Genomic DNA, 568,095 nt, shown 5'->3' on the forward strand with positions numbered 1-568,095 from the left:
GGATTTCTGTCTTTACTGTTTTCTGTCAATGTCCTCTATCCACACGTAAATTACAGAATTGGGCAATTCCCCCTTGTAAAACTTTTCTAGTATTTTCCATGGGTTAAAAATGGCACAGCCATCAGGGAAACGAAGGCAAGACCTTCATGGCATGCTTCCCAAGACAAGGTAAACTAAGGCATGGCCTTTGCAGCACGGCCTTTTACAGCATGGCTTTCAAGGCATGGCATGGTATTTCGGTCCATACACTAGGCACCCATTTGTAGCCTAGGGTGCAATGGGGAAGTGAAGGGACGCTAGCATCCTTTCTCTGGGGCCCTTAGTGGCTAGTCGGCGATCATAGTGATTTTGTGTGAGGGATGCCTCAGGTCGCTTTGACACCAGGAACCTCTGACACATCCTGTGTGGGACTCCACTGGGGAGTTGGTGGGGGGGGGGGAGTTTTGGCAATGGGCCTTCTCTACTTTCCTAGAAACATGGGATCTTCTTCAGTCCCCAAGGAATCTCCCTTGGGTTGCCTCTTAACCCCCTGGAATCAGTTCAGATTGCAAAATTTAGGAAGGGACTGATCTTCTATAACACCACATGGTGTTAATAAGATCTATCAGATCTCTTCTGCAGGAAACAGGGCGAATGGACTGAGGTACCCTATGTCCGGGCTTTCATGGCCCTAGATCAGGATCCAGAATGGAGGGCCTCTTGCAGAATGTGTTTCACCACTAACCAGGCTGATAAACTCCCTCCTGATATATTGGATGATTGTCTAAACAGGCCTCCTCTGAATAAACCTAGGTTGCTGGACCATCCTTAATGAAGGCCATCCTTAATGAAGCTCTGACACTCTCTCACTGTTCCTCCTTCCTAATAGACTCAGGGTATACTAGCCGTATGTAGGGGCTCACTCATTTCTTGGGTTAGTGACTATGATAATTGGAGCCAATTGTCTCTGGTTGGCCTACCTCAGGATGAAGACTTTAAAGAATATTACTCCCTCTCTCTCTACCCCTCCCCTGCTCATGCTGTGTCCCCCTCTCTCTCAAAAATAAATAAACATTAAAATTTTTTAAAAAGGGGGCACCTGGGTGGCTCAGTTGGTTAAGTGTCTTACTTCGGCCCAGGTCATGATCTCAGGTTCGTGAATTTGAGCCCCACGTCGGGCTCTGTGCTGACAGCTCAGAGCCTGGAACCTGCTTCGGATTCTGTGTCTCCCTCCCCCTCTACCCCTCCCCTGCTCATGCTCTGTCCCCCTCTCTCTCAAAAAGAAATACACAGTAAAAAATTTTTGAAGAATATTCTCAAGCAGCTGCCAAAACTCCTTTTGTTTTGGGGAAGTTCCCTATATTCTGTGGTCTGACCTAGACTAGCCATTTCCACTTGTTGGGGGAAAAAAAAGTCTGCACCTGTTCATCTGTCTGAGCTTTAGGACTTGGAGACCTCTTTCTCTGTCCTCTGGGCTTTTATCCACCTCCAGGCTTCCTGGCTGCACCTCGCCTCTTCGGCCCACCCTCCCCCCCCCCCCCCCCGCCACCCCTCCTCCTGTTTCTGCACCACCTTGGGTACAGTCTGCATCTTCCATACCTGTGGCACCATCAGCTCCTCCTCCTCCCCTCACTGTCAAGGAGCAAAGGGCACCCCCCTTGGACTTACACCGCCCACTTTAGATTTCCTGGCCAATGTCCCATTTAAAAATTAACAATGGGGAACACAGTGATTGACTTTAAGTGGACACAGGTGGAATGTATTCGGTATTTAAACTAATTTAAATTTGTTGGCTTAATTAAGATAGACATGTCTTTAGAGTTATCAGGATTAGATATGTAAAACTCTTTCTACCTAGGTTTACTGAAGGCCAAACAAACCGGTGTTATCTCCGTTGCAATTTGTTAACCAAAAGACGACTTAAAATGATGGCTAACTCTGTCTCAGGAGTTTTCGTGGGTAATTGTTAAGACAGCTTTCAGTTCTTGGCTACCTGAAGCCTTAAGGTTCTGTTTGGTTGATAAGTTAAAGTTAAATTCATTGGACATCTAGGTGTTTTCCAAATAGGATAAGGTGTTAAAGCATTAATTACTAAACATAGGTTTATGCTTTTGACTTATTGCAGAAAAAACTAAGGGTATTTGGGTCTGCTGGAAAACCTGCTTTGTGCTTAGTTGATTCATAAATTTGCCATCTAAAAAATTCTGGTGTCACAGTTCACGATTGGTTACTACTTAGTTTTCATCGGAGTCTAAGGTTTCTAAGAGTTAAAATTCTGCTGAATGTAATTAAGACTGATGGAAATAAGGAAAGCAACTCTGTATGTAGAAAAGTAGAAGACGCTTGTAATAAGGAATACATTTTCGTTGCAGGTAAAAGTAAGTAATTTAGTCCTAAATGAGACTGGTTGTTTGGAGAGAAATGGCTTGGGACAAAACCTAAATGCAAAGGAAAGTTGTAGAAGGTTCATAAAGGGAAATCTTTGGAAAGGAATTTTATGTGCAGTTAGGACGGACTAAGATTGAAATGAATGGATTTTAAAAATACACTGGTATAAGATTAAAATTCTGCTTTTCTCTCTGTGAAAAAGACAAAGTTTTCTTGGATTGTTGATCTGCTCTTGATTTTAAAAAATGTAAACAAAGGTCTTTTCTCTTTTGTCTTATGGGTTAAATCAAAGCTTTATGTTTTGTCTTTATCAGGCCTTTGATTACTTCATTAAAACGTCTCAATGCTAAAGGAGCTAGGTTTTGCTAATGACTATATAAACCTACATATTTCCCTTTAGAATTTCTTATTGCTGTCTTGGCTAAATAAATAATTAAGGGTTGTAATGATCTGTAATTCTATTTAGGATGTGCTTTATAACTTTCTAAAGTTTTAACAAACTTCCCAGGATTTGAATTGTAGATGAAATCTTTTTGACCAATTGGGCCTTTTTATTTGGTATGGTACTTGGAAAGCCCTGTCAAACAAATAATGGTAAACCTTAGGTCGTATTGCTTGGGTAAATGCTATAACTGCTCAAATATATATAATATGTATATATATTATATATTTGATATATAGATACTATATATATATATTTGGTATATATAAATATATATGGTATATATAAATAAATATATATATGTATATTTGGTATATATAAATATATAAAATTCCTAAATTTTTAATATGCTTGCTATGAGGTTATCACTTAACATTCTAATTATCAAAGTGTTATGTGTCACAGAAATAACTGAATTTCCTTATTAATTGCATCATAATGAACTCTCATATCAGATTGTTAACCATGTCCATTTTTGAGTCTTTTGCTATTTATAGTTATTGTTCTGATGCTCTAACAAAACGTGTTTCATCTTCAAGGAGATGTATAAAAAGGACTTTTAGGACAAACAGGTATTTGACATCTTTAAGATCATAAAACAAATGGGTAGAAATTTTCAGAACTAAAAAGCTGCATTCAAACTGAACAAGAATTAGTAACATGGGACTAAATAAATTAGGGAAGATTGTAGTTTTTGTGGCTCTTGTTGGAAATATTACTGATTCTATAATGTTTGCTCTTCCGTATTAAGGAAATTTTCTCTTAAAATATCTATGACATACAGAAATGTGATAAAGTATTCACTTATGAACAAACTGAACCTACCTGAGCCCTCTGAAAGTCAAAAGCTCTCAGTAAGTATTCTCTCCTTCATGGCAATTACACTTGCTCGCCTAAGTTCAGTAAGAACCTGTTCTTGTAACAGGACACCATTGGAAATACTCGTTATTTTACCAAGGCTTTGACTAGAATGTCATATTTGAGGGTGACGTTCATAGACTCAGATGTGACCAGACAGCTTTAGGGAACTGAAGTTGACTTTCTGAAACTTGCTGCCAATAAAGCCCCTTGGGAAAGTTGTTCTGGTACCTTGCTTATAGCTCGTAGAGTTCCCAGCAGCCTTACCAGGTAAGTAAAGAATGTCACTTCCTGGCAGGTGCGGGATATCTTGGGGACCTCGTGGAAGGAATTTGCCCAAATCTACAGGTACTGCAGGCATGTCTGATGGCAAGTACTTGGCTTGGCTTCTGGCCTGGAGAGGCTACTGAAGTTCAATCTAGATTCCTTATCAAAAGTTCCAGCAAAGCAAATTTTAAAAGATCCACAGGCCCAATTGCTGTTCTTGCTGAGCTTATGTAAATAATTAGACCTTCTTTGTTAAAAGTGGACTTGTTCTACAAATGAATTAGTCTTGATTTGGCTGTCTTCAGAAATAAGGGTTATTAGAAAATTTGTGTTCCAGTAACTCACCTTTGCAGATGTTAAATTCCAATTCTGATTGTCTTTAAATGTTTGTTGTTTGCTAGACAACTCGAGGTAAACTTCAAAGATGCTTCAAGCTTGACATCTAGAAATCTTCTCACTGACGGCACTTAAGACTCACTCAGTTTATAATTTTGCTCCAACCATTAACCTGTATTTTTCTTGTTTCTATAAAAGTGCCTCTTATTAATTACCTGATTGCTTACTAAGCAAAACAGAGTCCATGTGATGGTTAACACCACTCATTACACAATCAAGGCCTTAAATGACTCTCAAAATAACATTATATTATAAAACACTAAAATAACTCAAATGCATCACACAGTTCTACAAAATAAAATGGCATTAGATGTTTTAACTGCTGCACGAGGTAAAACTTATGCCTTTATAAAAACAGAACGCTGTATATACATCCGAGATTATCACAAAAATAGTTCTGAGTTTCTAACTGACAAACACTCAAATTGGCTCTTTAAATTATCTCTCTCTTTCCCTTAATAATTGGTTAAACTCCTGGACTAAAGGAAAATTTTTGTCAACTATCAAAGGACTCTTTTGTAAATTTTTTTATTTTTAATTGTTTTAATGTTTATTTATTTTTGAGAGAGAGAGACACAGAGCACAAGCAGGGGAGGGACAGAGATAGAGGGAGACACAGAATCTGAAGCAGGCTCCAGGCTCTGATGGGTCAGCACAGAGCCCGATTTGGGGCTTGAACCCACCAACAGCGAGATCATGACCTGAGTTGAAGTCAGATGCTTAACCGGCTGTGCCACCCCAGGCACCCCATTTACCAAAGGACTCATTTGGGCTTCTGTTTCTTTTTGTTATTTTAATCGTGTTTTGCTGTTTTCTCCCATGTCTTTCCACCTGGTGCTAAGATTCCTTCACTGCCATTAACTTCAAGCCAACAGATGATCCTTTCTACTCAAGGAAACTCCCATATGTTATCAACTCTAGATACATCTGCCTTAGCCTTTCCTAACTCCTATTAAATTCTCAACTGACCAACTTTGACCCATAGGTAGAAATATCTCTATGCCCCTATTCAGCAGGAAGGAACTACCAAAGATGAGACCTTCTGCCTTCAACAACCTTAAAGATTTAAGGGTCCAAGTTGTTCAGGGGGGGGAATGATGAGGGAAACAAAGGCAAGAGAAATGTAGCTTAAATTAAATCTCTTTACAGCCTGCAGCCCACTGATAGACACCTGAAACACGCAGAGCGTGACCTTCCTCAAGCAACTCGTGGCTGCCTTACTTCCTTCATGGTTTTGTTTTATTAAAGACTAAAAGTAACCTTATCTTAACAGTAGTCAGCCCCTCAAGGTCCTAAAAGCCTTGCTTTCAAGTTTCTTAGAGACCTACGCGATCCCTAACCCCCACCAACTTAAAAGTATATAATCAGTCACTCCTCACAACCCCAGTGCAGCTCTTTCTGCCCGCAGGTCCTGTCCCCGTGCTTTAATAAAATCACCTTTTTGCACCAAAGATGTCTCAAGAATTCTTTCTTAGCCATTTGCTCAAGAGCCCCATCACACAGGATGCTCTAGAAGCGCAGAGAAACAGTGGGATCAAGCCCGTGTGTGTGTGCGTGTGTGTGTGTGTGTGTGTGTGTGTGTGTGTGTGAGTTAAGAGGAGTCAGAATAAAAACAGAATTCAGAGTAATCATGGGAGGAAGATGTTTCAAGGAAAGACAGCAGGCAGTGTACGCGGATGAAAAGTCAGATAAGAAGTCTTAAAGAGTCTATCTGATTTAACAACAAAGTGAGGAGCCCCGAGGCAACCATTTCAGGAGAGCTGGTGAGGTTGGAAACCAGAGTGGAGAGGGTTGAGAGTGGGTGGGAGATTTGGAAGCAAGAGACAGCTTATGTTAATTAAAGCCTTGGGACAAGGGGTTTTACTGTTTTAGTTTGTTTTGACTTCTTTTTGATCAATACCTTAAAAGAATTCACATGCAATTTAGTGGTTTCGAAATCTTTTCCTGATGAAGCTTAACTTACTGTCTCATCTTCATTGTAGCTAATCTGGGGTGGTAGAGTGTTTGCAAAGATGATTGCAATAATGCCCTCCCATTCTTCTGTGCAGGCCCCCTTGCCAGGTGACTTTGTCATTCCATCCATTAAGAAGTGAAATCTAGAGGCGTCTGTGTGGCTCAGTCGGGGTTAAGCATCCGACTTTGGCTCAGGTCATGATCTCGCGGTTTGTGGGTTCGAGCTCCGCATTGGGCTCTATGCTGACAGCTCAGAGCCTGGAGCCTCCTTCGGATTCTGGGTCTCCTTCTCTCTCTGCAAGAAGTGAAATCTATTTTCCTTCCCACGAATCTGGGCTGGCCTTGTGATTCATTTTGTCCAGGAGAATGAGACAGAAGTGACACTGTGTGATTTCTGAGCCTAGGCTTTGAAAGGCCTTGCAGCTCCTACTTACCCCCTCTTGAAACAGCCCAGCTAAGCCCACTCCAAATTGCTAACCCACAGAATTATAAGCAAATAAAATGGCTGTTATTTTAAGCTACTAGGTTTTGCATGATCTGTTATGTGGTGATAAATAACTTTTACACCTGCTTCACCTTTTATTTTCTTGGGGCACCTGGGTGGCTCAGTTGGTTAATCGTCTGACTTCGGCGCAGGTTATGATCTCACGGTTTGTAGTTCGAGCTCCGCGTCCAGCTCTGTGCTGACAGCTTAGAGCCTGGAGCCTGGTTCGGATTCTGTGTGTGTGTGTGTGTGTGTCTCTCTCTGCCTCTCCCCCACTCATGCTCTGTCTCTGTCTCTCTCTCTCAAATATAAATAAACATTAAAGAAAAAACCTTTTATTTTCTTGCAGCTTATGCCAACTGATACAGAATTTCATTATGAAAGACTATCATAGTATCATTAGTACACTTGAAGAGCTGTTTCTGTATCTCATCCTCTAGATTATTTAAATTTTTTTTTCCATTTATTTAGTTTTGAGAAACAGAGTGAGACAAAGCGTGAGCGGGGGAGGGGGAGAGACAGAAGGAAACACAGAATCTGAAGCAGGCTCCAGGCTCTGTGCTGACCTCTTGCTCGGAGCAAGTGGTCAGCACAGAGCCTGATGTGGGGCTTGAACCCATGAACTGTGAGATCATGACCTGAGCCGAAGTCAGACACTCAACCGACTGAGGCACCCAGGCGCCCCTAGATTATTTATTTAAATGTTAAATCAAAATCTATGAGATTTCAGAGTTTTTAGAAAGTTTAGTTTTGGTTCCAACCTTTGTTTCCAATCTTCAAGTCAATTCTCTGAAACAAAATATCTCAAACTTTTAACAGTGAACTTTTCTTTTCTTTTTTTTTTTTTTTTTTTAACGTTTATTCATTTTTGAGAGACAGAGAGACAGAGCGTGAGTGAGTGGGGGAAGAGCAGAGACAGAGGGAGACACAGAATCCGAAGCAGGCTCCAGGCTCCGAGCTGTTAGCACAGAGCCCGATGCGGGGCTCGAACACACTGACCACGAGATCATGACCTGAGCTGAAGTCGGACGCTTAACCGACTGAGCCAGCCAGGTGCCCCTAACCGTGAACTTTTTAAAGGGGGTGTGGTGGGAGGCGGGAAGAGAGAAACTTTGAAGAGCTAGGGCATTGGATGGTACTGGTCATTCACAGAATGCAGTAATAATGTATTGCTTGTGTGGCATCCACGTTTTATTCCATTTTGCTTCTCCACGGTCTATAATGGTATCTGTATTTGGCACATGGCTGGAGTGCAACAAGGATACAGGAGGAGATAACGAACTGCTATTTCTACACATTGTTTCATATTTGAAAGCCTTGTTTCCTGAAAATAGAACCAGCTTCTGCCAGAGTTCTGGTCTAGCAGGCGGCACAGCCTTGGGTATACCAAGGCAGATCTCAAAGCCCTATGCAGTAGATATCTATGTTGACAACTATTGCCTGAACTCCTGCCCTAGATTTCTGGGGATTCTTACAGGAAAATGAATTACAGCAATCTTTCCTTCTCTCTTGCTCCTCTTAGGTTTCTCTGCTAGTATCTTTCTCTTCCACGGAAAACTAAATAACTGTTGATCTCAACTCCAATGACTCAAAGTTTCAGGAAGACAAAAATAATCCTTCCTCAAAAGTGGGGTGTCTTGTATGGCTCTATGTTCAAATTGAAATAATAATAATAATAATAATAATGAAAAGAATAGTGGTTACATTTGGTTAATCTGCAGACCTGGCATTAGATGAAGCAAAAAGGAATAAGGAGATGGGGTGATGGCACTCTGGCTACCCATCTGAATGATTTGTACTTGGTTCACCTAGAGTTCTGCTTCCATTCTAGTGCGATAACAATGGGGCGGGGGGCTGTTTGTGTAGGAGGGGTATCAACTCTCTGCTTGGAAAATCAGATGCTGGGTCATCGCCAGAACTTCAAGAATGCTCAAAATAAGAGTTTTCCCACTATAAAATTTTGCCTGAGATCAATTTTTAAAAAATATTTTATATTTAATCTCTACACCCAACATAGGGCTTGAACTCATGACCCTGAGAACAAGCGTTGCATGTTCCACCGACTGAGCCAGCCAGATGCCCCTGCCTGAGATCAGTTTTTTTTTTTTTTAAGTTTATTTATTTTTGAGAGAGATAGAGAGAGTGAGCGAGAGAGTGAGCAGGGGGAAGGGCAGAGAGAGAGGGAGACAGAATTGCAAGCAGGCTCTGCGATGTCAGCACAGGGCCCATTGAAGGGCTTGAACTCACGAAGGGTGAGATCAGGACCCGAGCTGAAGCTAAGAGTCAGATGTTTAACCCATTGAGCCACCCAGGTGCCCCTGAGATCAATTTTTTAAAATAACTCTCCTTTTATGTATAATAGCCATGCTCATGAATAATGGCTATAAAAGAATAATCACTCATCTCCAAAACAAAGAATGGTAAGTATGTAGAGAGTGTAAATAAATTACTAGACCTGTCATTTTATTCTTTAAAAAAAAATTTTTTTTTTGACATTTATTTCTGAGAGACAGAGCGTGAGTGGGGGAGGGGCAGAGAGAGAGAGAGAGAGAGAGAGAGAGAGAGAGAGACAGACAGACAGAATCGGAAGCAGGCTCCAGGCTCTGAGCTGTCAGCACAGAGCCCAACGCGGGGCTCAAACTCACAAACCGTGAGATCGTGACCTGAGCCGAAGTTGGTCGCTCAACCAACTGAGCCACACAGGCGCCCCTGTCATTTTATTCTTACTTCATATGACACTAGGTTGAAACTTTACAGTGATTATCTGGGTTTTGAATGACTATGGACACAATTGAGTTTGTATTCAAAGGTTAAGGGAACAAAAATGACCAGAAAACCATTGGGAGGCAGGTGGGATGACAAGTCACAGAACAGCAGAGAGCCTCTATTGACTTGGGGAGTGGGAAGTACAAAGCAGTATTAGCTTATACTGAATCTCAGTATGTTGCACAGATCTTTTCTGTGATGATTGATTGATGACCCATTCAAATAGAGTTCTCTACACATTTTTACTTAAGATTATGTTTTTTAAAAATGTGAAATACAGCAAAAACCAAGCAGACAAAACTTAACTAGAGAAGGTTCACTCTAGCAAGGGGATTCTATTTTTAAGAAACAATAAGCAATTTAGTGAGTCTGTTCAGTTCTTTCCTAGTTTTTTTTTGTTTTAACCCCTTCTAGCCTTGATTTAAAACTGACTTGTGAATTTTCCCTTTTTAAATTATCTTACTGTGGTAACTTGTAGAAGCAAGGTGTAGTGGAAAAATTATTTTAAAATTATTTAAAAATTTGATGACCCATGCTCTTTTTCCAATTTTACCACAAACTGGGTAATTTTTGAATGAGATGTAATAGAATACTTCTGCCGTTCTGTTCTGTACAATTAGAACAACTATCTGGCCCATGGCTCAGGCTTGTTAAGCTGATCTAGTGAGATATCAAATTCCTTTGAAAATCATAGAACTTATTACTATAAGGCATCAGAATTATTTTAAAATGCAAACCAAATCAGTATCTTTTTATAACCTTCCTTGGGAAACCTCGGCCATTTTTATGGCTTTAATAACTTATGTTGGAGTTTTTAACTATGTTAGTCCTTGACTTCCAATTTTCTAGGTATCTATTTATCTGACACCCTCATACTTAAAACTAAATAAAGCAGGAATGCCACGAATGAAAACACTTTTTTTTCCCAGTTTATATTACAAAGGTGGTAACATTGCTTCTAGCACAAATATTTTCTATGATGATTATTTTGGAAAGCAGAAAGCGTGGTCAGTGTATGAGATAGAGGACAGATAAGCGTCAGTGGGTGATGGATAAGCACAGGCCTTATATCAACAAGCATTTGATGCGAAGATTTTTTTTTTTTCTCTTCATATTGATTAGAAGAAACACACAGCAGATGAAATCTGTAGCATATTACTTGGGACGGTAGCCTCACTCTGATTAATACATTGTCCAAAACACATATTTAGGGCAGAGACCTTGTCAATTCAGTTTTCTTATCAGTACACAGAAGGGATTTAAATACAGTACATGCACAAAGGAAATACTTTTACATGTCGAAGAAGGTGGTTTCATAGTTTTCCTTTCATTAGAGGCAATTTTCTTCCTAGATTAAAGGGAGATCCACATTTCTAATGTCCTCAAAGCAGACACTGCACAGCATAGCAAAGAGATCGCTGCTCATTCATTCAAGAAAAGGTATTGACCATGTATTATCTGCAAGGCACTGGACTATAAGGACAAGGGAAAATTAAGGTGTACAAGATACAGGTCCTTTCCTTAGGACAACTGAAGGAAAATGATGTTCAAGTTTATTGATCATCTGCCATGTATCAGGTGTGATGATAGATGCTTTATATCTATTACCTCATAAGAACCTTGTACTTTAGAAAGTGAGATGAGACACACGCAGAAATAATAATAATGTTCTTGGCATATATTGAGCACCCAACAATTATGTTTAACGAGTTAATATAAGGAACATAAGAGATCTTAAAAGAATCACCCTTGTTTCAGAGACCCAGAGACTCAGAATCTTTCTTAGGTAGTGGTTTCCGACACGAAGAACCTCATTTCGTGTTGGGTTGACCACTTCCGAGCTGTATAATTAATGGCCTGATCCTGGGCAAGTTAGGTAATCTGAATTTTTATTTCCTAATCTGCGAAATAGGGAAAGTGCCTTGCACTTAATAGTATTGTTATGGGGGTTGGTGATAATGTATATAAAGTTCCCCTTATAGAAGGTGCTCAAAAAAAGAAAAGGGAGCAATTATTACTATTATTAAATTTTATTATTAGCTTGATACACACTAGCCATTGATCTAGTGTTCTTTCTGCTATTGGCTCCAGTTACGTGCATGCACTTCCTGCAAACGCACTTAAAGATCCCTAGAGACTCAGAGACCAGTGCTTTTATCTGGTTGGAGACGTGAGCAATTTCAATTTGCAACAGTTTGACAGAGCGGAGAGCGAAGAGGTCTGAGGGGTTCGTCTCCAGCGCCCTTCCACGCCACTTTACAGACGGAAAAAGCCTTCCCCGAGGCTCCCCACTGGTTTCTCTACGTCCAATCACCTTCCTGAGCTCCTACAGCCTGCCAGGAGCCGCAGCGCGCCGGGCACACACCCTTTTTTCTGGCAAGTTCACGTCACGGCTCTTCCCTGGGTACTTCTTTTTTTTCAACTTTTTTTTTTTTTTTTATTTTAGGGACAGAGAGAGACAGAGCATGAACGGGGGAGGGGCAGAGAGAGAGGGAGACACAGAATCGGAAACAGGCTCCAGGCTCCGAGCCATCAGCCCAGAGCCTGACGCGGGGCTCGAACTCACGGACCGCGAGATCGTGACCTGGCTGAAGTCGGACGCTTAACCGACTGCGCCACCCAGGCGCCTCCTGGGTACTTCTGAACTGGTTCGCAGACCACCACCGCAACCCGAACGAAACCAGAGAACCGCCCCAACCCCCGGAGGGAGGAGCAAGGCCCCCTGGGAAATTGACCTTTTACCTCCACTCTCGCCTTACTTCAGCTCACCAATTTTGACGTTAGCGAATGAAGAGACGAGAAGACCTGGAAGGCGGGACTTCGTGTTGTCCGATCCACGCTGATTGGACTGTGACGGCGTGAGGGGGCGGACCTCGTGAGCAGGCTAGCGATCCCCACCTCGGGCGGGCAGAGGTGGAGGCTGCGCTTGCGCCCTGGGAGGCGGCGGAAGTGGCCTGAGGCCGCTACGCGTGCGCGGTGGGCGGAGCGCAGCTCTCCTACCACCTTTGCCTGCCCAAGCCTTCCCATCCTTGCTCTGCCGGTGTGGTGCTCGTGTTTCCGCACCTCGTCGCGGAGAGTCGCTGCCGAGTGGGCGCTCGGTGTTCGGGTCGTCATGGCTGGTTACGAATACGTGAGCCCGGAGCAGCTGGCTGGCTTTGATAAGTACAAGGTAGCGCGGGGCCCCGCGGACGTCCCTCTCCCTTCTCGTCCCGGCCTCTCCCTGGCGGCTGAGGGGCAGGCGCGGTCCGTGTCACCTTGTGCCGCGTGGCCCTGGGCGGGCGGGCTGGCCGGCGTTTCCCCGGGGGTCTCGCCGAGACCTGGGGCTTAGGGGTCAAGGTGCGTGGGAGCATCCTGGGGCCGCCGCCTTGACTCGGTACCCTCCTCGGGGAATTGCCTCTACCTTAGGAGACCTCTCCACGGGAGTGGAACCAGAGAATTCCCTGCGCTTCTTTACTTCATCTTCATCATCACCACCATCATCATTATTTGCTGATGCAGTTCCTTTCGTGGTGTCTTAATTGTCTTCATTTTAATGAAATCTCCACCCGCCTCTTGCACACAACTTCAGATGGAGCTAGTCTTTGGCAGATGAGGCCCGGGCACTAGGAGTAACTACTGAGGTCGCACTGCTGATGCACTCCACTTCAGTAGCTTGTGGCGCTTGGGCTGCCAGATGAAGTAAATGTGCACCGAACGAACTGTGTAGTAGAAAGAGCGCGGGCTTTGGAACACATAGAAACCTGATCCCAAACTCTAATTTCTTTAGTTGGCTTTGGGCCAAATAATAGTCTCTATGGTGCAAAATGATTATAGGAATTTGAGAAGGGCCTGACACGTAATGAGCCTCCAGTCAATGCTGGTTGTTAACTTTCCTCCAAATCTGGTTTTACTCCGCTGCTCCCTTATCAGTGAATGACTCCCCTGCCCATCCAGTTTTCCTAGCCTGAAATCTGGGCTGTAACCTTTCATCCTTGCTCTCTGTGTCGCTTTCACTCTCGATTCCTCTACCTCACCCACCAACTAGTGAATCACTAGGTCCTGTACCTTCTATCATTTTTAGCCAAAGCTAGACGAGTGGTTCCATTACCACTCTTCCCACGTACACTTTAAGTCCTCTTTTTATTTTAGAATACTTTTAGAATAGATTCACAGAAGAATTGTGAAGATAGTAGAGTTCCCCTATGCTTCATACCCAGTTTTCTCTATTAACATCTTAGATTAGTATGGTACATTTGTCACAATTAACCAATATTTACACATTATTAACTGAGGTCTGTACTCAGATCTTCTTAGTTTCTACCCAATGCTCTTTTTCTGTTGTGGGATCTCATCTAGGAGATCACATTTCATTTAGTCGTCCTGTCTCCTTAGGCTCCTCTCGGCTGTGACGATTTCTCAGACTTCCCTTGGTTTTGGTAACCTGGATAGTTTTGAGGAGTTCTGGCTATGTATTTTGTAGAATGTCCCTCACTTAGGATTTGTCTGATGTTCTCATGATTAGGTAAGGGTTTTGGGGTTTGGGGAGGAAGAGCATTAGATGAAGTGTCATTTCATTGCGTCATGTGATAAGTACGTGCTATCAGTATGACTTGTCACTCACTGTTGGTATTGATTTGGATCACCTGACCAACGTAGTGTTTGTTAGATTTCTCCCTGTAAGGTTACTCTCTTTGGAAGGAACTCTGCACAGCCCTCACTTGAGAGTGGAGAGTTATGCCCTCCCTCCTTGAGGGCAGAGTAGTGACATAATTTGTTTGCAATTATGTACGGGAGATTTGTCTTTTCTTCCCATTGTATATTTATCCAACTATTTATATCAATATTAATATTGAATATGAATATTTAGTTTATACTTGGGGTTATAATCTGGTACTACTTTATTTGGTTGCTTGCCCACATTCCCTTTTCCCTCATAGTCTTTTCTCTGGTTCATAGTGATCTTTAAAAAAAAAATGTGCATCTGGTCACATCACTCCTTTGCTTAAAACCCACTACTGTCCTCTCATTGCTCTTGGAATGAAGTCCAAACAGTCCATAACATGATCTACATGACTCTGAATGTCATGGTCCTTGCTGTTCCTCAGCTTCATGTCCATGTCATGCCTCTCACTCTCTGCCCCTGACAGCATTAGTAGCCGTCTCTTCCCTCCTGCCATTTTTTTTTTTTTTTTTTTTTTTTTTTTTTTTGCTCAGATCTTTAAGTAACGTTGTTACTTCTGCCAGGAATGTAGCTTCCCTTCCCGTTTATATTCATCTTCATGTCTTAAATGTTACTTCCTCAGAGAAGCATTCCCTAAGCTCTCCTCTCTTCTCTTTTCAAAAAAACCAAAATGTTTATTTTTTGAGAGAGAGAGAGAGACAGAGCACATGCAGGGGAGGGGCAGAGAGAGCCGGAGACACAGAATCGGAAGCAGGCTCTGGGCTTCGAGCTATCAGCACAGAGCCTGATGCAGGGCTCAAACCCACGAACGGTGAGATTATGATCTGAGCTGAAGTTGGACGCTTAACCAACTTGGCCACCCAGGTGCCCCTCTCCTCTCCCCTTAAGTGTGCTGTCAGAGCACCCTCTGCTCCCTTATGGAATTTGTTAGTGTGTTTCCCTATTAGAACGTAATATCCAAGGTTAGACTTGTACGGACCACCACGACCTGAGCACAGTACTGTTGTGTTTAAGAACCCATTAAACATATGTAGAATGAATGGATTGCTGAAGGAAATCATAGTGGATTTGGCCTAGTTGGAATTGGAAAAACTGTAAAGGACCGTAGCAAGTCATATAATACATTCCAATGCTTTCAAGCAATGTAGTATCATACAATTTTGACCTGGGGTGCTGACATGTCTTAAAACTTAAGTGGAAAGAAGTTCCAGAGCCTTCTCGGTAACCATGACTAGGGCTTTACAACTTCATTAAAGAAGGTCATTAACCCAGATACCTCCTGTTTTGCCTTCAGCTCTACCCCTCTTTCTGTTATCTCTTCTGCACTGTAAATATTGACATATAAAACTTTTTCTGGGAGGGGGGAGAGCGGAAAATGGGTGATGGGCATTGAGGATGGCACTTGTTGGGATGAGCACTGGGTGTTGTATGCGAGCCGATTTGACAATTATGTTAAAAAAAACAAAAACCAAAAAACAAACTTTTTTCCCCTACTAGGATCTGCTTTCTGGGTAAGTGCCAGTAGGATAGCTGTTTCCTTTGCAGCAGTGTCTGTAATATGGAATCTACTTTTTCTTATAAGCAGTGTTCCCTAAATTTATATTTCCAACTAGGTAGGTGTTCTAATCTACAGGAAATTTTAGTGTGCTTTTCTATTCCTATCTTTTCCACTCTTCCATTATCTGACTCACTTCCTGTGTCTGACAGCAGATTTCCTATCATCCTGGAAAACAAAGGTCATTTTAACAAGTGTCCAACGTTCACGAAAATATAGTGCGTTGATGTTATTTTAAAAGAAGGAGGGTCACAAATGTATAACCTCAGCTGCTTCTAGTAGAGGGTTCCTTATTGAGTATTGTGTTTATATTAAAAATATGAATCTAAAGGTGTCTCAGGAAGAATCTGTGTAGTCAGTTTCACTGGAATGTGAATTGCCCTAGAGACACTTCCTTCCTAAAGATCACACATTCCCATTGTGTGGTCTTCACCAGTAAGTGCTTTATAAATGCTTATTGAATTAAAACAGCTTTTTTTTTTTTTTTTGAGTTTATTTTTTTATTTTGAGAGAGAGCACAAATTGAGGAGGGGCAGAGAGAGGAAGAGACAGAATCCCAAGCAGGCTCTGCACCATCAGCACAGCCTGATGTGGGGCTCAAACTCACAAACTGTGAGATCATGACCTGACCCAAGCTCAAGAGTCAGGCACTTGACCGACTGCGCCATCCAGACACCCCTAAAGCAGCTTTTCAAAAAAAGGTTATTTTTCAGAGACAGAGACCACGCATGTGGGCGCGCATGCGAGCTGTGTAGGGACAGAGAGAGAGGGGGACAGAGGATCCAAGGCGGGCTCCACGCTGATAGCAGAGAGCCCGATGTGGGGCTTGAACTCATGAACCATGAAATCATGATCTGAACCGAAGTTGGACGCTTAATCGACTGAGCTACCCAGGCGCCTCTAAAACAGCTTCTGAAGAAGATCATCCCGTAAATGGGTAAAGACTCAAAACAGTCAAGAGATTTTTATTCCCTAAGGTGACCCTGTATATGACAGCAAAGAGATGTAGGGAAAACTTGATAGTATAAAAGCTGCTGGTGGCAAAATTACTTTTGGTTAGTTTAATTTCTTTGTCTCCCTAGAGGTACATCTGAGAGCTACGGTTGGGAACCTGGCTGTTATTCAGAATAACTGCGGATAGGTTGTGCACACGTAGAGTGGTAATTAGATTTCAGTAGTAAGCAACTAAGACCATTGCTTTTCGGTGCAGAAGAAAGCATGGGATGGATTGTATGTTATATGCTGTCTTAACACCTGTGTTCTCCATCGAGTTACCACAGTTTTATTAAGCAGGTGAATCATTACGTGAGAGTCTGCCTTCTCTGTTAGAATATGAGCTCTGGGAGGGTAGGGCCTATAGCTGTCTTCTTCAACATGACCAGGGTCTAGTGTATGAACAGAATAGGCGCTCAAGAAATATTTATCGAAGGAATGAAAGTGTAGAAGAGTATAAAACATTTTGGAAGTGTGGTAAAAGGGAGCTGTCCATCTCCTGGATGTCAGAAGGATACTTCTGTATTTTGAATGTGAAGATGTCAGGGGTTTAACTGCCATTTTCTCTGTTGCTTATTCATGTACCTTTGGACAATTATATTGAGGGATTTTACCTTTGTGAGGCTTAGTCCTCCTTTCTACCTGTCCTTTCTTTGGACAGGTCTTCAGAGTTGAAGGATTTTGCCACTTAGCTAAGGGTGAAACGTCTATCGTGGTTTATGTAATCTGGCCTAGGGGAGGCATAGTTTAATTGACAGTGTAACAGTCAGTTTGAAATTGTATCATTTTGCTTCAGAGAGGAGGTAAGTGTGCTTTGAAATATCTTGTTTGGTTTCATGCGAATAATTTTATGATGAATTGGTTTCTGCTGTTACGGTAGTTCTACCTTGCGTGTCAACAACAGCCTGATTACGGGACCTATGATAATTGTGAATTAATTAGTATATCGCAGTTAACAGGTTGTAAAGAGAGACTGTGTGCATCCTGATGGAAATGCTCAAAGAATCTAGCCTTCACCCTTACTGGTTCATACAGTTTGATTCCGTGTATTCAGTAAGCATCTATTGAGGGCCTGGTCTGTGTCAGGCATAGCACTGGGGCTGCAAAATTAAGCTAGTGGCATATGGGCAAGTAGATAGACAGCTATAGATAGTAAGTGCAGTTAGGTAAGTGCCGGGCACGGTGGGAGAGGATAGGGGAGCAGCTCCAGGGAGTGAGGGTTAAAGCTGAGAAAGGCTTCAGGGAGAGGATGGAGGGAAAGGCAGAGCTCAATCTAGAAAGATCAAGCTGAGTGGGTCTCTCGTGACCAGATGATGACTCGGGAGTAAAGGAACAGAGGAGCAGTGGATTGTAAAAGGAGTGAAGGCCCGGGAGTATTTGCTGGGAACCCTAAGAAGGCAGATTTTAGGCATAATGGTGGAGGGGCAGGAGATGAGTCTGAAGGGAGGGAGGTGGGGCTCTGTCACAGGGGATGCTTTGGTGGAAAGGGCTTCTAGATTTTATCCTTTAGGGAGATCTGTGGCCTAAGGACTATCAGCATCAGCATCGCCTGGGAAAGTGTTTAAATAGCAGATTCCTAGCCTGACTTTGGGAGATCCAGATTAGGTAGCTTACTGTTATTAGCATGTTAAATACCTCAGGTGATTTTTAGGCACACTGTCATGCTCTAGGCTTGGGGCAGCTGTTTGATTTTAAACAGGAGCAGATTTTTTAGGAAGGTTGCCTTGGCAGCTTCCTAAACGGATGGAGTAATCTGGAGACCTTTTAGGATCCTTCTGCATAAACTTAGGTAAGAAATGAGGAAGGCCTGAATCTAAAAGCAGTGGCGTGGGTATTTTAAAGATAGAAGTAAAAGCTGGTTAACCTGCCCACTGAATTTGGCCAGCAGATATGTTTAATTTGGCCCACACGTACTTTGTTTCAAAAATTGGCGTCTTCCCCATAAAAAATCCAGATTTCTGTGCTAGTTTGAAAAACCAGAATAGTGAGGGGCTACTGGGTGGCCCGGTTGAGCGGCCAACTCTTGATCTCAGCTCAGGTCTTGATCTCAGGGTCATGAGTTCGAGCCCCATGATGGGCTCTGTGCTGGGTCTGAACCTACTTAAAAAAAGAAAAAAGGAAAACTAGAAGAGTGGAAACATCGGCCCAGAACTTCCTCTTGGCAAGACTCTCCTGGAGCTAAATAGTGCCTGCCCTCTTTCAAAAAGGTATTTGCTCTCCAGTTTGCCATCTCCCTACCAGTCCGCAAACTTCATTCAGGCCTGCTATGTTCAGTTTATCCTCCCGATCCCTGTTTGTGATCCCTGATTTAAGATCGCAAACTGACAGAACACGATGAGTGACCAGCTGGAGGTGTTGGTGGTGTGAGGGAAGGGATGAGGGATGGGGGGTAGGTGTCTGGGATGACTCAGGTTCTCTGGTAAGATGACTGGGTGGGTAGAGGCAGCAGTCACCGCAATAAGGGTTTCGTGAAGCATTAACTCTGGAAAGGCACCTTGGCAAGAATAGCACCTGACATTTGTTTTGTCTAAGATTTAACTTTCTTGATTTCCTATCTTCTGAGTAAACAAACTCATGAGAGACTGACCCTTCTAGCACAGAATAATTTAAGTGATAAATGATGCTGAATCTGGCCGGATAACAGAAATCTTTTGCGCAGGGCTCTTCTCTTGGATGGGGCCCTGTGAAGGTGTGGTTTGTGGACAGGGAGTTGAAACAAAGAAAACTTCATGTTCTAAAGAAATAGCACTTATGGATGCATTATTCTCTACTAGAGGAATATTCTGTAATGATATCAAAGATCAGAACACTTTTCTTCTGGGCCACAGTAGACACATGAGAAATTCTTAAACCTGATTTTCACTTACGGCTGCAGGCCAGCTATAGTATGACATGTTAGTGATGGCATTATCTAGATACGTTACAGTTAGTTCAGACGTAACTCATCTTTAGTTGTGCGTGGTCTCCTTAAGTAGATCGGGGGAGCTGCCCATTCCCACCTATAAACACATTTATAAGGCTCGAAAAGCATTTTAGTGGCCTTAGGTATAGATTTGTAAATGGCTCACGGAGAGAATTATTTTTGTAGTTGGCAGAGGCAGAGGAGTCTCTCAGAAGGAGTGAAAGAAGGCTGGGTGGGGGACTTCTGCAGAATGACGGAGAAAAGTCAAGGTGTTGGGAAGAAGGTAGGTCTACTTTTAGGTACTATTTGGAAGAAGCATCTTGGTTGTTTTACTCTTTTCTGAAATATCAATTCACTGATGATGGCTTGTTTTCCTAACTCCTGTAATGTTAAAATGTGAAGAACTTTGCTGAAAAAGAATTTGCCCAGTGCATCAGGGAGAGTTGGAGAAATGTTCTAGAGAGACTGGTAGTGGGAACCAAGGCACAGAGACCAGGAAGACCATGGTAAATTAGGCATAAGGAAGTGGCTCTGTGAGGTACCGGGCTGAGCCGGGTGAGCCCAGTGAAGGAAAGTTGAAATGGCAAGGGCAATATTGTTGTAAATACTGAGTAATAATAATGACAGTGATAGCAGACATTTATATAGCATTTACTATATGGCAGGCATTGCTTTAAGTGCTTTACATATATTATCTCATTTAATGTTCACAAGTGCCTCTTGAGGTGTAGGCACTAGCACTTTACTGAGACACTAGTACTTTACAGAGATTTTAAGTAACTTGTTCAAGGTCCCAAAGCTGAGATTTGAACCCAGGCAGTCTGGGTTCGGAGCCCATTTTCTTCATGCTTTGCTTCCTCTCAAATCTAAGAATGAAAGGTAGGCTTTGCCTTGCAGTTCCTGGGTGTTTTGTAGCAGATATAGAAACATCCAGTAAAGACCTTCAATGACATGCCTGATTGGGTTTGTGTCTAATATTCGCAGATGGGAAACATGCACAGTGAAAAAGAAAGACGTGTTTTGTTTTCTTTTCCCCCCCATTTAAAAATTATTACTAGAGGTGAGTAGATGACTGTAAATTTACTAGTCTTACATTTTGTTGAGTATTAAGAACATTTCATATAGTATTAGCTTTAATTGAGGTAAATGTCTTTCGATTAAATAAGTAGCCTTGGGTCTCATTTTTGTTTTTTGTTTTTTTTAGTATTTGTTTTAAGAGAGACAGCGCAAGTCAGGGAGGGGCAGAGAGAGAGGGAGAGAGGGAGAATCCCAAGCAGGCTCCGCCTGGTCAGTGTGCAGAGCCCCACACAGGGCTCGCACTCATGAAACTGTGAGATCGTGACCTGAGCCAAAATCAAGAGTCGGACGCTTAACCGACTGAGCCACCCAGACACCCCTGGGACTAATATTAAGTTAGAAACTACATACTAGCGTTATGACCATGAGTAACAGTGTCTTCTCTGACCAGGTTTCCTCATCTGTGAATAGATCACAGATTGTAACATTTACAAATAGTAACTCACTCAATTTTGATAATGATCCTATGAGGCAGATCATTATCAAAATTGAGTGAGTTACTATTTGTAAAGCACCTGGCACGTAGTGCTATATTAATGGTAAGTAAATAGGAAATAACACTTGACATTTGTGCTTCCCTGTTTGTCAGCATTGGCTAACATAAATGGACATGTGTACCCACACCACAAGAACTTAGAAGAGAAAGGGTATTTTAAGAAAGTAAGTTAAGGGTGACAACTTAATGAATGGGAAGAGTAACTGACAGGTCACTGTCTAGCTTGGGTCCCACTGATAGTCTTGGCCTTCAGATTTCTCCTCTCTTTAGTCACATCAACTGGCAGAGTAGGTAAATCTTCTCAAATGTTACTCTCCTGTTTAAGAATCTGCAGTACCTTCCATGTGTTTCCCATGCATCTGATAATACAGATTTCCTCTGTAAGGATTTCTAGTTTCTTCACTACATGACCCCTGCTTTTGTCCTCTCTTCTTAGAATTTATTATAGATTATTTAAGTTTAGCAAGCAAATCTGTCATCATGACTTGCTTGTTCTTGCTGCTGTAGCTTCTCCAGTCTTCTGTCACCACCTTCCCTCTGACTTGTTAGCAGATGGAAATGATAATATTGACTGAAATGAGATCTCCTTGCCCACGGAGTCATGTTCTGTTATTGTAGTTCTTAAAATCTTGTATTGATAAAAAAGTCTTTTAAGAAATTAAAAAATTTTGTCCCTGGGTTGGTTGGTCCCTCCCTCCCATCCTGTTTCTTTGTTTTCCTTCCTTCCTTCCTTCTTTCCTTCTCTTCTTGCCTTCCTTCTCTTTTTCTTCTCTTCCTTTCTATCCTCCCTTCCTTCCTTTCCTCCCTTCCTCCCTTTCTTTTGCATTTTAAGTTTAGCTTTGGTATTTTTATACCAGATTGTTCTAGCACCATGCCTTGGACTTAGTAAATTTAGTGAGTACTTGCTGAATTTTATTATATCGTGTCTCTTGCTTGCACTGCAGTATTTGAAGTTACCGTAAGGAGGAATAGGCGTTGGTCACTAGACTAATGGTGTGGTTTATCCCTCAGCCGCGGAGTGGTGGAAGTGCCGTTAATGTTTGTTTTCAACATTGAGGAGACCAGTGCTCCTCAAACCTAGGCGTGCTTCCGAATCACCGGGAGGGTCCGATAAAAGAGATGGCTGGGCTGTGCTCAGAGTGTCTGATTCTGTATGTCTGGGGCAGGGCCCGAGAATTTGGGTTCAGTTTGGTGATTACAGTTTGAGAACACCTCATCAAAGAGATATTCAATTCTATTGGAATCTGAAGAGCAGTTGAAACCAAGAAATGGGTGTAGAGCAGTAAGAAACTCTGTTACCGTAATGTAGTATGGCAGCTCTCAGGCATCAGGTGTTCTTGATTTTGTGGGTAGGAGCCTCAAGATGGCTCTTCGTAGAAAAGATGATGTAGTGCTTTCCGGACTGTGCACTAGTTTCCTATTGCTGGGTAACAAATTATCACAGACTTGGTGGCATAAGACAGCACACATTTATGATCTCACATCCTCTGTTGGGAGTCTGGGCATTGTTAGCCAGCGCTTCTGGTCAGGGTCTCACCGGGCTGCAATGAAGGTGTCATCTGGGCTGTATTCTCATCTGGAGCTTGGGGCCCTCATCCAGGCTTGTGTGGTCGTTGGCAGTCTTCAGTTCTTTCCAGCTCTAGGGCTGAGGCTCTTAGCTCCTAGAGCTTTCCCATTTTTCCCTGCCCCATGGCCCTCACCACAGGCAGTTCACATCCTTGCTGTTTCCTTCATAAAAGCCAGCAAGAGACTCCTCCAAACTGCTAAGATGAAGACTTACATAGTGAAATGTATCATGGAAGGGATATCTCATCACCTTTGTCGTGGAGTGTATCCTAATAGGCAGTGCCATCTGTCACCTTTGCTATATTCTGTTGGTTAGAAACGAGTCACAGGGTCCACCTCAGGGGAGTGGAATGAACCATCAAGGGGAAGGGATTGCTTATACAAGGGCTCGACTCACTGGGGATTACTTTAGGTTGTGCCTGCCACAAATTGGAAGACAAAAAGTGTGTTTTGGAGGATATTATGAGAATAATGATTTCAGTAAATTGGGTTTAGGTAGGTCACGATTGTATTTGAGCCAAGGAAGTGTAGTCTGGTTTCAAACAAAGTGATCAATTTCATAGACGTGTTTCAGGATGAATCAGAAAGGACTCACAGTTTGGACCTTTCTGTTTATTAGCTGTTGGGATCTTTGAATTTTACAGTCTTTTACACTCCCAAAGACGTGAATAATTTTGGAACTCAAGAATTTTGGAAATAATTTTTAAAAATTAGAAATGTCATTTTGAGTTTGCTTGCATTCTGAAGTGATTAACATGAAGTGCAGTTTATGAGCTACTGTTAACTTGTACTTGAGCCACATTTTGTGGATTACTGCAGCAAACTAAATGTGTTTTATAAGTGTAAAGCTTATATTTCAGGTGGGTAAGGACGGGCCTTATATTAAAATTGATTTGACGGTAAGAGCCCGGTTCTCCTTATGCTGTTTAGAAGACAAACGAAGCAGGGGAAATCTGCTGCTGATTGTAGATAGTAGAGCATTACTTGGGACAGTGGCCTCAGTCTAATTAATCATTTGTCCAAAGCTCTGTATTTAGTGCAAAGGTGTGTCAGTTCGTATCCGTTTTCTTATCAGTACAGAGGAGGGATTTAAAACACAGTACCTTTATAAAGGAAATATTCCTATGTCTAAGGAGGTGGTTTCATAGTTTTCCTTTCATTAGAGCCCATTTCATTCTTAAATTAAGGGGAGTCTCACATTTTTACTGTCCTCAAAAATGTGTACCTCACAGCATATTTGGAAATAATGTAGAAGTTACTGTACTGCTACTAGCCTAACCCATAATCCTCTCTGCCTGATGTACTGTAAGTCTCATAACTGGTCTCTGTTTGCACTTTGGTACCCTTCCAGTCCATTTTCTGCACTGTAGTCAGTATGACCCTTTCAAAATGTAAAGCAGGACATGCACTGGGTTTACAATAAAATCTGGCTCACTGTGGTCTGGCCGGGCGGTGCAGGCCCACCTCTCCAGTCTCATTTACATGCCTCTCTTCCTTGCTCACTAGACCATAGCTGCGCTGGCCTTCTTCCAGTATTCAAAGTATTTCTAGCTTTGTGGTCTTTGCACATTTTGTTCTCTCTGCTTGGAAGGTAGCTTGGCACGCACTCCCCTCCCTGCAATATGCGTGGGTGTGTGCATGCACACATGCACGCACTGCCACACACGTATTCTTTATTTTCTATTTCATTTCAGGTATAAGTTACATATAGATGCACAGATCTTAAGTGTCTAATTTAATGACATTAAATTTTTTTTTTTGATTTGTTTTATTATTTTTGAGAGAGAGAGGGAGAGAGAGAATCCCAAGCAGGCTCCGCGCTGCAGACTCGATCCCACAGACCGTGAGATCATGACCTGAAATCAAGAGTCAGATGTTCAACTGACTGAGCCACCCACGCGCCCCTAATTTCATGAATTTTTACATATGTATATACCCATATAACCACCACTGCGATCAAGGTAATCGAATTGATTCTGGCAACTCAGAAGGCCCCCTTTCAGTCTTTCTCATCAAACTACTATTATGACTTCTTTCGCCATAAATTAATTTGTCTGTTTTTGAACTTCATATAAATGGAATCTACAACAGCATGTTCTCTTTAGTGTCTCACTTCTTCACTCCCTATAATATCTCATATGTTCCTTGCCGGTCTTCTCATCTTTTAGGACCCAGCCGAAGTGTCCCTTTCTTAGTGAAGCTTTCTCTGACCACTCAGACTAGGCATACTCCCTACCCCTTGGCCTCTTGCAAAATACCCTCTTATTCCTTCACAGTATTTAACACAACATGTGACTTTTCTTTGTTTTTGGGCTTATCGTCTATCTCACAAAAGACCATAAACTTGGTGAGCATAGGGAACGTTTCAGTCTTGTTCATCATTCTCTTCACTGGGCCTAGCAAAAAGTTGCCTGGTACAGTCATAGGTATTCAATCATAAATATTTGTTGGCTTTCTGAATGAATGAGTGAAAAATGAACGCTGCTCTATTTTCTGCCTTGTACTGAAGTAAAAGAAAAAGTTCTGAAACTTTCTGATTTTTGGCAAAAGGTAATCTAAAGTAATTCTGATCTTACTAAGATTTTAAGAAAATTTCTTCTCATGGGCAAGATGGACTAATTGCCATAGGTGACGGTACCGAATTCTATACCTAAGTAACAATTGTTCGGTATACTAAGAGCAATCTTGAGGGAAATATTCAGAAGTTCTATCTTGATCAGCATTTTTACCGAGACTTCAGTGAAGGTACTGTTATTAGCATGACACATTGACATGCTGAGGGTTTGGCGAGGCATAACTATCACCTTGATAAGTGAGTCTGAATCTGAAGAGATCTGGAAGGGATAGAAGGATGAGTTGAATCTGATAAGATAAAATGTGATAAGATAAATGTAGAGTCTAGTACTGGGTTCCAACAGTCATCATATTAGTGTAGAGAAAGGTAGTTTAGCAGTCCAACTGTGCGGTTGTGTTTAACTCTGCAGAATGCTTTTGCTGCCATAGGAAAGTAGTATGTTGGGCATCAGAGAAACAAGTCATTGAGGAAGAGGGGCTTATGGTCATGTTCTTTCTACTCCTGCACCACATGAAATGCTTCTTTTGCCCCGATCACATGTTCGTGTTGGCTTAACAACATTTGGGTCGTGTGGAGTATAGATTGTCAAACTAAAGCCCTCAGGCACTTGTTTTTGTGAATAAAATTTTACTGGACCACAGCCGTGCCCATTTGTGTACTTATTTTCTGTGACTGCTTGCTTGCTTCAGTGGTAGTGTTTGTTACAGAGACTATATGGCCTGCAGAGCCTAAAATATTTACTATCTGATGCTTTCCGGAAAAGCTTTCCAACCTCTGGTCTAAAGACTAGACCTAGATGAGGAAGAAGATTGAAGGCATGGCAAGAGGAGCAGCAAGAGGGACATGAGTTGTTTAAGCAGGTGAAGAGAAGAAGTGGGTAGGACAGGGAGAGAGCAGTCTTCAAATATTTGAAGCACTATTGTTTGGAAGAAAAATTGGACCCCTGTCTGCTTAACTTTGTAAGACAAAATGAAAACAGGATAGAAAATACGGGGCAAGGGGAGGATCTTGTTAGTGTATAGAGAAGTTAGTTTAACATGGGTTGCGTTGCTTCTGGAAATAATGAGTTTTTTGCCCCGGAGGCATTTAAAAGGAGGCCGGATGATTGTTGTACCTGTTTGCATAAGCGAGGGTCAGGCACATAAGGACCTAGACATCTCCTGAACGCTTATGATTCTGAGATTTTCTCAAACCCAGGCTATGGTTTTCAGCCATTTCTCCAGGGTGATAGCTTCATCCAGCCTTGCAGTCTGGAGATCAAGCAAGTCACAGTGAGCTTAACAGTGGATTGCCTGCTGGGTTAAGATACTCGGATATATACCATTCCAATAGAAAATAAAAATATGTTTACTGAGCATTAACAAATACCTAAATCTAGTTTAACATCTTTAAAAGTGTATGTTTTACTTATTTTTTCATGCATGTGGAAGGTCTGAATCATTTTTTTTCCTCCTGTTGACTCACAAGACAGTTTTAAGTTTCTTTATTTATACTAAGTGATACGTGATCTTGAAAAATACTCAGGTGTGTAAGGCTAGAGCACGGAGTGTTCTTTAGGTTTATTGTTTGCTACCTTTTGTGATCTCCTATTACATTTTCTTGCTTACTTGAGCTTAAATGTGGAAGATCCATTTAGGCAGACTGACTTTCTTAAATTTAGCTGTTTGTTCTTTTCATACTACTGATCTCCTGAAGTAGAAGTTTAATGGTAAAACTTCAGGGTTTAAAAAGAGGAGCTTTTCAGATCAAAATACTGTCATTTAAGGGCATCTTTGTAGTTCTAAATTAAATAATGGAAAACTGCTGAAAGACACTCATTCAGCAAACATTCCAATTAAGAACATTGTACTTTGTACACCGTATTAGGTACTCATGTGATGTCTTAAACAGTTTCCTTCTGATTTGGACTTCTTACAACTTTTGTACTTTGCAGTAGATGGTGGACTTGAAATGTGTGGTTTCCCCGTTTATCTGACCCGCTGGCTACATCAAGTGGGTCTGGGTGCGGCCAGGGCCTCCCCTTTGTTATTGGCAGCTGCCAGGGGCTCCTACTCGTTCTGTGTCCTCAGGTGCAGAGACTTAAATCCAAGCAGTCCTGTCAGTTGAGGACCCCTCATTCTGCAGAGGTGTAGATGTAGCTGTAGCTATTATGTGGAAAGGCTTTGTGGCCTGTAGAGAGCCGTGCAAGTACCACTTTATGTTATGTTATGTTATGTTATGTTATGTTATGTTATGTTATGTTATGTTATGTTATGTTATTATTTAAAAAAACTTTTTTAGAGAAAACTTCTTTTTTTTTTTTAAGGTTTATTTTTTTAAGTATCTCTCTGCACCCAATGTGGGGCTTGAACTCGTGACCCTGAGATCAAGAGTCCCATGCTTTTCCAACTGAACCAGCCGGGTGCCCCACAAATTGATTGTAGTCAGAACAGTAACATGCATTTAAGTAGGTTCCTGCCTGGAGTCTGGCTGAAGCCGCACAGCCTCTCACTGTGGCTGGCAGAGTTCTTCTCCGTTTTCCTCCCACTGTCTAGCTCAGGTCCTTTGTCCCACTGATCCCATTTCAGTTGGAATGGGTTGGAGAAATGAAGGTACTCAGACATGGAGTCTGTTCGATCATTTTGACTTAACTAGTTATCTGTCTTTGCTCCAGTATTTTAAGTTATTTCTGTTTATTTACTGTTTTTGTTCCATCACACTTGTGAGTCTTGAAACACTGATGAGAAAACATTTTCTGTGTATTCAAAAGCATTCAAGAAGAAATTTGACCTTTATGATTTTTAAAAAATTAGATATTCAAACGCTTACTACTAATTTTATGTACATACTAAGCATAAATATAAAATACAAAACTTTTCGGGGGGGGGTGGGTGTTCCTGGGTGGCTAAGCCAGTTAAGCGTTCAACTCTTGATTTTGGCTCAGGTCATGATCTCACGGTTTGTGGGTTTGAGCCCCACGTTGGGCTGTGTGCTGACAGCGGAGACTGTGTGAGATTCTCCCTCTCTCTCTCTGCCTCTCCCCAGCTTGCTGTCTCTTTCAAAATAAATTAATTAATTAAACAAAACCCAAAACTTTTTGGGGTGTCTGGGTGGCTCAGTCTGTTAAGTGTCTGACTCTTGATTGAGGCTCAAGTCATGATCTCACCGTTGTGTGACTGAGCACCGCATCGGAGCCTACTTGGGATTCTTTCCCTCTCTCTCTGCCCCTCCCCTGCTGTCTCTTGCACACACTCTCTCTCAAGATAAATAAATTGACTTAATTTAAAAAAAAAAACAACACAAACTTTTTTTTCAGACATTTGACTCTTTGTGACATTGTGTAAATGTCAACTGGACGAATTAGGTAATATTCCCACTCTTTGAGGTGGGAATGATCCCTTACCAATTAAGTATCCCTTCTTCCCCACACCTAGTGGAGTGCTTCTAGCATGCCGGGTACTCCAGTATGTGTGTGTCTATTTGTTAAAATCTCCTTTGAATTTTTACTGAATAACTCCATAATTAGGGAATAAACTTGATTACCACAGAACCCTAACCTATTGTTGTCTTCCGTTGCTTATGTATGTGATCCGTTTTCCTGCTGTAAAGGGATCTGTCATCCTTTGGTGGTTAAAGCACAGTTAGTAATCTCTAATACGTAGCACTCATGCATATGGTTAATTTGCCTAATTTTTATGGCAGACCTTTGGGGTAGAAGCTATCATCCTCATTTACAAGCGGACAAACTAAGGCAGAGATGAAGTAACTTGCCCGAGGTTGCACACTTAGTAAGCGTATTCGGAGGAGGTTGAGAAAGTCAGTGTTTGAATGCACACAGTGTGAGCGTTTTTGATCTTGCATTGTGAGTGAGACCTTGTAAGCAATATAAATATCCCCACCGAAACAGTGTAACACTATAAAAGTTGGTTGAGTGAAACAGAGAAACGTGGCTGTGTCTTTGCCCTATTTATATTGTTCCTCCAGTTTTGTTATATAGACCAGGACATCATGTAAACAGACATGTTCTCTGGGTTATTTTTGTAGTATTACTTTCGCTCGAGGATTATTGTACTACTTGCCAGTGTGCAAGGAGAACTGAATATTTTCTTTTCATTTCTTAACAGTACAGTGCCGTGGATACCAATCCACTCTCTCTGTATGTCATGCATCCATTTTGGAATACTATAGTAAAGGTAAGACGATTAATAGGCTTGTACTTACGTTTTAGTAAGTTGTAAGTATTTTAAGGAGTGTTATGGATACAAATGTTTGTTTAGTAAGATGTCTAGAGAAATTACTCTCTCATTCTCCTTTCCCTTAGTCACATACCTTTTGATTTATTTTATTGTTGAAGTATAAGTTTATATTCTTATACTAGAATTTATCATTTTTATAAAATGCATTTAAACATTTTCTAAAATAAATAATATTATGATTATAAGTTTGTTGATTATAGAATTTAAAATACAGAAAACAGAAGAATGAAATGCTTATTTCTATCAACTGAACATTGTGGTTTACGTTTTAATATATATACCTCCTAGATATGATCTGTCAAGTTTATAGCTTTTATTATGACTTAAATTTCATATTGCATAGTGGCCAGAGCGCTTCCTTTACTTTAATTATTTTGTAATTATTTTGAAACAAATAGGTATTTCCTACTTGGCTGGCTCCAAATCTGATAACCTTCTCTGGCTTTCTGCTGGTTGTGTTCAATTTCCTACTTATGGCATACTTTGATCCTGACTTTTATGCTTCAGGTAAGATTATTACTTTAATATAAAATTTAAAATGCCTAAATGGAGAAAAATGACATGCGGTTATTTTCTGGTTCAATTGATATGCTTGTCTGTTGGAGAAGTTCTGGATATTTTAAAGGTATGTAAAATGTTAGAATTGGGTGTAAAAGCTAAGTTGTGTTTTCACAATCTGTTATGCATATTTCCATTAAGTTCTAGAAACCGAATTGGCTACTTAATGTAGATAGGCTGTCTAAAAAGCAGTGGGGTTTTGATAAATAAAGAATAATTGGATTTACAAGAAGACACAATATTTAGGACTGACACTTTGCCTGAAAGTGAGTATAAGCAGGGTCCAACATATTTACCAGTTCCAGAAATATCCCTTCTCTTTTTCTAATGATGCAAGAAAAATCACCCCCCGCCTTTGACGGGAATGTGATCTCTCTTTCCCTCTGCTCAGCATCCACATTTGCCTTGAATAACTCCAAGTTTCCTGTGAAAATGGTTCTTAGACCGTGAACGTTTATTGACAGAAGTCAGTTGGGGAAGGGAGAAGAGAAATGCTTTTGGAGGCAGTTGTTGGCCTGCTTCCACCCCAGACTCCAGTGTTTTCTTTCATAGCTGTTCCGTCTTCACATTCCCTAGCCCTGTTTCTGCCCCAGGCCATAGGACAGAATCTGGCTGTATTTGGGATGAGGGGGGATAAGTGGCCAAAAGAGTTTATTTTCATTGCTCAGCCGGTTGATAGGGTTGAGAGGAATAGAAAGATGGAGGTAGATGAATAATTTTTGCATTCTAAGTCAGAGTATGTATTTTCCAGTAAGAATATTTATAAATGATGTAGTAAATACTCTTAGTGTTATAATTCACTGGTGGTGTGGGGTTAGCAGACTTTTGTGGACTGACCTGGAGAAATTAAGTCACCAACAACATTGTTTTTTTTTAGGAAAGTTCAGAGTTTCAAAAACTTACAACTTGATCCTATAGAAATTCTGAATATTGAAACTGTATGTATGCCTACCTTTAGCAATTAAAATTTTAAGCCATAGCTTTTGTACGTGTAATAAAATGACAATCGAAGATCATAAGGTACTATGTGGATAATAAGATTAAATTTTATCAAGCATGGTTTTGATATTAAGCGGCTTTTAAAAATTTGTATTTTAATCTTTAGAACGTCTTCAAAAGTTTCTTTTATAACTAGAAATATTAATTTTTCTAACTACTCTAACATTATTTACTAGTTATTAAGAGGGCTAAAAATATGTAAATATTATGTGTATTTCCCCAAGTCATAGAAACTAGAGGACCAGATAAACCATCTAGTCCTGGTATATTTGGGAAATGGAAGATAGGAAAGGATAAACGATCTATTCATGGTCACACAGCTGCTTGAATATAGAGCCAGGACTGGAACCCAGACCTTCTGATACTTAGTCACCCAAATGAAAAGGTCTTTTGTTTAACTAGTTAATAATGTAGTGAGAAAATATAGATTGAAGGTTCAATACATGTTTGTAGGATATTCGTCAACAGTGAAGATCAGATTAAACACAAGCATCTTTTAAGTTCCAAAAGCATTACTTTTCATTCTTAGCATGTAAGTAATTTTCAGGTAGAGATGAACAGTCAGTTTTGAGTTATGATTAAAGCTCAAAATAAGTGCCTATTGTTTATGAGGGGTTGGGCAGTTACTTCTTTGGTTTTGTCAGTTTCCCGATGTATTTTAATATTTACCTAAATCTGCATTAAAAGTATATTGTAAACTTCTATTTAACTTCTATTTAATAGAACTTCTATTTAATAAATAGAAATATTTCTCAATGGCAGTGTGTGCTATAGTAAGAATGATCATACTTTGTATTGAAGTCTGAGTGCTTTCCTTTGCAGCACCGGGTCACAAGCATGTACCCGACTGGGTTTGGATTGTGGTGGGAATCCTCAACTTCATAGCCTACACTCTAGGTAAGAAATTGGCAAATATTCATTTTAGTCAATGGCTGGTGACTCTTTCAGCAAGGATAGCCATCCATTAAATTAACATTTTCTCCTATGCTTAATTCATTTTAACTAGGGCTTACTGATTTCCTATTCAGTATAATAAATATGTTTTTGAGTTTCTCTCTGGAAAATATTGTCATTCATTGCTAGGGATGCAGAGAATAAGATATGAGTTGGCAAACTGCCTCTTGCAGGCCGACTCTGTCCTATTTTTATAAGTAAAGTTTTGTTGGAACACTGCTATATTCATTCCTTTACTTGTTGTCTATGCCTGCCTGCCTGCTTGCTTGTTTGCTTGCTTGCTTTTTTTTTTTTTTTTTTAACGTCACAAATAAGACTTCTTGTTTGTCACCATTAAATGACTGAATTTTAAACAGATTCTTGGACTGGTGGCTCATATCCATCAGCTCGTTCAACTTTAGCACTGGTCTCATCCCCAGTAGCGTTTCTAGAACTACTGCCTTCACCATGAAGCTCCATGAGCTTTCCCAGTTCAAACCTGGGCTTCTTTAGCACTTTTACTTTTCTAATGAAGATATCATAGAGTGGATAAATAGATTGACATGCCTTTTCTGTGTCTTTTCCGATGCTGTCTGGAATCAGTTTATTGACCACTGCTTTCGAGTCATTTGTCTGCACCTCTCGGGTTATGATTTCCATTGTCTTTTTCTGAACACGGTGGACCTGTTGGTGCTGAGCCTAAAGGTCTTCCAAATCTAATTGTTGGGTTTTTTAGTAAAACCAACACAAAATAGATGAAGCAAGTAACTGTCGGTGGCTTGACATCAACATGAGCTTCAATCGTGGTCTGCCATTTTGTGACCATGGAACTTTCCTAGAATTCCACGGGTGAGATCCACACAATAGAACTTAGGCAGTTTCTGCCCTGAACATCCTCAGTTATTAGCTTGGATTTTCTTTTTTTTTTTAATTTTTTTTTTCAACGTTTTTTTATTTATTTTTGGGACAGAGAGAGACAGAGCATGAACGGGGGAGGGGCAGAGAGAGAGGGAGACACAGAATCGGAAACAGGCTCCAGGCTCCGAGCCATCAGCCCAGAGCCTGACGCGGGGCTCGAACTCACAGACTGCGAGATCATGACCTGGCTGAAGTCGGACGCTTAACCGACTGCGCCACCCAGGCGCCCCATAGCTTGGATTTTCTAAATGCAACTTCATCATTCTGTAGATCAGCAAGGCTCACTTAAAAAACACAACCCTTGAGGCCATCAGATGCAGTTTTGGCTCCCTGAGTTCTCGTGACTAGTGTTTTTCCAATATTTCTTATATCAAGCATAGCTGGTGCTTTCACTTCATACTGATCTTTCCTAGCAAATGGATCAACCACTTTCTTCTTGGCCCCCTTTTTTGCTGCCTTTTGTGAGGCCCTTCTTCTTACTGATTGCCATGGCTCTGCTCAGGGAGCCAAAAGGGCTCTATGCTTGCTTTTTGCAACAAAGACAAGGTTGAGTAGTAGCAACGGTGTCTCCTGATGACCCATAATGCCTCAACTATTTACTATCTGGCTCCTTACAAAAAATATTTACCAGCAACTGGAATAAGACGTCATTTTTGCCTTCAGTTTGGGAAGCAATGCCGACCTGTCAGATAATTGTGGAGTGTGGAGAGAGCTGCTACGTACAATAGAGCACAGCGGGGAAACAGGAATGAGTGGGAGAATAAGAAAGTAATTAATTCTTATTTGGTGCAGGAGGTGGTGAGGGAGGTCCCTGTGCTAGGCCATAACTGTCTATGTTGCCAAGAATGCTTTTTGTTGGTTCTGTTTGCATGGCTTGTCCTGCATTCTCCTATTCTCCCTCCCTGCTTTATTTTTCTCCATAGCACTCAAAACCATATAACCTACTTGTCTCTCTACTCTAAAGCGTACATTCTTTGGGGACTGTGTGCCCAGTATTTAGAACAGTACCTAACACATAGTAGGTAGTCAGTATATAGTTTTCATTTTTATTTATAAAATTTATTTTTTTATTACTTTTTAAAATGATTTTTGTAAAGTTTATTCATTTATTGTTTCTGAAAGAGAGAGAGAGAGAGAGAGAGAGAGAGAACACAAGTGAGGGAAGGTCAGAGAGAGAGGAAGACCCAGAATCCGAAGCAGGCTCTAGGCTCTGAGCTGTCAGCACAGAGGCCTACACAGGGCTTGAACTCATAAACCGCGAGATCGTGATCTGAGCCGAAGTTGGACGCTCAACTGACTGAGCCACCCTGCCCACCCCTCCCCCCCAGCTTTTCATGATTTTTTTAAGTATATAGTTTTTAAGTGAATATAAAATACCAGACCCTGACTTAAAGTTGCTTAGATCTCTCAGATAAAAATGACTCATAAAACCAGTATAATCTGGTATATGATTACATGCTGACATTGCAGGTGACCAGAACTGCCAGAATTTGGGGAAGGAAGAGAGTGAAGTCCAGAAGAATTAGGAGAAAGCTTAGTGAAAAATTACATTTTAGGCAGAAGCTTTTGCATATTTGTTCTTAAATATGAGCAGGTTTAAAAATTCTGCTGTAGGGGCGCCTGGGTGGCTTAGTCAGTTTAGTGTCCCTCTTCAGCTCAGGTCATGATCTCATGGTTCAGTTCATGTATTCGAGCCCCACACCAGGGCTCTGTGCTGACAGCTCAGAGCCTGGAGCCTGCTTCAGATTCTGTCTGTCTGTCTGTCTCTCTGCCCTTCCCCCGCTCACACTGTCTCTCTTTCAAAAATAAATAAAAACATTAAAAAATTAAAAATAAAAAAATTCTGCTGCAGGGGTGCCTGGGTGCCTCAGTCAGTTAAGCATCTGACTCTTGATTTTGGCTCATGATCTTATGGTTCATGGGGTCGAGCCCCTCTGTGTTGACAGCATAGAGCCTGCTTGGGATTCCCTCTGTCCCTCTTTGTCAAAATAAATAAATAAACATTTCGAAACATTAAAAAAAAATCTGCTCTAGGGTTTGGTTGCCAAGGGCAGGGAGGAATAGGGAAAAAGGTGAGAGTGGCCTGAGGGCTCTGACTTTTAACGGCAGGTCATAAGAGCTTTTTGATATACCATATTATCTACCTTTTTCACATGCACAGTTTTGGCAAAAATCCTCACCGAACGTGAACTGTTTGTTGCAAAACTGCCTTGAACCAACATGAGGCAACTTTTAAACTATATCCTACTAGTGTGATTGTTCTTACATTTTGCTGCAGAAATATTAATGTGTTTGATCACAGGGTGCTGCTCTGGGTCCGCCTGAGGTGTTTTTGTTTCGTTTTGTTTTGTTCTTTTGTCATAATATATGCTATATACCCTGAATTACCTTTCTGAAAAAACATTGTGTAACTTCGCACACCCCAGACTGGTGGAGCTGGAATGGGTTCAGTGGGAAGATGTACAAGACCTAATTAGTGTGCAGTTCACGGATTTAGTATTTGTAACAAATGCACAGGAGTTGCCCTGCAAATAGTAAATTAAGCCAGCAAATAATGAGAAAAGACTTTTTGGAAATACTTCAGCTAGCAGAAATGTTCCTAACGCTATATAACAGAGATCTGCAGTATTTGGGCAGGAATCTGGGATTCATCCTCTCATGTGTTCCTTCAACAATATTTTTAAAGGCCTTCTTTTTGGAAAAAAAAAAAAGAAAAAAAGATTTTTTTAAGTTTATTTATTTTGAGACAGAGAGCACAAGCAGGGTAGGGGCAGAGGGAGGAGGGGGAGAGGGAATCCCGAGCAGGCTCTCCACTATCAGCACAGAGCCCGACATGGGGCTTGAACTCCCTAACTGTGAGATTATGTCCTAAGCTGAAATCAGGAGTCAGACACTTAACCCAGGTGCCCCTAAAGGCCTTCTTTGCAACAAACTGAGCTAGACACTGGGATAATACTATAGTGAGCAAGATAAGCACAGGTAATTATAGGAATTTTTAATTCCTGAATCTTTACTATTAGCCTAATCCTGCTGCACTTGTTAATAGAACTGTTTCTTTTGGGGAGAAATTTTTATAGTCCAGATTTTTTTTTTCCTTAATATTGTCTCTCCTACTAGACTCACGGTTCCTGAGAGACCACAGGAATTGTGTCTTATTTATAGCAGGGTGGTTGGTTCTTGCACAAGCGTGCCGAGCTATGCTTCAGACTCTTTTTTTTTTTTAAGTTTTATTTCTTTAAGTAATCTCTACACCCAACGTGGGGCTCGAACTCACAACCCTGAGATCAAGAGTCACATGCCCCTCCAACTGAGTCAGCCAGGCGCCCCTCAGACTCTTCTTTGTAACTAGGTTTTACTGTTCTCCCACTCTTTTTCTCTCCCTACACCCCTCACGCCCCAGCTCCTCTGTTTCTGCCCCTAAATGAAGGTGTTTCACTGTGCTGTATCCTCAACTTTCCCTTTCCTCTTATTCCCTCGATAATTCTTATCACTATTGAGATGACTCTTGTGTTTCTATCTAGCCCTCATATATTTTCTGAGTTGTTAGTAAGTACCTGAGGTTAAGTTGCTTGACATGATCATGTGGATAATTCTGCCACAGTTCAGTTTTAGCATCTAAACTTGTACTCAGCATCTTTTCCGTCAGGCAGGCTCTTTGGACTTCCCCATTTCTACCACTCTCTTAGTTACCCAGATGGGAAATCGGGAGGATCTTCTGGTCCTTTAGCCTCACCACTCATCCTTTGCTGCATTGCCAGTTTGACTTTCTTAATATCTCACCTGCCTCCAGCCTTTCATTCCTGCTGTATTCCATGTCAGTGCGGGCCTTACTGTTAGTGTTCTCTCTGCCATTCACACTGCTGCCAGGTGAATCTTCCTGAAGCACGTCACTACCTTTACCCCTGTCATTCCTGTACTCACATCCTTTTCGTAGCTCCCCGTACTCCCTGAAACTTTTGAGCTGGCTCCAACCTCCCTTCTGGCCTCTCTACCGCCCTCTTTACCTACTGGTTTCCTCTGGTCGACCTAAACTACTTTGGCATTCTCTGAACACGCATGTGCTTTTCCATCTTGGTGTTTTTGCTGATAGCACTCCCTCCTCTTGAAACAGCATACTCTTATCTACTGAAATCCAACTCATTCTTTATGTCCCCACTCAGGTTTCATCTGGTCTGGAAGGCCGTTCTTGATTATCTTAGCCTGAAGAGTGCTTGTCCCTTTTCCGAACTCTTTTGTGGTTTGGGATGTACTGTATCTTTAATCGCCATGTTTTGTCTCCATTCTCAGTTATAAACACTGAGGACGCAAACTTACTTTATTCGGAGATTATTCTTATGATAATCTTCACAGCATCAGGAACAGTGCCTTGCACAGTTTCAATACATTTAATTCTTATATTTACTGAACACCTGCTGTGTGCAAAGCCTTTTCTGAAAGCACTTAAAATCGGGGAAGGAGCACATCTGTAACAAAGTGACTGTAATTTCAAACAAGATGAAATAGGTGTTACGACTGAAGTTCGGGATGTTTTTGGATCCTAGAGCAAGGAGTGGTTAGATCAGTTGTGATGAATAACTATTGCATATTCTCTGGAGGCCTGAGAATTTGTGGCTAGCAGAACAACTCAGTTGTTAGTCCGATTTGGAAGAATTCAGAGTCCAACTATGATGCTTTGTCTTCACATCTAAAATTGACACCATTTAGTTGATGTAATATACTTTAAGTTTTAGGTTAAACTCTAAGAAATTAAGGTGGGTTTTTTTGTTTGTTTGTTTTTTTCTGAAATCTTTGAATTGTAGGAATTAGAGGTTGGATTTTTACAGTCCTGGCTGGTCGCTGTGCTTTAGTTCATCAACATTCCTATGATACGCTGATTTGTTTTGTGCTTCTCCAGTTTGTTAAAGAAGATTTTCTCCCTGCGGTACCGATGTTGACCTTTTCCCATGGTAATGTGTTTCTGTTGCAGATGGTGTGGATGGAAAGCAGGCCCGGAGAACCAATTCCAGCACCCCTTTAGGGGAGCTTTTTGACCATGGCCTTGATAGTTGGTCATGTGTTTACTTTGTTGTGACTGTGTATTCCATCTTTGGACGAGGACCATCTGGTGTCAGTGTTTTTGTTCTTTATCTCCTACTATGGGTAGTTTTGTTTTCTTTTATCCTGTCCCACTGGGAAAAGTATAATACAGGGATTCTTTTCCTGCCGTGGGGATATGACATTAGCCAGGTGGTAAGTATGTGTTCTGCCTTAAATTTTCAACAGTGCTATGAATTTTTTGGGGGGAGGGGGAAGGGAGTAGTCTTTGTCATTGTCATTCCTTCTTTATTGCCCTTATGCTTTTTTGGCCAGAACTGATGTGTGCTTTTAAAAAAATTTCCTTTTTATCTTGTATTATTTGTTGCTTATTTATGAAAATCTCAAGCACATAAAAAAGTAGGGATAGCATAGTGAACCCTTATGTACCTGTTCCTTAGGTTCAACAGCTATATGGCCAGTCTAGTTTCATGTATACCCTTCCTCCCAATTATTTTAAAGGAAATTCCTGATATTATGTGATCAACATTTTCCCATCTATCTCCAAGTAGTAAAAGCACTTTTAAAAAAACATAATCACAATGTCATTATTAACTAAAAAATGAGCAGTTTCTTAATGTTAAATATTCCTTTGAACTGTTGATTTTGTAAAGAGAGAGATGCACATATAATTGTTGCTTTTTTGTCTTTACTGGGAGCTTTCAATGAGTAGAGATACTTGTTTTCTTTTACTTAAGAGGCTTGCTATTAACTCTCCCTGCCTTTGAATCCCAGCTTTTTGTGTTGCCATTTTGCCCGTTTGTACCTAAGGTCCCAGTAAAGCCTCAGACATTGGAATGTTTGAAGAAAGTGATCGGGTAGGCAAATTGGACCATGTCGTACCTTAACCGATTCCTGAAGTGCCTTAAAGTGTTCTAAATTATGGCCAGTTGTTTGCATTGTGTAGAAGTTAGTTATTTTATGGCATTGTTGGCTAAAAAAACCGCAACTTTTAAAGGGAAGAAGACTTGCCACATTATCAAATTTAAGTGTACTTCTTGCTTTTACTAAAACTACGAGATTTAACGCTGCATACAGCATTGCGGGCTCCTTGACCTTTCCAGCTGTTAATGCCTCTGTATGCTTTTGTCTGCATTTTCCTTCCAGACTATATCTTTTGTCTACATAGTGACTGCGATTGTGGGAGTTGAGGCCTGGTATGAACCTTTCCTGTTTAATTTCTTATATAGAGACCTATTCACTGCAATGATTATTGGTAAGAAGCTCCATGTTGAAGCCTATTTTAACATCACTTTGTTATCCAAGCCAGTGTTTGATTGATTACGAGCAGTAACACCTGTCCCTCTCTCCCGTTCCCTCCAGCGAGCAGAACAGCCCTATAGCCCTGTAGGGTTTCAACCAAACCAGTAAGGAAAATAAAATTCCCGTGTTGTGGTTTTTTTGTGTGTGGCACCAAGCTGTTTCCAGTCCGAAGAAAATAAATACCAAAATTGCATAAACCTCGTAAACTAACTGTTTAAATGAATCTAGACTGTTGGAGAGGATCCACATTTAGGTGGACATTTGGTGTAGATTTCGTGCCTATCTCAGAATTGAAGACCATTAGTTTGTAGGAAATAGATGACACAGATTCCTTTGTAATACATTCATTGGAAAGTTGTGCTATTCTCCTCCGATACTCTTTTTTGCCACCGGATAATAGGTAAAGGATTTTGGTAACAATGTTTTATTTGGTAAAAAATTTGGACTGTGGTAATGGTTCCCTTTTGATTTTAGCCAGAGGGAATATCTACGGGATGATTAACTGAGTGGGGGAGTGTTTTCTATGCAAAGAGGAAGTTATCTGGGCTGTTACTTCGGGGCATTAGGACCTCTGTAGAAGGAAAAAAAAAAAAAGAAAAAAAAAGCAAGCCGTCGGCTATTGCTCTGTTCCCTTATCTGAAAAATAACCCCCCTCACTACCCAGTGCACCTTGCTAATAGAATGGGCGTTAGATAAAGCTTAGAAACGGCTGAGGCTGAGAGGCTGAGAAGCTGATCCGTTAGGCACTGGCTTTTAGGCAGTGGTTTGGGCCGTTCTCTGTCGCTCTGGTCTACAGATATTTTAGAACCCTGCTGTAATCTTCCAAATGTTCTTTTTTCGGGGGTTTTTGTATGAACGGATTTCTTTAGCCCGACAAGGCTAGCTTCTTTTCACTCCCACCACATAGTGAATCTTCTGATTTAAGTGGCTAGTCTTGTGGCAGCATTGTTGAATTTACGTTGAAGTGTTAAACTTAACGAGAAGATGGAATCCTCTGAGGTGTGAGATATATTTTGGGATGGTAAAGTGGATACTTTTAATAGGCACATAATTTTCCATGTAACTTACGAGTTTACCTGAATTCTTCTTTCTGAAATAAAACAAAAGCCCACATGTTTCTGTATAAGTAAATAAAGCAGCTTTCCCCATACAGGCATACCTTGTTTTATTGCACTTTATTGTGCTTCGCAGATACTTGTCTCTTTTACAAATTGAAGGCTTGTGGCAGCCCTTTGTCGGGCAAGTCTGTCAGCACCATTTTCCCAACAGCATTGGCTCCCTTCATGTCTCTGTCTGTCAGATTTTGGTAATTCTCACAGTATTTCACACTTTTTCATCATCATTATATTCGCTATGGTGGTCTGTGACGCGCGGTCTTTGATGTTACTGTTGGAATTGTTTTGGGGACACACAAAGCACGCCCACGGAAGACGGCCATTTAATAGACGAATGTGTGTGTCTGACTGTGCCACCCACCCTCCGCTCTCCCTCTCATTTCTCTCCCTCTCCTTGGGCCTCCCTATTTCCTGAGATACAGTATTGAAATTAGGCCAGTTAATGACCTTCCAGTGGCTTCTGAGTGCTCAAGTGAAAGGAAGAGTCACATGTCTCCCTCTTTAGATTACAAACTAGAAGTGATGAAGCTTAGTAAGGGGGGCATGTCGAAAGCCGAGATAGGCCCAAAGCCAGGCCCCTTGCGCCACACATTTAGCTAAGTTTGTAAATGCAGTGGAAAAGCTCTTGAAGAAAATGAAAAGTGCTCCTTCCTAAACACAAGAATGATACGAAAGTGAGAAGCAGCCTTATTGTGACATGGAGGAAGTTTTAGTGGTCTGAATAGGAGATCAAGGCAGCCACAGCATTCCCTTGAGCCAAAGCCTGATTCAGAACAAGGCCCTAGCTCTCTTCGCTTCTAGGAAAACCGAGGGAGGGGAAGAAGCTGCAGGAGAAGTGAGAAGCTCGCAGAGGTTGGTTCGTGAGGTTTAAAGGAAAGAAGCCTTGGGGCGCCTGAGTGGCTCAGTCGGTTAAGGAAAGAAGACTTCTGTGTGTCGTAAAAGTGCAGGATGAGGCAGCAGGTGCTGATGCAGGAGCCGCAGCAAGTTCTCCGGATGAGCCGCCTCAGATAATTCAAGAACGTGGCTACACGACGCAACAGATTTTGAGTGTGCCCGCCCGTAGCAGCCTTAATATCGGAAGGAGAAGCCATCTAGGACTTTCATAGCTAGAGAGGAGAAGTCAGTGCCTGGTTTCAGAGCTTCAAAGGACAGGCTGACTCTCACGGTAGGGGCTAATGCAGCTGGTGACTTGGACGTGAAGCCAGTGCTGATCGACTATTCTGAAAATCCTAGGGCCCTTAAGAATTTGCCACATCTACCCTGCCCGTTCTCTATACATGGAACAACAAAGCCTGGACAGTAGCACATCTGTTTACAACACGGTTTGCTGAGTGTTTTAAGCCCCCTATTGCGATCTGCTCAGAAAAAAAGGATTCCTTTCAAAATATTACTGCTCACTGACAAGCACCTAGTCATCCAAGAGCTCTGATTACAGCGTACAATGGGATTAACGTTGTTTTCCTGCTTGCTAACAAAGCATCCGTCCTGCAGGAGCTTGAAGAGTAATTTCAACTTTCAAGTCTTATTATTGAAGAAATAAATACAGATTTATAAGGCTGCAAGATCTGATGGATCTAGGCAAAGTAAATTGAAAACCTGGAAAGGATTCAGTATTGTAGATGCCACTAAGATCATTTGTGATTCATGGGGAGAGGTCAGAATATCAACATTGACAGGAATTTGGAAGAAGTTGATTCCAGCCTTTGTGGATGGATGACTTTGAGGGGTTCAAGACTTCAGTGAAGGAAGTAACTAGCTGTGGTGGAAACAGCAAGAGAACTGTAATTAGAAGTGGAGCCTGAAGCTGGGACTGAATTACTGCAATCTGGTGCTCAGACTTTGTAGCAGATGAGTTACTTCTGATGGATGAAAAAACAACATGGTTTTCTTGAGATAGTCTCTACTGGTGAAGATGCCGTGGAGATTGTTGAAATGACAACAAAGGATTTCGCATATTGCATAAACTAAGTTGAAACAAAGCGGTGGCAGGATTAGAGAGGATTGACTATTTTGAAAGAAGTTCTACAGTGGATAAAACCCTATCAGACAGCCTCACCTACTGTAGAGAAATTGTGAAAGGAGTCAGAAGCCTCACTGGGAAGCTTCATTGTCTCTTGTTTGGAGAACTTGCCACAGCCACCCCAATCTTCAGCAGCCACCCCCCTGATGAGTCAGGAGCCATCAGCCTCAAGACAAGACCCTCCACCAGCAAAAAGACCGCACCTCACCGAAAGCTCAGATGATGGTTAGAGTCTTAGAGCCATAAAGTATTTTTAAATTAGGGCAAGCACATTTGTTTTAGACATGATGCCATTGCACTCTTAATAGAGTACATTATAGTATAAACGTAACTGGGAAACCAAAAAATTCACGTGGCTTTCTTGTGCCGTTCGATGTTTGTTTTGTTGCGGTGGTATGGAGTCAACCTGTAACATCTCTGCGATATGCCCGTCCTTTTTATGGAAAGCACATTAGGTGCCGTTGAGAGGAGTAAGAGAAGATGTGGTATGTCTTTTTGGCAACCCGTGTAGAGCTCAAGCTTCCCACATGCTTGCTGTATTTAAGCTAGAGCTATTTCAAGATATTTTAAACTAAAAATACTCTTGGTAGCAAATCTTTTTTTTCTTTTTTTTTTTTTTTTAAACGTTTTTTATTTATTTTAGGGACAGAGAGAGACAGAGCATGAACGGGGGAGGGGCAGAGAGAGAGGGAGACACAGAATCGGAAACAGGCTCCAGGCTCCGAGCCATCAGCCCAGAGCCTGACGCGGGGCTCGAACTCACGGACCGCGAGATCGTGACCTGGCTGAAGTCGGACGCTTAACCGACTGCGCCACCCAGGCGCCCCGAAATCTTTTGCCAGTTTGTGTCAGCCTGCTTCCGACACCTCAGCGTCGCAGTGATTCTGGGTCAATTGATTCAGCCCTGGCTCCCTACCTGTGCTTCCCAGCACGAGGCCGAGTCACCTGCTAAAGATTTCTGAGGACACCAGCCTGTCTTCTCCTTCTCTCTAAGCTCTTCTGACTTGAGGAACTTTGTTCCAGTTGGGCTCGGGAGTGGCAGAGTAATTCATCTTCCCAGATGGGATTTCTGTTTGGTGGATTCCAGTCTTTTCATCTCATTTTAGCAAAATGTCTTAGGAGCTGTTTTGAAGGAATCTCTTTCTGTCGTTTGATCCTTCAGGCCACAGCTGCACTGACCACCTTCTCACCCCAGGCCAAGTGTGGTCAGTGGGAGTCTGGAGTGCGTAAGCTGGGGCTCATCTGTTGAGTGACAGTGAAATATCCAAATGAAGTATCCAGAAACTTGCCACATGTGTTGATTTGGAGTTTGACAGAGAGAAAGATCAGGAAGTTACATCTCTATAATCTGTAGAATCAGAGAGTTTTATTTTTGTTTATTTATTTTTAAATATTTATTTTGAGGGAGGGAGAGAGAGTACACGCACGTGCATGGGGGGGGGGGGAGAGAGAGAGAGAGAGAGAGAGAGAGAGAGAGAGAGAGAAAGAATCCCAAGCAGACTCCATGCTGTCAGTGCATTGGGCTCAGACAAACAGATCATGACTTGAGCTGAAATCAGGAGTTAGATGCTAAACTGACTGAACCACTCAGGTGCCCCGGATCAGAGAATTTTAATGTTTATTTATTTTTGAGGCAGAACATGAATGAGGGAGGGGCAGAGAGAGAGGGAGACCCAGAATCCGAAGCAGGCTGCAGGCTCTGAGCTGTCAGCACAGAGCCCGACGTGGGGCTCAAACTCACAGACCGTGAGATCATGACCTGAGCCGAAGTCGGAAGCTCAACCGACTGAGCCACCCCGGTGCCACCACCACCCCCCCCCTCCCCAGCAAATCAGAGAATTTTAAAACTGCAAGGGATATTAGGAAGTCATTGAACCCATCCACATTGGACAACTGTGGAGTCTGAAGCTCAGAGAGATTGTCTGATTTGCCCAAGAGTACATTGCCAGCTTTTGGAGTCATCTGCAAGAAGCTTCTAGTTAAAGCTGTAAGAGAGGATTCTCTGAGGGAGGATAGAAGCACAGGTGAATGCCCAGTTAGGAATGCGCAGGAGACAGAGGTGCCAATAAAGGACACCACACGTAGTAGCTGGATGGCTGACAGGAACATTGGGAGGATGGAATCACAAAGGCAAAGGGAGGAAAGAATTACAGTTAGTGGAGAGTCAATGGAGTCCTCTCACTTAGAAGCCAGGAATGAAGAAAGAATATCGAATTTGATCATTAGGAGAGCTTGGTAAATTCAAGAGTGCAGTTTCTGCAGAGGGAAAGCAGAAGGAATAAAAGAGTACTGAGGAAGGCCATGGAAAAGTCTGGCGAGTGATTAGGAATAGCAGAGTCAGCTAGTAGAGAGCGAGGGCAGCAGAAGCAATGGTAGGGCTTCCTGGGAGGGCTGTCTTTATTAGGTCTGAGGGGAAAGAACTGGTGTCTGTGGGCGGAGCGGGCGGAGAAATGAAGAATGCTTGGGAAAGAAAAATCAGTGGCAACGGGAAACCGCGGAATCCATCGGTAACTCACACTCGTGCGATTTACTGTATGCCAAGCCCTGCTCCAGGTGTCTTTACGTGTAATCACTCATTTGTTTCTCAAAAACCCTGCGGGGCCAATTCTGTCTCTGGCTTATAAAAGAGGAAATTGAGGCACGGAAGCGTTAATCTGCCTGAAATCACGTAACCTGTTGGCACAACCGAGATTCGAGGCCAGTCTGGCTCCCGAGCCTCTGCACTGAACCACCAGACTGCCCTGCTGCTCTTCCGGTTGTCAGTGTTGTTTAGAAATGTATTTAATTTCATTACAGAAGTAAACCCGAACCTGCGAATTACTGGGTCTAAAACTATCACATATTTTGTATGTATTCGATAATTATAAAAATCCCTCTTGAATAATAATTCACAGTAATTTAAATATTCTCCCTTTTAGGCTGTGCATTATGTGTGACTCTTCCGATGAGTTTATTGAACTTTTTCAGGTAAGTTCCTTATTATTTTTGGGCAAGAAGTGTGACAGTTGTTACTCAGATGAATTTTAGGATCTGTTTTGCTTTTGGAATCTGGACATTTTGAGAAGGTCATAAAAGCTGTATTTTGAATCTGGGATGAGTTTAAGACCATTTAGGGTATCTACAGTGGCTGTGTGGTCATTTCAACCACAGCACAAACTACTAGTTCTTTTGTTACAGTTTTTGGTTCACCAGACAAGTCTTCTAATTTGTCATTTTTTGTGAGTGAATTGGGAAGGAGTGTGTTCCCGCTGAATAGTGACAGGTTTACGTCCTTTTTAGAAATTGATGGTAAGTTTTTATGAATTGATTCTGTGTAAGTTTAGTCAGCATGATCATAAAATTAAATTTCTGAATTTGTGTAGTTTAGGACCAAACCCCGGATCTATGCTGACTTCCAAGTTGCACTATATAAAAATTCCCGCCCCGAGGAGTGGGGCCGGGGATACTGTGGGAGTTGCCTGGGCAGAGTTTCATTTCTCTGATCTGTACTTCACCTTTGCTCAGCCCCACTGAATTTTCTTACGGGCCCTGAAAGTACTTTGCTGTTTTCTCTCCTTGGTAATTTGGCCCCCACCTCCCTCTAGTGCTGTCTCCTTTACGTGAAACACTTGTACTTCCCACTTCATCCTTCAGTTCTCAGATCTGTCTTGCAGAATCCTCTCTGTCAAGCCACACTCTGTGAATCTTCCCTGTCGATGGCAGCTGGCAGCCATTCATAGAAACCATAAAATTTAAAGCTCTGAAGGCCTTAGAGATTGAGACATTTCCTCTTCTTCTAAGGATGAGGTCCTCATCAGGCAATATCTTGTCCAGAATCATGTTGTCAGTGACAGAACCAAGACGAGAATTTGGGGCTTTGTTCAGATGAGCAAACATGTATGGGAGTGTGTGGCCAGAGACAGTGAGATATGCTAGGACAGTCTCAGTGCAGAGTCGTCCGCTCTTAGATTCTCTGTCACTTTGTATCATAATAACACAGCCAGGTACTTGCTAGTGCTGTTTTGTGTTCATTTTATTTCCCCTCCTAGAGCATAAACCTTGTAAAACAAAAGATCAGGTTTTATTTATCTTTACGTTCTGGAGGCCCCGGGGTCAGAACACTTCCATTCTAGTCCTGGCCCTGCCACTTGGTAGGAAGTTATATAAATTTGAATTCTCACGTTGTCACTTAACCTGTCTGTAAAATGGGGTTTAGTAATGTTGGTTCTATGTATGCTGTGGGATTATTGTGAGTGTAAATTAAGAGGATAAGTGTGAAAAAAGTTTCAAAACTACAAAAGTTATAAATACGGAATGATTTTTATATTGTAATAATGTTCTTTGTATTACTTGATTTTTTTTTTCAGAAGCTATAAAAATAACACCTTGAAACACAATTCAGTCTATGAAGCTATGGTTCCCTTTTTTTCTCCATGTTTGCTATTCATTTTGTCTACAGCATGGATCCTTCAGTCACCTTCAGATATTTTAGAGATACATCCTAGACTATTCTACTTTATGGTTGGAACAGCCTTTGCCAACATCACAGTAAGGTTTTTTTCTTTTTCTTTTTTTTAATGTTTATTATTTTGAGTGAGAGAGAGCACATGCAAGGGAGGGGCAGAGAGAGAGAGGGAGAGAGAGAATCCCAAGCAGTCTCCTCGCTGTCAGCGCTGAGCCCAACGTAAGGCTCGATCTCACTAACTGTGAGATCATGATCTGAGCCTAAGCCAGGAGCCAGATGCTTAAGCTGAGTGACTCAGGCGCCCCAGGTTTTTTTTCATTTAAGTCCTATCTAAGGAATATATGACAAAATGTGATAATTGGAGAAATCTTTAGAATTAAAAATAGATTTTAATTTAAAGATATTTTACAGTAGAAACTTTAAAGAGTAATAAACCCAAACACGAACATGCTAAAAATTATTTTTACCTTTTCCAGATGGCTGCAGATCTAATGATTAGTTTAGGGAAACTAAAAAGGGTTTTTGAGAAAACACACACACACACACACACACGCATTTTTAAATCAGCTGATTTTAAAATTAAGAACAGGTGTAAAAACTTTGTAATAAATACAACATATTTTTCAAAAGCCCTTTCTCTGCCATGGCCCAGCAAGACAGCAGCCAGGAGAGATCAGGCGCAGTTGAGAAAAGACCTTAATAGTCCTGACAACCCGGGAGCATGTGCTCTAGCTCTGGTCAGGTCCTTAATAACTTTTTACTTTAAAAGCTAGCCACTGAGCTTATGTTTCCATGTGTGTAATATGTGTTCATTATCACCGGTCCTACTGATTTCACAGGGTTTAAAGATCTGAAAATATTAATACATTGTATTAAAAAATTATCTCTGAAGGAATAAAAGTAGATTTGAGTAAGGTATTGGAAGTAAAGGAAGCCAGAGAGGTTTTGAGGTGTTAATATGACAATATGACTGAATTGGAGATAGCATCTCTTCATCACTATAAAGAAATTTAGGTGTATGAAGCTATACAGGGCTATTTTGAAAGTTCTTTACAGATATCACACCATCTTAAAATCGGGAGAAATTCCTTTTATCCAAACTGTTACCTAGTGGAAGAATCCCTTCTATAGCATCCTTACTAAATTATTTTCCAGCCTTGTCTGACCCACACTCTGAGAGTCCATGGGTTTGGAGGTGGGACAGGGGTTCCGTTGGGCTTCTGAGCAGTTGAGAACTTCTGAACTTAATAATGTTGTGTAACTGTGTTGGCTCAAGTACTGGAATGCTTTTAATGTTGGAGTGACTTGTTTTGAAGTGCTTTGCTAAATGACATAGCAGATAAAGGGCTAGTACCCAAAATCTATAAAGAACTCACCAAACTTCGCACCCGAAAAACAAATAATCCAGTGAAGAAATGCACAGAAGACATGAATAGACACTTTTCCAAAGACGACATCCAGCTGGCCAACAGACACATGAAATGATGCTCAACGTCACTTCTCATCAGGGAAATACAAATCAAAACCACACTGAGATATCACCTCACGCCAGTCAGAGTGGCCAAAATGAACAAATCGGGAGACTATAGATGCTGGCGAGGATGTGGAGAAACGAGAACCCTCTGGCACTGCTGGTGGGAATGCAAACTGGTGCAGCCACTCTGGAAAATGGTGTGGAGGTGCCTCAAAAGATTAAAAATAGATCAACCCTACGACCCAGCAATAGCACTACTAGGAATTTACCCAAGGGATACAGGTGTGCTGATGCATAGGGGCACTTGTACCCCAATGTTTATAGCAGCACTTTCAACAATAGCCAAATTATGGAAAGAGCCTAAATGTCCATCAACTGATGAATGGATGAAGAAGATGTGGTTTATATATACAGTGGAATACTACTTGGCAGTGAGAAAGAATGAAATCATGCCATTTGCAGCAATGTGGATGGAACCTGGGTATTATGCTAAGTGAAATAAGTCAGGCAGAGAAAGACGAATACCATATGTTTTCACTCATATGTGGATCTTGAGAAACTTAACAGAAGACCATGGGGGAGTGGCAGGGGGAAAAAAAGTTACAGAGAGGGAAGGAGGCAAACCATAAGAGACTCTTAAATACAGAGAACAAACTGAGGGTTGATGGGGGTTGGGGTAGAGGGGAAAGTGGGTGATGGGCATTGAGGAGGGCACTTGTTGGATTGAGCACTGAGTGTTGCATGGAAGCCAATTTGACAATAAATTATATTTTAAGAAAATGAAGTGCTTTGCTAATTAAATTTTCATTCTTTTTTTTTTTTTTTTCCTTTTCCCTAACTTCAAGTGTCAGCTGATTGTTTGTCAGATGAGCAGTACTCGGTGCCCAACTTTGAATTGGTTGCTGGTTCCTCTTTTCTTGGTTGTCCTGGTGGTAAACTTAGGAGTAGCCTCCTACGTTGAGAGCATTCTCCTGTATACCTTAACAGCTGTTTTCACTCTGGCCCACATCCATTATGGAGTACGAGTGGTGAGTCATCTAGAGCAAAATTGGTTCTATTTGGTTCTTGTAAGTAGTAGAAAAGTGGCGAAGGAAAAATTTCAAAAGAAAGTTGCTTATGAAAGTAGCTGGAAGAATTGGGATAGTCCCTATAAATATTGGATAATATCCAGGTACATAATATCAGATATTGTTTCTCTGATGAGTATGTTACAGTAACTACAAATAACTTTAAAACTCAATAGTTATTATGAGGAGTTCTTTTTTTTTAGGTACAAATGTGAACTGTTTTCTTGGTGAATGGAATTGTAAGCTCTTGTGTGCTTTTAGTTATATGAGACCAAGTAATCCCATTTGTTGATTATCTATTTCTATACTTTTTAAAAAATTTTATTTATTTTTAATGTTTATTTAATTTTGAGAGACAGAGAGAGACAGAGACAGAGCACAAATGGGGAGGGGCAGGGAGAGAGGGAGACACAGAATCCAAAGCAGGTTCCAGGCTCTGCACTGTCAGCACAGAGCCCGATGTGGGGCTCGAACTTGTAAACCATGAGATCATGACCTGAGCCGAAGTCAGACGCTTAACCAACTGAGCCACCCAGGCGCCCCTATTTATTTATTTTGAGAGAGAGAGACAGAGAGTGTGAACAGGGAAGGGACAGAGCGAAGGAGAGAGAGAGAGAATCCTAATCCTGACATGGAGCTCGAACTCAGACGGTGAGATCATGACCTGAGCTGAAGTCAAGAATCGGATGTGCAACCGAGTGAGCCCCCCCAGGTGCCCCTGTATACTTGCTTCTTTAGCTTTAGGGGAGTTTTTATCAGGAGAATTATAGAAGAGAATGGATTTAAGAAGTATTTTGCAAACCTTAATATTCTCTTCTAAAAAGAGACTAGTTTCAGGGCAAATGGACTAAGGTAGATATAATAAAATGAAAATCAGAGCCATGCAATTTATTTTCTTTTCCTCACACTTTAACATTCTTTTCTAATCATGTATTTTAGCATGGTCTTATAATTATGGTTTTTAATTGTACAGTATTCCAGCAAGGAGATTACTTAATAATTACCCAGTTTACTTAATTATGATCCAGTTATTTTAATCATCTAGGTTGTTTCCAGATTTTCACCATTACAAATAAGGTTGGAATAACAACAACAACAAAAATAACAATCTGGAGTAATATATTTTTCTTTATTTTCTGAGGATAATTTCATAGCAATGAGGTTATGTAAAAGGGTATTCATGTTTTTATGGCTCTTAAAATACTGCTTTTATTTGGTATGCTTGTTTTGAAAGGAACTCTACCGTGACTCAGTTTGAGACACATGTCTTCTGTCATAATATTTTAAAATGAGCGCACCTAGGGATACCTGGGTGGCTACATGTCTGACTTCAGCTCAGGTCACGATCTTGTGGTTCGTGAGTTTGAGCCCTGCGTCGAGCTCTGTGCTGACAGCTCAGAGTCTGGAGCCTGCTTGGGATTCTGTGTGTGTGTGTGTGTGTGTGTGTGTGTGTGTGTGTGTGTCTCTCTCTCTCTCTGCCCCTCCCCCACTCAACGCTCTGTCTCTCCTTCAAAATAAACATTAAAAAATTTTTTTTAAATGAGCACACCTGTCATGCTTTTTACCTTGTATATGTTGCTAAACTTAGGTTTCTTCCCTTAGTGTTCTCCCCAAAGCAGCCTACATTTGTTAGAACAAAGTAGATGAAAAAAATCCACGATAACTATGGATTGTGACATGAGGACATAATCATTTATGTTTTTATTTATGCATGCTTAACATAAATGCTTTATTTTATGTCAACACTCTTAGGCTTTTATATTTCACATGCATGAAGTAGAATATAGTTGTAAATGTCTTTTATACTTGTTCTAATTTTTTACAACCCTTCAGAAGCATATCTTTAAGAAACCATACTTATACTGAACCAGACCAAAAAACCTCTTTCGTTAAATTACGAAGGCAGTATATTTTCACTGTTAAAAATCTGGAAAATAAATCAAAGTGATTGAAAAAAATTCTAGGAATATCTTTTTTGTCGGTCTTTGTGCTCTCTTGCCACGTTTTGCAACTTCTGACCAGAAGGTGAAACTTGAAAGCTACACAGAACATTCATTTGAACTATTGAAATATAAATGACAGCAACAGAACTAGAACTTTGGTAACTGACACATAACCAAGGTCTTGCCTGCCCACTAGGGATACCCTAACCTAAAATGTAGAGATCTGCTTTTATACTGTTTCATCAGGATTAGGAATGATTATCTAGAAATGCTGTAAGCAGTTGAATAGAGAGTCTATATATGTAAATATTTGACCTACTAGATATTATTGTGTCAACTAACCCAGTAGATTTGGGTGTGAATCTGGGTGGTCTGGAGGGCTCTGGAAGAAATTCTAGATTTGGGAGTTAGGCAGACCCATGTTAAGTCCTAACTTTCCCAGGGTAGTTCTAGTATTCTGGAGAATTCTATAGCCCTCTAGCTCTGTAGCTATCCTAGTCCACAAAAGCCTCTTCGTTATTTCTGCTGAGTTTTGCTGTTACAGTCGGTAAATTGTCTCCAGTGGGTGAATTTTGTGTGCTTTTTAAAAATAATTAGGAATGTATTTGTCACCGTCTCATGTTCTGGTTTTCTATATAGGTAAAGCAGCTGAGCAACCATTTTCAGATTTATCCCTTCTCATTGAGGAAACCAAACTCGGATTGACTAGGAACGGAAGAAAAGAGTATTGGCCTGTAATCTACAGAAGGAAGTACTGTAAATAAGATGCTTGTAAATATTTCATCCATCACCATTGAACTAAACTGATCTGCTTAACAGACACGGGAACTCAGTGTGTATAGTACTTGGACAAATGATCTGAATTTACGAAATTTTGGACCTACTAATTCCCAACTTACTTTTTATAAAACTGTGGCATTTTGGTTAGGCATAATGTACTTTAGACCAGCAAAATGTTTCTAGTGATGTTAGCTTCATGAGTCCATGATGTTTTGGTTCGTACAGAGTTAAAGATGCTTTGTTTTTATTTTTAGAGCCCCAAGATTGGTTTAGGAACACTGATAACATTAAGAAAACCACAAAATGTTTTCATATTTGATACTGTTTCAGTAGTAGGTCTTTCGCTATAGAAGTTATCAATAGCCCAAATCTAATATGGGGAAAAGATAAGAGCAAGTAACTGTTAGCCAGAGATGCCAAATGATTACAGAACAATATACAGTTGCCAAATACTCATTTCTCTTTCCCATGGAAATGCCTTTTGTCCTCATGTGCTAAGAGAGCTAATATATATATTTAGATTCTCTAGTATTCTGGCTCTCTTTCTTGGGAACAGATCTTGACAAATGGTTTAATTTAATTTAATTAAAAAAATTTTTTTTAAGTTTATTTACCTAGTTGGAGAGAGAGAGAAAGAGAGCACAAGTGGAGGAGGGGCAGAGAGAAGGAGAGACAGAATCCCAAGCAGTCTCCATGCAATCAGCGCAGAGCCTGATGCGGGGCTCGAACTCACGAACTGCCAAGATCATGACCTGAGCTGAGATCAAGAGTCAGACGCTTAACCGACTGCACCACCCGGGTGCCCCCGGTTTAATTTTCTTTTAAAGAGAAATATTCTATTGAGACTTAGTAGAGAATGGATCATAATTGTAGCTCACACATTAACATGGTTCATCGTTTAAATGTGGTATTTTCCCCCTCAGCGGCAAGTTGGTGAGATTTGGTGCCTGCGAACTATGATTATATGAATGCATGTGACAGTCCCAGTCCTGTGATAATTACTCGTAAGGAACACAGATAAACTTCCTTATAAGAGAAATTTACCTTGGAGTTAGGAATCTCACGAACCTCCCTATGAATTACTGCTATGAACCTCACTCTGAAATTAGTTTCCTGATTCAATTTGTTCTTCCGTTCATCCGTCCTGTCTCTTTTTTGTGGAGGAGAGAGTGCTGTGTTTTTATTTCATACAGGATAAGGAAGTAGAAATTCTTTCTTCCCCAACTTGCCCACTTCTCCACTTCCCCAGTTGAAGAAAACTTTTGAGATATATGCCTTACTTAGTATCTACTCTCTTTAAAACGACTTGGAATAATTTTTGAGGTTTACTGACAGAGGTAAAAATTCCTTTGACTTCAATGTGGTTGTTTTTTAGATGACACCTTCTCATGACTTTCTTCTTGACTTTGTCTCCGTGTAGTTTGGTGGTGGTGAAATTTACTTGCTGATTTTCCTTTATTTTCCACTGAATGAAGTTTGTGCTTGAATGAAGAGTGTATCTTAAACCCTTTTTTTTTTTGGATGGATTGCACTTGGATAAAACTGGCACCACTGTGTTGATATGTAATTAAATTCTTTACCATTATTTATCTATGAATGTGACCATCGTTAAATTTAATTGTAATGTATTCCTTTTTAAATTTCAGTCTGCTGCTTTGTAAAAATAACTATAATTGATATTTCAGTTTTTAAATTTGTAAATTCTAATCATTGTCATCCAGTTTATTAGAAATGAGGAGTCAAGGAGCTAACTCATGGTTCTGTACTCATTTTTAAAAACGGGTCGTAAAGGTTGAGGTATATCTGGTGACTTTTTCTGAGACTGAAAATAGGTGAGAAATTGATGCAGGAAAATGTGAGTAGTGATTCCATGTTTGTTAGTAACTTGCCATCATGGAGGTCAGAGGATGAATGAATTAAGTAACGGTAACTCTATTTTTTGTATACCTTGTTCTTTGTCATCTGCAAAATTGAACTGGATCAAGTGTTATTTTGGGCCGGGAACAAAGCTTCATTCAAAGGTTTCTGAGCTAATCATTTTACTATTTTGTTGACCTTGTACACAGAACGAGAGTAATCTGTATTATATAAGGAAAGAACTGATAAATATTTATTAAATGACAAATTTGGACCACAGGCTTTCTTCACCTTGTACAGTATAGTTACACACACACACACACACACACACACACACACACACACACACACTTTCTGGCATGGGGTCGTGTCCTGTACTTCTGGGGCTGTTTTACCTCAAAGTGTGTTTCTGTTCTTTTTCTACTGCATTAAGTTTATTTGAAATTATTTGTGCCTGTACTGTATATTTCCCTGCAGTGGTAAAGAATTATGCCATAGTTTCATTGGCACCGTTAGATGAAAGAAAGGTGGCCGTCAGCAAGATAAAAGTGAAACTGAGTAACTGTTTCAGAATACTGTGGACTTGTGCATCGTTGGTATACTGCTGATGTTTTCTTGGTTTCATCTGCCATCTTGAAGTGCATCTCGAAAGCCCCATTTGTTATGTAGTGATACAGCAGCTGAAGCAGGACTTCATTACAAATAGCTCTGAGCATTTGTGTCTTGCCAATTACCACCGCATTTCCAAAGTATAAATGTAAATATACAAGATCTTTCAGGCTTCTGCATGATACTTTGGGGGTGAGTGGACCACCCCAGCCTTTCTCCCAGCATACGCTGAGCTGCCTTTAGGGGAGCAATGGCGTGGTTGGCCACACATGCATGTTTTCTGTCCATTTCAGAGTAGAGTGCCTTAGCCAGGCCAGAGGTTTCCTTTGTGTCTCTGCTGACCAGAGTTACCCAGACCTGTGAGAAGTTTCTTGTCAGGTTATGGTATGAAACGTGCCCTTTGGTGCTTGACAGAAATTAATTCCCCCACATTTGAGGGGGGCACGGGATAGAAAAATCTTTACCTGACTAGAGTATGTTATTGCCGTCTTTCCCAGTCCTTTACTAACATTCGTGACCGTCAGTGCATCGCACAGTTTAAAATTGTCACGGGTTACGGCAGCGCTCCTCCATTCGCACACAACCGATGCACACAACCGGGTAATACACAAACAGCAAAATCGTCCTTGGCATTTGAATCGCACCATGCTTAAAATGCTCTTAATTCTAATTTTAAAAAAGCTCCGTGCTGATTAGTCTAGAATGTACCTGTGCTACTACCAACATGTCACTTATTTTAGTAGAGGTTTGGGGAAGAGGAGTGTACGTCTAGGGTTGCCCACATTCTAAGTAGGTACCAAAAGAGTATTGATCATGACCCGGAGTCTGGGCTCTGGGGGAACATGCAAGAGAAAAAGCAGGCATCGGGTCCACTTTAAGGAGAAAAAGGGGTCACCTTAGTGCCCAGTGATCCTAGTGCAATACAGAATTTAAACTTCTCACATTTCAATTTGAATCATCATTCCGCTACTAATTTCAAATTCAAATGTGAATTTGGAGGTTTCCTAAATGCTCAGTTTTCCAAGAATTTATTTTGTAGTCCGTTGAAAAACCTTTGGAATGTACCTTGCTTGCCAAAGTAGACTTTGATTCTATCACCTGTGGAAAATAAAAAGGTAAACTGAAGGTGTTTGAGTCAAAGGCTCCATTTCCCCTTTCCATTGTAACTAGAAGCCTGTGTGTGACTCTTCCTTTCATTCTTCTTCCGGGCTTCCTTTGAACTTGCCACCACCGAGGACAGAGGCGCCAACTTGCTCTGTAGCGCCTAGATATTGCCACATTCCAATCTCCTTGATTGCCTTAGATCTCTTTGCTGGTCTAGGACTGGGAATGTGCTGGAGGCAACAGAATGAAGCCGATGGGCTAGAACTTTTGGCTGTGGGTCCCCAGAAAGGCCAAAAATAAATACAGAAATCTTTGGTTGCGTTGATTCCTATGTTCAGAGTGGCCTTTAGCAGTTCTGGACTTGGTTGAGCACTCTGTGGGAGATTTGTGAAGTCCAGTTAGAATTTTCTTTTTCTTCTCAAGTGTCTTTGTAAGGCAGCATGCCCTTTCTTGAACACCCTGTGGGTGAATAACCTTCCTAAATTAGCTGCCGGTACTGGAACCTTCCAAGAGGAATTTTAATTAGTATGCTTCATTTGAAGCACTTTGACATGTATATTTTAAGTGACAGTTTTAACAGGCAAATGGTGTTAAACTAATCACCGTGAAACTTGAAAGTGTGATGCTCTCTGTTTTAGGAAGCTTAAGTAAATTTCTGATTTTTCTTTTATTAATTTTGTGACCCATGTGACTTGCGTAGTTTACTTTCCGTCTTTGACAGTGGCCCAGATGACTGGCATTGGCAGGCAGTTACACTAGGGTTTCTGGTAAATCCTGGTTGTCGAGCTTTTCCAGAGAGAGTGGCGACATGTACCTTCTTCCTCGTGTGAAGCCATGGGAGTGGAATCTGCTGGCTGATTCGTTGCAGGGCTTCCACAGTGCAAAATAAACGTAACCTTACTTTCTAACCCACATGCTAGTACTACGCTTTGCTCTTCAATAAACAAATATGCGAGAGATAGTAATCTAGCGGATTTTTCTGGTTTGTTTTTAAGCGGGGACCTGCTCTTAAGACAGAGAGATCTTCAATGAGCTAATATTTAGGGAAGCAGAAAATGTTCTGCCATCTGTAGCCTTCTCACAGGTGGCCGGAGTGAGGAGACTGTGTTGCATTCGGTCAGAAAGGCCGGGTTCCCAGAATTGGAAAGTGGCACGTGGACTGATTTTAGAATATCTTAACAAGGGCTTATCCCTATAGGAAAGTCCATATGGACCTAACAGAAGGATTGTGTGGTCCATTCACATTGTCTTACTCTTCACAGAATCATTTGTAGAAAGGTAGGCTAAACCAAAGTGGTGCTGTTTTTAAAGCTTGTGAATTGGATCATGGCCATAGAGTACCTAATGCTACATGGAACTTAAAGTCAGTATTAAAGATACCAGGATTGGCTAACTGCTGGGGATGCTTTATGGCTCTTTGGCCAAAGTCTTCTCTTGAGCAGTTTCTATGGGTTAACCATTAAAATTTGGAATTGATTTTGTTTTTTTATTAAAACATAACACAACTCGCCATGAGCCCAAGATTCTTATATTCTTGACGAGCACTTTTTAATTCTAAGGAGTAAGTTCTTGACCTTACGTGGAACACATTTAGTTAGTACTTGATATTACTAACTCGTTACCGGAGGGATGTTCATTTTACAAGATCTGTGAATGTTGCATTTTACATCTGTGTGAATTACTGGTATCATTCAGCATCAGACTTTAACAACTGCTGATTGAAACTGCCCACAGTATTAACATTGTAGGTTATTTTGTTTAGATAACTTAAACGAAATGAGTCAGCTCTCGGGAGACAAAGACCCAGCTACATGTAATGACATGCTCGTTCCAAAACGTGCCAAGAAAGCAGACTTCAGTGTTACACTCCAAATTTTAGTTGTTTTATGAAAGTAGCATTTCCTCTGGGTAGTGGGGAAGCAGTGAGTTACTGCCCAGGTACAGACTCCCTGACCCCTACCTCGTCCCCTTCCCCTCCCGTAGGACAAAACAGGTTAAATTTGTAGCCACCTGTAGGAAAAGAAATGGCTACTTTTCCGAGTAAGGCTTCGTGCCCTGTGACTAAGGACAGGTGGCAGGCATCCTGCCGAATCAGTTAGTACCTTGTGTGGCTCGGACCCGTTGCAGTTTGCTGTGTGTGGTATTCTGAAACAAGGACGGCTCCGTGCCTTCTCAGGTACCTATTAGCAACACCACTTACGCAACTGGAACGTGTGTGCCACAAGCAGAGTGTGTCAGTGAGATAAAGGGGAACACAAAGTCTTTCGTTTCCTCTTTCAGGTAGTTGAATGGAGCATATTCATAATGGGTCTGTCTAGAACTTGCTGTGTTCGTGGTAAATAATGTAGCATTTATCTGGTTATGTGTGGTGTGTGTGTATATACGTATTTGATATGTACACATAGGTTTTCTGCATATCTGTGTATGATATATTCATATATACATGCAGCGTGCTCTTGATTATCTGCAAAAATGGTACACCCTCGTTAGATTGTCTCTTCCTGTTGACCTAATCGGCACGTAGCCCCTAACTCTGAAGCCTCTTCCTCCTCTAGAGCCACAGTCGTTCCTACTTGCAGTTCATCTCAATCCCCACGGAAGGCCCGTGTGAAATACGTCTCTTTCTGTTTCCCTTCCACCAGGGATTGTGAGCCAGAAAGACAGTTTTTGAAGAAGACGGCTGCTTCCGTCAGGTTTGAGTCTTCTGGCTCTGAATGGTGGTGGGGCCCATCCCTGGCCAGAAGGCAGCTCTGGGAGCAGTTGTTGTGCTCAAGAGCTCGAGGGGGGAAGAGATCTAGCTCTTGCAGAAATGGGCCTTTACAACTTGCTTAAAAGTTCCTTATCTGCAGTGTTGTGAAGTCGTAGACAGTTTGGTCCACAAATAGATCCTATCACTGTTACTTTTGCATCGTTGGTGTTACTGTTCCCCATTGCTGGCCCCGATAATCAAGACCTGACTGTTTCTTGCCAGTGGATTCTGGAAGCCTTGCCTTCTGAACTGGATTTATGTTTATTTCTGCTGCTGTGAACCCCAAAAGTAATGCAGTAGGTTTTAATTTAAAATTGTTTCATTCTATTATTGATAAATATTTATTGTAATAAAAGTAAAGAGTAAATAATTTTTAAATCCTTTTAACTGTTTTCAGATTGTCTTCTTTATTTTTCCTTGGTAGATGCAAGAGGGGAGGGTGCTCTGAGGGAGAAGAATGCTGTCTCAGAATCACTGATGACTTTAGAGCAGCATAGTGCAAGGTTTTTTGTTTTGTGTGTTTAAAGAGTGATCCGCCTGCTTGCTCCTGGGTGTTCTACAACCCTGCGACTTGTTTCAGAAAGCCGAGTACCAGGCAGGTGGCAGTAACAGCTGTTCGTAGTGTCCTGCTCTTGACTGCCCCAGAACTGGGTGCCGGGCAGTGTATAATAATAACCGGGTCACACTTCAATTAGTTGGGAAGGTGGTTGTCTTAAACACGTTTTCTCACAGAAAAACATATGGTGTTAATTTCCCAGGCTAATTCCACAAGAATCTAATGACATACACTTAGTACACCCAAACTTTAGTTCAACTTATAAATCACAAGCTTTTATTTTAAAAACTCCTATTTTCTAACATTGCTTCTGAGAATATTTCCTATCTTTTACATCGGAAGTGGTTCCCAGCTCTGGCAGCAGGCATTTAAAGTTTTTGTCTCTAACAGGCTTTGAAGAAGGTGAGGGGAAGATGCCCCCTATTTTGCCCCGGGGCTGCCTCTCCAGCGGTGTGCTTTTAATCCCTTGCGCCACCCAGCCTCTCGGTCGCCCCAGCAGTTCCTCCTGCCCTTCTGTCCGCAAACCTCGAACACCTAGCGGGTACCTGACACATAGCAGGCACGCACCAGGTAAGCAGCTTGGGTCCGTCCAGGCTTAGACCCTGCGCCTCCAAAGTGTCTTTGCTTTTCTTCCTACTTTGCATCTTTTTTCCTTGCTCCCAAATTTCCTTAAGGAAAACTTGGTATCTGCTCCTTCCACTTGTCTTTTTGCTTTCATTCTGAAAGTTTCTCAAGACCTCCCAAACTTTTATTTATTTTTTTTTTTTTTTAATTTTTTTTCAACGTTTTTTATTTATTTTTGGGACAGAGAGAGACAGAGCATGAACGGGGGAGGGGCAGAGAGAGAGGGAGACACAGAATCGGAAACAGGCTCCAGGCTCCGAGCCTTCAGCCCAGAGCCTGACGCGGAGCTCGAACTCACGGACCGCAAGATCGTGACCTGGCTGAAGTCGGACGCTTAACCGACTGCGCCACCCAGGCGCCCCAAGACCTCCCAAACTTTTAATGCCATGACTGTTTCTTAGTCATGTTCAGCTTGGCAAGCTTTGGCCCAGGGCAAGTTACTTATTTTTTCTAAGCCTCCAATTCTTTGCTTGTAAAATGGGATTAGTAACATTACTGTGATCATGCACATGTGCTGTGAATGATGCACGGAGGTATTTGGCACAGTGGGTGGGTGGTCTGAGGTAGGTGCTCAGTTTCTACTAACATCTAGTTCTCTATTTTTTTTGCCTCTGAACTTTTCCCTAAGCCTGATGACCTACTCATGACTTCCCTTCTTTCCTTTTTGTACCTTTTGTTGTCAGTACATGATGATGGTGAGGCAGTTCTAAAAATAACTTGAATAAAGTAAGATTGCCTGCTGAGAATCGTAGTAAAATTCACACAAATTGGGAGACAAGAATAAGCCAAGAAATTATGTAAATGTCTGATGAATCCCCAAACCCCAATTAAGGCGATCTGGTGTAATTTTATGGATGTGGAATTAAGTATGTGACTGGACTTGGTATACTAAAATCTAGTCTGGAAAAAGACTGTACGTTGAAGGTAGATGGCTAGCCTGTAGCCTGGCAAAGGAAGCCCATATTAGCCAGAAGGGTTTGCAAGTATTACCCCAAACTTACCCAGGGATGGGGGTGAAAGGACTTGACCTACCTAGTCTTTGTGGCAAGTTATACCCACTGTGGGCCCTTGAGTTCATTACAGCCAATCGCACAGCATCAAGAAACTTGCCAGTTATAGTTGGATTCCATTTGTAGATCAGCCACAGACATATGCTGGTCTCAAGCCATAAATAAACAAGCTTTGTATGTCAATTGCAGTGTCCTGCTTGAATTAGGGTATCCTTTTTTTCTTTCATGAGCTCATTAGTGTAAGTCCATTCTCAAATCAGCTCTGCTTTTGGAGTAGTGCCTACCAATGCGGACCAGACTCTGGGTGCTTGTGAGTCATCACGGCAGACATCACCTACAACCCTCCCCCACATCCCTCTCACCCGTGACATTGGCCTGCTGCAGTCTCTTCAGGATCTCCTGTTACGACCCTTTAAAGACAACAACACAACAACTGTTTTATTATGTCAAAAGTGATTTGTTATCTGTAAACTTTTTTTGATTAAAAAAAAATTTTTTTTGAGTTTATTTCAAGAGAGACAGAGTAAGCAGGGAAGGGGCAGAGAGGGAGGGGGAGAGAGAATCCCAAGCAGGCTCCACACTGTCAGTGCAGAGAGGGCTCAAACTTCCAAACCAGTGAGACCATGACCTGAGCCGAAACTAAGAGTTGGAGGTTCAACCAACTAAGCCCTGTAAACTTTTTGTTTAGAATAGAAAGTTAAAACCACCTGTGGACCCAGCCCCCAGAGATACCCACTACTTTGTGTTCTTTTTCTTTTCTTGCCAAATCAAAAGCTTTATGAAAGCACTGTATATTTGGGCAAATATACATTTTAATTCTTTATCCCCCTCCCCCCCTCCATGTTTTTATTTGAATTCCAATTAGTTAACATGCAGTGTACGATACAGTGATTCAAAACTTGCATATAATGCCCGGTGATCATTACAACAAGTACACCCCTTAATCCCCATCACCTATTAACCACCCTCTCCCCCCACCTCCCCTCTGGTAACCATCTATTTGTTCTCTATGTAGTTAAGAGTCTACTTCTTGGTTTGCCTCCCCACCCCCCCCCCCCACCCCCACTTTGCTTGTTTGTTTTGTTTCTTAAATTCCACATATGAGAGAAATCATATGATATTTGTCTTTCTGACTTATTTTGCTTAACATAATACTCTATCCATATCACTGCAAGTGGCAAGGTTTCATTACTTTTATGGCTGAGTAATAATCCATTGTATATATACCACATCTTCTTTTTCCATTCATCAGTTGATGGGCACTTGGGCTGTTTCCATAATTTGGCTATTGTAGAAAATGCTGCTATGAACATTGGGGTGCATGTATCTGGTTTGTTTTTTTTTTAATTTTTTATTTAAATTCCAGCTGGTTAACATACAGTGTAATATTAGTTTCAGATGTACAATACAGTGATTCAACACTTGCATACAACACATAGGATACAAAATCAATGTATAGAAATCTGTTGCATTTCTGTATACCAATAATGAAGCAGCAGAAAGAAAAATTGAGGAATCAATCCCATTTACAGTTGCACCAAAACCAATAAGTTACCTAGACATAAACCAAAGAGGAGAAAGACCTATACTCTGAAAACTATAACAAAGAAAGACATTCCATGCTCCTGGATAGGAAGAACAAAGATTGTTAAAATGTCTATACTACCCAAAGCAATCTACACGTTTAATGCAATCCCTATCAGAATACCAACAGCATTTTTCACAGAGCGAGAACAAGCAATCCTAAAATTTGTATGGAACCACAAAAGGCCCCGAGTAGCCAAAGCAACCTTGAAAAAGAAAAGCAAAGCTGGAGGCATCACAATTCTGGACTTCAAGTTATATTACAGAGCTGTAGTCATCAAAACACTATGGTACTGGCATGAAAATAGACAAATAGATCAATGGAACAGAATAGAAAACCCAGAAATGAACCCAGAACTAGATGGTCAATTAATCTTCTACAAAGCAGTAAAGAATACTCAATGGGAAAAAGTCTCTTCAACAAATGATGTTGGAAAACTGGACAGCAACACGCAAAAGAAGGTAACTGGACCACTTTCTTGCACCACACACAAAAATAAATTCAAACTGGACTAAAGACCTAAATGTGAGAACTGAAACCATAAAGATCCTAGAAGAGAACACAGGCAGTAACTTGATATTGGCCCTGCTTTGTGATCATTTTTCTCCTGTCGGTACTATATATATTGCAAGTAAAATTTAGATCACATTCCATATACTGGGCTGCATCTCTCCCTCATGTAATATAGCTTTATGCCTTTCTAGGTCAGCCCCATTCTTGGTGGCTGCATTGGCTTCTATCCAATGAGAGCTGGATCAGTTCCCTTACTGGATGGACTTTGGGGTCATGCCAGTTTTTTAATATAATAACTGCAGTGAGCATACAGATACATCTGTGTACCTGTCATTCAGCAAACACTGGTTGAGCACTTACTACACATTAGGTGTTAACGCTAGGTGCTATTTGTACAGGGCTGAGTGATGTAATTTTCACCCCTCCAAGGTAGAGCCTCAGGCGCATTATCTCCAGGATAAAAACCACCAACTGGCACCACGTTCTGGATGCCGGTAGGCGGAGCCTGAGGAGGCCTGCGCGCGCACTCCAGCTGCGGGTCAGGTGACCCTGCGTTGCACCCTGGCAACGGCTTGTTGCTGGCAACCGGGCGGTGGTCTCGCGGTGTTCCTTAGGCAGCTGCCTGCGGCGGGAGGCACCTGCCATGAATCCGCCGGGGCCCTTGGGGGCCCTGGAGAAGGAGGAGGAACAGTCGTCCACCCCGATTCTCGGGCCGTCCATACACTCCGACAACCCTCAGGAGCGGATCCAGGCCCGGCGTCTCCGCATCGCGGCGCGCCTGGAAGCCCGGAGGCGGTGAGCCGGGGGTCCGAGCGGGTCCGCAGCGGAGCGCCCGGGGTGACGGCGTCGCAGGGCGGGGACGAGGCGGGCGCCTTCCTGGGGCGGGAGGTCCTGCGGGGAGGGGCCGGCGGGCCCCACGTGTGAGCGGGACTTGTTTCTCGATGAAATAGGAAAAGTTTCTTCCAGAGGGTTCAAGAAAAGTATGGGACATTAAGACATTCAATACACCTGTAAAGTCAAAGACGGAAATAATAGTCCCTTCAGCACTTTTATTGAGACGCTGCTGTGCCATGCACTGTGAGCGATACACTGAAGACACAGGCCGTCCGTGACCTGCCCTCAGAGGTCTTTCTTTCCTCCTTCCATCCCAACCTGCCTGCCTTCCACATGCGTTTCTGGAGTGGACCTCAGCTGTCACTTCTGTTGGTCCCAGGGGCTTATCTGGTTGTGTGACACACAACCTCGTTCCCTCGTTCCTGAAGGGTCTGAGACTGATAATCATGACCTTCTCAGGCTAGGGTTGTTGCACCTGTCGGTTCACAGACACAGCGGGCTGTCATAAGGGGGTGCCAAGAGGCACCTGCATAATCTTCTGAATTCCTGAACACCTTCGTTGCCTAACAGCACTTATACCTTGTCCTGCTGCTCGGGGTCAGCTACCCTACCGTGGTGACTTCTTGCCTGCTGGCTATTGGACACAAGGGGCCCAGAGTGGTGTGGCTGTGTTCCAACAAAACTTTATTTATGGACACTAAAATTTGAATGTCGTGTAATGTTCATGTGTCACAAAACATTCTTAGTATTTTGATCTTGCTTTTCTACGTTAGTAAGCTTCACTTTTTAAGAGAAATTTTAGGCTCACAGCAAAATTGAATGGAAAGCACAGGAATTTCCCATATACCTTCTGCCTCCACACACGCACAGCCTGTCCCACTATCAACATCCCCCACCCGAGTGGTACCTTTGTTACAAATGATGAACTTGCACTGACACGTCATCATTACCCGGTGTTCATAGTTTACGTTATAATTCACTCTTGGTGTTCTGTGGATTTGGACAAAGACGGAGTGACAAGTATCTACCTTTATAATGTCATACAGAATAGTTTCAATGCCCTAAAAGTCCTTTGTGCTCTGCCTATTCGTCTGATCTTTTTCTTTAACCATTAAAAAGTGTAAAATGCATTCTTTGCTTGTGAGCCCTACAAAAACAGGTGGGTCATATTTGACTCACCTGCCAGTCTGAATGTATTGGATCCGTGTGATGTTTTGTGGGATATCTAGATGGTCCTGATCTATTCAGACTATATTTTGACAGCGATTAGAATTAACATGACCCTGTGAATGTGAGGATTATATGAGTATACATTATTATCTATTCCATGTAAATGTGAACTTCCTGATCCTTTTTCCCGATTGAGGTAGAAAATAATACATTTGGCCCGGTCAGCGGCCGCCTTGTATGTACCTAAGGCCACTCTAATCTGCTCTAGCAAAGATACCACACTTGTGTGGCAGCAGCAATCAGGGCTGCCACTTGGGTGAACTTGCAGTATTGACAATCATTTTCTCAGAGCCATCCAGTGTTTGCAGTGGCCAGACCCATGACTTAAATGGAGACTTGATAGGACCACCCCTCCTGCCTCCTTGAGATCCCTAAGGGTGACACTAACCCCCACCATAACCCCCCCCCCCTTTCTGGTTTTTGATTGTTCGTATGTACTGAGGTGCAGTTGTAGAGGTGTCCATTTGTCCTTCCCTGCCATGATAACTCTTACAGGTCAAGGACTAATGTGGGAATTTCTCAAATTTCTAAGTATGTTAAGGTCACTCTGGTTGCTCTTTGAGGGAATAGTTGGAGAAGCCAGAAGTGCAAGTAAGGAGGCCAGTTGGGAAGCAGTTGCATTGGTCCAGGTGAGGGATCCTCACCTCCAGGGCTGGTCTGGACTAGTTAGTGGCAGTGGGTTTGGAGAGAAAGCGGATGTTACTCAAGACATATTTTAGAGCTTAAATTTCCTGGATTTACTGATTTTGGATATGCTGGTCAGAGATCGGGGGAAAAACAAGAATGGCTTGAACAGCTAAGTAGATGATAGTGCCTTTTATTGAGATAATGAAGACAGTGATGGGGAAAGTGAGGCAGGTTTTGGAAATCAAGAGTTTGGCTTTGGACATATTAAGTGAAGCTGGATTTGGGGAAGGCATTAAAACCTAGAGGTCCATTAGACAGTTGGACGTGGGTCTTAAACTCAGAAGAGGATTCTGGATTAGGGATGTCAGTTAAAAGAGTCAGTAGCATTATGATTGTATTTAAAACCATGGGAATGGATTAAATTACACTGGAAAAGAGGCTAAAAAGAGATGAGAAGAGAGCTCAGGCCACGCCCTAGGAAAGGTCTGCATTTAGAAATGGATAGAAAAGGAAACTCTGGCAAAGGGCTGTCTTCATTTTATAAGGACGACACAGAAGGGCCAGTTGGTGCTCGTGGAAAATAAGTGATGTGCACCTAATTTAACGCCTGGAGCCGGTAATTTTTATAACACAGCTAATAATAATAGCCTGGAAAGAAAAGCAGACAGTGAACGTTTTCTTTGACTGAACTATGAATATAAACAGGCCAGCAAAATAATTCTACAATAAAAGTAAAATTCGCAATACGAAATAAGAAAATAGTAATGGATCAATACCTTTTAATTATGTTAATGTATTTTTTTTTTGGCGGCGGAGAGGGGGAGGAAGAAAAAAACACGAAGAAAAGTTTCCACAAGTGTTTTCAAAAGAATTCCGCAAGATGTAGAGAATGATTGTACATAAATGGCAGAACTGAGCTAACTCGGCTACGTGCATGGCTGTCACAGGCCAACTCTATTCTCCTTCTCCATGTTCTGTGAATTAACTTCCTTGTTGGTTTAAAGGATAACAGATAGAAAGGTGCTATATCGAAGCCTACACATATATTATTAAAAGTCAACAGTAACTGCAGAAATTGTTTAGAACTTAGAGCAACAAAAGATTTTTCAGAAAAGAGTGTTTTTATCACTGATCTTGTTTTGTTCCTGGCACGTGCTGGTAATAAAAAGCAGACTTTTAGTCCCTTGTGTTGTTTTAAATTATTTAGAGGCTCCTTGACTGCCTCTGGTGCCCACTGCCCTAATTGCTTGGGTCTTGATATGCCACGGAGGTGGAGCTTTTGGGAAGAAGCTGTTAATAGAATCGAATGTCATATAAAAATAACAGAATTAATAGGCTAAAGCTCCCGAAAATCCCAATCTCTACCGTCTCGGTTGAAATTTGAAATTCCTGGGAGATGTGATTCTGGAGTAAAAATGACAGATGGAACACATACATTTATCTTGGATCTCTGTCAAAACTCCATTAGCGTGACATTTAAAGGGATTAAATAAAAAAGACATAAACCCACGAAGTCAAGCAAAACAGAAGGACTCAATAGCAACAACACTTCGGGAGCTGAGAAGCATAAGGACAGATGGTAGATGGCTTAGCAGATTCAAGAGTATGGAAATATAAACTGGTAGTGAGGAAAGCTGAGCGCCCCCTTGATTTACTCTGCAGTAAGTCTGCAAAAGGCCAGGAGATCGGAAGCATCCCTTCATATGGAAGTAGAGGAGAAGAAGGGGACTAAAATAAGGTTTGGAAAGTTGATAGTTGGGTGTCAAGAACCTTTTCCCCACCTTGCACACAAGACTGGGAGTCTGGAGGAAGTAAAATGGAGGATCTGTGGTTTGGGGCATGCTGGACAGAGAAGAGGCAAGAGCATTGTCCTCAAAGCGAAGGGGGGCACCTGGGTGGCTCAGTCGGCTGAGCGTCTGACTCTTGATTTTGGCTCAGGTCATGATACCAGAGTCATGGGATCGAGCTCTGTGTCTGGCCGAGCATAGAGCCTACTTAAGATTCTCTCTCTCTCTCTCTCTCTCTCTCTCTCTCTCTCTCTCTCTCTCTCCTCTCTCTCTCTCTCTCTTCTGACCCCCTCTCCTGCTCACATACACCCACTCTCTTTCTCTCAAATAAAAAAGAATTAAAAAAATAAGCAAGGGGGTTCTGTGACCATGTGCACACTGGAGATGAGACCTTGCTTTCCTTCTGCCCATTCCGGAAATTTGGGCAGTTGGAGCTTCACCTCGCAGGCAGGAGATTGACATCTCTCTGTAGAACCTGACCAGCCTGCGAGGAAGGATTTAAAGGCACTGAAAGCCAGATTTGCACACCAGGCCATCCAAGTAGATCGTCCTGCACTGAAGTTCACTGTTAAGCTACACCCTTGCATTCAGAGCTTTCGTTCAGCTTTTCAGTCTTATGGGGGTAAGGTAGCCAATGATTTCTAGATGTCTGAGGAAAGTCTTTACCATGAAAGGTAGACACCAAAATGAACACACAGAAAAAACAACTCAGAGGAACTTGAGACTATGTAGGAAGAAAGGGCAGTCAATACTGATACAACAGCCTATCATTAAGATGATCCAAGGAGAAAAAAGAAATGATATTGCAACCGTGGAACAAGAATGGGATGCTGTTGAAAGAACAAAGTAGAGCTCTTAGAAATTGAAAAATGTGATAGAAATGGAAAACTCTAGAAGGGTTGGGAAGTAAAGGTCGTGGAATCGCATAGAAGATAGAGCAAATAGAGAAACTAGTAGAAAAAAAGATTTTTGAAAATTAGAGGACTGGTCCAGGAGATCTAGTATTTCTTTCTATTCTTTACGTGTTTATTTTTGAGCGAAAGGGAGAGAGAGTGTGAGTGGGGGAGAGGCAGAGAGAGAAGGGCCAGAGGATCCAAAGGGGGCTCTGCGCTGACAGCAGAGAGCCGGATGAGTGGTTCAGACTCGAGAACCAAACCATGAGATCATGACCTGAGCCAAAGTCGAGCACTTAACCAACTGAGCCACCCAGGTGCCCCTAGGATCTCCTTTCTGGATCCTTAAAGAAAGGGCAGAGCAAACAGAGGGGAGGAAATTATCACTGAAAGTATTTGAGAAAATTTATTAGAACTGAAGTTTATGAGTTTTCCGGCTGGTGGGGAACACCTGACTGAAAATGTGCAGCCAATGGCTGAAAGTAGACCCACGCACAGGCACACCATCGAGAAAGTTCAGTGTTACCAAAAAAACCCAAGTTTCAGCTGCCTGTAGCTTGAAAAGCCAATACTCAAGAGACAAGTTTTGATTGGAAAAGAATATGAGCTTTATTCAGAGGGCTGGCCACCTGGGGAGAGGGCAGACTCTAGTTCAAAAACCACCTCAGGTTTCTGCCTGGCCCAAAGATTTTTAGAGTAACTTTAGCGCAGTGAATCAGTAAAAGGAGAACACAGTGGTCCCTAACACTTCTTCGTTGCAAGCAGACGCAATGGTGCCAGCTAGACGTTATCATGGCAGTGAGAGGTCAGAGGTGGTGCCTGGGGTGGAGGGGTGGGGGAAGGTTGTGTGAGAGGGTTTGGTCCAGAGTCTTTCTAGGAAACAATGCAATGCATAATCTATAGATACACAAAGAAAAGTTTAATTAATCGATCACTCAGGCTAAAGGAGCTTGCTAAAATGTAAAGACTACTAAGGTGGCTGGAGGGGCCGAGGCAGTGGCTTCAAGAGCACTGAGAACCAAGAGAAGGAGCCTACAAGTTTCCAGAGTGGAAACAACTGTCACATGCAAAGAAAGGATTAAGAAACAGGGCGACTTCAGGTTTTTGAAGTAGCAATGATTTCCAACCCAGCCAAACAATCAATGAAGTTCCAAGTTTTTTACTCCTGAGAAGGGACTTCTCAGGGATTGGTCAGGAGGTGGGATATTCAAGAAGATGGCAGCTCCATTGAGACCACATGTATGGCAGCAGTGAGGAAGCAGTTTCCCGAAAGAGGGATTCCACTCAAACCCGAGGAGAGAGAAGCCTGGGACAACTCCATTGGAATATGCTAGGTCAGCATCAAACAATAGAAATACAACATGAGGGGTGTCTGGGTGGCTCAGTTGGTTGAGCAACCGACTCGCAGCTCAGGTCATGATCTCACGGTTCATGAGTTCGAGCCCCGCATGGGGCTCTGTGCTGGTGGTGCAGAGCCTGCTTGGGATTTTCTCTCTCCCTTCTTTCTCACTCCTACCCCGCTTGTTCTCTCTCTCAAAATAAATAAATAGGGGCGCCTGGGTGGCTCAGTCGGTTGGGCGGCCGACTTCGGCTCAGGTCATGATCTCACGGTCTGTGAGTTCGAGCCCCGCGTCGGGCTCTGTGCTGACAGCTCAGAGCCTGGAGCCTGTTTCGGATTCTGTGTCTCCCTCTCTCTGACCCTCCCCCATTCATGCTGTGTCTCTCTCTATCTCAAAAATAAATAAACGTTAAAAAAAATTAAAAAAAAAATAAATAAACTTTTAAAAAAAGGCATACAATATGAGCCACATATGTAATTAAAATTTTCTGCTGAACCAAGCTTATAAGTAAATTTCTCAAAACACAAAACAAAACAAAAAATTTTTCTAGTAGCCCCATTAAAGTGAACAAAAGAGGTGAAATTAAATTTTGTAATTTGTTTTATTTAATCTTCTATATAAAAATATTGTTTTAACATGTGATCAGTATAAATCATATTGAGATGGTTTGCTTTTTTTGTTTGTTTTTCATTCAAAGTCTCCAAAATCCATGTAGTTTGTATTTTATACTCGCAGCATATTTCGGTTTGGATCAGCCGGCTACCATATTGGACAGTGGCTACCATATTGGACAGTGCAGTGCTAGGAAAGTTAAAAATGATAAGTAAAAGGAAGCAATGGGATTCACGTTAAAACTAGGTAATAAGAGTTGGTAGCATAGTTATTTTTCTTTCTGGAGCACTGGTCTTTGCTTCAGGAAGTTGTTGGAAGGCTTTTTAAATAGAGTTGGTAATTCATTGGTGGTTTAAGTAGAAAGTCAAGAGAATGAGTGCATTTTGTCTGATAATGGGAAAGCCATTAACCTGCAACGTCTGAAGACCTGAGTAAAATGGAACAGTTAGTTTTCTTAGCAATGGCAAAGAGTAGGTTCAATAAGAACAGGGAAGTGAATGAAATGACAAGAAAGAAAATGAGTTTTTGGTTCGATTTGGAGTTGGGGGGTGGTGGTATCTCAACTCCAGATTTCAAAAATGATGTAACACTATGTAGAGCTGTGCTGAACTTTGAACAAGGGAGTGGAAATGGAAGTCAGTATTACGGAAAAAATTTAAGAGTCGCCTGGATGACTCAGTTGGTTGAGAATTTTTTTAATTCTTTTTATTTTATTTTATATGCATATAATTTATTGTCATATTGGTTTTCATACAATACCCAGTGCTCATCCCAACAGGTGCCCTCCTCAATGCCCATCACCCACTTTCCCCTCTACCCCAACCCCTATCAACCCTCAGTTTGTTCTCTGTATTTAAGAGTCTCTTATGGTTTGCCTCCTTCCCTCTCTGTAACTTTTTTTCCCCCTGCCACTCCCCCATGGTCTTCTGCTAAGTTTCTCAGGATCCACATATGAGTGAAAACATATGGTATCTGTCTTTCTCTGCCTGACTTATTTCACTTAGCATAATACCCTCCAGGTTGCATCCACATTGCTGCAAATGGCATGATTTCATTCTTTCTCATTGCCAGGTAGTATTCCACTGTATATATAAACCACATCTTCTTTATCCATTCATCAGTTGAAGTACATTTAGGCTCTTTCCATAATTTGGCTATTATTGAAAGTGCTGCTATAAACATTGGGGTACAAGTGCCCCTATGCATCAGCACTCCTGTATCCCTTGGGTAGATTCCTAGCAGTGCTATTGCTGGGTCGTAGGGTAGATCTATTTTTAATCTTTTGAGGCACCTCCACACTGTTTTCCAGAGTGGCTGTACCAGTTTGCATTCCCACCAGCAGTGCAAGAGGGTTCCTGTTTCTCCACATCCTCGCCAGCATCTATAGTCTCCTGATTTGTTCATTTTAGCCACTCTGACTGGCGTGAGGTGACATCTGAGTGTGGTTTTGATTTGTATTTCCCTGATGAGTGACGTTGAGCATCTTTTCATGTGCCTGTTGGCCATCTGGATGTCTTCTTTAGAAAAGTGTCTATTCATGTCTTTTTCCCATTTATTCACTGGATTGTTTGTTTTTCGGGTGTGGAGTTTGGTGAGTTCTTTATAGATTTTGGATACTAGCCCTTTATCTGATATGTCATTGAACATCTGACTCTTGATTTCAGCTCAGGTCATGTTGTGGCTCACGAGATTGAGCCTGGAGTTGGGCTCTGAGCTGAGTGTGAAGCCTGCTTGGGATTCTTTCTCTTCCTCTGTCCTACATCTCTTTCTTTCTCTCCCTCTTTCTCCTTCAAAATAAATAAGTAAACATTAAAAAAAAAAAGAAAAGAAAAAAGGGGCTCTTGGGTGACTCAGTCATTAAATGTCTGACTCTTGATTTCAGGTCAGGTCATGATCTCCTGGTCTGTGGGTTTGAGTCCCGTGTCCAGCTCTGTGCTGCCAGCTCAGAGCCTGGAGCCTGCTTCAGATTCTCTGTCTCCCTCTCTCTCTGCCCCTCCCCTTATGCTCTCTCTCTCTCTCCCTCTTTCTCTCTCTGTCCCTCTCTCCCTATCTCTCAAAAATAAACATTTAAAAAAATCAAGAAAAAATGAGACAAAGGGATCTGCTTATTTCATTGTGGATGAGATGCTAAGATGATGGTTTCATTTTTCTTTCTTTTTTTTTTTTAGAGGATTTTTAACAAGGTTATTTATTTTGAGAGAGAGAGAGAGCGAGAGAGAGAGAGAGAGAGAGAGAGAGCATGCACAAGTAGGGGAGGGGCAGGGAGAGAGGGAGAGAGAGAATCCCAGGCAAGCTCCACGCTGTCATGGAAGAACCTAATGCGGGGCTCGATCTCATGAACCCTGAGGTCATGACCTGAGCCAAAATCAAGAGTCATGGACTTAACCAACTGATACACCCAGGTGCCCCATCATTTGTCTTAAGGCAGTACTGGGAGTCCTGGTGGTCACTGTTTGCCAGAGGAGAGAGTGGACCTCCATGCTGTAATGGTGTGGTTGGTGGGGTCATGCCCCCATGCCTCCTCTAAAGAAGCCCATAATCTAGAACCTTGTTTTACCCCCTCCGCTTTGGTCTCATTTTCTGATTAACACACATGCACACACACGTACACACTGTTTGTAAAATTCAAGTAATACAAAAATATAGACAATAGAAGTCCTCAGTAAACTTCCCTTTCCTTAAATAACTACTGTCACCTTCCAAAAATATTCCTATGTGTACATAAGCCTACTTTAAAAAGAAAATTGATGTTATAGTTTACATATTGTTCTACAACTGGCTCTTTTTACTTAACTATTGTGGACATCTTTGCTTACTGCTAGATATCACATAGTACTCTTTATAGGCTACAAAATACTTTCTTCTATTGGCTTCTAAACTCTTAAACAGGCCGGTATTGATATGTGTGTAAGAATGTTTCCATATTCCTTCTAGTGTAGTCAGTGCTGTAATAATCATTCTGCACGTTTCTCAGAGTACTTCCACAGAATTCTTCGAGTTCTTTCTGTAGAGAATTCTTGATGGTTGGGTCAGAGGGGAGGCATATTTAAGTTTGTGATAAATCTTGCCAAGGCACCTTTTAGACACACTGTTACAGTTCACACCCTCAGCCGTGGAGTGATAAGAATAGTTGGGCACCCACACCATAGCCCACACCTGATGTTATTAATCACCTTTTAAATCTTTTCTCGTCTGATGGGAATGCAAGCTGGTGCAGCCACTCTGGAAAACAGTATGGAGGTTCCTCAAAAAACTAATAATAGAACTACCCTACGACCCAGCATTGCACTACTGGGCATTTATCCAAGGGATACAGGTGTGCTGTTTCGAAGGGACGCATGCACCCCAATGATTACAGCAGCACTATCAACAATAGCCAAAGTATGGAAAGAGCCCAAATGTCCATCGATGGATGAATGGATAAAGAAGATGTGGATGGATGAATGGATAAAGAAGATACACACACACACACACACACACACACACACACACAACGGAATATTACTCGGCAATCAAAAAGAATGAAATCTTGGGGCACCTGGGTGGCTCAGTCGGTTAAGCATCCAACTTTGGCTCAGGTCATGATCTCACAGTCCGTGAGTTCGAGCCCTGTGTCGGGCTCTCGTGCTGACAGCTCAGAGCCTGGAGCCCATTTCAGATTCTGTGTCTCCCTCTCTCTCTGCTCCTCCCCTGTTCATGCTCTGTCTCTCTCTGTCTCAAAAATAAATAAATGTTAAAAAAAAAAGAATGAAATTTTTCCATTTGCAACTACGTAGATGGAACTGGAGGGTATCATGCTAAGTGAAATTAGTCAGAGAAAGACAAAAATCCTATGACTTCACTCATAGGAGGACTTTAAGAGACAAAACAGATGAACATAAGGGAAGGGAAACAAAAATAATATAAAAACAGGGAGGGGGACAAAACACAAGAGACTCATAATTATGGAGAACAGACGGAGGGTTGCTGGAGGGGTTGTGGGAGGGGGGATGGGCTAAATAGGTAAGGGACCCTAAGGAATCCACTCCTGAAATCATTGTTGCACTATATGCTAACTAATTTGGATGTAAATTTTAAAAAATAAAAAATAAAATTAAAATAAATAAAAAAAATCTTTTCTCGTCTGATATGGAGAGAAATAATACCTCACAGGCTTTTCAATTTCATTTCTCTGGTTCTGCGTGAAGTTGAACATATTCCCAAATGTCTGTTTACTATATGTGTTTCTTCTGTAAAATCCTTGTCCACATCCTTTGCCGGTTTTTCTAATTGGTATTTTATCTTTTTTGTATTGATTTGAAGGAGCCCATACTATTTTTCTAGGTGGCAAAATTTTGTTAAGTATCTTTTACCGGTTTATGCCTTGATTTTCAAGAAGAGTTTTAAATGTTAGGAAGTAAAGTCTTTCAATTTCCCTCCCCCCCGCCTTTAGTCTTATTCTCAGATGGGTTCCCTCCTGTGTTTACTTCTAGTGTTTTTATAATTGCGTGTTTTAAAAATATTTAACTTTTTATCCATGTGGGATGTATTTTTGTATATGGCGTGACGTACTGTGGAAACTCTAAATATAGAATCTACGTACTAGAAATAACTTCAGTTTTTCCACTGTCTCCCATCATAGGGAAGCGCTTGGAGAATATTTAGATGGAAAGAAAGAGAGTGAGGAAGATCAAAGCAAGAGCTACAAGCAGAAAGAAGAAAGCAGACTGGTATGAGCTGGGTGGCGCATGGGTCCCATCAGCCTGTGACACTAGGGAGCTGGGTGTGATGTCATGGCTTTCGTACTTTGCTAGAAGAATCTCAATAGAGATCCCATGTTCCTGCCTGTAGGCGGAAGTGAATTTGAACCTTTCCCGTTTTGAGAGCTCTCTAGGAGTGAGCTTTCATGTTATCTGATGGACTGTTCTTAAGCTCAAGTACAAATGTTTAGGCTGCCCATTCAGGGCCTACCGTTCCCACCCTAGTCATTCCAAAACTGATTTCACAGTCTTCGGTCCCATTGGTACCTACCTTGGGCCTTGGCTCTGGCTTGGCTGATCCACTCGCTGACCTCCAGTGGGGCTCTGGTCTTCCGGTTGTGTGCCTCTGATCATCCAGAACGCTAAGCCCCTCCCCTCCTCTCTTCCCCCCTCTCCTCTACCCTTCTTTTCTCATCTCCTCTCATCAGGATGCCTTCCCGTATTTCAAGACCATCTCAAGTCCCAACTTGATACACGTCCAATACTTCTTTGTGCCACGCCTTTAATTTTAGACCATTTTCTCCCTTCTGTGACTTCAAATGTGTGTGCCTGCAGTGTCCCCAGTGTGTAAACTCTGTATGCCTGTGGAGTAGTACAGAGCTCGGACTCCATATAAAAAGAAATTTATTGATGGCTCTCCCACGGCAATGTCAGGGCTCCTGGGATACTTAATAAAGGACTTGGAACGAGAGGTGCAGGAAGAATAAACAACAGTTGCAAACAGCAAGCAAAACTGGCAAAGTGCTGCATTTAATTAATTGCTAAGTGAATATCAGAGGCACTGGGACTGTAGGAATTGGGGTAAGGAGGAGGGCTCCCCAAGGGGGGGCTGATTGGGAAAGGTTATATGGAGAAAGTGGGATTTGAGCTGCGTCTTGGGAAAAAAAGTGGGACTGATAAAAACAGAGAGGAGAGAGATGATTCCTGGCAGAAATCGAAGTGCGCTTGGAGAAAAAAAATATTCAACTTACTGCAGGTCATTACAGAGCATAGAGATACATGGAGAGCACTGCACGGTATGGTGTTAAGGATAAGATACTTTACGGCCGTGGAAAGAAGACCGCAGTGCTGTGTGCTTTTGTTCCAGATCTGGTGCTTCCTGTGAAATAGAGTCACGCCATGTGTTTTTACTGATGTTAACTTCATCAAAGGGTCGAGGATCTCTGGGCATTGCTGGTTAGGATAAAAAGGATATTGTATTAATCTGGAATGTACTGTTATAGTTTCTACCGATAGGATCTTGAAACTACCGATACGCGGTTCATCCTGAGCACTCTTTGAGCGTAAACCAGAAGAGATAATACTGTTTTCATTAGTAGTTTCTCCGGCTCCCTTTCACTTGGGACTTAAGTCATGTAATGTGTTGGCATAGAAAAGAAATGTATAAAAACCAAACGCTCCCTTCCTCAATATCCAGATATTAATCACCAGTTTTGCCCTAAGACTTGGACAGGAAGGGCCCCTGTCGTTGGCTTTGCACCTTATCAATCATTTTTAACTGGTGATTCTTTTGTTTCCTGTTTAATCTTGGTCTGCTCCAATTTTATAAAGATGTCTTTCCAAGTTTTCTCTTAGCAGCTTTATTGCTCTATCATTTACATTTTGGTCCATAATCTATCTAGAACTGATTTTTTTTTTTAATGTTTATTTTTGAGACAGAGAGAGACAGAGCATGAACGGGGTAGGGTCAGAGAGAGAGGGAGACACAGAATCGGAAACAGGCTCCAGGCTCTGAGCTGTCAGCACAGAGCCCGATGCGGGGCTCAAACTCACAGACTGTGAGATCATGACCTGAGCCGAAGTCGGACGCTTAACCGACTGAGCCACCCAGGCGCCCCTAGAATTGATTTTTGTATGTGGTGTAAAGGTCAGGCTCAAAGTTCACTGCTTTGTTTATGGATTTTTAATGGACCCAGCACCATTTATTGAAAAGATCATCCTAAAAAAAGAAGAAGAAGAAGAAGAAGAAGAAGAAGAAGAAGAAGAAGAAGAAGAAAAAGAATGTATCATCCTTTCCCCACTGCATCATTTTCCCCATCTTTGTTGTGAATCAGGCGATCACATGTGTGGGTTTGTTTCTAGATTCTGTATTCTGTTCTATTGGCCTATTTGTCCGACTTTATTACAATTCCACGTGATTTTAACTACTGTAGCCTTATGACAGATCTTGACATCTGGTAAGGTAGGGCCTCCAGCTTTGTGGTTCTTCAAGATTGTTTTGGCTAGTCTTGAACCTCTGGATTTCCATATAAATTTTACAAATCAGCTTGTCAATTGCCAGCAAAAAACCTGCTGGGATTTTAATTGAGGTCAGATGGAATCTATAGATCAATTTGGGAAAGAATTAATATCGACAATGAGATTTGTGATCCATGAGTATAAAATAGCCCTCCACTTATTTAAGTATTCTTCAATTTTGCTCAACAATGTTTCACACACTGTGTTGAGGCTATAACTCTTTACTGCTGGTATATAAAAGTACAATTGTTTTTTTTAAATTTTTTTAATGTTTATTTATTTTTGAGAGAGACAGAGTGACAGAGTGTGAGTGGGGGAAGGGCAGAGAAAGAGAGAGACACAGAATCCGAAGCAGGCTCCAGGCTCTGAGCTGTCAGCACAGAGCCTGACGCGGGGCTCAAACTCACAAACTGCGAGATCATGACCTGAGCTGAATGCTTAACCTTAAGACTGAGCTACCCAGGCGCCCGAATAAAAGTACAGTTGGTTTTTATATAGTGACCTGATGTTCAGTTAACCCTGTCAAATTCACTTGTTAATTCTAAGAGTTTACCTGCGGTTTCTTTTGTTTGTGTGTTTATTTTTTACATATAGAATCGTATCATCTGAAAATGACAGTTTTAGCTTTTCCTGTGTCTGTTGATCTGTTGGTGACTGTAGCATTTTCAGTTTTACTTTGAGTCTGAGATACTCGATGCAGAAATTTCTCATGTTTACATCGTCTGAGCAGACAACAGAGAATCGCTCAAAACTACAGGAAAGCCTTTACTTCCGGAGGCATGGAAAACCATTTGGTACCAGTGATAAAACTGCAGCCATTTAAAAAAAAGTCTGGAATACCCCGGATATCTAGGTGAAGGCTCTGTTCTGTATTCAATAAAAGTGCATTTCCAGATGTCTTTAGAAGGATGAGATGAGATAGAACCTCTGATCGTCTCAATGACTCCTTCGTGCGGTGATGTTTATTGGTTCTCGTTCAGAAACGATTTGAGAGCTGGAGAATTTGTGAGTTCCAAAACGGACTTGGAAAAACCCAGGCATAGCCTAAGGATACCTGAACTTTTTGTTGAAAGCGCGTGGTCACCCAAAGGCCAGGAGTAAAGACACGGAGTGTGGAATTCAAAGAGGGAGTTAATGGGGGGGGGGGGGGGTCCGAATCGCAAACTTCCTGAGCCATTATTGGCGACAGCGGGGCGGCCAGCAGCAGCGGTTCTCTCCTGTTTCAGAGACTCTCAGAAGATCCCACGTAACATGAGCTGAAACCTGGAAGCTCATTCCCTTGCCTTACTTAATAGTTCGGAGCATAAGTACACTGTCCAGGGCTGATATGGGGGCTCCTTGGATACTGGGGCCCTCATCTCCTGCCTGTCCTTAGGTGGTTTTCATCTGCCCATTGCGTCGTACTCGAGCACCACACGCCAGCTCGCGAGAAGGGGGGACGGGGCAGCAGAGGGTACGCCTCCTCCCTTCACCGCACGATTCAGAAGCGGCACACATCACTCGGGCTCGTGTCCTGTTGATTGGACTGTATTCTAGCGGCAGAGGAGGTTGGGAAGTGTATCCACTTGGGGAGGCCAAATGTCCACCTAATGTCGGGGGTTCTGTTACTCAAAGAAGAGGAGGGATGTTGGAGGATGACTGCCATTTTCTGCCTCACCCCTCCTGCTGAATTCTCAGAAAGACCCCTGGCCGTGTCACTCACTTTGGAGGCGTACCGGGGGCGAGTGCTGAGATGCGCCCGGAGGACCCGCCGGCGTGCAGGTTGGCTGGTCCACACTCTTAACGAGAATACACAGCGGTGCCTCCGGAGTCACGTGTGCTGTGAAATCGTCAGCCCTGACACCACACCCCAGACGTCCTGAGGGAAATGGATTGCCAAATAGATGCTACTCTTAAGGGTCTGAAGGTAGCTTTTGATCCCTGCGTGGCTGCACAGAACGGCTGCAGACAGTTGTGCAAAGTGTTTCCAATTCCGAAAATTCTTACCTGTTTTCAGAAACTGGCAAAGCTGCTGCTCTGTGGCACTGAGCTGGTGACAAATATCCAGGTGGCCGCGGATATCAGGGAGATCCACAGGAGAGTGGAAGAAGGGGAGATAAGGCGTCAGAGGTGAGGACCCCCCACCCCGTGCTCTGCAGCCTGGGGACATGAGGGCATCTCCTCTGTGGCTCCCCGAATTCTCCCCAGTTATGGGAAAGCGGCTGTGTCAAACAGTCTAGTAGAATCCTTTTACGGTCCCTTCGGAATCCCTTCCGTTCCTCCTTCCTTGCTTTCCTCCCTTCTTCCTCCTTTCCCCACCGGACCATTGTGGCTCATGTCCACGAGTACATACACAGTATGATCTTAACAAGATTTTTAGTTGTCCAGCATAAGGAATTCTGTCAGCAACTTGACTAGCTTTACCAGTATACAGTTGGTGACTTTATTCTTGACCTTCCCTCTGCCTCTCTTGGGCTGTGGCCGGAACTGACTTGGTTGATTCCCAGCCCTGCCAAAGAGTTAGGCTTTGATCTGTAACCACTGAGGACAAACTGAAGGTCTTTTTTAAAAATATAATTCTTTTAATGTTTATTTATTTTTGAGAGATAGAGAGACAGACTGCGAGCAGGGGGAGGGGCAGAGAGCGAGGGAGACACAGAGTCCGAAGCAGGCTCCAGTCTCCGAGCCAACAGCACAGAGTCCGATGCAGGGCTCGAACTCACGAACCGCGAGATCATGACCTGAGCTGAAGTCAGACGCTTAACCGACTGAGCCACCCAGGCGCCCCAGAAAAACTGAAGGTTTTAGGTGGCAGAGTTACAGGATCAGTGTGGGTTTTTCGAAAGATGACCCGGCTCTTTTTCATTTTCTGAGGAAAAAAGTCAAGTGCAATGTAACGTGTTCTCTGTGCTCTAGCTCGGAAGGAAGGAGAAAGGGGAGCACGAAATGGTTCAGTGCTGATTCCTGTCCCTCAGGGGTTTGAACTGTTGTTTGGAGGCAGTCTCATAGGCTCACAGTGTGGTTAAGGTAGACAGAGAGTCTCTGCATCTGTCCTAGCACCTGTGCTCAGGAGGGGTCTCTTCTCTCAGCCTTCATGCCTTCTTCTTTCGGTCTGGTCCCATCCTCAGAATACTCCATCACAGAGTCTCTTTGGAATTTCTGGAAAGGCCATCCCTGTTCTCCATTGCTAATTGTAGAGTTTCCCTGTTTGTGTGTCCCGCTATTCATTTCTTAATAATTTAGGAGAGGAGGGGCACCGGGGTGACTCAGTCAGTTAAGCGTCGGACTTCAGCTCAGGTCATCGTCTCACGGTTTGCGAGTTCAGGCTCTGTGCTGACGGCTCAGAGCCTGCTTTGGATTCTGTGTCTGCCTCTCTCTCTGCCCCGCCCCGCTTGCACTCTGTCTCTCTCTCTCTCTGTCTCTCAAACATTAAATTTTTTTTTTTTAAATTTGGGAGAGGAATGGCCAGACACTTGAGGTCATGTTGATAATCAAAAATAATAATGTGGGGACTGTCGTGCTGAGCACCTGTGCTGAGCATCACCTCACTTAATGCCACAGCAGCCGAGTGAAAGATTTTTTTCATCCTCTCCATTTCACAGGTGAGAAAAATGCAGCTTGCAGAGGTTAAGTGACTTGTCTAAAGTTGAGAGTCACTCAGTAGCAAAGTCAGGCCTTGAACACAAGCTGTACGACTCCAGAGATCAAGTGTGTGTGTCACAGAGGGATGTGGCAAAGTGACTCTTGATCTGCGTGTGTGTGTGTGTGTGTGTGTGTGTGTGTGTGTGTGTGTAAGTAGGTATAGCTTTAAGGTTGATCTGTTTTTGTAATGTGCTGCTTTGTTTATTTGATCTCTTACTGATAGTCAAGCGTTAAACTTAAAGAAGATTACTGACAGCCTGGTTTGATTGTGGGTGAGGGTATCTGGAGGCAGTGCTTGGTACCTGGATCTTGTATTACAGACTCCCGAGAACCCGCCTGCCCTAGCCGGAGGTAGGGCCACAGCTGGGGTGGCGTGGCGAACGTGTTTGTATTTGCAGACTTGAAAAGCTGGAGAACGAAGTCAAGACCAGCCAGGACAAATTTGATGAAATCACCATGAAGTGGGAGGAGGGCAAACGGAAGAGAATTCCCCAGGACCTGTGGGACATGCTCAACACCCAGCAGGTGCACTGTGCTGGGCTGATAGAAGACAAGAACAAGCTTATCAGCGAGTTACAGCAGGCAAGGGTCCGGGGCCCCTCGCCCCCAGCCACGTGGGCTCTGGTGGGGGGAATTGACTGCCTTATTGGTTTGCTCTTCCTGAATGGAAAAATGTGGAGGTCTTACTTCATTACTCAGATTATCGCACACCTCCGGCAACAAACTCACCCAGAGGGAAAAGCTTTTTAGCAATTTGAGAATCACTGGTGACCTTTGAAAGACGTACGTTCATAGCGAATGCTCTTTCAGGTTTCGTCTTCTCAGTTAAGGAATGGAGCTTAGTCTGCAGGAGCTGTGCTCCCGTGCTGGAACCTGGGTGTTAATGGCTCAGCTGGGATGCCTTAGCTCTCTGGGAGCTTACGGGGAGATTTGCAGCAAGTGGTCACGGATGGTTTGATCCCGTGCTGCTCATTCGGGCTTTGCCCCGTGCTGAGGCCACTCTGCTCCATCTGCCTGCGCCTTCTCCCAGGCGTCCTCAGATTCTTCTGAAGCCACTTTTGCTTTGTACAGTTGCGATTCCTAGTGTTCTCAAATATTGATGAGCGAGGTCCAGGTGGAGCGTGCTTGGCACCTCTTGCTTTTGTCTCACTTTGTGACCAACCTTTGACATGCTCTTTTCTAGGAGTTAAAAACAAAAGATGACCAGTATGTGAAGGATTTGAAGAAGCAGTCAGATGACATCTGCCTGCTCCTGGAGAGGATGGAAGAGCAAGTGAAGAATGTGATGAAAACCTTCCGCCAGGAGCTCAATTCCATTGAGGTAACGGGGTGTGAACGAACTGCCTTCTGGGAGGAGAGCTGGGTCTGTCTGGGATGTCCGGGACATCTGGGAGGGGCCCGGTTGTCTTGTCCTCTGCTTTCTGCCCCTTATTTACCCATTCATTCACTCGTCCAACAAATATTCTTCACGTGGCTACTATGCCAGGCACTGTACCAGGGGCTGGGGATACAGCTATGAACAAAACAAAGTCCTCGAGGAAATCTGTATTCTAGTAGAAGACAGCTAGACCACAAACAGATAAATCGCTAAATATATCCTTGGGCAGGTGGAGATTAGTGCTTTGAAAGAAAATAAAACCATGTAAGGGTAAGAAGAGTGGAGGAGGGGGGTATGTGAGCTGTTTGCTGTATTTATGGCAGCCAGGGCTGGGGCATGGGAAAGCGGGGGGTCACACAGGTTCAGAAATCAATACTTTGAATTTGAATGAAATGTTAAGGATTGAGATTGAGACCGGCCTTCCAAAATGGAAGGGAGCCAAGAGGGTGGAGACTTCTCTCTTTGGATTATTATAGACCCATTTCTGCATTCCCAGGCCTACCCCTTGTGAGCAACATGCTCCTTTGTTTTCATGGGAACCCCAGCCATAGCAGTGCAGCGGCCCTGGGCATGACTGAGTTGTATGCCAGGCTTTGCCCTGTGACTGCCACCAAGGGCACACGGCCCTTCCTCCAGCTCCTTCCTCAGACACCGACTGAGCCACAGGACAGGTGGTACATTTCCTCCCTAAATTTGTGTGAAGCCCAGACTTGATAACACTAATTAACACGCAACTCCTTCCATAGCCATTTGGTTCCGTGAGACTTGGCGAGTCTGCATTTGGCTCTGACTGTGCCATTACTTATGAGTTGTTTAATGCTGTGAGACCTGCCTAATCAAAACAGACACCGGGCCCTCTTCCTTCTTGGTCATAGAAAGCATTTGAGGTGGAACGACGAGAACTGCTGACCAGTAATAAGAAGAAATGGGAGCGGGCCCTGCAGGCTCACAACGCCAAAGAGGTAAAGGGGCGGCGGGTAGGGGAGGGGCTGGCGGACACGTCAAGGGCGACCCATGGAGCTGGGACAATTTCTACTGGGACTGAATTTGCTAGCCTTTCTGTGTCTTGGGGAGGATTGCCATGGCAGACACTTACCACTGCCCTTCATGGTTAATCAGTGTGGCCCTGCGGATGGTGACTGCTTCTGGTGGTGACATTTGTCTCTGGTGGTGGTGAATACCATGGTCCTGTGGCTCTCTTCTTTTCAACCTGGGCATCTACTCCAGCCATGGATATCTGTGGCCCAGCAAGATGTTTTAAGATGTTTAAAAGGGTGTGGGGTTATCACTTTACTTGGGAGGCACAAAGAACAAAGAAATAGCTTGACCCGGATCCAGTGGGTCCTTTTTGAGAAATACAAATGTCTGACCGCAGCGTCTGTGTCTGATTTCTATTTTTTAAAAAAATTTTAATGTTTGTTTATTTTTGAGAGGGGGGGGAGGGGCAGAGAGAGACACACACACACACACACTGTGAAACAGGCTGCAAGCTCCGAGCTATCAGCACAGAGTCCGACCTGGGGCTCAAATTCACAAATTGCAAGATCATGACCTGAGCCGAAGTCGGACACTTACCCGACTGAGCCACCCAGGCGCCCCCGTGTCTGATTTCTTAAGGAACATTCCTCTTGGAGTTTCTCAAGTAAGGAAGCTCCAGATTAAGTGAAACAATACAAAGTCTTGGGGGCACAGGAGCTTCTGAGGGCCGACCAGCTCTCTCTAGGGCCATGACACTTTGAGACCCTTCCCTGTGTCATGCTTGTCAGGCCCCCTGAGTCGGGGCAGGGACAGGGCTGACTTTTCCCTTGTCTTCCTGTGCCTTCAGCTGGAGTATCTTCTGAGCCGCATCAAGAAGGTAGAGGACTATGAGAAGCAGCTGAACAAGCAGCGGGTGTGGGACTGCGAAGAGTACAATACCATCAAGATCAAGTTGGAGCAGGACGTGCAGGTCTGACTTGTTGCTCGGCGTCTGGGTGGCAGAGCAGACGGAGCACCTGTGCGTTTTATCCTTGGTGATTGCCCCGCGTGTTCTAGAGTTAATCTGTTCAACAGATAGGTATTCGTTATCTGCTCTCTTTCAAGTGATGCTCTCTGAAGGAGCTCATGGGCAGAATGTATGTGGAGGAATTCTTTCCTTAATGAACCATGGAGAGCTGCCAGGAGGCAACACTGGCAACCGTGACCTGAGGAATCTCTGAGAGGATTGTGCATTTTAGCCGAGCAAAGGGAGGGTATCCCCAGGGCAAGTTTATCCCCAGTCACCATCTACTGAGCCACCATCTGCTTAAGGCACAGTATCTCCAGTCCTCAACTAACATGCAGGAGAGGAATCACAGTGTTCTATATGCCAGGAAATAGACTCAGGACAAGGCTGCTTACCTAGTAAATGGTGGGTCCTGGAATCAAACCCAGCTCTGTCTGGCTCAGTAACCGATAATGTTCCTAATATTCCAAACAGCCCCCGGCTGATGGGTGGACATCGCAGTAGGGCAGATTTCGACTTGCCATCAGAAAGAACTTTCTAGGGGCATCTGGCTGGCTCAGTCAGTTAAACTTCCGACTTTGGCTCAGGTCATGATCTCACAGCTTGTGAGTTCGAGCCCCGCGTCAGGCTCTGTGCTGACAGCTCAGGAGCCCAGAGCCTGCTTCAGATTCTGTGTCTCCCTCTCTCTCTCTGCCCCTCCCCCACTTTCACTGTCTCTCTTTTTCAAAAATAAATAAATATTAAAAAAAATAAATAGTGAAAAAAAAGAGCTTTCTAATAGACCTATCCCCCATACAGAAAGGGTCATCCCACAAAACAAAGCTTCTTTTCTCTCATAAAGTATTTAAAGGCCACATGAATGTGTCTGTCTTCAATGCTGAGGAAGGATTCTTGTAGCTGGAAGGAGGTTAGATTTTCTGGTTTCTAAAGTTCTTTCTAAGCCTAGGATTCCGTGCTTCAAAGTTAGTTAAAAAAAAAGCTCATCTCTAATTACATTCAGGTGTGATGTAATTACCTCCTAATATTTAAGTACGGTCTATTCAGTTGAATTTCTGTCTTGACAAATGTGTTAGACTAAAGCTTTTCCACATGGCCTTTGGTAGAATTTCCGGTCTTACTACTCTTGTGGCTTTATCTAACAGGGTTGAATCAACACCCCACCAGACTACAAATATTCTTACCAGCCTTGAGAATTTTCCCGGGCCTTTCTCATATCAATGTCATGAAAATGAGAGTCACTGACAAAGAACAGTGGAGATCTGTGAGGGCAGCGCTGTTTATGTGGGCCGTATACATTACACGTTTAATAAAAATGGCTATTGTTCTGCTTTCTTAAGTTATTTTGGTTCTATGATAATTTATGTGACAACACTTCGTGTCCCTGGCCTCAAACCGTGAAATAATGGAAACTCATGTTCTTTTATTTGTTGCTTTGTTTTTCCTTTTGTGTGAAGAGCGCATAACACAAGATCTACTGTCTTAGCAAATTTTTATCTTTTTTTTTTTTTTTAATTTTTTTTTCAACGTTTTTTATTTATTTTTGGGACAGAGAGAGACAGAGCATGAACGGGGGAGGGGCAGAGAGAGAGGGAGACACAGAATCGGAAACAGGCTCCAGGCTCCGAGCCGTCAGCCCAGAGCCTGACGTGGGGCTCGAACTCACGGACCGCGAGATCGTGACCTGGCTGAAGTCGGACGCTTAACCGACTGCGCCACCCAGGCGCCCCTCTTAGCAAATTTTTAAACGTACAACAGCAGCATTGTTACTCATAGACTTTCTGTTGTACCGTTAGAGATCCCCAGAACTTATTCATCTCATCCCGTAACTGAAACTTTGTGCCCTTTGACCAACGCCTCCCTGTTTCCTCACCCCCGGCCCCTGGCAGCCCCTGGTAGCAGAAATTCCACCCTATGCGTCTACGAGTCTGCCTGTTTTAGATCCCACGTACAAGTGAGACCGTGCAGTGTTGGTCTTTCTGTGTCTGGCTTATTTCACTTGGCGTAATGTCCTCCACATCCATCCATGTTGCAAATGGCAGAATTTCCTTTTTTTTTTTCTTTTTAAGGCTGAATAATATTTCGCTGTGTGCATGTACCACATTTTCTTTTCCTGTCAGCCCCTCGGTGGACATTTAGGTTCTTTATCTTGACTATTGTGAACGGTGTTGCAATGCACATGGCAGTGCAGATGCCTCTTCAAGATCCAGATTTCAATTCCTTTGAATCTATAGCCAGAAGGGGGGTTACTGGAGCAAACGGGAGTTCTATTTTTTTTTTTTTTTTAATCTCTTGAGCAACTTGTATATTGTTTCCATAGGGGCTGCAACAGTTTGCATTCCTACCAACAGCGCGCAGGGTTCTCTCCTCCGTACCCTTGCCAGCCCTTGTCTCTGACAATAGCCATCCTAAGAGGCATGAGGTGATATGTCATTGTGGTTTTGATTTGCATTTCCCTTCCCATAAACTTCTTGGTCGTTCGTATGTCTTTTTTGGGAGAAATGTCTGTTCAAGTCCTTTGCCTATTTTTTAAAAAATTTATTTATTTATTTGGAGAGAGAGTGTGTGCATGTGAGCGGGGGATGGAGAGGAAGGAAGAGAGAGAGAGAGAGAGAGAGAAAGAGAGAGAGAGAATCCCAAGCAGGCTCCGCGCTGTCAGTACAGAGCACGATGAGGGGCTCAAACTCACGAATCATGAGATCATGACCTGAGCCGAAACCAGGAGTTGGATGCTCAACAAACTGAGCCACCCAGGCGCCCCACCTTTGCCTATTTTCTAATTGGTTAATTTATTATTATTATTATTATTATTATTATTTTTGCTACTGAGTTGTAGGAGTGCAACCTCATGTTGTTAATCTAATCTTCAAATGCTTGAACAAAGCCAAAAAATCCTGGAACGTGGGGAGATTTTGGGGGTGGGGAGTGAAGTAAGACTAGGGAGATGAGGGACAGAGAGGCAGAGTCTGGGGGACCAGATCTCCTGGCTCACCCTGTCTGATTGGACGCCCCCCGTGGAGTGTGGGTGTGCAGGAGGCGGGCAGGTAGAGATAATCAGAGTGGGGAAGTGTGTGCAGCTCCTGTGCACAACAGTTCTTTCCTGTGTTAGAACGGAAGCCAGGAGTACACTGTACCCTCCTACCCTTTAACCAGGAACAGATAGTCAAATCAGAGATCACCATATTGCAATATGTGGGATATTTTAGTAGATCAAACTTTACCCTCGTGCCTCTTAGGTATACTTTCACTAGCCAGGAAAGTCAGATAGCAGCGATTTTTGTCAAGAAGATACAACTTGCAGCTCACGTGAGATTCACCCTTCCTAAGTCATTCGTGGCACTGGCTCCGTTCTAAAATACAGAAGTAAAAGCTTGCAAACCGCAAAAGTACGAAGGATCCAACATGCATAGATTTGGTTTGATGGGTAAAGTACAAGAAGTAAGAAAGAGAATGTATACTTCCCGAGCGCTTCCTGCCAGCAAGGTTGCATTATTAACAAACAGAGAGAAGCCTATAGACATGATGCCCTCGAGAAGGATTTTAGCACACTGCGCCCCCCCCCCCCCAAAATTGGACTACTGGAAACACTTGGTTCTTGATGCAGGAAGCAAATGTTTTTATTTTAGATCCTATACGTGCTCTTAAGGTTGGAAAGTGGTTTAGTCCAACTTTAGGGACTGTTAACGTTAACTGTTACGTAAAGATCGTAATCTTTGTACATTATTCACAAAAACCAAACACAATGGGTCACCATCCGTCTTGGGAACATAAAGTACAACTTGGCAAAAATACCTTTGGGTAATTGAAGAATAAGTCCAGACGGTGAACACAATCAATTACAATTTTAAAGATATAAAACTATCTTCGGTGTGTGGCCACCAAGGACGGCTTCACGGTGAGACTCAAACCTGAGATAGTTAACGACAGAGTCCCTGGGAGCAAAATTATCTTGAGTGGAAGGTGTTGAAAACAAGTAGTGGGTGATGTAATTCATAGAACATCCTGCCGTGGTTGCTGTTCTGTGAGACTACAAGCCTGTTAGTTCTGAAAGTTCATTGACTGCACTGCCAATCACTCCCAAGTGGCATCATGACTGTGGGGCCAGCAGAGGTCTTGGACCAGAGCTGGGGGGACGGAGGGGCTGATCTGTGATCCGGTCGAGATCTCATAGTGCATGTTGCATTGCTAGTCCTTTTAGGCACCGGTCTCCTGGGGACATAGTCTAGCGAAGAGCAGGAGTTGATGTGTTCCACAAGGGAAAGCTAATAAATATTTAACCACAGGCTCAGGCAGAGACATGCAAATTAACACAGTCAGGTGACAGGGCTTCTTTGTGTGTTGTTTTGCCTATAAGATCGGATCAGAAGTGAGTTCTTTCAGGCCACGACAGAAAAGACGTGGCCTGATTACTTCAGTTCAGGGTTTTGAACTCTGAACTGCGTTCGGCTACGTGAGGTACTGGTGGTAGTTCCATAAAACGAACAAAGAAAGTGAGCTGGTGCTTTTCTTTTTTGTCCTTTCAAGATGTATCATGTAGGAAAACTACAGAGCCCATTTTCATGGTGTTATCTAACAATCTGCCTGCAAGTGTGGAATTTACACGAATGTTCACGTGATAGAGCTTGTATTTGTAACTCGCGTGCTCTCACTTTGCTATAAACACAAAAACTGTTCCATGGCCAGATCCCTTTGGGAAATGTGTGATAGTGACAGGGGCTTATTGCAAAGCTGCAAGAAAAAAAGAGGTCCCTGGACATCACCAGAGGAAACACCAGGGTCTTTCTCACCCTGGGTCTCGGGGTCCCTGACGCGTCAGTCAAGACCGAACAGCCACTCATTGTCACTCCAAGTCAGAGCAGCTCTGGAGACCTTCCTTCTCTGTGGGTGTTCGTACCTTCCCAGATTGTCTCCACCCAACAAGAAGCTTTTCTTTTTTTATTTTATTTTATTTTATTTTTTTATTTTTTTTCAATATATGAAATTTATCGTCAAATTGGTTTCCATACAACACCCAGTGCTCATCCCAAAAGGTGCCCTCCCCAATACCCGTCACCCACCCTCCCCTCCCTCCCACCCCCCATCAGCCCTCAGTTTGTTCTCAGTTTTTAAGGGTCTCTTATGCTTTGGCTCTCTCCCACTCTAACCTCTCTTTTTTTTTCCCTTCCCCTCCCCATGGGTTCCTGTTAAGTTTCTCAGCATCCACTTAAGAGTGAAAACATATGGTATCTGTCTTTCTCTGTATGGCTTATTTCACTTAGCATCACACTCTCCAGTTCCATCCATGTTGCTACAAAGGGCCATATTTCATTCTTTCTCATTGCCACGTAGTACTCCGTTGTGTATATAAACCACAATTTCTTTATCCATTCATCAGTTGATGGACATTTAGGCTCTTTCCATAATTTGGCTATTGTTGAGAGTGCTGCTAGAAACATTGGGGTACAAGTGCCCCTATGCACCAACAAGAAGCTTTTCTATTGGACTTTGTCCTGAGCCAACTCACAGGTCAGTGGCCTTCCCGGTGTTCAGGGCTGACCACATTTAAAGCAGTGGCACTGTTTTCATTTGGAGCACGGGGGCATAAATCATTGCGAGTTTGCAGGAAGAGGTGCTGAGATTGCCTTTCCCTTGAACACACGTAGGCCCATCCCTAGAAGGGGACAAGGCCGAGGGTGATTCAGCCTGGGACCACCCAGGACAATCACACTTGAAATGAGGCAGTTTCTGTACTGTCGGCATATTCGCCACTTTGGGAAATTGTTCAAGTCCACGCCCTACCTGAGGGCTGAGGGCCTGTGCTTGGAGCTTCACGGCCGGCCCCTCACCGTGCTCCGTGCCCACGGGGTGTGCGAAAGCGGGCACTTGCACGCACGGCCAGTGGGAGTGGAAACTGTAGACTGCTTTTTGGAAAGCAATTTGTTGACAGCCTTTGACCTAGTAACTACCTCTGAGAATCTACCTTAAGAAAATAAACAAAATACCCCAAAAGTTTTAAATAGAATTGGTCCCAGCATTATTTTTATAATATCAAGAATTATCAAAACAATGTAAATGTACAACAATAGGGAAATGGTAAAATAGTATGGCATATGATAAACATTGCAAGTATTTTATATATGGTAAATTGTTATAGTCTATAAAAATATTAGGCACCATTAAAATAACATCGCCAAAACTAACATGGAAAATTCTTGTTATAATATTAAGGGAGAAAAATAGCATATAAAATTGTAGCTATGGTTTCATCTCAGCTATGTAAAGAACACTGGAAAGAAACATGCCAATATGTTAACAGAAGATGCCTCTTTGAGATGGAATTTGGGTAATTTTTCTTCCCCTTCTGTGTCTTCTCCTTCTTTCTCCTTTACTGTACTTTCCACATTTTCTACAACGAGCAAATATTACTTTCACAAGCAGGAAAACTTTTTATACAGAAAAGCGTATAATTAGAAGAAAGTAACTAAAAAGTTGACTAAGCCAATATAGAAATTGAGAGGTACAGTTAGTTATAATCCCGGCGACCTGTATGTTCATTGGCCACCTGTGATAGGTATCGCAGGCTTCTGTTCTGAAAAGACATCCAAATGCCTGCCCCATAATGGAGATTCAGAACTCCCTGGGATAGGTAGATATTTGGATACTCTGGACTCATTCTCTCGTTTACAACAGGGGATCAATATCAGTGCTTTTGTTCTCTGCATCACCTCCTAGCCAGTTACTTTCCTTGAGGATGACCCTAGGGGGAGCTGCCTGGAACCACTCCTATGTGTTTTTTAAAACGTTATTTATTCAGAGAGGCAGAGAAGGCAAGCAGGGAAGGAGCAAAGACAGAGGGAGAGAGAGAATCCCAAGCAGGCTCTGCGCTCAGTGCAAAGCCCGACATGGGGGTCCGTCTCACAACCGTGAGATCATGACCTGAGCTGAAATCACGAGTCAGATGCTTAACTGACTGAGCCACTCAGGCGCTCCAATCACTTCCTATGTTGATTCCTTGGCAAGGCTCTGTAGCCCTGTGGAGGCAGATGAGGGAGAAGGAGGCTTGAAAGAGCGCCACATGTCACATGTCCCTGCTTTGCCAAGATCTGATTACGCTTAATTGCACCCTCTGTTCCTGCATTTCCACTCGGAGAGGCAGGAGCAAGCTTGCCTGGTTTTGCCCTGCCTCTAGCCTTGCCCTGCTCTCAGCAGTTTTTGTTTGTTTGGTTTTGTTTTTTTTTTTTAACCGTCAAAGTGATCTTTCTATACTGCCCGGACTGGTCACTGCCCTTTCCTGCTTGAGATCTTTCGTGGCCCTCCATTGGTTCTCAGGATAAAGCTTTAAGTCCTCACTTGATAGGGCCCTGCTGCTCTGTCAGCCTCTTTTCTGACCGTTCCCAGCCTCGTACCTCACACCTAACCTTGCTCATGATTTCCCCAAAGCACCTCACTCCCCTTGCCTCTCTGGAGTAAGTGTCCCTTCGAGTAGCCACCTGAGTCACTCCTGCTCGTTTTCTGGGTCTCGGTTAGACACGCTTATGCCAACTGTTCAGGGATGCCTGCCTGGCCTTCGAGGCCACAGAGAGTCGCATGCCGCCCTGCGCCTACCCCACCTCTTACTTCTTGTCCCCACCGCTTGTTAATATCCCCTAGCGAGGGCAAAACTGTGCCTTTTCCACCAGCGTTTCCTCAGCAGCACCTGGAGAAGTGTCGACATTTATCAGGCACTGAAATATTTGCTGAATGAATGAACATAGCTAACAGAAATCCAGAAAGAAGGAATGGTTGTGTCTGTCCTCCTTTAAAATGAACACCATTTGCTAAACACTAACACTGCCAATGGAAGGTCAGAGTGGGATGTTGCAAGAGTCTGTGGCAATATTGTATGGTGTTTTCAGTGGGGCGCCGTGTATCTCCAGAGGGTCTGGTGCAGAGCAGCGGAGGGGGCCACACTTGAAGGGTCTGTCCCCTCTCTTAGGCTTTAGGGACATAGGCTTGAGCTCGCAGCCGAATGATGTATTTTTTTTTCTGTCTGGCCTTTCATTTGCCTCTACTGACAGATTTTCTAAGAATTCAGGTGGAGACACCTGTGCCTCTGTGTCGTCTGACGTGACTCCAGAATCAAGTATCAGGGACCCCCGGGCACGGCAAATGATACCAGGGCCAGTCCGAATTATTATTGTTTTTTAACCTTTAGATTCTTGAGCAACAGCTTCAGCAGATGAAAGCAACCTACCAGCTAAACCAAGAGAAGTTGGAGTACAACTTCCAAGTGCTGAAGAAGAGAGACGAAGAGAGTGTGGTGATCAAATCCCAGCAGAAGAGAAGGATCAGTCGGTGAGCTAGCCCGCAGACCATCGACCCTTCCATGCTGAAAACGGGGTTGGGGATGAAGCCTTCCCTTCCGGAGGAGCGGAAGCTGTTAAAAACTTAGCTAATTCTTCATTAAAAGAGTTCTTTTTGCAAAAGGTAATACTTTCAGCGGCCCCCCCACCCTGACCCTCCAGAAAGAATGTGCAGCAAAAATTCTGTCTCTGATCCCCCATTTTGTGTGGTCCCTCTTTCCCACCTCTGTAATCATTTTCATTTCTTTTATTTCATCCAGAATTTCTTGAACCACATACCAGCACAAATCCTCTCACAACCCCCCCCCTCTGTTTTTAAGCCAAATGATAGCCTTCTGTACACGCCGTTTTATATCCCGACAGTGTTTCCATACCGATTCGTAAAGAGTTTTCACGTTATTTCTTAGCCTAACCTCCACTTGCATATACTGTGACTTAACGTTCCCGTGGATGGACGTTTAGATTGCTTCTAATCCTTTGCTATCACAAATAATACCGACGTAGGTACTCGTGTCGCTGTCTCACATTGCATACGCACAGAGCTGTCTGTAGAATACATTCTCAACTTGTTATTACAGAAGCGGTACATGTGCATTTTAGAGAGTTAGGAAGTACCCCAAGTGAAAGGAAGATAAAACGTAAAAAAACACCATATTCCTACCACCAGGGATTAAGTGTGTAGTGTGTATCTTTCCGTATCTCTCCTCTCCCTCGCCCTCTCTCTCCCTCTCTCCATCCATCTGTGATGGCCACACATCTGTACAGTCAGTGAGAAGGAGTTCCCTGGGAAGGATTCCAGAAGAAGTGAAACAGGGAAAGGGGGAGGGATGCGAATTGGGAAAAAGGAGTTAAGCCTCTGGGGTTGGCGGTGCGAGAGCCAGGAATGAAGGTCTGAAGGCAAGGAAGCAGGAGGCAGGAAGAGCCTGCATCCTGGGAGAGGGGAGGTTGGTAGGACGGGAGGTGGGCCGAGGTACATGAGGCAAACCTTGGTTTTGATCCGAAGGGCAGAAGGACGAGTGGCATCATCCCCACCCTCCCTTCCCTGGTTCTGTCCTCTGACTTTGAGCTGGAGTCTCCCATATCAGCAGACCCTGCTGCCGCCCGGTCAGGCCTCATCCGATTGTTGTTGGTACCGAATCTCCGAATTTTTCTGCTTTGGCTTTTATGACTCTAAAATACCTACTCTTCTTTCTCAGCGGATTCCTAATTGGCTTCCTTTGGTGGTTCTGCGTTTTCTTGCCTGATAGGATATTCCAGAAAGCATCTCCCCGCTTTTGCTTTCTGGTTGTATCCCATCCACCCTCTACACTAGTCTCATGGCTTTGAGTAGGACTTCTTTCTCGATGACTCCAGCTCATCTCCCCAGTCCCGACCCCACCTCCTCGCTTTGTCTGGGACTTCCAGGAGACATCGCAGCTTGGACAGTTGCTGTCAAGGCCAGTGGACAAGTTTTGAAACCAAGTTTGCCTACCTTCCCGGCTTCCCCCTCCTCCACCCCTGCCCCCTCCATCTCTAGCTGCCAGCCAGTCACTAAGGACCGTGTGTGATGTTTTCTTGAGCTCCTTCCCCCTTGCGGCCACCTGTTCCTGTCTGTCCCCTGTCCTGCCCAGACCTGCAGCATGCACCTGGAGTTATGTTTTGGTTTTATTAGCTTCTGTGGTTAGATGACACATAGGCGCTCCTTTACCGGGTGACATTGGGAAAAAGACTTTGGGGTGGCTACCTAAAAACATTTTTTTTTACACCTATATGTGGATCGTCTCCTAGAATGCCGTAGTTAAGAAAATGAACTAGATATTGCTTTTTAAAAAAAAATTTTTTTTAATGTTTATTTATTTTTGAGAGACAGAGCCCGAGCAGGGGAGGGGCAGGGAGAGAGGGAGACACAGAATTTGAAGAAGGCTCCAGGCTCTGAGCTGTCAGCACGGAGCCCGACATGGGGCTCGAACCCACAAACCTCGAGACCATGATGAGCCGAGGTCGGAGGCTCAACCAACTGAGCCACCCAGGCGCCCCTACATACTGCTTTTTATCAGAGTCCAAGTTAAGTTGTTTTTGCATTTTATTAAGGATAAAAACACGAAGGATGGGTGTTTGTGTGTTTAGGGAGCTTATGATTCTTTCAGAATGGTGCTTAAGAGAGAAAACCTTATTTTTAGAATTTTTAAACTGAAAACATGTAGGCCTTCAGACTCTCTAATGCCCGTGTAAATGGGACGCTGACATAAGACACCTGTGCACTGGTCTAAAGTCTGAAGTATGGTCCTGGGTCTAAAAGCCATGCCTGCCACGCGTATTTCATGAGGCGAGTCTCCACGCACAGAGCTCCCAGAGCAGTGAGATGTGGACCCGTGGCATGCCCGGACTCCCAGTGCCCTTGACCAGGCTATCACTGTCTCTCTCCGTGCTGGAACCTTCAACCACTCCCCTTGCCTCCAGGCCGGGGTAAGTTCCCTGCCTCACCTCTGGGCTCCCCTGGCATCCTGTGTAAACCACCCCCACAGTGCTTTCACTCCACCGTGACGAGTGTTTGTTTTTCTTTGTTTCTGGCTGAACCGATAGTGCCTTTTGTCCAAACATATGCCTTGTATTCATCTTTTGGATTCAAACATATCCTTGGCATGCGAGAGACCTTCCAAGTGAATGAATGAATGAATGAATGAGTTATTGGGCTTGTGACCTGTGTCAGCTTTTTGAGGATGGAGAACTCATATATCATAGACTTGTGCCGTGAGGTTTTAATTTTTTCCCTTTCTAGTTTTCTTGTTTTAGAAGTGAAATGAACATCCAAATCATGGCAGTGAAATAGTTGAGATACGCTTCTTAAATACTGTGAGGTTGAGGATGTGGACACACTCCCAGATGGCGTGTTGTGAAGGATTCAGTCACACTCCTGAGCAGGAGACTGCCCCTCAGTGGGTCTGGGCTTCTGGACTGTTCTAAATGAGTTTAGTTCTGGACAATCCCCTCACCTCCTGCTGCCTTCCTTTCTTTGATCGCAATCAGGGCAGCTGGGTTTTGGAACAAATGGGAGGATCTTCGGCGCTTGCGCTAACCTGACCCTGGGTTCTGTAGACCCGTGTGAAGCAGCTGAGGGGAACGTATGTCACGGCTTCTGTTCAGCTACAGATGAACTTCTCTCCCCTTCCTCCCAGCCTGCATGATATACTTAACAACCTGAGATCAAAATACACCAAGCAGATCAGACAGTTTCAGGAGGAGAACCAGTCACTAACCTCCGACTACATACGCCTTGTGACGCAGTTCAAGGAGCTACAGAAAGCCATGAGGTATCTTGGGGACCTGGCTCCCACGGCACGTGCCCTAGAACAGAGGTGGGCCCAGGCACTAAGAGTCTTAGCGGGCTGTCTTCTCCGCCCCCTGTACTGGCTTGTCATCCGCCTTCTCTCGAGACTTGTGGGGATGGCCTCCAGGCTATCATGGGTGAGGCCCGGCGGCCCGGGGCCTGGGTTGCACCCCAGCGCTGCCCCAGCTCTCGCCCCACTGCTAACGGAGGGCACCCTGGCCAGGCCCCGGGGCCTGCTGGCCATGCTGAGCAACTCTCCTTCACAGGCATTTTGCTCTTCTTGATGACAAGCGGTTTCGAGAGATTTGGCTGATGAATGAAGAAGAGGCAAAGGATCTGATAAGCAAAGCCTTTGATGTGGACAGGATCATCCACACCCAGCATCTGGGGCTCCCCTGGACCGCACCTGATTTCTGGTTCCTGAGGAATGTGGGACCTATATCTCAGCAGCAGCAGAGGTCTGCTACACAGATATTAGAAGAAGTGCTGATTCAAACAGGTATCTGGAATGGAGTCCTGGAGCTGGGGGGCCCGTAAAACTGTAGGGTCAACACATTCATCTCACAGACAAGCCAACTGAAGGCCAGAGAAGGGGGAGAAGAGGTCTTGTAGCTGGGAGGTTCAGAGTCTCTAATTTAACCTATAGCTTTACCCTCTTCCCTCCATTATAGTCTGGTAGTTCTATCTAGAAGCTTGATCAGATTCAGGGTCAGTGTAGTTTTGCTAAGTACACTGTGTCATGCTTCCATTGGGATAAACTAACATCAGGGTGTCTCTTTGCGAGGCTAGCAACCATTGGGACTCCTTGTCTAAGATCCATTAATGGCCTTAGGGGTTGCAAAACGGTGACACTCTATTCTATCAGATGTCTTCATTTATTAGCTGGAATACTTCTGAAAAGAGACTCTTGTCCTCATCAGCTATTTGCTACCCCGAGGTACAGTTCATACAGGAAAAGCAGAATAGATGCTTGTCCTTTCTCTATTTAGTAGCTTTCAGAATAAATGGGTTGGGTCTCTAGCATCTTCCAAGAGTGACCAATGGCATTTTCTAAAGCGAGTATCATTACGAACAGATTGGATTTAAACACATCTGATGTGTTTTGGTTTATTGCACTTAGTTTCCCTTACTGGTGCCCAAATTGTCCCATTTTCGGCCCGTGGGAGTCTCCTTCTGTTAGCTTATGGGTCCCTCTGGCACACCCAGGTGCCCCACAGATGGCTGTCTCTTGAAGTCACTTCGAATAGTTTCTATTTGGTTAGGTCACCATCTGAATACATATTTAGGTCCTTTTGTTTTGTTTTACTTTTGATAATTAGGGATTGCTTTTTACAACTTAATTTTGTTTTTTTTTTTTTTTAATTTTTTTTTTTTTCAACATTTTTTTATTTATTTTTGGGACAGAGAGAGACAGAGCATGAACGGGGGAGGGGCAGAGAGAGAGGGAGACACAGAATCAGAAACAGGCTCCAGGCTCCGAGCCATCAGCCCAGAGCCTGACGCGGGGCTCGAACTCACGGACCGCGAGATCGTGACCTGGCTGAAGTCGGACGCCTAACCGACTGCGCCACCCAGGCGCCCCTTAATTTTGTTTTATAGTTATGTAGAATGCTGACATGTTTCCAAAGTCAAATGTACAGAACAAGGTATACTCAAAGAAGTTTTATCCTCTCTCTTCTATTTTATCCCTCTCCTATAGGTAGTTATCTAAAAATGTATGGTTTCTCTTTCCATTGCTTTTTTAAAACAAATATGTATATGTATACGTATATGTATGTATGTATGTATGTATGTATGTATATTTGTTTATATTTATGTAGACCCACTTAAAAAAATTCTTTTTAACGTTTATTTATTTTTGAGAGACAGAGTGTGAGTGGGGGAGGGGCAGGAGAGAGGGAGACAGAATCCGAAGTAGGCTCCAGTCTCCGAGCTGTCAGCACAGAGCCCAACGCGGGACTTGAACCCACGAACCATGAGATTCATGGCCTGAGCCGAAGTCGGATGCTCCACCGACTGAGCCACCCAGGCGCCCCATGTAGACCCACTTTTTAAATGACGCTTTTCTCCGTCTTGCTTTTTTCACTTACAAAATATCTTGGAGAAGATCAGTTTATGGTAGTGAGAAGAAACATGCTTTCCTCCGTTTTTATTTGGTATGGTGTCGTGTGGCCGTGCTATGACTTATTCCAATAGTGTTCTGTTGGTGGCCACTTGGGATATTGGCAGGTTTTTGTCTGCTTGTTTGTGCTATTGCGAACAATGCAGCGATAAGTAGCTGCGTGCGTTTGTGTTCGCATGTGTTTCCTGGTGAATTGTTGGGCTAGCCCCTTACAAGCAGGACTGCTGGATCAAAGGGCAAATGCCTCTGTGACGTTACTGGGTGTTGTTCCATACGGATGGTGCCATTTTGTAGTTCCACCAGCAAGTTGGCATCTTGTACTTTTCAAAATATTTTCATTTATCTTATCTCACTTTATCTTTTGAGCAAACTAGTAAAACACTACTAAAACCTATAAATGGGTTCATCCTCTCCCTTCCACTCCCTGGTCACGGCCAGGTTTTGAGTATGATGTTTCCAGGTCGATGAAACTTAGGAAAGTGAAGGGTTATAGAATGGCAGAATTCTCCGGCTAGTCTCTTATTCCAATCCCCAGCCTTCCTGTTTTCCCCCACACACCAGGCTTTCTTCGGCTTTTTAAGAGGTAAATTTTCTCAAGGAAGGACGTTCGGCTGTTTCTCAAAGTCAACAAGGCCAAGCAGTTATCTTCTTTTTCTCTCCCACCCTCTCTTCTCTCTGCCCCGCCTGCAGAAGAGGAGGGGACGGAGGAGGCCACCTCAGAAGCAGAGTCTTACCTCGACCTGCCAAAGCAAGTTTCCATGAAAACGACCAGAAAGATCCTGATGCTCCTGTGTGACGAGTCGGTGAGGCCGGGTGCACGGGGCTGCGCCACAGGGACTCCCGGCCGGTGGCTTTGCTGACCTTCTGCCCTTGCTTCTCGTGTGCTGCTTCTGACGACCCTGGCCCGGCCGGACGTGGCCCGGAGGCAGGGGTGCACGGGCATTGGGGAACAGAGCTGGGGTCATTTACCCCGAGAGGCCATGCTTCAGAGCTGCCCCAGCTGCCAACTGGGTCCTCCCTTAGTGGGTCGGTCAGGTGTGGGCCAGGTCGGTCCACAGACACCTTGCTGATAAAAAAAAAAAAAAAAGCTCATTCTGCAAGAGAAGGGGCGCCAGCCTCCCATCTGTGAACCCACCTGCCAAGCAGTGTGGCCACCTGATGTGGCCTTTGTCTGGGAGCTCAGTCTGTGATGACTCTGGGTGTGTCAGGCTTTGGCCACCCACTCTGTGTGTTAGCAAACCCACCAGATTTAGTGTGAAGGGTGTGCCGGGCTGGCTCAGCTTGGGGGGGGGGGCGGGGGGCGGCATCACGGGACGTGACCGGTGTGCGTTTAGGTCCTGCAGTTCTGAGCGGAGATTAAAGGAGATGCAAGGCCTGCCGGCCTCCCGTCCCCTTGGGACAGTTGTCTTTGGCCAAGAGCCGACTCTTGCCGCTGAGGGGGCTCCCGCTGAACGGGACGGCAGGCAGGTACTCCTCTCTCTATTTGTGGGCTTGTGCCGGTGGCCCCCTCGGCCAGGGGCCCTCCCCCAGGCATTCCCAGCTCAGAGTGGGTGCCGGGCCCCCAGTCTTCCCACTCACTGCCAACTTCGTGCGCACCGTGTTGTGACACAGCGTGTTCATCTGCCTCCGTGCCTTCCCCTCCTCTGGCTCTGTGCCTACTGCCCCGTCCTGTAGATATCTGAGGGCTAGCACAGGAGTGCAGTGACACTGGACGGGTGAGAATCTGTGACTCGATGAGGTCTGGGCGGCTGTGCCGAACTCAGGTGTTTGCCCAGTGGCTTGTGGGTGAGATGAGGCAGCACGCTTTCTTAGGTGAGGGGAGGGGGGACTAAATCCATGGTGAGCGTTGGGTTTGCCCCTGGGAAGGGCCCCTTAGGCATCCTAGGAAGGCCTTCCTCTGGGGCCCCTGCTGCCCCAGTCTCATCCCTGAGGTCCTGCTCTGTGGAGTCACCGCTGGCTCGTCACACAGAGGTAGGCTGCACACCCGAGCACTGGTTTCTGAAACCTGTGTCTGACTGGAGACAACCCTCTTCCCTCTCAGGGTTTCCTCATAGAGAGCAAGCTGCTGAGCCTTCTCCGTCCCCTGGAGAAGAGCGAGTGCTATCTGCTCAAGTTGGACGCCATCTTCTCAGTGAGTCCCACTGGGCTGAGTTGACCGGGGGTGGCGGGGGCCTCATTCCAAGACAGCCCCCTATGTTTTTTGCAACATTTCCTCAGTCCTGGGAGTAGATATGGGTCTTCCGGGGCTTCCCTGGGCTGGCACATCTTTCCCTTTCCTTATTCTCCATGCGACAAATTGGCCATGGAGTTTAGATGTCTCCCACCCCGGACGCTTCCTCTATCAGCTTCTCTCCCTCACGACCCAGCTCTCAGACTGTGGGTTCTCCCCTACACCCTTAAAGTCGGATGTGTGTTCAGCCTCCTTCAGCATTCTTACACCCACCAGGCCTGTATCGGGCTGTTCCTGACTCTGAGCAACGTTGTTCTGTTCTGCCGTGGTCTCGCTGTGCTTCCCCCAGTGTTGAATGGCCTCACTCTGGGCCACGGCGGGTGCTGGGGATGTTCAGAAAACAAGACAAGCCTCCCGCTCTTAGGAGCGGAGGGTCTCTGAACTCCCGCAGCAGCCGGGGGCCTTCTTGCTCTGGTGTTTGAGCCATCTTCCTGTTTTCCCCCAGGCCCTTGGGATTGAAAGTGAGGACGACTTGTACAAACTGGTGAACTTCTTCCTCAAATACCGAGTTCATCATTCACCCTCCAGTCAGGTAATGTGAAGTTCAATCAAAACGAGAGCATTTGAAATTCTGGAAGCCCCCAGAGGGCACTGTTGTCTTTGAGTCATACTCCTGGAAAAATAGTGAGGGCTTTATGTCAGAGAGAGCTGACTTAGTATTTTCCTTAATATTGTCACTTTTTCTATTTGCGGTGGGAAGGATGGCTGGGGATGAGAGGCTGTTCTCCTTCACAGCCAGGCCTCAGCCACTATGAGCCCTGGGCCCACCAAGTTCTGAATATTTTGATCCCTAACACTTGACTAAAAATTATTTTTAGTATTGCTGGCCCCTGGGGGGAGTATCCTGACATGCTTTCAAAAAGGGTTGGCTGGGTCTCCTGGGTGACTCAGTCAGCGAAGCATCAGATTTCTGCTCAGGTCACGAGCTCGTGGTTTGTGGGATCGAGCCCCACGTCAGGCTCCATACTGACAGCCTGCTTGAGATTCTCTCTCTCCCTCTCTCTGTCCTCCCATGTGCACATGCTCTCTCTCTCAAAATAAACTTAATTTACACTTAATTTAAACTTAATTTAAAAAAAAAATGAAAAAGTGTTGCCTGAGTGAACAAAACCTAGAAGCCGTAAAGAGGGAAAACTAAGATCTATTTGATGACATTAACAAAAAAATCCTGTAAGACAAAAATCACTATAAGCAAAGTGAAGATACAGATGACAGTTGGAGGAATTAAAAAAAAATTTTTTTTAACGTTTATTTATTTTTGAGAGAGAGCAAGGGAGGAGCAGAGAGAGGGAGACACAGAATCCGAAGCAGGCTCCAGGCTGCGAGCTGTCAGCACAGCACCCGACATGGGGCTCGAACCCTTGAGCCGTGAGATCATGACCTGAGCCGAAGTCGGACGCTTAACTGACAGAGCCACCCGGGCGTGGGGGGAGATCTTTTTTAACTTACATTGCAGTTAAGGGCCAGTTTCCTTAACATACAAAGAACTCATGTAAACCAATCAGGAAAAAACAGCCACAACTTCATGGAACAGATAAGGGATATGAACAAATATCTCCTGTAAGAGGCAATACAAATAACTTTTAAACATATGAAAAGGTAAGCAGGCCTGTCGTAATAAAAGAAGTGCAAATTAAAACTGCCCCAATTCCATTTTCACCTGTCGGGTTGGCAAGACTCTGCCAGTTTGACCGTACAGAGTGATGGCCGAGGTGTGGGAAACAGGCACTGCTGGGAGAGTAGATTGTTGCAGCCTCCGTGGAGGGCCGTTTGGTGGCACCAATTACAAAACTGTATTTACCCTGCAATTCTTCCAGGATTTCATTCTGCAGATATGTCTCAATACATTTGAAAGAATGTGTTTATTTGTAGCTTATACACTGCAGCACTGCTCGAAATGGGAGAATAGTGAGAACAACCTACAATTCCATCTTGAAGGACTCGATTACCTACTAAGTAGTGCATCTACAAAACAGAATATTAACGCAATTAAAAAAAAAGAACAAGGGCGCCTGGGTGGCTCAGTCGGTTAAGCGTCCGACTTCGGCTCAGGTCCTGATCTCATGGTTTGTGAGTCTGAGCCCCGCATCGGGCTCTGTGCTGATGGCTCAGAGCCTGGAGCCTGCTTCGGATTCTGTGTCTCCTTCTCTCTCTGCCCCTCCCCAACTTGTGCTCTGTCTCTCTCTGTCTCTCAAAAATAAATAAATGTAAAAAAAAAAAAAAAAGAAGAAGAACAAAGAAGTTCTTTACGTATTTATGCGAAAAGATCTCTAAGGTTTATTGGTATGTGAAAAATGCAACGTGCAGACCTGTGCATGTAGTAGAGTATCGTTTTGTCAAAACAGGAGGGAAAGCATGTGCCCGAGTGGACCGTAGTATTTCTTTGGAAGGATACATAAGAAACCGATGATGTAGGTTTGCCTGTGGGGTGTGAACTGAATGAACTACAAGACAGGAGGACTTCTTTTGAATTTAAAAATTCAAGTGTAACATGTGTTACGATTCAAAAATATACATACATCCAGCATAAGCCTTATGGATTTCAATAGAATGGACACCTATGAATCCCGATCTAGAAATAGAAGATTATCACTGTTTGGAAGATCCCATGCCCCCTCTTTTCCACTCTTTCCCCTCACCATTTCTTCCTTCCTGAAAACATCTACCTTTGCATCTGTTCCGTAACTTTCTGTAAACTTTTCTCTGTTTTTTTTTTTTTTTCTCTGTCTTCATACACTTAGGCTTGTTGTGTGCCCCAATCCATAGTCACCCTGGCGCCTTTCTCCAGATCAGCCCCTGGAATCTTTCACTCCCACAGGAGCAAACAAGCCTGGTGTCGGCCCTGGACCCAGGAGAGCAGACAGACCTCGAGAGACAGAAGGAGGAAAGCCTTGTGGGAGGGGAGCCAGAAGAGAAGGAGGTCCCCCCTTCTCCCACGCTCATCCACCCCAACGACGTTCTCAAGATCCTGGAGGCCTTTGTCATGGGTCTGAGGAAGCCCAGGTGTGGTGCTGGAGGGCTTGCCCGAGGCCTGGGGAAACCAGGCTGAGCCAGGGCCGAGCAGATCCCAGTGCCGGGCAAGCACCTGGGCAGGAGGAAAGGGATGGGGAGGGCTGGAGGTGTCAGTGGACACGGATGAAAGGAAGGGGCGTAGAAGCGATTTGCATTTTCTCATTCGTCGTTCATTCCACAGCCATTCACTGGGGTCTGCACAGTGCAGACCCCGACACAGTGTCGGCCCGCAGAGATCACACCTTGTGATCGGGACCATGGTCAGAGCCTATACCAGGTGTTACCAACAGCAGTCAGGGCTTTAGGAAGAGACGCACCAGAACCGGCTTTTCCTACATGGATACAGTGGGGGAAAGAGCATTTCAAGGTGTCACAGTGTGGGGAAAGGCCTGGTGTGTTCGAGAATCGTGGCAGAGGTGTGGCTGGTGTCAGGGTCTTCCCTGGGAAGTGGGACCGGTGGGTAGGGGAGCCGGGCCAAATCTTGGAGAGCTGCGCCTGCCATGGCTGGGACCTTTGCCTTTACTCTTGGGTGGACCGGAGCCACAACATGGTCTTAAGCGGTGGGGGAGCCATGATTAGGCTTGCATGTTAGAAAGATCCATTTGGTGGCAGGGATGGGGGTGATGCTGGATACAAGGAGAGCAGCCGGAAGGTTCGTCTAGGTGGAGGCGTTGATATCCTGGGTCAAGGCTATCCTCGAGGGGATGCCGGAATTTGAGAGCCGTTTGGATGCACTAGTGAAGGAAACGGGCATCGTAGTGGGATGTAAAGCCAATGAGGTAAACTGGCTGAGAGAAAGGGGGGTGGATAGAACCCCACTGATGCTTTCACAAAGGTGACAATGGCACCAGAATCAGGGACACTGATGATAGGCATGTGCACTTTCTGAGAATCAGCCGTAAACCGCGACACTCGCACAGCTGAGTGGGAAGGGGACAGGTCTGCAGGCAGCAAGTCCGGGAGGGACAGGCACCGTGGCTGACGCTGCCTGGGAGCCTGGGGGCGTGCCAGGTGGGGGTGACGGTACTGCTGCTCTTAACCCCCAGGGACCCCCCGGCCCCAGTGAAGGTGGTGAAGTATGTGCGAGACACCTCGAAGGACTCTGCGTATTGGGAGGCCATGGCCACAGTTATCCCTTACGCCACGCAGAACCTCTGGGACGCTCTGTACACGGCCTTGGAGAAATACCAGTAAGTGTGTAGGTCACAGCCCAGGAGAAGGAGGGAGCCAGGCAGTGGGTGGAGAAGGATCCTCTCTTGCGGTGGCCACCCCCCTGGCTTGGAGACAAAAGCTGTCTTTGGAGGGAAAGCTCCTGTTGGGGGGTCATGTGGCATTGGGTGGCTGGCCTCTCGCTCCTTATTCGGTTCCTAACCCGGTGTGTTCGGGGCAGGAAGGTTGCTCGGGCGGGTGAAGCTTCAGGGCTCCTCTCCCAGCTCCAACCGGCACAGAGACATAGAGATCCTGGCCCCTGCCTGGTAGATTTGGAGCGTTCGATGAGCCTCTAATGGATTTTTCCGCCCAAAGCTTCGTCCTGACGCAGAGGGCCAAGCTGCTGATAGAAAACAACTCCCTGGAGAAGCAGAACACAGAGCTCCAGATGCTGCTTCAGCAGTATCTAGATTCCAAGGTGGGCGATGGGGACGAGGAGGGTGGGCAGGAGGCCGTGGCAGGAAGCGGGACTGGAGCCGATGTTAGGAAGTAGAGTCCCACCCCTCACTGGAAGCAAGGGACGCTTGGGATGTGCCATGACACAGCAACCGTCACACCTCAAGTTGGGCCCGAATTATCGGACAAGGGAGTCCTTTGGACTTTGGACGCTGCCCCAAGTCTCCTCCAGGACGTGTGGGTTGTAATAGTGCCCTTTTGATGCCCATGGTCCTTGGTGCCAGATGCTTGTTGGACGTCCCTCGGAAGCGGGACCCGACCCCGCCGAGAGCGTCACAGCCCAGAGAGCCCTTCCTTATGCAGTTTCTTCTTTGGTCTTAACATCCCCTCTGTGAGGTCGATAGGGCACAAGTCATTCTCCCAGAGAGGAGAATCAAAACTGGGAGACTCTCGCCCACTCTGCTGGGCCAGATTGTCTGGCCCGGAATGTGACACGGCGAGAGGAGGCTCCAGCTGGGGCAGGTATTCCCCGGTCCTCACTCCTGCCCACTCTGGTGATATTTGGGGCAACTTCCCCATGGCCTGCAAGGGAAGAATCTCACCGTCTCTGCTTCAAAGGTTAGAATCCCTTCGTAACGTAGTTGCTGGCTCCGCTCTGCTAGTGTGGGGTGCTTCACGCGGCGCTGAGACCGTGGGCCGGGAGGGTCATGACACCCTGGGCTGGGGGTACGCCCTCCATCATCAGCTGTGTGTGTGAGAGGTGACCGAGGCCAGCCACAAGCCCGGGAACTGGGGATGTGTGGCCCCGTAACAGTCATTAGAGGACTGTCCATGCTGTCGTCGATGCCGCTGCGTGCAGAAGATGGGGAAGGAGGAAGGAAGGGCAGGGCTAGACTGGGGACGGGATGCGCAGGTGGTGGGAGGGGGTAGAGGGAAGATGCAAGAGAGTGGCTCAGGGCAGAAGGTTCAGAACGTTACCAGAGGTCAGCTAGCTGGAGCAGAAGCCAAACAAGAAACCTTAGGACTTCTCTTCCAAAGGAAGGCAGACCATGGGCTTTCCCAGGCATCCGGAAGCGCTTGGCAGGGGGGAAACGCTTGCCGAGGTTTGGAGCCCTTAGGAGAGCCGACATATGCACCTGACCCGCAGAGGTCATAAAGCAGGAGGGCCCTGGGGAAACTGTAATGACCTTTACTCTCTCTTTTCCAGATAAACTCTGAATTGCATGTTCCACCAACTCAGGTGTTACGGGCGCCCACCAAATAGAGCCGGACCTCCAAAGGCTGCTGTTACGGTGTATGTGGGTGCCAGGGCTGGCACGTTTCACCTGGGGAGCTGCCTGGGACTACTCTGGATTTTCCAGAGCTACTGGGATAGGGCCTGTCAAAATAAGGCCACGGGAGGGGTTACCTGTATCCTGTAGTCGTGATTGATTAAAGTCTTTAAAAGGTTGTGGCTGAATCTTTTCAGAGAGGTCAGGTCCAGTGAGACCCTGGCCGGTGACCCCACCTCTGTGTCACGAGGGGACTTTGTCCCCACCTCAGATTGTGGTATGAGTCCCTGTGAGACTGGACCCAGGCCGGTGGCATGGGACTTCCTTCTTGCATTTGGAGCAGCTCTGTGAGTGGAGGCTGGAGCTTTGGGGCTCTTGCAAGGTCTTAAGTGTTCTGACTGTCCTTGGGCCTGCAGGACCCTTTTTGTGAGTTTTTGGGGTCCCTGGTTCCACCTGGTATAGTGTTAGGCTCCTCCTGTGGGCAGCCTGCAGGTGCCCTGGGCAGGTGTCCTGGGCAGGTGGCCCAGCGCCTTAGGCCCTCCTTCAACCCTGGGCCTTGAGGCCACTTACCCAAAGGGGAAAAGCCAGAGGGGCCCAGCTGGTCCTCAGTTTGCCATCCTCAGAGTGCTCACAGACCTCGCGCCCCTATCCTGGTCCCCCAGCTTGGCCAACTGGAGACTTGTCAGCTCAGTGTTTCATTCTTTTATTATTAAGAGAAAAATCACCACGCAAGAAAGGAACAACAGCCAAGAGAAACCCAGCTCTCACTGCAAGTACCATCCCCCTGCCTGGCCGAAATGAGGTCCTGGCAGGGTGGGTGGGTCAGCACTGGGGTGGGGGTGGGGCGCAGGGGTTCACTCTCACTGCTCCTCATCTAGGCTTCTGAGCACTGGTCCGGGTGGAGGAAGCTCTGGGAAGCGATGAAAACCCACAGGCAGGGCCGGGACTGGGCTTGTGCTCCCACCGGGGTGCCTCCCGGGCGGGAAGAAGATCCACTCTCGGAGGGCGGCAGGGAGGAAGCAGCCACCTCCCCACCATTGGTAGGAAGGGCCTGGCCCACGTTTGCAGAACAGACTGGTGGTGTGGCTGTCCTCACAGGATTCTGTTGGGGAGGGAAGGTGATGCTTTCTGCTTACTCATTCTTTTTTATAGCTCTGGGCACTGGCCCGCGATGGGATTCTCAGTCAATTCCATTAAAGTTTTACTCTTCCACTGGAGGGCCTTGGGGGCATCTGGGGTGGCCTCCCTGGAGCCAGGGCCTGAAGAAAGTGGTGCCTCAGCAAGGAGGGGCAGACCCCCACCCCTGCCCACACTTCCCACCCCTCGGGCAGGGGTCAGAGGGGTGGGGTGAGGCCCGTAGCCGGCTCAGGTGGGGCAGGGGCAGGGGTGTCACCACCCCAGCAAGCAGGAGGCTGCAAGGGGGGGGGGGGACACTGGGCTTCTCGAGCTCCCCAGGGAGAGTGCAAGGTCCATGCCAGAGGAGGGGCAAAGGCACAGGTCCAGGCGGGAGGGGGGGGCGGGGAGCAGCAGCTAGGCCTGGGGGGGCGGTGGGGGGGGTGCTTCACGCCCCCAGGAGCTTCTTGACCATGTAGCCGGGGAGGCTGTAGAGGAAGAGGGCCAGCATGAGCAGCCCCAGCAGCGCCAGCACGATCTTGATGATGAGCCACTTGTACCGAGTGCAGATGAGGTACTTGATGGACTTGAGGGGGTTGAGGAACCAGACGAAGGCGGTGTCAGGCCGGCTGGGGGAGGGGAGGCCGCGGTCAGGCAGCGGGCCTCTCCAGGGCACCCCAGGCCCTCAGCCTTCTTAGATTCCCAGGGGCCCTGACGCAGCCCCGGTCCCCAAAGTAGTGAGTGCCGGAGCCAGGTTCTAGCCCTTTCTAAGCACTAGGTTTGCTGCTTGCGTTCCTGTGCGCTTGGTGGGACTCTTTGGCCCCCAGCCTCCTCCCCAGGCCCGGACGGCTTTCTGGCAGTCGGGCAGCCGTCCAGCCAACACCTGGATGATGGCGGCCTTGGCCTTGGCCTTGGCCTTGGCCGTTCACCATGTGAAGACGCAGCCGCAGGGCTGCAGGCTCTTCTGATTCCCGGGAACCTCGTCTACTTAGTGGCTCGTTGTACGTGCTCCAGGCTCGGCCCCCGTTGTCTTTCTGTGAATCCGTGTTCCTCAACCTCTCCCCCTTTTCTGAGGAACAGGGGCTTCTGGCCCCACCAGGCCCTGCCCAGGGTCTGAGGAGCCCCGGTTGGGGCGCCAGCCACACTCAACCACCTGCCCGCTGTCGGGGTGGGGTTACGGCTCTGCCTTCTGCACAGACTCCCGGCCAAAAGGGGCTTGCTAAGCTTTACCTTCTGTGGTTTACGTTACAGGAACGGTAGGTTTTATAAGATGTCAAGATATAAAATTCCAGTACCGGGTATGCTTTTTCAACCTCCTGGGCCAGCGGCCACCGGAGGACACAGACCGTGCCCTCCCAGAGCCAGGCGCAGGGCACCTGGTTTCCAGCCTTAGTGGTGACGGGCAAGTCGGACGCCTGTCTGAGCCTCAGTTTCCTCCCTTACGCAGTGGGGTGCCTAGTGGACCCTGCCTCCGGGGTCAGTGAAAGGGTAAGGAGAGAAAGTGCATGTGAAACGCTAGGCGTGGTGCCCGGCCCTGAATAGCCGCTCAGCTGGCTGCAAAAATGTGGGAACTGGATGGGGTTCCTTACCACCTTGCCTGGCAGAAAATGGCTCTGGGCCCGGAGGGGAATGCTGGTAGGAACTAGTCAGGCCTCGCTGGCTAATCCTAGCCAAACCCTCTCCCCGTTCCCTGTCCTCATGTCAACTCTTTCTGCCAATGGCCCTGGGTTAGTATCTGTTGGTCTGTCACGAGGACAGGAGGTGGGGTGGTGCTCAGAAGACTGGGTGGCAATTTGAAAGCCAAGGCTGGGTCTTAGCCCTAATCTGCTGGGCGACCTTAGGCGAGTTGCTTCGCCTCTCTGGCCTGACACGCGCTCATGTAAAACAGTGATTTTAGTTCTGAGAGCCCGTGGTACCGTTTGACAGCCTGCAAGTTGCTGTGTGTGTGTGCGTGCCCTGTGTGTGTGTGCATGTGTGTGTGCGTGCGTGTGTGTGTGTGTGCGTGCGTGTGTGTGTGTGTGTGCGTGCGTGCGTGTGTGTTCCGCATGCTGCCAAGCTCATCGGTCCTGGGTCCGGAGGAAGAAGTAAGGAGGACCAGAGCCAGCAGGATGCCAGGCTCAGGCCCCCAGGGTCTTCCTGACCAGGTAGCCAGGCACAGAGCAGAGGAAGAGGGCGAGGATGACCAGTTTGAGGAACCGCCAGCGGCTTGTGTGCCATAGGAAGTAGCGGGCAGACTTGAGAGGGTTCAAGAACCAGATGAAGCTCGTGTCTGGCCGCCTGGAGCAGCGAGAGGGCGGAGGGAGCACGGAGAGAGGACACAGAGGATGAAGGCTCAGGGTGTGGTCAGGGGTCTTGCCACAGGCGGGCGACCCTGGGCTGAGCACCCTGGGCTGAGCACCCTGGGCTGAGCGTGCGCACTTCCTGGCACCTCCCCAGCCATCTGGGCCCCCCTGGGGCCCCAGCCCGCTTGCTTCTGGCAAAAACGAGGAAGAGCGTTTCAGTCTGTGAAATGGGGCCTTCTCTGGGACAGGGGCTGATCCCCTGCACGGAAGCCCGGTCGCCCGTGCCCCGGTTCAGAGCGAGGGGTGCATTCCAGGCGGAAGCGGAGAAGGGAGGAGGCTCCCTCGCAATGAGGCTACCGCCCTGAAAGGGCTAGAGAACGCCAGAGGTGCCTGCAGCGTGGGAGCAAGAAGACCAGAAGGTTCTGGCCCCTCCTTCCTGCCCCCATGGCCCCAGGGACCAGCGTGGCAGGGGCGCCAGGCAAGGCAGCATACTCACTTGGGTTTCTCTAGAGGGTCAGGTTCATTGCGGGCCAGGCCCACCGGATTCTTCTCTGCCTCCTCCGCTGTCAGTAGATGCAATTCTGCCTCCACCTTGCCCTGCGGAAAGGAACAGAAGGATCCTAGGGCTCAGGCGGGGTGCGCAACCCAGCCCTGCCCCGCCCTCTGCGGGAGCCGTGGCAGTCCCCACCGTGAGCTCGAACTCATCGTTCTCATTGCGGGCCAGGAGGGGCCACCAGCCTTTGACGCGCTTCTGCTTGAAGATGGAAACCAGGGGCACGTCCACCTCCCCCGTGGCCATCTCCATGGTGCACTGCTTGGCTGTCTTGGCGCCCCGGGGAAAGCGGTTGAGGTCCAGCTCGATGGCCCCTGTGGCAACCTTGGAGTCAGTTCTGACAGCCTGGGTCCCGTTGATCCCTACCGAGGTGGGCTCCCTCTGCCCCTGCCTCCCCCTGCCCTACCCCTCCGCTCCCCAGCCCTGCACCCAGGAAGTCGTCCGCGGAGAAGTGGTCCGCGTCCCAGATCTGCAGGGTGAGCCGCGCGGGGATCTTGTACTCGGTCTCGTCCCAGGAGAACATGGACTCCTTCTTGGAGATGACAATCCTTTCCTCAGCGGCCAGGTAGTCGAAGGGGAACAGGTAGCGCCAGTTGAAGTTGCCCTCGCCGGTGAGGGAATGATAGTGGACGTCCGTGTCCTGCTTGTCCTCCTGCTGGCCCTTCAGCCACCTGCCGGGTGCCGTTAGCTCCAGACCCGCGGCCACCCACAGGGAGCCCCCTCCCTCCTCCCTGGCCTCCTGGGAAGGTGGGCTCACCCGTCCCAGCACCCCTACCCCCCAGCCAGGGGCCCTCTCACCCACCCCCGCACAAAAATGTCGCTGGACTTCTCCCCAGTAAAGAAGTCATCGTCCTCCAGGACCACCTCGTCTGTGTTCCACACGATGACCCGGAGCTCATACCTGGGCAGGGGAGAGGCTGGCTCGCAGTCTGGGGGTGGGGGCGGCCCCAGGGTCTTGGTGTAGATGGGGCAGTTACCTGAGGGGAGTGCTGGGACTCGTGAGCATGGGAGCTGGCCCAGGCTGGGGTGCAGAGAGCCCATTCGGGTAAGAGGGCAAGGAGGGGAGCGGAGGGGACCCGGGTGAGGGAGAGAGGGTCAGCCGGCCGGCATGGCTGTCGTGAGGAGAACCCTAGGGGAAGCCCGTCTGGCCGGCTCGCCAGGACAGAGCACGCTCCCGGGCAGGGAGGCTGACTCAGGCCTGGGAGGGGCAGGGGTGGCTGCTGCGGGGTGGCTCAGCAGGAACTCGGTCTCCAGAGGCCAGAAGACACTGTGTCTAACACAAGTTTACGTGTGGGTCCAGCAGCTGGCATGCTCATGGCATCTGGTTTCCTTTAGGTCCTTGTCCCAGAAGAAGATTTTCCCCCTTGCGGTGTAATTGTCATTATAAATAGGTACATTTCAGCCTTTACGAGTGAGGTTGGGTCGCCCCCTCCGCCTTCCTCAGAGTGGGGCTCTCGCCCCGGACTGCAAGTCCCAGGTGACACAATGGGGTCGGGTGTCCCCTGGTGGCCATCCCTGGGACAGCACACCTGTGACCTCAGACCTGGAGGGGATTCCAGGCAGAATTTGCCATATGATTTGCAGGGCCCGGTGCAAAGTGCAAAGGTGGGGCCCTTTATTAAAAAAATCATTAAGAATTTAAATATTTCCATTTTGAAGTGAGCGTGGGGCCCCTCTGAGTGTGGGGTCTGTGCTACTTCCCCACCCATGCGGTTGGCCCTGGTTCCAGGCACTAGGATGTTAGAAGCGGCAACAACTCCATCCTGCCCCCTTCCAGATGGGAAAACCAAGGACCAGGGAGGTAAAATGACCTGGCCTTGGCCAACTAGGAGAGGCAGGTGGCCTGGCTCCTGATCCAGTGCTCTTTCCACTCTATCAACTTCCCCCCTCTTCAGGCGCTCACTCCTACATACCTCCTCGGCAAGGGTTTTAAAGAAAACCTGGCAGAGCTTGGGGAGCCTGGGTGGCTCAGTCGGTTAGGTGTCTGACTTTGGCTCAGGTCATGATCTCACAGTTCATGAGTTTGGGCCCCACGTCCGGCTCTGTGCTGACAGCTCGGAGCCCAGAGCCTGCTTCGGACTCTGTGTCTCCCTCTCTCTCTGCCCTTCCCCTGCTCATATTCTGTTCTCTTTCTCTCAAAAATAAATAAACATTAAACACTTGTAAAGAAAACCTGGCAGAGCTTAATGACAGCCTGGAGTGGGGACAAGGGGAGCGGGCTCTCAGGGGTGATGCCGCTGTGAGGAAGAGAGTCCCCTGGAGGGTGCTGGTGAGTACACATCACCTCATTGCCCGCACACTGGGGGGATGGCTGTGCCTTGGCAAAGGGGACCCACCTAGGGTAAGCCCCATAGCTGTCTCCATGGGTTGCCTGTTCCCCCCTGAAGGCCACATGGGAAACACCACTGACCAAGGTGATGTAGGTGGTCTGGGCCTGGGGCTCCCACAGGAATGAAGGCCATGGGGGGAGGGACGAGAGATGGGGGAGGTAGTGCTGGGCCCCAGAAGCTCACTTCTTGGGCTTCCGGGGGGAGATGTCCAGAGGCGTCCCAGGGGCCGGCATGTCCATGGGGAACATGTCTACCCACAGCTCCAGGCGGCCCTATGGAAGAGAGGGCATGGCAGGTCTCCCCAGGGACTCCCTCCCTGCCCAGGAAGGCCAGCTCTCCTCCCTCCCAACCTTTGTTCCCTCAGGACCCGGTTCATCAGTTTTCGTCCTTGGATGCCAGAATCCCTATGACCTCACCAACAGCCAATCACAGCGTCTAAGGGAGACACTGCAGGCTGCACCTGAGCTCATGGGGCTCACACTCAAAGGAAAGGCACAGGCCCCTGGAGTTACCCTGAGGGGCCGTGCTAGGAAAGTGCCTTCCAGGCTTTTGGGAAGGCAGCGAATAGTTGGAGGATCCATTTTTATGGGCCCAGGTAGGGACTTCCTGATCCCAGATACCAAAGAACCTGAGATCTAGGCCTGGCGAGCGTCACCTGCTCGATGCCTGGCTTGTCAGGGTTGAGCAGGGGCCGGGTTTCCACGTGTTCGGGCACCAGGCGGCAGCCCACGCGGGGGATGTCCTCCCAGTGCCTCAGGGCAGATAGAGCCACATGCTCTTCCGTAGGCTTCCTCTGACCTGTGGGTGCCGGTGGGTCAGCGGCACATAGGGCCTCAGCACAGCAAGAGACCCGTGCTGGGGCTAGACTCGGGGGCACAGAGCGGCCCCTGAGCCATCACTCATCCATACTGTCTCCTTTTACTGTTGGGGAAACTGAGGCACGGGGGCAGCGTGGCTTGCCCGAGTTCTCAGCTGCCCCATGGGGCCCAGCGAGACCTGTGCTCTTGGGTTTCCCCTGCCTGGGGAATCTGACCAGAGAATCCTGCTGGGCTGTGAGGGCAGGGAGGGGAGGAATCACTTCCTGTCTCAGCACCCTGCGGGGCTGCAGCGTCTCCTCTGTTCTCTGGAAGTGCCACGTGACAAAGGAGTGGGGAGAGTCAGCTGGGACCTGGGCCCACACCCTCACTCTGCCCCCGAAGGGCCACATGACTTTGGGCAAATCACTGTAGAATGGGAAGAAGCTCCCTACCCCACAGGAATTCTGGGAGGGAGAGAGAAGGCAACAAGGGTCCAGGTGCTTGTGCCGGAGGGCAGAGGCTGGGCAGAGGGGAGCGGGGCGCTAGGCTGATGGGCAGAGGGTCTAAGGACGCCCCAGTCTAGGCCTTGAAGTCCTGCCGCAGGAAGCGTGGGTCCCTCTTGGCCTCTGACACCCCCCGTGTCCAGCGCCTTGTTACCATTCTCGTCCTCGATCTCGGAGGGCCCAGTGAAGACACGGTTGGACACCTTCACTCTCCCGGGGGGCCCAAAGTGGGGGCCGTCCACTTTGCCCTCCTTGCAGAGGCGGGTCAGAATCTGGCTGGGCTTCATGGGGTCCCGCCAGATATTGTAGCCATGTCTGTGGGAGGGGGCACACAGGTTTCGTGGGGCTCAGGGTGGGGCTGGGGCCCATCCCCCGGTGGCAGCTGGTTCCCGCCAGTTCTCTTAAGTTGGCTGCTGCCCCATGTCAGCAAGCAGGCCCTGCCCGAGACACTAGGGCTGCTCGAGGCTGATCCCTCTTACCCCAGGCTCCGGCCTCACATGTCCCGTGTCCTGAGGATGAGCTTTCAGCCTCCCTCAACACAGCCCAACCCATTCCCCAACTGTGCCCTCTCCTCTGGAACTTCAGAGACTCCCACGAGGACACTGGTAACCAGAGAGTTTGGGGACGTGTCGAGAGTCACACAGCCTGTCAGTGGCAGAGACTGGCTGGATCCCCAGTGGCCTCTGCCTGGCCTCTTCCCAGCCCTGGGGTTCTCTCCTTGCCCGGCCTCCCCTGTCCTAGAAGCCCCTCCCCCCTGCCCCCAGCTCTCTCCTGTGTTAGAATCTGTGGTCTGCTCGGTCTGTATGGATGGACGCCTGGACTGGGACCGAAACTGTAATATATCCACCTTCCCAGACCACGATCTCTGAGTCTTGGGTTTTGGAGTCAAGATGCGGCAGGTGCGCCCGCCCCGCCCCTGCCCCTGCTCCACCCCTGCCCCTGCCCCCCGCCCCACGCACATGGAGTAGGTCTGGGCGATGCCACAGGTGGCCCGGTGTTTGCTGTAGAAGCGGTTCTCCAGGTCAATCTTGGTTTCCCCGATGAGGTCATCGGTGCCTACCAGATCCCAGTCGTACACGGCCACTGTCAGCATGGATTCCATGGGGAAGGAGGCCTCGATGTCAAAGGACCTGGCGGGGTGGGGGTTAGAAGGACTGAGGGTGTCTGGCCGGGGAAGCCGGGTGGGGCCAGAGGGGGCGGTGGCCCGTGGGCCGCCAGGAGGCCTTACTTCCCAAAGACAGGGTTGAGCTGCTTGGAGATGTAGTTCTCCTTGTCTCGGATGTCAGTTTTGCCCAGCCGGATGGCAATGTAGGGGTCGGCTTTGCCGTTAATGTCTGCGGGGTGCAGGTCCGTGGCCTGGGATGGGGGAGGGGTGCTTCTGAGCAGGCTCCCCACACACCCTCTTCGCCTTCCAGTGCCCTCACCCTTCTCTGATGGTCCCGTGATAGCAAAGGGCGGGAGCACTGGACCAGAGAAAGAGTTGCTGTGTCACCTGGGGCAAAAGTCGTCGCCCATCTCAGGTCTTGGCTTCCTCCTCTAGAGAAGGTGGGAACTAGGCCAGGTGACCTCTCTGGTGCCTCCCAGTTGGGGCTGTGACACTGTACACTGACACTTCAGAGCGCTGCTTTAGCGCCTCCTGGGCAGGAGGACTGGGAGACCGGGGGGAGGGGATTCGAGGGGAGTCTTACCCTGACCACATAGACTCGGACCAGCACATTGATGGGGTCGTTGCTGGGGATGCCCTGGAACATGCCGTAGGTGGGGTCGTAGCCGGCTTCCCGGGACACGTCCTCTGGGAGTGGCACTTTATACACGCAGAGGGAGCCCTGGGGCAAGGCAGGGGCTCAGGCGAGGGTAGCGTTCCAAACGGTCCACAGTACAGAGGGACGGCATCCTGTGCTCAGGGTTGATGGATCTGAGGGGGGTCCAGGGGCTCAGGAGGGAGTGGCCAGGGCAACGTTGGGGGTGGGGCACTCAGGGCAGATGCTCTTTTTTAAGCAGCATAGAAATATTTTCATGTTTACGAATCAGTGCAGCCGACAGTTCCACTTGACTGTCGGCCCTGGGCTTGGGGTGGGGAGAAGAGCTGGTGGGCGAGGGGTACGACGCTCAGGGCCTGGGCGCACACTCCTTGCCTCACCTTGAACCGGCCCACGATGCGCTCCTCCTCCGTGGAACCGTCCTCGTCATCCCCCGTCTTGCCCCGCAGCAGATTGAAAGTGTGCAGCCAGTCCTCAAAGTTGTCAAACTCAGACTCCAGCTCCTTGGGGTACACCTGAGCCAGGCCAGGCCATCAGGGGGACACGGCACGACCACTGCACCCCGTCTTGTCCCATCTGCCCCCCCACCCCCACCCCAGGCAGGACCCCACACCCCTGGTGGGTCTGCCCCCAGACCCTCACCTTAAGCTCATCAATCTTGGGTTTCTTCTTCTCTGGGGCCTCAGGCCCCTGGCCAGTGCCGGGGCTCTGGGTTCTCTTTTTCTTCTCCTCCTTCGCTGCCTTTGCCTTCTCCTTGCCCTTCATCGGCCCCTTTAGGCCTGGCCAGAACCAGAAAAGGAGGCCCTGGTCAGTTTGGGGCAGAAACGATGAAGCAGGAAGTTCTGGGTTAGAGACCCAGATCGGCTGCTAATTGACTTTGCTGATGTAACTCCTCTGGGCCCTGTGTACTCATCGGTAAGATGCAGACAATACTCCCTGGCATGCCTGCCTCCCACGGGTAGGTGCAGGGCACCCATAAAGCCACACTGGGACTGTGTACAAAGACTGCTGCCATGCCCTCCGGCAGAGCAGAGCAGGGAAGGGGCGTGGGTCTTGAGTCGGGAGGCCTGAGCCACACAGCACTTTCCTCTCTGGCCATTTCACTTTCCTCTCTGGTCTCAATCTGCTCGTCTGTCATATCCAGAAGGCTATTCTACACCAGCATTTCCCAAACCGCACTCAGTGGAACAGCCGCTGTGGATGTTCTTGGAATGTTTTAGAAGAGAGTGCCTATTGTGGTCAAAGAAGCTGGGGAAATATTTTATATTCTATCTTCCTTTTAGAGACTTATAATAACATTTGCATATTAAAGGCACTGGGAAGTCCTGTGCCAAGAGACCTGTTTAATCCATTTGACCAAAGAATCCTCTTTCCCTCTGGAATACCCATTAATAGCGTTCCATGGAAAAGGCCTGGAAAACGCTGAAGCTCTGTTGTTCTGTGGCTGTAAATGTCTCTCACCATGGTGGCTGAACTGGTCACTCTAGATTAGAGCCTACGCCTGCCCCCTGGTGCCCAGGGATGGCTGGTGATAGCTGCCCTTGGCTGCTAGAGCGGCGCAGGGCCCTGGGCTGGGAAAGACAAGCAGCTGGGGTGGCGGGTCGAGGAGCCAGCCCTCCAGGGCGGCAGGGAGGCAGAGACCCAGGGTCCCGGGCTCACCCTCCGTGTTCTCCACCTCCTCCTTCTCCTCCAAGTCAATGCCGGAGGCCTCTTGCTGTCGAAGTTGCTGCCAAAAGATGAGGTGAAGAGGAGAGAAGGTGGGCTTCCTGGGGAGGGGTCTTTCGACCCCATCCTGTGGTCTCAGACCAGTCTTAAATGCTTAGAAACTTTTGGGGGTGCTTGGGTGGCTCAGTTGGTTGGGTCTTGGCCTTTCGGTTTTGGCTCAGGTCATGATCTCGCGGTTTGTGAGTTCTAGCCCCACATCGGGCTCTGCACTGACGGCACGGAGCCTGCTTGGGATTTCTCTCTCCCTCTCGCTCTGCCCCTCCCCGGCCTGCACTCTCTCTCTCTCCCTTTCTCTCTCTCTCAAAAAATAAACAAATAAAAATAATTAAAAAAAAAAAGAAACAGACGCCTTTTCCTATTGGGGTTCAAACCCATCATGCACTCTGTGTGAGCGTGTTAAAAAAGTTTATGATATTGTGTACAGTATGACCAACTGTGGTCAGGAGTTTATGATTCTTTAAATTGTGCACCATTTAAAAATAAAATGCCCTTTAATGTTGATTCTTAGTGGTATTCTTTTTTTTTTTAATAGAAAAAGTATAGTAGAAAAGCATAACTGAATACGAAAAAATGTGCTCTCTGTTCTACCCAGTTCACAGCACCTGCTGGGAACTAAATCCCCGGGTTTCAACCAAGGCGCCATCTGGTGGCAACCTATGCAAATTACAGGATTAGACACCAGGAGTCAACAGGCAACCCCTTGGAGCTCGAGCCTGGCCAGCCTGAATCCAGGAGATGATGGTGGGAGAGGATACTACTAGGCAACCCCCAATTATCTGCCTTCCTGAGTTTTAGAAGTTTTTCTGGACACACAGGCACGTAGGTAAAGATTACATTTCCCAGCCTCCCTAGCAGCTAAGTGTGGCTCCAGGGGCTAGATTTAGGCCAACATGAGTCGAAGTGATATGTGCAACCTCTAGGTTGGGGCTTTAAGAGGAAAGGGCTATGCTTCCTCCTCTTCTCTTTGCCCTTTCCTGGGCACTGGTATTCGGATGTGAGGGTGAGTCATCTCCAACCACACAGGGTCTTAGTGCCTGCCACCATTGTGTCACCATACCAGCCTAACTCCACTCTCCGAGACATTATGCGAGACAGAAAGAAGCTTCTGTCTTGTTCACACCAATCTAACTTGCTACAGCAGCTTAGCCTGCTAACTAACGTGCATCGGAAACCTTGCACACAGCCTGGGCCACAGAGAGGGCCTGGGGAGAGAGGATGACTGGATCAGCTCAGGTCCTACTGAGGAAGCACAATCATGGGCACACGTCCCTCCTGGTCGGTCAGTAAGTCGGGGAGTGCCTTGAGCTAGGGAGTGCCCTGAGCCAGGGAGAGGGACACGTGAGGAAGAAGAGAAATGCACTTTCTGGAACTTGCAGTCAGTGGCAGCAGACAGAAACTGAATGCGCACAGTCGGGGAAGAATATTTCACAGCCACAGTGACTGAGATGTGCAGAATGAGGCATTGTGAGGAGGTGCAAGAACTACTAAGAAACCATTGCTCCCTTTCGGCCTCGGCGCACATGTTTCTCTTCTTCCTCAAAGGTCACCTTCCCCGGGAAGCCTTCTCTGACTCCCCCAGGCATTGCTCTGGCTTTGTCATCACACTGTGGTGTAGCAGCTTACGTGTCCATTTGCCCAGTAGACCGAGGGCTCCTTAGGGCAGGTATGGACTTATCTTTGGCTCCCACAGTACCTAGGAAGGTGTCTGACTCATCATACATACTCAAGAGATGTTTGTGGAGTGAGTGAGTGAAAACAAGAGGAAACCTGGCCAGGGAAGGTAGACTGGACCGCCATTTTGGAAGAGGTGGGGCCTGAGCTAGAACTTGAAGGGTGTGAAACAAGTGTGCTCCAAGCTCATGTTGATGGAGTCGGGGAACTGGCCCTGGTGGGGATGGGAAAGAAGCTGGACTGGAGGGGCCGATGTGGAGTTTGGGTCACCGCCCCTAGCCCCATTCCTCCTTGGCTCCCCAGCCCGGGCCTGAGGCCTCACCTCCTTCATGGTATCAATGGAGGCAAAGTACTTGGACCACCAGTCCAGCATGCTCTCATCGGGCTCCTCCTCCTCTGGCTCTTCTGAGCTGCCCTTTTTCTTCTTTTTCTTCTTCTCTTTCTCCTCGTCAGCCTGGAGGGGTGGCCAGGTCCAGAGTCCCGCATACATCCCTGCTCCCTGGCCGTTCCCAGGGCCCTAGACCATCCAGGGTTCTCCCATCCATTCTGACCATCTGCTTCTGGGAAGCCTTAGACTCCGTGAGGCTTCTCGGGGCCACCAATGTCAAAGGGTCAAGGGCCATGTTTTGTGGAGGAGGATGCCATGGCCCAGAGAGGCTCATGACCTGTCAATGTGAGGGGCTTTGCTGCCTGAGTAGTTCTCTCCTTCTGCCTCTTCGGAAGGGTGTGCTGGCCCTGAGCATCCAGGGGCTGGGGAGTGACTCAGTCCCTGATGTCAGGCCCCTTGGCCTGATACCCTACGTCACTGCAGGGTCCTCTCTCCCCAAAGCCCCCGGATGGGCCCGCACTCACCACATCCACCTTGATGACGGCATCAGAAGTCTGCAGAGGGGAACCAAGGAGACAGGGGCAGAATTAGCTACCAAGGGCGTGAAGCGGCAGGCGGTGTCCATCCAGGAGATGAGAGGAGAAGAGCGGGAGCTGAGAGGGACCTCGTGCAGGGCCATTCACCACGAGCCCCTGTGCTCTGTGGGCCTTGCCCTGACACGAGCACACTGCCTGGTGAACCTGAAAAAGGTCTGCTTGGCAGATGTCTCCTCAGACTTTCAAGGACAGTGGCTCTCAACCCCGGCTACACGTCAGAATCGCCGGGTGGGGGGGAGTGCTTTACAAACGATCAGTGCCATGTTGCCACTGAGTCCAAATGTGGGGGCTGGGCACCTGCACAGTTGTAAACCCCCCAGATGGTTTCAGTGGGCATTGAGGGTTGGGCAGGGAGCCTGACCCACATGTGCTGGGAGTTCGGTAACGGTGGCTGGACAGGGTCAACTTCAACCCTACTCTCCCCCCTTACCAGGGCAAGGGCTTTAAAAATTTAGCGGATGCACACACAAATGCGTAGCTGAAGAGGGCCCTGGTGAAAATGCCCCAGCAGAGCCCAGGGCCTGGGGAAAGGTGATGAAGCTTGGGCCTGTGCTGTCTTCTGTCTTGTTCACCGATGGTCTGAAATGACAGGGCCCACCCCCGGCCCCAGGAGGAGCCCCCCGGGGAGGGAGCCGAGGGGGCATGGGATCTCCAGGCCCAGCCCCCCAGCAGTGGGCTTTCCCGGCAGTGCTGTGGGCCAGGCCCTGGCCCGTACCTGTTCCCCTTTCTTGAGAACCATGCCCAATGCTAACTCAGCCAGCCGGCGGGGACTCTATGGGGTTAAGTAAGGACTGTGGGCCAAGGGAGGTCATTTCAGACCAAGCTCAGACCTCAGAAGCTAGGAGGAGCCCCAGGCTGTGTGGAGCACGTGAGGTCAGGAATGGGATGGAGATAACGTGGTAAGGAAGAAGCCCACATCCAGCCCCTTGGTGCTGTCTGGACTCAGGATGGCCTGGTTCAGGCCGGCCTCCTCCCCACCCTCCCCTGCAGGTGCCATCTCTGCATCTAAACCCCAGAGGCCAGGTCCCCCTCTGGCAGATAAACGTCCCCTAGTCCCAAGACCAAGAATGAAGAAGGAGCTTCCACCTGGAAATCCTTCCCCAGCCCAGGCCTAGGCAGGGCTGCTCTTTAAAGGCTGGGATGGAAACCCAGGGACCTTCTGGAAAGAACGCTGGTGTTCACACAAAGCCTAGTGTCTACGTGGTGTGGCTTGTTGGAGTAAAAATAATTACAGGCTATCACCTCAAACGGTCACTGCTCCCTCTGTCTCTCGTACGTGCACACCACTCGTTCGTGCACGTGTGCACGTTCACATGCACACTCAGGCACGCACACGCAGGACCGACAGTCTTACATTCCAGGACAGTGTTTGGATGGACCGCTTGCACATGTAGCCAGGGTGGGCCCTCGACCGTGACATGCCAAAGGAGGCGGCCCCTCTCACGAGAAGTGTCACACATTCCCAGCAGGCGCAGGACTGACCCCACGCGCCTTACCGCGTCCAGCTTCACCATGGTCTCCAGTTTCCGGACAGGCACCTCTGGCTCCATGTTCACTACGACCTCTCCTGGGGGGTGAGAGGAGGGACCGCCATCGCACAGCACACGGCGACCCCGAGAGAGCCTGCCTGGACAGAGAGATGGACAGACAGGCAGACGGACAGAAAGGAGCAGGAGTGAGAGTCGGAAGTGGCTGGAAGGACCAGAGGCCTAAAGCTGATTCTGGAGCTTTCTGAGCCAAGAGGGAGGGACAGAGCAGTTGGGCATACGGAGAGGCAGAAAGGGAGCCAGAGAGAAGGCCGAGCTGCAGTGAAACAGGGAAGGTTGGGCTGGGAGGGAGGCTGGAAGGGAGGCTTCGGTCTCCTCCAAGAGCCAGTGGAGGAAGCCACCTGCCCTCGGGCCCTCTAAGGGTGTGTCTGGCTCCAGCCCTTTCTGGCTCTAGAGCGAGGGGCGGCCAAAGGTAGCCTTGGCCCCCAGGATGGGGCCTCCCCTTGCCTCCCCCACACCCACTTGGGGATGCCCCCTGAGGAGCCAGCTGGCGGCTTCGAGGCCTGGACTGCGGGCAGGAGCCCCTCCCGTGGGCCGATGCAGCCGGGCCCGGGCTTCGGGGTGTGGCCGTACCCGTGGTGTTCCAGTTGGGCGCCGAGTGGTCTGGGGGCCTGTAGATGAAGCGCCTGAGAGAGCTGACGGCGTGGGAACCCACCAGGGTGTAGCGGCCGAAGGCCCGGCAGTCCACCACTCGGATGTTCAGGGGTGGGTGCAGCAGCTCGTTCTCCGGGAGGTCCTGGGGGGTGTGGGCCGAGGGCAGCCCGGGCTCAAGGGGGGACCCGAGGAGCCGGGCCACCCCCAGCCACACCAGCCGCACCCCGCCCCGCCCGGCACCCACCACTTCAAACCACTTGACGAGGGTGTTGAAGTTGGGGTTCTTCTTGTAATTGTGGATCAGGGACGACTGCACCCCCTTCCCCGCACACTCGATGTCTACCCGGGGCCGGTCCACCTGGGCCAGGTTGACCCGCTTCAGGTCCCGCAGGCCCCAGAAGAGCACCTGGGCCAGGGTGGGGAGAGGAGAGCCCCTCAGTGGGGCCGCTTGAGGGTGGGCTGGGCCCCCTGAGAAGGAACTGGGCCGTGGGTGGGCAACAAGACTGGAGGGGCAGGGCCCCGATCGCTGATGAGAGGCAGGTGTCCTTAAGGCGCTTCGGGGCGAGGGTGGGTGTGGGGGTGAGGACAGGAGGGCCGGGGAAGGTCCCGGAACGAGGCAGTGTAACTCAGTGCAGGCTGGGCAGCCACTGGATGGGGGGCGGGGGGGAGCCTGGCTCTGTGCTGGCTCTGGGTGTGACCTTGGACAAGTCACTTTCCCTCCTAGGCCCTCAGTCTCCCAGGTGCCAACCACGTAATGTGTGCACAAGAGCCCTGCTGGAAAGAGAGTGAAGGGGGCAAGGAAGCCAGAACACAGCAGGGCCTGTCCAGGGCAGGGACAGGAGGACCCCGACGGAGCCCTCACTCACCTCGATTCGGTATTTGCTGAGCACGGGCCGGATGCCCACGGGCACAGGCATGATGGGACCTCGGTCCATGTCCCCCGGGCCGTTGATGGGTGGCAGGTCTGCCCTCCCCGCAGGCCCAATCTGGGGAATGGGAGTCACAGTATCACACTCTCCTTCCCCGTGAGTTCTCCGTCAGGTGAAATGGCCGACGCCCCGGGGCCCCTGATGCCCCGGGCCACCACCAGCTTCGGCCGCCCCCGGCCCTGGCCCCCCTCCCCGCGGCCCCACCTGCAGCAGCTCGAAGGCAGCCAGCAGGTCCCCGGCAGTGGCGTTGCCACGGTAGATCTGGTAGTACTCGAGCTGGGGTGGGAAGCGGGGTGGACAGTACGCCTCGTCCGCCATCTTCACCAGGGGCTTGGCGAAGGTCCGGCCCATGAAGTCGACTTTGCCCTGACGGGACAAATGACCGAGGTGGCCTCCCAGGTCCCGAGTGGACCGCGCACGTTCACGCCTGGGATCCCGGTCAGGCCTCGCCGTAGCCCCGGCAGCTGAGGGGCGGGTGCGACCGCCCCATTTTACAGATGGGGACGCCAGGCCTTAGGGCCCACCGCAGACTCGGCCAAGGCCACGCTGGCAGCGAATGGCAGATTCGGGACTGGCAGTGAGATCGTCCTACGTCTAGTTCAGGGCTCTCGGGGTATCCCAGCAGCTGGAGAGGTGGCTCCCCAGCTCTGCAGGGGTCGCCTCAATCCTTGCTTGCCCACTCCAGAGCTCCCACGGAGAGCCGTGGGGCCGTTGCTGACTGCAGGAGGTGTGGGCAGGGGGCTGAGGAGCCCAGGGACGTGGGCAGGCTGGAGATAGCAGGCCTTGCTGGCAGGTGTCCTGGTGATTCTGGGCCTGAGCTGGGCCGGTCTGTGGCAGGAGGTGGGGACACCCTGGCCCAGCTCCTCCCTGAGATCCCGGCGGCCCACGGCATCGGGCAGGGGTTGGCCGGCAGTGACAGGGCAGGAGACATGTGGCTGCTGGCCCGCCCCCACCCCAGCTTCCCGGCAAGCACCCTGGTGCTGGGTGCAGACAGCCGGAGGTGGCTGTCGAGGTAGGTGCAACGCAGGGACGAAGGCGTAGGTCCCTGGTTCTGGAGCCCACCCGTACCATGGTGTCCTGGTCATAGATTTCGATGACGATGATGGGGGGGTCATCCCGCAACTCATGGGCTTCGCCATATAGCTCCAGGTTGTCGAACACCAGCATCTGGTCCCAGGTGGGGCACAGGGTCTCATTCAGCACCTGCGGCACCGGGCAGCGGGGTGGTGGGTAATGCGCGGGGTGGGGGTGGGGTGGTGCAGGCAGATACGTGAGCAGGAGTCACCCCCAGTCGCCGCAGCTTCCAGGGACTCCAGGGAAAGGGTGTCATGTTGGTCCCAGGGCCCCTCCCAACCCCCATGTCTTTCCTTTCCTCTGTGGTGGATGCAACCACAGTTAAAGCCTTTACCAGTGTGGCGGGGGCCTGCAGACATCTGCGAGGCTGTCCTCCAGGGATCTGGGGTGCTGGCTGATCTGTTCTTCCAGGTCCCACACACTCACAGGCTCCCCAGTACTCCAGAGCAGAGCCACTCCCTCCTGCCCCGGGCCCTCACCTCCGTGCACTGACTCTGGTTGATGAAGAAGACGCGGGCGAAGGGGTCCGAGAGGCCGCTGCTGTCGGCAGCGAAGAGGCTGCGAGCCTGGTACATGTGGGCCCGGAGCTGGAACGCCTGCTTCTCTGTGGGGTAGAGCAGGCTGAGGGTCCCGGAGCCGGGGCTGGGAGCCAGGGGCGGCCCAGGCCCAGGGGCCGTCACTCACTGGTGTAGACCAGGCTGATGGGCGGGAAGGCGTGCAGGCCCAGGCCCTGGGCTGCCTTGACCTCCTCGAAGCCGCAGGGCAGGCCGCACAGGAAGTCCTTGCGCTGCTTGCTCAGGCCCAGCCACAGGTAGAGTTCCAGCTTGGCCTGCACCGTCCAGCCCACGGAGCCGAAGCCCCGCTTGCCCGGCAGCTGGGGGTGGGCGTGGGGTCAGCTGCCCGGCCCCGTGGGGTGAGGGAGGGGCGGGAGGCCTGGCAGAGGCCTTGGTCAGAGCTGCCCCTGCCCCTCCAAAGCTGTCCCACGGGACGGGAGGGGGGCGGGGGAGGGGGGCTGGGGTGGGAAGAGTGCGGGGGGGGGGGGGGCCAGGTGCTGCCCCCTCCCCCTCTTGCTGTTCTCTCCAGCTTTTCTCTGAGCACCTGCCAGCCCCAGGGCTGGGGGCTCACTCCCTCCAAGGGGAGGCTGATCCCTTGAAGGAAGCCAGATGCAAACCCTGGCCCCTAGCCCCGCCCCCGCCCCCTCCCCCCAGCCTCGCTCCCCTTCTGGCACCTTGAGGAAGAGCGTCTTGACCTTGGCGCAGTCCTTGCCCAGCTCCTCCTCAACGATGGAGAAGAGCAGGTCCTTGGAGGGCACCCTGGCGTAGGCGGTGCGCTTGTTGTTGTTCATCATCCAGATGAAGACGTCGGGGATGCTGTGCTGAGGCTGGGGTCAGGGGCGAGGGGGGCCGCTAAGGGAGGGGTCCTGCCACGGGGCCCGACTGACCCTCAGCATCTCTGCCTCAGAGGGCCAGGCCTGGGTCTGCAGAGCAGAGGGGACCCGGATGCCGGGTCCTCCTTCCCCTCCCACGGGTGGAGTGGAGAGAACACACGACGGGACGAAGGGCTTGTTCACCACCCCCCGTCCCCTGAGGGCTGTCAGAGAAGGAGGGGCCTCCTCGGTGGTCCTGCCCAGCCCCTTCCTGTGCAGCAACCCCTTCTCCGCTCTAGTCACTCCGGTTTAGGGGATGGGCACCCCCTCTCCGCGCTGACGGGGGCCACACCTCGTCTGCCAGGAAGCGCAGTTTCTGCAGGAAATTCTGGCACAGCCTCAGCTTGTCCCGCACCGTGTGCCGCTTCACCTGTGCCCGCAAGGTCTTGGCCTGCTGCCCCATACTCTCCTGTGTGTGTGGGGGGGGTGCTATGAGTGGGGCTCAGGCCATGCTGCACGGTGGAGGGGGCTGGCCCTGGTGGCCGTGACCTCGGAGACAGATGTCCCCCCCCACCTCCGGCACCCTCCCCCCCCAGCCCCGGTGTGTCCTCACCAGCTCCCGCAGGCAGGACTTGAGGCGCTCCCTGTCCAGCCTGGTGCGGGACGAGTGGCCCTGGTCCTTGTCAGCGAGGGAGAGGAAGCGGCTGGGGGACAAGGGGGGCAGGGCTCAGCGGAGCCCATGGGCTGGCAGCGGGCCTGCAGATACCTCCTTCCTTGCCCAGCCCCCCCCCCGCCCTTCCAGCCCCTTGCTCCCCACCCTCCCGTCTCACTAGCAGCCACAGCTGAGCTCCTCCAGGACACCCCTCAGGCGACGCTCCGGATAGGACTTCTCCGTCTTTATCATCTCCTGTACGTCGTTCAGGCCTTCTTCCTGTGGCCCCGGAGTGAGGGCGTATGCTGAGCTCCAACCCCCCCACCTCAGCCTCCCCAGACATCTCCCCCCATGCATCAGGGGACCGCGGGGCTAGCGACCTGGGACCTCTCACTAGCGCCATGCTCCCCTGTCCCCTTCCCCAGGGTCCTGCCACTTTACGGAAACCACCAATTCCCCAGGTTCTGTTTCTTCCAGAAGGAAGAAGCCCCCTCTCGGCTGTGGGGCTGTGGTCCCGGTGGACTTGCTGGGGCTGGGCAGAACTCAGGGCTAGATGGGGGGTGGGAGGGCAGTGCGGGCCACAGGCAGAGGGAGTGGCCAGCAGCCCCCAGGGGACACCAGGACCGGATGGGCCAGGACTCCCAGACTCCACTCCAGGTAGCCCTTGGGCCCTCCGCCCACTCCCAGGACATGGGAGCAGGGACAGGAACAGAGGTCCCGCTGGGGCTATTCCTGCGATCCTCACCCCCTGTCCCCCACCCTCCCCTTGGCAAGCTGCTGGGCAGGCTGCCTTGTGTGCTGCAGGGGAGGCTCCCAAGCTGGGCAAGGCCCTCCGAAGCACCCCGCGCCCCCAGCCTGGCCCTGACCAGCTTGTCCGCGATGTGGTCCATGATGTTGGCGTTGTAGAGGCGGCGACGCTGGTCCGGCCACCAGCTCTTGATGTAGATGCAGGGCTTGCGCTCCAGGTAGGGCAGATGGAAGTAGTTCCTGGGTGGGAGGAGGTGGGGGGTTGAGGACTGGGGCCCCCGGAGGTGGGAGGGCCAGGCCATGAGAGTCGGGAGTCCATGCACCTGGCTCACCTGTCGGTGATCTGGGGCCGCATGGGCGGAGTCGAGGACACCGAGGCCAGGTCCCCACCCTCACCGGCATCTTCATCACTGGAGTTCTGGATCAGATCTACTTCTTCTTCATCCCCAGGCTCCTTCCGGGGCCTGGGCCGCTGGGGCCGCGACAGGCCATCAACTTCGTTCCCATAGTTGCCTGGAGGCAGAAAGCGGCGGGTGAGGGCCTAGAGTCTTTTCCCCCCAGGCTCCTACCAGCTGATCCACTACTTCAGGTTTGTGGGAGCGAAGAGGTGAATCAGGGAGTGGGGAGGGTGCCCCGAGTCTACCTGCTTGGACACGATAGAACACTAACCGGGGGAAGGCGCCCACGTCCTCCGCCCCTTGCAAAGATCTTGCTAGCGGCCCTGCTGACCGCTGAGCTCGAGGTCCAGCTTCGGGCAGGGCTGTATTCCTACTCTGTCCCCTCTCCCTTCTGCAGGGAAGACTTTCTTCCTCATGTCCGGAACACAGCTCAGCCCTGCAGGTGGTACCCCTGTGGGCAGGTGTGTGCCCTCGAGTAGGCACACTGGGTACTATGTGGGTGCTTCGGGACGTGCAAAGGGAAGCGGTCAAAGTTTCCCTCCCCTGCCCCCGCCTGTGGTGCAGGGCCTGGCGGTCACTACCCAGCAGCTCCCAGGCCTGAAGATCCCTCTGTGAGCCCAGCACTCACCTATGGTCACCTCAAAGGTGATTGGCTTGTCTCCATTTTTCCGGTCGATCATTGAGGCCTCTAGGAAGGCTCCGAATAGAAAGAATTCTTCCATTTTCCCCGTGCAGCTCTGTGGGGAAGGTAGTTCAAACCATCCCCAAACCTCAGCAAGGATGTTGGGCCCGGTGCCAGGCTTCTCCCTACTCCTTTACAGACGGGCCTTGCGGGCTGATGGTGGGGGACATCCCACCCCATTGTGCCGAGGCCCAAATTCTTTTGCCCTCCAGCCTGGACATCCCTGGACAAGGACCCCCATGGCCAGGAACCGGGCAGAGATGAGGCTCCATTTGGGGACCTCCAGGCAGAGTCAGGCACAAGCAGTAGGAAGGAACAGAGGCCCCCAGCAGGGCGCAGGCTCCTGCTTCCCTGGGAAGGAGGCCTCGTCATGGGGTCTTGCCCTCTGAGGCAGACAGACAGGACAGCCACAGGCAGAGCCCAGGCCCAGGCTGCCATGGCGGGAAGTGGGCTGAGCTGGGGGCTCTGGAGGACAGCCCAGCGCCCCCCTCCCCGCCCCGCCCCCGGGACCTCACCTCCGAGACAGGCGTGGCCTGCTCCACCTGCACCTCCGTGGAGCTGGTCAGCTCAGGATTGGAGGTGTCCAGGATCTCCACCGCCAGGCCCAGCATGAGGCGGGCGCGGAACGACACGCCCTCCCCCAGGCCCTCATTCAGGTCCTGGTGCTCGTCCAGCAGCGTGTAGTTGCGTGTAGAGCCGTACATGTTCACCCAGGCCGGGCCCAGCGTGGGCAGGAAGCCTGTGGGCCACGGGGAGAGGGACAAGGGGCTCACCCGGGGTGGTGGGACCTCTTGTGGGGGCTCCGGCTTGCACCTCCTGGTTGCAGAGCTGAGGACCCCGTGCCTTGCTCGGTGAAATGTCTGAGGCCAGAGACAGCCTGCGGGCCAGCGAGCGGCTAACAGGAGGCTGCAGGGAGAGCTCGCGTCTGCTGTGCGTGGGCAGGCTTGGGGGGGGGCCTTCCCCCTGGCCAGGAGCACTTCCCTGGGTCACGCTCCCTGCTTCCTGGCATGCGGAGCAGGGCTGCCCACAGCCCATTTGAAAGACAGATGCCAGCTCGTCTCAAACTCCTCAGCGTGGCCTTTTGGCCCTTTGCTGCCTGTGTAGCTAGGCACCTCACCGGGCATCCCACCCGCTTCCGCTGACCTCCCCCTTCCTCTCCGAAGATCCCCGCTCTGTCCGGGGAGGCCGGCCCAACGCCTCGTCCCTACTAACTTCTCCCGTTTGTTGGAATTTGTGGTCTCCTGTGTGACACAGGGTCCAGTTCTGCTGCGTGTGCTTTGTTGGTTTGGTTTTCGTTCTGCCTGGTTTAAAACAAATTATAGCCTTTTGTAGCAACGTGGATGGAACTGGAGAGTGTTACGCTAAGGGAGATAAGTCACACAGAGAGAGACAGATACCATATGTTTTCACTCTTATGTGGATCCTGAGAAACTTAACAGAAGACCATGGGGGAGAAGGGGAAAAAAAAAGTTAGAAAGGGAGGGAGCCAAAGCATAAGAGACTCTTAAAAACCGAGAATACACTGAGGGTTGATGGGGAGTGGCGGGGTGGGTGATGGGCATCGAGGAGGGCACCTGTTGGGATGAGCACTGGGTGTTGCATGGAAACCAATTTGACAATAAATTTCATATTAAAAAAAAAACAAATTATACCACTTAAAAAAAATCAAGATATACTTTACAGGATATAAAATTCACCATTTTAAAATGTGATCCTTTACATAATAGAAAGTTCGCCGCTCTAAAATGTGCATTTTGGAGGTTTTTAGTATATTCACCGTGTTGTACAACCATCACCTAATTCCAGAACACTTGCATCCCTTCCCCCAAGAAACCCTGTACCTATTCGCGGTTAGTCCCACTTCCCCTCCCCCACAACCACTAACCTACTTCCTGGTTTTACGGATTTGCCTATTCTGGACATTTCGTATACACGAAATCATATGATATGTGGCCTTTTGTGCCTTTGGCCTTAGGTTTTGAGCATTTGGTAGCACATCCACCTTTCTAGTCCCCAGTGAACACCATGAGGACAAGAATGGATACTTCTCTTGCTCTATTTCCCTGGTACCCAGTGCCTGGGTCCTAGAAGGGGTCAGTCCCTACAAGTCTGTAGATAGGGACTATGGCAGCAGTCCACACATACATATATGTAACCTATATGTATACACACATAATTATTTTCATCTTATAGATGGGGAAACAGGTTCAAAGATCACACAGCTACTAACTGTCAGGGCTGGGGTTCAAACCCAAGCAGCCTGGCTCAGGCAGGCTCTGTCAGCTCTGTGCAGACCTGAGCCATGACTTTCCTTTGAGGCAGGGGTTCCTGACCAAGCCCTCACAATGCCCAGGCCCTTCAGGCTGAGGTGTGAGATGGTGGAGGTGTGGAGGTGTGAGGGGGGAGGTCTTACTCCCTCCTTCTGTTCAGTCCCCTCCCCTCTAACCCAGTCTCCTGCTGCTGACCTTTGTCTCCATCATTAGAAATCTTGCGCAGGTCAATGAAGTGGGTGCCGATGGCCACGTCGTTGACCTTGTCGGAATCTCGGATCTGCACCTTCATGCGCTTGCAGAGTGGGGGGAACAGGTCCGTAAAGACGACCTGCTCATTCCACAGCGGCTCGTAGCTGCTTTTCTGTACTGATGTCTTGCCCTGGTGGGAGGGAGCAAAGGTTAGGGTTTGTGTGTGTGTGTGTGCGTGCATGTACGCATATGTGTGGTGTGTGTATATCACATGCATGCATATATGTATATGTATGTGTGGTGTGTGTATGTGTGCAAGTGTATGTGTCTATGTGGTGTGCATATGTGTGCACATGTATATGTGTATATGCATGTGTGGGGGTGTGTGGGTACATGTTTGTGTATGTATGCATATGTATATGTGTATGTATGTATGTGGGGTATGTGTGTATGCCTGTGTGTACGTGTGGTGTGTGTATGCATGTGTACATGTGGGGTGTATGCATGTGTATGTGGTATGTATATGCATGTGTGTATTGTGGTGTCTGTATATATGCATGTATATTATATAATGGTGTGTGTATGTGCACACATGTATGTATGTGTGCATTCATGTGGGGGGTATGTATACATGTGTACATGTGGGGTGTGTGTGTGTGTGTGATATGTATATATGTGTGTGTATGCATGTGTGTATGTGTGGACTGTGTGGATGTATATGTGTATGTGCATTATGTATGCATGCATATGTGTACGTGTAGGATGTATGTATGTGTGGAGTATGTGTATGCATGTGTATATGTGTGATGTGTGCATATTTGTGTGTATGTGTATGTGTGGCATGTGTGTATGTATATGTGGTACGTGTATATGCGTGGGTATGCATGTGTATGCGTCGTGTGTATGCATGCCCATGTGTATTGTATGTATGTATATGGGCTATGTATATATGCATGTGGTATGTGTGTATGCATGTGTACATCTGGGGTGTGTGTATGTGTATATCATATGTGTATATGTGTGCATATGTGTGTACGTGTGTATGCATATGTGTCTGTATATGTGCAATGTGTATGTGCACAGGTGTATGTGTATGTGTGTATTCATGTGTGTAGGTGTGGTCTGTGTATGCATGTGTACATGTGAGGTGTGTGTATGTGATATGTGTATATGTGTGTATGTGTGATGTGTGTATTTGTGTGTATGTGTATGTGGGATTATGTATGCATGCATGGTATGTATATATGCATGTGTGCATGTGTGTATGTGTGTATGTGTGTGGGGGATGTGCATATACACACGTATGCATGTGTATGTGTGGCATGTGTGTATCCATATGTGGTATGTGTACATGTGTGTATGCATGTGTGTATGTGGGATTGTGTATGTATATATGGTATGTCTACATGTGTGTGCACACATGTGTGTATGTGTGTATGTGGTATATATAGGCATGTGTGCATGTGTGTATGTGTATGTGTGGGATATGTGTATGTATATGTGGTATATGTATATGCGTGTGTATGCATGTGTGTGTGGGATGTGTGTATGTATGCATACGTGTATGTATATGTAGGTATACGGGGCATGTGGTATGTATGTATGCATGTGTACATCTGAGGTGTGTGTATGTGTATATGTGTATATGGATGGTGTTTGTATGTATGCATGTATATGTGTATATGTGCTGTGTGTGTGCACACATGTATGTATATGTGTATATTCATGTGGGGGGTATACGTGTATGCATGTGGGGGATATGTGTATGTATATGTGGTATGTGTATATGCATGTGTATGCATGTGTGTATGTGTATGTGTGGCATGTGTATATGTGTGTGTGTACTTATATCTGGCAGGCGCTCTCCCCCATTCCAGCTTCTCAGACTCTCCTCCCTTTCAATGCTCCTGCCTTAGCTCTTGGTGTCTAGAACACAGAGGCAGGGAGGACCCCCAACCTGGCCTTGGCCCCAGCCCCTCTCAGCTGGAGCTCCCGTCACCTCTCACTCTCTTCCAATGCACCAGGGGATCGAAGGCATCACCCGGCTTCTGATTTTGCCCACATCCTCCTCCAGCCCCCCTCCCCCATCATCCCGTACCTCTAACGCTTCTCACCCCAAACCCAGCTTCCTGTATCCTGCACCCCAGTACCTTCTGGCCAGCAAAGAAGACTTGCACGTAGGGGTCAACCAGGTCCTTGTTCTCCCCGATGAACGCCTTCTTCACATTGGCCATGAGGCTGGTGTTCATACGGGGCAGCCCTTCTGCTCGGTAAATCTTCACGTAGAACCGGGCCCACTGGCGTTCGGGGGGCACCCCCTCGGGGAGCAGCAAGTTCCTGCCAGTGTATACAGCTAAGGCTGTGGTGGCCCAGCCTGGGCACCCCGGTCCTGCCCTGGCGTCGGCAGACCTTTGGGGCCCGGAACAATCTCCGTGAACTCCTGCCCCCCCGGCCCCCCTCCCCCACACCCCACCGCCTCAGTCCTTCCTCTCCTGGGAGGAGAGTCTGCGGACGCCGAGACCAGCCCTGCCCTCGGTCTTTCTTGGAGGAGCTGGGCTGTCTGGGGGTGGGCGAGGACAGGGGTGAGGGAAGTGAGGGGTGGGGTCTGAGGGCCAAGTCCTCCCCAGGGTCTCCTGCTGGGGAAAGGAAGGATTAGGTCAGGTGTCCAGGGGCTGTGGCGGGATGGGAGCCTCACCCTTCAATGTCATCCTCGTCTGTCTCGTTGGCCTTGTGGGGCGTCTTGATGTTGTCCCCCTTGCCCACCACGGCCACGTCACACTTCACGTAGCCCTTCAGCCCGGCGGAGATGTCGTCGGGGTCCGACAGGATGGCCCACTTGTGGTGGAACTGGTGCTCTGCAGTGGCGAGGGGTGGGGACTGCACCTGCCGCCCTGGGACAGCTGCAGAGCGGCGGGGCCGAGCGTCTTTAGGCCCCCGGTCCCCAGCATGGCCAGGAGGAGACAGAGGCTCCCAGAGGTGCGAGCAGCTGGGACAAGGTCCCGCATCCCTGAGTGTGGTGTCTTTGAAGAGAAGACCCTCCAGACTGGTTTCTTGGCCTGCAGCCCTCCTAGCCCACCCCTGCGGACAACCTGCACACAGCTGCCGCACAGAACCTTCAGAGAGGCTTCCCCTCCCTCACTCCTCCTTTCGAACCATCTGGGGCTCGCCAGTGCTTGGGGTATCTAGACCACGGACCTTGGCGTGGTCTGTGGGGCCTCCCGATTCAGCCCTGCCCGGCTCACCCCACTCATCCCGCCCTGCCCCTGTGCTCCTGCGGGGCCCGGCTGCTTTCTCCTCTCTGAACAATTCGAGGCGCTCTTCATACCCCTCTGCCTTTATAGCTGCGGTTCTCTGAGCTTGGAATGGCTCCTTCCTACCCTTCCCCCATTCGAACTTCTCTGACACCCGCCAGGGAAGGCTTGTTGGGCTGGGAGGTTGCAAGCACTCCAGGCCTCCTCTACGAGGTACCAGAGGATGGGCGGGGCCTCGTACGACCCTTCCTCATCTCCAGCAGGGAGCTGTGGTGACTGAGCAGTGTCCCGAGGCTGCATCTGATGGCGCAAATGTGGTCCTGCCAGGGTGAAAACAGGTCCCGGTCCCCGGGAAAGCCTACCAGTTCCATAAGATCCTGCTACCACTGACTCCCAGCAGCACCCAGGAGTCCCGTGCCCCTGGCATCGTGCTTCCAGCGACTCCGTGGCTGGGTCAGCAACCAGGGACTCATCGGGGAGGTCAGGCCAAAACAGAGGCCGTCAGAGTGCAGACATCAGTGCCCCAGCTGAAGGGGCCATGCCACTTCAGGCTCCTCTGAAGGGTACCAGGCTCAGGAACAGATTCAGGAGAAGCAGCAAATCTGGCGGTGGGTTACCCTAGTGGAGAGCCTGGACTTTGGGCCCCCCTGGGCCTGGGTTCGCATTCTTTTCCTTTCCCTGGACCCGCTATGTAAGCTTGCTGAGCCTGTTTCCTGCCGGTGAAACGCAGTGATGATGTCTACACGGGGCCGTGGGGGTAGGCCCGCTGGGACGGTGTGCAATAGCCGGGTGCCTGGCACTTAGCTGGTGCTCCCTGAGTGGCGGTGGTTTCCTCACCAGGACTCTACCGCCGGGAAGCCCAGGGGCCCACGTCAGGCTCCTCACTGACTCTCCAAACCCCTGCTGCCGGCACGGCGGTGGGATGCCTCCTCAAGGACGCCAGTGTCACGCCAGCCCACGGCCCACAGCGGGGACTGCTTCCCTGGGAGGCACCAGATCGAGACTGGCCCTCTTCCCTGCTCCCTACAGCGCTAATGGTCACCGGGGCCACCCTCTGCTGAGGACCACGGCGTGTGTGTGGCAGTGGAAAAGGCTGGCCTGGCAGCCGGGAGACCAGGTTCTACTCCCAGGAGGCTCCGGACAAGTCTCTTCAGTACCCTGGGCCTCAGTTTCTTCATCTTCATAGAAAAGCTGGACTAGATGTTTTAAGGTCTCTTGCAGGTTGAGTGTTCTATGATTTTGTGATGTTTGTGTGTATCACCTTGGGTCTGGGCTCCGATTCCCTAGTCTAAGTCACAGAGCGTGCACCAGCCGAATGTCTACAAGGTCGAACCGGAAGAAATCGCCAATTTATTTAACTTAATAGTTTAGTGGCACCTTGTCTCATCTGTAAAATGGGAAGGAACGCTGATGCCTACCTCCCTGTTTCGTGAGGGTCAAATATGACACTCTGGGTGACATTGTATCGTCCCTGTCCAAGGGCCCAATGGAGTCATTATTGCCTCCTGAGTGGTGGGTTCACTTCAGGGACACGGGCTGGGGTCCGGTGCCGGCTTGGATGCCCGTGGTTCCCGAGCTGGCCGTGTGCTCAGTCATCATCATCTGGCAGGCTGAGGGCACCTCCCCTGCCCGGCCCATGCCTCACGAGTCCTCTGGGCCACCCCTCAGGGTTCCCTCACCAACCGCATCCAGTGTCGGCCTGCGGGGACCCACAATGCTACTAGTCACCACAGCCCTTCATGGCTGTTCTCGGGAGGCCCGGGTCCCTCGATGGATGGTCGGCGGGCCCCGCATCCCTCAGAAGCCGCCACACTGCATTTGTGGAGAGGACAGTGTGGCTCCGTGGGTGTCTGGAGTCACACAGCCTGATTTCGCCCCAGACCGACTGGGTGACTCAGGGGAAGCCCCAGCGCTTCTCTGAGCCCCGGGCCCCTCAGGTCAAAAAAAAGGGGGCGATGCCCTTACCCTGCGGGGCTCCTGTGAATCCAGCAGCCTGAACACAGGTAGTCACGGCGGCCGTGTGCGGCACCCCATCATGCCACGCCCCCCAGTAGCCTCACACTGACTTTATGGTCCTGGCCAGGCTTGGCCCAGGGATCACCAGGGCGGGAAGGACGGCGTGTGCCACACTTGCTGAGCTGTGGGCACAGATACTCACCAGGCTGGGAGTACACAGTTCCCACATCCATCTTGAAGGACCCCACCAGGGTACCGCTTCGCAGCAGGTTCTTGGAGTGAATCACCTTCCGGGCAGAACCACCAGCCCCCAGTCAGGTGGGGCAGGGCTGAGGCTTTCCGCGGGGTAGGGGTGAGGTGGTCTGATGGTGGCACCACCTGTCTTTCTGGGCCATGGAGCCTTTCGGTGAAGCGGGAGGGCATTTGGCAGGGCAGGGACGGCTCGCTGAGGCTCAGCATCAATCTCTCCTGCCCTCATTTTTGCTGACTGCCAGGTACGGGTCACTAGGTCAGACCCTATACAGAGGCACCTGGCTAAACAGGTGACAGGGGCCCACATCAGCCCAGCTGTGTGTCTGGGCACGGGGCTGCCTTTTAACGGTTGGTCCGCCCGGAGGGGTGCCCTTTTGGAGGGCACACGAAGGTGCAGTTTGAGCTAGTGGCTCCCCACTCACCGAGATCTTGATGATCTTGTCGAACATGACGTCCGGAGAGACGTGGAAGTCGAAGACGAAGTACTGGAGGGGGAAGGACCCAGAGCTGCTCTCACCCAGCGGACAGCGGCTAACGGCCTAGGGCAGTGATGAGTCCCTCCCTCCTAGCAGTGCCCGTTCGTATTCTGGCCATTTCCCCTGAGCCCCGAAGTTCAGGCGAGCAGCGGTGGTCGCCACTGGTCCCCCCTGACCCCGCGGCAGGTGGGAGCTGTGTGGCTTTGGGCAGCACCCTGTCTGAATCTGTTTCCTGAGCTGTGAAATGGGAGTAACGACACCCAGCTCAGAGCCTCGGTAAGATACCACAAGATACCGTGCAGTTAATACAGGCAACACAGTGCCCTTAAGCCACGATGCTCTACTGCCTAGAAGGTCTGTCCTGATTTCAGCGGCATTGAAATGTAAAATAAGGCTGTGAAGGCACCCAATTTCACACCCAATGTGAAATGTAAAATGTGGTGGGTGTGAACTGCCTCCCTGAGCTGGGAGCTGCCACTCAGCCCCTGCCCCATTTCTCCTGGCCTTGGTGTGCAGGTGCCAGGAATGAGAGTGGGGGGGCAGCGCACAGAGGGACCACTGCTTTGGTGAATGTGTGGGCAGAGACAAGGAAGAAACGTTGCCAACAGGCTTCGGGTCAATGTCTAAGGAGAGTCCATTCCTGGCTTCTGGGGACTCACACTAGAGCACTGTGGGTAAGAGTGCTGCCTTTAGAACCAGATCTACCGAGTTTTTACTGTTAGGCCAATCGCTTCCTCCCTGGGTCTCAGTTTACCACCCTGGGATAGTGCTCGGGGCTGCCGTGTTGAACTGCCCCAGGGGCACCATCAAAGAGGGGGCGGGGTTTGGAGGCCTGGTCATGAAGTCTGAACGAGCTGACCCTTGTTACGCGTTCAACCCATGAGTGCACGTGGTCAGTGCCCCGTACACGCCAACTGCTGTGTGTGACGCAACATGTCCGGGTGGCACTGGCCGGGGGCACTGAAGCTCTGGAGAGGTGGGTGGAGATCTAGACATGCAGGTGACAACTGACGCCTTGGGGCTGGGGGCGGTACCGAAGGAGAGAACGGGAAGGGACCGGTCCAGGGCAGGGCTCCAAGAAGCAGCAGAGGGCACAGGGAGCATGTCAGGAAAGGCAGTGGGGGAAGGGCTGGAGAGAAGGGGAAAGGAACAGAGAGGCCCCCAGGGCGGGGGAGGGGGGGTGGGTCGTGGAGAGGATGGAAAGGGCTGGGCAGTCAAGAGAGAGGCACGTGGACTTATGCTTAGGGGACCGCATGGTCTTTGGTGACCCAGAGGAAGACAGTTTCAATGAAGCCAGGGGGCAGAGATCGAGGCATGACTGGGAAGAGAGGCAGTGGGGACAGCCCACATAGTTGGACTGTGAGTGTGAGGACAGAAAGGGGTGGTCACTAGGAAGTACGTGGGATTGGGAAAGACATGGCTAGATGGAGGGGTGGGTGGGTGGATAGACAGACAGACAGACTTCTAGTACCTGTCCCTGAGCAGTGGGGTTTCCCCTAGTTGTACTCGGAGAGAATATTTAAGAGTAGAACACCTTATAGGCAAAGGAGGAGCTGAGGGAAAAATGAAGGCAGAATTGGGGGCGCTGAGTGGACTGGGTAATGCTAGATTCTATGGGAAGAAGAAAGAGAAGGATCTAGGGCAGAGGGGAGAGTGGTTTAGGCAGAAGGAAGATGCCAGTGACTTGGACCAGATGTGCCCATGGAGAAGGGGTCTTGGCCTGGTCTTGGAACAGTCAGGCTGTTCTAGGAGGGCAATGGCCGTGAGCCTCCCTCCACATGAAGACAGGTCTCGAGCTGGGCAGGAGGCAAAGGCTAGGCCAGCTGTCTCAGAGCTGTGTCAGCCCCAGCAGAGCGAGCTAGCCAAGCTAAAACCAGAATTTTGCACTCTCTGAGTGGTCTTGTGGTCATATTCCTTGTGTTTCCCGAGCATATTTCCCTTGTCTAACCACCTAGAAGTCTGCTAAGTCGTGCTGATTGTTCTCATGTCCCTCCCTTGCGTTCAGTGGAGTCAAAGGAAGCTTCCTGCCAACTCGGAGAATTAGCCAGAAGTAGTACACCTCTGGGACCAGGGATATTTTTCAATGAAGAGGAACATGGCATAGGACAAGAAGCAAAAGAAAAGAAAGCCCCACTTTGGGACCAGGAGGAATCACGGGAAGATCATTTGCAGTGGTGGTTCTCAACGGGGGCGATGGGGCGGGACATTTGGCAAGGCCTGGAGACCGGTGGGGGTTGCCACTGGCATCGAGTGGGTAGGAGCCAGGGATGCCGCTCGACATCCCACCATTCACAGTCCAGCCCCTTATACCAAAAACTGGCCCCAAATGTCCTCAGTGATGAGTTTGAGAAACGCTGGTTTAGAGGAAACAGAAATTAAATCAGAGCTACCTGGGTTTGTGAAAAAGAACAAACGTGATGGCGAACAAATTTAAGATTCACGTGAGCGGAAGGAATAGTCTTGGTGCATATAAACATGGAGTTTGGGAAACCGTTTCTAGGCTAGAAGTAGGCGGTGGCCTGTTCAGGCAAAAACTGTCATCTTTGCAGCCCCTGCGTTGCCAGGCATGGGCTTGAAGCGCAGCACATATTCAGCAATGTTTGGTTCTTTCCTCAGGGCGGGGGTGGGGGGGGCGGGGAGGGAGTAACCATCTGCAAAGTGTTACCCAATGCTTCCAGAGACACGCCAGGCTCTGGGCTGGGCCACAGTGATGCAGGAGACCGGGAGCCTCCAGTCCACCAGGGACAGAGACACGAAGGACCAACCGCAATTCAGAGACATTATTGCCACAGAAGAAGAAGTGCATTGACTTCTGACCCAGAGAGTGCAAGGAGGACCACTCCACGGCAAGGACACTTGGCCTGGGCTCTGGAGGGAGTAGGAGTTTGCTGGGGACACACAGAGTGGGGCGAGCAGCTCTGTTTTCTTGGGACGGAGGAAGCAAGCTGGACGAAACACGAGGTGTGCGGGGCGGGTGCAAGGTGAGTCCCTGAGTCAGCCAAACGTGGCTTTGCCACATCATATAACCATGGAAGGCCAGGGGCACCTGTCTCTGTATCCATTAGAGGCTTTTCCAGTGAGGGATGTGCCCTGATGTAAGATCAGAGATGTGGAGGCAGAATTTCCTGACTCCTGGGAAGGTGGCTACGTGGGGCTGGGGGCTGGGCATTTCCTGAGCACTGATGTCCCAGCCGTGCGGGCCTGTGGGCTTTTTCTCTCTCATGCCCTAAGAGTCAAGGCCAGTGCTCTGGAAGGATCCCCACAGAGGTTCAGGCACCATGGAGGCAGCCCGGCAGACAGGGTGACTCTGGCCCTTAGCATCTGGGCAAGGACTTTCTTCAGGACCTTCAATGTCCCCTCGTGTAAAATGGGCTTAATGGGTTGTAACAGCACGGGCCACCCCCTTGCTGGTAGCCCTTCGTGCCCCTTGACTCCCAGCTGCTTCTAATGGGCCTGGGTTGGGGGCGGTGGCTGGACCCCAGCCTCCTGCTACATTTAGGGAAGTCTCATCCCCCCACCCAGGGCCACGGGGCACTGACCTCATTATAGTAGGGGCAGTTAGTGGACTCCTTCATGGATGTGTACTTCTTGTCGTCGCCCACCTCCACGCACACCACGGGGTCCATGTTCAAGCCCACGAGCTGCCGAGCCTCAATCACAGTGATGCTGACCTTAGGGCGGGAGAGGGGGAGGCCAGAGGTAAGCCGCGTGAGCCTTGCCGCTCATCCTCCTGGAGTCGGGGCCCAGGAGCAGGGAGCCAACAACGGACTTGGGTTCCAGCCTGAACACTGTCTCTAATCTGCTGCGGATCCCGGGCTCTTTTCCCCACTAAGCCTCAGTGTCTTCATTTATAAGGAAGGGTGTGGGCTGGATAGGCTGGAAGTGTGTGTTGTAATTACCAGCGGGGAGGAGGAAGGCGCTGGTTAAAAACCAGGGTCTCTGGTGTCCCTGCCAAACTCCAGGCCGGCCCAATCCAACCTTGGGCAGTGGAACCAGGCATCAGTATTTTGAAAGCTTGCAGGGATTTCAAGTGTTCCCCCAGCCTCCAGGGCTCCACCGCCTAGAAGGCTGCAAACCACTCCCTGGGTTTCATGTGCTCAGGGATTAAGCTTTCTATGTCTTCATTGATGTGCCTTTAATTTCCTGCCCCAGCATCTCTCATTTTAAGATTGCAGGCCTCTGAGAGTGCTTTGTGTTTCTGGAATTCCCCCCCACCCCCACCCCCTTTCCACATTCCTGGTTTCCCCCTTTTGTTTAATCTCTTTGGGAACCTGAGCCACCTTTGCTGGCTTGATGCTGTGTGTTTTGTGGGTTCTGTGTCTTTTCAGGGGGCGTCCAGCTCCCTGGAATCTTACGTCTATGCTGGGAAGCCCTTTTTAAGTTGTTCATTCATTCAACAAGTGTTCATGTTCTGCACTGTTTGTGCAGAGCCTGATGTGGGGCTTGATCTCACGAATTGTGAGATCATGACCCGAACTAAAGTCAGGAGTCGGACGCTTCACCGACTGAGTCACCTAGGTGCCCCGTGAACCTTCATTTTAAGCCATCAGTTCTTGCTTTGGATTTGGAGGTGTCAGTCCCCATTGGGGTGGCCATGACAAAATAGAAAGAGACACAGGTTTGGGTTGGCTGGGCTGGCATTCAGCCCCAGACCTTATACATGACCAAGGGTGAGAGGAGGCACCCGTGCAGGCTCACGGAGTAAGCTCTAAGTGGAAACACCATCCATCCACAAAGTTGGGTGAAGGTTAATTGAGATAATGTGTGTCACAGAGCCTCATAAACAAGCTCTAGAAAATATGAGCTATTGTTATAAATGGCTTCTCAAAGTCTCCCAAATAGGTAGGGTCCTGTAGATGCTTACGATCGTTCCGTTTGACTCTCTCGAACTTGCGTGTCAACAAAACAGCCTGGGCTAAGCTAGTGTTAGCATTTACCTCAGCTCACTCCTCCAGTGAAACTGTGGGCCTTACTTTTTACACTTCTCATCTTGGAGATTTGGTATTTCAATCGTTGTGCTTCGATACAACTTCTAAATACGATTTTAGTCAAGAAAATCATGTTCCCGTTTCATAAAAAAACTGTAACCATGAAAATGATCCACTGTATCCATCAAAGGCTTAAAAATATTCCAAGGGCCAAGAAGAATCCATACATCAAAACTAACGATGTTAAGAAAAATAAAAACTTCAGTGCCAATGAGAACATTGCCAAGAAAGTATACAGAACTGGAGACTGAATATTTACTAATTGAAGCAACACTTGAACTACGAAAGTAAGCATTTATATTTGGAACTTGAAGTGCCAAAGGCAATGAAGCTCAGACTCCAGAGCTCTGGAGAAGTTTAATAATTACCATTTCTTCAGGGAGCTAAAAAGGAAATATAGCTAATCAACTTAGCTCTGGGAAGTCGCCTGTGAAGAGAGTAGGCAGGCACTATAAGTCCGTCTGGAATATTCTTGCACAGTAGTTTATAAGGTTTTAACCTCTATGAAAGTTTGTATGCCAAAGGCTTAAAAAAAAAATCTCATTAGATTTTCCCACAATTAACCCCCTCCATTAAAAAATAAAAACACTTTCTGTAACTCAAGACTGGAAAGTAGACAGACACAGTTTTGGCATAATAAGGCAGTAAGATATGCCATCAAGAGATTAACCTTCCCAATGTGAGCAGTTGGTTAGTTTTTATGGTTTTTATCCAGAGGCCCAGGCGTGATGCCAGCGTTTTTGCCCTCTCCTCCTTCTCAGGACCCAAAGTTTCCACCTTCTTCTACTGAGCAAAGCCAACAATGGTAAGCAACCCTGGTTGGAGCTCTGACACCCAGGAGGGAAAGGGTGGGGAGGGGAGGAGGGCAGAGGGTTGAAAGGAGCAAAGGGTGGGGGCGTGGGAAGAGAAGGGCTCCAGAAGGTGCTCTTCTGTAGCTGAGGGGTGGCCCTGCAGGGAACCCTGAAACCATTGAGGTTACTGTATGGCGTTGGTGGGGGAGGGGAGTGTTATTCCTGCTGCATCCCCATCCCCCACCTGGGGCTCTATGGGGGGGGAGGGGCATATGTCACTTGGACTTGAAATTTAAAACAAATTTTGAATTAGTCAGTCAGAGAAAGACAAATGTCATACGACTTCACTCATACGAGGACTTTAAGAGACAAAACAGATGACCATAAGGGAAGGGACACAAAAATAATATAAAAACAGGGAGGGGGACAAAACAAAAGAGGCTCATAAATATGGAGAACAAACTGAGGGTTATGGGAGGGGTGGTGGGAGGGGGGATGGGCTAAATGGGTCAGGGCATCAAGGAACCTACTCCTGAAATCATTGTTGCACTAGATGCTAACTAACTTGGATGTAAGTTAAAAATTAATTAATTAAAAATAAATAAAACAAATAAAACAAATTTTGAGGGAGGGGATTGGCCATCCTTTCCTTCCATTCTCCAATCATCAGCAGAGGACTTGATTTTTCCAGGGTAGAAGATGAGAAGGCAAATAGACCCATGAAGGGCCTGACTGATCAGCTGTTCGGGGAGACTCTTGGTAATTGCCTATTCAGCCCTCTCCTTCCAAGATAAGGGGCCTAATCCCCAGGTGGCTTCATGAGGTTGTCACAAGGAACAGTGCTGAGTGTAAACCTATACCTCTGTCCTGGAAGAACCCAAGAGTCATGGTGCTCTGTGACCTGCTTCCAAGGGATCCGATTGTGCCGCAAGAACATCGGGGGGGGAGCTGGAGATAGCAGGTGGCAGGCCCGTGAGAGCCGCCCTTCTGAAACACCCTTTGCCTTTTCTCATCTCCAGATGGCTGAGATGGGACATCACCAGATATGCATTTTGAGAAGATCAGTCCAGTGGTGGCATAGAGGTTGGAGTGGAGGAGGCATTATGAGGGTGGGGAGATCAGACAGGAAGTGGGTGCAATATTGCAGTTGAGGCTGGGGTTGAGGGTCAGCGGCAGGGAGATGATACAGAGGTGAGAATCTATTAGGTCTTGGCGCCCAGAAGAGAGGGCAGGGAACACACTCAGGACCCCATGACCCACCGAGAACATGTCTGCTAAGTGCTCAGATTTGCTCACTCTGGTGGGGGAAACTGCATATTCGCTGGGATGAGAATGTGGCTTCTCGCCTTGGAGATGCCAATAATCAGGAAAGGGTTTGCACATTACATACATTCTAACCAGAAGAAACAAAGGGGATGGGTATGCCATGGCCTTTTGCCTGTTCCCAGTCCTCGGGGTCCTTCCCAGATCTGAGTTCATCTAAGTCCCTCTCCTCCCACCAGCCGGGTGTGCTTTCTCAGGTCTTTCTAACTGGGCAAAGCCAAGTTCTCCAGAGAGTGACATTCCTTTGGTAGGTTTTCTTGCTTTCTACATTGTATTTATTGGAAGTAAGAATAAATCCACGCTCGTACCCTCAGAGCGCTCTGTCCAAGTGTGTCGATACTTATTGTTGAGATGTGAACGAGCCTGTCAGAAAATGCTGTGTTACTCGGTTAAATACGACAACTGTTCTGTTCAATTCAGGATGTTTGCAAAGTCTTTAGCGGGGGAAAGTGGGGTCCACTTAATAAAGGTCTCTGTCAGGAAGCAGTTTGAAAGAGCTTTGAAAACAAGCAGTAGGTAGTGAGCCAAAGATGAATGGGGGGGGGGGGACCAGAGGGGGTGACTGTCCAAGAGGCTCAATTAGAAAGAAATTAGTCACTCGGACTGCTTCAGTTGGACACCCTTGCACTTGAACCCTGAGTTGACCTTTGAATAACTGTGTGACCTAGGGTAAGCTCCTTACTCTCCTTGTGCCTCAGTTTCTCACCTATGAAATGTAGTAATACTTATATTTAGGAAGTTGTAAGAATTATATTAACTTAAATGGAAAACACACACACACAGACACACACACACAGTTCCTAGCATAGTACCTGTAAGCCTTCTAGAAAATAACAATTATATTAACCATTTTCTATGTGCCTTTACGTGGCAGGCCGGTGACACTGTAAAGGAAACAGAATCTTGAAATACAAAGACAAACAGATCTTTGTCCTTTGGAATTTTCCTGTTCTCAGAAAACAGAGGAGCAGAGCCCTGGGCCCAGCCCCCTAGAAAAACCTTCACACGTCTTACAATATTCTGTGTTTGGGTTTTGGTGGAGAGGTGAGGGGGCAGCATTTCCCAAATCTCCAAGGAGCCCAGTGGCTTGAGGCTGTCTAAACCACAGGGCCAGGGCCAGGGTCACTTGACACTGCTTGGGGCTAATTTTCAAGCACCTGGAAAGATGGCCACCAACTGGTTGAAAACAAACTGAAGCGAGGATTAAGGGAGACAAGGTGTGTCCTTGAGAAAACATGACCAGATGCACCTGATACAAAGACAGATACCTCCTCGTCCTTTATATCATCACCTGAACGAGGTGGCCGCGGGGCTGTCGCCTTCAAGAAGGGGTGGTGTGCATAGGGTCGGGGAGATGAGCATTCAGAGATAAAGCTCTAACCTGGGAGAGGAGGCTCACTCTGATTCTGGGCCCGGGTTCTGACACTTTGGGCAGGCACTACAGTGGTAGCCAGGCGGGGTCTCCTAAAGGCTGTTTCCTCTGACCAGTGAGCACACTCACTCAGTCCTAGGAATGCCCAGGCCTCTGACCCATAACTGGGTCTTGTTAGACCCCAAGTGAAGGGTCTAGAGCAATGGGTCGTCCATGGGCCCTTCTGGTTTCCAGCTTATAAATAAGTACGAAGTGCTTCTGGCTTGTACGTTAGTCCATCGTGGACTGTGTTAGTGTAACTGAGTATCTCAGGCTCTGATCAACTCCGCAAGAAGAAACAAAATTGGGGGTGTGGCCCTGCAAAGCCCATGATCAGGCCCCAGGCCTGGAGGGCTGTACTGGGGTTCAGACGCCCTGTGTGGCCTTCTCTCAACAGCTCAGCCCTGCTCGTGACACATCCTGCCTGCACTGTGGCCACATTAACAATCCTACAGCTTCAAATTTCTCCCTATCTCAGTCATTTTGTCTCCAGTTCTAGAAACATACAAACAGAAACATTAAGTGTTAATTTCAGAGACCAGAGAAGAAAAAGAAAAAAAAAAAAAACCCACCCACATTCTCACCATCTATGGATAACCAGGATTGACATTACATTACTTCTGGCATTACAAATAATGGAAACAACAATTTTAAAAAGCACATCAAAAAATCTTTCTTCAGAGACGTATATGATAGATAGTGGTGCCCCTTGGTCTTTTCAGGGTGTTTCCAGGTCCCTCCAACTTGATGAAGTCCAGTGCTGGACACAAAGTCCTCTGCATAAGCAGAATTCTCAAGCTCTTTAGGTTTGTACCTCTCTAGTTCCGAGTGCCTCCCGGAAACGAGCTTCGTTTGGGAACTTACACTGAGCTTGTGGTTCTCTGTGACCCTCAGATCCATGCATCCAGAGTCTATAATGCACGCCTGGCCAGAACCACCCACTGGAGTGGAGTCTCAGAGCGATGCCTCTAGTTGCCCCGCCTACCTGGTAATCCACGGGCCGCCCAGCGCCTGGCACCATCTTAATGTCTGGCTTGGATCTGAGGAGGAGAAGGTACCGTCAGGCCCGGTGTAAGGGGATTGCTTGCAGGGGAGGAGGAGGGCACTGGCACTGGTTGGACCTTGGCGAAGGGCAGAGGACAGAATCATGGTATTTGTGTACTCCAAGACTGTCCAAAAGAACGGGGATTAATTGTTTTCAGAGGCCCCAACAGAGAGGATTAATGGCACAGTGACGGAGAGATAGACAGTAGGTCAATAGGTTCAGATGTGTGCGGGGCAGCTCTGTGATCCCCCTTGGCCCACAGGTGTGCAATGACTTGGGAGCAGCCTCCTGCCTTTGTAGGAACAGCGGAGTGAGAGACATCCGGGAAAAGAAGAAAGGGGCAGGGTTAGGAAGAAGCCGCCCAGGGACCCCGGTTCTTCCCCATCCGAATTCCACACGCGGCAAGCTGGGTCCTGCCTGAACAGGCGGAGGCGGTTTGGGCTGCGGGACTCCCGTGTGCTCACCGTTTGTTGGAGACATTGGTGGTGAGAGCTGTGACAGAGGCCAGAGACACAGAGTCAGGGTCCAGCCCATCCCCCAGCCGAACGGCCAAGCGGTCAAGGTCTTCCATCTCCAGCACGGCCGGTTCATCTGCAGAAGAAAGGCCATTAGGTGGGCTGGATGGTGGAACAAGTGACTGTCTTTCCCCTTGCGCTTTGCTATCCAGGAAGCTAACAGTCAATTTCCAGGCTTCCTTGGCAGTATCTGCTTAGAATGTATGGCCTGTTTATCCGCAGTGTTTCCCACCTGATCTTGATCTTTGATTTTAATTGATATTATATCTAGTTTCGCTTTTTAAAAATTTTTTTTAATTTTTTTAAAGATTTTTTTTTTAAAGTTTATTTATTTCAGCCATCTGTACACCCAACCTAAGGCTCAAACTCACGACCCTGAGATCAAGGGCTGTATGTATGCTCTCCTAATTGAGCCAGCCAGGTACCCCTAGTCTTGCTTTTGTATTTTGATTGAATGTAACTCTTGTTGTGTATTTCTTACATAAGCACTGAATACCCTTTGTGGAAGAAGGGGAGGGGCAATAAAAAATTCATACTTATGTACCTTTCAAACGATGGCTACTGTTTATCAAGAGGCTACTCTATGCCAGGCACAATGTCAGGCACTTCGTGCACATATCTCCTGTCCTCATATCCATGTCCTGTCAAGATAGGCACTACTCTCACGTCACAGATTGGGAAACTGAAGCTTAAGAAGTAACTCATCCATGTAAAATAGCTGATGGAATTCAGACCCTAACGCTGCGCTGAGGTGTAATATCCAATGAGATGAAGAATTGACCATACTGAGCAACCACGGAAGAATGGTAAGTTTGGGCCTCAGCCAGCAACCATACCCTCTCCAGTCTGAAGGAGAAGGGCACCGCTAGAATTGGCATGGAGGCAAGAGGGAGAGAGATGCTGGGGCCAGTGGGCCACCCAGGGGATGCTAAGGGGGGAAGCCAGGAGCTCTGAAGGAGGGCAGGTGATCAACAGACTTGGGTGGGAAAGCTCCACATTGCTTCCTTATCTGATCCAATTCTCTCCCGTCTTCTCCCGGTCCCCAACCCTCCCCCCCCCCCCCCCCCGCCTCCTTTCTAACAGCTGTCTTGCCCTCCCCCCAGGCTGCTGCTCCCGTGGCACCAGGGCCACCGGTCACTTCAGCCTTCCAGGCTCCACCCTGCCTCTCTCCCCCAGGGCTTTCCCTGCAGCCTTGTGAGAAGGCATGGGGAAAGACAGGGCAGTGAGTCTTGCCACTGGGTAAGCGGTCCTGGGACGCTGGTTTTTCCCCAGAAATAGGGAATTGGCCAAGCCACTTTCGTTTTTTTGTTTTGTTTTTTTGTTTTGTTTTGTTTTTTGTTATTCCCTTCTCTAATGAACAATCTCTAGGCTTCTGTGTGCAGGAAAAAAGGTGGAAGGGGGGTGGGGAGCAGAGAGGGCAGGAGGAGCCTTTCAAACACAGGCCCACCAGAGAGTACTGCTAAATTCTAGACCAGTGGTGATGCCCTTCCCACCCTTTGTGCCAGGAGCGCCCCCTTCCTGAAGACCACCCTCAGGGCCCGGCTGTGCCGGCAGCCAATGGGAGGCTAGGGCCCACCTAAGCGACCTCGCCGGCCAATCGCAGGCGAGCCTGCTGGGGCGCTGCCCGCGGAGGGGAGGGGTTTGGTCTCCGTCAGGTGCGCAGAGATGGCCCGGGGGTTGGCCTGGCTGGGGGTGCGTCTGTACCTTGTCTTTGGGGTTCCTCCTTGTGGGACCGGTTCTTGCCGAGCTTCATGGCGGAGAACACACTTCTCCCAGCTCTGTGAGGCGAGCCGCCAGAATGAGATGGAGGGAGATGGACGCCGGGAGGAAGACACACAAACACAGGAGAGCAAAACCCGAGACAACACGTAAGAGAAAGGGAACTTCATACTCCAGCCCCTCACGTACCAGTCCTGAGATAGCGTGGGGGCCAACCTTTCTAAAGCAGGAGCCACGAGGGGGAATTAGGGCAGAGAGGAGACCCCACTGCTTCCTTCTTTCTCATGCCTCCACACCACTGAAGAGCGGGTCAGGGCCCAGGGATCAGAGAAGGTGATCTTGGGCTGGAAAGAACGACTTTGAGTGGAGCCCTCCCGGGTCCTGGGCTGTCCTCAGCTCCCTCAGTCCAGTCTCAGAGCTCTGAGTTCCACCATGCCTCCGAGCTCGTCTTCCTCGTCCGTGCACCCCACCTCAGCTGGTCGGGAAGAAAGCCAGATGACCAGAGACAAAGCATCAGGACAGACAGACAGGAACAGGATCAGAGGGGCAGAGGCCAAGGAGGAGGTCTGAGATGTGGTTGAAGCTAGCTGCTCAGTTCTCAAATGGCCCTGGTGTGCAACTCCTGCCTTGTCTTTCCCAATCTCTCCGCACCCTCAGATTCTGTTCGGTCCCCAGCGAAAAGGAAGAGATGGGCCCTTTCCCATCTATCTTTGGTGCTGGCTTCCACCCCTTCTGCCTGTCCCTGCTCACTGCGGAATCCCCCCCCTCACCCCCCACTTCAACCAACCCCCAGGAACATATGGCAAACTCCATAGTTCCTACCTCTTTCTCTGGCTTGGTGTGGCCTTGTGCCCCCAGATGAAGGGCCTCGCAGTCAGGGGGGCTGAGGGAAGGGGGCAGGGGTCGTCAGTGTCCCTTCAGTGATGTCCCTGCAGCTGAGCCCGTGATCCCTGGTGCCAGGAGGGACCCGGAGTAGGATCAGCAGGGGGTAAAGTGCAGTATTCCATTACCCCATCAATATTGCATGAGCTGGATACCTGACTCTCTCTTCCCATTCTCCCTCCTCCTGGGTGTGGCCCTGTCATCATGTGGGCTCAGGGGAGGCCAGGGCAGACTCAAACTCTGAGCTCACCTACAACAGAGCCCATCCACCTTTGGGTCATGCGTTTATCTCCCCGTGGAGGCTTGACTTTGGTTCCCAAGATCCCCTGGGTAATGGGTATCCCAAGATAATGGGTAATGGGTATCCCAAGATACCCATTATTCTGGGTAACGTGAGGTTGGGCAAAACCTTTCTGTCCTTGTAGGGATGGCCTAAAAGCCTCAAGCCCCTCTACTCAAGGTTGGGGCCAATCTTATTCCCCCAAATCTGGCCCCACCTTAATCCCGGGCCTTTCTTTCCTCTTTGCTCTCTTTACTTCCGGGCAAGACATAGAGGGCTGTGAGTCTGTATCCCAGTGAAAGAGCAGTCAAGAACCTTTCCATGGGCAGCAGCTCACAGTTTAGGAAACACTAGTGTGTTCATGGCTTCCTAAAAAGCCATGAGGTGGGTCAAGGAAGACTGAGGTAACACTGATGTGTCTATACCGGCCAGCGTCGTGTTGTCTGGAACATAATAATGGAGGAGAAGGGAAAGAAAGTATCTCCCCTTCTAATAAGGGGAGGTATCTATACATATGCCAACACGGCATTATATAATTTTTTCTTGAGCAACTACTATGGGCCAAAGCCTTTTCCAGATGTTTACTCATTTCATCTTCATAGCGATCCTGGGAGGGACATACGCTTCTCTTCATTCAACCCAAGAAGAGACTGAGGCTCAGAGCTAGAGTTGAAGCACACTGCTCCTGCCCCCTCTGCCAGAACGGCTACGTCTTGAGTCCTGTGGGATTGCACTTCTCTGTCAGTGGCGATCCCATCCTGACCGTTCGGAACTTCAGTGAAAAGTTCCCAGGGCCTGCACTTGTAGGTGTACGTATGGGCCGCGTGCCAACGCAGTGTGCAGATGGGGGTGCCATCTGTGAAGAGCCCCACAGACGGTGCCCAGGCTTACAGAGAAGGCGCTCACTCACAAATGGTCTTAGCATCAACGCATTTGGGAAGAGGCTGCTGTGAAAGTTAATGACTGGTAATGAAACATCACACAGGTCAATGACTTGCGGCTTTCTGACGCTGGTCCCGAGGACCCACCCAAGTGGAAAAGGGCCTGGGGCTTCCCCTGGGCAGTTATGGCCCTTGATTTTGAAAGTCACTTTATTTCTTAAAACAAACGTATTTGGAAGCAGAGATTGAGACTTTAAAAAAAAAACAACTATACTATCCTACAATTCTCTCCCTGAAATCAATCAAAGGAGAAGCCCCTCTTCCCAGACCCTGCCTCACTAACCATCTCCGGTGGACAGGTATACAGGCGGTACTCCTGTGTGCCTGGGGGTATCTCAAAATGAAGATTTATCCCTTAATGAAAAATGTGGAACGTGTAGGGTGAATGTAATGTCCAGAATTCGTACGAATTTTGTTCTTCAGTTCATCTGGACAGTGTGCACTAGAGCGTGATGGCCTCAGCTCTCCCTGCCCTTTGGAATTTTCTGGTCGATGACACATCAGAAGTTGACCATAGAAACAGTCTCTTCTGCCTAGTGCTGCACCGCTTCCCAGAAACGGCGTGCCTGCTTCTCTCGGCCAAGGGTAAAGGTTAGTTTTGAAATAAATGTTAATTTAGTCAGGGATGTTCGAAGATCATCGGCTTGTATCAAAGACTTAGATTTCCAAAATGTGTAATTCTTTGATGAGGTTGCTGGTACGCAGGGGTCCTGAGTGTTTGTTCTTGTTTTTAAATAAAATGCGGCAGCTGGCCTGAGTTCTTCAATAACTAAAAATATAATGTGGTGAGAAACAGACAAAGAAAACAAGCCAATAATCAACTCAGTGAAAAAATGCTTTGCCACCAAGTGGCTCCTTACTCCTGGCTTCAGGGAAGCAGAAGCAGGAGCCAGGGAAGGTGGGCCTCTTAGGGCCCTCTGGGGATTTCCGGTCCCGCTTGGGCTTCCCCATTGCTGGATTCGCTGCAGTCAGAATGATACGCACCCACAAGTTAGACCACTCTTTCCCTCTAGAGAAAAGATTTTAAGGTTAGTTCACTTATTTGTAAATTCTGTCTTCATTTATGGATCTGATGGTTTCATTGCTGGTTCCACGGCTCAGATCTAGAAGGATGTCGTGGTTGGGGTCCTAAGAGGGAGCTTGGTATTCAGAATGACTTGGGAACATTGGCCGAACTAAATTTAGTGAGCTGGGCGTGACATTAACTCAGGTCTGTGTATTCTTCTGGAGGCTGTGACTTAGGGGCTGTGCCTGACGATCTGAGACTGCCTTCAATCAGAACAACCCAGGCTCACTAGCTCAGGCCTCAGCTAATCAGGAGAAACTCCTGCCTAAGAGAAAAGGGGTCTATGGTGCTTTGCATTGTTTAAACAGCCACGTTTTCAAACCTTGGGGGCGTGTTCTGGTGCCCCTTGGTGGGTGTATTTCCTTTATTTCCGATGCCCCAACAATAGCTAATTCATAATTGCGGGCTCTACAGTTGTTTTTTCACAGTGTGTTGAATTTCAGTTAGTTTCAAATATCTTGCCACATCTGGGCAGGACAGGTTGGCCCTTGAGACGAGGACTTGTCCCCAAACTGGCCTGCTTGCCTCTGTGCCCTCGTGGAACCAGGAGGCGTGGGGGGCCCTTGTGTACTTAAGGGGGCCCCTTGTGTGCCAGGGAGCTGGCTCCTCAGATCTCCTCGGTGGCCCAACCCCTTGCAAGTCTCAAGCAAACAGCATCAGGGAAATAGATTTCCCACGTCCCCAGACCAACCTCTCTCAACATCCCACGTACTCAAGGGGACATGAGTTCTTTCATGGCTGGATTCTTCCGTTTTTCCTGTGGCAACTTGCACACGCTTCTACTTACTTCTCAGCAGGGCTTGAAACTAGCCAGCTTTGCCACACGGTAACCTTTCAGAGTTTTAAAACTGTTTTTATAGCTTTTCTTCACCTGGCTACAGAGTTTCAAGTTGCTTAGTCTCTTCTTAGAAATCTCATTTCTGGGGTGCTGGGTGGCTCCGTCGGTTAAGTGTCCGACTTTGGCTCAGGTCATGATTTCACAGTTAGTGGGTTCGAGCCCCGCATCGGGCTCTGTGCTGACAGCTCGGAGCCTGGAGCCTGTTTCAGATTCTGTCTCCCTCCATCTCTGCCCCTCCCCTGCTCTCACTCTGCCTCTCTCTATCTCTGTCTCTCAAAAATAAATAAACATTAAAAAAAAATCTCATTTCCCTCCCCTTTCAATCCTCCTAATGCCCCACACATGAAAATATGGCTGTATCCCATGTGAGGACCAGGGATGGCAAGAGACTCGGATCAGGTAGTGCCAAGGAACCAGCATTTACTACGGGTCGCTCGCCACTGTGAGGTGCCTCTTAGTCCGGCCGTGGCCAGTGTGAATCCCTGGGAGTCTGGCCCAGGACAGACTGGGGAGCTGGAAATCAAGAAGGGCCCTAGGGCATCGCCACTCTCAGCCAGAGGCTGGGGAAGAGACAGGTTGTTTACATCTCGTGAATAGGCCTCTCGTGTCTAAGCGTCCATGCGGGAAACTGAGCCCTTGAAACAGCTCCCTAAGAGGGACTCCCAGCTCAGCCATCATCTCTCACCCTCCACCCCTACCTCCCTGGATTCAGCTCCCTGGCTCCCTCTACAAGCTCCCTCTTCTTCCCTTGCTCAGAGCCTGACAGCCTCCTCAACCCTTCAGGTCTCTGGGCCTGAGTTTTCCCCACACGGTGCCTTTGTCTTGTTGTGCTTTTGTGTGCTTTTGTTTGTGGGAGTTGGAGCTCATATGCTTTTGTTGAAGCAATGATCCACGATGAGTCCCCTGGGACCTTAACGCAGGCGGATGCCTCAAGCCCATACCTGTGCTGACCACCTCAGACCCCTATAGGCACAATCCTGGTGTCCCCACGATGTCCTCCTGTCAACTAGTTTTTCACTTCCTGGTACCACAGTGTGGGGCAAATCCCTTAACATCTCTGAAGCTCAGTTTCCCTATCTGGAAAATAAAGACCCCATTCTTGGCTTTTCAGCTTGCACTGGTGTGTTTGGAGAATTAAATTAAATTTAGAGTCCAGTCAAGTGCTCTAAACTCCCCAGGTCTCTTGTGAACTCTGGGTCGGGAGCTAAATTCCCTGTGTGGCCGTCCTAGCTCTCTGTTCCTGTCCCAGGGCAGGTCACTTCCCCTCTCTGGGACTCAGATTTATCATCTCGAAGAAAGGGCTTTGGACCAGACGCCCCCTCCAGCCGGTCAGCCCTGACTACTACTGCTTCTGTGAACTCCCCACAATGCTAGAGAGTTCTAGAGATGGCATGTGCTTCAGGGGGCCTCTGAGACCCACTCATCAGCCCCAGGCCTTGAGCCTTTCCAACTCCTGTGGCTGGCCTCTCTCATCTGGGGTCCCCATCCCCCTTCTCCCAGACAGGCCCTGACCTCTCCCTCCCCGACGAAGCTTTTTGCGGGATGGAGACGGTGAGGAAGGCCAGAGGGTACGCATATGCTCTGGGGCTTCGTGCCCCAGCCACCCCTGGGGCCACTCCAGGCCCAGAGTCTGTCCTCTGTGGGCCTCCAGGCCTTCATGTCCACCTGCCCAGCCCTGCCTTTATTCTTAGTGGGAGGTGGCCACTTCTTGGGCCTCCCCCACCCCTTTGCCTTCAGTCACATCTTCCCTGACAGGAAAGCCTAAGGGCCTGGCCCGTGGGCGTGGAGCTGAACAAGGAAGTGGAGGCAGAATCCAGACGTTGAAAGGAGGGAGGACGGAGCAGAAGCCAGAAGGCCCAGACGCCTGCCCCACCCCCACTCCACCCCCTCCCTCCCTGACCCTCACCCCTCACGGCCAGATGGACAGACCTCCCTCGCCCTGCCATCCCCCGGTGCTGGCTCTGCCAGGACAGCCCACGCCTAAGCCCTCCGAGACAGGCCATCCCGACATCCGCACCCTGTGGTGAGGAGCCTTTGGGCCCCACGGGCTCCACCCTGGCCTGGGACACCTACTTGTGCTCGCCATCTCTGCCTCCCTTGGTCTTCTCTCTGCCTTTGCTGAGTAGGGGGAAGAAATGAGGAGACAAGGGGATGTGAGTGAGAGGGTGTGGACCAGAGACACTTGCAGATTTAGCCCCTGGCCCTGTTGACCCCCCACTCCCCAAGGGCCTCCTCATCCCAGGGACCCCCTCACCCCACAGCTTCTCGCTGCAGCCTAAACCTGCTGGGCAGGGGTCTGATGGTTCCCAGGCTCTGCCCTGGTCACAGGAGCGGGGCTGGGTGGACACTTCCCAAGCCCAGGAGAGCCTGGAGCCTTGAAATGGGAGGAGGCCTCAGGGTGTCACCTGATCTCCTCCATTCGCAGGCAAGAGCTTGGTGATTTCTACTGTGGGTCTCAGATGCCTCAGGGAATGCAAGGTTAGATGAGCCTGGCCACCCTCCAGGCCTGGGCCACCCTGCTCCTCCTCACCTCCTCCCTGGATCCCCTCCAATGGAGTGGGCAGCTCTCAGGCTCTGACGGCCTTGGAGGGCAAGGGTGGGCCAGAGAGATTCTGGGGATGTGGCAATAAGAGAGCTACCACTTCAGGGCGCAGAGCCTGAAGGGTAAGAACCGTGCCCTTCTCCCTCTTTAGGGAGGCTTTCAGAAAAGCCTTCTGGAATGTTCTCTCAATCCTTCCCTAATGCTATGGCAAGGAAGATGAAGAAAAGAAAGCAGACAACAATTAGGAGATGTTTTAGTGATGTTTTCCCTCTCCTCATGCTGTACTGGCACAGGCCTTGCCCAGGGGGACATGATTCTGTGCCATGACAGCTCAGAACCTACAGGCCTACATAGATCACAGCTGAAGTCCAGCTTTGGCCAGTTGTCCTTTCCATTAGGCAAGCTGGTCAGTTTGTAATTCCTTTCAAAGTACTTAGCATTAGCCAGGTCTCTGCTGGTCACAGAACACCTCGCTGCAGAGAAGGGGAGATAGTCTCAGCAGCCCTGTGCTGGCCCCAGGCCTGGCTTGGAGGCCGGCAGGTCAGGCATGGGTCCCCATTGGGACCCACTGAGAGCTGCATGGGGCTTGCCCCAATGGAGCAGGAGCCCCAGTGAGCTTTTGAGAATGAGGGCCGAATGGGAGATTTACTGACTGCACTCTCACATTAATCCAAACAGGGCCGTCTTTCTCTGAGTCACCCATCCAAGTTTTGAAGGAAGTTTGTTTGCTTGTTGCTTTTTTAAAGAACTCTGTGACCCTGAAGAATTTGAAAATCATTGCAATAGGGGAACCGGAAGGGGAACTGTATCTCCTAGGACTGGGCAAGGATGGAACGGGAAGGAGGAATTGATACACCTGAACAATAAAACGTGAGGTTCTATCTCTTTCCCTTCCGGTTTTGCTCTGAAATCTTGGAGAGCCGTCAGGCTGGCCCAGCGGGGGAGCTTCTCAGGCACATAGCAGGCACAGGTGCTGCACAGCACAGGCTGCCTGGAACATGCCTGCCTCACCCCGTCCTCACACACTCCAGGCCGCTGGGCCTACAAAGGGGCCGCACACAGGCCCACACTCTGAGTGTGGAAATGGAGAAGGGAAAAGGACTGTCTTTCTGTGAAAAAAAAAAAAAGAACATTCTCATGATTTTACCACAACCACTATTAATGACTACAACGAACATGAATAATAAAGCTTCAGCGTTCTGTGCTCAGCCTGCCCTCAGTCACTCGGCCACAAGCAGTAGGGATGGGATGTGGCCCGGCCTCTGTCCTCCTTGCTCGGAGACCTCTCCGTGAAGGCCTGGATGGGTCTGAACTTTCCTCCTAGAGTCCACATTGTGTTTTCAGCGGGTAGGTTGGGTAGGTTCTGTTCCTCAGCCAGCCTTCTGTCTCTCTGGGCCTGGGTTTCACTCCATCACTTCCTCACACCCCCATCCACATTGCTCTGGATGTGCCACTGAAAGCAGCCACTGCGTGGGAGATTCAATATGGCGGCCGCTGGGGAGCTCTGAGGCTTGCTGGGACCCAGTGCTTCATGAGGCCAGACCTCACTTGAACACTCAGCCCTGGGCCGGGGGTGGAGGGGACCCTAACCTCGGGTGAAAGAGCTGGTGAAGCATCGCTTCACCCCTATCCCAGCATGGCCCTGGCCCTGGCTCCTCTGTGCTGAGGTGGGGGAGGGATCATGGGAACTGGGGGGTGAGGCCGGCCGTGCTGACCCCATGCACATCCCAGGGCACACACTGTGGGGATACCCTGCTGCCCCCTGACCCATGGTATAGGAGTGGGGGTACCTGGCTTCCATGGATCTCTGCTGGAGTGGAAGAATGATCCGTAAGGAGAACAAGAAAAGCGGTCCCTCCTTGCTCTCCCAAGATGAGACCCAGCAGAAAGGAACCCAACGGGAACCTCTGCCTTCTCAGGCAGGGGGTGCTGGGCGGAAGGGGGTGGGGCCGTGGAGGGCAGGAGGGCCAGGCAGATGGAGAAAATAAGGAGAGAGTCGCAGAATAGAGGAAATCCACAGGAAAGCCCTAAGAGAAGCTGCACCATTAAAGCTGGGCCTCCTTTCCGTCCCTCTGGATGTGGCTCCTAGAGCCGCATCAGCAACAGAGCCCAGAAGCCAGCGGTGTGTGCGGCTCCCTGGTGTCACAAAGACACATGCACCTGAGTGGCGCTGGTAAGTGTGTGCACGCTCGTGCTGGGCTGAAGTCTCCTTCCCCTTCAGGGACCGGGGCAGGTCACGGAGACTGGAGAGGAAGGAGGAAAGCATCAGGCACTGGCTGAGCACCGACCACACACCGGGTGCTGCAGTGGGTGACTCACATGAAGCATGTCATTTGATCCTCACATCCCTGATGCCCCTCTTACAGGTGGGCAAGTGTAGCTCTGGAGACCAGAGCCGGGATATGAGTCCTGTGTCTCTCCACGTCATCGCATTGCCTCTGGAACATTCCCAGGGTATTTTACAGAAACCTGGCCAAAATCAGAGGCCCCTGGTTGGGGGCAGAGACTAGAGAAGTAGGCAGAGTGGCTCAGAGGGTACGAGACTGACTGGGGCCTGGGATTGATGGAACCGTGGGAGGAAAGGGTTAATGGGCTACTGGTGTTGGGTTGGGGATTGGGGGGGTGCTCAGGCGGAGGTGCCTGGCAGACATTCCCTGAGGTCACATGGGAGAAATTTCCAGGAAGATACTTAAGGCCTTCAGAGTGAGTTCCCTTAAGTGAGTACCTCTGCCGAGACCTGTCCTGGGGTAGTGAGAGCAGATGGCTGGAGCCCAGCTGGGGGGGTGCCCAGGCCCCAGAGGGAGAAGTGTGGGCTCACCACGACCTCCCCACATCAGCCTCCTCTGTCATCCATGGAAGAGTCTCTGCCAGTCCAAGGCCGAGGCTGTTTCCTGCCCATTCACTCCACCGGGCTCCCCTCCGCCCTCCAGCAAGCGCCCTACGGAGCCATGTTGGACGGGGAGGAATGGATTCCCGCCCCAGACCCCTGTGGATCCAGAAGACCAGGTGAGACACTGCTGTTCGCTAGCAATGAGGGTTTCCTGCTGCTGCTGGTTGGCCAGAGGAGAGACAAGAGAGGCGCCTAGTAGACTGAGCACCTTGATCTTTGAAGGGGTGGGCCTTTTTAGGAATGAACGGAGGGCAAGGGGCAGATGTGGGGAAGGAAGACTTCGCTGGGGGTCAGAGGCTAGGCACATATATCCCTTTCCTCCTCCGTCCCTTTGTTGACCAAAGCCTGTCTGGAGGGCTCGCCAGTCCGGAAGACGGTGGCTCTCTCCCAGGCTCCAGAGCTGACGGGCCTGGCTGGTTGGTACTTGTGAGATGAGTGTGAGACATAACACCTCGGGCTGCAAGGCCAACTATCAGGTTCCTGCAGCATCCACACTCCTTGACCCAGAGCTCACATGCCCTTTACATGCAGCCAGAATTAAGCCGTAGGATGAGCCCAAATGCTCTAAAGCTGTTCTACCTTCTCCTCACCAGCAAAGGGCCCTCCCGAATGTTCTCACCTCTTCCCCCTACCCGGCCTGCTGGCTGCGTGGCTAGGCCTGGCAAGGGCACCGACCCCCAGGTGCTCTCAGCATCTGGGCCAGTGGCCCCCGCGACAGCAGGGGAACCATGCGCTCCCTCACAAAGCCCCTCCAACACAGGGCTGTGGCATCTGGAAGACAAGGGGGCTCTGACCATGGTTGTCACCCTCTCCCAATTCCCAATCCCAGATAAAATCCTCCCTCCTGGGGCGCCTGCGTGGCTCGATCGGTGAAGCATCTGACTCTTGATTTTGGCTCAGGTCACGATCTCACAAGTTTGTGAGTTCAAGCCCCGCGCTGACAGTGTAGAGCCTGCTTGGGATTCTCTGTCTGCCTATCTCTCTGTCTCTCTCAAAATAAATAAGTAAACTTAAGAACACACACACACACACACACACACACACACACACAACAACAACAAAACCCTTCCTCCTGCTGCGGCCTCCTGCTGCTGCCCTGGGAGAGGCCACTGAAACCAGGGAGAGGTGGGGAAATCCTGAGCCAGGTTGAGGGAGGATAGGAGAGGCCCTCTGCTGGTCTGGGGACCAAAGCTCCTCACTTTGTTCTACTGCCTCCACTCAAGCCCCGTCTGTCAGCCTCCTGGCCCCTTCTCGTGAGCCCCGAGCCACAGTAGCCACAGAGGGTGGCCCTCGGCTGTCAAGAGCTCCCAGACAGCTGTTTCACACTGGTGCTACCCATGAGATCCAGAGTATCCCTGGGTCCCTCGGGACATCACAGTTGTAGAGCGGCCAGGATACGTAGCCCGTTCCTGTAATTGGCCCAGAGGGGTAGGGGACTCGCTCACTGTCATTTGGCTTAGTTAGTAGCAACCAGGATGGGGCCAAATGGAACTTAGCTTCCCTGATTCGGGGCCGGTGCTCCTTCCCTTCAATTGTTGGCTGTCACCTGGCTTCCAATCTTGCTCCCCCTCCTAGAGCCCAGCTGCAGGGACAGCTGCAGAGTCCCCGACAGTCCCCGCGTGCTCTTCCTTCGTGGGGACAGAGGATTGGGACGGGTTGGTGCCCTCTGCATCAGCGTCTTCTGGCTCCCGTCACCATTTCCAGCCTGATTCCTGACCCTTTGCATTGTCCAGCTGCCAAGAGCCTGTCTGTCCCCAGCCCTTATGTGGGGCAGCACTCGGCACCCCGGTTACAACCTGTCCCCCTGTGGTCCTTTCGTCTCTCCTAATGGCAGGATGGGGGGAGCGTTCTCATTGTTCTGGGTCTCATTTTACAGGTTAGGAGAGACAGTAAAGAGGGTATGTGACCAGCTGAGGGCCACAAGACTGGTTGGAGGCAGAGCTGGGACTCAGACCTGAGTCTCCTGAGGCCAAATTGCATGCCCTCTCCATCCGGCTGGCCAGAGTCTAAGGAGGACAGGCTCCCTCCCAGCTGGAGTGGGTGATGCCACCCCTCCCCCAGCTGGTCTGGAGCCAACGTCCGCTGTATTTGTCACACGCATGGTCCCTTTGACCTTGTTACCTGACCTGGCTCTCAGGGTCTTAAGCTTGTATAGTGTGTGTGTGTGTGTGTGTGGCCCGAGAGGAGTGGCTCAAGTACAAAGAAGAAAAGCACATTCGTCTAATAAAAACATATCAATTCAATTACCTTGATTTACATACGTGGTTTTTTTCAGAACAGGGACAGAATACATTTTTTTGGAAAGCAAAGGGCAGGAGATTGGAGGGAACGATCACCAGGAAGGGGTCCCCTTCTCTAAAACTTTAGAGGTGCCACTGACTTACCTGCATTTTGCATGTTATTCCCAGCAGACTAGGAATCCGTAGCCAACATTTTACTAACTTAGGGTCTGTCTCTCAGAGTTCTAAGAGTAATGTCATTGCGTTTCCTTTTGGGGGAAAAGTCCTGCATTTGGAATGAGCAGGCCTGGATGCAGCTTCCTGACACCCGTGTGTGGTAGGACATCGCAGGGGTGAATCCTAGACACTGAGGGTGTCAGGACACATTCTTCTCAACAAGAGAGAGGCTGGCTCCCAACCAGGACCTTTGGCTTCACCCCGGCAGGAAAAGGCCTCCCTCTCTTGGGCCTGCCTGGGGCCAGGGTGGACGGCGGGCTGCCTGGGGCTGGTCTGGCACTTCTGGGTCTTGGACCCAAAAGGTTAGAGCCCCCTTCTGTCTGCTTCACCCATTCTGTCAGGAGGCAGGAGTCTAGCCTCTTTCCCTCAAGTCCTCCCTCAGGGGAGCAGAAGGCTGGGCCCCTCAGCTTGATCCCAGATACCCTGCCCCCCCGCCCAGTGAGACTGGGGTGGGGGAACAGGTGTCGAGGGCCCTGTAGAAATACACTCCTGCCTCGTGTATGTCTCTCCAGCAACTCAGCCCTGTCCACTGAGCCCAGTCATGCCGAGAGGGCCCTTCGCGGGGAACCAAGGCCCAGGAATCCTCCCAGTGTCTTTGGGGGTGGTGGGAGGCCAGAGGGCCCAGCCTCTTACCTCCGGAAGCTCTTCTCGCCTGGTGTCCGGGAGCTGGGGCGGGAGCCGGGGAGCAGTCCATCCGTCTCCTGGCTGTCCTTCTCTTCCTCATGAAGGGACTCATCCCCCAGGAAGTCCCCATCATCCCAGGAGCCCACCGTGCCATCTGTGGCCTGATATCGGACCTCCACGCACAGGCTGGTCTGGAGGGAGAGGGGCAGGTGGTGAGCAAGGGTACAGCAATAGCAAGGACCATCCCGCGCACTCTTTGTGATGTTTACAAAGTGCTTTCACTTCCTCCCCCGGCCGGAGGAAGGCAAAGTGCGCGTTAGCCTCCCCACACCTCCCATTTTACAGATAAGAAAACTGAGGCTCAGAAAGACTGAGACTCACAGACTCAGTCCACTTAACGGGTTCTGGCCCCTGGTCCTGCTGCACTTGGCTCTACTCCTCCCTGGTGCCCAAGGTGGAGGGCGCGCCCGGGACAAGCTGAGCCCAGACGGCAGTAGGCTCTCTGGGCCCACTGTCTACGAAGAATATCATTCAGTGTCCTCAGTGCTAGAGGTCCCCCCCTCGTCCTCAGAAGCGGGGCTGCCCTGCTCTCACTCCTGATGCGAACCCGAGATGGGATGTGAGCAGGACGTGCCTCCAGGAGAGGGGACCCCCGGACACCTCCCAAGGCATGGGGCCGGCACTTCTTCCTGTTCATGTGACACTCCTGCTCTGGAGAAGGGACTTGGGGGTCACTCTGGGCTTTTCTCTGGGGAAAAGTGGAGTGCCCACCTGGGCCCAGGCTGTGCGCCCGAGAATCCTGGGAGGGCCTCTTGCTCTGGGTCCTCGGGCCACTTGCCTCCTTTCAGCTCTAGTGTCTCCCCGGTGCACAGGGAAGACTCATTCTAGTTCCTTCCTCAACCTGCACGGGTGTCAGTATGCCTCCCAGATGCACTTGCCCTCCCTCAGAGATTGGGGGTTGGCTTTCTCCGGCGACCCACACAGGCAGCCTTTGCTTGGCACGTGGGCTTCCGAACGATTTTCCGGAGGGGGGGCGGGTCGAAGGAAAAGCCCTCACTGTTCTAGATGTCATGCTAAGATGCTTTACTGTAAACTCATTTTACAGGCCTGAGCCAGGCTCAGCTCAAACCTCATTTGATCTTCTCAACACTTCAACGTATCCTACCTAACATTTCCGAGAGGGCAAATTACTTGCTCGAAGTCACACAGCTAGAAAGTGGTAGTGCTGGGATTTGAGCTGAGCCAGACTGACTCCAAGCCTCGTGGCCTTCCCGCTGAGCCAGCGTGGCCCTTTGGATGGGACCAGGTGTGTTGTGCTGGCAAAACGGTGGCCTGGGATTGGAAGCCCTGGGTCCCGGTGTCAGCTCTGCTGTTGACCAGCCGTCTGACCTTGACTAAATTCGTTCTCCATCCAGGACCTCAGGGCTCCCATCCACAAAATGAGTGGCAAAGGTGGGTGGTAGTATACTAGATAATCTGTGAGGCCCGTCCTCCGCTAAATTCCTAAACCCGATTCTAGAAATACAGAACGTGGTCCGCGCTGCCTGCTCGTCTCTGCCCGCTTCCTCTGTTCTCTCTCCTCTCACTTCCTCCCACTGGTGACCGTAGCTTGTTCTGCACCCCGCCCCCCCTGCTGGGGTGGCTGAGCTCCCCTGACTTTGGGAAGCCCCCCTGCCCACCTCTGCCCCTGGAGAGAACGGCCTGGCTGGGGCCCAGCTGAGAAGTCTCAAGTGCCCTCCTGTCCTCTGCAAGGAAGTATCCTGAGATACAAAGGCACCGTGGGAACGTCCGCTCCACCCTTGGCGCTCCTCCCATTCTGGCTCCCCCGTGGCCGCCGCCCTGCCTTCTGAGGCTATTCTGACTTATCCCAAGTCTTGCTTAGCTCTTCTAAGCACTATCTGCATATGCTCTTCTAATCCTCGGACAATTCCTGTGGAGCAGATGCTATAATTTGGCTCACTTTGCAGAGGATAGGCAGCCTGCCCAAGTCCCACAGTTGGTGGCCCAACCACGGTCCATGCGCAGGGGCTGTGTCCCTGCCTGTGAGTGGGCATGAGTCAGCCGAAGGGGACAAACGCATCAGAGCAGAGTCTGGGATCGGGGCATCCAGATGAGCTCATTTCTTTCCTTTGTTAGAACAGGTGCCGAGTGCCCACAGACTGTGCGCCGTTCGTATGCGTGTGTTCGTGTTGGAGGTGCTGAGATGGGAGGTGACAACAGGAATAGAAACAAGGTACTGCCCTCGCAGAATGGCCGGTCTTAGGGAGGCTCCGAGGCAGGCATCCAGAGTGAAGATCACGCCCTGGAGTGGCCGGCAGGGCTCAGCCTGGCCCTTGGGTGATGGGAGAGGCCCCTGTGGCGATTCCTGAGCTGCTCAGTGGAGAAGGGAGGGGATGTCCCAGTCCCCCTTGTCTTGTGCTCTCACCGCAGGAAGGGCTGTGGGACCTGGGACGGCAGACCCCGAGCCCAGGGCTCTGGTCACGCCCCCCCGGCAGGGGGGCTCTGGCAGTCTGACCTGAGTCTCTTCCTCCTGCCTCACCTCTCCATCCATTAGGAGCATCCCCCAGACCACCCCGTGTGGCCCCCAGGGGACCCCACAAAGGGCAAGTCCAGGGACTTTCTGGGGCAAACCCACCTTGATGATAGCATTGTTGTCATCGATCAGTGTGTCGGTCACCTCCACGCGCTTCTCCTCCACCACCTTCTGCAACACCATGCGGAAGGTCCCGATCAGCCTGTGGACGGGAGAGGGGGCATGGCCGCATCACATGAGAGAGGAGCTCCCATCCCAGGAGGATGTGGCTGGCTGGGGACCGGGCTGGAGAGACAGAGGGCTCGCTCAGTCTCCAGGCTAAGCTTGGAGAAGGTGGCCCCAGAGCCAGGGCTGGTCCTGGCCAGGGCAACGTGTCCAGGAGCGTACGTGACCCCGACCAGTGTGAGTGGTTGTCTGTGTGAGACCCATTTCCCTGGCGCTCGTGGGCAGAGAACCCCCTGGGGGGATGTCAACAGACTGGGGGCAGGGTACCCCCTGGCTTGTGGAGTTGGGGTTCAGCCGAGCCCCTGCCCAGATGCCCAGTGTGGAGGCTACTGGGGAGGGTCCATGAGCAGTGTCTCCCCCTTCCGCCGCCCTAACCACCACCAAGGTCTCTACCTGCCCCAACACCACTGGCTCACTGGTCCTGTTTAGTCAGCAATGCCCACACCTGCCTTCTGCAAGCCCATTGAGGGCAAGGGTCCATCTGGTGGCAGGATCCCCATATTCCCAGACAAAGTGCAGGGCTGTGAAGAGTTCAGTCTTGCAGTCGGAGGCGGGGACTTGAAGCCCACCTCTGCCACCAGCCAGTTCCCTGCTTTCCCTGACAATTTAAGCTCTCTCCATCTGTGTTCTCCTAAGGTGAGTTACTAAAATCCCTGCTTCCCAGAGCCGTTTAGAGGGCTGAGAGCCTCGGTGCCAAGTTCTCACCAGAGCGTCTAGCATTCCATCACAGTCAGCATTCCAAAAGCAATCTGGTTGATATCAAGGGGTGTTGCTATACGTTGAGCCTCTCCGGGGCAGGGGCCATGTTTCCTATTTCCAGCCCCTATTTGAGTTTCTCAGCACACAGGAGATCTCAGTATCTGCTGGCTGAATTAATGAACAACAGTGGGTGTCTAATAAATGCTGACCGAGTTGACTGGAACCCCATTTCACCCTGCGGTTTGAAGGTTATTGCTCTGGGAGAGAACAGGGTAGTCGGAGAGATGTTCTCACGTGGTGATTCCAAATGGGGTAGATTAAAATGTGCACACCATTTCTGGTTGAAAGGACAGAGACCGAGGGGAGCACCTGCAGCGCGTGAGAGCCAGAGGGGGCCTTAGGATCACCCAGTGCCGCCCTTGATTCACGGAGGAAGGAAGGCGAGACCGAGAAAGCAGGAAGGGACTCCGTTAACCGATGGCAATTTCGAGCCAGGTGAGGCATCAGGTGAATTCTGACTTTAATGGACGTATCTGATGTCTGTACTCTCCTGAGGAACATGGAGGGTGAACACTATATATATATATATATATATATATATATATATATTTTTTTTTTTTTTTTTTTTTTTTTTTTTTTTTAAAGGCCTCCTTTCTGTGTGAGGAGGGGAAGTGGTGGGAGCAGCCACCGTGGATAAATATGAAATGCTTCCCCCTGGAGCTCAGACCCCTCTCAGCTGGCTGTTCTGCCTCCTTGAGGGTGAGACTGTTCATACCATTCCTCTACTGGAGACCCCTTACCAGGCTTCTAGGTGCTTCTCAGACCCAGCCCAGCAGACGCCTCCTCCCTGGCTGGGTCCTGGCCTCTCCCCAGCTTGAGCAGTGCCCAGAGAGAAGTGCCGGGATGGGATCGAGGTGGGGGCGGCGGGGGTGGGGGGGAACCTGGGGCAGCTGTGGATACTCAGGCACAACTTTCCTAGAAGACGCTCCTAGCACCGCAGAGGATCGGCAGACATGCTGTAATGTGGCAAGACACCCCCGGGGGGCAGGGTGGTGCTAACTAAGGTCAGTCTCAGACCTTGCACTTGGAGGGCCCAAGAGGAAGGCTTGTCCAGCATTTTGTTAAGGAGGGTCCCTCAGCATCCTCCCTGACATGCAGTCTCCAGCCCCTGCTAGACACCCTGTGACGGGGATCTCACTACTCCACAGCTGCTCTCACTGCTTTAACCCCACAGTGAGCCAAGGTCCACCTCTTGGCAAATTCCCCACTCCTGGTCTAAGCCTTGTCCACACACAGACTCAGTGCCATCCTTAACAGAAGCAGTGTAGACAGCGGATAGAGCCTGGGCTCTGGAGTCAGATAGAAGTGGGCTCACCTTGCAGGATCTAAGGGGGGAGATTCCACCACCTGACGGCTGTGTGGCTTTGGCTAGCTCTCCAACCTCTCTGAGCCCCACGGCTCTCCAAAGGAGGTGACACTACCCGCTTCACTGGGTGGCGGTGAGAGCATTCAAGTGAAATTCCTCCAACACTGCCTCACTCAGACACCTGGACCTCCTCCCTCCCCTGAGTGCAGGGCTTGCTGTCTGGAGGGCCCAGGCAGTGCTGGTCTTCTCTGCAGGATGGGCTCTGCGGGCAGGTGCACAGCCTCACAGAGCCAGGGTCTGTCTGTGCCCAGAGGGTGGGGCTGGGACCCTGGGACCCAGGGGGTGGCTTGGGGTGGGGGGGGGGTTTCACTCCTAACAGAGTCCCCCAACCTCCTCCAAATGAAAATAAAAAATAGTGTTCTTTGAAAAGGACAATTGCTATTATCCCAGTCGTAAGTAAAGTATGAAGGAAAGCGTTTTTATAAAACTTTGATTTTTTTGTGGGTCCGTCCGTAACGCACCGTTCTAAGCAACACCAGGGTGCCTGCTTTGAAAACACAGCTTTAACACAAGTGTCCTAATACTGCTTCCGACCGAATGCCACCCTTCAGCTCCCTCCGTAAACGCTCTCTGGGGAAGGAGCTAGTGCAGGAAGCCCCAGCTGTGGCCTGTGTGGTGACCCCAGAGACCACCCTGTCCAGCCGGGCTGCCCTTTGTCCGCCCAGCTGCAAACTCATGAGGTCGGCCTGTTGCCTCTTCTCCCCTGGGTGGGTCAGCATGGAGGGGCCACCTAGGAGAGGGGGCCCAGGGTGACCAGGTAGGGTGGGCTCATGTACCCTTGGACACCTGCAGCGTCCTTTCCCTGGAAAGTGGAGGTGTGAGGCCGTTTGTCCTGTGAAAGGACAGGAGCACTGGCCCGGGGGTCAGGAGGTCTGGGTTGAAGACCACCTCTGCCCCAACCCTGTTGTGTGATCCTGGGTAAGAGCCCTTTCTGGGCCTCAGTTTCCCCCAAGACTGTTAGATGAAGGACCTGGGACCTGATGTTCTGTCCTCTGAAAATCATGCTTATGTGGCCCATGCAAGTTACCCGTCACAAAGAAGGCACCCCCTGCAGAGCCCATGTCCCCCCCCCAGGAGGCTGGGCTGGCCTCCACGGAGTGGCCAGGTAGGCTGGGCGGGGGCAGAATTCCTGGATAATTAGCCAGCAGGGAGGGGGCCTCAGGCATGAATGGGTCCACAGACTGACCACAATAGAGCGGCAACCAGGCACCAGGGCCTGTCAATAATTCATTGCTTTCCCCCTGGGAGCCCGTGTCAAGTGCCCAAGGTCTGGCCAGGCCTCCGCTGCTCTCCTGGCTCCTGAATTATTCAGAAGTCCCAGGAGACTGGCGCCTGCATCAGGCCATCCCCCCGCCCCCACGCCCCAAAGGTTCTGGACAGTTCTGGACAGGTGAAGGGGGACACACAAGATCCTGTGGACCCAGCACCTTGTTCTCACAGGAGGCCCACGGTTCCTGAAGGAAGACCTCGTTCAAGGTGGGCCAGGCAGACCTACCATGTCTCTTCCTCCTGGAAGCCCCTACAGCCACTGGGTAAGGGGCCAGTGTCCAAGCCACCCTCTACTTCTAGAGCAAGTCTTTCTCTGAGATAGGTGCTAATGGGCTCAGGGCCATGAATCCTATTTCTCATACCAGCTTCCTTTCCCTCAGTTTCCCCGACTGCCTCAATCATGTGACCTGGCTCTCACCCTGGAGGGTGCCATGAGTTCTTCAGAGAAGAAAGGCCATTTGGATTTCTGCTTCCAGACCCTTCCACCCTGCGTACCTTCTGCCTCCTGACCCCATGGGGGCATTCATTCATTCATTCATTCCACAAAGTAATTGGGGGCCTGCTCAGGGCCAGGTGTGACAGGTGTGGCTTTGCTGGCTGGTGAGCTCGGTGCGAACCCCAGAGGCTTCCCCTCCGTTCGGCTGCCCCTTGGGAAGCAGACTGGCAACCGCAGGGTGGGCAGACCTGGGCCCCACCCGACTCCGAGTACCTTGCCCTCCCACGCCGGCCCCCAAGCTGGCCTGTGTCAGGATGGACTCTGTCTGTGCTCTCCACGAGACGGGCACCCCTTTCCCCATCCCAGCCCTGTAGCCAACAGTGTTTCAACATTCCATGGGCTTTCCAAGGAAATGAGAGGACCCTCTCCCTTCAGGCCCAGACCTCCCTGGGAGGGGTTTCCTGCCTCCTTGTGGGTGGGTCAGGGGAAGATGGGAAGAGAGGAAGAGGGGAGAATTAGGTTAGAATCTCTCCTCTGTCTCCTCTGGCATTTTAGAACAACTAATTGAAGCCTGAAGTTTCGGCGTATTCACTGGGATGGTGTTCAGTTTCTCAATTTAACAAATATTCTTCGATTTGTTTGTAGCCAGGATTTGGCTATTTCTAAGGGTTTCCAGCATTTTGGGGGCTGTCTAGAGGCTTCGCTGGAAACAACGTACCGATCTCTTTCATGTCTGTGGTTTCTACAATCGCTGCTCACAAATCCTGGTTTCTGGAAGGTCCAGGATTAGGAAGGAGATGAGGAAGCAGACAGCCTTAACCCGGCCCTTCCACTGTCCAGTGGCCTCACTAGCCTCTCTGAGATTCAGTTTCCCTACCTGTGCAGCAAGGGTTTCCCTGGCTGACTTCTGAGGCTTCTGGAAACTCTGACATCTGCGTGTGGGTCCTTGCTGGGGTGCCTGGATGTCTCTCCTGGCCCCCAGCTTCCAATTCTTCGTTTTCCACACCCACTTCGGTCTGCGTGTGGGCCCTCCTCTGTTCCTATTTCTTCTGTCCTCACAGGTCACCTGATGTCTCATCCCAGGGAAGAAGGTTTTGCTTCCTTTTGGGGGCCCCTGGTGGGGTATCTCACTAACTTCTCTTGTGGATACCAGAAGCAGCTGCCTGAATGATGTGCCACCCCAAGAGGCCAAGGGGAGGCCTCTCTGCCCTAAATTTCTCCCCTGTGGGCCTGCCAGCAGGCTGAAATTCCCATATCCCATGCTCAGCTGAGATGTCGTGGGCTTCCAATAAAAACCACAGAATCCTTGAAGTCTATGTGGTTCAGCCCATCTCAATCCAACACCCCCCTACAACATCATGGTCCACTCTCTGCTTGGCCTTTCCCAGTAATGGGGAGCTCGTTACTTCCCAAGAGCTCATTGGTTGGAGAGCTCAAGCTACCTTTCTGCTGTCTACTGTCTCTCAGCAATGCACCCTCGTCCTGGTCCTGCCTCTGGAAATGGCAGAAAACTTTCTTGGGGAACAGGCATGGTGACTTAGTCTCTCATTTTAGTACCTCTAGCGACCACCACCGTGTCTGTCTGGTACAGAATATTTGCTCAGTAAGTGTTTGATGAGTGACTAGAAGAGTGGGTGGATGGATGGGTGGATGGATGGATGGATGGATGGATAGATGGAAGGACGGACCGAAGGATAGACGGAAGGATGGATGGAAGGATGGATGGAAGGATGGAGGGATGGAAGAATGGACAGAAGGTTGGATGGAAGGATGGACAGAAGGATGGATATATAGGTGGATGAACATGTCCTCTATGGTTTTCTCCTCCAGTTCTCATCCTCTTGTCAGATTTAAAGTTCCTTCCCTTGGCAACCACAAAGAGCTGACTACTGGTATTCTCTCCAACCAGCATGAGGGCATTGGAACCCTCCTCTCTCAACACCCCTGCTCTGATTGTCCTCCTTCTATTAAAATTACCTAGGATTATGTCCCCCCTTTTTTTATTTGTAGTCTCTTCCCGCTGTTGAGTAATGCTGCACTCTCAGTGAGTAGTATTTCCATGTTTTTCTGGACATGTTGCTGTTCAGCCATGACACCCTCTAGCTGGTATAAAAGCAATTGGTTTTTGACCCCCCAAATGGGACTTTACCTTTCTTATGTGCAGCCACCATTCCAGACTCCTCAAGTCATTCTGAATTCTGAGAACGATGGGCACTACTTTTACTGAACCCTTTGTAGTGATTGTGCTCATGTCATAGGTGTGTTCATTGAAGAATGTAAGCTCCATGAGGGCAGGCACTCGCTATCCTCAGCACCTAGTTCAGTGCCTGACACACAGTGGGCACTTAGTTAACATTTGGGGAATGAATGAGTGGACATCTATATCCTTTAATTCTCACAGCTTCCTTTGAGATAAGTACCTACCCTTTCTACACGTGAATACATCAAACACAGAGAGGTTATATAACCAGTTCCTGGTCACACAATAGATGACTGAACTGGAAATCTAAGGTGAGGCTTGCCTGACTCCCAAACCACCACACCAAACTGCCTCAGAGCCTCTCGTCCTCCCCGGGTATGACAAGTTTGTCCTCAAGGCTACAGATGGCCCATTATATTATCTGCCATTATATTAACTCCTCTGCTGGGTAACTGTCACCCAGGATGGTGTAAATGGGGAGACTTACAGAAGGGGACAAGAAGCTGAGGTGGGGCTGGGGACAGAAAGGGTGAAAGGGAGGATAGGGCGTTCTTGGCTGACAATGGTTGGGAGGGCTGAAGGACTCCGAGGACAGCATGAGAGGGCAAGGAGGGGGGTCTTTGATGATCAATCCAGGGTAGGCTGGGGGTGTGAGTTGCCTTTTAAACCCAAAGGAGAGAGCAGCCTAAGGAGAAGGGCAGGCCTCCAGCCCCTTAGGGCTCCACCTCTCCCACTCCACACTTACTTGTTGCTGAAGACTTTGCTATAGTTGAAGATCTGAATCTCGAGTATCTCATTGCTGTCGATGTTGCTGGCCACTGGCCACCGGAAGGTCTAGGAAGAGAGAGAGACAGCTGTGGCCTTAAATGGAAATGACAGGGAGGGGTATGAGGAGCAGGAGGGGGATTCCTTAAAGGTAGCCCTTCGCATCGGCCCAGTGCTCCACAGGAATAAGTTTCACATCTAGAATCTCATTTAATTCCAACCAGCACCTTGTGACCCATTCCTCTTTCAAAGATGGTGCACAGAGAAGTCTAGTGACCTTCCCAAGGTCATATGGTAAGTGGAAGAACTGAGGGCTGACCAGGACTTCTGACTCTCAGCCCAACACCTCGGGCATGCTCTGGAGTGGGTGGTGCAGCCTGGCGGGGGAAGGCTGGGCTCTGGGGGAACAGCAAGGATTGTGGGCGTGGGCTTGTTTTTTGCTGCGTGCTGAGTGGAGTTGTAAGCTTCCAGCTCTCTCCTGCCAGAATCACACTGGCCAGTCCAGGCTCTGCTTTGAGTGGGAGGTCCTGGGCTCCCCCATTCAGGTCAAATCACCCCTCCCACGGGTGATGTTAGCTTTGGGGACAGATCTCAGCTGTGATCAGGGTCAGGCCCACAGAAGAGGGACAGCCTGGTTCCAATTCCCTGTTTCTAAATTTACTCTCACCACTTCTGTCTTGGCTTCATCATTAAATCGATTAATAATGATGAGCAGGAAGCTGAGTGGGATTTTTCCTGATGCCCTAGAAATGGCACTGTGGGCCCAAAGCCGGGGCCAAGGGTGCTAAGTACCCCATGGTCTAAAGACAGCTGCTGAGAGAGAGGCAGGCACCTTCCTCAGGGCTTCCCCGAGGGCCTGCTGCCCAGCCCCACCCCCCCACCACCACCATAGCCCTCCTTCTTCCTGGGGTGTAAAGAAGACTGGGGAAGGGAAAGGTGGCCACGGTCATATCCTAGGCACAGTGTTTTTGCGGCACCTTGCCGGGAGAATTGTTCAGAGAGACTGAGGCACCTTCAGGAAGGGGACCCTGGCTGACCCCTCAGGAAGGGGACCCGGGCGGCAGGGGGTAGATGTGGAGGGTCTGAGCCGGCGTCCTGCCCCACTCCATGTGCCGAGCCACCACAAGCCTGACAGAAGCGAGAAGGTGTCAGGCTGGAGTAGCAGACCTTTCTGGACCGGACTTTTGGATGACTGAGAATGACCAGAAAGCTCTGAGGTCTGTTCCCGAAGCCGTGAAGAGACGGTATCCAGGGGGATTTTGACAGAACAGGTGGAAGGTGGTGACTTTCAAATTTGTTTCATGTTTCTACCCCACCAAAGCCAGACTGCTCGATAGGCTAGAAATAAATAGTAACGATAGTAATCTGAATCAGAGCTGCCATTTACAGAGAACTTTTCATTATGCAGGGGTCTGAATGCTTTAGATGCACTAATTCACTGAATACTCCAGCCCAAGAGGCTGCTCCTGTGTTCTCTTTTTCGAGAAGCCAGGTCTCACAGGGGTAACATGATTCAGAGAACTCTGTTGGTGGTGGCTGAGCAGGCTCAGGGGCGGCGGGGGCGGGGCGGGGTGGGGGCTCTGAGAACTCGCCCGCAAGCCATTCTGAAGCTTCCTTCCCCCAGAACGGGGACAAGGGGGACTGGGAGGCACCGGGCCAGCTTGGCAGGTCACTGCCCGATGTGGACAGACCTGTCTCGGGAAAATGGCCCCACATCCCTCTCTTCAGTCCCGGGGAGGATTCGGCTGGAGTGGGCAGGTGAGGGAGGGAGAAGCAGCGGAAGGAGAGGGGGTGGAGGCTGAGGAGGGAGAGGGTTCTGAACTGGGCCTGGGGAGGATTTTGGAGGCCATGGACACAGAAGGAGGGCAGGATGAGTGGGCAAGCCCGGCCCCGGGCCCGCAGGCCTCATTAAGCAGCTTCTGCCCCTGCTGTCTGGATGCCTCGAGCTTGGCCGAGTATGTGGTTTCCTTAATGAAGTTGCTTTTAATTGAGCTGCAGGGAAATAAGCCAGCTCGTGAATTCAGGCCCAACTCATTAGCCACGGTGCCGAGGGGAGAGGCCTGGGGAACCTCCAAGGTTTCGGTTTCCCTGGGATGAAGGGGGCAGGGGTGTTTGGTCCACCTGAGGGTGTGTGGGTGGGATCTTGGGCTTTGGAAGGAGAGACAGATTAGGAGAAAAAGGACATGACTGTGGAAGTGGGACCATGACAGGGAGGGGTGTTGAGCAGTGACATTAACAAAGTGACCACGAAAGATCAGCAGAAGTCATCTGGAGGAAAAGGGACCCAGACAAGGAGGCTGCTTGCGACTTCTGCTTGCTTACCCCTAGGCACGGACTTGCCTAGTGACTGGGGTGCGGTTTACCGGGTCACGGGGTGACAGGAACACCAAGCTGGTCGTCGCGGGCCCTTGATGCACAGAGAGCAGGGGAGTCCGGGCGGGCCGGGGAGCGGGGCGTCGGGAGCTGGGTCTGCCGATGAGACTCCACAGGATGGGCCCTGGGGCACGGCTTGGGGTGCCCTTTCCGGGATTGATCAGGGGTTGCCCTTTCCAGAACTGATCACATTCAGGGCTTCCCAGAAGGAGCCCCAGGAGGAGGAAACAGGAGGAAGCAGATGGTCAGGTGAGGCTGGGGTCAGGGGACAGGGAGCGTGGACGCCAGGGACCAGGGCCGTCCAGAGGCTTTCACGTGGGAAGAGCCGGCCTAGTCCCCAGGGAGTCCTCGGGCCAGCCTCACTCGCTCTTCCCGCCCCTCACCTCTCTGGCTCCCATGTCCGCCCACCCCCCTTCTCTGTCCTCCTCTCCTGCTTCCCTGCTTTCTTCTCCGCCTCGCCCCCATTACCAGCCTCTCTCAGTCTCTGTCCCTCCCTCAGTGGTTCTCCATCCTGCCTGTGCACAAAATCACTTCCAGAAGTTTCTAACCATCCCGCTCTGCCTCTGGAGGTCCGGGCGCGGGATGGTAGGCGCCTCCAGGTGCTCCCACGTGAATCCAGGTCTGAGGCCCCCTGCTCGAGGGAAGGACCCTCCCGGGACAGTGAAACCCCAGCGTCCTCTCCCTCCCCCACCGCCATGAGGCGGAGCAGGCAGGCTGTGTCCAGCTAAGGGAAAGGACTTGGGGCCCCGGGAGCTCTTTGCTGCTCCCGCTTGGCCTCTTCCAGAAGCAGAAGCTTGGTGTTTGGTCCGCGTCTAAATGTTCCTCGGCTCTTCCCTTCATTTTCACTTTTCTTTGGTGAAAACTTTTCCATGGCTGCCCTGCTGCTTCCCCAAATAGGTCTACATCCCCCTTCCCGGGACTCACAGTCTCCCTGGCTGTGACCCACGCGGCATTTCCAGCCACCTCCCTTCGCGCAGCAAGTACCTACTGAGCCCCGGGAACGGCAGTGAAGGACGTGCCCTGTGCCACTTCTCTCAGCCCCTCTGACAACCAAGAGGGAAGTCCCGGAGGTGCCGCCAGTTAGCTGTGTGACCGAAGGCCACCCCTGGCTCTGTCTCAGCCTCGGCTCCCTCGTCGATAAAACGAACGAGGGCCACACTATCTCCCTCACGGGGTTGTTGAAAGAACCCAATGAGACCACCCGGGTGGATTTTGTAAAGCGACAACACAACACTGCAGAAATCCAAGGCGTGGCTTATTTTGTTTGGTCGCGTTTTTCCCCGTGGGGACTTTCGACCTGTCTGGGGCTGACCCTCACCCCTCCCTGACCCTCCGCGGCCTCTCCCTCTCCCTCCATCACTTTCTGCCTTGGCCTGTGGGTTTCCCCTTTCTCTTTTACCAGAAAAGATGTCGTTTCTCATGGCCTCCTCAGTTTTGCTGTTACTTCCTCCCCAGTGGAGGGTGTCGTGCTCAGACGTGTATGGAGAATGAAGCAAGACCAGAGTGGGAGGTTTGGGGGTCTCAGGAGCTCCCGGGCCTGTGCCCCCGGAGAGCATGTCTGGGTAGAACGAGATACTTCTCCAAGCACTTTCTGCTGAGAACCGAGGCTCACAGCGACGTGGCCAAGATGGGATTCTTTTACACATGGGGAAGCGGAGGGCTTGAGCCGTGTCATAGGGCACATAGGCAATTGGTGGCAGAGGCAGGATTTGAACTCAAGTCTCCTGATACTTGGCTCAGGGTTTGACCCACCAGCGAAACCAGGGAGATTCGCTGAGGGGGTCTGTGGCGCTCACAATCCTTCTAGATCGACAGGAACAAGAACGTTTATTTATTGAGGGCTGACCATGCGCCAGGCTTTGGCTACACGCCTCATACACATTACATAATTTGTCCCCATTTTGCAGATGAGGGAACTGAGGCTCAGACAGGATTGGCCCAAAGTAATTCAGCTGGTAAGTGGGAATGTAGCTTAGTATTTGAGATTACAATTAGACCCTCTCGGAAGTCAATTACCAGGTAAAGGAGTCCAGGCTACCCTGCTGGAGAGACCACGTAGCGAGAGGTCCTGGAGAACGTGTGGCCACAAGGAGGCCCAAGGTGCCCCAGACAACAGTCAGCACCGACTGCGCTCCCAGCCGGACGCAGAGGAACTGCCCAGCTGAGCCCAGTCCACTCACACAAGCGTAAGAAACACTAGAATGTGGATATCTCAGTCCCTGGATTTTGGGCTGCTTTGTTCCACAGCAGTAGCTAACTGTGACACTCTCTCGAACGCATGCCAATCTCTCAAACAGTCAGACTCACGTCAGGGAGGCCTGGCAGCAGTGCTGGACCTGTGCTCCCTGACCTCCACACACTGATGCTTTGCTCCCTCTCCTTCTGTTGCCCCAAGAACTCCAGGGATAGCTTGACTGCTGCTCTCCGAACAGTTCAGAGCATGAGCAGAGTGGACAGGCCTAATTTCTTTCATCTTGTTCATGGAGGTGTCCCTACATCTGGCACAGGGCCTGGGACACAGGAGGCACTCAACAAACGGACCTCGACTGGCTGGCTGGGCCGCGGCACTGCTCCCTGCTGGCGGGTGAGCGCGGGTGGATTAGTTCACCTCTCCACACCTCAGCTTGCTCTTCTGTAAAGTGAGGGTGACGGTCACAGTACTGTTTCTCTGGGGTTACCGCGAGGCTGGGGCAACACGGCCCAGAGCCTGGCCCAGGGTAAGAGTGCAACCAACATGGCCGCTTATTATCGCGATTCGTCTCGTATCGTTAGTTCCAGGAGCCGGGGGCAAGGCTTGGCATTGTTGGGCACGGCACTCTAGGAACTGCAGGAGGCTCCTGAGAAGAAAGGGCCTCTCCCCAGCCTGCGACAGCATTAACACGATTTTCTTTCCGTGGCCACAACAGCTGAAAGTTGTGCCTTCTATTTCTGGAGGTGCCCTGAACATTAGTGACCCAGAGACTGGGCCAATTTAAGATTCCACGCCATGTCAGCATCTAAACACTGGGGGGGACTCAGACAGCAGCTAGGCCAAACACTGCCACTCAAGATGTCACGGGCCGGGAAGCCTCATGCAAATGTTTCCCGAGCACCTTCTGGGTTTGCTGAGCGCCTCCTTGCACAAGGCTTTGTATATGGCACTGTGGGCAGTACAGAGTGCAAGCATGTTTCCTAGTTCTGTGGGAGTTCCTGGATAGTTCTGGAGACACCCACGGACCTGAAATTGCCACCCGTGATAGGAACACTGACAACAGTAAGGTGGCAAGTGTTAGGGGCAGAAGGGGGAAAGGAGGACCCCTGGCAGGAGGAGGGGTCTCAGGATCCTCGGGAATGAGGAGCTGTGACCTGGTTCGACAGCTCCAGGCTTGGGCCTGACCTGGCAGGTGCTGGCCGGGGCAGCAAAGTTTTGCCTCCTATCAGCCCTGGCGATCTAGAACCCATGGAAAGGTTTCCCTGATGCAGGACGGAGAATGACCTGGATTATCCTGAGCTTCCCTCACTGACTAGGTCTGGAAACATCCCCAATCAGCAAGACAATGAACTTAAAGGGACAGTCCTCCAGATTTGAGGGGGGGGGGGCGGGGGCGGAACTGGAGCATGTTGCAAAGCTTTAGGAAAAGAGATTGTTTGGGAATGTAAAGACCCAAGACTCAAGCTGGGTTCATTCTTATGTTCGTTCTTTTGCTTGGCAATATTCCCTGTGCCCTGTGCTGGGTACCAGGCCAGTGATGAACCAGTCAGGTGCATTCCTGGCCCCATGGAGCTCACAGCCCGTGACTTCCAGCGACAAGAAAAGGGGGCAGGTGAGGCCAGCCCCTGTCCCCCACCCCAGGCTGATGACTTCTCCCTCCTCTGGGTTCAGAAGACCCGTGGTCTACCTTTGTCTACACCGGGTCCATCTCCCCACTGGACCGAGCCCCTCGAAGGTAGGACTGAGTCGCATTCACTTTGCAAGTGACCAGAGGCTCTGGAGTCACATAGACTTGGGCTTAAATCCTGGCTTAGACCCAGGCTTGGGGTGGGTTAGGGGGACCACTCCCATTCCTCCAGGGCAAGGGCCTCTGCTAGCTACTGGCCTGGCATAAAGGCTCATGTTCTCTCTCTCTCTCTCTCTCTCTCTCTCTCTCTCTCTCTCTCCCCTCCCTCCTTCCCTCCCTCCTCCGGAGCTGTAGGTTTAAATGCAGGATCTCAGGTTCCAGCCTCAGGGAAAGGAGACACCTTGTCCAGGTTCTGTTTCCACCCATTGTTGTCCGAAGCATTGTCTTTCTTCCATGGCCACCTCCTCCCCACTCAAGTTCCTCAGCCCAGCCTGCAACAGCCCCTCTCACCCTTGTCCGAGCACAGAAGGGAGAGACATTTGCTATCTTGTCTTTTATTTCATTTTTCAGCCATGTGACTGTTCTACAAGGTAGTGCAAGGAATACATCCCATTTTACAGAAGGGGAATCTGGGGCCCAGAGAGGTTGAGGGCCCAGCCCAAGGTCACAGAGTTTGTAAATACCTCAGTGAGGACCGTAGCTCTGTTCTCATGACTCCCCGGCCAATGCGCTTTGTACCTCCCCGAGCTGGTTCCTAAGGCCCCGGGCATGGTAAGCAAGTGTGAGAAAAGAGACTTTCTGAAAAACCAAGATGCCTTCAGAAGTTTTGCGAAGGGTAGATGAGGTTCTTTTTCCAGGCTTGTTCTGGAACCACAGACAGGCTGGTTCTTTCAGGGACCAGCAAGAGAGTTCATGACTTGCCCACCCCAGTCTGCAGAGACAGGTATAAGCATGGGTGCCCTTCAAGGCTCTCTTTGGGGGCTGAGCTGACCCAGGCCCCGGGGCCCTCCCTGAGTAGGGGGTGGGGGGGCTGCCTTCCATGCTTCGTGGGGGTGTGCTGCTGGCCACTTGTCAGAGGGAAGGGTGGTGGCAGGGGGCACGGAAGGACCCAGTAAGGCCTTGCAAGGGTGGTGGGAGTGTCAGGCCCAGGAGCAGCTTCCGGCGGCTGCATCCACAGAGGATTCATAATCTAATCTGAACGTGAACTTCGAACCCTGGCTTTGCCTGGCCCCATTCCACCAAGTGCCGGTGGGCTCCCCACTGTGACAACCAGAAGCTTCCCAGTCAGCTCGCGAGTGGGTGGAATGTTCCCCAGGTGAGGACCACTTCTCCCCAGCTTGGGGCTACTCTCTGACTCTGGCCATGTGCTTTTGCTCATTACTCCCTGGCTTCTGTGCGCCGCCACCCCCCCCTCCCCCCGCCGCCCCACCATGGAACCAGAGACTCCCCCGTGGCCACGTTCCTACGTGGATTCTCATGTGCTGTCGAGCTGCTTCCCCCTCTGGGGTATCCTAGCCTGTCACACAGGAGGCACTCAGAACGGGGCGCCGTGTCGTGTTGAGGCCAGAGGGACTGACTCTCCACCTGCCCCATGTCGGGCGGCATCGGGAAGAGAGAGGACACGGTGATTAACTTTGAATGTCATGTATACCTGTGGCTCAGGTATCCTGGGTGCCGTGAATGGAAAGGGGTGGTAGTGCCCTCGGAAGGGGCATCAGGTTGCTCACTGGCTGAGGCCTGGGCGAACAAGTCCCCTGGGAGACTTGATGAGAAGGAGGCAGTCAGACGCTCTGCCTGGACGACTGGGGGCAGAGGCCCAGGGAGGCAGGACTGTGAGGGACTGAGCCAGGCGGCCTGTGTCTTCACGCAACCACTCTCTCCTCTCGGAGACCTGACTGACGAACTGGGGAGGGGAAGGGAGCATAGGTTGCACAGCCGGGCCAGCCTAAGGCCAGGATGCTGGCTTAGTATGCAGTAATGGGTCCACCTTTGCCATTATCCTTCATTCTGTTCATCATTTGACAATAACTTCATACCCATCATTAGCCCCATTTGACACATGGGTAACAGAGGCTTAGAACCTGAGGCTGAAAGTCACACAGCAAGGAGGGGAGACCTCCAGAACAGAATTCTCCCTGGGGAGGGCACAGCCTGCAGGCGGTGATGGCCAATGGCTGCTTTTGAGCGCAGGAGAGAAGGTCAAGTGCTTGCTTCTCTGTGCCTGTGGCTCTGGGCCTACAGACACAACCACACTGTGTGGGATGGGCCCAATGCGAGGAGGAGACAAGGGTTCTGGGTGGCCCTCAGCCTGGTGGCTTCTCAGCTAAATACCAGCGTCAAAGGGAAGAGTCTGCCACGAGGCCCTTCCCAGTGCAGTTGAGCCAAACGCGAGAAGCAAAGCCCAGGAAAGTAGGGGCAAGCTATTCTGGGGGTCACAGTAAAGCTTTTGTTTCAGGCCAGGATGGTAACTTAAGACTGCTGGTTCTCACCCCAAAATCAACCCTGGAGAAACTATGGAAGCCAAAGGGAAATACGGATTCTGGGAAGTAATAAACAAACAACTGTGAGAACACAAGACCAAAGCCTCTTTGAGCAGATCTGTGGATCTGTGTTGGGGGAAGACGGAGGCTGCCCAGCAGAGGCGGTCGGGGAGCAGATTCAGCAGTAGGATAACAGATGGGAGAAAAATCTTCCTGAATTCTGCGCTGACCAATCCCTGCCATCACCTTCGGGCGATCGCTGCCTGCTCCTTTACTCATGAAATGGTGACAACAGCCCTACTGCGATGACGAAAATAGGTGGAGGGGCGCCTGGGGGGCTCAGTTGGTTAAGCGTCCGACTCTCGCTTTCGGTTCAGGTCACGATCTTGCAGTTGCACGGGTTCGAAGCCTGCGTGGGGCTCTGCGCTGATGGTGCAAAGCCTGCTTGGGATTCTCTGTCTCCCTCTCTCTGCCCCTCCCTGACTCGCACTGTCTCTGTCTCTCTCAAAATAAATAAATAAACTTTAAAAAAAAGAGAGAGAGAAAAAGAGAGAGAATATGTGTTCATGGACCTCCTCTCAGTGAAACCCCAAAGCTACTTTGTTAAAAAATCTAGCCTGCTTTCTGTGAACCATGCTTCTCCTTAAAGGCTTAGGGATGAGACCCTGCCTGTTTCTGCGGTGACTGGGGCGCCCCTGCTACTCATGCCTGCCCTTCAACCCTTAGGGCCTGACCCAGCTGGCCTCTGAGGCTTCCCCAATACTGGTTACCAGACAGAGTGGCTGATACCACGAGCACTTGAACAGGGCAAAGTCAATAGACACTTGGAGAGACATCTCTTAAAGAGGCAAGACCATGTGCTGAACGGGATATTCCAACTGAAGCACAATCATCAGAACAAAATGGACCATTTTGGCATAGATTCGCAATATAAAACAAGAACAAGGGATCATAAGAAAAAAAGAACAGATTAGTAAATTGGAAGATCATTTTGAAGAACTCTCTCAGAAAACAGCAGCAAAAGACTGATAGACCAAAAAAAACCCCATAAAAGCTAAGAAATGGCAGCTAGAGGTACAAGCGGTGGCATCTGATAATAGGAGTTGCAGAGGAGAGGACAATATAAAAACTGAATGGAAGGAATATTTGAAAAAGAATAATGGAGACAGAATTTTCTATAATAAGTGCAAGATGAAAAGCCTTGGATTTGAAAAGAGCTCACAAAATAGTGCAAAACAGGAAAGATAAGAAACCCTGCAGTTAGACACATTAGAATACAATTTGAGAATATCAAAGATAGAATTATACTTTCTTTTCCAGAGAGAAAGAAAAGATCCCGCACAAAGGTACAAGAGCCAGATGGCCATCGGACTTCTCAACAGTAACAGGCACTGATGTTTTTGAAGTTGTAAAGGAAAGAATTTTGAGCCTCGAATTTTGTATCTAGTGAAAGTCTCATTGAGATCTGAATAAGAAACTGTCCTCAGATTTACAAAGCTTTAGAAGGTTTGCTACACAAAGACCCAATTTGAAACCGCTTTTAGGGGAAGTACTCAAATAAGAAGAAAAACAATGCCAAGAGAGGCTTCAAGAGATAGGAGAAGTAAAAGTGATCAGGTATCTTGGTAAAGACTACTACTGTCCTCAAAAAGAAAAAGAAGGCTTGGACAAAATAAAAGAAAAGGAGAAGACACATTCATAAGAACCTAGAATGAAAACTGTATAATTTAGGGGCATTTGGGTGGCTCAGTCCATTGGGCTTCTGACTCTTGGTTCCAGTTTGGGTCATGATGGCAGGGTCGTGGGATCGAGCCCCGGGTTGGGCTCCATACTCAGCATGAAGCCTGCTTGAGATTCTCTCTCTTTCTCTCTCTCTCTCCCTCTGCCTGTCTCCCCCACTTGCACTGTGTCTCTCACTCTCTAAAAAATGTATAATCCAGACTGTGTGGGCTGAGGAAGGGAAATCAAAAAGACACAGGAGAGTATTACAATACTTGTCATGATAGGGGGAGCTATAATTACCGATTTGTTTTTCAGCCATGGACAGAGATACATAAACATGACTAAGGAATGGCGACTGCCTGGGAAACAAACATAGAATGTATAACTTTTCACCTAACAAAAGAAAACCTGATCTAGCCAATGGAAAGCTGGAAAGGAGAAAACAAAACAACAAACAAAAAGTTCAGTAAATGGAAAACATAAAATAAAATGATAGTAGAAATAAAAATAGCGATTATAATAATAGCAATTACAATAGATGTAAATGAAAAAAGCTAATCAAAGCACGAGATTCTCATATTGGGTGAGAAAAATTAATCTAATAATGCAAGCCCTAAAAAGACACACTTGAATTTAAAAGCATAGAAATATTGAAAATGGAAACATGAAGAAAGATATACCAAGAAAATAAAAGAATTAAAAAAGATACACCAGGCAAGTGAACCAAAATTAGCTGAGATAGTAATCTTAACATCTGATAAAATAGAAAGTAATGGAAAAAACACTGTCAGAGACAAAGAAGGATATTAAATACCAGTAAAAAGAAAAATAAGCAACTAGACATAGCCATCATGAACGTATAGAACTTACTAGTAATACAGTTTCAAAGCACATCAAGGAACAACTGACAGCCACAGGAAGAAACACACAAATCAACAATTGTAGAAGTGGGTTTCATTGCAATCATTTTTGAAACTGATAGATCAAGTAGAGAAAAATAAAGCAGAATATGTGAAGAACCAAATAGTATAACTATGAAGCCTGAACTTACATCATACAAGCTTGAAGTGACATTGCTCTCTCTAGAGAACCCTGCACTGAACACATTCCTTGTAGGCAGAGGGACCATTTATGACCATGAATAGAGGCCATCACCGTGGTCTCAATAAATTCCAAAGGATCAATATCATACAAACTGCTTTTGACCATCACGAAATAAAAGTAGAAATAAAAAAATAAGGAGCTAAAACATCATATGTATTTGGAAACGAAGTAACATATTCTTATTGAGTTAACTCTTGGATTTAAAAGAAAATTATGGGTCGCTTGGGTGACTCAGTCGGTTGAGTGCCCGACTTCAGCCCAGGTCATGATCTCGCGGTTTGTGAGTTCAAGCCCCACATTGAGCTCTGTGCTGACAGCTCAGAGCCTGGGGCTTGCTTCGGATTCTGTGTCTCCTTCTCTGTCTGCCCCTCCCCTATTTGTGCTCTGTCTCTCTCTATCAAAAAATAAACATTAAAAAATTTTTTTTACTAAATAAAAAATAAAAGAAAAGCATAAAGGAGTATAAAAAATGTTTAAAGCTGAAGATATGAAAATACTACATATAAAATTTTGTAGGATGTGGTTAAAACTGTGTATAGGGGCGCCTGAGTGTTTCGGCCAGTTGAACATCTGACTCTTGATTTCGGCTCAGGTAATGATCTTGCAGTTTATAAGATTGAGCCCTGCTTCAGGCTCTGCACTGACATTTCAGACCCTGCTAGGGATTCTCTCTCTCCCTGTCTATCCATCCCTCCCCACTCATGCTCTCTCTCCCTCTCAAAATAAATAAATAAACTTTAAAAATCTGTATATAGAGCAAACTTTATATCTTTAAACATGTTTATCAAGAAATAAGAAAAGTTAAACATAACAGGCTTAGCACCCAGCTCAGGAAGTTACAAAAAGAGGCACAGAGGAAAACAAAATAAACAAGGAGGAGAGAAATAATTTAAGAGGACAGAAATCAATGAAATGGAGAACAACAGAAGAGATTAATGATCCAAAAGCTGGTTCTTAACAAAGATTAATAAGATAAACGGATCTTTAGCAAGGTCAAGAAAAACAGAACGAAGACACAAATAAATTCAGTATGGAATACAAAAGGGGAAATAACCATGAGCACAAAAAAGATTTTAAAACAATTTTAAAACTTTACCTTCAAATAGGTACTAGTAAATTTGAAAACCTAGATGAAATGTAAAAAGGTCTAGAAAAATACAGAAATCCAAAACTGGTGCAAGAAGACGCAGAGAAATTGAAAAGGGGGCCGAAGAGCCCCCTCCCCAAACCATCCAGACTTAGATGAAAGCAGGACTTCTAAAGGAGAGGAAAGCCTTCTCTAGGCCAGCAATAACCAACTAAAAAATGTAGTAAAAGTAAGACACCATTCATGACAACAACAAAACCAGGAAGCATCTAGAAAATAATCAAGATTATATGACTCCTATGCAGAAAACTTAAAAATGCTAGTAAAGCATGGTGGATAATTTGAATAGATGATTTAATAGTATAAAAAGTCAATATCTTCCTAAGTTAATTTGCAAATTTAATCCAAATTCCAGTTGGGTTTTGGAAGGATTTCATAAACTTGCTTTAAAATGATCTGGAAGAATAAAGGTCCATGAATAGTTCAACCTTGAAAAAGAATAGTTCCCTTGAGAGTACTTGCCTCATTAGATACTAAGACATACAAAAATGCCATATTAATGGACACAGTGTGGGAAAGTTCAAAAACAGACAAACAGATTAAAGGGATAGAATAGTAGGCTGAGACACAGACCTTAACATACAATAAATGGAGAGAATATAATTGCTTAGCAAGTTGATGTCATGAAAAGTGGCTTCTTATATGGAGAAAAATAAAATGATCCCTCTCTAAAACCACACACAAGGTAAAAGATTCCACATACATAGAATCGGAAAATGTAGGGAAATATATCTGTAACCTAGAAGACTGGAAAGACATCTTCAACAAAACTTGAAAACACACCAGGATTAAGGACTTCTAGTCAATGAGGGGGCAAAGTTAGTAGATGGCAGGCTGAGAGAAATGTTCAGTCTCTAAATCCAACACGGGTTGATATCTTGGACATACAAAGAACCACTGCAAATCAATAAGAAAAAGAAAAGACAGCTATACCAACAGAGAAAAAGGGCAACGGCTATGAACAGGCAATTTACAAAAGAGGAAACTTTAAACGTCTTATTAAAACAACAGTGAAGCACCACTGTTGGACTGATGAAGATCAGAAAGCTGAATAACACTAGGTGTAGATGAGGATGTGGGAATCAGGGATCCTCATGCACTGCTGGTAGAAGTGTAGACCATGGCAGTGCTGGGTAAGCTGCAGGGTATGCATACCCCTGTGAGCCAGCAATTCCATGTCCTGCTGTATATTCCAGAGAAATGTTCACACAAGTCCAAAGGGGAAAGGCGTAAGAATAGTCATTGCATTTCTGATGGCGGGGATGGGGGTTGGTTAGAGGCAAGCTGGAGGTTCTTTTCTGGAGGAGTAAGTAGGCAAAGGATGTGCAGGATGACCAACTCATCCTAGTTGGACCAGGATTTTCCCCATTTTATCACTTAGAGTCTGTGTCCCAGGAACCCCCTGGGTCCTAGACAAACCAGGCTGGAGGAACACGGTAATATGTGTTGGATGGGCCCGTAGAGTACTGAGCAGCAGGTAGAAGCAACAGATTAGTGAGGCAATGTGGATGGAACTCAAGAATCTTACACAGTGAAGTAAAGTAAAATCTATTTAAGTAACATTTTACTTTAACAATGCCATTTAAGGAAACAAAATTACGTACTCAAAAATTTGTGTCAGAACACACAAGAAACCAAAAGATGCACGTTAAGCACATTAGTATGGCTGTAGATGGAGGGAAGGAATATGGGGATAAAAGAGAATGACACATCCACGATACATGCAAACATACATCAAAACCAGAGCACGGTTGTAGGAACACTGAGATAATGCACCATAAGCAGGGGCACGTGATTTACTCGACTCTCTAAGCCTGAGGTTCAAAAGAACCTTTTGGGGGAATCTCTCCCACCGTGTCTCTCCGCGGAAGTCCCTGAGAAGGATCTGGGTGGAAGGGAATGCGGGGCCAGTGGGCTCCTCGGTTGGGGCTTGAGTTGCTCCCCGGGGCATCTTACCTCGTCGAAGTCAGCCACATCTTCACGGTTCTCCAGCACCCGGGAGTAGAAGGACTGCCCTGGGTGGGGAAAGAAAACAAGAAGCTTGGGGTGAGACCTCCCCACCTGGCAGTCACCACTGCAGCATTTCGATTCGCACAGCACCAACCAGGGGCCCCAGGTCTTGTGCTGCACTCTCCAGGATGTGGCAAGTTCCCGTGTTGTCTCCCCTGACCGCCTCGGGAGCCCCGCGACACAGGCCTAACCGCCATCAGCTCCATTTTACAAGTGGCAACACTAAAGTAAAAAAGCCCCCGGGCTGGTCAGAGGTAGACATGAGAGGGGACCCGGGACTCTTTTCTCCACCTTGCCGCTCTCCCGGTGGCTTTCTTGGCCCTTTGCTGTCCCCTTGGCTCCGCTGGCTCTCCCTGGCCTGCGGCTGTCCTGAGCAGAAGCCTGGTCCCCGGGGGCCGTGGGCGCCCTGCCGGCAGGTAGCCGCCTCTGCGACCGTGTCCGCAGCCAGGCCCGGGAGCTGCTGCGCAAGCCAGGCCCCGCCACAACCAGCCACACCCCACACCTTCTTCCCCCCAAAGCCAAGGGCCTTCACCTTCCCCGGCTCTCTCATTCATGGTCCCGTGGGCCTTGGACCGGAAAGCCTCTGGGGCTTTCTCCGCGGTGCCGCCCCCTCCTTTCCCCACCGGCCCGGGGTACTAGCAAGCGTGATACGGACCCGCATTTTCCCAGACTCCGGCACCCCACATCCATAAGCCACCTGCCAGGGCAGAAGCAAAGCTGCCCGCCCTTCTGGCCCATCCAGTCAGAACCGGCCCTGTTTCCGGAAGAACCGTAACCGGGAGAGAAGGAGGGCAGGCTGGGGGGCCTGGGGAGGGCGAATGTGTGCGGCGCATGGGCCAGCTCGCTTTGCTCTGAGAAACATTCACTGGCGTCTACGATGTACCAGGCTACCCCCTGGAAACTCAGGATAAAGGGGTGGATGAAATGCACATATGGTCTAGTAAGAGCTGGAAGAGGCTGCCGGTTCAATGCCACAGAACTCATACCGCAAGGCACGATTTTGTGTGAGCTAGAGAGTGGTACAAGCAGGGAGGCTAAATATTGGTTTTTTGGGGGGGGAGGGTTGGTTTTTGGTGTGTGTGGGGTGGAGCATGTGGGAAGGATGTGTAATTTCTGAGGAGAAACCCAGAGATCGGGGTATTAGAAAGAAATGATTATCGTCTGTCAATTGCACACCAGCGGGGGGAAGAAAAGGTAGCATGTGTGATAACAGGATCCCGTATACAACTCCCACACCCCAAAGACCCAAACCAAGGTATTTTATCTGTGAATACGCAGAGATCTCAAACCATTAGAAATGGTCCCCTCAGGCTAGCAGGGGGAAGAAGAGATTGAAAGCAGCATACTTTGACCTTTCACCACATATGCTTAAGTTCGAATTTTTTTTCCATGACTGTGCTTTACTTTTGAAATTGAAAGAAAGATGCTTTTTCTTAAAAAAATGTTTTTTAATCTTTATTTTTGAGAGAGAGAGAGAGCCAGAGTGTGAGTGGGGGAGGAACAGAGAGAGAGGGAGACACAGAATGCGAAGCAGGTTCCAGGCTCTGAGCTGTCAGCCCAGAGCCTGACGCGGGGCTCGAACTCACGCACTGCGAGATCATGACCTGAGCCGAAGTCGGATGCTTGGCGGACTGAGCCACCCGGGTGCCCCCCACCCCCGCAAAAAATGCTTTTAAATCCCCGCCAACCTAAATCAGTGGTCCATGTGATTGAAGGGCTGTCTCAAGGTTGAATTCAGCCCCCCACTCTGAGGCCTAGTTCTGGTTGTCACTGAAGGGCAAGTTGGGGAATCAGGAGAGGACTTGGCAATGGAGAGGGGGTGCATGCAGTGACCCAGCATGGCCAGCACCAGGCCACGGGGTACTGGAGTGAGCCCCCTCTGACCCTGCACAGTGCTGGGGCTCAAACCCCGGGAACCACTTCTCTCCCCTGGCCTTGGCTGCCTCACTTCCAGGATAAGAGGGTTGGTACAGAGATCTCCAGGGCCTGCCTGGTTTTTAGGAGCCAGTCTGTAGCTCCTCCCTGACAAGAGGGAGGCTGGGGGTGTGATGTCAGAGGCAGGTGCATGGTCTGAGGAAGAATGTGTGTGTGTGTGTGTGTGTGTGTGTGTGTGTGTGTGTGTGTTTGGAAGATGGGCATATTGGGGAAGGGTTGCATCTCAGATAATGAGGAAGAAGCTGTAAAGCAGAAGCTACAGAAAATAGATGTGAAGTAGACAGATGGGAATAAAGACTCTTTAGCACTAGCTAGGGACAAAACAAAACAAAAAACCAAAAAGAAAAATCTTAACAATGAACCCCAAGGCAGCCAGGGGAGGACAGGGAAACCTGAGAGATGGTGCCTGAGCTTCTTGTAATTTTCCCCACAGGAAACATCCAATATAAACGGAGAATCGAGTGAGCATATGTGTGCACTGGGGCTCCCCCAAGGACCCGCCTCTCTGAATAATCAAAGGCCTCTTCATCCTAGAAGATTGTAATGAGCCTGTACCTGGCGGTATTCAAGGGTTTCCCGGAGCGAAAACCAAGCAGCCCAGCCGGAGCAGAGGCAGGAGGGACAGTCCAACATGTGCATGAAGCCACGGAGGCTCAAACCCATCCCTGCTTGCGTATTTCCTACAGCCTTGTTAGAGACGACGTAAAATACGGTGACATTAGCCACTGCAGAATTTATACATCAGGGCTCTGTTTCAAAATGCAGGAAAACCTCATTGCTTCCGGCTCTGGGGATTTAAATGTAGTGAATATTGTCAAACAGGATGAGCTAAATTCTACCTCTAGATATTAAAAAAAAAAAAAAAGGGGGGGGCGCCTGGGTGGCGCAGTCGGTTAAGCGTCCGACTTCAGCCAGGTCACGATCTCGCGGTCTGTGAGTTCGAGCCCCGCGTCAGGCTCTGGGCTGATGGCTCGGAGCCTGGAGCCTGTTTCCGATTCTGTGTCTCCCTCTCTCTCTGCCCCTCCCCCGTTCATGCTCTGTCTCTCTCTGTCCCAAAAATAAATAAAAAACGTTGAAAAAAAAATTAAAAAAAAAAAAAAAAGGTTTGCTAAGACAACTGAATCAATTGTACAGGAACAGAGTGCCCTTAAGCATTTTTGAAATGCCATCTTTTAGGAGGGTCTGTACAAACGGTGGCAGGGATCATTCCTGGGGTCCTTTGCGTTCATTAAGACAGAGCCAGGGACCTCTTGTCACCCCTTCCAAGTTATCAGTGAGGATTACTAACCCTGTCTCACCTTTCAAGCTCATTTCCACTTAACCATCTACTCCATTCAACACCAATCCGGTTGACATTTCAGCTCCATTTTAAATGGCTTTGAGACAAAACCATTTAAAATCCCAATATCCAATCACCTTTCTTGCCACAGAGAAGATTGAGAATGAGGCTTGGGAGAAAGAAAATATCCTGTTCCTTGCAGCAAGGAGGCTTTGCAGATAGAGCGAGCAGGAGATTAGGTGGGGAAAATTGAAGAGCAACCTCCCTTCCTTCGGAGGCAGCTGCTCCTGGGATAGCGGAGCTGTTTGGTTTGGAAAAAAACTCCTCTCTGAGTCAATAAATGAAGGTCGAGTGGTTGACTCTGTGTTTACAACTATAATAAGTGCCGTGGCATCAGATACACCCAGATGGAGGGACTCAAGAGTCCAAAGCTTAATAAAAGTATCTGGTATGTCATTTGCCTTGGAAAATATCCCTCCTGCACTTCACCGAGATGAAGGTGAGCTCAATTCTTGTCTCATTTGCAGGATGGAGTGCTCTGCTAGGCTTTCACGTGATGCCACTTACGGGTACAAATGCCTCATTGGCACTGAACAGCTCCCTCTTCCAGACAGTTGACCTTGCTAGAGGCAAACCTTGAGAAAAGACAGGTATATAGGGACTAGGTTGTTAGCTGGGGTGCATTCAGTCACTCCCACGTGACAGGGGGTCTTCTCCTGTTGTGTCAGTGAGGCCATTCGGCCCTGGAGGAGGGGGTGGGGATCTACAAAGATATTTCATATTGGGACGCTGACTGAAGAAGCTTATTACAATCCGGGAGGCAGACGGGTCAGACGCGTAAAAGGTTACTATACAAGGCAAAATGTCATCACTGGCGTGCACAAAGTATGAATAAAGTGAGCCTACAGGAAAAGGAGCAAAGAGCTCAGCATAGCAGATCAAGGAAGACATTGGGCATTGACTCTGGGGAGACGGGAGAGAGAGAGGGATGTCCAGGCAGAGAGGACAGTGTGAGCGGAGAACGGAGCCCTGAAGGAGCAGGACACAGGACAGGTGAGTTCTGACGGCGAAGGGGAAAATGAAAAGCATCACCCCACCTCGGGGTGGGGTGGTGGACCATCTAAAGGGGAAGGAGAATGTCCTGAGGACAAGCTTCAGGGACATCATGGCCTGTACCCATGCCTGGAGCTGGCGGTTCCACCCCACGGAGTCTTAGAGTTATCATCTATAAACTGGGGACAACTGTCCTGGACCAGCCTGCATCCTGGAACTGGAAACTGAAACTCAGTAAAGCGTCAAGTCCCTTACAAGCACAGGGGGTCACAGGATAGTGGTAAGGCTCTTCGGTGAGACATTCTGAGTTCAAACCCCAGCTCTGCCCCTTGCTAGCCATGCGCCCTTGAAGAAGTTAGCCTCTCTTCGTTAGTTTCCTCATCCCTAAATTGGAACAAAAGATAGTGCGTAGTTCATCACCCAATAAAAAATGGCTATTATTCCATTAAAGGGTCCTGTTTTTCTTTTTGACATTTAAGTTATGTCTTAAATATAAAAATGGTCTTTTCTACTGTGAATCACATTGTGTAGCTTTTTTTAGTCGTCTATAATCAGAAACAATTTTCTTCCCAAGCTATGTAATATTTTTCAAATTTTAGATATTTTAGGTATGATTAGCTTCTTTTTTTTTTTTTTTAACGAGGTACAACTTACATTCACAGATCTTAAGTGCACAACTCGGTGAGTTTCAATAACTGAATACATCTGTGTAATCATCATACAATCAGGATATAGAACATCGCCATTTCCTCAAGATGTTCTCTCACCCCGTTTTCCAATCAGTCTCTACTCTCCATAAGCAGCCACTGCTCTGACTTCTATCACCAAAGGTTAGTTTTGCCTGTTTTAAACTTTATATAAATGGACTTATACAGAATGTACTTTTTTGTGTCTGGCTTCTTTCAGTCAATGTAATATTTTTGTGATTCATCCATGTTGTTGATGTATCAGTAATTCATTTATTTTTATTACGGGGTCATAGTCTGTGTGTGAGTATTCTTGCCTTGCTAGTGATCTTAACGTTCAACGTTTCAGGATTAAGTAGGATATGAGCTGGATTTTTTAAAGTTTATTTATTTATTTTGAGAGACAGAGAGAGAGAGAGCAAAAGCAGGGGAGGGACAGAGAATCCCAAGCAGTCTCCATGCTGTCATCATGGAACCTGAGTTGAAACCAAGAGTCGGATGCTTAACCAACTGAGCCACCCAGGCACCTCTAGCTAGCTGGATGTTTTTTGTAGTTACCCTTTATTAGATTGAGGAAGTTCCGGGGCGCCTGGGTGGCTCAGTCGGTTAAGCAGCCAACTTCAGCTCAGGTCATGATCTCACGGTCCATGAGTTTGAGCCCTGCGTCAGGCTCTGTGCTGACAGCTCAGAGCCTGGAGCCTGTTTCGGATTCTGTGTCTCCCTCTCTCTGACCCTCCCCCGTTCATGCTCTGTCTCTGTCTCAAAAATAAATAAATGTTAAAAAAAAATTAAAAAAAAATAGATTGAGGAAGTTTCTCCTTACTCCTAGTTTGCTGAGCGTTTTTATCATGAATAAATGTTGGATTTTGTCAAAAGCTTTTCTGTATCTGTTGGTGGTTTTTCTCTTGTATTGTGTTAATATGGTGAATATGTTGATTAGCTTTCTAATTTTATTTTTCTAATGTTGATTTATTTTTGAGGGAGAGAGAGAGAGAGAGAGAGCAAGCAAGCATGAGCGGCAAAGGGGCAGAGAGAGAGGGAGACACAGAATCTGAAGCAGATTCTAGACTGTGAGCTGTCAGCACAGAGCCTGACGCGGGGCTTGAACTCACAAATCGCAAGATCATGACCTGACCTGAAGTTGGACACTCATCCGACTGAGGACACCCAGAAACTGATTAGCTTTCTCATTTTAAACGAACCTTGTATCCCTGGGATAAAATTCACTTGTCATGATGTGTCATCCCTTTAGTGGATGGCTACTCAACTGACTAATATTTTGTTAGGGATTTTACATCCTTGTTCATGAGGGATATTGGGCTCTAATATTCTTTTTGTATAAGGTCTTTATCAGGGTTTGGTATCATAAAATGAGTTACAAAGTGTTCTTCCTTCTCTATTATCGAGAAGTTGTGTAAGATTAGTATTATTTCTTCCTTAAATATTTTCTAGAATTCACCAGTGAATTCTATCTAGACCTAAAGCATTCTTTATGGGAAAGCAGTGTACCATCACAATCGCCATCATTTTTATTTTAAATTTTATGTCTTTAATAGATCCTGAAATATGTGTCAGTTTGGCAAGTGTTTTTTTCAAGGGATTTGTCCATTTAATCTGAGTTATAGACACTTATTGAGATACAGTTATTCGTGGTATTTTCCTATTTTCTTTTTAATAAAATGATACCCCTTTTTTCATTCCTAATATTGGTAATTTGTGTTTTCTTGGGGTTTTTTTCTTGATCATTCTTGCTACAATTTACCTATTTGTTTTCAAAGAGTCAACTTTCAGCTTTGTTGGCTTTTTCATTTCCTTTTTTAAATTCTCTTGGATTTAATATTTTTTTAGGTTGTATTTAATTTCTATTTATTGAAATCTAATTCGCAAACCATATAATTCACCCACTTCGAGTGTACAATTCAGTGATTTGGGTACATTTACAAAGTTGTGCAACATTTACCACGATCTAATTCCAGAATATCGTGCCCCCCAAAAGAAAGCCCACACTCATTAGCCGTCATTCCCCATTCTCTAGCCCCAGTCCCTGGCAACAACTCACTTTCTGTCGTTATGGGTTTGTCTATTCAGGGTATTTCAAGTACACTAAATGGATTCATTTGATATGTGGTCTTTTGTGTCTGGCTTATTTCAATTATCATGATGTTTTTAAGACTTGGGTTTAATTTGATCTTCTTTCAGCAGCTTCTTAAGGCAGAAACCTAGACCATTGATGTTGGACTTTTTTCTTTTCTGCCATAGGTATTTAAGACTATAAATGTTGACACGTTGTATTTTCTTTATCACTCAGCTGGAAATGTCTTATAATTTCTCTTTGGTTTACTTCTTTGACCATAGGTTATTTAGAAGGGTATTGTTTAATTTCCAATTATTTGGAGCTTTTTAACATCCCTTATCGTTATTAATTTCTAAGTGAATCCCCTTAGGGTCAGAGAACATGCTTTGTGGGATGTCAGTCTTTTGAGATATATTGAGACTTATTTAATCACCCAGCATATGGTCTATCTTGATGAATGTTCCATGTGCATTTGAGAAGAATGTGTATCTTTCAGTTTGGGGAGAAATGTCCTAGAAACGCCAATTAGGTCAAGGCGGTTGATGGTATTGTCCAATGTTCTATATCCCTAATGATCTTGTCTGGTTGTTTGTAATTATCTCCTGTAATAACACTTTTCTCTCAACTGGGTTCCGTAAATAATGTGCTCTCTTAAAATCACCAGCAACTCGGCGAGCCAGATTTGGTTTATGCAGTCCCTGGGTTTCCGGCAGGGGAAAGTTGTCTCTTCTCTTTCTCCCATTTCTCAGCCAGATGGAGGCTCCAGCTACTTCCAACGCTTTACTTTCCACAAATCTTATTCAAATATAATTTCCACCTTCACTCGTGTATTTCCCCCTGCCCCATCCTATTAACACCCAGGTACACACAGCAGAAACTCAGCCTTGTGTCAGAGATTCATCGGAGAGGCAGGAACAGGTCAGGGATAATAAACCCCATTTCTCTGGCCCAGCTTAAGCCTATACTTCCTTGTAGGTGCTCACTCGAACTCTCACTTTGCCGTGTAACTAACTGATGGCCCCAGTTCTTATTATTCAGACCCAGGCACGGAGGCAAAGAGAGGGTGGTGTTTCCCTTCAAGCCTAGAACAGTGCCAGCCACGCACTCAGCAACTGCCAGGTCTTAGGTTCCCCCATTACCGTGCCAGATTAGAGGAGCTTGCGGTCCTAGTGATCCACAAACTGCACAGAGTACCCGCTCTGTGCCAGGCACTGGGCATATAATAGAGCCCGGTGGGAGAGTGACTTTTCACACTCTTAAATGGGGTAGAAATATTGTTAAAGCTACAGTCACAATTTTATCTTAAACCTTGGCTTAAAAAAAAGTAAAGCAAGCGAGTGGAAATTGATTCCCAACTAAGCCAATGAGCCCTTCTGCTTTGGGGGGAAAAAAATAAAAAGTAGAAACAAAGACAGTTGAGCCAGTATCTCGAGGGTGGATCAGTCCAGGCAGGAAGTAGACAAGGGCTGAAGGTAAAAAATGATCACATGACACTCTCCGTCTCAGGAGACCTTCCTGGAACTGGCAGTGTGAGAAGCATTCGGACAGCCCTGGACGGAGAGCAGAATCCTTGTATTTGCATAAACCCTACAGCGTGTAGAGCCTTTCGTGTATATCACCTTTTTCACTTGACCCCAAAGCAGCCCTGTAAGGACTCAAGCGTATTTCACCCTCTCTTGACCTTCAACGTACCCCCTGGGTTCCCACACCACTGGGCTCCATCTGCCTTCTGGGCACTCACTGTACTAAATCGGATTTCTGGCTTCCTGGAGGGCATTTTCACTAGAATGGCTGACAGGCAAGTTTATTCCTCTCTGTGCCCCCTGCCCCCAAACCCGCTCTTCCTTCCATGCTACCCTGCTCCATCGGTGGCCTCACTGTTCATCCAGGTACCCAAGTACGGAATCCAGAGCCACCCTCGCCCTGCCCTCTTGCTCACTACCAACTCACTACCCCTTCTCCGAACCAATGTCATGGCTTCTCTCCAGACCCACGGCCTCCTGCACCACCCACCATCTGTACCACTGCCCCAGGTTCCTCCCTGAGGCTCCCGGCCTGGGGTCCTGGCATCCCGAATGTCCTTTCAAAACCAGATGTCCCCATCCCATTCTCCTGCTAAAAGCATCATCGACTCCCATTCACTTACAAAGCGGAAGTTTAAACTGCACAGTGTGATACTGAAGACTGTGTTTGCCCCCAGCCTCCCCACCGCGCCACTCCCACCCCATCCCCAGCAAACACTCCCAGCTCCCTCAACCCTCGACAAGGATCCACACCGTCACATCTGGACTGATATTAGCCCTTCTGCCCGGAACAGCATCCTTTGTAGGTTTTGTCCGGAACTCCTGGTCTGAGTAGACTTCCCTTGCCTCATGCTGCCTTGCACCTGTACCTCCCTTTCCAGAATACTCATCATGCTGCTCATGGTGACCTGTGCCATGACTTGTCTTTGCCTGGAGGGCGGGGACCACGTCTTTCTAATTTATTGCCATCACCCCACTGTCTAGAATCACACTTGGCACATAGCTGGCCCTCACCCAATATGATCCTCTGGATGAATGACAGAATGAGTGAACGAATGACAAAATACTTGATTTACCAAACACATTAGAATGTAGCTTTCAGGGAAGCCTGGGTGGCTCAGTCAGTTGAGCATCCGACTCTTGATTTCGGCTCAGGACATGATCTCACGGTTCCAAGAGTTCGAGCCCTGAGCCTCATGTCCGGCTCTGCACTAACAGTGAGGAGCCTGCTTGGGATTCTCTCTCTCAGTCTCTCTCTATGCCCCCCCCCCTCAAAATAAATAAACTTAAAAAAAAAGTAGCTGTTAATGAACTGGAAAAAATTATGACATCGATGAGACAAATAGAAATTTGATAATATTAAGAAATTATTCCTTTTTAGGAAAGATGTAATCTGTGGGTTAAAAAAGATCGAGTCTTTGTTTTTTCTAACTATGCACTGAATATTTACAGATGAAATGGTGTGGTGTTTGGTCTTTGCTTCCAAATAATGTGGGGTGTGGGAGTGGGAAAGAGAACAAACAGAACCGGATTGGCCAGGAGTTGATGGTTGTTAAGACTGCGCGGGGAGAGCTTGGGGGCCGAGGCGCTACATTCCCAGGTCTTACATGTATTTGAGACTTTCCATTATAAAAAGTTAATAATAAAAAAGGGACCAAACACAGCCACGGGAATCGGTGGGAGAGATGTAGCATTTATGTTATGAGTAAGGGTGGATCAGAGAGCCAAGGAAGACGTACAGTTCAGGGGAATTATTTGCAGATCGATTCTTGAGCGCATTTCCAGCAGCATTTTTGCTGGGGGTCTTTGCAGCAGAAGACAATTTAATGGTCGTTTCCATATCATGAAAATACACTCATCAAAGCGGGAGAAGCCTGGGGAATGTTCAGTGCACTCTGCCTACATTGGCTTGCTCTGGGTGGGAGGGGGAGGACATTTGCCACCTGGAATTTAGACAGAGGAGATCTGTCCCCACCCCCAGGTGGTGAGGGGCCTGTGTGTGCTGGGTACGATGGAGGATGTGGGAGGCATAGCAAAAGCACGAGCTGGGTCCACAGCCAGCCGTGGACCCCAGAGGTTGTCCTGAAGTTCCCCTCCAATTGTCCCCTTCAGCGGGGGCAATGCCCACCCCCTCGTGGGGGGAAACACCTATCCCACAGCCTCCCAGAGAGGAGGCACGGGGCTGGGCCAGAGTGCACATATAGGCCCAGGCATCCTGGGAGTGGCTCCTAGGACTGGGGGCACTGAGGTACCCTGCCTCCTTCACCAGGGATAGCAGAAAAGTCTCCAGAGAGAAGTCGTATTTATTCTCAAGAGGGAGACCTCTTCCATTTTAATGGGGAAAAATCTAATTTGGAGTCCAGGTGGTCCCTACAGCCAGGCCACCTTGTCCCCAGTGCCTAGGCCGGGGCCCCACCCCCTCCCAGCACACTGTCACTCACCTGGCCCCAAGGATCCTGATTTATCTCCCTCCCCGTCCACTTTCCTGCACCCTCTGCTCCAGCCGAACCTGTGGCTTCCCAGTCAGTGCACTTAACTGGGATTTCCTTCCTCTGGCCTCTGGTCAGTCCCTCACCCAGAAAGTCTTTGCCTCTAGCCAGGACCCTCCCTCAAGCTTCCTTCTGTAGCTCCGGATGTGCTCCAAGTAAGCTGCTATCCCCTGAACAGGCTGCACTTCCTGTCCCACAGCGAGGAGTACCTTGGTCCTCCTGAGGACAACATTTCCCCATTATGTCTGCACATGCCTCTGCTCCTCTATCCAACAAGGAGACCCTCGTTTGCCTTTTAAGCCCCACCCTGTACCATGTGTTGTAGGTAGCAGTGTTTAGAGAGAGCACGGTCTGTGAGGGGCGGGGGCCACGTGCGGCCCTTTGACATCTGACCCGTGGGCTGGAGCCGGACTCCCCAGTGTTTGCTAGAGAATGAGGTCAGCCTCCCTCTGGGGTCCCCAAAGCCCCTCTGGCCTGGGACATCAATGGAGGGTTCTTGGTTCGTAGCTTTTGAGGCCTCTTCCTATCCCTTGGATAGAAAGCTGGGGTGGGGGTGGGGGGCTCACCTTTGGGGACATTGAACCCAAGAATGGCAGTGCCACCGTGGAAGATTGACAACCCACTAGTGAGTGAACACTCAAAGACAGGGGCTGTTTCACACTCATTTGGATGGTGGGACCCAGTGCTTAGCATGGGGCTCAGTTAGGCTAGCTCAGGTGGGACCCCTGTCTTAAAGGTGCTCAGACACGGGTGCAGCATCTAGAACTGGGGCGGTTTCCAGAATACCAAGTGCCCTAGTTGAGCTGTGGCAGGTGTATGCACACAGTACCACAAGGGAGGGGGAAGGCTTCACAGAAGAGGTGACACGTGAGCTGGGTCTTGAAGGGTGGATAGAATCAATGGGAGTCTTCAAGAGGGAGGGCGGGAGCCATTCCGGGCAAAAGAAATGAATGTCTCAAGGTCTGGAGATATACTGGGCTTGTATCTTTGGGGAATCGCAGGAAATTCAGAGTTACAGGAATACAGTGGGGGGGGGGGGGGAGAGGAGGAGAGAGAAAGTCTCTGGGCCGAGGGAGAAGCCTTGATAAAGCAGACCTTTATCACCAGTTCTGGTGAATTAAGTGGAGATCAGACCCAGCCCCCAGACAGCACCCATCTCACACATCCAATCCCCAAACCCGGTGTCTTGGCCAGAAAGCTCAGGGACTTGTCCCAGGCAGTCTGTCACCATTTCCCCAGGTTTGGATGGGCTGAGTACTGGGCACAAGGTTGGACTAGAGGGATGTAGAGACCCTCCCATCCTGTGTCCCCTGGTTCTGATGGGTGCCAAGAACTATTTTAGCAGTTGAAAAAGGACAAACCCCAGGTGAATACTGTTTCTCTTTGAGTAGCCACCTGCCATCAAGATGGCTCCTTTCTAGACACTCCTGATTCTGGCTGCAGTCCTCTGAGTTAAATTGGGACCATTGTCTCATCTTGTTCATGGGAGGCCAAGGCTCTGGGACTCTGGGGTCTGCGTGCACCACTGGGACCGGGGGCCAAGCCTTCTGGTGTCTTCTGTCTGACCCAATGGACTGTAACTCCAGCAGGCAGGGGCTGTGTCTTCACCTCCGGGGTCCTAGGCTTGTCCACAGATATCAGGACGGCCAGTGAATTAATGAGTAAGGGCAGGATCATGTTAGGAGCCGCCGTTGGGGTAGTAAAAGCTAAGAGCTCGAGACAGGGCTGGGTGGTGAGCACTGTGTGAGCTTGAGGGTGGGACGGCCAGCTGACCCAGTGGCAGGGACAGAGGGATGGCCAGGGACACAGCTGGTGCTTGCCCAGCGGCCACATGGGAACAGGGGTCTCAGGGGCGGTCTGCTCCGGGCCTGGATCATCTTAGCCAGGGGGTCCCTACGGAGCAGGGGCCACACCCAGTTTGCTTGCTCCTGGCACAGGTCGGGAAGCCCTCAGATGGGCTCTCCTCTCCTCTTTGTATCTCACAATGTGCCCTCTCTCCTGCTACTGGGCAACAGAAGAAGGAAATCGGGCTGGAGAAGAGAGGACTCAGGATCCCGTAGCTGCCCCAAGCAGCACTAGAATGGGTGCCTCACAGACATATCAGTCATCTGAATGCTCCTTCCTTAAATTCTTCCAACACCTGTTGTTTCACAGAAGCAACCTGGTGAGGTTGATATTATCAACATGCCCATTTTTAAGATGGGGAAACTGAGGATCAAAGAGGCGAAGGGAGTGGCAGAATCTAGGTACAACCCAGGGCTTCTGATTCCATATCTAGAGCTTTCTCCACCATAGCCCCATAGGGCTCCTGGGTGGCGCAGCACAGAAAATCAAGCTATATTTCAGCCAGGTCATCTGGTCTACCAGGGTCACTGCCGATAGACACAATTCTCTAGGGTTCCCTCACCCAAACTTTGAACTTCACTCAAGGGATTAGGGGAACTCGGGGCCAACATCTCCCTGTGGCTGTTCTCCGGTTTCTCATTTCCCCCTGCAGCTGTTTGCCTGGACACCAGTGGTTGTGTATGCCAGGAGGTGCTGTGGAACATTCTAGATTGGGCCGGTTCCTCTGAATTGTTGTTAGTGTTGGTCTTTTGAAGTATCTATGGTTGTCAACGGCTGGCTGCAGCAGACGAATGGCTGAGACATATCTGGTTGTTATAAAGGACTCTTTCTGGAAATCTCCTTGTCATCTGCCTATTCCTGCTGCCCAGCTCCTTCCCCAGAGCTCCGTCTCTGGGCACCTGCTGCGGGTACAGAGCGTGGAAGTGGATCTCTCCACTCAGTCCAGAGGGCACAGGTTGCAAAGAGGCAAATTCCTGTGTGGTCAGTTGAGGCTGGAGGGCCGGCCCTACTGCTCAAAGAAAAAGGTGGGCATCAGGTAGGTAGGGTGCTCACCCCCAGCTGACCAGGAAGAGGTAAAGGGGCTTGCAGGATTGAGCAGCCAGGGCCGGGGGTGAGACGTCTCAGTCCCTCCACTGATGCCGTGCGGATCTCTCTACAACTGGGCCTTGGTGTCTCTGCCTGCCAACGGGACTGGTTTGCGCAGCCAGGGACTGTCCCGACGGGGCCCCGACAGCATAGCCATCTGTAGCGAAACAGCCAAATACTGTGCTGTCTGTGGAACACAGGGACACGTTTCACAGATGAAAGGACACACTTGCTTTTTCTAAAGCCAGCAGGTGGCACACAGAGATCCAGGGTGCTGCAGACAAAGCCGTCCTCGGGCTGGTGTGGGAAGCAACAGGCAGCCTGCCGGCCCTTCCTCTCGCACCTGCCAGCGGGGACACTGCGATCCCTTGCCCCCCTCCCGATTCTGTGCACAACAGGCTACAGAGCGGACAACGCGGACCTCCTGCCGGAGCCAGCCCAACTGAGGGGTGATGCGGGCACCGGGGCTGCTGCCCCTGGTCACCCGCTTCCCTCCTAACCCAGGTGTGGATGTGCGTCCTGCCTGGGCCCCGATGCTCACTTTGCTCTTTAATCTGGTGGGGTTCTCTCAGCTCCTGTCCCACCCCCAATCTCACCCCCTCTCTGGGAGGAAGGGCCACGTCTGGTGAGCAGGGCTCTGGCCTCCGGCCAAAGGCCACCAGAGATGCCCCGGCCCCAGGGCTGGGAAGCAAAGGTGGGTGGCACAGGTAACCCCGGCCTTACTTTTTCTACTTAAACCTCCAGGGGCTGCCCACCGTCCTCAGGGTGAAGGCAGCCTTGCCTCCTTGCTTCCGCAGGCCTCTCCCACCTCAGCTTCTGCACTCGGTCTGGGCTCCAGCCTCATGGGTCCTCCGTCTCTCCCCTGTTCCATGTTCTAGTTCCTTCCTCCCCCAGCCATGAGCATCCTGTCTCCTGCTCCTGCTTTGCCCTCGCCTCCTCGCCTTGCTCCCTCCTGCTGGTCCCTCGGGTTTCAGCCAAGGGGCTACCTCTTCCAGGAAGCCTTCCTGGACCATCCTGCTCCAGCCTGGATTGGGGCACTGCTTCTGTGGCTCAAGTGTTGTACTTGTCCCCATCTTCATCATATCACACACCTGTCCTACTTGTCTGCTCCCTGGTTCTTGTGTCCCACTGGATGTGGGCTTCTCAAGGGCAGGGCCTGGGTCATGCTCAGCCCCCGGCCTTGGCACACAGACCACAGTAAATGGTTGCCGGATGCACGAGAAAGGAGGAGGATAAGAAGAGAATTGACAGGGGAAGCCAGTGGGGCTCGCAGGATCCCCCTGAGCTCGGAGATGGGGTCCTTACTTCCACCTCCCCAGGACACCCCCGCAGGCAGAGGACCCTGCACCCCGCCAGGCACATCCACATTGGCAAGTGCAGCGAGGGACACACAGATGCAGACATGGAAACACAGGGCACCCTGATTTTCAGGAAATCACAACGGCCAGCCGGGCCGGGAGCAGATAGCTGCCCGTGAAAAGCCTCATCACCCCAACCCTCCTAGGACTTCTTTTCCCACCCATCTTCCCTGCCCTGCCTCATCCCCATCAGTGCAGAGCTGGGGACCCTCTCAGACCAGGGGTTCCCTACCTCGGAAAGTCACTTTGGCGATCCGGTCGCCCCTGCCCCGAAGCTCCAAAACCGTCTTGAGGTGGACAAACAGGGCCATGCTGGTGTGTAGAGCCTGGACGCTGCCAGGCGGGAGCAGCTGGAGAAGGAGAAAGCCTGGTGCAGCTCGGCTCACACGCCTCCCTCCCTCCCTCGCCGCCTCCTCCTGCGCCCCCTCTGATGCTGCCCACAGAGACCAAGGCAACCGAGCCAGCCAGCGAGCTGCTCCTTCCAGCGATCACAGAGACTCACAGCCAGCCCTGCCAGCCCCCGCCCCTCCAAGTTGTCAGCCCAGCGTGTGTGTGTGTGTGTGTGTGTGTGTGTGTGTGTGTGTGTTGTGCACCCCGCGTGCAGCCTGGGAGCGCAGGCTCAGAGTCAGAATTCATTATTCAGCAGCCGCCTGCTCCCAGATAAAGCCCTGCCCAGCTTCAGATGTCTTTTCCCAGCTCCTGGAGCAGAGGCTCCTGCCCGCCTCTCAGCAGGGCTCTGCTGCGCCCTGCTAGGCAAGCTCTGGCCCCAGGAGTGGGCAGATGGGCACGGATGGGCGTGTGTGTGGAAGGCGGGGGGCGGGGGCCAGGGGCGCGTACCCCTGCGGGGGAGAAGGAGCTCCACCGTCTGCGTGCACAGGAAGCTGGGCTGGCGCACTGGTGTTTGGTGGTGATTCAGTCCCCCCAGTCAAGTTGGCCTCCAGGGCTGCGGGCGTCCGTGAGGCTCAGGGAGCCTGGATGGGCCAGGCCTCACTGGGTCCCACTGTGCCGTCTGGAAATCCCAACTCAGGGTCCCCCAGCTGGAAAGTCAGCATCTATCAGACAACGTTAAGGCTGTGCCCGGTGGCTGCTGTCAGAAAAGAGAGTCCTAAGAGGAAAAGGGAACGTTCTGCCTCCACCTGCTCTCACAGAGATTGTACCCCCAAGAGGCAGGGTCCTGGCCTCCTGCTTTGGGACCCCTGGATCTGGGAAGATGGCGTGCTCGGAAGCCAGGCTGAGCGTGACCGGAGATGCCCAGCTACGAAAGCCTCAGAGGCTTATGCTCCACGAAGGGCGATGCTTAAGGTCCAGGACACTAACCCAGCCCCATCCTGGGGCCTGGGGATGGAGAAGGCCGGGCCGGTGAGCCTCACTGGAGCAGAACCGTTAGGACTTGTAGCCCATTAGCTGCTGGGGTTGGGGGTTGGAGGGGGCAGTGGGGAAGGGATATCTGGCAGAATTTCCAAGGACCAAAAAGAACTGCCCTCTCTTCCAGCAACATACCCCGGGAGGCGCTTATAGAGAAAGGGACCCTGGGGACCAGGATCCCCGAACCTGGGGCCTTTGCAAGACCATCTGCACCCTTGACCTTGCTGCTTGCTCTGTAAGGTATGCCCCCACCCCACCGCTGCCTTCTGGCGGGGACTCAGCCCAACTGGTGCCCATTCCTGAAAGTCTCTGTCCCCACCCCCACCCAGGCCGGGGTGCTGCCCCTGCCCCTCTCCTCTCACTGCTTCATCCTCACGGTGGGGACACCCTGGCGTCCTACATCTTTGCAACCCCAGAGCCTCGCACAGAGTCCTGTGTATAGTTAGATGCCCAGTGCAGGTTGACAGGATGGGGGCGAGCTTGGCGACCTGGAGGGAACAGAGTCTGAAGGTTCAAAAAGGAAATACTAAATTTTTCACAGCATGCTAATCAGAGGTTACTCTGTGGGAATTCTACAGTCCAGTGGCCCGCGGCATGTCACAAGAGCCTCCTTCTAGATGTTTCCTTGCCACATTGCCTCCTTTTTCTTTTTAAATTTATCTTCTATTTTCTTTTCTCCCTTTGCTTCTCCAATTCCTGTTCTTCTCTCTCACTTTTACTTAACCACGTTGAAGCGAAGAGTATTTTAGCATACTGTATTTGTTCAATACGCATGAATGTCCCAAAACATTTTTAAACCAGGCAAGTTTAATGTCTCTTTTAAAAAAAAAAAATTAACTAGCATGTTCTATAAATAAGGTTATTAGGTGACCTTTGTTCATAGGGCTTGGTGGCATTTGAGAGGAAAAAAAAAAAAAAAACCCCTCCATCTCCTCCTTAGCCCCTTGGGTGGTTCTCTCCTGTAGGGGGTGAATTTCATGAGGTCTGTGTACCTTTAGAGAAAAGCCCATGAACTCGCCCTAAACAAGGCATTGAGCTCAGCCCAACCTCAGTTTCTATATCGATAAAAGGGTAGTAATTCCATTCTGCCAACACATGGCATCCCTTTGGCGGAGCCAGCTGACCTTCTGAAACCTAAGCCAGATCTTACTTTTTAATTTCCTCTCTCCTGACCATTATCCATTTCTGGAACTCTTAGTATAAAATTTATTCAACAAGCATACACTAACTCCTTCCAGTAACAGGTGCTGGGGATTCCGAGGCGAATGTGATCCAGTTTCCAGCCTTAAGCAGAAGAGACAGACTGGAACACAGGCAACACAAGAGTGCCAGGTTCATGGGCACAGTCGGCTGGCAAAGTATAATGGGGGACACAGTGGGCACTCGACCTGGGCCAGGGGAACACCTTCCTAGAGTATAGCACACCTGACCTGAGGGTTGTTGTTGTTGTTTTGTTTTGTTTTATAACTTTCTCATTATTGCTCATATTCTGCAGGGGGGATTTAGACATACACAGATCTGACCGCAGTTTGAAGGGCGGGCACAGAATTCCACCTGGTTACAAGCACTCACTCCCCTTCAGTTCCTTTTCCTCCCCAGGCCACCGTTTTCCTGCTTCTTGCACTTCTTGGAAGGCCTGTGCATCCCCTCTCCCCCAACTCCATTGTCATCTGCCAGAGAAAGCCATTTGAGAATTCCGCTTGCAAAAGCATCCTGCGAGCTCATTAGTGACTGTGGTCTTCATCAACTGCCGTTTACAGAATCAAGCTGTGAAGAAAACACTTCTCGTCGGACAGGATTGGATGGAACCGTGAAGGCCAAGGGTAAGCTGCAGAGGGTTCTTGCTGATATGAGGGCTGCTGCACAGGGAGCTGGGGAGGCAGGTCTGGCCCCAAGTCACAGAGCATGTCGCCTTGGAGGCTGTCACCACTCTCATGCCCCAGTTACAGACTCCGGCCGGGAGGAGGATCGCTGGAGAAACCGGACCTGGGGGCACCAGCTACAGGAAGGGGGGCACTGTTACGAGAAAGCCTCACCGGGGCCTTTGGCAAGTTTGTTCTGTGGCACAATTACGCCAACTGAACTTGGGTCCCGGGACAGGTGGGAATCACACCCCCAGACCTTTCCACCATTTGCTTTTTGCCCCTTACTTGTAAACCACTCGTGTGGAGTAGTTTGAGGGGCAAGACGAGGTGAGAGGGAAGTTCCCAGGGAGAGATGAGAGATTAATGAAGACAACTCCCCTTGAGGAACGGGGGGTGGGGGGGTGAGGGGGGGGGGTCACTGGCTCTTGGGCTCCCTGCAGCCCCTCGGGCTCCTGGAGCACAGCCACGGTGGGGCTGCTGCTTTCTGCTCTGTCTCCAAAGCGAGGACGCTCCAGGCCGGGTCAGAGAGTCTTGCAGGGGGCAGAAGGGCACTTGGGGCGCATGGGGGCCGGGCCTGTCCACAGAGTTTCCACCCCATCCCTCGTCTGAGCGGCACCACACCCCTGCTGGCGGTGAAGCGCAGAGATGAGCCCATTCCCAGACGTGAAAGCTGAGCTTGGGGGCCCACGGGAGAGCGCGCAGCGAGAGCAAGTAGGGGGCTGGCCCCGGAACAATGCAGCGGGCGGTGGCTTGGCCCAGGTCACGGTCACGTTGCCAGGCACGCGGTTGCCAGGGGACCCCGGGCTGTTTACCGTCGTCGGGCAGGGAGGGGCAGGCGCCTGCGCACTCAAGGCACCCACCATGGCCTCCTGCAGCGCGGGCACCCTACTGACCGAGTTCAATGCCACCTACGTGTCCCCCGGCCTCATGCCAGGGTAAGGCCGTCGCGCGCCCCCCCCCCCCCTCCCCCGCTCCGCCCCTGCCTGAACCATTCTGTCGGAGCGCCACCCCCCACCCCGCAAAACCCTCCTCTCGCTAGAAACTGGAAACTCCGCACTTGCGTTTTGGGGTTTCAAAGAATCAGGGCTCCAGTTGTTCACCTGGCTGGGTGACCTTCCTGGGAGGGGTTGAGTGCCCAGAGCAGGCGGCGGCTGGGCGCGGACAGGGGCTCTCTCTGCGTCCCTCTTCCTGGGAAGTGAGTCCCCAGCGAGCGCAGAGCATGCCCAGCCTGGGACCCGGGGAAGGGGGAGGAGAGGGAGCCACCTCGTGAGCTGGGTTTGGAGACCCCTGGGCAGGAGTGATAACGTGAGGAACCGGAGAAGCGGAGCTGGCCTTTCGCGCCCCAGCCCACCTAGGATTCAGGCAACAGTAGTGTTTGTCGGATGAAGGCGAGAAGAAGATGGGTGGGCCCTGGGTGGGCTCCAAGATTCTGGCCAGGTAGTTATTGCTTCATTTGGACATTCCTTTGGTAAAGACATGTTGAGCGCTGGGGAGGTGCCAGGGGTTGTGAGAAGACAAGCAGGGGGCCGCCCTCGATGGGTTCCCGTGGTGGTGTAGATACAGAAGGTTTAGTTCAAAGCCATCTTTGCAGCCTTGGAAAGTGGTGTTTACACCGCATTCTGGGTGTCCATCATGAGGTTTCATTCTACGCGCAATTATATTTTTTTCTGATGCTCCCCACTGTCCCCAGTTGGAAACTTAACCCTCCCAAAATGTCCCCCTGCTCTACCAAGGGAAGTTGCATATTTCGGAAGCAATCCTAGGTTGCTCCTGTCACCGCACCGCTTGTCTGCCATTCCCTTGAGCACTTTGGCCTGTGATTGATCTAGAAATTGTGGTAATGAGTGAATCATAAAGAAGGCTCCAAGCATGAACTGGACTAGTTTGGATAGCCGAGCCTGTATCTGTGGCTTTCTCTGCATGGATCTTTCTGGGAGGCATATGCTCACCCTAAAGATCCCCATCAGTGAGGAATGAATGGGCTTATCTTATGTTTCTAAATGCTACCTCATTGGTAATTCTGTTAACTTAATGAAAGAATCCAAGATTCCCCACCACACTTGGATAATTATTATTTTTGTGCCTTTTCGAACATTAATCACAGGATTTTAAGCAGGGCCAGTCTCCTCTGACGCTCCGATCATCCCCCTTACCAGTTTGATTCGTAGAGGCAGGGAGTATTCACAGTGGTAAAGACCTTGGAGATCACGTAGCCCAGCCCTCTTCTGTTCCAGATGTGGTCACTGAGGTCTGGGGCCGGGGGAGAGGGGGACGTGCATGAGCCCCAAGCTGGCGTTGGAAGAGCTGGCCTGGCACCGGGTCCCTGATGCCTTGTGGCGGCAATGGGAGCCCCCAGGTAATGAGCACCTACTACGTGCCAGGCACCGTGCTGGGCTCTTTACAAACATTCTGTAAAAACCCTTTGCAACATCCCAGATGAGAAATAAGCAGCTTGCCTCGGGTCATTCAGCAAGCTACCCAGCCGTGTCTTTGTGACCTCAGCACCCAGGCTCTTCTGAATCCCTCCAACTGCCATCTATTATCATTAGTTAGATCCCTGCGGTGTTCAGGGACTGATTCTCGGTACCAAGGGGAACAGGATGCTGGTCTTCAGACTCGCTGGCCAGGGTGCTCTGTCTGGTCCCTTGCTGCTCTGGGCAGCACAGCCCTCAGGCACCTTGCCACTGTCTGGGCTGTGTGCCCCCCCTGCCGTGAGCGGGGGATTCTTGGGTCCGAGTCCCTGGGATTGTGAAGCTTTTTAAGGGATGAGATCAGCCTCAGTGGGGCTCTGTGCCTCTTGCTAGCAGGTCGGACCTCAGTGGTATCCACCCCCGCCCCCACCCCCCCCCCCACCCCCCCCACCCCCGGTCTCCGCCTCCCACCACACCTCACCAGGCTCTTAGTCCAAGCACGTGAACTGCCACCATGCGTTCATTCACGGCCAGGCTACTACTGCCCCCGAAGCCCCCCGCTCCGCCAGGGGCTTTCACCAGCAGCCAGGACTTTCACCAGCAACCCCCCCCCCCCCGCCCCCGACTTCCCTGCATTTGCCTGGAGTGGCAGCTGTGCCCGTATCTGCCGCGGAGCTGGCCTGGGCTCCGGGACCTAAAGTCAGTGCCTTCCACTATCAGGAGGGTGGCCGTTACCTCCAGGACGGCGGTCCCACAAAGGCGGCTGTATCCACTTCCCCAGGATCCCCGTACGATAGATCTGCTGGTAAGTGTTTGACAACCAGCTCTCTGGAGACAGGGTGGGTCGTGATCTGTAGCACTCATCTACTATCTGCGGCATCAACACCCCCACCACGGCTGACTTCAAGCCGCCAAAATGGTGTCACAACTGCAGAGCCGGGGCGGGACGCAAAACAGCACACACAGTCATTCCGCCCTCCAGACACAACAGGCACAGCTAACCCCAAGAACACAGACAGCCGCGAAACACGGCGATGCGATTAGGTGGTGATGAGCATTGGTGTTTAGTGCCTTTGCCGTCAACGTGATTTCTTTCACCGTGACTTTATATAATTTCTTGTATTTTTGTATAATTTCGCTTTTAAGCCGGGCTTGTTTAACCACAGCCCGGAAAAAAAATCCTCGAAATTTAGTCATCAGCTCTCGTCAGCCAGTATGAGTCAAGACAGGCCACCTCTAGCACACCACCGCCTCCTGCCAGCTGCTTCAGGCCTGAGACCTCACCTTCCGGGTGGGAGAGGGGAGCCCCTTCCATTTCAGCCCCAGCCCTGCCACTGGAGGTGCGGCCCCGGACAGGCAGGTGCATCCCGGGCTACCAAACAAAGGCCACCTGCCAAAGGGACATAGGAGACCCCGCGTGCCCAGATAGGTCACTGAAGCCTCTCACGCAACCCTAAGGAACTGGGGAGCTTTCTGAGAACAGGGGGTCAGGTGCTCCTGGAGACCGAGGCTTCATAACAGGGCCCCTCCTTCTTTCCAGAAGAATCATCAGCCCTTAAAAATGTGCCTCCGTTTGTCAGTTCATTTCAACAAATATTTGGAGAGCAGCTACTGAGTGCCAGGACTGACAGGGACGCAGATAGAACTCCTTGCTCTCCCCCACCCACGGAGTTTATATTCCAGAAAGGAAGACTACACTAAAGGCCCAGGTAATTGCACACAGCGAGAATGTGAGGTGGGACATAAAGAGGGTCACAAAGGGCACAGACGTTTCAATGGAGAGGACAGGCAAGTCTGTGGGTGGCTCCTTGGAAAAGAGGGTATTGGATATGGCCCTTGAGGCTGAGGTCACAAGGTCCAGAGAGGAGGAGAGAAGCCTCTTGGGGATGGAGGGGATGGCCTGAGGGAAGGCAGGGGTGGAAGTGCTGGCCGGTTCTGCCTCCAAAGCCGCAGATGGCCTACTGAGCCGGAGTAGGAAGGACACGGATGTGGTTTAGAAGCTGGGAAGGCCCCCCTCCGGGAGGCCCGGTTAGGCCGGGCCTGGAGTGCCTGGCTGGTTCCTTCCTCATTTCATAGACAATGGGGAGCCCTTGAAAGTTTTTGCCCAGGGGAAGGATCTGAAGGAACTGCACTCAGCAGGAAGTGTCGAGGAGAGGAGAGCGCCAGCGGAATGAGGATGTGCCGAATAGTTGCAAGTTAATTAGTTAATAAGGCTGCTCATGGGATCTCTGATGGCTCCTGGTAATTAATTTTAATGTCAGCTATGGGGCCATTTTGCTCCCTGTACACTCTCTGTACGCACAGGGATACACACACACACACACACATGCACGCACACACGCGCGTGCGCACCCACGGTGGTGCTGGGACCCAGCTGAGCACTGTCTCCCAGCTTGTGTGCAGGTGGATGAGGAGCCGGGCAGCAGATGAGGGGGTCCAGGAGGAGGTGTGGCAGTGCCACGGGGACTGTTGGATGCCCTGTTGCAAAACCTGTCACTCATTCCCCTCTGTTTTCTCCGCCTTAGCCAGCCCCACGGCCAACAAAAACAGGCCTTTGGAAAGCTTTACCGTAGGACCACACAGGGGCTTGCTCAAGGCACACAAACGCAAGTGCATCCAGGGGACACAGACCTGGCTAGCCAAGGCATGCCCTCTGAGCGCTAAAGAAATGTGACCGTGTGCACCTCTGTGCACACACCCGTGCCCCTCCGTGAGCGGCAGGTTCTGAATAGGATCCCCAGTGGAAGCAGAACCTTAGGAGGATTGCGGAGGAGAGGGCTTCTATTGTACTGGGATGCAAATATCTTGGCATTCAGAGAAGGTGGAAAAGCGGGGAGCAGAGGAGGAGTATAGCAGAGAGCCTGGGGGTGGTGAAGACAAGAATCCCGGGAACACGTCACATGTCTATGGCTCCTTTCTTCCAAGTACGAACGCGAAGGCCCCTGTGGGTGGGACACTGCGTGTGCTTTGCAGATCAGAGCCAAGCCCCTTTAAAGCAGTGTTCGGGGACGTGGTGGCCCCTGGGTTTCTGGACTTCTGCCTCCTCCAGCAGACATTTATTGAGCACTTGTCCTGGGTTAGGTGCCGCGTAGGTGCCGAGGATAAAGAGAGCACAGATTAGCAGAGGAGATGGACGAGTGTGCACCTGACTGTGCACGAAGGATGTGACACACAGCCTAGGTAGAGGGTGTGTGGTTAGGGAAGGTGCCAGAGAGCCCTGGTGCTGGGAGTGGGTAGGGAACTCCCCCACCCCCCACCCCCCGGGACACGGCATCCCAGGTAGAGGAAATGTGTGCAAAGCCTCAGAGGTGCGGACAGCACGTGAGGCCCAGAGATGTGATGCTTCCGGGGCCTTGGGCGCTTGTGGGGAGTGAGAAGGGAGAGGTGACCACGGTGGTGTGACACGTGTTTGAGAAAGATCACTCCGGCAGTAGCGTGGACAACAGGCTAGAGGGGTGAGACTTCAGTCTGGGAACCTGGCTCGGAGATTCAAGACCACCCCGGTGAGCGAAGAGGGAGGCTGGCTGCTATGGGGAACGTCACTTGGGGACTTGGGGAGAGAGGAGGGGTGCAGAGGGGGATGGAGGAGGGAGGATGGGGTGAGTCCTGGTTTCTGGCTTAGGTCATGATCTCAGGGTTCGTGGGTTTGAGCCCCGCGTTGGGCTCTGTGCTGACAGCTCAAAGCCTGGAGCCTGCTTCGGATTCTATGTCTCCCTCTCTCTCTCTGCCCCTCCCCCATGCACGCTCTGTTTCTCTCTCTCAAAAATAAATTTAAAAACGTTAAGAAAAGAAAAGAAACATAGAGACACAGATCCGGGCATCTCTGGTGTATGGGAGGTGTTAGAAGTCTAACATAAATGAGCTCTCCCAGAGGGAGAGGGTCCCTCAGAAGAGAAGGGGACTCTGGGGCACCTAGAAGCACCTAGTAGATGAGCAGAGGAAGAGAGCCAGCTCCCAGGCGATTCCCCTCCACACTGACCCCTCTTCAAAGCCTGACCACAAAGGAAGGCCCTTGGTGGAGTTCCCCGATACCTCCCCACCCCGGGAACGGGCCTCCCTCCCTGCATTTAATAGCATCAGCCCCTCCACCTCCAGCACAGCTCGTGCACCCACCGTGTAACTCAGTAAATAATGGAATGAGGGGGTAGGCTGCAGGAAGAAAGGCTGAGCTGTGGACCTCTGCGTCCCCAGTACGCAGGGCACAGTAGCTTCCCAGTAAAGTAACTCCCAACACTATCCCACTGTCTTAAAAAAAAAAAAAAAAAAAAAAAATGCATGTACAAAGCGTCAAGAAACAAACCAGCCCAAATCCAAACGCCTGGAATTAACCGGGGTTAGCATTTGAGGGGACGGCATTCCAAGTTTCTCTTTGCGTGTCTACTCAGCTAAAAGACTAGAGGCTGGCTGGCCAGCCGGCCAGAAAGATAGACAAAGCAATGCTAGAAACATATGATCGTGCCATATTTGCTGCTTTAAAATGAAAATCATGAAATGTAATCTTACTAGAACTCAACTGAGGAGAAAGATACGGACATAAAATGGGAAGAATGGCCGGACTTTAGACAAATGCTAATTCAGCTCAAGAGAGATTAATTCGTAAAAGATCCCTCTAAAGTAGGGAGAGGGAGAGGGAATAAAAACCATTCAGGGGCGAGAGTCACTGCGTTGCATGTTTTTCAACGGCGTGTTTTAATTTTAGGTGCCGCGGGTTGACTCTGCATTACAAATTCCTAGCAAGTCGATGCCCCTCCACCCACCCCACCCCCCAATTTTTGTGGCGGAAATTATTTTTCCCTCTGACAGGTTTTATAACATTTACATTCTGTTCTGCAAGCAGCCTTCACCTGGCTGATATTTCTAGTTCCGTACTTAAATAGACTTGAAGCTAACCAGTCATTTTAACAATTTCTACATTTCTGGGTATTCCTTTCTTTTGACTCCTCTCTTCCTTGGCAGGATTTTGTCCCTGCACACTGCTTGCAGGAGCCTATGGGTTTTGCTTTATTTCCTGAGCCCTTTCATGCCGGGAAAGGCCCGGGCGCCGTCTTTACGGCTAATGACCGCGTGGCCGGTTTGATATTCTCGGGTCATGCTCTTGTCCCTACAGACTGTTGCGGGCCACCTTTCTTTAGTTTTCTTTCTGTTGCTTTCTTGTCTTTTTGTTGGGGGTTGACAGCACCTGATGGCCCCCACCTCTTCATCCTGAACCCCCTGAGGAATAAGATGACCTAAGAGGGAAAGCTGAGAGCCCCGGAAAGAGGAGGCGGGGCTGGCTTGGGACAGGCTTTCCTCCTGAAGGGCAGCGTGTGGCCACCCAAAACAGGGCACAGGGGAGTCACGTGGGCTTGCTTGCTTCCAAGGAAAAGGAGGAGGGCGGGGTGGTCTCCAACAAGCCTCATTTCCCTCTTCAACCCACCAGTCCCATGTCCTTCCACCCCCAGGTGGCAAAGCCAGTAGGGGGACAGAGGCTCGGGGAAGGAAGAAGCGGCTCCCTACTTGCTTATCTGTGACCCCCCGGCTGTGGAGCCTGTATGTTTATTAGGTTTCATACACAGCACGGAGAACCCCCAGGAGCTCCGTTTGGCCTGCTGGCATGCTGTTTCTTGCAAATGAGTCTCTGCCTCAGTGCAGGTGCCGCAGGGAGAGGGTGAGCCGAGGATGTTGGCGGTGGCGATTGGATGGTCTCGTGTTACCTTAATGAAAAAAATACAGGCTCACATTTAAGGGGTGGGGTCAGCGGTCGGGCTGAGGGAGGTCGAGGAAAGAATGGGGGAGGAGGAAACAAAGGCAGAAGGTACAGTGTTCCCTCCACAGAGAAATTCGGGAATAAAGGAAGAGGAAGGGGGACACGTGAGGCCGCAGGGTCCACCGGAAGATGTCGCAGCCTGGGACAAATGCACAGAAACGTGCGTCTCGGTAGGCAGAGGAGGAGAAGCCAAGAGAGGAGAGATTACGGATGGCAAGGAGGGAGGGCAGAGGCCCAGAGAAACCGGGAGGGGCCGACTGGACGCGTGAGGCCTTGGGAGGGGCAAGAGGGGGGGCTCCAGACCCAGGAGGGGCTAAACCATGGCAGAGAGGAGGACTCTGTCCTAGAAGTGGCCAAGGTGACCTTGCAGGCATCACCAGCCCCAGCATCTTTCCAGGACAGAAGGGCAGAGGCAGGAGGGAGAAGGCTGGGATCCCCGGGGTCGTGGTCTCAAGGGCAGGAGGGGCGAGGCCGGACAAAGGCCTGCGTGTGGTGGACGGCTTCTCCCCTCACTCCCCGCTTGGGCCCGGGAACCTCAAATGCTGCGAGGCTCTGGAAGGGACACGCTGTGGAGGGGCGGTAGTGCCAGGGGCCCGGAGGGGCTCTTCTTCTGTTTCGCCTGCTGTGGGGAGCGATCGGAAGCCCCGTCGGTAATCACCGTGCCTGGCTTTCTCACCTCCCACCTGAAGACGAGGAGGAGGAAACCATGCAATATCATCTGACTCTACTGGGGAGGAGGCCAAGGGGGCCCTGAGCAGCCGGCACAGGTGATCCTGAAGCGCTGACCCCAGAGGCCACCGTGCCCTTTGGCCTGGTGAGAGGGGGACGCCCGCGATGTCGCAGTGGCCCTCAGGCTCCCCGCACCCCCTGGGGCTTCCCTGGTAAGGGAACTCGGCTGAGAGAAGGGGACGCGTCAAGCACCACAGTAGGGAGGCCTCAGGACAGGTGCCGGGGTCCCTGCAGCCTGGTCTTCCGGCGTTTGTGTGAGTAGGTCCGGCCGCAAACGTCGCTGGCGCCCTAGGCGCGTACCCACTCATCTTTTTGTTTGTTTCCTCGACATTTCCGACTCAGACCGTGTGCCAGACCTGGTACGGAAAACTGGGGATCTGAAGGTGAGGAAGACATGACCCAGCTGTGCCCGAGAGGCTCCCAGTACTCTAGTGACGGAGACAAAGACATGAAAACAGACACGAGCATTGGGAGCAGGCACGGCTCGCGGTGCAGCAGGGAGAGCAGGACGGCCTAGACCTAGAAGAGGCGGCAAGGAAAGGATCTTCAAAGTGACAGGGCAGGTCTTTAGTCCTGGGGGGCAAGCATCCGGGGCCGGGGGCCCAGGGCAGAAACCCAGGGGAGAAATGCAGGCGGGCGGTGGGAGAAAGAACATGCAAATGGTTCTTTTACAACCGGGAGCAGGGAGGCCGGTGAGGCTGGAGAGGGGGACATAGTTGGCTCGCGGACAGCCTTGAATGCCACTCTGTGGGCCTGACTTCAGAAAGGTCGCTCTGGTGGAGGTAGGGGGAAGGGGCGGGAGGTAAGAGCGCAGTTAGGAGGGTGGGGGGCTCCCGTGCCCACAGCCCAGCTAAGAGGCCGTGTGGCCCACGCCCAGGGCAGAGATGGAACCCGGGGCTTGAGGACTAATTGCACGTGACGGGTGAAGCTGACGGAGGCGGACGCCGAGTCTCTGACTTGGCCACCTGCGGAGTGCCCGTCACCAAGATGGGACTAGAGGTTGGAGGCGGGGGTGCGGGTAAAGCCCAGGACACCCGCAAGGGGTGCGTAGTGTGCGGCCGTGTGCAGGAGTCTGACGGGGCTTCCGGGCTGGAGATGTAGACCAGGGTCATCCACACAAGCGGGAAGGTTAAGGCCCTGGCATGGATACCATCACCCAGGGGACCGTGTGGGCGCAGGACGGGCCCCGGAGAAAGAGAGCAGAAGAGGCGCACCTTACGGGGGAAACTGAGAAGGAATGGTCAGAGAGGCGGGTGAAGCCAGCAGACAAGGAGAGAGCAGTGTCGTAAAATCCAGGAGCGGCGTTTCAAGACCGCAGAGGTCGACAATGTCCAATGCTGTGGGAGACCCCTGGCGCCCTTGTCAAGAGCCATTTCTTTTCTTTTCTTTTTTTTCGAGACAGAGAGAGAGCAGGAGAGGGTCAGAGAGAGAGGGAGAGAGAGAGAATCCCAAGTAGGCCCTGCACTGTCGGTACAGAGCCCAACGTGGGGCTTGAACCCACGAACCATGAGATCATGACCTGAGCTGAAACCAAGAGTGGAACGCTCAGCTGACTGAGCCACCCAGGTGTCCCCGTCAAAAGCCATTTCATTGGCACCGTGGGGCCAGGGTGAGGTTTTAGGGGGTGAGAAGCCACTGACTGGAGAAGCATGACTCTCCGTCATTCGCACAAAGTCTGACGCTCATGCCCTTCGGCCGTCACGTGGCCAAAGCAAGTCTTTGGCTCTCTGTGGCAGTCTCACCCGACCAGGGCTCCTCAGCGTACTGTGTGTGCTTGTGTCCTCCGTGTCTCCAAGCGTCCCCGCCCGCCGGTCCCCTGTCCCTGTCGCTGGCCTCCGTGGCTGCAGAGGGCGACGGGACCCCTTGCAGGCCGTCTGAGTGGTGCCCCGTGAGGTGGCTGAGCTGGAGCGAGGCTGCACGTGTGAGCCCAGGCCTTGGCCACCACAGATCTGATGTCACACGTCACTGCTGCGTCCCCACCAACCTCTTAGATCCTCCCTACCCCTGATAAGATAGTGGCAGGAGACCTCCCCATCTTCGGGCCAAACGCTGAGTATATGGAGAGTGATGTGCCCGCAGCCCTGCCGAGGGCTCAGGACGGGGCCCCGGTGCTCTGGCCCCTGCGGGAGCCCCTGGTCCAGAGGGGTGACCGGCCTCTGTCGGGAAGGAGAGGCCCAGATTCTCTTTCGCTCGCCCTTCCCCGGAGCCCTGAGCTGGGCAGTGCACCGAGGGAAGCCTCTCAAGGCCCAGAAGTGACCCACGGGGCCTGCTGCCATCCCCGCCCCCGGGCTTTATGGGCCTGTCTTGGAACGGGCCTCGGAACCGTGCACTGACCTGCAACCCGCCCCCCCCCCCCCCCACCCCGTGGCCATCGCAGGTACCAAGGCCATGTTCCCGGCGTGGCCTTCTCCTTTGGCATCCCCTACGGCACCGCCACCCTCAAGTATTTCCAGGACCACCGCAACGCAGCCCTGGAGAAGAGCCGTACTGTCTTCAGCAAAGGCGGCCACTTCCCCACCCTCTTCTCCTCAGACCCCAACCTCGTGCTGAGTAAGCGGTCCCACACCCAGGACCGCTGGCTGCACACCCCCAGCTACACCCGCTTCAACCTGGACAGTGGCCGCTCCGCCCAGCTCACCGGCTTCTACCAGGTGGGTTGACCTGGGCCCGGGTGCTGTCCCCCCAGCAACCCGGGCGGTGGGGGGAGGGGCTTGGAGTGATCCCCGTCACCCTCCAAGAGGGACTTTGTTTGCTTTCCCTGAGCCCCTGAGCCAGCAGGGAACCTAGTGAGTTTGGCTGGGGGCGTCGGGGACAGGGCCTAGACTGCTTCCCAGATGACCCCCCACCCCAGGGACTCCTGGGGCTCTTGCCCCAGCCCACCCCCAGGGAGGTGTTCTCAGCCCCAGGGAGATGTTCCCACCCTCACCTCTGCCCCATGACCCCGTGGACCCTCGCTTACTTCCTACTAGAGTAAAACATCAAAGATCCACCTACAGGATGAACCCCGCCCCCCACCACTCACACACAGGGCCACTAAGCCCCCGACCCTGGTTCTAGCCCCAGGTCTAGTCTCGATTGTACCCGGGTCCTGGTACCCACCTGACACCTCCTTGCTTAGCAGCCCCTCTGAAGCCATACCCCAAGTCAACCTCAGCCCCAGACCGGAACCTAACTGCCCACACCCCGATGTCCTTGTCCTGCCCCTCGGGCTCTTACAGCCTCCCCTGGGCCTGGTGCAGACGTGTCCCGGTGGGTCACAGGCACCTGGGTGCTCACCCACCTCACTGGGGGCCAGGGCTCATTCTCTGCCGTGTCCCTAGAAACCCTGGTCTCTCCCTCACTTCTCTTGCAAACATGCCTCCAGCCCGATTTCAAAGACGCAGGTGCCCCCTGGTCCTCAGGGTAGAGAACTGTATGAGAAGGCAGGTCCTCAAGGAGAGGACCAGGTCAATGCTGTCAGACTCCAAGGGGCTGTGGGACCGTGTCAATGGGCGTGGGGGGGGGGGGGCTTTGCTTTCCCTCATGGCTCTCACGCATAGCACCCCCAGTCCAGGGGGGCGGGAAAGGGAGAAACAAACACACGGAGCTTACCTGTGCCACCTGCTGAGCCAGGATTCACACCCTTGACCTCCGCTGGTCACTCGCCTCATTTACTCTCCGTAGCAAAGCTGGGGTGGGGCGAGCCATCATCGCCATTAGACAGATGGGAGCTGGTCTCAGAGAGGACACCCAGCTGGGGACTCCAACAGGGGCGTTAAGGGAGACGGCCCCACCCCCTGCCCAGGTATAGATAGCCAGGCAGGAACTGCGGGTGCCCCAGGTCACTCCTGCACACTGACAACCTGTCATCTCTTCTTTGAGTCGAGCCGTAGATGGCGCAGCAGCATCGGAAGTACTATCTAGACAGGACGGGCATGGTGCCCCGGGTGCCCTACTTCGTGCTGCCTGTGAAGGAGTGGGAACGATACCCCCTCCCCACCGACCTGTGAGTGCCTGCCCTCCCTCCCTTCACGCATGCTACAAACACATGTCCATGGGGCACCTGCTTCCAGCCAGGCACACAGCCACTCACACCGAGAAATGAGTGAAGACCTCACCCTAAGGAGCCTACGGTGCAGAGGGTGACAGTCACACAGCAAGGGGGTCAAGGTTAGGGCAGCCTCAGAGGGATGAGCAGAATGAGCAGAATCTGAAAGAGTGCTTTCCTGGCCAGATGCACGGGGAGTTTGGGAGCAAACCTGTCATCTTGGCTGGCCTGAACCTTGCAGGCTTCTCCCCCCTGCAGTGTCAGCCTTGCAGCTACACTCGTCCAAACGTGGGCACCGCTGCTTCTGAGTAGCAGGGAACTGCTGCCCTCTGGTGGACACAGAGGGCACTACAAGAGCGGGAAATTCGTCCCCCCAGTCCCCACCAGACTCGGAAAACGTTCTCCTTGGGACCTCAAAATATCTTTCAAAGTCCAACTGTCCATCTAACAAAATATGAAAGTTCCCCACTGCCTGGACCTCACTCCTTTTATCTGAGAGAGATGCTTTCCCCAGGGAAGGCCAGCTCTACCCTTTGAGATAATCCAGGCACATGGTTCCCTTGCTGTCCCTCCTGTCACCAAGGCACGAGAATCGGAAGTCTGTGCTTCCAAGGTGTTGTGTGGGGAAGGAGGGGTCAAGAGGTCAGTGGAAAGATCTTGGGTTTCCAACTACTTGCTGACCATCGCCATCATTTCTTATACCATTTGTTGCGTATCTGTTCCTTGTCCGGTATTATTTAAGTGCTTTATACGCATTACCTCATTTAGTCCTCAAAACAAAGCTAATGGATGGGAGGTACCAACACTGGTCCATTTTATCCGTGTGCCCTTCCAGCGGGAGTTGAGCCGGAATCTTTCCCAGGTCTGTCTGACACCCACGTTCTCCCTCTTTACTGCTGCGCCTTTGTGCAAATGCAAATTATTCTGATCTCGACTGCAGGGTGACTTACAAGACGTTTGAGCTGATGAGCAGCCAGCTCAGGACGGGCTAGAAAATTGGGCACACGGGGCTGTGGGTGGGCACAGCCTTTCTGGAACGCTGCATAACCCTGTCTCCATCCTCCCCCAGTCCTCCTCTGAGCCCAGAGAAGAAGTGGCACCTTTTAAGAGTATCTCCCGAGAACTTGAAGACCTACCAGAGGTTCCCCTCGGGGAAGAGGGTCACCCCCCACGAGCGGCAGAGGAGAGACTGCTACTTTGAGTTCAGAGCGTGATGCTGGAGAGCCTGGCCCTGACCAGGTCGGCCTTTCAGAATAAAATCTTTAGCCACGTCCAAACCCGTGGTCTTCGCCTCTGACCTCCAGGAACGTTTGGCCATAGCGGGACAGCGCCCAAGGGTCCCACCCAACACCGAGTCTTAAGGGTTGTCAAAAGCTCAGTGCAGGGGTTCAAGCCAGTAGGAAGCAGCGTCCACTGACCCACTGGGCCCACGCAGCCCTCCTCTGAGGTGGGGGCAGGTAGAACCAAGGACTATAGGGCTCCCGAGTCTTGGTGGCAGGGTCACTCAGGTCCAGAGATACGCCCCATCGGCTCCCACTGGTGTAACAGAGGAAGCCCCGTTATTGTACATCTGAGAATGAAAGTGAAGTGACCCCAGAACAATTGCACAGGGGGTCCGATGCAGAAGAATTCCAGTCTGAGCCCTGGCCTGGCATCATCTAATCCACCCGATAACTTGAGAGGGAAGTAGCAGTAGCCTCACTTTACTGATGAAGACACTGAGGCTCAGAGAGGCTGAGAAAGTTGCCCAAGCTCGCACAGCTTGGAAGTGGCCCAGTTTTTTTTGACCCAAGCCCTAGTTTTTCCGCTACATAACTTGCTTGTGGCCCATGTGGAGACTGGGGAGTAGGGATGAGACAGTGCTGAAGGACCTTGTGTGCCTGAGAGGATGATCCGTGTAAAGCAACCACTTTCTGCATTCTTTCCAGACCGGAATGGACAGGTTGACTTGGCATCTACCCCCGGCGCTGCTTCTAGAATAGGACACGAAGGAGTGATGCGGACTAAGCCACTCTTCAAGGAAACGGGGGGAATGGGTTCCCAGGTCACGTGTGTGAGGTTGGGGGTTTGGAGTGTCTGCACTCGCCCAGCTGCTGCTCCCCACTTCCTGGGAGACCTGCTGGGGCAGGGGACGGGATGTGGGTGACAGCCCCTCGATAGACAAGATCTGGGATGGGGACCTCAGGCCAGGTGTGTATCCGGACAAGAGTTCTCCAACATTCCAGTGCCTCTTAGATTTGATCAAGGGACTTCATCGATCAATGGGAAATCTATTACCTCTTGAGTGGGTGAGTCAGGACCGAAAGGCAAAGACACCACTGTAGGTTCAGGTGAGGGCAAAACAGCCCTTCCCCTGGGAGCCAGTGTTTAGACCCCTCCCCAGAGGATGATGTAAACAGGAAAAACCATGTGCCTGTCAGAGCATCTGTTGGCTCTCAGAGGCCTTATAAGGGGCTGCTCCTGTGAACCAGGCCCAGCTGGACCCCAAAGGGTCCCTGTGGTGGCCAAATCCATTCCAGGATGTGGCTGAATACAAAACAAATAAATCCCAGTTGTTGGTCACACGCTGTCGCATCCCGGGGCCTGGGGGTGCCAAATGGGGCCAAGATGTCTTCTCCCTTGACAAGGACCGGGAAGCCAGAGGACGACTGAAGTGACCGCTATACACACGTCTCTGTACATTGGCCCCGGAGGATGCTGGGAGGTGGCTCCAGTGAAGGGAGGGGAGGATGTAGATTTTCTTGGTGAACTTCAGTCCATTTGGCCTGGTCCCTGCTGTGACATGTGTTGGAATTTGAACCCTGTCCCCCAGAAGACTGGTCATCCAGTTTTCACGGTCATTGGCAAGCTTAAGCGCCGGAACGAGGGGTTATTAACAAAAAGCACTTCTACACGATCCCGTAGTCAAAAGATGAACCGACGGGGCAAGGGAAAGGCTTTTTCTTCTGCTTTATTGAATAAACAATAGCCTAGAAGTGAGGGAGGGACAGGGACAGAATCGTACTTCTGATCAAAGTCCCCCAGCGCCTGGAGGGGGTTGAATTCCAAGTTCCAGTCGTTCCCCCTTGAGGCTGCCAGATCGGGTCTTTGTAGCCACATCAAAATCCCCAGAAGTGAATCCGAAAGGAGCTGAGGGAAAGCATCCCATGAGCCACCTTGAGCTGCAAATCTAAAGCACCCTCCAATTTCTGGGTTCGTAATGGCCCTGGCCTCATGTCCCTCTGTCTGAGAGATGGCCAGCTTGCGGCTGTCACAAGCCAACCCAAAGGCCTCTTTATGCTCCTTTTAGCATCACCAGAAAGCAAAGGGCGTCAGAACCTCACAGTGCCAAAACTAATGGAAAGAAACGGGAGAGAGTCAAAGAAAAAGTCAAGGAAGAGAGGATTCTGGCCTCACTAATGTGCTGGGCTGTTATGGAAGGAGAGGAATTACCCTTAGTTGGGATGGTTCCAGGTGGGGACCCTCTTTCAGAGGGTCTGCCCAAGCCTCAGCCCCATAGCAGCCATGACAGAATGGAGAGCCCTGTCCCCAAGCCAGGTGGTGGGAAGAGGGGTGGACACCTGACCAGAGTCATCGGGCCGATTGGATTCTCTCTCTGGGAATCTGGAGTCAGAGCCGAGAGATACTACTTAGGAGTGGCCGAGGGTCATTCAGAACCCAGGAGATATAAACCTGACCGCTGCGGGGAGGCCACGTTCGGCCTCGTGTCAGACAAAGCAGAGATTGCCGATTCGCATGTAGAGCAAAGTGCAGGGGAGCTGAGGTGAGAGGCAGAGACTTGGGGCACAGAGAAGAGAGAAAACATGCTGTCCTCGGTTCCCCGTTCCTGGCTGGGTGTTCTGAGGTGTAGTTGTCTTTGTCCTTTCTAATTGCTTTGTCAAACCATCCTGAGTGGGCATTCTTTGCTCTCAAAATCACCTAGACTGTGAGACCAAGGGCAGAATAGGGCCCGGGAGCAGCAGACACATGCAAACCGATGCCAACTCAACACAAGGAGGGCACTCCAACAGGGCTGTTCGATCACAAAGGGGCTGCCTCCCAGGGGCACGGGATCTTTCCCGTTACTGGAAGGATCCGAACAAGACTGGGCAGTATGGAGTCGGCCAATCATCTTAAGGGTGTTTGAACCAAGATATAAGACCGTTAAGGCCCCTTTGCCTGAAACAAGGTTTGGAAATACTCGAGCTTTCTCTGAGCTCTGCAACCAGCACCTTCACACCCCCATGCAAATCCCCAGCTCCTGGTGACCGCAGGAGTTGTTGGGACAAGGGAGCAGGATGGGCAGTGGCAAAGGCCACCACCGCCAGGCAGTCCCGGAGCCCCCTGGGCTTGGGGAGAAGACACCGGTGGGCCAGGCCAGCTATACATGGGCAGCACCCACGTCCGGACCACCCACGTCATTCGCAAAGCCGGGAATGCAGCCTTGCCTTTGCTGGTTAAAACCCCACTCCCTCTCTCTGAAGGTTAGAAATTTAGGGCACCTAACTTCTCAGAAGCCCCACTTTTGCCAATTCTGAAAGAATTGGCCAAGTATCCTGGACACTCATGACCCCCCTTGGGAAGACGGAGGCTCCCCATTGGCCCTTCCTGCCCCCACCCCACGCTGGGTACCGCCACCTCCCACTTTGGAACACCTTACTTCATGAAGTCTGGAGACTTGGCCATCGCGTGCTCAAACTCTGAGAAAGACAGCATGTTGTCATTGTCCAGATCTGACTCACTCAGGACCTGGCCAGGGGTACAGGAGGAGCCAGAGAGCAGAGACGGGCCCAGGGTGAGAAAGTGACGTGGAGACACAGGCAGAGGGGGGAGGGGTGCCTCTCACCAAGTGCGGCCACAGGCCAGGTTCTCTGCTAAGTGCCCGACACATATCCGAGTCCCGGGACCCCCTGCGAGACAGGTGTTCTCCCCACCCCCCACCCTTGTTACTTCCCACCCCAGACAAGGGCATGAAAATTCAAGCTTATGTGCGCTGAAGCCTGGGACCTCATGGGCTGGTCTCATTGTGGAAGAGTCCCCTTGGTGCCTCTAACACAAATGTGGCAGTAGAAATGGGCACGGAGGCGAACAGGGTGGCTTCCCCCACCCCCACCTGTCACCCAGACACAGGCAGGGGCTTTGTAGGGCAAGGGGCCCAGTCAGGTCGAGGAGGCAGTGATGACCCCTCCTGGTTTTATCTTTGCTTCTGGTTTCGACCTAGACCAAAAGCACTTGAAGGTCCTCACGGTCTTAGGACAAACAGATTCACGAGGCTGTTTTCACGGCCTGTCACACTGGGGGCTGTCACTGTAGGACATCCGGACATTGTGTTGTGCTGGGATAATGTGGGCCAGGGGACGTTGTGATGTGTCCATCTGATGCTAAGCCTCCGTTGGGCCACCTGACTGCGGTGACTGCAGTGTGGGTGGCTCGGGCACCTGCTCTTGGGGACCCCGGAAGGGAGTTAAGATCGTGGCGGAAAGACAAACACTTAGGGGGTAGTTGCCTACATCTGTGTGCCCGTCCCTCAGGACACCTCACCCCGCCTGCCACCCAGGGGCTTTGGGTGATAGCCTGGCCCAACCCAGCCCGTGTGGCCCCCGGGCACACACGTGGTTTGTGACGTCGGTCAGCAGGTCCTCCGACACGTCGTCGCTGTTGAGCAGTCGGAGGACAACCTTCTGTAGGTCCTCGTCGTCAATGAAGCCATTCTCGTTAAAATCTGCAGGGAGGAGGCAGAGCGTGAGAGGAGGGGGCCTTGCTCGGCCTCCCAGGAGTCCAGGGAGCCGTGGCCACCCAGAGCCCCGCTGTCCCAGGCGGGCCCAGAGCCTGGCCCCTGGTGACACCTGGGCGGGCGAGAGGGGAGGGCGCCAGGGCAGCAGGGCCGGCTGTAGGTGAAAGCAGCACTAAATAACACGCTAGAAATAGCGACAGTACTGAGCGTTCAGTGAGTGCACGCTACCCGCTCAGACGTATCCTGAGAGCTTCACCGGTTCTCGGTCACTGGATCTACACAGTCAACCTGTTCTTGGTCTCACTACCAAAAGGACACGAGCACAGAGGCGTCAGATAGATGTTGGCCTCCCCTGCCAGCACGTGCAAGGCAGGGACGGGGACCCAGCCGGGCTGGGCCCCGAGCCGGCCTCAGCCACCGTGCTGCGGGGAGCTCCAGCTCACAGCTCACAAGGCAGTAGGTGGCTTGGTGGCTGGGGGCCGGGGGCACGGAGGAGCAGGAGGACGCCTGGACTCGAGCACAGGTCCCGGCCCCTGCCCCTGCGCGGCGTGACCCGAGCGCCCGCCCCACCTGCGCCGAGGATAACGCCCGGTTTCCACTCCAGGGGGCACCCTGAGCCTCGTCAGACCTTGGGTCCTCCTTTTTGAGTTCAAAAATAGGGGTCATTCATACGAAACTAATATAACATTGTATGTCAACGACAGCGGAACGTGGGCATTACACCAGCTCCCCGAACACTGGACCGCCAAGGTGCGTTTAACCCGGTTTCCTACAGAGACCCCTTGGAAGGGTGTCGTTGGTCCAGTCAGTGCAGGTCTTCTCTACAGGCCCAGAGCATTCCTGCCTCCGGCCTTTGCAGAAGGCACCCCCCTGGCGAGAGGGCCCTCCTTCTCCTCCAAGCACTGGGATGCTCTGACTCAGCCCGAGCTTGCTCTCCCTGGCCTCCCTGTGAAGTCTCCCTGACACCCCAGGCCCAGGATGGCTCCCTCCTCAAGCTCCAGCAGCTTCTCACGTAGGACTTGTCCTCCTGGACTGCTGTCCTCGGCACCAGTGGCCGAGGACTGCCTTGTCTTCCCGTTGCAGTATGTGCTTCTCACCACGGCCTCACTCAGGTGTAGTGGGTGGACACGGTGGGTGGCTGCTGGGTGCCCATCCCCGAGCTCTGGCACACAGATATCCCAGACTGGTTCCTGGGGCTTCTAGTCCTGGGGTGCAGGGGAGACAGTTGGGCACCTGAGTGGCTTGGCTCCAGGGAGAGAGGAACGGGCATCCCAAGGGTTCCAAGGGTTTCCAGGTGGCCAAGTTCATGTCTGATTGGGGTTGGGGGTGTGAATGAGGAAGACTTCTTGGAGGAAGAGGCAGCAGAGAAGGACCTACAGAAATGGCCACTAGAGGAGGTGCCAGGGTCACTAGGGACAGTGGTAGAGAAGGAATAGCACCGGAGTGATCAGTCTGGGGTGAGGGGAGCAGAGGCTTGGAGGTCTGGAAGAGAGAGTCAGAGGTTAAGTGTGGAAGGTGGGCTGAACTGCATAGAGCCTTGAAGGCCGAGTGAGGGGAACCCCAGCACAGTCCCTGAACCACTTGTCAGCCATGTGTAAGTGCAGTAAACTTAGGCAGATACAGTGGCCACCGCGACAAACACAGATGTGCCAGGCAATGATCTAAGTGCTTTCTATTTACTGCATTTAATCCTCAGAACACGGATGAAGAAAGTGAGGCACGCTGAGATTAAACAACCATACTTACTTCCTTAATCTCATTTCAGCCTCTTGTCTTAAATATCTATCTCCTGTCTGGGCTTCTCCTGCACTCCAGGCACATGTATCCATCCACGGCCCCTCCTGTCCTCCCCACTTGGAGGTATGATAGGTCCCTCAGATTCAACTGATCCCAACCCAAACTGTTGATGTGCCTCCCTCTTCCCTGTCCCCAAACCTGCTGCTCTCAGCTGTGTGTTTCCTGGCAACTGGGCAACTCCCCTCTTCCGATCACTTGGCCAATGAGTTTGGAGCCGTCCTGGACCACGTCTTTTCCTCGCTCCCCACAGCTAAGGTGTCAGTAAACCCTCCCAGCTCCTTCCTGGAGAGACAGTGGACCCAGCCTGATGACCTCCCCACCGCACTGCCTCCACCATGGCCCAGCCATCGTCACCTCTCCAGGATTACCCTGGTGGCACCCTAACCAGTGTGCTTCCTCTCTGTCTGCCCCCCTCAGTCTGTTCTCCACTCAGCAGCCTGTGGTCCTTGTACCACATTCCTCCCTCAGCACCCCTTCTCACAGCCTCCCATCTCTAGCCAGAAGAAAGCCCCGGATGCTGACCGTGCTCCCCAAGGTTTACCCTGCCCTCACTCTGCCTCCTTGCCTTTCCCCATCAGGCAGGCACGATCCTGCCCCAGGGCCTTTGCACTGTGCTTCCCCTCCCTGGAACACTCACCCAGGGATCCTTTGGGTCTTCACTGAGATGCCACTTCTCACCAGAACGTGCCTAAAATTACGCTTCCTGTCCCTTTCCCTGCTTTATTTTTCTCCCAGCACAGAACACTGCCTAACGCATTGTATATTTCACCTATTAGCTTTATTTCTCTCCACTAGAATGTAAATTCCTGGAGGGCAGAAGGTTTTGTCTTTTTGGTCACCACTGTGTCCTCAGCTCCGGGAACAGTGCCTGGAACAGAGTAAGGGCTCACCGAATATTTCTTGAGTAAGCGAATGCATGAACTACCCAAGGTCACACGTTGATGAACGATGGAGACCATACTAAACCCAGGCAGTACAACTCTGCGGGCCGTCTGCGGTCTTAATCACTCATAACTGCTTTCATGGTATTCAAGTGCCCATTTTTTTTAGCTGGGTATATGACCATCTAAAATGAACACTACATTTCCCAGCCTCCCTTGCTGCTAGTTGTGGCCCCGCCCGTTAGAGTTCTGGCCAACGAGACACAAGCAACTTCCAGGAAGTCTTTAAAGAGAAAGCATAGCCCTTTGTGACAGTGAGGCGATGCTAGGAAGGGAGGATAAAGATACAATTACAGGGAAGCCATCCGGCATGGGGCTCGGACCACAGAAGACGCCCAGGACAGAAGGCGCGTATTAGATAGAGCAGAGGCTCAGTTCTGTGCCACTTGATGAGTGTTAAACGCTAAAAACGCAAACCCCGGAAACTGTGTGACATCTCACTTTGAAGAATGAAAGCTAGAGCTATCCTGGGCCTAGAATGGAGGGGCGAGGTGGCCGATGTCCCAGGCTCCTTCAGGGTTAGAGCCCAGACTTCTGTCTGTCTTCTTTGGACAGGATATGGATATGGAAAGTACAGCTCACCACCTCCCTTCTGAAGCAGGTGGCTCTCCCCTGGCCAACTGTTTATCAGCCCCAGGAACTGGAGGCTAAGGCCTGAGACGTTCATCCAGGCTCTCCCTGTGCTGCCGTGCTGTCACCCATGATGGGTGATGGCTGGGAGCAGGTGGAGGGGCGGAGGGACCAGCACCCGGACCAGAGGGAGTGGGCAGCCGCAGTGACATTGCACTGCTGGTAAGAAGTTCCGCAGCCTCTCCCAGAGACCCCGCAGTGTCCCCGGGCGTCCTGCTGGCCCAGGTCCCATATGCAGAGACTGCAGCAAAGTGACATGGCTTTGGTCCCAGGCCATCTGAAAACAGAATAATTTGCTAGAGTAGAATGTAGTCCTGGACAGTTCCCCTCCTTTGGGGGTGCAAGGGCACAGCAGCCTGGGAAAGGGGTGGGGGCTGAGAGCTCTGGGCTGCTGGCCAGCCCATGCAGACTCGGCAGCCTCAGACCTGCAGCTTTGGGCCGCTCTGAGAAGGGGGGGAGGGCCCACCTTTAATTCTTGCTGTTTCCCAACAACGGGAAGGTTAGACGGCTTGGAGAGCTGGGGCCCCGCCTTCAGGTCCCCCCAGAGCACTCTTGCCATCGTCATCTCAACCTGTCTGTCATGGTACTCCTTGCAATTTACAAAGTACTTTTACAGAAATTTGCCCATGTGGTTGAGTGAGGAAGGGCACGCTTTCACCATTATTTCCCAGGAGAACTGAGCCTGCCTCCCTGGCCTCTCCCGGCCCTTGGCACCGTGTCAGATCTTGGGGCGGTGTGGGAGGATCTCCCACTGGCACTCTGGCACCTGCCTGAGGGTCGTTCACATCTGATGGAAGCTGTGCTGATGGAACAGGAAGGCAGCGCTGGGGTATTGGTCTCTGGCAGGTAAAAAGTCCCTCCAGAGAGGGCCGGGGGTGGATCTGTTAGAGGCCAGGAATGTCCCTCAGAGCGGAAAGTGGAGCCCAGCAGGTACATCCCCGGTGCTGGATTCTTGACTGATGGTCATTCACTCCTTCCTTCCGACTCTCAGCAGCACAATTCTCGGTCAGGGTGACACCGAGTTCAGCTTAAAATACTCAACTTTCCAGTCTCCCTTGCAGCTATACGTGGCCGTGTGACATCATTCTGGACAACACAGTATGAAGCCGCTGGGTGGGGCGTCCAAGGACACTCGTTAAAGAAGAGTCAACTTAATCCGTGCCCTTGAATGTACACTTGATTCTTATCCCTTCTCCCATCCCTTTAGCTTCCTGTCGGGAATGAAGACACAGTCTGTAGGCACAGAAACCATCTTGTGATGATAAGGACGACAGTCCCATACTAAAGATGGCTTGGAGGAGCCAGACCCTTGGTTACTGCCCCCTGGCTCTGGACACCCTAATTCCAGGCTTTTGTTTTTTAACATGGACACTCTTACATATAACTGAATGCAGGCCTACCTGGTATGGTGGGTCTGAAACTCCACTGCACTTTAGAATCACCCAGGGAGCTTTACAAAAGCCCGCCCACCCACCAGGGCACACCCGACACCCTTACATCAGATCTCCGCAGCCGGGGCCCCAGCAGCCATGGGTCTTAACACGCCAGATAGTGTGCAGTGTGCAGCCACGTTTGAGAAGCAATGAGTTAGAGGAGGGTTGCCTAGATTTTAAGATGTGGAGGGACCAGCTGGGGGTCCTTGTTAAAATGTGGACCCTGCTCCAGCAGGTGCACAGAGGGGCCGGAGACGCTGTGTCCCTAACAGGCTTCCTGGAGATTTTGATGTTGCTGGTGCATGGACCACAAGTGGAGTACCAAGGCGTCAGTCAGAGCATCAAGTTAGGTCTCTGGACTTTGGCTAACCAAGGGTCACCACGGCATCACCGCCACCACCTTCTCCTTTTTTGTCTCCTCTTCCTTTTTATTCCTCCCCTTCTGCCTTCAGTGCTGCCATTACCACCTCAACGTACTGAGCCGCTACCTCGTGCCAAGCACCGGGCTCCGAGATTCACTTGTCCCATCCCTAATCCTGCTGACAGCTCTGTAAGGCGACAGATCTTCTGAGCCCAGAGAGAATTCAGATTTGTCTGGGTATATCTGATGAAGCCTTGGAGTTTATGAGTCCCCAGGCATCTATTTGCACAGCTGATTTGCATGAAGGCTTTGCGCTTTTTTGTTTTTGTACTTGAGCTCAAGGAGGAAGGAAACCCCTTAAGGGGGCCTGGGGAGAGGGGCTGGAGGAAGATACAAGGACAGTGTGGGGGACAGGTGGTATCTGACCCCTGATCTGACCTGAGGCACTCAGTCTGACCTCCTGGGAGTGAGGACATCCTCCCTACTTCTGAGCTGAACACAGTTTAGCTCCTGTGCCTTGAAGCTTAAAGAGAACCTGCTGTTCTTGTAGCTCCCTGAAGGCTTGGGTGTTTTTGTTTGTTTAGCTCTGGAAACCATGGAAAGACAGCTGAGGCAGACATCTTTGGGAACATCTGCTCTGCCTACACTTTGCCATCTCTGAGAAGTGTCCCCACCCCCAGCAACAGGGCTCTAGAGCTAGGTTTATTTATGTGACTCTGCATCATTTTGGCTGTGGTTGATTGGACAAGGCTGTTTACCCAACCTGGGGGCAGCAAGACCATTGGTTTGGCTGAGCCATCAGTATCTCCTGAGAAAATGGGGGACCAGTGTTCATCTTTGGCCCATAGGCACAGAAGCATAAAAGTCTGCAGAAAGAGAAATTGCACAGGGAGAAGCAGAGTTGAGAGACCAGGGAACCACAGAGAGAAAAGAAGAAAGTAGCCGCCTCACTTCCTGACCACTTGCCAGCTGCATCCCCGGGAGGCTGCTTCAGTTCTACCATGGGTTCCATGCCGTTCCTGATGGACAAGCTCTAGTGCCCCCCTCCCCCCCCCATGACCTGCACCTCTTGGTGTTTGTGCATATATAACCCCCACATCCCTTTGGTGGCTTATAACTAACCAACAGAATTTGGCAACAGTGATGGGATATTCCTTCCGTGATTACAATATTGTATAAGACTCTACCTTACCAGCACACTGGCTCCAGAGACTCTCTCTCTCTAGCTGTCTTTGAAGAAGGAAGTGGCCGTGTCAGGGGATGCCCATGGGGTGAGGAGCACGGGTCAGCCTCTGGAAACTGAGGGCAGCCTCCAGCCCATAGCCAGTGGAAACCAGGGCTCTAAGTTCCATAGACATGAGGAAATGCATTTGCCAACAACCAGGGTAGGCTTGTAAGTGAATTCCTCCCCAGTCAAATGCAGCCCAGACAGAGCCTTGATTGAAGCCTTGCAGAATCCTAAGAGAGGGCACGGAGAAGCTGCACCAGACTCCTAGCCCACAGAAACTGTGAGATTATAAATGTGTTACCTAAATCCACTAGGTTTGTGGATATACTGGCTCCAATATATTACTGTCCCTCATCAGCTGCCTTTCACACAGGTAAGTCCCTGATACTTGCAACCCAAAGACTCTTGGCTAATATGAGAGTACTCAGCCTGGGCCGGTGCTCTGCATCGGGTAGAGCTGTCCATCCAGAAGAGTATGGACAGGAGGCGGAAGAGGCTAGGGACAGCACAGCAAGTGCCATGCGGCACAAGTCCTGACACAGAGGGGGCAGCAACTAGTGGGCTAGACCTCCCCGCGGAGCCCCAGAAGTACTTGGGGTAAGGAAGGAGGAAGACTAGTGAACAGGTAGGAGCCACTGAGCCAACCAAATCTAGGTATGTGATTTCATTTGCACTTAACCCTGCTTGAAGTTCACTGTAAATGCATGTCTTGTGTCAAACTTAGGACATGTGGGGCCATTACTTCTTCGGATATCTTTCCTTTCCCATTAATTCTTTCCTTCTGAGATTCCAATTGGATATATATTAGATCTTCCTAATTGTCCTTCATGTTTCTGAAGCTCTGTTTCCTTTTTCTCTCAATGTATTTTTCCTCAGTTCTTCAGATTAGATTATTTCCATTGAACTATCTTCAGGTTTCTGACTCTTCCTTCTCTCATCTCAATTTTCCTATTAAGTCCATTCAGTGAATTTTTAATTTTACTTTTTATTTAAAAAATTTTCAATGCTTTTGTTTTGGAGAGAGAGAGAGACAGACAGAGACAGAGTGCAAACAGGGGAGGAGCAGAGAGAGAGGGGGAGACATAGAATCCAAAGCAGGCTCCAGGCTCTGAGCGTCGACACAGAGCCTGACGTGGAGCTCAGACCCATGAACTGTGAGATCATGACCTGAGCCGAAGTCAGATGCTCAGCTGACTGAGGCACACAGGTGCCCCATGAATTTTTATTTTAGATATATGTTTTATTTTTCACTTTTATATTTTCCGTTTGATTCTTATAGTTTCTACTTCTCTGTTGAGAATCCCTACTATTTCTTTCATTATGAATTTCTTTTATATAACTGGCCAAGGTTTAGTAGCTGTTTTAAGACACTTATCAGCTAATTCCAACATCTGGGTCATGCCAGAGTCAGGCTCCATTCTTGAGAATATATCAATTTTTATTTATTTTATAATTGTATATTGAATAATTTTGTATTATACCTTGGACATAACTGGTTTTCTAAAATTTTTGTATGTTGAATAATTGTGGATTCTATTTTAGACATTATAAATGATTTATTGTAAAAACTCTGGATTCTGTTATATTCTTCCAAAGAGTGTTGATTTTTTTTTTTTTAATTCTATCAGGAAATTGACTGGACTTAAACTGCAAGCCCCATCACCCAGGGACCTTGTTAAAATGCAGTGGCTGCTAAAATCTCAGTTCTGTTATCCTTACCTGAGCTGCTTTGAGTTTGCCTTGCATATGTGGTTTAGAGGTCCTTTCTCTCACTTTCTTTCATGAACTCTCCCTATTTGCACTTTCCAGGGGAAAAGTGCCCCAAACTCTCTGATTCTTCAAGTCAGAAAAAATTTAGGGTTTCTATCAGTCCTGCATGAGGCCCCTCACTGAAGCCCACCTTTAGGCTAAAGAAATTTGAAAAGAGTGAGGGAGAGGACCATCCAGGACCATTTCCTCCTTCCAAGTGTCAACTCTCTGCCTCTGGTAACTTTCTAGTGCCATCAGGTAGTTGATTTTTATATGTAGTTTTTGAGTTTATAGATGCTATCTGTGGAAGTGACAGTATGGTAGGAACTTACTCAGCTATTCTCAACAGGAGAATCTGTGACTTCATTGGAGTTTATTGGATACTAAGCCTGAGGACATAGGAGATACAAAAGTATCACTGAGTACTTTTTACAGGTGAGAAACCTGAGCCCTCACAGGTCCATCAGGCTTAAAACTCCTCCTCCACCCCATTTTATCCAAGTCCACTTGGGCAAAGCAAGAATAAGACGGTGTCCACTGTGTGGAGACAAGGAGGACCTGGCAGGAAAGAGAGACAGGGGAAATGCCAAACTGAGCCAGCCTGAATGTTCAAGTTGCCACAATGAGCTTAAAGCCTTGCACATGGTCTGTTTGAAGACTTCTCAGATTTCTTTGTTTCTTTCCTTTTAACTTCTCTTGAGAATTCCAGCCATCTCAGTTGTGCTAAGGGCACATAAGTCTGCTGACGAGCAGAACTCTGGCAGTGCTTTATGGCTACCCCAGACAAAACCAGAGACCAAAAAAATGTCATAGGACCTCAGAGATGATCTTTCTCAAACACCTCGTTTTAAAGCCGATGAAACTGAGGCCTAGAAAGGTGAAGTGATTTGCCCAATACTTCCCAGCCATTCAGTGGCTGAGCTAGTTCTGGTGTTCAAATCTCTTAATTTCTGCCAAACAAGCATTAGCTCCTTCATACCCATATGTAGTCCTCAATCTCTCTCTCTCTCTTTCTCTGGCCTGTCCACACTGCTACCATGAAATATCAACACCAATGACTCCGTTTGACTCTGATGGCATGGAGGGTAGGGCAGCCATCTATCCATTGAAGTAGTAATTCACAACCATGTTATAGTACTCAGGAAAGATGATAATACCCATAAACGCCCAAGTGAATCCCAATGAACATCATCCCACCAATGAATTGAGGTTGATGGATTCCAGATTGATGTCTACTCTATGGTGCTTCCCGCCCCCCCCCCCCAACCACCACCATCACTTAGTCACCCACCGTAGATTCGAAAGGCATACTCGATCTTCAGGCTGGGGCAAGCCTGCTGGCTGAAAACAGATGCCATACCCAGGACATCCTCAAAGGAGAACACATCATTGTGGGAGAACACTTTGCAGATTCGGTCTCTGAAAGGGTTGACCTGCAGGGAAGGAGGAAGAGGAGTGAGGAGGCCTGTCGGGATCAGGTTCATGCCTCCCTGGCCCTCACATATCTATCACAAGCACAGCAAATTCCACTTTAGCACCGTTCTCCACTTTCTGTTTGCCTAATTCATTTCCACTTACCTGGGGTCCTTTCCCGCAGTTGCTCAGTGGCCCAGTCCTGGCTGCTCTAAACTCTCCTTACCTGCTGCCAGGTCTTATCAGATCCCAACTTTGCTGTAGTGTTCTAAAAGGACCCCGATCCCTCCCCTCAACCGACCCAGATTCTTTTTCCTTAGATGCACCTCAGCCAAGAAAGCTATTTGATTCTTTCTGTGAAGTTCACATAGTAGATCTGAACGGCCAACTGTGCCCAATTTTTAATTAGTTGAAACAAATCTCTGGTTGATTGTTCTAGTCACTGACAAGATACCTCTTCAAGGCTCCAAGCTGCATGCAAATGGATTAGTTCCTCTGCCTCAAGCACCCAATGGGCCTATTACCTGCCTCAAGGACAGTTGAGCCCCAGCCCCAGCCTGTATGCTTGTTGAACTCTCCTTAGGGTTTTCCCAGCAACAGCCAATGCGTATCCATCTGGTTTTGATTTCCCCATTTACAACACATGAAAATTTCTTTTTCATTTCTTTTGAACTGAGCTACACATTGAAATCTATGGTTTAGGGGCCCCTGGGTGGCTCAGTCGGTGAAGCATCTGACTTCGGCTCAGGTCATGATCTCACGGTTTGTGAGTTCGAGCCCCGCGTCGGGCTCTGTGCTGACAGCCCGGAGCCTGGAGCCTGCTTCTGTTTCCGGGTCTCCCTCTCTCTCTGCCCCTCCCCCATTCACTCCGTCTCTCTCTGCCTTTCAAAACTGAATGAATGTAAAAAAAAATCTATGGTTTAGTTTTATTTGATATTCCTATGTATTTGAGATGAGAGGGAGAACATTCTGTGTCACCTCAGGTGGCCATGTAGCTCTCAAGCTTTTGTGAGCAAGCGAGGTATCTAAAGTCCTTGTTAAGAACATGAATTGTGAGCTCCCACCCTCAGATATCCCATTTTAGAAACCCTGGGATGTAGCCCAGCATTATGGATGGATTGTGTCTTCCCCTAAATGTGTATGTTGAAGTCTTAACCCCCAGTATCTCAGAAAGTCACCTCACTTGGAAACGGGGTCTTATAGATATAATTAGTTAAGATGAGGGCATATGAACTAGGGTGGGCCCCTAATCCAATATGACTTGTGTCCTCAGTAAAAGGGGAAATTTGGACACAGAGACACACACTCGAGGAGACCACCATGTGCAGAGGAAGGCAGATATTGGGGTGAGGCATCTCACCCCAATCTCAGATATTGGGGTGAGTCAAGGAATGCCGGACATTGCCAGCACGCCACCAGAAGTTAGGAGAAAGGCATGGGACAGATTTTTCCTCACAGTCCTCTGAAAAAACACACGCTGCAGACACTTTGATCTCAGCCTTCTAGCCTCTAGAACTGGGAGACAATAAACTTCTATTGTTTAAGCCACACAGTTGTGGTACTTTGTCACGGCAGCTTTAGCAAACTACCGTATCTAGGAAAATGTGTTGTGAATAAGGTCCCTAGGTGACAGGGTTAGTCTCACATGTATATACATACATATGTCCCAGGAGCGACCAGGGACCAGGAGTATCCGGAGAATCCCGGCTACCTTGCTAGAACCTCCAAACAAACTCCTGCAGTGTCTGCTTCCTTCACCCTTTCACTTCAACACCCCCACTCCCTGAAAAGCTTATTGTGATGGCCTCAGATGGATGCCGATAAGGGCTCTCCACTGTGATGTGTTCCAGGTCACGTGTATCTAGCTAAGTGGCTTCACAAATTACTTTGCCAAATTTTAACTCAATTAACTCTTGCAAATGGTGGCTTAACAAGATTCCTGCAAAGAAATGACAATCCAAGATAATGCTTATAATGCAAGCGTGGTGATCAACCAGAGAATGTCAGAGCAGAACCTCTGCTACTTAAAATACAAGTTCCTCTTTATTTGGTAGTTGAAACGGTGAGAATCCAGTCAGACAATAACTGAAGTCCCGGCTTCAATTCTCATTTCCTGTGCTCAGACAGGGGCAAGACAGACCAGCAAGCATTGAGCCTAAACATATATCCAGCCAGGGAGTGAGATACCAATCTTCCCTTCCCTGGGTGCCCACATTCAGGACTTGGCTTTTCTGGGAGTGATGGGGGAGGGGAGATGGTTGCCAGGAAGCCAATCTACTCCCTCTTAGATCCACATCATGTGACTGTTACACACACACACACACACACACACACACCTTACACCTTGTCTTATAAAGAAGATTGGGAAGGAGACGGTGTGGTAGTGGGGGAAGGAGGGAGGTAGCCAGCATAGGACATAGAACGCAATGTGTTGACTGCAAATACTTTTGGAAGATGTGGGGAAAATATTGCTGAAGATGTAGCAAAATAAGCATCAGAACAAATTTCACACTGTGGGAAGTTTGCTAAATAGTTGAAGGAAAGTACCGATGTTTCTAACATGGTTTTCCTAGATTCGGTTTCAATAATGAAATACATAAAGAACTACATTTCTGTGAGCCACTAACGGAAAGAGGCGATATTGACTGAACAGTACATTACTTCTTTAATGAAAACACCAGTGATGGGAAAAACCGTCTGAGCGCAATCACTGATGGAATGGCTGCTCCGTGATGAAAAGGATTCTGGGTTAGGGTTCAGGGATGGCCACATGCAAAACCAATGCCCTGCAAAACTTCCTGCAGGCTACCACAGTCAAGAGGTTAAGTCTGGGAGTACACAAAATGCTACAGGATGCATCGGTGTGGTTCGTTTTTTTGAAAAGAGTTTAAAACACACACAGTGATTTGTGATCAGAAGGGAAGTGGCTTTGAAAATCTTTTGAGGGGCGCCTGGGTGGCGCAGTCGGTTAAGCGGCCGACTTCAGCCAGGTCACGATCTCGCGGTCTGTGAGTTCGAGCCCCGCGTCGGGCTCTGTGCTGACAGCTCGGAGCCTGGAGCATGTTTCCGATTCTGTGTCTCCCTCTCTCTCTGCCCCTCCCCCGTTCATGCTCTGTCTCTCTCTGTCCCAAAAATAAATAAAAAACGTTGAAAAGAAAAATTAAAAAAAAAAAAAAAAAAGAAAATCTTTTGAACCACCTAGAGGTGTGCTGGCCATCTCCTGGCAGAACACTTAAAATAGCCATCAAACTTTAAGAGGAATTATATGTGTTTCTTGTACAAAAAGGCAAACATTCCAAATTCGCTGAGCGTTTTATGATGACAAGGGATTGTTGGCAGATATCCACCGAAAAATGAGCTCAAATTCTTCTGAATCTTCAAGGTAGAGGTGACTCATTTTAACAGTGAGTGAGAAAAGTCCTTGCTTTTCCAAAAAAACTCCTGCTTTGGAGAGAATGTTGTGAACATCAGATTTTTGTTGTGGAAAACATGTGGAGTCACCTAAAATAATGCTTCTATCTGTGTACTTGAACATATTAGAAACAGACTTTTCTAATCTGTTTGAAAACCATCCAAATGGAAAGTGTCAGTGGATTTCGGGTCCATTTGTTAAAAATATAAAAATGCAATGTTTTCCAATTAGCTTCTAAGAGCCACTGACTGGCATAAGGGAAGATGGACATCTACTAGCTTAATTTCAATAAAAGGCCTTTAATTGGTGGATGGGATTGAAAATGAGTGCCATAATTTAATACAGGCGGCCGATGATACATTTCTTCTCTTTGGATCAGCTGTGACAGCCACTAAAAATAAACTCAACTAGAACCAGCCCCCCAAATGATTCCATCTCCAAGTGTTAAAGCAAGATTTTAAAGAATAATGAAGCTTATCCAACCACGTTGCTTGCCCTCACCCCACGATTATTAATTATAAGCAAACAATACAATTATGAGAGGAGGAAATTTTGTTGTACAAATGAAAGGGGCATTTGTTTTTAAGATATTTTATGTTTATTTCGTTGATAAAATAATTAGCTTTTAAATTTTTAAATTTTTTTATGTTTATTTTTGAGAGAGAGAGAGAGAGAGAGACAGAGCATGAGCGGGGGAGGGGCAGAGAGAGAGGAGACACAGAATCTGAAGCAGGCTCCAGTCTCTGAGCTGTCGGCACAGAGCCCGACGCAGGGCTTGAATTCACAGACCACGAGATCATGACCTGAGCCCAAGTTGGACGTCCGACTGACTGAGCCATCCAGGCGCCCTTAGCTTTTAAATTTTTTGTTTTGCATGTTTCTGTTGTAACATACTGGTGTCATAGTAAAGGCATAGGGTTGGGATACATACATATTATGGGTGTGCACCCCATTTTTTAAGTGCTGGGGAGGCATGATTAAAAATAGCTAGTGATCTCTGGTCTAGTCTAATCCCCTCATAAATCATGGACGTGGAAAAGAGTCCCCAGAGTTGAAGGAGTGACTTACCCAAGGTCACTCAGCCTAGGACCCAATTCTGAGTCCAGCACTGTTTCCACTATGGGCTCCTGTGGCAAATAAACATAAAAGAAAAGGTAGCGACGAGGCAGAACATGTGACCTTTAAAACATAAACATCCTTGCAACTAGAACCTCTTAAAAGTCTTACTTTAATACAACACACACACGTACACACACACACACACACACACACATTTTTGACACAGAATGCCAAAATGGAGGCTTAAAAGTCTTACTTTAATACAACACACACACGTACACACACACACACACACACACACACATTTTTGACACAGAATGCCAAAATGGAGGCTAGCCTGAAGTCAAAGTCATGGCACCTGCCTGTGAGAGCTCCACGTCTTGCCGGCTAGCCGGGAGGGGCCGTGCAAAGGGATGCTCTTAGTGCTGCAGGGATGGTTTCTGAGGGTCCAGAAGAGGCCCATACCTCTCCCTGCTCTCCACCCTGAGCTGAGCGTCCTTGGGTCCAGCCCAGCCACCAGCAGACAGAACAGCTGGGAAGAGGCGGGAGAGGAGCAAGCCTCTTGAGTGATCATAGTTCCAGTTTACTGTGTTTCAGATTTGTGTTGCTATTACTTTAAAAGTCTGAAATCTGAACCAATGAATCTTGGGATCTATCTAGAGAGTTGCAGTCTGTATTAAATTTCACACTCATTTAGAAGCCGCCAATACTCCCAAGGAGGAAGAAGATGACATTTGACAAAGCAATGCCTTCGTTTCAAGAATAACACGTACCCCAGTGCGAAGGCCTTCTGAACAAGGGAATATAAACATGTCAGCATAGAAATTTATACAGGTAACTCAGTAGTGCGATCTCCATCGATGCATGACAAAACTAAAAAAGATGAAAATAAACCCCAAATGCTGGGGATTTTTTTTTTGGAAACAGAAACTACAGTTTGTTGACAATAAAAAGATTGCAGTCCTTGCCAAAAAAACTAAAAATTTTTAAAAGATCTTCTCAAAGTTATTGAACAAGAGATTTGATTTGAAGATGAAAATCAGAAGGAAAATATTTGGACTTAGTTTAAAAATATCTCCTCACCATTTCTCCAAGTAGCACACAGTCAAAAGGAGCTTTTTACCGTTGCTGGAAAAAAATCACACAAAAATACGCTAGTGACTCAACAGTGACGTCACTGATGAAGTTTTATTTTCAAGAGCTTGTTTTTTAGGGGGGAAAAAAAGATCAAATAGTAGTATTTCATGTAGAACTTCTCATTGCTAATTAAACTTTCTTAATTTTTGGTGTCTGTTGGTTTTGAATAAGGCTTCATTTTTGTCCATTTTGCCTGCTATCAATACTTGTTAAAAGTACCCGATGAATGTGTGTAGTTTTTAGATTTTAAACAGATGTAAAGCATGTGTCAAGGAAGGGAGTAGAGGGAGGTGTCTGCTGGGAGGGGTACAGAAGATGCCAGTCCCTTCTGAGTCTTGTGTGGAGGCCTGAGGTTACTGACACAGACTCCTCATATCTGTGCAAGATTGGGTGAGCAAACACCAAGTCCCAGGAGAAGGGTGCAAGAAATCTTTTGTATTTTAGTGCCTTTAAAAACTTCCCTTAGGGGCATCTGGGTGGCTCAGTCGGTTGGGCGCCCGACTTTGGCTCAGGTCATGATCTCACGGTTCACAAGTTCAAGCCGCGCGTTGGGTTCTGTGCTGATGGCTCAGAGCCTGGGGCCTGGCTTCAGATTCTGTGTCCCCCTCTCTCTCCGCCCCACTCTTGCTTGCGCTCTTGTCTCTCTCTGTCTTTCAAAGGTGAATACACATTTTTTAAAAAAATCTTTTTAGACTTCCCTCAGATAAACCATATTTATGGAGTGGCAGACTCAATATTATTAAGATGTTGATTCTTCCCAAATTGATCTGCAGAGTCAATGCAATGCTAGTTGAAATCTTCCAGCTGGTGTTTTTGTAGAAATTGACAAGCTGATTCTAAACTTTATATGGAAATGCAAAAGATGAATAACGGCCAAAACATTTCTGAAGAAGAGGAAGAATGTTGAAGCACTTATATGAATCAAGATCTTGCTATAGCTTTAGTAATCAATACAGTGTGGTACTGGTACAAGGAGAGACAGACCAATGGCCATAATAAAAATTGTGGAAACAGACCCACACATATTGGGCTACTTGATTTATCACAAAGATCACATGGCTACAGAGTGGGAGAAAGGAGAGTCTATTCAATAAGTGGCACTGGGTCGATTTCTACCTCACACCATACGCAAAAGTCAATTCCAGATTGATCATAGATCTAATGCGGAAAACCAATAGTAAAACTTGGAGACAAAAACGGGAGAACGTTTTCATAACCTTGAGGCAAAAATTCTTTACCAATATACAAAAAGCATTAATCATGAGGGGGAAAAAAATCCATGAATTGGAGTATATTAAAATCAAGAATTTATGGTATTCAAAAGACATCATTAAAAGAGCAAAAAGGTAAGCCACAGCAAGTGATAGGTACTTCAACAGGTGACTGGATAAACAAAGTCTAGATTATCCATACATGAGACTACTTCTTAGCAATAGATAGGAGCTAACTAGTCAATTCCTGCATGTCGATTCTGTTAGTCGACTCTGTTGCATGTTGATTCGTGCAACAATGTAGACAATTCTTAGATGTGTTTTGCTAAGTAAAAGAAGTCGGATCCAAAAGACTATGCATCGTCTAAGTCCATTTGTATGACATCCGGGAAAATGCAAAACTATAGGGATGAAAAACAGATGAGTGGTTGTCGGTAGTTGGGGGAGGGGACGGAGTTAACTACAAAGGGGCCTCACAAGGAAATTTTTCAGGTGATGGAATTGTTCTGCATGGTGGTACTGCAGGGGCAGGTCCACACCCCTATGCATTTGTTTAAACCCATAGAACCATACCCCACAATGGGTGAAGTTTATAGGATGTGAACAAAAAATTTAAAAAGTTTTAAAGACCCACGATGCTAGTAAACCTAGAATGACATGGAGACCACGATAAGTGAAAGTAACTGTATTACAAGTGTATGACAAAACCTCACCAAAAGGAATTGGGAGGGAGGGGCTGACCAAATGACTTCGGGAAATGGTGGTTTGACTGAGTACATAAGTCTAAAAAAAAAAAAAATACAAACCCACAAACCAACACTGTGCTCTAGCTAGCAAATTTTTTTCACACGGGGGGAGGGTTAACCATGCGGAAACTACATGGATACTGGAGTTGAGCAAACAGGTAAATAAATAACAGATAGTAGGACCCAAGTTTCTCACTGTCAAAAGAAGTTACAAATAAGCAAGAGGGGAAGTCTGGATGTGGTGTTGGGTTAGTCAGAGAAATCAGTATGAATTCATGGGTATCGGTATATATATACATACACAGAAATAGTGGTGTGTGGTATATATGAGTTAATATACATACGTGTATTTTCTAGCTCCATCTACTAAGTAACTTTACAGTGGAGAAACCTAGAAACAACACCTTGATTACGTGTTCAAGGTTAACATTACCAGTAATAGGTCATGTTGATAGTATGTCTTCCCTGATACGCTGGGATGAGAAGAGCACTTCACCTCTGTGGTATTCATTGCACAAATCCATAACGCCCGTCTAATCAAGAGAACACAGGTGACAGACCCAAGCTGAGGGAGGTTCTACTAAAACACCTGGTCGGTGCTCTCCAAAAAATCATGAAAGACAAGACTGAGAATCTGTCACAGATGAGGGGAGACTAAAGGCAGTGTGGGAGCCTGGAGTGGCTACTGGAACAGATAAAGGACATAAATGAGAAAACTGGTAAAATGTAAAAAAAGTTTGTCATTAGCCAGCCATGTCCCACCAATTTTAATTTATCATTAGGGTGGAATACATACATATAGGGGAACAAAGATAAAAAGGAAACTAGGCAATCCAAAATATAGGGAGCAATAGCTTTAACTCTGAGAGAAAGAAAGAAAAAAAGGCTCTCATCCTATTATTCTATACCCAACAAAAATATCCTTCAAACTTAAAGGCAAAAGACTTGTTCTTCCTAGACAAACAAAAGCAGAGAGAATTCATCCGCAGACCAGAGCTACAAAAAGATTAAAGGAAGTCCTTCAGGAAGAAGGAAAACAGCAGAAGGAAACTTGGATCTACACAAAGAAATGAAGAACACCAGAAATGATAAATATGTGAGTAAATATAAAAGAACTTTTTCTCATTTTAAATCCTTTTCAGGGCTCCTGGGTGGCTCAGTCGGCCCGACTTCGGCTCAGGTCATGATCTCACAGTTCATGAGTTCAAGCCCCGTGTCGGGCTCTGTGCTGACAGCTCGGAGCCTGGAACTGCTTCAGATTCTGTGTCTCCCTCTCTCTCTGCCCCTCCTCTGCTCATGTTCTGTCTCTCTCTCTCAAAAATAAATAAACACCATACAGAGAAAGACAGATACTATATGCTTTCACTCTTACGTGGATCCTGAGAAACTTAACAGAAGACCATGGGGGAGGGGAAGGAAAAAAAAGGTTAGAGAGGGAGGGAGCCAAACCATAAGAGACTCTTAAATATAGAGAACAAACTGAGGGTTGATGGGGGGTGGGGTAGAGGGGAAAGTGGGTGATGGGCACTGAGGAGGGCACCTGTTGGGATGAGCACTGGGTATTGTATGGAAACCAATTTGACAATAAATTTCATACAAATCAATCAATAAATAAACAAACAAACACCAAAAAAATATTTAAATCCTTTTCAAAGAGACATATCCATATATATAGCTAGAGATTTCAATATCCTTCTGTCAATAGTTGGTAGAACAATAGACCAAAAAATCATTAAGGATATAAAAGGCTATCAACCAACTTACGTTACTCGACATTTTACAGAGCACTCCACCTTACACAGTACAATACACATTTTTCTCAAGTGCACTTGGCACATTTACCAAGATAGATCACATTTTAGGTTATAAAGGACGTCTCAATAAATTTTAAAAGATTTAAATCATACAGAATATGATCTCTGACCGCAAAAAAATTAAATTAGAAATCAGTGACAGAAAGATATCTTGAAAACCCCCAAAGTCAAAGAAATCACAAGGGAACTCAGAAAATGATTTGATCTAAATGAAAATGAAGACACAATATATCAATACCTGTGGTATTTGGTACAAGCACTGTGTACAAGGAAATTAACAGCATTTGATGTTTATATCAGAAAATAAAGGACTTAAATATCCATGTAAATGGGATAAAAAGGCCCTTCACCCAAGAGTTGGAGTTGGTCACTGGAGGAAAAGGGAGTTAGAGATTCCAGGTCTATCAGGTGGAGCCCATTCTAACCCCGTGCTCCTGGGCTGCTTGCCCCAAGAAGGTGGCCTCTGAGGACATGAAGGAGCTTGTCACCAGAGGCAGTGCTTGGAAGCCACGGGTGGATAGAGCTTCTGGGCTGGACTGAGAATGGACAAGTTGGATGTCCCTTCACAGATGGCTTCTCTTCCTTCCATCCCATTGCCCCGAAGGAATTCCTAGATCTGGGTCTGAACCGGGTCACCCTTCAGCACGAGAGTAACTCTGCCAGCAGGTGGCAGTGTTGAGTGGAAGTTCAGTCAGCTCTCAAACCCAGCACGGGTGAGCACCTACTGTGTGCAAGTCACTGATCTGGGCTGTGCCCATCTCGCAGGCAGATGGCAGGATACACATCACCACTCTGTTTTACAAAGAGAGGAAAGCCCAGGGAAGAAGAATTCACACTCCTAATTCAATGCTTTGTCTGCACCGCTGCTCTTGACTCCATTGGGTATTTAATTAATTTTTTTTCCAAGACAATATCTCAAATTCATATTTCTGCACACACAAGGCAGGTGGGGTTTGAGGCATTACCCTGAGTCCCAGGCCCCTGATAGTTGGCAGTCGGTCAGAGAACAAACCAGTAGAGCTTGAGGATATGGCTTCTCAGCTAGGGACACAAAGGCACAAAGCTCATGACCTGAACTTCAAGTCCTTGGAGCAAATGCATAAGGTGAGTCACCGCACAGTGGGCACTGAGCAAGTTCCGGGACCCCCCAAGTGATGGAGATGCCACCTCTGTCCTTTATGGGACTCAACCCAGGCACTCAAATAAGTCTGTTCAGAAACAGCGGGGGCAGGGGATAGAAGTATCTGAATCAAGTACAAGTAAAATGACAAGAGCCTGGACAGAGTAGTGTTGCTACAAGGTAGGATAGACAAAGGGCCCGGAAAGAGAAACCAGCCAGGAGACAGAGAAAGGACAGGAGCCAAGGCCACATCAGGCAGGGAGAAAGATATGGTGGGACTCGGGCGGGGATGAGGAAACCAGGCCAGGCAGCAGGGTCCCCTTCCTTCTCCCCATGGCCTGAAGCCCCTCCTTCCCCTTCCAGCCGGGCCAGGTTTCAGCCGGATAGATAAAAATGTTCTGTAGGAGAGAGCAACCGTGGGGCTTAACCTGGACCCTCCAGCCTCTCAAAGGCCCAGACTGGTCTGTATGATCCTCACCAGGTGGAGAGAAGCCTGACATTTCCATTTAAGGGGAGTTGGGGACAGAGAGAGTGAGGGATGGGCGATGCGCTTAGGTGAACGCACTCTTAAGTTGGCCAAGACTTTGTTTATAAAAAAGGGACAGTCTCTGCGTTTTAGATGTTCAACCTTCCTGAGGTCTAAAAACAGAGAGGCCCGTATGGGAGCTGTCTCCTAGTGACAGATGGGTTGGCAGGGACAGGCTGAGGATGTGTCCTGCCGGCAGCTGGAGGCAGATCACTGGAGGAACAAACAGGGGAGAAAGGTAGTAAAAAAATGTTCAATATTATTAAACATCCATGGGACTACGTGGCTTAAACCTGGCTCAGGCCCACCAGCCCCGTCTCTCCCCAGATTTCAGGCCCACAGGTACCTGCCACTGCCCAGAGGAACCTTCCAGAAGAGCTACCTGTCACCCCAGAGGAGTTCGGGGAACTGCATTGTTTTCGGGGTGGCCCAGGGGCCTGGCATCGTGCTGTGGGGCACTCGAGGTGGGGAACGGAAGGAGCACAGGCTCCGGAGTCAGACTGACTCTAAAAAGCCAGTAGAATAATTTTGTTTGACATCTGTAAGATTTTGGTATCTTGCAGCTTCTGAGGTTTATACAATCTCAAGTGCAACTTGCCCAAGCAAGAAAGGAAAAAAAAAAGGGGGGGAGCCAAAAAGACCAGTTGTCCCTTACTGGTTTACCAACACCTATTACAGGAAAGACGGACTTAGCCATTTTATAGATGAATGTCTATTCACATCCATACATCCCGCCACCTCCTTTTTAACAGCTCGAGATCAACTCTAGAAGCCAAACAACACATCACATCCCTGGGTAACAAGAGCCACAACAAAACCAGCTGTGTGACTTTGGGCAGACCACGGGCCCCCTCCACCTCCCGTTATGTAAAATGGGCAGAATCGTAATTTTGCTCATGGGGTTTTATAGGGATCGAATGGGCTCATGTTTGCAAAACAACTGCTCCTGGCGGGACCTCAATAAGCATTAGCTTCAATTAGTAAGCCCCCCAACTTCACCATCCCCTGCACCAGGATCGCCGGCACCCCTAGACCCTGGCAGAGCTGAGAAAATTTTTTTGAGATAGAGAGCTGAGGAGAGGGGCAGAGGGAGAGAGAGGCAGCGACAGACTGAGAGAGAGAGAGAGAGAGAGAGAGAGAGAGAGAGAGGGAGAATCTTAAGCAGGCTCCACGCCCAGCATGGAGCCTGATGTGCGGCTCGATCACACCATCGCGAGATCGTGACCTGAGCTGAAACCAAGAGTCGGACACTTAACCGCCTAGGCCACCCAGGTGCCCTTATACACTTTGAGCTCCCAAGCAAAGATGTCACCTGGGCCTACGTGTTGCCCGGAGCTCACCCTGCCTGCCGATGGGGAGTGGAAACGTTAGTTCTGGCTCCAGGGGATACCCGTGGCCCAACATTTCCTCAGGGGCACTGCTGACTGTGGCCAGAGGCCTCACCTCCGTGCGACATCTCCAGGGGACTCAAGGAAGAGCAGTCTGAGGAGAAGATGGGTGTGAGGGGGGCTGGCTAGAGACTCACCAAGATGCTTAACACACCCACTGGCTTTGCATCTGAACCCACAGGTACCTGTCACCAGAACTTGCACTCATTACCCCATCAGAGGCTTTGTGAATCAGCTCCTAATCTGTATCTTAACAAGCTGCCCAGGTGGCTTTTATGTCGCGGATCCTTAGACTACACTAAGTGACCCTGTCAAAGTCACAGTGCTTATCAATGACAGAGGCACGACGTCAGATGCTGCCCCCCCCCCCACCGTGTCCCCTCCAGGACACAGCATGCCCAGCCAACAAAGACGTGGGTGGGGATGGGGGCCAAATGGGGAAGCGGTGGGCAGCACAGGCAGCCTCCAGCCTCACCCCAGGGCAGGTGCCCAGCTGGCAAACATTTGCTTTGCACGAATACCTCACAAACTTCCTTTGCCTCCCTCTTGCTTCCCTCCGCTCCCATCCATCCCACAGGCCAGCCTCTGCAGAGGCAGGTGGGGTCCATCGCCCCCAGCCCATGGGGGCCCTCCCTTATCTGAACTCTGGCCGCACATGGTCAATTCCACCCATGACAAACTGTCGCTCCTGCAAACGTGTCCTTCAGCTGCTTTCCCTCTCACTTCCCTCTTCCAATTTCTGCCAGATTTATTTCGGAAATGTTTCCATTTACTGCCTTAGACCTTCTGATGAAAACCACTCCTCTCGGAGTACCAAATAAAGCGCTGGTGTTGAACGAACGACTCTCTAGTTCAATCCTGTAGCTTCGCTGTTTTGTTGAATTACTAAGATAATGAGAAAAAAAAAATTGCTCTTGATACTAAAGCAGCTGGCATCTGGGGAGGGGGAGGTCCTGTAAGTGGGACCCTGTGCTCCAGGAGGTCTGGGTGGAGAAAGGGAGAGGGAGAAGCGGGGGCCCCAAAAGGCCCTCTAGGCTGTGGAGAGTGAGGGGGACAGATGGGAGAGAGGGTCGGGGGGGGGGGGGTGGGGGGGAAAGGCAATGGATGCAAATGATTCAAGATGGCACCCTTCCTGGGACCTACCTGCCCCTTCAGCAGTGCCGACCAAAATCCATACAGTGGTTGGCGTGAGTGGAGTGGAAATCAGTGAAGAGGTCAAGGATTTTGTTGGGTAGATAAGAAGCGAAGCACATGTGCAGGGAGACGGAAGGAGAAGGGACATAAGCATAAAGGGAGACATCAGAGCCCTTCTTTGTCCTTGCAAGCCCTCTCCTTCCAAGAAGAAAGAGGAGGAGGAGGAGGCGGAGGGGAAGGGGAAGGGGAAGGGGAAGAGAAGAATGGGGGGGGGGCTCTGCTCTCTCACAGGGCATCGTATCAGAGGGAAGGTGGCTCACAGCCAAGTCAGCTGGGTTTTCTGGGACAGGAAGGCCCCCAGGTACTTAGGGCTCCACGTTCTGCAATCGCAGCAGGACGGGTCCCTCTACTTGAATGAGGCTGAACCGTGAGTGGCGTCAGCCTGTGGTTCAGGCTGGGAACTTAACAAGAGTTTATCCGTTTTTCTGTGGAAAATGCAAACAAAGTTCCAAAGAGCCAATATAAAAACGGCCTGTACCTGTACTTGAAGGGCACTTTGTGCAAAGCAGGACATGGTGACTGACGCAATGAGGTCACCCAGGGCAGACCAGGCCCGAGACGCTCGGGGAGCTGGCCGGAGCTGAGCTCCCCGGCTTCTCACGGGAGGGCAGGCTGCGCGTTGTTGCCCCTCGGCCCGCCCGGTTCCGGCCTGCTGTTTATAAGCAGCTTTCCTGTCTGTAAGCAGCGGGGGCTCTCAGAGTGTGGGGGCTGCTTTGCAGCTGTTTGGGGCCACCCACCTCAGGGCCCCCTGGGAACATGTTCTTCTGTGAACTCTGCAGAATGTATATCTTTGCCCGGAGACAACAGTCTCTCTTTTATCAACACATCTAAGCAACAGCAGTTGCTGTATCTCGTCACTCACTCTGCATCAACCGATAGAAACCGAAATGGGCTCGCCCCCCAGCCCGGTAGCGGCTACTCTCCCTCTGCGATGCTCAGTGATCCTTTAAACATCACAAAGTCCAAACCGAAGCGACTCAAAGGCCCTGGACCCTTTCGGTCCCTGATCGTTGGGATTATTGGCCTTTCGAAGCCCCCAACTTCCTCTCCTTCACTTTCCCCTTCATCCCGGGAACGTTACCCCAACCACAGCAGGCTGTCCTTGGCGGCTGAGGGCCCAGCCAGCACGACTCATCATTACCTAGACATTCATTAAGTGCCTACTATGGGCCCAGACCTCTGGGCACCATGACTTATCCACATTTCCCCTTGGGCCCGCGGGGGAAACCGGTGCTCATTAAACATTTATTGCATGTCACATATTGTGCCATTCACACTCACATATGTGACCCCATCTGTTCTTTACAACAATCCACGCGGTAGATATGACTAAGTTCATTGTGTAGATAAAGAAAACCCAAGAGCTGAGAGGTGGAAGAACTTAACCAAAACAAGAGGGAGAGCGGCCATCAGATCCCAGGTCCGTCTGACCCTCAAACCTGAGCCCCCTCCATGGATTGTGTCCCAGGAAGATGCTGCATCAAAATGGAAAAAATGTGCACGGAGGGGTCAGGCTCTTGGGTCGGCAGGTGGGTCCAGGCTGAGCCCCGAGCAAACGTGCTGTGACTGGTGCTGGTCCTCCACCAAGGGGAGGACTGAAAAGTGTCCTGTGAGTCCTGGCATTGGGGGTGGGGGGAGGAGTGGTGGTGGCAGGACGCACTGATGCTGGGCCACAGCAAGGACGTGGAGCCCTGCCCCCGGTTCACGGCAGTGCAGAAGGAGGAGTCCCAGAGCTAGGGCCACCACATCTCAGCAGGAAATGCCGAGCAAGTCCCTGGTGCACGGCACGTCTGGGGAGGTGCTCACGCCAGACCCTCGTGGAGGATGGGGAAAATGGATAGGACCCCAACACACGCCTATCGAAAAACCACATGCAAAGCGACCTTTCCGTCAACTTGGAGAGCGGTCTCCAGGGCTCTATCTTTCACCGTTGACTTGGGTTAGGGATATTTCAGAGCCCAGGTTTTACATTTATTTTGTCCCTCTTTCCCCCCTAAAGGCATAAATGTTCCTTGGTGTTGCTACTTAGTATAATTATCATTTTAATGGCTGCATAGTTCAAATTCACCAAGTGGACGGCCCTATCTCTCTCCTGCCTCCAAGGGGAACCTGGAAATCTAAACTAAGAAAATAATTCCCTAAAATGAAGAAAATAATACATGAGGATGTGTATTGCAAAATTATTTATAGTGGCAAAAAAAAAAAAAAAGAAAAAGAAAAGAAAAATCCCAGACTGGGAACCATGGTAATGTCCTGCAATGAGAGAGTGGTTTAGTAAATCAGAATGCAATGCAATTATGCCACCATTAAAATGACAATTACATGAACTATGTAACAACACGAAAAAAAAAAAAAAAGCCAACATTTACGCCTAACGGTAGAAAAAGCACAAAATAAAATTGCATGCTTGTGTGTCTACAGTGATGTAAAATAGTGTGCCCAGGAGGGAAAGGTCCCAGAAGCAATGACAACTTCCGTTAGGGTGGTCGGATGCTAAGGAATTCATTTGTAGAAAACGTATGTTAATGCTGACATAGCATTTGAACATAAATAAAAAGAGAGTTAAAAAAGAACGTGTGCTTCAGAGACATTTTGCTAAGCTTAAAAACAAACTCTCCTTCCCAGGAGGTGGGAAGCAGGGGCTTTTGCTTTGCTTTCCTGCTTCCTTCTCTGCAGAGCAAGGGCTGGGTCCCCGGCCGAGCTGGACTGGGCTCCCAGACCCAGCGAGAGGGCCGGTGGATGTACTTCTCCTGCAAGGCCAGCAGGGAAGGGCCCGACTGGACTGAAAGTTCAGTGGAAGAAGGTCACTGTACCTTTCCAGATACACTGTAGAGAGCCACGGGTTGGTAACTAAGTAGATAGCATTTTTCCTGAGAATTCTATGGGATTTTATCGGCTCTCTTGGTTTGCATGACTGGGGAACCACAGTGGTCCCAGCCTCCCTTGCCCCTCAGGGTCCCTGCTGGCTCAGAGGCCTCTCTGAGGGGGAGGGGGGGGTCCCCCACCTCAACTGCCTGGCCTTGCTGGGCAGCCTACCCTTACCTCCAGGATTCTCCCTGTTCCCGGAGACCTTTTGCCGGGAATACAGAGAGCAGAAGCGGCCGGCCAGCTAGGACACTGCTTGTGCTGAGAAGCGACCGACCTGTCCCTGACCCAGAGCTGCCCACCAGCTGTTCTCCCTGACCGACCTCCTGAGAACGGGGGACATCTGAGTCCTGGGGGTGCCGGGTGAAGGAGGGGCTCTGGATCAACAGGGGCCAAGGAGCAGGATAAACTAGGTGCCTCCAGCCATCTCCAAAGAGAAGCCATTTCTACTCTTTGCCTTTTCTGCCACCTGAGAAGTGCCGTCTTGGTCTAGACATCTGCTTCAGTTCCCCCTGACGCGGGGTTGGCCTGCGGGTAGCACTTCCCTCAGGCATCAGGCAGAGAGGAGGAGGGGGAAGAACCCTCTCCCAAGAGCCTGGCGGGAGCTCTGGAGGCAGGGACGTGCACGTTCAGGGGATGGAAGGACATCGATCATCTCTGCTCCTACTCTCTGCTTCAGCGTCCTAGGCAGGTGGGTCACCCCTGCCTCAAGTCTGATCCCCTTGCACTGCTCTCTGGCCAGCTCGCTCCGGGATGCCTCCAGGGACAACCAGGGACAAGGAGCTTGCCGTCCGAACGAGCCTGCTCCGGCTTCTAAAAGTGTCATGTGTTCAGGGATTTTCACCTAATCCAAGTGATCCAACTCGTCCTCCACCTATATCCTCTGAATCTTTCTTCAGGTGGGACACGCCCACTTCTTAGCTGCCTTCCCGGTGGTGGTGGCGTTTGGGGACCCTCCGACAGCCTGGTGCTAACCGGGGATGCTGCCCCACTCCCTCAAGCCCCTGCTGCGAGGTCAGAGGGGCAAAGCCACTGCCTCCCTTCCAGAAGTTCTTCCTCTGGGGAGGCTGCCCGAGATCCTCTCCACCTTCCCAGACCATTTCGGCATCTTCACGGCCATCGTCTCATCCAGCCTTTGTAAAAGCCCTCGAGGCAGGCAGAGAAGCTATCACTATGTCCTTCAGACGGGGAAAACCCAAGTCTTACACAAACTGCAAACCCTGGTCCAGGACCGTGAACAACAAGCCCGTCAGCCTGAGACTTGTGGGCAGAGCCCCGGGGGTCGCAGCCAGTGCCTGGCACACAGGAAGGGCCCGTGGCTTCTGTAGGGGCTGAGCTAAGAGGAGGGGAAGGTCCCTGGCAGGTCCCTCTGTGGTTGGGCCCGTGCTGGGCCTGGCCTTCTGCACCTGGGTGGATATGTCCCCGGCCCCAGCTGTGTGGAGCCCCAGCGGCCCACAGCTCCGGGCAGGCTGCGCAACGCCAGCCCCCACTGGCTGTCGCTCACGCCCCTGGGAAGCTTCCAGAGCTATGGGGCGTCTTGTCCCTGTGGAGGCGGCGGGAGGCCTGAGGCCTGCGGAGGGTGGAAAATCCTGGGAACCGAGCCCCAGCCAGCCCAGCCAGCACCTCATTAGGTGGCCCAAAGCTGGGGGGAGGGGGCATTTCAGGAACATTGTTGTTTATTTTTCTATTTTTAAACAAGTCTGAGGTCTCTGGGGGCACAAATGAAGTTATCAGAAAAGACATGAGGGGAATAAAGCCTCAAGCCAGCAGGCTGAGAAGGGCCCTTGGGACCAGGACTCTTGAAAAGCTGAGATGGGGTCTGTTTACCTTGTACTCCCGGACACAGGACTGGGACCAGGGTGCTGGACAAACATGTCCCCAAGCCTTCTGCGGCCCGTTCCCTTGGGTGCTGCCAGGGAATCCGGGCACAGGCAATGCTTTTTAACTGATCCTATCAGTGTTGTCTCCACCTCGGGAAGGAAATCCGGATTCCCTTCTCACCTCAGCCTCGGGAATGGTTTTCCCAGGGGCAGGGAGCCCGGTGGGGCTACTGCCCCCATGGCGCCCAGGCCCAGCCCTCACCCGGCCACCAGCTGGCTCTGTGGCCACACAGCCCCTCCACCTGCCTGACTTTCCATTTCCTCATCCGGCAGCAGGGCTGGCCACTTCTGCCTCGACCCCCAGACGCCTGTCACAGGGACAGGCAATGAGATGATGTGTCACCTGGGGAAGGCTGGCACCCTTACTTCACTGGATCCTAACACAGCCCTGACATGGCCCTGGAAAGGAGACTTGGTGTTCCCATCTTATTTATTTATTGTTTTAAAGTTTATTTCTTTTGAGAGAGAGAGAGAGAGAGTTGCAGAGGGGCAGAAAGAGAGGGAGACAGAGGATCTGGAGCAGGCTCTGTGCTGACAGCAGACAGCCTGATGTGGGGCTTGAACTCACAAACCATGAGATCATGACCCAAGCCAAAGTCACCAAAGTCAGACGCTTCACCGACTGAATCGCCCAGGGGCCCCTTGGCGTTCCCATCTTAAAGGTAAGGAAGCTGAGGTTCTGAGGGTTTGTCTGAACGACTCCCCGAAGCATTCAGACCCAGGCCTGGCTGGTCCACAATGCCAAACTGCCCCTCGAGTGCTCTCAAGGGTAAGACAGCTGCTGCTCTTGGGAGCTTTGGGAGAAATCATGAATCATGGACAGAACCAGGTAAAGGCCCGAGTGGGTTTGGCTGCAGGAGACATACCTTCCAGAAGTGAGAAGTGTGGTAAGAGGCCAGGGGAGCAGAGCAGGACTTGTGGGCAACAGTCTTAGTTTGACTGGGGTTTGACCTGGAGACAACGAACAGTATCTACTTCCCAGGTCAGTGAGAGGGCCCAAAAAAAGATGTGGCACGTGAGGTGGCAGGAGAATGCTCAGACTCTGCAGATGAACCCAAAACACCTCTCCCGCCCTGCCCCGGACAACAATGTGACATACGGGCTGAACAACCTTCACTCCTGTGAGTAGAGGGGAGTGCTAAGCATGACCCCCTCCCAAAGGCCCCCCATAGAGGCAGCCCTCAGCATCTCCCATCAGGACCCACTGGGGGAGGGGCTGCCCTTGGCCATCCCACAGGCTCCCTCCTCCCCCCTGCACCCCCAGCTTAGAGCCACAGGGCATCCGTGCCTCGCTCCGGGGTCCAGATAGAAAGCTGAGGCCAAAGTTCACCCAAGGCCAGTCAGTCAGCGGAGAAAAGAGCCACAAGTGGAACCCAGAGCCCTTCCCCCGCCTCCCAGGCTTTCCTAACTGCTTGTGCAGGAGGCATTATCACCCCCATTTGGAAGATGAGGAAACTGAGGCTCCGAGGTGGACAGCGACATGGGCTCAGGGCCACTGGTGTCCGCCATGCAACGACCCACGCCGAGGGCCAGATCCGTCTTCCCCTTGCTGACTGCTCACCCGCAGCAGAGGCAGCTTCCCACATCGCTGAGCTTTTTCTGAAACCAACCACTTCTTAATTCTTTGGCTGAATGTCTAAATACGGATTTTTGCCAATTCTGAGCCCTGCTAACTGATGAAGTTGTCAGAAAAAGATCTAATGATGCTTGAAAATGCAGGGAGTGAGCCAGCTGCCAAATTGCCCTCCCAGCTCTGACTCTGCATCAGAGTCGGGACCCTCCCCCCGGGGAGGAGGAGGGAGTCGGCCGTGGAGCTGCTGGCGGAGGCTGCTGCCCTTCATCAGCTGTGTGACTGTGGACAGTTTGCTTAACCCCTTTGCTCCTCTGCTTCCCAGCTGGAGGGGAGGATAATAACTTCCTCCTCGCCGGGAACTTTAAGGATTAAATGAGATGATGTGTCCGTGACATCCCAACACAGTGCCTGGCACAGCACAGATTTCAGGGTAGGCCGGGAGGATGGGACAGACGGGGTGGCCGGCTGGCCTGCACGCTCCTGAATGGACCCCCGTGGCCCTGGGTCTCCCGCCCCTCTGGGGAGGCGCTGGGTCTCTGATCAGCACCCGGTATTTATCTTGGGAGGGGGTGCTTGTGAACTAGCTTACTTCTCTCCTAGGAGTTGAAAGGCTCAGAGTGACCTCTTGCCCTGTGAGGTGGGGCCTCCGGGTGGGAGCCTGGGAGGCTGGGCTGGGGTGTCCGCGGGGCAGGGCTGCCCCTGGGTTGTCTCTTCTTTCTCAGTGGAATATTTGTTCCACTGGGGAGTCTGGGCACTGAGGGGGGGGGGGCGTGGCTTGGGGACTTGGGAATCAGACAATTCCCAGGCTTGCCACAGGAGCCCCGGGAGGCTGGGCTCTGGGAGGGGCCCTGACGAAATGACCTGGACCTAAAGGCAGTCCTCCCCAACATACAAGACCCACATGTGTGATCTGTCGCCAAGGGAGGGCTCGGGAGGGCATCTTGGCTAGAGATGGGAAAAGCCATTCCTCCCTCAATCACCACCTGTCCAGGCCACCAGCTCCTGCCCGTCCTCCTTCCTCCTTCGGCCGCACCCGTGCATGTGCCACCGGCTCGGTGACCTTGATTTCATCTGCCCCCAGAAGATGGAGGAGAAAGAAGTATTTTTGCAATTGTGTGCGGACCTGGGGAGAGCGTTTCACCTCTCGTGGACTCAGTGTCCTCATTCGTAGAATGGGGATGTACCACCGTGCTTCACCCTCCTGCTGTGAGAAGCAAATGAGGCAGGGCACGCCAAGGGGCTTGTTGTTGTGTGCTTTGCATGAAACACACAACTAGTGGCGGGGGACACGTGGGGCTGGACAGTAGAATTGCTACAACCGTCCAATCTGCTTCTATTGTCAGCAAGCCAGGGAGGATATCCGAGGGGGCGGAGGGCCCAGGGCAGTGGCCTAAATACGGCATGAGGATTACCACTGGGTCCAGCTGTCCCGGCCTGGGCCGTGGGTGATCAGACAGCCCCTCCGGCCTGCAGGCTTCCCTCCGCGCTCTGGTCTCTGTCCTCTGGCTGAATAGAGATGCTGAGAGGACTGCCCTAAGCACATGGGAGCCAAGAGGTGAATGTTAGCAGCGGGCAGGACAGCCCCCCGTCAGGGATCTAACCTCAACAGGAGCTTCCTCAGGAGGCGGTGGGAGTTCAGAAGTGAGGCGTGGAAACGGTCTAGTCTGAAGCAGGAGGCCTGGGTTCCAACCTTGACTCGGCCTCTGACGGGCCCCGCGACTTTGTATGGGTCACGCGCTGCCTGTGGGCCTCCGTTTCTTCAGCTGCAAATGCCTGTCCACCCTCGGGAGGTGCAGTGAGGTGGTAGCCATTGAAAGGCTCTGACAAGGTGGATCAAAAAGTGCACCAGGAAGACTCCCGAAGTCCCGGTACAGCCTTCCCACCGGCCCGATCTCTTCTCAGTTGGACAGGCAGGTTCCAGTCTCTCCAGCTGTGCCATCCACCTGCCAGGGAAAAGGGCCTCTGGGACCCCTTCCAGCCCAGGCTCGGAAAGATGAAGCAGGATGGTCATTTATAGTAGCAGAGTTTTCAGTGGACGGAGTTTTCAGCCGACTCCCCTTGACCCTCTGCTTCCCCAGCTGTCAATTCAGATAATGACTCAGCGGCCAAGGCTGCTGGGAGAGTTGACGTGCAGGTGTCTCTGTGCCAAGCCACAGCCCTGGACCAGCCACAGGACAGCTCTAGGGGGGTCCTTCCAGAACCCTCAGGGAGGGGTGCTGTGCCTAGACGTGCCTGGCTGCCCCAGAAGCCACTCGGCATCCTAAGAAGTGGGGAGGAGATGCTCACAGAGATGACCAAGCGTCTTGGGCAGGGTCTCTCCAGGCGCGCTACACCCCCCCCGCCCCCGAGGGGGCCTGGGTGTGCCTGTCTGGGCTCCAGCATTTGGCACTGGGGTCAAGAGCTCCGCAAAGCCCCCACAGTTTGTGATTCTTCTATTTGTTCTTTACCCAGAATTCCATGAGAAAGGAAGCCCCCGAGACCTCACTCAACACGCCGTGCATGGGAAACGCACGGTAACTATTATAGGGTAAATGGATGGAACCCGGTGTGAGAAGCCCGTTCATCAGACTGAGTCCACAAATGTGTCTTATCCGTGGGAATTTCTGCCTGGTAAGGAAATCAGCTGGACAAGGAGTGTCATTTCCCAGGGGTCCTCAGGGAGGGAGGGGCTCCCGGAGAAGCCTGGCTACGCTGGAGGGTGATGTGGGGACAGGAGGAGGGAATGAGCAGCACAGGAGCTCTGAGGACGCGAGCAGAGTGGAGCATTCAAGAGGCTGGGAGTGGGGAGCGGGAACATTCTGGGGGCAGCTGCTGCGTGTGGCATATTCTGAGACAGCAACAGTGAGGAGAGGCTGTCTTTGTAAAGCTTTCCTGAACGTCAGGAACGCAGGTGTTATTCCTGGGTAAAGATGACGGGCTGAACGCCTGCATCTATTTTCACTCTCTCTGACACCCACGAAAACTACTAGGAAAGGGAGTTTTTAGAGGCATCACCCACAGAAACAGAGAGAACACGAGAGAAGAGCAGCGCCTTGACACACACAGGAAGCAGGTGGGAACAGGATCGGTAACTGACCCGGCAGACAAGAGACAGCCCAACCCTGAGCCCACAGCGGGAACAGCTAGCAGCCTGCTCTGCATCCCAGGACCCTTGGAAGGCTCTGGAGCCGGAAGCACCTGGCCGCACTGGAAATTCATAGAGGTCGGGAAAGGAGGATCGATTGAAGATGTTGAAAGCACTGGAGTTCTAGAACCCTCCACTCGATGCCGGGTGGCTGGCCCTCCCAGCCCCTGCACAACACCGGGAAAGGTGTTCTCGGGAGAGACTTAATAGAGGCTTTCTGCACCGGCGATGTCAGCCACATTGAGACCCGGGGATCAAATAAATATACGTGTGCTGAAGTCTGAGACCCCGGTAGCCCTCTCTGCAGAACTTTACCCCCATCCTCTCTAGGGAGACCTCAAGAAATAGCCCCCCTCGGCTCACCCTCCAGGAAAGCTCCCTGTCGAAAGCCCACGCAGGGACTCCAGCTTTGACCTCCTCTCTTAATTATGAGCAGACAATTTCCAGATAGCCAAGGAAGGCCACTGACACAAAGCTGGATACCCAAACAAGCCGGGGGAGAAAGCACCGTGGAGAAAAGATGGGATAAGACGTTGCGTCAACATCCTAGACCTGAACGAGTTTCCAGACCGAGCGGGTCCTCTGTGTTTCCTGTACACGGACACAAAGGCCCACACCAACTCACGTCACTGGGAATTTCAGAATACTGGGGCCGAAGAGAAGAGCCAACAAAGTTTCCAGAAAGAAAAACTCAAGTTACCAAAAAATAAATAAATAAATAAAATCGGGAAATGGAAAGGCTTTGGACTTCTCAGTAACAACAGCGAAAGCTAAAATGCACCCCAGTGCTGCTTTTCCAATTCCAAGGAAAACTGACAACCAGCCTGTAGTTCAATTCCGTGTAAACGCTCCATCAAGTGTGAGGGGAGAATAAAGACATTATCACCTGGGTCAGGTGTAGGTATGGTGGCAAGACGTTTACCTCCGTGAACCTTTTAGGAGGAAGCTACTAGGGGATGTGCGTCAACAAAACAAGGGAGTACACGGAGAGAAATTTAGCCAAGAAAATGGACCGTACAGGGGCGCCTGGGTGGCTCAGTTGGTTGAGCAGCTGACTTCACGCTCATGGTTCGTGAGTTCGAGTCCCGCATCGCGCTCTCTGCTGTCAGCACAGAGTCTGCGTCAGATCCCCTGTCCCCATCTCTCTCTCTGCCCCTCCCCGGCTCATTCCCTCTCTCAAAATAAATAAATAAGTTAAAAAAAGAAAATGGAATGTATAGAAAGCATCTCACTTCTGAAAGCCTTAGGGGAGACTTTCAGGTAATTGGCAGAGGTTTAGTGTGAACTTAATGATAAGTACGTAGGAGCATAATCAAAAGCAATGATTACATCCAGGAAAGACAAAAACAAAAAACGTGCAGAAAGGGAGAAGTAACCATAGCCGATTTCCTGGCTCAGCTCTGAGTAGCATATGGAGTCATAACAACGTATACACTGAATACTGATCCAATGGAAACATTTATATACCTACACTGGGAGGGTGGGGGATAGGAGCGAGGTGGGGGATGGACATGGGGGAGGGAAGAGCTAAGCCTCTTCTCTAGGAGGTCAAAGGCCGAGGTATGAAGAGGGGGCCATACAAGAGCCCTCTCCAGGGATATGGAGGCAAGAGCCAAGAATCAGCTGAAAGCTGCAAATGTTTGCTTCCAGAAAAGGGAAATGAGGGTAACCCTTGTAGGGCAACTTGACTCTTGGCGTGCATAAACAATTTTGATTTGAAAACTTAAAAAAAAAAACCCTTTTAAATAAAAAAATACACTCCCATTCCTGCCCCCCTCCTACCCTGGTAGTTTCTCCAAAGTCTGAATAAGTATGAGGACTCTTCGTTTGCTGAAAGCCTTGGGAGTGGGTTCTTTGCAAAGTATTTGAAGTGGATAGGCCCAGCCTATAAGTGGGCATCAGAAAGGTTCAGAGAAACTGGGGGCAGACAGAAACTGACACGGAGCTGGAACCTTAGGAGCCACACCCACAGGGCCTCCTGCTACCTCGGGCAGGTTTCCTAACCTGTCTGTGCTTACAGTGCAGAGTTGATGCTGGAGGCAAATGCAGAAGAGGCCAGGCTGTGCACACCCCACCTGCCGTCAGGAACCCCGGAGGGGGAGGCGGGAAGAGGCCCGAGAGCAGTGTGGTGGCCCCTTCAGTGTGCGAGCCTCCACCCTACTGGCTCTGAGACCCCGGGATCTCCCACAGGTCCTTCCACCCGCCATCCTGGGCCCGGAAACCAGAAACCTGGGTCACACTGTGCCACTACTCATCCAAGTTTACAGAAAGCAAGATGGTTATTTACAAGAACAGAAACATTGAACTAATTCGCTTTCAAATACACCAAAGAAAGCCGCAAAGAGAAAACAGAAACTTCTGAGTGGAAAAGGGCCACTGTGTCCCTGTCCTCAGGGCCCCGCCCCCCACTCCCCGCCCCGCGGCCCTCGGCTGCCCAGGCAACTCTCTCGTCTTGTTCATCTGTTGACGGGCAGACCCTTCCCAATATTAACCAACCCACTTTTTCCACCAGTGAATCCAAGTTAAGAAAACAGAACTTTCTTCCCAGACCACTCAAGCCCCTGAGCCAAGTTATAGCTGTACCCGGAGCTCCCTGGGGCCCAATTCTCACAGCCTTTTCCAGAGATGTGTTCTGGGCAGTGTGAGTCAGACTGCTCCCATCCTTGGGCCCTGAGGACCCAGGGACACTCGGGCCCTCACCTCCCAGCAAGCCTCTCCTTGCTCATTTCGGGAAACGAGCCTCCCTCTGCGACCAAGATTGGAAAGACCTGGAGGGCAATTTAGTCCTCGATCCCCAAAAGCTAGTCTGAGGACCAGTGATGACCGGTGATGAAGTGCTTAATGACCAGGAACAAAAGTAGAAACAGAAGCACAAAAAAGAGATGTGTACGGGAAGAACTGTTCTTGCTTCTGGGATTAGATCCTTCTTATATTTTTGATCTAGAATGAACACGTTTAAAAAATGAAATGATGGTGATTGTGGATCCCATCGTTTGTAAATGTCCTTACTTGGCAAAATTGGAAAGTTGGCATCTCTAATAGTTCTTCCTCAAAAAGAGAAAAAAATATTCTGGGGGGTGGGGTGGGGGGGGGAGTTTTATCGGACACTGAACATCCAAAGTCTGGGACATACTATGGAGGTGGACACAGAAGACAGCAAGAACGAGTGCCAGGGCCAGAGCCACAGGCTCGGGAGGTGAGGAGGGAATACCCCGGCCACATGCTTGTCTGGCCCCGCTTCACACCCTTCGGTGACAGGGAACTCGTGCCCTCTGCATGCAACTCTACTGATTAGAAAGCGCTTCCTCATACTGTCACGAAACCTGTATCCTTAGACCCAGGTCTACGCCTGGGAGTACCTAGAGCCAGGCCTCTCACCTGCTTTGGAAAACCGGCTCTCCATGCGGCACCCTTCCCGCCCAGTCTCCTTTGCTTGGGGTCTATTTGCTTCCTCACACCCTGAATCATTCCCCCTGGGAAGTGACTGGCCTCAGATCACTTAACCAGCAAGCGAGTTCTAACCCAGCAGCAGTGGTCGGGTGTCCCAAATGTGTGAGATCGTTCTGGCTGTTCAGAACCAGCTGGAAAAGGAACAAAGAAACCAACGTGGGGGGGGGGGGCAGGGAACGATGCAAAAAAGTCCAGGGGATCCCAATAAACACTTCACATATCTGCTTAGAAAAAAATCTGAAAGGATATAAGGCAAAAGAGTCATGACCGTCATCCCTTGAGGTGAGCTACCCTGACAGTTTGTATTGCATTTTGACTTTTCTCTTTTCTGGGATTTTATTTTTTTTAAACGTTTTATTTATTTTTGAGATAGAGAGAGACAGAGCATGAATGGGGGAGGGGCAGAGAGAGAGGGAACACAGAATCAGAAACAGGCTCCGGGCTCTGAGCCATCAGCCCAGAGCCTGACACGGGGCTCGAACTCACGGACCGTGAGATCGTGACCTGAGCTGAAGTCGGACGCTTAACCGATTGAGCCACCCAGGCGCCCCTGTTTTCCGGTTTTTCTACAACAATCTGGTTTGTATTTGTACAATGGAGTAAAGCGATGGCCATTCAGAGGGAAGAAATAAGTAAAATTAAAGAAGTCTGGTCCCAAGATCCCGTCTCAGTTCCCAGCCACTGTCCAGTAAAGTACCTGGGGGTCTGGCACTCCAGAGAGGCCTGGGCTGGTGCTCCCTGTGGGCAGCGGCTGCCTGCACACACCCCCACAGCCCTCCCACCACCGTGGGACGCAGACCCCAGGCCACCCTTCTGCCCCTCCTCTGTTCTCAAGCCTTGCAGTCTCTCACCCTTCACCCGGCTCCCTGCCCCGGAGACGGAAGAGAGCAGCGGACAGGGGGAAAAAATGGAGGGTGCGGAGGACTGTGGCTCGTCCCTGCACTTGTTACACAGCAGAGGGCACACACATTGTTTTCCAGACAGGGATTCATGCTTAGAGGGAGACGGCACAGGTGGAGTGATGGAGCCGGGCCCTGACCCGGCCCTCTGATGCCAGTGCGGCGTGCGTTCCTCTGGAGCTCAGGACAGAGCCCCCAGGCCCGCCTAGGGTGCTCTGAGGCCATGTGGAGTGCCAGCCCACGCGTCACCCCTCACTCTCCAAGCCGGCCCTCCATGGCTGGTCTTTGCCAGGTGCTCCCCCTGTGCCCCCAGGGCGCCTTGCAGACCCAGCGCTCAGTCAGCACTGAGCCAAGCCCTGATCAGAGCGGGGGCCCCCGGTTGGAAGTGGGGTCAGAGCCAGCCAGGCTCTGCGGTCACGTAGCCCAAGCAAGGTGTTTCCCTCTTGGGGCTTCAGTTTTCTGAGGGGTAAAGCCGGGGCAGAGAGCATTTGGCAGTGATTCCCTGGTGGTGCCTGATTTTAAGGTTTCACCTTCTGATATTCTGAGACTGCCCGAGTGACACTGTCCCCCATCTGGGGAGCGGAGGGCACAAGTTTCCCATTCGGTCCCAGGGCCCGAGTGGATAGCCTCCTGAGACACACCCCAGCCAGCGCATGTCTGGGTGTCTGAGCACACGCGTGTGTGTGCATGGGTGCGTGGGGGGCGGTGGGGACGTGGAAGTGTGTGTGTGTCGGGGGTGAGGGGGTGGGGGTGTGTGTGCGAGCAGGGGGTACCAGAAGGACAGGCTCCCGTCTGCCTGGGCCAGACACACCCTCCAATTATTTCACCTTTTTGAGGATTGTGCTCCTTTCCTCTCCAAGACCCCGGCTCCAGCTCCCCCATCCCACTCCCCCCCTCACCCCCCTTCTCACTCCTTTGTTTTCTCTGTTCCTGCCTCCATGTCAAGCCCCAGCTCTGTGCTCTTTCTTGGTCTCTGCCCAAAACAAGCTCCCTCGCTTCGGAGATGCTGCAGAGCCCTAGTTGAATGTGTGTCCCCTCCACCTGTGCAATCTCCTCTTTAGGACCCTACCCGAGTCCCCAGCCCTCTTCCAAGAGGCGCCCACGGCTCTCAGAGCCCGTCTTGTTCCAGACAGAAGAGAAGACGGGCTCTCGTCGCACAATGACAAATTCAAACCATTATTCTGCCGAGATCCGAATGAAAAATCGGGAAGACTGACACCGCCATGATTTGTTAACCCGACACTGCCTCGCTACGCACTGCACAAATTTTAATTAAAAATCTTAGAAGTGATTGGGGAGCCCTTTTATTGTGACTCCCTGGCCTCTTCCAGGTGCTTTGCAGGGAAGGGCAGAGCCTTGTCACAGCAGGAACAAAAAACTCAAGGATGGTCCTTAAAAGATTGGTGGTGGTGGGCGGCCTGGGGGGATGCAGCGAGCCTTCGGGAGCATGTGCAAACAACCCCCAGCCACCCCACCACTCCACCCATTTCACAGGTGGGGAGACTGAGGCACAGGGAGTGGTTTGTACAAGGACTCTGCTATAACAAGCGAAAGATGTGTGTGTGTGTGTGTGTGTGTGTGTGTGTGTGTACTGGGTGTATGAGTTATGAGATTTGGCCCAGGAAACTGGGAAATCTAGGAGAAGATATGAACATCTGGCCCACCTCTCTTATCTATCAGGCTCTCACTCAGGGAGGATCAGCTAAATTCAGGGGGAGAGGATAAAGGGACCAAGAACAGAAATGCACGTGTCCTTCTTTCCTGTAGTCACACCTGGAGATAGACAGAGGCAGGTTGGGATGACAGTCCCCGGGCTCCAAGTCTTGCTCCTGGCTTCTCAGGGAAGAAACTGAGAAGGTTCTCAGTCATTCTAGAAAAGCCCTAGTCCAGTGAGGCAGCCTAAGCAGAAGAGAAGGGCTGAGGAGGGGGCTGGGAGAATGACCTGGGGTGGCACCCTGGTTTCCCCTAGGCCCGAATGATTCTGCAGGGGATCCTCGACCTTCCTGCTTATCTCATTTGGGGCATAAAAGAGAGGAGAGAGAGCTGGCTGGTGCAGGGTCCTCTGGTGGGGGAGGGGGCGTCAGGTAAATGGCTGGCAGGAAGCCGGAGGGGGGTGCGGTGTGGTGTTTAAGCTGAGGCTCAAAAGGGAATCACAAGCAGGCTCTGGAAGATCAGTCAGCAGAGCCACGGGGACCTCGGCTAGGCCTGCCACCTTCACCGATAGGACCTGGAACAAGTGGCATTGCCCCAGTGCACCTCTGCCCCTCACCGAGAAATGGTGACTGTTGCCATGCCTGTCCTGCCTATGAGACTGATACAAGGATAGAGTGAGGCCAGATTCATATGAAAAGTCCTTGGGGGGGGCGGGGGGCGCCTGGGTGGCTCAGTCGGTTAAGTGTCTGACTTCGGCTCTGGTCACGATCTCACCATTTGTGAGTTCGATCCCCGCGTTGGGCTCTGTGCTGACAGCTCAGAGCCTGGAGCCTGCTTTGGATTCTGTGCCTCCCTCTCTCTCTCTGCCCCTCCCCTTCTCGTGCTCTGTCTCTCCCTCTCTCTCTCGAAATAAATAAACATTAAAAAAATTTTTTTAAAGAAAAGTGCTGGGGAAGCATGCCCTGCTGGGCCCGTGCCTGGAGGTCCAAGAGCCCCTCTGGAGATGTTACCACCAGACGGCCCACGGTCAGAGTGCCCTCCCCTCCCCCAGTGTCCTCCACCCCTCCATGGCCCCCAGTGGCACACCTCCCCCTGCCCCCATCCAGCACTCACCCTCAGGGCCGGCAGGGAGCTGACCTGGTCTGTGGTCAGTGTCGCCTCCTTGTAGTGCTTCCCAGGGGGACAGAGCTTCAGGAAGGTGTCATGGATGCTAAGAAGAGAGGCATGATGAACTGCAGGCTCAGCTCATGGACTGCAGACCGTGTGCCTCTGTCCCCCCGGGATCTCTGAAGGAAGGGGACTTACAATTGAGTGACACAGCAAAGGCAGTTAGACCTTTCATTCCACCCTTCTAGAAACATCCTTGAGGAGTCCAGGGTGCCCAGCACACAGTAGGGGGTGCAAAGATGAGCCGGGCATGAGGAAAGGTGTGTGAGTATGCTCTATAGCATGGAACATACGCCACAGGTGTTCGTTATAGAATGTCAGAGCTGGAGGGGACATCTGTGGTCACACCGTCCAGTCCCCTCACTTGCAGATGGAGAAGCCCGCAGGGCCTTGGGGAAGCCAGCGCGCAACCCCAAGCCATCTGCCCAGCCCGGTCCTTGGCCCTGAGAAGGTGGGTGTGGCTGAGTCAGTGTCTCTGTCGCAGGCCCATACTGTGCTGGAGGCTTTGCTTGTGAGGGGCAGGCAGAGGGCGAAGGGGCTGTGTGACCTTTGAGTGGGGGGGAGGGCAGGAGCCCCAGGCCAAGAGAGCACAAGCCCTCATCCTCCCGCCCTCCTACCCCATCCTGGTCACAGGTCTTGGGTCTGTTAGGACGGGTGACCCAGAAAGTGGAGAGGAAATGTGGTGGCCTGGGACAGAGGAGGCCCACACTCCAGTTTGCACCCTGCCACTCCAGTGCCGTGACCTCGCCTTACTCTTGAGCCTTAGTTTCATCATCGGGAAAATGGGCAATAATGATATCTCTCTTGGGAGGCCAGGAGGCGGGGGTGGGTGTTGACATGATGGAGAGTGCAGGGCCTTCGTGTGACTGTGTGTGTGTGTGTGTGTGTGTGTGTGTGTGTGTGAGTGTGTGAGGGGGGGGGGGGGGTTAACACACGCTGGTGAAAAACGGTCTCTAGAGCCAGACAGACCTGAGTTCAAGTCCTGACTCTGCCCTCTAGTAGCTCTGAGACGTTGAACAGGCTTCTGACACCACCTGAGCCCCAGTCTCCTCAATGTCACGGTGGGGCCAATCTCCCCTCACAAATATGTGAGGAGTAAACGGGAGGAGGGGTATAAAGGTCAGCTTGGCGTTGCGTAGGCCCTCAGGAGATCCCGAGCTTCTCCACATCCCTGTCTGTGCTCCTGTCCTGCAGCTCAGACACGCTGTGCCCTGCCTCCCAGAGCTCGGCCCCAGACCATGATGGTGGGTGCCCTCTAACCTGACCTGGGTCCCTGGGCCTGCCCTTTCTTCTTCCCCTAGGATCCTTCCTGCTCCAAAATTACCCTCTCTCCTCTGGTCCTTTCCTTCTCTTTTGCCCACCATCCAGCTTCTCATCTCGGCCGAGCACTAGGAGGCGAGCATCTGGCCAAGTTAATCCTTACTCGGGAAAGTGACTAACAGCCCCTCACTGTCACCTGCGGGGTGTGTGGTTTGGTGACCCAAATGAACCTCTGATTGGTGGGATTTAGGGACATGTGACTAAGTGAAGCCTTCAGAGGGTGATTTTACAAGTGAGGATTTGCAGGTAGAGAAGAGGCCCTCCCAGGGCCCTGATTATGGTAAATGGAGGCCCAACACCAGGAGAACTGACAGCCAGGATCTGCTCCCCATCCGGCCTCTCATGTTTTCACAGCTCACCGACTGGGAAAATGTCCTTTAGATCCCGGCCGTGGGAGAGTAGAAAGAACATCAGCTGTGTCTGTGCTCTTACTGTTTTCCCACTGGCTGCCCAGGCGCGGCTCTGATCTCTATGGTGCCTCCCACCGCCCTTGCCCTCTGGCTTCCAGATGCTTCCAGATGGCTTTGGCCCAAGGGAGGCACCATAGGGAGACTGGAGGTAGTGAGAGAGCCTGGTGGGGTGTGTCCCCCTCCCCCTTCCAGCCTTGACCGGCTCTGGTAGCATCTGTGTCTGTGTGATCCCTCCAACGTTCACTCAGCTCTGGCGCTTGACTGGGCCGTGGGCCTTGGGGGCAGTAATCGCTAGTCCCTGGCTGTTTCCTTCAGCCTCTGAGAGCAGACCCTTCACTACAAAGTCCCTTCAAAGACCCCAACTGAACGTATGATCTGTTTCCCCGCTTCCTGCTGAAAGGCTGCCAGATCAGTCAGGGGGACCCATTTGGACCCTGATCCCTCTCCCACTAGCTGTGTGATCTGAAGCAAGTTGTTTGACCTCTCTGAGCAGAGAGACCTAGGCTTCAATACTGACTCTGCCAGATGGGGAGCTAATCCCCATCACTGACCTTGTGCTAACTCATGTCAAGGGCCTGAAAACAGGAGCCAGACCGGTGCATGGCTATTCGTGAAGAACAGGCTCCATCAGCCTCGTAAGGGGCCCTGAACTTGTCACCAGACACTTCTCTGAAAGTTCGGGAGGGAGCCGAAAAGCGGGGTACGGAAAAGGTGAGGGGAAACATTCTCCAGGAAAGCACACAGGACACTAAAAGGCATCGAGGAGAAAAGGAAGGCCATCATCCCCGGAGGACCCAGTGGCCCACGAGAGGAAGGGACGGGGGGAGGGGGCGGCAGGAGCTGTCACTGTCACTGTTAGAACTCCGGCCTGAGGTGAGAACAAGCAGACTGACTTTCAGTAAGTTGTACTAATTTTTTAAAATTCTCTGAGGTCCCAGGGCGCCTGGGTGGCTCAGTGAGTGAAGCCTCCGACTTCAGCTCAGGTCATGATCTCACAGTTAGCGAGTTCCAGACCTACGTCAGGCTCTGCACTGACAGCTCAGAGCCTGGGGCCTGGAGCCTGAAGCCTGCTTCAGATTCTATTTCCCTCTCTCTCTCTGCCCCTCCCCCTCTTGTGAGCACTCTCTCTCTCTCTCTCTCTCTCTCTCTCAAAAATAAATAAATAAACATTAAAAAAAAAAAAGAATTCTCTGAGGTCCTGCGCCATTATGGTGGGCGCCCAGGATGGACTGCTCCCTGGCTCCCCACGGGAGTGGCCCAAACCCCACAACGGGTTCTTCAGGCTGTGCAGCCCCCACCCCCAAGGATCCACCCCTACCCAGGTGTGAGTTCCTCGCCCCCCCCCTCCCCGAGCTCCCCAGCTTTCTGGCGGGGAGGGCTGCTGTGGGGAGGGCCTTGCCCAGATTTCATGCCATCCCAGGCCTCCGAGTGGGTGGGCTGCCCGCAGATGAATCGTGGCTGCATCTCAGCTGCCACAAAACGTTCTCCTCCTCCAAATATGGATCAGCCGGCTCTAAATGGAACTCTGAATTAATCACTAATGGACTCAAGAGTCAAAGCCATTTGAAAAACTCACACATTCAGCCTGCCAGAAATCAAGGAGCCCATGCTGTGGCTCCCTCCCAGACGAGGGGAGGGGCCGTCGGCGGGCTCAGAGGCCCCAAGACAGGGGAGACCAGCCCTGCAGCTCACACTCTGCGGGACCTTGGACCTGCCACAATCCCTTCTTGTGCCTCAGTTTCCCCTCTGTAAAATGAGAGATTCAACGATCCCTCCCGCTCCCAGCGCCCTCCAGTTCGGGCATCCTACGGCTGCTTCTGTACCTTTCTCTGCACCCTTGCCTCTGAGGCCCTCTGTAGTGGTGTTCAACTGGGTCCCACGTTAGAAACCTGTGGAGACTCTGTGAAAGGACCCGAGCCCACCCCTAGAGGCTCTCATTCAAGGCCAGGGAGGGGGCAGGACCTCTAAGTCCCGCGAGTTCTCGTGTTCCTCTTGTCCAGGCAGGACTGAGAACACGGCTCCGTTGCCAGTCTACGCATCTACTCTTTTCCTCTGGGCTCAGCTCCCCGGGCCATGGGGTCAATAGTTCTTTGCCCAACAGCACAGCCTGCAGGTATTTTATAAATAGCCCTATCTTTAGCCTGAAAAGGTGGCTTTTATGGTCTGCTCCTTTCAAGCTGTGTGGCTTGGGCAAATCACTTCATTTCTCTGAGCCAGTTTCTTCATTGCAAAAGAAAAAAAAAAAAGACAGAGAGAGAGATAATAATAGCATGAAAATAACAGCTATACCACACAGTCAACACTGACCCACGTGCCGGGGGACTGCTCTAACCCCCTGACATGCATTCGATCACTTAGTTGTCCTAATAACAACCATGCGGGGTTAGGTTCCAGGACTTGATATCATGCTTTTTATAAGTGTGGGAACAGGTTGAGCAAAGGCTCAGCAAAGGTAAGAAATGTCACAGAGCGAGAAGGTGGCAGAGCTGAGTCTCGAACGAACGCAGGCCTCTGGCTTCAAGGAAGCAAGCTTGTAACCACTCTGCCTGCTGACCTTCTGGTGCCCCGGGAGGACCAGCGCTAATGGCCAGGATGGGGCCTGGAGGCTAGAAAGTGTTGGGCGCTCAGGGGCGCTAAGAGGAAAGAGCGGCCTCATGGCAGGGGCTGGGGGCAAAGCTTCAGGCTCCCAAAGCGGACCTACATGCAGCCCGAGGTCATGACAGGAGAGGTCACTGAGGGTTACAGAGTAATCCAAACTGCTCAGACGGAGGCGGGCCGACCTGGGCTCCAACCGCGGAGGTCAAAAGGAAGCCACGCGTGCCCTCTTCGGCTCAGGCCCCAGAGGCAGAGTCCGCAGCCACAGCTGCAGATAAGAGCCTGCGAGGGCTGGTGCACGGAGCCCAAAGAGACATCTGGAAGGCTTCTCCAGGAGCAATTCAATCAGAAGTCAGGGAGGGCTGACCTGGAACTGAGGCTGAAAGGAGCTTTCTCTTTAAAAGACCAACGAGATGAGATAGAAAATCCCCACAGGCTAGAAACTTAGGGTGGACAGACCCCTTCCTGGAAGCCAAGCCCAGGCAGCCTGGCACAGGGAAGAGGCGGGCTCGAGGACCAGAGCCTGTCACATGTGGTCTGCCCTCCCAGTGTGCATCCCCTGCAGATCTGGTGACCAGGCCTCTATGGCCTATGCAAGTCACAGGTAAGAGCGTGGGAACATACTAGATGAGGCAGAGCCACCCTCTGGAGGTTACTCCTATCTGGTGGTGTCCTGGATACTTTTTTTCAAATGCACTGATCTATCCAACTGCATTGCCATCCAGGCCTCATTTCTTTGTCACACTAGTAGGAAAATCACAACACGTCTTCAGAGGCCACATAGGAAAACTGTCTAAAAGCGACTGGGACTTAGTCTAGCCGAACTTGGCCACTTTCTCCGGTGCCGTCGGCTTCCTAAGCCACTGCAAGTGCCACTGGGTGTCCGTGTCAAAGCTGCCCCTTCGCTTTCCAGACAAGGCACCGACACTAACACTGATACGGTCAGTCCTCCGGGTCCCCTCCAACAAGTTAACCTCTGATCGCCGCGTGCACGCTGTGTGTGTCCTTCCAGAGATCTTCCCTTTGTGTGTGTGTATGTGCATGTAGAACCTTATGTTTTACAAAAACGGAAGTACCCTGTATATACCAGTCTAATTTACCAGAGGAACACGGTTTCCTTACTAGTTTTAATGGAGCGTGTCCTCCAAAAGCTTCCTCAGACAGCATGCATAAGAGGTACTTTTTAAAAATAATTTGCATGTCAAAAAATAGTCACTTCACCTTCACTTTTGATTAATAGGTTAGCTATGACTTAATTCTATATTGGGATTTTTTCCTTATAATTTTGAAGGTCTTGGGGCGCCTGGGTGGCTCAGTTGGTTAAGCATCTGACTCTTGACTTGGGCTCAGGTCACGATCTCACAGTTTGTGAGTTTGAGCCCCACATCGGGCTTTGCACTGACAGAGTGGAGCCTGCTTGGGATTCTTTCCCTCCCCCTCTCTCTGCCCCTCCCCCGCTGGCTTGCTCACTCTCTCTCTCTCTCCTCTCTCTCTCTCTCAATAAATAAATAAAAAAGCTTTAAAAAATAATAATAATTCCAAAGGTCTTTAGCTGCTGTCTTCCAACCTTTCCAAGTCCCAAACCATTCTGATTCCTGGTCCTCTGTATGTCTTTTGTCTCCGTTTTTTTCTCTACAGAGGTTTTTAGGCTCTTATTATCTCTGGTGTTCTGGAATGTTATGATGACATGATTTAACGTAGGCTTTAAATTGTTCTCTTCAAATAGCTAGTGTCCCTCAGCTTCCAATTCATACCTAACAAGTGGGGCTCAAAAACGCTGACCCGGAGCTCGTCCCTGCTTATCACTGGGCCTGGAGGCCCTGAGGCTGGAGCCTGTGTGCTCAGCTCTGTCCAGATGGTAAGCACCTCTCTTCTGCTGGGCTGGGGAAGGGGTGCTGAGCGGATGGGAGAGCAAGAGAAGGAGTCACATGGGACTTCCAGTCAACCTTCTGGGCCTGGACGGAGCACTTACACACCAAGCCAGTCACTCTCTCTGCAATCCGATGAGGAGGGCGCCTGCAGCCTCTCCATGCTGCATGACGCTTGTCTTTGGCCAGGAGCCTTCCCTGCTGGACAGCAACCCGCATGACAACAGGGACTGTGGGCTGTTCCCCTTTATGCTCCCAGGGTCCTCACAGGGCACATTCCAGGCCCTGAAGAGAGGCTTGGAGAGGGAGCCTGGGCTTAGAGCGATTCAGTAATGCATCCAAGTTTATCCAGCCAAGCTTCCGACCTGTTTCCTAAGTCCTTTCTTCCTTCTCCCCATCACCCCGAGGAGGCCCTGTCCACTTCCGTGATTATGTGAAGAAATCCTGCGTTGGATCCCATAGTGACTTAACGCCTGAGGTTTCACTCAACTCAAGCTGGGCCCTGGGAATCACAGTGTCAGCTCTCCTGACTGGGGTCTGTCTCTGCCCGCCCTGTTCCAGCCTCAGCTCCGGGGCTCCACAGCACTGGGCAGGAACCACACTCAGGGACCAGCACGGGGCTGTACCAGAATGAGACCTCAGCTCAAGGGGAGGAAAGGGGCCCTTCTACTTACCACAGGATTTCATTCCTGGTCAGGAAGGTCAGGGCCTACAACAAACCACAGAGAGATGACCTGCCCACTCCGTCTGGCCCTACCCCGGCCCCCTGCAGAATGGGGATCTTCAGGGGCTGGGAAGGAGAAGCCCATTTTCTCATCCCGTAGCTGGTGAAATGGAGGCACCCCAGCCCTCTGCAGGGGACGCCCCCAGTGGTGGCAGAGGAGAAAATGGTGCCCTTCTCTCCTCCCCAGGCTCTGACAGCATGGAGAGAGGATTGAAGCCACAACTAAAACCCTGGGCTCTGGAGCAGGAGACAAATGGGGGAGGGAGCCTCAGAGTACTGGCCAGGGCTCACATGGACGCAGGTTCAATGGCCACCACATCCTTGCCTGGGAAACTCTCCACCTGCTTCAGGAAGCTCCCCATTCTTCCCAGAATCTCCTGGCCAATCTACCCACCTGGTATTCTTCCAGGTCCTCCCAGTGCATCTGGTGCCTCAAACATTGCCCCATGCCAACCCCCCCTTCTCTGTGCTGCAGTAGGACCACAGCCCCAAGGGCCCAGCAGGTAATGTGACCAGGTGATCCGGTTGCCATGGTGACCTACATTCCACCTTCTGCCCATTCTACTCGATTGAGCCTCTGAGTGGGCAAAGAAACAGATTCTTTGGGTTCCCAAGACTAATAGGCATCACCCGCCTTACACCCAAACGACAACCAGAAGGCAACCCACTGGCGGGGTTGACAGTCATCCCGTTGGCTCAGGAGTCACACCGGCTGGGTTCAAACCCCAGCTCTGCTACATGCTGACAAGACATGTGACCTTGGGCTAGGTACTCAGCCTCTCTGGATCTTACTTTTCTCAACAGTAAAATGAAGGTGATAATTGTGGGATTCTTGTGAGGATTATTTGAGTTAATACAGGTAACAATGTTGGCACATTATAGGTGCTCAATAATCTTAGTTAGCTATTAGAAGCACATCCCAAGTACGGTGCCAAGTGTGGGGACATAGTGATGAATAAGCATAGACCCCGACCTCAAGAAATGACTGAAAGAGCACAGAAAAGGGCATTCTCTGCCATCAGCCAGGGTCCCTTCAGGAATAGAAGGCACGCTCAAATCAGAATAACTTGAGGAGGAAATTAAAAATAGAACTACCCAGGGGCGCCTGGGTGGCTCAGTCGGTTGAGCGTCCGGCTTCAGCCCGGGTCATGATCTTGCAGTTCATGAGTTCAAGCCCTGCATCGGGCTGTGTTGTCAGCACAGATTCTCCTGCTTCAGATTCTGTGTCTCCCTCTCTCTGCCCCTTCCCCACTCATGCTCTGTCTCTATCTCTCAAAAATGAATAGACATTAAATTAAAAAAAAATTTTTTTTAAATAGGATTACCCCATGACCCAGCAATAACCCTCCTAGGAATTTGCCCAAAGGGTACAGGAGTGCTGATTCGTAGGGGCACATGTACTCCAATGTTTATAACAGCACTTTCAACAGTAGCCAAATTATGGAAAGAGCCCAAATGTCCATCAACTGATGAATGGATAAAGATGTGGTTTATATATACAATGGAATACTACTTGGCAATGAGAAAGAATGAAATCCTGCCATTTGCAGCAACGTGGATGGAACTGGAGGGTATTATGCTAAGTGAAATAAATCAGTCAGAGAAAGACAGATACCATATGTTTTCACTCATCTATGGAACTTGAGAAACTTAACAGAAGACCATGGGGGAGGGGAAGGGGAAAAAATAGTTTCAAACAGAGAGGGAGGCAAACCATAAGAGACTCTTAAATACAGAGTACAAACTGAGGGTGGATGGGGGTGGGGAGAAGGGAAAATGGGTGATGCGCATTGAGGAGGGCACTTGTTGGGATGAGCACTGGGTGTCGTATGTAAAGCGATGAATCATGGGAATCCATCCCCAAAGCCAAGAGCACACTGTGCACGCTGTTGTCAGCTAGCTTGACAACAAACGATATTTCAAAAAAGGAGAACTTGAAGCGGGTCTGACAAAGGGACTCACCACAACGGCAAGGTCCGGGTGTAGGGAAACCACCCAGGATAGCGCAGATTCCTGGGCTAGTAACCACAGAGCTATTATCTGCCCTGACCCATGCACATGGAATAAAGAGCCCGACATCACTCTCTCCTCTTCCTCTACTCTCCTGTGAGGATGAGGAACAGATAGAGAGTGAATCTGGAAAGGTAGAGAAGTCCAGCACAGGCCATCAATGCTAAGGCCAGGAGGGTCCTCCCAAAGCCCTGTTCCCCGCCCTGCCTCCGGGAGTGTCTTCACGTCTGCCCTCACTGTGCCAGTGTCGGTCTCCTGGTTCAAGCCCATGTCTTTCCACATGCTCTCCTAGGTAAATATCCCAGGGGCTTTCTGATGGAGCTAATTTATATCTCTGGAAATACAGCTGTTCATTTTTCTTCATCTGTCCTCCTCCGAGACGGAGCCTGGTGGAAGAAATCCAGGAGCCTCCAGTCCTTGATTTACTTGGGGACACAGGTGGAGTAGCCACAGTGTGCCAAGTACGCGGCTTGACCCTGGGAGAGATTTGTGAATGATTTCAGCCCTCAAGAAACAGATACTTGCCACACACACACACACACACACCCCAAGGGAGATTGAGTGGATTCTACCAGAGAGATAATAGTGCAGAATTATGGGTATTTAGAAGTGGAAACCATGCGGGGCAGGAGGTCTTCGTGGAGGTGGTAACATTTCTGTGGTTGTTACAACGTCATGGTCGAGAACCTAAGCCGGCTGCGTCACCTCGGGCAAATCACCAAACTATATTCTAAACTCATCTGTATAATGGGAACAATAAATCCCCACTTCGGAGGATTATTGAAAGAATACAACGAAATTGTAAATTTACTGAGTGCTCAGTAAAGAGGTGAATTATATCATTACTTTTAAAAGTTGGGCCTGGGGAAAAGAGGTAGGATATCTTAGCGGGCGGTGTCAGCACTTGCATCCCATCTTCTGGAAAGTCCTTTGAGCTGCTGCTCCCTTTGAACAGCTTCTCCGCCTGGTGTGTCTGTGAGGCTGGCAGGGGACGGAATGAGTCCTTTTACTCTGGGGAAGGCGGACACAGGGGTGGCTCAGTGATGCCGTGGGGTCACTCAGCTGGCCAATGGGCAAGCGAGGATCCGAAGCCTGCGTTGCGGCTGTGGCCTGGGGGGTTCCCACAGCGTGGCCTGGGAGGCTGGGGGTGGGGGGAGGCGCTGTGGGATCACACTCAGAAAGGCCGCTTCGTTCTCAAGCCTTGCGCAGTACCCCCGTCACAGCAAGGTGCAGGTAGCAGTGTGGCACTGTCCGGGGTGTCCTTTAACACCCGGTTGACACACGCTAAGAGGAGAAAAACAAACTAGAGAATAACTTTGCAGCTTAGATGAGCTACTCATTTGGCAACTATTTATTGAGCTAGGCAGTGGAAATAGGGAATAAGACAGCCCCTGCCTGCTCAGAGCCAGACACACACGGGAAAAACGAAGTCCCTTAGATAGTGATGAGCACTGTCAAAGAAAGAAAGCAAGGATGGAGAGGGGTAGGCTTAGAGAGGCCCTCTGCCCCCGGGAGGCACCCTTTGAGCAGAGGCCTGAGTGACAAGGAGAGGTGAGCCAGCAGGGAGCAGTTTTCCAGGCCTAGGAGACAACGGCATCCAGATAGCATTAAATAACACTTTGGTTTTTGTTCTATTTGTTTATATGGCACATTCCAGTTTGAAAATGAAGCAGGTCTGCCATGTATAACTGTGATATAAAGTTTCCTTTGTAAACATATTTAATTAAAAGAAAGAGGAGCCCATTCAAAGAGAAATATCAAATAGATAATCACGCAGGTGGTAAAAGAACATGGCAGAAATCACAAAGGTCTTCTTGTCCGTCTCTCACACACATAAACGCACACATGCACGCACACACAGAAGTAACTAATGTCTGGAAACTCTCCCACCCTCCTCTTCCCTTTACTTTTCATCCCCCACGTTGCCCCTAAAACCCTGCTCACCCCCCACCCCCCACGCAGGCTCTGTGATTTCTTTCTAGAGAGCGTTTTCATCGGTTCCTACATAGAACACTAGAAGCAAGAATATCACCTTACATTTGCATATCCCTTTGTAATTCCAAAATGCTTTTCTATGTACCATCTCATTTGCCCAAGAAATAAAAGCCTATGCTAAAAAAAAAAAAAAAAGAAAGAAAGAAAAGAAAAGAAAGGAAAAACATGCCCCAAATGGATTCCACCTTCAATACACTAACCAACCAGCTTCCCCACCCACCTCCAGCCTGTTAAATCTCTCAGACTCTTCTCCAACAGGGGTTTTGAAAAGGGTGTAACTGAACAGAGAGCAGGCCCAGGCCTGCCCCGGCAGTTCCAACTCCTTCTTCTCCAAGGTCTGCCCCTGTGTGAACCCTCTGCGTGGGGTGGAATGCATTCTTTGCAAGGTTTCTGTTACCTTGCAGTGAACTCTACAGACTATCAAAGCGGCAACCCCTGGTCTGACCTTGATTTAGAGATCTCTTAAAATCCAAAAGGGCCCAAAGAGGAATCTGTATCCAGAATATACAAAGAACTCTTACAACTCAACAATAAAAAGACATATAGCCAAGTAACAAATGGACAAAGCATTTGAATAGATGTTTCTCCAAAGAAGATACACGAATGGTCAATGAGTGCATGAAAAGATGCTAACGTCATTAGCCATCAGGGAGATGCAGACTAAAAACCACAGCAAGACACCATAGCTCGCCCGCTAGGATGGCCAAAACCAAAAGACAGTAAGTGTTGCTGAGGATGTGGAGAAATTGGAACCCTCCCATGCTGCTGGTGGGAATGTTAAATGGTGCAGCCACTTTGGAAAAGAGTTCGACATGTCCTCAAAATGCTAAGCAGGTTACCATATGACCCAGCGGTTCCACTTCTGGCTATGTACCCGAGAGAAATAAAAACATTTGTCCACATAAAAACTTGTACATGAACGTTTATAGCATTCTTCATAATAGCCAAAAAGTGGAGACAGCCCAAATGCTCACCAACTGATGAATGCATAAATAAAATACGACATATCCATACAATGGAGCATTAACTGGCAATAAAAATAAATGAAGTAATGATACATAGTGCAACATGGATAAAGCTTAAAAACATTATATTAAATGAGGAAAGCTCATTTACATGAAATGTCTACAAACAGACAAATCCATAGATACAGAAAGTAGATTAGTAATTTCCAGGATCTGGGGGGAGGGAATACGGGGGGCGGGGGTGGTTTACTGCTAATGAGTATGGGGTTTCTTTTGGGGGTGATGAAAATATTCTAAAATTGGATAGGGGTGATGTTTGTACAACTCTCTGAATATAGTGAAAAATATTGAGTTGTTCACTTTAAGACTAAACCGTGTGGTATGGCAATTATAGCTTAATAAAGCAGTTATTAAAAATAATTTCAAGGAGTGTTTATGTCCTAACTTAGCAACTGGCACACAGTAAGCCACCATATATATCATTAGAGGAGCATGTAAATGGGATTATATTTTGAAATAGTTTCAGATCTATTTCCTCAGCCTGTGAGTCTTGGAGCCCAAGGGGTCCCACCCACTGTGGGAGGCGAGGGTAGATCTTGCTAGAGCAAGTCACTGCCCAGCTTTGAACATCAACTAGATTTCTGTTTGAGTTCCCAGCAACCAAGGAGACTGGAAAGCCACCCTTTGTCTGGAGAAAGGATTTTCTAAATTCCTTTGTTGTGGCAAGAGGCAGGCCTAGGCAGTGTAGATCCTGGACTCTGTAGGGGTATCCCCAGCAGGCATAGAGGAAAAGGAAGAAAGGTTTGCCCTCCTGGTCTTGGGGACAAAGAGGATGAAGAAGATAGCAAGGACATCACACCATCATGAGCTCACTACCCAAGGACGAGGGTGCAGGGGTGCCGAGAATCTCAGGCGCTTGAGTCATGCTTCCCTGAGCTCACCGATTGTGGAGGGTGGAGGAGGGGGCCTGACACCTCTAGAAGTCCGCCCCATCCAGCGAGGTGCAGAACAAAGGTGCCTTAGTGGCCGGGGAGGCAAGACCAAGGCAGGACCCTGCCTTCCCTGGCCATTGTGGGGACCCAGAAGCTCTCACATGCCCCAGGGAGAGGACTGGAGAGGCAGAGAGCTCCAGCAAAGGCCTGTCGAGGATGAAGAGTCCACTAAGGCACCTTCCCAGGAAGAAATGGGACACTGCAACTCCCATAATGCATGTCAGCACATGACCCAGAAGGCCAGGTGTGACCATCGTGCCTCATGGGACTCCAGCAAAAGTGTATAGAATAAGTATGGATCCAAGGATGTCTCCCCACGGCCAGGGGAGTGTCCTCATGTGGCCAGATACTGACATGGGGTAGAGAAGTGGGTGCAAAATCTGAAATTTTGAACATTTGCATAGAGGGGACTGGCTCATCCAAAGAGACTATTTAAACCAGTTCTTTAGTTTTCTATTTACATTGCCCTGGGGGAGTAGGATTGTTCCGAGTGGGGCTAGAAACAGAATAAATCTTTGAGTAGATGGAAGATTTTTATTTTTAAAAAAATTTTTAATGTTTATTTAAACATTAGAGACAGAGAAGGAGGGACAGAGTGGGCGTGGGGGAGGGGCAGAGAGAGAGAGACACACGCACAGAATCCGAAGCAGGTTTCAGGCTCCGAGCTGTCAGCACAGCATCCGACACGGGGCTCGAACCCACGAACTGTGAGATCATGACCTGAAGTCGGACGCCTAACCTAACTGACTGAGCCACCCAGGTGCCCCAGAGAGTAAGGGTTTTTTTTGTTTTTTAATGTTTATTTATTTATTTGGCCGGGGGGAGAAAGGAAGGGGCAGAGAGAGGGAGAATAAATGGAAGATTTAAATGGGAAAGAAATCATTCAACTTGGAAGACACCAAAATATTATTAATGGCAAGTTCAGGAAGTGGAAGCTTGAGGGAATTTGAGGAGTTCTAGAAAACAAACTCTCTTTCCTTTGCGCGCGTGCACACACACACACACACACACACAAACACACATGGGAAAGACTCAGCCAGGAAGAGAGCGCTGGAGTATGAGTAGCTAGAGGGACCAGGGAAGCAAGGGAGAGCTCTGGCCTAGGAAGGGCCGATCCAGCCGGCCCCAGTGACCGTCCCCAGATGAGCTAGGCTGGAGCCTGCACACCGACAGCAGCAGGGAAGAGGAGGGGGCCAGGCACACCCCATACCTCCCACTGCCCTCAAGCAAGCTGGCTGCTCTCGGCACCACACATCACCTTCCTTGGCTGGGCCGGGTCCACCCGGGCCCAACTCAAGCCTCTGGGTCTGCCTTCTGGGGAGAAGGTGGAAAAGAGCCTATGTCTGGGGGAGACTGAGCCTCCCCCAGGCAGTGGTAGGAAGCAGATAGAGATGTCTAAGGGCAATGCAGCTCTGATCCTGGAATTAGCACAGACTTCATGGCTTAAAGACCCCATCAGCCACAAGACTTCCCCCACTTCAGACACCAGCCACAAGCTTTATCCCCTCAAATTTGGTAATTCACTAGAACAACTCACAGCGCTTGGGAAAGCACCGTACCAGTGACCACAGTTTTATTATAAAGGGCACAAATCAGGACGAGCCAATGAAGAGACCCCTCTTAGTGTGAGTCTGAAAGAGTCTCAAATGTGAAGCTTCTGCATTCACGGGATGCATCACAATCCTGGATCACGAATGCGTGTAACACAAATTAGGAAGAGCTGACCTGAGCCCCAGTCCAGAGTGTTTCTTGATGTAAGCATTATTGATGGAATCAGTGGTCATGTGATTGAACTTAATCCTCAGCCCCTCTACCCTTCCCAGAGGTCAGACTGACGTCACCTGTCTCGAAACCCCAACCCTCTAATCACACGGTTGGTCCTTCTGTCCTGAGTCATCTGATTAGCATGAACACAGTCATGGTCTGAGTGGCCCACAGAGAATAATGAAGACACTCCTATCACTTGGGAAATTCCCCAAATGTGGAGGTTACCTTCCAGGAGTCAGGGACATAAGCCACCCAAATTCTTTATTATACAACACCAGGAAATCTGGGGTGCGGATGGGGTGTATGGTCAGAGAAACAAAGGCCCTTTCCTCTCCTGGAGGAGGATGAAATTTATTTGGGGGTCGAACAGATTCCCTCAGAGGAAGAACGTGGGCAGATAATATCTTAAACCTTAAATCCTTGCGTTTTTTATCCACTTTCCCATAAAAGACATTTTTTTTCCCTTTAGTCTCCCATTCGCATTGCCTGGGGACCAAGTAGAATTTTTATAGCAGAGGAAAAAAGCTAGAAGCAGCCACTGTTCCTTTTTTTTATTAACAAATCAGACTTCTGAGGACCCAAAGGGAAGGCTGAGGGAAGCTGGGTCCAGAGTTTATAACAGAAGGACAGAGAAGGAGCATCACAGCATCAGGAAGGAGGAGCAAGCGTCTCCCAGCTGGGAGCACCGCCACTGCCAGGCCTGGGGAGCCCCAAGCCTGCAGGCAGACCCTTTGTAAACCTTTGGGGGAGTGTCCCCTCCTGCCCAAGGGAGGAGCGTCGTGAGCGACCCACTTCCTCACAGTAAGACAGGGCTCTCCATCACAGAGCCAGCCAGCTGGTGCTCAAGGAGAGCCCAGGAGGACCACGGCTTGTTCTCCAAGGCTCTGCCAGAGCCCCATCTGAATTGCCCGGGTGGACAGACACCCCCCCACCCCCATTTTGATGGCCCTGTACACTAAGAACTACACAGAAAAGAGGGTGGGGGCATCGGCACTCCCAGGGCAGAGGACCGGTGGGGACAGCGGAGGAAAGTCCAGGACCATTGTTGCAAGGGCCCAGATGGTGGTGCCCCTGCCCCTTTGCGACCTGTGTCAAACATCCTGGTGGCCCAGGTCCCACCTTGACTTTGGGTGCTGTTGCGGGGACAGGTCTCCGTGAGCTTGGCCTGCCTCCAACTGCCCTCAAGGATTCTTGAACTTTCTGCCCTGCGACGTCTCTACCAAGAAGTCTCCTCAGTCTGTGGGTGAGCACAGCCCAGAAGTTCAGCTGACACTCCTGAGGGCAAACGTCCACACTGCTGGAGAAAGGCTCCCGCGCCTGTAATTCTGGGTGACAGCTCTGGGATGGGCTCTGTGGCTTCTCAGGAGGTCCCGGTGAGATCATGGCCCTTCAAGACAGAAGCCATGATCTGCACATACTAACCTAGCTGGGCTTTTTCCTCTACCTCTGCCTCTCCCCAGCCTCTCACTCCTGCTTCTTGGGGCTGGCTTTCAAAAACACCACCTACACAAAAGTCCTGCTTTCTGTCCTGCTTCCTGCTTTCTTGTGAACCCTCGCTGGGGCGCCCATGGTATTATCAGGAGCCGGGGGCGAGGGATACGCTACCCTGCTATTGTGCTACTTTGCTTTCTGATTGGAGTAGTTCTGAATTTTGAGTTCTAAATCGCCATTGACAAGGCTTAAAGATCATCTCGTCGGACTCCTTCATTTTACAGATGCGTGGGCTCAGGGCCCGGGAGGAAACCTGCCTGTGATCCCAGGGGAGAGAGGAGGGTTCTGGAACCCCACTCCTCCCTGGTGTCCTCCCTCCCCAACAAGCCTCTAAGAGTTGCTTGCCAGAGGTCACTGAGTTGATTCAATGAAATCCTATCTGTGGAAATGCCCTGTGAAGCATTATACAAATGTTATTTGCCATGATTTGTGCCAGACCTGGGACTGGAACCCAGATCTGCTGGCTCCCCAGCCAGTGCGTTAAGTCCAACAATAAGAAGACTTCATTAGACTGTTTAGAATTCCTCATTTTTATAGCCACACTCTGACACTCGCTAGCTAGAAACCCCATATCCCAGCCGCCCTCTCTCTGCCCTATACCCCGTGTTGCTTTTTCTGCTGGGGAGCTAGGGGTGGGAGGTGGCTGGCTGTCCTTGTTGATCTTTTACTCACTCCAAAAATTATTTATGAATCTTCTAGGATGTTCCAGACACCTTGCTAGAGCTGGGGATAGAGTGCTGACCAAGACAAACAGCCTCCGGCCTCAAGATTAGAGCCCAGGAGGGGAAAAGCATCTTCGATAATCACCTGATTCACTGTTTATTCTGATGTGCTGAGTTCTATGAACTCAGAGTGCAGGATACAGTGACAGCGAGCTCGTATGGGCACCTAACCAACTCTGGGGGTAGGGAAGCTCCTATGAGGAGGGGACGTTAAGCTGAAACCTGAAGGATGAACTTCTCCTGGCAGGAGAAGAACCTGCATGAAGGCCCGCGGGGCCGAGAGGGACTCAAGATGCTGGCAAAACCAAGAAAGCCCTCAGGATGGGGCATGCCAAGGGCAACAGTCAGTTAAGCTGAGCCCGGGAGGGAGCTGGGGGTAGAACACGCAGGGCGGTGGCTCCTGGAGGGTTTATCTTCAAAGCTCTCTTAAAACCAATGGGAAACTGAGAACAAACTGAGGGTTGATGGGGGGTGGGAGGGAGGGGAGGGTGGGTGATGGGTATTGAGGAGGGCACCTTTTGGGTGCCCAGTGGATGAGCACTGGGTGTTGTATGGAAACCAATCTGACAATAAATTTCATATATTGAAAAAAAATAAATAAATTTCATGAGATCAGTAAAAAAAAAAAAAAAAAAAAAGCAATGGGACGTCATTGAACAATATGATGCAGAGAAATGACATAATCAGATTTTTGCTTTCAAGAGATCACTCTGCTGTCGGGTGGCTGGTGAACATGCTGGAAGGAGACCAGTGTGGCTTTGGGGAAGAATGTGAGGAGACTACTGAATGTCCCAGGGGAAAGGAACAGTCCTGGGACAGGGCTGTGGTGGGGAAGAGAGGACTGGATGATGTCATGTGACATTTTAACGTGGAGTCAGCAACGTGGGCCACTGATGTGGGAAGAGAAGCGGCGGCAATTGTCAATGTGACCTTTGGGTCTCAGACAAAGGCAGCAGGCAGATAGAGGAGAGGCCTCTTCCTGAGCTGGGAGCCTGGGACAGGGACAGATTAAGAGGGAAGAACAAGATTTTGGACATGTTGAGTGTCTGTACAGCAGCCACGTGGCAATGACAAGTGATAGATACGTAGGGCTGAGAGTTCAGAACAGAGCTCTGGGCTGGAGACAGCATGCGAAAATTTCCAGGCATAGTTGATATTTAAAGCTGTGGCTGAGATCAGCCAGGGATCACAGTGGTGATGGAAACACCCTGCCCTCAGGGAGCTTACATTCTAAGGAAGTAGATAGAAAAATCCACTTCCTGTAATGTCAGAGTAACCCATTAAAGGCTAGTGCTCCTGCTAGGAATGATCTGGACAAAATCCAAAAGCCACCTGTTTGCAGGTAGCCAGGACTTGAGAGGTCAGCACCCCAGAGAGAAGGGGAGCTCACAGAGGTGACACTCAGCGCCACCCTCCTCCTTCCAGCACCACTGATTAGTGATTTGCACGGAGCCAAGAGGCTAAGAACCAAGCAGAGAGTGATAGATAAGAGCCTGAGAACTTTAGCTGGAGGTTTCGGCAATCTCAAGGGGCAGGGAAACAAATTTGGAGTTCCAGATGCTCAGGCAAGCCAAGTCATCTGGGAGAAGAGAAGCTGTCAATGCCAGGCCCTTTTCCCCGAAGGCATTTGCAGATTCATAAGCAGCAGGGGCCGGGTTAGTAAAGGGCTGAACCCAAAGCACCGCTGAGAAACTGGGAAGCCAAGCCGAGTTCTTGGCAGTCAGATGGGGCAGGGGGAATAAACGGGGAATCAGAGCCCCACTGAAGAGGAAGGGCCCCAGAAAACAACCCAGCCTCCCAGGGAGAACCCCAGAGGGTGAGGCACCAGGAGGAAGGGCGAGCTGGAAACAGGGCAGACCTCTCAAAGTCCAACAGGCAGCTTCAGACCAGCTCAACCCAGACTGGACCAGGATGGCCTTCCGATGCCTGAACTGCCTTTCAGAGAGCCAAAATAAATCCTCTGATGAAAAATAACATCAGTCAGAGCCAACAAAGCATCTCCATCCCAGAAGCAGATCCACAAGTGATCCAGGTATTGGCGTCATCTGACCCAGACTTTCAGACAACTGGGGTTCACACGGTCAAGGAAGTAAGTGACAAGATCGACAATTTCACCAGGGAACTGGAATCTCTATGCAAAAGCGTCAAATGGGAATTAAAGTGGAAGGGGCGGAGGTTGGAAATTAACATCCTTGAAGAAGGGCTAACGTCTTCCATCAGCCGGGAGGAAGGGCACCCCCGGGGCCCCGTGGGTTTCGGGTTTCGGCCTGTGAGAAGGATGGAGAACAGGGCGGGGCTGGCAAGGCCAGCATTCTAGGGAGGAAATTCAGGGCAGGCCAGTTGGAACCACGTTATGTTGGAATTTGAATGTTGGAGGAAGAGATACGATTCCTGTTCTGCAGAATGAACAGTAGTTACATTTGCGTCTCTGTTTGGCTTTAGTTTGCTGCAGGGTCCGTTTAGAAAAAGCAAAAACAGAAAAACGACATCGTTTACATTTTACAAAAATTACTCTTCTTTTCAAGCGTCAGGAAATACAATATCTGCACCAGTACTTAAAGCATTTTTAATTTCTTCCCCATCCTGAAAGAGTCTTATCTTTGGGGCTATTTTTATAAAACTACATAATAAGCCTGTAATATAGTTTCTGACTGCAACATTGAACTTGTACACAAATTTTGGTATTGAGCAAGACTGTTTTCAGCCGGTTTATTTTGTCCTTCCTTTGCTGACCTTGTAAACTACTTAATTGCGAAATGTGGTTTGTCTCAGAGTGCCTCTTAACATCGTATTCTTTAAAATAGAGATTTTTCCATTGCATGGGAGACCGACAGCCGCATCTTTCGCACACGCGCACACAAAGCAGGGTTCCTCATTCCACTTACTTAGAGACATATGGTTTTTATCAGCACTTCTCTCTTCTTGGCAGAAACCATGCTAAGGATTTAAATTTTATTTAGCAAATAGCCCACCCCTCTCACACCAAGCCCCTATTTGCCGTTCTCTCTCTTCTCCTGTCCCCGGTGACCCTCCCTCCTTTTCCATTCCCAAAGATGCCCCCAATCTCCTGCCGGGCAAAGCCAACCGATTGAGTCGCCCTGCCTGCCAGACCCAGCCAGTAGAACCCTGCAGCAGGAAATCAGCCCAGAGGCCTCTGGGAGTTGAAGCAGACCAAGCTGAGTGTGAACCATCTCTTGGAAGAGACGGTTCCTGAAATTAGATCAGCTGGCCAGCTGGGAGCCATTCCTCACTGCCGTAGACAACAGGCAGCTAATAAAGACAGTTCAGGGACTGGAGACCACTGACATTTGGGGTGTCCTGCCCCGCACCGATCCAGTGGGGAAGCCAAGTGCCACCCCCTTCCCACCTTCCGTTGCCACCAGTTCTTACCCTTCCTGGTGCCCCTGTGAGGGAGACAAGAGGGTCCCACCTCAGTCTCTAAGGTAAGCTGGCAGCAAAGTTCGGTGAGCCCTCAATCCCCCTGACCACCCTTCCTCTGGAGCCTGACTGAGCCTCCCTGATGTATAAATGGCCGGAAGGAAGTGAGTGCTAGCGAGCATGGCCCTAGACAAAGTGCTGAGAGACCCAGGCATCCGGAACTTTCACCACTGCCATGTTTATTACAACAGCCAACCATTTCTGCCTCAAACATATCCTGAATCCATGAATGTTTCTCCAACTCCACTGCCTCACCCTGGTCACCTCTCTTGTCTGGGCCACTGCACCAGCCGCACCTTGAGTGACTCTCCCTCCCCCACTACCCGCCCCCCCCAGCCGCACTGGCCTCCCTTCGGTCCCTCAGAAATCTCCGGCGTCCTCATCCTCCAAGGTCAGGCACCAGCACAGCCTCAATCTCTGCCTCCAGCTCAGGGCTACACAGCCGCTGCCCACACAGGTGAGCCCGGTGGCCCTCCCGGCTCCAACCTGGAGGTAAGATGGCCGCCTCCCCCCCGCCCCCCACCTCCCCACCCAGGACTGGGCTCTAGGCCTCTGGACCTCATCTAGTCCAACGTCTCGTTTTTCAGCTGAGGAGACAGAGACCCATATAGGGGCAGGGGTGTCCAACGGCTGAAATGAGTTTATAGAAGAACCAGCCCAGAAGCCTTGGGTCTTCCTTCACTCTCAGGGTAGTGTCCTTTTGTCCACCCCAGGCTGCCAGGTCACGGACCCACAGGGGCAGTGCAGGAGTAGACAGGAGTCAGGCCTGCAGTTTGTGCAACATTTGGGAGACCAAATTCCAGTCTGACTGCTTCCCTCCGGGGCCTGGCTGCAATGGAGCTCCGATTTAGACAGATGAACATTTCTTGATGCTTGCCATCGGCTGGGTGCTCCAGCAAGTACTGGGGATTTGCCAGGGCTCACCATTCTTTCACCATGTAGGGCTCTAGGGGCCCTGGGTTTGAATCACACACTGTGAGACCCTCAGCCACATAGAGACAGAGTGGTCCCAGGTAAGCCGAAGCTGCAGAACTCGTAAGATCTCGCTGCTGGAGGGGGAAGAGAACCTTCTTACGGCTCAGGGTATCCCTGGGCAGCAAGAACTGGGAAAATAGGAGTTTGGGCTGTTTCCAGAGGCTCTTGGATGGGGGAGGTAGGATGGGGCTAAGGAGGTGCTGACAAGGGAGGGGTGGGGGATGCATATATAGGACTAGGCAGGTGGGGCCGACAGAAGCGTCCCTGAGCTATAGTAGGAAAGACAATGCTGCAATTTTAACAACAACAAAACTGTTCTGGCCACTTCTGCCTTCCAAGGGAGTGGTGTACTTCATATCAAGGGATGATGGGTCTTCACATGCCTGTAGAGATGGGTAGGCGAAGGAGTTAAGATGAATAATTTGATTGTGTTAAAGGAAAAAGTAATTTCACAGCTGGTCCTTAATGTTTTCTGGGCAGACAGAGATTGGCCCAGAGGCAGTCTGGGGCAGTGGGTGGGAAAGAGCTGCTCTGGAGGAGAAACTTGCTGTGGAGGTGGGGAGATGAGAGAGAGAGAGAATGAGAGAGAGAAAGAGAGAGAGAGAGAGAGAGAGAGAGAGAGAGAGAGAGACCTGGAACAGGTGAATGCTGGGTCTCAAGAGGATGACCTGGCTAGCTGGGGATGGGGCGGGCTGGCCAAGAGAATATCTGACATCCAACTTTAAGGTGTTTTCTGAGCTAAGACGCAGCACAGATCTCCCAGATTTGTGTAGGGAAAATGTGTTACATATGCTCTGTGCTAGGGCTACTGTGGAGAAATCAAGGAAAAGGATCTCGGTTTTGCATTTGTCTTGACACAAGGCGGAGAGAAGAAAACAGCCTCAGAAAGGGAGGGGTGTGGGGGGAAAGAGGAGGGAGAGAAGGATGGAAAGAAGGAAGGGAATTCAATAGAAACAGTAAGAGGAGATTGGAAACAAATCCCCAGAAGCCCGGGGGGGCGGGGGGGGGAAACCTGAGTTTTGCTCTATGGTGGGTTGAGGGTTTGATCCATTTTCTCTTGGTTATTAAAAGGCAACGTGACTCCATATGGCCAAGGACTTGGGAACACCCAAAATGGTAGACTTTGGGATTTTACTCTTGTGTGTAACTTACTATGTGATCATAGTAGAAGAGAAAAGCAGGATGCAGTGAGGTTCAGAGCAGTCTATAAGGGGCACTTGAGAAGATTCATCACCTGGGAGTCTAAGCCCAGGACTGTTCTGTTGAAGTCAGGTCCTCAGCCCACCTTAACCAGAAGGATTACAGACCCTTGGAGGATAAGAAAGGAAGTGGACTCACTATTCCCTTCTACACACACACACACACACACACACACACACTCAGATTATGATAAGGTCTGGCCCTAGAGTCTCCCTGCCCCCTTCCCCTTGCTGTTTCTTAAAGCCACTTTTAAATTATTGATTGGCTCATTAACAGCCAGTTAAGATGACTGAATGGTTTCATCTGTATTTTAGGGCAGGCTGGGATATTGTTGGCCATAAACGAGGACCCATTTTTTTCCACTTTTCTTCCCACTTAGAATCTGAAGTTGCTCAAGGTGCTGGCCTCTGGGAACTCCCCATGGTATAGCCAAGGTGCTTCATTCTTTATAGAAATGTAGGTACCTCAAGTCATATATTGCTGCGACCGAGAGCCCCCTCAAAAGGCCTCCCAGCACCTAATCCACAGGTATCAACCTTATATCTTGATTTCTTCAGAGAAGAGTTAATCATGTACATTATTGTAAATATAACCCTTACAGAGAAGGTCCCCCAGGGACACTAGTGTGGATATCTCCATCCAGAGGACCATGACCACAGTGGAAAGGATCCAGGAACCATCTCAAATTGTCAAAAGAATTGGGAATATTGAATCTAGGGAAGAACAAATCAGGAGCACATACAACTGTTAGTGAGAACTTTTACTTCTAAGCGAGAGAAATACAACAGATTAGATTAAGCAGGAAAAAAATTATTGGCTTCTGTAAAAGAAAGGACTGGCTGGGATCCAGTAGCTCAACAATGTCCTTGGGGTTTCCTCTGTCTCTCTCTCATTCTCTCTCTCTCTCTCTTCCAAGTGCCTATTTCTACTTGGCATTACCCACGGCTGGATCCTGTACTTCAAACTACAGCCTGAGGGCTCTGTCTCACACCGTCTCTCAATTATTTGCACTCCACATGGCAGGAAGCCTCTTGGCCATCAGGAGACCTAGATGCATATTCTATCAGTTTAGAGACCCCACTAGAAACAGATGGTCTCTTGAACAGCTGTCAGAAAAGTCCTAGGCCTGATTCGCGAACCCAAAGTTGAATCACAGACTCCTCCCTGTGGCCAGGAGGTCAGTTGCTCCTGTTGGCCTGGCCTGGGTCACAGGCACATTCCCTGTTCTTGAGAAGATTAAACTCAGCTCTACTCACATCATACGGAATAAGTACACCACAGGAAAGAGGGGGATAAAAGAGTGCTGGCCACACAAAGGCAGAAGAGGCCACCATCTTGCTTGGTATCTTTCAATAGCTCCCCAGAGCCTACAAGGTAAAGTGCAGTTCCTTGGAAAGGTTTATAAAGCCCTCTATGCTCTGGCCCTGGCTTCCTGCTCAGATCAGTGCCTACCACTCTCTGCCTTGTTCTCTTCCCAGGCATCACGACACCCAGATCCAGGCAGGCCTTGGTTCCTCACCCAAAGCATGGGCCAGGATCTCTCCCAATTCTTTACACCACAGCCAAAGACAAGTTAACAATGCCACCTGAACTCATAGGCAGAAGTGGGGAGGGAAGTACATACTAGAAAGTATACTATAACCGTTCTTAGAAGTGGCTCTGCTGAGCCCACAGCCCCAAGCTAACTTCAAAGTCCTTTGCAAGTCCGCTATGTGGACTAACTGCCTCTATGTGGCCAGTGATATCCCAATTATTCCCCTTCCTTGGAGTCCAGATCTAAGTAATGCCCTCACCCCAGCACCTGGAAGTAGTTTTTTCCCTCTCACTCGCATCTAAGATCTGCCTTCCAAGTCTTCCTTTCCTGCCCCAGAGTTTGCCTTTTCCAAGCATTACTGACAATAGCGATATCAAAACAAAATACCTGTCAGGACATCTCTCCAAAATCGGCATGGTCAGTGAGGTTAAAGAAGAAGACATGGGGAACTCCCACTCCCAAGGTCTAGGCTGGGCTGTGCCAGGCCCAATGTGGTCATTTGCATAGTTGTTTTCTCCAGTCTAAGGTGAAGAAGCAAGCACTCCTCTCCCACATCCTTCTCCATCCCAGCCCCACGTCTTTTGCAAACAATTGTTCCCAGAGTAACACACACCACTTTGCAAGAACACACCAATTTCAGGGATAGGGTAGTCTGATTCCAAATTAGGAGATGGTGGTGCTCTAAATAAAACAATGCTCAGGGGCAGAATTTCACAAATTAATCCAACGTAAATTACTAAAAGGTATTAACAATCTAAGAAATCTCCTTTAGGGCCCCATCAGTGTTCTCCCATACTCACCAAGAATGATAGGCAGGTCCTCACTTTAGAATAGCATAGCTAAAAGGGCCAACCCAAGCAGTATGGACTAAAACAAAGGAACATCTTCCATAAAGCAAATTTTAGTATTCATCCTAAAAGGCACACAGTTTATAATCCCAAAATGACATTTTTCCCAGTTTAACAATACCCAACTTATTACAAACTCATTAAAAAGTAATTTTAGAATTCCAGGACAAAGGACAACAAGAAAAAAGATTGGCTAAGGATAATTTCAAAGTTTTGGGGCGCCTGGGTGGCGCAGTCGGTTAAGCGTCCGACTTCAGCCAGGTCACGATCTCGCGGTCCGTGAGTTCGAGCCCCGCGTCAGGCTCTGGGCTGATGGCTCGGAGCCTGGAGCCTGTTTCCGATTCTGTGTCTCCCTCTCTCTCTGCCCCTCCCCCGTTCATGCTCTGTCTCTCTCTGTCCCAAAAATAAATAAAAAACGTTGAAAAAAAAACTAAAAAAAAAAAAATTTTATCATAGGAAACCTTTTGACACATTCTATCAAAACCAAAAACTAATCTGACATGAGAATTTCCCAAACCTACTCTAAATAGCAAAATATTATATGATTGTTTAAAACTTTATTTTAAAACATAGCTAAGTGAAAGAAAGAAAGAAAGAAAGAAAGAAAGAAAGAAAGAAAGGAAAATTTCTCAGCACCAGAAATTAAACAGAAACCTATAACCATAGAGGGTCATAAGGGGTGAACCCAAAAAAGAATAGGAGGTAACAATAGTTAAATCACCACATAAGAGGCCTTAATAACTCAGAACACTTACAGGACTCACATGGAAAATAATCTCTGTTGAAGATGAGCTCATAGACAAAAATTATAAAATATACAGAGAAGTCCAATGCCAAGATAGACATTCCATCCTAACAAATGGAATAATTCACACAAGAGAAATTAAAGACTAAAAAATTATCCAAAAAGGGCCTAAACTTTGATTGATTTAAAGAGATATCTCTTTGATTTAAAGAGATAAAGAAACAGTAGAATAGAAAATTGTGAAATAAAGACAAGAGGACTTGCAATCTCTGACTATAATTTTGTGTTTGTCCATTTCTCTTTGCAGTTCTATGTGCTTTGTGTCATGTATTTTGTGTCATGTATTGAAATTTTCTTATTAAGTGCACATACATTTAGAATTGCTATGACCTCTTCATGAATTGATCCCTTTATCATTATGAAATGACCTTCTTTATCCTTGGAAATATTCTTGGCTCTGAAATCTGCTTTGTATGATATTAATATAGCTTTCTTTTGATTAGTATTAGCATGGAATATCTTTATCCAACCTTTGAGTTTTAACCTACTTATGGCCATATTTAAAGTGGGTTTCTTATAAGCAGTATATAATTGGATCATGCCTTTAAAAAAAAAACCAAACTCATAATCTGCGCCTTTTAATTGTGATGCTTATAACATTTATATTTAATGAGATTGTTGATATGGTTGAGTTTAAATCCACCATTTTGCTATTTGTGTTCCATGTATCTCACCTGTTGTTCTTGATTTCCTCTTTTTTGAGTTACTTAATACGTTTTAAGATTCCATTTTATCCATTCATAAGATATCATATGGTACTTGTTTTATCACAGGTCTACCTCCTTCTTTTTAACCATAGTGTAGTATTCCATAGCGTGGATATACCATAGCTTATTTGCCTATGGATAGAAATGTAAATATTTTTTCAATTAAAAAAAATTTTTAATGTCTATTTATTTTAGAGAGAGAGACAGAGCACAAGCAGGAGAAGGGCAGAGAGCAGGAGACACAGAATCTGAAGCAGGCTCCAGGCTCTGAGTTATTGACACAGAGCCCCACACAGGACTCGAACTCACAAGCAGTGAGATCATGACCTGAGCTGAAGTTGGACACTTAACTGATTGAGCCACCCAGGCACCCCTATTTTTTTCAATTTTTAAATATTACAAAAAAATACTGCAATTAACATCTTTATGCATGCTTCTTTGTGCCTCTGTATTTCTGTAGGATCAAGTACCAGAAGTGAAATTTCTAGGTCCAAATGTATGTACTTTATATGTTGATAGAATCTGCCAAATTGTCCTCAACAAAAGCAGTATCAATTTTTTCCACCAACATGAAGCAGTTCCCTACATCCTTGCCAACCCTATTATTATTTTTGTCATTCTACTGGGGAGATTGTTGGTTATTACTCTTTTTAATTTGCCTGTCTCTGGTTTTGGATGTTATTACACATATTGACATAAATTTATTGGCAATTTGTACTTCTTCTGTGAATTTTCTACTGTTATGGGATGAATTGTGTCCCTACCTCCAAAAAATTCATATGTTAAAGTCCTAACCCTCAATAGCTCAGATGGGACTATATTTGGAGATAAGTGTTTTAAAGAAATTATTAAGGTAAAATAAGTTCATATGGTGGGCAATAATCCAATGTGATTATGTCCTTATAAGAAGAGGAGATTAGGACACAGACTTGTGCATGCACAGTAGAAAGACCAGATGAGGACGCAGTGGGAAAGCAGCCATCTGCTAGAGGTCTCCAGAAGAAACCAAACCTTCTACTACCTTGATCTCGGACTGCTAGCCTCTAGAACTGTGAGAAAATTAACTTCTGTTGTTTAAACCACCCAACCTATGGTATTTTGCTATGGAAGCTTTAGCAAACTAATACACCTATTCATATAGATTGCCCATTATTCCCCTGGATTGTTTATCTTTCTTTATTGCCTTACAAGAGTTCTTCATATATGACCAATAATAACCTTTTGTCTAGGGTGACCAGATAATTGATCACTTAAACCAAGACACTTAGGGCGCATGGGTGGCTCAGTTGGTTAAGTGTCCAACTCTTGGTTTCGGCCCAGGTCATGATCTTGAGGTTTGTGGGTTCAGGCCCTGCCTTGGGCTCTGTGCTGACAGTGTGGAGCCTGCTTGGGATTCTCTGTCTCCCTCTCTCTGCCCCTCCCACCTTGTGCTCTCTCTCTTTCTAGAAATAAATAAATAAATAAATAAATAAATAAATAACAACTTAAAAGAAAATGAACCAAGGCACTTAGAGAATGATAAGTACTAAACCGGATGGGACACCAGGACAACAGGTATAAACCAGAACTTTCCTGAGGAAACTAGAGTGTGTGTCTGTTATATTTGCTGCCAATTTTTTTCTCTAAGCATATTAATTATTTGTAAAACTTGTAATAGACTTTATTTTTAGAACAGTTTCAGGTTTACAGAAAAATTGAGCAAAAAATATAAAGACTTCCCCATGTACTTTTTCCCCCATCACAAAATTCCCCTTACTCCCCCTCTTCCTGTTCATGCACAATTTTTCCTATTATTAACATCTTACATTAGTGTGGTACATTTGTTACAACTGATAAACCAAAACGTCTATATTATTATTAACTAAAGTCCATGGTTTACATTAGGGTTTACTCTCTGCATTGCACATTCTATGGATTTTGACAAATGCATGCTATCGTGTATTCACCATCACAACATCATTCAATATCACCACTCTAAAAATGCCCTGTTTTCCACCTCTTCACCCCTCCCTGCCTCCCTCAGAACCCCTGGTAACCACTGATATTTTTACCGTCTCTACTGTTTTGCCCTTTCCAGAAAGAATGTCATGTTGTTGGAATCACACAATATAGAGCCGTTCAGGCTGGCTTCTTTAACTTAGCTATATGTATTTAAGGCTCTTTCATGTCTTTTTATGGTTTGATAGCTCCTTTTTCTTTGCTGAGTAATATTCTATTATGTGGATGTACCATTGGTTGTTTATTCACTCACCTATTGAGAATATCACGATTGCTTTCAACTATTGGCAATTATAAACAAAGCTGCTATGAACATTTGTGTGCGAGGTTTTGTGTAAGCAAAGTTTTCAATTCATTTGGGTAAGTACTTAAGAGTGTGATTGCTGGGTTGTATGGTAAGTTTATGTTTAGTTTTTCAAGACACCACCAAACTGTCTTCCAAAGTGGCTACACCATTTGCATTCCTATCAGCAATAAATGACTGTCCTGTTTCCCCACATCCTCATCAGCATTTGGTGTTGTCAGTGTTTTGGATTTTAGCCATTCTAATAGATGTGTAGTAGTATCTCATTGTTGCTTTAATTTGCAGTTCCCTAATGACATATGATGTTGAATATCTTTTCATATGCTTATTTGCCATCTGTTTGTTGTCTTTGTTGAGATATCTGTTCAGATCTTTTGCTAGTTTTTTAATTGGGTTTTCTTCTTATTGATAAGTTTTAAGAATTTGTTGTATATTTTGAATACAATTCCCTTATGAGATATGTCTTTTACAAAGATTTTCTCCCAGCCTGTGTCTTGTCTTTTTATTCTATCAAGTGTCCTTCACAGAGCTGAAAGTTTTAATTTTCATGAAGTCTAACTTAGCAATTTTTTTCTTTCATGGATTGATTTTGTGTCTAAAAAATCATTGCCACATCCAAGGTCACCTGCATTTTCTCCTATGCTATCTTTTAGAAATTAAAAATTTTTGTGATTAAATTTTGTGATTCATTTTGAGTTAACTTTTGTGAAGAGTGTAAAGTCTGTGTCGAGATTGTTTTTGCATGTGTATGTCCAATTGTTCCAGCACTCTTTGTTGAAAAGACTGTCCTTTGTATTGCCTTTGCTCCTTTGTTGAAGATTATTTGACTACATTTGTATGGGCCTATTTTTAGGACCTTTAGTCATTTCATTGGTCTATTGATTCTTTCACCAATGTCTTCATCACTGTAACTTTATAATAAGTCTTGAAATCAGGTAATATCAGTCCTTCAACTTAGTTCATCTTCAATATCATGGTAGCTGTTTGGGGTCTTTTGCCTTTCTATATAAACTTTAGAATCAGTTTGTCCATATCCACAAAATAATTTGCTGGGATTTTGGGTTGGGATTGCGTTGAATCTTTGGCTCAAGTCGGGAAGAACTGACATCTTTGCAATTATTGAGTCTTCCTATCCATGATCATGTGTTTTTTCGCTTATTTATATCTTCTTTGATTTCTTTCATCAGTTTTGTAGTTTTCTTCACATATATTCTATACATATTTTGTTAGATCTATATGTAAGATTTTCTTCCTTCCTTTCTTTCATGCTAATGTAAGTAGTGTTGTGTTATTAATGTCAAATTCTAATTATTCATTACTGGTATATAGTAAAGCAATTGACTTTTGTATATTAACCTTGTATCCTGCAACCTTGCCATAATCACTTACTAGTTCCAGGAGTTTTTTGTTGATTCTTCTATACAGACAATCATATTATCTGCAAACAAAATCATTTTTTTGTTTGTTTTTCTTTTCAAATGTTCATTTAAATTCTAGTTAACATACAGTGCAATGTTTTGGTTTCAAGAGTAGAGTTCAGTAATTCATCACTTATATACAATACCTAGTGCTCATCATAACAAGTGCCCTCCTTAATACCCATCACCCATCACCCATCTTACCCATCCCCCACCTTACCCACCTCCTTCCATAAACCCTCACTTTGTTCTCTAGTTTCAGAGTCTCTTACAGTTTGGGGCACCTGGGTGGCTCAGTCGGTTAAGCCTCCAACTCTTGATTTTGGCAAATCTCACAGTTCATGAGATCAAGCTCCAGGTAGGGCTCTGTGCTGACAGTGCAGAGCCAGCTTGGGATTCTCTCTCTCTCCTCTCTCTGTGTCCCTCCCCAGCCCATGCTCTCTCTCTCTGTGTCAAAATAAATAAATATTTTTTAAAAGGTTCTCTTATTATTTGTTTCCCTCTCTCTCTTCCCCCCTCCCATATGTTCATCTGCTTTGTTTCTTAAATTCCACATATGAGTGAAATCATATGGTGTTTGTCTCTCTCTGACTGAATTATTTTGCTTAGCATAATACACTCTAGCTCTCTCCACATCATTGCAAATGGAAACAAAGATCATTTTATTTCTTCCTTCCCTTTTTTTGTATTTTTTATTTCCTTTTCTTGTCCTTTTGCATTAGCTAGGTCTTTCAGAACAAGTTGACTAGGACTGGGGAGAGGGGACTTTCTTGTTCCCAATCTTAGAAGAAAAGCTTCTAGTTTCTTACCCTTAACTATGTTAGTGTTAATTACTTTTTTAAAACATAAAAATAAATCAAAACTAATTTAAAATATGCCTCTGTATTTTTTAGATTTTGTGTTTTTCTTGAAAAGCAAATTTAAAACAACAAAATAATAACATGTTATGCAGAGTTCTAGATTTCAGGCAATAAAGTACATGTCAATAGCCTGTTCCTGATAGATTATACAGCGGCCCAGGCTCAAGAAGATTCTTAAGATTCCAGAAAACGCCTTCCCTATTCCAAGGTGATGGAAATATATTCCTATGTTTTCTTATTGTAATTGTATAAGTTTGTTCTTTACCTGCACCTCTTCAATTCAGCTAAAATTTATTTTGTATATGGTGTGAGGTAGGGGTCAATGGTAGATAAACACTATATATTGGCTGGATCAAAATTCATATCAGCCCTTTTCTAGTGTGTCTCACTGTTTTACAGGGACTCCCTTGAAACTAGAATTCCAGATGTAATGGATCTCTCAGTTAAATGTCTTCAGGATCTGCAATAGCCTTGAGCCAATGACTGAGCACAGAGAGGAAATAGGGCATGGTCATTTCTTACCCACACAGAGGGACTCCTCTATGGGCAATCTTTGTGGTGGCCAAGACTTTCTCAAGGCTGCATCACAGTCTGAGCCTTTTTCTACCCAGTCTTCATTCATCTCCCTTTCCTTTCACAGGTGTCAGACTGATACCACAGTCTGAAGGCTTTGCCTGCTACTCTTGCTTCCTATCCCCTTTATCATTTACAGGAATTTTCCCAACAAACCTTCTGCTTTCTAGCTTCATCTTGGTGTCTGCTTCCTAGAAGGCCTAGGCAGATAGAACTCACATGAAGCTTTGAGTTATATGAGGAAAAGGCAACACAGCCTCCGTTCTACTAGCACCGATTCTGGCAGTGGTGGTAGGGTTTTGGAAGAGCATCATGGTAAAAAAAAAAAAAAAAAAAAAAACACCTTCCTGCTATCTGGCAGCTTCCAGATTGTAGCAGCAACAGCATCTTTCAGTGGCTCAGTTCTGTGCTGTGGCTTTAGAAGTTGTTCTGATAAATTCAACCTGAAATCTTTTTCTCCTACACTCCCTGCAATTCTGGCATCTATACATACCTTCCACAAATTCCTTTCTGATTAAAATAAGTAGAATGAATTCTCTTTTCAGGAAGTAAAATCTTCACCAATATAATATCTAAATGTTTTACCAAGTGGATAATCTATTGTTCAAAAACCATTCTTGAACAGTCAATCCTTTCCCAGTAATTTAAAATGCTCTGTTAGCATACAGTAGATTTCCATGGATCTCTTTCTTTACTCTGTTCCATTGTCTGTGTTATCTGTTCTTACACCAATATCACTCCACATTGACCGCTTTATAGTAAATTTTTACATGTGAAACAGCTATTTCCTCCCCATTGTTCTTACTGTATAAAAATATGCCTGGCTATTCTTGTGCAATTTTTTCTTGGTGACTTATAAAATTAGCTTGTAAATTTCCATTTTTAAAAACTCTTATTAAGTTTTTATTGGTATTTCACTGAATTTATCGATTAATTTAAGAACTTGCGACTCTACAATATTGGATCTTCACCAGTGCCCATTTATGTTAGGTACTAGCTAAATGGCTTGGGAGTGGGCCTGAAGCTTGAAGGCACTGGGCTATACCAGCCTAATGAACTTGGCAAAAAGTAGATTATTGGCATCTTAGACAGAGTGAGAGAAGTTTTGCAAAATGGTGAAAATGCAAACCAGACCACCTGGAGTTAAGAAGTGGTTTGATGACAATATACTGAAGGGAACTAACCATCTTACATAGAAAGGAAGAACTTTAAGCCATACACCATGCCTGAAGAAGGGACTCTGGAGTCATGAACTCTTCCGTGAGAACTATCTCTTTGATGTAACCAAAAAGGCTCCCAAATTCTAGGTATCATCAAGATGGGTTGGAGAAAAAACAACACTGAGGCCTCCAGAGAACTTGGAGCTAGGGAGGAATGGAGGAAAAGATCAGGTTCTGGTTCCCTGAAGACCAAGGTAACTGAGAGACAGCTTGGCAGACGCTATGGGAGACTGAAGTGAGACTGGGAAGGGAAGACAGACTTTTGGAGAGTCGGGAAAAAAGGGACTAGTCTTGAAAGAGACTGGATGTGGGCTGGAAGAAGATTTATAAAGTCATACCATCCCTATGCAAAATTCACCTACAATAGTGACCACAGATTAGTCTTATGTCCATTATCTGGGCAAAGATACCCTTTGGCAAAGTTTCCTTAAGCAGTCCTTCCTCGGCGGGAAGAACTTCAGTTCTCAATACCACTGGCTTGGGTATTTTTGTTATTGGTGACTCATTGCAAGTGGGGAATGAGGGTCCATGGAGGGTTGTATCTCCTTCCCAGAGTCAGAGCTTTAAGCTCTGGTTGGTGGCAGAGGAAGTGTCGGAGAAGGCAGGGAGCTACCCTGGCACCTGTTTAGAGCTTTCATACTGGAAATGCTCTCCATAGGTTTTCTGGACTGAGCCAAGATGTCTGGAGACATTTGGGTCCCCACAGCCACTGCTGACTTCTGGACTGGATCTTTTCTTCTCTACCTTTTTATAATAAAACATCCGGATAGCATTTCAGAGTTTAGATTCATTACCTCATTTGATCTCCTAAAAACACTAAGATTTAGGTGCAGCTATAATTACTGAGGAGGAAACTGAGGCTCAAAGAGATGATTTGGCTTGCCAAAGGGCACAAAACTACTCAGTGATTGAGCCATTGATTCATTCATTCAATGTTTCCTGAGGGCTGACTGTGGGCCCAGAGCTGAAAGACCTGAGGAGTCATCAGGGAGCTCCCAGGCATAGTGTCGGTCAAGAACACACAGTTCTAAAGAAATATTATTTCCCTGGTGGTGATCTGTACCAATCCAGAGATTACACTGAAGAAAGCCCCCAGGGTGACCTGTAAGAGTCTTCACAGACATAGAGGCGGCATTTGAGCTGAGACTTGAAGAATGACTAAGAATTTTCCAGAGAAAGCAGTGGTATTCCAGGAAGGGAGCAACATGGGCAGAGATACCCAGCATGAGAGGACGCAGAGTGTTGACAGAAACCACAAGATGTTCTGGATCACTGAATCACACAGAGGCAGGGGAGGGGGCGTGGCGCAGAGACTGGGACCGGCTAGGCTGAAGAGACATTCGTGTGATGGCCAGCGTGGATGAAAGGCACAATCCTAAACGCGTGCTAACTCATGGAATCCTTCTCTTGCCTCGGGGCTGGGCCTCCGGAGCACAACTTACCCTCCAGAGCCCCTGAGGGATCCAGCAGGAGCTGCCTTCTGAGGGACTTCCTCTGCCCTAGCTTGGGCTCCTCGGTCCTGCCCTGCTTCTCTTTCCCCTACTCCTCTCCTTTGGAGCACTTCCCTAACAAATGCTCATCTCAGCGACTGCTCCTGGGGAGCCCACCCCAAACCCCTGCTCTATTATTTTCAACCACTTACGGCTACTTGGGCTGTGGGGGGTTTTTTTGTTTTTTTTTTAAGTTTTTTTTTTTTTTTAACATTTTATTTGTTTTTGAGACAGGGAGAGACAGAGCATGAACAGGAGAGGGTCAGAGAGAGGGAGACACAGAATCCGAAACAGGCTCCAGGCTCTGAGGTGTCAGCACAGAGCCCGACGCGGGGCTCGAACTCACGGACCATGAGATCATGACCTGAGCCGAAGTCGGCCGCTTAACCGACTGAGCCACCCAGGCGCCCCATACTTGGGCTGTGTTTTATTCATTCACTGTCTGTCCCTTTCCACTAGAACATAAGCGCCACGAGGACTCTCACCTGTGCCTTCTCGTGCCCGGAGTGGCGGCTGGCACAGAGTAGGCACCCAAAAGGTATTTTGCTGACTAAATGATCTCGATTAATTCTCACACTGACCCTGCGAGGTAAAAATGATCAGCCCATTTTACAAACGAGGAAACGGTTTCAAAGAAGTTTAATAACTTGGCCAGGATGACACAGGGAGCGTCCCGCACCACTGTGACTCCAAACCAAAGCTCCAAACCAAAGCTTAGGCCTTCAAACCCAAGCCCGTGTTTGCAATTTCCGGAACATTCCAGCGTGCAACAATCTAAACTGCTTCTTTGGCAAAGAAGTATCCTCCTTCCTCCTTACGCCACCCCCAGTTGACTACTTCAGTGCCCTGTGAGCCCCCCCGGTTCCCGGACAGATTCTGGCTCTTTCTCACGTTTGTTTCCTCCTTCTCGCCTGTGAAATCTTTTAGGATAAGACTTTAGCTTACTCATCTTTGCTTCCCTAGCACCACGCTGGGGCCTGACAGAAGACTGGCGATCCGCGCATGCTTGTTCAATGGAAGAAAGCAAGGACTTGTCAAGTTTGTTCATTTCTGTGGTATAAATACGTCTACCGTGGTCCAGAGCAGGCAACCCAACCTCTGTGTTACGGGATGCGGAACCGCAAAGGATATGCACAGCTGGCTTTCAGGAGCCACAACGAGCCGGTTCCAAGGCATCACTGACGGCGTCCACTTTATGTAAGAGAACGTGGAGATTCAGAAACTTACCCCAGTTCACACAATCAATACCAGCAGGGGACGGGACTGAGACCCAGGCCTGACTGCCTGCAAGCTCGCTACCCCTTCCCCCCGCACCACACAAACCCTCTCTGCTGAGGCCGAGGGGGACTGTGTTCACGGAAAGAGTCAGAATTTAAAATCAGGAGATGTAAGTTTGGAGCGTGGAGTTACCACTTTCTAGCTGTGAGGCCGAGTGGTACCACTTGGCTTCTCCGAACCTAAGGCCTCAGGCTCCTCATCTGTTAAATGGGAGTGTGTGATCAATCCACATGGTTTCTCTGTGGGCTCAGTCTTGAAATGAAAGCAGCACCCCCCTCCCCAGTGGGATGAGGGCGAGGAACTGCTCCCCGAGGAGCCTCTCTGCTCTGAGGACACTGCTTCCCTGCCGCCCTTGGGGCTCCTGTCCTGCCTCCTTCTGTGTGGGGGTCTGTCACTAAGGCAGGAGGAAGCATCCTTTGGCGCCTGCTTCAGGCCCACCACAGGCTCCGTCCCTCAACCTCCTAACCCCGAACATTCCAGCGCAGGCCCCTCCCTTCTGCCTTTCCCCAGGAGCTCAAGCCCAGCGAAAACCAGAACCCTTCCCAGAGCAGCTGGAATCCTGTGCCCCATAAATCAGGATGCGTCCTGAGCGGTGAGACCAAAAGAGTGCTCTGGAAAAGGGAGAGAATCCTTTGATGATCATTTCCAAATGCCATCCCACACCCCAGAGCTCAGACCCATCACCTGAATTAAGCCATCTTCCACCACCCCCCATAAGGATATCTGGGCTCAAACCCCCCTCCCTCGACACCCAACATCCCCTCAGACCCCGCACTCACTCAACCCAGCTGACTTGGAAGGAGGGAGGCAGAAGGTCTTTGAGGACCCTTGTAAAAGGGAGACTGTGCTCTCTGGGGACCAAGTACGTCCTCAAATCAGGCGAATTCACACACGCACGCACGCACACACGCACGCACTCTCATCTATACCTCTATACCGATCTGAGCCTCCCTGAATTTCAGAGCTGCACATTGTGATGTTGACTCCAGGCCTCAGAAGAAGCAAAAGCTATTTCCGGGTGACCTGAATCCCCGCGGAGCACGTAGGGAAGCAGAGTGGGGGAGAGCATGGGCTGGAAACAGAGCAAACAAGAAATAGGAGGCGAAATTTCCTGAGTGGTAGGGCTCCTGGAACTGACAGGAGGGCCTCCCGCCCTGCAACTAACTGGTAGCACCAGCAGCTGGGGCCTTCCAGAAGGCAGGTTCGGCCTGGCGCCCAGGGGACGGCTTGGGTCTGAGAGAGGGACCGTGTTTTCTGATTTGACGGGGAGCTCAGAGAAAGTGCTCTAGCCTTAGAGGATGGAGGAAGGCTGGCCCACAGCAAGGTCTGGAAACCTCTCCCCACTGGGCTGGCGTAAGCAACCAGCCGGAGTGAATCACAGGGGCCAAGGTTGTCCTTGCCCTGGCTTGTGTGCAGGGCCATTCCAGTGCTTTCCTTTAAGCATGCGCCTGAGGGGTGGTGTGAGCAGAGGCAGGCTGGGGACAAGCAGAGTTCAGAAGCAGTGGTGGCCTGGGGTCAAGGTTTGTCACATCTCCTCAGCATCAAAGGGCGAGGTAAAAGACACATTCTCTCTGTGGGAACCTGAGCCAAGAAGAGGTGATTAACAATGAGAGGAGGACCCAATAAGCCAGGCAGCATGACCAGGGGACCTCTCGTGCGGCATCGCCCTGGTGAATTGACCATTCTTCCAGACCAGACCTTGCCAGGGTCTCAGGACTGATCCAATCCATGGAGCTGACTTGCCAATCGAACTGCCCAAAGTTGGGAATCTGTAGACCAGCCTTGGCCAGTGCACTCAACTCTAATGGGGGCTCTGAATACCCACAGCCCCCACCCAGGCTGCCCCCAGCCTGCCACTGGACCCCCGTGGACAGCTGAGGCTGCGAGTGTGGGATCTGGGCAAAGTCTGAGGGCCACTCCCTCCTGGCTATGGTGAAACACGATGACCTTCTCAGCCCACATCAGAACATGAGGCCTGATTCCTGGAGTGTTCTAGATTCAAGGACTTGCCCCTGCATGGTGTTAAACAAGCATTGCCCCCTGTGGCTCAGGTCTCTTCTTTGCCTCTCCCAGGTCCATCACCCCTGAGCCTCTGCCCCCAGTCTTTGAGTGGAGTGAGTCCATTTCATTACACTCACCCTGAGCCTGCCGCCCCGGAAAACTCAGCGGGTGCTGAAAGCTGTCAAAGTCATTGTCCTACAGCTACAGATAACCGTTGGCTGACTTCTTCAGAGGGCGAGCGTAAGTCTCTTGAGGGCGGCTTCTGAGAGTTGCCCCAGGTCCTGCCCACGAAAGGGGACTTGGGCTCTCCCAAGGCAGATGTGGAATCCCTGAGAAAATGTAGGCCTCCACCCACAGAATGCCAGGGCTGGCCAAGAAGGCTTGATAGACCTCCCTGTCCATACCACACACGACGCAGACAAGGACCCTGAGACCCAGAGCAGGGACACGGCTACTCCCCGGTCACAGAAATGGGTTCCGGGCAGCCCTGGGCTGAACCTTGGGCTCCTCTTTCTCGTGCAGTTCACCCTACCGCTCCTGAGCCCCTGCTCAGACGTGGAGGCACAGCTTTCCTGAGCCTAGGTGCGTACCCACACCTCTACTCACTCTCCCGGGATGAGTGTTGGTAAAGGCCAGGGCGAACTCTGGCCAGGGCAGGAAAGTGCTGTCTAAACACACAGTGGGGCCTGCGCGTCTGGCTCGGCTGGCTGTCACCCGGGCCAGGTGGGCCTCTGACACACAGCAGGAATTTTCCATTCGCGCATCCTTTGGCTGGTTGGGATCCAAGGCATTCTTTAGCCTTTTTTCTCCACCCCCCAGGTGTCTCCCCTGCCCTGTGAAGTTGCACTCTGGGGTCCAGAGCATGGGTTCCTAAATTCACAGGGAGGCTTCAGGGACCCCCACCTTCCACCACCCCGGAGCCACGGGTTAGTACTAAAATATAGGATTCTAGAATGTAGGAGCCAGAAAAGAGCTTTTAAAAATTCTCCACCGTGCACTTGAAGCTCAGAGAGAAAGGTGACGTTATGTCCGAATTCACTGCACCAGTGAGTGGTGCCACCACGATCAAACACAGGTTTGTCTAACCCTGACACTATTTTCCAAGGTCACCTAGAGACACCATAAGCCACGGGAGGGAGTCTCAAAGATGAAGCTGTAAGCAGGAGCTGAGCCACCCATGTGGGGAAACTGCCAGATCTCAGGAGAAGACCCCAGAATGGACAACTGAGTTGCCAAGGACACGTGCCTTCCGTCACCCCTTCTCTTGGCCTAGCGACAGCTTCAGTAGCTCCTTCTCAAAGGCAAGGCCAGGGAGGGGTTGCTGTCCCCCCTCGTGGGCCCATGACCCTCTCATCCTGCATCACAGCGGTGGGGAGGTTTCCCGGGTTGGGGTGAACTTGACCCTGTTTCCAGGGCATTCCTTGGGCAGTAATAAGGGCCTTGAGCTGGTGGACACGCGCGAAATGCAGATAGAGAGGCCGGGCCCACATGTTGGAGCTTGATTCTTGTGGGATCTTTGACAAACTGTGCAGGGGGCTGCAGAAGGCTGCCATAGGCAGGAGGTTTGTCCCCAAGGCAGGGTCCCTGGTGGTTAGAGCAATACCTATGCCTGCAGACCAGGTTCACAGCCAAGGGGAAAAAACTGACTTACAAGTTGGATGGCCTTCTGCGGGCTCCTCCCTTGGACCCTGGGAATGTTCCCCAGAGTCATAACGAACACCCCAGAGTGGGGGTCTTCACAAAGCTGGAACTCTGGAACTCTGTTCAGGGAGGTAAATGTGGGGGAGGCGATGGCAGGGAGACCTTTTTGCGCCTGGGGCCATTTGGCTCATGCAACTTTCAAGCCCCAAGAAATTCCTAGAATGACGTCCCCAGTTTCCAGCCCAGCATTTCTCCAAAATAAGTTCTGTGAGATAAAATCAAAGGGTGCTACAGGAAAAAATTTTCCGTGGTCAGTAAGGTTAAACCAATCCTGGTTCCTCAAACATATTACAGATTTCCCACAGATCTCCTGAAGCAGCGGTTCTCAGCCAGGGGCAAATCCATCCCTGGGGAACATTCGGCAATATATTTAGACATTTTGCGTTGTCACGACTGGAGGAGTGCTGGTGGCATCCAGTGAGTAGGGAGCTGGATGCTGCTGGACATCCTGCAGTGCACAGGACGGCCCCACTGCACGGAACCATCTAGTCCAAAACGTCAACAGGGCTGAGATCCAGAAACCCCGGCCTGGAGCTTTGCAAACTCCCAAGGGAAGTGTCCAGGGTCCACAGTGAAGAGAACGGTTGTGATTCTTGGGGGACACTCAGGGTCTGCTCTCCCCTGCCGTATGTGAGGCTCTCCTCTCTGCTGTGAAGCGGCGGCTGCCGCCCAGTACAAAAGCTGAAAGGGGCCAATTCACACTGTTCCAGCCTCTCTTGAGGTAGGGTGCAGGCGCATGACCTCACCCAACCGACAGGATGCATCTCCCCAGGCTTTGAACCCCAAACTCGTGATGCAAAGTGGCGGGAACTATGCAGAAGCCACTCTGGAGAGGACGGCGGCTACCTTCTACCTCCAGAGCCCACACTGGTGACAGTTCTAGAGGCGGCACTCAGTGTTGGTAGAGCTGGTGGCACAAGCTAATGTATCTGTGCCCAGTGGTGGCAGCGTGGGGCCAGTCCTTTGGGCCTTGTTCCTGGCTGCTTTGCCTCTGACCTTGGTTTTCTGGCTCTACAGGAGATTCTGTGAGCTACCCAAGATCCTTAGAATAAACCCCTTTTAAACTTAAGTTAGCAGAATTGGCTTCTGATGCTTGCAAACAAGAACGAACTCTGAGTGATGCTCAGTTCCCCTAAATACATTTGGACACAGGATCCTTTCTTCTGGAGAACATCTCAAGGAGCCTTTGTTCCATGAGCCTACCTTGAGGGATACTGACCAGAATGACAAAGGGGGTTCCTATAACCTCTGCTCCAGCCAGAACCAGACCACCGTCATGATCTACCTCTCCCCAAGGCCACCGAGGATACCCCGCACCTCTCTCCTGGTCCTCGCGGAGTCAGGGCTAGCCCACAGCTGCCCTCCACCCCAGGGCCCAGAATAACCACTGTTGGCTCCGGCCCTAAGAGCAGAACAAAATCGAAGGGTGAAAACGATCGGGCTTGTTGGAAGATGGAAGGAACCGAAACGCGGATGTGAACTCTGTTGCTTGCGCAGGCCGATAATGTTGGCAGGTCAGAGAAACGTTTAGAAAGAAACTTGAGGGAAAAGGAGGAAGCTTTAGGAAAGGCCAGCTCTCTACCCAGAGAAGAGTAAAGCTATTTCAGGGAACTCTGTGCCCCGATTTCATGGAAGGTGTGGAGCCGTGTTTCAGGTGTGTTTAAAGAGAGCAATTTTGGACGCCAGTCATTCGTGTACTCAAAAGTACATGTTGAGCATCAGACGTGCAGGTGCTGGGGAGACAGTGTTGAACCAAACAGACGCACCGACCTGTCTCTGCCTTCCTGGAACTTACGGTGCAGTGGGAGAGACAGACATCCAGTGTTTGAGGTGCAACTGGTCCTTTCGTTGGGATGGTGGTTCATCGTCAGGGAGGAGAGGGGAGCCAGAGGACCATAGCATGAGGGACCTGACCTCTCTGGGGCCAAGGAGGATTTCCCTGGGGAAGGGACCATCAGAAGAGCAGGTGTGTGCCGGGTGGAGACAGGGTGAGCCCCGGTAGAGGTAGGGTTCACGCTGAGATGGAAGGAACACGGTGAGTTTGGGGACCTGACAGAAGCCTCGCAAAGCCCAGAGGCCCAGGGCAAGTGGACCTCAAAGCCAGGCTGGGGAGGTCGGGGGAGAGGATCCCCAAGAGCCCACAGGCCACAGTGAGGTCCAGGTCTTCAACCTGAACGCACAGAGAACCACCGGTGGGTTCAGACTGGAGCCACACGACACAGGCTGAGGAGAACTTAAACTAGAAAAAACGATGTGGCTTCTTCCGTGGGTGAGGTAGATGAGAGGGAACATGGCCCCAGATGTGGAGAGGCATCCAGGTGAACTAAAAAGAGGGAGCAGGAGGGGGAAAGTGGGCTTTGGGAAGCACCTACCTCATGCTGAGTGCCTTCCGTGTGACTTTGGACCTTGCAGCAGAGCTGAAAGAACCATAAAAGTCATCCTGGCCCAGCACAGATCCAGAAGGCATGCCTCTCCGTCCCCTCCCTCCCAGGGTTTGCCTGACCAGGCCTGAAGGCTGTCAGAGAAGTTCTGGAAGACACAGGCAGGGCCCTTGAGAAGTTGGGGGGAGGAGAAAGAGTGGGAAATAAGGGAGCAGGCAACCCACAGTGCTCAAGCAAGCAGCTTCCAGAGGGCAGGCTGGGAAGGAATCTTAGAGAACTGGTTGGTCCAACCACCCCCTTTACAGATGAGGAAACTGAGGTTCAAGGTTCAGTGACAGAGCTGGAAATAAAGCTCAGGTTTTTGGCTCTTTTTCCAATGTTCTTTCTACTGCCCCTGGTGTGTGTGTGTGTGTGTGTGTGTGTGTGTGAGAGAGAGAGAGAGAGAGAGAGAGAGAGAGAGAACATGTGTAAATATGTGGCTAAGACAAGGCCATCCTTCTCTCCAACCATCCACAATCCAGGCTGGCCATGATGTTGGCATGAATTAAGATGCTTATGGAAATGAAAAAAAAATGCTTAAGAAAGAAGTTAATCTCTATATGGGGGTGTCCAGTTTCATAAGGTCAATATCTTGCTTTTTTATAAGTCCTCTTCCTGTTTTTTCAAAGAGGATTTGGTGTTCTGAGTCCCAGCTGGGAGCTTAAGAAAACAGAAGAGTGTTTCTCTGTCTGCTATATTTCTTGCAGCTCTAGGTCTCTCTTGCTGGACCTGGGGACAGGGACGTTGGCTCCTGGCCTTGGTGCAGGCCAGTTCTGTGCCTCAGTTTCCCTCTGTGTACAGAGGCATGGAGCTTTCCCTTCCTGAGTCCCTCTCTCCATTCTTGGGGAGAAAGTTGGTCCAGCCAGAAAGCAAAAAGGCTCAGACACAGGAGCTAAGAAGTGGGACTCAGTTAAAGGAGTTCAGGGGACCTGGTCTACCAGCTGAAGGGAACCACAGGCCACAAGGAAGACTCTAGAGGCGTATGCAGAGGGAGGAGGAAGATGCAAAGACCACAGGGTGTTGTGGGGAACAACCCAGGAGTCCTACATCCACCATTTACTGTCCTGGTGGACTGTGGAGACTTCCTCCCCCCTTGGGAAAATGGATGTGACAGTGCGACCATACGTGCACAGGATACGTGCTCTTACAGCTGAGTTTGGGGGAAAATAGGAGAATTATTTCTGGGGTCATCACTGGCGGGTGGACAGAGGCCTTAGTGTGGCCATTTGTTTTTCCCTAATTTTCAAAAATTTTTTAAATGTTTATTTATTTTTGAGAGAGAGAGATCATGAGCAAGGCAGGGGCAGAGAGAGAGGGAGACACAGAATCCGAAGCAGGTGCCAGGCTCTGAGCTGTCAGCACCGAGCCCGACACGGGGCTCAAACTCACAGACCGCAAGCTCATGACCTGAGCTGAAGTCAGACACTTAACCAACTAAGCCACCCAGGCAGGCGCCCCTTAGTGTGGCCATTTGTATCCCCCAGCCAAGCCCCTGGAGGTCAGCCACCTTTTGGAGTCCCTGCCTACCAGACCCCAAAGCTTCCTAGCCCAAAATTCCCAGAAGAAGACCCCCCTCTGAAGAAGGCTGGGCCCCCCTGCCCCGCCCCACCAGGGCAGCGGGAGGTGAGCTGGAGCCCCACACAGGGCTAACTGGATTCTCAACAATTTGACTACAGTAAAAAAGTAGGTTCCAGTTTCTCCAGATTCCGAAGGTCAACACAACTACCTCCTCTCAAGTCTGGTGCCCTGGCCATTGCCTGGAGGCCCATCACCTTCTGCGCTAGGCAGGAACTCAGCAATGGGGTTCTGACTCAATCAAGATCCAGGCGCTGTCATCATGTTGCATTCCCTTGACCCTTCCCCTCTCTGGGCCTGTTTCCTCACCTCTTAAGTGGCAACTTAGGCCAGCTGAACCCCCCACACCCACCAACCCACTTACACACGCATGTAAGTTCCCTTTGGCGCTTATCTCTAGATTCTAAATCTCCACTGGGTCTCTGCTGAGTGTCTCGCCTGCCTCTAACCAGCTCAGTCTTTCCACGGCCCACCCACCCCAGTCAGACCCAGCAAGCCCCTTCCCTCGGCCAGATCGCCTCAGCCCACTGGGGATTCCTCCCTGGGCTGTGCCTCGGGGTTGATTTTCCCCAGCCCTTATCCAGGAAAGAGGGAACAGAAGGAAGGGAAGGAAGTCCTCTCGGCATGCCAGTCCTGATTTAAGGACCAGTGGTCCAGTATCTCACCCAATCCTTCCAACCCATCTTAAGAAGGTAGGCAGGTTCAGGGTCACCTGAGTGGTTCAGTCTGTTGAGCATCCGACTTCGGCTCAGGTCATGATCTCGCAGTTCGTGAGTTCGAGCCCCACATCGGGCTCACGGCTGTCAGCCTGTCAGTGCAGATCCCACTTCGATTTCGATCCTCTGTCCCCTTCTCTCTGCCCCTCCCTGGCTTGCGCTCTTCCAAAAATAAATAAATATTTTTTAAAAAGAAGGAAGGCTCACAGCCGGGCAGGAGTAAGACCCACCCAGGGATGCCAAGCCCAGAACCTGGCCTTTTTCCTCTGCCTCACAGCAGCCTCCCTAGATCTACTCCATTGAAACAGGGCAGAGTTCTCTGACCAGCAGGTCTATCCTGACTCAATTCATCAAGCCTTTATTAATAGACCAGAAGGTTTGTTTGCCAAGGTATTAAGGGACAGAAAGGGTCCACGAAGCCTATAGGGTAATTCTATTCTGGCCTCTGGGCTGGGGCTCAGTCCCTCCCCCAGGGCAGTGTCAGGCCATCATCAGACACCCCTGTGCCTCTGGCAGCCGTTTTCCCATTTGTCCTTTTGGATCCAACAAGTTACAGCTCATTCCTTTGGCCACATTGTTCCTTAACGACATCATTTTTTCCATCTCCCTGACAGCGTGGTGCCCTTCCGCCTGAGTGCCGCCTCCCAGCTGATCTCCATCTCCCCGTCGTGCTATGGATTCCATGCACCGTCTCTGGACCATCTGAGATCTGCACAGTGCAAAGATCAGGTACCCACCTGTGCCTCCCCGGGATGACCCAACACCAAGACCCGCCCTCAACCAGGTGGTTGAATGGTTCTTCCCCGTCATATCCCTTGGTGCACTGAAAACACTGCCCTTCTCCCAGGCACCCAACTCAAAGCCTCAAAGCCATCCTCCAATTTGTGCACAGTCTAGAGACCCTTCAGAGTCCCTGTCTGGGCCAGGTGCTGAGCACTGTGCTAGGGCTGGGCCATGGGCAGCTTGGCCTCCTCCATCACCTCGGATTGGTCACTGAGTCCCGATTGTTCACGACAGTCCTATCTCCCAGCCCCTTGGCAAGCTGGCCTCCCCCTCAGTTCTGCCCTGTTTCCTACTCAGAGTCAAGCGTCTGTCCCTCTTGGAGCAAACCCGGGTGCTGGGTCCTGGACCTTTCTATGGCCATCCTCTCTGAGCTGCCTATTCATTCACACAGCTAGTATTTTTTTTAATGTTTATTTAGTCTTGAGAGAAAGAGAGAGGCATAGCGTGAGCAGGGGAGGGGCAGAGACAGAGGGAGACACAGAATCCAAGCAGACTCCAGGCTCTGAGCTATCATCACAGAGCCTGACACAGGGCTCGGACCCAGAACTGTGAGAACATGACCTGAGCCAAAGTCAGACACTTAACCAACTGAGCCACCCAGACGCCCCACAGCTAGTATTTTTTTTTTAATGTGTGTTTATTTACTTTCGAGAGAGAGCCAGAGAGGGGCAGAGAGAGAGGGAGAGCAAGAATCTGAAGCAGGCTAGACACTATCAGTGTAGAGCCTGATGCGGGGCTCGAACTCACGAACCATGAGATCATGGCCTGGGCCGAAATCAAGAGTCAGACACTTAACCAACTGAGCTACCCAGGCACCCCAACACAGCTAGTATTTTTTAAGCTCTATGTGACAGGTCCTGTATTGACAGCACCTTCTGTTCTTCCCCTCTACTGCTACCTTGTTCTGCCCTCAATCATTTTCTAGAGAGGCAATGTGGCAGAAAAGTCAAAGCATAGACTTTGGAGTCAAACTGATCTAGGCTTGAATGCTGTATCTGTCGTGCATTTACCTATAAGCACTTAGACAAATTGCTTCACGATGAGCCTCAGTTTCATCATCTGCAAAATGGGAATGCTGCCATTCCAAGGGCTGTGGGGAACACTGAGTGCAGTTGCATATGTACCTGGGAAGATGTGCATTTCTGGCAGAAAGGCAAGAAAGAGCCTGGAGCATTTGGAAGGATCGTGAAGGATACAGGATGGCTGGTGACAAGAGCCCTAAGTGGACCAGAGGGGATGAGGCCAGAGAGGTCGGAAGGGCAGGTTGTGGAGGCCACACCGAGGAATGCAGGCTTGGCTCGGAGGGCCACGACCTCGTGTTGGAATAGCTCTGCCCACACACCTTTCAGGCCCCTCCACTGCCTCCAAGTAGCACTGCAGATTCTCAGGCTGGTGCTCCAGGCTTTCCGACAAGCTCTGGGTCCAGGCTTCCCTCCCACCACTCCTGGAATAACATGGGGGAGAAAGTGGCTTCTTCCTTTTGGCCTCTCTCCTGGAAAATGATTCGTGTGGGGTGCTGAGGAGCAGGGCAATCCAAGCTTTCTTGGTGCCTCCACCCCCCTGCATATCCTACCCCCGTCCTCCTCCCTGCCAGCCTAATCCAGGAGACTCAGCTCTCCTCAACCCCAGCGGCTCAATCAAGGTTGCTTCTTCTCCCCGCAACAAATGCCCAAAGGCTGTGCATGGCCAAGCAAGGCCACTGGATGCCAGTCAGCACGAGGGCTCCTCTTTGAGGACAGACCAAAGCTTTGGTCTAATTACACCAGCTCTCTGAGATCACCAAGGCCAGGGAAAGCTGGAAGTCAGGTGGCCCTCACGGTCTGCTCCCCCAAGGCCATCCTGCTCTCAAAGCTACAATCATGAAAACTGAAACAGAGAGAAGGGCCGGAGAGGGAGAGCTGGGTCCCGGCTGTTAACAAGAACATTCTCATCTTTTTTTTCTTTTTTTTAATTGAGATATAACTGACATATGCCATTGTATTAGTTTAGTGTACAACATAATGACTTAACATCTGGGTATGCTATGAAATGATGACCACAATAAATTTAGTTGGCACCCATCTCCACACATAGTTACAAGTTTTGTTCCTATTACGAGAATTTTGAAGTTCTACTCTGTTAACAACTTTCAAATACACCATACGGCATTGTTAATTGCAGCCACCGTGTTGTATGTTACATCCCAGGAGGCTTTCTCTATCTTATAACTGGAAGTCGGTACCTTTCGACCACATTCACCCATTTTGCCCACACCTCACCCTCTGGCAACCATCACTCTGTTTTCCGAGTTCAGTTTGTTGTTTTTTTGGGTTGTTTTTTCTTTTTTCAGATTTCACATATAAATGAGATCACGGGTGTTTGTCTTTCTCTGACTCACTTAGCTCAGTGCAATGCCCTCAAGTTCCATCCATGCTGTCGCCAATGGCAGGATTTCTTTCTTTTTTATGTCTGAATAATATGCCATTGTGTATATATTTTCTTTATCCACTCATCATCAATGGACACTTAGGTTGTTTCCATGTCTTGGTTTTGTAAACAATACTGCAATGAACATGGGGGTGCAGGTATCTTCTCAAGGTGGTGACTTTATTTCCTTCACATACCCAGAAATGGAATTGCTGGATCATACAGTCGTTCTATTTTTAACGTTTTTGGAGAACCTCCATACAGTCTCCCTAATGGCTGCCTCAACTTAACGTTCCCACCAACAGTGCGTGAGCATTCCTTTTTCTCCTCACCAACACTTGTTATTTCGTGTCTTTTTGGTAATAACCATTCTAACAGGGGTGGGGCACAATAATCTCATTGTGGTTTTGATTTGCCTTTCCCAGGTGATTAGTGATGTTGAGCACTTTTTCATGTACCCATTGGCCATTTATGTCTTCTTTGGGAAAATGTCTATTCAGATACCTGTCCATTTTTAAAATTTTTTAATGTTTATTTTTGAGGCAGACAGACAGACAGAGCATGAACAAGGGAGGGGCAGAGAGAGAGGGAGACACAGAATCCGAAGCTGGCTCCAAGCTCCGAGCTGTCAGCACAGAGCCCCATGCGGGGCTCGAACTCATGAACTACGAGACCATGACCTGAGCCAAAGTCGGACGCTTAAATGGACTGATTCACTCAGGTGCCCCTGTCCATTTTTTAACTGGATCGTTTGGGGGTTTTTTCTACTAAGTTGTATGAGTTCTTTATATATCTTGGATCTGAACCCTTATCAGATAAATGATTTGCAAATATTTTCTCCCATTCCATAGCCTGCCCTTTCATTTTATGGATGATTTCCTTCACTGTGCAGGAGCTTTTTAGTGCATAGTCTCACCTCATAATCAAATTAATTAGTCTTAGTTTTACATTCATCATCTTGGAGTCCCCCAACCACCATGTGAGGGAGGCAATGTGGAGACTGCTCCACCGTTTAAGGAGGAAACCGAGGCTCACAGAGGGGCCATGACTGGCCCAGGTCCCACAGCTGGTCACTGCCTTCTGTTTCCTCCATGAGCCTACTCCTCGGATGAGTTTGGGTCACACACCAGTTGCTTGGTCCCGACCCAGAATTTCAGGGCTGGAAGGGGCTGATGTTTAAACTCTCCTCCACATCCTACCAGTATCCGGAGATCTTTCACAGAGTTCTTCCTCTGGGAAGGGAGCAAGCACAGATAGATGGGGCCCTGCCATGGCCCGGATGTCACCTGTCTCTGTCTTGCTCATCTCATCTCCAGGGACCTCCTCTCTCATTTTCTCCATCTCTAGCATCACCTAACTTCCTTCAAGAATCTGGGACTCAGAAGCCACTGCACTGTGGTTTAAAAAAAAATCATGGCTAGTTTTTCAGAAACACACATTTCATTAAATTTCTAGAGGAGGGCATCCATCACTTTAAAAAATATATCATTTCAGGGGCACCTGAGTGGATCGGTCGGTTGGGCGTCCGACTTCAGCTCAGGTCATGATCTCACAGTTCATGGGTTCGAGCCCCACATCAGGCTCTGTGCTGACGGCTCAGAGCCTGGAGCTTGCTTCGGATTCTGTGTCTCCCTCTCTCTCTGCTCCTCCCCTGCTCACATTCTGTTTCTCTCTCTCTCTCTCTCTCTCTTAAAAATAAATAAACATTAAAAAAAATTTTTTTAAATATATCTTTTCAGTTATTTTTAAAAACATAGTCTGGGGGCGCCTGGGTGGCGCAGTCGGTTAAGCGTCCGACTTCAGCCAGGTCACGATCTTGCGGTCCGTGAGTTCGAGCCCCGCGTCAGGCTCTGGGCTGACGGCTCGGAGCCTGGAGCCTGTTTCCGATTCTGTGTCTCCCTCTCTCTCTGCCCCTCCCCCGTTCATGCTCTGTCTCTCTCTGTCCCAAAAATAAATAAAAAACGTTGAAAAAAAAACAAAACAAAATTTAAAAAAACAAAAACAAAAACATAGTCTGAGTAATTAGACCCTGCAGCATATATTTCCATCCTGGACTAGAATCCAAATATGGACTAGATGGACCACGTTTCTGTTTTGTTTTGTTTTGTTTTGTTTTGTTTTGTTTTGATTAAGCCACTTTGTTGAGATTTGATTGACATACAAAAAGCTATATATATTTAACGTATACAACTTGCTGAGTTCAGAGATAAGTATACATCTGTGAAGCTATCACCGCAATCTATGCCATAAACATAACCATCACCTCGAAAAATTTCCTTCTGCTCTCCTCACTTACTATGATTGTTATTTGTCACAAGAACACTTAACAAAAGATCTTCCCTCCTGGGAAGTTTTTAAGTATACAGTACAATATTGAGATGGACTACAGTTTCAAACTCAGAATGACTCCTTTTCAGGTTATCTTATTCGCTTGACAGACCGGGAAACTGAGGCTCAGGTCAGAGAAGTGCTCTCCCCAGTGAAATTTGGCTCTTTAGTGGAAGTGCCAGATCTCGACCTAGATCTTTGAGTCCTCATTCAAGGCCACCTCCATGTGCTGCAGCCCCACTGTGGCCTGAGATCTGGCAACCTGGGGAAGGGACCAGGGGACCACTTCCTGAGCAGCCCCTAGCCCCAAACCAGCCCGCCTAGACCTGAGCCTCACGCTGCTTTGATGTTCCTACTCACACACATGTCTGGCTCAAATGGCTGTCCCTTTGGACTGCTGCAAGGGGCTGATTAGATGTAATTGCTTTGCCTAGAGCGAGCTATCTGCTTAATAGAATCAGCTCCCAGTAATTAGCCTGCCAAAGGCCCATTTCCCTTGCTGGAGTCCTAGGGCTTCCAGGCCCTTACTGCAACCTGTGAGCATCGGGCCTCTGCAGGCACACTTGGGATATAAGTCGGCGGGGCTTTGGTCGGGCTGGGGTGGCTGGGAGAAAGCAGAGGTGTGGAGGCTTAGCAAGGACTCTGGGTGCAGCCTTCCCTGAGGCTAGGGAGTTGCAGCCTCTCAAGGTCGGAGGGGCAAAGTGCCTGGCACAGAGGGACCGCTCCTTACATGTTGACCAGAGTCCGACTGAACCTCAAGGGGCAAGTCGTCCAGCCCCAAACCCAGTACATTCAGCAACCAAGTCGAAAGGCATTTCTTGCAGACCTACTATGTGGCAGGCACTGTACTAGCTCCTTGGATCCTTCTAAAACAACCTCAACCCAAAGGACAAATCCGGCTATTCTTGCATACCTCCACTGCCCAGGAGCTCACTACCTCACGGGCAGCCCATTCCTTCTTCAGAGCCGTAGAGAAAGTTTGACCAGTTTTGAGCTGAAAGGTCTTCCACTGTGGCATCTCCCACCGCTCACTGGTCCCTCCTAGGCTACCCAGAGCAAGGCTAATCCCTCCTCCACGGGACGGCTCACATGTCCCCTGCATCTTTGCCCCAAGCTGAACATCCCAAGTTCTTCTGGTTGTGTCAGGTACATCATGTTGGTGAGGCCCCTCGTTAATTTCAGTAATCATTGATGGGTCTGAACCCTGCTTCTGTGGGTCGATTCCTGTCTCCCAGCATGGCCAGGAGCCCAGCAACAGGCACCACAGGGGGCAGGAGTCCTCTCCCAACAGAAAGAACTACAGCCCCAGCCAGAACAGGACACTACCCAAGGAGTGCCGCGGTGGTGACCCAGCCCCTCCACTGAGGGAAAGACACCCAAAACCTGCTCACTGGAAGTAAAGTCACCTCTCTTGCTCTCCCCCTCCCCCCACCCCGACCTGGACACACACATGCGCACACACACTGCTGTGCACGCTCACGGGCGCCACTCAATACTCACTGGCTGATTAATCATTGCGAGTGCTATTATAATTATTGCGTTTGGTCCTGAGACAAGGCTGCTTCTGCTTGTTTCTCAGAAGCTATAAACCTGCAAAGAAGGATTTCAAGATTTGTGAGGATGTTGACTAGATCTTCAGACTCTCTTTTTTCCTTAGCAGCAACATGTTTGTCGGGAAATACAGGCCATGGCCAGTCCAGAATCTCTGTAGAGGACAGGCTCTCAGGGACTTAATTCTCGCTATGGGAAGGAAGCAAGTCTAGGGACTTACCCTGCAGCCAAAGGCTCGGAGGTCAGGAGAGCGGGGCTTGAGTCCCAGCTCTGGCCCACAGTCTGTGAGGCTTGGAGGTGCTCTCTCCCCGTGCTGGGCCTGTTTCCTTATTGGACTGCATGGTCTAAGGTTTCCTCTAGCTTGAACTATTCTGGAGCCATGGCCAAACACAGAGAGGATGTGAGTGGAGGGGAAAAGAAGGACCGGAAGATGGAAGAAGGGAAGACTAGGACCAAAGCCAAAAGTCTTATACTCACAGCCTCCTCTCACCACACACACACACACACACACACACACACACACACACACACTCACTCACACACAAACACTCCCCGGGCTGGAGAACAGTGGCTGGTTTTCTCCCATACCTCTCTCATCACCTGCTGGCCTGCCCAAGACCCCCAGTATTGGGGGCTTTGCTCACTGCCCCTGACCCAAGTGTGGAAGAGAGGAAGGTGTTAAAGGGAGAAGGGAAAGGAGAGAAGTGGGAAATTAGTAGAAAATAGGGAGGCATACAAATGGCAAAAACAAAAGTGAATCAGGAGCGCACCGGGTGGTTCAGTTGGTTATGTGTCCAACTCTTGATTTCGGCTCAGGTCATGATCTCACGGTCCAGGAGTTCAAGCCCCACATAGGGCTCCAAGCTGACAACACAGAGCCTGCTCGGGATTCTTTCTCTCCCCTCCCCAACCCCCACTAAAGCTCATGCTCTCTCTCGCTCTCTCTCTCTCTCTCTAAATGAATAAATAAACTGTAAAATTTTTTTTTAAAAAAGGGAAGTGAGGGCCAAGTAGGCAAACCTGTGCATTGCTGGGGAGAGTAAACACCAAGACAGATGCACTGAGGACAGCCTGGCCGTGTTTAGGGACACTTGTGGGTACGCGTCCCAATGCAATTTCTCCACAGGTCCTCAAGGACACACATGCCAGGAGGCTCATCTCAGTGGGGTATCCAGGACCAGAGATGGAGACCAACAAGGAAGCCCTCTCTAGAGGGAAGGGATTCGCCAAACGTGGAGACTGTAGACTTTGGAGCAGGTTTTCTGTGAATGAACAACGAAGCAAGCCTGACCCCCCAGAGCCACTCCGGGAAGACCAGTTGGTTCCCACTCTCACTAATAGGACAGGCAAGTCTGTACGCAGAGCTGCTCACCCAGCTCATCTGGGGCAGGACTAAGACAGAGCCAGGTGTCCACCCCCTAGCACAGCGCTCTCTCCCCAACGGCTCCCACAGCCTCTCCTTTGTGAACAGCTGCCTTTTGTGTTTGGTTTGGGCTTGAGATGTTAAATAAATAGTGTCTCTTGACAAATGCAAGCCGGCTGCACTGGGACTGGTTACGCTCTGTAAATCCAGACTAATCCTCTGTGTCTCTCCCTCAGGGATACACCAAGAAACACCTCAGTCGTACCCGAAGCGCCCTGAATCCGATCAACCGGCCCCCGGCCATCAGAGGCCACGATTCCTGGTGCCGCCCTCCACCAACCGTGTCCCTGTCTGTGCTGCAGCTCCTGGGCCCACCAGGCCCCTCCCCGTTCTCAGGCCTCCATCTAGCTGGATCTCGAGATGGTTCTGGATACTCCTTCCTACAGCAAACCAGGGACCCTATCCCAAGGCCTTATCCCTGCTCTGCAGGAGCCTATGGTCTGGTCTAGACAAGACAGACCAGAATATCATGAGAGGCTCCGTTCCAGCTAGTAATGAATAGGGTCAGGATTTGAACCTGAGCTTGTCTGAGTCAGGGTCGGCTTTTTTACTCCCTACCTCACCCCTTTCCCCCATCCTCCAGCCAAACTGGCCAAGGATGGGGGCCTGGTTCTGGAAAACAATGGACAGAGAGGGCCCGGGCCCCTCATCCCTCACACCACATTCTTGGCCATTGTAGGATGAGCAGTTGTTAATCATAGGGCCAAGTCTGTCATTAACATCACAAAATGTCAGAGGGAGGGGACTCTTTGAGATAAGCAACTCTTTTATTCTACAGAAAAGGAAACTGGGGCACAGAGAGGCATGTGAGTCTCTCAAGTCCACCAGCTAGTTGGTAGTTGGTTGTAGCTGGGACCAAACTCCAGGTGTCTGGACTCCACTTCAGTGCCCTCTCCACATGCTTCCTTGGGCCTTAGGACACTCACATGGGTCTTGCCTTCTCTCCTTAAGCCAGGTAGGGCTTGCTCCAACTTTAGAAGTGTCTGTTGGCAAAGAGTCACAGAAGCAAATTGCGTGGATTTTTCTCCCTCCAGACTCTGCTGTCCGTGCTCCTGTCCCCACTGACACCGATCTCTAACCCCGCAGGTGTAGGAGGCTTTAAGGACTTCACCGTGTACTGAATACACGACCAACATAAGAGCAACTCTGATGTGCAAAGCACCGAGCTCCCCACTGCGGCGAGGCGTGGCACAAGAAGGGACTCCACCCTGGAGAAGATAATGAGCCAGTGGGGAAGACAGATATTAAAGAACTGATCGATCTACTAGGTAAGAGGAACGTCTGCTGAATCGAAGCTTCGACAACGTGCTATGGCAGCACAAAGGTGCTGGGGGTTCTGACTGGAGGTAACTGGGGAGTGCTTCACAGACAGAGTGGCCCTTGAGTTGGGTCTTGAAGCCTGAACAGGAGTTCAATAGATAAAAAATGGAGGAGTCGAGGAAGTACCAACATCCCAGCTTATGGGAGCCACATGAGTCAGAAGTAAAGCATGAAAGTACTTAGATGTGTCTAGAGCTTAGAGAGGAATGGTGTGGAAGATGAAGCTGGAAAATAATATGTGTATAATGTTGAATGCATAATAATACACAGCAACGAATGATAGTTAAATTCTGTACCATTTATCCTACCTCTGATTGCGCCCTTTTCCTCACAAACTAAAGTCCTAAAAGCAGTGACTAAATCTTTTCACCTGATTCTTGGAATAACTAGCGAAGCAGAAGCGGGCCAGGAAGGTCATGGGATGTTATAAATGAAGGGAGCAGAGACATGTCCTGGTCCAAACCACTCCATTTATGGACATGCAAACCAAGGCCCAGGGAAAAAGAGTGACTGGCCCTGAGTCCCATGGGAAGCAGGTAGAAGAGACGGGACCCCAGCCCAGGCCCCCCAACTCTCTGCCCCATGTTCTCTACGCTGCAGCAGATTCCAGAAAATAATCACACATGAGGCTGACCAGTATAATGATTGGAGGGATGTAAAATATCTCTTTCTAACCAGCCCAAGGCTTCCTCCACTGGAGTCACCAATGGAGTGGGAAAAAATAGAGCATGGAGAAGCCATCACTGAGCAGATTTTGCCATTTATAAAAGACAGGATTGATAGAGGTGCTTTCTGACACTTGGCCCTGGGCAGAAGGTGAGGCAGCCCCATCAGGGGTGGGGACGTACAGGCAGGTCACAGGAGTCCTGGACAGAGGGAGAGGTATAGGCTTCTAGATCTTTGGCCCTATCCCACCTAGGTCAAGGGTGAGCTGATGGAACTCCTGTCTGCAGGACCCAGGGCCTTCTCAGAAATCTAGACCGGCACCAGCATCGCTCCCCACCAACCAGTCTCCCCTCCTGAAGAGTAGAAAGGGAAAAGGGGCAGGGGAGTGAGAACCGAGCTGCCCTCCTGGGCTCCAGGCACGCCGTGGATGTGTTGTGTTCCCCTGGCAGCAGGTGTTCTGATCCCATATATATGGGAGCTACAGGAGAGACCCCAGCCACGGGACATAAGTCTTGGCCCCCTTTCACTCCCTGTGTGACCCTGAGCAACCCCCTTCCTATTCTCTGGGCCTCGGTTTCCTCATCTGTAACATGAGAGGATCAGGTTAGCTGATCTTTAAAGGTCCTTCCCGTTCTGAAGTGCTATGAGAACAAGCTTCATCATAATTAATAATAAATGCCCTGCCCCTAAAGAGAGCTTTTTCCCTTTTCCAAAGCTCTTTCACTCATAATATCACCGTTCATCTGCCTAGCAGCCTGGCCTGGCAGCCAGAAGCAAGCAGACCCTGGACACACAGTCTTTCACACTGAAAACCGGGCCTCTTGAGCCTTGCTCATCTAGACTGGCTTTGGGGGAGTTGGCTTCTGGGGTAGTGTGGCCAGGAGGATGGAACCTAACTTGCACCCTCACCCATAGGAAGCCAGGAGAAGCAGCTCTTGTCTTCTAGGGAGCCAGAAGATGCCAAGGGGGAAGGCCTGAAGTGGGCTGAGTAAACGACCAAGGGTATGGGCCCAGGAAGTTTGTGTCAGATCAATGACTCTGGTATGATTACCTATCCCATTTACAGGTGAAAAAAACCTGAGGGTCCAGGAGTCATTATGGAGAAGAGAATGGGTTTGGAAGGCAGACTGAAGTCCCTTCCTGCCGAACAACCTCGGACAATTCTCTGCACTGCCTTTTGCCTCAGTTTCTCTATCTATAAAATGGACATAACCATACCCACCTTTCAGGATGGTGGTAAGACTAGAGATAATACATGTAACATGCCTAGCCTGACACACAGCAGATGCTTGATACATACTCTTTGGATGAATGGTTGAAAGAAGCAGTGGGTTGGTGGTCTCCCTCAGAGAAGCATTAAAAGGCTCAACACTGACAGGTCAGGCCCGGATGTGGGCAGATGGCACTCCTGCTTCTGGATGGCTGCCTCCTCAACCTACCCCCAGTCAGGGGCCTGGGGCCTCTTCCATCCTGTCTCTCCTCGTGGCCCGTGCCAGGGTCCCGTGAAAGACTCTCTGACCCTCCTTGGCAATGGGATTTGCATTCCGATCATTCTGCTCACTCAGCCCATCCAAGTCTGGAGTTGTTTGAAGCTAAGTAAGGCCTGCGGGATCATCTGCCACGGCACCTCATCGAGGAGATAAGGAAGTGAGACTCTGAGAGGGGCAGTGACGCCTCATCTGAGGTCCCACAGCCTGCGCCTCCTCACCACCACTGCCACCATGTTGACAGAAGAAGAAACTGAGGCATAGGGAGGCCTCCTGGTCTTCAGCAAGCCTGGTCTGGGCGCTGGCTGCCCTATTCTGTTCGGGTGGGACGCCTGATGTTGATGTCCAGTGCTCTCTCTGGCAGCCCATCCCAAGCCCAGGCTGGCCCACTGGTGCAGGACAGGGGCTATGGATGTCTGGACAGCCGGATAACCGCGGGGGGAGCAGAGGAGGAGAGCCTGGGATTGAGTGCTACCGGCCTAGCCTCCCAGCCTGTGCTTTCTCAGCCAGTTCCAGGAGCCATGCTGACCTGGGAAGGGTCACATTTCATGAGAGCAGGGCTTTCCCTTGGGTGTTGGCCCACCGTGCCCAGGTCCACAGCTGCGCCCTGCTGTTTCTAAGACAGCGGTGGCCCGGCGCAGGGTGGGGGGTGTGGCCTGGGCGGAGGGAAGCTTGGCTGAGTCCCAGTGCTGGCACTAATTCACGGTGTGCCCTTGCTTGTCACTCGACCTCTCTGCGCCTCAGTTTCCTCACCGACATAATAAAGGGCAGGACAGCGAGGCCCAAGGTCCCTTCCAGTTAAAGCATGCTGTGATTTCGGTGGAGGCTGGGGGTGGGGGTCGCTCTGCCCGTTCCTTTTCCCTTCCTTGCTCTTCTTTTTCCGTCATCAATTTATCTCCAGCTACCCAGGTCTCCCTGTCTCTGTCGCTCTTTCTGTTTCCATCTTTCGCTCTCTGCCTCTCTCGCTCTGTATTTTTCTGCCTACCGCTTCTTTTACTGTGTCTGTGAGTCTACCTCTGGTTTTATCTCCCTATCTGTCACACCCCCCTCTGCCTCTTTTTCCTCTCTTTCTCTGTAGTTAGAGGCGTTTCTCTCTGTGCCTAGTTATCTCTTTCCCTGGGTCTCTCTCCCTCGGTCCTGCCCGGTCTCTCCGCGGCTCTCCCGTTCGCTCCCCCACCCCTCCCCCTCCGCCAGCCCCCCTCCTCCCTCCCTCGGCGCGTCTCCCCAGTCCTTATTTGGCTGGGCGGGAGGGCTGGCGGGAGGAGGCGGCCTGCGGGCGGGGGGCGGGGGGCGGGAGCGGGGCCGGGCGGAGGAGGGCGGTGGGTGGTGCTGAAGGGACAGCTCCGCGGCGGCAGCGGCGGCGGCGTTGGCGGCGGCGGCCCCGGGGCGCGGAGCGGGTGCCCGGAGCGGGGAGAGGCGAGCGCAGCCATGCCCCAGGCCGCCTCCGGGGCAGCAGCAGCGGCGGCCGGGGCCGGGGCGCGGGCCGGGGGCGCTGGGGGGCCGGCGGCGGCTCGGGCGGGACGATGAAGCGGCAGAACGTGCGCACGCTGGCGCTCATCGTGTGCACCTTCACCTACCTGCTGGTGGGCGCCGCGGTCTTCGACGCGCTCGAGTCGGAGCCCGAGATGATCGAGCGGCAGCGGCTGGAGCTGCGGCAGCAGGAGCTGCGGGCGCGCTACAACCTCAGCCAGGGTGGCTACGAGGAGCTCGAGCGCGTCGTGCTGCGCCTCAAGCCGCACAAGGCCGGCGTGCAGTGGCGCTTCGCCGGCTCCTTCTACTTCGCCATCACCGTCATCACCACCATCGGTAACTACTCGCCGACGGGGGGCGGGGACCCGGGGGCTGGGCGCCGTGTCCCGGGGTAGTCCCGAGCCGGCCAGGGCTGGGGGGATCCCCCGGAGAGGGTCTAGGCGCCGAACCCCGCGCTGCCAGAAACCCGAGTTCAGCCTGGCTTGTCTGCTCCGCGGGGACAGGACTCGGGGGAGGCGTCGATTCCTGGCTCCGGACCTGACTCTCTGGCCGGGCCAGCCCTAACTTGTCCCTGCCAGGCTGCGCGAGGGCCTCAAGGGACTCTGAAGTGTGTGAGAGGGGCAGGAACGACCGGCGGAGGCTGGGGAGGAGGGGTGTGGCCGGGCCAGGCCCTGGAGCAGAGAGCTGAGTGTAGAGCGGCGGGGAGCGCGCGACTCCTCCGTGTCCCTGGCAGATGGGCTTCCGCACCTTGGCGTGTCTACACAGGCTAGGGCTCCAGGGAGACGTGTGGATGCAGGTACTCCGGCACTCCGCGGCACTCCCGCCTACTCCCGGTGCCTGAAACAACCCGTAACTGCTTCAGTGAGTGCCGCTTGGAGGGTGTGTGTGTGTGTGTGTGTGTGTGTGTCTGTGTGTGTGTGTGTGTGTGTGTGCACGTGTGTGTGTGTGTGTGTGTGTGTCCAGATCCCAGAGTTTGGGCAAAGCCAGCCAGTGCGTTTAATTTTCTTAGGGCAGCAAATCTGATGCTGGAAGCCAGATCCAGCTGTCTGCCTTCTCTGCTGTCCCAGGAAAACAGTCACCTCGTAGGAATGGCCTCAGTTCTCTTCTCCAAACAGCGGTGCAGCAGGCCACACACACACACACACACACACACACACCCAGACTCTCTCACAACATAGACACGGGCACATGTACACACAGGTGCACACACAAGCACACACAGGACATACACAGGCACACGTACACACAAAGCACACAAATGGATACCCAGGAAAGGGATCTCCAGAGAGGCCCTTGACGTGCTATTCAAAAGTGTCCAGATAGGAGTAAACACCTTACTCGCTCCCCAGGACTCTGTGATTCCAGCTCAGCTCCATCACTTTTCCCACTACATGACCTTGGGCAAGTCCCTTCTCCTGTCTGGGTTTCAGGCTCACGTCCACACAATCAGGGGTTGGCCGAAATGATCTCAAGCATCCCTCCTAGTCCTGGCATGCTCTCAGCCCACCTTCCCCCAAAGCCCATTGGGATGCCTCCAGACCTCCATCCTTCCCATTCCTCCTCCTCTCTCTGGTCCCCCTCCTTGCCTTGGCTGAGCTCCCAGGGGCTCATTGCCACATGGCATAGCCCATGACAAGATGGCAGTGTTTTCCTGGGAGTCCACAGAAGTTGAGGGAGTAAAAGGCAGGACTGGACGTTATTCCTGCAGTCTATCCACTTGGGACTGTGTCCCAAGGCTCCACTCTTCTCTGGGGTCCATGGGGAACTCTGCTATATAGTCTTTGCATTCCCCTCTTGGAAGAGGAAGAAAAGGGCCCCCGGAGTGGATGGGGGTACCTCTGAGTCCTGCTGACAGGGCAGAATAGTCGGACTCAGATCTGCCCAAAAAGAAGCCTCCCCTCCCCACTTCCCTGCTACCTGCCAAGGTTTCAGGAGCAGTGAACAAGCAAGTTAGGCCTTCCCCCCATCTCTTCCCCCATGTGGTGCCTCTGATTATGTGTCCCCTTTCTTAGTCCTGTGGTCCCTAGGTCCACAAGTAACTTCCCAACTGACTTTGCCTGCAGCTTCGTTCTCCCATGGAGCGAGCGCCCCTGGACAATGCTGCCAGAAAGAGTCTCCCCAAAGTGCAGCTCTGACCATACCAATACCCTCTCAGAGCCCTCAGTGACTTCCAGCTGCCCGTGGAATCTGGCCCATGCTCTTTATCCCAAATTTTAAGGACCTTCATACCTGGCACCAACTCTATGTCCGACTTCATTTCTCACTTCTTACTGGCATGATTCCTCCACTGCAGCCATGCGGTCTGTCTCCTGAGAACACCTTAAGCGTGCCTGTCTGGCACACCTTTCTCTCGGTCTTCTATTTACCTTGTCCAAGCTAATCTTGCAAGTCAAGCTCAGATCCCACTTCCTCCTTGAAGTCTTCCAGACCATCTCAGGCCACCACTCTAGACAGCTACGGGACTTACTGTCACGACAACCTGGGTGACACAGTGTGGGCTCTCTTGCCCAGTGTGGGCATGGTTATTTACATTTTAGGGGATGTGTTTTGCCTCTTTGACCACATACTGAATTGACCTCCACGTGGGCAGGGCCCTGTGGTTCCCATCTCTGTTCTCCCAGTGCCGGCACAGTACCCTGCCCCACGCGTGAGCACTCAGAGAATGCTATCCATGGGCTTAAGGTGTGCAGAAATGAAAGAGTGTCCTCCTTCCCCTCTATCCCTGCCATTTCCCAAAGTGCCTGTAGTCCTTACCAAGAGAGATGCTAAAAGCTGGGGGTAGAGGCAGAGAGAGTGCAGTTCTGGTGATATTTGTTGATACAGTGCTGGGCAAGAGGAAAGACAGCATCAAAGCACCACCCTAGTTCTGTGGGGGCCCCAGAAAGGCACTGCCCACTTCCTGCCCCACCCAGCCATCCCTGGCTTTTTGTCACCTCTCTCTCTGGCTACGCCATCTGGCTGGAAACAGTCCACAGGGGCTCTGCTCTAAGAAAAGCCTGTCTGGGCTGTGATCAGATGGCTGGAATGGGCCCTATATTAAGCTGATCTTGACCCAAAACTCAAAGGCAATAGCCTCTGTCCACCTGATCCCTCTGGAGACCCACATAGGTCTCTCAAGGCACCAGGACTCACACTGGGATAGGAAAATGACAGAACCTGCCACTTAGTGATCACACTGCACTCCCATCTCACCTCTTGAATCTCAGCCTTCCCCACTCAGGAAAGTTGCCAGGGCAGGCATCGTTAGCTCCGTGGCATAGATGAAGACATGGAAGGGAAAGTAGGGGAAGGGACTCCCCCAAAGCCACGCAGCTGGTGAGCAGCAGAGTTAGAGCAAGAAGCTAGGTCTTCTGACTCCGAGCCCAGTGCTCTTTCCCTGCCGGTCTCTTGGCTGCTTCTTCTGCTTCCATATGCTGTGAAGCCCGGAGCCAGCTGAAATTGGCATGGCCAAGACGTGCTCAGTGATGCCAGCTTGCAGGGCGCTCCTGGGCAGCCCTGATTGGTCGAGGGTCGGCAGGGTCTGAGTTAGTCATTCACCTGGTTAGTCACAGTCTCCATGAGCTCCCTTCGTCCCTGGCCTCCCAGCCAGGAAACCCTTCCTTTGTTGTGCCCTAAGTTCATCAAACGCAAATGGAAACTCTTTTCTGGGAAAGCTTAACCTCTCTAGCTGTTGAGTCATTAAACTCCTCCGGGGCCCCAGCCCCATCTATTCATAGCCCAGAGGCTGTCAGAGCTGGAAGGGGACTCAAGATCAGCTCGTGCCACCCCCTCCTCTTACAGATAAGGAACCAGAGAGGTGACAGGAGTCACACAGCCAGAAGTTAGCAAAACCTGACTCCCCGGTCTCTGCTCCTTTGTTCAGGATGACTCTTTACTTAATATTATGACTAGGAGCGGTAACAGCAACAATAATAATAGCGGCCACAATTTCTTGTCTACTCTGTCAGGCTCTATACCCTCTCGTTGGATTTTCTCACCAATCCCTCCAGAGGAGCATTATATGACCCCCACTTTTCAGCAGAGGAACCCAGGGCTCTGTGTGTAGATGACTCACCCATGGCCTTGTGACTTGAAAGTATGGCACCTGCCCAGATTCAGCTGGGCCTCTTTGACTCCGAGGCCCTGGGTTTTCCGCCAGTTCTTTCCCAACTTCGAGAACCCAGTCCAGACCCTTAGATCTTGAGGGCACTGAGGCGACAAGGCTTGTCTTCTCCCCTGGCAAATCCCTTCCCAGGCGAGTGCCTCTCACTCCAGCGCCCCGCAGCCAGCCTGCTGCTCCCTGCACCCCGGCCGCTGACCAATCCAGACCACGTGGCAGAGCGGTGCCCAGCACCGGGCCCCAGCTGAGACTGCCGCGGGCTCACAGGTGCTGTGCTCCCATGTGGGCCCCCGTAATCCTCGGGGCTCTAAGGCAACGAGAGGCCAGGTGATTGATTAGCTGATGGAGCTGGGGCAGAAAACCTTCTGTTCTGCTCTCTCCTCAGCTTCCGGCCTGTTCTCAGCTGAGCGCAGGCTCCCATCACCCACCACGTGGCCTGGGAGTCCTTAGATTGTGAACTCAAGCAGGCAGCTCATGAAGGAACCTGTACTTTTTTACATCTTTCCAAGAAGGAGGAAAGTACACAAGTGACCTGCCACCCTCTACATCCCAGAGTCCTCCGATAAAAGAGTGAAAGGAGACATCAGCAGTCATCCAAACACCCAGAGAGGTGCAGGTACAACCCTGATTAGAACCGAGGTCTTTGGGAGCCCCCACTGGAGTTCCCTCCATCACCCCAGCCTATTCCCCTCACGACCCACCATCTATCTTAGCACCAAGACCTCTGGTTGCTTATCACTCCACTGTTCCCAGGCCTCCGTTGGCTTGCTGGGGTGGCGTGGAGGGGCAGCCCAGCCTGGACTGGTCCTACCGCCCACTTTCAATCAGCAATTCCCTCCTCCCTGCCCACAGGCCACCCCTCTGGCTTTTCCGTGGCGGTGTAGGAAGGTGGGCCAGAGTGCCTGGGTCCGTTTCTCGACCCACCTCTCCACTCACCTCCCCACCCCCCACCACTAGTTATGTGATCTTGAGCAAGTTACTTAGTCTCTCTGAGCCTGTTTTGTCATTTACAAAATGGGGAGAAGAATATCTGCCTCCCGGGATTAAAAGGATAATATAAAGGAATGCCTGGTACAGAGCAGGTTCTTAATAAGCAATATCTACAATGATTAGTGCAATTAACATTATTTTCATGTATGATTACTAATACTCCCCACACAGAAGGGAACTGCTTGGTTTCCCAAGGATTACCAAGACCACAGCCACCTCTGCTCCCTCCTAACAGGTAGGGGACAGGGGGTTGGGGACCAGAGGCTGCCACATCCTTCCTTCCCTTTATTCTCCTGATCCCACTCTCCCAGCCCAGGCTTTCCAGATCCTCACCCATGACTGGAGTCCACCTGACATCCAGGCTCAGAGGCAATGCTCCCTCCTTTGAGCAGGCAGACCCTGCAGAAAACCAGCTAAGGACAGTGAGGCACACAGTAGTGGGAGAACCTGCCCTGGACTGGAGCGAGGAAGCAGAAGTTCAGTTCCACTTAGCCCAGCTGCTGATCCTCTGTGACCATCAGTGTCCTCATCTACAAAGAGGGCGTATTTGATCAGAGGTCCTTCTGACTGTCATGCCTCCTACCTAAGGGTCCCATTCCCACCCATCACGGTGGGGGACTGGAGACATGGAGGGAGTGGGGGCAAGAATAGGACAAAAATAGAAGACACACGCCTGGCCACAGTGGGGACAGGACAAACACAATAACTATTTTCAAAGAAAACATAAACAAGCACAGATGAGTGTAGTGCAAATCACCACCATAAACAGCTTTCAGCTGGCAGCACAAACGGTGAATCTGCGAGTCAATTTTGTAATAAAAAAAAAAACATTAAATGATTTCCCTGCAGCCAGCCAGCCAGCAGCAAGGGAAAAGACCCAGGTTCTGACGGAGATCATTATCAGAGACCCAGATGGGCACTCCCTCACCCCCCATCCCTGCCCTGGATGCAGGGAACTGATGTGTGTCCATAACACGTCAGGCAGTGTCTGGGGCACTTGTCACAGCCTGCATTCCCACTGCCGCCCTGAGAGGGCAGGCGTTATCATTCTGTTCCCGGCAAGGAAAGGGAAGCTCAGAGAGGTTCCAAAATTGGCCCGGGACCCTACAAATATAAAATGATAGTGCCAGGGCTCACTCCCAGGGCCGTAGGGAGTATCTTTTCACAGAGCCATGCAGCTCCCCGCCCCCCAGCACCCCTGCCCCTGGAACGTCTGCTGCCCCTTCCGTATGCACGTCACAAATGATGTCGGATGGGTGCCAGGGTCCAGCTGTGGCCTCAGCTTCAGGATCTCTAGCCCTCAAGAGTATTTAGCCCAGAGAGAAATCAGAATTTTAGCTCCAACCCTCTTATGTTACAGAGTGGAAACTAAAATTCAGATGGGAGAAGGGGCATGGTCAAGGCTGCAGTTATTGTCAGAGCTGGCCTTGGAGCCTCCCTTGGTGTTCTTGCCCCCCTCCCACCCACCCCCACCCCCCGCAGGCTCTTAAATAAAAGAGCAAGCTGCCAGCCAGACTGCTCTGCTTGCCCTGGGTCTCCTCCTGACCCGCCTGTTAGCCTCTGGCCATCAGACAGCCACATGACAAATGCCTTTCTAGGCTGTTGTCGCCGTGGAGAGAGCAGTCAAGGGTCCCAGTGATGCCGCTGCGTCCCCACTTGTCCACAATTCCTCATTGTGGACAACTGCGTTGTCCCGAAACTGAGGTCCCAGGCAGCTCCCGGAGACGCATCCCGCACCCTCACCTGGAGCCACCCCACCCCAGGCTACTGCCACAAGTCACACCTTCCCCTTCCCCTTGTCCAGAGCCGGCCTCCGCTGCCGTCTAGAGCAAACAGCTCCAGTCCTCCTGGTCCTGTGGCCTCCTGGGATCCCTGCCAGGCGGGGGCCCACCTCCCACCCTCCACCCCCACAAAAACTGCCTCCTCACTGTCCCTGATTCCCAGTGACACACAAGGACTCCTTAGTGAGGGGACACACGGCTGCTGGCAATTCAAAGCAGGAGCCAGGCCTGGGAGCTAGAAATGGGGTTCTTTCTCTTTAGACAAATCCTTCCAGCTCTCTCTCTCGCTTCTGCTGCCCCTGAACTCACAGGAGGAGCAGACACTTCCCTGGTGTGCCTCAGTCTTCCCATCTCTACAAAAGAGATGTTCCGCAGGGGAACTAAAGAAGCCCTGCTCAGTAATGTGGAGCCACTAATGGTTTGCAAACACCGCTGTGTAGGGAAAGACCTGGTTGATCTTATTTAAACACAGATTCTGAACCAGTAGGTCTGGAGCGGGGGCCTGAGATTCTGCATTTAGAAATGCAGAAACCCCCAGGGGACACTGATGCTGTTAATTCATTGTCCGCACTTTGAGCAGCAAGGATCTAAACAACCTGGAGACCTGGGAATAGACATGAGGTGTAGACTGTGGTTTTAAGGACGAGAGTGTGTAGAACTGGAAAAATCCCTAGATATCTGGTTGTGGAGCATCAGAGCCAATGGCCTCGGAGCCGGTGGATCCCTACTCTGAGGCCGGAGCGGGGCTGCGGCTTGCCCCGCAGGACAGGAGCCCTCCGTGGAGCCTAGGTGGGGCCCCGAGCTGTGCGGTCACGCAGGTGGGGGAAAGTGAGGAGGGGAGTGAAGAAGGGCCTGTCCCCCTGGGAAAGCCTGAAAACAGGTGTCTGCTGTCCTCAGCTCATCCACCTGGGAAGCTCCTTAGGTCCATGGACAATGGGTGCCCTGGAGATTAAATGACCAAGTGGGAAACTGGCTTCTCCCTCATGGAGACTACCCATAGCCCCAAGGGGCGGTGCAGCCTCCAGTCCCCATTAGAAGAAGAGGTTTGGGAGCATTTCTTCTTTTAAGAACCCCAGCTTCCTGTGGGCTGGGACCCAGACAGCTAGGGCCCACGGAGGTCCCCAGGCCCAAGGTCCTCTGGCTACTAGATACACTGACTCTGCCATAAGCGACAGTGTGGAATGCAGCTGGCAGGTGAAGGCCAAACTTTTAAGAGAGACATCAACAACCTAGGAAACAGTCAGAGCAAGGGAAGAGCATGTCAAATGAGGTACACTTGATGGGGACAGGCGTGGCAAGCATGCATGCTGCCTTCAAATTTTTGCTGGGCTATTGCAAGATTAAAGACCCGACCTCAGGCTGCTTGGGCCCAAGGGGTTGAACCAGCACCAGGGGGTAGAATCCATAGAAAGACTTGATTAAGTCCAATCTAAGGAGAACTTGTTAAAGTTGCAGCTGACCAAAGATGGACTGTGCTGCCTCGAGAGGCGGTGAGCTCCCCATCACAGGAAGCATACAAGAAGACACTGGATGGGCAAGCTGCAGAGGATGCCTGTATCAGTCAGGGTTCAGTCAGAACCAGTAGAAGAGATATATTACAGGGAATTGGCTTACATGACGGTCGTGGCTAGAGTAGACCATCAGGACAGACAAGCTGGAAGTCTTTCCAGCAGCAACCCTAGATTAGTGTTTGATTAATACCTAAGGCAAGTAGATACATTAAAAAGATCATTGGGGACTAAAATAAATGGCTTTTAAAGTTCTTCCCGACCTTGAGATGCTCTGATTTCTTGATCTTTAAGGGGGCAGCCTGGAGAGCCCAAGTACCCAAAGTGGACTCAGCCGTGTCCTGGGGGCCCCCAGGGCCTCCGGATCACCTTCCAAATAGAACTGTCTTTAGCCTTCATTTCAGTTCGGTTTACCAAAAATCACTGAGGTCTCCTGAGTGCTAGGCACGGTACTTGCCACCAAAAGAATAGAAAACTAAGACCCAGCTCCTGCCCCAAGGAGCCTCTGGTCCAGTGGCATCCTGAAACCACAAGCTGAATGTTATCCATGCTAAATCCTAGTAAAGTGACTCAAAATAGGGATCTGAGAAGGCTTCCTGGAGCAGGTAGCACTTGAGGGAGCTTGAATGAGGAGTGAGGACTCTAGTAGGTGACGATGGGCAGTGAGAACTTTCTGGATGAGGCAACAGCATGAGACAGTCTGAGGGGCATGAATGTACCCAAGGAAAGTGGCAAGGACAGATCCTAGAGGGGTAACTTCTGGACTCTGGTGGGTGGACTTGATTAAACCACTGGGTGCCCCATGACCCTGGATGAACCAGTGGATCACCTTAATTGAATAGCAGGTACCTCCATGACCTTGGTTGAACCCGAGGGTGCCCCAAAACACAGCTGAACAAGTGGGTGCCCCCAGGATTCCAGTTGAACCACAGGGTCATGAACCTGAATCCCGACTGTCTCCCTTCACCCTCGCCCTGGTCACCCAGCAGACCTCAGCCCCCAGGGAAGTCCCTCCCTCCTGTCACCACACTTCCTTTTCTGGGCCACAGGGCCACTCGGGAGCCCAGACCAAATCCAGTTTTATGGATGGTATGCAGGAGCCCCAGGGCAGCACTGAACTGAAGGAGATGATACTGTCACACAACACTGTGTGGACATCTTCTGCATGGACAGCCCCAGACCCCAGCTCTCAGACCCCTTCCCTCTCCTTGAGACTTCACAGCTTGGCATGGACTCAGTGTCCCTCTTCAGGAATGTGTAGGGCCTCTCCCGACCACAGCCCCAGTGCAGAAATAACCATCTCAGAAACATCCGGAGAGGCACATTCCAGCCCTCCAGCCACAGGACCATCTGGGGGGCTCTCTCCAGTGACCCAACTGTCAGGCCCCAGTGGAGCAGCCGAGAGAGAGAGAGAGAGAGAGAGAGAGAGAGAGATGCCAGACTCCCATACAGGAAGCAGCTCTCTCCTCTGGGATGGATCCAGTCCTCCTCCTAGTGTAGAAGGGCTCCCTGGGACCTTGGGGGCAAGCGGGGGTGCGGGCAGTCACAGGCAGGAGGAAGCCTCCGATTGATGCACCGGGGGGGTCTGCCCTGGGCCGTTCCGTCCTGATCTTAGACCTGATGAGAAGCAGCCACTCCCCACAGAGCCTGCCTCAGTTTCCACGGTTAGGAACCAAAGCTGCCATTAGCTGGGAGGTTTCTCTGGGCTGGGCCTGTGACAACGATCACCTCATGCGATCCTCACAGCCAGTGGCACTGTTACAATCCCCATTCTACAGACCAGGACCCTGAGGCTCGGAGGAGTTAGGGAGGGCGTGCAAACGCACACTGCTGGCAAGTGGCAGAACAGGGATGTGTAAAGCACGCACAGCCCTTGGCGTATAAAGCACTTGTTCATATAGTATCTCTTCTGAGGGTCCTGTGGACCCAGAATCACGGGTATCATTACTCCCACTTTGCCAATGAAGAAACCAGACTGGAGAGCATAAGGTCACATCCTACAATCCTAAGCCAGTGATGTGGGAGCAAGAGTCAAATCAGGACCCCTCCCCAAACCTAAACCACCCTCTCCCCCAGAACACAAGTGCCCTCGCCTCCTACACAGTGGCTAAAGGTGGGTTATTCCCATGATACGGATGTGGGGACATTGCAGATGCCAGCCTATGGAGGGCAGAAAGGGAAATATTGGGGGGGGGGGAGGACAGTTGTCACTGGGTGGCCTTAGTTTCACACATTTGCCAAAGCCATCTTTCCGAACAGGATGGGAGCCCAAGACTAGAAATGAGAACAGAGTGACGGTTCTTAGGAGTGGCCAGTGAGTGAGAGAGGGGGCTTTGCCAGGGGCCACTTGGGCAAGTCACCTGCTTCCCAGTGTGTAGGGATAGGTGAGATGGCCCCTGCGTGCCGAGTAGGACACTTGTCCCCAGTAACAGCTGTTGTTTGGAGCCAGAGTGATGGGTGTCAGGGCCTGACTTAATTCATTAGGCCTGAGCTAAGCCCAGGAGCCTGGAAGTTTTAGAGTCCCCCAGCGAAGGGTCTGCAGCCAGGTTTGGGAAGCACAGGAGAGAAGAGAAGTTATTAGAATCAGCATTCTGTACTTTGGAGGCTGGGCCACTTGCCAGCCAGCCTCTAGCATTTTCTTTCTGGGTTTCCTTGGTACTTAAAAAACATTCAAGGGATGGCTAAAGAAGAACCTTTGGAGTTTGCAAGCCAAAGCTCCTGGGGCGAGCCAGGTGGCGGAGACAGCAGGAGTCGGTGGGTGGCCCCAGGAGAAGGCGGCACCCTCCCTCCAGGTAAAGGGGACTGGGAGTCTTAGTGGGGTCCTAGGGACAGGCTCCACCTTCACGGCTTTAGCTCTCAGGCTGCTCTTAACCCCAGGGAAGGGAATCAGCCCCAGCGAGGCCCATCAGCCATGTGAGCATCACTCACCTGCGAACAAATCGGGGGGCTTTGGTCCAGCTGAGCCATGTGACTCCCTCTTCAATATGACCTTGCATCATGGGTTTTCCAACAGTGAGGGTTAAACATGGTAAGACCCTCTGGGGCCGCCCTTGGTCTTTGATCCACCTCTAGGTGGGGCCAGAGAGAGAGAAACCTGGACCCAAATTGAGTGGCAGGCCTCCTTCCCTAGGGTGTCACGCCCAGCTCAGTGCCCCAGAGTTGGAAACACTCGTCTTCCATGGGACCAAAGAGGCCCTGAGGTCCCCTGCCTGCCCCTCAGAGTCAGCCACTGGGTTCATGGAGGTGGGCTCTGTGTCCTTTCTCAGAGCTGTGGCTAACGACAGCTTACTGCAGTTGAGTAAGGAAAGTGGGACACACGATCCCCTCCATGTTTCTCAGTTCTCTGGCTGGGAGACCCACAGCAGGTCACATCCCCCCGGCCTTATCCGTGAGGGACCGGACTGGTGTGTCCGAGCCCCCCGTACAGCTCTGACCGTCTGTGTTGGACCTGCTCCTGGCCTCTACCTCCAGCCCTTCCTAACAAGCACACTACTCAGGGTGACATGCTTGTCCCCACTTCACCCCATGCTGGCTGAGCCCTGGAGGGACTTCCTCTGTGTCAGTCCCAAGAATAGAGCTCTGTACAGGACCTCCAAGTCACCCCTTTCGGAAAGAGAGCATTTCTGACTGTGGCCGAGGCCGCGCTTATCAGCAGAGCAAGTCTGCTGTCCCAGCCCCTGGGACAGCTGGAATGCAGGAACCTCCCACCGGAAAGGGCGGCACCCCAGCTGGAGCTCCCACAGTAGTCCGTGGGTGGGGTGTGGGAGGCAGTCACGGTGCTGGGAGCAGGCTGACCCCAGCCAGCGCCGTCTGACAGGGGGTGGCCAGGAGAGAGGCTGCAGGGTGAGCTCAGGGTGCTGACGCTGGCATACTTGTGCAGAACAAGGGCTCAGCTTGGCAGTGGATGGCATCGCAGCGAGCCCTGGGGTCCTCGGGATTCTTTGAGAATCACTGATTCAGTGCAACACTTCTCTCTTCCAGATGAGGAGACGGAGATGCAGGGCGGGGGTGGAGGGAGCTGGAGAGTGAACCAGAAGTTCACAGAGCCAGTCCTCAGACCCAGCCTCCCAGCCCTTTCCACTCCCTCAGTATGCCCGCACAGTCATCCCTCCTCTCCCTCTGGTTCTCTGAGCATCTTCCATGTGTCAGGCACCGCTCTAGGCCCCAAAGACTCAGCTCCTGTCCTTACAGTGTCTACAGTTGAGAGGAAGTAGGTAGGTGTACCCAGGGCTATGTGGTCACAGATAAACAACGTCATCTCACTGGTAACAAGTGCCAAGAGACAGCAAAACAAGAGGATGTGGCAGAGACAGGGATGGGCAGAGGGTTCTATATGATGCAAAAATCAGGAAAAGCCTCTGGGGGGCAGAAGAGGGAGGGACAGCAAATGCGAAGTTGCCCGTGGGCCACAGTTGGGCATGTTTGAGGAAGAGCGCAGGAAGGGCAGTGAGCTACAGCATACTGAGCCAGGGGGAGGAAGCGTGGAAGGGTTGGGTCTTGCAGGGCCATGGAGGCCATGGTCAAGAGCTTGGATTTTGCTCAAGGTGTGACGGAAGTCACTGGAAGATTTTAAGCGCTGTGTTGTGTGATATGACTAAAGTTTTTACCAGATCCCTGTGGTAGGGGTTGGGGAAGGTCAGGTGGTTGTAATTCAAGAGGGAAACAGGGAGACCTGCCAGGCTTCCAGTGACCTGAGAGAATGAGGGTAGGTTGGACCCAGGTGAAGACTGTGGACGTGGTGAGCAGGCGTGGATTGAGGGCATGTGTTGGGGCAGAGTGGCCGGACCTGATGCGTGTGTTGGGAAAGAGGAGGGTGGGAGAGGACTGTACGCATCAAGGAAAGAGGATAGTCAGGGGTGGCCTTTGACCTAAGCAACCGGATGGAGGGTGAGCGTTGTCTGAGACGGAACGTAAAACCCGGAGAGTAACAGGTTTGGTAAACAGATGAGATTCGAGAACTTCTGTTTTGAGACATACAAGTTAATTTGCAGATGCTTATTACCAGCCCCTGTGGGCAGTTAGATAGACAAGTCTGCAGCGCAAGGGAGAGGTCAAGGCTGAAATACAAATCTGGGAGTTATCAGATGGAAATAATATTTAAAGTCACGAGGCTAGATGAGATCACCTGGGAGGAGCGGGGAGCAGGGGAGAAAAGCCCAGGGCCAGCAGCACCACCACCGCCCCCAACACGGGGAGGGAGGGAGGGAGAGCAGGAAAGGGGGCCTGCCAGACACTGGAGAGGAACCTGGAGACCAACAGCAGTGTTTCAGGAGAGAGGGAGCTGTCAGCTGCCAGCTGCTGCTGGGAAATCAAGTCAGATGACCGCAGGGAAACCACCAGGGCAATTGGCAGCCTGGCGGCCATGGGAGACACTGACTATGAAAACAGAGGGCCACGTTCAACAGCTTGTTCCGGGAGCCGAAGGTGGTAGGGGCGACTTTTGTATCTGTGGAGCCGGAGGTGGAACAGAGGGACCAGGTTTCAAGAGAGGCAAGGGAGAGAACACACGGCCGTCACGGCTCCCCGTCTTCAGGCCTTTTTCATAAATGCTTCGCAAACCCTCCTGCAGAGGCCCGTGAGCGGTTATCATTATGTCCATTATGCAAACGAGGTCCAAGTTCCAGCTCAGTTATCAGCTCAGGGCTCCCAGCCAGGGATCCAGTCCAGGCCCATCTGCCCCCAAAGCCCCTGCTTGTGGTGCAGCAGCCCCCCAACCGGCCCCTGGTTCTGCCAGTCTCTCCTTGCTGCTGCCTCCCCCCTCTGCCCCGTCTGCCCCACCTCCCCATCCATCCTTGTCCTTTGATCGTTTCTGCCGGCTTCCAGCAGTCTTGGCCTCTGCCTCCCTCCTCTGGGTGAGCTCGGCTTTTTCTCTTTGATCCGGCAAGTCTGTCCTCAGCTGTGTCCTCAGCTGGGCCCTGTGTCCCTCTCCCTGTCAATGCAGGATGTCCTCACACCTCTTCCCAAAGGTGGGGGGTCTGCAAGCACAAGGGCCTTGGGGGAGCCCGGGTATGTGGGATGGGAGTGTGGTTCCTGCCCACCCCGCAGCTGCTGCTGGGGGCTCTTCAGGCCGGGCCCAGCTGCAGTCCAGTCCCCACTTAGCACTGAGGGTCCCGAGATGCGAGCTCACAGGCCACAGATGCACGTGGAGGCAGCCAGGAGTGGGCAGCTGGAAGGGCCAGGCATTCTTACCCTGATGGATCAAGATGGGCCTCAAAGTTCTTCTCAAGAGAATGGGACACATGGGAAGCGGTGGTCAGGAGTCCCGAATAGGGCGACATAGCTGACAAAACGAGCCACCTGGCTGCCACCACATGCCTCCAGAGAAGAGCGGGACTCAGGACCCCAAAGTCCCTTTTGGAGCCAGATGATTCCAGCGGAAAGTCACGAGGCAAGGCCTAGAGATAAGTAAGGTAGAGAGGAAACCTGCCGGGACCTGGGCCACGTCACTCTCCACCCAGCCTGGCTGCTCTCCTCCCCACCCTGCCTACATCCTGACCCAGACGAAGGGAGGCCCAGAGCCACCTTCAGCTCCTACCTCAGATTCTGAGGCCCTGCCCGCCCCCGGCTGTGCTGTGACCCGGCTCCCAACTGGAAGAGATGAGCAGAGGGGACACGCAGGCACCACGGGGCCCAGCCACTCCCCAAAGCCCTGACAGGGGGCTGTGGTAGTAATTAGCTTCTCACACATCCCCGGGGTTATTTTTAAGCCTCGTTCTTCCCTGGTTTATTTTTAAAGTAACACTGGCACGCGGCTGGCCAGCTGCCCTTCCCAGGTGCCGTGCCGATTTGGGCCAGGAACGGAGCAGGGCAAAATGCGCCCCCCCCCTGGGGCCCCCCACCGGGTACCAGAGTTAACCAGCCCCTCACTGGATGGCAAGGGAAGTTCCTGCTGCTCTGAAAGCCCAGGTCCAGCCCGGGGCGAGCAGGTGGGCTGGCGGCGGGAGAGCCCCCCCCTCCTCCCACTCGGCCCGAAAACTCTCACATCTCTGTCCTGCCACTGATGCACACGCTCCATGACCTCGACCAGGTCAGCTCACCTGCCCAGGCCTCAGCTTCCTCACCGCTCAGCTGGGAGAGTGACAGCCATACCTGCCTCCCTGACTGTCAGACACTCAGAAAGAGAGTGAGAAACTGAAGCAAGGCTCGAGCATACAGGAAAGCGCTGGGATGAACTCTCCATTCAGCCGGGCTGCCCCCCACTGTCCCACTAAACTCCCTTGAAGCCCTGCCTCTCCCCCTGGGCGAGGGACTCCTCCGTGAGAGGCTCCTCGGTTCCCTTCATCTCTTACCCACCTGCCCGGAGACCAGCCTTCCACATTTGCAGTCTGGCCGAGCTCTGATCCAGGCTGCCCGGGGTGCAGGGGCAGCTGTCAGGCTGCTGGTGGCCATTACAAGGCTTCTGCTTGGGATGGGGGTGGAGAGGGCAGAGCCCCCACCCCCACCACCCCCACCCACCTCCTCCCTGGCAGCCTTCCAGAGAGCTCAGCTATGGAAAAGCACTGCCAAGGGTGAGCTCCAAAACACTTTCCTCAGCTCCAGAGCAATAGCTAAGCCTGGAGAGCTATGACATATGGTAGAGGACACTGAAAGGCAGGTTGAAAGTTTGGGCTTCTTTCCCTGTAGTCAATGGGGAGTCACAGAAGGTTTTTGAGTGGAGGAGTGACATTTTGAGCCGAAAGCAGGTTTTTACGCAGACAGCAGAGTGGGGCATAATCTGGAAGTTGGGGTGGGGAAGATTAGGGAAGGGGCTGGAAAGCTGCCAAGGAGGTCAGGAACCACTGCCCAAGCCCAGACTGCAAAGGGTGAGGGCCTGGATGACTCTGGTGGCTAAAGGAACAGAAGAAAAGGACAGGACTAGGAGGACTAGGACAAGGTGTGCAGGGGAAAGGAGGAAGGGACAGTGTTTAGTCTGGCTAAGGAACGAGCACATTAACAGGAATCGGGCAGTACAGAGAGAGCCAACATGGGGCAGAAGGGTGCTTTCGGGTTGTCACAACAAGCTTGGGTGTCCCAGTTCAACCACGTAGAGCATGGAGTGGAGCTGGAGGCAAGTTCTTGGCGGCCCGCTCTGGGAGCCAGCATCAGAGCAGCTCGTGCAAAGTCCTGCCCCACTCTTACAATCAGGGTGCAGTGGGTGAGACTACAAAGGACCAGCAGAAGCAGGAGAGTGGAGTGTCCACAAAGAAGGCAGAGGAAGACTGGCCATCGGGGATGAGCGTGGCCAGAATATGAAGGACAGTAAGGATGCCAACATCCAAGACCCTGTGTGTGGTTGTCCAGGTTGTACACTGTCCAAAAGAATCCAGCTGATGGGTTAGGAAGCTGAAGTTCAACATGCTCAGCAAACTATGCACTCCCAGAGGCTACATCCAGCCAGAGGGGCCCATTTTTTTTTTCTAATTTATTCTAGAGTTGCCACATAGGTACGGACAGCCCTGTGCCACGGGGTCTGACACTCAGGAAATTCCCGAGGTTTTCAGCAAGAGCGGTCTTGGTGAAGTGGGGGCAGCTAAAGGGGTGAGAGGGGAGGCAATTCTTGGGGGAAGTAAGACCAAGGAAAGAGCATGGTAGGCCTGCCTCCCTCCCTTTAAACAAACAAACAAACAAACAAACAAACAAACAAACAAACAAACTTGTGGCCAATACTGAGACACTAGGAGAGGACAGTTTGAAAATACCGCCAAACGGGGGGCCTCCAGAAACAACGCCAGGAGGAAGAGCCCAGGACCGGGGCAGAGTGCAGTCAGGGGGTCGGCCTTGGGAAGGGAGTCTCTCCTCCTCTGAATGGGAGAAGCTGGAAGGGAGCAAGGCCCACAGAGAGAACAGGAGAAACAGTATGGGGAGGGCCTCACTCTGCCATGTTTTAGATGTATGACCTTGAGCAAGTCACTGAACCTCCCTGTGGCTCAGCTCCTGCATCTTTAAATGGGAATAATAATAGTACCTACCAAATAGGGTTGTTTGGGGATTAAAAGAGGAGCATGTATTTGCTCGCTTAGAGCAATGTGGCACGTGGTAAGCACCATATAAAAGTCAGCTAGTATTGTTTTGAATTGGGGAGGAGGGAGCCGTGACAGAGGCATTTAATCATTTGAATAAAGTCAAGTGCAGAGAAAGCTAGCTTGCCCAGATTCCACATTGAGGAGGGGGGGGGAGGGGGGGGGGCACAGCAGAACGGTAAGCAGTAGCTGGAGAGAGCTGGGTCCCGCGGAGACAGCCTGGGTCCTGGGGACGCTGCCCAGCTTGGAGCTCTTGGCACCATAAAAAGCAAGTTCAGGGCACCAATGCATAAATAGGAGCCTCTATAGGCCATAGGAGCCATGAAGTCATTCTCCTATTATACCGGATTCTGGGCTGTGAACAGCGGTGAGGGTGGAGGGCTTAGAAGGCGGCAGAATGGCAGAGATAATTGAAAAGGCTGGGAAATCAGAGGTCAGAAGAGAGGTGGCAAGCCCAGGGTGAGTCAGGCAGTGGGAGGCAGGCTGGGGGACGAGCGTCTGCATCCATGTCTCTGTGAGAAGGGCAGCGTCCCCAGGGATGGGGACAGCTGCTTGCTGTCTCCAATGAGGACAACAGGCTGAAAGGGAAGGGTCCGAGCCTTGGTCATCTCATTCTGCCTGAGGAGCATTTCCGACAGGGCGTAGGGTGCAGTGAAATGTGTTTCCATGGAGAGTGATGGAATCTTAGCCTCTGAGCGGAGTCTGTCTTTGTGGGGGAGGGGCTGGATCTGGGGACTTCTTTAAATCCTAAACAACTTGAAGGGACAGCAGGGCCCAGAGGCCAGGTCCTGTGAGGGGCTCTTCCTGTATCGAGGTGCAGACTGCCCGCCCGTCTGGTTCTTGCATTCTCTGCCCTGGATGGTGGACAGAGTCACGCCAAGAGGCTACTGTGGGGACATGTGGGGTGCTGGAGCCAGCGTGTATGTGCATGTGTCTGTGTGTGCACTTGTGCACACATGTTTGTGTGACGAGTGGGGGTGGGGACACCACATCTGCAGGCCGGCTCAGAGGGAGAGAAGGTCCCGGCAGCTGGCTCCAGGCTGAAGTCCCTGTTGCCTGGAGTCCCTCTCCTCCTGGGCACTGTGCCAATCTGCACCATCTGAGCTCCTGAGCCCTGGGGAGAGTGCTGAGCCTAAGAAAAGCCTCCTTCACATCTCCTGGCATCTGTTCCCAAATTCCCTGCCAGCCCAGAGCTGTCTGGGCCACTAGCCACGACCAGAAAGGGGAGTGTGGAAGCAGGTGGTGGAGACAGGGGCCACAGGGGCCACACTCACTCCAAGACCATCCCACCCAACCCAACCCCTCCATTAAGACTGGCTCCCTGCATCTGCTGGGAATCCGCTGTGGACGCTGGGCAAGGTGGGCCAGCGGAGAGAGACCCACCTCCATGCGAAACCCTAACACCTGGCAGAGAGTGGCGAGGGCAGGAAAAGGTGCCATTCTTCCAGTTGGGGGAAAGTGTGTCCAAAGAGGGGGCCCGGAGCTGTCCTTGGAGGGCAGGAGAGACGGAGGAGGCAATTCCAGGCAGCTGTAACACGAGGAAGTGCCCAGAGGTGGGATGTGGGAAGGATGCAGGGAAGCCTCGCGACAGAAGGTACTAGAAGTGTTGGGCCAGGCCAGGTAGGGGGTTAGTTGTGGACACCCCAAACCGCATTTATACATCTGGGGAATGAATAAAAGAAGGCTTCCGAGGGGTGGGTGGCAGCTCAGAGCTGTGCTTAAAAAAGTAATAACACTAATAACAGCTCCTGCTTCCTGAGACTCTCCGTGTGCCAGGCCTTGTGCTAGGCACTTTACCCACTGTATTTCTAATGCCCAGGCCACCCAGCTACCTAGCAAGAGAGGGGCTCACAGAGGCAGTGTGAGATGTGGGAGAGGCAGCAGGTCTGGAATCAGGAGACCTGGGTCTCAGGTCCAGCTCTGGGGCTCTAACCTTGGGTGAAACACCCACTTTCCCAGGCTTCACTGTCCCCAGCTGTTGAACGTGGACCACCCCTGCCCAGAGGGCCACACAGGGCTGCTGTAAGGATCAACAGGAATGTTCCTAAACACTGTAGAGTGCTGTGCCCACGTGGGTCTCCTGAAACTCAGCCAGGGCCCCCGCTGTGCTGCTCACCTCGTAGGGCACACCTCGTCTGGTGCTTGGGAGCCCAGCTCCTCCATCTGTAGCCGCTGGCGCTTAGTCAAGGCCCAGCCCCTTTGGGCCAGCAGCGCTTTGCCAGTGTGAAGGCCAGTATTCAAAAGCCCAGGCCTTTCCCTCCCTCTCTCGGGCCACCCCTGTCTCTGCTATACCCAGCCACCCTGGCTTCTCTTCCCCTGCAACTCCGACTCCCGCGTGACTTTAACTCACAGTGGTCCTAGCCAGGACCCAGCTCTTTGTAACCCTGCAACCCAGCTCCCCAAAGCTGACCAGCTGGTCAGCCTGTAATCACAGTCCCTGAAAGAGATAACCTGACTGGCTCGGCCCAGCGGACAGTTTGGGTCCTCTTGGATCAGGTGTCCATCAGTCGTCCAACCAACTGCAGGCTAGGCCGAGGTCACATGGGGCAAAGGGGCTGGCCAGGCCCTCAACTAAGGTTGTTGCAGGAAGGGGGAAGGCACTCCAGCCATGTCCATCGAAGACAGCCTTCCTCGGGGCCCTGTCCCTTTGCCCTCCAGCTTCCCCCTCCCCACTTCCTGCTCAGGGCCATATTGAAGTATCCCAGGAGTCTCCAAAGAGACCTCCGGAGGGCTGCTCCCTGGGACAGAAAGGACCAGCCTTTGGAGGGACACCATTTCCCTCCTCACATGGTTTGAACACCCACTGTCCTGCCCTGAGGCATTTACAGTACTCTTAGGATGATGGCCCACGTTTTCCATGAGCTGTCAACCAAGTGCATGGTCCCAGGGACACCCAAGAGTGTCTGGACTCCGAAAGCCAAAAGATCTATGTCGAATCCTGGCTTTGCCAATTTTTATCAGTCCTTAGCCTCCCTGAGCTTCAGTTTCCTTATCAAAATGGAGCTAACAGTGCCTACCTTGAAGGTCACGGTGAGGACTGGAGATAATTAACGTAAGGGTGCTGGATTGGCGTTAGCGGTAGGGGCACTAAGGGCAGAGAAAGCATAGGCTCCCCTCTGGCCTGGGAATGCCCTCCCTTGCTCTCCCTCCTTCCTCACACACTCCCCCCCTCCCCACTCCCACCTGCCACCCCACACTCAGCCTCACACAGTGGGGGCCAGGAGGCAAGTCTCCACCAGGGGACCGAGCCTGGGCCCTGACCGCCTCTTAAAAACCGTTGTCCAGTATCCAGCACCACCTGGGCCAGCTGGCCCCCTCCCCGCTTTCCGTGCAAGCAGACTTGACTAAATGAAGCTTTGCTCACGGAGGCATCACTGCGCGTTAGGAGCTGGGTCAATATGGCAGGCGGGGTCCGCCAGGAGAGGCAAGAGAGTGGCAGAGACTGACGCCGTGTGGAGAGCTGAGAGGACGGGATGCTGTTGGGGCCAGAGCAGGAGGAAGGTTCCTCAGAAGGCTCCTCAAGAGGGAGAAGGCAGGGGATAGGGGGGCAGGAACACAGCAGCCGGCGTTGCATCGGCACAGGGAGGCGGTGAGAGTGGAAAAAGGGAGGAAGGTCTTCACCATAAGTCTATAAATTGAGGGTTGTGCTAAAACTAAAAATTTACTTAAACAAAAGAGTAAATGGTAGAAGGAGGAGGAGGACAAGGAGGAGAAAGGGGGACAGAGAGAGTATGGCCTCAGACAGTAACCTTGGCCCAGTTTCTGGCGACAATAAGGGCCAGGCAGCTCCGTGCATGAGCCAGGTGTTCACTCCAGCCCTGAGCAAGACACCCAGGTATCTGGGGACACCCTTTGGAGGCCTTAGGGAACATGAGTGCCACGTTCCCAGCCACAGGAGCGCTGGCAGGATTGCTGTGCCTTTCAACTGCCTCCGGTTTCCGGGTGCCCACAGGATCCCCCTGTCTGGGTCCCCCTGTCACAGGAAGGTGCCTCTGGCATAGACTCCACACATCCTGGGGCAAGTCTTTATTTCAGGGACCGTCTCCTCTCAGCCTCCCACTCGCCTGCTTCTCTTCCCAGAGGGCAAGACCGAGCCACCCTCAACTCCATGTCCTCTCCTGGCACGGAGCAGAGTAGCTGGCTCAAAGCAGGGGATGCTTAAGAAACGTCTGCTCAATTAATTAAGACAGGCTAAGAGGAACGAAGCCATCTTTGCCCCTCTGATTTTCCAACTGATATTCCTGAGACCAGCCAGGTGCTGCAGCCTTCCTGGGTCCCCTGCCGCCCACTCGGCCTCTGTAGGCACCACGTCCCCCTCTTCCAGGGCTGGCTCTGAGCTCCCCTCTGCCTCTTGTCATCTGGCTCAGGCCAGGAGGGCATCTTCTGGGGCACGGCAAGGCCCAGCCTCCTGGGAGAAGGGCCTGGATGGGAAGAAGGCCCTGGAGGGGGCACCTGCTTTGACCCCAGTCCAGAAGTCCGGGAGGCCACCGAGACGTGGAAGAAAGAGCGGGAAGGCCTGGCTCTGCCACGTGCCCATGTGGCCTGGTCCAAGTCACCCAGCCCCTAGGCTCAGTCTCCTCAGCTGAACACCCCAGGCACCTGCCTTCCAGAGTGCAGCATCTAATCCGTCAATGTTGGCTAGACTGTGCACGGCCACAGGCCTGAATCTGTGCCCCGACTCGGCCACTCACCGGCTGTGTGGTCTTAAGTGAGTAACGGGAACTTTCTGTGTCTCCGTTTTCTCACCTGTGAAATGGAGATAATACCTCTCTCATACAGGGTTTGTGCAGATGAAAGTAAATGATGTGCATGAAGCACTTTGTACGGTGCCTGGCACACCAATGCTCAATAGATGTCAGCTTGGTCATTATTACTGTTATTACTGGGAAAACAAAATGAGAAAAGTGGGGGGTGGGGGGGGGGGGCGGCGCCTAGGTGGCTCAGTCGGTTAAGCGTCTGACTTTGGCTCAGGTCATGATCTCACGGTTCCTGGGTCCAAGCCCGCGTCGGGCTCTGTGCTGACAGCTCAGAACCTGGAGCCCGCTTCCGATTCTGTGTCTTCCTCTCTCTCTGCCCCTCCCCTGCTTGTGCTCTGTCCCTGTCTCTCAAAAATGAATAAATGTTAAAAAAAAATTTAAAGGAGGAGGGGGAGGAAAGAAGGAGGAAAAAGAGAGAGAGAAGGAAGAAAAGGCAAAGAAGAAGCTAAAAAAGTAAAAAGAAGCAAAGATTCCAGGGCCCAGGAGGCTGGACTCCAGGGCTAGATGGGGGTCCATTGGGGACCCCTGGGGGCTCAGCAGTCAGTAGGGGGAGCCTGGGGACCAACAATACTCCCTGACGCCTTGGCCCATGTTAGCCCCGGGAGACCTAGACAGGGAGACGTGGTCATCTCCTCCCTGACTCCATGTGGCCTCCTGTGCTAGGAGGCTGCATGGGGGTGGGGTCGCAGACTTCAGTCTGCCTCAGCTGTGGGCCGTATTCAGGGCACTGCCGGCCAGGCCAGCCTAGCTCCGGCCCCCTTGCAGGAAAATGCAAAGGGTTCTCAGGCGGCCCACGGCATCTGTTCAGCGCCGACTGGAACAGCTCTGCGGACACGCGGGCCCCAGCGACTGTGCGTCTGATGTGCTCCCAGAGGCCCAGTGTCATTGTTTGGGGGACCCAACAGTGCTTTCTCCACTGTTTGTGGGGCAGGATGCATGGCCCCTCTGGAGGTCCAGAATCCTAGAATGTCACAGGGCCTCAAGAACATCTCTAGCTTCTTCATTTCCCACAGGAGGGCCTCCAGGCCAAGAAAAGGGCAAGGTCTTGCCTGTGATTACACAGTGGAACTCAAACCAGACCCCAGCCAGGTCTTCTGACTTTCACTCCTGTGGAAGAGTCCTGGGGCAGCCTGGGGCAGTGGAAAGAGAAGTGCCTTCGAATTTCAAGTTTGGTTGTAACATCCACGGCCAGAGATAAAACCCTTTACTTCTCTGAGCCTTAGTTTTCACATCTGTAAAATAGGAAGGAAAAGAAGAAGAACGCCTAAGGGTTGCTGTGCAAGCTCAAACGATAGGAGGTAAAGAAACTGCTTTGTAAATGACAAAGCTCTGCACAAGTAAAACACAGAACATATTACTATTTTAGAACTTAGAGCACTTGCATGTATTAAGGACTCAAAAAGTCTGCTGGTTGAGGGGATGAAGGTTTGAGGCGTGTTGAGTGATGAATAAAGGGCTCTGAGCACTGATTTGTTCAGGTGGGTAGGATCAGGGAGGCTTCACCGAGGGGGTGACTTTTGAGATGGGCTTGGATGGAAGAGTAGAAACCCATCAGGAAGAAAAAAGCATGAGCAGCATCCACATACGTGCAGGTGCAGCTGGGGCCTCCAAGGAGCCGCGGATCCCAATTTTACATGCAGGTTTGAGCTCCAGACTCTGCTCGAAACTCAGCCCTCGCCCCCGGGCCTATGCATGGTACATGGAACAAGGGGAGCTAGCAATTTATTAAATCTTCAACTATAACATGGTCAGAGAAGAAATAACCTTCCGATCTAACATCCCACTTGACAGATATGAAAACTGAGGCTCAGGAAGCCAATGTGCCTTAACAAAGGCCCTACGGCAGACTCTGCAAACTAGGGCCCATAAACCAAATTTGGCCCACCACCTATTTTTATAAATAAAGTTTTGTTGGAACATGGCCACACCCCTTCATTTACATATTGTCTATGGCTTTTGTCTCGATATAATGGCAGAGCTGAATAGTTGCAAGAGGCCATACAGACTATGAGACCTAAAATATTTACTATCTGGCCCTTTAAAGAAGAAAGTTTGCCAACTCCTGTCCTACAGCAAGGTACTGGCAAGAGCTGGGATGGGAGCCAGGCCTCTGACTCCTGGTTGGGTGCTTTTTAATTCCATGCACCCTTGCCCCTCTGGGCCCATGCTGCCCCCTGTAACACTGCCTAAAGGGTGAGATTTCAGGCAGCCAGGCTCTGCACAGGCTCAACTCCAGGACGCATGGTGTAGCCAACAGGGAACACCTGGGCGGGCCACTGTTACCCTCATGACAAAATAGGGCTTCTTGCTGGAGGCAGTTCAACCCCTCTGGGGGGAGCCTGACACGGAAATGCCAACATGTGCCTGCTTCTCCTCCATGGGCAAAGCGGAAAGAGCCAGAGAGTGTTAAGTGTAGGACTCAGGCCAGCCAGATGCCAAAGTTATAGACACAGCCTTTCAAGAAGCCCACAGAGGAGGACTGGCATCTCCAGCCATCTGCTGAGGTGGCCAAGTCCGCTTTAAATTGTGCTGTAGAATTACTTTCTCAGTGCCAGACTGTCCATGGTGAATTCATTTAATTAAACCCCCCCCAAATCCAATCTGTTAGAAGTTCTGAGTTCACACATGTCCTGTCCAATCGGTCATAAGGATGCAGATAGGCCACGGGCCTGGGCCACAGCCACCTGGTACAGTGACTGGCCTATAACAGACCCCATAAACCCCAGGTCAGTGCGCTTCCAAGGACAACCGGAGTCGCTGCCCTATTGTGTGACAGAGCCCGCTGCGGACCTCACGCTCTGTTCATCCTCCCTGTCTCTACCCCGTTCGCCTCCCAGGCTCAGTGTTGAGCCTTCCTTAATTTACTCATTCAACAGAGACTAATTAAGTGCCAGCTATGTGCCAAGCATTCTTCTGAACGTGGGGAAAATAGTAGTAACAAAAGAGACAAAAATCCCTGCCCACATGGAACTTACAGTTTAAACCCAGAAATGCAAGAGCATCTCGCACACTATGTCTCTACAAGGGTAGAACTCTCGTTTAGGGTTCTACTGAACTCAGTTTAGGCCTGAGCACTTGACAATGGAACCGTGCAGAGGCCTCCTAATTAAACCTCCTGCCACGCCCCCCCCCATCTCCTACTGCCAACCATCCCCTGCCCCCGCCCCGGAAACAGACACCTCTTTGGTATGTCCCTCCCCTACTCGGGAGCTATCAACAGGTCCTCATTGCCTCCAAGTTGAGATTTGAACTCCTTCCCCTACCCTTCACCTATCTTGCTCTCCTCACTAACCTATGCGGCTCAGGTGAACTTCCTGCTCCAAGAAATCCAGAGTTTTTGTTGCTGTTAGATTTACAATATTCATTGCTAGCTACTTAAAAAAGTAATAGTTTTTAGAAAATACGCAAGACATAAAAGCAAATTAAAATTAATCATGAGCCCCATGATTCAAAGATAAGCTCTCCGAGCTTTTTCGTGTATTTCTTTCCAGGTGTGTGTAGATACATTTTTTTATATTTATATATTTAGCGTGGGGTCCCATTATACATAAAGTGTTGTATCCTGCCATTTTTATTTAACATTCTATGGTGGTTTTCTATGTAATTAAGAGACTGCTGAGGAGTATATTTAATCGCTGCACAATATCCCACCACATAAACACACCTTAATATGTTTAACCAAACCCTATTGGTGAACATTTGGACTGTTTACAATTTTTCACAATGAAAATGCTGCTATAAACATCCTTGTTCATAAATCTTTGTTCCGATCTCTGGTTATTTTCCCAGCAGAGATTCTTAGAAGTGGCACTCCAGGGTCACTGGGCAGACACGTTTCTAAAGGTTCTTGATATGTATCATGAAGCTGCCTTCCTGAAAGTCTGTTGGTCCCCCTCCCCTCTCCCTTTGTGAGAATACCCACTAGCCTCGGACAGGTATATTATCTCTGCCTCCTATGTGCCCTGTGTCTCTTTGCATTGTGTCTTTGCTTCAGCAGCTCCCCTCGGTCAGAACCCTGCATTTCCCATCCATCCTTCAGAGCTCAGGGCAAAGACTACCTCCTCCATGAAGCCCCTCCTGATACGCTAACTAAAGTTCTCCACCTCTAGCCTTCCCTCGGCCCCTGTCTTAAGTTCTTCCTAAGATAATTCCCACTGTTGCCACGCATTTTAATAATGTGTGTAATAATAGCCTCTTCTTTGTAAGGTACATTGAAGTGCTTCCACTGAGATGGTTCATCTGATTCACTTCAGATAGAATGTGTTTTGAGGTCAAGGACCACGGTTTCATCATCAGAGTCTACTTACTCTGGCCCCATCACCAACCTCAAGTCTAGCCCCACCTCAAGCTAGATCCTGATTTAATGGAGTTTACAACAGCCTTCCCTATTCCTTGGCCTACCAGAACAGAGTTTGGGATGTTCCCCTCTGCAGCGAGGACTGACAGGGACAGGGGGCCCTAGATTCCAGTCCTCGCTCTGTGAGGGACTCACTATGTCTTAGGGCCAGTCTCCGTCCCTCTCTGGGCCTCAGTCTACTCATCTATAAAATGAGTGTGTTGAACTACATAGTCTCTCACCCTCCCGGACTGATTGCTGCTGCAGCCCCAGGTACCCAGAGCAGCCCTGGGGTGCCTCTGAGGGCCCCTGTGCAAAGCCAGCCTCTGGGATAGGCCGCAGGGAGCTGGCCGGGTAGGCAGGCCTGGCTCCAGGCCAGGCTGTGTCTGCAAACACTGACCTTGGCTGCTGCAGGGATTTTCCATGACACCAGCACCCTCCCCCCCCCAGCTCCCCCTAATCCCACGTGGGCCTGGGGAGGGTGGGGGCTGGGAGTGGCAGGGGCTGTCCTATACCAGAGGACCCTGAATCACAGCAATGGGGCACCTGTGGATGGGGTACAGCTAAAAGAGAGAGAGGAGAGAGCAGTGGTCCTACAGGTGGAAAGTCTGGTGGGAAAGCAGGAGTAAAAAGGGCACCTGCCAGTGCAGAATGCGGAGAAGAGCCGAAAGAGGGGCTGGGGAGATGGGAAAGAGGCCTTGGAAAGGGGCAGGATGGAGGGAGGGAGGGTGCTGTGCTTCAGAGCTGTCCTTCCTGAGAGCTCTAGCCTGGAGGGGACAAACTCCAGACCCAGCTCTGCACACTGGTCCCTCCCCCCAACCCAGGTCCATGAGGCCCTGGTGGTTTCCCAGGCCTCAGTCAGGGCCTGGCCAGGCCCAGGGTAGGGGGGATTCCTCCTGGGCCCCTGAAGCTGACCTCATTTTGCAGGGGCCCGGGGCCACTGGAAGGACAGGAGGTATGAGTCACTAAAGGCCTTCCTGCCAAGGCCACCTCCCCTCTCCCCTGAGGGGAGGTTCCTCTCATCTGTACCCCAGACTTAGCAGCTTCCTGGGTTGAACAGCATTTTCTTTTTTTTTTTTTTTTAAGTTTTATTTATTTATCTTGAGAGAGACAGCATGAGTGGGGAAGGAGCAGAGAGAGGGAGAGAGAGAATCCCAAGCAGGCTCTGCGCTGCCCGCTCAGAACCGAATACGGGGCCCAAACCCATGAAACCCTGAGATCATGACCTGAGCCGAAATGAGGAGTCGGACGCTTAACTGACTGAGTCACCCAGATGCCCCTGAACAGCATTTTCTGAGCAGCGGCTCCTACCAGGCCTTGCACCGGACACTGAGGGGACTTGCTGGCCCCCTGGGAGTTCAGAGCCCTGCAGAGCTGAGGGCAGAAAGGTAAGCACTGCAGCCAGGCAAGGGGAGCGGAACCTCCAGCTCCAGTGAGGGATCCAGGAAAGTTCTGGAAAAGGCGTTGTCTGAGCTGGACCCTAAGGCTAGAGGAGAAGGCAGGCATTCTCTTCCCTGTCTCCACCAGGCAGCCTCCTCCCTCCTCCCCAGAGCCTGGGCACTCCTGCCAGCTTCCTTCCGCCTCATCTCCTTTAACACACCAATTAGACTCCTGCGGAGCCTCCTATCCCACTTCCTGGCTCCATAGCATCTCCAGACCAAGGGGGCGGCTCCCTGTCTGCGCCTCAGGCCCCTGGGGAGGCAGGGTGTTCAGTGGGCCTTTCTGAGGGGACCCAAGGGTTCAGGCCTGACTGCCCCCCTGCGGACCCCGCAGGAGAGTCCGGCCTCCCTCGGGGGGGCACCCGTGTCCTGCAGCTTGTCCGCTGGCTGCCTGTGTCTCCCTCGAGCCCCCACTTCCCTCTGGCTGCCCCACCACGCCCAGGCAGCAGCTCCAAGGTCAGGCCCCCTCCCCATGTCCAGCTCTGCACGAGCCCAGCTTAGCCCAGAGTTCACCGTCTTTGGGCGCCTGAGGCCACAGGTCAGATCCATCTTCCCTCAGGGCAAACATTAGCCTCACTGGTGCCCTTATTTACATTAGATAACTAGGGCTATGGGGAACCAGGAAACGGGATGCAGCCAGGCATTGCCAAGGGCTGTGTGTTTCTCATCTACAGAAGGGACTGGACATCCAAGAATCTCAAAGTCAGAGACCTAGAAGGAAGACCTTAAAGTTCTAGACGCTATAGCGGAGCATTTTCCAAACTTCCAGCAACACGCACGGTGAGGAAAGCCCTCGAAGGCCAAATAAGTGGAAAAACTTAGCCCATTCCCCCAACTTTGACCGACCTTGCACATGTACAGCTCTGATAAAGCCTACACTTAAATCCAGTGACAACAAACCCTGTGAAATTCAGCATTCCTCCAGTCCAATTGAACCAAGCAACCCTCTCCTCATCCAACAGTTATGAACAGTCCATGGAACTGCTGTTCCAGGAAATTAACTTTGGGAAACACTAATCATGGGCTGCTGGTGCTAAAAGGAACTTTAAAGACCATCTAATCTTGATGTTCCCCAAAATATTCACACTCATAATTAATATTCATCGATCCCAATGTCCTAAGCATCCAAAGCCTGCCAAGGCCTCAAAATCCCCCACAGCAACTCTATGAGGTAAGTATAATCATTATTCCCATCTTACAGATGCGGAGACTGAGGCACTTAGAAGCTTCCGTTACTTGGCCCAAGCTGAAATATGTCTGGCTCCAGGCACTCTGCCGTCATCTATGCCAGTAAGCTGCCGAGATCCCCTGCAGAGAGTAGAAATATCTGTTTTTAGTATTTCAAAAGCATAACAATAAGTTAATTCAGTCTCTAGAATCAGTTAGCCCCTGCTAATTCAGAAGTTCTGATTGGCAGGTGGGTTCTTAATTAATTTTGGTGGGGAAAGAATTATTCCTTTCACAATGATCTATTCAGTGCCCACTCTCTGTAGGAGCTACACCACACTGATTGACATGTGGCGCTTCATAAATAAAGGCTTTCAAAATTTAGAATCTACAAATGGGTGGGTTAACACAAAAAATAATAAAAGGGGGGGGGGGAGTTGACGGACACCTTTTATCTTGCCCTATCCTGCATGTCACAAAGGAGGAAAGTCGAGGACCAGGGAGGAGAAAGGACTAACTCGAGACACAAAACTAGTTCTGGCCAGGGCCAGGTCAGACCCCTGGATCTCCCACCTCCTTAGCCCCACGCTTTTTTCCTCCATCCAAGGCTGTGGCCAGAGTTCTGGCTTTGTAGCCAGCTAGGCCAGGGGCAGGAGGTCAAGCACTCAGACTGATGGGCACATGGTATCAGTGGGGAACAGCAGCTGAGCCCGGTCTGGCCAAGGCCATCACGAAGGATTCAGACTGGCTATCTGTGCTTTAACTAAGGAAATAGGCTATAGGGAGAGGCCCTAACCCCCTGCATCTCCCTGGGAGACAGCTTCGGCCAGTTTCTGAGGTCCTTGGTGATACTAGGAGGAAAACAAAGAAACTGAGGTCTAGGGCTTCCTGTCCCACCTCTCATTTTTCCTGCTGCCCCAGATAGCCAAAATTAATATTTATGTCTAACCACATAGTTAATTTTATGTCCAGCCACCTGGCTTCCTCAGGTGGATTCTATGCCTCCAGCCAGGTTTCAGGGCCATCTCTTAGCCTAGTTGCTCCCAAGCAGGGGCTGCTGGGCCCTTGTTGAATGAACAAGTCAACCTTGGTCACACTGAGCCAGAGGGCAGAGGACAGAGCACTGCGTTGGGAACCGAGTATCCTGGGTTATAGTCCTGGCTCTGCCATTCGCTGGCTGTGTGCCCTGGAACAGATCACTCTCCTTCTCTGGGCCTCTATTTCCTCATCTCTACATCATAAGGACTGGGTCATATGATCACTGAGGGATTTTCTGGCTCTGAGAACCTAGAAGTCTAGTGGATTCAGGAAGAGGTGGCTGGGAGAGGAGAGGGCAGTGACAGCCCCGGTCAGTGCTCTGACAGGCAGCCGCTAGAGTCTCATGATCGGGGGATGAGTTCTGGCTGGTCAGTCCACCAGGTCCTGCGAGGGAGGGTCCTCAGGGGATCAGGCGCGGGGCGCAGCTTCTGTGTGTGTCAGTGACACACAAGGACAGACGGAGCCCCTCGCCCAGTGATTCACAGAGCTGGACAGCAGGGAGGAGACTGGGGTTATCTTTTGCCCCCTCTCTCAAAACCCACGCCTGATGTGGGCAAGGACCAGGCAGGCAGCGGGCCTGCTGGCAGGCAGACGGGCCTTGCCAAACTCCCAATTACTTCCCAGAAGTTCCAGGGCCCCCCGGGAGTGGCTCCACCCCAGCTGGCACCGCTTCCAGCTGGGCACCCACGTCAGCAGGTCCTCACAGCTCCCTTGCCCTTTCACCCAATGACAGGGAAACAGATGAAGGGATGGGGCCGTGCTGACCCTGGGCCAGGTACTTGGAGAAGCATCTGGCTCCCCCGGCGTCACACTCCTGTTGCCACTGGGCCACGTCCATCTCGGAGCAGTGCCCAAGGATGCAACCCCTAGTGGAACGCTCCCCTCTCGGGGCCTCAGTTTCCCATCCCGGTCACCCTTCCTGGGTGATGAATCGGCTCTGAGGCATCGGAATGAGCGATGAGTCAGAAAGTCCTAGAGGCTTTGGCCAACTCACAAGGCCTCTCCAGCCCTTTTCAGCTATAAAACAGAGATCGTCAGAAGAATGGCCTTGTGGAAGTTTTTCAGGATTAAGGTTCAAAATGTGTCTGGAGGATAAGACCTCAAGCCTCAGCCTGTGGCAGGGAGGGACGACGAGCCCTGGGGGGGTATCTGACCCCAAGGGTGAGGTACATCCAGGCTGGGGACACCCTGGACAGGACAGTGGGTCAAGTGGGGCATGAGGCTCTGGCTGGAGAAGAGCCTTCGGGTAAACCTGGCTGTGCCACCGCGTAGCACCAACAGGGGGAAGGCAGGGAATGGAGTTGTCACTTCCGGCCTTGAGCTGGGGAAGCACGAGCACACTCAAGATAGATCTGAGTCGGCAGGGGCAGGGCAGATGCCCTGTGCGGACAGGCCCAGGGGAAGAAGGTGGCCGGCCACATGTCTGCTGGCACGTGGGCTGTACTGAGACCAGGGAGGGCCTCTCTGCAGCTAGGGGACTTTGTGCACAGCTATGGTGGACACTGGGTTTTCCTGAAGTCAGAGCCTCTGAGCGAGCACAGGGAGAGGTGGCAGTGGCAGTGAGAGGGGGTCCTTCTCGCTGAGCCCGCAAAGGTTGCCCCCCACCCTGGACCACGCTCTCAGGCGGCCTTTTCCCTGTGAGGTCCTGTCCCCCCTGCTTCTTCACGAACCCCACAGGTTCTGAAGTACTTACGTGTCTAGCTTACATGTTGCGTCGGGCAACCAGGCTGGATATTAATAGCTGTAGCTCAAACCCCTAGAGTGCAGACAGGGCAAAAGAGGTCCAGAGAGGGGAATGCCTGTGCCCAAGGTCACACAGCCAGCGTGCCGTCAGGCTGGGGCCGGGCCCACGCTACCTAACCCCTGTCCAGCCCCACCCGCGGTGCCATGCCCTCCCCCACGCCCAGTGCAGCGCTGGCCTGGGGGACAGGGAAGGACAGGATAAGAAGCAGTTCTGGCTCAGGGCCTGCCCAGCTGTCGAGGTGAGTTGTGGTCTGGCTGCCGTGGCCGAGCTGGCGGGCACAATCTGTTCTCACCCTGCTGGGACGCAGACAGGCCGGGCACAGCAGCTCAACAGCTCAGCTATCCAGGCCCCTGGCACAGAGTGACACAGTCAACCAGCTAGGTGTCCTGGTTGGGGGGGGGGGGGGGGTGGGGAGGGGAAGGGGAGCCCATTCTAAGGGCAGCCCACAGCCTCACACACTCCAAGCGGCTGTCCCCAGATCTCCCTGAGCTTTAAGATTCAAATGGCCTTGGGCTAATAGAGATGCCAGCTTTACTGGAACTGAGCTGCCCCCCGGCCTGGAAATGTGAGGGAAATCTGGCACCTCGCTCATTAGTAATCATAGCGAGCCATTATTGAACATTTGATACGTACCAGACTCTAGGTTAAGTGCATTATACACATTATCTCATTTATTTCTCCCGAAAAGCCCTGGGAGGCAGGTTCTACTTATCAGCCCCATTTTACACATGTGGAAACCAAGGCCCACAGAGGTTTAAAAAAAAAAAAAAAAAGGCAGTCCTTGGAAGAGTATGAAGATTTGAATTCATATCAGATACAAAGCACATGGTATCCTTCCTGGCCATGCACATATTCTGAGCATACTTCCTGGGCATGGCAGGCAATGTGGAGGGGGAAGCTTGAGAGAAACATGACAAGGTTCAGCCAGGGCCCACCCTGCCACCCCAAGCCAGTGTTGAGCTGTACGTATGGGGTGCTGGGGGATAGGGCAGGGGTGTTGGTAATAGCGGCCCTGGAGTTCAAAGCTGAACATTCTCAGTGTCACTCAAAACACAGAAGGTCACTTCCAGTGAGGAACTCAGGACAGCTGCACGGAAGAAGCAGCACTGGGCTGGGGCACCTGGATGGCTCAGTCGGTTAGGAAGCAGCATCGGGTTACGTTTTGATAAGGCTTAGAAAGGAGGAACAACTGGAAATCCTGCCAGCCAGCAATATTTTATTATAATAATCCTATTAATAAAAGTAATAAATATCGTAACAGCCCAGTGAAAACAAGCAGGGCCAGGACCGGCAGACCTCATTTTACAAATGACGAAAACAAGCTCAGAGAGGGGGTGTAATTTGCCTAAGGTCACATAGCCACAAGTGACAGGGCCAGAACTTGTGCCTAGGGCTTCTGAGTTCCCATCCAGGGTCCTTTCCCCTCCAGGTCTCTAGGCACAACTCCTGACTTAAGGCCACTTGATGGTTGGCTCAGAGGGAAGCTTTGCCTCTGCCCGGCTCCCGGCGCCTGGCTCTGTGAGGGCCGGGCATTGTGTGGAGGAGATGGGGGTTGGGGTTGTCTGGCCGGTGATAGTAACAACGGAAGGACAGGCAGGGGCCCTGCTTCAACAAGGGCAATGCCACCCCCCCCCCCCATGAGGACAGACCCTACTTTGGGCACAGAGGATGACCCCGGGGCACCAGACTGGGGGCTAATGGAGACCCTGGAGCACCATGCAGCCAGCTAGCAGACAGGCACCGTCCCCTTTCTCCCTGACACTGGTAGGCCAGCTGCCTCAGGGACATTGGATGGCCCCAGTTGCCAACTACCCCTCATAAGCTTCGGCTGGCAGCAAGGAAGTTATCAAGGAGCCACCATGCCTCAGCGTCCCTCCCTCCACACTGAATCACAGGCTAGCCAAGCTCCACCCCTTACAGGCAAGGAAACTGAGGCCCAGAGAGGACAAGGAACAGGTCCAAAGCCGACAGACACTGAACTAGAAACCGGGTCTCCCAAATGACCTACCAGTACCCTTCACACTATCCCTGCTGCCTCTGGACGAAGTTCCCACAGCACTATGAATCAGCTCCTTCTTTAGGTTTAGAAAACGGTTAGGTCTTTGAAGTCAAACAGACTCTGGTTCAAACGCAAGGTTGCTCTACTTCCAAACGGTGTGACCTCAGAAAAGGCGCTTAATCCTCCCTGTTTCCTCCTTCCTCCCTACCCTATGGTGTCAACCAGGGGCATCAGCAAGGAACTAGCATGGCGTGCGGGGGTCAAGGATGTGCCCATAATCGTGCGCTGTCTTCTCTCCGGTTGGAAGGAGAGGCCCGAATCGGCAAGGTTGGGGAGGTGGAGGGCAGAGATCTCGGGGAAAGGGGCCAGGGTTTCTGGAAGTCCAGCCCCACAGCGCGTGCTTTCTCTCCTCTTCCCCGGCTTTCCCCCAGGCTATGGCCACGCGGCACCCAGCACGGATGGCGGCAAGGTGTTCTGCATGTTCTACGCGCTGCTGGGCATCCCGCTCACGCTCGTCATGTTCCAGAGCCTGGGCGAGCGCATCAACACCTTCGTGAAGTACCTGCTGCACCGCGCCAAGAGGGGGCTGGGCATGCGGCGCGCCGACGTGTCCATGGCCAACATGGTGCTCATCGGCTTCTTCTCGTGCATCAGCACGCTGTGCATCGGCGCCGCCGCCTTCTCCTACTACGAGCACTGGACCTTCTTCCAGGCTTACTACTACTGCTTCATCACGCTCACCACCATCGGCTTCGGCGACTACGTGGCGCTGCAGAAGGACCAGGCGCTGCAGACGCAGCCGCAGTACGTGGCCTTCAGCTTCGTGTACATCCTCACGGGCCTCACGGTCATCGGCGCCTTCCTCAACCTCGTGGTGCTGCGCTTCATGACCATGAACGCCGAGGACGAGAAGCGCGACGCCGAGCACCGCGCGCTGCTCACGCGCAACGGGCAGGCGGGCGGGGGCGGCGGCGGCGGCGGCGGCGGGGGCGGCGGGGGCGCGGGCGGCAGCGCGCACACCACGGACACCGCCTCGTCCACGGTGGCGGCGGGCGGCGGCGGCTTCCGCAACGTCTACGCCGAGGTGCTGCACTTCCAGTCCATGTGCTCGTGCCTCTGGTACAAGAGCCGCGAGAAGCTGCAGTACTCCATCCCCATGATCATCCCGCGGGACCTCTCCACGTCCGACACGTGCGTCGAGCAGAGCCACTCGTCGCCGGGAGGGGGCGGCCGCTACAGCGACACGCCCTCGCACCGCTGCCTGTGCAGCGGGGCGCAGCGCTCCGCCATCAGCTCGGTGTCCACGGGCCTGCACAGCCTGTCCACCTTCCGCGGCCTCATGAAGCGCAGGAGCTCCGTGTGAACGCCCTGCGGGGCCTGGAGCGCCTGGGGTTGTGGGGCTGGGGGAGGGAGGGGCTCCTGCCAGGAGGAGCAGCCAGGGTGGGTGAGGAGGCCCCATGGGACCCTCCCCACACCCCTCACCACCCTCCTCCAGCCGCGCCCCCACCCCCACCCCCCATCTCCCGACTGTGCCTGCTCGCACCAGCCGGCAGGAGCCCGGGCTCTGAGGATGTTTCAGGACATCCGCGCCCTGCAAATTCCGAGAAATGTGAAATGTGGGGGGTGGGGGGTGGGGGAGGGAAGGCAGAAGCTGGGAGCCTCCCATCCCTCTGGAAATCTAAGGAGCTCCCTCCGTTCTCAGAGGCCCTGCTGGTACCCAGACCACCCCCTACCCCCCCCCTCCTCCATCCGGAGGAAACTTCGTGTTCTGTGTAAGTTTGCATCTCTATTTATACCTCTGTCCTGCCAGGTCTCCCACCTTCCCCAGGCTCCAAAAGCCAGGGTGTCTTTGTTCAGGTCACCCCCACTCAGCCCCACTCCCCTTCCTCATCCCCAGCTGTGTCTCCCAGCCTCCCACTACCTTTTGTGTTGTTTTGCATGGCTTTGCAGTTATGAAGAAAGTGGAAACCCAGCAGTCCCTAAAGCTAGTCCCCAGAAGGCAGGCAGACTGAAGCAAGGACAGGCAGGCTGCAGGAGGGACAGAGGAGGGAGGGGGAGATTGTGGCCCTCTGGTCTGCAGGGCAGCCCACGGGGAGGTGAGAGTTAACTGGCCTCCAGCCTCCGACACTGCCCTTAGAATCAAACAGAAAACTTCGTACCTGCCGTGCCCAGCCGCTGCTGACAATGACCAACTCTTACATCTGTGGAATGAGTTTCAGCCTCTGAAACCCTGCCCTGACTACCCATTCATCTGATTCTCACAGTACCCGGTTAGGTCAGCAAGGCAGGAGTTCTCATCCTCACTTTACAGGGGACACTGAGGCCCGGACAGGTGAAGTGACTTGCCCAAGGTGGCACAGACAGCAAAAGGCACAGGAGAACAAGAACCCAGGCTGCTGCTTCTGAGTTTTGGTGCCCTTTCGTCCTGACCACCCTGCCCACTGTCGAAAGCAGAGCTCCTGCCCAGTGCACCCAGGCACTGCGTGAGCCAGCACTGGGACTCAGCCTCGACTCCACTTGGCCAGGAGGCAGGGGCTCTGAATGGACCCCTGAGGCCGAGTAGGACCCCCTCAGTGTCCGGACTGCCCGCTTACAAACAGGGAGGCAGGGCCAGGGACAAACAGGGAAGCAGGGCTGAGGCTCATGGAAAAAAGGGCAAGAGCCAAGGGCTCTAGGGGTTTGGGAATCGGGCAGAATGAACTAGAGAACTGTCGGGCATATCCAATTGGGACCTTATCCCTGGCTCATAGCCAGTGTTGGTGCCTGTGTCCCAAGTAGCTAGAGATAAATTAAGGCTGCAGCAAGGAGCGCCCCTCTCAGGTAGGGAGTTTGGACCTGGTGTGCCCACTACCTACCCCACCTGCAACCCAGAAACCCAGGTGCAGAGCAAGCAGACCGAGGTGATGCCCTAGACTCCACAGCTGGAGCTGGTACCGTGTCTCAGGACAGCATCAGAGGTGGGTGAGGGGCGTCTCCCCACTCAGAACTGCCCTCCTATGTCGTTGCCATGGCGGCTCCCTAACACTGCTGAGCAAGGCCAGCCCTGGTATTCGGGGATGCTGGAGTGGGGGTCCCACAGGGTGGTCAGCCTCAGCCGCGCCCCAGCCTCTGGGAACCCCTAAGAGAGAAGAAGTCTGGCCTGCGTGTGAGTCCTGTCTCAGCGTGGAGGAGCTCGCTGCCCAGGTGCCAAGAAGAGGGCCCAGGACCCAGGGGTGACCTCTGTGTTTATGTGTGGGGCTGGGGGACAGTGCTGGCTGCCTCTGTCCCACGTGTGACCCTGCCCTCGAGGGGTCCCGTCCCGTCAGTCCCGAGGGAGCCACAACCAAAGTTGCAGGGAGATGGCGAGGAAGGAGGCCAAATGGTCTCGAGCAGAGCATGGCAGGCTGCTCGGCCTCCAGCGGGCCTTTCCCAGGGAACTAGAAGGCCAGAGTGGCTTCCCCCCTCACCCCCTCCCCCACTGCAGGCAGCCTTTCTGCTTCCCCGATGCCTTATGCCTGGGCACACTGCTACAGAATATGCAATACATGTGGGTGCCCCCGCGCCCACACCCCCACCCCGGGCAGCCCCTGGACCCCAAAGGCTGCAGCTGCCACGGCCTCCCTTCAGCCCCTCCTGCCTATCTGTCTTCACAATGAGAATGGCGCCTAATAAATGCTGTCCATGGAGACCAGGCTCAGGCTCAGCCGCCTCTGTATCGTATACCCTTGGCGTGCCAGGGAACAGCCGTTTCCCCGCCGAGGTCTACAGACACACCTAGCTGATGCACCTCAAGCTGACTGAACCCTTTGTGTCGGGGGTCTTAGGAAGAAGCCTGGGGGCAACACTGGTGTCCCTTTTGTAATTTCCTCCAAGGTCTCCAGGTTGTCTCGGTGTCATCCTGGAATGACTATGAGAGCAAGATAAGACTTTAGAAGAGAAATCACCTGGTCCAGTGCTCCCCTCGTACGTGAGTACACCGAAGCCCAGAGAGGGCAGGCCGCTTGCCCCGAGTCACACAACAGCGAGTGGCAGACCCAAGATCAGAACCGGAACCGGGAACACCGAGTCCCGTTGCCCCTCCTCACACAGCCTGCAGAGTCCAGCCGGACACACCCCAGCTGATGGTGACACCTCCCTGCCTGCCAGAGTGGGGATTCTCTTCCCCAGTGGGGATCCTGGCCTCAGTGGTCTGATGGACACAAAAGTGTCTTTACCAGAAGGGGACACATCACAAGCCCCCACCTTCAGGGTATTATTTCTCTCTGGGTGTGGAGGGGCAACTCATCCTGGGACTGGGCCCCAGATGCATGCTCCCAGCTGGTGCCAGAGGCTTCCAGACGTCACCGAGTACAACCTACAGTAACCTTGCCCACCACAACCCCATTTCTATCTGCATTCCTCCCTGCCTACCTATGTCTCTTTCATGAGATAATACTTAACCCCCACCGTAGCCAAGGCATTCTAATACTTCCTCTCCTAGCTCATGTTATAAAATGCTGGTCACAACCCACTAGATTGATTTCTCTGTCCACTAATGGTTTTCTCCCTGCAGGTTGAAATGCTCCAGGGAAATAAAGGGGGAGGGGGTTGCTAGGGGCATCTTCTCCAAGTCCCCCCATCTACCCACTTGGGTCGCTTGAAATATACAGGGAGAGACCCATTTATTGGGGGCTCAGAGCTCGGAGAAGTGGTGATCCCTGCACCCTCTCCCAGGAGGCAGGACACAGCCAGTCTTCACGTGACAGTGCCCCTGGCTGTTCCTCACAGCTGCAGGCAGGCTCCTGGGACACGCCCCTCACTGGCCCACGGCTCTGAGGGTGGCCACGGCAGAACCGGACTTTAGTTCCTGTGGGCTCCCCCACACCTAAGACCACCTCATCAAAACCCAGGGCTTCCTGCCCATGGCCCACCTGTCTCTGTCTTTCTTAGCAAAGCTCAATGCAGCAACAGAAACGATGTCATTTCTGAGGTCAGCAGTGACCACTACAAGGTTGCTCTTACTTTCTGAAGCAGTTATTGCAGGACATAAACGTGCTGACACCTTCTCTCCTTTCTTCCTCACCCGGGGCAAAATCATCAGAACGCAAAGGGGTCCCCAAGGGGCTGCAGGCACCCCCGTCTTTCGAGGGGTGATCAGAATGATGGTAGTGATGAACTACACCCCAGCCCCGGCCCCCAGCTCCTAAGGGCTCAGGATTGTCTGGGGAACTGGTGTGGGCTCTCTATCTCCACAGGATGCCGTCCCCACCCTCCTCACTTCCCACCGCATCTGAGGCATCCTGCACTGTACTAAAAAATATATGTACAGCAAAACAAAAATAGAAAACCAGCACCGCAGAGTGGATGTGGGGTATAAATATACCAAGAGTTCCACTGATGTGGTTACTCAGTGTAAGCTTCAGATAGAGACAGAATCTTCCTGGGAGCCCAGAAAGAGGCAGGCAATGACAACTCTTCCCCAAACGTGTCCCACGGTGTGCCTTGTGGGAAAAGGTTCCGTGGGAGAATGGATCTGAGGAAACGCTCACACATCACTCGCTCATGGAGCTTTCTGAGCCCCCTTGGCTTAGTAAAGGTTAGGAAAAGCCCTGCGGCAAACACAGCCGTTTACCTGTGCTTAACCCAGCACGGCCCAAACTCATTGGTGGCACCAGACCCTCTGCACGACATCTCCGCACCCCCTGTGTTCCACGGAGCACGTTTTGGGATATGCGGGCCTAGCGACATCTCTGCCTCCTAAAGAGAGAGGCTGGTCCTTCCTCCTCAATAAGTTGCAAGAGGAGTTTGGCTTATAAGCCCTTCTATAATGGGAGGCCGTGACCTTTGCAAAATACATAGGTTATTCCCAATTTTGTGTCCGCTCTTGTGTCAGCTTGGGAGCAGCTCACTTGCCAAGATCGAGCAGTGGACGAGTGGCAGAGCAGGGATCCGGGCCCAGGCCCCACGGTCCACAAGCGTGTGCTCTCGCCCTCTCACGGCGCCCTTTCCCCAGGGTGGTCCACGGCTTCGGTGAAGGTTTGGCGGAAGTCACAGAGCTGTTCGGGACACGTTTCTAATTCAGAACCTTGGTGAGAGGGGATACTACGAACCTAAAAACGTCACCCTCCAAAGATGGCAGATTCCGGTGGAGCTGAGGGTCCTACCTGAGGTCCTCCCACCTCCCACTAAAGCCTAGTCTTTTCTACAGGCTCAGCATGGCCCCGTCCGCCAAGCCCACCGGCATCTCCACAACTTATCTCAGGAAGCCAGGGCTGGGGGAGGACTTCTGTAGGACAGACATGCTGCCAGAGGAAAGAGCAACTACCCATGTTGGCCATGCCCGCCTCCCCACCCAGGGCACACCTCACTGTCTCCACTGAGAAGCATAAAGTGGCGGGGGAGGGGGGCGGGGGCGGGGGGGGGGGGCTCTCTGACCCTCAGAGCTGGGTTCAGGTTTGAAGGCTGAAAGACTCCATTTCCCGAGAGACCCCCAAACAAACAGTGGACAGTGGACACAGTCCCCTCCTCTTGCCCGGGTAGCAGCGATGCTGGAACAACAGCCTTAGGCACTGCCTAGGAAGATTGCAAAGAAACACACCCACACCCCCACACACTCCCCTAGATCCCTGGCCCAGCTCCTCTTTTTCAGAGGATGAGATTTTGGCTCACAGAGAGGAAGTGAGACGCTCAAGGTCGTGAAGCAAGATAATGACGTCGCCAGGATTAGTATCCAAATGGGCTCACTTTCCTTTCCCCTCCTCGCGCACCCAGAGTAAGGGCCCAGATGAAAGCCGCTAATCTCTGAGGTTGAGTCATTCTGATGCTGGAAATTTCCCGCATGTACATCTGGACAGACACCAGGACACCCCCCTGCCCCTTCGTCTCCCAGCTGCAGGGGAGGACTGTGTGTGTGGTGCCAAGCCCTTGGGCCAGGGGCTGTGATGGAACTGACCTCAGTGATCTCCTCTGGCCGTGAACTCCCAAGAATTCACATTCTGGCATTTTCCATTTACAAGGCTCTCTCACTCCGTTCTTCATCTATCATTGGAAGACTCTGCGATTTAGGTGAGGATTAACATCCTCGTTTTACAGATGCCAGAACGAAAGCTCAGAAAGACCCAAGGTCCTGAAAGCTGGGACTGTTTCGCATTGACCTCTGTATCTGAGAGCCAAGCTGACCACTGGGGCATCTCCTTGGCAGCAGGTGTGCTGGGCAGGGGCTACTGCTCAGCCCCAGAGCGTCCCACGCAGTTGCTCTTCCATGGGTCGGGGAGCCCCCAGGTGGACATGGTTCGTGGAACCCATTAGCACAAGGAGACAAGGGGTCATGAACACTTTACCCACTTCCTGGGCAAACACTGCCCACAGCCCTAGACTTTGGACTGAGGGAAGCAGAATATCCAGCCAACAACCCCTGCCCTTCAGATGAAAGGGCCGAAGGTTTCTGGGGAAAAGGTCATGGTTTTGACCCAGACCAACTCCCCAAAACAACACTCTTCCACAGTTTTGGTTCCCTAAAGAGGGAGCATGTAACCAGGTCATCCCCAGTTACAGAATATTCTGGTCTGACGACCGGATCAGAGTGGCAGGAAGAAAGTCCACATCCCTGAGTCTGCTTTGGAATTATCCTCGGGGTTGGAGAGGCCCTAGCCTTCCAGAGCGCACGGGTCCAACTGGGGAGACCACAGGGGCTACTGGGGCCGGGAGCCTGACCTGGGCTTTGCTGTGCTCTGTCCTCACCTCCATAGTAAAAACTCTCCGGGGGCGCCTGGGTGGCTCAGTCGGTTCAGTGTCCGCCTTCGGCTCAGGTCATGATCTCACAGCTCGTGAGTTCGAGCCCCACGTCAGGCTCTGTGCTGACGGCTCAGAGCCTGGAGCCTGCTTCGGATTCTGTGTCTCCCTCTCTCTCTGCCCCTAACCCACTCACATTCTGTCTCTGTCTCTCTCAAAAATAAATAAACATTAAAAAAAAAAAAAACCCTCTCCATCTGCCTCATCCAGGGCAGAAAAAGCTCTAAGGACGCTTTTGGTATGGTACAGCAGGTGTCCTTGCCAGCTTCTCTCCAAAGGTAAAGGAGACCCCAAAGAATTAAGGGTCCGTTCATCCTTGAGTATCTACTATGTGCCACAGACTTTACAGAACTTACAACCACCCTGTGAGGCAGGTACTGTTACCCTCAGTTTGGTAGATGAGAAAGGTGAGACTCAGAGAGGTTAAGTGATTTACCCAAAGTCACACAGCTAGTAGGCGGCAAAGCCTATCCAGGACCCTCTGACTCCTAAGCTCAGGCCCTTTCCACTGCACCTCCATGCCTGGAAGGCCTCTAATCCAACTTCCCTACCAAAGCAAGAACTGCCTCAGTGGCTTCCCAGCAGGTCATACAGCCTCCATTTACAGGACCCTCACCCTCTGAGGCAGCCCCTTCGTTCACTGAGCAGCAGCTCTAGTGACCATAAATGTCTTCCTTCTATTGAGATAAGAACTGCTTCCAGGTCTGGCTGTGCCCTCCAGAACCACATGAGGTGATTCCCTCTGTTGTGGGCATCTCTCTAGGATTCAGGATGGCTCCCCATATGGAAAGGTGTCTCCCAGTGTTCTCCCGGCTCAATGCCCTATTCTTTCAGCCCTACTTCCCATGACAGTGTGCTAGACACCCACCCATCCCACTCCCTTCTCTGTAAGAGCTTCCGCCTACTTCTTCCCCTGGGACTTGACACACCGCGTGTGGCCCAGCCAGCACAGAGACACAATGACCGCTCTCTCTCTTGCTCTGGATGCTACTCTCTTATTAAAGCAGCCTAGGAGTCCATCTGACTCGTAGGCTCACACAGAGCTTGCAGCCCACCCAACCTTCCCCGGAGTTTGTCGTGTGGGCCACTGTGGCAGGTACTACCGGTCACCTAATCGAAAATCATCCCTGCGCCCTTCTGCCTCGATGGCAGAGGACTGACATTCTTCAGGTGCTCACCCTTTCCCAACCTCAGTTCTAGAGACTAAATCAATCACGGTGACCTCCAGCATTCTTTCCAAAGATCGGATCAGTTATGAGTGTGCTCAAGTCTGGTTAAGGGTCTCTTTGGGGGAAGTCTGTGGGGGTAGAAAGGCATTTCTCCTCCTAAAAGAAATCGCGGTGGAGGAAACGCCACTACTTGGTCCGGACCTCGCCTGGTCTATGTGCGATGCCCGGAACAGTGGCAGGCATCTTGTGACCAGGAGAGGAGACGTCGTGGACACAGTGAGGATGGCAGAAGGAGGAGACGGAGAGCTTACTTGTCACTGTGACGTTGAGCGATCCCTGGAACCGCCGACAGCAGTAACTCGTGTCACCGAAGGCGGGAAGGGGTGCTGCGGGGATAGGATTTTCGCCTTCTTGGTGCAGCTGAAAGCCCCGTGGCCCCCAGGCTCCTGCAACAGGATTACTGCACAGTGTGAACCAGGCAGGCCACAGGGAAGAAATAGCTTTGTCTTCCCTCCCTTCATGGCCCTTAGCAACACTAGGTTGAGTTCCCCTGTTCCTGTCTCTTAAATAACAGCCAGGGCCAATCCCAAAGCTTTGTGGTCACTCTTGGGTATAAGGAAGTCCAGTCCAGTGTAGCTCAGTTAACAACTTTAATCTCAAATCCATTTTAATGCTAACATTCTCCTGGCTCCAGAAGGACTTCGAAAGGGGAAGAGGCACATTCTTCTCCCCCACTGCCACCCTCTATTTCTGGCGGTTCCACAGTCGGGCTGCCAAAGGGGGCTGAATGACAAGGGAAGCCTGCCCTGTGACCCGGCTCTAAGTGCTGGCCCTCTAGGGCCCTGTGTGGGATTTTCAGAAGGCATAGACGAGCCCCTTCACCATTCTGTTCCACAGAGGGGCAACCCAATGTCCCCACAGCTCCAGCCCTTGCTGGGGGTGGGGGGGGGGTCCCCTCCCAGCTACCTCTGGCCCCACAGCCAGCACTCTTGTGGAACGCTGTAAAAATCCCGAGGTGACCACACCACCTCGCAGGGTCTATATGACCCACAGGGATATTCACACATCCTAACCATGCCAGATAGTGAGATGGCCCCCAGTGAGCCTTGCCACCACTCCCCAGAATTCTCTCCCTTGTTCAAACAGGCAGAGGGTAGAGCAGCAATTTCACTTCGGCTGTAGATGCCCAACCTGGGAAGAAGAGGCCATCTCCCCCTGTAGCGTAATTTGTATGAGTAACTCCCTGGAGCCCACTGCCACACTTGGGCAGGTTGGGGGAGAAGGACCACAGCATTCTTCCCCCAAGCTGACAACTCACAGCTAAAGTGATCCTCCCTCCTCTCCCTGCTTTCCTGCTTATTGATCTAAGCCAGGGAGGACCGAGGACATCACTCTGTCCTTGACTGGGCATTCTGGTAGCAAATCAGAGAAAAAGTCAGTGCCCGTTAGGTACGTGGCGAGCCAGGCCTCTCCTGCGCGAAGCCCGGCGGTTGCTCTTTTTAATGTCAGTGCACAATCTCACCCACTTAGCACTGCTAGATCTTATCTGGTTTGTTCCAGGCTTTTGATGGCGTTCCAGGTGTTGAAGCCAGGTTCCACTATTAAATCTATACCCACTCTCCCCCAGCTCCATACCACCCACAGATTTGATAATCCAGCCTTCGGTGCCATTATTCAAACCTTTGATGAAAATATCAACGAGGACAGGACAAAACAGAGGGCCCTTAATTCACGGTGACATTTATTCCCGCATGTTCTTGGTGAACTGTTATTGCCTCCATCTACTTACCCCCTTCCTTTTATCTATGCTCTAAAATTGTCTGCTTAATCAAAGCTCACAGGTGGCTGGGCTCCAGTCCCATCAGCTCCGTTCCTGAGTTCCCGGATGTCATTGACCTGGGCCGGGGATTTGAATTTGCTGAAAATAGCAAGCGCGTCCTCGCCTGGCTCTGCTTTCACCCCCTTCTCCACACCTGAGCCCCAGCTCCCCCTTCCTGCCCGCTTCCCAGCTCACACCCAGCCCCTCTCTCAGGCACCTGGTCTGTCCCTGAGGGGAGGGCAGTCGCTAGAGCAATCAGGTGGCCCCAAGAGTTGAGATCTGCCATGGGAAACTGCCGGATATCCAAGGCCCTTAGGTCAGTCGGGGCTGAGGTGGGTGGGACCAAGAGTATTTATTAAGCGTGTGTCAGGAGCTGGGCTAGGTGTTAGCAGAGCCTCATCACAACCCAGGGGAAGGAGTGAGGAGAGGAGGCCAGAGTGAGGAGAGGAGGCCAGGACTCTCACATCACTTGCCTAAGGTCACCCGACCAACCAGTAAGTGTCAGAACCAGGGTCTGAGCCCAAGATTGTGTGGCTCCACCTGCCACACCCAGCCGCCACAGCCCGTGGCCAGTTGTGCCGCTTTGTCTTTTCACCTTCCCAGGTTCCCCTCCCAGGTGACTGGAGACCCAGGTCCTGCTTTGGCAGCCTCTGGAAGGCAGGGTGAGCCCGAGCACAGCGCTTCCCGACCCACCGGGGGGGGGGGGGGGGGAGCAGCAAGTTGCGGGGGGACATCAGGCTGCAGGGAAACCATTGCATTGTTCCCGAGTCCTGAGCGATTTGGGATTAATCTTCCAGATTTGGCACCACACATGCGATACAAGCCTGCTGCCACCCCACCCCCTCCAGCCCGTCACAGTGAACAGATGGGCAGACCCCTCCCTGGGGTCTAAGTAGGGCGCTGCTGAGGCTGCTGGGAGCAGGGAGGGAGGCCAGCGAGCCAGAGGGAGAGAGAGCAGGGACAGACCCAGCTCCACCCCACCCCGTCCACCTGTCCCCAGGAGCGACATCAGAGGGCGGGGCAGTGGGTGGGGCGGCCACGTGAGGCAGAGACTCCTGTCCCTGGGAGTACCCGAGCAGAGCCTGGGCCAGCAGTGCAGGGGACTCGTGCACGAGTCAGGGGTCCTCTCAAATTCCAAAGTCCTTAGCCTAAGCCCCTGGAGCTGCCGAGCAACAGGACGTTCCCCCCTCGGGGCTCCAGGGTGAGGCTCAGGCGGCGAGGCCCCCGCAGCATCCAGGTCCTGACCAGGCCCTCACTGGCCATGAGCCCAGCAGTGTGCAGGGGGCCACGGAGTGCTCCAACAATGCAGAAAGGTAAAGACAGCCAACTATCAGCGTTGGTGGGACCTCAGGAACCATGCGTCCTCTTTATGTGGCAGAAGCCATTACTGAAACTCAGACAGGAGAGGGGATGTGCAGGCAGCAGGTGGGGGGATAGAGCTGGGGCCTGCAGCCTCCCTGATTAGTGCTCCTTCCACATCAACACACCCCTCAGGGCTGCATTTGTAATAGCCAAACACCGGAAACAACCCCAACATCCACCAGCGGGTAACCGGATAAACCAACCGCAATACCCATGCCGAGCACAACTCGTTACTCAGAAACGCAGAGCGATGGCCAGCGCTACGTGCAGCACGGACGGGTCACAAATCACCAGACAGAAAGAGCCCACATCGTACGATTGCATTCATATAAAGGTCTGGAAAGTGCAAACTAATCCAGAGGGACAGAGAGCAGATCAATGGTTATGAGAGAGGGTAGCACCAGGAGGGGCATTAAAAAGGGAGCCCAGGGAAGGCTTGGGGTGATGGGTACATTTGCTGTCTTCACTCTGCTGTGGTTTCAGCGACAGGAACTTGAGCTGGGCTCAGGCAAAGGAATGTTCTCGGAAGGATCTGGAACAATGGGAAGGCTGCCTTGGGAAGGGAAGGGAGTGGAGCTGAGAAGACCAGCTCTGTATCCGTCGCCTCCGTGGTTATGTCGCTGGGGCCTCACAGGCATCAAACGATGGTGTGCAAGTGTGAGAGGGAGGGAAGGAAGAAGGACAGGAGGGGGAGGAGAATGGAAGAAAGATCTTGGAGGCCTCCACCCAGCCGGGAGTGGGTATCTTAGCCCACAGGCAACAGGGAGACAGGGGAAGCTTCAGAACAGGGCAACAATGCGTATGATTTAGAGTTTCCAGAAAACGAGCCCGGCAGCAAAGTGCAGGCTGATGGAAACACCAGCTCCCCAGGAGGGGGGCTCCCACTCCACACAGCCTAGACAGAGGAGTGGCGGGGAGCACGCAGCGATCCAAGAGCTGGCAGGGCCTGGGATGCCCAGCTGCTGCCTCTAGAGCCAAGAACGAGCTACTCCCCCTGCCAGGGAGGCCAAGGAGGACCTGCAGCAGAGTCCGGAAGGGAGAAGATTTTTAAAACCCTGTGATGGAACCTCGCTGGCTCTCCCTGGCCTCACGTTTCACAGGAACGTTTCTCCAGCCCACAAATCAGACCCCTGGCAGCAGAGGCAGAGGCAGCCATTGCCTCCAGGGCAGGGAGGAGGGGCAGAGGCCTGCAGGAGTGAGCTGAGGACCTGAGGAGCAGGTGCCCGAAGTCCACTTGGCTCCTCCACCCCCCTACAGCTGAAGACACTCAGGAAAGCCAAGTTCCCCTGAACACACCTCCCTCGGGGCCAGCTTCGGGCGAGGGGTCAGGGTGGGCAATTGAACGGGTTCCCAAGAGGCCGGGGCCAGCTGTGTGCCTGGACCACACTGCTGTCCTACTATTCCCACTTCCAGCATCGACAACTGACCAGCAGCTGCTTTCACTCCATCCTGCTCTGAGGTGTTCAGATGGGCCTTGTAATCCATTATCCCCGGCCCTCCCACTTTGCAGTTAGCCCCTCATCTGCCCCCCCCTGAACCTATGAAGCGGCTGAAGTCATGCCCACCTTGCAGATGAAGTCTCCACACTTCAGCTAGTCCGGGGGACTTGCCCAAAATCCCACAGCTAAAACACCTAGGAAGAGGAAGCTTTCACATCCAAGCCTGGAAACAATGAGGGCTGGATGGACCTTCATGGGGAAACTTACAGACAATTCAGTTTAGGACCAACCCGTCCCAACCTTGCAGGTCTGCCATTACGGAAAGGCCAGACAGGGAGCACCTGACTCTGCCCCTCCATTTGCAAATCGGGAGACTCGATGTAGTAAGCCAAAATAACGTGTCCAAAGTCATACAAGGGAAGAGGCAGAGCCAGGCTCGAGCCGAAAGACCTCTCTGGCTTTCACAATCGTGGAGAGTCCTTGTCCCCTCCTTCCTGTCAGTCCAGGGCCAAAAATCTAACCCCTGTATCCAGACAATGCCCCGTGGTACCAAGGATGCACTAAGGGCTGTCAGGAGTCAGTGCGGGCCCCAGGTCACATCTACAGCAGGGTCGTGAAGTATCCGCGTGGATCTCCCCTTTCCCTGCCTCAGTTAGCGTAGCGCAGAACTAATCATTGTACAAATTTGGCCAGAGTTGGAAGGAACCCCATAGGCATCTCAACCTGTCTCATTTCACTCATCAGGAAACTGAGGCACTAACCAAGGAGGTGGTCATGGGAGTCTGCACCTTCAGCTGCTCTGAACTGAGAGACTAAGAGTCAGAGAAGGCCGGCCATGCTGGCCCAGGGGGGGCCTTGGCAAGGGGAAGGGTGGGTATAGGCATAGTTATGAGGAGCACAGGCTTGCCCCCCCCCCCCCCCCCCCCCGTCCCCTGTGCCCACAGCACAGGCAGACACGAGCCTGCCCCCAGGGACCCATGGGCCAAGTTAAAAGGACCTATTACAGGGAAGAGAACAGCTGTTACTGTTGAATACCTACCAGATGCCAGCAATCACTCTCCCCCTTTTACAGATGAGGCCAAGGCTCAGGGAGGTTGAATAACTTGCCCGCGGTCACAGGGTGGGAAGGAGCAGAGCGCAGACTGAAAATACAGTGTTCCCCTGCCCCTCATTCCCCCCAGCCTGGGCTCCTGGGTGGCTCTTTGCTTTGGGATGGAATGGTCCACTTCATCTGCTCAGCCAGCATCCCTGAGATTGGGCCTCTGTGGCCCCTCAGCTGGCTCTCCCCAGCCCCTGCTTCTGGGATCATTCCGTGCCGCCCCCTGGCCCCTGGCCCCTGCCCCAGGGCCCCTCGCGCAAGATTCCCATCATCACACAGGGCTAAGGCAGCCCAAGGCCTGCCAGGACCAACTCACCAGACCCACCCCTTAAGACTCTCCAGGTAGTCGACCTGGGTATCCACATTCTAACAGGAACATTCTGGAAGCACTGTTTTGAAGAAACAAAGTGAAAAAAAGTCTGAGATCTGCTGCTCTTTGGGCCTCTCTCCATTGGGTAAAGGAAAACCAGTTTCCACTCTACCCTCTGAAGGCTAAAGCAAGCAGGGATGCGCCTTTGGCAGAACTGAAAAGGAGCCCCTCCTGGGAGGGACAACCTCATGGGCTGAGCAAAGAGCCCCTTTGTGCGGCAAAAAGGATGTCCCTTCCTCCAGGCACATCGCACAGGGGGATGCTCCGCTGGGCCAGGGAGCCAGCACTGCCAACGCCCCTCCCACACGGTCACTTTTTCAGCCAGGAAAAGACTGTCATCCCCTGACACGTTTTCTGCCTGCCCCCTCCCTGCTAAAGCCTATCTCTGCTGCAAAGAAAAGGTCATTTTTCCCCCGGAGCCGCTAAAAAGTACACATTAACGGCCCTACTGATTTCCAGCAGTTTCAAATGCTGGCTTTGGCCAAAAACTTCTTAAAAAGGCCATCCTCCCTTCTTATTCCATAGCGTTTACATTTTGTAACATTTAAACAGAACTGCTTTTAAGCGAAGATATGCAGTACTTTCCTCTCATGTCCCCATAAAAAGTAAAATCTGGGAAACGTCGACATCAGATGGCTAGGGAATGCCTTCCGAGCCCAGCAACGATTAGCAACTTCTGCAAAATAGTGCGGAAAGACTGCTGCCTCAAACCCGGGAAGCTCCTTTCTCTGAGGAGCCCCATCTGGGCTCGGGGCTGGGGATGTCAATCCCCAGGAGAAGGTGTCCTCTGTAAAAGTGGCCTTTCCACTCTTTATCCACACGACAGCTATACCTACTGACCCTTCTGATGTGTCAAGGGTAGAGACTACGAAAGAGAACCACACGTGGCACTTTGTCAGATCAACCCTGTAGGGTAGCTGTGATTATTACACTCATTTTACAGATGAGAAACACAGGCTCGGAAAGGTCAGCAGACCGCCCACCCCTGATTCCACAACGCATGCCCTTCGAGGCTCCCTGCCCCTCGCCAAGGCATCCCTGAACTGACAGGGAGCCTGAAACCTTGAGCCAGGCCTGGGGTCCCGCCACCTTCTCAAGCCAGGCCCCCCTGCCCCCCTTGACTGAGGATACAGGCACGCTGAGGCCACTTGACTGTATCCTCCACCTCAGCCTTCAGCCGCTCTGTTTTGTCATTCGGCACCCCTCTGAATCACTCACCCTACGATGCTCAAGACGGGGAGGTTGCTTTTTGACGTAAAAAGTCCCTCAGGTGACTCAATTGGTTTTAAAAGCTGGGTGGGCCTCAGCCACAGCGTCTCTTTCAGCGGCAGGGGCAGCGCGCCATCTAGCGGCAGTGCAGTGACCCTCACATTGGCCCTCCGGCAAGTGCGGAGCCCGGGATCTGGGAGGCCCGTAAGTTGTCAGGTAGTCCGGCTGAAGTTCAGAGAGGGGAAGTGACCGGCCTAAAGGCACACAGCAAGTTAGAAGCCAGTCTCTCGGGCAGCAAGACTGTGCTTCCCAACTCCCCTGGTATTCTGGGGAAGCCGTGGGCGTGGAAGCAGCCGACACCCCTGGTAGTTTCGAGTGTGAAGGAACGGGTCCCATCCCCGGGGTGTACCATCTTCCTGGTGCTGCGTCCTTTGTTCTGCTTACCACTTTTGAATAGGTAAAGGTACGTGGTATAAAATCCAAAAGGTACCAAAAGGGTGTGTCGTGACAAGTGAGTCTTTTACCCCAGCCCCCCCGGCCACAGGGGCATCCCGTGTTATCAGTTTCTACACATCAGTCCACAAATTGTCCTGTATCTTTACAGGGTTGTATTTCTTAACACTCTTTACACAAATGGTCACACTTCCGACACAGAGCACTTAACAAGGCATCTTGGAGGTCATCGAACACCGGCACATAAAGAGCATCCTCGTTCCCGCGTAAAGCCACGCTGCATTCTGGGGGAGGGTGTATGAAGGTGCCACCACTTATTTAACTACTTTCTTTTTTTTTTTTTTTTTTTAATTTTTTTTTTTTCAACATTTTTTATTTTATTTTTGGGACAGAGAGAGACAGAGCATGAACGGGGGAGGGGCAGAGAGAGAGGGAGACACAGAATCGGAAACAGGCTCCAGGCTCCGAGCCATCAGCCCAGAGCCTGACGCGGGGCTCGAACTCACGGACCGCGAGATCGTGACCTGGCTGAAGTCGGACGCTTAACCGACTGCGCCACCCAGGCGCCCCTTAACTACTTTCTTAATTAACTTTTTAAATGTTTTAATGTGTATTTATTTTTGAGAGAGACAGAGACAGAGTGTGGGCGGGGAAGGGGTAGAGAGAAAACGAGACACAGGATCGGAAGCAGGCTCCAGGCTCTGAGCTGTCAGCTGTCAATGCAGAGCCCGATGCGGGGCTTGAACTCACGAACTGCGAGATCATGACCTGAGCCGAAGTCGGACGCTTAACCGACTGAGCCACCCAGGCATCCCACTACTTTCCTTTTGATGGACATTGAGGTGGTTCCACTCCGCTCCTATAACACACATATCGGACAACTTTTAGAATAAGTTCCTTGAAGTAGCATTGCTGGGATTATCAGTTAGGACTCATACACCAGAAAACCCAACATAACAGGAGCTTAATACCGAAGGCCTCTCATGTAAGACAAGCCTAGAGGCAGATGGCTTCAGAGGTGCATGGCAGTCCCGTGCAGGCACAGGTGTGCCTATATAAATGTAATAGATGTCACCAAATAGCCTTCCTCAGAGGTTCTGTGTCTTTATTTCCATCATTGGCGTGAACGTGTTTCCCTACAGTCTGGCCAATAAATTTCACATTGTCACACTTTGCTTAAAATCTCCCAACCGTGGGGTGGCTGGGTAGCTCAGTCAGTTAAGTGTCCGACTTCAGCCAGGTCATGATCTCACAGTTCATGAGTTTGAGCCCCACATCGGGCTCTCTGTTGTCAGCAAGGAGCCTGCTTCGGATCCTCTGTCCCCCTCTCTCTCTGCCCCACCCCTGCAAGTGCACCCTTTCTCAAAAATAAACATTTTTTTTTTTTTAAAAACTCTCCCAGGTGTGCTTAGGTGGCTCAGTCGGTTAAGCATCCAGCTCTTGGTTTCAGCTCAGGTCATGATCTCACAATTCATGAGTTCGAGCCCCGCATCTGTCTCTGCCCTTACAGCGTGGAGCCTGTTTGGGATTCTCTCTCTCTCCCCCTCTCTCTCTGCCCCTCCCCAACACACTCTCCATATCTTTCTCAAAACAATTAAAAATAAACTTAAAAAAATATTTTAAAAAAATCTCCCAATCAAATAGGTGAAAATGGTACTCATTATCATTTTAATTTATATTTCTCTTCTTATGAGTGAAGTTGAACCTCTTTTCATGGGTCTAAGAGGCGCTTCCCTTTCCATGGATTGTCTGCTTCTGTTCACGTCCATTTTCCTTTTTGTTTCTGGTCTTGTTTGTATTAAATTTTGGTTGACATCTTAATTAAGAAACAATTCACATTCCACAAAGCTCACCTACATAAAGCGTGCAGTTCAGGGGTTTTATTCTCTTCACAGGCTGTGCAATCATCGCCAACGTTGGATTTTAGAACATTTTGTCTCCCTCACAAAAAGGAACCCAGGGTACCCATTATTAGTCCCTGCCCCCCAACTCCAGTCCTCACCACCCCTGCCGGACTGAAGCAACCACTAATCTATTCTCGACATAGTCTTGCCTATGCTGGATGTTTAGTTCACACGTATAGAATCATATGGCTGACTTCTTTCACTTAGCATATTGTTTTCAAAGTTCACCCATGTTGCAGCAGATGTCAGAAATTCATTCCCTTTTATTGTTGAATGATATTCCACTGCAGGGATACACCTCAGTTGGTATTCCTCTTTCTTCGGTTGATGAACATTTGGGTTGTTTCCACTTTGTGACTATTATAAATAATGAACGTTATTGTAACAGTTTTGGAGTGGACATATGTTTGCTTAGGGAGAGAAAGAGGTAATGGACAGAGAGAGATCGAGCAAGCATGGGAGACGGGCAGAGGGAGGGAGAAAGAGAGAGAGAGAAAGAGAGAGAGAGAAAATCCCAAGGAGGCTCCATGCTCCGTGCAAGCCCGATATGGGGTTCGATCCCCCGACCCTGGGATCATGACCTGAGCTGAAATCAACAGTCGATTGCCGGACTAACTGAGTTACCCAGGCACCCTAGGTGGATGTATCTTTTAATTTCTCTTTGAAAAATACCTCACAGTGGATTGCTTAGTCTTACGGTAACTCTATGTTTATGTTCACCATTTTGAGGAACAGTCAAACTGTTTTCCAAAACAGATGTACCATTTTACATTCCCACCAGCAATGTATGAGGGTCCCAGTTTCTCCAAGTCCTCTCCAGGACTTGTTATCTCCCCTCCCTGCTCCACTCTTTTTTTTTTTTTTTTTTAGAGTGGGGGGGGAGGGGCAGATGGAGAGGGAGAGACAGAGAACCTTCAGCAGGTTCCATACCCAGCAGGAAGCCCAGCACAGAGGCTGACGCGGGGCTCAATCCCTCGACTGTGAGGTCACGACCTGAGCCAAAACCAAGAGTCAGCCGCTTAACCGCTTAACCGACTGAGCCACCCAGGCGCCCTCACTGTGGTTTTGATTTGCATTTCCTTAATGGCTAAGCATGGCTGAGCACCTTTTCCTGTTCTTATTAGCCATCTATATACTGTCTTTGGAGAAATGCCTATCACACTGATTGCTGAGACCTCTTTACATGCCGAGGAAATTAACCCTTTGCGACATGAGTTGCAAATATTTTTCAGAGGCATCTATCTTTGATTTTATTTATGCTTTTTTTCCTCCAGGCAAGGTTTTGTATCACACTTAGAAAGGCCCTCCCCCCCCCCCAACACCGTTACAATTTTTTAAATGGCTTCACATGTTTACTTCTAGCAAACTTATGGTTTAATTTTTTTCTAGTTAATCAAATCTTTTATCAAATTAGAATTAATTTGGTATAAGGCAAGAGTTAAGAACCCAGATTTTTTCCCACATATCTAACCAACTGTCGCAATACTTTTTAGATATCCCTACTGATTTGAAATGCCACACTTTTATTTACTAGATTCCTACAAATATTTGGGTGTATTTCTGGACATTCTATGCTTTTCCATTGACTTACATATCTATTTGTGTTTTAGTTTCATAAAGATTACATGTTTAAGACTCATAAATACAGAGAACAAACTGGTGGTTGCCAGAGGGGAGAGGATTAAGGACCCCCTGGGTGGCTCAATTGGTTAAGTGTCTTTTTTTTTTTAATGTTTATTTATTTTTGAAGGAGAGAGAGACAGAGCAAGAGCAGGGGTGGGGCAGAGAGAGGGAGAAACAGAATCCGAAGCAGGCTCCAGGCTCTGAGCTGTCAGCACAGACCCCAACGTGGGGCTTGAACCCACGAATTGTGAGATGGTGACCTGAGCCGAAGTCGGCCGCTTAGCCAACTGAGCCACCCAGATGCCCCAAGTGTCCGACTCTTGACATCAGCTCAGGTTGTGATCTCACGGTCATGGGATCAAGCCCCAAGTCAGGCTCTGCACTAAGCATGGAGCCTGCTTGGGATCCTCTCTCCCCCTCTCTCTGCCCCTTCCCCACTAGCACTCTCTCTCAAAATAAATAAAATTTTTTAAAGTTTTAAAAAAACATAGGTGAAGAAGATTCAGAGGTATGAACTTCCAGTTGTAAAGTAATGAAGTCACAGAGATAAAAAGTACAGCGCAAAGAATATAGTCAATAATACTGTAATAACTTGGTATGGTGACGGGTGGTAACTATACTTACCGAGGTGAGCATTTTGTGACGTATGTAATCACTGAATGATTATGTTGTACACCTGAAACTAACACAATATTATATGTCAGCTCTACTTCAATTAAAACTTCTAAAATTTCTTTTAAAACTTGCATATTTGTTTTTACTGTGGAAAATTTCAAACACGCAGAAAATCTTTCAAATAGTACAAGAGCCCCACATCTCCAAAACTTAGCTTCCACAACCAGCAATTTCTGCCATTCTTGTTCCCTGTTTGGTTTGGGGGATTTTTTTTCTTTTCTTTTCTCCTTTTTCTAGAGTTGTCTTAGTCTTCTCCGGCTGCCATAACAAAATACCGTAGACTGGGGAGTTTAAACAACAGAAATCGATTTCACACAGTTCTGGAGGCTGGGAAGTCCAAAGTCAAGGAGCTGGCCAGTTTGTTTCTTCGTAAGAACTTTCTTTCTGGCTTGCAGATGGCCACCCTCTCCCTGTGTCCTCACATAGCCTCTCCTTAGTGTGTGCATGAGGAGAAATGTCTTCTTATGAGGCCACTAACCCATCATGAGGCCTCTACCCTCTAACCTAATATCACCCTAATTATCTCCCAAAGGCCCCATCTCCAAATACCATCACATTGGGGATTAAGGCTTCAGCAAATGAATGGAAAGGTTGGGGGTGCAGGAATAAATACTCAGTCCATAACAAGAGCATTTTAAAGCAAATCATTTCACCTGGGACTACCCCGTCTCTAATTGCTAAGAACTTTTTTCAGAAATGTAATTCAGACACCTCTATCATAAATGTGGTAGGAAGAAAAATGGACCCCTAAAGATATTCATGTCGTAACTGCCCAAACCTGTGAATATGTTCTCTCATGTGACAAAAGGGATTTTGCAGATGTGATTGAATTAAGGCTTTTGAGGGGCACCTGGCTGGCTCAGTTGGTGGAGCATGTGATTCTCGATCTTGGGGTCATGAGTTCAAGCCCTGCGTTGGGCCTAGAACTTACTTTAAAAAATAAATAAGTCGGGGCGCCTGGGTGGCGCAGTCGGTTAAGCGTCCGACTTCAGCCAGGTCACGATCTCGTGGTCCGTGAGTTCGAGCCCCGCGTCAGGCTCTAGGCTGATGGCTCGGAGCCTGGAGCCTGTTTCCGATTCTGTGTCTCCCTCTCTCTCTGCCCCTCCCCCGTTCATGCTCTGTCTCTCTCTGTCCCAAAAATAAAAAATAAAAAAAAATTTTTTAAAGTTGAAAAAAAAAATTTTAAAAATAAATAAGTAAAGATTTTAAAAAATAAATTAAGGCTTTTGAGATGGTGGTGGGGAGGGTGTCCTAGATCATTCAGGCAAGAGGGTCAGGGTCAGAGAAGGAGATGTGATTACAGAAACAAGTCAGAGTGACGTGGGGCCAGGATCTAAGGAAAGCAGGCAGGCTCTAGGAGCTAGAAATGACAAGGAAACAGATTTTCCCTTAGAGCCTCCAGAAGGAACACAGTTCTTGATTTTGGTCCAGTGACTAAATTTCAGACTTCTGACTTCCAGAACAGTAAGACAATAAATTTGTATTGTTTTAAACCACTATGATTATGGTCATTGGTTACAGCAGCAATTAGAAACTAATATAACCAATAAAATTAGAAATAACTCATTGTCCAGCCCATGTTCAATTTTTCCCAAATGTTTCAAATCTTTTTTCAGTTAGTCTGTTCACAGGTTGTATATATATATATATATGTATGTATATATACATATATATTTGTATATATATATGTATGTATATATACATATATATGTATATATATATTTATTTATATTTAAAAATATATAAATATATAAAAATAAATTTTGATAAAATATATTTATATATAAATATATTATATAAATATAATAAATATATATATATGAGAGACAGAGAGGGAGAACTTGAGGGGGAGGAGGGGCAGAGAGAGAGAGAGAGAGAGAGAGAGAGAGAGAGAGAGAACCCCAAGCCGGCTCCACACTCAGCCAGGAGCCCGACGCAGGGCTTGGTCCCACGATCCTGGGATCATGACCTGAGCTAAAATCAAGATTCAGATGCTCAACCGACTGAGCCACCCAGGTGCCCCCACAGGTTGTATTGTTTTAAATGTAAATTAAGCATATACAGGGCCGGTGAGTTGTTTTATTACGATCTGGTTTAAACTAAATTAATAAAAACTGAATCCAAATAAATAAATACATAATAAATAAATATAGCTCACAAAGTCACTCACTACTGACCTGGGCAAGTCGCCTGCATTCTGGGCCTGGGCTTCCTAACCTGAAAAGCAAGAACATTAGGCTAGATGAGGTGTTCCCTATGCGGGCTCCGGGTCTGGGCTGCACGGGACCTGGGAAACCGTATGCAAAAGCGAGAGAGTGCTCAACCCCTTCTGTGTCTTAAAAATCCCCTACAGGGGCGCCTGGGTGGCTCAGTCGGTCCGACTTCAGCTCAGGTCACGATCTCGCGGTCCGTGAGTTCGAGCCCCGCGTCGGGCTCTGTGCTGACAGCTCAGAGCCTGGAGCCTGTTTCGGATTCTGTGTCTCCCTCTCTCTCTGCCCCTCCCCCGTTCATGCTCTGTCTCCCTCTGTCTCAAAAATAAATAAACGTTTAAAAAAAAAAAATCCCCTACAGATGCCCTCACCCCTAGCCGGAAGGGTGTTAAACACAGGAGCCTGGGGGGTTCCCTGTGTGAGGCTCATTTCCTAGAGGCTGATGTAAATTTAGAGACTTAACAGAGTCAGAAAAAGAAAACATCATGGGCTTACTCAGCAGCATATTCAAAGGACGATGTTTACCTAAGACACACCAATTCAGTGCAGCCACCATCATGGCTCATTCTCTGTGAGTGAGGGGACTGATCTGGGTGCCAGTGTGAGCAGATGAAATTCGGGATGCCCAGTTAAATTTGAATTTCAAATAAATAATGAATCACTTTTAGTATAAATGTACCCTCCCACACAACCTTGGAGATATGCTTACACTGAAAAATGATTCATTGCTGATCTGAATCAAATTTAACTGGAAGTCTGTGCTTTATCGGGATCCAACTTGATCATGCTCCCAGAGGACCAACCCAAACACCAGCTTCCAGGATCTAGTGACCGGCTCTAAAGGACAGATGGAAGGGGCTCCAAAAAAAGACGCTAAGGAAGAAAGGCAGAGAGAAGGTTTGAGAATGACCTTATGAGAGTCTGAAGCTGGAAGGAGCAGGTGATTCCTAATCTAATCATCTCCAGTCACCATAGAAACCACTAAAGTCAGCCGGAAAGAGCTGGTGAACCCCAACACCCACCTCCTCTCCACCAGTATAGATCGTTCACGTTCCCTTCCTAGGTGAGGTCTGGTCGGACGGGATCTACTGTCTCAGTTGCTCTCCCAGGAAAACAGCTGGGACCTGACCCTGCCCTCTTCCTCCCAGCCTCAGATGGCTGCCCCAAAGCACCCACCCTGTTGTGAGTGATGGCACCTGAACACCTAACCCTGTGTCAGAGAAAAACCAGGGCCAGAGAGTAGTTAAAGCAATAAAAACAGATTTTATTCAGGACTATTGCGCTAGAGGACAAGAGACCTTGGTGTAGAATCGGGCTCCATTCCAAATACAGCAGGGGCAAGTGGGAATTTATAACCAAGGAGTGGGGGCAGGGGGTCGGCGGATGGAAAACGACTAAGAAGAAACCTCAGCGATAAACGGGGATTCTGGCTAAACCAACCTAACCGGATTCATGCTGAAGACAGGCCCAGGTGATCAGACACCTGGGAGATGGTGGGGGATGAAGAATCCGATAAGATATGGAAGGCCATCAGAGATATGGAGAATACAGGGTTCTGGTTACACTAACTTAGCAGGGCTCTTATCAAAACTGGATTTTATATGGAAGTGTCCATACGAGCCTAGGAGAAGATTCAGGACTAAAGTCTGGCTGAGCAAAAGAAGTCTTTGTCACCTGCCCACAGGGAGGTCACATTCTAGCAGGGGAACAGTACCCAGGAGGGAAATGGCCCAAGGACATACAGCAAAAGCCTGTTCAGAACAAAACAGGCCCGTCCTGGACTCCCTGTCCATGTATCTCTCTGTCCCTTCCTGGGTAAAGTAACTCTCCTCATCCAAAATGTGATTAAATTGATCAGGACAATGTTCAATCTTTCAGACAAGACATGGGCAGGCAGTAAGCTCTGCATACAAATGCAGGAGTTTGCAGTGACACATTTTGTATTTGACTCCGGAAATTAGAGGTGCTTTGGAGGTAATGCAAATTGATTCAAAATGTCCCCGGCCAGAAGCCTGGATCACGCACTTAGGCAAATCATGCGAAGTGCTTTTTAATGCACTGCCTCAGATCCTTCTGTGTACCTCTCTGCTGGACCAGCCCTGACCTCACAGCAGCTACACTGATCCTCCCCATGGGGCCTCCAACTGCACTTCTGCGTTTGTCCTCCTTCCCTTCGCACACAAGCTCTGAATGCTATTGTTTCCACTTTACAGACAGGTAAGTAGGGCGCTGAGTGATTAAGCGACTAACCCCATGGTCAATTTACTCTAAGGGACAGAGCCCGCTGGAGGCCACCCTCTCTCTCTTCCCTAGTCTAGGACAACTTGCACAGATGTTACTCCATTCCTCTAGGTTCTGCAACCTTTAGAGGATCATGAAGAACGTCGTATGTCTGTCCGTCTACCAGCCTATCCACACACAGGATTCTGTGGAAGGAGCACCCCTAACGCTTAGTAAATTTCCTCCCTTTGCTAAAAATTTGCTAAATTTCTTCCCTTTCATGTAACTCACAGCACAGAAGCTGCTGCCTTTAATCAAGACAATCAAATCTGAGCAATTATAAGACAGCTGTTCCTCTGATGGCCAAGATCACCACACAGAGAAGACTGACCCACCTTTGACTTTCTGCAGGCGCAAAAAGTTTTAAGGTTTGCTTTGCGGACATGTTGCTTAACCCAGGAAACCAGGGCTTCCAAAATTATGTGGCAAATTTGTACCCAACATACGGATTAAGCTCTATCCCTGAATTTCATCAAATAAGAATCCAGAGGATTTTGCAAACATACCCACCCAGATTCCTCTCTACTTTTCTCGGAATCTATCTCCTGTGACCCCAGTGCCTTTGTCCTGGGCTCACTGCCACCTATGGTCACTAATGTCAACCCTAGTTTTCACCTGTAAACAGCCTAGCCAGGCTAGGCTGTCAGTGTGAAGGCTGGCTGGCCACCTCCACTGTGTCCACATGGTGGCCTCTGCCTGGAATGCCCCCATCTCCACCTGGAACAATCCTACTTCTCCTTCAAGTCCCTGCTCAAATATCCCTAGAATTCCAGCTTCATGGGGCTGCTGTGAGGACTAAGGTCAAGCACAGGTGGGCACAGACAGGGGCACCTGGTCCAGGACAGCACTGACTGTCACTGTCATGCCCTCGCTCCTGCCCCTCTTAGGGAAACCATCCCCTTCCCAACTTCCTGTGCCTCTTACTCACACTACTATATGATTACTCGTGTGCTCCATAAAGTCCTGAACTCCTGGAGGGCGGGGGTCTTGTCTTGCTTGTCTTTGGGGCCCCACACCTGACTCAGGGCCTGACACTTAGGGGGTTCCATGTATATTTGTCCCGAAAATCCTCCTGTCTCCTGGGCTCCAGGGACAGCAGCTTGATGAATGGTCAGAACACTGTGATAAGTTAAAATTCATTGTATGATGTGGCTGTGGACACAGACAAAGACTGTGCTGTTAGTGACATCATGTCGGGCTGGTGACACCACTGGTCATTAGGAATGTTTACTTCAGGACAGAGCCCTTGGCTTGTCGGGAAAATGGTCCAGAGTCCCATCCAGTATGTCACTATAGCCTGTAGGAACTGTCTCCAATAGGGATGGGGCGATCCAGCTGGTGTGGTCTGCCTGTCTGCCTTCATGCACCTCTACAGGCCTCAGCGTCTCGGTGAATATATTTTGATAACTGCATGGATTCCTTTTAATGTCACATGATGGGGCACCTGGCTGGCTCAGTCAGAAGAACATGCGACTCTTGACTTGGGGTCGTGAGTTCAAAACCCACGTTGGGTGTAGAGATTACTTACATAAATAAACTTGCAAAATAAAGTAAAATGGGGGTGCCTGGGTGGCTCAGTCAGTTGAGCGCCTGACTCCAGCTCAGGTCATCATCTCCATGAACTCACGGTTCATGAGTTCAAGCCCCACATCGGGCTCACTACTGTTAGCCCAGAGCTCGCTTTGGATCTTCTGTCCCCGCCTCTCTCTCTGTCCCTCCCCTGCTCGTGCTCTCTCACTCAAAAATTAATAAACATTTTTAAAAAATGAAAATAATCATGCAAACAAATAAATAAAATATATAAGTCACATGAAACTAGTTGCATTACTGAGGACAAGAAGCTGGGAAGAACCCTCCTCTGTATCTGCACGTCTCCCGCTGACAGAAGAGAGCAAGCTCCAGTGAAGGAAGCAGAAAAGTTCCTGGCAGGTCTGTGGGACCCAAACACACTCCATGTCCACTCGTGCCTCCGTGCCATCCCACTGGCATTCCCTCCTCCAGGAAAGCCCTTCCCCTAGTAACCTCCTACATTTTGTCCAGGACCCCACTCGTGCACCTTCTCTTTCAGGTCTTCCTGCAATAAAGAGGTCTGGTGCAGTCCCTTCAGAGTTTTTCTGATTCAACCCTGGCCATTTTCACAAGTTCAGTGCAGTGTTAGGGCAAGAAGGAGGAGCTGGCAGACAGGTCCTGTGTCGGCACCTCAAGTAACAAGATCTGCAGTAATGGGGAAAATGTGTCCCCTGGGTCTTAAGCAGTTTCCCCAAGGCTTTGCACTCCAGCATGTGATGTGACAGGCATGAGGTGCAGACTAGAGGCCTGGAGAAGAGAACAGAGGACATGGGAGGTGGGGGGCGCTGAGAACTAGGACTAGGATCTTAAAAGCCGGAAATCCTCAGCAACCAAACCTAGGCCTTTCTGCCGCGGATGCGTCAGAGAAGCATCCTGGGAATGCACGTTGGCAGCCCTGGTGGAGGGGCTGTGTCAGAGGTAGGGATCTGAAGGAGACTGAAGAACCCCCGTGCAAACCCCCCATTCCATCACTCACTAGCATGATCGTAATGACGCAAATCACTTGACTTGCTTTGATTTGGTTTCCTCAGCTATAACATGGTCTCCCGGGGACCAAAAGTGGACTACGCCACTTTTCTGGAAGATGTGAACAACACATCCTAGGGACACGTTCCAGGCCTCCCGGGCGCTTCCCTGTTCAGACGAGACTCCCAAAAGGCCGTTTCCACTTTGTGGTTCGTCTCCGACATCGTTCAGCTCAATCTCTTTAAACCGTTTACAAAACGCTCCGACATCAACAATGCATTCTCACCGCTTTTACAAATGGGGAGACCTGGGTCCGTAACTTGCCACCGTCACGCTGTGGGGACCGGCGCGCCCCGGGCGGCTCCGCACCGCCTCCGCACGGCTGCCCGGCGCCCTCCTTGGCGGGGCGGGGCCACGGCGCGGGGCGGGACCTGGACTGGTCACGTGACGCCCGGCCCGGAAGCGCTCGCTCCCGAGACCCCCTGGTGACGGGGTCGGGAGCTGCTACCTGGAGCGAGCGCGGAGGTCCCGGGGTCCCTGCAGTTTCTCGCTCCCTGCATTCGCCGTCATGGCCTGGACCAAATACCAGCTGTTCCTGGCCGGGCTCATGCTCGTCACCGGCTCCATCAACACGCTCTCGGCCAAGTGAGTCCGGGCCTGGCTGGAAGGGGAGGGGGCTCAGCCGGACCTGCCGCGGCCCGCGAGGGCGCCAGCGACCCCGCGCACCTTCCTCGCCCTTCCCTTCCTCGGCTCTCCTTTCCCGGCTTCACCGGCTCGCCTAGTTTCTCCGGTCGGTTCAAGCGATTTGGGGGCCCCTGAGGGGCGCGAGTCCCGGGGAAATATGGACAGAGGCCGGGTCGCCAGCTGGAGGACCCAAGCCCCGGCTCATTTGATCGCTGAGTGTTCGATCCCGGCGAGTCACCTTCCGTCTCCGTGCCTCAGTTTCCTCGTCTTTAAACGGGAGGGTTGGAGCCCAACGCTCGGTTCGGAGGCAGGCTCTCCAAGAGCTGTAGGCAGAGGTGGGGTGAAGGGGCACTCCCACACTTGTTCACACGGGCTGCGGTAGAACCCATGCAGGCCGAGTAATCCGTGAGCGTGGAGGCGACAGAGAAGGGGTGCCCCGTGGGCTTCTCACGGAGGAGAGGTTACAGCTGGGCCTTGAAATTTCGGTGGGATATCTACATGTGGCTGGACGTCGAGGCAGGCAAGAGCAAGGTCACATCGAAGAGTATTGTAACCAGCCCCAAATGCCCAGGCCGCATCTTAATCCCACAGTCAAAGAAGGGCTTTTGAGCAGAAAGTGACAGGTTACAAATGGTATGATGAACCTGATGGTCAAGATGAAGAGTAGTGTGGTGCAGGGAATACCACTCCAAGCCTGCTGCATAGCAGATGAGGGAGGTAGGAAAGGAAGGGACAGGTGGGAGAGACCAGGTACAGAATGAAGCCATAAACCCTGACCCACGGGATGGAGAGACAATGACCAGTCCAGGGTTTCTGCCTGCGAGAATACAAGTGTCATTAACCCAGACAGGGAAGGCAGGTGGGCGGTTCAGCCCTGGTGCATGAAGGTGAGGTGCTTGTGCGACAGAGGTAATAGTCCCGAGGAGGTTAGGGCTTGAGGACCCAGGGCTGTCATGAGACTGAGGGGTTGAGCACGGCCTCCTCTCTGTAGTGCACAGGAGACCCTGGAGGCAGCCCCTTGTCTGGGCAGTGCTTTGTCTCTTGCTCTGCCCCCGCCTCAAGACAGGGCTCTCCTGCCCCCTCTGTTTACCATCTCAGAGCCCCCAGTACCCAGATCCTGGCCTCTCTCTGAACCGATTCCAAGGTGCACGTGGAGAACAGTGGACAGTGGCCCTCTCCCAGCCAGACCTCACTTCCAGCTGGGCCCTGCCAGCCACCACAGCAAGGGGGAGGCATGCCAGTCACCCTCTGGGCTGTGTTCCAGGCCCCCTGAGGGCTGGGGGCGGGGGGCAGTCATCTCCTATTCATTTTTGAGGTGTTTGTTCCTAGCACACTCCATCAGTGATATGAGACATGTTCCAGAGGAGAGTTTGGAAGAGAGGCATCCTGTTCAGTTGATCAGACATGTATAAGGTACCTACAGGGTGTAAGGCACTGTCTGGACTCAGGGAAGGATGCTGAAGCAACCAAAAGAAAGCTTGAGATGGTTAGAATCAGAGGTGAAAGGGTTAGAATATACAGCCTGGCAACCACGGTGTCCTCCCTTCTCCAAAGGAAGTAAAGCTCTGGGTGAACCCCACTGTCTCTGGTTGGGTTATGGCCGGCTGTGTCTGTGCCTTGAGCTGGTCTCTTGGGCCCTGTGGCCTCCTGAAGGTCACTGCTTTTGCTGAGCCCTTAACTGTAAAGGTGACTCAACATGAGAGCTCCCATTCTCAGGATCTGAACACAGCGGCCAAGTTGTCTGTCTGCCCATCTGTCGTACTAGCTAAGGCCTTAGCCAAGTGCTTCCAGAGTGGCCGTGGGTCTGCCAGGGCTTCTGTCCCCAAGGACAGTTGAGACTGCCAGTTACTACTTGGGTAAACTGTGCTAACTCAGCTCCTTCCTGGTCAGGTAGGAGGCCAGGGGCATCCTTGGCCCCAGGAGGCCTTGCCCTTGGAGGCTGCCTCAGAGACAGGAAAGAGACTCCCATGTGAGGACCCAGCCTTTGATCCTGTCACCTGATGTGGGGCCTCTCAGGAGCCTCCCTACCCCAGATGGACCACCAGAATTGGGCCCCAAACATTGTTCTAAGGCCAGACTGTGAGAGGGACACCCTCAGAGAGAAAATGTGAGAGAGCAACTATGTACATCCTGATGGGAATTAGCAATTTGAACTCACACTCTGACCTGCAGTTTCTGACAGGGACAGACTGGCTAGAATGTGACCACAGCCAGTGCTAACTAAGCAACTGCTATCCAGAGAGCATCCCATGCCCGGTCCTGCGGCCACCTTTCACGTGTTAGTTTAATGAATTCTTGTAACCAGCCTGTGAAGGAGATATGCTCGTCCCCGGATGAGGAGCCTGAGGTATGGAAAGGTGGAATTTCTTGCCCAAGTTCAAGTCAGCTGTCAAATGGCAGAGTTGATAATTGAACCAAAGTGATCTGGCTCAAGAATCCGGGCTCTTCACCATCAATATGGAAGTCTCAGCTAGAGACTTCTCTATTCATTTTTCAGGGCATTTCAAGTTGTTAGAAACGTAGAAATCACCCATTCTCATTCCCACGATCTGTGGTCGGGGTCCCATGAGAAGTTTCTTTTTGTGGCCCAGCTGACTGGTGTCAGAGTGGGAGCCTGGGTCTCCGCATTTTTTTTTTTAACATTTTTTTAAATTTATTTTTGAGACAGAGAGAGAGCATGAACAGGGGAGGGTCAGAGAAAGAGGGAGACACAGAATCTGAAACAGGCTTAAGGCTTTGAGCTGTCAGCACAGAGCCCGACGCGGGGCTTGAACCCACAGACCGTGAGATCATGACCTGAGCTGAAGTCGGCTGCTTAACCGACTGAGCCACCCAGGCACCCCATCCTGGGTCTCCGCATTTTAGCCCAGTCCTTCCACAGCTGCAGAACCCAAAGCCGCTCTTCCTTGGGAATCTCCTCTCGTATCTCCGCAGGCAAGAGCAGCCAAGCGTGACCCTTGGGAGTTGTGATCCCGCAAGTGGCAGCTCCCCTCCCTGCCACCAGAGTGCTCGACCTCTGGGACTGGGCAGCAGGCCTGCGTCCCAGCCCAGGGGATCCTGCTGTTACCCTGCTTATTTCCCCCCTGGAGCCAGGGGCTGCTCTCGGTTCCCACGTTGCATCTCCAGTAGCCTCTTTCGGTTCCTTGGCCTGTTAAAAGGAGCACGTTTCTGTCCCCAGGGTCCAGGGGAGACTAAACATAGTAGAGACGGAAGTGGCTGAGCACATGCCACCTGCTGTCCTGGGACCACAGGGCATCTCTCCCCTGGAGGGAGCCACTGCCCGCTCGGCAGGTTTGGGGAGGCTGCAGGAGACAGGCCTGCCCTGGCTGGGGCCGGGGCAGGGGGCACATACCCACAGGAGGGAAAGCCGCCCATCAGGTTGGCCCCGTGGCCCTGTCCCCAGGCCTTGGCAGAGGGCCCCTCCCGGTGAAGTAGCTGCTTCTCCTTTCTTGGCTGCCCTCGCCCCCCCCCCCCCCCACCGTGACCTTCTGCTGATGTGTCTCCTGCAGACCAAACGTTTCCCCCACTCAGCACTGCTTAGGGCTGTCTGTCTGAACCAGAGCCTGCCTGTGGGGTCCTGTCCCTTTCAGAGCCCCCTTTTCCTGAATCCCGCTGGGGGGCTGCATGGAAAGAGCCAGTGTCAAGTAGACACTCACTGAGTAAGGCTCAGATCGCCACCTAAACCGCCGCAGACTGGGAAGCTCACCCCGCCCGGGAGGGGCCGGTGGGGGGCGGGGGGGGGGTGACTTCCCCTCCAAAGTCAGGCCCCTGGTGCAGGAACCCTGCCAGGAAGGTGGCAGGAGGCCTGGAACCACCGGGCCTCTATTAGGGAAGGACTTGTATATGGCCTTTCTGTGCCAGCTCTAACTTTTGCCTTGGTGGCTGTCCCTACCCTTAAATCCCACGAGCTGGCATTGGATAATTGCTTCAGAGGGTTCCTTTGCCAGCCTCAGGAGGGCCCTATGTAGAGTGGAAAGAGTTGCAAGGCTTGGAAGCTATGGGATTAGGTGAGTCATGGGGCCTCCCCAAGCCTCAGGTTCATCTGTAAAATGGGCATCATTTCCCCACCTTCCACCCAGAAACAAGGGATCCACTGAGGAAGATTTTGCAATTCTTAGATGAGAGGGCTCGTGACTGTTTATTACCAACCGCTGTGACACCCAGAGAGTGGAGAAGCTCCGTGGCCCTTCCAAAGATCCCAGGCAGGAGAAAGAAGCTGACTCACCAGGCTTGACAAGCCGGGGGCGCCAGAGGAAGTGGCAGAGATTGTGAGGGGGATGGGACGCACAACCGGTCAGTCCGAGGGAGCTCCATCAGCCACATCCTCAGTCTGTCCGCACCCCCTGCCCTCACGTGGTTGTGCACGCTTCTCAGAATGCTGAGCTTTGAGTTTGGCCATGCCAGAGTGACTCACCCCCAGCACGGGGAGCCCACACCGCCCCCTCCACCGCCCTGCCGAGACCCCATCTAAAAGAAGCCAGTCTCCGCCAACAGAAGGCATCTACTCATGTAGCATGAGCCGGACCCTTGCGGGGTCCCACAGGCCTCCTGCCCATGAGACTATGGCTTTCCCTTAGGGTACAGTATCTAGAGAGAAGAGAGGGCCCATCTGCAGAGCTGACCTCTCTCCACTTCAGCAAGGGGAGTGGGAAGAATCTGGAATAAGAAGGTGATGGGAGAAATTCAGGTGCTGAGGAAGGAGCACAGAACTGGAGGAGGAGGCCCCTGGGTGCTGGCCTTTCCTCTGCACCCGAGGAGCCCCATGTCCCTCAAGCCAGCCCTCTCTGGTCCCCGGGTTCTTTGTCAAATAAGGTGCTTCCTGAGATGATGGTTGCGTTTCTTCTCCTGTATCGGCACTTGTTGGCCCTGTGGCCCCTCCAGCCGCCCCTGCTTCAGCCAGCAGGGTGGGTCCCAGAGAATGGGTGCTCTCCCAGAAGCTTTAGGGCTGGAGCAGAGCAGGCAATGTTGACCCAACACGAGGGGTGAGACTCCTGCTCAGTAGAGGGGAAAGGGAGAAGGGGCAGAAAAGGACTTTCATTGACTACCCGCCATGGGCCACCTCTTACATATCTCCTATTATTTATTGCTTTTGACAGTTCATCAGTATTGGCATCATCATCCCTATTTTATAAATGAGAAACCTATTCACTTGTCCTACCTATGAGGCTCAAAAGTCGTGAGCTTTCCACATATCCTACCGCCTCTTCGGAAAGCATGTGAGCAGTTGGGTTTGGCGCTAGACCCGGCCCTTTGTTAACTGTGTGAGTCTGAGCCCGGCTCCCTCCACCCCTCCACCCCAAGCCCACAAGTCCCCGCCTGGAAAATGAAGTACGTGAAGTGCTCAGCACAGGCCTGGCACGAAGTCAGTGCTCAGTGACTTGTACCTCCCTAAAAACACGTAGTGAAGCGTTTTGCAAACAACAACCCCACCCTAGGGGCCATTGCTGTCATCCCCCCACGAACTGGAGCTGGTTTTGGTCTCTTGTTCTGTGCTGTCTGGGGTCCACCTGTGCCGACACAGTGAGCTGAAGCCTGTCTCAGGACCAGGACAAGAAGCCTGACTCCAGTCCTAAGTGCCTGCAGGTCCGAACTCTTCCCTGCCTGCAGAGAGGCTGGGCAGGGCCGCCGGTCCTGACACCCAATCCCTTGGGCTGCAAGCCTGCTCTGAGCCTTCAGATACAAGAGGACTCCATTTCCCAAGCTGGGAACACTGCCAGCCCCAACTTGTTGAGGCAGTCCCACCCCTTGGGGAAAGCAAAGAAGGCCTTCGGGGCAGGAGGGGGAGCTCAGCATCTGCCTTACAGCCGGCTCTGCACTCGCTGCCCACCCCTGGGGACAAGCCCGGCCGGCCCCACCAGCAGGTGGCACCTCACCCAAGTGGGCAATTAGGACCCAGAGGACGTTGCCTCTGGACTGTAGTACCTGCCTATTTGCTAGGTGGAGTCTGGCAGTCCCATTTATCCGACCACAAAATGTTGGAGCTTCCGTATAGTAATGTGCCAGGAGCTGGGGGTCCAGAGATAGAGAAGTTGCTGGATGCCGAGCTTCCACTCTCTTAAGTGATAGTGACTCTGGAACACACAGTGAGACATGTGAGTTGTCGTTGCTATAAGCTGCATAGGCAGTCACCCAGGGGGAGTCCCGGGAGATGGCTCTACCCCTAGATCGAGGCGGGGCGGGGGGGGCACTTCGTGAGCCTACCATGTATGCTGGGTGTAGTACCATGATGAGGAAGGGGCTTGCACGCATGCCCTCGCCCTGAGCTTCTGGCTGACCTTCACGGACTTGGCAGGACCTCCCTCATTCCTCCTGGCAGAGCCCTGGCTCCAGCTCCAGGAATTTCCATCTCTGACTTGACCTGGGGCAGTTGGCTATACACCTTGGTAAAGCCTAACCTCTTTACTCCTCGCATCTCCTCTGTTACACTTGGGTGCCTCACCCCCAGGTCCTCCCAGAGTGAGAGTAGTTCTTCCTGCCCGGGGATCCAAGAGCCCGAACTTGCCGCGAATCGGACAGAAGTGAGACCTCAGAGAGCCGGTGGTTTCTGTAGTGGGGGCTTTCTTTGCCACATTGGTACTGGGACTGCTCACAGCCTGGTCCCCCGACCCAGATTTCTCCCTACATTTCCAACCAGTCCTGTCAGAACTCCCACCCTTCAGCTCTCCTCTGACCCTCACCATTCCCAAGAACCACAGGCCCTCCTACCTGCCCCTGTTGGCATCTCTGGAGTGTCGGGGTCTCCCGCTCATTCACTGCGAGATAAGTTTGCCACGGCCCTGTTTTGTTCACTGGCCCTGGGGTGTGGTCAGATCAGCGAATGGATGTGGTCTCGCCCTCATGGCTGCCCAGGAGCTCTACCTGCCCTTCATGCTGCCAGCATCCGGGCCCTATGCCCTTGCCCCAGGCTGTGGGAAAGAGCTCCCTGGTCCCCTCCTCAAACTCAAGGCAGAGAGAAGCCAGGGCTGGCCAGGATCTTTGTCAAACCCAGGCCCTAACCAGTGGCCCATACTTGTAGCACTGTGGAGGGCACAGGAAACAAAAGCCTCCCCTTACCTTTTGGGACCTTGGCCTTGTTGCAGAAATGAGCCAGCAGAGTAGGGCTAGGTACTAACCGTGCGGTTGTTCTTGACAGACATTGCAAGGAAGGACATTTAAGAAAAATAAAGTCCTGGGTCTTGCAGTTTACAGACAGCCGCCACCTATGCGTGGGGTGCTACACAAGGAGCAGGTCCATGGCCCGCAGGACATTGCCCTGGGTCTGCATTGGCTTGAGTCGGCTTGTGATATGACAGACACAGTTGAAGCCATGTCGACGAACGGCAGGATATGCAACATGAGGGGGGTGGGGGTGCCCTCCTGCCAGGCTCAGTCCAAGCCAGATCACCCAGCTCTGGGCCCGGGCCCACCTGCACGCTTCCAGAAGTCAGCAGCCAGGGGACTAAAAGGTTAGGAGGAGCTGTGGCTCTTCAGGCAGGAGATGAGAAGATTCAAAAGAAGGTGGAAAAGTCTCCAAATATCTAAAGGACTTTTTTTTTTTCAACGTTTTTTTTAATTTATTTTTTGGGACAGAGAGAGACAGAGCATGAACGGGGGAGGGGCAGAGAGAGAGGGAGACACAGAATCGGAAACAGGTTCCAGGCTCCAAGCCGTCAACCCAGAGCCCGACGCGGGGCTCGAACTCACGGACCGCGAGATCGTGACCTGGCTGAAGTCGGCCGCTTAACCGACTGCACCACCCAGGCGCCCCTCTAAAGGACTTTCAAATGGAAGAGGTTAGACTAGACCTCAGGGACACGACAAAGCCCAGCAAAAACGAAGTTCAGGGGCGGGAGCTGTAGTGCACGGACGGCAGACGGTGCAGAATGATTGGCGGTAGCTGCCAGGGCACAGGGCCGTGAGGGGTCCTGGGGTTGCTGGGGAAGCACGCCACACTCGGTTATGCCATCTGCCAGGGTGCCGGCGGGGCGTCCCCTCTGCTAGAGCCACGCACTTGCCACCTGCTTTACAGTCAGTGCTAGAAAGACCCTCCAGACCCTTCAGGTGATATGAAGGTGACCGGCTGCTCTCTGCCAGACAGTCATTTCCCAGGGCCCAGATGCCCTCGTAGACCACAGGCGCCTGGTATTTTTCGTGCCATGGGCCCCTTTGACAGTCTGGTAAAGCTTGGAATGTTGTTTTAAAATATGCAGATAAAGGATAGGATTACAGAAAAAGCCACTTATGTTGAAATAAAGTTATCAGAACATTGAAAAATCCTATTTGTGATAGAGTAATATGTGTGTATATGCTTCTTAACACAAGATTATAAGCAGTAGGTCTAATTGCCGTAATTTTGTAGTAGCGATGGATGTAATTGGCACTTCACAGTATCCGCAAAGACTCTGATGGGCTGATGAGAGTAACTGTGACTTGTGCATGTGACAAAGTCACAGGTACTGCGGGGCTACGTTCCCAGTTTGAGGAAATGCTGTATTTTGGCTAAAAGTTTCTAGGCCCCCGCTTCCTGTCCACGGTCCCAGATGAAGACTTCGTGCTGTGGAATCCAGCCCCTTCGAGCAGGAGTCTCACGCTGGGCCAAGTCCCCTAAGTCTGGCCTCTTGGCTCTGAGAGGAGCCAGCTTGTCCGCAGGCCCCAGAGCCAGGCTTGCAGAGCCCGCACGCGCCCAAGGATTTGACATTCTCTCTCTCTCCGCTGCAGGTGGGCAGACAACTTCGTGGCCCCGGGCTGCGGAGGAAGCAAGGAACACAGCTTCCAGCATCCCTTCCTTCAGGTATCTAGCCCCGTCCCTGCCTCCCCACCTCTGACCACCCAGGCCTCAGGTCACATGTGCCCACCAGGCCCTGCTGCTTCCTGACCCAGGGTGGCGCCTTCCCCTGCTCCCGGGAGAACCATCTCCTTCCCTCCCTCCCTCCCCAGAACAGACGCCAGGGTGTGAGTGCCCGCGGAAGAAGGCAGAGGGCACAGCCCTCTCTGGAAGGCCTGCATAAGTCCTGGTGAGCAGTCCTGCCCCGGACGCTGTAAGGCCAGCCCTCCCACGTCCAAGTCAGGACACATTTGGAAAACATCAACCCCAGGAGCAAAGCCCGCTCTGCACCCATGGGCAGCCCGGACTCCTCTGGGATAGAGCAGACACCATAAATGGAAAGCACCTTATCGCTAGGCTGGGAAGCGGGAGGCTAGTATTTCAGCCCCAGCTCTGCCAGCAGACTTGCTCTGTGACCTTAAGTAAGTTCTTAACCCTCTCTGAGCCTCTGTTTCTCAATCTGGAGCTTGACCAGAGGTTGGCCTACCCTGATGGTTTTCAGACCAGCTGTACACAGCCTTAAGGTTCCCATCTGGATGTTTCTAGAGCTGAGGGCTTAGACCTAGGAGGTAGTGTCTGGCCTTTCACACACAGTAGCTCTGCTTTTGTCTGTTGGACGCATCAAGTTATAGATAAGCTTTTGTTTGAAGAAAGGCTGTGTTAAAATTTTGTCAAAGGTGATTCTCCTTCCAGCTCTAAACTTCTAGGGTTCTGTCCCCTGCAGGCAGTGGGCATGTTCCTGGGAGAGTTCTCCTGCCTGGCTGCCTTCTACTTGCTCCGGTGCAGAGCTGCGAGGCACCCAGAGGGCAGCATGGATCCCCAGCAGCCCTTCAATCCCCTTCTTTTCCTGCCCCCAGCCCTCTGCGACATGACGGGTACCAGCATCATGTATGTGGGTGAGTAGCTGGGCCAGGCTGAGAAGAGCCCGAGGGGCCACTGGTGAAACAGCCACCCCCACCCCAGTTCATCTCACTCCTGCCCCACTCCCAGACTTACACACACACACACACGCACGCACACACACACAAGATTTACTGAGTACATACTATGTGCAAGGTGTGTCTTCAGCCCTGAGGACACCTCAGTGAAAAGATAGCCTCGGCCCTTGGGAGCTAACATTGTGTGTCTCTCCTCTTCTAGCCTTGAACATGACCAGTGCGTCCAGCTTCCAGATGCTGCGGGGAGCAGTGATTATATTCACAGGCCTGTTCTCGGTGGCCTTCCTGGGGCGGAGGCTGGCGCTGAGCCAGTGGCTGGGCATCCTTGCCACCATCGCGGGGCTGGTGGTCGTCGGCCTGGCTGACCTTCTGAGCAAGCATGATGATCAGCACAAGCTCAGCGAAGTGATCACAGGTACGACAAGGGCCAGGGACCCAGGGGCTGCCCATCCTGTCCTGTCCTCCCTGGGAGCCAAGCACAGAGTCCGTCAACAGACTTTTGCAAGCTCTTCTGTATGCCAGGCCCTTGGTGAGGGCACATGGGGGACCTACGGGCCGACTTGGGCATGCACCTTCTCTCGAGGTGGCGGATAGAGTGCACAGAGGCACAAGCAGCATGAGAGAGGGGTGGCTAAGGAGGGGAGGTCAGGAGGGAGAGGGTCTGTGCCATGATAAACACACAAACTACTGGGTCTGCGAGAGGAAGGGAACGGATGTCTCTTGAGCATTTACTAAGTACCCAGCCCGGCATGAGTGCTGAAGGTCATCATCATAGTAATCCCCACGTCCCAGAAAGGAGGCCTTGCAGCCTCTTCTATGATGATGGGACCCCTCTGGTCCTCCGAGGACGGACTAAACCAGAAATGTCTATCACAAAGGCTTGTGCTTCTCAAAAGACCTGCTTATCACCCTGTTGTGCCACTCGCAGTCCCAGGCAGGCCTCCGGGCCTTCTGGAGCCCAGAGTGGTGACAGTGCCTGCCCTGCGGGGCTACCCCACCCCTCAGGGACTAGGAAACCAGGCATAGGACTGTCATGATTGCGTCATAAACTATATGGTGTCCTGCAAAAGGCAGGGGCTGTGGGGGTGGTTGTGTCCCTGTGGGAGCCGTCTAACCCTGCACTGGGCCTGCCACCCTGCCTCTGGCTCCACAGCCATCCTCCATCCCTGCCCCCCCGGCCCCGTACAGCCCAGTCTCACCCTGGCTCACTTCCCCCACAGGGGACCTGTTGATCATCATGGCCCAGATCATCGTCTCCATCCAGATGGTGCTAGAGGAGAAGTTCGTCTACAGGCACAATGTGCACCCACTGCGGGCAGTTGGCACTGAGGGTATGTGAGCACGGGGGCTGGGAGCAGGGCGCTGCTGCCGGGACACCCCGGAGGGCAGCACGTGGAGGGGACACACAAGCAGGAGCACGGGGCAAGGTGCCAGGGTCCACGGGGAGGGGGTGACCCCCCCCCATTCCTCCCTCCCTTCACCACGTGTGTGTTGACAGATACTCTGACGCCTGCCATGCACAGAGCCAGGAGCCAGGGGGGCCGAGGTGGAGGATGAAGGGGATACATGCCCCACCGTAGAGGAGTTGGCCAGCAAGAAAGGACCAGACAGTGCATTTGGGCTCAGGCCACTTGTGCTCAAATGATGTGTCACTTGCCAAGCACATCTGAGTGTCTTTAGGACAGGGAAGGTGGCACTTGAGCTGCAACAGGAGTGGGAAGGAGGGAACTCCAGACAAAGTGAAGACGCGGGGAGCTGGCCATGAATGTGGAAACCAGTGAGGAGTAGTTGGGTGAGATATGGGTTTGATGTTGGGACAGTGATCAGGAAGTGAATGGGTCAGGGTCTTATCCCGGAGAACCTTGAACGTCCGGGAAGTTGATTAGACTTTCCGTGATGGGCAGGGAGGAACCGCCAAAGGTTTTTATTTTTTCATGTTTTATTTATTTATTAGACATAGTGTGCATGTGCACATGCCAGTGGGAGAGGGGCAGACAGAGAGGGAGAGAGAGAATCCCAAGGAGGCTCTGCGCTTCCAGCACAGAGCCCGATGCGGGGCTCCATCTCACGAACCATGAGATGTTCTGAGCCGAGATCAAGAGTCGGACGCTTCACTGACTGAGCCATCTAGGCCGCCTAGAAGCATGAAGGGTGTTTGAGCAGGAAAGTAACTCCCAAAGCAGATAAGCTTTAAAGGTATGAAACCAGCAGGGCAGAATAGAGCAGTCCTAGCCAAGTGTGGCCTGCGGGCCAGTCAGGAAGCTGTGTGCGCCTGGCCCACAGGGCGCCGAGGGCTTCTGGCACAGTGTTAATCAGCTGGATCATCGACTAGTTAGTCAACCACATCATCAAGCAGTTTGTTTGGATCCACTCATTTTTTTTCTCCCTTGCAAGACTTTCTGAATGGAGCAGCGCATTGATTTACATTCAGATCCAGCTCCTGGTCACAGACCAATGGCACCGAATTAGAGAACGGTGTTTTTCCACACTTGGGAGAGCAGTGCAGTGGCGGCAGCGGCCATTCTTTTTTAAATGAATACCATAGAATTTGAAAGAGCCAGAGAACATTGCGAGGGTGGCTGTTGGTTTGTGAAAGTGCACATACAAGCGTATCCGTGCCTGCGCACACATACACTGGTAACGGTATAACGCGTGTCTTACTCTGGGTCCAGACAGAAAACACGATTAAAGCGGAAGAGGGCAGCTAGAGCCCCCTCAGCAGGCCGCTGTGAATTCCAGATGAGCAGGCAGCCCCAGGCCCTGCAGGGGGGAGCAGGTGTGAGGGAGGAGCTGGGAGGGGTGGCGGGAGGGACACCAGGGGAGCCCCTGCTGGGCGGGCTAAGCTGGGGATCTCGGGGTGGGCAGAGAGTGCCGCATACTTCTTCCACTCCCACAGGTCTCTTCGGCTTCGTGATCCTCTCCCTGCTGCTGGTGCCCATGTACCACATCCCCGCCGGCTCCTTCAGCGGAAACCCGCGAGGGACGCTGGAGGACACGCTGGACGCCTTCTGCCAGGTGGGCCGACAACCACTCATCGCCCTGGCGCTGCTGGGCAACATCAGCAGCATCGCCTTCTTCAACTTCGCGGGCATCAGCGTCACCAAAGAACTGAGCGCCACCACCCGCATGGTGCTGGACAGCCTGCGCACCGTCGTCATCTGGGCCCTGAGCCTGGCGCTGGGCTGGGAGGCCTTCCACCCGCTGCAGATCCTGGGCTTCCTCATCCTCTTGATGGGCACCGCCCTCTACAACGGGCTGCACCGGCCGCTGCTGGCCCGCCTGTCCAGGGGCCGGCCCCCCGCAGAGGAGGGCGAGCACGAGAGACTGCTCGGCGGCTCTCGGACTCCCATCAACGATGCCAGCTGAGCCTCTTGTGGGTTCTCTGCTGCTACCTGGATGCGCCTTGTCCACCCTGAGGCTGAGGCCACAAGGGCTGGGGAGCCTCCAGCGCCCCGTCCCTAAGGCCTCACCCTGCCCCTCCCCACAGACCCCCGGGGCAGCTGCTGCCACAGAAGACCACCAGACACCCAGGTCCTCCTCTGTCACCACCCCCTGCATCCCCCACAGGCCTGGGTGCAGTGACCCACCCCTGGCAGGCTCCCCCCAGCACCACCACCCCGCCTGCAGCCCTAGCACTAAATCAGGAAGTGGGATCGCAGGAGCTAACAACCCTAAGATTTCCTCCTGAACCATAAGCTAAACGTGGTTCTCCAAAGAAGAGAGGTCAGTGAGCAAATTCAAACCAGAATTAAGCACCATATTTTCTAAAACATGTAGGGTATTCCCTAACCCTGTCTGGAGACCTAAGTTTTAGCTGGGCTGTCCCATAAACTCAGCGAAAGTTCCCTCAGCCCATCACCTGGTTGCTCTGGGCCTCGGCATCCTCCTCTAGAAAGCAGCGGGTGTAGACGCTGTGGCTTCGGTGCTTTCCATACTCAGCTGGGCCCATTCTGTGGGAAAGGAGTAATAGCCGCCCCTTCTTGGGAATTGTCCCTCTGCCCATGGCACCTCCTCCCCATGCCAGTCCTGCTGTCCTTGCTCACACGCTCAAGGCCTCCCTGCCTGGCAGAGATCATGAGGGGAGTTCCAGGCAGCCCTTAATAGCAGCTTTTATGATCTCTTCACCTTCCCTTTTAAAGATGAGAAAACTGAGGCCCAGAGATGTGAGTTGTTTGGCAAAGGGCTGTCTGGCTGTGGACTCTAGCCGTGCAGCCACGTGATCCGATCTGGCAGCAGGCTGGGATCCGGAGCACATGGACCTCAGCCCCACCCCCAGCAACCTGACTCCACCGATTAGCCTCCAGGGCGATGAATTTACCGGGACTCCGCCATTTAAAGTAACTCTGGTATCCTAGGCATGTGTTAAAGGCTTAACTTTTGCATAACAGCCTGACAGGTGGATGCAGATGAGGAAACCGCTGGCCCAGAGAGGGTTAAGTGACTTCCTCACGGAGCCAGCTTTCCAAGCTAGGTTTGCCTGATTCCAGACCTACAGCCCCACCCACCATACTGGTTTCTCTGGGCAATTTTCCCATGGCTGGGTTAGAAGCTTCATGTGCTGTTGTCCTCCCTGTAACCCCACCACAAAGGGAGGGTACTGGCACTGGGGACCCCGGGGAGCTGAGCAGCCCTTCATTGCTGAGTTCCTCACTCCGTGGCAGTTTCTGGAGCCTCAGACCCATTTTTCTGGGCAGCTCCATCATAAAAGAAAACACCAAATGCCTTCCTTAAAATAGATTCTGGGGGAAGAGATATTTGACAAGCAAAGCCTTCAGGCAGTGTGGGAATCAGCAGGTTATTACGGTTTCTTGGGTGAGGAGGGACTCTCCCTATCAGCAGCTCCAAGTCCCAGGGGCCCCCGAGCTTCTGCGGGGAACAGTGTGTAATCAGAGAGTGAGTGTGCTGGGACTCCAGCTGCCCTGTCCAAAAAACTGGGGCCTTAGAATGTTTTAGGCTTTATTTTTAAAAACAAAAGGGAAATGAGCAGTGTAAGCTCTTTTTTTATCTTACTATTTTTTTTTTAATGAGAGGGAAGGAGCGCAAGGGTTAAACATCAGACCTGCCACTGACCGGGGTGAATCACTTTACCTCTGGAGCTTGGGTCTTCACATCTCCCAAATAGGAAAACCAGCCTCCATCTTGCAGAATGAGCATGAAAATTACATAAGATAATAAATTGAAGGTGCCTGAAAGTGTCAACACACAGTGGAGCGTCCTGTAAGGCTGCGCTGCCCACCAGGGTGGTCCGCCAGGGGCACGGAAGCCCCAGCAGAGGCCCAGCACACGGCATCGGTCCTGCTCAGAGGGGAAGAAAGGTTTTATTAAAATTCACCATCATGGAGGCCAGTGTAAAATCTCCATCTATTTTAAGACAACAAGATGCCTCAAGAACATTTTACGGTGACAGTAGGTTCACTCTCCTGTTGTCAAGGATGCTTTGGAGGGGGAGTTCCCGAGGCCTTGCTGGTCAGGTGGGTGGGAGGGTAAGGACCACCACTCTCACTGAAGCTGGAAGGTTGTGGGGAATATTTTCAGTGGAGTAAGGGGGCCCTGAATGGTGGAAGTTTGGTGTGAAGGTTCTGAACCCCCAAATCAGAATTGACTGATAACAGACTTCTGTAAACATCGGTTCAAACTGACGTTTAATTTAAGCGTCTGCATTGTGGTGGACTGCTCAGTCCATCCCCCTCACAGGGTGGTCCTGGGAGAGCTGGGGGGGCAGGGGCTTCCTGCAGGACTGCCATCCGGGACCTGGAGTAGCTCTCAGGCTCCTGTCCTCCAGGAAGCTGCCCACAAGGCAGAGATTTAGGACCAAGCCAAGTGGTTCTGTTTTGTCTTCACTTTGTCCGAAGGTCTCTGCTACTTTAACAAGCAAACAGCATTCAAAGAGGTCAGAAGCTCTGACCCCTGCCGAGGACAGGAGGAGGAGTGGAGCGAAGGGCCACCTCGTATAGAGGAAAGAAGCAGAATCCAAAGTCAGAGAGCTGTGCCTCAGCCCCACCTCTACCTTGGCTGGGTGACCTTGGACACCCTCTCAAGACCTTAGCTACCTATAAAAAGGAGAGGTTCTCAGCATTGCCAAATATGTACACCTCCCTGACCTGCTTTACAGATTGACCTCGTTTCATAGTTGCCTTGGTTCAGAACCCTTCTGGCCTTATGTTAACTACATCCTCTCAAAACGTAAAAGTCAGCAAGGAGTTTCCCCTAGCTATAAAAGTTCATAAATCACCCTTCTTCATTAAGAACACTTGTCCAAGAGTCTTTAGTAAAGGATTACTATCCCAGAATTTACTGAACTGTGTTGAGAACTGATGTGCTCCAAGGACTGTGGGCCCATGAAAGAAAACAGGAGATGAATGTGGAAGGAAAGAATTCCAGCACAGCATGACGTGCATAAGAGGCCTTTGAGATACAGAGGAGGCAGTACCACTTGAGCTGGGTGTTACAGAATGAGCAGGGAGTCTCCCAGGCCGGTGGGGTTGGAGGGAGCGGGTATTCCCGGAGAAAGGAGAAGCTTGTAAAAAGCATAGAAACATGCAAGTGATGTATTCAAGAACCGTAGGTAAGGAGACCAGTATGCCTGGCAATAAGCACGCAACACTAAAAGTGGCCAGAGTCAAGTTCAGAGAGGTGGGCAGGCGCCCAGATGGTGCTGCACATTTTAGACTTTGCTGAGGGATCAGAACTCAATCTGTAGACAGTAGAGTACCATGGGGAGTTTAGGCAAGGCAGTGACATGATCCAAATTGCTGTGTGGAAGGATCACTAAAGGTAGAGACAAGTAAAACAACATTTGATTATAATTAGAGTCTGAACTAGAGAAACGATGGAGAGGATGAATACAAGAGCCAATCAAAGAATAAGCTCACATTATAGAGCCCTTGGCTCTCGGATCTTCTGTCACATAAGGCACCACCAAAGAGTGGGTCTTCTAGACCAGGCTGTTCACCCCATTCCCCCCACCACCAGTGGACCCACTGAGTATCCCCAGGTACAGCTCCTTCCCTTTTCTTCCCTTCCTTACTTTGCTCCTTTTCCTCCCACCCCCCTTTTTTTTTAATTAAGTAGGCTCCATGCCCAATGTGGGGCCTGAACTCAGAATCCCAAGATCAAGAGTCGCACGCTCTCCCGACTGAACCAATCAGGTGCCCCCTTTTGTCCCTCCTTTTAAAAATTGTGGTAAAATACACACAACCTAAAACTGACCGTTTTGAGCGTTATTAAGTGTTCAATGGCACTGAGTCCGTGCACATTGTTGTGCAGTATCACACCATCTCCAGACTTCCTCGTCTTCCCAAACTGAAACTCCATACCCATCAAACACTAACTCCCCACTCCTCCTTTCCCCTGGCCCCTGGCAACCACCATCCTACTTTCTATGAATTTCGTGAAAGTGGACTCATGTAAGTGGAATTATACAGTATTTCTCCTTTTGTGTCTGTTTTACTTCGCTTAACATAATGCCTTCAAGGTTCATTCGTGCTGTAACGTGTCATTTCCTTTTTAAGGTTGTATAATATCCCATTGTATGTATGTACCACATTTCGCTTATCTGTTCATCTATTTGGACATTGGGGGCTGTTGTGGGTAACATTGCTGTGAGCATTAGTGTACCAATACCTGTTCAAGTCCCTGCTTTTGAGTGTATACCCCGAAGTGGAATTGCTGGATCATATGGTAATTGCACATTTAGTTTTTTTGGCCAGTCAACATACTGTTTTCCACTATGGCTGCAGCATTTTACATTCCCACCAGTGAACAAGGGTTCCATGAAATCACTGATTTTATAATGACATTTTCCCCTGATTACGTGTTAACTGTAGAACGTTGAGGAAATGCAAGAAAACGTGTGGAAAATAAAAATTCCCTTTATTCTAACTACCCAGATGTACATTTGACCTGAATGCGTACTATCCTCGATAGTAAAAGGAAGGGAAAGGGGTCGTTTCTCTAGGAGGATTCCATTGCAGCGCTGGAGAGTGTGATCCAGAGCCCGGATCCTGGCTGCCCCGCGACCCCAGTCATCAATAACGTCCATGCAGTTAAACTGGCTTCTGAACCATTTTCGTGGGGTGTTCCTGGGAGGGTCACAGGGGCGACATGTGGTTGTCACATTCTCGTATGAATCTGCCTCCTCTTGTTTAAAAGCCACCTCAGGGGGTGACAGGGCAAAACATAAAATGTCCGAGCAAAGTGATTTTTCTAGAGAAACGTGTTCTACTAACTCACCGTCTCCATCTTCAGAATAGAGCTTTCCTTTTTGGACCATTGGGCACTCAAAAATGAGCGCCACAAGCAAGCAGACAGCGGGAGAAGTTCCCGCCTCCCTTCATTTCTCCAAGTTCCCATTGGCTGATTCCTACCGTCGAACCGCCACAGCCCCGCGCTCTCCCCTTATCACCGCGCGCCGCTAGCCTTCCGTCCTGTGCCCTGATTGGTCCTCTCCGCAGTCGCTCTGCGCCAGGGGCGTTCCAGAGGCAGCCACTGAGAGTTGCTGAATTCGGGTTTTAAAAAACGCCGCCAGTGAATCAGTGGTGCGGGAACTTGGAACCGCGGAGGCGCCGGGAGCGGCCGAGCACGCACCCCGTCGGGGCACGCGGCCAGGACGCTCCCGGGCTTCTCCCGGACGCCAGCCTCTGTCCCCGGACCCCGAAGGCCGAGAAGGAGCCGCGGGGCAGCCACCCTCCGCGCCCGCCATGGGCCCGCGCCGCCGGACCCGCAAACCCGAAGTCCCGAAGAGGCGCACCGCGACCCCGACCCCCAGCCCCCCCCGGCGGGGCCCCTCCTTAGGTAACCGGCCGCGGCCCCTAGCCCTCGAGCAGCCGGGGTGAGGGGTGGGCACGGCCGCATCCGCGTGCCCATTTCACGGAGCAGAACACCGAGCTCGCGGGCGGAGTCCGGGGTTCGAGTCTCCGGCTGGCGCTCCGCTGCGGGCGGGCACAGCCGCGCGGCCGGCGAGCATCTGCTCGGACCGGCCCAGTGCAGGCCCAGCGAGGAACCGGGGAAAGCAGTTCCGGGGGGGAGAAAGGGCTGGCCCAGGCGGCCTGGCTCCTAATATTAATTCTTACTACTAGCATTTATGGAGTACTTACCACCAACTAGGCCTTGTGTTCAACTCTTTACGTGAATTACCTCAACTTTATAGTGTGCCCATTTTACAGACGAGAAAACTGGCGCGCGGGCAGGCCGGGTAACTTGAACAAGGTCACACACGGCTTGCTCCAGCAGACAGGAGTTTTAAAAAATAAGTGTTTGTGCTTTTTTAAATTGCAAAGTTCTTGTCCGCTTTTTGTGACCATTTCAAAGAACTATTGTACTTTTAGAAGGTGCCCTTCCAGGTATTGTATGTATTTTTGTTTTTTCTTCATTGAGGGCTGTGTTGGGCCTTAAGTAGAGTGCTCTCGCCTTGTTCTCTTCCTGAGATCATGGGCTGGGAAGGAAGACTGGTCTGTGGTCCTGTTTCTGTACTGAGGTCTGGTGGGTGGCAGACCCACGGGGCGAGAGCTGTGCCTTTGTGGCAACAACTGCTTTACTTGTCTTCTGCCACATAGTTAAGAGCAGGGTGAAAAAAAATATATTCTGGGTTATTTTCTTTCCTGAACGTTAATAACCTTTGCATCCAGGCAACTTGCTGACTTCTCTTGTTAGTTCTAACTAGCGTTCAGTTACTTCAACTGAAATGTTTAAGTAGGCTATTATATTACCTGCAGATAAGGACCTCTGAGTCTCCTTTTTCATTTTTACACGTTTTATTTCGTAGTGTATTGTACTAAGGAGGCCCTGAGATTAGTATTGAAATACGAGCAGCGTTTTGGCCATCCTTGTCCCGTTCCTGATTTTAACGGGGTGCTGTTAAGTGTGTTTGCTGTTGCTTTGTGATATGGAAGCATCCTGCTATGCCTGGTTTATCTCCACGCTTCCTGGCAGTCCCCCTGCACTTGTCTGGCAGTCCGGCTCTTCCATTCTCCCCAGTGACTATTCCACACCTTTGTTTTTCTTCTTCAAATTCCTACAACTCTAGCCGCCCCCCGCCCCACTCACGCTCAGCTGATGATGACCTGGTCTCATGCTTGCCTCACTGAGGAAATAAGAAGCCTCCAGACTGTATTCCCTTGTCTTCTCACAGCAGAGAACCCACGTATCCCCTTCCTAGTAAAAACCACTCCTCCTACCTGGGCTTTTGGTCATATTTTTCTCTCTCCGTCCCTGGGCTTTCTCTTATTCCCTCCACCTGCATTTAGAATTACATTCTTACTCCCCACATTGGCATTCCACAAATGCTCTGTCTAAAGAAAAAGGGCAGGGGTGTTTCCTGCCCCTACCTTCCCTGCCTCTCGCATACTCCCCATTTTTCTCTACTGCCTTTCATAGCTACCTTTTTTAGAAATAGCCAGATGTAAGAGTACACACACGTGTGTCTCCCCTCTTCCCAGGCACCCTTGAACCCATTCCAGTCTGACCCCCCACAACTACTTCCCTTCCTTCTAGTGCACTTGAAGTCCTCTTGTCAGGGTCACCAGCTACTTTAGTGTTGCTAAATCCAATAGACATGCCTGTGTCCTTTTCTTGCTCCGAGAAGCATTGGACACAGCGGGCCATTTTCTCCTAGAAACACTCTATCCCCTTGGCGTCCGTGACCCACACACCCTGCAGTTCCTGCTTGGTGTATTTTACTGTCTGTGTCACCTCTTTAACAACTTGATGTTGGACTTCCTTGCTGTCCGGTTCCTTTCTCCCCACCCCACACACCACCACCCCCCGCCCCCCGGCCCCCCATGTGGTCTCATCCCGTCCTGTGGCTCTGCATACCACCCCTACAGACGGCGCTCACATTTACGTGTCCAGCCCAGATCTCTCCTCTGACTCCACATCCCTGTGTCCAGCTGCCTTTCTGCCTGAGAGCTCGTGGTTACGTCTGGTGCAACCTATCTGAAGCTGAACTTTTGATTACTCTCTTCCAACCTCTGCATCCCTGGTTTTCCCCATTTCGCCAAATGGCACAGGCACGTTCCCCACCCACAGCTGTTCAAGCCAGAACCCTGGGAGACGTTCTTTTCTCTTGTCCCCATATACAAGTAAGCTCCAGCAATTCTACCTCCAAATCACATCCTTGATCGCACCACTTGTCATCTCTGCTCCCACCAGCTAGTCCCAGCCACCAGCACCCTAACCTGACTGCACTCCACTTCCACTCTTGTCTCTTTTCAGTTCTTTCCTTACACTGCAGGTGGACTCCTCTTTAAAATGTAAGGAGCTCACCTCTCCGACTCCCTCAGCTCCCTGTTATTTAGGATCAAATCCCAACTCCTTATGTTGGCATTGCCAGACCCAACTGTTGAATTTTTTTTTGTTTTTTGTTTTTTGTTTTTTGAAAGTAGGCTCCACGAAGGCACCTGGGTGGCTCAGCCAGTTAAGCATCTGACTTCGGCTGGGGTCGTGATCTCGCGGTTCATGGGTTTGAACCCCCGTCGGGCTCTGTGCTGACAGCTCAGAGCCTGGAGACTGTTTCCGATTCTGAGTCTCCCTCTCCCTCTGCCCCTCCCCTGCTCATGCTCTGTCTCTCTCTGTCTCTCAACAATAAATAAATGTTTAAAAAAAAAAAAAAGTAGGCTCCACACCCAACAAGGGGCTCAAATGCACAACCATGAGATCGAGATGCTCTACAGACGGAGCCAGCCAGGTGCCCCCCAACTACTGAATATTTAATCCCAGTTCTTTCCCATGATCTTTAACCGCTTAAAGATCATGGGATCTTTCCCATGATCATTTTCATAACTGCTTGTTCTGGGACATAGATTACATGCCTTCTCTTACCCCTCTGAGGTTATTACATATATGGCTCTCAAAGTCTTTTTTCTCTATTCACTCAGATTCCTCCAGCATTGGTTATTTGCTGAGCTCGGTTCCTTCCGCGGTGTTGTCCTTCTTGCACGGGTGATACCTAGTTGTGCTAATCTTTCGTCTGTTAAAGGCTGCCTCCAGATGACCGTGGATTGTGGACCAGTGGTCGGGAGAGGCAGATGCCAGCAGCTTGACTCCTGAAGTTGAGGCCTCCCTCTTTCTCCTAAATGTCCCCAGTCCCCTGGACACTGCCCCTGTTTCTCTGACCCACATTCCCCACCACCAGAGATACAGTCTCCAGGGCCAGCTGTGTGGCACAGGCGTCTCTGGGTTGTCTCACTGTCCCCATCTGCTCATGCAGCTCTTCTAACACTTTGTAATTAGTTCACTATGAAATCCCTTCCACAGAACTACTTGGTTTGCTTCTCTCTCCTTGACTGGACCCTGAATAACATTTCTTTTTTTTTTTTTTTTTTTTTTAATGTTTACTTATTTTTTGAGAGACAGAGACTGAGCACGAGGTGGGGAGGGGCAGAGAGAGAAGGAGACACAGAATCCAAAGCAGGCTCCAGGCTCCGCCCTGTCAGCACAGAGCCAGACGTGGGGCTCGAACTCACGAGCTGCAAGATCATGACCTGAGCCGAAGTCGGACACTCAACCGACTGAGCCACCCAGATGCCCCTTGAATAACATTTCTGAAACAATTTTATCCTTCAAAATGTTCATTTTCATGTTTTTTTTTTCTTTCTTTTTTTATTCTTTGTTCAGCTTATGAGAGGTTCATTCATTTTTGTCAGTCCTTGTTTTTATTGACCTAGCAACAGTATTGTTTTTTGTTTTATTTTCTTTTTCATTAATTTATTTTATTATCTTGAATATTTGGTTGTCTTCTTTTGGTTTATTTTAATAATTCTGTTGTTAACACTTGAGTTGAACACTTAGCTGTCTTTTAACATCCTTGTTTTCTAATAGAGAATCAATCTGGAGACTGTACATTTTCTTCTAGTACTATTTAGCTGCATCTCATAAGTTTTGAGATGTAGACTTTTGATTCATTTCTAAATAGTCTAATTTCAGGGGTGCCTGGGTGGCTCAGTCCGTTGAGCATCTGACTTCGGCTCAGGTCATGACCCCATGGTTCATGAGTTCGAGCCCCGCGTCGGGCTCTGTGCTGACAGCTCGGAGCTCGAAGCCTGGAGCCTGCTTCGGAATCTGTGTCTCCCTCTCTCTCTGCCCCTCCCCTGCTCGCGCTCTGTCTCTCTGTCTCTGTGTCAAAAATAAATAAACATTAAAATAAATAAATAAATAGTCTAATTTCAATTAAGTTTCCTTGAGTTAGAAGATTTTTTTTTTCTTGTGTTTTTAATTTCAGATCAGAGAGTTTGGCTTTTTGACCTCTACTTTGGGGAATATTTTAAGATCTTTTTTCTTTTTTGTTGTGGCTGGAACCAGGCCAAAGGCTCTGGCTCCATTAGCCCACTGACCCAGCCCTGGCACTGAGTTATGCCAAATCTGAGGTCCCTCCTTGGCCACACATAAGCTCTAGCTAATTGTCTTCACCTCTCCGCCTCAGGATAACCGAGACAGAGAGTTGTGCTAGATAACCTCTCCAGTTCCTTCCAGCTCTAAAAATAGACCTGAACACAAAATCACTGAGTTTCCAACCTAGATGGCAAAGGTAGAAGAGATGCCCAAAGTACCAGGGGGCTCAGAGGAGGGAGGTAACCTATCATTTTGGAAGGGACTGGGAATCAGGAGAGGCTTCACGAAAGAGTTGGCGTTTCAGAGAATACCCTCAAAGGATCACGCGTTCATTGAACAAATATTTGTTTGGCATCTGACTGCTATTTCTAGTTGCTGAAGATAATGGCAGGAAATAATGGACCGGAACGCCCGCTTCTGTGGAGCGTATTACAGACTAGTGATCTGACAGTTTGCCTATCTCAGGCAGGCTGCGAGGCCCCACCTACTGACCACTACACTCTATGACCGAACTTTTTTGCTCAGGCGCTTCCTCCCGTCAGCGTGGTCCCCGGAGAAGTCGGGTTCTGAAGGAGATCCGAAAGCTTCAGAAAAGCACAGACCTGTTGTTAAGGAAGAGCCCCTTTGGCCGCCTGGTGAGCTCCACCAACCCCCATGCTGCCTTCTTTCTTTAAATCCCCCAGGTATTGGGGACCTCATCATCTCTTGTCTGAATGGCTAGGGGTCCTCCCCTCCAACCTGGCAGAGGACTCTTCACCTTTTGAAAGCATGAATCCGCCAAGGGCTCCTTATGGTTCTTCATGGAATCAATTTCTAACCCTACCACCTCTGAAACCGTGTTCTTGGATTGTATAAATAGGAGCCCTCTCATCCATCCCCGCTTTGATCCCTCTTCCTGCCTGGGGAGATTGCCTCCCCCTCTCCCCACCACCGATAGGAGACATACCAGTTCCTAAGCTCCCAGGAGTTGACACCGGCTACTGCTTAGGTTCTAAGATTAAGGGGCAGGAAGGTGTAATAGAAGTGAAGATTCATGGAAACTCATGGAGAGAGTCCGTCTTCGCTTGAATCTCTCTTCTTTAACTCTTCACTCCTCCCCACACTCCCCTTCTCCCTTGCCCCCCCCCCCAACCATCCCCACTCCTTCACAGGCAAGAGAGATATGTGTTAAATTCACTCGTGGTGTGGACTTCTACTGGCAAGCCCAGGCCCTGTTGGCCCTACAAGAGGTAAGAAGGGGGGCCGAGGTACAGCTGGGTGACGATGGGAGAAAGGCACTCTGGAAATCCACGGGGCTGCCCGAGGAATGTCACGCGCTGACTCTTGCCTCCTGAGAGAGAGCATCACGGAACGCCTGGGTTTGGAGGCCAGATCCTCATTTGCTGGTAGCAGGATTCCCAGGCAGGGTTCCCCCTGGTTCTGTGACGGTCTTTCACACAGTCCCGCGAGCCCTCGGAGACAAGGTGCAGCAGGGCTCCAAGAGAACAGCAGCACATGCCCCCTCCCTCCCATGTGGCAGTCTTTGGACTTGTCTTTCTGCCCCCAGGCTGCAGAAGCATTTCTGGTTCATCTCTTTGAGGACGCCTATCTTCTCTCCTTACATGCCGGCCGCGTTACTCTCTTCCCGAAGGATGTGCAGCTGGCCAGGAGGATCCGAGGCATTCAGGAAGGGCTTGGCTGAGCTCCCGCCACCTGTCTCTGTAAGCCTTTCCTGCTTGCCGGAGAGAGCGCTCTCTGGGGAGGAAGCACCCAGCGTCTCATCGCCGGGATGGGAGTTGCTCTGAAGGAGTTTCCATCCTTGGTCCCTTGCTGTCTCACCTTCACTTTGTTCTCTAGGAAAGGTTTGACTTGGTTTTAGTTTGAGCGCTTGGGATTCTATGGCTCATGCGCTTTTGTACAACGTTGAATAAAGATCTTTATCTATTTAGTAATCACCAGGCGACATGAATCTGTCAGAGTTCAGCCTCTATCTCACAAGGACCAGATGACTCGTTTTGATTAAGAAGAGGTTTTCTTAACTTTTGAAAATGTCTTGTTTGGTGTCAAATGTGATGCCTGAATTTCAGGGATGATACCAGGGACTCTGTCCGGAGCCAAGAACCGATCCACGAAGTGCGAGAAGATGCCTGGACTTGTTGCTTTTGTAACTGGTTGTTTTAAGAAGAAGGCTACGTGGCTTTCCTCTGTAACAGAGGTGATCTGTGAGAAAATCAACATCATTCCAAAGGACTCAGAGTTCTTTTTAGCTAATGAGACTCCAAGGTTCACTTCGGTTTGCAAATTATTCACATGACTGCTGAATGATTTTGAAGACCTCAGATTTTCTGGGTTATGGGAAAAAGATATTTCCTTATGGTTTTAGATCTTCCTGCACCGTTTAAATTTTTTGCCCGATGTATATTTACTTTTCTTTAAAACATAAGGGAAAAAAATAAAAGCCAACCGCTTCCATCGGTTGCAGGAAGAGCCGGGCACGCCTAGCGCTTACGTCCCTGTCCCTCGGTTACTGTCATCATTAGCGGCGGCGGCAAGCTCTCGTGTGAGCTTCACCTGTCCACAAGTGTGTAGCTTTTTAAAAACCCAATTCAGGTTAAAATAGGAAATCTTTAAGTTCTGACGTTCTGGTTCCTTTTAGCAAATTCCTATCAAAGGCATTCAGAAATTCTAGCTTGCAGGTTTTATTTTATCCTTCTTTGTGAATCATAGAAGACGTGTCTTCATTTTTATACTTTGGAATTTGTCGTTCCAGGATTGTAAAGCGCCTTTTCAAAGTTTTTACAAGTGTTTTTTATAACTACTTTGCGGAGAGAGAATAAAAATTAGACTAATTCTTTAATGGCAAAAATGTAAAGCAAAGTTTCAGTTACAGCGTATAGAGATACTACGTGTCGTATGTGTGAATGTTCAGTTCTTCATTTGTACGCTGTTTTGCAAGTAGCCACTCTTTAAACAAGAGAATTGAGGGGTGTGTTTTTGCCTCCCGTGGAGTAGAGTATGTATGAGCAGATAAAAACGTTGCCCTTCCGTTGTCATAACTGAAAGCAGTATAAGAAGTTTGCAGAGAAATGGAAAGCGCCACCAGTAGGCTTTTAAGATTTTGCGTGTGACGGAAATGATTAGCGAGGGTGGACTTCTGACACGGATATGCCTGGCAACCAAATTCCAAGACTAGCTGAAGGGAAGGACCAAGTTCTATCATTGAATAAACTTTAGCCCTTTGGAAAAACTTCTTCCTGTTCAACATCAATTCCTATTTATGCAGACATCTGAATAATGCTTATCTGTCAATGAATATATTTAAAATGCTTGTCAGAGTATTATTAATTAGAAGACTGTCTCCTCTCTTAAATTGTACTAAGCAGGGTTGCCTGGCTGGCTCAGTCAGCAACGCATGCAACTCTTGACTTTGGGGTTTGTGAGTTCAAGCCCAGGTCAGGCATGGAACCGTCTTTCCAAAAAAAAAAAAAAAAAAAAAATTTATTTTAATAAATAAATAAAATGTACTACCCAGGACACACATGCAACACTGGTCACACGCCAGGCAGGACCCACCAAGTAGTATTTACTGGGTAACACCACAATAAGTAATTTAAATCATGATAATGTTATATAATAATGTTACAGTTTACTATAAACAGTACTTAACATTGTTGGAGTTCTGCGTTTGTTTTTCTGGGTGATTCCATCACCATCTTTAACCTTTCCGTTCGATTTTATTTCTGCTTTCACATTTTTAATGTCTAAGTACTCTTAGTTTTGTAAATATTTCTTTATTGTAGCATCCCAATCGGTGTTCAAAAAACAAAACAAAACAAAAAAACCCAGAAACCAACCTGGATATTTCCAACCAAGAAGAACTTAGTGGAAAGGACTGGTTAAATAATACCAGGAGGGCTGGAAGAGCAGCTGGGAAGAGAGGATACTACCCAAAGATCAGGAAGCTGCTGGCATCCACAGCCCCCACCGCAGGCGCTCTGCCGGAAGCACCCCCACCAGCGCCATGTAAGCCGCACCTGCTGCTTACTGACCAGGAACTCGGGGAGCCCCTGCTCCATCCGGTGCTGCTGGAGCCACCACTGACCCCAAGGATGCCCTTCTCTGCTGCTTCTGCCACAGGCCCTGCCAAACCGCAGAAGAAAAACCTCCCCTTTTTCCTCCCACCTTCCAGCCCCCACCAGCATCTTCCACTGGCAACCAGAAGCAGCTGCAGGAGAGCCTGGGAATACAACTGGCCGCCTCCTAACCCCTCTGTGGTTCAGAGAACTCAAAAGGGCAAGAAGGGAGCTTGGAGCCTACAGAGACCTCATCTGCACAACGTCCCAGTCTGGTTTTGTGGGTGTAATGCCCACATTCAAGATGCAATATTTTTGTTACTGGTTTTTGTTTTGCCACATGGTCTCTGATTCTTTCAAAGTTGATTTTTTTTTTCCCTCCTCTTTGTTCTCGTCTCTCGCTCGAGGTTTTCCTTTAATGTTTAACAACCCTTGCAATGAAGAATGTCACACGAGGAAGCTACAGGGGAGTCTGAGTGTGCAGACAGACTGGCCCCGCAGCCGTGCGGCAGGGGGGCGGTCGGCCGGGCCCTTTTTGAGCAGCCCTGTTCTCTCAGGCTCACCAGCGGCCCCCGGGAGCGTCCTCCAGCCTGCGGGGAGGAGGCAGGCCTAGCTGGGTCTAGCTGCTGGCTGCAAGAGGTCAGGAAATCCATATTTAAAATCCACTCTGCATACACTTCCTTATTCTCCCTGGCCTTGCCTCCATTCCCCTGGGGTCCAGAGACCCTCATTTCTTTCTTCTCTTGAGAATGAGTCTCCAGGCTGGTGCTGGGATGGGGGGAGAGAGTCACCCAGTGACAGTGCTAGGAGAGGAGCACCAAGGGAGCTGCCTCCTGAACAGCACAACAAGTCCTCTCTGCTAGCCCACCCCGTGCACACCCTGACGCAGAGGGACCCGGTGCCCCCGGTTGTCGAGCCTTAAGAAGATTCTGCTGTGTGGGTTGTGATGGTCCTGACTTTCCCCACTGCTGGCTTGGGGATCCCGCTCTCGTGGGCTTGTGGGGGCAATTTCTGTTGTCCATCTGCCTTCTGGCTTTTAGGACTGTGTTAGTTTTCCTCTCTCCTCATCTCCCCATCCCTTGAGTTCATGTTGAGGTTCTGACTGTAGAGAATTGTAGGTCAACACCTATTTTCTCTCTTCGCATGAGAAGGCCGATTCCGCTGTTTTCTGTGTTCTCTTTCTGCTGTTGAGAAGTCAGCCGTCAGTCCGACAGTTGCCCCTTTGAAGCCGGTGTTATTTTTCTGACTTACCTCTCCTTAAAAGATTTCTGCGCTTTTGGTATTCTGCAATGTCATTATGACCTGTCTTCTGTGTGGACTTCCTTTTGTTTATCTAGCTTGGCATTCATTGGGCTTCCTGGATAGGGAATGATGTCTTTTCATCAATTTTGGAAAATTCTCAACCGTTACTCTTCAAATAATGCCTCTCTCACCATTCTCTCTCTTCACTTTCTGGGTCACAGGTTTTCTGCCTGCCAGACTTTAACACCACATCCTCCAAGTTTCCTTCCCGCCTCTGCGTTTCGTCCTTTTGTCTATCAGTGCTGCACACCTCATTGTTCCTTCTGCCCTAACTTGGAATTAATTGATTTCCTTTCAGTTATGTCTAATCCACTTTTAAAGCTGACCGATATCTTAATTTCAGTTACTGTATTTTTCTGTTCTAGAATTTCTATTTGGTTGTTTTTAAAATTGTGATGTCACATTGTATTTTATTTTTAAGTAGTCTCTACACCCAACATGGGGCTCAAACTCCAACCCCGAGGTCAAGAATCACATGCCCTACCAGCTGAGCCAGCCAGGCTGTCATGTCACTTTTCATAATGGTTCCCGGTTCCCTGCTGAAAATGTCGAGCTTGGTTTTTATATCTTTTAGCATAGTAAGCACAGTGCCTTGCAGACTGTGTCTGATAACGGGTCCCTGTGGATCTGTTTCTATTTGTGTTTTCTGTTGATGCTCACTCATTGCTTTTTTCTCTTTGGTGCTTGATTACATTTGATACTATGACTGACACATCTATATGAGGAAATAATTTGAAACTTAGAAGATCTTTCTCTAGAGAGCATTTGTTTTTTGTTTTGTTTTGTTTCCTACCAGGTGCCAAGAGGCACTAACCATTTAGAACCAACATAATTCCATTTCAGAGCTTGAGATTTTCTGAAGCACCCAGGTGATTCAAAGCCAAGGTCTATCTCACATCTGAATTTCTTCTCATTCACCTTATTCCCAAGGTACAACCAGTCCGCTTATCCTGCTTACCTTGGTAAGCTTGTACTTCACCTTTTGCCTCCCTAACCCCCCAAGGCTGTCAAAAGCATGGCTCATTTCTTGGCTACTTTTTTTTAGGACTGGCAAACATCCCCACGAGAAACAGGCCAAAGCTGCTGTTAAACTCATCTCTAGATTTCCAACCTCTCTTTGATCTTGGATCAGTAATGACTAACAATCACTATCTTGTTAGCAGTTTAATGCTTTTAAGAAAAAAATACATTTGTCCATTTTTTTTTTTCAGTTATCTTCAGTAGGAGAGTGGTTCAAATGACCACTGGCATAAAGACAGACAAACCAATGAAATAAGATACAATAGATAGCCCAGGAATAAACCCTTCCATATATGGCCAAATGATTTCCAACAGTGGGGAAAAGACAGTCTCTTCAACAAATGTTGCCGGGAAAACTGGATATTCCCCTGCAAATGAATGAAGGTCGACCCTCACCTAACACCATCTAGAAAAATCAAAATGGACCAAAGACCTAACAGTAAGAGCAACAATTATAAAATTCTTAGAAGAAAATGTAGGATAAAATCTTCATGACATTGGATTTGTGATTTCTTGCATATGACACCAAAGGCATAGTCAACAGAAAAGAAAAATAGACAAATTGGGCTTCATGAAAATTCAGAATTTTGTGCATCAAAGGGCACTATCAACAGGGTTAGAAGGCAACCCCCAGAAAGAGAAAATATTTGCAAATCATATCTGATAATGGACTAATGGACTAATAGAACATACAGGGAACCAAAACTCAAACACAAAAAAAAATACCTTGATTCAAAAATGGGCAAAAGACTTGAATAGACATTTCTCCAACAGCGATATTATTAATGGCCAATAAGCCCATGAAAAGATGCTCTATATCACTAACCATTAGAGAAGTACCAACAAAAACCACAATGAAATACCACCTCATGACCATTAGGATGGCTACTAGTAAAACAAAACAAAAACAAAATAAGTGTTGGTTGGACGTGGAGAAATTGGAACTCTTGTGCACCTCTGGTGGGAATGCAAAATGGTACAACTGCCATGGAAAACAGTAAGTATAGAGGCTCCTAAAAAAAGTTTAAAATAGACTGACCACATGATCCAGCAATACCCAAAAGAATTGAAAGCAAGATCTCAAAGATTTGTATACCCATGTTCAGTGCAGTAGTATCCATAGTAGCTACAACGCGGAAGCAACTTGTGTCCATCAACAGACGAATGGATAAGTAAAATGTGATATACACATACAATGTAACATCATTCGGCCTTAAAGGGGAAGGAAGTTCCAACACTACAATGTGGATGAACCTTGAGGATATCATGCTACATGAAATAAGCCAGTCACAATGAGACATACTGTATGATTCCACTTATATGAGGTACTAGAACACTCAAAATCATAGGAACAAAAGTAAAATGGTGCTTGGCAGAGCCTAGGGCTCGGGGGTGGGGGGGGGAGGAAAGGGGAGTTAGTACTTAATGGGTACAGAGTTTAAATTTTGTAAGATGGAAAGAGTTCTGGAGATGGATGATGGTGATAATTGCACAACAATCCAAATGTACACTAAAAATGGTTAACTTTTATGTTATGTGTATTATACCACAATTTAAAAAAAGGTTTTTTAAATAGTATCCATGAGCCAGTTTATATTGTAAACATAAATTGAGCCTCCATCCAGCAGAAGGCGCCAGGCACCTGAGGAGACCTAACAATGGAAACTGCCTGCTGCTGGCAGATAGGGTGCTTCTGTGGTTCCACTGGGCAAACACCCATTGTCAGCTGTCTGCAGTGGTGGAATAATGGCTCCAGATGCCAGCGGAACACCACCACTTTTTCATGGTCCTAAGATGGAGACAGTCACAGTTACGTGACAAAGAGACCACATTTGCCACTCTATTCACCAAAAGAGTTGGGTAACACCTGTGCCCTGGGAAGTCTTAAATGCATTCTGCATTCAGTAAATGCAGAATTTTAGAATCTTCATAATCGGAGCTTAGAAGCCATCCTGCACAGCCTCTCTATTCTAAATCAGAAACTGATGGGCGCCTGGGTGGCTCAGTCGGTTGGCTGAGCATCCAACTTCGATCCAGGTCACGATCTCACGGTTCATGAGTTCGAGTCCCACATCGGGCTTACTGCTATCAGCCTGTCAGTGTGGAGCCCACTGGGATCCTCTGTTCCCCTCTTTCTGCCCCTCCCCCATTGCACTTTCCCAAAAATAAATAAATAAAAATTAGAAACTGAGAGGCACCTGGGTGGCTCAGTGGGTTGGGCATCCAACTGTTGATTTCAGCTCAGGTCACGATCTCCTGGTTTCTTGAGATTAAGCCCCACATCGGACTCTGCACTGGTAGCATGGGGCCTGCTTGTGATTCTCTCTCTCCCTCTCTCTCTCTGCCCCTCCCTGACTCGTGCACATGAACACTTGCACTCTTCTCTCTCTCTCTCAGAATAAATAAATACATTTTTAAAAAATTAGAAACTCAGCCACAGAGAGAGGAAAGAGCTTTTCTTCACTCACAGAGCTGGCTGGTGAGCAACCCTGCTGGCCTCTGAGCTCCTGGAAAACAGAATCTCTGTCATCCCTGTCTCCGTGTCCCCACTTCTTAGCCCAGTTCTCAGCTTAGAATAACTACTTACTGAGCGAACAAATGAATGAGGGAGTGGGTGAAGGAATGAGTTGTGGCTAGAACCCATATTATATTACAGATGTTAGAGATTTTGAGACTACATGTCTGGGCATCTATCAGCCTCTGGAAATTTCTCCAAAGTCCAAGAGGTCTAAATGAGGCAGATTTTTGGGTGCCTGGCTGGCTCAGTTGGTAGAGCATACAACTCTTGATCTCAGGGTTGTGAGTTCGAGTGCAATGTCGGGTGTAGTGATTACATTAAAAAATAAAATCTTTAGGGGCGCCTGGGTGGCGCAGTCGGTTGGGCGTCCGACTTCAGCCAGGTCACGATCTTGCGGTCTGTGAGTTCGAGCCCCACGTCAGGCTCTGGGCTGATGGCTCGGAGCCTGGAGCCTGTTTCCGATTCTGTGTCTCCCTCTCTCTGCCCCTCCCCCGTTCATGCTCTGTCTCTCTCTGTCCCAAAAATAAATAAAAAACGTTGAAAAAAAAATTAAAAAATAAAATAAAATCTTTAGAAGAATAAAAATAAACTAGGCAGGGGCATCTAAGTGGCTCAGTCAGTTAAGCCTCTGACTCTGGATTTCGGCTCAGGTCATGATCTCACAGTTTGTGCCCCGAGTTGGGCTCTTCACTGGCAGCGTAGCACCTGCTTAGGATTCTCTCTCTCCCTCTGTCTGCTCCCCAGCTTTTGCTCTCTCTCTCTCAAAATAAATGGACATTATGAAATATATATATTAAAAAATAAACTAGGCAGATTTGTTTCTAAATTATGAAAATTATGATGTCTGGAACCCAAAGTAACCAAGAGAGCACTGAAGAGGTGGGTGTGGACAACAATACGTACTTGCTTCTATGGTCAAGCAAGTTATCCATTACAGAAGACCCGTAAGCAGAGAGTGCCAGATCATAGCGTGGAAAAAAGAAATAGTGTTGAGTGTCCCCTGTTGGGAACAACAGCGATCAATAGAGAAAGTAGACTGGATATCCAAAGGGAAGCCCACAGCCCCTGTTCCTGTCCCCACTCACTTCCCACTCACTGCCTCCGTGAAGTTTCTCCATCACCACCCATCTCCACACCACCCCCAGGTGCATCCCACGCAGTTCCGTGAGTTTGCCGGGACTTACAGATCTACTTCGCTACTGTTCTTTGGGTAGTATGAGAGCTGTCATCATCTTCATCACATTAGTACTCTCCTCTCACTCAGGTACCCCTTCATTCATGACCTGCCTCCAAGAGTCCAATTAGCCACCGTTGCTGCCTGGCTGGGCCATAAACCAGCTTGTGGAGAGTCCCCTGTAGACTGTGGCTCTGTGGCCCTGAGTGGTAAACCCTCAGGTTCCCAACCGGGAGGGGAAGACACCTGAGCCATAGATGCAAGTATGAAAAAAGTGGTATTTTATTGTCTGTTATTCATATTTTCCTAACCAGCAGAAAAGCTGAACGCAGGTTTATGGGCCATTTACGTTCCCTCCTTATACACCCTACGTATTCTTTACCTACTTTCCTTTATCAATTTATAGAAACTTATATATATTAGAGATACTAATCTTTACTAAATCAAATACATTGCAAATATTTTTTGACTTCTGGGAAGAATTTATTTGTATATACATGGTATGAGATAGGCGTCTAATTTTATCTTCTTCCAGATGGCCAGCAAAATATGCCTGCATGATTTATTAAGTAAAGTGCCTATTGAATTTTCCTCTATAGGATGAAAAGGCCTCCTTTACTATATATTAAGCTCCCATAGATACTTCCATTTATTTCTGCTCACTCTTTATTCTTCTGTTAGTTATAACAAAAAATGGGAAATTACCTGAATGTTTAAATAGACCATCGTATATCCATACAATGAAATATGGTATGCCCATTTACCCATATACATATTACCTATGTAGCTATTAAAAGTAATAAATAAAACCTATATCTATTGGTCAGGAGGGACTTTCGTGATATAATAAGTAAAAAAAGGAAAATTACTAAGTATTATGGGTAGACATGTGAAACATGGTATTTATTTTAAGAGGTAATAAAACTATCGTGTGTGGGTATACAACTCTGTGAATGTACTAAAAACCATAGAATTCTGCACTTTAAAAGGGTGAATTGCACAGCATGTAAATTATATCTCAATAAAGTTGTTTTCTTTTTTTTTTTTTTAATGTTTATTTATTTTTGAGAGAGTGAGACAGAGCATGAGTGGGGGAGGGCCAGAGAGAGGGAGACACAGAATCCGAAGCAGGCTCCAGGCTCTGAGCTGTCAGCACAGAGCCCGATGTGGGGCTCGAGCCAGGAACCGTGAGAACATGACCTGAGCTGAAGTCAGACGCCCAACCGACTGAGCCACTCAGGTGCCCCAAAGCTGCTATTTTCTTTAATAAGTTTATTTTTTATTTATTTATTTTTTTTTAGAGAGAGAGAGAGTGCACAAACGGGGTAGAGGGGCAGAGGGAAAAAGAGAGAGAATCCCAAGCAAGAGCTTGGGGCTCAATCCCACAGCCCTGGGATCATGACCTGAGCCAAAATCAAGAGTTGGACACAACCAGGTGAGCCACCCAGGCGCCCCTCCTTAATAACTTTAAATTTGTGTTTGTGCATGTTTGCAAGGGTATAGAGAAAAGGGTAGGAAGATCCACCCCAAGCTGTCCATATGGGGTTGGGATCAGGAAAGGAAGAGGGGATAATTAACTTTCCTTTATACACGTCTGTATTATTGAATATTTTGCACAGAGAATGTTAGTTTTGTCATTTTAAACTTTCAATAAAATAGCTTTCCAAATTTTGTACTATTACATCTTTCCAATGGGAGAAAAAAAAAAAAAAGACTCGGGCCTCAATGTTTATATGTTTGAATCCCTGCTGATAACAGCTGTTGTTCTTATTGGCTAAACTGATGAGAATGTACAACCGGTTCCAAATGCCCAGCCTCTAGAGGCATCCAGAAAGAACCAAATGCAGTTCAATCCAGCAGAGAAACAAGAAACTTCCAGAGTCCCCAGCTGAGCTGAAGAGAACTCACAAGATGGCTCTCACTGTACATTCACTAAGTTCTAGACAGACCCCACACCACTCCAGACCCAGAGGTCCACGTGGACACCCTCTCTAGTCTTACCGTCAGCTTGCGTGGAGGCAGGGCTCATCAGAGCAGGAGGCAAAGGGCCATATACTGAGATGCCAGCCAAGGCTGTGGAGAGAGAACTGTAATTCAGTCCACTGTAAGATGAAACCATCCCTGCATGTAACAAGTGTCTCTCCAAGCCTCTTCAATCTTTCAAGCTTCCTCAGTTTCCTCAGTGTACAGGTATATGCACACGGGGCACACCCTGTGTGTGTGTGTGTATGCACTTGCTTGCTGAGTGTGGAGCCCGTTTAAGATTCTCTTTCTCTCTCCCCTCTCTCTCTGCCCCTCTCCCCCGCTCCTGGGCTCTCTCTCTCTCCCTCTCTCTCAAATTAAAAAGAAAAAAGAAGCACAATCCAAGTAAAACTTACACAGAGGTGTCCCAGGCATATTAGTAATACGTACGACAGTGAAGAGATGGCCTGGTAATTTGGTGTGCTGATGAGCAGGCCGCACGTGGGTGACCCCCATGCTAACTGCTGGACCAGGATTATGACACACCAAACCCAAGGTCACCAACCCCAGAAGGCTTACTGGGGAAGAAGGAGCAGCTAGATGGATGGGTCGGCACACCCAGCCCCAGGGGCCGTTAGCGGTAACCAGTGCATCGCATTCTCTCTCCCAGAACCTAGACCGACCAGGAGAAGCCAGTCCTGCAAGAACCCACAAGAGATTTCCAGGGGTCACATAGGCCTGGGGCCTCACTGGGCTCTCCTCCTGGGGCCTCTCCCAGCCTCCCCATTCCACAGCCAAGGAAACAGAAGCCCAGGGACGGTAAGTGAATTCTTGGGCAAAGAGTTTCTCCTGCCTGAGGTCAAGGGGACTTTGCAGGCATGAGGTGGGACAAGGGAGGGATTCTCAGTCCTGCTGCAGCAATGGGGACAACCCACCAGGGAGACAGGGAGGGGAGAGAAGTGACAGAGAAAAGAAAGACAGCATTAGACTATGACATGAGTCAGCCCCCAATCACCCCGCCAAGATCCTAGGGGATCTTGTGTTCCCCAAACCGATTCCCACCAAAAACAGAGTCCAACCCTCCTGGGGCCCCAGGGAGCCCCTCTGTGAGGAGAGAAAGAGCTGAAGCCGTAGCAACCACCAGGTACTGCAGAACAAGGCAGGAGTCAGGGGACCTTCCCAGTCCCCTCCCTGCTGCACTGTCCTCACTTGTGCAAGATTCTGACTTTGGAGATCCCTCTAAAATATCCCTTTGGCCCTTGCTATGGACTGAATTATGTGTCATCCCCCCAATTCATTTTTTCAAGTCCTAACCCCGGTACCTGGGAGACAGGGTCTTTAGAGGTCATTAAGATAAAATGAGGTCATTAGGATGGGCCCCAAGGCAATGTGATTGGTCTCATTATAAGAAGAGGACAAATGGACACAGATGGGTATAGAGGAAAGATCAGGCGGAGGTACAGGGAGAAGGCGGCCATCCGCAAGCCAAAGAGAGAGGCCACAGAAGAAACAGCCATGTTGGCACCTTGATCTTGGACTTTCCACCTACAAACTGTGAGAGAATATGTTTCTGTTGTACCCCCAATCTGTGGTACTTTTTGTTGTGGTTTTAAGTAAAAAAATTTTAAGCCATCTCTGATGAGGGACCATAAGGCAAGCTGAGGGCAAAGTACAGGCTAAAACCCCACCACCACCACCCCCCACCCAGGTGGGATATGGGTGATATTCCTCAGGCACTCCTGGCTGCCCAAAAACAAAGGAAAGGAAAGGAAACAAATGAGTAACTGATAGAAATCGCAGTCATGCAGGACAGGAGTCTCCATCAGTTTACAAATATCTTAGTAAATTACAAGAAGAAGGCATATCTTATCAATAGCCTCATCTCCAGAAATGTATAGGCTCAGTTTCCTGGGGCCCCAACATCACCCTTCCATAGGCAAGAAGGAAATGGGACGGTAAAGTTAAATTTCCTAATAACCTGCAGCCCATTGACAAATACTTGAGGCAAATACAGAGTATATAACATTTCTCCAGGAACCCCCTGCCTTCATAATGTTAATGCCTTACTAAGAGGAAAAACAACCTTAGCTTGAAGTAGCAAGGCCTCAAGTATCTTAAAGAATCCTCTTTAGCATATCAAAGTCCCTCTGGAGGCCTCCCTTTTGTCTTTACCTCCCAATTCCATAGTCTATAACCAATCACTCTTCACAACCCCCTGGGCACCATTTTCTGCCCACCAGTCTTGTCCCCGTGCTTGAACAAAATCACCTTTTTTTGCACCAAAGAGGTGTTCAAGAATTCTTTCTTGGCCGTTGGCTCTGGACCCCCACCATCACCCCAAAACTTCATCAATCTCTACACCCAACATGGGGCTTGAACTCACAACCCCAAGATCAGGAGTCACACGCTCCACCGACTGAGCCAGCCAGGCCGGCGCCACCGAGTCTGTGGTACGTTGTAAGTCAGTCAGCCCTGGCAAACGAAAACAGCCCTCATCTACCACCCGGATATCACTGTTCTAGGGGCATCCACAAGAAGACAATCCAGGTATGACAACAGGAAGGGACCGGGGGCTCACTACAGAGAACGAGTATGGAGGCTGTGGGGTGAGAAGGTGAAACGTCACCATGGCAGACATGTGGCGTGGGCTGTTCAGGGCAGCAAAGTGGGGGTGCACAGAAGAGTGTGTCCTGAGTGAAAGGAATGGGTCCCTGCGTGCTTGGGAGGGAGTCCCAGACTCGTCTGGGGCCTTTTCCACCGGAACCCCCAGGCAGAGACCCTTGAGTAGGAAGAACTGTAGAGCTAGCTCATGGTAGGAAGAGAAGCCTGCCACCCCTCAGCTCAGGTCCACCTTCTCAGGTGGCAAGAACAGCAGGCCACAGGTCCAGGGGGAAATCTGAAGGAAAATAAGCCTCATTAGACCATCCCACTGGCGACACCTGTGCAGACATTGAAATTAGAAAGTGATTATAAAAAGGAGAGGCAGACCACATCGATAAAGAACTTTCTATGTTCCGAGGGCTTTCACGTGAGCGGATATGCACCCATTCCTCCTGACAGGTCTGAGAGGTGAGCGTCGGGATCTCCGTCTTCCATCTGAGGTAGTAAATAACCAGGAGAAGGGAACCGAAGCCTGGCACGGGACAGCCCCAGGTTTGGACCCCGACTCTGGCTGCAGCTCCGTGACCCAGGCAAGTAGCTCATTCCCTCTTAAGCCACGGGGATGAGAAATCCTTCTCGCTGGGGTACTGTGAGGGTTGAACACATTGATGTGGGGGAAGCGTCTGCCCCAAAAAAAGGGTAGCTGCTACTATTCTTGGGATTCTGCCGGACCATAGTCCCACACGGACGCGTTTCGCGAGGCTGAGGGGCCGCGGCAGGAGTGGGGCTGCAACAGTCGGCAGACCTAAGTCCCAGGAACGACCACCAGGACCAGACCCCCTGGTACCTAGTGGTATGATGTGAGGTCCGAGAGTGAATAACCAAGAACGAATTCTTGAGATGTTTTCAGTTTGGGGGGCGGGGGGGGGGGGGGAGCGGTGTTATTAAAGCACAGGGATGGGACCCGTGGGCAGAAAGAGCTGCATTGGGATTGTGAAGGATATACTTGTAAAGTGGGGGGAGGGGTGGGTAGAGACAGAAGGAAGTTTCCAAATCCCAAAGGATTTTCATATGTTAAAGAAGACTTACGAGATCCTGGAGGCCTGGCTGTTGTCAAGCTAAGGGGTTTTTTTTGTTTTTTTTTTTTTTGCCTCTAGTCGAAGCATCAACATGAAGACACTTGGGAGTCTGGAGGAATGTCATACACTGGTGGCCTCAAGTGTTTGTCAATGGGCTGCAGGCTGGAAGAAAATTTAATTTTATCTACATTTCCTTTTGCCTTTGTTCTCCACATCACCAAGCAAGGAGCACAGCCACACAAACGGGGGTGCTGGCCTTTGAAAGTCCTTCAAGGGTAGCCCCCGGCCCTATTTCAGGATGGCTATGCAAGGCTGGCTCAGAGGAGAGCAGTCTCAGGGGCTAGGACTCGGTGGGGCTCAGGGGTTTTAAGCAATTCTGAAAGGTTGTCACCAGCTATTGAGTAAAATTGGTCACCCTCAGCTCCACAGCAAAGAGACTAATCTGCCATGACATCTGGAATTTATTCAGTGCTTTTCTGCCAAGGAGATCAAAGTACTTCAAAATAATTTCCGCTAAACTTCTCTGAGAAAGAAGCCAGTGGGAAAAAAACCATTTCACCTATGAGCTGTGCTTGACATCAGTCATAGTCTCTGAAGTTTTATAATTCTTCATGATTTACAAAATGCCTTTGTATATAATCCCCAGTGGCACTCTGGGAAGTAGACAGACGGGTGAGATTGACCCCACTTTACAGGTGGGTAACCGGGAGCCCAGGGAGCTTGAGCGCATCTCCAAAGTGAGGGCAGCACGTTGGTATTGAGTTCCACGCAGATCCCAAGCAGGGCGCGGTTCCTGGAAGGCCTTTGAATCTAGCAGCTGGTCACAGTGCCGGAAGCACCCACTCTCCGAATCCCGAGAAGCCAGTGCTGGATACAGTGGAAGCAGCCATCTGCAGTGCCTGATGGGGGTGGAGGGCCAGAGCCATCCTGGCTGCAGGACCCTGGGACCCCAGCCAGTCCCACACTGGGAGGTATCCTCCAGGCATGGCCATGTTTGCTATTTTCTCCTTCCCAGGGTGCCCCCAAATCCCTCCCATGTTGTCAACCCGGCCCTCTCTCCCCTCCCCGCAGGACTCACCTTCTCCAATCCTACCCCTCCATCTCCCCTCTGCTTTTCGTTTCTTGCTCTTCACGGGACATTTCTCCTGGTCTGTGGACTTGGCCAGGGCCACATCCTGAAGCTGGAAAGAACCTTCCCCGACCCTGCTGGCCCTCCCCTCAGCTGCTGTCTACACCACCAGGGCCATTTCCTCTCCCTGCCAACTTTCCCCTGGCCCCAAGACAGTGCTTGCATCCATTGTCTCCCCACCTACCCCTGAGCCTTCGAGGGACCTCCACCCTCTCCCTGTACTTCGACTGCTCACCACACACCATCACGACGGCCTTCTACTAGGGGGTCTCCCACTGCGGGTGCTGTGCCAGCCACCCTTAATCTGACCTTGAGAGAAGGGTCCAGGCGAGGCAGCACAGGCTCACTCAGCTCGGGGCTGGAACTCACAACCACTGTGGCTCCCTGCTCCGCCACAGCCCCTCTGGTTGGGCCGTGTGTGTGCTTGGCCCAGGGGAGGCCTCCCCCATGTTAGAAAAAAAGCCCACTGACCCAATCAAAGGAGGGATGCGGAGACTGGGAGCACAATGAAGAGAGGCTTTAATCAACATTCTTGGAAGAGCAGGTGATGGACAGGCACTCTCCCGGGCAGTTACAGCAGACAATTTATCTCCTAGCATGCAAGTCCCTCCCCTGGTTCCTCATTGGCTGAGTGTTACAGAGGTTACAGCCTCACCCAGATGTGGCCTATGCCCGTGTAAGGCAAAAAGTAGTCTGATCGGAACAAATGTACATTCCCTGAGGAATGAGACTTTCAGTCCCTCTTCCCTCTGTTCTTTGGCACATGCTCATTGCAAAGCCTGTGAAAATAAGCCCACTAACCAGAGAGGGGAAACAGAATCAGGAAGCGCGGTGTCTAAGGCTTTGGGACTCCATTGTGGGGGGTGGGGGGTGTACACATTTCCAATAGGTTGTAAACCTATTGTTAATTAGCACAGCTTTGATTTGGTATTTCTGAGAATGAATCATCTCCCTTCTCACACCCCACCCTCAGCAGCTTCCTGTCTCCTGCCTACCTGGCCTGCTGCAAGTGTCCCAACGTTCCTCCTTTGTCCCTCTGCACTCACTCCTACACTCTCCTACACTCTCCCAGGCTTCAGCTGAGGGCTCTCTGCAGATGGCCTCTGAATGCTCCGTTGGCCTCCCAGCACCTCCTAGTTCCAAGTCCTTGAGGTTACAGCTCCTTGGCTGCTCAACTTCCTGAGATCGTGCAATATAAGGTCTCCAAACCTAGACTCCTCCTCTTCCCCTCAAAGCCGTCTCCACCTTGCAACTTCTCCACTTCTGTCAGGGATGCTGGAATTCTCAGTCATTTGGGGCTTTTGTACAAGCCGGGCCTTTCCACAAGCCTGGCCAGTCACATATTCCTTCTCCCTGTAGCTCCTCAAACCACTACTTCTTTATTCACTTCACTTACTTACAGATGATCTATGGTCACCTTCCCACTGGCCTTGCCTACACCTGGGAGACTGCCAGCCCTGAGCCCCCCAAGTCTCCTGCACATGCCTGGTTTTTTAAAATCATTCTAGCATACATAACGAGGTCAACCCAGGAAAGGGCCAGGGAAAACCCAGAAGCTGTGGTGTCTCAGGAGCTCCACATTTCCCAGCACAAGCTAAAAAGCAAAATGTTGGGGGCACCTGGGTGGCTTACTCGGTTAAGCTTCTGACTCTCGACTTCAGCTCAGGTCATGATCTCACAGTGGTGGGATGGAGTCCCACATTGGGCTCTGCACTGAACGTGGAGTCTGCTTGGGATTCTCTCTCTGTCAAAAATAAATAAATAAACATCTTTTTTTTTTTTTTAAAGACTCATCATTTATTTTTTTTAATTAAAAAAAATTTTTTTTATTCTTTGAGAGAGAGAGAGAGAGAGAGAGAGGCAGAATGCAAGCTGGGTAGAGGCAGAGAGAGGGAGACACAGAATCTGAAGCAGGCTTCAGGCACTGAGCTGTCAGCACAGAGCCCAATGTGGGGCTCAAACTCACAAACTGTGAGATCATGACCTGAGCTGAAGTCAGTTGCTTAACCTACTGAGGCACCCAGGCCCCCCAGATAAATGTTAAAAAAAAAAAAAAAAAAAGGCAAAATGTTGGCCTCACACCTGCTCAGACTTTAACCTTCTCCCAAATCCAAACACTCTGACAGTGTTATAGAACTTAAACCGCTTCCTGAACTGACTTCTCCAGGGAGGCACAGGATTCAAAGTCAGGCAGACCTCAGCCTGAAACCTACCTGCCCCACCCACTTGCTGTATGACCAGTAAGTTGGTAACTTAACTTCTCTGAGCTTCAATTCTCTCATCTGAAAATTTAATCGAGTTGTTGAAAGGATTAAACTTAAACCGGGTAATATGTACAAAGCATACTTCCTGGCACCTCACTCAGGAAGTAGTGGCCTCTGTCTTTACTGGAGACCAAGATATACCCCAGCCGCACCCCCAGCCCCCCTTCTACACTCTATGCCTCAGCCTTGGAGACTTCCCCCAGTGCAGGAAGGGCAGACATGGCTCCTCAGGAGTCATCAGCAAGGGGAGAGCATGTGACAGAAAACACCTTGATTATTTTGTTTACGTTTATTTATTTTGAGAGGGGGCAGGGGCAGAGAGAGGGAGAGAGAGAGAATCCCAAGCAGACTCTGCACTGTCAGAGCAAAGCCTGATGCCGGGCTTGAACTCACAAACTGCAAGATCATGACCTGAGCTGAAATCAAGAGTAGAGTGCTTAACTCACTGAGCCACCCAGGCACCCCCTTATCAAAACTCTTTAAAAAAAAAAATCTTTATTCTTTATTCTTTTTTTTTTATTCTTTTTTTTTTTAAGTTTATTTTGAGAGAGAGAGAGGGAGAGAGCATGCATGAGGGAGAGGCAGAGAGGGAGAGAGAATTTCCCAAGTAAGGCTCCGTGCTGTCAGTGCAGAGTCTGATTGGGTCTTTCTCTCTCTCTCTCTCTCTCTCTCTCTCTCTCTCTCTCTCTCGATGAATAAATAAACTTAGGGGGGAAAAGGGCTGGAAAGCCATTCTTACAAAAAATAATAAAGCTAAAACAAAAACTCTTAGAAGTATGAATCCCCAACAATCCTGCCATTTGGTTTTCCTTAATGAAATTAGACAAGAGGGGCACCTGGGTGGCTCAGTCACTTAACCATCCAACTTCGGCTCAGGTCATGATCTCACAGTTTGCGGGTTTGAGCCCCGCGTTGGGCTCTGTGCTGACAGCTCAGAGCCTGGAGCCTGCTTCGGATTCTGTGTCTCCCTCTCTCTCTGCCCCTTCCCTGCTCATGCTCTGTCTCTGTCTCTCTCTCTCTCTCTCTCTCTCTCTCTCTCTCTCCCAAAAATAAATAAACATTTTTTAAAAAATGGAAACAATTAGACAAGGATACCAAGATAGCTGTTCACAAATGTTTGTTCTGGGCTGTTTATAATAGTAAAAAAATGCAACAACCTTGTCCAAAAATAGTCTAGTCCATAGGTAGAGTTCCTAATTGCAAGCAAAAGAAACCATTTCTGGCTGATCTGGGTGGAAAAGGGATTTATTAAAAGGATATCACATAGCTCTAGGTATGTAGCTGGGAGAGGTGGATGATGTGGGAAAGCAAAGGCAAATGAAAAATTAAATTTCCTTGCTGCCTACAGCCCATTGACACATCCTTGAGACAGCCAGAGTGACCTTCCTCTAGGAGCTCAGCTGCCTCGATGATGACACTTTGCTAAGGACAAACAAAAAGGAATCCTAGCTTAACATTCTCCTGACCCCTCAGGATCCTGTAAGGCTACTTTAACATATAAAAATCCCTTTGGAAACTTTCTTTGTCTCTACCCCCGCAAGATATACATTGGCAACCATACTCTAAGCATATGGCCCATATGCTTAGATATACATATACAGCTGAAGGGTCTCATGGCTACGGTTTTACTAGACCGTAATAAATGACCTTTTCCTAACAATAACTAACCCCCTCAAGGTCCTGGATACCTTGCTTCCAAAATTCCTTAGAAACTTATGCTCTCCCTAACTCCCTAACCCCCTCCCACCTTGAAGCTATACAATCAGTCACCATTCACAACCCAAGTGCAGCTCTTTCCGCCCATGGGTCCTGTTCCCATGCTTTGGTAAACCACCTTTTTGCACTGAAGGCTGCTCAAGAATCCTTTCTTGGCCATTGGCTCCGAATCCCAACGCTTCAAACAGCATCAGTGGGTACCTGGGTCACGGGCAGAACTGGTACAGTGGGCTTACCACTACATTTCCAACCAGAGTGGTGCCAAGCTCTAGCCATTACCACCAGCTCCACTGCTGTGGGCTGCCCAAGCAATGCGCCGTCTTGCTGAAGAGTTCCTCCAGGGCCTCTCTGCTTTTATGCCACCAGTTCCTAGTTCAAACATGGGGTGGATGTGCCTGATGGGCAGAATCTGGATCCCATGCTTGTGCCCCACTGGCAAGGGAGCCTGGGAACCAGTCTGGGACTTTTGGTTTCTATAGAGGTAGTCTGGCTCTGTTTCTCCTCATGCTGGAAGGAAATTTGGATGCTGAGGAAGACTGACACATGTGCAGCGGATTAGGAAATGGGTAAAATAAATGATGATGCTTGAATAGAAGTGGGATACTATGGTGAGGGGGCTGAATCTAAATCTACAAACTTTAGTTTCCTAGCTGAACTTGATTCTTATCACAAGTGCCCATTCGGTGGGGGTGAGAGAAGCAATAGTAAATTAATCTCAGAGAATTTATGGCTCCTCTCCTGTGGAGTGTGTCTAAATTCTGGAGGCTTACACAGAGTAACAGCAAACACCCTCTGCTCTAGATTCTCCATGTCATTTGGACAATCTCCCATCCCCCCCAGTGGCGCGGGGTAGAGGGAATAGACACCCTCTCTTTGGTGTCCACAGAGGCTGTGCTCAGCCCTTGTCACCTTCTCTGTCGCTCTACTCAGCCCGAGTCTGGAAATATTAATCCAACCTCCAGAGCATGAATAAGACTTACTCAGACTTCTGGGGCTCCTGGGTGGCTCAGTCAGTTAAGCATCTGACTTCAGCTCAGGTCATAATCTCACAGTTCGTGAGCTCGAGCCCCACGTCGGGCTCTGTGCTGACAGCTCAGAGCCTGGAGCCTGCTTTGGATTCTGTGTCTCCCTCTCTCTCTGCCCCTCTTCTGCTCTCTCTCTCTCTCTCTCTCTCAAAAATAAATAAACTTAGGGGCGCCTGGGTGGCGCAGTCGGTTAAGCGTCCGACTTCAGCCAGGTCACGATCTCACGGTCCGGTCCGTGAGTTCGAGCCCCGCGTCAGGCTCTGGGCTGATGGCTCGGAGCCTGGAGCCTGTTTCCGATTCTGTGTCTCCTTCTCTCTCTGCCCCTCCCCCGTTCATGCTCTGTCTCTCTCTGTCCCAAAAATAAAAATAAAAAACGTTGAAAAAAAATTAAAAAAAAAAAAAATAAACTTAAAAAAAAAAAAAAAAAGACTTACACATACTCCTATATTCTTCAAAATCTATTGATGATGCCTCAGTTCCTTCCTAGCCCGAGGGCTAGGCTTTGGAAACACTAAAGGCAAGAATTAACTCCTTTTTTCCGCTTTCTGCTTTTCCTGAAGCAGTGAATGTTGAGTCCCCTAGCTGACTGAATGGAGAAAGAACCAAGGAAATATGTAGAAATATCCCTCAGTAGACATTTCAAAACAGTCCCCCTTCACACTCTGTACTTACTGATATCTTTTTCAGAAAGGTAAAATCAGGGATGCCTGACTGGCTCAGTTGGCAAAGCATGTGACTCTTGATCTTGGGGTTGTAAGTTTAAGGCCCACATTGGGTCTTTAAAACTAATTAGTTAATTAATTAATTTAAATAAATAAATATTAAAACCAAATATTTAAAATAAATACAATTTAAAAACAGAAATAATCTAAGTAATGAAAATATGATAAAAAAAAAAAAAGAGGTAGGGGCGCCTGGGTGGCTTGGTCGGTTAACCGTCCGACTTCGGCTCAGGTCATGATCTCACAGTCCATGAGTTCGAGCCCCGCGTCGGGCTCTGTGCTGACAGCTCAGAGCCTGGAGCCTGTTTCGGATTCTGTGTCTCCCTCTCTCTCTGCTCCTCCCCTGTTCATGCTCTGCCTCTCTCTGTCTCAAAAATAAATAAACGTTAAAAAAAATTTTTTTAAATAAAAAATAAAAAAAAGAGGTAAAATCATGACACAAACAAATATAAAATGAAGATATGTTCAAATTTTTTTTAACTCACTTATTACTGAGAGAATCAGCAAGCTATAACAATTATTAACAAGGACAATCCAAATAACAAAGACATCTATAGACAGGTTGCTGATATGAATTTGCTAATAATAGAGGCAAGACTGTTCTCTTTCACTGGATGAAATTGATTGCATCTTTACTGGAGAAAATGTATTTACATGTCTGTAAACAGGAATCATTTACAACTACCATCAATTCTTTACATTACATTTTATTCTAGAGAGTTACAGAATGATCAAAGATGAAAGGCACAGACATGATAGAATTGGGTGTGCCCAGGAAGGTCCAAGCTTGGCCTTCCATAGAAAGGGAACTCTATTAATTTCCTAGGGTTGAGTACCACAACCCTAAATGGGTATTATAGAACAATGGAAATGTATATTTTCCCAGCTTGGGAAACTAGCAGTCCAGGATCAAGTTGTCTACAGGGCTATGCTCTCTCCAAAGGGGCTAGGAAAGAATCCTTCCTTGCCTCTTCCAGCTACTTGTGGTTCCTGGCAATCCTTGGTGGTCCTTGGCTTGTAGACATCACTCAGCCTCCATTGTTACATGGCATTTTCCCTGTGTATCTGTGTCTAAATTTCTCCCTTCTTTTTTTTTTTTTAATGTTTATTTACTTTTGAGGGAGAGAGAGAAAGATCATGAGCACTAGCTGGGGACGGCAGAGACGGAAACAGAGGATCTGAAGCATGCTCTGCACTGACAGCAGAAAGCCTGATGAGGGGTTCGAACTCACAAACCATGTGATCATGATCTGAGCCAAAGTCAGACACTTAACCGACTGAGTCACCCAGGTACCCCTAAATTTCTCCCTTCTTATGAGAACAGCAGTCATATTGGATTAAGGCCCACCCTAATGACTTCATCTTAATTTGATTAAATCTAAACACTTCTATTTCTCACAGTTCTGGAGATTGGAAGTCCAAGATCAGTGTGTCAACAGGGCACATGGTCTGGTAAGGACCCTCTTCCAGCTCTCCTGGGCCTCTTTTATAAGACATTAATCTCATTCATGAAATCTCTGACCTTATGACCTAATCATCTCCCAAAGGCCATACTTCCTAATACCATCATATTGGGCATTACGATTTCAATATATGAATTTGGGGGAAACACAAACATTCAGCCTGTAGCAGAGCCCAGTCGTAGAGGGGCCCTCACACTCTCATGGGTTTTACCTCCAAGAACCCCACCAGTTTCTCATGATAAAGAGTAGAGAAGATCCCTTTAATGTTTCTGGCATGGTAACCATTTTGAAATAAACCCAGAAGGTTCTCCCTAATAGGGACCTCCAAGGGAAACCTTACCAGAACCTTCTCTTACCTGAAGGAGGAACAATTAGCCAGCTATGACCATGTCTAGCCTCCCTGTCTCATGTAAGAGAAGGGAGAAAAAAGGCTGAGAAATGCTTCTGAAGGTCAGAGCCCAGGGACTCAGGCCTGCTAAAAACAATGAGATTTAATCGTAAGATTATGGAACACTTCTCTTTCCAACATCTTTCCACTACATCAACTTCAGGATACTAACAGTGGATTAACTGGGAAAGCTGCATAGCACAGAGTCTATCTAAGAAGGAGTTCTTAGGGAAACCCAAAAATTACAGAGGAAGAAAAAACAAGGAAATTAGAGGAAACAAGCCTGTGGCACTCAGAGCCACAGCAATTCTTAAACACAGCCCAGCTCCTGCCTAGAATAACACAAAGCATTACACTAAAAACCTACTTACCTCAGTTTCTCTTACCCAGTTTGTCATGTCTAGCTTTCAACAAAAACTTACAAGGCATGTTAAAAAAAGCATGAAAGAGGGGCACTTGGGTCGCTCCACTGGTTAAGCATCTGACTCCTGATTTCGACTCAGGTCATGATCTCACAGTGTGTGTGTCCGAGTCTTGAGGAGTCTGCTTGGGATTCTCTCTCTCCCTCTCTCTCTCTCTCTGTCCCTCCTCTGCTCATGTATGCATTCTCTCTCTCTCTCTCTCTCTCTCTCTCTCTCTCTCTCTCTCTCTCAAAATAAATAAATAAACATTAAAGAAAAAAGCACGAAAGAGAGGCGCCTGGCTGGCTCAGTTGGTGGAGCATGCAACTCTTGATTTTAGGGTCATGAGTTTGAGCCCCACATTCGATGTCGAGATTACTTAAATAAATAAAACTTGATTTTAAAAAAAGCACAAAAGAATACCATCTGAGGAGACAAAGCAAGCATCAGAACCACCCTCAGCTATGACATAGACTTGGAATGATGAGATAGGGAATTTAAAATAACAATGATTATTATGTTAAGACTCTGATGGAAAAAGTAGACAACATGCAAGAATAGATGGGGACTTCAAGCAGAAAGATGGAAACTCTAACAAAGAATCAAAAAAATAAAAATAAAAAAGAAGGAAGAAACACTGTAACACAAATGAAGAATAACTTTGATGGGCTCATCAGTAGACTGAACACAGCTGAGGAAAAATCAGTGCACTTGAAAATATGTCAATAGAAATTTCTCGAACTACAAACAGGAAAAAAATGAAAAAAAAAAACAACCCAGAATATGCAAGCATGTAGGACAATTCCAAGTGCTCTGAAATACTATAACTTTGAACAGCAGGATACATGGCTCTCTGGGTACCTCACAGAGCACCCACATGGGACTTTTCATTGTGAAAGTCAGGAGGCAAGCTAATCAAAGTCAACAGAATCGCCAAGGTGGATGGGATGGTCACCACTCTGAAAATTACAGTATGAATCCCCCAAAAAAACTAGATTTGCGAATAACACACAGTGTGGTCTAAATGAACAAATATGGATCCTGGAGTCAGACCTAGGTTTTGATCTCGCTCTGCCCCTTTGAACTGTTTGACCTTGGCACGTTACTTGCCTTTGTGATCCTGTTTCCCCCTTTCATAAAGTGGGCATCATACCTTTCTCACAAGTCTGCTGTGAGGATTAAATGAATCCTATGAATAAAGTATACAGAAAATTGGGGCGCCTGGCTGGCTCAGTCGGTCGAGCGTCCAACTTCGGCTCAGGTCATGATCTCACGGTTTGTGGGTTCGAGCCCTGTGTCGGGCTCTGTGCTGACAGCTCAGAGCCTGGAGCCTGCTTCGGATTCTGTGTCTCCCTCTCTCTCTCTGCCCCTCCCCCACTTGTGCTCTGTCTCTGTCTCTCAAAAATAAATAAATGTAAAAAAAATTTTTTTTTAATCTAGAGTATTCAGGAAATGCTCAATAAATATTCACTTTAATTCTTATTGAGATAAGTTCTGATTAAATGCAACTGAAGAGGACAAATTAGCTGAACAAGGGCTGGCTTCAGGGGCACCTAGGTGGCTCAGTCAGTTAAGCACCTGACTCTTGATTTCAGCTCAGGTCTTGGTCTCAAGTTCATGAAATTGAACCCTGTGTCTCCCTCTCTCTGCCCCTCCTGCTTTCTTTCTCAAAATAAATATTTTTTTAAAAGAAAGCCTTTATAAAATAATATCAGAAAAATTCAAGTAAAGGCAGTAATGGGATTTTTTAGTGTTGTTTTCTTTAGACTCCTTTTATAAATGAAAACCCAACTTGGTGGCAGGGTAAGGGGACTCTTTCCAATATTCTCAGCTTCCCGGCCCACTCATCCAGGGTTTAATAAAGCATTGTGCTGTGGAGTGTGACAGGTGGGGAACAAAAAGATGATTAAAGATGTGGCTCTTAGAGTACCTGTTTTGTTCTCTGAAGGTGGTTGTATATATTTAAGTTGTGTTTCTTGCTGTCACTATTATTCTTGCTAATGCCCAGATGAAGTGTATTTGTTAAGGGAGAAAAATGTCTTAAAACAAAACCTCCTTATCCTTATCTATAAAATGTTGACATTGTGAGACTATGCAGTTTATAGGTTCCGTTAACTTGGAGAATGTGTGTGTGTGTGTGTGTGTGTGTGTGTGTGTGTGTGCGTGTGCGTGTGCGTGTGTGTGAAAGAAATGCAAATTTCAAATTGTAGATTTCTGCCAAGGGGCTAGAGCAGCTGGAGTCATCCAGTGATTCTTTAGGTTGGTTTGTGGCCATTCTAGTTCCAAGAGAAGACAAACTTTTATTTTAAAATTACACTTTGAGGGGCCCCCTGAGCAGCCCAGTCAGTTAACCATCGGACTCTTGATCTAGGCTCAGGTCATGGTCTCCCAATTCGTGAGATCAGGCCCCGGAGTCTCAGGGGAGCTGCTTGGGATTCTCTCTGCCCCTCCCCCTCTCTCTTGCACACACACTTATTCTCTCTTTCTCAAAATAAGTAAATAAACTTAAATAATAAATAAATAAATAAAATTAAACTTTGAGACTTAAAAATAAAAGCAGGAAAAAAAAAAAAGGATTCCTAGGCCAAAAGAAATGATTTAAATTTTTGGAGAGCTCATCAGCATTTCAAGAGCAGTGATAAGCCACTGGAATTTACTTTGATATTTTCAGCTCCAGCACAGCCACCTCAGCCTCCCTGGGTCCCCTCCCCTGTGTCTCAGCGTTGGCTGGGTGACCACAGCACACCAGGACCTGAAACTCTCTTACTCTCATTCCCCCACTGTCCTTGTTTGTGTATCTGATTAGCGCTATGCTTTTTTTTTTTTTTAAAGATTTTAAGTAATCTCTATACCCAACATGAGGCTCAAACCCACAACCCTGAGATGAAAAGTCCCACACCCTGCCGCCTCAGCTAGCCAGGCACCCTTAGCTCTATGCCTTAATTCTTCTAGAGGCTTCCTCTGTTCAGTCTTTCCCCCAATGTCCATTTGTCCATCCTCCTGACTCCTTTTTTGGTTCCTGCTCCGTGGCACTGACCTGAATATAGAATTGTGCTGGCTCACAATTGTTTTAATGGCTAAGAAGATGTCACAATGTGTTCTCCACGCTAGGGTTGTCATTGACTTATGGGGAGGTTTGGGGGGAGAATGGTGAATAAGGTGCCCCTTATTCAGAAGCTTGTCGTTACAGCGATTTGGAACCCCAAACACATTTACTCATAAAAGCCAGTAGCCCTGAGCTTCATGAAGTCTGGCCCCAACACCAGCCTACCTTACTATCCTCTTTCTCTTCCCACCATCCCCATTCACGGACTTGACTTTCAAGTTGTGAGGGTTCCTCAGGTGCCTTCCAAACACTTTTCAGCTTCCCCACCCACAAATTTATACTCCTTCCTCCTGGAATCCCAGACCTTTGCTTAGAATCATCTGGCAAATAAATATCCAAGTGAAATCCAAATCCAGCTCCTCCATTCCCTGATGATCTGTTCAGACCAGATTTCTCTTGCATGGGAATTCCTATTCTATTTCATCTCAGCTGGTCGTATGAGCTTTACAATAAAAGTCACAGCATATTGCTTTTCGTAGCTGTTATAATGGAAATCTTGGCATATTCTTGTTTCCCCTCACACTGTTCCATGACCATTTGTTGTTGAATAAATTAATGATAATAGCTACATTTGTTGAGTGCATGCTATAGGCCAGGCAGTGTGCTATGCCCTTTACATGCGTTGCCTTATGTAATTATCACAGCAAAATTTTTTTAAAAATTAAAAAAAAAAGATACCGTGATCCCCACGTTCTGTGGGGAGCTAAGGCTCAGATGGCATAAGTAACTTTCCCAAAGTCAATTATCCAAAAAGTAGAGCAATGATTCCAACCTAGGGATGTCTGACTCCATGCCCTATGTCCTTTCTACTTCCCAGGAGAGATAGCCTAGATTAAAAGTATATGAATAAAACTAAACTCAAGTACTGGGGATTTTTACAACCCCCAGGTCTAAGGTGTGTGACTTTTCAATGCTCCAGGCAGAGAGATGGCCACTCTTTCTCTTACCAGGGGAGGTAGGCCCCAGAAAGCAAAGAAACAAGATTCCAAATTTGAGGTCCACAAAATGCTGCAGAAAACATTTCCTGCCACTAGAGGACTCCCTTCCCCTTAGGCAAAAAGCGCAGCTTCCGGGGAAGATGATACTCGGGCGATCCTGCTGTTGATGGCCTGCTGGGGGCTTCGCTTCGCCTCCCTGAGGCTCAATCCATTTTGCCTAAAGCCCTGGGTCCCTGCAGAACCTGGCCAGCCTGTGAATCCATAGGGCAGTGCCCCAAGCTGGAGCAGTGGGAGGACAAGTCATTCCTGAGCCCCCTGGATTGGGGATGCTTTGGTGTAGGCCCTAGGCTCATTTGGGGGCTCCTTGCATAGCTCAGGACGTGTGAGGCAGAGGGCAGAATAGTAAACCTTCCTCCCTGGAGAAGCAGAGACGCAATGTGAGTAATCAGCATGCATCCCGCCCAAAGCCAGCCTGGCCTGCTCCAGGCCCCGAACCCACGGCAAAGGACTGCAGGGTAAGTGGTCCATGGACACCCCACTTCGGCAGGCTCTGAAGGCGGGATGCACCTGTAGGTTTTGCTGAGAGGAGGAGGGGAGCACCCTCGGGAATAATGAAGCGCTATATTGGTTGAAAATAACTTGCAGAGAGGCGTGAAGTACCTCTCTGGCTGCGACTGTACAGCCCGCTCGCCTGGGAGCTCCCTTGCCTTCCCCCCCTCTCCAAAGCTGGGAGGAAAGGGGTTTCTGCAGTATTCCATTGGGGTTCCCCTCCCCCCCTCCAGGGACCGTGGGATGGGGTGGGAGGGGAGGACTCAATGGTGCATTTTAATCAACAGCAACACCTTTGAAGTGGCATTAAGTGAAAAGAGGCAAATTGCTAAACCGTATCCAAGCTATTATTACTACAACGACATAAAATAACAGATTACAGCAAAGGCTTGAGAGAGGTTTAGGGAAGTGGTACAAAGAAAGGCCTGATGATCCGCCCTCTCCTTTTTCAGATTTGTTGATTTAGTTCAATTATGCGTGTGTTTAAAACGTGAAGGAAAAAAAGGTGAGTAAATGTGAATTGAGTTATAAAACATTTCCAAAGGCTTCACCGTGTCCTGAAAGGAGGTGTCCAGAAATAGGACAGGCAGCTGGACCTGAGAGCTCCGGATGGAGAAGCCCTAGCTCAGCTCAGCTGAGAGAATGAACTCCAGGTTCGAGCCCCCAGAGCGGACAGACGCGAACTTAGTTGGCCCCGAGGGTCCGTCCACTGTGTACCGTACGTCAGAACATTTCGCTATAACGACCACCCGGTCCTCTCCATCGTGCAGTCCCGCCAAGCGCCCACTTTAGAGGCCTCACACTGGGTCTTGGAGGGAACCAGGCGGCAAAGGGCTGGCCCAGCAGCGGCCGGGGCATTGTTTCAATCCCTCGGGTGGGATCCTGCAGGGAGGGGGAGGGGAGGGAAGGCGGTGTATCCTAGGGACCCGCCCCGTAGCCCTCCCAGGGGACTCGTGCATCAGCGTGTGTGAGCGCTGGGGCTTTGTGAAGTGTAGTGAGTCACCATGGAAACCCAAAGGAACGCGGAGAAGGGCGCGCGGGGGGTCGGCGGGTTCTCCGGCCTCACTCTCCTTCCCCTCTCGGACCCCGGCCCTGCAGCAGGGCCTGTCGGGAGTTGTAGTCCCAAGGCTGCGGCCGCGCGCGGCGGCGAAGATGCGGGGCGCCGCCTGTCCCCGCCTCCCCCTAACCTGCTAGCGCGAGGTGGGGGAGCACTGGGGAGGAGACGTCGGGTCGGTGATTGGCCCAGACCGCCTCCAGCCCCCACCCACGTCCCCTCCTCAGCCCGCGGCTGCCGACTCCAGCGCCCCGCGCGCCAAGGCGGCGATCGAGCGAGCGCGCGTGCTGCCGCCGCCGCCCCGAGCACCCGCAGCTCCTGCGCCGCGTCAAGACCGAGGAGAGACGGACCGACCGACGGACCCTCGCAGCCGCAGCATCCCGGAGGAGTGCGTGATGGCGAGGCGGGCGGTGGGCTTATTCTCCCTGGGCTGGGACATCCATCTCATGGCCTCTGTTTTTCTGGGAGGCGCACAAAAGGGCAGGGTTCGGGGTGCGCCCAGGGGCCCCGCTGCAGGGGACGCGGCGGGAGGTGTGGTTTGGGATTGGGGCGGCCATCGGGGCTACACTGAGGCCGGAATGGGGTCCTCTTTGTACGCCCACGGAGCGCCGTGCAGTGCCTGGCTCATAGTAGGCGTTTCATGTGTGCTTGTGGGATTGCAAAGAACTGAGGTGAGGAGACGGCTCGGTTGAAGGGATTTCACTCTTAGCACATAGTAGGTGCCCAGCCTCTCTCGTCGAGGTGCAGTGAATGACTGGAGGCTGGGCGGGGGCTTCTCTGGCTACCGGCCCGTCCTGCGCGAGTCCCTAGATCGGCGCTATCTCTGGCCCCCCACCACCACCGGCACACACACCCTGCGTCCATCTCGCCTCCGGGTTGGGATTTGCCCAGCCTGTACCAGACCCGACGGCTTGTTCCACTCGACTGGCTAACGCAGCGGTCGCCTAAGGACGGTTCGCCTGCCGCCTCCGAGGCACCTGCCTGAACTACAAAGGCCGCCTGTGGCTGCCCGCCCCAGAGCGGGCGCCGAGCTGGGTCCCTTCGCTGGAGCCCATTGCGGGATCTCTCCCCGCAGCATCGATCTTGGTGGGCGACAGACACCGACGCCCCAGGCCTGGGGAGGGGCAAGAGCCCGAGCCTGAGAGAAGCTGGAATGGGGAGAGGCAGACGCGGGGCCTCCGTCTGGGCAGAGACGGGGAGATGGGGAAGCTGGGTGGGGACAGGTGACTGGGTCTGGGTGGAGGGGGAAGTAGAGACCAGGGTTGGAGGAGGAAAGAGAGAGGGGGCGGGGGGCGGGTCTGAGGCGGGAGGGAAGAGTGCGGTGCAGGTGGCGCGAGGCGGGGCGAGTCTGGGACTGAGGAAGAATGAGGATGGGAGGGCAGACGCTGGAGGGTGGAGACCGCCGGGGTTGAAGAGGGTAGACGCCGGGGAGGAGGAGACCCGCGCCGGCCGGGGGAGGGTCTCTCTGGGGAGGGAGGTCTCCCAGTGGAGGAAGGTCTCCCGGGAAGGGAGGGGGTGGGCGGCTGGGAGGCGGGTCTCGGGCCTGAAGACCCTCGGCTCCAGGCGTGGAGCCTGGAGATCCTGGCGGCCAGATCCAGGTGGCCAGCTGGGCGTGGCCGTCGGAATGGCAACCGACCTAGGATGGCGGATCCGAGACTGGGCTGAGCTGTCCCCACTAGGAGCTTTGTCTCCCGGCCTGACACAGCCCGTAGGGACTAGCTTAAGGTTTTGCGATAATCCGCAGCGCCGCAGGCACACCCTTTTCTTCGCGGAGCTGAAAGGCTTGGTCCAGTGGCAGATGCTGGCAGGGAGGCGGGATGGGGGAAGTCTCCCGCCGGAGAGACCCAGAGAACAATAGCCGGCACTGGTATCCACGCGACTCCGTACCAGCCCCCCCCCCCCCCATCCCCAGAATTGCAACTGTTCAGTTTTCTGGTGCAGAAAATGCTCTGGTAGAAATCTCAGGGCGTGCGCTCGTCTTTTGGGGTTTGTGTTGGGGACCAAGCCCCGCTGTTAATTCCCTGGCGTGAGTCGCGCGTCCCCCAGACTGTGAGGCGGGCTGAAAGCCGCCGCCACCGGCTTTAGGTGCCTCCGCGCCGCCGCCTGCCCCTTGCTATTGACCAGGAGCCCAGACGTGGCGTGGCGGCCCGGCGGCGACCTGGAGGTTGCCTCCGTGCACAGCGAGCCCCCTTGAGCAGTCGGCTTTGTCTGCGGGCTCACGTCTAAGGTCTGCTGTGTGTTCATGGAAGGAGCAGTCAGGATTGTTGCGGATTGTGGTTAAAAACAAAAACAACAAACCAAAAAACGGACAAGTGGCTTTTGGAGATTACCCGCCAAGGGTGCGGCTCTTGGCTTTTACAGCCTGCAGCCTGGGCACCAAAGCTTCCCATTGCCAGTGACCACACCCAAGCCAGTGTGTCCATCCTTTGCAGATTTTGCCTGTATTGTCTGCTGACCTAAGACAGGGACGGCTCTGTGATAGGAGGTGGCTGCTTGCCCATGGGAAAGCGGATGAACAGAAATGGAAGCACAAACCAGGGCTCAGCAGACCTTTCCATGCGCTCATAGTCTTGCTGGCTGTGTAAGCATCTTTCATGCCAGACTGCAGCATCTTGACATGTGAAAGGATTACCCAATCCTAAAATTTCATTTTATAGGTTTTCTTTAATCATTGTTTAGCTTATATTAGAGGTGACTCTTTGGCATCAGGCTTCTACTTTTAAATTGTCATTCATTTAACAAAAAAGATGTGTAGGGAGGGCAAGGCAGAAGGATTATTTTCTTTTATTCATATTTTATTTTATTTAGAGTGAAGGAAGCTTGGATAAAAGAGCATCATAGGACTCAATCATTGTGACTTGTATTTGCCGTTAAGTTAACTGATGAGCCTTTGGCTCTCTCTAGCCTTGAAACCCCAGGATTTTCTTTCTTAACCAGGTTGATGCATAAGGTTGGTGCATAAGGCTGTGATATCACTGTTGGCTCTTGCCCAGAATATTCGATAGTTGCCAACCCGAAAGCCTCCTATTTGGGCAATACTGAGTGGACATAGGAAAGCAGCAGTCGGCTGTATCTTGCTGGTTTTCAAGGATGGTGTTTTTAAGAGGTGCCTCTCAGAATTTACAAAACTGGTCTGAAAGGATTAATTGGAATGCTGTTCACTGAATGATTTAAACTAAGTTAATAGACCTGTCTATCTCTAGAGTAGGTGAAAACCAGGAATCTTAATATTGGAAAACCTACAATCTGACACAGAGGTTTTCTTCTTATGAAGGAGCTCCAGGGGGAAATGTGTCTTCATGTCGTACCCAAGGGGGAAAGTTTCAGAAGGGAATGTTTTGTTGGTTTATTCTTTTTGAAAGAATTTTACGGGTTTATTTAAAGGTGTAATCCTGTTGAGCCCTGTGTGAACATCCATCCCAATAGTTTCCTCCTGGAGAGTCCACAGATGAGGAAGGCCAGCATCCGTATGACCAGCCCATTTGTATAGGGAAGATGGAGAGAAAGCAGCATCCTTCTCCTACCTCCTGTGAAAATGTCTGGGAGACAGGGCGCAGAGGGAAGAATCAGGCGACCCCAGAATTCCGGGGTGCCATTGTTAACTTCCATCTCCCTGACCTCGGGGACCTTGGCTAGGTATATACAAGATGTTCATAGGACATGAACCTGACTGTTTCCAGCATAGCCCCTCCAAGATGGAGTTGTAAGCCAGGATACTTTCAATATGCTTTATGCACTGTGCGTTTCCTCCTATGGGAATGGTTACGCAGCAAGGCGAGCATACACAATTGGCAGAAGTTAAGTTTGGGGACTTGGTGTTGACTTCCTCTGTGGTACCTCCACACCTCTCTGTCCTTCTACCATGGATACCTGGGAGTTTTCCCTCCTTAATAACCACTCCTCGGGGGCGCCTGGGTAGCTCAGTCAGTTAAGTGTCCAACTCCAGCTCAGGTCACGATCTTGTGGTTAATGGGTTTGAGCCCCGCATCGGTCTCTGTGCTGACAGCTCGGAGCCTGGAGCCTGCTTCGGATTCTGTGTCTCCCTCTCTCTGCCCCTCCCCCACTCGCACTAGTCTCTCTCTCTCTCTCTCTCTCAAAATAAATAAACATTAAAAAAAATAATAATAACTGCTCCTCTGACCCAGGATTCAGCATGATCCTACATAAAGAAAGCTCCAGGGAACTGTAGGCCGAGGGCCATCACAACTGGCCACATCTCTGGAGTAAATGAGGATTTAGATAATTATACAGAGCCAGAGAAGTCAGTATTATTATTTTTTTAAGTTTATTTATTTTGAGAGAGCATGAATTGGAGAGGGGCAGAGAGAGAGAGGAAGAGAGAATCCCAAGCAGGTTCCCCGCTGTCAGCGCAGAGCCCAACTTGGGGCTCGAACTCACAAACTGTGAGATCACGACCTGAGCCAAAACCAAGAGCTGGACGCTTGGTATCTAAGACCCAGGGTGCCTGGCCGGCTCAGTCAGTAGAGCATGCGACTCTTGATCTTGGGGTGGTGAGTTCAAGCTCCACTTTGGGTGTAGAAATTACTTTAAAAAAATCTAAAAACCTGTCTATCTTGCTGGTGTAAAAATTAACCAAATTCTGATAGAATCTGATCCTGTTCATTTTTGTTTTCCGAGCTATAAGAAAATAATTTCAGAAACGCCTTGTAAGACTTGGTACACAGGAACCTATAGGAGAACAATAATACTGAAAATCTTTGTCGGCATGAAAACCTGTAGGAAGAAGTTGGCATAATGTGAAATCAAATGAGAATAACAAGTCAGGTGTTTTATTTTATTGCACTTCTAGCGAATAAATGAGAAATAATTTTAGGATCACTTTGCCTTAATTTTTTTTATTTTTTATTTTATTTTTTAAATTTTTATTTATTTATTTTTTAACATTTATTTAGTTTTGAGAGACAGAGAGAGAGAGAGCACAAGCAGGGGAGGAAGAGAGAAAGAGGGAGATATAGAATCTGAAGCAGGCTCCAGGCTCTGTGCTGTCAGCACAGAACCCGACGTGGGGCTCGAACCCAAGAACCCTGAGATTATGACTTAAGCCGAAGTCGGATGCTTAACTGACTGAGCCAACCAGGCACCCCACGTTTCCCCCCATCTAATCTTTCATTGCAAGGGGCTGGGGCAGGCTGCAGTGGGGTATCACCAGTGGGAACAGAAAGAATGATTAGGACCACTTCATGAACCCCCACCCTTGCAAATAGTAGGAATAGCTCTGTGCTGAGTCTGAGCTTCTTTAAGCACAGCTGTTGTCAGCAGCTGAGAACTTGTAGTTAAGAATGTTCCAGAAGTGCTCTGATTCCAGCTTTGCCAAATCATCACAGTGTGTGGTGTTGGCCTGGCATTTCACCTGCCCCTTCATCATCTAGAAGATCAGGTACTGGTGAGGGGCTGTTGTTCCAAGGCTGTTCTGGTTTTGGTGTGGGAAAGAGCGTTCATGTTTGGTTGATGGTAATTGTTGGGAATAAAAATATCTGCAGTTTTCCAGCTAAGAAATAAACTCAGCATCACAGAATTACTTATTTAACAAACACTTTCCAAGCACTTACTCTGTGCTGGGGTTGTTCTAGTGCCTATGAATTAAGTACTATTATTATCCCCAGCTTACAGTACAGAAATCACCCAGCTAGAGGAGTCGAAGAGCCAACCTTCAAACCCCAGGGGTCTGCTTAGAGTCTGTATAACTTGCGGTTCTCCAGAGAAACAGAACCAGTAATGGTTATCTTACATGATTGTGGGGTCTGGCAAGTCTGACATGCCTAGGGCAGGCCAGCAGGGTGGAAACTCTCAGCCAAGAACTGATGTTGAGGTCTGAAGACAGAATTTCTTCTTCCTCAAGGGAACCTTGGTTTTTCTCTTAAGGCCTCTCAACTGATTGTATGAGGCCCACCCATATTACTGAAGAAAACCTCCTTTCCTTAAAGTCAACTGATTGTAGATGTTAACCACATCTACAAAATATCTCGACAGCAACAATATATATAGATGGTGTTTGACTGAATAACTATACTATACTACACCATACTATACTATACTGTACTATAGCTTAGCCAAGTTGACATAAGAAACCAACCATGACAGAGTCCATGCTTTTTTTTTTTTTTAATATTTATTTATTTATTTACTTACTTACTTAGAGGGAGAAAGAGTGTGTGAGCAGGGTAGGGGCAGAGAGAGAGAGAGAGGGAGAGGAAGAATCCCAAGCAAGTTCCGCACAGTCAACGCAGAGCCCGGGGCTGGGCTCCATCTCACAAATCGTGAGATCATGAACCGAGATGAAACCAAGAGTAGGACGCTTAACCGACTGAGCCACGCAGGCGTGCCCACAGAGTCCAGGCTTTTGAAACACCACTCCAACCAAGAACCTTACCTGGTGGGTGTGAGGTTTACAGTCAACGAAAGAATTTAGCAATGAGCTGTTCCGTCACAAAATGGTTCTCCCTCCTCTTGTTTAAAATAATATCTGGACCTCTTTTTCATCCACATAGCTTCCAGCACGAAATACTGCTCAGAGTGAGCATTCAGTAACGTTGAAAGAACGGCCGAGTGAATGATCTAGATGATGTGTTACAGGATTTTCCAGCCATTGAGACCTCTGGCTCCCCATTTAAATTGAAAATCCTTGGGCTCAAGTGAAGCTGAGGTTTTATGAATGAGGAGATTCTCTTGAGAAAAGAAGAGTATCTACGTTCTGAACTGAGTGTTGTGTCATTCCCCACCCCCAACATCTGTCCGTTTTCATTGCCAGCAAAGTTTTTCAGGGTCTGTCGCTGCCTCAACTCCCTGTGAATGTGTCTCCCACACACCAGCAGTGCCCAGTACTCAGTCACACCATCTTTGTGTCACTTCAGTGTCCATTGACAGGCAGCCCCTTTGTTGATTTCAAATCCGCCATGGGCTCACTCTAATTTCTCAGGCTTTGGGTCTTTATTCTCCCTGCTTTTGTCTGGTCCTGCCCTTCCCTTTGTCCCTCTGCGGGGCATGATCCACTATTGATGGAGAGGTCCCCTCCTTTCTCATTTTTACCACTTCATCCAGGTTTGTCTTTGTGGATTGATAGGTTCATTCTGTTATAAAATTCAAACATAGCCTCCAAATTTTTTTCATGCAATGGTTTTTTTAGCCGTGTTTGCAATACATGTGAAACTCAACTTGGATTATTCTAAGTCCGCCCTATTGCCAAGGGTGTGGGCAATACATAGGCTTAAGATGGTGACTTTGGGAGGGTGGGGTGAGGGTGTATTTTGAAAATACTCTTGTTTTTTAAACTCTTTGGTGAATTATAACAGATACCTAGAAAATATATGAATCATAAGCATATAGCATAATGAATTTTTGCAAACTGAACATACCAGGCCAAGAAATAGATTACCAGTACCCCAAAGCCCTTCGCCTCCCCCTCCCTTTTTAAGTAATCTCTACGCCCAGTGTGGGGCTTAAATCTACAACCCTGAGATCAAGCGTCATGTGCTCCACCAACTAAGCCAGCCGGTCATCCCCCCAAAGTCTCCCTCTTAAGTCGCCTCCCAGTCACTGTCCTTCCTCCAGGGTTAATAACCACCCTCCTGACTCCTTACAGCACAGATCAGCTTTGCCTGTTTTTGAACTATTTTACAAATGGAATCCTTACAGTGGAAACTTTTTCATGGGTGGCTTCTTTTGCTCAATGTTATGTTTGTTGCATTTCATTTGCTCATTTTCATTGCTATATATTGTCCCATTGTGTAAATGTACCGTAGTATCCATTGTGTTGTTAATGGGTATTTGGGTAGTTTCCAGTTTGAGACTATCATGAATAGTGCTGCTGTGAATATTCTAGTACGCGTTTTGTTCGTGAACATATGTGTGTTTCTGTTGGGTATAACCTTAGGAGTAGAACTGCTGGGTCGAGGGTTTGCATATGTTATTTTTTAGTAGACTGTGCCAAATAGTAAGATTAATGGTGATTAAAAACATTGTTAAGAAGAGTTTTTTAAAAGACATTCTGAGGGATGTACTGCTGTGATTAAACCATTTTTAGAAATCCTAGAGGCTGGTATAATGTCGTGGCTTGATCAGAGGTTGGTTTCCAACTCTCATTCTTCAGGAAAAAATAGAACTTCAAGCTGTGCCTGATTCCACAGTAGCTGAAATGAACTTCTTTTTTTTTTTCTTTTTTTTTTTTTTAATTTGAGAGAGAGAGAAAGCACAAGCAAGGGAGAGGGGCAGAGGGAGGAAGAGAGAGAGAAAATCTTAAGCAGTCTCCATGCTCAGGCTTGATCCCACGACCCTGGGATCATGACCTCAGCTGAAAACAAGAATCAAGAGTCAGACGCTCAACCAACTGAGCCTCCAGGTGCCCCTGAAATGAACATTTTTAAACTAAGGGTTGTGTTTCAGCCTTAGTCTTGCTACAGCGATTTCCTTACTCCTGTTTCTTAAGGAAAAGATGAGAACAGATTATAATTGCAACATGGGTCCCCAAATCATTCCAGAGATGTCCTATCAGCCTTGAACAAGATTAACAAGTGATTTTTTTCTTCTGTTAACTATTTTGCGTTTCTTACGTCAAATAGCGATTTTGGGTTGTGTCATTTCTCTGGCTTAAAAAATTCCTCAAAAGGGGGCAGCTTGGAATCACAGAGTTCGGATTTCTTACTTGGGAATTAGAATTCTAGCATAGATTCCCCCCACCCCCTTTTTTTGTGGGTTTCTAAAAAAGACTTAAAACGGACATGATTCTTACAACTGGATTATAATGGGACAAAGCCTCTGCAACTACTGAAACCCAATAAAGATGAGGCACAGAGATAGAGCAACAGCCTTCAGATTGCGGATATAAGGCAAACCCATTTCATCGCCATGGCTGATCTTCACCCTTGGTCTAGGAGAGGTGGCAGTGATAACATGGCCAGTATAGATCAAGGGCGGCAGTTTAGGTGTGATTACAGGATGGTGGTAATGAAGCCTATACTACCAAGGGAGCATGACAAGGTCGTCACGAATTCCTAACCCCTCAGGTTTTTCTTTAGGAGACCCATTCACAGAGAGAAAGATTTTTTTCCTGTCACGTGGCTTGCCACGTCTGTATCCATCCTCATACAAGCAAGTGAGGGAGACGAGATTTATCCTTGCCTAAACACCTAGGTTTACTGCTTAGACTCTGAGTCCCTTAAGTGCTTAGGCAATACTGTAAGATTTAATTTGTACTTTATTTTTTTAAGTGTTTATTTATTTTGAGATAATTTGTACTTTAAAATGTATAGGGGCGCCTGGGTGGCTCAGTCGGTTAAGCCCTCAACTTCAGATCAGGTCATGATCTCACGGTTTGTGAGTTTGAACCCTGCATCAGGCTCCTTTGCTGTCAGCATAGAGCCCACTTCGGATCCTCTGTACCCTTCTCTCTCTGTCCCTCCCCTGCCTGTGCTCACTCTCTCTCTCTCTCTCGAAAATAAAATAAACATTAAAAAAAAATTTTTAATAAAATAATAAAAATAAATAAATAAAATGTATAATATAATATTCTGATACCTAATCAATTATAAACCACCCATAGACCATTTTGCTAATACAGCTAACGTAATGACTGCTTGTTTCATCAAAGCTTTGTCCATATGCTCACATAATTTTTTTATTATTAAATAAAATTTATTGTCAAATTGGTTTCCATACAACACCCAGTGCTCATCCCAACGGGTGAATTTTTACAGAATTATGACCACAACATGGATACTATTGGTATTCTGTTGTTTAACATTAAAAAAAAAAAAGCTCTTTGGGGCGCCTGGGTGGCTCTGTCAGTTGAACATCCGACTTTGGCGCAGGTCATGATCTCATGGTTCATGGGTTTGAGCCCCGCCTCGGGCTCTGTGCCGACAGCTCAGAGCCTGGAGCCTGCTTCAGATTCTGTGTCTCCCTCTCTCTCTGCTCCTCCCTGCTCATGCTCTGTCTCTTGTAATCAAAAATAAATAAACATTTTAAAAATGTAAAAAAAAAAAAAAAAGCTTTTTTATGTCTCTACCTAATTTAGAAATGTGAACTTTTAAATGGCTATCTACCATTCCATTGGAAGAAACACTGTTGTATTTAAACATTTACTTATTGGGGTGCCAGTGTGGCTCAGTCGGTTAAGGGTCTAACTTCAGCTCAGGTCATGATCTCGTGGTCTGTGAGTTTGAGCCCCACATCGGGCTCTGTGCTGACAGCTCAGAGCCTGGAGCGTGCTTCAGATTCTGTCTCCCTGTCACTCTCAAAAATAAACAAACATTAAAAATATTTTAAACATTTACTTATTGGTGAACATTTAGATTATGTCCAATTTTTTCTATTATCTTAAATATTGTTCACATCTTTATGAGTGAACATCACATACATGATTTTATCACCGAGCTGATAATGTTTTTGAGAATTGGAATTCCCTTAAAAGGAATTTTTGGTGTGGGGGATGCAGTTTTAATCATAATACCTGATATAGTTTGTACATAAAGACACATGCATGAATGTATGTTAATTCCTTGACTTAAGGACCAACTTCACAAAGTTCACTGATTGCTTTCTCATCCGTCTTCGTCAGCAAGTTGATCATCAAAGAATTTGTGTAAATGTAGGAATAAAATTGTCTGAAATAGTCATTAAAAACAGGGCTGCAGTGGGATGGATGCCTGTGTGTCTCAGTCAGTTGAATGTCCTACTCTTGATTTGGGCTCGGGTCATGATCCCAGGGTCATGGGATGGAGCCCCATGTCAAGCTCCATGCTGAGTGTGGAGCCTGCTTGAGAGTCTCTCTCTCTCTCTCTCTCTCTCTCTCTCTCTCACCCTCCGCCTCCACCCCTCTCTCACGCTCTTGCACTCTCTGTATATATATAAATTTTTTTTAATTAAAAAAATGAAAAATAGGGGCGCCTGGGTGGCTCAGTCGGTTAAGCATCTGACTTTGGCTCAGGTCGTGATCTCATGGTTTGTGAGTTCAAGCCCTCTGTCGGGCTTTGTGCAGACAACTCAGAGCCTGGAGCCTGCTTCGGATTCTGTGTCTCCCTCTCTGTCTGCTCTTCCCCTGCTCATGCTCTGTCTCTCTCTCCTTCAAAAATAAAAAAGCATTAAAAAATATTTTTAATACAATAAAATAAAATAAAAGATAAATTAAAAACAGGACTGCCATAATAACTTGGAAGGCAAAGGACTGTAAGTAAAGCCAACTTTCATCAATAAGTTCTGTAAAAGTCTGCCGTTTCTTAATAGCAAATAGCACCCAAAGTTGGCCACTGTGAAAGACATTCTGTGGTCTCCGAGTTGTGTAGGGATCACACAGTGATGCGGAACACTCAGTATTTAGTTAAATTCTAAATACCTGGGTGGAATGCAAATAGCCAGGAACTGGAAATGAGAGTTGGAGCAGCGTGGCAAGTGAGCGAGGGTTTACTAACCATCCAATGGCTGGACTTGGCTTGCATTGAGCTGTCATTTGAGATGGCCATGAGCCTCCACTCATGTGTTTCCTCAGTGTCTGCAGGGGGCCAAGCAATTTCCAGGAACGAGCTTGCTCATGGGAGAGAGGTGGGTTTGAATCCAGACTCTGCTGCTTTCTAGGTGTCAGAGATCTCAGGCAAAGTCCATCACCCCAAGCCTTGGTTTTGTGATCTGGAGGAATGTTAATATCTTCCTCACAGGTTTGTAGGGAGGACTAATGGCATTCACGCACGGAGCCTGGTGGGTGTGTGGGAGATACTCAGTAAGAGGAGCTAATGGTATTCTCTAGGGGCTGAGTTTGGTGGATATGTAACGGTATATAAAAGTATGCTCCAAGGCGCATGATTGTCAAATGAATAGGCTGGACTATATGGTCATTGGTGCAGAGATAATAGAGAGCACATGAGAAATTTGGTCAAAACGGTTTCGTTCCCTCTGTACCATGAGGAAGTGGAGACTAGATGCTATCTGACAGCTTTGATGTTCTGTGACAGCCATGCTGTGTCACTGCTGGGAGTGTAGTGTCGCGATGCCTTACCAGCTAAAACCTGCAGACTGCAGTGGGGCACTATCTGTCGACATTAAAATTTTTTTTTTTCAACATTTTTTTATTTATTTTTGGGACAGAGAGAGACAGAGCATGAACGGGGGAGGGGCAGAGAGAGAGGGAGACACAGAATCGGAAACAGGCTCCAGGCTCCGAGCCATCGGCCCAGAGCCTGACGCGGGGCTCGAACTCACGGACCGCGAGATCGTGACCTGGCTGAAGTCGGACGCTTAACCGACTGCGCCACCCAGGCGCCCCTATCTGTCGACATTAAAACCGCACATACCCTTTCGCCCAGCAATACCACCTCTAAGAGTGTACCCTAAAGGTATGCAAACAAGTGCACAATGAAAAATACCAAGGGCTATTATTGCGGCATGATTTATACTAGCCAAAAATCAGACCCAACCTAAATTCCCATCATTGGAGAGCTAGTTAAATACATTCTGATACATCCTTACAAAGAATTATTATGCAACCATTAAAAAGACGAGGCAGACACTTGTTTTTTTAAATGTTTTTATTTTTATTTTGAGAGAGGGACAGAGAGTGAGCAGGGGAGGGGCAGAGAGAGAGGGAGACACAGAATCCGCAGCAAGCTCCAGGCTCTGAACTGTCAGCACAGAGTCCCATGCGGCGCTTGAACCCATGAGCTGTGAGATCATGACCTGAGTTCAAGTCGGACACTTAACCGACTGAACCACCCAGGCGCCCCTATGTTCTAATATAGAACAAGGGGCCAATTTATATCACAACGGAAAGAAAGCAGGCAGAGCGATATTTCATGCATGCTGCTATTTTGTGCAGTACAAAATAGCTAAGTATATGCTTAAATATGCATAGGTTGTCCATGCAAAGAAACACGGCAAAACCTGTGAAGGTGCTTATCTCCAGAGGAGGGGACTATTTATATGGTCTTAAATGTTTCTCATGTGTATATTTTACCTGTTCAAACAGTAATAACAATAATTTGGCAGCTTTTCCTGGCTCTGGCTCACCTTGGAAGGGATTCCAGAAAACTTGAGAAGAGTTGAGTTCTTGGCCCCATGCTCATGGCTTCTGTTCTCAGATGGTCTCCCACATGGAGGACCCCTAAAAATAAGACACAAGCATGCAGAGTAGGGCTTTCGAGCCGCTGAAGAGACAGAATGTGTAACTCCTTCAAAAAAGAAAGGTGCTGGGACCAGGTAGACTAAGGATGAGCCATTACGACAATTAACAAATAGCATCTAGTATTTTCCCTTCCGATCATTTTTGTTCAGGAAAATTTGGTGTAAATCTTAGGATAGAAGATGAGAAACACTACCCGGACATCACGATCATTTTTTAATCTTAAAAAAATGTCTGCATTCTAATATGTACAGGTGCTCATTCCTTTATCCCTTCCTTTACGGAACAGGTGCTATTGAACACCTACTGTAGGCCAGGTGTCATCGTAGGACATCGGAAGAACCTTAGACAACATCTCATCATTTCACAGAGGAGGAACCTCCAGAGCAATTTAACTTCCAACGAGCTATATCAGTGCAGAGAAAGCATCTGGTGATTTTTGCCCTCTTTGGTCTCAAATGACAACAGGTTAAGAAGCCTCCAGATCATCCTGTAGAATTAGTTCCATTCTGCTTTATGGTTTGGTTACTTGTGGGCATGTTTTCTCTGCAAGGATTGTGAAGAGGGTCTCTTGGTGTGTCCCGTGCCATGATCCCCAGCTCCTGACGTTCACACCTCTGTGTAATGCTTTCCTGGGACTTTTTTTTGTTTTTTTTTTTTGTTTTTTCTTTAATGTTTATTTATTTTTGAGACAGAGTGTGCACGTGCGAGCTGGGGAGGGGCAGAGGGGGATGGGGAGAGAGAATCTCAAGCAGGCTCCGCATGGTCGGCTCAGAGCCCTACACGGGGCTCGAACTCAGATCATAACTTGAGCTGAAATGAAGAGTCGGACGCTTACCCGAATGAGCCACCCAGGCACCCCTGTGACTTGTTTTTAATCAATAGAAGATGGCAGAGGTGACAATGTCATTCCCCTGACTATATGATACACGACCTCGTCTGGCTAGCAGACTTGCTGTAAAGACTCTCCTTGCTCCCTTGAGAAGTAAGTGGTTATGTTGGGGAAGCCCACTTGGCAAGAAATTGGGTGGCCTCTTGGAGCTGAGAGTGGCCCTTAGCTGAAAGCCTACAACCGTAAGGAAATGAATTCTGTCAACAACCTGGGGAAGCTTAAGGCAGGTTCTCGCTCTTTTTACTTTTTTTCTCGTCTTTTTCCTTTTTTTTTTTTTTTTTATTATTTATTCATTTTTGAAAGGCAGAGAGAGACAGAGCACGAATGGGAGAGGGGCAGAGAGAGAAGGAGACACAGAAACAGAAGCAGGCTCCAGGCTCCAAGCTGTCAGCACAGAGCCCGACGTGGGGCTCGAACTCACAGACCGCGAGATCACGACCTGAGCCGAGGTCGGCCGCTTAACCGACTGAGCCACCCAGGCGCCCCACGTCTTTTTACTTTCATACCAAGCCAGCCACCTGCATTGCCCTTGGTCCATCCCACCCCTCCGTGCTCAGCTCTGGCAAGCAGTACTCTCTTTACACCCTTTGGCACAGCTCCGATAGGGGCCGCAGATCTACTCCAGAAACTGGCTCCATGCTTTTGGTGCCCTCCTTGCTTTACACTGGTTCAGTTTCAGTTGCTGACCCGGAGCCATGGGGACATTACTTGACACTTCCCCTCAGACCTGTACCCCAGATGCCCTCCTGGGGACCTGTTTCTTGACTTGTAGACCTGCCTGGAGTTACCATTCTTTCCTGTTACTGCTTCTCGAAACTTAGAAGCACCCTGATGCAAGTCTGAAATCTTTGAGGCCTTGCTGACAACTTTGTGGAGGTATAATTTACGTACCATAAAGTTCACGCATGGAAAGGATACAATGCAATGGTTTCTACTGTATTCATAATTGTGTAACCATCACCGTACTCTTATCTCAGAACATTGTCATCACCCCAGAAAGAAACCCCTTACCCATTAGCAGTCACTTCCCGTTCCCCCCACCCCACCCCCAGCTCCTGGCAACCACTAATCCACTTTCTATCGATTTGCCTGTTCCAGACATTTCGTGTAAATGGAATCATGTATGGTGTTTCATAACTGTTCTCATTTTTTTAATGTTTACTTATTTTAGAGAGAGAGAGAAAGAGAGAGAGAGTGCGAGCAGGGGAGGGGCAGAGAGAGAGGGAGACACAGAATTGGAAGCAGGCTCCAGGGTCTGAGCCGTCAGCACAGAGCCCAACTAGCGCTCAAACTCACGAACTGCGAGATCGTGACCTGAGCCAAAGTCGGACACCTAACCAACTGAGCCACTCAGGGCCCCTGTTCTCATTTTTTTTTTTTTAAGTTATTTATTTACAGAGAGAGTGTGAGCAGGGGGAGGGCAGAGAGAGAGGGAAAGAAGGAAAATCCCAAGCAAGCTCCACCCCAGCTGTTCTCATTTTTTAATCTTAAAAAAATGAATGCAAGGTCTACACTCCAGTTCACAAAATACCAATTTTTTGTGTGTTCACATGAAATTGTAAAGGATTTGCGGGGGGGGGGGGGGGGGGGGCGATGCCTGGGTGGCTCAGTAGGTTGAGTGTCCGGCTCTTGATTTCAGTTCAGGTCACGATCTCACAGTTGGTGAGATCGAGCCCTGCGTGGGGCTCCTCGCTGTTGGCTTGGGATTCTCTTAACTCTCTCTCTCTGGCCCTCTCCCAACACACACGCATGCACGTGTTTTCTCTCTCTCTCTCTCCAAACAAAAACAAAAAAACACTGAGCCCCGAAATTAATAAAAATAAAAATTTAGAAAAAAGACGAATTTTGGGAATTACCCACCGTTAAAACGTTTAACCCCACCAAAGTGCTCCAGGAAGTGGCGCTCCAGGAATGAGCCCCCAAGCCTCATTCATGCCACTCTCTTTGGGCTCGGGTCTGAAAAAGCAGGCCTAGATAATTCTGACAGCATCTAGATCTTTCTATCCAGAGCAGATAAAAATCCAAAAGTTGGATTATTTGAGTGGATGCTTTAAGGGGAAGGTGATTAACGTTCTGTGTGCATCTGCCTGTAGCCAGGCACCACGCTAAGTACTGCGGGAAGAGAAAGGTGGAGGGAGGCCCGGGCCTTGCAGACTCTGTACCCTCGAGCAGTGGCAGAGGAGAGCTAATGTCTCCCTCGGGCTGAGAGAATGGTCCTCGCCCTTAGGATACATCAAAAGCCTTTTCTGACAAGGTGTTAGGGCAGGATTTGGGGAAGAGGACATTAGGGCAGAGGGTTGGTGTCAGAGCGGAGGCTCGGACAGCAGGGGCAGGGGGAAGACTGAAGGTCGTTAGGGGCAACTGAGCACATCCCCCCACCCCACCCCCACCCCCGTGCTTCTGTCCCTTCCTGGCTCTCCCCGTCTGGGGGTCTGTGTGCTCAGTGTTGTGACAAAGAGGGGGCCCAGAGGGTGTCAAATGAGGCCTTGTCTTTATCTGCATGAGTTTACACAGACTGACCAGTTCCCTGGGCCCCCAGACCACCCGCAGCGATTTTTCTTTCCTAATGAAAATCAAGGACAGTACAATGACAAGTTTTAAAATATATTATGTTTAGTGTGTGTGTTTAAAGTAAGAAATTCGTGTGCATAAACGCAATGCCTTTTCTCCTCCTCGGGTTGTGTTAAAATACCCTCTTTTGTTCCTCTTTTATTTTACAGCCTTTTGTTCACATCCTTCATGCTCCAAATAGCCAATAAATAGCACGGAAAATGTGGTCTTTGCTCCGAATTGTAGAATCCTCTGTTCTCAGCTGTGTAAATAGGTGTATGTTTTTCTTTTTTAAGTTTATGGTGAGCTTGGAGTAAGCAGCGGATTATCTTGTGTAAGAATTTAAGGCAGGGGCGCCTCGCTGGCTCAGCTGGTAGAGCATGCGAGTGTTGATCCCAGGGTCATGAGTTCAAGCCCCACCGTGGGCGTGGAGCCTCCTTTAAAAAAAGAAAAAAAAAAGAATTTAAAGTAACGAACGCGGCTCATGAGAAAGATCCTGTGTGTGAAGAGAACATCAAGCCTGGAAAACACAGCTCACGTCTTTTCTTTCGTGTTTTTCAACTTTTTTTTTTAATGTCTTTATTTTTATTTTTGAGAGAGAGAGACAGATCACAAGCGGGGGAGGGGCACAGAGAGAGAGGGAGACACAGAATCCGAAGCTGGTTCCAGGCTCTGAGCTGTCAGCACAGAGCCCCATGCGGGGCTTGAACTCCTGAACTGCAAAATCATGACCTGAGCCGAAGTGGGAAGCTTAACTTGACTGAGTCACCCCGGGTGCCTCTGTGTTTTTCAACTCTTAAGTAGCAGTCAACGACCTGAATGAACATTAGAGATCTGTAATGCAGAGTCCTCACCCCTCCGGCCACCCGGGGCTGAAATGCTAATAGGGAGGTAAACTTGAGATTCTTGTGGAGCTCATTTTGAAGACTGCCGTCAAGGACAGCGAGGGACTCCTGTGGGGGAAGGACACATGGGTTAGCCAGCCTGAAGGTACACGTCCTGTGACCGGTACAGCCCATACTGAGAGAGTGCAGTGCAGAGGCAGGAAAGAGAATGCGTAGGAGTTAAATCTGGGGGCAGATCTTGTCTTCCAGACTTGCTAATAATCTGTGTGATGCCAAGCAAGCTGTCTACCCCTTCCTGAGCACCATTATCCCGATTCCTTGCAGTTTTGCTTCGAGGATTCGAAATGGAACACATCTGGTACAGTGCAGGGCACGAAACAGGGGCTCCGTAGATGTGACTGGCCTTCAAGGTCAGATGGGTACGTTTTGCTTCAGTGAAAGTGATTTTGTTGCTTTCCCCTTCCCCCGGTTTTATGAATAATACATTTTCACTGTGAAAAACTTAAACAATATTTAAATGTCAATGAAATAAAGTAAAAGTCACCTGAAATCCCAGCACCCTCAGGCAGCTACCGTTAGCATTTCAATGATCATCTTTATGACACACACACTCGTACACACACACACACACACACACACACACACACACACTCTCACACACATGTCCATCCTGTTTTACTTGTTAACGTTTTTTCTTTCTTTAAAAAAAAAAAAAAAAAGGAAAAGACTTTTCCCCTCTCTTCCACTCCTCTGCAACTAAATGCTCCCTCCTCACCCTCTGGTAATCAGTGTAAACAAACAGATGTTTTCACCCATATTTTGCTCTCTACACATTATCGTGTATAAATAAGATACAAAGATACTTTTTGTCCTTGCACATTTTATCAGAATGGGATCCTATTATGTCTGTGTCTATGTGTGGATGTCATGGATTACATGTATTGGAGTTCCATTTTGGTAAAATACATTATCTCTACAACTTGTCTTTTCTTATCATTACATCTTGGAAGAAGCTTTTTTTAATTTTTTTTTTTTAAGATTTTATTCTTTTTTTTTTTTTTTTTAATTTATTTTTGGGACAGAGAGAGACAAAGCATGAACGGGGCAGGGGCAGAGAGAGAGGGAGACACAGAATCGGAAACAGGCTCCAGGCTCCGAGCCATCGGCCCAGAGCCTGACGCGGGGCTCGAACTCACGGACCGCGAGATCGTGACCTGGCTGAAGTCGGACACTTAACCGACTGCGCCACCCAGGCGCCCCAAGATTTTATTCTTAATTAATCTCTATACCCAACATGGGGCTCAAATTTACAGCCCTGAGATCAAGAGTCTCATGCTTTACCGACTGAGACAGCCAGGTGCCCCTGGAGAAGCTTGAAAGCAATTAGTATAGACTTAACTTTTTAAAAATTGCATGCTAGGGGCACCTGGGTGGCTCAGTCGGTTAAGCGTCATGATCTCATGGATTGTGGGTTTGAGCCCCGCATGGGGCACAGCTCAGAGCCAGGAGCCTGCTTCGGATTCTGTCTCCCTCCCTCTCTGCCCTCTCGTGGTCTGTCTCTCAAAAATAAATCAACATTAAAAAGAAATAAAAAATTGCATGCTATTCTATGGCATGGATAATGCAATATTGTGATATAATAATAAATCTGTATTTGGTCTTCTTCCCCAGTTCTGGCGCAGAGCTCCTACAACCCTTGTAACTTCCAGATTGACCGGGGTGAGGAGAGCGTCTTTTGTTATTCATAATAAGCCTCTAGCACCAAACCTGAGTTATGCTAATGAGGTGACTCTCCAGACGGGTGCTGGTTGCCACGGGAACCAGCCAGGTGATTAGAGGGTTGCACTTTCAGCCCCAACCTCCCACCCCTCCTCCTGGGAGGGAAAGGGGCTGGAGATTGAGTAAATCACCCATGGCCAATGATCGAATCACTCTTGGTAATGGAACCACCAGAAAAACCCCCGAAGAGAGGTGTTGGGAGAGACTTCCAGGTCAGTGAACACCTCGAGGTGCGGGGAGGGTGAAGGCGCGGCAGCTCCACGTCTCTTGCCCTTACGTGGCCCCTCTTCCGCGTGTCTTGCCCTGTTCCATGGGTCTTCCTGTGTCTCTTCCACGTGGATGATCCTGACTTGTAATAGTAAATAAAGCGTTTCTTTGTGAGCCGTTCTAGCAAATTATCAAACTTGAGGAGGGGTTCATGGGAACCCCTGATTTGTAGTCAGGTAGTCAGGGGTAGAGGCGACAACCTGGGCCAGGTGGCTGGCGTCTGCAGTGGGGTCAGTCTTTTGGGAGTGAGCCCTCAGCCTGGGGGGTTTACACTAACGCCTGGTGCTTAGCATCAGAAGTGGCTAGAGGAACACTATTCCTTTATTTTTTTAAATGTTTATGTGTTTATTTTGAGAGAGAGCCAGAGAGTGAGGGGCAGAGAGAAACCTGAGCAGGCTCTGAGCTGTGACCTTGGAGCCCGACATGGGGCTCAAACTTACGTACTGTGAGATCATGATGTGAGTCTTAATCGAGAGTTGGCTGTTTAACCGACTGAGCCACCCAGGCGCCCCAAACAGTTTTCCTTTAGATAGTACTGTTCCCCATTGATGGGCATTCATTTTGTTTCCAGGTTTTTGTTGGCTTATTGTCCTCCCCACGTTGCTGCAATGGGCCTCCCTTACCTTCCATCTCCTTATGTTCTCTTGCTTCTGTTTCTATGGATAGAGACCTGGGAGTGGGCTTGCCAAGTCACAGAGCTTTGCAAATTTTAATAAAGGGCTTCTCAGACTGTTCTCTAAAAGCGCGATCATCCATATTTTCAGCAGCAGCGGCACCCTCACAACTACCCCCATCCCACTCCCTCCCCCAAGTCCTGTCAAGGTCAGGTATCACCCTAGAATTGTTGCCAGTCTGATGGATGTGGAATGACACCTCACTGTGACTTTCATTTGCATCTTCTTGATTGCTAGAGAGATTGGACATCTTTTCATATGTTGTTGGTTATTTCAATTTGCTCTTCTGTGTCACGCTTATGGATGAGCCCATCTTTCTCTTGGTTGTATTTTTCCTATCGGTTTGTAAGGCCTCATAGCTGTCATATGCACTGCATATGTTCTCTCAGGATATTTTTCTATTTCTTCTTCTTTTTCATGTTTATTTGTTTTTGAGAGCGAGACAGAATGCAAGCTGGGGGCGGGGAAGGGTGGGCAGAGTGGGAGACAGAATCCGAAGCAGGCTCCAGGCTCTGAGCTGTCAGCACAGAGCCCGATGTGGGGCTCGAACCCATGAACCTTGAGATCATGACCTGAGCCCAAGTCGGATGCTTAACTGACTGAGCCACCCAGGCACCCCCGGCTTTTTTTTTGTTTCTATGATATCATTTACTTTACCAATTTTTTAAACTCATATAAAGTCAGAAATGGGACTTTTCTTTTATGGCTTCTGGGTTTCCAGACTGAGTTAAAAGGGCTCCCCCACTCCTCAATTATACAAGTAGTTTCCTGGGCTTGCTTTTAATACTTTTATTGCTTTATGTTTTACATTTAAATAAATTCCAGATGGATTACAGATTGGGCTATAGGTAGGGAGCCGACTTAATTTTCTTCCAGACAAAGAGCCAGAAATGCCGGCCCCATCTATTAAGTAAATCATTTATCTCCTCCGAATTGAAATACCACTTTTGTTAAATTTATTTTTATTTTTATTTTTATTTTTTTTTATTTATTTTTGGGACAGAGAGAGACAGAGCATGAACGGGGGAGGGGCAGAGAGAGAGGGAGACACAGAATCGGAAACAGGCTCCAGGCTCCGAGCCATCAGCCCAGAGCCTGACGCGGGGCTCGAACTCACGGACCGCGAGATCGTGACCTGGCTGAAGTCGGACGCTTAACCGACTGCGCCACCCAGGCGCCCCCACTTTTGTTAAATTTAATTGAAATCTGTTACCAGGCACCTTCTTCTTCTCCTCTCATCTTTTGTGTAATCATATGCTGACACCACACAGTTTTAATGACAGTAATTTCTTATAGCATCTTTTAATATTCCTAGGACAGTCCTTCACCTACCCCATAGTATTCCTTTTCATAATTTTGTTGACTCTTCTCAATTCCATTATTTTCCATTTCAAAATAAACGCATTAAGAATTCTAATAGGGGGCACCTGGGTACTCAGTCAGTTAAGCGTCTCTTGATTTCGGCTCAGGTTATGATCTCAGGGCGCTGACAGCGTGGAGCCTGCTTGAGAGCCTCTCTCTCCTTCTATCGCTACCCCTCCCATGCTCATGCTCTCTCTCTCTCTCTCTCAAAATAAATAAACTTCAAAAAAAATTTTTTTAATAAAAATAAATAAATAAATAGAATTAAAAAAAATTTTTTTACGTTTATTTTTGATAGAGAAAGACAGAGCACAAGTCGGGGAGGGGCAGAGAGAGAGGGAGACACAGAATCGGAAACAGGCTCCAGGCTCTGAGAGGTCAGCACAGAGCTCGACACTGGGCTCCAGCTCACACACTGCCAGATCATGACCTGAGCCGAAGTCGGACGCTTAACCGACTGAGCCACCCAGGTGCCTCTAAATAAATAGAATTTTGAAGAAAGAGAGCTCATGATTCAACACCATTTTATGTCCAAATATGTATACCTTCTAAAGCCATCTGTGCACACTTTCCTCAATTGTGAAACACTAGGCTGAGGGGAGAGGAAATAAAGGACCACGAATTTGGCTTAGGTGACAGCTGGGGTTGCAGCGGCCCCACTAGAGGGGCAATATTTTTTTAAAGATTTAATTTTGGGGGGGCGCCTGGGTGGCGCAGTCGGTTAAGCGTCCGACTTCAGCCAGGTCACGATCTCGCAGTCCGTGAGTTCGAGCCCCGCGTCAGGCTCTGGGCTGATGGCTCGGAGCCTGGAGCCTGTTTCGGATTCTGTGTCTCCCTCTCTCTCTCTGCCCCTCCCCCGTTCATGCTCTGTCTCTCTCTGTCCCAAAAATAATAAATAAAAAACGTTGAAAAAAAAAAATTTAAAAAAAAAAAGATTTAATTTTGGGGGCGCCTAGGTGGCTCAGTCGGTTAAGCATCCGACTTCAGCTCAGGTCATGATCTCACACTCTTGAGTTCGAGCCCCGAATTGGGCTCTGTGCTGACAGCTCAGAGCCTGGAGCCTGCTTCAGATTCTGTATCTCCCTCTCTCTCTGTCCCTCCCCCACTCGTGCTCTGTCTCTCTCTGCTTCAAAAATAAATAAAAACATTAAAAAAAAAAAGATTTAATTTTAAGTAATCTCTATACCCAACGTGGGGCTCAAACTCACAGCCCCGAGATCAAGAGTCACCTGCTCTTCTGGTTGAGCCAGGAAGGCACCCCTAGAGGAGTACTATTTAGACTCCTTCCTTACCATTACCAGTTAAAGGATGGAAAGGACATGTTTGCATTCTCTTTATAACATAGGTTGGAGCACCAGATAAAAGCCAATAATTGGACTCTTTTACTTTAACACCTTTGGACTCTTTAACACTTTAACACAGAAATGTCATCTCTAAGTAAAAATATAGTGGTATTTCTTCAACCTTTTATTGATGTTTGCTCTATATTAAAAATGGCTTGGAAAAATATTTCTGCACCTTCTGCAAAATTGCAGTTAAATATATCCGTCATGTTTCTTACTTTCCTTAGAGAGGAATCCAATGAATCCCTTCTAGAATTATCTACATAGAGAGCAGATCTGCTTTCTCTAAAGCATTCTCTTAAATGTTCAGTTGGATGGAGGGGAGCAATGAATTATTTGGGATTCAAAAGGCTCTTCCTGGTGGGTAAATCAGGGCCTCCCTTTTATCCAGTAATAGAAAGTTTTTCCTTCCCAAACCATTTCCACTTCTGCTTCGACTGCCAGGAAGCTTAGCACTAAATGTAATTCCTATTAAGTTCTATCTTGTTTTTTTCTGATCCCCCTTTAGCAATTCTCTGTTAAATGTGTTTTGGTTTTGGTTTTGTTTTAAGTCAGCTCTACGCCCAGTGTGGGGCTTGAACTCACTTCCCAAGATCGAGAGTTGCATGCTGTACCGACTAAGCCATCCAGTTACCCCTTTCGTTTGTTTTTCAGTCAGCTTTGTTGGGGTGCAATTTACATATGGTAGACAGCCTCTTACAGTATACATTTCAAAGGGTTTGGATATACTTACATACCTGAGTCATAGGGACAGGAGTCCACACTCCAGGTCGTGTCACCAGGAGAGTGTTGGTGTCAGGAGAGCATGGCAGCAGGTGGAGAGGCCTCAGATGTGGATGGGCAGGCTTCCATTCCCTGGAGAAGGGGACAGGCAACAAACAGGAAGCGTGTGCCAGCCTATTGGCCACGAGATAGTAGGTCATTACCAAACAGGGAATCAGGTACCTGATGTGCAGTCTGGGGTCCAGTCCTCAGCAGGACACTTAGTATACAAAATCTCACTTATATATACAAAAGTTGATGCTCAGTCAGGGCTTGTCAAGCAAGCACCAGGTGTCCTAATCTTGAGCATGTTGGGCTCCAGTCTTTATTTTTTTATTTTATTATTATTTTTTTTATTTATTCAGTTTACATCCAAGTTAGCTTATAGTGCAACAGTGATTTCAGGGGTAGATTCTTTAATGCCCCTTACCCATTTAACCCATTCCCCATCCCACCACCCCTTCAGTAACCCTCTCTTTGTTCTCCATATTTAAGAGTCTCTTCTGTTTTGTCCCCTCCCTGTTTTTATATTATTTTTGCTTTCCTTCCCTTGTGTTCATCTGTTCTGTGCCTTAAAGTCCTCAGATGAGTGAAGTCATACGATATTTGTCTTTCTCTGACTAATTTTGCATAGCATAATACCCTCTAGTTCCATCCACGTAGTTGCAAATGACAAGATTTCATTCCTTTTGATTGCCGAGTAATACTCCGTTGTGTATATACCACACCTTCTTTATCCATTCATCCATCGATGGACATTTGGGCTGTTTCCATACTTTGGCTATCGTCGATAGTGCTGCTATAAACATCGGGGTACATGTGCCCCTTCGAAATAGCATACCTGTATCCCTTGGATAAATACCTAGTAGTGCATTTGCTGGGTCATAGGGTAGTTCGATTTTCAGTTTTTTGAGGAACCTCCATATTGTTTTCCAGAGTGGCTGCACCAGCTTGCATTGCCACCAACAATGCAAAAGAGATCCTCTTTCTCCGCATCCTCGCCAACATCTGTTGTTGCCTGAGTTGTTAATGTTATTAGCCATTCTGACAGGTGTGAGGTGGTATCTCGTTGTGGTTTTGATTTGTATTTCCCTGATGTTGAGCATTTTTTTCATGTGTCGGTTGGCCATCTGGATGTCTTCTTTGCCCATTTCTAAACCGGATTGTTTTTTGGGTGTTGAGTTTGATAAGTTCTTTATAGATTTTGGATACTAACCCTTTATCTGATCTGTCATTTGCAAATACCTTCTCCCATTCCGTCGGTTGCCTTTTAGTTTTGCTGATTGTTTCCTTTGCTGTGCAGAAGCTTTTTATTTTGATGACGTTCCAGTAGTTCATTTTTGCTTTTGTTTCCCTTGCCTCTGGATCCCGTCTTTATTTTTAAAACAGATTTTTAATGTTTGTTTTTGAGAGAGACAGAGCATGAGCAAGGGAGGGGCAGAGAGAGAGGGAGACACAGAATCCAAAGCAGGCTCCAGGCTCTGAGCTGCCAGCACAGAGCCCGACACAGGGCTCGAACCCATGCGCCATGAGATCATGACCTGAGCCAAAGTCAGATGCTTAACCGATTGAGCCATCCAGCCTTCAGATTTGCCTTCAGGAATAGGTCCTCGGCCTGGGCGGGGGGTGGGGAGGAGGCTGGCAGGGACTGGGAACCAAGGGAATCTGGCCAGCTCTTCCGAAGAGTAGAAGGGAATAAACTGTAAGTATTTATACAAGTAATTGGGTATCTGTCATCAGTTCCAACCCCACCTCTCTTCTGGCAGAAGCAGGTGAACCAGAAAACGAGGAAATGCCAGCATTCAGGATGAATTAGGTGGGAGGACAACCATGTGCTCCCATTTACTTGTTTCAAGATGGAGACTTCATCCCTTCTGTTGACAGTTACTCAGCAGGTCCTCCCTGCCTCTGAAGGCTCATTACCTCTTTTTGTTTAAGTAAATGAGGGCATCTCCACATTTTCAGACTCAACCACCAGGAAAAGCCCTTTGAACCCAGTCAGTCAGTTGGTCCCTGTCTCCACCCATTCATTTGTGGAAGGCAACAGCCAGATGGGCCGGGATTGAGAGGGTGTTCTGCTCCTTTAAGCAGCCATCTGAGAAGACACTGCCTCGTCTGGGGCGCCAGTGAACAAAAAGGAGGAAGGGGGCTGCGTGCTATGGCCTGTGGAACTATCACTTGCTCTCCTCGCCCTTGCTGCTGGCTCGGTCCTGCGGTGGGAGCTGGGGTGTCTTTCCCTGGGATGGGAGACACTGGAAGAGGAGCCGAGTGGAGACCGAGTGTAACGAGCTCGGTTTTAGATGTGATCCGTTGGGAGGCCCAGTGAGACGTTAAATTAGAAGGATCCAATAGGCCGTTAGACGTACCTATTAATGGTGGTTGAATAAATGTACGAGAGACGTTAACTTGCTAGTGAATTGCCCGTCCTGGCACAGACTTCCTCAGAGCCTACTCTAGTGTGTTCTGTACTACTGCCCCCTTGACCGGGGCTGTTGTCGATTCCACAGCTGGTTTATGATACAGACATTTTCACAATCAAGTAGTGCAGAGAGATTGAGTCCTGCTGCAGTCCCTTTCTCTGAGACAACTGCAGTCACTAATTTAGTGAATAACCTTCCCAGTGTTTTATGCAGAAAGCTTGTTTATATATGTGAGTTTTGACATACGTATGTAAGTGAAGTTTATGTATAAGTGAGAGGTCATATTCATATATATTCAAATATATATGAGATGTCACCTATATACACAAAACCAGAGGCACATACCATGGGGTCTGGTTCTGTACTCTGTTTTCTCCACCTAGTACTGTATCGTATATAACATCCCATGTCAGTACTTAAAGATCTACATGATCCTTTTCAATGGCTGCATCGCCTTCTAGTGTGTGAATGTACCATTATTTATTGAAACAGTCCTTACACTGACACACCCTAACCTTGTTCTCAAATCATTTGCTGTTATAACAGCAGAATAATTATATAATTATATATAATGTTATGATAATGAAACACCCTCATAATCCATTTTTGTGCAGTGGTCCGATTATTTCCTAGAAGAAATTCTTAGATGTGAAACGCCCATTTTAAGTTTTCATGTAGATTTTTAGATTTCCTTCTGGTAAGGTTGTATCAGCGTATGAGAGTGCATGCTCCTCTCCCCGTGGGCATTATTCTCTTTTTTCTGTGCCATTACGACAGGTGAAAAATGTAATTTTCTTGTTTTCACTCACATTTCTTGGATTCTTAATAAGACAAACGTCTTTTCATTTGCTTATGAGCTATTTACGCCCTCCCCATCCCCACGGATTTCCTGTTTATATTTTTTGCTTACTTTTTCTTTCTTTTTTTTTTTTAAGTTTATTTTTTTTGAGTGAGAGAGCATATGAGGTGGGGAGGGGCAGAGAGAGATCGGGAGAAAGAGAGAATCCAAGCAGGTCCCGCGCGGTCAGTGCAGTTCCTGATGCGGGGCTCGAACCCACGAACTGAGATCATGACCTGAGCCGAAATCAAGAGTCGAATGCTTAACTGACTGAGCCACCTAAACACCCCTCCTGTGCCTATTTTTTCTACTGGAGTACTTATCTTTCTCTTAAACCACGCAAACATGTCTTAACCAGTTTTTTGTCTTTTTTTTTTTTTAATCTTTTTATTTATTTTTGAGAGAGCACAAGCAAGGGTGGGGCAGTGAGCGAGGGAGTCACAGAATCCGAAGCAGGCTCCAGGCTCCGAGCTGTCAGCACAGAGCCCGACGCGGGGCTCGAACTCACAAGCTGTGAGATCATGCCCTGAGCTGAAGTTGGACGCTTAACCGACTGAGCCACCCACGTGCCCCAGTTTTTGTCTTTATTAAAAGTATTTTGTGGCATCTTCTGCTGTATTACAGTTTGTTGTTGTTCTATAGTCACACCTGCATCAATCTCTTCCGGTTTCTGGCTTTGGATTATGCTTTAAAAACCTTAACCCATCCAAAATTTATAAACATATCTTTCTGTGTTTCCTTCTAATACTCTGTCCTTTGAGTTTTTATATAAAATGCAAATCTAATCATGTCACTTCTTTGCTTGCCCTCCCAGCAAGCCTTAGAGTCCACACTCTGAGTGTGTCCCATCAGGCATTGAGTGGCTGGGGCTCCTGGGGCTCCTCAAATACACCAGCCATCCTGAAGGCACCCAGCTAGATCACACCGCCCTGCTTCTGTCTGGAATGCTCAGGTTTGGCTCCCCCAGCCCCCCATGGTGCACTCCTAAGCAGCCGTCAGACTGATGTCCAAGGCACCTCCTCTGAGGAGCAGTCCTCTATCCCACTCAGGGTGAAGTGCTTCTCCCGCCCGCCCCCCCCCCCCTTTCCTGGTACTGACACAGCCCTTCTCTTAACTCATATTGAACTTTTTGTTCATGCATTTCTTTGCACTCCAAACTTGGGAGCTCGTCGGGGGTCAGTGCAGTATCTGGCACTTAGTATAGTACCGCGTAGGTGCTACGAGTGTCTCTGTGATCCTATTGGCAACTTACAAGCTCAGTATGCTGACGGGGTGGAGGCCGGGAGACCAGTTAGAAGTATCCAGGTCATAGTGATATCATCTTAATGCAGGTAGATGATAGGGCCCGAACCGAGGCAGTTGGTTCGGAGAAAAAAGAAAACGTAAGTGGGGCGCCTGGGTGGCTCAGTCGGTTAAGCGGCTGACTTGATTTCTGCTCAGGTCATGAGCTCGCGGGCTCGAGCCCCACGTCAGGCCCTGCTGACGTTGGGGAGCCTTGCTTGGGATCCTCTGTCTGCCCCTCTCTCGCTCACGCTCTCGCTCTCAAAATAAATACATAAACTTAAAAAAGAGAGAGAGGATGGATAAGGAGCAGATTTAGTAGGTAGAACTGGCAATGCCTGAGTAGAGTGTTTTGTCTCAAGTGTCTCCTAAGTGTTCAACGCACGAATAAATCAGAAGGTTAGCCCATTAGCACAGTCAGACCTTTTGATCCTTGTATTATTTGGTGTTTAGGATTACCTCTACTCCTTTTCCTTTCCATGAAGCTGTGTGACCTTGACTAGTCATTACCTCCAGTCACTGGCTGTCAAGTGGAGACAGCCCCTCATCTCCAAGAGCGATTGTGAGGTTGTTTCCATTAAATGCCATGTGTTAAGAGCCTTAGCACACTGAGTAGCATTTAGTAGGTGTTGGTTTCCTGCTCCTGCCATCTCCTTACCTTGATTGGGTCAGTTGCCGTCTTCTGACTGATCTAAAGGGTTCCTAGAGAGGGAAGCTGAAATCGGCTTTCGTTCCTGGGCGTCCATAAAGCACAGGCATGCCCCGACAGCTGGTCTCCATCTGTCCACACCAGCTCTCTGCTCTGCTCTGCTCTGTTCGCCCGTGCTTCCATTCTTACTGTCTTCCCCAGTCTGTTCTCCCTTTCCTCCGGAGAACCCACCAGCATTCAGTCCTTTCTCGGCCCTGCTCCTTTTCTATTCCATAGGCACCACCAGTTCAGCCCACCATATCCTCATGCCCGGATTACCATAGTCTCCGTTCTCTCGGCCTCCACTCAACCTGTGCCAGGCAAACAAGTGGGGAGATCAGCCCCCAAACCATGTGCTCATCCCCTGGCCAGACTCAGGATCCTGCTCTCCATGCTCCAAGTCATCCTGGGCCACACGGGTCTCATTCAGAAGGCTGGGCCTCTTGCTCTGTGCTCCTTGACCTCATACCCTGGCTCCCCAAGCTGCTTGCTCAGCCTAGTCTGGCCTCTTGGCCCCAAGGCAGTTCGTCTGCTGGCTGTGCCGAGCCCATACCTGCTTATTCTGCCTCCTGTCTTTTTTTCAGCCCGGCCAACGCCAGCTTTGTTCCTCGGCCCTAAGCTTTGTACCAAACGCCCTCACAACCAGCATGGAACTCTTCTGCATGCCGAGCCCTTAGAAGGATAAAGTGATGCCTGGGCTCTGCTCTCAAGGAGCTGCAGTCTAGTACGGATGAATTCCAACCCACAGTCTCCCCAGCTATAAAATGGGGATAATAATGCCTAACCACCTCACAGGCGGTTGTAAGATTTCTATGAAATTATGTGGGAGCCTGACACACAAAGAGCTCAGTGGTAACGATGGGCTGATGGTGCTGACATCCACTTTACATCTGAGAAGATGGGTGTGGAGCAGTTAGTCACGTGGCTCGAGGCGCAAAGGCAAGTTCAGGGCTCCTGGCACTGCTCTACCCATCCCCCCCTCCATTTCCTCTTCCTGCCCCCTCGCACCCTTTGCTTCCCCGTTTGCTCCTGTTGGCTGCTGTGAAACAGGCCACTGAAATGCAGACACAGGCTAGTGGCCTCACTGCCCCAGTTGAAGGAAGCTGATTATATTCACCCCAGGCCTGCCTTCAAGCCTCCTGGGAGTGCCCGCCCAGCCTGCCACTCCAGGCAGTCATGGTGCTTCCCACACAAGCCTGGGGACATCGCCCATGAGAATTTGGGAGATGGGGATCACCATGGGAGATGATGGAGCTCACAGTGGTTCCCCGCCTTCTGCCCATCTCCCCAAGGTTTGGCTCCATTAGCCATGTATTGCTACAAGCACTGGGGAGATTTGCTCTTCAGGCTCCAGGGATTCTGGGTTAAGGTAAAAAGTACCTCTTCACATTAGTGATGGAGGTGAATCAGGTCCATAAAAAGGCAGCTGGCAGCCACAGGCGCAGGAAGGAGGATGTCATTGCCTGGGCGGAAGCGTTATTGGTGAAAAGTCAATGGCAGGTGAAAGCACTTCATTTGGGGGAGAGAGCTGGAAACACATCTGCGGCACAAGATGAAATGTGCGGCACCTCTTTGAAGGAGTCTCGCATCACAGAGAAAAAAGTCTGTGTCGTTCTAAAATCTGTTGGAGTCAAAGTAAGGAAGGAGATTGGTTTGTCCTAAAGCCCAGTCCTTTTAGGAAATTTCCCTGGAGGTGGCAGGATGATGGCAAGATTTCCTGAAAAGAAAAGGAAACATTTTTTGCACCTTATTTCAAATTTTTTCCTAACAGTATAAAACAATTTATGTAGTTTTAAGTTACCATTATTATTTTTCATTATAAAATCTATATAATATTATATAGGAAGTTTGAAAAATTAGAGGAGTAAGATCACCTATAATCTCATAAACACAACCTCGTTATTTATTCTCACCTTGTCTGTTTTTTTTAATTATTTTTTTAATGTTTATTTTTGAGAGAGAGAGAGAGAGAGAGACAGAGTGTGAGTGGGGGAGGGGCAGAGAGAGAGAGAGAGAGGGAGACACAGAACCTGAAGCAGGCTCCAGGCTCTGAGCTGTCAGCACAGAGCCTGACATGGGGCTTGAACTCACAAACCGCGAGATCATGACCTGAGCCAAAGTCAGACACTTAACTGACTGAGTCACCCAGGCACCCCTCACCTGGTCTGTTTTGTGTGTGTGATATTTTTACATAATTGTAGTAACACATTGCATATCATTCCATATATTGACATGGAGTTCTTGTTTTTTTTTTTAATTTTTAAGAGTTTTATGATACATACAGAAGAGCGCAGAAAATGTCTAATTTAAAGAGTCATTTAAAGCAAACACCTGTGTAACTCCCACCCTTTTCAACTGAAAGACTAGAACATTTGCAGCTCTCCAGAAGCTTTCCCCACCAGGTGCCTCTGCCCAAACACAGCCCCTCCCTACCCTCCAGAGATAACCACCCACCCTGACTTTTATAATAATCCTTTCTTTGGTTTCTCTTCTTTCTTCAACTTTATGCCTAAACACTGTAGCTCACTTTTGCCTGGTTTTGAAAGTTCTTAAGGAACTTACACTGTATTTACTATTTTGTCTCTTGCTTTTTCCTTCAATTGTTGTTGGGGAGATGTTATATATGGCGGTAGTTAGTTCATATCAAGTTTTAGTTTAAAAGGGATAAATAAATAAATAAATAAATAAGAAAAGGTAGAATTTTTGTGTATTTTCACTTAGTATCTATCCCAAATCTAGAGTTTATCAGGTAGCCCAGGTTTGGGACACTTCTTATTTTATTTTATTTTATTTTACTATTATTTTTTTTTTTATTTTAGTTTTTTGAAGTAGGCTTCATACCCAGCGTGGAGCCCAAGGTGGGCGTGAACTGGCGACCCTGAGATCAAGACCTGAGCTGAGATCAAGAGTTGGATGCTTAACCCACTGAGCCACTCAGGTGCCCCAACTTTTCTTTGATTTGATTTTATGTTTTAAGATTTTATTTCTAAGTAATCTCTACACCCAGTGTGGGGCTCGAACTCACAACCCTGAGACCAAGAGTTGCGTGCTCCACTGACTGAGTCAGCCAGGTGCCCCTGGGATACTTTTAGTTAGGAAAACGCATTCTTTTCTCCTGCTTTTACACCCCCCACCTGAGAATGGGGGTCTCAGACAGAGAAGAGTCGTTCCCCACCCCCCTTTCTGGCAGTGGCCGCTGGCCTCTCCGTCCTTTGGCTGGCGTTCTAGGAAGCAGCCACTCTGGGGGCCCTTGAGCTGCAGCTGGTCTCCTTCCAAGAGAGCTGATGGAATTATTTCTGGGGCCTGGAGACAGCTGGTGAGAGCCTGGAAAGCACAGCAGGGCTGAGGAATCTGCCAGAAGGCCCGCCTGGGGAAGGGCTATGCTGGTGATGGTGACTAGCAGTCACAAGAGCCTGGTGTTTTCTGGCTGAAGCCTCAGTCCGGAGGTTGGGACCCTTGTCTCCAGCGTGTTTACACCTCCCTGACTTTCTTCCGGGGCCCTGGAGCAGCTAGCTGGGCTCACAGGTGGGGATTGACTCATATTTACTGGTATTTGCTGGTACTCGGTCTCCCCCAGCCTCAAACGAAAGCCCCCTGACCTCAGTGAGCAGGCGAGCACTTGAAAGGAGCAAGGGCATGGGCCGCGTGCACCTGGTGTCACACGGCCGGCCTGTTCTGTCGCGGCGCCATGCCCGCTCGCAAGCACTCAGCTTCCCCTTCCCACAACTGCCCGGTTTCTCGCACAGCTAACCTGGAACAGGCGGTCTGCGGCTCCATTGCTTACCACCCTCTTGGGCTAATCCTTTGGAATTTCACTTTTGCCCTCTCTGCCCTAATGCGCGTGGCCACGTTGTACCAGGCCAGGTCGGATGAAGCCACGGGATTAAGACTTCTTGCTGGATCTTAGCCTAAGGACTCCCCCCAAGTGGGTCCGAGTACACCTTCCCCAGAAGCCAGGCCCACCTCTTGGGCTTCGCTATAGCAGCTCCTTTGTCTTTGTTTGGTTGCTTGTGTGTTTGTTTTCAACCCTTCTTAAGAAGAAGCCTTTGTTCACCACACTCTCACCCATCTTATGGACAGATGGGTCCTCTTTGCCTGCCTGTCCTCCCAGTGTGGCCCAGGTGCTGGACTCTTATGGCTGATGGCTACCAGTTGAAGGGTCCAGCGTGACTCGGGGTGGGCATAACATTGGCCACAGCCTGTCCAGCCTCTGCCCTGTGTGCTACCCTTCAGCCTGACTGGCCCTTCTTCCTGCCTCCAGGTCCCCCCCTAGTCCCTGGAGATGCCTAAGCCCCAGATCCCCCTTTTACCTTCCTTTTACCCAGTTCTCCTTCCCCTTGGCTGGGTTCCGCCTCCAGAATCCCTCAAGACATTTTGCACGAAACTCCTAGGTGACCCAAACCAGGCCCACCACTCAGACCAGCCCTTGATGCTGACAGTGGCCTAGTTGGGAGAGGAATTCAGGAAGAGTCTCAGATTTCTGGGTGGGCCATTGGGAATGATGCAGCTGGTTTTGGAAAGGTTGAGTGCATGTGCCTGTGGAACATGCTAGTGGAATGGTCAGTGGGCATTTAGATGTTAAAACGCACTCACATCCTCATTATTAGCATGGAATAGGTTCCAGATTCCTGCTTACCTTAGAAAGCACGGTACTAAGTGATGAGGAAGTCAGTCGTCATAAGGCAGGTGAAGTGTGATCCTGAGATGTTGGGGAGAGGAGGTCATGGGGTGGGAACAGCTGTGATCTTGTCTTTTTTATTTTTCCTTGTCACCTAATTGTTATTTATCATTAGTCCATACAGATTAACTGGGGAAGTGGTTATGTCTGAGGGTGGGGGTGGGTAGGACGAAAGCGGTGTGGGAACTTCAACAGTAGTGACAATGGTGAATTCACAGGTGTTTGTCACTTTTCTTTATACCTGACACGTATGTTAGAACTACTATTTTAAATCTACTCAAGAGTCGATAAAGCCAATTAAGAATGATAAAATTATACGGCTTTCATATTAGTTAAGAATTATTTAGTGCTGTATTATTTAGAAAGACAGTTTACTAAACACTTAAATGTATTTAACTTACAGCCTTGGCTGTTTCCCACTCACCTTAAACTTCCCTTTGTGGCTTTCGTGTTCTGCTGAATCTTTCATTTGTTCTCATTTATCATCTCAAAGAGAATCCCCTTCCAGTACCATCCCAGAATGCTATAAGGGCAATGCCCCGCCCCCACACACCTGTCCCCAACCCCCCTTTAGGGTCGGCTTTCCCCCTGCTCTGTTTCTCTTTCCTGTATGCTGATCAGAAGAAGAAAAGCAGCTGTGTATTTTTTTTTTTTTTTGTCTTCTAACCACTGCCACGTATTGCCTTTTGATCCTTTGGCAAATGTTACCTGCTTGGAGCAAAGGAAAAGCTACATCATTCAGTGTAGCCCCAGTGACCAGAACTGGCTTCTCCTTCCCCTCCAGTTAGCACTCCATTTACCATTAGGGTTGGCTTAGTAGGTCCTTCATGTCACAAGGTGGATGTGTAGCTCTTGCTTTGCACGTCCCTTCATATCACAGTGACTGAGCGTCTGTAAAATCACACATTCTTCTTTGGATTTGACCAAAAGAGGACATGTGAGTCTTAAACCAAGGCCTATTAAAAAGAAAATACATATGGGGCACCTGGATGGCTTAGTTGGTTAAGCGTCCGGCTGTTGATGTCGACTCAGGTCATGATCTCGAGGTTTGTGAGATCGAGCCCCGCGTCGGGCTCTGTGCTGACAGCACAAAGCCTGCTTGGGACTCTCTCTCTGTCCCCCTCTCTCTCTGTCCCTCTCTCAACATGAATAAATAAACTTAAAAAAAAAAAAAAAAAGCCAAGAGAACATGACCTGAGCCAAAATTAAGAGTTGGACACTTAAAGGACTGAGCCACCCAGGCACCACTTTAACAAGTTAGTTTTAGGGTCTTTATGCAAGAAGGATCCCCTTGGCACCCTTCTGGCCCCATGTGTCTTTGTCGAGCCCCAGAGTCCCCCGGCATCCTCCAGCTGAGCTGCTGGCAGGAGGCAGCTGTGCAGGACAGACCTTGCAGACTCTCCTTGTCTCGCACCTCCCTGCAGGCACAGGGGAGCTGGAAAAGGTGATGACAGACACAGGCAATTTCAAGACACAGTGTTGGGGTTGGCATTTCCTTGGCAGGGCTAACCCTGTGCGCCTTTTAGGAGCATGGGCTTGTGTGCATTTCATGAGCGAGAAGCAGCAGCTGCCATAACCTTGACTGTCCACCCGGCAGGATCCCCCTGCTGTGCAGTTCTGCACTGGAACAGCTTACAGCACTAAGCAGGGCAGAAGGGTGGGCAGTGCAGGAAATTTTCCTTTATCCAACAAGACAGTTATTAGCTAGCAAATAGCAATTATTGTCACTGTTTTAAACGTAAAGAGGCTTTCTCAGGAAAGACTGCACTCCCAGGTTAGACAGGGCTGTTTCCCCAGCTTGCACATCACCTTGTCTCTGCCCCAGCACTGGCTCAGGAGCATGAGGAATCCATGCCATGGAATTAGGAAATTGGGGAATACAAGCTGCATACAGTTGGATGAATCTTGGCATATCAAAGATATTCACCATCTTGCCGTGGAAGGCATCGTTGCTTCCCCAGATATGTTGTAGAATTCCTCAGATCTCCACATTTGCAGTTTACCGGCCCCCCTGTTGGTGCTGGACTGCTTCCCTTCTATTCAAGGTCACCGTTGGTGAAGTCCGGGGACTGAAGGGAAAGTCAGGGTAGACTTGATGAATCTATGCAGCTCTAGAATTCCATAGTTCTGATTTATTCCTTCTAATACCGTTTGACTATCTGGCATTTTTCCATTTCTGCCTGGGAGGACAGCCATGTGGTTTGAATTCTTTCATTTGCATAGACAACATAGCTGGGTGATCAGAGTTGTTGGTTAGACAAATGGGAATGTGGAATACCGCCAGAAGTCCTTAAAGGAGGTGACATCTATTTTAAGGCACAGTTGTCATTTAATGATGATTTGATGATAATGTTCATTTCTAATGTAGTATTTTAGCTTAGGCCGCTATAATAAAAATACCACAGACTGGCTTAAACAACAACAAATTATTCCCCACGGTTCTGAAGACTAAGAAGTCCAAGATCAAGGTGCTGGCCATTTTGTTTCCTGGTGAGGACTCTCCTCCCGGCTTGCGGATGACTACCTTTCTCTCTGTGTCCTCGCACGGGGTGGGGGCCCAGGCAGGAGATGGAGAGAGAGAGAGAGGGGTGGGGGAGAGAGAGAGATCTCCTGTCTCTTCTGATGAGGGCCCCAACCTCATGACCTAATTCCCTCCCACAGGCCCCAGCTCCAGATACTATCATGTTTGGGATTGGGACTTCAACATATGAATTTTGGGGGTGATACAAACATTCAGTCCACAGCCTATATGGCAAGCCAGTGGGCCAGACATGGGCTCTGTCTACGCAGTAACTGTGTTTGGAATAAATGAGTGATTTGAAGCATCACAAGTAAGTAAATCTGATACTGACCATGACCATGGATAAGAATGTTTTCTGAATATACTGCCCCCGCCAGAACAGAGGGAAAGACCGCCATAGCCCGTGGCACAATTGTGCTCAAAGCTTTTCCCTTCTGAGGGACTTTCCTAAGGGAGCCAAGGTATATTCCCCACTTACCCACCCCCTTACCCCATTATGTTCACGAACTCGTCTGTACACAGACAGAAGGCTTGCTGCAGAAAAAGACGCCAGAACATCTTTTCTTCCGTTTAGTTTAGCAAAGACTAGCAGGGAAATCTGTGGGAAGGTGGCGCTAATGAGGTTACTGGGGGAGGTGAGAAGCATAATGAGTGTCAACCGTCAATGGTGAGGGAGACTAGGTGGGATGAGGCATCTTGGCCACGTAGACAATTTGGAAATCTAAAATTGGGGGGGAGGATACTGGTGTAGCAAGACAGTCTCACCATCAATCATCACACAGCCGGCTCACTTACTCACTCACAGCTCTGGTCTCTGGTACACGGGTCAGAGACACCCAGTTTAAATCAATATCTGTGGGGGTGCCTGGGTGGCTCAGTCGGTTGAGCATCCGACTTCAGCTCAGGTCATGATCTCACAATCCGTGAGTTCGAGCCCCGCGTCGGGCTCTGTGCTGCCAGCTCAGGGCCTGGAGCCTGCTTCGGATTCTGAGTCTCCCTCTCTCTCTGCCCCTCGCCCGCTCATGCTCTGTCTCTCTCTGTCTCAAAAATAAATAAAAACATTAAAAAAAATTTTTTTTAAATCAATACCAGCTAATTTTTTTTTTAACGTTCATTTATTTTTGAGAGAAAGAGAGAGCGTGAGCAGGGAGGGGCAGAGAGAGAGGGAGACACAGAGTCCGAAGCAGGCTCCAGGCTCTGAGCTGGCAGCACAGAGCCTGACGCGGGGCTTGAACCCATGAACTTCAAGATCATGACCTGAGCCGAAGTCAGACGTTTAAACGACTGACTGAGCCACCCAGGTGCCCCTGAACCAATATGTGTTAACTTTGTTTTCAGGTTTTTAGGCATGAAGTATATCCTCTACACTTTAGTTGCTCTGTAAATTTGTGTCTCTCTCACCCACTAGAGAGAATGAAATTAGAGTATTTTTTTTTAAGTTTATTTATTTTGAGAGAGAAAGAGAGAGGCAGAGAGAGAATCCTAAGCAGGCTCTGCACCGTCAGTGTGGAGCCCAACATGGGGCTCGAACTCATGGAACCGTGAGATCCTGGCCTGAGCCGAAACCAAGAGTCAGACCTTAACCAACTGAGCCACCTAGGTGCCCCAATTAGAGTATTTTAGTGCACACAAATGTTCATTTTTTTTTTTTCAACGTTTTTTATTTATTTTTGGGACAGAGAGAGACAGAGCATGAACGGGGGAGGGGCAGAGAGAGAGGGAGACACAGAATCGGAAACAGGCTCCAGGCTCCGAGCCATCAGCCCAGAGCCTGACGCGGGGCTCGAACTCACGGACCGCGAGATCGTCACCTGGCTGAAGTCGGACGCTTAACCGACGGCGCCACCCAGGCGCCCCCACAAATGTTCATTTTAAAAAGACAGTCTCCGAAAGCATCACGGACAGGGAGTGAGTATACTGAGGAACCGTGCTATGATATTATCCAAATACGACAGCACAGCCCTAGAGTGTTCTGAGGCCTCAGTCGCCCCAAAAGGCTGAAGGCCCGCAGGCAGTTCTGATGACAGCAGTCCCTAGTCTGAAGCCGAAAGTCTGCCAGAGGGTGGGGGAAGGAGCTCAGAGCATCCACCGAAGTGGCTCTGCCAGGCGGCTTGAGATCCAGGCTCTGAGTCGCACGGCCTCCATGTTGGCATGTGGCGCATGGCCAGGGATGTCGGCTCTTGTGTTAGTCTGCTCAGGCTGCCACAGCAAAATACCACAGACTGCAGGGCTTATACAGTGAAATTTATTTTCTCACAGTTCTGAGGCTGGAAGTCTAAGATGAGGGTGTCAATGTGGTAGGTTTCTGGTGAGAACTCTCTTCCTCGCTGGTGGACAGCTCCTTTCTTACAGGGCCTCTTTTCAGCGCTTATGCAAGGCACATGGGGGTGGTGGGTTGGGGACTCAGCCCTCTGGTGTCTCTTCTACTAACCTTGTGGGATCAGGACGGCACCTTATGACCTCCTTTAGCCTTAAAATTTTGCTTAGGGGCTCATCTCCAAACGTAGCCACACTGGAGGTTAGGGCTTTAGCGTATGAATTTTGGAAGGACACAAACTTTCGGTCCACAACAGCTCTAGACAAGTGTCTGGCTTTCAACCCCTGCTCTGTTACGAGCTAGCTATGTGACCTGGAGGACGTTTCTTTAACTTTCTAAACCTCAGCCATCCCTGTGGCAGTAATGGGGCAATAATGGTATCTACGTCAGAGCATTGTAAGGATCAGATGAGATCATGCGTGTGACAGGGTTGGTGAGGGCCCAGTGTACAGGCGGTGTGCACTAATTGTTAACATTATTAACAGGGTCCTCTACGTTCTGAGAATGAGTTCCCTCTAAAGGTATCCTGGGAATCCAGTCCCTTCAGAGCTGGGTTAACCTTCATGGATTTCTACAAGGAAGATAAAAAGACAGGTTGGGTCGGGGACCCAACCCAAGGGTTCTAGAGAAAGGATTGAGTGTTACAGTCGATAGTAGCTCTACCCGCTCCTCCCATAAAGGAGGCATCGGGAGGAACTGAGCCCTCCGCCTGAACGAAGGGTCACATTGGATGCCTCTGGCTTCTTTTTAGCTTTAAAAAAACAAAAAAGCTTCTCAACATAACTTCTCAGGTTATGAAAGGTAACCCAAGTTTATTGTATATAGTTTGAAAGTACAGAAAACTATAAATAACATAAGAATCACCTGTAACTCTTCCATCCAGAGCTAACTCTAATGACCTTTCTTTAAACTCAGAGAGACCTGACTGTGAACCCGATCCTTCTCCTGGAGTGGTGTGGCCTTTAATTTCCAAAACTTGTGTTTCCTCCTCTTATGATGGGGCTAATGTTCCTGCCTCGTTCCCACTTCTCAGGGTTGCCCCGTGGTTGAATGCATGGAAAATGCCAGACACGGGGTGTTAGCTTACCAAGAGCTATTGCTCTCGTTTCTCTTGAAGAAGATACCCTTGGCTTTTGACAGCAGCATCAAAGCTAGGACAAGAATCCCCAGTAATTTATTATCGCATCGCCCTTCAAAGTCCCGACCCTCCAGGTGTATACTCTGAAGTATGTGTTCTAGATTAATAAGCAAGTCAATATTCTCATTTACAACACTGACATAAACAATTGGCCAGCATAAATATTCCTACTTTTCCTCTTTAAAATAGCTTTAAAAGGTGAGGATTATATATTTGTACAGAGGGCTGGGGCGGGGGGTGTCTTCTTTCGGCCGCCCCTACCACCACCATCACTTCCCTCTTCTCGTGCAAACTGAGAAGGTGCGTCTCTTCTTTCGTGGTCACACTTGGCCTTGACTTCGTAATGAGAGAGAGGGAGATTGCATCTCTTAGGCTCTCCGGGCTTCCTTTGGCCAGAGTGCTTATGTCCATCACCTGAGAACAAACTCATTTCCTAGTTGCATATTAAATTAAAACTCCAGTTTTCAGGTTTTAGGACAAAAGATCTGAAATAATGTTCAGCTTCCTCCCAGCTTCAGACAATAAGCTTGTGGCCGTGACGGTCCCATTTTCCCATCTCTCCAGTCCCATTTTCCCATCTCACTGCCGCCTCTCTGCCCAGTACCTTCCTCACTAGGAGAGGGGCCCCTTCTCCCCAGAGCTTGGAATGATACCTGGTGGGGAGCAGATGTTCCTGGGAAACAGCTGTTGCGGTCCACTCCCAACACCTGTGTTGTTCCCCAGCACCGCCCCAGCAGCAGCCCCCCAAAGGGCCAGCCCCTCCTAACAGCAGGAGAGCCTGGTGGTTGACGCTGTGAATAGGCACAGTAAACTTTCTTGGTGTTGAGATTCCAGGCACTCCAGACTGGTCATCTTGACAAAAACAAACTGCTTAATCAAGTGTATCTAGGAGAGCAGGCTAAGATCTCCAGATAGCTGACTTACCTCCTTTCAAGAGGTATTCCTTCAACAGGTTCTAAAGCCTTTTCATCCTGGGACACAGCCTCCCCACAGCTTATCTGGTGGCAGGCAAATGAAATGGCAAGAAGAAGAGGACATCTGTTGGTGCCTCGGCTCTGTCCACAGGTTTTTGCTGTATTGGAAAAGTGACGAAAGCTGAGCATTATCCTGAACGTAAAGTTGCCAGATATCCCAGGAAACAAATATGGAACAGCCTACCATTCACTGCTTTAAACCACCTGATCATGTTGGGGGTGCAACAAGTGCAGCAAGGCCATTCATTCACTTGTTCACTGGTTTTGAGTATCGTATACAGGAGGCTGGGGATGAGGAGGGAACAGAAACAATGATCATTGATTATACTGTTGACTTGGAGGACCTCAGTTCACAGATGCAGATAGACTCCAGGGCCATGAAGTCTATGAAGGGGCAGGGGAGTCAGGAAGCCTTCTCAGAAAGGGGGACAATTGAATTGGGTCCCGAGGAATGAGAAGTTTACCAAGTAGAAAGGTGGGCTTCATCTGAGCCTTGGGGAGACCCTGCAGTGGCGAGGTCTCCGTCCCCCTGGCCAAACTTTGACCTATATTTTCTAGGCCTAAATGAGAATCATTTCTGTTCAGATACCTAAGGGTCAGGAGAGTTGTAGATCCAACCAAAGTGGGCTCCCTGGATGGAATTCTGATTCGCTCACCGTGACCGCAGCTGTCTGAGCACTGACCCCTTCCCCTGTGTACCTCCCCCTTCACACCTCCAGCCCCACAGTGGCTCCCCCATACATCCCCCACTCTGCTCACAGCCTCTTGCTCCTCGATGCTCCCAGGAGCTCCTGCCTCCAGATGTACAGAGAGAACAGCTGTATATTCTTACCTCTTCTGCATCTTCACATATCTTCTTCCTACGAGCCTTGAACTTAGCCTTTCTTGAGTCTGTTTCCTCTTCTGTGGATGGGCATGATAATAGCTTCCTCACAGATTTGTTGGAAGGATCAAATAAAATAAACTATGTAAGTTGACAGGGACCTGGCTTCCATTGATGATGGCCGTCATTCTTCCCATGCTGCAAGACCTTACATCACAAATAATCTCTTATTCTCCTAGAACTTCAGTCTTTCCTTTGACTCTTTCCTAGCTGCTTGAAAAATCTTGGGTCTTCTCTGTCCTAAATTGGTACCTTACCTCAGCCATATTCCTCAGCCCATTTTATGGCTTCTTTTATTCACAAAGAATTGACAAATTCCCACAAACTTGCCTTCAACCACCATTTATCAAAGACTTGTTCATCTCCAAAACTGGTCAAGATCTCCTTGTGGTCCCTATTCCCCTCCACTGCATGGCCACATTTAATGCTAATGGAAGGGAGTTCCAAGAGGAAGAGAATGGTTAGTGGTCAAACGTGGCCACTCAGTGTATGTTCCATTTTGAGTTGATTTTTTATAAGATTTGAGATTTAAGCCAAGGTTTATTTTTTGTCTATGGATATCCAATTGCTCCAATACCATTGTTAAAAAGACTATCTTTCCCCCCCCACCGCCATCAAATTGCTTTTTTGTAACTTTGTCAGAAATCAGTTGACCATACTTGCATGGGGATATTTCTGGGTCTTTATTCTGTTCCACTGATCTTTGTGTCTATCCCTCCATTCATATCACAAAGTCTTGATTACTGTAGCAATGTAGTAAGTCTTGAAATCAGGTAGACCGATCCCTCCCACTTTATTCATCTTTGTCAAAATTATTTTAGCTTTGTCATTTCACATAAACTTTAACAATAAGCTTGCCTCTATCTACAAAATATTTTTGCTGAGATACAAACTACATTAAACGTGTATATCCATTAGGGGAAAATTGATATATTACTATGTTGGGTGTTCCAATCCATGAACATGGTATGTCTCTCCACTCACTTAGATCTTTGATTTCTTTCATCAGCATTTTGTGGTTTTCAGCATACAAATCCTGTATATGTTTTCTTAGATTTATGCCTATGCATTTAAAGTTTTTTGCATCATGTATATGTGTTCATTGCTAGTATATAGAAAAACTAACTTCTTATGTTGGTCTTTTATCTTGCATTCTTGCTGAACTCATTTGTACTAGGAGTGTTTTGTTTTTTTTTTTTTTTAAGAGAGAAAGCACGAACAGGCAAAAGGGGCAAAGGGAGAGAGAAAGAGAACCTTAAGAAAGAGAACCTCTATGCTGAGCATGGAGCCTGATGTAGGGCTTGATCCCACAACCCCAGGATCACTAACTACCTGAGCAGAAACCAAGAGTCAGATGCTCAACTGAGGCACCCAGGCACCCCCTAGGAGATTTTTTTTTTTTTTTTTTGTAGATTCTTTGGTATTTTTTACATAGACCATCATGTCATCTACATATAGAGACCGTTTTATTTTTTTCTTTTTTGATCTATATGAAATATATTTCTATTTCTATTTCATTTCATTCGTTTATAGTGCTGGCTAGAATTCCCTTTATTGACTAGCAGTGATAGTGGACTGCTCGCCTTATTTCCAATGGACACCCTTGCCTTATTTCCAATTATAGGTGGAAAGCATTCAACCTTTTTTTTTTCTTTTTAATGCTTATTTATTTTTGAGAGAGAGAGCACGAGCAAGGAGGGGCAGATAAAGGGGGAGAGAGAGAACCCCAAGCAGGCTCTGAGCTTGTCAGTACAGAGCCCAACGTAGGGCCCAAACCCACGAACTGTGAGGTCATGACCTGAGCCAAAATCAAGAGCTGGATGCTCAACCGACTGAGCCACTCAGGCACCCGAAGCATTCAGTTTTTAATCATTAAGTCTTATGTTAGCTATAGGTTTCTCACAGGTGTTCTTTATTAAATTTAGGAAGTTAACTTTTATTCCTACTTTTCTGAGAGTTTTTATCACGAATGGATGTTGAATTTTGTCATGTTTTTTTCTGCATCAAATGATATGATTATGTGATTTTTCTTCTTTAGCCTGTTAATATGGTGGATTACATTGATTGAATTTTCAAATATTGAGCCAACATTGCATCCCTGGAATAAATCCCATTTACATGGTGTAGAATTCTATTTACACATTGCTGAATTCTACTTGCTAATATTTTGTTAAGAACTTTTTTTTTTTTTTTAATTTTTGAGAGACAAGAGTGTGAGCAGGGGTGGGGCAGAGAAAGGGGGAGAGAGGATCTGAAGCAGGTTCAGAACTGACAGCCCAATGCAGGGCTCTAACTCACGCGCTGCAAGATCATGACCTGGGCCAAAGTCTGATGCTCGACCGACTGAGCCACCCAGGTGCCCCTTGTTAAGAACTTTTTAATGTATATTCATGAGGGATATTACCCTATAGTTTTCTTTTTTTTGGCACTGTCTTTGTCTGGCTTTGGTATCTGAGGAATACTGGTTTCATAAAATGAGTTGGGAACATTTCCTTCTCTTCTGTTTTCTGGAAGAGATTGGCATTAATTCTTCTTTAAGCATATGGTAAAGTTCTCTAGCTTTTAAAAATAGTGGTTCCAGGGGTGCCTGGGTGGCTCAGTCAGTTGAGCATCTGACTCTTGGTTTCGGCTCAGGTCATGATCTCAGGGTTCATGAGTTCGAGCCCCACATTGGTCTCTGCGCTGACAGTGCGGAGCCTGCTTGGGATTCCCTCTCTCTCTGCCCTTCCCTCCCCCGCTCACTCACTCTCTCTCTCTCTCAAAATAAATAAATAAACATTATTTTGAGAGAGACCGAGACAGCGCGAGTGGGGGAGAGGCAGAGAGAGAGGGGGACAGAGAATCTGAAGCCGGCTCTGCTGACTGCAGAGGGCCCGACGTGGGGCTCAAATCCATAAACCAGGAGATCATGACCTGAAGCAAAGTCCAACGCTTCACCAACTGAGCCACCCAGGCGTCCCTAAAATTTTTTATAAGTTTATTTATTTAGAGAGAGAGACAGCAGGGGAGGGGCAGAGGGAGAGAGAGAATCCCAATCAGGCTCTGCACTGTCAGTGCACAGGCCGATGCAGGGCTCGAACTTGAGAACCGTGAGATAATGACCTGAGCCAAAACCAAGAGTCAGACACGTAACCAAGTGAGCCACCCAGGCGCCCCCCCCCCCCCCCGCCCCACAAACTTTTTTTCAAATAGTGGTTCTGGGGGACCCAGTCTGGACCACATAAAGCTGAATCTCTGGGGGTGGAGCTTTAGTGCAGGTGCTTTGCAAAGGCTCTGCCAATGAGCTTATTCATGTGCAGCCAGCTTCGGAGCTTAATGTGGTAGTAGTGGCCTTGAGGCAGACATGGGAGAGCCAGCTGGAGCCGAATCCACCTGAAGAATGACACGGATTCAACAACTGTGAGGCTTGGAGAATTTGGCTCTGTGAGACACGCCCCGGGAGCCCCTGATACCTTTGGGACCATATGGTACAGTGGGGACACTGTTCACACAAGACCTGTGGTTTGACTTGGCTACTGAGAGGCCATAGATCCCTTACTCAGCAGTTTCAGCGTTCTGATTGGTAAAATGCCACTCCTTGGGTTGTTCTAGGACTAGAACAACACAGTAGATAGGAAAATGCTTTAGAACCTACACATCATTTCGGGGAGGTAGACACCGATGTTTCTTTGGGCCCCGGATGCACCCTTACTGCCACTGTGTCGTGATTCCCAATAAGTCTCACTATGAGGTCAGTGGGAGGCTTGTGACCCCAGCTGGTTGTATAGGACCAGTGTTCTCAGGCCATGGGGAAACTTCCTCCCCCTCCCTGCTCACTTACTCTGCCCATGGGGTTTGGACTCTGATAGGAAGAAGTGGGACCTTGGTTACAGTGAAAAGGGACTTTGACCTTGACTGGTGCCTCCCTTTCACCCTCCATAGGAACATGCTTGCCAATTCAGGCAGCGTGAGGATTCTCATCAAGGGAGGCAAGGTGGTGAACGATGACTGCACCCACGAGGCTGACGTCTACATTGAGAATGGCATCATCCAGCAGGTGGGCCGTGAGCTCATGATCCCCGGAGGGGCCAAGGTGATCGATGCCACTGGGAAGTTGGTGATCCCTGGAGGCATTGACACCAGCACCCACTTCCATCAGACCTTCATGAACGCTACATGCGTGGACGACTTCTACCACGGGACCAAGGTAATGTTCCTGTTCGCTGAAGGTGCCTTCCTTCCCTTTCGGTTTCTTCTGTTTGTGGGGTTGCTCCAGACTAGACCCATGTGAACAGGATGCCCCTGCTGTATTGCTAAAAGGACGAGGGTGCTCTCATGGGGCCACTGTGGCAGCTGACATAGGAAATTCCAGGCTAGATGTCATAGATCTCCATGGCTACCGAAAAGGAGGTATGTAGGCCTGTTTTACCGATCACATCACTTACCCGTGTGCCGAGGCCGGGAACTGATTTTATTTTTATATGGTTACATCATGTAATGCAGACCTAGAAGAAGAAGAGAATTATAGCTGGTGTTTGTTGCTATGCATGTATGTGACGGGGAGTGTGGTATTGATCTGAAGAACTCCTTTATGGATGATCAGCTAAATTAATTCCCCAAAGATTGTGAAAAATAGATATGCTTCTTCTAGATGATTTTAATGGCAGTAATTATGAAACAAACATGGCTAGCGATCTTGGATTATCTCTCCTAGCTTGTTCATTATTTTTAAAAACAGCTGGAAAAAAAAAAAACAAAAAACTTGGTAGTGGAACCTTTTTTAGAGGGAGTTGTCGTGGGCAATATTTACTGTTATTGAGCTGAGCCAGAGCTGTAGTATGTTGCTGAATGCAGAATACGAAAACCAAATGAATTAGGAGGAAATTAACATTTTGCAAAAAAAGTCACGTGTGGATTCTTTTACCCTTCTGTGCTCCCGAACCTCTGTTATTGCTGTCACTCCTCTGCATTGTAGTTACCTGTCACATGCCAGCCTCTCCCTGAACACCAGAGTATGGGCTCCTTATGGCCTTGATGATATTCCTCTGCTTTCCCAGATCCTGGCACTGACCAGAAACCTGAATAACTACCCAATAAATGTTTGTTGACTGAATAAGTGAAGAGTGCTTATGCATCAAAGTTACCTATGAAGGTTTTTTACCTTTTTAAAAAAAAAAAAAATGTTTATTTATTTTTGAGAAAGAGAAAGAGAGAGAAGGGGAGGAGCAGAGAGAGAGAGAGAGAGAGAATTTCAAGAAGGCTCTGTGCTACCAGCACAGAGCCCAATGTGGGGTTCACACTCATGAACCAGGAGATCATGATCTGAGCCAAAATCAAGAATCGGACACTCAACTGACTGAGCCACCCAGGTGCCCCTGAAGATTTTTTTAAATGTAGAATTAAATCAATTTCAAGGACCACAAGTCCCTGACCCTGGAGGCAGCCCCTTCTACTGTCTGACCTAATAAAGGACTTGGCCTCTAACACTCTCCGGGCAAAAGGGATCCACTAGCTACCGGTCCAAGGGCTGTAGTCAGCCCTCTGTCCTACTTTGGCCCATAGCCTCAAATCCCCAAAGCCCTCCACCCTAAAATGCCGCCTCTGCTCTACCGGGGCTTCTCAGGGAGCCCTTCTCCCATGCTTAGGTGTCTCCCCTTAGGATCCATTTTCCTGGGGGTTCAGAGGCTCCTGCTAGGCAGTGACCGATGAGGCTCTGCAAACCCACCCCTGAGGAGTCTGGCTCGGGCAGGCAGAGGCTGGCCTTAGGGTCACAGGGCAGTTGGCCTCTAAGGTCTCCCTGAAGATACGTTCCCATCCTGCTGCAGGAGCAGCAGACCAGACCCCCAGACGGCTGAGCTGTGAGGAGTCACAGTCGCCGTAGCCCAGCCGGTTCTAAGGCAAGGATGGGCTCAGGACTAATACTCTAGAATCCAGGGCCAAATCTGCCTATTCTAGCAGAGCCCAGAGAAGAGAGGCAGTAGGCAGACCCTTCCTACTTTCTCTTCTGAGAATTCCCCCAGAGCCTGTGAGTAAGGCTTCACTGAGGAAATGGGGAGCCCCAGTCCCATCAACTTCTGCAGGGTACACGAGTGGCAGGACTTCTTTGAAGGGAGCGAGCACATCCACTTCACTGTCCCCAAGTACTGGAGCCAGGCCAGGCCTGTTTGGTTTATGGTCATCGTACTGTTATTTTTGTTGAAGCAGAGCATATATACAGAAAAGTATGCAAATTGTAAGTATACAGAATTGTCACAACTGAACACACCCTTGTAATCAGCACCCACATTGAGAAACCAGACTTTACCAGCACCAAAGTGCCCCTCCTTATGCCCCCTCCCAGTCACTACTTCTTACCAAGGATAACCACTATCCTGACTTTTTATACCATTGTTTGAAAAAAAAAAAAAAAAAAAAAACAGCTTAGCAATCCCTATCAAAGTAACACCAGCATTCTTCACAGAGCTAGAACAAACAGTCCTAAAATTGGTATGGAATCAGAAAAGACCCCGAATAGCCAAAGTAATCCTGAAAAAGAAAACCAAAGCAGGCATCACAATTCCAGGCTTCAAGACCTATTACAAAGACGTAATCATCAAAACAGTATGGTACTGGCACAAAAACAGACACACAGATCAGTGGAACAGAATAGAGAACCCAGAAATAGACCCACAAACATGGCCAATCAATCTTTGACAAAGCAGGAAAGAATATCCAATGGAAAAAAGACAATCTCTTCAGCAAAAGGTGTTGGGAAAACTGGACAGCGACATGGAGAATGAGCCTGGACCACTTTCTTACACCATACACAAAAGTAAACTTAAAATGGACAAAACACCTGAACATAAGACAGGAAGCCTCAAAATCTTAGAGGAGAAAACAGGCAACAACCTCTTTGACCTCAGCCACAGCAACTTCTTACGGAACATGTCTCTGGAGGCAAGGGAAACAAAAGCAAAAATGAACTACTGGGGCCTCAAGATAAAAAGCTTCTGTACAGTGAAGGAAACAATCAGCAAAACTAAAAGGCAACTGACGGAATGGGAGAAGATGTTTGAAATGACATAGCAAATCAAGGGTTAGTATCCAAAATCTATAAAGAACTCACCAAACACAACACCCAAAAAACAATCTAGTGAAGAAATGGGCAAAAGACATGAATAGACACTTTTCCAAAGAAGACATCCAGATGGCTAACAGACACATGAAAAAATGCTCAACATCGCTCATCATCAGGGAAATACAAATCAAAACCACGAGATACCTCCTCACACCTGTCAGAATAGCTAAAATAAACAACTCAGGCAACAACTGATGCTGGCGAGGATGCAGAGAAAGAGGATCCTTTTGCATTACTGGTGAGAATGCAAACTGGTGCAGCCACTCTGGAAACAGTATGGAAGTTCCTCAAAAATTAAAAATAGAGCTACCCTACGACCCAGCAATTGCACTACTAGGTATTTATCCAAGGGATACAGGTATGCTGTTTCGAAGGGACACATGCACCCCAATGTTTATAGCAGCACTATCAACAATAGGCAAAGTGTGGAAAGAACCCAAATGTCCATCGACTGATGAAGGGATAAAGAAGATGTGGTGGATGTGGCGTGTGTGTGTGTGTGTGTGTGTGTGTGTGTGTGTGTGTAATGGAGTATTACTCAGCAACCAAAAAGAATGAAACCTTGCCATTTGCAGCAACATGGATGGAACTAGAGGGTATTATGCTAAGAGAAATTAGTCAGAAAAAGACAAATGTCATGTGACTTCACTCATATGTGGAATTTAAGATACAAAACAGATAAACAAAAGGGAAAGGAAGCAAAAATAAGATTAAAAACAGAGAGAGAGACAAATCATGAGAGATTTTTAAATACAGAGAACAAACTGAGGGTTGCTGGAGGGGTGTTGGTGGGTGGATGGGCTAAATGGGCAAGGGGCATTGAAGGAGGACTCTTGTTGGGATGAGCACTGGGTATTATATGTAAGTGATGAATCACTAAATTCTATTCCTGAAATCACTGTTACACTATATGTTAACTAACTTGGATGTAAATTGAAAATAAATAAATTTTTACAAAAAGATCATAGAAACCAAAAAAACAAAAAAAAACCCAACAGCATAATTGAGATATAATTCAGACATCATACAGTTAAGAAAGTAAGTAGGTAACTAAAGTATAGAAGTCCATGATTTTAGGTATATTCACCATAGATTGGTCCTGGCTGTTTATATAAATAAAATTAAGTGGTTTGTACCTTTGCATTAGCTTCCTTTGCTCAGTATTATTTTTGTGAAATTCATTCATGTTGAACTTACTCACTTTCACTGCTTTATTGTTTGATGTACCACATATTGGCATTATCAGTGCCAATAATACCGTTGCTGTGAATGTTCTTGTACATCTTTCAGCAAATGTATGATCACATATCTGTTGAGCACATTCCTAGGAGTAGAATTGCTGGGTCATAGGGGTACATGCGCTTAGCTTTAGGATAGGCCACCAAATTATCTTCCCAACTGATTGTAACAATGAATACTCCCAGCTGTAATATAAGAGAGACTATAGTATTTACCACCAACAGGACTCTGATTACCACCGGGGTCCCTGCTGGGGTCAATTCTGTAGTGTGCTCGAGCGTCGCGCCCAAAATTGTAGCTTTCTGGCTCCTGTCTCCACTTGGGAGACCTTCAGTCTAAGGTCAGATGCCATGCTGTCACCACGCTGTCTACCAGCCTCTCAGAGGGCAGGCTGGTCTTCTTTGTCTTATTTTTCACATTGTCATCAGCCGGGACCTCATTAGCCGGGAGTGGCAGGTTTTCCCCTGAGAGCCTTTAGCTCTTTATAGCCGATGAAAACCCCAGCACACGCATCTTTGTGCAAGGTGGTGGGTAACTCCTGATCTTTTCCAGGCTTCTCATCCATGGGAGCAGCTGCCTCTGCAAAACACGTAAAAGCCCCTCTGTGATTTAAGACCCCCCAGTGCATGTCAGGCCCTAGTTGTGCAGTGTTTAAAGGCCCAAAGATCCTACGCCACGCTGGCTACCGGCATCCCCCAAACCAACCCTTTGTTATGTCCGTACTAAGCAAGATTGGATCTTGACGCCCTTGTGCTCGAGCCCTTATATTGAGCATCTGTTTCCTAACGTAGCCCCTGACTCAGGCTTCCCTGGATCCCATCTATAGACCCTACCCAAAATTCTGCCACAGTCTCCCAGCCTCCCAAGAGCCGGTTTCCTGCCCCAGTACTCCCAGCCCTCCATTCCTGGATTTCTCCTTCACCTTGGTGCTCCTACAGGGGGACACTTGGGCTTCCTCTTTCTTCTAGTCGCTGACCATCTCCCAGGGAGAGAAAATGCTCTCCTGTTGCAGTGCTGCTCCAGGGACATGTCGATTTAATTATTCACACGGCCTGTGGCGCTCGTTCCGAGGCCGTGCACCCTGATAGACCAACGCTGACCTACTTTGTACATTCTAAGAAAGGTAGCAGTTGATTGGCTTGAAGCATCTGGATTTATAATAGAATAATAATCCTAAGGAAAAGCTCACCCAAGTGATTAGCCTAGAGAGAAAGAGAGATCAAGTTGCATCTTTTTGTTCTTGTCCGACAGATCCGTGGGGCCTTGAACTCTGCGCCCCCTAAGCTATTGCGTGCCTGTCAATTTGGCGGCAGCAGCCAGGGCTGGGAAAACAAAACAGTTGAAAGCCTGGCTCTTCCGAGAGCATCTGGGTCTCCATTGTACTGGGTCTAAAGGGATTTCTCTAGCACTTTAACAAATGCTTCGCCTGCTTTCAGACGCTGTGGCAGGCGCTGCCTGGCACCCCTGGCTCTGCATCCCACGCGCACAGCGGGCCCTTGATCCTCCTCCCCGCCTCCTCACACCCTCCCGACCTGCGGGCCCTGCCCTCCCCGGCCCAGAACCTAGGTTTCCCGGAAGCGGAGCGCCAAGACCACCTGCTTGTTAATAATGCAGACCCCATTGAAGAAAGAGCTTGTCTCCCGCGGGGAGGCAAGGCCAGGATTTCAGATGGGTCATGAGGTCTTTTATTGTTATTCTCCTTAACTTACTTATAAGTTATATTTATTCTCTTGTGTGTAGCTAATGCTACATAATGAAGAATGTTAACGCAGGGTCTTGAGATCCACCCCACCAATGGCTCTCCGCAGCGAGGTGGGAATATCAGAATCAGGCTTTTTAAGCTATAGGCACAGCCCCTTCACTAAGACGTTGATAGAGGGAGCAGGCATGGGCAATCGGAAAAAGCTTCCTAGATGCCTTTTCTGCTTTCCCACTTCTCCGAAAATATATTAAGCACCACCATCTAGGCCAGTGGTTTTCAACCCTTAGAAACAAATTACAGTAGAACGACTCGGGGAATTTTTTACGACACCGGTACCCAGGGCCCATGCCAGACTGGTGAAATCCGTGCCTCTAGGTCTGCCTCTTCCTCCATCAGTATTTTTTTTTAATCTTTTATTTTATTATTTTTGAGAGAAAGAGTATGAGCAGGGGAGGAGCAGAGAGAGAGAGAGGGAGACAGAGAATCCAAAACAGGCCCCAGGCCCTGAGCTGTCAGCACAGAGCCCGACGTGAACTCACAGACCGTGAGATCATGACCTGACCCAAAGTTGGACGCTCAACTGACTGAGCCGAGCCACCCAGGTACCCCTCCATCAGTATTTTTTTTAAAGCATCCCTGATGATTCTGACACTGGCAGGTGAATTAATAAGGAACTTTCTCCGCTGTTTTGAATAGTGTATTGTCCTGGCTGTTACTGCTGCCAAGCTGGCCCTCACGTCCTCTTTGAAAGCTGGGGCCTGCTTTGCCTGCCCTTGCCGGTCTTATTTATTTGCTTCTCTCCTTCCATTCACATTCCAGGGTCGTCAGTGGGCTCCCAAATCCCAGCCTGGGTCTTAGAATGCCTGTACTTGCTAGAATTCGCTGGCCCTGTGTTCTCCCCTCCTGTCTGTATCCCATTGACATCATCACTGAGTGAGAAGTTGGCCATGATAGACGTGTCATTAAACGGAAGTCCGGCCGGGTCTGTTCCTCTTTGTGGTCCCAGAGACTCCCTCTCGCCTGTGCCGGGACCATCTGGTCACAGAGACAGCCTCCCATTAACTCAAAATCAGCATCAGCAGGACATCTATTCTTTTCTACAAGAGAAGCCAAATCCGAGAAGAGTGCTTGGGCCAGCATGAGATCAGCCAAGGGGCTGTTCGATGGCATAGGTTTGGAGAGCCTGCCACATCCCACCCCCCAGTGGAGTGTCCTGACCCTCCCTCTCCTTCTGTCACTGCAGAGGACCAGGCCCTATCTGGCAGAGTCATGAAATGGGACAGGCTAGTACATAAATAAATTCCCTTTGGTGTCCAGCCTGCCGGCATCCTTACCAAGGAGCCCATTTATCCACTGGGCAGGCTGTTTTTCTACTTTGCTTTTGAAATTTGCTCTTTTGGAATTAAAACTTTCAATGGTGTTCACCATTTCTTTCTTTCTTTCTTTTTTTTTTTTTTTTTCCTCTTGACTCCAGTACTCTGTCCATTTCTGTGTAATTCGGGCCAAAATGTTTTTCCAGTCTTTTAGCCCTGCAATAACTCTGTTTATCAGGACCCAGGTTCCTATGGTCTGGCTTATTAATTAATGCTCCCGAATTCACTTATGTCTTCATTCCTGTAAAAAGCTGGAAGGGACCTTAGAAATCTAGTTCCACCCTCCCATCGATGGAAAATGCATAAGTTGCCCCAAGGCTCAGAGATAACTGGGCCAGAACGCAAGTTTCTCGGTCTGAGGGCCTTTTCACCATTTTCACCAGGCCACTCGGGCTCTCCTGAAACCCCAGAGTTGGATAGTCACCCCTTTCGGACTGCCAGCTACCTCTCAGCGGGCTGCATACAGATAGTTTCCTTGACGCTATGGCCTGGACCCGACGAAATCATCACAGAACTGACGTGCATTGCAGACCGCGGAGTGAGCTCTTTGCCATCCTGAAACGGTGGCTTTATAAAACCCCACCCGTCACTGGAGGAGTAACAAACATCCTCCTTAGATGTTGACAGTTTCTGCCATTTACAAACAGGTGTCGTGGGGCTTAAAGGAGGATGCGTGAAAGACACTTCCCACAGTGCCTGGCACAGAGTGTGCGTACGATAAATGATAAATGTTGGTCCCTAGGGTGTCACTGCCTGTGTCCACCCTAGGCCTGGCCTTGGCTCTGTCTTCCGTCTCTTAGACCCACCCATTTTAGCTTTGCAGTGAAACTGTTCCACTGCCTGTCTGGTCCCTGTGCTGCCTGGGTCCCTAGCTTTGCCAGCAGGACATCCTGACGGGCCTTCTCTCAAAAGCCACCCTCCTCCCATCTCTCAAAATCCACCCTCCTCCCATCCTGGGCCAGATGCTGCCACACCATGCCTGTTCTTCCCACTGACCTGCCACCCTTCCTGCACTGCTGTGCTGGTCGGGATCAGCACAGCTGGGCTCCCCTCCCTCCTCTGAGTCACTTACAATCACACTAAAGATCTCCATGAGTGCCTCATGAAGTGGCTTCCCCTTCTAAGCCACCTGGAGGTCATCCCTTCTCCTGCCTCTTCCAGTGGAACCTGGCACCCTGGCAGGCGTCATATTGGTTTTCTACTTCACGACAAATTAAAACAATACCTATTTACCAGCGCCCAGTTCTGTAGGTCCGAAGTCCGGGCACAGTGTGACTGGGTCCTCTGCGCAGGGCCTCACATGTCTGCTGGGCTGCTTTCTCATCTGGAGTTCACAGTCCTCTGCCTGTGGCAGAATTCGGTCACTAGCAGCTTGAGGGCTGAGGTCCCCGACTCCTTGCTGGCCACCTGCTGGGGGCCCTTCTCAGCTCCTTGAGGCTGTCACCATTTCCTTACCACGCGCCCACCTCCATCTTCAAAGCCAGAAGGAGACTGGCACTTTGAATCCCTCTCCTGTTTCAAATCGTTCTGACTTAGAATCTCTTTTGCCAGAAAGAGCTCGCCTGGTTAGCCTCGGCGCACGGAGATCCTCAACTGTCCCATATGACATAACCCGTGGGTAATGGCGTCCCATCTGATTCACGGGGCCCCTTCCACACTTAATGGGAGGGATGTACAGAGTGTGGTTCCCTGGGAGTCCCCTGCCTACGGTTGGTGAAGGGGAACACATGCAAAACCATGGCCATCCTATAGACTGTTACCCTCGTCTACCCCCACCTCACCGATTTTGCTTAAACTACTTAAGACTCCACATTTACTTTAAAAAAAAAAAATCAAAAATCACCTTGGCCACCCTTCACTTCACAGCTCTCTGTGCCTCATGTCACGTTCCTGCTTGAGACCCTGCTGTGACTCCCTGTGGTCTTAGATGTCAAGTTCGGGTGTCTGGGTCTTCACCCTGGGCAGCTCCCATCTGACCTTACCTGTCCATGCAGTCCGCATTCCCAACACGTGCCCGTGCATCAGCAAGGTGGTTTTCTCTCCCTGTGACCATCCCATGCTCCCCACTACTGTCCCTTCCCACCATCCATGGAAACCTTCCAGGCCTACCAAACTCCTGTCATGTTCTTCCTCCAGCTAATTCAGATCCTGGATCCCACTATCTCCTCCCCAGCCGAAATAATTTGTCATCTGGGGCTTTCGAATTGTTTTGTGTGGAAAGTTTGTCTTCCAGCTAGATTGAAGAATATTCCAGGGGCAGAGACCACCATTTATCTTTAGCTCATGAGCCACCACAGACCCACATGGCTTGAAACATAGAGTAGTTGTTCTCAGAAATAGGTGAATGTCAGCAGTGTGGTAGTAATGAGCAAAGACGGGGGGAGACCCCTGGAATCTGCATTTCAGCGCATGTTTACTAGATGTGTGATTTGGACAAATTCATCTCTCTCTGTCTCTCGGTTTCCTTCTCTGGAAAATGGAAGATTATAATAGTATTTTATGCGTGTTAATTGAGTTCCTATTTGTAAAGAACTTAAAATAATACTCAGTGCTTACTAAGGACTCTATGAGGGTCCATTAAATCAATCCATCAGTCACCCAGTTGTGCTAATCAAGGACCAACCCTTGGAAAACGATTTGTACAATTTCCTCCTGAGCCTACTACATATTCAACCGTTAGGCATCACACAGGAACTAAAACATTGGATTCCGTTTCTGTTAGGTTAATGATGTGTGTTTTCGATTTCAAATGGAGTCTAATAGTAATGGTGATGAATTCTAGATAATTTTCTCTCTTCTCTCTTTCTCTTAAAAGCAGAAATAGCCAGTCAAACTCTGCAGGCACTCAGGAGCTATTTAAAGATGCCCTGCTTCAGATCAGTTGTCTTGTTTAACAAAACCTTGCCGGCAACTTCTTTCTATGTCCACATTAATTGGGAGGCAAAATGTAGGCCAGGTTGACCCTTCTTAGAACAAATGTAAGAGGAGATCTATCGTTTCTTATAAATTTTATATCTCGTATTGGAAAAAAATCTCCTGTGGTGACCGGGCAACTCCTCAATTTCTAGAATAGTGTTTGCAAAGAATTTATCTATACAGAGATTATTGAATCTTAATAGAATAGAAATAAACGCCCCCTCTGTGATCCTAGATGTACTGGAAAACTCTCATACCTCGTACGAGAAGTTCTGCTTTTATATTCTCATCCTTTGAGGTTTAAAAAAGGAAAATAAAGGGGCGCCTAAGTGTCTCAGTCGGTTAAGTGTCCAACTTTGGCTCAGATCATGATCTCACGGTTCGTGGGTTTGAGCCCTGCGTCGGACTCTGCTGAACGCTTGCTTAGAACCTGGAGCCTGCTTCAGATTCTGTGTCTCCTTCTCTCTGCCCCTCTTCCACTCGTACTCTGTCTCACTCTTTCAAAAATAAATAAATGTTAAAAAAAAGAGACGAAAAATACATCATCTACTATATGTATATTTCAGTGACACGTAGTACATGAATGATGTGGGTTTTTTTTCCTTTCTTCTTTTTCTTTTCTTAAAACCTGCATATTTTTTAGTGGTTCAAGAAATAGTTGAACACAGCCCACGGAAAGCTTCAAAAATCTTGTTTTCTTTGTTTATTTATTGAGAGAGAGAGAGAGAGAGAGAGAGAGAGAGAGCACGAGCTGGGTAGGGACAGAGAAGGGGAGAAAGAGAGAATCCCAAGCAGGCTCTGTGCTGTGAGATTCACAGACTGTGAAATCATGACCTGAGCCCAAATCAAGAGTGGGACACTTAACCCGCTGAGCCTCCCAGACACCCCAAAAACTTCAAAAATCTTCACTGAAAATATCTCTTTTCCCAAACCTTGCTGTAGTTGCCTCGGGTCTGAAGTTGTCCTGTGGTTGTGTTGAATGTAAAGTGTGTCTTAAAATCCCACACTGACTGACAGGTAGAAATGTGCTGAGATGCCACATCTCTTCCCCCGGTGGTTTCCGCCTCACTGTTCCCTCAAGTTATCACTGCAGCCAAGCACATTTTTTCTCCTTCTGATCTCCTTTATTTCTCATTAATTAAAAACTAGGAGCTATAGTGATCCTTAATTAGTGACTACCCCCAGACAAAACTATGGGTCAACCATAGTAAGAACTTTCTCACTGATCAGTTTTTCTCTTTCATACACACGTTCACACACTTTCACATTCTCACACACACGCTCAATCACACACACGCAATTTTAGAGCTAGAAGTGCCATTAAAGATTAAGGAATCCATCCCCTAATCCATAAATAATTTTCGTGTTTAGATTTAAACTCTCCACAGCATTCTCAATATTTAAAAATAAAATTAGGGGCACCTGGTTGGCTTAGTCAGAGGAATATGTGACTCTTGATCCCAGGGTTATGAGTTCAAGCCCCACATTGGGTGTAGAGATTACTTAAATAAAACTTGAAAAAAATAAAAATTAAATTAAATGAAAATTAAACAATATCTGTGGGTGAACTCTTTTGAGGAGGAGTATGAATAGAATAAAGAAGTTCATGATTAGGTAACCTAGGAAACCATCTTTTTTTTATTTTAATCTGTGGGTTTTTTTCTTCAACAAATTAAGACATACAATAAGCCACACATTTTTAAAGTCTATAGTTTGACACATTTTAACATATGTGAAGCCATCACCGTTGATATAATAAACATATTCATCATCCCCAAAAGTTTTTTGTGGCCCTTGTAATCCTTCTCTCTCCCAGATAACCACTGATCTGTTCTCTGTCACAATAGATTAGTTTGCATTTTCTCATGTTTTCATGTAAATGGAATAATACAGTATGTATTCCTTTTTTTGGACTGATTTCTTTCACTCAACATTGTTAAGTTTTTGGTTATTGCAGATAAAGCTACCATGAACATTTGTGTACAAGTGTTTGTGCAGACGTATGTATATTTCCCTGACGTGATTACCTAGCAATGGAGTGTCTAGGTCATATGGTAGGTGTATATTTAGCTTTTTAACAAATTGCCAAACTAGTTTCCAAAGTGATTGTAACATTTTATATTCCTTACAGGCTCTACATCTTTGCCGTCTTGTTATGATCAGTTTTTTGTTTTGTTTTGTTTTGTTTTGTTTTGTTTTTGAGAGTGAGAGAGAGTCAGAGGGAGGGAGAGAGAGAATCTTAAGCAGGCTCCACGTTCAGCACTGAGCCCCATGCAGGGCTCGATCCCATGGCCCTGGGATCATGACCTGAGCCGAAAGCCACCCAGGCACCCCTATGATCGGTCTTTTTAATTTTAACCATTCTAACAGGTGTGTAGTGATACCTCATTGTGAGTTTTTTGTCTTTTGTTTTTGTTTTGTTTTACGAGATCACCAGTTTGTTACAAAAGGATATAACTCAGGAACAACCAGATGGAAAAGGTGCATAGGGCGAGGTTGGGGGAAGAGATGTGAAGCTTCCATGCCCTCTCCGCATGCACCATTGTCCCTACACCTCCATGTGTTCACCAACCCAGAAGCTCTCCTTTGTGGTTTTAATTTGAATTTCTCTAGTGGCTAATGTTGAATGTCTTTACATGTATAGATTCCGTATGTCTTTGGTGAAGCGTTCACAACTTTTGTCCGTGTCTTAATTGAGTTGTGAGTCTTTTTATTAGGTTATTGAAGTTGTTTATATTTTCTAGTTACAAGTCATTTATTGGGTATATGTTTTGCAAATGTTTTCTCCCCGGGCTGTGACTTACCTCTTTATTTTCTGAACAGTGTCTTTTGAAGAGCAAAAGTTTAAAAAAAAATTGTTTTAGAGAGAGAGAACACGCAAGTGGGTGAGAGGGGCAGAGGGAGAGGGAGGGGGAGAGAGAGAGAGAGAGAAAGACAGAGAGAGAGAGAGAGACAGAGAGAGAGAGTCCCAAGCAGGCTCCACGCCCAGCACAGAGCCTGACGTGGGACTCCATCTCACAACCTTGGGATCATGACCTGAGCCGAAATCAAGAGTTGGATGCTTAACCAACAGAGCCACCGAGACGCCCCAAAAGTTTAAAATTTTGAAGTCCCAATTTATCGATTTTTTGTTCATAATTTCTTTTTTGCGCTGTGATCAAGGAATATTTGTGAAATTCAAGGTCACTAAGATTTACCAAATTTTCCATTAGAAAATCCTAGCCCCTACATTTAGGTCTGTAATCCATTTTAAGTTGGTTTTTGTATATGGTAAGGATGGAGGGATTTTTGTGTATGGCTGTCCAATTGTTCCGTGCCATTTGTTGACAAGATTATTATCCCTTGTCAAAAAAGCAGTTGACCATCTATGTGTGGGTTTATTTCTGGACTCTCTTTTCTATTCTTTTGATCTATTTGTCTATCTTTACACCAATACCTCCCTGTCTTGATGCTCGTTACAGTAAGAATTGAGAGCAGGGAGTGTAAGTCCTCCAGCTTTTTCTTCGTTTTCAAAGTTCTCTTGGCTACTTCGTCTTTGGGAGCAAACTTTTTCAGTGCAGGCAGTAAACCAAAAACTGAAGAGGACTGTACACCAAGTGCATTAATCACATACTTGGTAAACATCCTCTGCCCTTAGCGTGGTCCCTTTCTGTCAGCTAAAAGTTAAGACCTTTCTTTAAAATTGTCTCAAGTTGGGGGGTGCCTGGGCAGTTCAGTTGGTTAAGCGTCTGACTTCGGCTCAGGTCATGATCTCACGGTTTGTGAGTTCGAGCCCTGCATCGGGCTCTGTGCTGACATCTCAGAGCCTGGAGCCTGCTTCCGATTCTGTGTCTCCATCTTCCTCTGCCCCTCCCCTGCTTACACACTCTCTCTCTCTCAAAAATAAATAAACATTAAGAAAATTGTTTTAATTTTCTCAAGTTGGGGCTTCTGGGTGCCTCAGTCAATTAAGCATCCGACTCTTGATTTCGGTTCAGGTCATGATCTCATGGTTCATAGGATCGAGCCCCACGTTGGGCTCTGTGATGACAGCATGGAGCCTGCTAGGGATTCTCTCTGTCCCTCTCTCTCTGCCCCTCCCCTAGTTGTGCTGTCTCTCTCAAAATAAATAAACTTTAAAAAAAAAACCATACAATTTTCCTAAGTTGTTTGGAGGTGGGGCGGGGGGAGGAAGCTATGAGTGTGTGTGTGTGTGTGTGTGTGTGTGTGTGTGTGTGTGTGTGTTAAAAGAAACTTTATTGGGTGTTGGGGGTCCAGGTCCATGGAGGATGTTGTCCTCCATGATCCCGGGCTATGACGTCATGGGGAAGAGCCATTCAGCTCCCTCTCTGCCTTATAGTTGGTCAGTGGCAAATAGGGGTAGCCTGGGGAGTACCGAGTGAACTGGAGGAGTATAAAACTTTTGTGGACTGGAATTGCAACCACTGAGCCATTGCCACCCCATCCTTGCCCCCGTCAGGTTTCCATTCTTTTTGGTGTCCCTCCTTACCACCAAGCCTGGTGGACTGGCCTGAGTCACTTGCCAGACTTAAGATACTCTAGAACTGATGTTTGGGAGAGTACTCTAGCTCCGAATCTCTATGCCCTAGACTTACTGGACCATCAAAGAGCATTTTTTTTCCTGCTGTGTGGAAAATACAGAGTCCACAATGGAGCACATTGAGCCTCTGACGGGCTCTGGGGTCCCAGGCCCCCAGGTGGCTCCTGGCGGTGCATGACTCTCCACCGGGACCCACAGATGAGCTTCTGTCCCCTGCTTCCTACAAGAGGGGTGTGCTGAGCTGTCAGGCCTGGACTCAGGCCCATTTGTCAGAGCACTTCTCTATCCATCATCCACTTATTTTGATCTTTAAAGCCCCCCCCCCCACTTAATATTATCTTATTATCCTTCCTCTCCAGGGGGGAATGCTGAGTCTCAGAAGAGTGAAATTCTTGCTATCCATGGTAATCGGTGCAGGGACAGGTCTGCCTGCCTCCCAACCTTGACTCCAGCCCCATTCCTGGACGCCATGTATCCAGGGAAGCCCCAAGGCAGCCTCCCTCGGCAGTTTGATGGTATTGTTATCAATTAGCTTTGGAACCAAAATGAGAACTCACCCACATCAGAGTAGACGAGGAAAGGAGAGCAAGGTGGGTGACATGCGGCTTATTTCTGGATTGTTGATAAATCCCTCCTCTCTGGCATCCATGGGCAGCCTGGACTTACAGTAAAGATGGTCGTGCCCTGATGCCTGTAAACTTTCCCGCTTTGGGATTAGAAGGGGCTCTGCTAAAGAGGAGGATGACAAAGGGCCTCTCTGTGCGGCTCTATTTTAGAATGGTTCCCCCAGGCCCCTTGGCTTCTTAGAAGCTGGCAGCACATTCTCTCCGCCACATAACTCCGTTTGAGGATCATCTCCAGTCTCCATGGTAACTGCATGTCGGGAGACAGCCTGCTCTGTACTGTGGCTTTGTATTAAACACAATGAATTTAAATTGGATGCTCGGCAGTGAAGATAATCATTCTGGATCAGAGAGAAGCCTGGAGCTCCTCATTTCATAATTTTGGATGTTGGCACAATTCTCAGATTGAGCCCTGTAATTCAAGCCCAAGCCCCACCTACCCCTCTGTTTCTAAACTGCAGTTAGGTCCAATTTCACTTGGGCTTTTCTCCAGCTTTTCACAGAGGAGTCTTGGAGCCAGGGAGCCCCTCAGTCAGGTCAGGGCTATCCTGAGCTCTAGAAGGGGCAGCATAATGTAAAAGAAACTTGGGGGCTCTGGAATCAGATGGACCCTCATTCAGTCTGGCTGTGTGACTTCCTCTGAGCCCGTTTTCTTTTTAATTAAAAGAAAATTTTTAGTGTTTATTTTTGAGAGAGAGACACAGACAGAGTGTGAGCAGGGGAGGGGCAGAGAGAGAAGGAGACCTAGAATCTGAAGCAGGGTCCAAGGTCTGAGCTGTCAGCACCGAGCCCGACACGGGGCTCGAACTCACGAACTGTGAGATCATGACCTGAGCTGAAGTCGCATGCTTAACCAGCTGAGCCACCCAGGCGCCCCTACCTGTTTTCTTATCTGTCTCTATAATTTTTTCATCCTCCCTGGCTGAACTCTGTACCCATCATAAATATAACTCCCCCATTGTCCTCTCCCCGCCCCCAGCCTCTGGCAACTACCATTCTACTTTTGTCACTGTGAGTTTGACCACCCTGGGTCCCTCATATATGTAGGTTCATACAGTCTTTGTTCATTTGTGATGGGCTTATCTCTCTTTGCGTAATGCCCTCAAGCTTCAACTGTGTTGTAGCACACGTCAGAATTTCCTTCCTTTTTAAGGCTGGATAACATTCATATATACCACACTTTATTTATCAGTCTGTCCATCATTGGACACTTGGGTTCGTTCCAGCTTCTGGCTGTCATGAATAATGCTGTGACCACATATATCTGTCTGAGTCCTTGCTTTCAATTGGAGACTCATTTTGAGGAGCAAATACAATGTTAAGGGGCACCTGGGTGGCTCAGTAGGTTAAGCATCCAACTCTCGGTTTCGGCTCAGGGCATGATCGCACTCTTCGTGAGTCTGAGCTCCACATCGGGCTCTGCGCTGACAGTGCAGAGCCTGTTTGGGATTCTCTGCCCATACCCTACGCCCTGCGTGCGTTCTCTCTCTCTCTCTCTCTCTCTCTCTCTCTCTCTCTCTCTCTCTCTCTCATAATAAATAAACGTTTAAAAAAATAATAAATATTAAGAACACTGCACACAGTAGGCCATCAGTAAACGTTAATTTCTTTCCTGAGTGTGAGTTCAGGCGGCGTTAACTGCCACAGTGGTCTGCTGGCTTCGGTGAGAATGATGTCACTTTCTACTGAGCAAGCTGCTTCTGTGTCCCCGCAACATGCTCATCTGCCGTGTCTGGGAATTAACACAGTTCGTTCCGTGGTTTAAAGGAAATGTCTTAACCATGAAAACGGGCATCGTCTCATGCATGCTTTTACATTCTCCCACCAGTTGGTATGCATGTATCCCTGCTTCCAGAAACGACAAGATGTTAGGGCTGATGTATGTACTTCCTTATCGGTTGTCTATTTTAAGTCTTCCCTCTGGGAGACCCTGATGCAGGGGTGAGATCACCCCAGGCTGTGAGATTCTGTGCTTCGTAACTGTTTCACAGGCATCAGATCTGTTCTGAGCATTACAGAAGAGTATGGGATTTGGAGGGAAGATACCTAGACCCCAGTTCTGGCCCACCTCTCAAACACTGAGGTGAGGAAAACGTCTGTCGCCCGTGGTGGTTGTGAAGATTAGATGAGGGAAGTACTTTGCTGTGTGACCCGCTCCTGGAGCAGCCCGTGCCCTGGGGGAGAAAGGGACCAGGTCCTTGGGCTGGGGGGGGCAGCTGTCCAGGAGATCCTCCCTGGGTCAAGTTTCATCCAAAGTCCCTATAGTAGGGGTGACTCTCCACTGCCTTGGGCACCTCCAGGGGTGGGAATCCCAGAGCTCAGGAACTGTCTTTCCTGCGGGGTAGCCCTTCCAGGCCACCGGGCGGCTGCAGCCCCCAAGAGAGTCAGAGCCCCTTTGTACTCAGGAATTTGAGACAGAAGGGGAGGAGGTGGAGGGCTCTTGCCAGCCTCCTGACCTGCGTGCGACCCAGCTGCTCCCTGCAGCAGGCTGTCAGGCCTGTTCTTTATTGCTGAGGCTGGCGGGAGGAGGGGAGATGGGGATCTCACACCGCATCCCAGACCCTTCGCTCACTCCTCAGCAGTGCTGCTCGCGGTGGTAGCGTGTGTGCCCCGAGTCTACCTGTTGAGATCCTGCCTCCACGCACTGCTTACGAACGTAAAAATGCAAATGTCACTCTAAGCCCCAACCAAACTCTGGGCCAGCCCTGAGATGCCTCCCTCCTGATGCTGCGCTGGACCTCTGCCTCGAGCCAGCCCTGTTCCCTGGGCTCCCCGCTCCCTCAGTTCTCCCAGGCTGCTTCCCCTGCACCCGCTGCCAGCCTCACCGGTCCCTCAGAGCAGCATGTCGATTCCAGCCCTCTCTAGTTGATTCTGCGTGTAACTCCCATAGGAGCATTGGCTCAGTGCCACACTCCTAATTTTCCCACCCCTTGCCTCCGGGAATTTGATTCTACTTCCCATTTTGCTAAGGGGTCTGGGACCCCTTCTGATCATCTCCTCCTTTCTCTGTTACCCTCCCCTCTTGAATGGATGGAAAGAGGGGTGCCTCCCAGCCTAACAGATATGAAGATCAGCCCTCAGGTTTCCTCATCGGAGTAATGGGCACAATAACGCACCTCTTTCGCAGGGTCGTTGTGAGAATTCACGGGGCACAGAGCACAGGCTCAGTGGGCGTCGGTTACCGTTAGTGATGTTAGTGATGTTCGCCTCCGCTGGGTTGACACTCAGCTCTATCTTAAGGCAAACGAAAACTCCCTTTCTTCTTCTTTGTCTTCTGAGAAACAGCTTCCACCTGTCTCTTCCGTCCCCACCCCCAAATTCAGGGCCATGACAATGCAGCCGGCACCCCACAGCCAGGGTCATGTTCTGAAGCCATACGTCATGTTCTTCCCCTGCCCGGAAGCCTGCTGTGACCACAGACGCGTCCAGGGCTGGGGGTGTAGCTAGCGTCCTGTCTGTAAATGTGCTCCTAACCGCCCCCTCCCAAGCTCCCTCAGGACCACCGCCGGCATAGCACATGAGCTGCTGAACTTTGCTGACCGGACAGAATCCAGGTTCGGCAAGGTCCTCACATGTTTGGTCCTAATCAGACCTGCCTTGGCCCAAACCAGACAGGTGTGCTGTCTATCCTCCGGCCGCGCCCCCCCCCCGCCCCGCCTTTGCCCACACCATCATGCCCGCCTTCCGGCTCTCAGCCTGCCTATTTGCACTTGATGGTGTCATCAGGAGGAATGCTATCTTTGCCCTGTACTCTTACAGTACTTAGCAGTCGTTTCTATTACAAATGAAGCTGTTTCTTGTCCTGTTTGCCAGCCACACTCTAAGTGCCTCAGGTGCTTACATTTCTCGCCTTTCTGGACCATCTGATACACGTGATAGAGGGCACACGGTGTGCACATTAGTGCTACCTACAAGTTATGCTTACTGGTGATAATCGCTACCATTTATTGGGCTCCGACTATGTGCAGGCACTGCACTAGGTACTTTACATGCATTATCTCATTTAACTATTGTGACCCCATGGGTATATATCATTATCCTCATTTTACAAATAAGGAAATGGAGGGGCACCGGGGTGGCTCAGTCGGTTAAGCATCCAACTTCGGCTCAGGTCATGATCTTATGGTTGGTGGGTTTGAGCCCTGCATCAGTCTGTGTGCTGACAGCCTGGAGCCTGCTTCTGATTCTCTGTCTCTCTCTCTCTCTCTCTCTCTCTCTGCCCCTCCCCCACTCACGCTCTTGTCTTTTTCTCTCCCTCTCTCTCTCAAATATAAATAAACATTTAAAAAATGAGGAAATGGAACTCAGAGATTAAACAGCTTGTCCAAGGTCTTACAACTAAGTGTAAGTGTCTTACAACTAGGATTTAAACCTGGATCTGCCTGCCTTAAAGGCTGATTCTTGTCACTATACTGTTTTGCCTCTAAATATGACATTAATATGCCTTTACGTGACAGGCGGATTAAATGTGGGAAAATGTCCTTTTCTCGAAATGCGTTGTAACTGAAGGTTGCCTGTTTTCTCTGCAGAAAAATCAAAGAATGAAGTGCGAGTTTTAGATATGGTAATGTTTAGGGTAAGAGCACTGCAAAATCAGAGGTGGGACCAGGCCCCAGATGGTGTGGGAGAGGCCATGGACCCAGAAGGTAGGCGTGGAAAGTAAAAGGAAGTTTGGGAGTGCGATTAATTGCGAACGCACAGTTTGGAGAAAACCAGTCAGCTGCAAGCTGCTCAACAGGCTGTAAATCATGGGTGGAGAAAAGACTTGAGAGCTGTATGTAGCAGGAGGGACAGAAAGGGTAGCCCCAGGGAACTGATCACACATCAAATGGATGCTCTGCAGAAAAGCTAGGGTTGTTTTTGTTTTTGTTTTGTTTTGTTTTCACAGAAAAGAGGCATTTGATAGAAAGAGGTTGGGGTGACTCTGAAGGAGAATGGATGGGGCAGTGGTCAGAGCAGAGGTCAGCACTCAAGCGGCCTGGAAGGGAATTGTCAGAGAGCTGGCTTGAGTTGGCAGTAAAGCTAAGTAAAGTTAAGAGTCTCATCACCCTACATCAGGCAAGTGTAAGAGCCTCATCACCTTACATCAGGCAAGTGTCATGAATAAAGAGGTGGGACTCCTTCTTAAAAGATCATTAAGAAACTTAAGATGATGACAACAAAACATTAAACAATCCAAGCACAGAGCCCTTCTAAATGCAGTGGGCTGCACAGCCCACAAAGCTGGCCCTGGCTGGTGGGCTTGTGTTTCAGGATGAGGAAGATATTTACTGAGTGCCAGGCATGGTTCTAAGTACCATAGATGTATCATCTCACTTGATGAAGTGCTCAGGTCCTCCGTTTGGAAAGCTTCTCAAGTTCCAGGACTTGAGTGGTATTTAAGAACTGGCTTTCCAGGGGTGCCTGGGCAGCTCAGTCGGTTCGTTGGGTGTCTGACTTCGGCTCAGGTCATGATCTCATGGTTCGTGAGTTCAAGCCCCGTATTGAGCTCTGTGCTGACAGCTCAGAGCCTGGAGCCTGCTTCAGATTCTGTGTCTCCCTCTCTCTCTGCCCCTCCCCTGCTCATGCTCTCTCTCTCTCTCTCTCAGGTAAATATTGGGGGGGGGGGAGGGGGAAGGCTTTCTAAAGGGCCAGTAAGCAACCAACAGATCCCTGATGGTGCAGGAAGTTACTCCGAGCAAGAGAGGAATCACCGAGCTGGTGATTTTATTTCTCTTGTACTTTGGGAGATTGTGAATAAAAGAAGAGAATTTTCATGTGCAAAGAAAAAGAACTGGTTCAGTGATTCCAAGAGAAGCAGATCTAGCTGAACCGACGATGGCTTTCCCAGCTGCATTAGGAAATGTAGAAATGTTTGCTTGACGCTCAGCCTACAAAACACATCCAAATACTTGTTATTTGGTTCTCAATGCTGTAGCGTCCCCCCTTTAAAGATTAAGTTGCCCTTGATCGATAGGTCTAGGTAGCGGCAGATCCTGCTTTTCCGATTCCAATCACCCCCCCAAACACACCCCTTTTCTATGTGCTATATGAAAATACACTCCAGGAAGCCTCTCCCTCTTCCCCCGTGAAAAGCCCCACGAATTATCTCTGGCTCAAGTGCCTTCTCAACAGCGGAGCACAAAGTTTGTGCCTTGACTTACTGGTTCAGCCTTGGAACAAGCTGCTTCTTTGACAGAAGGGTTGCAGGGCAGGGGCAGGAGGGTGAAATTGGAAGATTAAAAAAACCATTGCTACTGGGAAACCAGCAAAACGTGATTCGAGCTGCAGCAATGCAGAAGATAAGTGAGTGATTCTCCAAAGAGCTCTGTCCTGACAAAGGCAAGGAGGGCCAGTACACTCTTCTCTCCAATACTGTGATGGCAGCAAATAAGTCCTATTTTTCTGAAGTTTCTTTCCAACTTGCTGAGCATGGCCCTGGTCAATACAGAGACCCTGCGTGCCCCACAGGGGTCCGTCCGATGACTTCTGACGCATAAAGATGACATTTATATCCGGTTTAGGTTTAGTTTCAGTAAGTGTATGCCTGGAAAGTCGGTCAGAAAATGGATCCCCATTAAGCACGTTGGGTTTTATTAGGAAACAAATGGAGGTGACATTACTGGGCATCAGATAAACCCAGACTTATCCAGCAGAATATCAAATATGTCAGAGACAAATCATGGTAACCCTTTGAAACACTAAAATTATGTTTCATCTCTGCCAAATGTGCATCATGATGCTGTGTCTGTTGGTTAAACAAATAGTCCCAGTGTCCGTGTTAACTTAATAGTGAGAGATGTGAAGTCCCACATTCACGATTAAAACCAATGCCACATTCTCAATGGGGATGCTTGGCTGGGCAGCAGTGTATGTAAAAAATTAAGGGCTTGCGTTGGTAAATGGGCAGACTTCGTCAGCCACCAGGCTCCAGGAGGCGCTGGTGAGTTAGCCCGTCCGTGGTCCGGCGTGGTATAATTGGGGGTGCGCATGTGCACGAAGCTACAACTCCACTTCCGGGCGACGTATACCCTGAAAGTGGGGACCGTTCATGTGTGTGCAAGAATCCTCAAGCGCCATGTGTAGCGGTAAATGCCCATGAATTAGAACCGAATATGTACATGGAGGAGTATTCATACAATTAATTAATTAGAATGGAAGAAATAAATCTTAAAGATGTTGAATTTTTAAAAAGCATGTTGCAAAAAGGTACGGATAGTACTTGGTGTAAATTTTTAAAATTCACGAAACAAACATAGTAAAAGCATGAAAACAGAGATGGGATGATCCACCTCAGGGGAGAGGGATAGGGAACAGGATGGAGGGTTTTGGTTGTATTGGTTTTTTTTTTTTTTTTTTTTTTCATTTTTTTTAACATTTATTCATTAAAAATTTTTTTTTAACATTTATTTATTTTTGAGAGACAGAGAGACAGAGCATGAACAGGGGAGGAGCAGAGAGAGAGGGAGACACAGAATCCAAAGCAGGCTCCAGGCTCTGAGGTGTCAGCACCGAGCCTGTCGCGGGGCTCGAACTCATGAACCATGAGATCCTGACCTGAGCCGAAGTCGGTTGCTTAACCAACTGAGCCACCCAGGCGCCCCTGTATTTCATTTTTTTTTAAATGTGTTTTAAACAACAGCAAAATGTTAACATCTGTTATGTTTGACTAGTGGGTTCATGCCTGTGTGTTATTTTCTATACTTTTACCGTATGGTTGAAATGTTACATAACTTTAAAAGAAAATATTTTAAACACACAAGCATGGTTAACTAAACTTTAAGTAATTTTTAGCTTCTTCCAAATTTATGTTTAAAATAGATATTATAAATAAAGTAATTGATTCTATTAAGTAAATTTCAGAAAACTAGAAAAAAATAACTCAGACTCTCATCACTGAAAACAGTCCTTGTTAATGTTTTGGTATATTTCCTTCCATGTTTTTCCTTGTGTGGGTGCCTGTGTGTTTAAACATCCTTCTAAGCATCTTGGGTACACATATTGAATTCTGTCTTTTTCGCTCATTACAGTATCACCCTTTTTCCATGTTATGACTTAGCCTCCATGAACATCATTTCTATTGACTTCCGTTAAACATTGTCCACAGCTTGCTTAACCCACACCATTTTTTGCAGAAAAACAGGAACATTCAGTAGTCACACGGTCATATATTCATAAACATAATCCTTTTGAAATCCTCGGGAACAGGATTGGGTCATGCTCTCTGTTGATTTCTACAAGGATGTTTTATGTGGGATGACAGTAAAAAGGTCTGTCACATCTGTGATATCACATTCCCAGGAAGACAGAGCTTGTCGGCATTCGTCCCGTGGGTTGGAACTGTACATATTTTAAAAGCCAGCTATGTGTGTCTCTTGCCTGAGAGGAAACAAGTGCTCATACACCCTTGTACATCCAGCATCTGGTCTGGGCTCCTGAACCCGCAGCTGGGGGAGTATTTGCTGATCCTGTTAAACTCTTGTTTTGAGGCCTGAGGTTAATAGTAGAAATAATTATTGCAGATATTTATGTGCTCCTTCCCAGCTTATAAAGGCTCTCACATCCATGGCCACCTGATGTCCTCTGGGAGGGGAGGTCCGAGTGGGTATACAGCTGGCACTGGATTACAGCCAGAAAGTGGGAAAGTCAGGACCACTGCCCAGTGACACCTACCTGAACTCTTCAGTGACTGTCCTTAGACTCAGGCAAGAGGAGCCATGTCTGCCCAGAGCCCCCTGTCCTCTTCCAGACCACACTCTGGGTCCCTGGAATCCCCTAACAGATGACCCTGAGCACTTCTAGGACCTATGTATGCTTGAATCTGTCCTCCTTGGGGGCCAGACCACCAGTGCCTGTTCGCCTAGGTCCACGGGCAGCATTTTGCAGGGAGTGAGCAGATGAGAGGCCTGCGGGCTGCAGGATGAACCCAAAGCAGGGGTGTGGGCTGGGGGCAGTGCAAAGGCTGAAGGCCAGTATCCCCTACGGTGTAGCTCAGAGCTGCAAGGACCCCAAGAACTCCAAATCCAGGCCTGGTCTTCTTGGTCACGTATTTGTCAGAGTAGGAGGATAGGAGGTATTCTGTGTAACAGCTTGATCTGTAACTTTTAACTATTTAGAGATTCAGCACATGGACCTCCTTTTCTACTCTCGCTCTGGGACCCACAGATCTTAAGAAGTCTTGCTTCTCTTATCATCCTATACCGTGCTGTTTCCAGGTCTCCTTTTTTCTACCCAAGGCTACAGACATACTGAGGGGAGTGCAGAAGAAAGCCATCGAGGGGCACCTGCGTGGCTCAGTCGGTTAAGCATCCAACTTCCGCTGAGATCATGATCTGACGGTTCCTGAGTTCCAGCCCAGCGTAGGGCTCTGTGCTGGGCTCTGTGCTGGCCGCTCAGAGCCCGGAGCCTGCTTCGGATTCTGTGGCTTCCTCGCTCTCTGCCCCTCTCCCACTCATGCTCTGTCTCTCAAAAAAAAAAAAAAAAAAAAAAAGTGAATAAACGTTAAAAACAAAAAGAATCTAGAACCACAGAAAAATAAAACAATTTAGTGTATAAAATCCCAATAGATAACCCCACCTGCACCCCCATCTCTGCATATAAAGGCAAAAAATGCATTTCGGGGCAGAATAGAGTACAACCACCTGCTATGAGGATGAATCAGCCTGACACGATCGGGATCACAAATAGAAGCCAGCTAGTAAAGCCACAATCAGCGGCTCTTCCCCTTCTCTCATTTCCCCCCCGCCCCCGCCCCCCGCCATTCTGGTTACCCATCTCTGCCACAGAACTACCGCCCTCTGTTGGTTGCTTTAAGCCATGCAAGAAGTTGGACCTCTGAACTCAACGGCAACAGGGGAAGTGGTCTCCCAGCCAGGGACAACAAGGAGAATCTGTGTTGCGAGAGTTTTAATTGTTTGGCCGCTGAACTTTTTTTTTTTTTTCAGTTCCCCATTCCCCAGCAATATTTCTGATCTGATTTGTGATCAAGGATTTGACTGACTAGAGAAGCAGGAATCATTAAGACAATTTCATTGTCAGAGATAAACAGTCCAAATCTGGATGGTTAAACACACACATTACGACAGACTTCACTCAGTCCATTTTATTAGAGAACGGTTCAGTTGACTTTCCCAACGGTCCAGGAAGGAAGCTAATTTAGGTAAAGCTTAGAGAGGTTAAGTAGCTATTATAGTAGCTATTATAGGTAAAGCATCTCAGAGAGGTTAAGTAATGTGGCTGAAGTTATCCAGCTGGGAGGTGGCGAGCGGGGACTCAAGTTTGGGCTCATCTAAGTTATTGCAATGACCCAAAAAGAAAGACAGGTTTTGTCCAGACTTACTCATTGGGAAAAGAGAGTCACCTTCTATCGGAGCACTCCGAGTAGTGGAGCTCTCTCTTTTTTTTTCAACGTTTTTTTTTTTTTTTTTTTTTTTTATTTTATTTATTTTTGGGACAGAGAGAGACAGAGCATGAACGGGGGAGGGGCAGAGAGAGAGGGAGACACGGAATCGGAAACAGGCTCCGGGCTCCGAGCCGTCGGCCCAGAGCCCGACGCGGGGCTCGAACCCACGGACCGCGAGATCGTGACCTGGCTGAAGTCGGACGCTTAACCGACTGCGCCACCCAGGCGCCCCGCTCTCTCTTAATTATTCTATTTTGATGAAGTTTTGTTGGGGAACAACACATTAACGTGGAACAACCTTTGGTCAATGCTAGTTCTGGAGGCTTGTGCAGGTCACCTGACAAAATTGGCTTTAAAAAAAAAAGTGTATGTGTGGGTGGGGGAGGTGGAGCTTTAATACAGATTTAGCCATTATTCCTGGAATTACAAGAGAGGCTTTTTAAAGATTTCTTGTTAAGTGATGTCATGTGGAGATTGTGAATAGGATAATTTTTCATTGATAAATCATACAGGGACCGGGGCGCCTGGGTGGCGCAGTCGGTTAAGCGTCCGACTTCAGCCAGGTCACGATCTCGCGGTCCGTGAGTTCGAGCCCCGCGTCAGGCTCTGGGCTGACGGCTCGGAGCCCGGAGCCTGTTTCCGATTCTGTGTCTCCCTCTCTCTCTGCCCCTCCCCCGTTCATGCTCTGTCTCTCTCTGTCCCAAAAATAAATAAAAAATGTTGACCAAAAAAAAAAAAAAAAAAAAAAATCATACAGGGACCTAAAAACTGCTCCATCTCAAACAAGATAAATGGAAATGAACTTAGCGTGCTTGGAGAAACTGAACACAAAGGCCTCGATGTTGAAAATGCATATGAAAACTTTGAATAAAATTGTTTCATGGAATATGAGAGAATAAGACAAAACAGTGTATCCAAACTAACATTTTATTCATTAGGATTTAAATATGCATGTGTAGTAGGGCGCCTGGGTGGCTCAGTCGGTTACGCATCCAACTTCGGCTCAGGTCACGATCTCACAGCTCGTGAGTTCGAGCCCCGCGTCGGGCTCTGTGCTGGCAGCTCAGAGCCTGGAGCCCGCTTCGGATTCTGTGTCTCCCTCTCTCTCTGGCCCTCCCCTGCTCATGCTGTCTCTCCCTCTCTCTCAAAAAACAATTTAGAAATTTAAAAAATCTGTGTGTATCACTAAATAAACATTACAAATAGACGTATTATATTGCACTAAACATTTGGTTATGTCATGTATATATTCAAGTTGGTCAAAATTGTTGGGAGTGGAGGGACTCTTCTTTTTGGGAAATAGAGGCTGGCTTTGAGGCTCCAGTGACACACTAAGTGGTTTTTCCAAAGCACTGAGCCACAACCCAGGATGAGGGAGAGACAGGTTTGTGTACTGGATCCAATGGGGTGATGAAGGTTGACACACAGCCTCCAGTGTGTGTCTAGCTCCTCAAAATTTCCCAAGCGTGGCTGCACTGGGGCCTCACAGCCTCTCGCTTAATAGGGTCTGTGGTTGTCCTGAAGGTCCACCCAAGGACCTCAGGTGTCTCCCTGCGTCAGTGACTCGGATGTGGGAAGGGATGTGACGACACTGCTTTTCCCGTCCCCCACAGGCGGCACTAGTCGGAGGCACCACCATGGTCATCGGCCACGTCCTGCCTGACAAGGAGACCTCTCTCGTGGAAGCCTACGAGAAGTGTCGGGGTCTGGCCGACCCCAAGGTCTGCTGTGACTATGCCCTGCATGTGGGGATCACCTGGTGGGCACCCAAGGTAACAGTGCTGGGTAGAATCCCGAAAGAATAAGTGCTTTTTTTAGGGAGAGGGGCCATTTGGGTGGAGTCAGCTGGGGTGGGGTGCTCTCCCACAGGTAGGGGACGCCCCCCACCATCCTAACTCCCCCAGATGCCAAAAGAAAAGAACACATGATTCCACAAGGGGGTGACAAGGCTTGTTCTGCTTAATTTCAAGAGCCAGTGTTCCAGCAGACCCAGAGGGCCTGAGACCAGAGGCCTGGGGAACGCCAGCTGACTCCTTGCTCAGACCACAAAGCTCTCAACGTGTCTTGATACTCTTCATCGGGTGCCACTTCTGCTGAGTAGCGGGCTTGGCAAGAGTCAGGCTCCAGGGGACGTATTGTTTTCATGCCAGAAGTGACAGCATGGACCTGAGGTCTCCGAACAGAACAAGAGAGTCCTGTCCTGGCTCCGTGCCACCTGGATAAATGGGACTGGGCCACTTTTTTCCTCCTGGGGCCTGGCTCCTGCTCTGAGAGCCCCGAGGCTGCTTCTGGCCTGTGGCTGAGGCTGGCTCCCACTGAGCCCTTTCTCACTTCAGCCCCTGTGCCCCTCGCTTCTGGCTTTCCCGTCCCCCCGCTGCCCCAGGCCCCAGGGGCAGAGTCTAGTCCCCTCCACCCAGGTTCCCACTTCCTAAAAACAGACATTTAGATTTTGCTTCATTTCTGGAGTTTTACCACTTTTTACCCCAGAGAAGCAGCCTGGATGCCCGTTCCACCACCAATTCTGTACTGGTACAGGTGCCAGGACCTGTGTGGGCATCCTAAGCAAGCACTGGGGCGCCTGGCTGGCTCAGTCAGTCGAGTATGCGGCTCTTAATCTCAGGGTGGTGAGTTCTAGCCCCACATTGGGCATGGAGTTTACTTCAAACAAACAAACAAAAAAAACAAACAACAACAACGAAACAAGCATTGACGTTTTACAAAGTTCTTCAGCTAGGGAGGCTGGTCTAAAGGGCCTGCGTCCCTTCTGAGATGGTAATTAAAAGCCTTGTGTCCTGCCCTTGGGTTTTAGCTTTGAGCGTGGGGCTCCCCCACTCTCCTCTGTTATGTCAGACATGGTCCTTTATGAAAGGCCTTGGAGCCCTCCAACCTTCACACCATGAAGACCTCCCTGCTGGCATTGGGTAAAAGTGCAGACCCACCCTGAATGGCAGCCGGCCCTTATCGGAGGAGGGGGTTTTGTTTATTCTCGATACCCTCCTGGGGGGACGACCTTACCCCGAGCCTCTGTATTCCCTCCCCCCGGAGCTGGCCTGGAATAGGGCGTCCATTCAGATTCTCAGCAACACTGAGGCCAGGCCTGCCCTCCCTAAGTCCCCAGAGGTTGTGGGGACTTCCATGCATCTAGAATTTTAAATTCTTTTTGTTATTATCAAATAATTCTTTTCCTAACTATCGATTTTAGAAAGAGAAAAGAAGCCCATCATTCTGGTTATCCCAACACAACCACTCTTGTTACTTTGGCTTATTTCTCTCCAGTCTTTTTTTTTTTTTTCCATGTGTGCTTTTTACATAGTAACTCCTTCACTTGAGTGTGAGCATTTTCTGTGTGGCTGCATGGTCTTCATGACCATCAGTGCAGTGGCCGCTTCATGTCCTATCAAGGAGATAAACCTCAATTTGTTTTCCTGCTGTCAGACCAACGTTGCTTCCATTTTTCCCCAATGTGAACAATGTTAGGATGAATCTCCATATTCATATAGCCAGGAGGGCCAGCCAGGCGCCCTGGGTCTCAGGAGTTTCAGCATTATTGTGCCTTCTTTGAAATTTTTTTTTTTTTTAAATTTTTTTTTTCAACGTTTTTTATTTATTTTTGGGACAGAGAGAGACAGAGCATGAACGGGGGAGGGGCAGAGAGAGAGGGAGACACAGAATCGGAAACAGGCTCCAGACTCCGAGCCATCAGCCCAGAGCCTGACGCGGGGCTCGAACTCACGGACCGCGAGATCGTGACCTGGCTGAAGTCGGACGCTTAACCGACTGCGCCACCCAGGCGCCCCTGAAATTTTTTTTTTTTAACGTTTATTTATTTTTGAGACAGGGAGAGACAGAGCATGAACGGGGGAGGGTCAGAGAGAGGAGGGAGACACAGAATCTGAAACAGGCTCCAGGCTCTGAGCTGTCAGCACAGAGCCCGACGCGGGGCTCGAACTCACGGACCGTGAGATCATGACCTGAGCTGAAGTCGGACGCTCAACCGACTGAGCCACCCAGGCGCCCCTATTGTGCCTTCTTTGTAACACCACTTCCATTATGGGAGTGGGGAGCACAGGCCTTGGGGGTAAACGCTGTTAATGCATTCACCAATAAGGCTGACTTGGAGTTAGAAACACAAGACAAGCCTATACGACAGCAGAAACATGCCTAGATGGTCACAATATGGTTCCTACGTTTGTGTCATGCTTGACAATTTTCTTTTTTTTTTTATTTAAAAAAAATTGTCCTAATGTTTGTTTATTTTTGAGAGAGAGAAAGACAGAGAACGAGCAGGGAAGGGGCAGAGAGGGAGACACAGAATCCGAAGCAGGAGCCAGGCTCCGAGCTGTCAGCACAGAGCCCGACGCGGGGCCCGAACTCACAAACCGCGAGATCATACCCCGAGCCGAAGACGGACTCTTAACCGACTGAGCCACCCAGGAGCCCCATGCTTGGCAATTTTCAAAGTCCTTCTGCATCCGTTTGCTCACCTGACCTCACAGAGGCCCGGGGGGTGGGCAGAAAGTGAGATACTGCAAGGTTGCAGGTGGCCGTACGGTCATTCCTCCCACTGGCCCCCATCTCCTCCATCCTGGGCCCGTCAGCCTCTTGAACATCTGTACTCACGTGGCATTGCCTTTGCATTTTGCTCTCCAGGTGAAAGCAGAAATGGAGACACTGGTAAGGGAGAAGGGTGTCAACTCCTTCCAGATGTTCATGACCTACAAAGACTTGTATATGCTTCGGGACAGTGAGCTCTATCAAGTGTTGCACGCTTGCAAGGACATTGGAGCGATCCCCCGAGTCCATGCTGAGAATGGGGAGCTCGTGGCTGAGGCAAGGCCATAGAGAATATTGGGGAAGGGGGGCTGGGGCATCAATAGAGACAGTTCTCAGGGGGATTCCTGACCACCCATCACCCATCCCACAATTTTGTCCAGACAAAATGAGTTATAAAAGGCAGTGTGAGATGTTAACACCCCAGGTGACAAATCTTCGTCAGAAAATCCAAACTTGTCTACCGTCTGTCTGTAAAAAAAAAAAAAAAAAAAAAATCTCTTCATAGTCCAAAAGGGTTTCTAAGTCTTAGATGATAATGTCTTAGTTCTAGTGATATGATATTTAAATTCCATGATAGCAAAAGAACTTGGAGCACCTCTAAGAAATATTTTTAATGAGATTTGACATCAGAATAAATGACAGTCAGCTCTCCTCTTTCCTCCGCTTTCCTGTTACCTCTCCCCCACCACCCCTGAGGAACTGAGATATTATAGCAATCTGCTCACTGGTAGATGAATCCCTTTGTACCTCCTGGATCTTAAATAGGATGCTTGGTAAGGGTTATTCTAGGTGTTGCTGGAAACTAGAGATTTGACTAGATTTCCGGTGGGGAAATTCTGCTTTTTCAGACCGATGGTCTTTGATGTCCCAAGCCTATTGGCTAGTTCTAGAACTGGAATTTTAAGAGGAAAAAAAATACGTTCAGTCCTTAGCAAGTGAGGTGCAGGAGAGCCTGGCTGCCAGGGAACCCCATACTTACTCTGCCCTCTTTGGAAGGCGGATACTGCAGAAGTGAGCAAAGCGGCAGCCTATTGGAATGCACGGTGTCCGGCATGCTTTCGTGTCCCTGGGGTTCGTTATTTTCTCGTATCTGTATGGTTCTCTCAATTTTCTTTCTTTTGCTGTTATTCAGGGTGCTAAGGAGGCGCTAGATTTGGGAATCACGGGCCCAGAAGGAATCGAGATCAGCCGCCCAGAGGAGGTGAGGAAAACTGACTCTGCCTCTTCTCAGCTTCTTTCCTGTGGATTCACAGAACCTTTAGGATAGAAGAGGCATCAGTAAATACAAGTTGCATATTATCGCTTTCTCCATGGGTGAAATTCGCATCTGGAAGCTTTTCAGGGAACAGCCATTGCCCTGCGGAGGCTGCCTTGGCCTTGAGCTTCCTTGGGAAAGACTGTTTGGAGGAAACCAGACCCACCTAATTTGATTCTGATTTCAGGGATCTGAGGGAGACCATGTGAGCACATCGGGGGCTGCGTTCCCCAAAAATTGAATGGGGAAGGAAAAGACAGAGTGAAAGTGCTTTCGGGTGTAAGAAGAAATTCCAGATTATAAGCCAGTGATTTTAGTGTTGTAGGAATGAGAGCATCTGAGGAAAACTTTGGACCCTTCCCGCCAGAAACCAGAAGCACATACGTGTCTATACTCTTGCCCCCTTGTTACCATATTAACCACCGCGGTGATCATGAAAAGCCCTGCTCTCCTCTGCCCTCTGGTTTAATCCTGGCACAGTTTGGCAAGGTGCCCACACAAATCCCCAGCGGTCCCCCCGCTAAAGATGTCTGTTCTGGAGGGGACCTCACTGGACAAATCGTGCCTTCTCGTCCTGCGACCCCATTCCGACACCTGCCGTTTGTGAAGAGAAAACTATTGCCCATTTCTTCAAAGCGTCCAATGCAGAGTGGTGGCTGGATGTCCATGAGGGATCGATGGGAGGCCCTGAGGGACGAGGAGCCAGAGACCAGATGTCATAGCACTGCCATCAGACACGCAAGGCCCTGTGAGGACCTGTAAGGACAGGAGTGGGCGGGTGGTCACAGGACTGGGCTTTGTTCAGTTGTATGAGGGGAAAAAGCCAAGCTCTGGCTGTAGGGTATTAATAGCGAGAGTCACCACTGTTATCATCTACTGGTTAAAGGCTCTACGCCAGGAGAGATTTTGCCCTCCAGCAGACATCTGACAATGTCCAGAGGTATTTTTGGTTGTCCCACCTTGGGGGTGGGGGGGCAGGGGGAGGGTGTGGTACTGCTGGCATCCAGTGGAGAGAGGTTAGGGATGCTGCTTGACGATCAATCCTACAGTGCCCAGATAGCCCCCCGCCACAAGGAGTTACCCGACTCAAAATATCCATGGTGCCGAAGTTCAGAAACTCGGATCTAGGTTAATTTCCAGCTTGATATTAGTGAGTATCATTCCTTGCTACTGCGCTGAGGTGGCTGTGGAAAGAATACCCCAGAAAACACGGAGGGGTTTCTAGGTTTCTGTTTCCTTTTGTTGCCTTTTTCTTTTTTTGAGAGAGAGAGAGAGAGAGAGCATGAGCTAAGGAGAGGCAGAGAGAGAGGGAGGGAGAGGATCTCGAGCAGGCTGCACACTGCCAGCGCAGAGCCTGATGCAGGGCTAGAACTCATGAACCATGAGATCATGACCTGAGCTGAAATCAAGAGTCAGACACTTAACCGACTGAGCCACCCAGGTGCCCCAGATAGGGAAGAATTTTTAAAAATTTGTTTTAATGTTTCGGTTTGACAGAGAGAGTGTCAGAGCTCCCGTGAGTGGGGGAGGGGCAGAAAGAAGAAGGGGGGTAGGGGTAGCGGCAGAGGATCCAAAGCAGGATCCAAAGCGGGCTCTGGGCTGACAGCAGAGAGCCTGAGGTGGGGCTCGAACCCACGAACCGTGAGATCATGACCTGAGCCAGAGTCATATGCTTAACTGATTGAGTCACCTAGGTGCCCCCCCCCAAATTTTTTAGAGTTTATTTCTTTATTTTTAAGGGGGGGGGCAGAGAATCCCAAGCAGACAGCACAGGGCCCCATGCAGGGCTCAATCCCACGAACCATGAGATCATGACCTAAGCTGAAGCCAAGGGTTAGATGCTTTAACTGACTGAGCCACCCAGGTGCCCCTCGTTGCCTGTTATTTAAGGCCTGAGTAGCATCCAGCGAGGATATGCCTGGTGTAGTAAATCCTCGGATTCTCTTAAGGTGAGAAGAGGTGGTTGGAGCTTGGTGCCCCTGCCCAGGGCTTACCCCCCGAGCCAGCCCCTGTGGGTGCATTTGGCCCCTCCGGCCCAATGTTGGATATTCCAGCACTTTCTACAAAGTGGGCTCTTGAGCAGAGGTGGGCTTGCTTGGGAGAGAGGCTGAAGCTTGTTTTCTTCCTGTCCTTTGTTTCTTACAGCTGGAGGCTGAAGCCACTCACCGAGTTATCACCATTGCAAACAGGGTAAGTAGACCCCGGCTCGCCCTAAACCCATTCTTGACTCTGGGATCAGAAACCAGCATCTTCAGTCTACACAGTGGAGTCCCATTCTGCCCTGGGTGCCACCACCATGCCTGGTTCACAGGACCCCAAAACCGTTTCCTGGGTGTTGTTATTCCCACAGACCTGGCAGAAGTCCTCCTAGCTGCCAGCTCTCTGTCCTCCCCCCCCACCGCCGTGAGCTTGCTGAGTCTGGCTTCATCGCTCAAGTGGAAATGGCTCCCATGGGAGGCAGGGTGAGTTGGGTGTCCACAGAGCCTCACTGCAAATGAACTCTGTTTCCTGTAGAGGAATTCGGTAGATGGCTTGCTTAAAGAACCGTGATCGAACCCTCTGCCTCTAGACCACTTAGAAGTTTTCCTTGGTATCGCTCAGGGCGAGGGGGTGCTGACACGGTGTGGGAAACGAACAAGACGTGAGACCTTTACCAAACACGAAGCTCTCAGCGTATGCGCATCACTCAACCACTCTGATACACTATTTTGTTATCTAACGTTGGAATGACAATATCACTTCTCACAGGAGGATTGTGAGGGTCAAAGGGGGGCAGAGAAAGAAAGGCATTTTATAAACAGTAGATATATACCAAGAAATATACCAAGGTTGTTTCTCCTAAACCGTCATTAAAGAGTTCGATTTGCTCAGATAATCTGTGCTGTCACCTCGAGAATACCAGTTTTCTAAAGTGTGGCGCCTGGACCAGCAGCACCCGTGTTTGTTAGAAATAGAAACTTAGAATTGCAGATTCTCGGGCCCATACCCATTGAATCAGAAACTGGGGACGATGCCCAGCAGTCTGTTTTAAGAAGCCCACCCATGGTTTTAGCGGGCACTAACGCTCGAGAACCTCTTCTCTGAAAAGACATGGGCGATCCCGAAGGATGTAAGTAAGCACGAGAGCGTGGTGTTAGGAACGCCGGGGACGAGGCAGAGGTTGGAGGTCCAGCGGATCTCAGAATTAGTAAAGTTGCACCAAGCACGTCAAATGTCAGGCCAGTTCCTAAGCTCTCTGTCCTCTCATTTTGATGAGCAGAGAAGGCATCAGAGTAACATTTGGGAAAAGTTTCCCATGAGCAGTTTACAAGTCTGGGTGCCGGTCGAGGACATTGATTTACTGGCACACCAGTGGCTATGATACCAATGATTTCCTGACGGAGACCGACCCCAGGATAAGGAAAGATGTCAACAACAAAAAGCCAGCTTCCTGTTTTTTAGCTCAAACATATGCCCAGGCAGGTGAAGCCGGGGACCATTGTCGCACCGCTCAGCAGAGGAAAAGCTCATCGATATTACAATCCAGGTGTCCATTTGCAAGACCAGTCCTGCCTGACATATACTTTGAACCCTGAACCTCTTCCATTTTGTTTCTTCTGAGGGTACATTCTGTCTACTGATAAGGCAGCCCTCGTTTTAATTTTAGATACGAAGTATGATCCACGACTGTCTCTAGGTCGTCACGTTCATGAGCAGGAAATTTAAAAAGTCCCTGGTGTTAAGTTATAAATCATCTTGACTCCGGCTGGTGAAATATTTGAGGCTCGGCCCCGACATTCCCCTTGGGCCCTGGTGCTTGCCTCCTCCGTGCTTCCCCTAGTCTGTGCTCTGGCTGCCCGCCTGCCTTCCCGGTAGAAGACCCTCTCTCCCTGCGAGTGGGGCTAAGACGTGCAGAGGGAGGTGCCGGGGCCCTGACTGGTTTGGCTGGGGCTGTGCTAGTGCTTGTTAGGTTCATGGGGCTGACGCGCTCTCCTTTCTGCCGGTTTCCTTGTTTAGACTCACTGTCCAATATACCTGGTCAACGTGTCCAGCATCTCGGCCGGTGACGTTATCGCAGCTGCTAAGATGCAAGGCGAGTCCTTGGGCTGGAGTGGACCGTGCGCACGTGTGGTGGGGTTGCAGCCCTGCGGGGTCCCCCGGAGTACTCCCTTTTCTCTCCCGCCGCCCGCAGAAGCACTGCGCTAGCCTGGGTTCGGTGCGCTAGAAGCAGTGTTTTCCTCTGTGCGTTTGCATGCATAACAGCTCTGCAGAAGTGTCTGTCACCTCTCCCGGGTCTGGTAAAGTTTTCCACGTTTTCAGTCAGCTCCTTAATTGGTATCTTTTTGGCCTCTTGGGTTTTACTGGTCGTTGCCTTGGCAACTAACATAAAATCCTGGACCGGTTCCAGTGGACATTTCAAGGGGATGCCAGGGAAGTCCCCGGAGGAGTAACAGTGTATGGACCCAGCTTCCCTTCCAGCCACCCCACACCCTGTGTGCGAGCCCCGATACCTTGTGTCGGCTGCTGCTGAGCACTGGGCAGCACCTGAAGGTTTTTATACTTATAGTCTTGGCCCGGTTCAGGGTGCCAGTGAGGTCCTGGAAACGGGAGAAACAAAGTCACGGTCACAGACCTGGGGAGATAAATCAGAGCAAGGGCTTTCAGCCTTCTGGTAGAACTGCCCGCGAGATCCTGCCTCCCACCTCTCCCCCAGTGGGAGCCCTTGGGTGTCTCACCCGCACCCCTGGCCCTCCTTCCTCCCATCAGTGCCCTGAAGCACCCGTGGTCCCCCGAAACGGCGGTGCTGCCCCTCTTCGGCACCCTTGCCCTTCTGTTCTCCTTGCCTGGAGCCAGCATGGCAATATGGAGCCCTCCGGCCTTGAACCCAGCTGTGCCCTCAAACCCCCGTGTAAGCTCGGGCAAGTCCCTTCCTCTCTCTAACTTCAGCTCCTCCGCCTATGAAATGAGAAGCTCAGACCAGTGATCTCTCAGGTCACTGGCTTCCTAGTCATGGTTTGACCTTTCTTCTTCTAGGGAAGGTTGTGCTGGCCGAGACCACCACCGCCCATGCCACTCTGACAGGCTTACACTACTACCACCAGGACTGGTCCCACGCGGCCGCCTACGTCACGGTGCCTCCGCTGAGACTGGACACGAACACCTCCACCTACCTCATGAGCCTGCTGGCCAAGTAAGGCATTTTGGCAGAACCTCTGTGGGCCCCGTAGCACATCCTTAATCATAATATATGCCGTCCTGGGAACGTACACGTCTTCGAGGTGATGTCGCAGAGGCCCCAAATCTGACCTAGGTCTGGTTCCATTGTGCCCGTAGGATGACTCTGCTTTTGTTACCTTCTCCAGAGCCCGTCAGCTAATTGCCATCCCAATTACCTGTCGGCTTCTCCGACCACTTGATTTGGAGTGAGAGCTTCTGCAGTGTAAGAGTCAAGAGCATATATGAAGCGGTGAATGGTGGTTGTTCAGAATTTCCAAGGACATTGCTTTTACACTGAGGACCACTTCAGGGCTGTAGGATGTGGCTGCTGACTTATTCTAGAATACATGTGGGCCTTTCTGTCTCTTTTGTCTTTACCTCCCCCTCCTCGTTGTTTCGCATGTGGTTTCCCCTTTCTTTCCCCTTTTTCCTTTCCTTCTGCCCTCTCTTCCTCTTTCCCCCTCATTCTTCCCCTCCAGATCTCCTTTTCTCCAGCTCCTCTTGTTCTAACACGACTTTTTCCCATATGATCCAAATCTAAAGGAAAAGTTTTAACGAATAGTCTGAATTCAGTGGGACACAAAGATGAAAAGATTTTGTTTTGTCCCAAACTGCTGGCAGCTTCTTTCTTTCCTTTAGTGACATTTTGCATAGAATCCATTGTTTGCTCTCCCTCTTGGTTATTAAAGTCTAGTTTATTTTTTTTTCTTAAAATGTTTATTTATTTTTGAGAGAAAGAGAGAGCTGGGGAAGGGCAGATAGAGAGAGAGGGACAGAGGATCCAAGGCCGGCTCCACACTGACAGCAGAGAGCCCAATACGGGGCTGGAACTCACAAACCATAAGATCATGACCTGAGCTAAAGTCAGACACTTAACCAGCTAAGCCACCCAGACGCCCCAAGTCTAGTCTAATTTAAATGTCAGTCTCCTCCCTTCCCCGTGCCCAGTCCCTGAGTAGGGGGATTCTTCTCCATACCCAAGCACCAGTCTATACTCCTGCTTCTCAGACTCAACGTGACTGGCCTTTGGGGCCCTCCTTATGTAGGACACATGCCCTTGTGGGCTCTCTTGTGCAGCCCTCATACAATCCCCTGGTATGGAAGATGGATTCCAGCCCAACCTCTTCCACCTACACCTTCCTTGCTTCTAGAACTAGTGGTGTCCCTGTGAACAAGGACCCTGGAAGGCAACTCCAGCCTGACCACCTTCTACAGTGTCTGGGGCCCAGAGAAAGCTCACACAGCTTTGCCACTCTCGACGGTGGGAGGGCAGTCTGTCCCCATCCCACTGGCTCTCCTCACCTAGAGGCTCAGGGCGGGTCCACCGGCCCCCTCCCAAGCAAGAAGCCCACAGCCATCACCTCTGTTTTCCGTGGGTGAACCTGTTGCAATGTCCCCTCCTTGACTATGGAGGAGACTGCTAGGAGAGAGGGTAGGGAAACCGCACTCGAACACGAAAAGAAGGAAGAGGAAAAGACTACAGGACTCTCCATCCTGTGATACCTCAGTCTCCCTCCCTGTCATAGGCTTTTATATACCTGGGGGAGGTGACAGCCCTCTTCTCTTCGAGGGTGATGGTGAGGATGATTGAGGAAAGTAGCCAGCCCCGACTGAAGATGGCTGTCTTGAGAAAAAGGGGCACTTATTTCATCCAGGTCCTTAATGTTCCCTCCTGGTCGCCGACAATTGGCAAATTCCCACTCAGCATCCTGCTGTGTTAACACCTGAAAGAGGAGTATAGGGTGCAGTCAGTAAGGTCTCGGGGCGCAGGTGGCCCCGGAGGGCCAGTATATGCGTGGCCCAGTGCAGCACCTGCTTTCTGTCCCACAATATTGCTGTGATCCTGAGCAGCAGCACCCCTTACACATTTAGATAAATTAGGGTGTACGATGGGGCGCCTGGGTGGCTCAGTCGGTTAAGCGGCCGACTTGAGCTCAGGCCATGATCTCTCGGTCCGTGAGTTCAAGCCCCACGTTGGGCTCTGTGCTGACAGCTCAGAGCCTGGAACCTGTTTCAGATTCTGTGTCTCCCTCTCTCTGACCCTCCCCTGTTCATGCTCTGTCTTCCCTGTCTCAAAAATAAATAAAACATTAAAAAAAAAAATTTTTTTTTTTTTAAATTAGGGAGTACGAGAGAGGAGAAATGCCAGATCAGCTCTGACTTAAAAATGCTTTTCACTGCAGGGGGCACCTGGGTGGCTCAGCTGGTTAAGCGTCCGACTCTTGATTTCAGCTCATGTCATGATCTCATAGTTTCTGAGGTTCCCCCCCCCCTGCCCCAGGCTCTGCGCTGACCTGCAGGAGCCTGCTTAGGATCTTCTCTCTGCCCCTCCCTGGCTTGTTCTCTAAGATAAATAAATAAACTTTAAATATATATATTAAAAATAAATAAGGAAATAATTTTTAAAAATGCTTTTCACAGGGAAATGCCAGCCAGCCTCTTTTCCATCTTTATCAACACAAACAAAACAGACAAGAACCAGGAGCCCACTGTAGTAATTTGGGCTCAGTGCCAAGGTCAAAAAAATCTTTTGAAGTACCTCTGCTTGCCACAGGCATATTTGCTGGAAGAACAAATAGGTGGCAACTGCCCCAACCTACCCAGATGACAGCGGCCCCAACACATTCAAATAGGCAGGGGAAAATAGTGCTGTTAATGGAATCATTTAAGGTTTTATATTAAACTAGCCTATTTGTAATGTAACTTAAATACATTTATTCGGGGCGCCTGGGTGGCGCAGTCGGTTAAGCGGCCGACTTCAGCCAGGTCACGATCTCGCGGTCCGTGAGTTCGAGCCCCGCGTCGGGCTCTGGGCTGATGGCTCGGAGCCTGGAGCCTGTTTCCGATTCTGTGTCTCCCTCTCTCTCTGCCCCTCCCCCATTCATGCTCTGTCTCTCTCTGTCCCAAAAATAAATAAAAAACGTTGAAAAAAAAAAATTAAAAAAAAAAATACATTTATTCACTTAAGTCGAATTGTAGTTTCATGCTAACTGTCCTGAGAGTAGTTTGAATCCCTTTTGAAGATCGGTGCATATTGTACAAGTGTGTAATTTTATGGAATTTGGAGCAGCGTTTGAACATTTTTGTTGTGTATAGGAATTTGTGGTACTGTCGTTTCGTTTTTAGGACACCTTATTGGTGATAATTGATATCATACAAAATGCTTGACAGAAAACCCAGGCACCAATTACCATATTCTTATAAGAAACGTGCACTGCTTTGTTACGACCCATGTTAGCATGTGACTTCTTCTGTATCAGGGGGGAAAGCACCATCTATGGGTGTAAGGATTTATCCTTTATTTAAAATCTAATGTCACTGGGGCACCTGGGTGGCTCAGTTGGTTGAGCGGCCGACTTCGGCTCAGGTCACGATCTCGCTGTCCGTGAGTTCGAGCCCCGCGTCAGGCTCTGTGCTGACAGCTCGGAGCCTGGAGCCTGCTTCGGATTCTGTGTCTCCCTCTCTCTGACCCTCTCCCATTCATGCTCTGTCTCTCTCTGTCTCAAAAATAAATAAACGTTAAAAAAAAAAAATTTTTTTTTTAAAAACTTTAAAAAAAAAATCTAATGTCACTAACTAAAATTTCAATGAAAAATTAATTAATTAAAATTTTGGTGTTGACATATATAAACAAATAAATAAATAGATAAATAAATAATAAATCCAATTTCTTGGGGCGCCGGGCTGGCTCTGTCGGGAGAGCACGCAACTCTTGACCTTGGGGGTGTGAGTTCCAGCCCCGTGTTGAGGGTAGAGATGACTTAAAAATAAAATCCCTAAAATCAAATCTAATTTCTTTCTCCTTGTTTTATTCTTCTTTTACTGACATGTGGTTGACACACGATGTGACGTGCTACACGCGAGTACAGCAGCGACTTGGCACTCTCTGTGTTATGCTGTGTTCACAAGTGTGGCTACCTTCTGTCACCGTGCAACGCTGTCACAATACCATGGACTGTATGCCCCACATTGTGCCTTTCGTGGCTGTGACTTACTCGTTCCATAACTGAAAGCCTGTACCTCCCCCTTTCCTTCACCCATTTTGCCCAGTCTCCCAGCCACCCCCCGCCTCTGGCAACCACACAGGTTGTTCTCTGTGTAAAATTTCATTTCTTAAAGGGGCCAGAAGTTCTCTTCATTTGAATATGTAAAATTTTAAAGGACTTGAGGGGCGCCTGGGTGGCTTAGTCGGTTGAGTGTCTGACTTCAGCTCAGGTTATGATTTCCCGGTTCGTGAGTTCGAGCCCCACGTTGCGCTCTGCACAGACAGTTCAGAGCCTGGAGCCTGCTTCGGATTCTGTGTCTCCCTCTCTCTTGCCCCTCCCCAACTTGCGCCCTGTCTCTCTCTCTCAAAATAAATAAACATTAAAAAAAATTTCTTCAACTACTTAAAGACAGTCATGTTCTAAACTTTAAAGGGTATGGATGTGGGTGTCGAATTTCCTAGATTCAGGGCAGCACTAGGAGACCTCAGAAGCCCTTCTGGAATGTGACCACACTCCCCGAGGGGCACCTACTTGTGTAGGAGCCTTTTTTTTTTTTTTTAATTTTTTTTTTTAATGTTTTTTATTTTTATTTTTGGGACAGACAGAGAGCATGAACGGGGGAGGGGCAGAGAGAGAGGGAGACACAGAATCGGAAACAGGCTCCAGGCTCCGAGCCATCAGCCCAGAGCCCGACGCGGGGCTCGAACTCACGGACTGCGAGATCGTGACCTGGCTGAAGTCGGACGCTTAACCGACTGCGCCACCCAGGCGCCCCTGTAGGAGCCTTTTTTGAAAGGTGGTTGCTCAGTAGGACTTGGTTCAAGAATGGGAGTTGAGGTTCCTGACCCTGAGCCAATGATTCTGACAGGCACCTCTTCTGATCTGAGCCCTGCCTGGGGGTCTGGAGGACCCCTGAGGAGAAGGTGAAACTCTGATGGGTTCTGCAGGCCCGGGGAATGTGGGCAGCACTGGGGCGCCCTAGAACAAACCCTCTGCTCTGTGGAGAGTGTCCCCTGCAATCTCTGAGAAGGCCCAGAGCAGCATGTTTGGCTAAGGGAGACACCAGCCCATGCCACAGGAAGGGCTAAGTCATCTCACTGTGGATTTGGCCAAGGAAGTCAGTCATTTGGCAACAGTTGTGACTGATGAACCCTGCCAGGCCCCCAGTGGAGACAGCCCAATATGCAGCCTGACCCTGAATTGTCTGAGAGCCTTAAGAATATGCCTCGTCACTGGGGCGCCTGGGTGCCTCAGTAGGTTGGGTATCTGGTTCTTGGTTTTGGCTCAGATCATGATCTCATGGTTCCTGAGTTTGAGCCCTGCGTCAGGCTCTGTGCTAACAGTGTGGAGCCTGCTTGGGATTCTCTCTCTCTCTCTCTCTCTCTCTCTCTCTCTCTCTCAAAATAAATAAACTTAAAAAAAATTTTAAAAAAGGAGATGTCTCATCACCAAGTCTGACGTGGGCAGCTTAGATGGCCCACAGGCATTCACAGGCTTTGGTGCCTCCTACAAAGAAATTAGATTCTCATGGCCCCCACTGTGTGGTCCCAGCAGTTGTCCCCCTCTCCCACACAACCCCCATGCTCCAGCCAGGACCCTCCCTGCCCTCCAATGGTGTTTCCTCATGAGGTTGCCCTGGCCTGGGCAATATGGGCATCCTTCCCCCTCTGCCCCTCACCACCTCTGAGCCCTCGGCCTACAGAGATCTCTGCACATGGGCCAGCTATCTGCCGCCCTCATTTGGTAGAGGGTCTGCTGCCTCATGTACTGTCACACCGTCCTACTAAGTCTCTGCCCTGAATCCTAGCGAGGCCAGAACCCCCGGAGAGCCCCACCATGCCTTAGCCACCCACAGCCTTGCACGGAGGTCGGCCTCAGTAACCTTCCGAGGACAATGGTCATAGAGGGCAGGGGTGATGAACCGGTTGGCTTGCATAGCATCGCTGGTTTATTAAGGCAAACATCTCTTCTGTCTTGTCCCTCCTTTCCTCTTCTGTGCCATCAGAGTCCCCACATCCAAGAAAGTCTATGGCCGCAAGTTATTTAGCAATGCTTAACACTGAACTTGTAAATGTTTTACCAAGCACATGCTTGTCACCAGCAGGGACCGGTAGGGGTTGAGGGAGAAGACGATAAGAGCTTGGCATCTGAGCCTCTGGCAGTAAAACCACCTCAGGTTAGCAAAACTAGGGGTTGAATTTTTCTCTGCCTGCTGCCTTAACTCTTAAAAGTTGATGCCCCAAAGTCTCCCATCAGTGTCTCCTGTGACACTGACAGCTAGTGTCAACCCTCAGCCCACAAACCCATTCTACAGATGAGTAAACTGAGGTTCACACAAATGAAGTTAACTTGTTAGAGGTCAGCTTTGCCTGAATCCAAAGGGAAGGCTTTTTCCCTGCACCTGTCCCTACCTTCTGGGACCCTGGCCTCCCTCCCTCACTGGCCCATCTTTCTCTTTATCCAGTGATACTCTGAACATTGTGGCATCAGATCACCGGCCTTTCACCACGAAGCAGAAAGCTATGGGCAAGGAGGACTTCACCAAGATCCCGCATGGAGTGAGTGGTGTCCAGGACCGCATGAGCGTCATCTGGGAGAGAGGAGTGGTATGTTCTGGGGACCCCCCTCTGCTCAAGTCCTCGCAAGGGTTTTCACTCTTAGGAGAGCTATAGCCATGGCTCCTTGTTTCACTTAAAAACAAAACCAGAAAGTTTGTATTTTCACCCAACCAGAAAGGTAGTACAGCCTCCTATAGAAATTTGGAAAATGCAGAAAAGTGTGAGGAAAAAAGATCCCCCTAATTCCATACCGAGAAGTGAAAGTATTAATATTTTGGTCTCTTTCTTTCTAGTTCTGTGTATGTTCTGGATGTTATTGTAATAACGGGGTTCATCTTTTTTTTTTCACATAACAGCATACCTTGAGTGTCTTTCTATACCAGTAAAAATTCTTTAAAAGCATCTCTCTCTTTTTTTTTTTTGTTTATTTATTTTTGAGAGAGAGCATGAGCAGGGGAGGGGCAGAGAGAGAAGGAGAGAGAGGATCCGAAGCGGGCTCTGCACTCACAGCACAGAGCCTGACAAGGGGCTCAAACTCAAGAACTGTGAGATCATGACCTGAACCAAAGTCGGACGTTCAACCCACTGAGCCACCCAGGTGCCCCGATAGCGTCTTTTTTTTTTTTTTAATTTTTTTTAACATTTATTTATTTTTGAGACAGAGAGAGACAGAGCGTGAACAGGGGAGGGGCAAAGAGAGAGGGAGACACAGAATCTGGAACAGGCTCCAGGCTCTGAGCTGTCAGCACAGAGCCTGACGCGGGGCTCGAACTCACAGACCGTGAGATCATGACCTGAGCCGAAGTCGGACGCTTAACCGACCGAGCCACCCAGGCGCCCCGATAGCATCTTTTTAGTAGCTAAATAGTATTTCCTCCGGTGGAAGTAGCACATTTCAGTTAATCCTTCCCTGAGTTTGGAGCTTTTAGCTGTTCCGGAGTTTTGCACTTACAAATAATGCTGCAGAGAGCTTCTTTGTTCAGGAGAATATACGTGTGAGCGTTTCTAATTATTTCCTTAGGAGAGATTCCTAGAAGCAGATTTCTGGGCCAAAGGGAATGAACCTTTTTTAAGGCTCTTTCCATATTTTGGCCAGTTGCTTTTTGAGAAAAACAGGGACTAGGACTTCATTTGAATACCACCTGTTCTCCCCACGAAGAATAAGTATTTTTGGTCCTGACCTATCACAGATTAGCTGCAGCAAATCCGAGCCTAAGGAGATTTGAAGTCCTCAAGGGGAAGCCAGCCGCTCAGAGAGGCCCACGAGTGGCTGTGGAATCCCCCTTGAAGGGAGTCCACGGTGCTCTCGCTGGTGGGTGAGGCAGTAAGATGTTTTTCAAGAGCCCAGAAATCTGTGTCCCTTTGTGGACGAAGGAAGGCTCCCGACCCATCCCTAGTAGACACATGGGTAGAGCCGGTTGTACAAACAGGAGATAGATTTCCACCAGGTAGGCGGCCTTTGGCGAAGAGCCCACTCACCACTGTTGCCGGAAGAAGGATTGAGGCGATGGCCGGGAACCCGGCCAGCAGGTTGGCTCAGCTGAGACGGTGCTCACATCATCGTCCTTCTCGGCACTGTTGTCGTGACCAACTAAAAGACCGCAGGCCAGAGTCAAGGGAGGCCGTGGCTTTGAGGCACGCGCAGGGTTTGGGTGACGTGGCACTGTTGCAATGTTTCAGGTTGGAGGAAAGATGGACGAGAACCGTTTTGTGGCCGTTACCAGTTCCAACGCGGCGAAGATTCTCAACCTGTATCCCCGCAAGGGCCGCATCATCCCTGGGGCCGATGCCGACGTGGTGGTGTGGGATCCAGAAGCCACAAAGTAAAACCTGCTGCTAGTCGCCGGGGCTAGAGGGACTTGGGATTTTAAGGCGCTCGCAGTGCAAAACTCCACCAGCTTATCGTCTCTGCGCTGCATCTAGCGTAGCGAAGTGTGACCCTGTGGTGTGTTCGGTTCGGCAAGTATTTGAGGGCCTGCCGTAGTCTGGGCACTAGGAATGCGGCAGTGAACAAGACAGGCTCAGACCGGCTGCAGGGTATCACCGTGCGCATAGCGCCTTACAGTGATGCGGGGCGGCTTCACGTCAGTGATCTCGTTTGGTTTTCACGCGGCCCCAGGAAGCACTCATGCTGGCGTTCTTATATCCATTTTCCTATCGAAGAAACGAAGACCCAGAGAGTAGAGGGGCTCCCCGCATCACATAGCTAACACGCACTTGAACCAGACAGATGTCCTGACGCTCCGGGCTCCTCCGCCAGCCCCCTGCTCCCCTCACTGAGGGTGTTGGGTACTCTGGAGTGCACAGAGCTTGACAGCCACAGCATTAGCGCATGCGAGTTGAGTGAACGAATGAAGGGGGTTACCAGGCCACGGGCTACAGAGCCTGGTTTTTACTAAGAGATTTGGGCAGGGGAGATGGAAACCGCTCTTTCCGATTAAATTTCATTAATCGCTCAGCAGATTTTTGTTAAGTGCTAACTGGTAGCCAGGTACTTTTCTCGGTGTACAGGCTAGAAGTAAAGAAGATAAGCAAAAATTTAATGGAATTTTGAAAATAAAAAGTTGAATCGGAAAGAAGGTTCGCCTTCTTTGGTGCACCGCCACCCACCCCAAGGCCGGGATACCCACGCTGTCTTCTCCATTAGAGCATTTGAGAAGCCATGTTCTGCCTCCTGAAGCCTGGGGCTGGTCCCTGTTGCTGCAGAGGTGTGGGTGTTCATGATCACTGTTGGCAGAAAACCCGCTAGAGTTTGGCTCAGTTGATCCATTTCCTAGGGCTGCTCCGGCCCTACCACAGACTGGTGGCTTAGACGCACCGGAAACGTATGCTCCCACAGTTCTGGAGGCTGGGAGTCCAAGATCAAGGTGTCAGCGGGTTTGGTGTCATCTGAGGCCTCTCTCCGTGGGTTGTAAATGGCTGTCTTACACCTCCGTCCTCACCTGGTCTCTCCTCTATGAGTGTGCATGTCTGGGGTCCGAATTTCCTCCTCTTATAAAGACACCAGTCAGATTGGATTAGTGGATCATCCACTCGTATGATCTCATTTTACTTTAATTAGCTCTCTAAAAGCCCTGTCTCTAAATTCAGAGGCTGGGGGTGAGGACTTCAGTATACACATTTGGGGGGGTGATGGGATTCGGTCTGCAGCAGACAGCTTTTGGGGACTATTCTTATTCCTTGTCACTGAGCATCACCCCCTCCCACTGACCATCGATTCGTCCTGCTGAGCTGTGACATCGTCACCTCTTCTCAGAGCTTTCTCTCCCACCCCTGCCTCTCCACCAGGACCATCTCAGCCAGCACCCAGGTGCAGGGAGGAGACTTCAACCTGTACGAGAACATGCGCTGCCACGGCGTACCGCTGGTCACCATCAGCCGGGGACGAGTCGTGTATGAGAACGGTGTCTTCATGTGCGCTGAGGGCACTGGCAAGTTCTATCCCCTGAGGTCCTTCCCAGACACTGTCTACAAGAAGCTGGTCCAGAGAGAAAAGGTAAGAGGAGGGAAGGGGAAGAAGGTGTATACGAAGAGGTTAAAGCCCCCCGTTGGGGAAATTCTATAATGACTGTTTTAAACCTCAAAGATGTTCTCATTCCATTTTCCCACTGAACCTTATCGCCTAGAATGGTCACTTTGGGGACAACCAAAATAGCAGAAAGGGAGTACCTATAACAGAGTAAAAAATGTATTGGGAACAGTCCCTAAATCCCCCTAGAGCTAAGGAAATACTACAGGATGCTCACAGATGTCCCCAACATCTAGTCTCTGGGAGGATTGTCACCAACCCTCAGACGGGACTCCCGGCTCGGCCTGGGTTACCATATTTGCCCTGGAGTTGTTCTTTCCCTGAAGCCTCCCCCTCCCTTGTGACCGGATTGAGGTTGGTAGGATATTCCGGGTCTGGATGCCCCCCAACCCTGATGTGATCAGGCCGAGTCTAGAATACTTCATATCCCAGGGGTCCTACCCAGTCCTTGGGTTCCACAAGCATACTGGATGTTCCCTAAATCTTTGGGCTTCACCTCATCCCCAGGGGTTCCTGTCCTCTAAGTAGACACATTCACCCAAAAGAAGGCTGGCTGTTGCCTCGTTGCTTAGGGATTGACTGCCCAGACTTATCTTCGAGAGCTGCCCTGGAGAACCTGGCCTGAGTTCTTGCTGACAACTCCGGGTGCCGGGGACTGCAGCCGTGGCCTCTGCGGGGGCAGGAGGGGGTCCCAGAGCATCGGAAAAGAACAGATCTAACACTTTGATAGCTGAAAGCACGTGGTTCTCATCGTGGTTTCTCCTCCCCTTCCTCGGGCATAAAGCAATATTATTGTGACTTCAGAAGGCTCCTGTGCAGAAAGGGTGGGTGTTCTTCTGTCACGCCTGAGGGCCCAGGAGCCCCAGCCTCACTGGTCCAGCCGCACTCCTGCCTAGGCTCATGGTTGTAATCATGGCACACTTAAGAAACGTTGATCCTTTTTTTTTTTTTTTTTTTTTTTAATTTCCTTACCCAGCTTCTCTTGTTCTCTTGTTCTATTCCTTTTGCCATTCTAGTCCTCTGTACACAGCAGGGGGCTGCTATATGTTCTGAAGGTAGTAGCAGAGAAATTTTCTTGTAAACTGCCCAGTCTGGCCTTGTCGGTCAGCTGCTTGTCCGTGCCAGAGGTGAGACCCAGGAAAACGGCCTGTGTTTTTTAGCTGGAGGCCCTAAGTAGCAGCTGGTGGGGAGGCCTTTTCTGGCCCCTTCCAGGTGACCTCTCCACCCCCCACCCATATTGTGGTTCCTGTCCCAGACCAGCATCAACTTCTTCCCACTCCCAGGCCCCATGCTCTCCACTCATCATCAGCTCTGGCCTGTAGCAGGGACCAGAGCTATAAAGCACCTTGACTGAAAACAGACTCAGCTGCCATTATTACTGAGCTCTAGAAATCTGCTCAATAATATCTTCGGGGGGCGCCTGGGTGGCGCAGTCGGTTAAGCGTCCGACTTCAGCCAGGTCACGATCTCGCGGTCCGTGAGTTCGAGCCCCGCGTCAGGCTCTGGGCTGATGGCTCGGAGCCTGGAGCCTGTTTCCGATTCTGTGTCTCCCTCTCTCTCTGCCCCTCCCCCGTTCATGCTCTGTCTCTCTCTGTCCCAAAAATAAATAAAAAATGTTGAAAAAAAATTTAAAAAAAAATAAAATAAAATAATATCTTCGGAATAGGCCTTTTAAGAGCTGCCTGTGGCGCACTTCGCCACGAGACGGTCACATGACCTCTCCTCTTCAGCCAAACTTTCTTAGCATCGCGATTCTCAAGTCCTTTATGCAAAAGCCAAGCTTCTTTGCCCAGTGCCTCGGACCTCCCCTCCTTGTTCCCATTCTCGTTCCTTCCTTGAACCGCCCAAAGGCTTTCGGGAGCAGCCGCTTCAGCCTGTGTCCTTCCAGCTGTTCTCTGTCCACTGCTCAGGTGGCCTATGAGGCCCCAGCCCTAGAAGGAAAGCTCTACCAGGACGGGGGGTGGGGTGGGAGGAGAGGCAGGGGGCAGGTAGGCTTTCCTTCACTCTCCGGAACTCTAACCAAGACTTCGCTTCACCTTGAGTGTGGTCCTCAGTAGAGCCCCTCTGTACAAGTTCATTCACAAAAAACTACAGTATTCTTTCCCAAACTGTGGTCCAGCGCTCCTGGGCTGAGAGGGGTGTGGTGTGACGGGACAGAGGGAACACCAGAGTCGGATAGTGCTGCTTTCCATTCCCCATCTTTGACTATCACATAGCATTTTAAGTGATCAGGCAAACGGGGAGTTCTGGGCTCCCGAAGGCACAAGAGCGAAACATGAGCATGTCTGTGACCCCTGAGTTCCTCTCGATTCGCAGGCTCAGGGGCCTTTGAGGTACTGCTATTGCTCGGTTGCTTCCCAGTCTTGAAGTAACGGCACATAAAACTGATACTTGAAAAGCAGTCATCTGGGGCGCCTGGGTGGCTTGGTCGGTTAAGCGTCCGACTTCAGCTCAGGTCATGATCTCACAGCCCGTGAGTTTGAGCCCCGCGTCGGGCTCTGTGCTAACAGCTCAGAGCCTGGAGCCTGTTTCAGATTCTGTGTCTCTCTCTCTCTCCCTGCCCCTCCCCTGTTCATGCTCTGTCTCTCTCTGTCTCAAAAATAAATAAACGTTAAAAAAAAAAAAGAAAAAAAAAAAAAAAGAAAAGAAAAGCAGTCCTCTGAAGCCTAAAAGTAAGCAGGCCATGTTAACACCAGAAGATCAATTCTGCCGGCTTTCCACACGTGAGGGCCCAGAGTTCTCAGAATGACTAAACATCCTTCTCTCCCAAAGGATAACAAAGGAAGAAATCCAAAGCCAGATCTGCTGAGAGGGAACAGACTTGGGTTCCCTGAAAAAAAAAAAAAAAAAACACCATGATTTCACTTATCACCGCGTTCAATCCAAAAGCAAACTCAGGGTCTCTCAGGAGGTGAATGGTGCCATCTATCTCCAGAAAGCTCCTCAGATGTGAACCCGCAGCACAAGGCCTCAGCCAGCCTCTGGAGGGAGCGCTGGCAAGAGCAGTGAGAGTGATTTGTTCATACAGCACAATGTCTGACCGAGGGTGGCTGTCATTTTAAAAAGGAAACTGGAAAACAAGTGTCGGTTGGGATGTGGAGAAAGGGGAACCCTTGTTCGTTGCTGGAAGGAATGTCAAATGGTGCAGCCGCTCTGGAAAACAGTTTGGCACGTCCCCAAAAGTTAGATATTAGAGTTACCAGAGGAGCCAGCATTTCTCCTCTTGCAAAAATCCTCAAGGAAGTAAAAATAGGTGTCTACACAAAAGCTCGTACACGTCCATAACAGCATCACTCATAGAGGCCGAGAAGTGGAAACACCTCCAATGTCCATCAACTGTTGAATGGATAAACATAATGAAGTATAGCCATTCAGTAAAATATTATTTGGCCCGAGAAGGAAATGGAGTCCTCATATATGCTGCATTCAACACACGTGAACCTTAAGAGCATTATGCCAAGTGAAAGAATCTCGTCACAAAATACCACATAGCTTAAGATTCCATTTATGTGAAGTGTCCGTAATGTCCATAGACAGAAGATCCATTAGTGGTTAGTTAAGGCCGGGGGGTGGGGAACAGGAGTGACTGCAGACGGGTGTGGGATTGCTTTTTGGGGGCGATGAAAATGTTTGGGAATTAGACAGCGGTGGCCCAAAGTTGGGAATGCGCTCAACGCCACTGAATTGTGCACTTTCGAATGGCAAGTTTTATGGCATGTGAATTATATTTCAATATGAAACAAAAAGAATGACGGTTCTGCGGTCTTTCCAAAAAAAAAAAAAAAGGCATTTGGTATTCAGGAAATTGGGTCAAAAGAGAGCGGAGAGAGTATTTCAAGCCCTTCTAAAAGGCAGCCTCATAAAAAAGTGAGATAGATCCCAATTCACAACACACTGCTCCCCTCGGGTCAGCCACCATGGAAGAGCCCCAGTTTCCAGGATTGGTATCAATTCAACCCAGAGTCTCTTTATCTAAAGCATTTATTACAACGACAACGTAAGGGTCCCAAGAAAAAGCCAGTTCTGTTAAAGTAAAGGAGCACTTGCATGCAGAAAAAGAAAACTATCAAAAAGTCTCATTTTCCAAAAATTGTCAGTGATCAGTCCCTAAAGAGCATGGGGCTCAGGGAAGAAATCCTCTCTGGGAGGGTGTGGTATACAGCCAGTAACGAAGGGGCTGGCAACGGCTGTCACCTGCCAAGGTCACAAACTCTGTTTTCACTCAGCTGGTGTTTCCACCTTTCACCACTGGGACCCCAGCTTCCCAAGCTAGGATGCTAACGTGCAGCCAGCCTAGTAGAGGCCAAAACAGTTCAGACCAGGCTTGACATTCTGAGGGCTGAGCTAAACCCTAGGTCTGTTGTTGGAGAATATAAAGGAATACGGAGGCTGAAGATCCTTCAAGAAATCCCCCATTGTCTATTGTTGCAACCAGATTTTCAGGAAGCAGCAAGGAGGTGGAGGTTATGCCCCAGACGAGTGCCTGGCATGTAGATCATCCACGCTGCTCCTTCAGACTTTCTGAGCACACCCCAACTCACTTTGTCCTCACAGCAGCATGAATAAGCACACGTAAATGACCTCTGCCCTAATTACAGCTCCCGGTGCTTTCACATCACTTGCCATGTGCCAGAGCAGTTCGAAGAGCTGTATGTGTATTAATTCATTTGATCCCCTAACAATTCTATATGCAGTACCAATAGACACTATGGTCAGCCTATTTTTACAAATAAGGAAACAGGCACAGAGAGGTTAGGTAACTTGCATAAGGTCGCAGAGCTGCGACTGGAACCCAGGCTGTCTAGATACCGAACATAGGCTCTTAACTTTGCTGCCTTTGTGAGTACAAAAGTGACTAACATTGCCACTGGGGATTCTCCTCTCCAAATCGGCTGTATTTTGTGTCTCTCCCCACAAAGTTGTCAGATCACAGTAAAAGGCATGGCCTCTTGGAAGCCTGGCGTGTGAGGGGATAACATTGCTCCGTGGGAGGGGAATACCCCAGAAATCCACCTGCCGCCTTGGAAGGGATTCCACCAATGTTGAGGGGGAGCCAGCGGGGGCCTCTCTATGCAAGGGCGCCCGCACACACATACACACGTGCACACACTGGGAGGTAAAAGACTCCACTCCTGAGCTCAAGACGTAAGAAACCTTTGTCGCGGGCAGTCATTTGGGTCCTGAGAAGAGTGGCAGCATCCAACCTCCTGCCGGCCATCGGGGAGGCTCTGGTGGAGACGGTGTCTGGGCTCTGATGGCATCTGGGCTCTGATGGTGTCTGGGCTCTGATGGTGTGCTCTTTTCCCATTTCCTCCTTCTCCATCCTTCGCTAGACCTTAAAGGTTAGAGGAGTGGACCGTACTCCCTACCTGGGGGACGTAGCTATCGTTGTGCATCCCGGGAAAAAAGAGATGGGAACGCCACTCGCAGACACTCCTACTCGGCCCGTTACCCGACACGGGGGCATGAGGGACCTTCACGAGTCCAGCTTCAGCCTCTCTGGTAAGAGCAAGGGCCGCTCCGGCTGGGATGCGTGGCTCTACCACAGTGGGGTGGCCGGAGGACAGGCCCACCCTGGCAGCTTTTTCTGTGGCTTTTTCTCTTTGTCTTCTCCCTCCCCCTACCACCCCATCCCACGTCTGCAGATGGGTGTTGGGTCCCACATAGAGACACAAATATCAGGAGGGGCGGGAGGGCTCTTCGGGTCCCTGGGCACCAATCATTCCAAGAGGCCGTGGCTTGTCTGCTGCTCGCCCCGCAGTTTCTAAGTTCAGAAAATTTTTCCCTTGAAACATCTTCGGGGCCCTGCACACAGTGGGTGCCCCAGGGGTGATCAGAGCTCTGAAGGGTTAACCCTCTCTGCTACATGAGACTGTATCCCAATGCAGTCTCCCTGTCCCCATCCCTGCTCCTTGCCAGCCTCTAAAAGAGGTATTTCCCTGTTCCCTTTCCTCCCCCGCCTCAGCCCCGTGTTTGTCCCTCTGGCACCTTCTTTTTTGTCAGCAATTGTAGTATATGTAATACCACATATAATATATGGGGGGCGGGGTTGTTCTGGGACTTTCCTGTCAATAACTCACAGCCCAGGTGCTCTGCAGTAGCGAAAGGTGGGGGTCGTTGCCACAAAAATGGTAGCCCTCCGTGGAGAATGAGCACGGTAAGGTGGCCTGGTCCTCCAGGCCGCTTTGATGGACACTGGGACCCCACCCCCGACCCCAGCTTGAAAGGGGCAGGACGGGGTCTCCTTGAACACGCTGAGCGGCCTTCAGAGTCGGACCGGGTGGAGACCTGGCATCACTCTGCAAGGGCCACACCGGGACCCAAACAGTGAGAGGAGCAAGATCCAGATGCTTCCACACAGGGTGTGGCATTTACTGTTATGATAGGAAAGGCCGAGGGAGGGGGCTCCCCGCCGAGCTTCCTGTGTGTCCCCCTATGTGCTGGGGGCAGAAGACACGTGGTTCCTGTTTAGAAGTTTTGAGGACTTCGTGGTCTGTGGGGAGGGGTACTTTCCACCACTCTCTCCATCCTCAGAGGCGATCTCAGTGCCAAGATAACTATCTCCCTGCCCCCGCCCTAAAGGCCACTGCCAGTCCCACCAGGGACAAGACACGTGTGCTGGGAGTCGGGAGGGAGTCCGTGGTGCCGAGTGTCGTGGTCAGGCCTTGCCATCCCAGGAGGTGTAGGCTCCCACGGCTGCCTGGGCACGGCCCTTCCTGCAGCAGCCAGGCCCACAAGAAGCCACAAGGCCCTCGGAGCGGCCAGTGGCTTCGGCTCCCTGGTCTCGGGGCAGGCCTCTCTCCAACTCAGCAAATATCCCTCCACCCCAGTCTCCTCTCTCCTGGGCAGGCTAGGTGGAAGAATGTCCCGCTCGCTCCCTGGGGCACCAAGCCACTTTCTGAGTCTTGGGATTTCAAGATGCTGGGCCTTTGGGGTGTGGTTCTTTGATTTTTCCGGAACAACGGAGGGCCCAGCCGTCTCCCTGTCTTACTCACTGAGGCGTGTATACAAAGGCCCGAGTGCTAACGGGCTGACTGACGGTCCGTGTGCCTGACAAGAGACCACATGTCCAGGTTTGGGAGCAGCGAAGGTAGCAGAGTAGCAGTTCATCGGAGAGGCCCTCGATCAGAAAGACCTGGGTTCAAATCCAGGCTCTGCCACCTACCTACACGCTGTGTAACACTGGGCAAGTCACTTAACTTCCCTGAGCCTCGTTTTCCTCACCTGTAAAACCGGATGGGGTTGTGAGGGTTCAGACAGATCGTGCCCACAGAGGGCTGAACGCCTCCGCCGGGGAATGGTGGCTGTGCAGCCGAGCTCACCCCCTGCTTCCTTCTCTGCAGGTTCTCAAATCGATGACCATGTTCCAAAGCGAGCTTCGGCTCGGATCCTCGCTCCCCCCGGAGGCAGGTCAAGCGGCATTTGGTAAAGGCACTGACCAGCCCCCCGCGTGAGGACGCACCACTGCCACCAGCCCGCACACCCTCCGGCCGCAGCTGCAGGGGGCGGGAGAGGCTGGGCTGGGCAGTACACACCACCTGAGGGGGCCACGGGACCCGGGGAGCCCTCGCCATGTCTGACACGCGATTCACTGTGCTTCGAGCCAACCCTAACAGGCACTTTGAGATGTGTCCCTCCCGCTGCAGTCCTTTCCTGCCTTGGCCTCGGCAGGCTTTGGGGGGCCCGGGAAACCCACACTATGCACAGAGCCCAATGCATAGAGCCCGGCCCAGCCCCTCCTCTCACACCCGCCTCCATGCGCTGGCTTTGGGAAAGCCCAGACTTTAGTGCCCTGCCCCCTGGCTGACCCGCCAGCTGTCCGGAGCACTTTAGCAGATGTGTGTTAGAGGAAAAGGACCCCCTCCCCCTAAGGAGGCCCCGCGGTTGCTTTTCCCAAGTCAGACAGGTGTTGGCTTCCCGGCCGTGCCCAGGGGGTCCCATTTTTCCTGACTCCACGCTGGCCCCTGTGTGGGTGTGGTTGGGGCGCTCCGCACCCTCCGCCAGCTTCTTCCTCCCCCCCCCCCCCCACCCCACCCTCTGGGAGTCACAGGCCCGGAGGGGCTAGCTGGGTGGGGCACGGGGCTGGTGCCAGGCGCGTGTACATGATTTTGTTTTGCACGTTTGGTTTGCGCAGTGGTTTGGTTTGACTTGTTTGTGCATCCTGTGAAAAATAACGGTGCTTCGTGTCACTAGCATAGCATAGAAACAGGAGTAGATGTGGACCTTAAGAGATGCTGCACTCGACACCAACCAGACAGCCTAGGGCACAGACGAGGAGGGGGCGGTGAGGGGTTGGACTCACAGGCCCTTCTTCTCCCAACCTGGGGCCTTCCAGGCTGCCGAGGCCTTGTCCCAGGCCCTCCTCCTGTCCCCTCCCCTCTTGGTATAGTTCCCTACAGTCTGAGAGGGTGCCCCGGGGACCGTCGGGGAGCGGAGTCACCTTTCCCATCTCTGGCTCTGGTCACTCCCAGCCCTGACACCCTCACGCCCCCAGCCAGCTTCCTGTAACCTCCCCCTGCTGGACGGAGGCCCGGCCGCTCTTCCTGTGTGATTGGCAAGAGGCCTCGTGCCTGCTAAGAGAGGGGGAGCGGGACCAGGGAGGGAGTGGGCTGGAGGCCAGGCCAGCGGGACGGGGCTGGAGAACCCACATTGCTGCACAGGTGCCGTGGAGCCCCGTGGTCAGCACCTCACCTTCACCTGCCCGTGGCCTCCCTCTCCTCCCACCTCCAGCCGAGCCCTCCCTGCCTCGGAAGCACCGGGAGGTCTCCATGGAGACGCTAGAGGCCGGGTGATCTCCATCCACCCTGAGCGAGCTGGGAAGCAGCCCAGCCACCTGCCCTTCTTAAGCTCTGCCTTCCCCTCGGGGAAGTGATTTCATGTCGCACATCGCTTTGCGCACCCCAGGCTTGTTCCAGGACTCGGGCCAGCGGTCGTACCCTGCACGTTTCTTTCGTGCTTTACGTGTCGTCAAAGCACTTGCATCTACGAGCGCTCACTTGCTCCTCGCAACGGCAGAGCGTGTATTGTGGTCCCCATTTCGCAGATGAGACCCAGAAGGTTTAGGCCTTCTGACCCCAGAAGTGTCCAGGACCACCCCTAAGGGCGTGGCTGCCTCCCCCCCGCTGTGGAAAGGAGGAGGGGTGACGTCTCTTGTAGATGCCACCCAAGAATTCAACCACCCGGAAGACTGACTCCCTTGGTAGGCGTTCTGCTTTGTTTTGCACAGATAGCTAGATCTTCCTTGTAGACAAACTAACGCGTGTTCACTGCCCGAGCCAGAACTAGATCCGTGTTGGCGGCTTGCCGTGTGGTTTGCGCTGCCCCCACACCCTCACTTCTCCCTTCAAGCTCATCTTCCTCACTCACTCAGGGGCTGAGAGGACAGAGACGGTACCCCAGGGAGCAGAGGGAGCAAAGGCACCCACGGGGACAGGAGGTAGGGATCTGGGCCTGGGAAACTGTGACCCTGATCCCTCGGTACAGTGCACATCACCATCTTTATCCCTTCCAGCCCTTTGCTGGGTCGCGGGCCTTGGGAAGATGCCAAAGAGCCGAGCAGTGGTGGTGGCCGGCGGGCAGAGTGTCCCTGCTTGGGCCAGGAAAGCTTTACCTTCTCTGAGTGCCTCTGCCTGAGAGATGCATGGTCTGTGGCTCTAGGAGACCACGTCTTGGAGTGGTCCACCGCAGGCCTTCCGCTTCATCTACCCTCCCCACCCCCACCCCCGATCTTTCATAGACCCCACCCTCGCCCGGGAGCTTCTAGATGAAGATCAGAAGGAGGCTCAGGGGACCACATGAACGGTCCGCTTCCGCCACCCGCTCCTTGCCCCTGTGCAGAGCTCCAGCCGGCTCCATCGGCAGCCCCACTGCCCCTGGTTGGAATGAAAAAGGGTCTCTGGTTGCACTGAATGCAGCTCTCAAACTGGTCTTGTACTTGCTGAATAAATACTGTTGTTCTTGCCTTAGCTGCTCTCTAGGTTTGTGGGAATAAGTTACCAGAAAATTGTGCTACTGTGTGTGCGTGTGCGTGTGCGTGTGTGTAGTGCTAGGAGTCCACAGTAGGTCTCTGTCAAGCCGATGCCGCGATGAGGGCTTTTCCGATACTGACCCAGAAACCACAGAACCACGCGAAAACCCAAACCACCCTCTCCAGCTGCCCGGGCGGCAGGCACAGCCTGGGGTCAGGATGGAGCCTCCAGCACCCAAGTGACTTCTCACTCCTCTGTAAACGTCATGGTGCTAAGATCGTGTCAACCCCAAGATGACACATGGTCCTGTGCTTTGGCCACCTGTTTGAGGCAAAAACAAAACAGCCCGACACATTGTGTTCTGGTGCAGGTTTGTATTAAACTGTAGCTACTTCTCACCTGGTCTCAGTTGTGTTTCTTCAAAGAAGAGGGACTTTGACAGGGGACCTCTTCCACAGTGGCAGGGGCGAGGCTTTGGTTGCTAAGAAAATTCAGCTCTGGTTTTTCACTCGTGTCGGGTGGCAGGTAGCAGCTCGCTGAGAGGTGGGAGCCTCAGTGCCCGGCACTCGGGGCTCTGTCCCCTTCCTGGTGGGGACAAAAGCAAGGCTTTGGATGCCAGATTCCCAGGACAAGGTTGCTGAGTTAACTGAAACAGCCGTAATTGGGAGAAAGCATTACGTACAAAAGGAGGTGTGGGAAACTAGGCTTCCCCCACTTATCCCTTGTTGCCTTGGCTACCATTTTGGAAACCCATCGACCCATAGACCCCCCTCCCCCTTTACACAATGGAACTCTTGGCTAATGGAGCTGTGACCTCATAAAATCACATGACAGAGCTGTCCGAAGGCCAGTGTGTCTTTTTTTTTTAATGTTTATTTATTTTTGAGGAAGAGAGAGACAGAGCGTGAGCAGGGGAGAGGCAGAGAGAGAGGGAGACACAGAATCTGAAGCAGGCTCTAGGCTCTGAGCTGTCAGCACAGAGCCCGACGCAGGGCTCGAACTCACCGACCGTGAGATCATGACCTGAGTGAAAGTCAGATGCTTAACTGACTCAGGCGCCCCAGCCAGTGTGTCTTTTTCAGGCTGCTCCCTGGTTCTCCAGAACCCCACCTTTTGGGTTGGTCTACTATACCCTCTAACCCCTGCCACCTGCATCACCTCCACCGTCTCTCTAGATCTCAGCCAGATGTTGGAAGGGATTACCAGATCAAACTCGTCCACACTACAGGGTGAAATTGTTTCCAGTACTACGGGGTCACTTGTAGTTTTTTCTTAGCCCCCAAAGACAAAACCCTAGTGGCAAAGGAACTTTCCCACTTCTCGCCAAATAAACAACCCTGCCAACAAGGCCAGAACCGAAAGAAATCCCCGGGGTGCTGCGTTGGGACCAAGCACTCGGCTGTAATGAAGTGAGCTGTATGCCCAAACTCTGGTGGGGTTTCTGAGCCAGATGGAAACACTGTTACCTGGCTTGCAAAGGATGCCGAGTCCCTGGGATGGTACTGGGCCAAAGTGTCTGTTACCCTGATTTCCCATCACGTGGGAGCATACCAGAATTTGACTAGCGGCCAAAAATCTTTTGTGTTTGGATGAAAAGCATGCCACGTGTTCAGCAGGCCATGTGCATGGTATTGGATGGTTTATGGAGAAAAAAATAAAAGATACCCGGGAAGACACGGCATGCCTTTGTGTGTATGTAGTTGCGGGAAAATAAAAGACCACAGACTTTAAAATAAAGCCATCTAGTAAGATAAGGGTTTTAGTGCTTTCTCACTAAAACTGTAAAAGATCTAACATTTGGTTGGTACTTGACGCTGTCTTACAATGAAAGCTGATTTCTTCACTTTCTTCCCCTGGTATATTTACAAAGTACACATTTATACCTATGGGGAATCTTGTCCTGTTTTTCCCGGGACAGTTCCGGGTTAAGTCTGTTGTTCCAGGGTAATTAGTGGTGCCACCTTTCATATATGTCGTGCTTTGGGCACTAACTTATTTGGCCACCTCATGCATCCCTATATATTCATTAGGCTATGAAGATGCCTGATCGGGAGTTAAAATTCATTCCATCACTGAAAGGTGAAGGGCAGGGCATCGTGGGAGGTGGGGAAAATGCGTCCTTCTGCTGTGAGTGGGGACACGGTGTCCTGTGACAAGCCCCGAGTCTTCACAGCTCTGCCATGGGTACAGCAGAATGGGGAAGGTCTGGGGGCGCTTCCCTAAGCTTTTCTGTTTAGTGTATAGACTTATTATTCCATTAAAAATTAGAAGTCTACCACTTTTCATCATTTACTGTTAAGGGGACTATGATCCCATTTAACAGCTTCATTGAACACTTTACAACATTTCTAACTACATTCGAAATTCCATCTCCTTCTTAAGCACCTTTCCTAAAAGCTAAATAATTATCGCCAATCTAATCAATTAAACCCACAACTATAGTGAGCTTAGAGGTTCATTAGATGTTTCACTGCCACACATAAACTTAGATTTCACCTCGAAGTCCTAAATCTTTGGCTGGGAGCCTGGGCATCTAAGAGGATGTGAGGAAGGCCTACTTCCTACCTTCCACTCCAGTGGCTCAAATTTCCAAAGTTAGGTACCAGATTCTCACTTTACCACTATTCGGTCCCTCTACACCAACCGCATAATTATTAGTGCAAGACTCCTACGTTAAGTTCTAGCCAGATGAATTCTGCCTCCTTTAAAATTTTTCCTGAATACATTAGATGCTTTGTATTTTAAGGTTTCCTTAAATTTTAACTGAACAAATTCTGTTCCTGTATAGCTTTCTTTTAAAAATAGGCTTTATTTTTTTTAGAACAGTTTTGATTTACAGAAAAACTGAAAAGATAGTACAGAGAGATGCTACATACCCCACACCCAGCTTCCCCTATTATCAACATCTCACATTAATATGGCACTTTTGTTACAATTAAAGCACCAATATTGAGGCATTCTCATTAACTAAAACCCATACTTTATTCATATGTCCTTAGTTTTTACCTACTGTCCTTATTCTCTTTCAGAATCCCATCGAGAACGCCACAGTACATTTGTTTGTCATGTCCCCTTGGGCTTCATTTGGCTGTGACCGTTGTCAGACTTTTCCTTGTTTTCGATAACCTCGATAGTTTTGAGGAGTACTGGTCAGGTGTTTTATAGAAGGCTTCTCTGTTAGAATTGGTCCACTGTTTTTCTCAAATGAATGGTTAGGTTATGAATTTTTAGGAGGAAGGCCACAGAAACGAAGTGTGCTTTTAATCACATCATATTAAGGATAATACTGAGTACATGATTTATCACTATTGATATTGACCTTGATCACCCAGATAAAGTCTGGCATCACTGTTTTTAAAAATTTTTTTAACGTTTATTATTTTTGAGAGAAAGAGACAGAGCGTGAGCAGGGGAGGGGCAGAGAGAGAGGGAGGCACAGAATCCGAAGCAGGCTCCAGGCTCTGAGCTGTCAGCAGAAAGCCCAACGTGGGGCTTGAACCCACCAGCCGTGAGATCATGTTCTGTGTCGAAGTCAGACATTTCACGTACTGAGCCATCCGGGCACCCCTGGCATCACTTTTTAAATTTACATTGTTCCCTTTTAAGACCCCACCAGCTCCTCTTTTTACAAAATGTAACTTTCTTAAGCCACTAAATATATCCTACTATGTGCTGCGCTAAATTTTACAGGCATTTGCTAAATGGTTCTCCTAGCTATGACTCTTTTTTTATTCAGTATCAATTGTAAAGTCTTTACTTTGACCATGGGAGAACAAGAAGATTCTGGTATCTTAGAACAGCACCTGATCAACAAGAAATATGCACATTAAACACAGGCTCTTGAGGTTTTATCTGAACTTCTGACTCCTGTGTCAAAATTTAGGCATTTATACACACGCACATGCACACAATATTTTTATTTCACTACATAACCCCAACTTCATGAGGCCTTTGGATAAATACAAGTATCCACTAGCTTAATGCTGTTTGAATCATACTTCCAAAATCCAATTAGAAATTCTAGGGAAAGGGGCGCCTAGGTGGCTCAGTCATTGGATTGTCTACCTCTTGATTTTGGCCCTGGTCATGATCTCATAGTTCATGGGATCAAGCCCCGCACTGGGCTCTATGCTAACAGCACGGAGCCTGCTTAGATTCTCTCTCTCTCTTTCTCTCTGTCCCCTGCTTGCTCTCTCTGTCTCAAAATAAATAAATGTTAAAACAAACAAAAAACAACAAAAAGGAAACTCTAAGAAAAAATGGCACTAAACAGATAAAGTTAATAAGCTAATGTTGAGGAAACATATTATTATTTTAATGCAATGCAGGAAGTTAGGTTGCAACTTTTCTATGGATTTATATGATTTTGGATTATCTGAATTTTACTGAATGAATTGATAAAAGATACATTTTTTCCATTTGTAACCCATATTAGTCTCAATATCTTTCAACGACCATCAAAACCCCATGTCTTGGCACAAAAACAGACACACCGATCAGTGGAAAAGAATAGAGAACCCAGAAATGGACCCACAAACGTATGGCCAACTAATCTCTGACAAAGCAGGAAAGAATATCCAATGGAATGAAGACAGTTTCTTCAGCAAGTGATGCTGGGAAAACTGGACAGCGACATGCAGAAGAATGAACCTGGACGACTTTCTTACACCATACACAAAAATAAACTCAAAATGGATGAAAGACCTAAATGTAAGACCAGAAGCCATCAAAACCCTAGAGGAAAAAGCAGGCAAAAACCTCTTTGACCTCGACTGCAGCAATTTCTTAACACGTCTCCGGAGGCAAGGGAAACGAAGGGAAAAATAAACTACTGGAACCTCATCAAAATAAAAAGCTTCTGCACAGCAAAGGAAACAATCAGCAAAACTAAAAGGCAACCGACGGAATGGGAGAAGGTATTTGCAAACGACATATCAGATAAAGGGTTAGTATCCAAAATCTATAAAGAACTTATCAAACTCAACACCCAAAAAGCAATCCAGTGAAGAAACGGGCAAAGAAGACATCCAGATGGCCAACCGACACATGAAAAAATGCTCAACATCAGGGAAATACAAATCAAAACCACAACGAGATACCACCTCACACCTGTCAGAATGGCTAATAACATTAACAACTCAGGCAACAACAGATGTTGGCGAGGATGCGGAGAAAGAGGATCTCTTTTGCATTGTTGGTGGCAATGCAAGCTGGTGCAGCCACTCTGGAAAACAATATGGAGGTTCCTCAAAAAACTGAAAATCGAACTACCCTATGACCCAGCAAATGCACTACTAGGTATTTATCCAAGGGATACAGGTATGCTATTTCTAAGGGGCACATGTACCCCGATGTTTATAGCAGCACTATCGACGATAGCCAAAGTATGGAAACAGCCCAAATGTCCATCGATGGATGAATGGATAAAGAAGGTGTGACATATATATATATATATATATATACACACACACACACACAACGGAGTATTACTCGGCAATCAAAAGAAATGAAATCTTGTCATTTGCAACTACATGGATGGAACTGGAGGGTATTATGCTAAGTGAAATTAGTCAGTCAGAGAAAGACAAATATCATATGACTTCACTCACATGAGGACTTTAAGATACAAGACAGATGAACATAAGGGAAGGGAAGCAAAAATAATATAAAAACAGGGAGGGGGACAAAACGTAAGAGACTCTTAAATATGGAGAACAAACAGAGGGTTACTGGAGGGGTTGTGGGAGGGGGGATGGGCTGAATGGGTAAGGGGCACTAAGGAATCTACTCCTGAAATCATTGTTGCACTATATGCTAACTAACTTGGATGTAAATTTAAAAAAATAAATTAAATGGTAAAAAAAAAAAACATGCTTTACATAATATTTACAAAAATGCTTTAGCTATTTCATTTTAGTGCAAAAATTCAAATTCGTGTTGAAATCAATTATGCCATATTCAAAATTCTTGATTTCACATTCTATAGTATCACCTTGAGGGGAGGGAGGCAAAATTATATTTTAAAGAAACAAACTCACTGAGTTTCCCAGCTTTGTTAATGTTTTAAACACCTTTTGAATCTGAGAGGCAGTTAATCCTGAATTCCCAAACTTGAAATCTTAAAACTGCATTAGGGTGCATTTTATTTTTTTTTTATTATTTTTTTATTTTTTTTATTTTTTTTAAATTTTTGTTTAATCTTTATTTATTTTTGAGAGAGAGACAGCGTGCGAGCAGGGAAGGAGCAGAGAGAGAGGGAGACAGAATCAGAAGCAGGCTCCAGGCTCCGAGCTGTCAGCACAGAGCCCGACATAGGGCTCGAACTCACCAACTGTGAGATCATGACCTGAGCCAAGGTCGGACGCTCAACCAACTGAGCCACCCAGGCGCCCCTTAGGGTGCATTTTAAAACTGCAATAAGGGTGTGCCTGGGTGGCTCAGTCGGTTGAGCGTCTGACTTTGGCTCAGGTCATGATCTCACGGTTCATGGGTTCGAACCCCACATCGGGTTCTGTGCTGACAGCTCAGAGCCTGGAGCCTGCTTTGGATTCTGTGTCTCCCTTTCCTCCTATCCCTCCCCTGCTCGGTCTTTCTCTCTCAAAAGTAAACATTTAAAACTTTTAAAATAAATAAAGCAGCAATAAGAATTATAAATGCTTCTCTTACCAATAAAGGGAGTGGAGATGACTGAGTCAACCACCAACTTTCTAGAAAGTTCCTTTTGCCTTTTATTTATTCTTTGCCCTGTGACCTGTTCTTATCAGGAAGTTTTCTTTTTGAGCTTAAGAATATGCTAAAAATTTGGCTTAAAAACATCTTAATTATCATAGTTTATAGCTTTACCAAAATACGCACATGCTGTCGGACTGTCTTTCTGGCTCGAATCACACAAGTGCATTGAATATTTTCCTGGAAATGCAAATTCTTCACATTTTTTACTATTAAAAGCAAATTATCTTTCTTGAGACCCTGAGCTTTTCTGAACACTAGTTTTCTTTCTACAGACTGACTACATGTTACATGAATTACAGCTCTAAGCCCCCTTGGGAGGAAATAGATTCTTCAACTGTGAATTAAAGATCGCCTCAAAATGAAAGGCAATTGCTTACAGTGATGCATATTTAAATTTAATCAGCTACTCAGTGCCTCTCCTTTTATTAGAATTCTTGATTTTAAACTATCCTTGGAAGCTTTGCAGCCTCCTTACCTTGAAGGGAGCTGATCCCTTTCAACACTAAGTTTCAAGGCACTGGAGCAGCCCTTTGCAGTAAACCAGACCTTCTCCCCAAGTGAGTCTTTGATCCTTTCACTGCTGTGGGAGCAGAAGTCACTGGGGAACAATGTCTCCGGGGAGGACCCTTGGAATTTTGAACCCCAAGGGAAAGGAGACATCGGTGGCAGGACCTCAAGGGCCTGTTCCTGTCTCTGTTGTACAACAGAAGATTTCCTGACACCCCCAGAAGGAGAGATCTGGAAGCTGCATCAAAGGTATTTTAGGACAAAGCACCGCATGCGGGGGTTGCTGAAGGTTATTTGCTCATTTTTCCAATGGCCAGGGTTGTATAGTGAAATTTTCCCCACTGTGGGCTGGTGGACAGTCAGGGCCTGTCTCTTTTTTAAGTTGTGAGGATTTAAACTTGTGCCTTGGGGGCACTTTATAGATTTTACTTGATGTCCATAAGATGGTTTTGAAATTTCTCCCTGGTATCTGGATGGAAACATATGAAAGGGTTTTGCCTTTGTTAACTCGCCTTTTCATAGCTATCAGACTTTCACCTGGCACCGCGGTCATAGGAGCTATCAAGGCGAAATTGTCATTTTGGATATCTCTGCTGTACCAGTTACATTTTTTAAGCAAATTGGATAGGTTGGGGGTTTATGACAGTTAAACACGAACTGAGCAGGGATGGGGCATCCCTTCCAAGCTCTTGAGCTGAAGTTACCCATTAAGTCAGTCTAGCTCAGTGGTTCTCAACCAGGGGCCATTTTGTCCTCCAGGAGACATTTGGTAACATCTGGACACAGTTTTTGGGTTGTCAAAACTGGGAGCGTGAGAGAATCCAGTGAGTAAAGGTCAGGGGTATTGCTGAACATCCTACAGTGCACAGAACAGCCCCTCACAATAAGGAATTATCTGACCCAAGATGTCAATAGCACCAAGCTTAAGAAACCCTGGTCTAGCCTCAGGGTGAAAACAGGGCATTCGATCATTTTTTTTTTTTTTTAATCATGTGGGAAAAATTTAACAGGAGGGGAGAAGTAGCTTCGTTTATGATACCTATCTTATATGGCAAAGCTTTTTAACTAAAAACACCCCAGGAGTGGAGCTGAACCATAGCATCCCCAGGCAGCAGAGGGGAGGTAAGAAAAATGCCTCCAGAGTAAGACATCAACAGGTCTCACCATGTGTATGCCCGGGCCTCATCTGACAAACCACTGTCAGGGTCCATGTTGTGCCAGATCCTGCCATCATTACGTTAAAATGTTGCGGGAAATAAGAGACCACAGATACAGAATTGATCATTATTAGGTTTTGTCATTTCCTGGGACTCTGCCTATAGGAAGGAAGGAAGTCGAGCACTCACCAAGTGGCAGCTTGAAGAACTGTCGTGTCTCAAATCCTTAGCAATCAAAAGTATAGGCTTTCTTTGATCCATGGGTATAAACTAAGATCCTCTCTGGGAACTGCCTTATGCCCACTAAAGGAAGGAGGCTTCTTAAAACCCAGGAAAGGGAAGGAAGATCTGATGATACTCAGTTGGAGGAGGTTATATATCATGGTTACAATCAAGATTGGAAAAGGCCATTTGAAGGAGTGACAAAATTATCCGAAAAGGGTCACAGTGTTTGCCCGGTAAAATATTAAGAATGCACCTTTCTTGGGGCGCCTGGGTGGCTCAGTCGGTTAAGCAGCTGACTTCGGCTCAGGTCATGATCTCGCGGTCCGTGAGTTCGAGCCCCACGTCAGGCTCTGTGCTGACAGCTCCAGCTCAGAGCCTGGAGCCTGTTTCAGATTCTGTGTCTCCTTCTCTCTGACCCTCCCCCGTACATGCTCTGTCTCTGTCTCAAAAATAAATAAACGTTAAAAAATAATAATAATAATTAAAAAAAAAAAAGAATGCACCTTTTTTTTTTCTCCATTGAAATGCTTTACTTTGAGTATAACAGGTTTACAGTAGAGTGCATGGCAGTGACCCGTGCTGCATGTAAGGAGCTCGGAGGTCACCACTCCAGCCTAACAATAAGAAAAAAGCTGAACAGACTGAAAAAAATCAACAATGATTCTTGGATCTGTAAAGAAGGGAAAGACAGGAAAAATACTGCCCCAAGATTGGAGAGAGAGGAATACCACTTCCTGATTTTATTTTATTTTTTTATCCTGGAATTTATTTTTTTAATATTTTTAATTTTTAAAAATTTGAGTACAATTGATACATAATTTTTTCCACTTCCTGATTTTAAAAGCTACTACACTGGGGCGCCTGGGTAGCTCAGTCGGTTGAGCACCCAACTTCGGCTCAGGTCATGATCTCGCGGTTCGTGAGTTCGAGCCCCGCATTGGGCTCTGTGTTGGCAGCTCAGAGCTTGGAGCCTGCTTCGGATCCTGTGTCTCCCTCTCTCTCTCTCTCTCTCTCTCTCTCTCTCTCTCTCTCTGCCCTTCCCCTGCTCATGCTCTGTCTCTCTCTCAAAAGTAAATAAACATTTAAAAAATTTTTTTAAATGTAAAAGCTACTATGAAGCAAACTGGTGGTTACGAGGGGGGAGGTGGGTAGGAGAATGAATGAACTAGGTGATGGGGATTAAAGAGCACACCGCGATGAGCCCTGAGTAACGTGTGGAAGTGTTGAATCACGGTACTGTTCGCCTGAAACCAACATAACACTGTACATTAATTATACTAGAATTTGGAAAACAAATAATTTTTTAAAAGAAAAACTACTGTGAAGCACCAGTAATCAAGACAGGACTATACAGGGGGCACCTGGCTGGCTTGGCGGGTGGAACACATGACTCTTGATCTCGGGATTGTGAGTTTGAGCCCCATATTGGGTGTAGAGGTTACTTAAAAATAAAATCTTTTTTTGAAAGACTGTAGAGATCTAGATCAATTGAATAGAATATTGAGAGTCCATTAAGAAACAAGAAAACAAGTGTCTATGGTCTCCTGATTTTTGACCAAGATGCCAAGATGATTTAATGGGGGAAAATAGTGTTTTCAACAAATGGTGCTTGGACACCTGGATATCCACCTGCAAAAGAATGTAACTGGAACTTTACCTGAGATCATATGCAAAAAAATTTACTCAAAATGGGGACCCCTGGGTGGCTCAGTCGGTTAAGCATCTGACTTCGGCTCAGGTCATGATCTTGTGGTTCATGAGTTCGAGTCCCCATCAGGCTCTCTGCTGTTTGCACAGAGCCTGCTTCAGATCTTCTGTCCCCTTCTCTCTCTGCCCCTCCCTCTGCTCTCTCTCTCTCTCAAAACTAAATAAGCATTAAAAACGAAAAAGAAAAAAATTTACTGAAACTAGATCGAAGACTTCACTGTGAGAGCTAAAACTGTAAAACTCCTGGAAAAATACCAGAGGAGTATATCTTCATAACCTTGGATTTGGAAATGAATTCATAGGGGCGCCTGGGTGGCGCAGTCGGTTAAGCGTCCGACTTCAGCCAGGTCACGATCTCGCGGTCCGTGAGTTCGAGCCCCGCGTCAGGCTCTGGGCTGACGGCTCGGAGCCTGGAGCCTGTTTCCGATTCTGTGTCTCCCTCTCTCTCTGCCCCTCCCCCGTTCATGCTCTGTCTCTCTCTGTCCAAAAAAAAAAAAAAAAAAAAAACCACCGTTGGAAATGAATTCATAGATATGGCACCAAAAGGCATAAGTAACAAAGGAAAAAAAATAGATACATTTGAGTTCATCAAAATTAAAAACCTTTGTATTTCAAAGGACACTGTCAAGAAAGTGAAATGACAACCCCAGAGAAAAGGTTCATCTCAGCATTATTCACAATCACCAAAAGGTAGCAGCAACCCAAATGCCCACTGATAGGTGAATGGATTAACAAAATGTGATATGTGCACACAGTGGAATACTAGGCAGCTTTAAAAACGAAGGAACCCTTGTCACATGCTACAACTTGGATGAACCTTGAGAACATTATGCCAAGTGAAATAAGCCAGTCACAAAACGACAAGTTATATACGATCCCCCTTATATGAAGTATCTACATACTCAGACTCATAGAAACAGTAGAATGATAGGTACCAGGGGCTGAAGAACAGGTAAAAGGAGAATTGTGTAGTAGAAAAAGGGTTTCAGTTCAGCAAGATGAAAAAGTTCTAGAGATCTATTTAACAATAATGTAAGTATACTTAATCCTACTGAACTGTACACTCAAAAACAGTTAAGATAGGGCAGCGCCTGGGTGGCTCAGTCTGTTGAGTGTCAGACTTCGGCTCAGGTCATGGTCTTGCGGTTCGTGACTTCAAGCCCCGCGTCGGGCCCTGTGCCGACAGTGCTAAGCCTGCTTGGCATTCTCTCTCTCCTTCTCTCTGTCCCTCCTCCACTCGCTCATGCTCCCTCTCTCAAAATAAATAAATTTAAAAAGAGGGAGAATTGTTTATAAAAATTGACCATTTACTACACCACAAAGCAAGATTCAAAACATTCAGAGTGTACAGACTTATTTAAAAAGACCAGAAAAAAAAATTGGAGACAAAGCCAAGAAAAGTCGATGATCAGTCTGTCTAACAGCAGTTTCAGAAATAGGAGTACAGAAAAACCAAAGAAAGGGAGTTTATCAAAGAAATAATAGAAGAAAATTTCCAGATTTTCTGAAAGATAAGAGTTTCCAGGTTAAAGAGACATCATCATGACATTTCTAAACAATGAAAATAATGCTTCAAGAGCCAGCAGGAAAAGAAAGCACAAGCTGCATACAAAGAATTGGAAATTGAATGTCACCTGACTTTATCAATAAAACTATGAAAAGATGGAAAATCATGGAGCTTGTTTTCTAAATCTTGCGGGAAAATCATTTCCATCCTAGAATTCTATACCCAAACAATCTGTCTACCAAGTGTCAATAACAAGTCATTTTCAGGGGGCTCCTGGGTGGTTCAGTCAGTTAAGCGTCCAACTTCAGCTCAGGTCATGATCTCACTGTTTATGAGTTCAGGCCCCGCATCGGGCTCAGTGCTGACAGCTCAGAGCCTGGAGCCTGCTTCGGATTCTGTGTCTCCTTCCCTCTCTGCCCCTCCCCTGCTTGCATTCTGTCTCTCTCTCTAAAAAATAAACAAACATTTAAAAAAAAAAAGGTCATTTTCAGACAATCAAGATTGAAAAGATTGACTTTCCTGGTAATCTTTCCTGGGAATCTACTTGGTGACGTGCCCTGATATATTAAACTAATAATAAAAAATAGAAAAATACGGGACGGAGGAAATGGGAGATTCCACATAGGTAAGAGGGTTAGGAGTGGTTGTAGAGGGAAACCTCTGGAAGGCAGCTGTGCAGCAGCCTACAGAACAACTAGTCCAGAATGGAGCAGCCCTGAGAAAATCCTGAGCAGGAAAACTAGAAAAGCCATTTGCTCTAGTATTCGTTAGCCAAACACGGTTCTCAGACAGGGCAGAACAGCCAGGAAGTATTGCTCTTGCTCTCGATAAGAGAAAAGAGGATTTGCAAGAAGAATTCATCGTGGATTCTCTCAGTTGGGAGATTCCTTACATCTGATTTAACCTCTGCAGAAATTTCTACGGCATCCCTAACTGGTCATCTGGCCCAGGACACAGGACATTTAGTCCAGTGATGGAGAAGTGCCTTCACCAGGCATACGTCACACTCCCCCAAAGTTCTATTTGTTCAACAGTATCTCCTTGATGAAAACCAAATTCTGTCTCTCCGCAACTTGTGCCCCCACCCCCCTCCAGCTCTTCCTCCAGAGGCCGTAGAACAAACGGACTCACTCACATAAGGACTCTTCCAGTATTTGCACATTTTTGTGGGCTTCTCCCCTGCCCACCCTACGCATGTTTCCTCTAGGTGTTCTCAAATGTCAGCATGCGTCAGAATCGCCTGGAGGGTTTATTTAATTTTTTTTTAATGTTTATTTTTGAGAGAGAGAGACAGACAGACGGAGTGCAAGTGGGGGAGGGGCAGAGAGAGAGAGGGAGACCCAGCATCCGAAGCAGGCTCCGGGCCCTGAGCCGGCAGCGCAGAGCCCGACGCGACGCTCGAACTCACAGGTCGCAAGATCATGACCTGAGCCGAAGTCAGACGCTTAACCGACTGAGCCACCCAGGCGCCCCTGGAGGGGTGATTTAAACACAGCTTGCCAGGCCTCGCCCCCAGAGTTTCGGGCTCAGTAGGTCTGGTGTGGGGCCTGAGAATTTGCACTTCTAACAAGTTTCCAGGTGTGCTGAGGACCAAACTTTAAGAGCCGCAGCGGAGCAAATAGCTCCCACTCCTTCAGCTGCCGGTCCACGGCATTGTTTCCATGCTGCTCACCATCATGTTAAAACGTAGCATCAAGCCTCCAGGATGGAGGTTATGATGCTTCTCATAAGCCAATGACTTCCAGCCTGGGGACAAGCAAGGAACAGCTAAAAAGGCAGAGGGTCACGGGAAAGTAAGTCTCTAAGCAATGACCTCCTCCGGAAGGCGAGTGCCTTCAGTTCCTAGGCAGCCAGAGCAGCAGCTGTAAACTGAAAATGCCTGGAAGGTATTTCCTCACCTGCCGCTCTCCACTGCTAGACAGGTCTCCCCTTCTGCCCTGTCTCTGCCTTGTTTGGCCTTTCCCTGCTCCCTCAAATCCTGGGTCCGTGGGAGGGCCCCTGGCCACAGTACTACCCATAAGGGCCTCCAGGTGGCGCTTTAAGCCCATCAGCGGCGGCTTTTTCCATTTAAAAGTGCCAAGGGGACCTAACCTAGGTGACCGGGTAAGGCTCAGGAAAGGCAGGCACATCCAGGTTACCGCGGTCTCAACCCCAGCCCCCAGAGCAGCTGGGGATGGGGTCAGTGTTGAGTGTGAGTGAGGGGCCATAACGGCCCTTCTCCCCGCCAGGAGAACCCCTGGGGGATTTGTCCCTTTCAAGGCCAACCTCAGGGCAGGGGTTAGGTTAAGGTTACCAGATATAGCAAATAAAAATATAGAATGCTCAATTAAATTTGAATTTCAGATAACAAATACATTTTAGGGTTGTTGTTTTTTTTCCTTGGTGTAGATGTATCTCAAGTAGTGTCTGTGGCAAACTTATATTAAAATATTGTTTATCGGAAATTCAAATTTAACTAGGCATCTCACACTGATCTGGTAACTCTAGTTCGGGTTTACTTAACATTTTCCACCTTGCATTTAATGCATGCTTACGGAATATGTGCCAGGCATGTATTAGATACTACAAAAATGAAGCGAGTATGGCTCCTGCATTTACAGATTAGTTTGGAGAAGACATATTGACAAATGATTATAGTATAGAAAGTGCAGGAAGCAATGGGATGGTGGAAGAAGTTTGGATTTTGGTGTTGGCTTTAGTTCCAATCATGCTTCTGATGGTCACAAGCTGTGTGATCTTAAGCAAGTCAGTTAACCTCTCTGGGCCTCGGTTGTTTATTGTGAAAACGGAAATGATACCAACCTCAGGAGGTGATCAGCGAGGTTATAGGAAACTCATCCAATGAATCCCAGCCTTTGTTACCCACCTGATTGTCACGGTGGGCACTTTCTTCAAAAAGCAGGTCATCTGCTTTTTCTTTTCTTCAAAAAGCAGGCCATCTAAGCCGCTGGTCCGAGGTTGCTGTTCATTCTGGATACGGTACATCATTACTGTTCACACGAGGCTTGTCTTAAGATGGTTGCAAATTTTAAATTTGCGTATTGGCCCCTATGTCATTTAATAGAATATAACTGAGGGGGAAATCAAGTGAGCTCTTGACCCTAGTGAAAGTTTGGTCATTACTCATAGTTACCATTCACTAGGCATTTACTGTGTATAAGGCACTGCTGGACATTTTTCATACATTATCACACTTGACCATCACAACAACAGATGAGAAAAACTAAGGTCCAAGGCCACGTGGCCAGGAAGTATTGGACTGCTTCTGCTTATGCATTTCCAGCAGGGTGAAGGGTTAGAGTCACTCTCTAGATAAGGACGCAACGGTATCATGTCATGTGATTAGAATTCATCCCTCAGCAAAACTACATACTGCCTACACAGGTCCTTGTAAATTTTAAAACCATGTCAAGGGGTTCCTATATGTGGGAATCAGTCGTATGTGAGTGCCTGTTCCACTCTCAGCTAGTTTCACATGAATAATGAACACGGCTGGTGACGCTTACCGGCTTCACAGCTCCCTGCCTCCCCCTCACCACCAGGCAGAGCACCCCTGCATGTTCCCATCTAAAATCTTGGGGTGCCTGGGTGGCTCAGTTGGTTGGGCGTCTGACTTCGGCTCAGGTCACGATCTCGCGGTATGTGAGTTCGAGCCCCGCGTCGGGCTCTGTGCTGACTGCTCAGAGCCTGGAGCCTGTTTCAGATTCTGTGTCTCCCTCTCTCTCTGCCCCTCCCCCATTCATGCTCTGTCTCTCTCTGTCTCAAAAATAAATAAATGTTAAAAAAAAATTAAAAATAAAATAAAATAAAATCTAGCCCCCACCAGCCAGTTAACCCGTTCACTCAGACTCCCTCCACCACTTGGCTTCCCCAGTCACCCTGGGGAAAGTGCAGAAAGGTCAGATTGTTTTCAGCTTGCTTGGCTGTTTTTAGTGAGGTGTTTTATGTGAGGTGCTAAGAATACAAAGGTAAAAACAAGATGTGGTCTATGAGTGTGAACACCTTAGGCCATGATAAAGAATATGCCTGGTACCAAGGAGAACATGCCAGCTCTCCGTCCCACATGTCTGGTAAGGACCAGAGTATAATACGGCTTGTCCACCGTGTGAAGGAACCTGAACTTTATCCTTTTACCCTCACCGGTGTTTCTTAAACTTTCCACTGAAGTCCCCTCAAAGGCAGTGGGTGGTACAGGCATGGAGGTGTCTTGAGTTCAAACTCTTGAAAAGTTTGGCCTTTAAACTCTTGTGATTCTTGTATTCTACGTCATCACACGCCAGTTTGTCTTACTAGTTTTAAATGGTTTACTGACTCGCCAAATAAAAATGAAACTTGAGGGAGATGTCACTATTCCATAGCTGCTCCCTCTCTGTCTCCTTACATGAATCCCCCGTGGCCAGTGGTTGCTTCAGCTGGTTTGAAAAGGACAACCATAGGGATTTGAGCTGAGACGTTACGTGATAAGATTTACCTTCTGGAAAGAGCTCTCTAGGAGTGGCGTTGAGGATGGGTCGGCGGTGGGAGAGGTTGGAGGCAGAGAGACCAGGTGGGAAGCTCTGCAATAACTCAGGTAAGAGAGGGTAGAGGTGATGGGGATAAAGAAGGGTCATATCTGAAAGACATTTAGAAGTGTGATTGGTAATATTGGAAAAACGTTCTGGTATAGGGAGCTGGGAGGAGATGTGGGATAGGATCATCCTCACGTTTTTCCTAGTGATGCCATTAACAATAATAGGGAATATAGCAAGGGGGGGTTTGGTGGGGGGAAGGGTAAATAAATTTAACTGAAACTCACTGAGCTTGAGGTGCTTATGGAACACAGGATTGGAGGAAATCTAGAAGACAATTACATGAACAGGTCTGATAGCTAGGAGAGCTTATTGGGCTGGGGACCCAGATGCAGAAGTCACAGGAACAGATTAAGGCACTCGGGGAGTAGGTACAGAGGAAGGAGAGAGAAAAATGAGATGGGAACTCAGGGAAACATCGAAGTCTAAGGGCAGATTTAGGGAGCAAGAGGGAATGGAAAAAGGAACATCAAAAACTCAGGAGGACCCATGGTTCCCTGGTGAATGGCCAATTCTGGGGCGGGGCAGGAAAGGCACAAGATGAGCCCGGAACATCTTGTGTCAGAAAGCAAGGAAATGTTCAAAGAATGATGAAAACAACTCCAAAGGGCACAAGAGCCAACTTGGAATTTCTTTCCCTGACCAAATCGGTGACAAATTGCATATCAAAACAAATAATCATAGGCAAGGATTATAACCCACTGGGGGGAAAAATCCATGCGAAGGCTAATATAAGTAAATGGTAGTGGGTCTGAGCACTACATTAGGAATTGGCAACATGTGCCCGGCTAGATTTCAGAATCGCTGTGAACTAGTAACTGCTGTGTGTGCCTTCAGTTTTTCTCCTGTTTGAAATGATAATATCCATAGAAATTACCCCATGCTTGTGCCACTAGTGTTTTCTGGGCATATACGAGGCACGCGATGTGTTTCTTTACTTCGCAAGGTCTTCAGGTCAGGAGGATTGATCCTCAAGGAGCCATGCCCAAGGAACTGGATGTGAGGAGCTATATCCACACGGGGACCCGATTTAGAAGAGGGGATCCTGGACTTCAGGCTGGTGCTGTCATGGAATGAGACTTGGGGGTTCTTGGGGGAGGGGATGAATGTATTTTGCATTGAGTGGGATATGAACGGTTGTCATCAGAGAATAGGAATACACAGATGATGTTTTCCAAAGATGATTTCGACAATCTCTCCCATCCACATTCCCTTATTATATGACTTGGATATTCTTCCCATTAAGAGGTGGGGTCTGGGTTCCCTCCCCTTGCTCTTAGGTAGATTTTTGTGATTTTTTTTTCCAACCAAAGGGTATGCCAGAAGTGATATCTGAAGCTGGGTTTTAAAAGGGGGTGCAGAGTTACTCTACATATGAGTAGGTCCAACAGCCCTGAAGACACCATGTGGTTATCAAGCTTGCTCTAAGACAACTGGAAGAGAGAGGATTGTCTAGCTGGCCCCCTACCATTTAAGCTCCTGCCACCATGTGACTGCTGCATTTGTGGGAGAAACCCTGAGCCAGAAAACCACCCCGCTGAGCTCTTTTAGAATTCCCATCCCACAGAAATGGAAATAATGAAACAGTTATTATCTTAAACACTGGGAGTGATTTATTTTGTAGCAACAGATAACCCGCACATGGTAAAATGTTAAGGTGGAGAATCTGGGTGAAAGGTATGCAGGAACTCTTTGTATAGTGGTCCTCTACCCCCTGCAAAGATGTGGGGCTACAAGGACATAGTCTCTTCTCACGATTACTTGGGGCAGTCTACACCACCCAAGTCTACACTTACAACCATGGAGCTGAGCTGGAACTTCAGAATGGAGACACAAAATACACTGAATCTGAAAATTTCCCCTTGTCTTTATAGCATCCAGACACCCTACAGATACAGTTAGGAACAATTCCATTCTCCAATTCTGTTGCTAGGAAAAAGTATGGCCTGGGTTTTCACTCTCCTAACTCCTTGATTTGTCCTGGGGATTTTTTTTTAATGTTTACTCATTTTCAAGAGAGAGACTGTGAGCTGGGGAGGGGCAGAGAGAGAGGGAGACACAGAATCCGAAGCAGGCTCCAGGCTTCAAGCTGTCAGCACAGAGCCCAACACGGGGCTCAAACCCACAGACCGTGAGATCATGACCTGAGCCAAAGTCAGGTGCTTAGCCGACTGAGCCACCCAGGCGCCTCTGTCCTGAGGATTAACCTCTACAAGGAACCCTCTCCATTCTGAGAGTTGCCTTGGATAGGAGGAGACGGTCTTGACTCAACACTTGCTGTGTGCCTCTCTTTTCATACTCTACTTATGATGGGCTGCCTTCTCCTTCTCCCCTGAGAAAATGGGCCCAGAATCCTTTGGCACCAATAGTCCTGGGATGGAATCTCTGAGAGCCAAGCAGGGACACCGGGAAAAGAATGAATTCTTACTTCTGAGTCATTTGAAGAGAATGCAGTGTCTCCAGTATGCCAACGAGCCCAGCAGCATCCAGTGATGCGCACCTAGAGGGCTTGATCCAAGCTGGGTCAGCAGATGACAGAATGGTAAGGTGCGAAGGGCTTACACTGATTATAGAGGCTGACAGGAGTCATGGAGGAGGTCAGGACCCAGTGAGGAAATTTTCTTTAGTGGATACATTTGGGATAGTGTAGAAGGGACATTAGCTAGAGGCGAGGATTCAGGAAATACAGAATGCTAGAGTCTCAGTTAACAGATGACTAGAATTTTAGCATTAAGATGGAGAGCTAAGGGAGTGAGGGAGTTCTAACAGGAGTATTGAAGATTAAATATGCATTAAGATCATAAGGAGAACACTGATGGAGACTCTGAGGCAGTTTGGTCAGAGAAAGTGAGAAAGAATGAAAACCTTTTTTTTTTTTAACCTTTTGACTCCCTTCACCTATTTCTTTGGGGGTCAAAGAAAATCTTGAAGAATTTTCAAGGAAATCTTTGTCTTCATTCGATTCAGTTACATCGACATTATGTATTTATGTGGAAATCTACTATGTGTCGCATTCTGTGCTAGATGCTGAAGGAATTCCTGCCCACAAGGGGCACGTAGTCTGACTGGGGAGACAGAATGTAAACCAAAGACAACACTGTCTTTGGATGTGTGTAATAAAAGAGCTATGTTCATGGTGGGTACAGAGGTGACCTCAGACATCTGTGGGAGTCAGGGCTGAGGGAGACAGAGCCAGAAATCATCTGCAAGAAGAGAACCAAGCTGATGAAATCACAAAGCGGGTGAGCATAGTGGAGCCCTGGACAGAGCACTGAAGAACAAGGACAGCAGGCGTGGAGAGGAAGAAGAGGGCTCTAGAAAATATGGGGAGATCCATAAAAGCAGACTTAGCATAGGGAATTTGGAGACACCAGTGAACATATCAGGGAGGGAACTAGTTATGAGGAGATAGAATCTCAACCAGCTAATGGACAAGATGAAGACACAAGAAATGCTCACAAATGCATTGGGAGAGACAATGAGGTTGATAAAAACTCAAGAGATATGTGTATAGGCGATTCTGTTAGCTCGATTTAGGGGTAAAGGTATAGACTTTCTGGCAGAAGACGAAAAGGTATGTTTAACACGGGGAGGGGAAAATTGAACTCGGAGATTAGAGTAACGGGCTGTGATGAAAAACCATAAACCGCGAGGAGCTTAGCCTTAGAGCTCTCATGCGTTGCTGAAAGAGAAGAAATAATGCGCGAATTTTTTCCTTTGCAGTAGCCGTGAGGCAGATAAGAATCCGTCATCTGGCTACTACGGAATCAGGTGTAAATGGTTGTTCCTTCTGCGCTTAGTTAGACAGGGCGGAGGAATTGTTACCCTGTTGCTAAGGAAAAGGAAGGGGCTGTTCCCAGTTGCCATGGTGACAAGGTAAGAGCGCTCCCTCGGTACCACCATAAATTTATGAGGTGGTTTCTTCTCCTTGTTGCTATGACAATGTAGAGAGACTGTTCTCGTTGTCCCCCACCAACCTCCTCCCCCCCCACCGCCGCCGTCGCTAAGAGGTGGAGGTTGGGGCTGTCCTTTCCTCGCCGCCCAGTTGCCTTGGAGACGGCGGGTGCCCTGGCCCCGCCCCTCTCGGACTGACAGCGGTGGCCGCATCGCGCCTGCGCAGTGCTCTCTTCCCCCGCAGTCCCTGTGCGTTGAAGCCGGAGACCGCGGCGGCCTCTGCTAGGACCCCTCGCCCCGGAGCCTCCGGCCGGAGCCGCAGCCTCAGCCGCAGCGCCCCCGCCGCCTGTTCCCCGCCCCGCCGCCTCCGCCGGAGCCGCCTCGCGCACTGTGAGTCCCGGCCGAGGCGACCGACGCCGTGGGGCTGAGTCAGCGAGAGGCCCGGGCCCGGGCTGGGGGAGGGGAACCGGTCTGCCCCCCTCGCCTCCTCACCCGCGCCCCCGCCCCCCCCCCCCCCGCCGCGACTCACCCCCGCCGCCTCTGTCCCTCCATCCCTCTCTCCTGGGTTCCCGGCGGCGGCCGTCAGGCCTCCGAGCCACTCCCCCTCCCTGCCGTCCCTCCGGACCCACCCCAGGGTTGGGGAGTCGGGGCGGCGGGTCCTTCCCCACTAGATGCGGCGCCACCGCACCTCCACGCGGCACTGATTCTCTCCCCACAGCCCCAAACTGCCTCCAGTCCGCCCTTGTCCCTTCTCCTTACTCCTCTTGGGCCTGACACCTCCGGCCTCTCTGGTTTTCCCCAGTGATATGCCAGAAAAAGAGTGACAAGGGAGAAGGCGAGGGGAGACTGGGGGAGGGGGGACATTCTGCCTGCCCAAACCTTGGGGCCTCAGGTTTCTTACCCCACAAGCTCGTGCCCTGGCTGGTGTGGGGAAGCAGGTTTGGACAGTTCTGACTGGCTGCTAAGAGCTCGTGGGGCTTTCAGAATAGATTTTGCTGAGGACTCAGCCCCATGGCGATCAGCTAGTGTTTAGTGAACACCCGCTAGTGTATGGTGGCCTTCTAGTGGGCTGGGCTATGGCCTTGGCTGGTGCTACCGAGAGGGACTAGAGGTAGTGGGGGGCGGGGGGAAGGTTGCATTGGGGAGCTGAAGTTACTGCGCTTCTGGTGTGGTGTTGTGAATAAGCATCTTTCGGTACTATTTAGTATGCTTTTCTCTCTCTCTCTCTCTCTCTTTTTTTTTTCTTTTCGTTTCTACTTTTTTTTTTTTAATACAGTACAACCCTGGTGTAATGTGAGGTTTAGAAATAGGCCTGATATCATCCATAGCAGGTGCTTACTGTTTGTGTGTTGAGGGCTTGTGGCAGGACAATCTCTGATACCTGTAAATTCCATGTAGTAACCAACTGAGCGATAGTGAGTTTGAACATAACATGTGCAGAGTGGAGAGGAAGAACTGAGGTTGCTCCATGGTGTAGGTCTGAGGCCTGTACCCCCTGCCTCCTGCAGCTGTGAATCTTTGTGGGGGCTGTCACCTGATATGGGTTCTAGCATATTTGGACAATTCCCTGCGTTATGTTTGTTACCAATCCACCTGCCCACCCTGCATTTCCTGATCTTGGAGGATCCAAACTGTTTTCTTCTTCCAGCAGAAATTGAGCTGAAGTCATAGTTGGTGTCCATAGCCAGAAGCTGTCTGTTAATAAACGTGTCTCAACTTGAGGGCTCTTAACTACTAAGCATGTACCTCATTCCTCATTGCCAGCTTCCTTTGATTCTTTTTTTTTTTTTTTTTTTTGGCTTCCAGATTTCAGTGTGCTGTTAGCAAATATGTGTAACTATCAGCCAGTTAAACCCTAAAAGAAGCTTTGTGGTTTTTTCACTCCAAACTACAAAAGGAGTAGATAGTTTACTTCTAAAAATCATAGTGAAGGACTCACCAATTTGGAGTTTGGGGGATTGCAAACAGTGAGAAATAAAGGTTGTGCTCCTTGACTTTGCTCAATCATGGCCTATTGGCAGCCTCCTCAGAGCCACTCCCCACCCCCATGCCCATCAGATTAGTTTACAGTAGCAAAGACGGCTGTCGCCCTAGTTTTAAACATAGAGATGAAGTTCAGGAAAACTACAGCCCCCATGCAGCAATGCAGTTTCTTCTGTTTCGAATGCCAGTCTGGGGTTTGGCGGGATGCACCTGCCTGTGGGGCGATGGGAGCTGTGGGGCCTGAGAGTTGCATTCCTTCTGTGTGGTCCTCTGTGTTGCATAGCTCACCGAAATACCCGGGCAGGGCAGGAGCAGACAGCTGTGCTGGAGAGCTGCTCCTCCTGGGTTGAGTGTATTTTGGGAATCGGCGATATTACTGGGGTGGAGGGTTGTGAATTAAGAAGCAAGAAAATGTGTCAAGGCTAGATAGATGAGGAGGGTGTGAGTAAAATGTTCCCTTTCCAGTTTGCTGTGGGACGGTACATTTTCAGAGCATCACAGTGATTTTTATATGGGTTAATTTGCCTTTGAAATCCATACCAATGTTTTATGGGATAATGATGGAATGCCTTTTAAATGGCTACTATTGGGAAACAGGACTGCTACCTGTGCCTTATACATTGCCTATCCAGTTGTTACTGAATGTAATTGTTAGGATCAGGGAGAGGGGCATGATTTGAATCAGGTTAGACCTAAGTCTCTGTAATCCATGTGGTGGTTTCATAGCATTATATTTCCCTGATTCTAAGACACACCAGCAATTTACCGACAGCTCTTAGTAAAATCGTTTAACACACCCAGATCAAAATATATATGTTGATTCTAAGGCATATCCTAATTTCAGGACCATTAAAATAGCCAGGAAGTGGCAAGACTTGAAGGGGGCTTTATGTGTCTTAGAACTGAGAAGGGATGATCTTTGTAATATTTCTGGGTATGTGATGATGCCATTACTGCCCTACCATCCTGAGGGTGCCTGCACTGTGAGGACGGATTTCGTCAAATCCTTCCCCCAAGCCAACCTACTTTATGGGTTTATGTGTGTAAGATGATTGACTGCCAGTGGGCATAGTAGTTGACTATTGAACAGAGGAAAGCTCCTATGTAGGCATCCAACCCAAGACCTTAATATGGTACCTTCCAGAAGCTGAGCCAACTAGCTGGCAGCAAATGTCTTATGAGCTATATGTGAACTTAGCTGGGTAACATCTTTCAGAATCTGAACAGAAAATAGTATTTTTCTAAAGTAGTATGCATCTGCCCTTGTTTACAGACACATTCAGAAAGATCCTAAAGCACATGCCCAACCCCTGTGTGTTGTTAGAAGTAGAGGGGACTTCAGTTGATGTAGTTCAATGTTCTCTTTTCCAGATTTTAGCGTGAGACGTTAAAAGTTAAGTGATTTGCCTGAGGTCATCCAACTAATGTAGAAAGTATGTAAAAACACTTTGTAAACTGTATATACCATACAAGTGAATGTTGGTGGTTATTAGTGGCTGAGTCAGGATTAGAACCCAGATTTCTAGACTAGAGCTAGTCTACACTACTACCTTGCCCCACCCCTCATGTTTAATGTTCCAAAGGCTTTTAATAAAAATAATTTACTAGTCTGTAATTAGTCCCAGAGACAAAGACTTGTTTTATGGTCTGAGATGTTGCAAAGCTAGGTAAAATGTAGTGTCCTGCTGTCTAATTAAATATTTATTCTTGCTGCCTTAAAAACAATAATTTTGTCTCACACACTCTGACCTGAGGAAGGTTTTGCTTTCAAAAATTTGATCATCTAATATAAAGCAAATGTGAAGGTGGGTATTTGAAGCCCTCTCAACTCCTCATCTGTGAGGCTGCTGCATCCCAGGAAGCTGGATGCAGAGGGCTGAAAGGGGCCAAGAGGAGGAGAAAACTGGGTTATCTTCCAGCTCCCAGACTGGAACCTTCTGTAGTTCCTGGAAGCCCCGGTGAGATCTCTAACCCCTCTCCCCTTGAGAAAGTGAGGCGGTCTGGCCTCTGGAAGCAGACAGACCTGAGTTCAAATGCTAGTCCTGCCACTTCCTGGCCTTGGGGGGCTGTGGAACGTCCGAGTGCCAGTTCCTCACCTGCAAGCCTGGGGTGATAACCTACCTGTCTTTCAGGGTTGTTTTGGGGATTAAACGAAAGAAAGTATGTAAAGTACCTGCTGAACAAGAGATAGCAACCACTATTTTGTATTGCTAGTGCATAAAATAAAAAACACTACTTTCAAAATTGTATCATGACTTAAATCCATCTTGGACCCTCAATTCAGCAGCCCCCATCTCCCAGCAGCTCTCTCGTCATGTTTGACATGCACAGAGAGAAGACGTGTCCTGTGAAACCTGGCACTTGCAGTGTTATTCCAACTGCCAAAACCGGAGTATATGAAATGCCCCTTTGTGTCCATGGATTCAGCTGACCTGGTTGTCTGAAGGCCTGGCAGGGCAGGAGCACTTGACTAGGAGAGTGCCGACTTGGTGTGTTTGTGTGTGTCTTGGGGGCAGTGGGTCCTCCAGTTGGGGAGGCCAGTCTGGGGAGTGAGCTTAATTTGAAATGAAAAAGCCGCTGAGCTCTCCCTTGTGACTAGAGTTCCCGTGGCTTTCATGCACTTTCTCGACTGTTAGAGATGGAGCCCACATGGGCGACTTTGCTCAGGCCAGCTTCTGCGCCTGCCCGGGAGAGCTGGAGGGCCAGGGAAGGGAGCTGTCCATCTTAGGAGGGAAGCCTTCTTTCTAGTGAGGAGAGGTAGAGGGAGGTCATCTTGGAAGGCAACATCTCCAGATGGGAAGATGGGATCAAGGCAGAGACTACCGAGTAATTAAGGAGCCAGGGCAAGTCAGTCAGGCCCAGAACACAAGTGAACTTGAAGTCCTACAAGTGTCACTTGGGAGGAAAATGCCCAGGTATAGGCATCTAAAGACTGAAAAGATAAACACAGTAGGTTTTACCTCTTGGAAGCAGAACTTGGGTGTGGAGGAGGGAAAGGGAGACTCAAAGGGGAACTTTTACTTTATGTGCTTCTATATGTGAATTGTTTTGAGAGACATGTATGCTTTTGTAGTTTAATGCAGACCAATAGAGTTAGCAGTGGTTGGTTTTTTTTTAAGTTTATTTATTTTTTTTTTATTTTTTTTTTAAAATTTTTTTTTTCAACGTTTTTTTTTTTTTTTTTTTTTTTTTTTTGATGTTTATTTATTTTTGAGACAGAGACAGACAGAGCATGAACAGGGCAGGGTCAGAGAGAGGGAGACACAGAATCTGAACAGGCTCCAGGCTCTGAGCTGTCAGCACAGAGCCCGATGCGGGGCTCGAACTCACGGGCTGCGAGATCATGACCTGAGCTGAAGTCGGCCGCTTAACCGACTGAGCCACCCAGGCGCCCCTTCAACGTTTTTTATTTATTTTTGGGACAGAGAGAGACAGAGCATGAACGGGGGAGGGGCAGAGAGAGAGGGAGACACAGAATCGGAAACAGGCTCCAGGCTCCGAGCCATCAGCCCAGAGCCTGACGCGGGGCTCGAACTCACGGACCGCGAGATCGTGACCTGGCTGAAGTCGGACGCTTAACCGACTGCGCCACCCAGGCGCCCCAGTTTATTTATTTATTTTGACAGAGAGGGGGAGGGGGAGGGACAGAGAGAGAACCCCAAACAGGCTCTGCGCTAGAGGCCCCCGTGGGGCTCAATCTCACAAACCGTGAGATCATGACTTGAGCCGAAACCAAGAGTCATATGTTTAACCGACTGAGCCACCCAGGTGCCCCATCAGTGGTTGTTTTTCACTGAGCACATTTTGGTACCAAAGAAGCCGTTGCCTTTACTCGGAGCCTTCAGTGCATGGGACAGACGGGGTTAGCCTGCTTCCCTCCGGTCGGCCGAGCCAGTTTACACCAAGCCAGCCTCTTACGTAAGGACAGGAAACTCCAAAGTGGCTGCTTCCCTGGCAGCCCAGCATGCTTCATTGACCCGCTGCCTCCCCACCTCTTCCTCGTCTTTTCCTTCCCTTCTTAAGAACAGTCCCTTCCTCTTGCCCAGTTGAATTCATCATCAGTATTCCAATATTCAATTGTGTTTCCTAGCCTAATGTCCTATCTAGTATAGAAAGAGGGCACACCTACCATTCAGGCGCATGCTTTGACTTGCTCAACCAGGAGTTAGGATGGGTTATGCTGAGTAATCCACATTCCATCACCTAATCTTCCCCTTTGGCCAAAAGTACAAATTTGCGACAGTTGGCTAAGGTTGGAGAGGCATCCTGTGGCCAAGGATGGTTTTTCCTCTGTGTGGAGTTGACCAGCCAATACCAGCCTAAGCCCTGTGTCTTTTTCTCACTAGCGTCACGTCCTATCAGCTTTGCTAAACAGGCGTAATGTAACATCAGCATTTTGAGTTCTGGATGCCTCATTTGCCCGAAGTAAATAGGACTCGACCCATCCAAAATGTTTCAACTCCAAGTAAAATTACTTTTTTTACTGAAACTCTTTCGTGTGTATGGGAGATACACGCCACTGTGTGGTATGTTTAAAATAACTGAGCAAGAAACATTGCTTCAGTAATGTTGACAATGGATGTCAGAAGCCTTAAAAGGACATATATCCTTAGATGAAAAATTACCATTCTAAGAATATTTAGAAAATCAAGGGTGTATATAAAAATACTTATACAAGGAGTTTTATTAATGTAACATTATAAATAATATCAAACAGTTAAAATAGCCAAAGGATCAACAATTAGGGATTGGTCAGGCTTACCCAGATAAAATATTGTGCATGCACACACACACACACACACACACACACACACACCGCACGTACATTAAAAATCTTGTAGAAGAGGGGCGCCTGGGTGGCGCAGTCGGTTAAGCGTCCGACTTCAGCCAGGTCACGATCTCGCGGTCCGTGAGTTCGAGCCCCGCGTCAGGCTCTGGGCTGACGGCTCGGAGCCTGGAGCCTGTTTCCGAGTCTGTGTCTCCCTCTCTCTCTGCCCCTCCCCTGTTCATGCTCTGTCTCTCTCTGTCCCAAAAATAAATAAATAAATTAAAAAAAAAAAAAATCTTGTAGAAGAATTTTTTTTAAGTTTATTTATTTATTTTTGAGAGGGGGGAGGGGCAAAGAGAGAGGGAGAGAGAGAGGATCCCAAGCAGGCTCCACACTGTCAGTGCAAGGAGCCAGACGTGGGACTCGAACTCATAAACTGTGAGATCATGACCTGAGTTGAAATCAAGTGTTGGATGCTTAACCAACTGAGCCACCCAGTCACCCCAGAATATTTATTGATACTGGAAACTTTAGATATAATAAGTGAAAAAAACGGATGCAAAATAGTATGTCAAGAATGATACCATTTTATAAAGAAAAATCTGAAAAGAGGTTAGAAGGGCATATGCCAAACCATAGGTGATAATCTTAAGTGATATCACTTAAGCATGGGATTATAAATAGATGCAGTTTTTTCATAGTGCTTCTCACTGTTTCCTAAAATTGTTCTGTTAAGCAGTTATAACTTTTATTATAAAACTTTTAAACTAGTGCTTTATATAAAGGAGCTCCTGGGTGGCTCAGTTGGCAGAGTGTCCGACTTCGGCTCAGGTCGTGAGCTCATGGTTCATGGGTTCAAGCCCCACGTCGGGCTCGGTGCTGACAGCTCAGAGCCTGGAGCCTGCTTTGGATTCTGTGTCTCCCTCTCTCTCTGCCCCTCCCTTCCCCTGCTCATGCTCTGTCTCTCTCTCTCTGTCTCTCTCTCTCTCTCTCTCTCTCAAAAGTAAATAAACATTAAAACAGTGCTTTGTAGATTCCATTAGTAGACAGTCTCAAAGAAAATCACGAGATATTTAATTTATTTATCATTATTTGGTTTCACTATTATCAAAAACACTTTTTGAATGTGTTTCTTTAGATACCACTTTATTTCTTCTTTGAGAGAGAACATGCCTGGAATATCATGTAGGTGTGTGACTCAAAAACATGGCCTAGATGCCAAGTCCATCATCCAGAGAAGTACTCTCGCTTGACTCAAATGAGACGTAAAAAATATATATATATGAAAAGAAAGTATCTTAAGATAGTCTTCCTTGCCTCTTACCTTTTGCCGTTTAAATTTATCAGAAGGTTTCAGTAAAACCTGTATAACAGAGCTCTGTTTTGGGTGGGCTTTCTTCCCCCAGTGTCCTGGAGGCCTTATCTGAGGCTCGCTGTCATGTTTTGGTGGTTGTGTATTTATCTGAACTCTTTTTGAAAGACTGTGCTCAAGCCTGCGTAAACTCCTTTCTCCCTTTGCCTTTGGCATGTTCCGTTCAGCCATCAGCTCAGAGGTCCTTTTTCTTCCAAGGATAGAGAAAGTTGGGTGCCCACCAGTAGCCACCTGATGGGCAGAAGCCCCCTGCAGGGACAGACTGGGCAGCTCCCCTCTTTGCCACACCAGGTCCATGGAGCTCCTGGCTGTGAAGGGAGGGGTGGCCCAGTAGCTGTCCTCTCACCTCGTCTTTCTTGTGCACACACATCGTGTGTTGTCTCCACGGCCCAGCCCAGAGGACTGATACCTGCCCTCCACCAGTGGTGGTGTCTACTTACCTCTGAGCACTGGGGATTCAGGTCTTAGAGTTGAGGGACATACGGCCTGTCACACAACTTGGCATATGCTGCCATAAATGTTTGCTGAACAGAATCTGCCTCGTCAGGATGGTTCTGAGTACCCAAACCCTTGTCCCAGATGGGGTGGAGGCCTTCCTAGCCACCTGGGATTATTAGTGAACAAATCTTTGGGCATGGCTAGCTGGAGATGGTCCATCACCTGAGAGAGTAATTATCAGAGAGGCATTCATCTTGTCTTGAGGGTGTGATTGTCCTGGTCACCTTGTCATTTAAGTGGGGTTTCCTGATTGGTAAGAACGAAACCTTAGCTGCTCTGAGTCAGCAAGACCATAGTTGGACTAACATGCATTGTGCCATGTGAAAGGGGCAGGCCTTGGACCGCTGGATGGAATTAAATATCTGTTCCCATGTGAGGAGTGTCTCACTGAAGGCTTATCTCCAGTGGTGTAATATGTACTGTGTAGCTAGACTTTTCTGCAGCACCAGTCTCTTGGCAGACAGCTGCTAGCCCCAACCCCTTTCCTGTGGATTATTGCCACTTATCAGGGACTCTGATTTAGTCTCTGATTTGTTCTGATTTTAGATGGGTAGGGTTCACGGCTGAGAGCTCCCAGTTTGGGCATCCTATTAACACCTTTAAGTGACAGGACCACTGCTAAGTACAGAGATGTGTTATGCTGGCCCCAAAATAGCAAGGTGCAGTGTTTTGAGACTTGATAAGACTTGTATTCCCCAGAAAGTACAGTTTCCAGGTTTATAGGTTATTCATACAAATTTACATATTGTCTTCTCAAGGCTTTATTCTAAGTATATCTCAACAAGTACTCCCCAAGTCCTTTCTGTTTTGTATTCTAAGTCATATGCAATTTAAAAGAAGTGAGATTTAAAAAACAAAAAAGAAAAAGAAATAAGCTTCAAACCCTGTCTCCATAAGGAGATCATAGTCTGGTTTGGAAGATAAGACACATGTGTGAAATGACTAGTGTATATGACAACATCGAATGTCAGCAACATATTTGTCGTGCTTTGTTGTATAAGATGTGGTCTTTGTCCTTAAGGAACTTGTCTAACATTCTGCAGAGAGTCAAACAAAAGTGGTACAAGTCACTACAACACAAGGGGGTGGGAACCCCAGCAGCAATAGGAAGAGGTGCTTTGGTAAGCACTTCCAGAATGCACTATTAACACACTTGCAGAGTGACCCTGAGCTTGTGGGAACAGGGAGGGCTTCAGAGAGGGAGACATACTGGGGCTGGGTGAGCAGGATGATGCTGGGTCCTGTCCACCAGAGGACAGATGAGTAAGAGAGTTCAGGTAAAAGAAATGAAAAGAACAGTACGTTGCGTGTACTAGAGAGTCTAAATTCAACAAGGATTGTGAGAGGGAAATAATCATTGTGAACTGGAGTGATTGGAAAAGACTTCACAAAGGAAGCAGAGCCTGAACTTGCCCTGAAGGCAACAAGCAGGCTTTCAGGAGACAGGAGCCCAGAGAGGGCTTTCTAACAGCCAAGGAATGACTGGGAGCAAGTGTGATGGGGACTGTAAGCAGGTCACCCTTACCAAATTGAGGGTGTGACAGTTTGGGACAATATTGGTGACATTAGCCAGAAGTCAGGAAGTCGAAGAGACAGTTTGGAGAGAAGTTGCACTTCAGACATAGAGAACTAGAGGTGACGGTTGGAGACCTCTAAGTGGAGTGATCCCATAGACCCAGAAGCTGAGGGTGAGGCCAGGAATGGAGCTACAGAGGTGAGAGTCAACAACACAGGAGGAGGGATGGCTTCCCTGAAAGGGGCTCTCTCCAGAGGTCTTGGGTATAGAGCACGAAGATGAGTGCTCCGAGTAACAGGCCTCGAGAATTGTCCGTAATTAGGGAAAGAGCAAAGAGAGGTGGGGAAGTTAGGATGATTCAGTAGCAAGGGAAGAGAAAAGAGATGTCAAGAAGAGAGCTTTGGTGCTGCTGGCTTGACTAGACTCAAGGATCTATCCAGAAGTAGATCATGATGATTGCTGCGAATGTCAGTCCAGTAAAACCCTGGAGATGGAAGCCAAGTTGGGTAGTGTTAAGTGGGGAATCGGGTAGAGAGAAGATAGAGGCAATGGATGGTCACCAGAGAACGGCAACAGGAAAAGAGAGAAAAGTAGTAACAGAAGAAGCAGCACGATCAAATTTCTAATTGTTATAATTCT

The 568,095-nt window shown here is 49.6% G+C and overlaps 10 protein-coding genes, 4 long non-coding RNA genes and 1 pseudogene across 35 annotated transcripts in view; 10 read left to right on the forward strand and 5 right to left on the reverse strand.

Moving 5' to 3' along the window:
- The first annotated feature begins 12,480 nt into the window (after positions 1-12,480).
- Positions 12,481-58,885, forward strand: SELENOI (selenoprotein I). 2 transcript variants are annotated; one of them, XM_058682785.1, is made up of 10 exons: positions 12,494-12,702; positions 29,461-29,529; positions 29,991-30,099; positions 31,972-32,046; positions 37,967-38,229; positions 39,181-39,289; positions 45,390-45,438; positions 46,818-46,998; positions 49,235-49,417; positions 52,039-58,885. In XM_058682785.1, exons 1-10 carry the CDS (start codon positions 12,646-12,648, stop codon positions 52,135-52,137), a joined length of 1,194 nt encoding a protein of 397 aa, XP_058538768.1. In that variant the 5' UTR covers positions 12,494-12,645; the 3' UTR covers positions 52,138-58,885. The 2 variants fall into 2 exon arrangements, with proteins under 2 accessions (XP_058538771.1, XP_058538768.1); XM_058682788.1 differs by lacking the exon at positions 49,235-49,417 and having other exon boundaries at positions 12,481-12,702; positions 39,181-39,230; positions 52,039-52,219.
- LOC131484495 (small ribosomal subunit protein eS1-like) lies at positions 33,058-33,490 on the reverse strand (annotated as a pseudogene).
- A 118-nt stretch (positions 58,886-59,003) lies between the features above and the next one.
- DRC1 (dynein regulatory complex subunit 1) lies at positions 59,004-106,113 on the forward strand. Of its 3 annotated transcripts, XM_058682782.1 has the most exons (17): positions 63,344-63,581; positions 74,731-74,818; positions 79,083-79,195; positions 81,106-81,289; positions 81,891-82,028; positions 82,961-83,047; positions 83,911-84,033; positions 92,240-92,379; positions 95,543-95,677; positions 95,961-96,193; positions 98,507-98,619; positions 99,858-99,947; positions 100,492-100,578; positions 102,865-103,049; positions 104,105-104,248; positions 104,583-104,685; positions 105,871-106,113. In XM_058682782.1, the coding sequence occupies exons 1-17, from the start codon at positions 63,430-63,432 to the stop codon at positions 105,925-105,927; spliced, it is 2,172 nt and encodes a 723-aa protein (XP_058538765.1). In that variant the 5' UTR covers positions 63,344-63,429; the 3' UTR covers positions 105,928-106,113. The 3 variants fall into 3 exon arrangements, with proteins under 3 accessions (XP_058538767.1, XP_058538765.1, XP_058538766.1); XM_058682784.1 differs by lacking the exons at positions 63,344-63,581; positions 79,083-79,195 and adding an exon at positions 59,004-59,624; XM_058682783.1 differs by lacking the exons at positions 63,344-63,581; positions 74,731-74,818 and adding an exon at positions 78,239-78,992.
- Positions 106,114-106,621: 508 nt separating this feature from the next.
- Positions 106,622-200,326, reverse strand: OTOF (otoferlin). Of its 8 annotated transcripts, none has more exons than XM_058682781.1 (47): positions 200,057-200,324; positions 184,443-184,501; positions 169,823-169,911; positions 162,925-163,024; positions 160,299-160,480; positions 147,756-147,829; positions 146,001-146,127; positions 145,477-145,531; positions 139,518-139,649; positions 135,925-135,987; positions 135,453-135,537; positions 132,739-132,898; positions 132,194-132,380; positions 130,047-130,233; positions 128,097-128,320; positions 127,528-127,636; positions 126,834-127,014; positions 126,621-126,741; positions 125,933-126,033; positions 125,716-125,806; positions 125,455-125,571; positions 124,965-125,117; positions 124,421-124,610; positions 124,216-124,340; positions 123,731-123,865; positions 122,867-123,028; positions 122,600-122,719; positions 121,978-122,139; positions 121,713-121,875; positions 121,089-121,159; positions 119,521-119,550; positions 118,991-119,122; positions 116,932-116,998; positions 115,915-116,051; positions 115,653-115,787; positions 115,201-115,338; positions 114,741-114,868; positions 114,472-114,642; positions 113,667-113,827; positions 112,868-113,010; positions 112,396-112,484; positions 110,685-110,783; positions 110,312-110,553; positions 110,018-110,196; positions 109,826-109,926; positions 109,231-109,324; positions 106,622-107,585 (listed from the first exon to the last, which is right to left on the reverse strand). In XM_058682781.1, the coding sequence occupies exons 1-47, from the start codon at positions 200,133-200,135 to the stop codon at positions 107,496-107,498; spliced, it is 5,940 nt and encodes a 1,979-aa protein (XP_058538764.1). In that variant the 5' UTR covers positions 200,136-200,324; the 3' UTR covers positions 106,622-107,495. The 8 variants fall into 8 exon arrangements, 7 of the variants coding, with proteins under 7 accessions (XP_058538764.1, XP_058538763.1, XP_058538762.1 ...); XM_058682780.1 differs by having other exon boundaries at positions 121,089-121,219; XM_058682779.1 differs by lacking the exon at positions 109,231-109,324 and adding an exon at positions 153,851-153,895 and having other exon boundaries at positions 106,622-107,676; positions 200,057-200,322.
- On the forward strand, positions 147,715-150,625 carry LOC131484496 (uncharacterized). Its single transcript, XR_009248281.1, has 2 exons — positions 147,715-147,919; positions 149,535-150,625. It is a non-coding gene; the product is annotated as an uncharacterized LOC131484496 (long non-coding RNA).
- On the forward strand, positions 156,286-164,287 carry LOC131484497 (uncharacterized). Its single transcript, XR_009248282.1, has 3 exons — positions 156,286-156,492; positions 157,157-157,325; positions 164,095-164,287. It is a non-coding gene; the product is annotated as an uncharacterized LOC131484497 (long non-coding RNA).
- Positions 200,327-203,874: 3,548 nt separating the features above from the next.
- Positions 203,875-217,244, forward strand: CIMIP2C (ciliary microtubule inner protein 2C). Of its 5 annotated transcripts, XM_058682790.1 has the most exons (8): positions 203,902-203,989; positions 206,186-206,270; positions 207,006-207,174; positions 211,280-211,381; positions 211,901-211,978; positions 214,318-214,591; positions 215,813-215,925; positions 217,037-217,244. In XM_058682790.1, exons 4-8 carry the CDS (start codon positions 211,341-211,343, stop codon positions 217,179-217,181), a joined length of 651 nt encoding a protein of 216 aa, XP_058538773.1. In that variant the 5' UTR covers positions 203,902-203,989; positions 206,186-206,270; positions 207,006-207,174; positions 211,280-211,340; the 3' UTR covers positions 217,182-217,244. The 5 variants fall into 5 exon arrangements, with proteins under 5 accessions (XP_058538775.1, XP_058538773.1, XP_058538778.1 ...); XM_058682795.1 differs by lacking the exon at positions 215,813-215,925; XM_058682791.1 differs by lacking the exons at positions 206,186-206,270; positions 207,006-207,174 and having other exon boundaries at positions 203,925-203,989.
- Positions 217,245-218,901: 1,657 nt separating this feature from the next.
- On the reverse strand, positions 218,902-362,095 carry CIB4 (calcium and integrin binding family member 4). Of its 4 annotated transcripts, XM_058682799.1 has the most exons (9): positions 361,891-362,095; positions 347,913-348,021; positions 268,318-268,352; positions 262,775-262,838; positions 261,397-261,493; positions 231,111-231,252; positions 221,559-221,668; positions 220,607-220,695; positions 218,902-219,096 (listed from the first exon to the last, which is right to left on the reverse strand). In XM_058682799.1, the coding sequence occupies exons 3-9, from the start codon at positions 268,328-268,330 to the stop codon at positions 219,066-219,068; spliced, it is 546 nt and encodes a 181-aa protein (XP_058538782.1). In that variant the 5' UTR covers positions 268,331-268,352; positions 347,913-348,021; positions 361,891-362,095; the 3' UTR covers positions 218,902-219,065. The 4 variants fall into 4 exon arrangements, with proteins under 4 accessions (XP_058538782.1, XP_058538781.1, XP_058538779.1 ...); XM_058682798.1 differs by lacking the exons at positions 347,913-348,021; positions 361,891-362,095 and adding an exon at positions 268,762-268,940; XM_058682796.1 differs by lacking the exons at positions 262,775-262,838; positions 347,913-348,021; positions 361,891-362,095 and adding an exon at positions 268,762-268,931.
- On the forward strand, positions 318,658-354,141 carry KCNK3 (potassium two pore domain channel subfamily K member 3). Its single transcript, XM_058682789.1, has 2 exons — positions 318,658-319,140; positions 353,093-354,141. Exons 1-2 carry the CDS (start codon positions 318,858-318,860, stop codon positions 354,022-354,024), a joined length of 1,215 nt encoding a protein of 404 aa, XP_058538772.1. The 5' UTR covers positions 318,658-318,857; the 3' UTR covers positions 354,025-354,141.
- Positions 362,096-373,463: 11,368 nt separating the features above from the next.
- LOC131484502 (uncharacterized) lies at positions 373,464-380,963 on the reverse strand. The gene is made up of 3 exons (XR_009248283.1): positions 380,844-380,963; positions 375,710-375,749; positions 373,464-373,539 (listed from the first exon to the last, which is right to left on the reverse strand). It is a non-coding gene; the product is annotated as an uncharacterized LOC131484502 (long non-coding RNA).
- Positions 380,964-380,984: 21 nt separating this feature from the next.
- On the forward strand, positions 380,985-398,866 carry SLC35F6 (solute carrier family 35 member F6). The gene is made up of 6 exons (XM_058682800.1): positions 380,985-381,202; positions 389,939-390,011; positions 390,769-390,940; positions 391,185-391,397; positions 392,203-392,313; positions 393,879-398,866. Exons 1-6 carry the CDS (start codon positions 381,126-381,128, stop codon positions 394,346-394,348), a joined length of 1,116 nt encoding a protein of 371 aa, XP_058538783.1. The 5' UTR covers positions 380,985-381,125; the 3' UTR covers positions 394,349-398,866.
- Positions 398,867-399,478: 612 nt separating this feature from the next.
- Positions 399,479-407,963, forward strand: CENPA (centromere protein A). 2 transcript variants are annotated; one of them, XM_058682801.1, is made up of 4 exons: positions 399,481-399,775; positions 404,834-404,943; positions 405,460-405,537; positions 405,855-407,963. In XM_058682801.1, the coding sequence occupies exons 1-4, from the start codon at positions 399,682-399,684 to the stop codon at positions 405,987-405,989; spliced, it is 417 nt and encodes a 138-aa protein (XP_058538784.1). In that variant the 5' UTR covers positions 399,481-399,681; the 3' UTR covers positions 405,990-407,963. The 2 variants fall into 2 exon arrangements, with proteins under 2 accessions (XP_058538786.1, XP_058538784.1); XM_058682803.1 differs by lacking the exon at positions 405,460-405,537 and having other exon boundaries at positions 399,479-399,775.
- A 26,825-nt stretch (positions 407,964-434,788) lies between these two features.
- DPYSL5 (dihydropyrimidinase like 5) lies at positions 434,789-537,420 on the forward strand. Of its 2 annotated transcripts, XM_058682805.1 has the most exons (14): positions 434,789-435,159; positions 466,415-466,533; positions 480,028-480,292; positions 507,590-507,748; positions 510,627-510,806; positions 511,663-511,731; positions 513,931-513,975; positions 515,782-515,857; positions 516,799-516,955; positions 523,432-523,573; positions 525,206-525,348; positions 526,814-527,021; positions 532,388-532,556; positions 534,398-537,420. In XM_058682805.1, the coding sequence occupies exons 3-14, from the start codon at positions 480,032-480,034 to the stop codon at positions 534,481-534,483; spliced, it is 1,695 nt and encodes a 564-aa protein (XP_058538788.1). In that variant the 5' UTR covers positions 434,789-435,159; positions 466,415-466,533; positions 480,028-480,031; the 3' UTR covers positions 534,484-537,420. The 2 variants fall into 2 exon arrangements, with proteins under 2 accessions (XP_058538788.1, XP_058538787.1); XM_058682804.1 differs by lacking the exon at positions 466,415-466,533 and having other exon boundaries at positions 434,790-435,159.
- Positions 484,197-485,806, reverse strand: LOC131484505 (uncharacterized). Its single transcript, XR_009248284.1, has 2 exons — positions 485,364-485,806; positions 484,197-485,020 (listed from the first exon to the last, which is right to left on the reverse strand). It is a non-coding gene; the product is annotated as an uncharacterized LOC131484505 (long non-coding RNA).
- Positions 537,421-557,532: 20,112 nt separating the features above from the next.
- The window catches only part of MAPRE3 (microtubule associated protein RP/EB family member 3), a 54,773-nt gene continuing 44,210 nt past the window's right edge, over positions 557,533-568,095 (forward strand). For all 3 annotated transcript variants that reach the window (XM_058682808.1, XM_058682806.1, XM_058682811.1), the window contains exon 1: positions 557,533-557,709. The gene's annotated coding sequence lies outside the window, so the exon portion shown is untranslated. The remainder of the gene's footprint in view (positions 557,710-568,095) is intronic.

The sequence above is a fragment of the Neofelis nebulosa genome, chromosome 9, assembly GCF_028018385.1.
Source record: "Neofelis nebulosa isolate mNeoNeb1 chromosome 9, mNeoNeb1.pri, whole genome shotgun sequence".
Classification (NCBI taxonomy): Eukaryota; Metazoa; Chordata; class Mammalia; order Carnivora; family Felidae; genus Neofelis; species Neofelis nebulosa.

Coding starts and splice junctions, on each gene's coding strand:
- SELENOI (XM_058682788.1), top strand. CDS start 12,646: ATGGCTGGTTACGAATACGTGAGCCCGGAGCAGCTGGCTGGCTTTGAT. Junction 29,530..29,990: donor TTTGGAATACTATAGTAAAG/GTAAGACGATTA, acceptor TGAAACAAATAG/GTATTTCCTACTTGGCTGGC. Junction 39,231..45,389: donor ATTGTGGGAGTTGAGGCCTG/GTATGAACCTTT, acceptor TCTCCCTTTTAG/GCTGTGCATTATGTGTGACT.
- DRC1 (XM_058682782.1), top strand. CDS start 63,430: ATGAATCCGCCGGGGCCCTTGGGGGCCCTGGAGAAGGAGGAGGAACAG. Junction 92,380..95,542: donor CAGAAGAGAAGGATCAGTCG/GTGAGCTAGCCC, acceptor CCTTCCTCCCAG/CCTGCATGATATACTTAACA. Junction 103,050..104,104: donor ATGGGTCTGAGGAAGCCCAG/GTGTGGTGCTGG, acceptor CTTAACCCCCAG/GGACCCCCCGGCCCCAGTGA.
- OTOF (XM_058682778.1), bottom strand. CDS start 200,135: ATGGCCCTGTTTGTCCACCTCAAGACGGTTTTGGAGCTTCGGGGCAGG. Junction 139,650..145,476: donor GGCGGCCCGTGGATTACCAG/GTAGGCGGGGCA, acceptor TCCCGCCCTAAG/GTCAGCATCACTGTGATTGA. Junction 116,999..118,990: donor CCATTGATACCATGAAGGAG/GTGAGGCCTCAG, acceptor ATCTTTTGGCAG/CAACTTCGACAGCAAGAGGC.
- CIMIP2C (XM_058682790.1), top strand. CDS start 211,341: ATGTCGCAGCCTGGGACAAATGCACAGAAACGTGCGTCTCG. Junction 211,382..211,900: donor GCACAGAAACGTGCGTCTCG/GTAGGCAGAGGA, acceptor TCCCACCTGAAG/ACGAGGAGGAGGAAACCATG. Junction 211,979..214,317: donor GCCCTGAGCAGCCGGCACAG/GTGATCCTGAAG, acceptor TGGCCATCGCAG/GTACCAAGGCCATGTTCCCG.
- CIB4 (XM_058682796.1), bottom strand. CDS start 268,899: ATGGCAACCGGATCACCTGGTCACATTACCTGCTGGGCCCTTGGGGCT. Junction 220,696..221,558: donor TGACCGACGTCACAAACCAC/GTGTGTGCCCGG, acceptor ACCCCTGGCCAG/GTCCTGAGTGAGTCAGATCT. Junction 219,097..220,606: donor AAGTCTCCAGACTTCATGAA/GTAAGGTGTTCC, acceptor GCTTTCCCTCAG/CTCCTTTCGGATTCACTTCT.
- KCNK3 (XM_058682789.1), top strand. CDS start 318,858: ATGAAGCGGCAGAACGTGCGCACGCTGGCGCTCATCGTGTGCACCTTC. Junction 319,141..353,092: donor CACCGTCATCACCACCATCG/GTAACTACTCGC, acceptor GCTTTCCCCCAG/GCTATGGCCACGCGGCACCC.
- SLC35F6 (XM_058682800.1), top strand. CDS start 381,126: ATGGCCTGGACCAAATACCAGCTGTTCCTGGCCGGGCTCATGCTCGTC. Junction 381,203..389,938: donor ATCAACACGCTCTCGGCCAA/GTGAGTCCGGGC, acceptor TCTCCGCTGCAG/GTGGGCAGACAACTTCGTGG. Junction 390,012..390,768: donor TCCAGCATCCCTTCCTTCAG/GTATCTAGCCCC, acceptor TGTCCCCTGCAG/GCAGTGGGCATGTTCCTGGG.
- CENPA (XM_058682801.1), top strand. CDS start 399,682: ATGGGCCCGCGCCGCCGGACCCGCAAACCCGAAGTCCCGAAGAGGCGC. Junction 404,944..405,459: donor AGAGCCCCTTTGGCCGCCTG/GTGAGCTCCACC, acceptor ACTCCTTCACAG/GCAAGAGAGATATGTGTTAA. Junction 405,538..405,854: donor CCCTGTTGGCCCTACAAGAG/GTAAGAAGGGGG, acceptor TTCTGCCCCCAG/GCTGCAGAAGCATTTCTGGT.
- DPYSL5 (XM_058682805.1), top strand. CDS start 480,032: ATGCTTGCCAATTCAGGCAGCGTGAGGATTCTCATCAAGGGAGGCAAG. Junction 510,807..511,662: donor ATGGGGAGCTCGTGGCTGAG/GCAAGGCCATAG, acceptor GCTGTTATTCAG/GGTGCTAAGGAGGCGCTAGA. Junction 532,557..534,397: donor GTCCAGCTTCAGCCTCTCTG/GTAAGAGCAAGG, acceptor CCTTCTCTGCAG/GTTCTCAAATCGATGACCAT.